Source organism: Schistocerca americana, chromosome 1, assembly GCF_021461395.2.
Source record: "Schistocerca americana isolate TAMUIC-IGC-003095 chromosome 1, iqSchAmer2.1, whole genome shotgun sequence".
NCBI lineage: Eukaryota > Metazoa > Arthropoda > Insecta > Orthoptera > Acrididae > Schistocerca > Schistocerca americana.
In genome coordinates this window covers 1213917312-1214436128 of record NC_060119.1, presented here as the reverse complement: position 1 = coordinate 1214436128, position 518817 = coordinate 1213917312, and the positions used below count along the sequence as shown (strand labels likewise).

At 40.7% G+C, this 518817-nt stretch overlaps 4 protein-coding genes and 1 non-coding gene across 8 annotated transcripts in view; 3 read left to right on the top strand and 2 right to left on the bottom strand.

The window, feature by feature from the left end:
* The first annotated feature begins 31928 nt into the window (after positions 1-31928).
* Positions 31929-339650, top strand: LOC124619844 (integrator complex subunit 1). Of its 3 annotated transcripts, none has more exons than XM_047146458.1 (37): positions 31929-32052; positions 41061-41269; positions 51060-51328; positions 62692-62964; positions 86328-86620; positions 100961-101096; positions 124277-124473; positions 124881-125043; positions 130195-130356; positions 146758-146883; positions 158166-158279; positions 168546-168692; positions 175823-175998; positions 186219-186371; positions 202389-202566; positions 213605-213816; positions 214449-214662; positions 219746-219828; positions 233613-233796; positions 234711-234842; positions 243850-243994; positions 245712-245943; positions 252895-253067; positions 262182-262378; positions 264200-264364; positions 273730-273913; positions 274484-274689; positions 279416-279564; positions 281635-281764; positions 284005-284177; positions 290209-290327; positions 294851-295001; positions 311365-311557; positions 321276-321400; positions 322485-322672; positions 323714-323992; positions 339234-339650. In XM_047146458.1, exons 2-37 carry the CDS (start codon positions 41104-41106, stop codon positions 339347-339349), a joined length of 6303 nt encoding a protein of 2100 aa, XP_047002414.1. In that variant the 5' UTR covers positions 31929-32052; positions 41061-41103; the 3' UTR covers positions 339350-339650. The 3 variants fall into 3 exon arrangements, with proteins under 3 accessions (XP_047002414.1, XP_047002420.1, XP_047002427.1); XM_047146464.1 differs by having other exon boundaries at positions 31942-32052; positions 41077-41269; XM_047146471.1 differs by lacking the exon at positions 31929-32052 and having other exon boundaries at positions 146758-146874.
* On the top strand, positions 177234-177307 carry Trnat-ugu. The gene has a single exon. It is a non-coding gene; the product is annotated as a tRNA-Thr (tRNA).
* Positions 339651-344734: 5084 nt separating the features above from the next.
* LOC124598113 lies at positions 344735-345376 on the top strand. The gene has a single exon (XM_047135980.1). It carries the CDS (start codon positions 344735-344737, stop codon positions 345374-345376), a length of 642 nt encoding a protein of 213 aa, XP_046991936.1.
* Positions 345377-378305: 32929 nt separating this feature from the next.
* On the bottom strand, positions 378306-378797 carry LOC124598081 (39S ribosomal protein L51, mitochondrial). Its single transcript, XM_047135978.1, has one exon. The coding sequence runs from the start codon at positions 378795-378797 to the stop codon at positions 378306-378308; it is 492 nt and encodes a 163-aa protein (XP_046991934.1).
* A 61390-nt stretch (positions 378798-440187) lies between these two features.
* LOC124619829 overlaps positions 440188-518817 on the bottom strand; it is a 1389509-nt gene continuing 1310879 nt past the window's right edge. For both annotated transcript variants that reach the window (XM_047146446.1, XM_047146440.1), the window contains 4 exons: positions 518086-518413; positions 452994-453593; positions 449404-449699; positions 440188-442136 (listed from right to left, as the gene is read on the bottom strand). In XM_047146446.1, coding sequence (XP_047002402.1) covers positions 441814-442136; positions 449404-449699; positions 452994-453593; positions 518086-518413 — 1547 coding nt within the window. In that variant the 3' untranslated portion in view covers positions 440188-441813. The remainder of the gene's footprint in view (positions 442137-449403; positions 449700-452993; positions 453594-518085; positions 518414-518817) is intronic.

The following is a 518817-nucleotide window of genomic DNA, read 5'->3' as shown; positions in this document are numbered from 1 at the left end:
TAACCTAGGTTTCGGCCTTTTATCCCATCTTCAAGTATTTCATTCTTGCAGGACGCTCAACTTGTTTTCAAGCTCGAAATTGGCCATAAATTAAGAAAAATTTTGGCTCCCCACAAAATTCTAGATGTAGGATCACCCTCTTGTAACAGACCCGTAAAAAAAATCATGGGAGTCTGTCATATTCAGTAAAAGAAGACTTACATTTGTAAATAAAAGATGAGCACATGTCCTTAAAACGCGGAATCAAAGAGCAGAGTATGAGAGCCACGTTTCTAATAGTTCACGAGATTCGTTTTCACACAACTGACAGCTATATTAAACGTTTCCTGGTACTAAGGTACGAACAGGAACAAAAGAACGACTATTATAAGAAATGTTATTCACTTTCTGATAAAAATGATCCGATTTTTTAAAAGTAGTTTTAATGTAATGATAGAACATAAAGCAGTTATTATAGGGTGATAATGATTGAACTGGATGAGATAGGACATTCAAACTGAACAGTTGGCCACGGGGCATGATTGGAATTAGTATGCGCATGTGCATGTGCTTTGTTGTCAGCCATTTGCATGTCACGGTACAGTATGCATTGTGTATAAGCACCTGTGAAGGCCTACCATAAAACAATGGCAGTGCAACTGCGGCCCAAAGGACGTTGGCGTCCACGTGCGAACAGAAGACAACTGGTACAAGTGTGCTAACCATCAAAAATTTGACTCACAAGTTTGAGAGAACTGGTAGTCGGTCGTCCAAAAAGTGTGAAAACGCCTGAAAACATCGAGAAGACACATGCAGTAAACTGTTGTTGTTGTTGTGGTCTTCAGTCCTGAGACTGGTTTGATGCAGCTCTCCATGTTACTCTATCCTGTGCAAGTTTCTTCATTTCCGAGTACCTACTGCATCCTACATCCTTCTGAATCTGCTTAGTGTATTCATCTCTTGGTCTCCCTCTATGAGTTTTACCCTCCACGCTGCCCTCCAATACTAAATTGGCGATCCCTTGATGCCTCAGAACATGTCCTACTAACCGATCCCTTCTTCTAGTCAAGTTGTGCCACGAACTTCTCTTCTCCCCAATACTATTCAGTAATTCCTCATTAGTTATGTGATCTACTCATCTAATCTTCAGCATTCTTCTGTACCACCACATTTCGAAAGCTTCTATTCTCTTCAAACTATTTATCGTCCGTGTTTCACTTCCGTACATGGCTACACTCCATACAAATACTTTCAGAAACGACTTCCTGACACTTAAACCTATGCTCGATGTTAACAAATTTCTCTTCTTCAGAAACGCTTTCCTTGCCATTGCCAGTCTACATTTTATATCCTCTCTACTTCGACCACCATCAGTTATTTTGCTCCCCAAATAGCAAAACTCATTTACTATTTTAAGTGTCTCATTTTCTAATCTAATTCCATCAGCATCACCCGACTTAATTCGACTACATTCCATTATCCTAGTTTTGCTTTTGTTGATATTCATCTTATATCCTCCTTTCAAGACACTATCCATTCCATTCAACTGCTCTTCCAAGTCCTTTGCTGTCTCTGACAGATTCACAATGTCATCGGCGAACCTCAAAGTTTTTATTTCTTCTGCATGGATTTTAATACCTACTCCGAATTTTTCTTTTGTTTCCTTCAGTGCTTGCTCAATATACAGATTGAATAACATCGGGGATAGGCTACAACCTTGTCTCACTCCCTTCTCAACCACTGCTTCCCTTTCATGTCCCTCGACTCTTATAACTGCCATCTGGTTTCTGTACAAATTGTAAATAACTTTTCGCTCCCTGTATTTTACGCCTGACACCTTTAGAATTTGAAAGAGGGTATTCCAATCAACATTGTCAAAAGCTTTCTCTAAGTCTACAAAAGCTAGAAACGTAGGTTTGCCTTTCCTTAATCTAGCTTCTAAGATAAGTTGTAGGGTCAGTATTGCTTCACGTGTTCCAATATTTCTACGGAATCCAAACCGATCTTCCCCAAGGTCGGCTTCTACTAGTTTTTCCATTCGTCTGTAAAGAATTCGTGTTAGTATTTTGTAGCCGTGACTTATTAAACTGATAGTTCGGTAATTTTCACATCTGTCAACACCTGCTTTCTTTGGAATTGCAATTATTATATTCTTCTTGAAGTCTGAGGGTATTTCACCTGTCTCTTTCATCTTGCTCACCAGATGGTAGAGTTTTGTCAGGACTGGCTTTCCCAAGGCTGTCAGTAGTTCTAATGTTGTCTACTCCCGGAGCATTGTTTCGACTCAGGTCTTTCAGTGCTCTGTTAAACTCTTCACACAGTATCATATATACCATTTCATCTTCATCTACACCCTCTTCCATTTCTATAATATTGTCCTCAAGTACATCGCGCTTGTACAGACCCTCTATATACTCCTTCCACCTTTCTGCTTTCCTTTCTTTGCTTAGAACTGGGTTTCCATCTGAGCTCTTGAAGTTCATGCAAGTGGGTCTCTTATCTCCAAAGGTCTCTTTAATCTTCCTGTAGGCAGTATCTATCTTACCCCTAGTGAGATAAGCCTCTACATCCTTACATTTGTCCTCTAGCCATCCCTGCTTAGCCATTTTGCACTTCCTGTCGATCTCATTTGTATTCCTTTTTGCATGCTTCATTTTCTGCATTTTTATATTTTCTCCTTTCATTAATTAAATTCAGTATTTCTTCTGTTACCCAAGGATTTCTATTAGCCCTCGTCCTTTTACCTACTTGATCCTCTGCTGCCTTCACTACTTCATCCCTCAAAGCTACCCATTCTTCTTCTACTGTATTTCTTTCCCCCATTCTTGTCAGTTGTTCCCTTATCCTCTCCCTGAAACTCAGTACAACCTCTGGTTTAGTCAGTTTATCCAGGTCCCATCTCCTTAAATTGCCACCTTTTTGCAGTTTCTTCAGTTTTAAACTACAGTTCATAACCAATAGATTGTGGTCAGAGTCCACATCTGCCCCTGGAAATGTCTTACAATTTAAAAACTGGTTCCTAAATCCCTGTCTTACCATTATATAATCTATCTGAAACCTGTCAGTATCTCCAGGCTTCTTCCATGTATACAATCTTCTTTTATGATTCTTGAACCAAGTGTTAGCTATGATGAAGTTATGCTCTGTGCAAAACTCTACCAGGCGGCTTCCTCTTTCATTTCTTACCGCCAATCCATATTCATCTACTACGTTTCCTTCTCTCCCTTTTCCTACTGACGAATTCCAGTCACCCATGACTATTAAATTTTCATCTCCCTTCACTATCTGAATAATTTATTTTATTTCTTCAATTTCTTCGTCATCTGCAGAGCTAGTAGGCATATAAACTTATACTACTGTGGTAGGCGTGGGCTTCGTAATTATGTCGGCCACAATAATGCGTTCACTATGCTGTTTGTAGTAGCTTACCCGCATTCCTATTTTCCTATTCATTATGAAACCTACTCCTGCATTACCCCTATTTGATTTTGTGTTTATAACCCTGTAGTCACCTGACCAGATGTCTTGTTCCTCCTGCCACCGAACTTCACTAATTCCCACTGTATCTAACTTTAACCTATTCTTTCCCTTTTTAAATTTTCTAACTTACCTGCGCGATTAACGGATCTGATATTCCACGCCCTATCCGTAGAAAGCCAGTTTCCTTTCTCCTGATAACGACATCCCCTTGAGTAGTCCCCACCCAGAGATCCGAATGAGGGACTATTTCACCTCCAAAATGTTTTACCCAAGAGGGTGCCATCATCATTTAACCATACAGTAAAGCTGCATGCCCTCGGGAAAAATTACGGCTGAAGTTTCCCCTTGCTTTCAGCCGTTCGCAGTACCAGCACAGCAAGGCTGTTTTGGTTAATGTTACACGGCCAGATCAGTCAATCATCCAGACTGTTGCCCCTGCAACTACTGAAAAGGCTGCTGCCCCTCTTCAGGAACCACACGTTTGTCTGGCCTCTCAACAGATACCCCTCCGTTGTGGTTGCACCTACGGTGCGGCTATCTGTATTGCTGAGGCATGCAAACCTCCTCACCAACGGCAAGGTCCATGGATCATGGGGGGGATGCAGTAAACTAGCCCGAGGAAATTGATCAGACGAGCTGCACAACAGGCGGGAATCAACTGGGAGACACTGCAACAAATTGTTGTTTAAGACTTGCATCTCTGCCCACACAAAATTCAAACCATCAGCCATTAAGCTCCAGAGCTGTTGCGTATCGCCAACTCTATTGTCGACAGAATTGACGAACAGGACTTTGATGTGAATGTGGTTTAGTTTAGCAACGAAGCCCAATTTTATTTGGATGGGTTCGCTAATAAGCAAAATTGGCGCATTTGGGGGCCTGACAATCCGGATTTCACGGTCGAGGAGTCTCTTCACCCTAAATGGGTGACTGTGTAGTGTGCAATTTCCAGTCATGGAATAATCAGTGCGATATTCCTTGATGGCATGGTGACTACAGAATGGTAAGTGAAGTTTTTGGAAGATGATTTCATCCCCACTATCCAAAGCGAACCCGATTTCGACAAGCTGTGCTCCATGCAAGACAAAGCTCGACCTCCTCGAAGCAGGCGAGTCTTTGATGTCCTGAAGGAGCACTTAGGGGACTGCATTCTGGCTTTGGGGTACCCAGAGACTGCATGGGCCTTGATTGGTCGCCACATTCTCTGGATTTGAACACATGTGACTCTTTTTTGGGGGGCTATATTAAAGACAAGGTGTGCAGAAATAACCCCAAACCCGTTGCTGAGCTGAAAACAGCCATTCTGGAGGATATCGACAGCATCGATGGTGTGACACTTCAGCAGGTCATGCAGAATTTCGCTATTCGTCTGTGCCACATCATCGCCAAAGACGGCAGGCATATCGAACTTGGCATAACCTAACTCTGAATTTCTGTAGTGATCTTTAGATGTTGAATAAAGTGTGTGCACACTGTAGTTTGTAACTGATTTATGTTTTTTTCATATAGTTCAAAATTGTCACCCTGTACTTTCACCACATATGTTAACCATTATGTGCTCATAACTGCAGTGACAAAACATTATACAATTTCACCATATAAATTAACCATTATATGCTCATAATTGCAGTGGCAAAATCTTTAACTACCAGCAATACTGAATGTCGGAATTTATTGTTATATTCCTCTTAAAATACCATATTGTCACTGTTCATAGCACATGCAGCTTAGAAGGACACATGTCATGTTATTAGAGTTGCTTGGTTCTCACCACACATATTGAAATCATACTCTATTTCATTTTGCTGTCATTATAGCTGTGCATTTATTCCATTTTTATACTGGCTTAAATACAGTAACAGCAATCTTTTTATCGCACCTTTACAACTATCTCACTTGTATTTTAAAGAAAATGCAGCAATATTTTTTAAATCACATAAAAGAATGCAATTTTTTTTAAAGTAGGCTATAGTTCATTTTATTTACGGCTATTTTATATCCTCTCTACTTTGACCATCATGTTATTTGCTCCCCAAGTAACAAAACTCCTTTACTACTTTAAGTGTCTCATTTCCTAATCTAATTCCCTCAACATCACCCGACTTAATTCGACTACATTCCATTATCCTCGTTTTGCTTTTGTTGATGTTCATCTTATATCCTCCTTACAAGACGCTGTCCATTCCGTTCAACTGCTCTTCCAAGTTCTTTGCTGTCTCTGACAGAATTACAATGTCATCAGCGAACCTCAAAGTTTTTATTTCTTCTCCATTGATTTTAATACCTACTCTGAATTTTTCTTTTGTTTCATTTAATGCTTGCTCAATATACAGATTGAATAACATTGGGGAGGGGCTACAACCCTGTCTCACTCCCTTCCCAACTACTGCTTCCCTTTCATGCCCCTTGACTCTTATGACTGCCATCTGGTTTCTGTACAAATTGTAAATAGCCTTTCGCTCCCTGTATTTTATCTCTGCCACCATTAGTATTTGAAAGAGAGTATTCCAGTCAACATTGTCAAAAGCTTTCTCTAAGTCTACAAATGCTAAAAACGTAGGTTTGCCTTTCCTTAATCTTTCTTCTAAGATAAGTCATAGGGTCAGTATTGCCTCACATGTTCCAACTTTTCTACGGAATACAAACTGATCTTCCCCGATGTCAGCTTCTACCAGTTTCTCCATTCGTCAGTGCATGGTGATACAAAAAATGTACCACTTAATTGTGAAGTCCTGACTCGTCCAGCATGAAGATAGGTTTTAAGAACCATCCACTGTACGTATTTTTACAATTGCCATAGCCGACTTTCGCCGATAAAAACAGGTACTCATGAGCATTTAACTTCTTCCTCCTTCTCGTAGTCAAAACAAATGGCATGCTTGGAACAAGATTACCAAAGGCTGTTTAGCGAACAGTCCTGTAGTCTCAGCAATACTCGACGTCTGTCAAGCCAAAATGTTAGCATCTGGAAATGCTTCAAGGCCACAATAAACTGCTTGGTTGCCCCATACAACAGCCAGTGTGAGCCATGTACTACCTCCAAACACAGCCTGAACATCACAAGTGAAATTCAGATGCAGTCCACGAAAAACATTGGGACCTCCAATCAATTGCTGTTTATTAAAGTGCCCAGCCAAGTCAATATCAGTCGCCTTCAAACTGCGATACACAGGTACACTGCGCCGCCAGCGGCGACGCCATGCACGTCGCAGAGTCATTGCTGTAGCACGTTAACACAAGTGAACGTAGCAAGCCAACGCCCAGCGAGACACCCAGAGCTATGCGTCCGCACTCCTCGACGTTCGCAGAGCGAATGACACTCCGTGCTGCGGCGCAGCTGGACGCCAGTAGCGCTTATCGCAACCACTTGTGTTAACGTACCACAGCAATGCCTCTGCGACGTGCATGGCGTCGTCGCTGGCGGCGCAGTGTATCTGTGTATTGCAGTTTGAAGGTGATTGATATTGACTTGGCTGGGCAGTTTAATAAACAGCAATTGATTGGAGGTCCCAATGTCTTTCGTGGACTGCATCTGAACTTCACTTGTGATGTTCAGGCTGTGTTTGGATGTAGTACATGGCTCACACTGGCTGTTGTATGGGGCAACCAAGCAGATTATGGTGGCCTTGAAGCATTTCCAGATGCTAACATTTTGGCTTGGAAGACGTGGAGTATTGCTGAGACTACAGGACTGTACGTAATTCGGTAGTTCCCACTGTGACAGGAGTGGTCAGAAGTGGTGTTGCTCCATGCAGTTCTGAATATTTTATTGACACTCGTCTCAATCTGTTTGTGCGGGCGCTAAAGACCTTGCTGTTGTGTGCCAAAACAAACATCACCATCTCCATCATCTTATGTGGCGATTGTTGTTTCTTGCAGTGTGTTGTTGGTTTTCGCCCAGTGCGAGTGCGTAATTGTTCCCTTCTTAATGTGATATATTATTGATTCAGCTGTTTATTACAGATAATATAATGATTGTTATATATTCAGTATCACTCTAGAATTCTCGGTTCTTAGATATATACTGTAGAAGACGAGTATTTCGTGAATAATTCAGAATCCAAAACATATACCACCATGCTTCAACATTCCTCCACTATGTGAGATACTGCTTTGAAAATCGAGTAGTGTTACACATTTTGTGCATTGTTTGTGCTATAAAGTTGCATGGGAGTGTACATGAAGTTCATGTATGTAATTTGAGGCGTTATCTTCCATTTCAGTTTATAATGAATCACTTTAGGTAAGTACTGAAAGATGATGAAACAATAGCCATACTCCATACTGAAATACCTTCAAGTCAGACTTCATCAGACGAAGATGCTGATTTTATTGGTGACGACCCAGATTACTGTATAACACATTCAGGAATGGTTATTTCTGAAACAAGCTCTTCAGACGAAAATGATGCACCTGAGAAAATACACAATCAAATAATGCACTTGTCATGTTACTGTTTTGGTTGAACTGTATCCAGTTCAACTGCTGATTGAGAGCAAGTACCAGCACATAATGCAGGTGACTAAATTGCAATTCCCACATATGTAACATCACATAAACAGCCTCCACAGTGGAGGAAAACAGGAAAACCCCAACAACCGCCCACAGTTTCCTCAGTAACTGTTCCTGCTGCGCATGTGAGAGACGTAGAGGATTCCATTTCCTATTTGTTCAAATTTTTCGAATCTGATGATGTAATTCATGAGACTGTTATGCAGACTAATCTTTATGCTGAACAGGAGTACCAGAAAAATGACAAACGTTACGAACCCACAACATGTAGGGAGATGTAAACTTTTCTTGGCCTAAACTTTCTCATGGGCGTAAAACCTCAGGCAAGTTACAGGGATTACTGGAACTCTGCACCCAATCTTCGTGATTCCTACATTAGTTCGATGAAGACTGTTCATAGTTTTGGGTGGCTTTTGTCGCATTTGAATCTAAATGACAACAGGTGCATGCCAAAGCAGGGTGAGGTGGGTATGATAAGTTGTACAAGTTAGAACCGTTTTTGTCTATGGTGGGTGACAATTTCAGAAGTGCCTATTATCTAAGTGAATATGTAGGTGTAGGTGAGTCGATGATCAAATTTATAGGCAGGCCATCCTTGAAGCAATACCTACCTAAAAACCAATCAAAATAGTCAACAAAGTGTGGATGTTAGCAGATAAGTCTGGTTATGTACTAAAATTCGACATTTATACTGGTAAAGTAGGCAACACAACGGAAAAATGTCTTGGAGAGAGGATAGTAAAAGAACTGCTGACAGGTCTTGAAGGAAAAAATCGTAGAGTTTTCTTTGACAGTTATTTCACCAGTGTACAACTGATGGAGGATCCGTAAAGGAAACAAATGCATTTATGTGGTACTGTCAATATATCAAGAAAGAATCTGCCTAAGCTGTAACAAGACAAAGAATTGAAACATGATGAATACGACTGGGCTACAAGTGACACTGGGTTGTTTATTGTAAAATGGAAGAAGAAAAGAACAGTGTATTTGTTGTCAAGCTTTCATGACCTAAGAACCACAACAGAAGTACAGTGGAAAGAAAAGAATGGAACTGCAACAAAGCTGTCTGCCTGCCTACTGTTAGTTGAATACAATGAGAATATGAACTATGTGGATAAATTTGATCAAAGGAAATCAACATATGAAATTGATAGGAAGAGCATAAAATGGTGGCCTCGTATCTTCTGGTACTTTATTGACGCAAATGCCATGAATGCCTTTGTGCTTTACAAGAGACGGAAGCTTGAAACAATAACGACGAAGATTTTTCGGAGGGAAGTCTCCAGAAGTCTTGTGAGCAACGCCTTGGTTGCTTCAAGGTACAGAGGCAGGCACCTGAGCAACCTAGTAGAAATTAGCAAAAAGAAAGCTCATGTGCGCAAAAGTTTGAGAACAGAAAGTTCAGCACACCAGTCACAAAGAACTCCCAAGACTACCACACTGCTTAAAGTCTTACGAGTTGCAGGTTCCTCTATTTCTGCAAGAACAGATCCTGCATCCAATACTGCAATGTAACTTGAGGGGTGGTGGTACACATAATGTACCAGCATTGTTTTCGAAAGATTCTTTTGAAATACATCACAATTTCTATTAATGGTTTTATTATAATCAAATTATATTACTATTAACCAAATTTTTATAAATTTGTTCAACAAATAAAAGTTTTGTGCAGTAAGGGTAGAAATTTGCCTCATACCCTTGTCCATGAAAGAGTTAAGCATCTCCACAGGTTCTAACCATGGGCAATGTAACTACTTTGGTGCGAGCTCTGTGGAACATACAAGCATCAAAGACCTTAGCGGGGGTCGGAGGTCCGCACAAATTGTCAAGTATGAATACCTGCGCGAGAACACCGGCAACAGGCGTCTAAAGCTAGCGAAATGAGGGATGCTCAACTACCTGACCTACCGATAGATGGCTCTACCGCCAAGCTACCACTAGCTTTAGACGCTGCTAACGACTCTTCATTTGCAGTATCCCTAAAAACCACAGTTAACCTATCTTCTCTGGTGACGTAGTTATTTTTCATATATGTGAATGTTGATTCGTCGCGAGTGATAATGCCAATCCTTTGCTTGAATCTATTCCGAGTGATTTTGTTATATTTTTAGTTCCCTTGCCCCTCAAAGTATTTCTTCTCCAATAGTTATCACACACCATTTTTTGTATGTGATGGTCTTGATCCATATTGTAATACTTTAGTACATAATTACAATGCCCAAATATCCTTAATGACGTCGTAGCGTACCAACTACAGTTTTTGGCTAGTAATGTGAAGGTCCTGCGTTCAATACCCAGGCAGTACTCACTGAAGTTTTTATCTGGTGGAAAGATCTGGAAGGAGGTTCCTTCTGCCTTGGGAAACCAACAGAAAAGCTACTTGAATATAATAGGAGCAAAACTGACACTCAAATCGCTAAGGTAACAGTTTACGTTGTGACATTACAGCCTTTATCACTGCGATTTTTAACATGTAAAATTTTTTTTTTCTGTATTCGCGTCAGTATGTGCGAACTTTTAACATATACCAATGAATGTTGTAACCAGATATGTTTGCCGCGCTCCTGAAAAGCGCAGAATATCACGATAGCTATAAACTGTTATACGCTGCTGTCGATCAGTAAAAAAAAAACGCTGCACCTATGTTTCAAAAATAACAATTGCCAATTTTTTACTTCTGCAGGGAGCCGCGCCGCTCTCTAGCTGTTCTTCTGTGAATGTGTTGCGAGTCAGACACAAAAGTATTGTGCTCCATACTGATATAATCATTTTATTGTAACTTTAAGAGTTTAAGTGATTAAAAAATATATGTAGCCACAAACAAGTGGGAATGTATATCATGAAAATTCGCTCCACCGCCACAATGGGTGGCCATGTTAATGTAAGTTTCCGTTTCATAATATAATACTTGAAGCCTTGAAGTTTATTTAATTTCAAAGAAAATCTCTCAACCTTATTTTAATGAATTATACTTGTGATAATCTTTCCTGTTTAAAAGATTTATGCAGCTTATGATCCAGCATGTGTTCTGTCGGAACAGGAGGCTGTCGTGACGACATCGTTATAGTACTTATTCCAAGTTCTTTCAGTTCCGTTTATATGTTCGTACAAATCCAATTAGTTGGTCCCTTAGATTTCTTTCATGTAACTTCTGTCTGTTTTCTCCGGGCGATCTTCCTCCAAAGAAAAAAAATTTCTGTTCATTTTTTAGTAATTTTCGATATCGCGAATGAGAAAAGACAGCCGCCTCCTGCTCCGAACGGAACACCACGGCTTTTCTAACGTCGGAGAGTACCGCACGAATTTTCCGCTAAAAGGTAATAGAATTTCTTAAAGCTGGATCAATTACACATGTTGCTGCTGTTCTCCGACAAATCTGGTGTGATTAATAGTAATTTATTCTGTCACGACAAAAAGAACCAATTTTATTTTTACCAAAGCAACAAAGCTTTCAATTAAATTACTAAAAAAAAAAATCATACCAGATCTGGTGCCCGAACAGGGACTTGACTAAAATATTGAAAGTGTCAAGGTACTAATATATGATAAAATTACGGATGAGCAATAAATATACGCAATATTGAAGGACGCGGTATTTACACAAATATCTTGGGATTTAATAAGACGCAGATTTGCAGTTTTGAAGACAACGCTGAGTGAGTACCAAATTTTCGTTTGCCATAGTTCTGTCTAAAGAGTAGCTCATTTGACCTTCAAATTCGACCTCACTCTATCCTTTCTGTAGCTTAACGTAAAAAACCACTTTTTTTCTACGTAAATATTTGAACATTTTCTGTAACCTTTTGCTTGGACTATTTGTTTTATACTGTAGTTAGTATTCTCGTGTAAGTTCAAGATGGATGCCATTTCCGTCTTTTCTGTGTAACAGCGTTGGCAATCAACAGTTTCAACGGCGTTGACTCCATCTTGTCTTTTTGCTACAGACGTGTGTCAGTTATTACCCACGTAACATTAGACAGTTGACGAACGCGCCGCGACTTTAACTTGCGCGGCAAGAATAATTGACAATCAGAATTTCAGTTGGCAGTACCCATTTTAAGTTGGCAATAGTTGAATTTCATTATGGCCGACGGACAATCGAGCGCGAACTCTGCAGACGAAAGCGACGGCACTGTTAACAAACATTACCGACTCCGCTCACGCGGAACGACGGCCAGGACAGACGACAGACAAGAGGTAGTTAACGTGGACGACACTCAGCAGGAAACACCCACCTCCTCGATAACGGTATCAATTGACATTGTCAAAATGTTACAGGAATTGATACTAGACAGACAGCAGAGGGAACAGTGCGAACGTGATCGCGAACAACGTGAGAAAGACAGAGACAAATTTTTGTCAGAGTTGAAAACGGACATGACAACACAGATTGACTCAGTTAGGAATGACGTAAATACCACCATTGATGCGAAAGTAGGTACCCTCACTACGCAAGTAGGCTCTCTCACAGCACAGATAGATTCCGTTAAGGGTGACGTCACGGCGCAAGTAACCACTTTGACAACACAGATAAGCACACTGAATAACAAAATTGACAACATTGGTCAGAATCTCACAACTTAAATCGAAGCGTGTCGCAAAGAAACCGATTCGGTAAAACTTGCGTATAAAACAGTTGCACGACAGGTAGACGAGTTAGCGACAGCGGTAGCCACTGTAGAATCAAAAGTAAGTGCAATGGCGAATGACATTTCGGACCGAACTGTTGAGGAAAGAGTTAACAGTAGTGTTGCTTCGCACACTAAAGCACTTACCGAACATTACAAAGAATGGATTGATGTACAAGAGAAGCTTGTTGAGGAGAAGGTTACACGTGACTTGAAAGATGTTGTTAAATCCGCAACCTTAGACATATTATCTGCACCCGGCAGTTCAGGAGACAGTGTTTGTACTGAACTAGGCCAAATTAGACGAGTGTTTACCCGGGATTTGCCGGAATGGCGGAAGCAAGTAACAGATGAGATATCCGACCTGAAACAGCAAATTCAAACACTACAGTATGATAACCAGAGTGACGGGAAACACTCACTACCTTCTGAGTCAGATGAACATCAATACCAGACAACACAACACACCACAGTCCATTCCGCGACCGAAAAATGAATTTAACGATTCACGCAACAACAACACTGAACAATTAACACTCACAACCCTCATGAAAGAGGAGAGTGTATTGAAACACAGAGTTTTTCAACCATTCCAACCGGAAAAGCGAAATATTCATCCAGTCGTTTTCCTAAAGAACTTTTCAGGAGTCTTTCCAGCTGCCTGGAATGACAAACAGAGAATACAATTCATTACCGGATACATACAAGGAGAAAGTGCTATATGGGGAACCGAGATGGTTGATAAGTGCAAAACATTTAGCGAGTTTGAGAAGAACTTTTTAAGCAAATTTTGGAGCGCAGGTGTTCAGCAACGCCTACGCAAAGAGGTCTACAACGTCGAACCTTTCCATTCGAACAGTGGCGGACTTCGCCGGTACTTTGAAATGTACTTGAGAAAGATACAATATTGGGACACTCCCATAACAACAAAAGATGTTATTATGATTCTTAAGTCAAAACTACCCATTTCCATACGCGAAAAATTAGTGAACGTGTCAGAGGAAGATCAGGACGCATTTTTATCCGTCCTTGATTCGCTCGATCTTATACGCGAAGACGCGCGTGCGAATGCTAACCGTAAGAACAACAACGCAGGCAAGTATTCGAATGGAAACGGTAGTAATGGAAATGGTTCACACGAAACACAATACGGAAACAAACAGTACAATAACCGCAATAGAGGCCGAAACAATGGTTACCGTAATGGTAAACACAAAAACAAGCATTACGGCAACCAACGGTACAATCCAATATACAACACACAACAACAGTATTACGGGAATGCCCCATACCAATCAAACAATAACGGTAGTAACTTCTACCAGAATGGGAACAAATACAAGGTTAAACGTTGCAACAATCAAAATTGCGGAGGTCAGCTACCTCCACCACAACCCTATGGGCAGCCACAACACCAGCAACATCAGCAATACATGCCTCAGCAACAACCATTCATGCAACAACAACAGTACACGCCACCACAACAGGACTTTAGATACAATAACAATAAACCAAGAAAACAATACAATCCACCGGTATATTTTACGCAGGCAAGTAATGTACCGATTTTTCAGTCTGGTAACCAAGTGCAGTACCAACAAGGGTTTGATACAAATCAACACACACAATGGGTAAAAAACCAGCGAGAATGGTCAAGTGATGTGACAGAAGAATCAAATCAGTCGCATCACAAGAAAGCGGAAAACTAAAGCCAGCACCTTTTCGCCTCCTTGGGGATGCTGCGGGACATAATGGGGGAAAACTCGACCTTGAACGACTTAACGTAATACGTTATGATCGCGACACTGACTTGAGAGACGATTTGTTGCAGGAAAATATTGAGACAGACTTGAATGACGTATGGGAAGACGAAGTACAAGCAATGACTAAAATTTACATAGCCAATACACCAATAGATGTTATTATTGATACTGGTGCAAACGTAAATGCTTTATCACTATTTATGTTTAAGAAAGTTTCTGCAGGGATGAAAATTTTAACGTTACCAGTACAAGGTTGTTCAGTAACAGGAGCGGTAGGATCTTTATCACAGCGAGTCAATTTGCAAGCTCAGGTACCGATAAGGATTAATTCTACTTCTTTCATGTGTGTATTTCTAGTAGTTAAGAATTTGTCAGTGTCATGCTTATTAGGAATGGAGTTCCTGAGGAAGAATAAGGCAATGATTGATATAGAAAAGGGTATCTGTACAATCCGAGTAGGTGAACAGGAGGTAACGCTGCAATTGTTGCGCGGCAAGGTCAAAAGAGTCAACACTAAGCACAAAGTTAAGGTACGCAGACTGGTACAGCGAATTTTTTTGAACCAAGCACACATGACAAGACAGGGTAACAGTTGGACGGATTTTGATACTGATGATGGATTTCCGACTAGAGAAGAGATTTTGAATAAAGTAAGCGAATCAAGTGAACTAGATTACATACAAAGGTAAGGTTTACTGCACTTACTTATGAGGTATCTTCATGTCTTTTCTTCGAAACCTGGAGTAATACGTGACTACGAATATGACATGAAGGTCGCTCCCCATTCTACTTTCTGCAAGACAACGTACCCTGTCCCGTATGCAAGGCGCGAGGCTGTGAAAAATGAAGTACGTAAAATGCTTAAGTGGGAGATCATTGAACCGTCAGACTCACCTTACAGTAGTCCGTTATTGCCAGTTTTGAAGCAGGATGGTAGTGTACGTATAGTTTTGGATGCAAGAAACATAAATAAAATAATTATTCCAGCAAGAACTCGACCTGAGGCTATGGATGAACAATTACAAAGGTTTCATGGAGTAAAATTCCTCACGTCGGTAGACTTGAGATCGAGCTACTGGCAGGTCAAGATGACACCACAGTCTCGAAAATATACAGCACTTGATCATGTATTAGGGCCTGAACTGTTGGATCGAGTAACAGTGTATGTTGATGACTTACTGATTGCTACGAAATCTTGGGAAGAACATTTAGACATAATAAGCAAAGTTTTCCAGAGGTTTGTTGACTATGGAGTCACAGCTAATCTACATAAGTCTAAATTTGGTAAAAGGGAGATTAAATTTTTAGGACATCTTGTATCATCACAGGGAATTACCCCAGATCCAGACAAACTAGCAGCTATTAAAAACTTTCCTGTTCCTTCTTCTAAACGCCAGTTGAAAGGCTTCCTCGGAATGACTTCCTTTTTTCAGAAAGTTTATTTCGAACCAGTCGATGAACAGTCAAGCATTGCATGGTCTTCTAAAGAAAAATACTCACTAGCATTGGACGCCAGAGTGTCAGGCAGATTTTGATCGCATTAAACAAGCACTTCTTAACAGCAATATTTTGTTCAATCCAGACATGGATAAAGAATTCTGTATTTCGTCAGATGATTCATTTCAGGGGCTTGGTTCTTGTTTGTTTCAAATAGAAGTAATTGATGGAAAAGAAGAGATAAGAGTTATCAGCTTTGCAAGTAGGGTTGTCACAGAATGTGAGAGGTCATACTCGGTGACAGAGTTGGAGGCTCTGGCCGTTGGATGGTCCTTTAAAAGGTTCAATTACTACATCCATGGTCGGAAAATTAAGGTCTTTTCTGATCACCAAGCTCTTAGTTTCTTGCTCTCGTGTAAACTTCTTCATCCTCGTCTTACACGATAGAGTCTCTTCTTGCAAGAGTATGATTTCGAAATAGTATACATCAAGGTTAAAAACAACATTATCGCGGATGCTTTGTCATGCATGCCACAAGGACTTCCCGAGTCCAGTGAACTTATCGAGCAGATGTCTAACTACCGAATTCTTCTAATGAAAGACCCACTACATAGAAAGTATTTCCTTCAGCTCTGCAAGCAGATGCGTATACTCCAAGAAACAGATCCCAAATGGCGTAAGGTCAAACAACTTCTTCTAACAAAACCCGATCACCACTTGTCCAAATTTTATAAACTACACAACGATGTTTTATTCCATCGAACTTCTCTCCTCTCTGGTAGATGGTGTGTGTGTATACCACACGCATACGTTGAACACCTTATCTGGTACACACATCTTTCCTGGGGTCATTATGGACCTGAAAAATGCAAACGAAAGATTTCTGCGTATTGCTATGTACCAAACTTGCACCATCGAATCCATAAGTTGTTAAGTACATGTCTTATCTGCCAGAAGGCAAAACCCTTCAACTATTCGAACCTAATTCCTCTGAATCCAATTATTACTGAGAGACCAAATCAAGTTCTGGCCCTTGATCTCGCCGGCCCCCTGCCGCAAGGGAGGGGAGGGGTGAAATACCTAGTCGCATTGATGGATCTTTTCACAAAACATGTGAGACTTTATGCAGTGAAATCCTCCAGTGCACTTCCGATCATCCGTCGAATCGAACAAGACTATTTTCCTCGATTTGGCAAGCCGGAGGCCTTTCTATCAGATAATGCATCGAATTTCACTGGCAGACAATGGCGCAATTTTCTTGCCAGACATGGCATCAAACAAATACTTATATCTCGTTTCAGACCGCAATCTAATCCCACCAAACGTATCTTCAAAGAGTTCAGTAGATTCATTCGAACCTACATACCTAATCGACAAACCCGTTGGATTGACTTTGTATCTTCATTCGAGCAGATTGTCAACAATCTTCCACACTTCTCAACTGGATTTACACCTGCGGAATTAATGACGAGTCATCGGGAAAGAAATGAATGGTTAGATCACATACCTAAAATTGTAGAACCAGAATTAGATTTAGATGCAAAACTCAGGCAAGCATTGATATCCTTAGCTGTACAGGCGAATCTACGCAAGAAGTGTTATGACAAGAAGGTATCTAAGGCTCTTACATATGATATTAATGAAAAGGTGCTTTTACGGACACATTTTAAGCCATCAAAGTTGTTGAAAAGAAATCGGAAATGGAGGCTATTGAACGACGGACCATTTGTAGTAATTAGAAAACCACATACAGGATGTTATCTAATAGCGGATCCAGCATCTGGCAGAATTAAAGGATTGTATCACCACCAGGATCTCAAGAAGTATAACGAGGCAAAGTAACAAGCAAAGAAACATTAGCCTAAGGTTTAACCTGTGAAACACTTCGGTATTCAAACACACCAATACGAGTACTCACACTTTGGCGAAAAACTATGGAGGTAATTGAAGATTTGATTTATTATGGCGCACGAAAAGGAAAGAACATTCCATTTGAGAGGACAAATTCTCAGTTAGTTTTAAGTTAGTCATAGGTGTAAGCAGTCCAAGTTGGCTGTTGGCATTGAGAAATGCCGTTATTGGTGAAAGGAGATACGGAAGGAAGTAGCAGATTGCCACCTTCCAACTCCAATGAATATATATGTATGTGAAATATTAGGTTAAGCAGTTTTTTTTTCAGCCCTCAAGATGGAATGTTAGTCTTTAAGTGTACAGAGTACAGCCTATAGCGTGTAAACTGTGCGTTATTGTAACACCACCATGAACTATACCTTTTGTTAGCGCGATCTTCAAAATTAAACAGATTTGTGTAGCCAAGTGTTTGAACTGTCAAAAGCAGTAAATAACAGAGAGAGGGAGTATCACATAGTATTTGATAGTTTTCAGGAGATTCAATCTCAGATTCAAAGTATCATCTACGAACAGTAAGCCTCATAAAGATTTAATAGCTAAGCAACAAAGCATTTCCTTTATTCTGTTTTACAACAGCTGTTAGGTCATGTAGTCGAGAGTGCCACTACATGGAAACATATACGTCGTACTGACAAGTCTGAAGTATTCCTGATGGTAAACGTTTCTTCTTTAAACATGTAAGATGCACTAAAGTAATTAGCTATTTCACAGCCAAGCCCGACAATCGCCCAGAAGGAAGCGTGAGAAACTAGAAAGCTGTCACCAGATATGACTCACATTATAATAATAAAACTAAGATCTGATATTAGATTAAAGAATAGCCACTTGAAGGCACACGTGACGCATGTCATGCATCTAAGGTCACAAAAATATCCTAGTGTAGTTGTGCTAGAATTTGTATATGTGTATAGTGTATTTATGTTCATATTTGATCCTCTCCTCTTCCACTTCCCCATCCTATCCCATTAAAAAAAAAGTGAGGATTAGAATTTGACAGGCTCATCTGAGTGCTCTTTAGACGGTTGAAGTGGAAACGAAATTTGTGGGAGAGATCCGTTAGCGAAAGTTTTGTTCTAATCGCGTATCGCGAGTAGCAATGTTGAGGGATTATAATACATTCCACGAGTAGTACTTGCAGCCAGTAACTTCATGAAGCATGAATCTTCTGGAGAGAAATGCATCAGTATGCTCGACCAGTAGAGACAGAATTTGTTCAATCTGTGCTCTACATAAACAGCGACACTAAATTTTGAAGAGAAACGAAATAACAAGCTGCTTAAAAGATTTGTTTTTAAAAAAATTTTACCTTTGTAAAAGGGAGAGAGAATAACCGAAATAATCGTGCCTTGATGCACAAGTAGTGGTATTCAATACGCTAATCCGGCGTAGCGTGACTGAAAAGGTTAACAGAATTTTGTGACTGTAAGCAAACTTAAGAAATGTATGTATGTATGTATGTATGTAGTTTATGGACATTGTTTAATCTTGTAATGTATTTACCTGTGAGTAACTTGAACTGTGAACTTTGAAATCACAATGTGAGATGGGAGATGTGAATTTGCAGACACTCTAAGACGTTCTAAACAAAATGCGAGTGATAAAGTGTACAAAATACATGTGCAGTGACATGTGTACACGCAAGTGCAGGTAGTGACAGCGATCACAGCAAAGCATTTTGCAAACTATATGTAAAACGTTGGCTTCACTTACCTGTGTGTAAGCAGCATGGCAGGTCGCAGGGACTGTCGTGTGAAATCCTCGAAACAGACGGTGGTATTTTCTACCCAAGTTTTCGATACGCCGATCGACGATGGAGAAGGACACTAGACGTGTGTTTTCCGCGTGTTCTCATTTTAGCAGAGCGCGAGTGACACACGTTAAACTTCATACGAGCATACACGAGCGCGTGTTGCACTGGACTAGTAACCTGCAACAGCGCGGAGCTGCTTGCAATTGGACTCAACAATTAACATTTGAAACACAACCGACGGGCGCGCTGTGGAGGCGTGTCATTGACCTTAGAATGTTTTCCGTCTCACAACTACGCAAGAGACATTGCTAAAGCTACCAAAGTGAAACTTAATTATGAACTTTATTTATTCTGTAAAAAGAGAAGTCTTAGCTTCAAATTAATTTCCATTTAATCAGTCACGTCGGATATTTTGCGATAGATAGTTAAATAAAGACAAGGCATTACTGAGCACTGAAACGTTAACTGGAAGGGAAGGTTATCAATCCTGTCCAGAATCCTATAAAACCTTTACCTGTAAGTCTACATTATAGCACGAACCTAATACAGGTTTCTTTCTGTTTATTTGCATGTAAACGACATGACGCTTGATGCGAGACACTAGAGAGGCAACACGAGCGAACACAAAAAAAACGCTACCCAGGGTCGTGACCTCTCGGACGACGCCGCTCACCGAACGAGAATAGACGTTGCAGACTCCGGTTAAGTGAGCGCGTGACAAATAAAAGTGTACAGTGTAGTGTCAAGTGAAACGTCCTGATTAACGACATTCTAAAAAAAAATCAAATGAAACGGATAAAAAACATTACGAGACCAAGCAGGTCACAGACAATTTTAGAGGTCTGTTTAAGTAATTATTTCAATGTATCTGTGTATGTTTGTCTACTGACATGTTTTGTTTTCTATATAGAGTATTATTCATTTATCTTTGTGTGTGTTAGACTTAAGATTGTTTTTTGTCATATTTTGTTTCACAGTAACAGCAATTAAGATAACAGTGCAAGGACACCTTACAATGAACTGAGAGAAGTGCCAAAGTGCACAAAAGACACTGAAAGACTATTTGTTTTCATAACTGTACTGGAAGCATAAAATAACTAGATGACAAACTCATTCCAATTGTATGTTAGAACGAAAGTAAACAGATGATAAAACACAGTAATGTCTTGAAACTACATGTGAGTCCTGATGATCCTTCCGGAATCATCATGCCTCACATGGGAGGCATTGTGACATTACAGCCTTTATCACTGCGATTTTTAACATGTAAAATTTTTTTTTCTGTATTCGCGTCAGTATGTGCAAACTTTTAACATATACCAATGAATGTTGTAACCAGATATGTTTGCCGCGCTCCTGAAAAGCGCAGAATATCACGATAGCTATAAACTGTTATACGCTGCTATCGATCAGTAAAAAAAAAAACGCTGCACCTATGTTTCAAAAATAACAATTGCCAATTTTTTACTTCTGCAGGGAGCCGCGCCGCTCTCTAGCTGTTCTTCTGTGAATGTGTTGCGAGTCGGACGCAAAAGTATTGTGCTCCATACTGATATAATCATTTTATTGTAACTTTAAGAGTTTAAGTGATTAAAAAATATATGTAGCCACAAACAAGCGAGAATGTATATCATGAAAATTCGCTCCACCGCCACAATGGGTGGCCATGTTAATGTAAGTTTCCGTTTCATAATATAATACTTGAAGCCTTGAAGTTTATTTAATTTCAAAGAAAATCTCTCAACCTTATTTTAATGAATTATACTTGTGATAATCTTTCCTGTTTAAAAGATTTATGCAGCTTATGATCCAGCATGTGTTCTGTCGGAACAGGAGGCTGTCGTGACAACATCGTTATAGTACTTATTCCAAGTTCTTTCAGTTCCGTTTATATGTTCGTACAAATCCAATTAGTTGGTCCCTTAGATTTCTTTCATGTAACTTCTGTCTGTTTTCTCCGGGCGATCTTCCTCCAAAGAAAAAAAATTTCTGTTCATTTTTTAGTAATTTTCGATATCGCGAATGAGAAAAGACAGCCGCCTCCTGCTCCGAACGGAACACCACGGCTTTTCTAACGTCGGAGAGTACCGCACGAATTTTCCGCTAAAAGGTAATAGAATTTCTTAAAGCTGGATCAATTACACATGTTGCTGCTGTTCTCCGACAAATCTGGTGTGATTAATAGTAATTTATTCTGTCACGACAAAAAGAACCAATTTTATTTTTACCAAAGCAACAAAGCTTTCAATTAAATTACTAAAAAAAAATCATACTAGAACGTCGAAAGACGCCGGCACGGTAGCTCAGCGTGTTCGGTCAGAGGGTTAGCTCCCCTCTGTAACAAATAGACTTGGCCACTGTTTCTATGTTTCGATTCGGTGTATCGATACGTGGAACTGTTTCAGTGTTTCGAAACGGCTGTTTCACAGTTTCGAAACAGTGGTGTTTCATTCCGGTCTGTGTCGGATAACAGTACCAGAATCGATATCTAGCCAGCCACAAAATCTGTATCGCCGTTTCAAAATAACGCTGTTTCAGTCCACTTGTGCTTGGAACAGACTAATTGTACCGAAACAGTGATGTTTCATTTCGCTTTGTCTCGGACGAGATTCGCGCATGGCACAGATACGGAAATACGTTTAATGTACTACTTCATCGACCTCTTTCAAGAGTGTCGAAATTTTTTTGATACGCAACAGCATGAAGCTTAAGATTTCCGAAAATAAAGCTTCGTTTCTAATTGACTGCTCTATTCCGAAATGGCGTAATATATGCTTTATCAACACTAACAAACAATAAAATAAAGCACACTATTCGCATTCATAATAATAAAAGTGTGAAAAACATTCAGTTAAATTACACATCTCCTATAACATATCCTTCTCTGTTGATGTACAGTAATCATATTAAAAAACGTAAGTAAACCTACAACATTTTGAATTAAAAAAGTCGTAGAGTGGCAGTTTTTATGGACATACACATAAATTGGATGTACTTTCAAGCAATGTGATTGATGGTTCATTGATGATGCAATGGTGAACTGGAAGGGCTGGGAAACATGGTGGATTTATAATAATGATTCGAAACACCTCGAGGGACAAAATTTTTTCTCTTATATTTTGTTATTTATTCGAATTATGTGGCTTTATTTGTGGGTCTATAGTCAATGTGCCTATTCTCCAGAATGATTTCTTTTGTGTGCATGGATATTATCAGGCTGGGTATATATTATCCATACTAACGAAATGTGGGAATCCCAGTGCGCGTATCAGTTGTTTCTGTAATTTGTTCCCACCTCCAGTACTGTTCGTGTTGGTTCTGCTGTCTTCAGCTATGGCATTACAATGCCCGGTGTGGGATTATTTTATGAAGATAAATCCTGAGAAAATTAAATGTAACTTGTGCTCAGTAGTGTTGTCATTTAAAGGTAGTTCAACTTCTTGCTTAATCAGACACTTGCAACATAAGCATCCAACAGTTGATTTAAGTGAAACTCGTTCGAAATCAGTTTTTATGAATCTGGGCAGTGACGAAACCAGTTCAGTTTCCACAGCAACTGTTCAGGAATATGCTATTTCAGTGCCTGTGCGTCAAGATGAACAATGTGTGCAAGAAATACCCAGCACTTCCACCAGTTCAGTATGGTTAGGTATGGTAGACAAACTAAGATTACTGGATTTGCATCAAGACCAGTGCAGTCATCCAAACGAGCCAAAATAGACGAAAAGATTTTAAGCCTTGTTGTTAAAGAATACCTTCCATTTAATGTAGTTGAGAGTGTAAAGTTTAGAAAAATGACTTATTTATTAAATGAAAACTGTATACCACCAAGTAGAAAAACACTCTCCCACAGTTTACTCTCTCAAGTGTTCGACAGCACACTAGTGCGAGTAAGATCTGCAGTGCAAGCTGCATCCTACGTCTCCATTACAACTGATGGATTGACATCTGTGAAAAATGAGAATTATATTGCAGTGACTGCTCACTTCATTGATGAAACTGCAATCTGAAGTCATATTTGTTATCTAGTTTTAAATTCCATGACAAGCATACAGCAGAAAACATTTCCAGTGAATTACAAAATGTGACTTCAACTAGGGGTATTAACAATAAAATTGTAGCTTGCACTATAGATAATGCACCTAATATGATGAAGGCAGTGATGACGTGCAAAAGGTGGGATGTACCCTGTTTTGCACATTCACTGAATTTAATTGTGCAAGCAGGCCTTGAACCAATTACAGACACAAGGGCAAAAGTGAAGTCAATAGTGGAATTTTTCAAAAGAAGTCCTCAAGCACTTGAGAAATTACACAATATTCAGAAGGAAATGGGCTTCCCAATTTTAACACCGAAACAAGATATCCCTATGAGATGGAATTCCACATATGAAATGTTTGACAGGCTTTTGAAAAACAAAGACCCTTTGCAAAGCACCCTCGTCATCCTCAGTGTGGATTCACAAACAAAACTGTCAAATGAAGACTGGTCAGTTATTGAAAAATCTTGTGAAATACCATCTTCTTTTGAACAAGTTACAACAGAAATTAGCAGTGAAAGAAATGTAACCTTGTCAAAAGTTGTCTTATTAAGCAAAGGTTTACAAAGTCATTGTCTGAGACTGAAAAACTCAGATCACAACAATGAAGCCACTAATACAGTAATTGCTAAACATGAGGATGGAAAGTTTGCAGATAAAGCAATTGCTTGTGAAGCAACATTATTGGATCCTCGCTTCAGGGAGCATGGTTTTCCAAAAACTGAGCATCGATTAAAAGAAACAAAAGATGCCATAATTGACAAGTGCTGTGCAATACGACAGGTACCCACTCGGTGTTCTACAGAAAATCCACCACCAGCCACACCAGTTGAGGTGAGCACATTCACCTCTAGCAGTGGCAACATTTGGCAAGATTTTGACCAAGCTGTAGGTGGCTTGATCCAAAGTGTAGACAATCCACGTGCTGCAAGTATAGTCGAGCTTGATAAATATATGAAGATGCCACTGATACACAGATCACAAGATCCATTGCTGTCGTGTAAAGAAAATCAAGTGTTGTTTCCTACACTGTTTGCAATAATCAAACGACGTCTTTGTATTATGGCCACCTCTGTTCCATATGAGCGCATATTTTCAAAGCAGAGGCAAACAATAACAGACAGACAGACAATCCCGTCTTTCAAGCAAAAAAGTATAAAAAATGATATTTCTAAACTACAACTTAGAATAGGTACAGCAGATCTACACAGAAATGAAACAGTAAAATTTCAATTGATTTTGTTCTTCTCAGGACAGAGTGCACTGAATTTATATTTGGTTGTATTTTGTTTAGTCCACTAAACTGTGCATGTAGCTACCTTACAAGAACATTTTTCTCAAATTCGTTGCCCACAGAAGACACGTTTTTGCTCACCATTCATTGAGTTTAATTTTTTTTGAGTATGGTATTTATTCTTTTATGTGTTTGAGAGTAATTATCCGATTTGTGTATGTATATGTTTGTGTGGATATTTTTGTAAATCTGCTATGTTTCGTTATTACGCTATAGGCATCTTGATACTTGTGTGTGATAAATAATTCTCAGGCAAATCAACAATGGTACTTCGATACTTTTTTTGCGTTCAGATACTGTGATAAAAATTGCATTTCAACAACAACGTAATTTCATCTCTGATTTCCAGGGGAAGTTTATAATAAAATGGCAATACATCTGCTTGCTGTGAGTACTTCAGGGAACTCCATGTTCCTGTACCTCAAACAAACTTCTTACCAAGAACTATAAGTGGTGTAGAGGCAGATCTGCCATGATACAGGTATCACAAAGGCATTACACTGTAGGAATTGTTTTAAATTTTCGTCTGGATTTTATACTTCAAAGAAACATACCTATCTCTGCATTTCAGTTACCTTGAAATGTTTTACAATTCTATCAAGTGTAGTCACTATGAGATGTAGCCAGCTAACTTGTGAATGTTTGATGAGAAACTGCCATACTTGACCATTGTGCTATATCATCCAGTCTGTTAAGGTAATTTTTTGATCTGTGTGCATCAGTCACTTTGCATCCTGTTATGGGTGACAAACAATGGAAAATTTAACTGCGAGTAGTAAGAGTGTGAGTGGCACGCTCATAAATGTTAATTCCGTACCTCGCTTCCAAGATGTTATCTCAATAAATTATATCTCATGATATGCACTTTTAAGAGCACATACAGATTATCACTCATAAAACCTATCAAAATTATACACTAGAATACAGGGAAACGAGTTTGGCAAAATCTGTTATGCCAAACATATTAAGTCTGACCTCGGCCAATTGGAAAGTATGATAGTCATATGACACGAAAGCAGCGCATTTGCTGCTACTGGAAATATTTGCAATGACCCTTATTGCATAAATAGCTGAACTCAAACGTTTCAGCAGATCATCAATGTGTTTCTTCCAATTTAATCTCTCATCAATGGACACACCTAAAAATTTTGAATATTCTACCTTAGGTATATGCTTCTAATTAAGGTCTATATTTATTAATGGCGTCACACCATTTACTGTAAGGAACTGTATGTACTGTGTCTTATCAAAATTCAGTGAGAGTTCGTTTACAGGAAACCACTTAGTAATTTTCTGAAAGACATTATTGACAATTTCATCAGTTAATTCTTGTTTGTCAGGTGTGATTACTATACTTGTATCATCAACAAAGAGAACTAACTTTGCCTCTTCATGAATATAGAATGGCAAGTCATTAATATATATTAAGAACAACAAAGGACTCAAGACTGCCACTTGTGGACCCCATTCTTGATAGTTCCCCAGTTTGAGGAATGTACTGATCTTTGCATATTATGAGAACTGCTTATTTCAACTTTCTGCACTCTTCCAGTTACATACGAATTAAACCAAACGTGCACTGTCCACTCATACCACAATGCTTGAGCTTGTCTAGCAGAATTTCGTGGTTTACACAATCAAAAGCCTTTGAGAGATCACAAAAAATCCCAATGGGTGGTGTTCGATTATTCAGATCATTCAGAATTTGATTGGTGAAAGCATATATGGCATTTTCTATTGAAAAACCTTTCTGGAAACCAAACTGACATTTTGTTAGTGCTTCATTTTTACAGATATGTGAAGCTACTCTTGAATACCTTACTTTCTCAAAAATTTTGGATAAAGCTGTTAGAAGGGAGATTGGACGGTAATTGTTGACATCAGATCTATCCCCTTTTTTATGCAAAGGAATAACAATAGCATATTTCAGTCTATCAGAGATAATGCCCTGTTCCAGAGAGCTATTACACAGGTGGCTGAGAATCTTATCTGTTGAGAATAAGCTTTTAGTATTTTGCTGGAAATGCCATCAATTCCATGTGAGTTTTTGCTTTTAAGCAAGTTTATTATTTTCCTAATTTCAGAGGGAGAAGTGGGTGAGATTTCAATTGTATCAAATTGCATAGGTATGGCCTCTTCCATTAACAGCCTAGCATCTTCTAATGAACACCTGGATCCTACTATATCCACAACATTTAGAAAATGATTATTAAAAATATTTTCAACTTCTAACTCTTTGTTCGTAAAGTTTTCATTCAATTTGATGGTAATACTGTCTTCCTTTGCTCTTGGTTGACCTGTTTCTCTTATATAATATTCCAAATTGTTTTAATTTTATTATCAGAGTTGCTGATTTCAGACATGATACACATACTTCTGGATTATTAATAACTTTTCTTAATATAGCACAGTAGTTTTTATAATGTTTGATAGTTTCTGGGTCACTACTCTTTCTTGCTGTCAGATACATTTCCCTTTTCCGGTTATAAGATATTTTTATACCGTTAGCAAGCCATGGTTTGTTACATGGTTTCTAACGAGTATATTTACCTATTTTCTTGGGGAAGCAGTTTTCAAATGCATTTACAAAAGTGTCATGAAATAAATTATATTTTAAATTGGCATCCGGTTCACGGTACACCTCATCCCAGTCTAACTGCTGTAGCCTTTCCCTGAAATTTGCAATTGTTAAATCGTTGACTGAACATACTACTTTGGAGGACTGTTTAGTACTGCTGAATGGAGCTATGTCATATATTGTAACTAGCTGTGCATCATGATCAGAAAGACCATTCTCAACAGGCTGAGCATTTATCTGGTTAAACTTATCTTGGTCTATAAAGAAGTTATCTATCAGTGAGCTGCTATCATTTACCATCCAAGTAGGAAAATCAATAACGGGTGTCAAATTGAAAGAACCGAGTAGTACTTCAAGGTCATTTTTCCTATTACCCTCTTTCAGAGAATCTACATTGAAGTCCCCACAAATAATAATTTGTTTTCCCCTGTCTGACAGATAGCAAAACAAGGAGTCCAAATTTTTCAGAAATAGATGAAAATTTCCTGATGGGGACCTATATACAGTTACAATTATAAATGTGCCTTTATTTAATTTAAGCTCACAGGCACATGCTTCTATATGTTTCTCTACACAAATCTTTTTGTTTCTATACTTTTTGCACAATGATAATTTTTGACATATATGGCAACTCCTCCTTTCTCCATATTTTCTCTAATTACATGTGCAGAGAGCTTCTATCCACTAATATTTACCTTATCCATATCAGTAACAATGTGATGCTCAGACAGACATAGTATATCTATTTCATCCTCAGCTTCTAAATCTTCTAAACAAACGAGAAGCTCATCTATTTTATTCTTTAAACTCCTAATATTTTGATGAAATATACCTATATTATTTTTAATTATACTTTTATGAGAACCTTTCCTTATTCTGACATTTACAGTACTCTCCTGTCTGAGTTTCTCATTGTGCTTAGGCCTAGTTCCTATACCAGTGGTCACATGGTGTTCAGAGAGGCAGGTTATGTCAACTGGGTTGGGTGACTTTAATTCATCAAAGCAATTACCTAGGACTGAGATACAACTTGGTGGAGATAAAATTTCTGGTGACTGGTGAAAATGTATAATTGACAGCTGTGATTGGTTATCCAATGTACTAGAATTGTCCTGCTTAATTTCTTTCCTAAACTGAAAATTTGTTTCAATCCTGACCTCTCGTAGAACTTGACATCTTTCTGTCTTACCTATCCTAAGAAAGGTGCTGCTCCAACACCTGTAACCACTGGTATTTTACCATTCATGGCAGTGCCTCACCACCTTAAACTTCCTGCTATTACCCCAGCCAGTTTACCCTTCCCTTTCTTGTTGAGATGTAGGCCGTGCCTGGTATGGTCCCACCTACTGAGAGAATCAACAGGAACCACACCAATATGAGCCCCCGCACCCGACCCAAGCAGCTGTTCCAACTCCAAATTAACTCTCTGTAATAAAAAAACTGAATTAATCGATCAACAAGAACTTAAATGGATGTCTTACGATGTCCGCACCGAGCAGATGCAACGACCAAAAGCGAACAAAATGAGATTAAAAAAAAAAGCGTGTTCGGTTAGAGGGTTGGCTACCCTGTATAATAAAAGTACCGAGTTAATGGGTCAACGACGAACTGAAACGGGTGTCTCGCGCCGTCCGCCCCGAGTAGATACAACGAACGAAAACGAACAAAACGAGATTAAAAAAAAAAAAAGGTTAACGCGCTGGAATGCCAAACAGAAGTACACGGGTTCGCGCACGGATGGGTGAAAAAATTAAAAGAAAAAGACTTGCTTCAGGATAGGTGACACATTTGTTAACAGCAGAAGCATTAGCCTTTATTTTTTCGGGTTAGTGAGCGAGATACTCTATGCATTACAACTACAGATCTTATTCTTTCCAAGATTCCAGACCAGTTCTACAGAATTTAGGTCGAAACTGTGTGGCGGAACTAGGAAGGGAACCTTTCATTGCAAGATTTTTTCACTGTAGTTGGGGTCAAGCCTGTTCTGCGCATCTACGTCACGCATTCTCCGACAACCAATAATCGTTCAGTACTGTTCTCAGATCTCTGCTGTGAAAGTGGTTGCCATCGTGAGCATTAAACGCGACAGTAGTTATTCAGTAAACTTTTATTCCATTTCTTGCGAGTTATGACGGTCGATGGTAGAGATAAGCAACAAATTCGCACAGGCAAGTGAGAGTCATAATTTGCAGCAGACACGGTTTTTTCTAGCGCAGCGCACGTGTATGCGCTTACGCCAATCGTCGCTTGAAAGCGGCAAACAGTGCAATCGCCGTCCACCTGCGCGAACAGCCGTCATTCATAGATCAGACTATAAAATAAGCAGGAGTTGGAATTTCTTTGTCGATCCGTATTGGAGGATGCTAAGTTCACCGGACATCGAAAACGATAGAAACCGTATGTCGACTATTCGACTTTTGTAACTTTCGAGAGATTGTGACAGGGTAGCGCTGTGCTCTGCGCCATTCGTTTAAATGTGTTTTGCGTTTAAATCGTGTATTGTACTGTGTTTGTGTCCTGTGCGTTGTTTTTCGTTTGCTCGTCTCTAATTATGTGTTCAGCATTCGAGAGACTAATGAGAGAAAAGCTTACCACCATGGAATGCTTTGACACTGCATTCAATCATTTCATACGTCAATCAGTACTAGACACTAACCTTTGGTTAAGATTACATTGAGAAATCCACTTCCCCTCGTATATCATCTCCGGTCGACGATTTTTCTTCAACAATGCCTCATATTTTTCTTTTTGAGTTCGAAATTCAATCATTCTACACATCACTCATTACTGGACACTAAGGCACCTGTCCGAGTGTAAAATTACTTGGAATCATGGTTAATAAAAGACTATCTTGGGATGGACATATAAATTACTTAACTAACAAACTTGCACGAGTTCTCTTTCAGCTATATAAATTAAGAAAAGAAAGTCAGCAAGAGTATGCTGCTACAATCTAATATGTACTTACAAGACCAATTGTATGAAACCATACTAAAATGTTGATAATAAATAAATATTATTTTCGGCGTAAGCATTCAGTCAACAAGCACACAATCTAATCTGGTCGGGACATAAGAAGACATCACTTTTTTACGTGGTGTTTTCAAGGCCACGGTCAGGAATATTTCTATTAATATCCACCTGTTTATTTTGGCGAAATACATATACGCTACCACACTGAGCTGTTTTCAGAATCGCACGTGTCAAAACAAGCCACTAGCTGACGACAGTTTAGAATCCCGAACGTTCGTAAAAGTCGATAGGTGTGATAATCGACTAAAGCGTATATACGTCATAAAGACGTCACATCATATCCAGGTAGGGTGAACTTAGCATCCTCCATCGGAGGATGCTAAGTTCACCGGACTTGGATACGATGTGACGTCATTATGACGTATATACGCTACATCGAAAACGATGGAAACCGTATATCGACTATTCGACCTTTGTGAACTTTCGAGAGATTGTGACAGGGTAGCGCTGTGCTCTGCGCCATTCGTTTAAATGTGTTTTGCGTTCCTTGCGTTTAAATCGTGTATTGTACTGTGTTTGTGTCCTGTGCGTTGTTTTTCGTTTGCTCGTCTCTAATTATGTGTTCAGCATTCGACAGACTAATGAGAGAAAAGCTTACCACCATGGAATGCTTTGACACTATCATACCACCATGAAATGCTTTGACTCTGCATTCAATCATTTCATACGTCAATCGGTGCTAGACACTAACCTTTGGTTAAGATTACATTGAGAAATCCACTTCTCCTCGTATTTCATCTCCGGTTGACGATTTTTCTTCAACAATACCTCGTATTTTTTTTTTTTTTAAGTTCGAAATTCAATTATTCTACACATCAGTCATTACTGGACACTAAGGTACCTGTCTCTGCCGTCCGAGTGTAAAATTACTTGGAATTATGGTTGATAAAATACTATCTTGGGGTGGACATATAAATTACTTAGCTAACAAATTTGCACGAGTTCTCTTTCAGCTATATAAATTAAGAAAAAAAAGTCAGCAAGAGTATGCTGCTACAATCTAATATGTACTTACAAGACCAATTGTATGAAACCATACTAAAATGTTGATAGTAAATAAATATTATTTTCGGCGTAGCATTCAATACAACAATCACACAATCTAATCTGATCGGGACATGAGAAGACTTCAGTTTTTTACGTGGTGTTTTCAAGGCCACGGTCAGGAATATTTCTATTAGTATCCAGCTCTTTTATTTTGCCGAAATACATATACGCTGCCACACTGAGCTGTTTTCGGAATCGTACGTGTCAAGACAAACCACTAGCTGACGACAGTTTAGAATCTCGAACGTTCGTAAAAGTCGATAGGTGTGTTAATCGACTAAAGCGTATAAACGTCATAATGACGTCACATCATATCCTCCGTATTACAGGCGTCGCAATGGATCAAGGTAACGTGACCGTAGAGTCATCTATCGTTTGATCTTGTAGTTGAGCGTGATCCGAGACACCTGGAGTCGTAAGGGATCATGGTAGCTTGACGCTAGAGCCATCTATCGGTAGGTCAGGTAGTTGACCATCCCTCATTTCGCTGGCTTTAGAGTTTAGACGCCTGTGAACACGGCATGGTGTCCAGACAGTGAAGCGTTTGTTTATTGTTGTGCGGCAGTGTTGTGGTGTGACGGTGAAGTGGCAGGTGCCCTGTGTGAGTGTATACGTCTCTAGTGGTAATTTTTTTCGGATTGGTTGTTTTATTGTGTTATAAATTGCTCATTTTCTTTCAGTTTTTGTACGGTTTCCTATGTCATGCTAACGATGTTCATAAATTGTGAGCGATGGGTTTTGAGAACAGGCTGGAAGATAGTTAATTGCCGTTCAAATAAATATTGAATTAGAATACGAAGCGTGAATCCTCGATCGTGCGGCGTCTGATAACCAAACGAAAGGATCATTTTGCTTTTGTAACAGAGAGGGAAATTTACCGAATCTGTTCAAGATTTCCTGTGATTCGAAATGTAAATTTCGGTAATAGAACCATCGCTGTCGTGATAAATTGCCTTGCTTCGTTTTGTCCATATGTCATTCATTGTACTACAGAATTCGTTGTGTACGTGATCTGCTTGCTTTACGTGTAACGAACCATCTAAGCCCCAGAAATAATTAAAATGACTCTCTTCAGTATCTCGATTATTAAACAAACCTGGCAGTAAAACTTGCATGGTGGATGAAGAAATTAGTTAAACAGCACGATATTTTTAATGTAATCAGTGTAATGAATGCCTCTAACTTTTGTTTTTGAAAACCTTATTGGTGTTTCAAAGTGGAATTGCTTCCTTTCAGTAGGTTACTTCTGTGTTAAATGTTCCAAAATGGACAGCTTTGTTTAGTCAGTTTTGTTGACATTTGAGGTATGTTTTGGTTTGAAACAATTGCTGTAATAAAAATAAAATAATCAGTATGTTTCTTCGTCATATTTCCAGTACAATTTAGTTAGTTATCTAAATTTGTAGAAATAAATGGTTCATTGAACTTGATATATTAAATATCTTATTTTTGTTTTACTTAACTTAGGTTCAATGCGTTTTTAACTTACTGTTGATAGGTTTGAACATAGGGGACAAGGTCGCCTCGAGTCAGTGTAAGGAATTGTAGTAACAATTCCTCCAAATATATTGCTGCCACAAATGGTTCCTACAATATAACACTGCATTGACTTAAGTTATACCTGACATTAAAAACGAATAAATAAATATGAAGCTATATGATGCAGTTTACCAACATTCTATCAACTAATCAGATCTTAAAATCTGAAAGAAGATGGAAATGTGGCCCCAAGGTTACTCCAGCTGATAGTGACAAGTGTTACTCTACAAAAGTACACTCTACAAACCACCCTGAAGTGTATGGCAGAGGGTACTTCCCACTCTAATCATACACGAATCACAGGAAGAATGATTGTTTAAATGTCTGTGCTGTGATAAGTCTAATTTTATCTTCGCGATTCCTATGGGAGTGATACATGGAGGGTTGTAATATGTTCCTAGATTCGTCAATTACGGTTCTTCTAAAACCTTTCACAGGAGCTTTATGTGGGATATTTTGTCTGTCTTCAGGGATCTGTCAATTACTTTCTTTCAGCATCTGCATGGTACTGTCCCCTGGGTCGAACAGACCCTTGACCATTCATGTTGCACTTCATTGTATCCAATCAATATCCTGCGATAGTCCCATTTGGAATGATTCCCATGGACTTGGGCAATATTTTAGGATGTGTCGCACAAATATTTTGTAAGCACTCTCCTTTGTAGACTGACTGCACTTCCCTAGTTTCTACCAATGAAGCACAATTTGCCATGTGTGTTACTTATGAAGACTATGTGCCTGTTCAATTTCAAATGCCCTATGGGTCGGCACGCCTAGGTAGCCTATTTGTATGAGTTGACAGATTGCAACTGTAACTCATTGGTGTTACAGGCATATAGTACTACGTGTCTCCATTTTGTGAAGTGCACTGCTTTTTTCCTTGACATTTAAAGTAAGTTGCCAACCTTTGCACTTCTTTGAAACCTTATCAAGATCTGATGGATTATTTCAGACAGTGCAACATTTTGGATAACTGCATCATCTACGAAAAGTCTGAGGATACTATTAACACATGACATGAACAACAAGGATCCCAACACCCTTCTCGTGGCACACCCAAAGTTACTTAAACATGTGCCAATGACTAGTCATCTAAGATTACTTGCCAAGTTCTCCCTACCAAAAAAATCCTCTGTCCAATCACAAATTTCACTTGACACCCGATAGAAATACACTTTGGATAATGGGTGTACTGTGTTGCTGAGTCAAATACTTTTTGGAAATTGAGAAATACTGCATCTACCCTACTGTCTTGATATGTGGCTTTCGGTACGTTAGGTAGGGAAGGTTCGAGTGGGCATTCACCTGATCTACATTTTGGACTCTGTGCCAACACGTGGAGGAGTGAATGTGTTGGAGATATCTCATTGTGCTTGAGCTCAGAATATGTTCTAAGATTCTACAATGGATGTATGTGAAGGATATTTTACTCGTTTTGTGGACCACTTCGGCTATCCTTCTTGTAAATGGGTGTGAGGGATTGGTTGGTTGGTTGATTTGCGGAAGGGACCAAACAGAGTTCATCAGTCCCATTGGATTAGGGAAGGATGTTGGCCATGCCCTTTCAAAGGAACCATCAAGGCATTTTCCTGAAGCAGTTAAGGAAATCCTGGAAAACCTAAATCAGGATGGCCGGACGCAGGTTTGAAACGTCATACTCCCAAATGTAGAGTCCAGTCTGCTAACCACTGTGCCACCTCACTTAGTGTGAGGGATATAAGGTAGTTTATAATTGAAAGAAGGATTGTCTTGGCCACAAATTCAGTATAGAATCTGATGGGAACCCCTTAAAGCCCTAGAGCTTTTCTTCTGTTTTAACTATTTTGTCTCCCTCTGTGGATTCGTGGGTTAGAATAGGCCCGCGGTATTCCTGCTTGTCATAAGAGGCGACTAAAAGGAGTCTCAAATGTTTCGGCCCTTATGTGATGGTCCGCTCTTTGGTTTGACCACCATATCTCAAAATTATTCCGAAGATCGAGCCAATTGGGGAAGGGCTCCTTACTTGGTGTATTGTGTCCATCGTGCATTGAGACCTTTAGCCAGCTTATTCGTCGTTGCATTGCAGTCCCGCTCACTCTCCACCCCTTGGGCGAGGATACATTCCTGAGTGCGATTTCTGTCGTGCAGTCTGCAGTGTCGCTTTCTTTGCTGACGACGACCATGGACCACTCGCTACCTAATCTCCAGCATGGTAGTTAGTCCGTTGTGGTGGGGGCGCCATGTACCCTGTTGGTCGTAGTCCCCTGACAACACAGGGATCTCTCTACTGATGCCTGCGCCATTAACTCCCCATGTATGCCAAGGAGTAGTTGCCTATCTCTCTGGGGCATCAGGACTCCCGGCAATGGACATCCTGCCAGGTGGCCCTTGTTGTGGCTGGGTGGCACCCATGGGTAGGCCCCTTGGTCAAAGTAGGTGGCATCTGGGTGGATGACACGCAGTGTAGCATGGCACATCTTCTCTTGCTGTTGGCCAACCACTAGCAGTCTCTAAGCGTTCAAGGGCTCACTTTAATGCAAACATGTATGACCCCAAATCATTCCCCTCCCTGGCCACACCACACCATGAGAGGAACGGAAGGCTATGAATGACAGCAAGACGTATTCGCCCTGGTATCTAGTCTGTACGAGAGCTGATGGGGAATCCTTTGTGTCCATGAAGCCTCAGTTCTTCGTAGAGCATTTAGAGGATAAGTTTGGGGAGGTGGAGGGCTTGTCAAAAATGCGGTCCGGGTCAGTCTTGATAAAAACAGCATCCTCTGCCCAGTCACTGGCATTACTCACTTGTAAGAAGCTGGGGGGGGGGGGGGGGGTTTCTGTTGCTATCACACCCCATAAAAGCTTAAATATGGTCCAGTGCATTATCTTCCACAGGGACCATCTTTTAAAGTTCGATGACGAGCTGCGCGCCAACTTAGAGCAACGAGGTGTCCATTTCGTCTGGTGCATCCACCAGGGTCCGAGGGATAATCAGGTTTCCACCAGTGCCTTCATCTTGGCCTTCAAGGGTGACACATTACCCGAGAAGGTGAAGATGATGGTCTACCGCTGTGACCTCAAGCCATATATCCCTCCCCCAATGTGGTGCTTCAAGTGTTGGAAGGTCGGCCATATGTCTTCCCACTGTGCTTCCAGCCTCATATGTTGCGATTGTGGTTGTCCATCCCATCCCAATACTCCATGTGCCCCGCCTCCCATCTGTGTCAACTGCGAAGAGCACCATCCCCCTTGCTCGCCGGACTGTAAGATTCTACAGAAGGAGTGGAAAATAATGGACTACAAGAGCCTGGACCGACTGACCTACACTGAGGCTAAATGAAAATTTGAACGGCTTCATCCCAAGCGCATGACGTCATCTTGTGCTGCCACTGTCACTCCTGTTACAGCTCCATTCGTTGCACCACATACAGTCAGCTCTCATTTGCCAATGCAAGCAGGAGTGCTGGGAAAGGTATGTCTCCACCATTGGCCTCCGTACCTCTTCATTGCAGGTTTGGGCCGAGATAAGGCGACTCTATGGCTATCGAACCCCCGTCAGTGTACCTGTGCTTTCACTGAACGGAGCTGTCTGTACTGACTCTGACGCAATTGCAAACTGCTTAGCGGAGCATTTTGCTCAGAGTTCCGTTTCTGCGAGTCACCCACTGGCCTTCCGCTCCCTGAAAGAGCGGTTGGAACAATGGAGCCTTTCATTTCACACGTGCCACCCTGAATCTTACAGTTCTCCATTCAGTGATTATGAATTCCAAAGTGCCCTAGCTACTTGCCCTGATACAGCTCCCGGACCAGATCGCATCCACTGTCAGATGCTCAAAACACCTGTTGGTGGACTGCAAGCGACGCCTCGTAGACCTTTTCAACCGTATCTGGGTTGAGGTGAGTTCCTGTCGCAATGGCGGGAAAGCATAGTAATCCCCATGTTGAAACCTGGCAAGAACCCACTGGAGATGGCCAGCTACCGCCCCATTAGTCTCATCAACATTCTTTACAAGTTGCTCGAACGCATGGTGGGCCTGAAGTTGAGTTGGCTACTTGAGTCTCGGGGCCTTCTGGTGCCATCTCAGGTTGGGTTCCATAAGTGCTGCTCTGCCACCGATAATCTGGTGTGCCTGGAGTCTGCCAGCCGTATGGCCTTTGCCCGCTTTCAGCTTCTGGTCGCCGGCTCTTTGGACATAGGATATGACATGGTGACATCACATCCTCTCTATGCTTCATGGTTGTGGTCCGCTCCCGATTTTCATACAAAATTTTCTGTCACTTACGTGATATGACATGGTGATATGATAGGCATTTGATATGACTTGGTGACATCACATCCTCTCTATGCTTCATGGTTGTGGTCCGCTCCCGATTTTCATACAAAATTTTCTGTCTCTTCATTCCTTCCGCATGAAAGTTGCAGCCTCCCATAGTTCCTCGCGAGTTCAGGAGAATGGGGTACCACAAGGTCTTAAGTGTCTGCCTCTTTTTAATTTCAATTAATGGGCTCATTGTGGCGGTGGGAACGTCTGTCTCAGCTTCCTTGTATGCTGAGAACGTCTGCCTATACTTTAGCTCCACTGGCATTGCAGCTGCTGAACGGCAGCTGCAGGGCGCTATCCACGAGGCGCAGTCTTGGGCTGTAGTGCACGCCTTCCAGTTTTCGGCTGCCAAGACCTGCATTATGCATTTCTGCCGGCGACGCACTGTTCACCCTGAGCCATGGCTTTATCTTGGTGGCGAACCTCTTGCTGTGGTGGGGATGCTCCGGTTTTTGGGATTGGTTTTTGATACCCGGTTGACTTGGCTCCCTCATATTCGGCACCTTAAACAGACGTGCTGGCGGCATCTTAACGCTCTTCATTGCTTGAGTCACACCAGCTGGGGTGCCGATCGGTCTACCCTTCTACGGCTGTACCAGGTGTTAATTCAGTGCCGTCTAGTTTATTGCAGCCTGGCTTATGGTTCGGCATCACCTTTCGCATTGCAGTTGCTTGACCCCATCCTTCGCAGCGGGACCCGAGTCGCCCTGGAGCTTTCCGGACAAGCCCTGTCAACAGCATACTTGTGGAGGCAGGTGTCCCTCCATTGCGGTTCCGGCGCCAATGATTACTGGGCGCTTCTGCTACACACGTTTGTAGCTTGCCCGGGCATCCCAATTATCGTCTCCTGTTCCCTTAATTGGTCATCCATCTTCCGGAACGGCAGCTCCGGTCAGGGTGTACTATCGCGGTTTACATCAGAGCTCTTCTCTCTGGGCTTGAGGTTTTCCATCTTCCACCTCTTTTCCAGGCCCCTCTGCGTATACCCCCGTGGTGTGTGCCCCGTCCATGCATTCGGCTCGATTTGGCACAGGGCCCGAAGGACTCAGTCCCTCCTGAGGCCCTCCGCCACCACTTTCTTTCAATTCTTGCCATGTTTCTAGGCTCTGACTTTATCTGTGCTGACGGTTCGATGGTTGCTGGTCGTGTCAGTTATGCTCTTAGTCTAGGGGATCGTTATGAACAACACTCATTGCCGGCTGGCTGCAGTGTTTTCACTGCCGAGCTGGTCGCCATCTCTCGCACCCTAGAGTATTTCCGTTCCTGCTCAGGTGAGTCCTTCTTTATCTGTAGTGACTCCCTGAGCAGTTTACGAGCTATCGACCAGTGTTTTCCTCGCTCTCGTTTGGTTATGGCTATCCGGGAGTCCCTCCGTACTCTAGCCCATTGCGGCCGCTCTGTGGTCTTTGTGTGGACCCCAGGTCATGCCGGCATCCCGGGAAATGAACGTGTTGACACACGGGCCAAACAGGCTGTTGGTGCACCAGCCTTGGAGACTGGCCTTTCGGAGAGTGACCTCAGGTCAGTTTTGCAGCAGAAGGTACTTCGCACGTGGGGTAAAGAATGGTGCACCCTTCCTTTACCCGAAAAAATTCGGGCCCTCAAGGAGGCTACCGATGCGTGGCACTCCTCCTTGCGGGTCTCTTGCAAGGACTCTGTTGTCCTCTGCCAGCAGCGCATTGGTCATACCTGGATAATACACAGCTATTTATTGCACCACGAGGACCCACGTTTATGTTGCTGCGTGTCAGCTTTGACGGTGGTCCACATCTTGTTGGACTGTCCGTTGTTAACTCTGCTCAGGCAGACGTTTGCACTGCCTGATACGCTTCCTGCACTTTTATCAGATGATATTGCGATGGCAGATTTAGTTTTGAGTTTTATTCGTGCAGGGGGTTTTTATTGCTTGATCTAAGTGTTTGTCCGTTTTGTGTGTTAAGTCTGGCCTTTGGACTACGATTTTAGACTAGGGTTTTTAGTGTGTTTTTTGGTGGTTGGATTTTCCTTTTTTGTTTCTATGGTCGGCCAACCACTGTCACACTCAGTGCGATTTTAATTCCTTTTTTCTGGTCTCTGTCTGTGTCTTTCTTGTCCTGTGTCATCTCTTGTCATCTCCATTGATTGTTCTTATTCTTTGTGGGTGTTTCAAGTTTGTGGAAAAAGGGACCGATGGCCCCTTCAGTCCCACAAACAAACCAACCAACCAACTAACTATTTTGTCAGTTTCTCAGTGCCACTGAATACCTATTTCACACATCTATTTCTTTAGTAACTGTACATCATGGAGGGCCCTTCCCATCACGAACTGTTCCACTGGGTACGTATCTGTTCAATGCATGGTCATTTATTCTTTCAAACTTGCGCCTAGCTCCTGTCCTGAGCTGGAAGTTTAAAGTGCTTTATTGAGATATGATGCTGCTGTTTCTTTATCTAGTTTATAGAACATATAAATCTTTCTGCTTGTTTTGTTTGCCCTTTGACTCTGATAGTCATTGTTGCTGAAACTACCTTGTGGTTGTTGATGCTGGACATCCTCAAAGAGGTCAGGTCTGTTTAGATCTTATCTTTCCATAGTGAGTGGGACTTTGAAATGTAATCAGTGATTAGTCACCTGATTAACCAGTCCTCTGTTTAGGTGGACAAATTGCAGTGGTTTTAACTATTAAGACAGTATTTGACTGGATGGCTTATGATTTAAGGATAAGTGTTAGGATATGGTATTGAATTCTGGAGCAAGATGTAGATCAGGTTTCTCATTGCCTGCAGGGGGACAAAATTGTGGCGAGACAGTGAGTGTTTCCTAACAGTTGCAGATTATTCTGGACTGCACCAATCTTGTGGTCCTGTATTATATAGGACACCATTGGGCACCATGTGACATTACCTAAAAGAGTACATAAAGTGAGTTTATCTCTACTGTGCTGAGAAGGTATCTGTACAGAAATAGCATAGAAAATATAATCATAGAACTGAAGACACCTTAGCAATCATTCTGATAGCCAGCTATTGGGATAATATTATGTAATAAGCAACTAAAACTAAAATCATGAACAGCTTTTTTTGGACAAGACTTGGGACCTAATCAATGTGACTCACAGAATTAATGCTACTTGATAACGGCAGAGTAGAACTTGGCCAGTAGCTAGTGAACTCGACTGTCTGACATTTGTACAACCCCAAGAAAATTGTAGGCTAATGAATTGTACCACTTTTATTTGAACATACTGTAGGTCCTGTTTAGTACTTGAAACAGTAACTAGTATGAGAATAAAACAAATATTTATTACGATATTACAGTACCTGTGTCATTCTGATTACGATACAAAGTTCCTTTGGACATGCATGCATGTCAAATGGTAAGGCGACCACTCGTGATAAATGGGAAATCTGGGTTCAAGTCCCAGTCCCGCACAAATTTTCATTGATGTCATTGCATTCTACAGCAGATGGTTGTCGTTATTCGCAAGTGCGAATTCATCTGACGTAAAATATTTATTATGCAGTTTTACTGAATGGTAGAGCAGCTCTTCAGCCAATCCATTGCATTTTTGATGTCTGCCTCTTTGATGCCCTAGAAATTTAAGCTAATGTAAAACTGTACTGTCACCAGGATGGACCCTTTTTTTCCCAGCTTTGTTTAACATAAATTACATTTATCCTCACAAAACACACACACACACACACACACACACACACACACACACACACACACACAGCTTTTATACTTTCTGAATTTGCTGTAAGAATTCTGTCCTTTATGTTTAAAACAGAACCTCAATTCTTCAGGAAGCAGTGTGAATGATATGAAATGAAATGGAGAGAGGAAAAGGCTCACAAGGACGAGGTGGTAAGGGGAAAACACCACAATATCCAGCAGATTTATTTGCTCTTGGTGCAAAATCTGGACGTGTTGAAACAGCCGAAGGAAAACGAACTGGCATTGTTCACGGCAAAGCATCGACTAGTCATAGTTTAGCGGGTAAGTGGTATTAATAATAGATAGTAAAAGGAGTAAAGTGTCCAAATTTCTTGACAATTTTGGCTCTGTAGCTCTGAATTGGTAGATATATGAAGACTTTGATCCTCTGGTGTTTTGTATCCAGTCCCCATTAATTCTAGCTGCCATTGTAAAATCTCTATCATTTTAACTATGTAGTTTGTGCTACAATAAATGAAGCACTTCCTCATTCATAACGGACATGTGACCTACCTGTCACTCTTTGAAATCGAAATATTACTAACTGTGATGTTGTATTACTAACTGTTTGTATTGAAACTCTTTGCCTTTACAAATGTCTGCTTGTGTTTGTGTATATGCGGATGGATATGCGTGTGTGTGCGAGCGTGTACCTGTCCTTTTTCCCCCCTAAGGTAAGTCTTTCCGCTCCCGGGATTGGAATGACTCCTTACCCTCTCCCTTAAAACCCACATCCTTTCGTCTTTTCCTCTCCTTCCCTCTTTCCTGATGAAGCAACCGTTTGTTGCGAAAGCTTGAATTTTGTTTTGTGTTTGTTTGTATGTCTATCGACCTGCCAGCGCTTTTGTTTGATAAGTCTCATCATCTTTGTTTTTAGATATATAACTGTTTGTATTTATTTTCAGTACTCTCCTGAGTGTGACTTCAGCTAGTTTCGTAACTCATATCACTATTCTTTGTCGCCAGTGTAAGATTATGACAACAGCATCGAGTGCTGCATACCTATAACTAAAACTACTTGAAATGACTAAAATTGTGTCCCACAATAATACATTTATTCAATGTCGCACAAATGCCCAACTTTTTCAGAGTGATTATTATACAATATTCCTGGCCTTGACAGTCCTGCTCTGAGGCTAAGTCCCGTTGGTGCACAATACAAGCTTCTTTCTGGCTTAGTTACTGTCAAAGAGTGGCCAGCCCCCCCCCCCCCCCCCCCTCCCCGCTCTCTCTCTCTCTCTCTCTCTCTCTCTCTCTCTCTCTCTCTCTCTCTCTCTCTCTCTCTCTCTCTCGACTGCAGTCTCAGGCAATTGACGCCACATCGGTTGCCTGAGACTGCAGTGGTGTGTGTGTGTGTGAGAGAGAGAGTTGCATTTGCATGACTGTATCTGTTTGTCGTCAAATTTTGATGAAGGACTCACTGGCAGAAAGCTATATTTGTGACAGTCTTTTTGCTGTGCCTCTCTGCGACTCAGCATCTCCACTATATGGTGAGTAGCAACTTTCCTTCTCACAATAAATGAGCTTTTGAACAGACACTTTATTTGTTGACTGCAAGAAGAATGATTTGGAGTTGAGGAAAAGATTTCTCAAGTGTTTTGCCAGGAGTGTAGTACTGTATGGCAGGAAATTGCTGACAGTCAAAAAGAAAGAGGAATCCAAATTGGAATTTTGTTAACTAATTGCATGCATTAATTTGTGATTTAGTGTCCAGGAGACTTGTCAGTATAAATAATGTAACTGAGATATGTATGTGTCAACAATCCTCAAATTAATTTTAATTTAAAAACTTCAGTTCGTTTGTTAAATTACTCTCCAAAGAGAGCAAAAAAATTTAAGAACTCTGTGATGACTAATAACAGTTTTGTGCACAAAGATAACATGTAATTTACCTTTCAATAAACAAAGTTCCATACTGCGAACATTTTTTCACTTTAAAGTGATTATCATTTTTAATAGCCATGTACTAATGAGCCTGAAAGTAGAGTTTTAATCTGTGAGATGACTTGAAATTGTGTTTGTGTCCTGTATTGTACGTATGTTGAAAATGTTTATCTATAAATAATTCTGGTTTGTTATGTTTATCTTTAAACAGTACATCAATGTAAATACACAGAATAGTTAAAATATTCTGACTCCTGAATAAAGGTCAGCAAACCGGAGTATTGGGCCATGGGCGGCAATTTCAGCTGGTGCCAAATTCATGTTGTTGAAGAACAAAAACCTTGTTTCACAGAGCGCCTAGTATCCAGCACACGTTGGTCTATCAGTTATTTATATTATCTTGAAACACATCCCTGTTGGTATTTGAACACATTATATGTTCATTTCTGAACGTATGATAAGTTGACTTTTGAATGCGGGCATAGGCACGTTATGTCTTTGCCAAGGGAATACATGTTGCATCAAACCAGATAAACCTGAAGGGGTGCATACCAATCGCTGTTCATGTGGTTGACTGGTTGTGCGAATGATTAGCTTTTGTTATAATTATTAGTATGAAATCTGTAATCAGATTATCAGAATGGAAATAAACTACTAACAGAAATAACTGGTAAGAAAGATTACATATTAATCTTCTCGATGTAACCAAGAAAATGCAAATATTGCAGAAAACATGTTGTATGAACACATAATAACGTCTTAACAGGAGAATAAACGTGGGATAACTAAACAGGTCATTCTGACAGGGTTAGTGAAGTTAACTGGAGGATAAGTTTTGATAATGGCTGGAATAGTTACAGAATTAATGATGACAAGATTGTTTGTTAGAACGAGGATGGAAGAGGAAAGTGGACATCACAAAAATTACACGGAAGAATCTGAAATTTCCAAATTTGTATAAAAATTTCATACTACCACTACTGATTTTCAATCTCGTGTTGAGAAACTGTAGCATTTGAGTGAAATGTGAAAATATTTCCTACCATAAAACTTTTTGCTTGCATTGGGCCTAATAGGCATTTGGTATTGGTACTTTGTGAATTATATTCTGTCATGCTATTTATGTAAGTGAGGCAGATAAAAATGACCATTTGTGCCAAAACAGCTTGCTTATTTGTGGATCCCCTGTGGATAATCCTACTTCCTAGAGCTGCAGGATAGATTTTAATTTTGAAACTGATGGACTAAAGAGGTTCCATTTTCAACATGTGTGTGCTGCATACAAACACCTTAGGTAAGAAGGTTTCCTCTAGGTATGCACAAATAAAAGAATATGTGATAAAGTTTTGATACGACAGAAAGATCACAACACTCTGCCTCTGCGGAGAAGAAAGAAGGCCACTAACAAAAAGCATTTCTTGATGGGTGATAAGAAGGTGTAAACTTTTCAACATAGTAAAATATGTTACAGAAAAAGATTTTTAATGTTTATCAGTTGAAATTTGTAATTAATAAAACAAAATGTAGATCATTAATGTTTACTGCTCTCCTGGCAGTAGTCCTATGGGGGAAGAAAAAGTGACCCAAATAAGGCCAGCAGTTGTAAATGAAAGAACAAATAATATTGTGTACTGACTTTAATGTTGAGAAAGAGATATTTCGTCACTATTGATCGTGTACAATTTTCGTAATACAATCGACTACTATACTAGCATTACTACAAAGAGTGCTACTGCTGTGGGTTTATATTGTAACCAGCATACAGGCTGTTAACCACATATTAACAGTACATGAAAATTATGTGTGATCCTAAAGAACAAGTGCTGTCAAAACAACATACACATTAATAGTAGGTGAAAATTGTGTCTGAAAGAATAACTAATCTCAGAACAACAAAGTCTGAAGCTCTTTATTAAATACCAAGAGTGCATGACTACAGCATGTGTAACATCAACAATGATCTGACTAATAAAAGCTAAAAGTAAGTGACTAAGGCAGTGAAAATAGTTTTGAGTTCTTCATAGCTAGATACTGTGAATATATTAAGGTGGCATTCCATACAGAAAAATAGACATGTAAGAACAAACTAAAGGTAGACAAAAGTAATGGATTGCAAAAGACATAATTGTTTCTGTCAAAAGCATTAAAGTGCTGCACAGAATCAGTAACTATGAAAATCAAATGAAATTTTCACTCTCCAGCAGGGTGTGTAGTGATATGAAACTTCCTGGTAGATTAAAACTGTGTTCTAGACCTAGACTTGAACTCTGGACTGTGCCTTTTATGGATAAGTGCTCTACCAATTGAGCTACCCAAGCATGACTCACAATCAGTCCTCCCCAATACCTCAGCTCCTGTCTTCCAAACCTCACATGAGCTCTCATATGAAACTTGTAGGACTAGCACTCATGGGGTGAAACTAATTGCTTACATTTAAAATGGTACTATAAGGAATATAAAAAAATCTTACGTAATGTGGAAAGAAAATGGCTATTGAGAGACATTGTCAACTTGGACTGCAAGGCAAAAAGTATGTGAATGATCGTAAATTGAGAAACAGGACAGGCAGTGTATAAAAATAATAGCCCAAAGGAAATCAGGTGGAGCAGTTCTTTACAAACAACCTAGACACTTCATAAATATATGCGGAAATCTAAGAAGGGGTAGTAGGTTTGTGTCAACTCTAGTAACAAGTGTGTTACCAGAGAAAAGATGTTCCCTAAGAAATTTTATATATATATATCTGTATACAACGAGTGAGGAAGAAGTAACGAGAGTCATAAATAGGTTGGTAAAAACATAGTCCAGGAGATGTCTTGTCAATTGTACAAAAAAGTGATTCTACAAAGCTGAAAACTACAGACCTATTAGTATTATACAAGTAGTAACAAAACTCTTTGAACATATTGTGTATAACAGATTAATAAACTTCTTTACACCACAGAATATTCTATCCAGAAGCCACCATGAATTCCCAAAAATTAAATCTATTATTTCAGCAACACAAGAACTTGTTGAATATGTACTACAAAACACTTGATGAGGAAGAAACAATAACTGGGGTATTCTGTGACCTAGCAAAAGCTTTTGATTTAGTCCGTTGCAAGACTTTTCTGCAACAGCTAGAATTCTGTGGAGTGAGAGGGAATGAATTCGATAAGATACAATCATACTTAAACTTCGAGTAGGTACGTCTATGTATTCAGTGTAGCTACCACAAATAAAATTGTTTTGTTCTGTTTCATTGTTATTTCACAATTGAGAGCCCAATTAAAGCACTGATCAGTTGCGTTCTCCTACACCCAAGGAGGTAGCAGTATTATAAAATAAACAGCAAACTAGATGAGAAAATATTATGATCTGTGCAAAAAAAAAAAAAAAAAACTATTCATATTAAGAGCTAGGAGCACACTCTCAGAACGAGGCAATTGTCTTAAGAGACAAGTAGTAATCGAATAAACGGTTGGCTGGGATCCGATGCAGCTGCGCTGTGTAATGCTTGGCGTGGATAACTCCTGTTGGTGGCAACAGAGTGATATAATGAAAGTTTATTTTATTATTGTTTAAATGATCAGTGCTTTTAGTTTATTTTATTGTTGTATAATTAAACTAGGATTAATCTTTGATTTTTCTTTTAGACATTTACCTTAGTAACATAGACAGCTATTATTTAACGTGTAGAAAGTATGCCACGTCCCTGCTGTAAAAAATGGTGCGCCCACTCAAGGGTTATTGAAAAGGGATCAAAAAATAGAATTACTAGATGAAGAGAATAATAAATGTTATTCGGTTGTGAGGAAGATCTTAAACAGCATGCCACAGGAAAATGTCCCTGGGCCACTAGTTTTCTTAGTACATATTAATGATCTTGATGAAATCCAAAAGGAAATCATACTACTTGTCAGTGACACCAATATTTCAATTAAGGGGATCGGTCAAGTAGCAGTTACACAGCGGGCTTTGAAAGTATTTTATTTGTACTAAATAAATGGTTTAGAAATAATAAACTGACACTAAATTGGCAGTGTCAATGATGGTGCAAAAATCAGTGAAAATGAGCTTGAGCTATTACCTTGTGTGGAATTTCTGTGTTTCCATCTTGGTGATCAGCAAACATTGATAGAGCACACTAATAGCACAAGTAATAAACTAAATTGAGGCTGATATAAATTACTCAAGTTAGACAAAAATGTTAATATTGGAGTTCTTAAAATATAGTACTTTCCACACTTTGAATCCATAATGTTATATGGAATAGAAATGGGGAGTCTCAGTAAATATGAAGAAGGCACGTATCTGTAAAAGTGCTCATCACATGATGACCTGTGAGAAATGCTGAGCAAGTTGCAGACTTAATTCCTAGCTGCTTGCTTTCCAAACAATATCAGCCAAATAAAGAATATTAATGTCTTAAGCACACAGCCGGAGAAATGTTGGAGAAAAATCCTTTTTATTCCTTATATGAATTTTCTGTATTGGAAGGTAAATTCAAAAGTATGACAGATGCAAAAGCAAGAAATGAGGACCATTATCACTTTTTTGTCATCTCGTTGTTGCTGTAGGCTTGTAACGTGGGAAGCAAGGAGAGGATTTTTTGTTTGTTTTTGTAAATAAAACTGCCTTTTCCTGCTGCTAGTTACTTTATTTATTCCATATGCATTTTGCCTTCTTCTGTTCTAAGGCATCATCAGTGGGATCTACAACGATACGGTTTTGTTAGTTATAGATTATTAAACAATTCACTTCACGGTTTTTTGTAAAAAAAGTAATTACTTACGATTTGCTGATCTGCGTTTCCTCATGTCTGGTCTGGAGGTCGCACTACTACTTTTATCACTGCCATATAATCACAAATAGTGTTCTCCCCTTCCACACACTGTTCACCATGTTTCTCACTCTTTTTGTGGTGGACTAATGTTCTTTTGTCACTCGATACAGCTATTTCGTCGTACACTGCTTTTCACGGCATAAATATTGCTACTCCATTACGTGTTTCATCTTCTTTGGTTTGTTTACCTATTTGTTGCCAACCTAACAAAGTATATGTTTGATACTAACTTCTATTTATGATGTTTATACTGTGTGTGTGTGTGTGTGTGTGTGTGTGTGTGTGTGTGAGAGAGAGAGAGAGAGAGAGAGAGAGAGATATAAGGGGGGGGGGATAGAGCCGACGTCTTTTTTTTTTTTTTTTTTCGAGGTGGGGGGGGGGGGGGGGGTGTGTGTGTACTAGCTGTTAGCGAGTGGCTGAAAATTTTGGTGAAGCTCGTTTGACTTTTTGTTTCAATATTCTGTGGAGGGGTTCATGGATGAGTGAGTGTAAAGATGTTAGGTTCTGTTATTATTACACTGGACAGTATTATTATATTAATACTTTTTGTGAACATTATTCTATTATTTTATCCTTTAGTGTAAATAATGAATTGCTTGGTGTGTGTACTTGCTCAATTCAACAGGATTTTCCCTTCTGCTTTGATTTTATGTATGTGGTAAGTGGTCATTTTCTCTTTGGTGCTCTGCAAATGTGGAGTGGTTTGTCCCATATTTCCAGGCTGTCAAGTGTTCCTTGTACCTGACATCAAATGTTCTCCCTGTGTGCCCTATGTATGTGCCTTCACAAGTGCTACACTGTAGCTGATATGTACCTGCTTTCTGATATATGTCTCTGTTTTTTGTCAGTTTTGGGGCGTATTTTTGTATAGAATTGTCTGTTGTGTATGCTATGTTTATTCCCTGTCTTTTGAAAATGTTGGTGATTTTATGGGTGAGTTTGTGTTTTGTTTGGTGGCCTATATCCTCTAACCCAACTGCACGCATTTATTAACAGGGTTCTCTAGTCATAAGAATAAGAAAGCTGCTTAACTTTAGCTAGTTGTGATACAAGCTCTTCCGTAATAATCCACATTAGCCTCATTGCACGTGAAGTACACATCCTGCTGTAAACAATACTCTGGTCGCTATGTTCTGCCCGAGATAGAGACTCTGATTGCGACTGCGACTGGGCTGGAACTGTGACTGCAAGTGACTCGACTTGGTGGCTCGCTGGATGACTGACTGGACCCCTCCAATCCGTGATGGCTATCTAAATACTGGCAGTCGAGAGGGCATTGGCGGGGTGTTTCTTGCGAGTCTGTCATTGGCCGCTCTCCTGATAGGCTCGCTTGTTCCAGTGCCTACTATCTATCTTCTTGCAGCCTCTTTGCCGATCGGACTGCTGGCGCCAGCTTATGCCAGCACAATCCCAATGTTTGTTTCAAAATTCATAGGTTTACTGACAAAATACTGTAATGAATTGAAATATTCTTCCTTCTAATTGTTACAAATATCTTCATTCTTCCATTAATATGTTTCCGCAAAATACTCAGAGCTCCTCTAGCATTTTAAAAACGGCCTGCCTGTCAATAGAATTGTAGACCTATACCCTCAATTTAGCAAGGATTAGTCTGATTTATTGTATTTTCAAATGCATCACATGCTCATAACGATTAGTTCCATCTGTATCACTAGAAAGGACTGATTTCAAAGTAAATTGTCTTGTCTAGTTGTATTTATGTTCTAAATATACTGACAAAAGTTCTGGTGATTTCTGCACAGTTTTTTTTATGTAAATGTAACAACCAACCAAATGTCCACCAAAATGAATAGCCACCCCAAAACTGTGGCCAAGAACAAAGTTGACAATGCAGTGGAACAACTTACAGCTGAGCACAACATGCTAGAGTTCAGTAGCTACTACACAATCTGCACCATCTGGATCCTTCCCTCCATGACCTGCTTTTCTGAATTAAGCAGATGGGAGTTATCCTTGCAACATACCCCTTGCTCCTGTAACCCTCCAGGTCTCGACCTCCATTAACCCACTGTCTATGCTCTTGTGGGTTAGCACTTTCTTCTGTTGACGTTTTCAGTCGTGCTGGTACATTGACAGATCCTTAAAACTGTCTTCTTATTCTGCGCGTAATTGACCCTTACTGTGTCCCATTTGGTGCTCGCCAATCAGGTGGCCAGCCTTTTGTTCCAAACAGTTGTAGAGAACTTGAGAAAGAATTTGATATGTGATTTGCAAAAAGATTATGCATCTGTAATTGTTATGGTCTGTGTTATTGACTTTCTTATGCACATTCCCAGTCATATGGAACTGTTCTATGTGGCTGTTAATCATGTGCTTATTTTCTTTAAGAATCATCCGCTCGTAACTTCTGCATGTCAGTAGTTATGTATTCTCATAAACATTATTTTTAAGTTCTCCGATGTGTGCTCTTTCGTGTATTGTCAGTTATTCTGAACTGGAATTTGGCATGCTACTTTCTTTTGGGGGGGGGGGGGGGGGAGCGGGCAATCTTTCTTTTGGTGGACCACAGTTGAATAGGTTTCGGAAATAGTCAGTCAGTACTGTGCTATTCTCTTTAGTGGCATTTTTTAATGTTCCATTTGCTCAACAGAAACATGCTGTCTGTGTAGGCCCTACTGGATTTTTATAAGCCCGATTGTCCGTCCCTGGTAGCTGAGTGGTCAGAGCGACGGAATGTCGTACCTAATGGCCCGGGTTCGATTCTCGGGTGGGTCGGAGATTTTCTCCGCTCAGGGACTGGGTGTTGTGTTCACCTTATCATCATCATGTCATCCCCATCAATACGCAAGTCACCGAAGTGGCATCAACTCGAAAGACTTGCACCAGGTGAACCTGACAGGAGGCCCTAACCACACGTCATTTTTTATAAGCCCGATTTAACATAACTTAATTTTTTTCCTTTACAGATTAATTTTGGTGTCATTTTTTGCATCTTCAGGAAAGACTCCCATATTTCAGTACTTCTGTGTCCATTCCTTTGGTTCCCTGCTTTGATTTGATCATCTGTCATTTTATCACAAGTTGTGTTCCAGTCATGTGTGCAAAATTTTGTGATTTATCATTTCAGAGTAGTCATAATTAGCAAATTTTAAAATAGCTTGTATTGTATTCCACTCATGAAGCATTTTTGGTATTCTGTAGGTGTTGGTCCCTGATTTAAAGTTAATGTTTTGTGGTTAATTCCATGCTCTTCATCTGCAGTAAATCTGAGTCACTTTTAACCCAATGAAGAGGTTTTTGCTTATAGTATGTCTTACATTTGGAGTTGATCCATAGCATAGCATCAATGTTTTGTCTGTGGATGTTACCTCATAGATAACATCAACTTTTTTATTTCAGCAACTGATAGAAAACGTGATGCTGCTGGCAGTATACTTTCATCTTTGCCACCATCGAAAAAGGCCAAAGTTGTGGGAGCTACATCACTGTTGCCAGCTCGTACTGGAGCAACTGCTGTCGCTTCTACAGCGGTTGGTGTCAGCGGTGCAAGTGGAACTGGACCCGGAGCTGGAGGGGAAGCGTGGGAGAAACTGGCTATAGACTGTGATACAAGTGACTTACCTGCCACTGTCCTAGATGCAAATAACATTGGAGACACAGAGCGCTGTGTAAGTGTTTCCCATTTTAGCTAATCTACATAGAAGCGAGAGTTGGCAGTACACACACACACACACACACACACACACACACACACACACACACACACACAGACCCCTGCACTGACTCAGGTTTTGAGAGATGATATGGCCAGTGGAAACACACTGTAATGTAGAGACTGCTGCCAGATAACGAATGATTACTTTCATGCAGATTGGGATGTGGAGGTCTAAAATGATAAAGAAATTATAGTATACAAGAGAAGCTATTGTTTTTCAGAAGTAAACAGGAACTGTAGGAATATGACTAACATAATGACAAACACTCAGGAAAATAACCAAGGTAAAAAGGAAGCAGAAGGAAAAACACTTGCAGGATGTAAATTCAACCAAGAAAACACACTCCCACCCAACCTCTCAAATTTGGATCAAAATTTACTTACCTATTCTCCCTATGGCAATAAGTAACCACACCAAATTTTAGCACTTAATTTTTATCTTTTGCCACTTCATGGCATTTCAGAGTTTTGAACTTTTGTCATTCTAAACATTGTAATGGTACATAATGCATTCTTGAACATTTTCAAAATAAATTATAGTTTTCAGAGTTCTGTACCTCAGTTGGTAAAAACTAACGTTGCAGCATCACTTTGTTGTCTGACTGCCCGGCTATGAAGAACACTTTCTCTCAAGAATGAGTTGACGTATCTAGTTGAAATTTATGCTACACACTATGGTCATAGCCCCTTGGTGGTGTAAAAAATGCAAGCTTCCAAATCAGTGCAGTCAAGTGATATAGCCATTTATGCACATGTACAACTGCTAACTCCATACCTAAAGACTGGAAAGTAGCATAAATCGCAAAAGTACCCAAGAAAGAAAATAGGAGCAGTGCACAGAATTACCATACCACTGATCTCAATTTGCAGCTGGATTTTTGTAACAGTGCTATCAGTGGGAGATATCAAACTGATTCCATATTTTTAGATTTTGAGATGCCTTTGACACTGTTCTTCACAAGCAACTTCTAGTCAGACTGTGTGCCTGTGAGTATCATCTAAATTGTTAAACTATATTTGTGATTTTCTGTCAGAAGGGTCACAGTTTATAGTACCTGATGGAAAGTCATTGAGTAAGACAGAAGTAAAATGTGGCATTTCCCAAGGAATTGCTGTAGGCACTCTTCTGCTCCTGATCTACATAAATGATTTAGGGGAGAATCTGGACAGCCCTCTTAGATTGTATGCAGATAATGCTGTCATTTACCATTGTGTAAAGTCATCAAAAGATCAAAACCAATTGCAAAATGATTCAGACAGGTTGTCTAAATGGTGCAAAAGTGGCAATCGACTCTAAATAATTGAAAGTGTGAAGTCGTTCACGTTAGTATTAAAAGGAGTCCACTAAATTTCGGTAACACAATAAAACACACAAATCAGATTCTAAAAATAACCCCAAAAAATTTTGGTCGTACGTAAAATCTATGAACGCTACAATTAATTCAATACCTTCTCTTGCTGACAGTATGGGTAATGTAACTGATGATGATAAACAGAAGGCCGGAATTCTAAACCTAGCCTTCAAAAACTCGTTTATGATAGGTGACTGCAGCATCATTCCCCCTTTCAATTATCGAACAAACAAAAGGATGGCTAACATAGTGTTTAGTGTATTTGGGATTGTAAAACAGTGAAGATCCTTAGACGCCAGAAAGGCATCTGGCCCAGACGGTATCCCCGTAAGATTTTATGTTGACTATGCTACAAATATAGCACCATTCTTATCCGTCATCTATCAGAGATCATTGGAACAGCGTAAAGTTCCACAGGACTGGAAGAAGGCCCAGGTCATAGCAATCTATAAAAAGGGTAGAAAATCGGATGCACATAATTACCGGCCAATTTCACTGACATTGATTTGTTATAAAATCATGGAACATATTTTGTTTTCAGACATAATGACCTTTCTAGACTCTGCAGAGCTCATCTGCAGAAACCAGCATGGTTTTAGGAAACAGCGGTCATGTGAGACACAGCTGGCCCTCTTTGTGCGTGATGTACAACAGGCTCTAGATACCGGCTCCCAGGTTGATGCCATATTTCTCGACTTTCGAAAAGCTTTCGACTCGGTTCTGCACTGTCGCTTGCTACAAAAAGTGCGCACTTACTATCCATGACATATGTAGTTGGATAGAAAGTTTTCTAACAGACAGGGAGCAGTATGTCGTCCTGAATGGGGTAACTTCAACAGAAACAAGAGGAACTTCAGGTGTGCCCCAGGGCAGCGTAATAGGTCTGCTGCTTTTTACAATTTACATAAATGATCTGGTTGATGGTATTGACAGTGGCCTTAGACTGTTTGCTGATGATGCTGTAGTCTACAGCAAAGTAGTATCACACGAAAGTTGTGAATAAATCAATGAGGATTTGCAGAAAATTAATGCGTGGTGTTATGACTGGCAGTTATCTCTCAATATTAGTAAGTGTAACCTACTGCGCATAACAAGGCGAAAATCCCCATTAATGTATGAGTACAAAATAAATGATCAGTCTTTGGAAGTGGTAACATCAGTCAAGTATCTGGGTGTGACTATTCGAAATGATCTCAAATGGAATGATCAAATTACACAAGTAATGAGTAAGGCGAACTCTAGATTGCGGTTTATTGGTAGAATCCTGAAGCAATGCAGTCCTTCAACAAAGGAAATAGCTTACAATACGTTAGTTCGTCCAGTCTTAGAGTATTGTTCGTCTGTATGGGACCCTTACCAGTTGGGTCTCATTCAAGAAATTGAGAAGGTCCAAGGAAGAGTGGCAAGATTCGTGACTGGTACATTTAGCCATTGCGAGAGCGTTACAAATCTCATAGAATGTTTGAAGTGAGACACACTTGCAGGTAGACAGCGCGCCAAACAGAAGGGGTCTGCTCACTAAATTCCGAAATCCAATCTTCACCGAGGATGTAGAGCATATATTATTACCACCAACTTTCAAATCGTGTAATGATCATCATTCAAAGATAAGGGAAATAAGAGCTCATACTCAGGTGTTCAGGCAGTTGTTTTTTCCCTCGTGTGATCCGGGAGTGGAACAGGGGGGGGGGGGGGGAGGAGGAATATGACTTTGGCGTGAATTGTGCCCTCCGCCACACACCGCTTGGTGGCTAGCGGAGTATATATGTAGATGTAGAAGGCTGTAAATTCAACTAAATACTTAGGAATTACAATTATGAATAACTTAAATTGAAATGATCACATAGATAATGTTATGGGGAAAGCAACCAAAGACTGTGATTTATTGGTAGAATACTTAGAAAAGACAATCATTCTACTAAATGGACTGCCTACACTACACTTGTCCACCTTCTTCTGGAGTATTGCTGTGTGGTGTGGGATGCACACCAGATAAGATGGGTGGTGCACATCAAAAAAATTCAAGGGACAGCTCGTTTTGTTGTTGTCGCAAAATGGGGGAGAGAGAGTGCCATGGATGTGATACAGAAATGGGACTGACAGACAATAAAACAAAGGCATTTCTCATTGTGGCAAGAACTTATGAATTTTTGATCATCAACCTTCTCCTCCGAATGTGGAAATATTTTGTGCACATCTACATAGGGAGAAATGATAATCATAATAAAATATGAGAAATCTGAGTGCACGTGGAAAGATTTAGCTATTCCTTTTTACCACACTTCGTTCAAGAGTGCACGGTAAAGGAATAACCTGAAGGTCGTTTGAATAATCCTCTGCCAGACACTTAATTTTGAATAGCAGAGTAATCGTGTAGATGTAAGTATTTTGATACTTGCAAACTCACTTACCGAAACCTATAGGGTCATCGCTTGACCTAGACTCATAAAATTTGGCAAGAAGCAAGATTTCACAGTACAAGTAAAGCAAAAAGTCTGAAAATTGTTAAATAATAATTATATCACATAACAATATCTTGTTGACAATATTATGAAAAAGTGGTTGCTAACAGTGATAGTGAATCACATATAGGCACAACAAAAAGAAAGCTTTTAAAGAAAGTAAGCACACACACTCGACCACTGTATATTGCTGCTGAGACCTGAGCAGTCAGAGACTGTGATTTGTTTTTGTTTTGTGTGTGTGTGTGTGTGTGTGTGTGTGTGTGTGTGTGTTTATTTTATGTTGTCTATTTCCGACGTAGGCCTCTTGTCCGAAAGCTTATTTTCTGACAGTCTTTTTGTTGTGCCTATCTGCGACTTGGCCTATCTGCTGTATGGTGAGTAACAACTATTCTTTTTATAATATTGTCATATTCCATTGTGGACATTCCCTTGTTCGAAAAATATCTTTTTGCCATTAGAACTTGTACTGCATTCATTACGCATCAGTTACATAATGGAAGAATATTACTGCATGCAAATGTAAAATGGAGTCATGTTGTAGTACGTAAATAAAAAAAAATATTTTATTAAATCTTCTCTTTCTACATATATAAACTGAAGTCCCCTGCTTGCTTCTTTTTGTATGTCTGGGCTAGTCTCGGAAACTACTGCGGAGATTTTGGTTTGGTCATGGAATTCCCAGGATCGATATCGGGCCATTGTTGATAAGAGGCAGAAATAGAGATTCTACATTCCCAGGACAGATGAACTATCTACATACAGGGTGTATCAAAAAGAATCAGCTGATTTAAAAAAAAAGTAATAACTATTTTGTTATTTGAGATATGTGCGTGAACAACATACTGTTGGAAAAAGCAAACTCTAGAGTTTTATGTGGTTCCCACTAGGCAACAGCTGTGTGCACCCACTTAAGTTGTAGTAAAAATGGTGTCGGGACAATAGAAAGTATTTTGTGTTCTACATTTTGCACAGTGTGGGTCGTAATAGCTGTTCACCAAGACCTTCGTACTAGGTATGTTGTGGATACTCATACAGCACAGAACATTAGGCAGTGGCATGAACAATTCCGAGAAACATGTTGCTTGCGTAAAGGCAAATCACTGGGCCATCTCAGAGTGTCTGACATAGACATCGAACGCATCTGCCATAGTTTCACAAGAAGTCCACAGAAATCCGCTTGCTGTGCAGCTAGATAGCTCAACATGCCCCCGACGTCCATCTGGCGTGTGTTGCGTTGTTTACTCATGAAACCACACACAATTCAGCTACTACAAGTGCTTTGCGAAGGCGGCAAGAAACAGCGTGTGGAGTTCTGTAATTTCATTCTTGGCAAGATGGAGGCTGACAGTTTTCTTCCACGCTTAGTGTTTAGTGACAAGGCAACATTCCATTCCAATGGAAAGGTGAACCATAATAATGTGAGAATATGGGGTACAGAACGTCCACAACATGAGAGGGACTCACCACAATTTAATGTGTTTTTTGCAGTTTCACGGGAAAAGGTGTATGGTCAGTTTTTCTTTGCTGAGAAGTGCACGAAGGATACATAAATTGTACGGCATCAGGAAACACGTATCTCAATATGCTTGAGAATTTTCCTTTCGCACAGTTGACTGATTTGAACGACTTCATTTACCAACAGGAAGGGGCACCACCACACTTGCGTCTGGAAGTGTGGGAATTTTGAAATCAAAGGATTACTGAATAATGAATTGGGCGCACTGGACCAAATGATTTAGCCTTACATTACTGGCCTCCAAGGTCACCAGACCCGACTTTCTGTGATTATTTCTTGTGGGGGGTTTATAAAATACTATGTTTCTGTGCCTCCATTACCAACAACAATGAATGAATTGAGACATTGCATAACAGCAGCTGTGGAAGCTGTAAATCAAGATATGCAGGAAGAATTTGAATCCGCATTGCCATATGCCATGCATCTCAAGGGGGTGGGGGGTGGGGGGGGGGTCTGTATTGAACTCCTACGAAAAGGTATGAAAAAAAAAAACCTTTCTGAGTTTCCCGTTCATCAAAAAACAAAATTCATTGTATATGTTTATTCGTTTCAGAAAAACAGATGTCCCAAATCTGATGATTCATTTTGACACACCCTGTATAATCAAGCACACAGTTTTAATCTGCCAGGAAGTTTCATATCAGTACACACTCTGCTGCAGAGCGAAAACCTCATTCTGGAGACATCCCTCAGGCTGTGGCTAAGCCATGTCTCCGCAGTATCCTTTCTTCCAGGAGTGCTAGTTCTGCAAGGTTCGCAGGTGAGCTTCTGTGAAGTTTGGAAGGTAGGAGACAAGATACTGGCAGAAGTAAAGTTGTGAGGACAGGACGAGTCGTGCTTGGGTTGCTCAGTTGGTAGAGCACTTGCCCGCGAAAGGCAAAGGTCCCGAGTTCGAGTCTAGGTCTGCCAGGAAGTTTCATGTCAGCGCACACTCTGCTGCAGAGTGAAAACCTCATTCTGTATAATCAAGTTTATATGGAAATACAGATGCTTAAGTAATCTTTCCCATTCTCCTCCTCCTCCTACTCCCCCCTCCTCCTCCTCCTTTTTTTTAAACCATCTGGGATCATGTCACAATTTCAGTTTCTCATCGTTCTTTGTTTCTTATTTTTACAGTATCGCTCCATCTTCTCTCCAAGTTGTTCCCAATTTCATATGTCTTCTGCCTTGAAAGTCTACTAAATGTAGTACTCTTTCTTGAAAAGCTTTCTATTTATTATTTTTGATTCTTTGATGTTGTTTCTCCCAGTTTTTTCCTTATTTATTTACTCCACACAATTGTCAGTTTCTTTTTCCAGAAAGAAAAGAATATTTATTTTGTTAGGCTCTTTTCATTCGTTGGAAGTTGTGTACAAAAAAAAAACTTGATCTTCACTTTGACATTACTTTTGACGATTTTGTTCTCATTTTCCAACAACTGTAGTTTTTTTGTGTCCATAATTTTTGTAATAATCCATCATTCAGGTTCTGTCCAGCTTATAGTTTATCATTAAGCATTCACATGCATACAATCATTCTGGCCTTAGCAATGGCAGGATAATGTTTTAGTTTTGTATTTTTAGATATGCATTTCTTGTTGTAGATACTTTTTTTGATAGCATATGTTCTTTCCATTTTATTAACTTTTACGTCTATTGCAGATTTGTTGATCCATTCTACTGTCAATTTACTGACTCTCACTACTTTCATCATTTGGATTTGCAGCTCCTTGTGTTTACCAAAATTGAAGGATGTAAGGTCTGCCAATTGTGCAAAACACTGTTTTTTTTCCAACTTCCCAGAAATGTTTCAGCACCACTGTGGCATCAGCAGTGGGTTTCCATTTTATTTAATCTGTAATGTGAACATACTCAAGACCATAAGATCCAAAAATTAGTTTGTGTTCAACAAATTTTCTTACCAACATCATTTGGTTGCAGATGTCAAGCTATCTATAATAAATAATACACAATTGGTCTTGAAAAATTATGCACACCAAGTGTAAAGGTATTAACAAAAAGAAACTAATAATTGTTTGAACTAAATACCCACATAATTTTGTAATCACTTAGTAAAAATGTTCACATTACAGAATAAATAAAATGCAAACCCACTGATGATGGCACAGTGGTGCTGAAACATGTGTGGGAACTTCGGAAAAACGGTGTTTTGCATAATTGGCAGACCTTACATCCTACGACTCTCATTATTCAGGTTGTTGTTGTTGTTGTGGTCTTCAGTCCTGAGACTGGTTTGATGCAGCTCTCCATGCTACTCTATCCTGTGCAAGCTTTTTCATCTCCCAGTACTTACTGCAACCTACATCCTTCTGAATCTGCTTAGTGTACATTGTGTTAAAAAAAATTGTCATGAATTTTGATTTTGTAACTGAAATTTTGAAATCAGTTCTATTTGGTATTTTTTCCAGAAAATGTATTTGAGTAACTGCTTCTGTCAGATTGTCTACAAAAGCCAGATTTACTCCCTCAAGTTACTGGTTCAGTTTTGATTTTTTTTCCAGAATTTTACAATTTTTTTCTAAAACACACTTATACAGTAAAGGTGAATGGGCAACCCATTGTAGAATGCCATTTTTTATTTCAAATGGCTGAGATACTTCTCCCATAAATTCTGCTAATTTTGTTTCGACACTAAATTCTGTAATGTGTTACATATTGTTTCTCGGTCTATAGAATAAAATGTTTTTTTGAAATAGGTTAAAGTCTGTCCTGCGTAGGATCTTCCCTTTCACCTTCATCATTTTTAGATAAATTATAATAGGATCTGGAATGCAAGAGTCAGGTTCATAAAAGGTATCCTTGGGCTTCATCCTGGACAATAAAAGAATAGTATTCACTAAAGTTCATTGATACTGTGGTAATGCCTACCTCAGATGATTCCTTAAGTGTATCATAATATTTTTATACAGACTTGGAAATGTAAACAAGGTGTTTTTTAAATGACAGATCCTCATTAAAGTCAGCAATGTTAGCAGTAAATGTGATCATTTGTGTTGTTTCAGTTGAAATCCATTGATGAATCATAATCTTTATTTGCATTCAATATTCTTCATACAGTTGGCTTCATTAAAGTTTATAGTGGATTCAAATTTTATGCAGTAAACAGTTACATCTATGGTTAGAGAAAAAAACTAGCTTATCTAAGAATGATAAAGATTTTAAGAGAAACATATATTCTAATGATTAGTTTCTGCTGTTGACTAGAATGAATTGTGTTTTAGCCAAGTTTTAATATGCTTTATTATATTTATGTAGTGGTACTGTATCAACTGAGTGTGGTAGGTCACTGAAGAAATTTATGCTTAAGTAATTATAGTGACTGTTTCTGGTTGTGTGCACTATACGATGGTTTTTTTTTTTCCAGATTTTCTGTAGGATATATTAAAGAATTGATGTATGTGAATGTGAAGCACTATCATTTTGCCGAGGCATTTAGAGTAGTTTCTGCAGGATTCAGTGGGTGTTGATCCCAGTAAGCACCTAATTGATTTCACAGACTGGCTTTAAATTATACCTCCAGGAATATATCACAGTCCCCTATGTATCACTTCCATAGGGTTTGTGAGGACAAATTAGATTAATTGCAGCACCCACAAAGCCATTTAAACAGTCATCCTTCTTACCCTTCATATTTGAATGGAATGATACAAAGCCCTAATAATTGGTACAGTGGGAAGTACACTCTGCCATGCACTTCACCGTGCTTTGCAAAGTGCAGATGTAGACGTAGATTGCTTCCTTCTGCCGTCTGAAAATTTATTTAACTCCCAGGGAAATGCCACAAAGCTATATTCCGTACTGGAGATCGAATGAAAGGGGGGGGGGGGGGAGGTATGAGTGTTGTAACAACTGTTTGCTCCCACGTCTTCTTGGTTAATGCAACAAAAAGTACACAAGCTGCTTTGCTGTGCAGATGCATTTGTATGTTCCAGTAGAATTTGTGTGTAACAGAAAAAATAACTGGTGAACCAGACATGTTACATTGCAAGAACAAAATTTGGCTCACTGCAAAAAATATAAGAATAGAACTGCTACAATGTAGCAAACAGTCCTAAAATTCATACTCGTACCAATAAATCTGAAATTATTCCTCATGTCTGTGATACCTGGGATAAACTCCAATACTAATGAACTCGTCCTGTTTTTCAACTCCATTGCAATGGAAACAAAATTTTAGTAAAAACTGGGCAGGTCTCGTTATAGGTGGTATGTTATTGCTTTTTTCAAACCTCTATAATGACTCACCAGACAGTTTTAGGGTACGTACAGTTCAGTGTGGAGTCTGAACTATAATGCAGTTAATTTTTTTATGAGCAAGTGACTATCAGAGGTGAAAGAAGTGATAAGTGACAGAAAAATATTCCTAGTATCAAGTAGCCAAACCCCAGCACTTACCCACCGAACAACATAACAAAATGTTTTCAGCCAGAGTGTTGACATTATGAAGAAGGATGTTCATTTCCTGCAACAGTGATGGAAGTAACAGGCATGGAGAAAATGGATTGCCATCTCCAGATATTTGCATGTTGCCATACTTCCTGAGAAACACAATACAGTAATGCAAGAAAGAGAAAATTTATTTCACAGTTTCTCAGTAGGTTTCATTGAGTATATTTCTCCAAGAAATAATGAAAGTTTGATGAAACTGAAAAAGGGAGAGAGAGAGAGAGAGAGAGAGAGAGAGAGAGAGAGAGAGAGAGAGAGAGACTGGGTACAAATAATTGGAAGTTTGAACATGTATTCCAGGAGTGTCCCATGTGTATCAGTATCTGTCTTTGTAGAAGAAATAGTGCTTCTTATAAGGTAAGTTAAGATAAGATTTGCTGATGACGTTGCTGCCTTCATTGAAAGTGGAGATGACTTACAGGAGCTATTGAATGGAATGAACAGTCTGATGGGTACAGAATATGGATCGATAGTGAACTGGAAAAATGCAATAGTATTGAGAAGTAGTAGAAATGAGAATAGCAATAAAATTAACTTCAGAATTGGGGGCCATAAAGCAGATGAACTTAAGGAATTGGTACCTTGGAAGCAAAATAACCCACGATGGATGAAGCAAGGAGAACACAAGAAGCAGACTAGAACAAGAAGAAAGAGCATTCTTGTCCAAAAGAAGTCTACTGATATCAAACATTGACCTTAGTTTGAGGAAGAAATTTCTGAGAATGTTCATTTGGAGAACAGCATTGTATGGTAGTCAGTCATGAATTTTGGGAAACTAGGTCAGAAGAGAATCACAGCATTTGAGATGTGGTGCTATAGAATAATGTTGAAAATGAGATGGACTGATAAGATAATGTATTGGGAGGTTCTCTGCAGAATCGGCAAAGAAAGGAACATATGAAAAACGCTGACAAGGAGGGGGAGGGGGCAGGTTGATAGAACATGGGTTAATAGATCAGGGAATAGCCTCCAGCAAATAATTGAGGATGCAGCATGCAAGAGCTACTCCAAAATGAAGAGGCTGGCACAAGAGAGGCATGTGTGGTGGTCTGCATCAAACCAGGCAGAAGACTCACGACTCAAAAGAAAATAAAAGGAAAAAAAGATTATTAAAACAATTACTCCAATAGTTAGAACCTGGAATGAAAAGAGAGTGTTTTTAAGGCAGTATGTATGTTGTTGATGATGATGATGATGATGATGAAAGGGAAAGATGTAAAGCATGGACCATGAGAAATATGTTGCTTTTTTAAATAGAAGAACAGGTACAGCTGCTTAAAACCCAGTTTTTTGGGCTCATATTGTCTAAAAAGTAAGTGGATTTAATATCCAATATCAACAGCTGAGAGGTATAGTGTATTACGTTGAGTATTTGTGAAAAAAAATATTCTTGTCATTGTTCTCTAAGTATATTTACTGTATCATTGAGTGATGTTTGCTAAACTTTATTTACACATACCTCTGTTTTTAATTAAAATAACCTTTTACTTAATGATTTTATTTGATTTGTACAGTTACTTGCATTTATTTCTTTATAGACTGGTTTATTGTGTGGAGCATTGAGAACTCTGCGGAATAGTAGATGGAAGCCTGACACCCTCTTGTGTACAGCACTTCTGTATCTTGGAAGTGTGAAGCGTAGTGTATTCTCCAGTGAGCCAGTAACCAGTGCTCTCTGCAGTGTGATGCGTCGAGATTCGTCCCTGCATTCATTCAAGTCGAAGGGTCCTTCAACAGCTTATGTCACAGCTGCTGCCCTTCTACAGCGGGTATTTGATGACAAAAAGGAATGGCCTGAGAGTTTTGTAAAGGTGAGTAAATAGTGGACACTGCTGAATACTCTTCATTCACCCAAGAAATTTGATGGGTTAATGGATAAAACAGTCATGTCTAAAATAATTATATATATAAATGACGAATGAAGACAGATGAGTTTCTTAATTTCTGTCAGAGCTTACTTCAGAAGCATGAATTCAGTGCCATCTATATTTTGCTAAGACCATACTAAAGTAGCCGATGGTGCTGAATCAATAAAAATGAAAATAGAGAACGAACTTGTCAGGTAAATTTGACAAGATGGAGAAACAGTATGAAGGCAGAATGGAGTAGTGGAAGAATGAACTTAATTCTCATGGTTAAGAGTGTATGAGAACGTTATAGAACTGCAAAACAGAAAAGCAAAGCAAGTGAAAAGGCATATCTAAAATGTTGATAATGAGGAAAAAATAAAAATGTGATTGTAGGAAGAGGACTAATCACTGCTCCCATATCCTTCTCTCTCTCTCTCTCTCTCTCTCTCTCTCTCTCTCTCTCTCTCTTTGTTGTGTGTGTGTTTCCAGGCAGCTTGGAAATAGCAAAACAAGATAATCTATGTATGGTGCTTTCTTTGATGGGAGGCTGTTTTGTTGCAGGATTCAATGTGGCTTTTAATAAGGAACATTCTATTGCAGATTGTTACACAACATTTTTGTTTTTCCTTTAAGAAAGGTGCATTTTTCGTACCTGTGTACAACTTGTTAATTGATACTTGGTATGAGAAGTGTGTGTGTTTCTTGAGTGAATTTTATCATGTGACAGATGTTCTGCAACTGCTGAAAGTACGGTAATGGATTTTAAAAATTGATTTCAGCAGTTGAAGGCAACCATATCATCTTTAAAAAAAGCATTATCCAATTTTGAAACATCTCCCCTCCCCCCACCCCACCTCACCCCACCCCACCCCACCCCACCCCACCCCACCCCACCCCACCCCATCCCCCTTTTCCTTGGTAGCTCATCACTTGTTGGTGAATTTGTGCTTGGCTACCACAGGGCCCCAACTGTTACAGCACCTCTTCCCTTTCCATGCTGCATGTCTGTCGTCCTGCTATTCTTTTTCCCCTCCCTTGGGGAACATGTCTTCAGTATTTTAAAAATGCATTCTGAAGTTTCGATAGCCGAGCATTGGAACAGTTCCGTGTCTGTTTTTTCCTTCTTTCATCATTCTCCATCTCCTCCCCTTCCTTTACATTGGTGTTTGAGGTCTCTTTGTTTCTTCTTCTCCCTGTACACTCCTCAAGGCCGGACCACATGTTTGACATGTAACAGGTAGCCAGGTAAGGTGTAATTTCTATCCCTGGGTCAACAGGTAGGGTTCATACGTACTCCCTGGTACAGACCATGCCCAGGGAGGAGTGATTATCGGAGCTATTACCTTCCCTGTTGCCAATCAGTCCCTCTGTTTGGAGTTCTGGAGGTGTGACCTGAGATGTGAACAATCACCTAAGGTGGGTGAGCCTCTCTCTGAGGTGAGGGCCCCTCAGTCGAAAGGAGGACTCCATTAGAGATGCCAGCAATTGTGGGGGATTTTTTCGCACTGAGCCATTCAGCATCATATGGCTACAGATTTAACAACCATCTATCCCAGCTGCACCTCGGTTCTTTGTGGTGTCACATACTGAAGGTCAGTCTTCTGCTACAGTGAATCCATTTATTGTTATGAAAGATGTTGATGCAACTGCAGGCCCTATGAAATCCTAATGTAGCTTACATAATGGGACTTTGCTTCTGGAGGCCAATTGTCATTTTAAAATCCAACAACTGGTTACAGCTTCAGCCACACCTATCCTGTTCATGTCGAGCCCATTGTATGCTGAATTATTTGCATGGTATTTACATTTGGCTGCTTGATGGTGTGACCAAGGGGAGAAATTCAACATGATCTCTCTGATCAGTGGTTCACTGTGGTCCATCGGGTAATGAAAAATTTTGATGCAAGCTTAGTGCCTACATGCACTCTTTAAACATGTGATTGAGTAGTGCTTCCATCAAAGGTTTAGGCAGACTATCGAGGTGTATATGACCCGTGTCAACCGGGAGATCCGGGAAAAACCCAGGAATTTTTTCATCTGGGAGATAACCACGAAAACCCTGGGAAATTTTTAGAATTCCGGGAATTTTTAGTTGTTTTAGTTTACAGTTAAATTTTTGTAATTATGACTGGTAAGAACTGATGATCTAACAAAGGATATTACTGTGTCCCGCTACTGCAGAATAATACTGAAGCATTAAAACATGGACGAGAGAAAAAAAAACGTAAATAATACTTAAATTGCAAAGGAAATGCACCATATAAAATAACACAGTTCTTGTACAAGTGTCTGCCAACAGCAAAATGTGTCAAATGCTTTAGGAAGACTAAGCAGTGCTTCATAACAAATTGCCTCCAATGAGAGTGACGTCACAACTGTTTACATTAGATTCATTTAAACAGTAAGAGCGGGCTCATGCACACGCACAGTTGAGTTGCATATAATACCTTCTTCTACTTCTGGCTACAGAAATGTGGCTGTTGGCTGTGTAAGCAGCAGTAGCAGAAACCAGCTACATGGTACCCGTAAAAAATTTACTGTTACGCCCAAACTGCCAGATTCACGCGTGCACAGCAGGCTCGGATCTAGTGTGTGGGGTGGGGAGGGGGGAGGGGGGAACCTGGGTATCTGAACCGGGCAGCAATTTCGGGGAAAGGGGGCAAATGCATATTCGTGAGGAAAGAAAACCTTGTTTCACAAAGCACCTAGCATCCAGCACAAGTCGGTCTATCAATTATTCATATGATTTTGAAATGCACCCCTGTTTGTTTTTGGACATTTTTGAACACATTCTAAGTTGATTTCTGAATGAATTAGAAGTTGATTTTTGAATGCTTGCATAGTGTACGTGTGTCTCTGCCAGGGGAATCCTCGTCGCATCTAGAAATGAACTTTCCTATAGACAAAACAGGACAGGGCTATACGAGCTGAGCCGAATAAAGCCGAACTGGTAAATGCCAACTGCTGCTTGTTTATGTGATTGATTTGGTTTGCAAATATTCAATGTTGTTATAATTACTAGCGAAATCCATAGATTCAGACTACCAGAGTGGAAATAGATGACTAACAGGAATAACAGGTAAGAAAGATTATGTATTTCTTCTCAGTGTATCCAGGAAAGCGAAATTTTGACAGAAAAGTTTTGGCCAGATCACTACACTAGACAGGGTCAGTTGTAGTTCCCAGCTAGGAACCGCTTAAGTTCCTTTCTGGGAGTAGCATGGAAAACGAATTGTACAAACACGTAACAATGCCTAACCGGAGAATAATCACTAGATAACTAAACCGTGATTGTGGCAGGATTAGTAAAGTTAACTGGAGAATGAGTTTTGACAGTGGTAGGAATAGTTACAGAATTAGTGATGACGAGATTGTTTGTTAGAACGAGGAAGGAGAAGAAACGGGGACATCACACAAATTATGGAAGAATATGACGATTCCAAATTTATACAAAAATTTCCTTCTACTACTTTTCAGTCTCGTGCATGAGAAACTGGAGTGTATGAATGAAATGTGAAACTATTTCCTAACATAAAACTTTTTGACTGTAGTAGGCCAAATAGGTATTTTGTACAGGTACTTTGTGAATTATATCCTGTCGTACTATAAAAATGATCATTATTACCAAAACAGTCTCGCTTATTTGGTGTGTGTTACAATTGCTGCAATATTAGAAAGGCCTATTTTGTTTTAGCCAGCACACAGTGACAACATATACATAATCAGATCGAAAAACCACACCAGTCTTGCCTACTATTTGTATTAACAGCTTTTTCAGTGTTAGACAATGACATTTCGATTTTTCATGTAGCAAAATGTGTGATGAACTTCGATGTGGTAATAGTTCTTGCACAAAAAGGAAAGCACGCCATGTAAAGCTGTAGCAAGATTAGAGAGAAAAATCGCTAGGACCTATGGACTGAAGAAACGTGTACTGACTTGCCTGTCTCTTGTCTTTACTGGTTTTAGGTATCCTATATTTAATTTTGTCACACAGAAGTACAAGTTATTAGCTAATAGGTAATGAAGAGTCCAGATTTGCTGAAGAGTTCTTGTTCTCCCAGTTACAAAGAATCCCATCCAGTATTAATTGTGAATTTGTGGTTTATTTTTATTTTTAAGAGGGGCAGGATGTCAAACTGGCCGACTGGGAGCAGGAGAGACACTACAGGCCATTTTAATTTCCACTGCCCTGAAATAGTTTGATGGCATCCATTACAAAATACACAAGTTTGAGTTCCACAGAGTGAAATACAGTGACGTGCAGTATAAGAATGTTGTTTGCAGAGGCTCTTCAGCACACTTAAGACCAAATAACATGTCTTATATTTCCTTGAAGATATATATTTTATGTATCAGAGTCTTCAGAGAGATGTGCTCTACAAAATGGTGTTTTTTTTTTTTTTTTTTTACGTGCAGGACAGTCTGTGTTATATGGGGCGGTGTTCACATGACCAGTGTTTACATTTAGTGATTTTCTGTTTCCTCTTTGTTTACTGCTCTTACGTCAAATGAAAACAAGATGGATTTCTGTGGCTGGGAGCTATTGAGTCAATTAAAACACATTCACATGATCACTATGTTACTAGTTTCAGTTTTTATTTTATTTCCACCTTTCTGACAGTCAAGCATTAATCGCCTTGCAGAACAATAAAGTTATTTTTGTTGGTTTGCTAAAGAAATTTGGCTTTTATTAAGCTTTCCTGCAGAGGCAGTAAATTTATTTGAAAAAAAGTGTTTAATTCTACACTATTGGCTAGTTTCAACTGTTCGCTGCATTTCAAGTGCATGTTTTCACCTACTAGCACGTGTGGCATTATGCCATAATAAAGAACCAGACAATACAGTACTGGTACTGAAAACTAGACTGAAAAGCTTAATATCAGGTTGAGGCTTACATCATTGGGAATCTGGACATACGAATGTGCACTTTAAGGCGAACTATGCATTTTAGTATTGTTCACGAAATTCCGATGCTCTTGGAGTATCCTCTGATGTCTTTTATGACATAATGTAAGAAAAATCTTTTATTGTTTTACACACATGAACATATGGGCTTCCTACGTCACCATAGCTGCGCAAGCGCAGGGACGCCTCTTATCTGGTGCTCTCTGGCAACTGCTGAAATGAATCTATTTCTAACAGGTCGTGGGAAAATATTGCAAATTGTGGTTTGAAAAGCGTTATTTTCAGAGTAAATTTCCTTTTATACAAGATGAACTATGTGTGAGGATGTATGATGAATTTCTGCAATCATAGAGCATTTGCTCTTATTTAAAAATCAACTTTTTGATGGCCAGCCGTTTAGAAGAATTTTGATCCCAGAAGATCAGAGATTTATGTCGGTATAAAAAATTTTACTGGCTTATTTGTGTGATGTATCTTAAAGTGTAACATGCACTAAACAGATCAACATTATATGTGAAAGCTTAGCTTTTCTTTTCTTGTAGCAACACTATGTATATTAACTTAAACAATTAACTTTTCCTGTTGTTGGAATTTTCAAATTTATACTTTCGTAATATGAAAATATGCAGCGTACATGATGCTGCACATCAAAGATCTTTCCAAAACGTGTTTTTTCCCCCTTAGTTTCGTTTTCTAAAGTGCTGGGAAATTCTACACTGCTGTATAAAACCATATCAATTCAAAGGATTGGTATGTTTTACAGTTCCGACGGAAAGTATACTGTCACTTAAAACGGAAAAAGTGTATTTTCACGTGGGAGAAAATGTATTTTTAACTGGGAGATCCGGGAAAAATCTGGGGATTTTTTTTCCTTGTCCGCATATACACCCTGACTATGAAGTCATAACAGTCTGACTGTACATTCCAATCCCAATGCATTGGTACCAGTGTCAGCACCCACCTGTCCTGTCAAGCCATGGCCAAATGTATTACTTGTGGTAGAGACACTCAAGAGGGCGATTGCCTGCATTCCTTCCTCTCCCCGATGTATCAGTTGTAATGGCAACCATGCCATGAGTTTCACGTGCATTTTGATGAGTGGACTGTCCAGGAGATGTGGGTTAAGGAAAAAGTACCTTACCCTGTTGCTCTCAAGTTATTGGCTAGTCAGAAGCCCTGCATTTTACTACCTGGCATTTGTAGTACCGATCTTGTTATGCCTCGCTCTACGAAAGACAGGCCATGCAGACTTGCAACTACCAATTCAGTAAGCAGTGTGAGATTGCCCAGAATCACAGTAGAATCCTCATCCCCATCTCCTTCTCCTATGGCTACACAACAAGCCACCAAATTTTCGCCCCTGCGGCAGTGACATCACTTGCTACACAACCGGCATGCCAGAAAGTACAAAAGAAACACTCCTGTGAAGACTTTTTACATCCCTCCAGCCTACAAACATCTGAAACTTCATCTGCCAACCGTAAGAGCTCTAAGAAATTGAACAAAGGCGAACAGTCTTCTCTTTTCCCAACTTGGAGGTCTTTTTCAATGGCATGGGCATTTGATACCCTCACTTGGCCAACCTCCATTTCGCTGGTGTCCACTGCCTACCGTTCCTCTGCCCAGGAGTCCACAGGCTGACCCAGGGAGAATACCGACACCTTCATAGATTTCATGCAAAGGATCCTCCAGACTCTGCATCCTGCAACAGTGAGGCTTTGAAGGCTGGCACTCGGCAGCCACTGAGGTGACTGCCCTTTGTTTGTTCCTTCCTCTCCGTCATGACTCTCCATCAATGGAACTTTTGTGGTTTTAGATTCACAAAAGATGAATTACCGCTGTTTTTGTACTTGCAGTGTCCGGTTGTTTTCTGCCTCCAAGAAAAGAAATTGCGTCCTTGCTACTGCTTTGACCTGTCGTGTTTCCTGTTGGTCTGCTTTGACCCCCTCCCCCCACCTCTTCCCCCCCCCCAAGGACAGAATTCTATCTCATGGGGGGGGGGGTCATGCTGCTCATCCATAGCCAAATGATCTCATTGTCATCACTCACTGTTGCCATGGCAGACTTACTCCAGCTTATTAGTCAGCTCCCTCATCCCCTTTTGCTGCTCTGTGACTTTAATGCCCACCATCCCCTTTGGGGCTTTTAGAGAACCTTTCGAGAGGTTCCCTCTTGGCTGGCCTTCTCAAACTGTCTTAACACTGGAGGACCCGCATTTCTTTCGGATTTCATGCACACCTATTCCCTATTTGGACCTCTTGTTCTGCACTGCCAAGCTTGCCCATCGTCTTATTCTCTCTGACACGTACTTGAGCGACCATTTCTCATGTGCTATCTGTTTGCTGATTCCTACCCCACCTGCATGTAATCCCAATTGGCAGCTTTCTAAGGTTGGCTGGAGGCTTTACTCCTCCCTGACAAGCTTCAACAAACAATGTTTCCCCATATGAGACTGCAGGCTTTCTCGGTGAATTTCGATGATAAAATCTTCTCGGGTTGACAGCTGAGTCAATGTGTTGTTCTCCAGCAATGTTTCAGCAAGTGTCTTACTTGCCATCTTCAGGCGAAGTGTCAGGTTCACATCTCGTCTGGATCGTTATAGCTGCTTGACCACGAGCTTCTCTGCATCCTCGGCGCTGGATGGGCCAGTTAGGCACGAGCAAAATCGGTGCGGTGGCGCGTGGTGGGGGAGAGCCGCGGGTGCCGGTTCCTAGCGTCTCATCTTGGTGTGGCCTGTTTATTCCATCTGCCGCCACCAACCTGCCTCCATCGGTGCGCTCTCGTCTCATTCCATCCTCCAGCAAAAATATGCTGGGCTTAATGAAGGACAATTTGGGTCTAAGAACGCCAGGTGTCTACAGTATTTCCTGTGAATGTGGGAAACAATATATTGGACAGACGCAGCATTGCATAACACAATGCATCTCTGAATATGTGAGAACCATCCACCTCAGACAAAAAGAAAAATTCATGGTAGCGGAGCACAGCCTCAGTGAAGAACACACATTTCAATTTGAAGAACCAAGAGACTGTGTAGAGCGAAAGGTTTCTGGGACTCTATTATAATAGAGGCAGTGGAGATATGGGTCAGTGATAACCTGGTCAATCGGGATAGTGGCTTCCAACTCAGCAGTGTGTGGAACTCAACATTATCAAGAATGAGATGAGAGCACAGCGATGGAGGCAGGTTGGTGGCGGCGAATGGAATAAACAGGCAGCACCGACACGAAACGTGAGGATCCGGCGCCCGTTGCTCCCCCCCCACGATGCGCCACCACGCCGGGTCCGGACGAGAAGTGAACCCGACACTTCGCCTGAAGATGGCAAGTAAGAAACTTGCTGAAACATTGTTGGAGAACAACACATTGACTCGGCTGTTAACCCGAGAAGATTTTATCATCAGTATTTCCCCAGTTGTGATGACCAGGAAGAGTACCTTATGAATGTTATCCTTGCTGCCTCAGAATGTCACATACCTTGCACATCATCTTTACCACCCATGTGCTGGTCTCCTGGTAGACTGAGGTGTATGGTCAGGTGATTTGCACATGGAAGTGTGCTCCCCACATTTTTAACCATAATCTTACAATGACAGACTGTATTAATTATAAACAGTTGTGTGCACAGTGTTGTCGTATTCTTGGGGATAACAAAAAAGGTAGTTGGATTTCCTTTACTAGCTGTTTTAACAGTTTCATTCAATCTCTGGTGGCTCTCTGGGACCAAAGTAAATTCCATGATTTGCAGCCTGACCGTAGCAGAGAATGTCATTGTGGACCCTATTGCTACGTCTAACACCTTTGGTCACTATTTTGTGGAGATTTCGAGCCCCACCCGCTATCACCCTGTGGCTTCCTCCCACAGAAATGAGCAGAGGAGGCTCGGGTGAAATGCTTCTCCTTTCAGAATTGTGAATGCCGGGTTTACCATGAGTGACCATGCTCTCACCTTATCCCAGTCTTCCATCTCTGACCATTGCCACCCTCTTGTAGCCCAAAGTCGATTTATTAATTTTGAAGTAAGTTCCAATTTGGGTGGCTGGTCACATTTTCACAGCACTTGGCACGCTGCGATAGTGACACACTGCAGAGAGAGATAGCAACGTAGAATTTGAATAAAAGTTTTCATAATACTTTATTCTTATTCTATGTTGTAAGTTGTAGGATCTTTGTGTAACTATATGATAGTGGATTTCTGAGTTTTGAGTCTTCAGCTTGGGAATCAGTTAGTACATTTATCTCACCATACCCAGTTTTATTACAGTAACACCCCATAAATACACAGTAAATATCAAAGTTCAATTGGATGACTGCTAATTCTAGACAGCAAAAAGAAATGTGGTAATGGTCATTTTTCAGATTCCAGAGTCTTTTTACACAAATACAAAATGACATGGAAATGACACAAGTATTAATTCAGTATATTACACAAAGAGAGTTATATTAAGAACTGAATAAGTACTCAGGAATTGACTCAGACTTGTACTTAAAGCTTCAGCTTTTCAAATGATCAGTGACTTAAAACTTTACTCTAAATATTGATAAATACCACTGTAAAAAAAACTAATTACTTTTCATGAAAGAACATAATAAAATACAAATCGTGACCTATTTACAACCTATACAAAGGTAACACAGCATAAGCAAAAAAATAAGGTATCGCATTTAAATTGTTTGCTCAAAAATATGTGAAAAACTATATCTACGTAGTTCATTACATAGGGTAGAAAATATTTTGTTTTTACAACATTCCAGTAACAATCCTTCTCATTAATTGTCATTACTTTTTTGTTTGTTTGACTTCAATGAGATAACAGCTTTTTAGGTTTAGGATAAATCAACTGGTAGGCATCGAGATGTGGGTTCTCAATGACCTCAATGGACCAATATAGAAATCGAAAAACTTTTTTAACTCTGATGTTAACATTTTAGATTTCTCATGTGATTTAACAAAAACAGTGTCTCCAATGTTGAATTTCGTTATTTTGACCTTATTATCGCATCATATCTCTCCCTGCTTTTTCATGGTTTCTCTCACAACTGCTTCACATTCTCGAGCAAACATGACAAGTACATGGTGGATATTATACTAATTCTGAGATAAGATTTGCTGGTTTATTATGAAACATAAAGTCAAAAGGCAAATATCCTGTGTTGCAAGCTATTCATTACATCTTCAAAATCACTAATGTAATCTACCATGTAGGGTGTTTGTGGCTACAGTATGTGTGACGTAGATGATTAATTTCATGCATATATCTCTCTGGTGGACCGGATGAAGGATTATGAACTAAAATTGAAATGTGTCTGATATCAGATTTTTCAGCCAGTGACTTCCAACACTTTGATGCATACTGTGATCAATTGTCTGACATTATTACTTTAGGTTTTCCTACATTTTTTGAAGTAATCTTTTCAATTTTAGCGATGATCCCCTTACGTGCGGCTTTTCTGAGAGGATATAATTTTATATACACTGGTGTCCAAAATTAAAGCAACAAATGGAAATTTTGCCAGTTTGCATTTATTTTGCCACAAAACTGTATAGTAGATGATAGTATAGTAGAAATGATGTGGAGAATACAGAACGTAAACAACCGCAACATGTGTAGCGGTAGACAAAAATATTCTTCGTTTTTTCCAACTTTATAGATTTTCACAAACATACTAACAACTGGTTAGTGTGCTCGGTATGGGATGTGACCACCTCCGGCTGTGCAGTACAGACCTGACAATGTCGGGCTATACTGTGAATGATGTCATCAGTCTCGTATTGAGGCAATAATGCCATTCTTCCTGCAGAGCTGCCCGCAAGTCTTGGAGAGGGGTTGGTGGATGCCGACCTGATGCAAGACGTCTCCCTAATGCGTTCCAGACGTGCTCTATTTGATTCAAATCGGGGAGTGAGCAACCTACACCACATGTGCAATATCTTACGTTTCCAAAAAAAAAAAAAAAAAAAATAAATAAATAACTCGTGCTCTGAGGTCAATCATTATCATCCAGCAGTACGAAGTTTGGACCCTACAGCGTCTCACAACAAACACACATGAGGTCCAAAGATCTCGTCACAACACCAGTTAAACCTTGCTGATTCACCCGTATGGTTTCATGAAGAGCTGTTAGAGCGATCAACGTAATCCTTTCCTACACCATTAGGGATCCTCTTCGATATTGATCTTTTTTCACAATGTTTGGGTCCTGAAATCGCGTTCCACATTCCCTCCAGATGCATATACATCGAGAATTACTCTACAGACCAAACCGTGACTCATCTTTGAAAGGAACATTGGCCCACTGTTCGACCATCCAGGAGCCGTGTTGACAACTCCATTCTAGACATTCCCTTTTGTGAAAATGTGTCAGAGGTACACATATAGCAGGTTTCTGACAGTAAAGGCCACTCTGTTGGAGCTTCCTGTACACCATTTGCCTTGATACAACTTGTCCAGTGGGTGCTGTGAGGTCACATGCCAGTTGCCGTGCAGTACTAAGGCAGTACCATTGTGCCCTTACAGCCAGATAATTGTCCTCTCTCTCTCTGATGTCACACATAGTCAGCCCTACCCTGGTCTTCAGGATACATTTTCGGTCTCTATAAACTGTCGCTGCATCCAAGAACCAACAGAACAATTCACATTAAGCTTTTGGGCCACATCAGCTTGCAACTGTCCTGCTTCCATTCTTCCCATGGCCCTCTGCCATAGTATGTGCCATACTGCACCATCTGTGACTGTGTACACAGCGATTATGGATGTGGGAGTATCTAGCAAATATTACACTGTTTGGTATGTGCCCGGACTTCATTGTTTGTGTGGTTGTACGTTGAGCAGAATGCCCTCTCTTTGCAGAACATGAATATCTGTTGACAGTTTCTATGATTACATTGTGAATTAGGCACAGGACTGAGAAATAGTGGTTTGTTGCTTTAAGTTTGGACACCAATTTATTTGGAGAAAACATCAACCGTAACACAAATATAACAATAACAATTTTTACTTTTTGGTAAACTTCCATAAAAATACACAGCAACTAAAATCCATATGTTTCTCTGGTATTATACTTAGCATCTCACCTTGACAAGTTTTGTTACTTACCATGACACTCTGACACATGTCACAAGTAGACAGTTCTTTCCCAGCCCTTTTAGCCATATTATAGAAATAAATATTTTCTTGTAGTTTTTGTATACATTTTTGAATGCCACAGTGTCCATATCTCTCACGTATATACTTAATGAACTTCCCAGCTTCTTCATCTGGCAAGTGTAACTTCCAATCATCAGAATCCACATCTGTTCTCCGGAAAAGTGTTCCTTTATATACTTCATAACACCTGTCCAATTTTCATAACCTCTTTTGCCTAAACAACACTTTGCTTACCTCCAGTTTGGTTTTGGTCTTTATAATTTTGCTACACACTGTCCTTAATGTACCTTCACACTGAAAACCAACTCCAACAAACTCGGTTGACAACTGTTTCCAACTCAAAGTTTGACTTAGTTTTTCAGCTGTTGTCAACAGTTGTTTGAAGTCATGAGTCTGAACAACTAGTTGAGGAAAGTTTTGTCTCGAGTCTGTAGTTTATGGTTAGTGAGAAAAAACACGGCAGAGTTGTGTGACTTGCGTATGTGCATGTGCCGCTTCATCTGCTGTGTTTCTTTTGACAATGGCAACTCACAAGTCGTCAACAGATCCAACAATTCAGTTTTTGTTAGAAATTGAAATGAGGAAACCTCTGTAGGATTCTTCTGATTCTGCATATAAAGACTGATATAAAAGGAAAGATTTGTTGAAAGAAGTTTTGGATAAAATTGGTGTCCCACTTGTGGAGTGTGAAAGGAAATGGACAAATATGAAAAAAAAAGTACAATCGTGTGCATTGTAAAATGGTCAAAACTAAAAGTGGGTGTGGGACAACTGAGATCTACATTCCGAAATGGATATTTCACGAGCATATGAAGTAATTGGGAAACGTGAACAAACCAGAGAGAAAAATATTTACAATGGCAAGTAAAATGTCATTAACTATCGTAACTGAAACTATAAAATTGTTGGTTGTAAATTTTGTAATTACATATGTACTTTCACAGAAATTTATCTATTTCTCTTGTCATATCATTGTGTCAAAACCTGATACAAAGTAGTTTGCAAATCAGTGGCTTACATTGTTAATAACTAAAGCTATAGGGGTTTTGTTTGGAAGTTTTTAATTACTTATGTCTTTCCACTCGATATTTATGTATTCATACTCCTCTTGCCATTTCACTTTACCAACATCTGATACAAAGTAGATTGCAAATTCATCCCTTATGTTCTTTGCAGTTCTTCCTGTGTTACCTCCCTTCTCTGAAGACATTTATTTTGTGGAGATATCCTCCAACTGCCATGTGAAACTCTGCATGTTTCTGGATCTTCCACATCAAAACTGCCAGGCGGGGAGTAAACTGTGGCACTTTCTTTATTTCTTCTAAGAAAACTGTGCAAAGACACAGTTGCAGAAGTCAGTAATGTTGCTTTTTTAGGACTTAAGTCCACAGTTGTTCTAAGACACCGAAAAACTGTTTACGATATTCCAAAAAAATCCTCCGCAGTTCTTCTATTGCGAAATATTCAGTAATTAAACATTCTTTCCTGGCTGCGTATGGTTTCACCATGTAGTCTGAAAGAGCAAAAGCATCATCTCCCACCACAACAAATAGCAAATCTTCACAGTCGGAATCCATTTACATTGCTTGTCTGTAACAAAAAATAAAAACACCAAACATATGTTTACAAGAGCTTGAAACTGTTGTCAACATTTTTCAACAGGTGTCAACAGTTGCAAGTTTTTCCAAACTTACAACTGTTGTAGGTTTTTGTTTGTTGGAGTTAGTTTTCGGTGTGAAGGTACCTTAATAATTTTCTCATCATGTATGCCCTTCCTCTACCTGATTTTAAACTCTTTTTCTTCATTTTGATCAAATTTTTCATTACTTCCACCCAATGGCATCCTTGACAAAGTGTCTGTAACAACATTGTCTGAACCTTTTATGTATTTAGTTTCATAATTAAATTATTGCAAATACATTCCCCATCTGGAAAGTCTGTTGTGATATAGTCTACACTCCTGTAAGTAGCTTAGTGCTTTGTGGTCTGAATATACAACCACTTTCTGCCCCAACAAATAGGTTCCGAATTTAGTAAATGCCCAGTAAACACCTAATAGTTCTATTTCTGTAACTGTGTAAGATTTCTCATGTTTTAACAGCATTCCACTTGCAAAGGCAGTTGTCATGTATGATTTCCCCATTAACTTCTTTTTCCTGAAATCTGCTCCAATCACTATTATCTGTGTGTAAACAAAATGGTAGGCTGGAATCTGGTCTGTGTAACAAATTGTGGATGTTCAATTCTTTCTTAATATTTTCAAATATTTCCTAACATTCTTGGACCCAAACCCAATTAGTGTACTTTTTAAGTAAATTGCTTAAACAATATTCATTCATACTTTGTCCACTCACTAATTTTCAATAAAATCCACATAAACCATAAAATGGCTTTAGTTGTTTTCTATTATGTGGTGCTGGAAAACCTGAAATTTCTTTAAATTAATCAGGATCTGCCAAGATACCTTCCCCAGTAATTACATGACCTAAGAATTTTAGTTCAGGGACAGCAAAGTTACATTTTTCGATTTTCAGATTCGTACCTCTTTGTCTAAGTTTTTTTGTGTACCTGCTTCAACAATTCAAAATGATCTTCCCAACTTTGTCCAGTTACCAAAATATCATCTACATGAACAGTGAGTTTTACTACCAGATCTTGGCCAAGTACATAATGTAATGCTCATATAAATTCAGCTACAGATGAGCTCGAACCACAAGGTACTACACAGTATTGATAACATCTCCCACTGTAAAGAAAGTCAGTATATTTATGTTATTCTTGACCCAGGTACCTGACGAAATCCAGAAGGTAAATCCAAACTAGACATAATCTGAACATTTTTTAATTTGTGTAAAAGTTCGTCATTTTTTCAGTGTTTTCTGTTTCTCTGTATAAATACTTGCTTGAATGCCCAGAATCCAGAACCAATGTCACTCGTCTGTCTCATCTTAAAACAGTGACTAATGGGTTTTTATATGGGCTAACACTTCTCTCAGTGATATCACACACTTCCGTCTTAAGCAACTCTTTCTCAACTGCATCTCTCTTACTATAGGTACACTATAAGGCTTTATGAAATATGGTTGGTGCAGTTTTAGCTGTAAAGTACATTTTTATCCTCTCAATCTACCTGGAATATTACAAAACACATCACTTTACTCCCGCAATAAAGATTCCAATGCTTGTTTGTGTTTATCAGTTAACCCTTTTGCTCCTGAAATCTTAGTGTCTACAAGTTCTTTAACTTCTGCTGCTTTGTATCTAATTCTGGCGTATCTTTGACTATAAATCTTTTAAAAATTGTGTACTGTTTATTTTATTCTCCTCATAAAATAAAGTTGACTTTATAAAATTAGTACAAATACTATCTTCATAGGTGCATTGGCAATCAACTTCTGCCCTCCCCAATCAAAACCTGCATTCACAACAGTTATCCATGACATGCCATGGATCCTCACTGAGATATTGAATTATTAAACATCCATGTGTAAAAGTTATTCCCTCAACTGTAAGAGTTAATAAAGCTTGGCTTTTAACCACTTTACTATGTTTCCCAGGTGCACCTTTAATCCATACTCCAATTACAGGCAATTCTACATAGTCCTCATTATCTTTTAATTTTTCACTTAAAGATTCAAACACTCCTGAAATTTGGCTACCTGTGTGAATGAGACACCTGCCTTCCCATGATCCTATTCTGACTTTAATGAACGGATAACAAACATCAATACATTTATCACTCTCAACATCCTCATGTAACAGGTGATCTCTCTCTTCAAAACTAGAGCCTCCAAAACCAGTGCCTGCCGGAGTGGCTGAGCGGTTCTAGGTGCTACAGTCTGGAACCATGCAACCGCTAAGGTCGCAGGTTCGAATCCTGCCTCGGGCATGGATGTGTGTGATGTCCTTAGGTTAGTTAGGTTTAAGTAGTTCTAAGTTCTAGGGGACTGATGACCTCAGAAGTTAAGCCCCATAGTGCTCGGAGCCATTTGAACCAAAACCAGTGTTGTTCTTACCATTTTCATTGCCTTGGCACACTTTCATTAAATTAACACAGACATCACTGTCACTGGGAATTTCATCAATCCATGTACATTTACTTATTTCATGTAGATCAACACTATGGTATTTGCCTTGAAGTTGTTTTACAATAACATATTTCTGGCTATAAAGCTGAACACAGATTGTTTATCATGATTCTAAAACTTTCATCTTTCTCAGTAGCATCACTATTTAGCCAGTTACACAAAAAATTCGTCTGTACTAGTAATTAAATAAAGAGTTTTGTTTGCTGTGATTTGTCATAACCCCTTAATCCTTGGGTACCTCTACAGCATCATAGCCACTACTACACATTTCCACACATTTCCTCACTAATACATAATGACGCCAATTCTTGTTTAAAATAAACAAAGTAATTTTCTTCTTTGTTATTATACTCATCACCACCTTTAATTTATTATTCATAAATATCGCCACTCATATTTCCAACATCATCACACCATACTTCATTACTGTTTAAATACCCAGTTTCACTTAAGTTGTGGTGCATTATTACAGTACTTTTTTCTTACCTGGCTCTTCCGTTAGTTTCTGAATTCCAAAATCATCACAAAAATCAGTTACTTCAGCATTTAACAAATGCTACCCAGTCATAGAATTCTCATCATCATCATCTTGGACAGTTTTCAGCCACTGGCTGGGTCTGTCGGGAACACAAGCCTCTCCATCGTGTTCTGTCTTTCCACCATTCCCCCTCTTCCACCTTCGTCCAGTTCTCTCCTTTTCTCGTCACACATTCCTTCACTCCCTTCACCCATCTATCTCTTGGTCTTCCTCTGGGCCTCTTCCCCTCCAGTTGCAGATCAAACATCCTCTTTGGAATTCTTCCCTCATCCATTCTCTTCATGTGTCCATACCACTGCAGTCTTGATTTTTCTATCCTGTCCTGTACTGGTTCCTCCTTTAGTCTTCCTCTCACATACACATTTCGCAATCTGTCTCGTCTTGTTACACTCAACCTGCTCCTCTGGAACTTCATTACACTAGCCTGTATTCTACTTTTGTCGCTTTTGTGCATTACCCATGTCTCACTTCCGTATGTCAATATGGGGACAAAGTAGGTTCGGTATATAATTCCCTTGGATTTCTGTGGCACCTCCTTGCTCCAAATAAGCCCCCTAATGCATTTGTAGAACTGCCCTGCTTTTATGCACCTTTCATTTATTTCCATTGCGTTTCCCCCCATACTTTCAATCATGCTTCCCAGGTACTTGAAGTTCTCTACCACTTGTAGTTTTTCCTCTCCACAAGTTATATCCACATTTGGCCTATTCTTCTTCCTTGTTGTGACAATTATTTCACTTTTCTTTGCAGAGAAATGCATTCCATATTGTGCTGCCGTTGCCTCCCATACATCTAACTGCTCTTGCACCTCCTTCTTGCAATTTCCCCATAATATCAGGTCATTGGCAAAAAGCACTGCTTTCATTTTATGATCTCCAATTGCATCTGATACTTGCTGTAGGATTTCATCCCTAACAATAATAAACAATAAAGGCGAAAGTGCACTTTCCTGTCGCAGCCCATTTTCCAGCTTGAACCATGCAGTACGTCTCCCATAAGTCCAACCCCTCGTCCAAGTCGTGGGAGATGGGCAACGGCACAAAGTAGGGGACTGCCTATAGGGGCGATGTACAGCAGGGACTTTGTGTGCCCCAGGACCGCTACGGTAGCTGGGAAGGCCCTATGGGAACCCTGAAACGTGACGGCTACCTGGGCTCTGGTGAAGCTGCGATAGGCCTAGCAAGCCAGTAGTGGATAAATCAACTGCTTTTAAAAAGGGAACATAGAATTGTGATAACTTAATTTCTTCTATATCCTCTTTTCCAATTTCTATGTGCTCACTTGCCTTATTTGCATATTTTGCCTTCGCTAGTGAACATACTTCTTTCTGAACAGATATAATATTAACAGGACAGTACACATCTGCAAGATAGCTACTGATTGCTTCACAAGAGTGTTAGTCTTGTGTGTCAGTATTTGTGCAATTTCTGGTCCATTCGTTATTTGTTTCATGAGTCCCCAACTTTTGAACCAACATTGGGACCCAAGCTAGTTTTTTGTTTCCTGAATTAATGCTCCATCCTGTTTCCTTTTGTTTCTATTATCATTTGTATTCCAATTTCTGTTTCAACTGTTGCCATTCTCCAGAATGAAAACTTACATTTATTCTATTCTGTTCCTTCTGTTGATAATTGTTGCCATTGTGGTTACTACGTTCCCTCCTGTAGTGATTATTGCTGTGCCAATTTTGATTATTACCTCTTTCAAAATGTTTGTGCCTATTATGGCTGTATTTACCTGGTTTTTACAAGACTTTATCTAATTTACCTAAATATTTCAATAAGTGGTCTATCATGTCCTCTAGCCCACAGACTAGGTCCCCCTGGACCTCAGCTGGTAACCCCTTTTTTTAAAGCAATGATCTAAGTGAGTTTAACGAAAGGTTTGTTGAAATGAGCTAATTTTTTAAGTTGATTTTTGCAAAACTGTTTCATGCTAATATTCCCTTCCCCGTAATTTGATCGATTGAAAAATTCACTTTTTATTCCAACTTACTCAGTCTTTGACCAAACTCTATCAAAAAATCTATTCTCAAAATCTGCATAGGTTGTGTCATCAGTATACTGATTAGCCCTAATGCTTCACCTTGTAGAAACTTCTTAACACACTTGATTTTCGTAATATGAGTCTTATTAGACACAAAATTCTCTCTGCAATGCTGGAGAAAATCTATGGCCTGTAAACTACCTTCAACTGAAAAAAATTTCAATGGAATGTTGCAAAACATGGTGCTAAAATTGGTAATAAGCTTTCTCTTAAGGTCGTCATTGACCAATTCTTCAACCTTTTTGCACAGTACAGAAACACTACTTTCTAGGGTGCTGGTTTTTGTTACTCAATTTTACATTTTCTACGAATTTATTATTTACTGTCTTTACCTGTTCAACAAAACTGCTTTCAACAAGCTCTAGTTTGGCATCAATATTACTTTCCAAAGTTGAAATTTGACTACTTAAATTTTCTTTTTGTTTTTTGGTTTTTTTTTTTTTTTGTTTTTTTTTTTTCTCTATCTACAATGATCTCGTCTTTGACATTTTTGACTTAAGTGTTAGATTTAAGTTCAATTTCTTCCATTTTAGATTCAACAGTTTCTGCTCGACCATCTAACCTCTCAATTTTTTTATTGATATCATTTAGCTGAACTGTGTTTTTACCGATACATTCATGTAACGCTCCTATTGAGTGACCAAATTCAGTGAATTGTTTCTTACTTTCTTGTTTGTGGATTTAAAGTTGCTCATTAATTTTTGAAAACTGATCACTATTCATTTTTATTAACTGATCCTTATTATCATTGCTCATTTTTATTAGCAATGCCAACATTGTACTTATGTTGTTATTATCATATTGTTTTACTAATTTACATGATTTATTGGCATCTTTTTCCTGTTCTACTGCTTCATGAATAAAGCTTTCGGGTTCTTGTTTCACAACACTACTTAAGTCTGCCATGTCTGTATCCCCCCCCCCCCTCCTATTATTTCAGATCCCTGTTCAGTGACTTTCATTGTTAATGATTATTCCACAAAACATTTCATTACTAAAAGAAAAAAAAGAAAGAAAATATTTCCAGTATTTAACCTTGTCGTTGGCTGTCAACATTGTTAATTGTTCACCTCACTTTTTATTTTTCATTCTTTTCTTTGTCTTGATTGTGATCTCTGTTTGCCTCTATTATTGCTATTTTGTAGGTATGGTTCATACTTGGCTCATTGTTCATATAAAATTTTCATAATATATATACTTTTGATCTGAAACAAAAAAAAATAGTCAAACACAGTATTCATACTTCACTTTTAGAAAATTCCAGATGACGCCAACATATTCAGACCATCACCACCCTCTTGTAGTCCAAAGTTGATTCATTAATTTTGAAGTAAGTTTAACTTTGGGTGACTGGTCACATTTTCGCAGCACTTGGCACGCTGAGATAGTGACACACTGTAGAGAGAGGTAGCAACAGTAGAATTTGAATAAACAGTTTTATAATACTCATCTTTTATTCTTCTTCTTTGTTGTATGTAATAGGCTTGTAGCCCATTCAAAAATACAACTTTGTATAATGGTCTAGAGGATGCTTGGATTCATTTTGTTAAATAATATGAACACTGGTGGACTTACTGTTATTGAGTAGATATATTTTCAGTCATTTTACATCACGATACAAACCAACATCAACCACCATGTTAACACAATGCTCATAACTTGTACTCCATCTTCGCACTTCAAACTTGTACTACGAACTGCCCAAAGGCAAAGATTGATCTCTAACACCATGCATCAAAGAAAATAGTATCATATATCAATCTATTTGTGCAAAAACATCTTTGAAACATACATTTCAAAAATTAAAGTACAAATAATGTTTATCACTGCCTATCGTTTTAAGAAGTCCATACTTATCATCGTAATTGCATTAAGTATGTGTATATATGTTAACGTTTATAATTTTCATATAGCTATATGGTAGTGGATTTCTGGGTTTTGAGTCTTCAACTTGGGATTTGGTTATTTCATATGACTCAAGATCAGTTAGTAAGTTTTCTCACCATAATCAGTTTTATTACACCCCTCAGGGCTGGACAATGTTCACATTCAGATGTTGCATCACCTCTGTCCTGTGGGCAAGCACTTTCTCCTTCGTATGTACAATCTCTTTTGGGCAGATGGCACATTTCCCAGATGCTGCCGTGAAGTCTTTGTCATACCTATACCTAAGCCCAGTATGGGCAAATGCCTTCCTTTTAGCTGCCACCCCATTTCTCTCACCAGCTGTGTTTGCAAGGAGATGGGATGTATGATTCATGGTTGGCTGGTTTGGTAGCTCGTGTCTCTGAATCTACTAATCACTGCAGCATGTGGATTTTTTGCATGCCATTCTGCAGTTTACAATGTCGTCTCTGTGTCCACCCATGTTCTGAATGGTTTTCTGTGGAAATACCAGAGTGTTGCTGAGTTTTTGCTTTGGAGAAGCCTGTGACACCTGCAGGAGGACTTGCATCGTCGGTACTCTATACACGTGAAGCTTCCAAGGCCGCCTTCCCTGTTTCCTTCAGAAATTTTTAAAAGACCAAGATTCCAAGTTATGTGTGGGTTTGGCCTTGTCAGACACCTTTATCCAGGACAACGGGGTGCTGAAAGCTCCGTTCTAAGAATCATCCTCTTTATCCTGTTATGGACTGTCTCCTGCCAGTCGTCTCCGGCACCCTCTTTGTCAACGATTTTGTGACCTGTTGCAGTTCTTCACAGTCTTGTCTCCCTGAACAGCATCTTCGACATTGTCTTTGATCTTGAAGCACTGATAGTGGCTTTTGCTTTTCCACTGACAAAGCAGTTTGTATTAATTTATCAAGGTGCAATGGGTGTCTTCCATTGTCTTTACATCTGCTGACTCCATGGAATTCCCGGGGCTCATGCTTGATAGGAAACTTTCTTGGTCATCTCATGTGTCTTACATGGCCACATGCTGCACCCAGTCCCTCAGTATGCTGTGAGTCCTAAGCGGTACTTCCTGGGGAGTGGATCGGACCACTCTCCCCCATTTATACTGATCCCTCATCTGTTCGAAACTAGATTATGGATGTTTTATTTATTCATCTGCACATCCTCCACCTTTTGCACTAATCTGCTTGAGACACTCTATTCAGGACTACTGCTGTCTTTCCAACATGATGTCCTCCTCAGCAGACACACATGCTGTTTGCCTTCCATACCCAGCCACTTCCCTTTTGCAATGACTCCCTTGACCGCTAGCAAGGGGTGTGCCTTTGTTTTCTATTACCTCCTGGAGTTCGCTTTTCACTACTACTCTGGCAGCTCAGCTTCGTGCTACTTGCCACATTCTCGATGGGTGTAAACCTTTCACTGCTTTGGCTTTGTGTGGTGGCCCATGTTCATCATGGATTTCCTTCACCTCCCAAGGACACTACACCAGATTCAATCTATCACTGTAAATTTTTTTTGCCATTTGCTTGCAACTTAACGATAGCATCTTTGTGTACACAATGGCTGTAAAGCTGGCCTTGGTGGCAGGTATGCCTTCATCAATGGCACCGACCATTTTCAATATCTGCTTCCAGAATGCTGCTCGATTTTTACAGCACAGCTCTTCGCCCTCTTTCGGGCCACCCAGCATATCCGCATCACAAGCTTTTTAATTATGTCATATGCTCTTAATCTTTCAGTGACCTTCAGAGCTTCTGTGTGCTGTACACAGTCAATCCCTTAGTGCAATGGGTCCAAGAAAGCTTACACTTGCTCGCTGTTGAGGGAGCCACGGTAATGTTCATGTGGGTTCCTAGCCACATCAGTCTGGCGGGAAATGAGGTAGCTGGTACTACTGCCAAGGCTGCAGTCGTCACACCTCGGCCTGTTAGCACTTCCATTCCTTTGTATGTTCTCCGTGTTGCTGTCTGTTGTAGATTGTGTCACTTTGGCATTACCAATGGTCCTCTCTTCACAGGACCAAGCTCTGGAGGATCAAACATCTCCAAACTACTTGGCCAGCCTCCTCTTGGCCCTACTGTTGTGAGGAGATCATTTTAGCTAGGTTTTGTACTGGTCACTATCTTTGTAACTATCGCCATTTGTTAAGTGGTGATCCCCCACCCCACATTGTGCTCATTGTCATCGAGGTTTGACGATTCACCATTTTCTGACCCAATGTCAATTTTTGAACCACTTACTTTCCAGTATATGTTTACCATCTGAGTTATCATCTGTTTTAGTGAATGATGTGCAGGCTGTCTATCTTGTTTTACTTATTTATCTGTCATAGCAAAATGGCGAAGGACTTCTAATGTTTGGTTAGGGACCTCTGTTGCCTCTATGGTGTATTTTATGAACCTTTCTCCAAGGGGGAAATCCTTTGTTTTTTGCTCTCATTCCATCTGTCAATTGGGCTTAACATAGGGTCGCTTTTAGCTTCTTTCACGTATTGGTGTACCAAGGTTATAAAGTGAGTGCTTATGACTCGAGTTGTTTTTGCGCCATAAAAAAAAAGAATAGTTGTAAGATTTGGACAGTAGACCTACTTAAAGCATTATCTCATTCATAGTTCAATTTCTTTTCGTGGAATTTGAGTGAATTTTAATGGTGGAGCTTGTGCTAGAAATCTGACCTTTTTTTCCATTCTTTCTTCCAGTTATGGGTTGACGATTCACTTGGTGATCGTATGTGGGTGGATCAGGAGGACATACAGTTCTTTGTGAGTAATGTGACAACTTCAGTAGGAACCCGTCCACTTCCTCCACGGCCGTCTGACCCTCTGATAGCAGCTGGCTTGCTGCGTTCTGAGTCCTGTCCATCTCCATCTGTAGTGACACCCACTGGTCCTGGTGATGATGATGAACAATCAGTTACTGGAGCTAATGATGGCACAGTTTACTCTATCAATACAGAGTTACTTGGCAACATGGAATACACCATATGCAATCGGTAAGTGGATTTATTTTTTAGTTCAGCTTCCATTGATTTAACATTTCATAAAAGATAAATAATTTTTGGTTGCATTTAGTTACGTGCAATTTTATAACAGTTATATGATAATTTTTTCGTATATTGAATGAAAAGGAAAAAGAAAGTAACACGCAAAATGTTTCTTGATTATGGTGGACAGATTTTCTTTTTGTATTTCTTCTTAGCTGTGCCGTTATAATGCTCTGTACTAATGAAATACTGCTGATATTTGATCTTCCCTTCCACCCGTTACATCTTGCCACATATGTGGTGAGTTTTTAGGTATAATGAGATATCATTATGACAAATGTGTCCATAGCTGTACTGCGAATTTGTTTGTAAACAGTGCGTTTGAAGTAGAAGTAATTGTGGGTGAGGATATAGTTTGTCATTATGACTAGGAAGGAGGTAGTTTGTTTGGAATCTGTCAGGCGTTGGGAATGGTAGTGTTCAGTAGTGGTAAGGCCATGGGCATTAGGGATGATAGTGTAAAGGGAGGTCGTATCAATAGTGACGAGCAGGGCACCTTGTTGTAAATGGACAGGAACTATGGAGAGTCGGTAGAGGAAATGGTTGGTATCTTTTATGTTGGAGGGTAGGTTCTGGGTAATAGATTGAAGGTGTTGGTCTACGAGAACAGAGATTATCTCAGTGGGGGCACAGTAACTGGCCACAGTGGGGTATCATGGGTAGTTGGGTTTATAGATTTTAGGAAGCATGTAGAAGGTGGGAGTGCAGGGAGTGGTAGGGGTGAGTAGACAGTTGGACTCTAGGGAGAGGTTCTGGGAAGGGCCTGAAGATTTGAGGAGTGACTGGAGATCCTGCTGGAATTCTGGAATGGGATCACTGCGGCAAGGTTTCTAGGTGGACATATCTGATAGCTGATGGAGTCCTTCTGCTAGATAATCTTTGCAGTTCAGATCAAGAGTGGTGGAGCCTTTGTCTGCAGGTAAGATTATAAGATCAGGATCAGTTTTAAGATGGTGGACTGTGGTTCTTTCTGTGGATGTAAGGTTAGTTTGTTGAGGGATTTAGGGAATGATGGTGAGACAAATTTCAAGGTAAAGAAATTCTGGTAAGTTGACAGGGGGATGATTTGGGGGCAGTGAGGGTGGATCACGGTTGGATGGAGAAGTGAACTGAGTTAAGCAGGATTTAATATTGATCTTTGGTTGAGTCTGATTGGTAAGGTTGGTGGCGAAAAAGTGTATCCAGTGTAGGGACTGGGAGCAGGAGAGAAGATATTTAACAAGTCCTGCATGATTCAATTTGGGAATGGGGCAAAAAGTGAGGCCTTCGGAAAGGACTGATATTTCTGTGGGGATAAGGCTTTGGAAGAAAGGTTCATGACTGCGTTTTGGGTCTGTTTAGGTTCTGGATTCTGTGTGGTGGTGGGAGGGGGTTTTAGAGGGTGGGGTAAATGTAGTAGGTCTACGAGACAGGATTTGTCAGCTATGAGGGGATGTGGTGGTTTTGGAGAGTGTTGTAGAGGGGGTGGACAGTGGTACTCCAAGACGGGAGTAGGAAGTAAGCAGGATGGAGAGCTTTTTGAGGTGGCGTTGTGCATGCTGCTCTAATTCCTGGAGGGTAAGAGTTTCGATGTGTGTTATAGGTTCCAGGAATTTGGGATTGCATAACAGGAGAATTTTGCAGATGGAGAGAAGGTACTGCAAGAAGGTTTGGACTTGGTTGAAATGGTTTTGCAGGACTATGTTGGTGAGGGCTAAGGATTGGTGGAATATGAATACCTCCACTTTGACCTCCATACCAAGGAGTCCCTCCCATACAGCCTAGACACCTGTAGATGTCGCATCTGAAGTGACGAGTGGTTCCTCTCGAAATATACGGAGGGTCTCGCTGAAGCCTTCACAAACCGTATTATCTTCCCAACCTTGTACAAAAACTTATCTCCCATGCCTTAGCGTTCCAGTTTGCCACCACCTCACAAAGCCCCACCCTCCTGCCACAGAGGAGTATTCCCCTCACAACTCAGTACCACCCAGGATGGAGCAACTGAATTGTATTCACTGCAAGGGTTTCGACTGCCTCTTGGCGTGCCCTGAAATGAGAAATGTCCTGCCCACTATCCTTGCCATCCCTCCAACAATGGTATTCCGCCGTCCACCAAACCTACACAATATACTTGTCCATATGTATGCAACCCCTGCTCCCAACCCCTTACCTCGTGGCTCATACCCCTGTAACAGACCTAGATGCAAGACCTGTCATATATGTCCCACCACCACCACCTCCACCACATACTCAAGTCCAATCACAAACACCACCTATCCTATCAAAGGCAGGGCTACCTGTGAAACCAGTCAAGTGATCTACAAGCTAAGCTGCAACTGCTGTGGTGCATTCTATGTGGGCATGACGACTAACAAGCTGTCTGTCTGCATGAATGGCCACCAACAATCTGTGGCCAAGAAACAAGGGCCATCCTGTTACTGAGCACACTGCCAAACACGACATCCTTCATTTCAATGACTGCTTCACAGCCTGTGCAATATGTATCCTTCCCACCAAGACGAGCTTTTCTGAATTGCGCTATTGAGAACTTTCCCCGCAATGTATGCTACGTTCCCGTAACCCTCCTGGCCTCAACCTTAGTCAGTCATTCTCCTCTCCCTTCCAGCCTCTTCTCCGTTCCCATTCCAGCACTACACAGCCCTCATCCCTCCATCACACGCAGTCTTTTTACTTCTCTCCTTTCCCGTTGTTCTTCTCTCCCTCCCCAACTCTCCGCTCCCTCCATCTAACCTCCCAACTGCACATAGCGGCCCTACCCTCTTTCCACATCGTCCCTTCATGCTCCCCAACAGCACGTCACTGTCCACGACGCCTACCCTATCATACCTCCCCCAGCCTGCTCCCTACTCCCACCATGCACCAGTACTGCTGCTCGCAGTGTGGCCACTGAGACTGCAGTCATGTGTGTGTGAGTTGCGTTTGCATACATGCGTATATGTGTGTTTGCTGTCTAATTCTGACTAAGGCCTTACTGGTTGAAAGCTATTATTTGTGACAGTCTCAGATTAGGTTTATGTGGTCATCCCACCATAAGTTAACGCAGGTGGCTAATGCTGTCTCCCTGTTGAGAATTTAACAGACCTCTTCCTATGATTTCCACTGTATATGAGTTGTCCTACTCCTTTGTCCACATGGTGACTTCAGGTACTACAGGAGATTCAAATTTATAGTCCGAGGTCGTTAACAAGTACGAACAGGTTGGTACTTAACTCATATCGATGGCAGCGTTGTTGTCTTCGTGAAGTCTAGAGGTGATTCCACTGCGATGTTCCCGCGGTTTTCTTTGTGTTTGGATGAGACTAACTGGTTTGTAGGGCGATGTGGTATTTTGATTTTTAGAGAGCAAACGTTACATTAGTTTTGCAAATCACTATTTAATTAATTTATTCACATTTAACACTTCTACAATAATATGCAATAAGACATTGTTTTACACCACATCTGTATTTCCACCTCCTCTAGCCCACACTTTTCCTCCAAAGCACCTTTTACCACCTCTCTCAAAGATCGACCTCCTTTCCGCATGTCCAAAGATAACTGTCTCTTAGTTGTTAAACTCGCAGTCAAAGGCTATATTTACATAAAACATTACACGTACAGAAATTACTGACATACACGAAAATTATTGATATACACGATCTTACGTTCTGTTACAATACCCCCCCCACACACACACACACAAGTCCGTGCATGGCATGCATGGGATTGTGTGTCACTATGGAATAAAATATGTCTAATACACACATAATAATAAAATTTCCAGTTCCAAAAGTTAGTAATAAAATTGGTTTCCCAAGTGATCTTAGTTATATATATATACACTTTCCATGATATACAATTTGAAAGTTACATTGGCTGTATTGAGCAATAAGTGTAATGAGCTTATAACTAACAATAAAATATGGCACCTTATATTTAATTGATCATGGTAGCTGCAGAGCCGTGTTAAGATGGGTACATAATTATATAGTATATGCATAAACTCAAGTTTACTTCAATACTGACTTAATGCATCTTAGTTAACCTCATTCTTCTGATTGTCAGTGGTTTCTTTAGAATATATTAAGTGAACTGTGAAATGCAGGCATCTCTCACAATCTTTTAATATAAGTGCTTCAATAAAATACCTTATGGCATGGATTGTGCCCAAAACAACCATTAAATCTAAAGAAATCATTATTCTAAAATAAACAGGTTCTTTTAACCACATACATAAAATAGACATAATTCAAAATATTGTAATACTTATACACAATGTTAAATGGTTGTCTCTTAGGGAAAATTCATGTATACGTGATGAATGGAATCACATGGTGAATCCAGTGCAAATTCAATTGTGTGTGATCAGCACTGTATTTTCAGAGTCAGATTGGTTTACATATTTATGATTTAATGTTTCCTTTATAATGAGATAGCTGAGACGTTCCATATGATTGCGACTATAATTGCAGTATCCTCACATTGTACATCTATTTCAGCTTTATAGGTCAAATTATGACAAACTCTACACTTAAATTGTGTAAGATTGTTAGTATTTATACCTTAACTTTACATCATTATTAAGCAGCGTTTCATTTTTATTTACTCTCCTGTGCTCAAATAGCATATTGCCATGAATAGAAATTATTCCAAATTGTGTAACAGGGTATGGGATAAATTCCTAACAGCTCTTCATTCACTTTAACATTAAATTATCTAAACTATTACAAAATATTCTCCCACAATATAAACTTCAAAATTAGTGTCACATAACCTTCAATCCATCACAAGTGTTTCAAAAGTAATACACCAACATCTGTTTCCATAATGCTCTAAACCTCAATACATTCTTAATTTGCATGATTAAATTTCATGACTACCCACTATATTTTTAACACACTATAACATACCTGGTCTTTCAAAGTACACTCTCATAATCTGACAAGTACCTCCAGTTTGCTTTATCCATTAAATAACGTTCCATCTGACATAGCTTACAAATGACAAGGTTTTGTCTTCTTGCACACAATCACTATTCATTTCTTATTACTTTAAAAGTGTCCACATCATAAACTTTGGTTTCTGTTAAGAGACATTACTATGACACTGTAGAATGGTTCGTAGCCCGACACACTGATCTCGTACCAAATGTAATGAATGGGTATACTAGAGAACAAAGAGAAATTAGTACAGACATAATTCACATCAACACAAAATCTACTTCATACTTTTAGCTGACATAGTCCCACAATTTGACATGAAGTTTTCCTTGAATGATAAAACAATAAAGTGATGTAGTTGGGCCAGTCAACTAGTTCTTTCCGAGCAGCATTTTACTTATTAATGACTATTTTATGGGTCATGTTTGTAGAGTTTTAACTCTGTAACATTGCGCAGTCCAAATAACTTCTTGGATTTTGGGTAGATTAGCCTATAGGCATTAGGGTGTGGGTTTTCCTTGATTTCAAAGGGGCCTATATAGATGTCAAAAAATTTCTTTATTTCAGAACTCATCAATCTAGATTTTTCCTGTGTTTTTACTAAAACCAGATCTCCTGTCCTGAACTGTACTCCTTTACTTCTTGCATCATGTCTCCGTTTTCTTACCTCTCCTTGTCTTTTCATAGTGTTCCTAACAGCTGTCTCTCTTTCCTGGGGTGTCATAGTTTGACAAGGTGGGAAATCAACATTCTCAGAAATCAAATTTGCAGGTCGTCTATTAAACATTACTTCGTAAGGTGAAAAACCAGTGGATGAATGCTGTAGGCTGTTCATTATATCCTCAAAGTCAGTAACATTTTCAATCCAATTAACATGATTTTTACTACAGTATGTTCTGCAGAGCCTTCCAATTTCCCTCATGTACCTTTCTGCTGGGTTACTTGATGGGTGACGAAATCAAGATATGTTTTATTCCTGTATATTCAATAAAATTTTTCCATAATTTAGATGTAAACTGTGACCCATTATCAGACATGATGGCCTGGGGTATACCAACATTTGTGAAATAATGATTCGTCAGCTTGATGATAATTTGTTTACTGGTTGCTCTCTTTAATGTATACAATTTTATAAATTTAGAGAAAACGTCAACTATAACGAAGATGTAACTATACCCTCCCCTTGACCTTGGTAGTGGTCCATATAGATCAATAGCTGTTAATTCAAGGTTTTTATTTGGTAAAATGTTTTGCATCAATCCTTTAGATGTTTGGTTGCTCACTTTTACTCTCTGACAACGATCACAGGTTTCAAGTTTTTTCTTCACTCTCCTACTGATATTATAGAAGTATACATTTTCCTGTATCTTCTGTATACATTTTGTTGCCCCGCAGTGTCCGAAGCTTTCGTGTATGTAACTGATTAACGTGTCAATACATTGCTCAGGCCAACATAGTTTCCAGTTGTCTAAGTCAGGTCTAGGTCTCCTAAACAAAATCCCTTTTTGTACTTTATAATACTGATCTACCTTTTCTCCTCCCTTTTTCCCTATATAACTTTTAACCAACTTCCAATTTTCATCATGGTTTTGGTTTCTACGAATATCATTACAGATTTTCAGTATTTCAGCTTCATCTTTTACACCCTTTAAGTACATAAGTTTGAACTCTTTCTCCCCTTTTCCATAAGTATTTTCAACATCTGCACCTACTGGTAGTCTGGAAAGGGCATCTGCAATGACATTATGTTTACCCTGAATAAATTTGATCTCATAGTCAAACTGTTGAAGGAATAAAACCCACCTTGTTATACGGTCATGATAGAGTCTGCACTCCTGAATGTACGATAGAGCCTTATGGTCAGAGAAAACAATTACCTTGTGCCCTAAAAGATAACTTTTAAACTTATTAAATGCCCAGTGGATGGCAAGTAGTTCCTTCTCTGTGACTGTATATGATTTTTCATACTTTTGTAAAACCCGGCTAGCAAAAGCAATAGAATGGTGTTCTAATTTTCCTTCTACTTCTATGTTTTGAAACAAGTGTGCCCCTAAACCTGTCTCACTACTATCTGTCATTATACAGAATGGTAACGACATAACGGGTCTATACAACATTTGACTTTGGGACAGTAGTTGTTTTATTTCCACGAACGCATCCTGACATTCTTGTGTCCAATCCCAAACAGTATTCTTTTTTAGTAAGTTACATAAGCAGTTTGCATTTAAAGCTTGGGTACTAAGAAATTTTCTATAGAATCCAGTGAGACCAAAAAAGGACTTGAGTTGTTTTTTGTTCTTGGGAGTAGGGAAGTTTACAATGGCCTCAAGTTTATCCTTATCAGGTAAGATTCCCTTTTCTGAAATATTATGCCCCAAAAATTTCAGTTCATTAACTCCAAAACAACATTTTTCCAATTTTACGGTCATTCTCCCTTCCCTCAATTTTGAACAGACTTGTCTCAGAAGGTTTAGATGATCTTCCCAGGTTTTTCCAGTTACAAGAATGTCATCTACATATACTATTAATTTTGAAGACAATTCATCACCTAATACAAAATCCAGTGCTCTGATAAATTCAGCCACAGATACATTCAATCCAAAAGGGACAACACAATATTGGTAACTTTTGCCACCATACAAAAAGGCAGTATACTTCCTAGAATCAAGTTCAAGTGGTATTTGGTGAAAACCAGATGTCAAGTCTAGGCTACTCATAAATTTTACATTATCAAATTTGTGCAGGAGTTCATCCATATTGTCAGGATGGTCATTTTCTCTAATCAAAAACTTATTAAGGTGCCTAGAGTCAAGTACAAGTCTAACCCCACCATTTCTCTTAGACACAACTACTAATGGGTTGTTGTAAGCACTTCTACTCCTTTCTATAATCCCCCAAGTTTCCATTTTTTGGATTTCCCTTTCTACATCTTTTTTCCTGGAGAATGGAATGCCATATGGTTTTAGGAAGAAAGGATGATGACCTCTGAGTTGAAGTCTGCACTGATAGTCTTTTACCTTCCCTGGTCTCTCACTGAATGTATCCTGAAATTCCCATAACACTTCTCTTAACTGATTTTTCTGACTTTCACTGAGATTTACAGCTTCCTTCAATTTTACTTCTACTAATTCTTCGAAATTTTGTTCATTTATAAGATCAAAGGATGTGTTATCACTTATGGCTTGATTATCTACCTTGCTTACAACAGCTTTGATATGGTTGCAAGAATTACTACAGTTAAGGATGTACATTTCTGTTTTCAGAATACTATTTTTCTCAGATTCAGTAATTATAACAGTCTTATCTTCCCAAGAGAAGCTTACACCCACTTTTAAGACCCAATCCATGCCAAAAATGATATTTTCTTCTAACCTTGGGACCACAAGGCAACCCTGCTCAAACTCCACATTTTCAATTTGAAACGTTAACAATACTTGACTCTTAACTACCTTACTTTGCCTACCAGTGGCACCTCTGATTTTTACCCCTACAACCGGCATTTCTACAAAGTTCTTACCATCTCTAATTTTATCTCTAAATTTTTCTGAAATTGCGCATATGGGGCTTCCTGTATCAATAAGACAGTGCCCTTCCCACTGATTTACTCTTATTTTAATGTATGGACAGCCTAATTCCTTTTCATCTGCCTTCCTCTCGGGGACTTCATATAATAAATCTTTTTCAATTTCTTTATAATTTCCATCTACTTCCTCCCTTTCAGTCTTCATCATGTTTACCTGATTTTCAGATTCTAAGTTACTAGTGTCAAGTTTACACTTTGGCTGCACACAAAATATCTCCCTACTGTTTATGTACCTTTCACTCAGACTCTTTCTTTTACTCTCCCACCAGCATGGGCATAAAACTCTACTAATTATACTTAGACGATACCAAAACACTTTGCTACTACAACACTCATTATACTGGTTCCACAGGATTTCTAAGAATTGGTTTCCTTTACTTTCAATAATATCACGCAAATCTAATTCTTTCACAATATTTTCACTTTTGTTATCATCACTTTGATTAACCATGAGCTCATCAGGAACGGCATGTAGCAATTGATTTTCAGCTGTCACTTCATTATTCTTATCATATTCCTGTGCTTCGTAACCACAACTATCATCAAGTTCCAACACTTCATTATTTATTTCAATAAAAACATTGTACTCACTTACTGGTTTGCTTACCATACTTTTCACATCAAAAATACTAACATCATCACTACTATGGTATACTTTACTGCCAGTTTCATGTATTTCTCTCTGTTTTTCACTTTCTATGGTTGATTCTTTTTCCTGTTGCTTAGGTTTATCATCAGCTGATTCACTATTACCTTCTTGTGTGAACAACCCCCCCCCCCCCCCAATTCTGAACTAAAACATTTGTTACTCTCTCCATTATTAGCTTGCTCTCCCCTTTTTGCCCACCTGTAAAAATCATTTAACATCTCCTCATCCAGAATTGAGTCAGAACTTTGGTCTCTCCTATGTTTATTTTGTGGTGGTCTACTGTGCCACATAGCATCCCAAATTTTTTTATCAAAATTTATATAATTCACTTGGTATTCCTGGTTTTTAACCTGTTTGTTAATAGTACAGTTATTTACAGTATTGGGTTTTGTGTGAATGTTAGTGGTCCTATTATGTTTAAATCTGTTCGCCCCAAAGCTGTGGACCCTCATTGAGGCGGTCCGGAGTTTTCCGGATGTCTACCTCTATTGTCACTCCTCCAATTTGTATTCATTCTGTTGTTACCTTCCCATCTGTTGTTCCTAGTTACACCATTGCTTTCCCAGTTACTACCTCTCCAATTAGCATTGTACTCTCTTGTTCTATCATATTGGTGTTCATTCCGAAAATCTCTATCGTCCCTTCTAGGGTTCTCTCCACGGTAATCAGAATTCCACCTCCCACTGTAATGGTTTCTGTTACTAAACTGTTGCACATTTCTCTCCATTGCCCTGTCTAATTTGTCTATATATTTTAGAAACTGGTCTAAACAGTCGTCAGGTCCATGCACTAATTCCCACTGTATTCTTTCAGGTAACCTCCTTTTAAGGGCATCAATTTGCGTCATTTCGTCGAAGGGTTTATCTAGATGCACCAATTTCCTAAGTTGATCCCTGCAAAAGTCTTTCATTGAGTGGTTTCTGCCCCTGAAGCTAGGCCCATTTAAAAATTCACTTTTTATTCTACCCTGTTCAGTCTCAGACCAAAACTTATTTAAGAAACTCTTCTTAAAATCATCAAACGTTTTCCACTCATCAAAATGTTGGTTTGCCCAAGACAAAGCTTCTCCCTCAAGAAATTTTTTAACAAATTTAATCTTTAGATTATCAGACATGCCAGTAACAAGGTTGTCAGAGCAGTGTTGTAAAAAATCTACAGGGTGTAAATTATCACAAGGAAAACTTATTACAGGTGAATTACTCCACACACTTCCACCATTCATACATAAATTTCTAGACACAAAATTATCTTGCATTTCAGTGAATCTCTTGTCTATTACACTTAAATTACATGTTACAGACTCTTGTATCTTATTTAATTCAGCATCTAAGGAGTTAACTTTTGATTCTGTATCTAGACTTAATTTGTCTACCCTCTCCTCCACAGTTTTTTGAGCTGCAGTTAACATTTCAATCTCTTTCCCTTGACTTGAGCTAACTGTGGCTAACTTATTTTCTAAGGTCACAAACTTATTCTCTATAGCTTCAATTTTGGAGTTCACGCCCTTCAAACTTTCTCCTAATTGAAGTTTTAAATTTGAGATCTCTTCTTTCAGTACATCCCCGTTGTTTTTCATTTTTGCTTCCAGCGATTCACTGGATGCATTTATTTTCGATTCTAGGAATTCACTATTTGAGTTCATTGCCCTTTTTAATTCGGACTGCATTTGTCCCATTTTGGCAAAGAGTAAACTTATCCAGTCCTGTTGATCCAGTTTTCTTTCGGTTTGTGAGTCATCTGGATCGTCACTTACACCACACACGTTCAAGTCTAACATTTCTCCAACTTCCTTTTTAATTTCTTCTGATAGCGTCATGATGACACCACGTGTTTGGATACAGTTTTGACGAAAAGTTTAAAACAAAGCAGAATTGTACTTATCTTTTCACACCACGACGTCGATCACAGGTCCACCTCTCCGATAAGCCAGCACTTTGTTGGTTCTCACACAACTTTTTCTGGTCCAGGAAACGTGTACAATGTTATTCACGTTTTACGAATTATAAAGTTTGTAATGTTCCGCAAACGAAGCGCAATTAGTCCCATCGCATTTAACTGTAATATCCCGGACGAGCCCCCAAGTTTAACAGACCTCTTCGTATGATTTCCACTGTATATAAGTTGTCCTACTCCTTTGTCCACATGGTGACTTCAGGTACTACAGGAGATTCAAATTTATAGTCCGAGGTCGTTAACAAGTACGAACAGGTTGGTACTTAACTCATATCGATGGCAGCGTTGTTGTCTTCGTTAAGTCTAGAGGTGATTCCACTGCGATGTTCCCGCGGTTTTCTTTGTGTTTGGATGAGACTAACTGGTTTGTAGGGCGATGTGGTATTTTGATTTTTAGAGAGCAAACGTTACATTAGTTTTGCAAATCACTATTTAATTAATTTATTCACATTTAACACTTCTGCAATAATATGCATTAAGACATTGTTTTACACCACATCTGTATTCCCACCTCCTCTAGCCCACACTTTTCCTCCAAAGCACCTTTTACCACCTCTCTCAAAGATCGACCTCCTTTCCGCATGTCCAAAGATAACTGTCTCTTAGTTGTTAAACTCGCAGTCAAAGGCTATATTTACATAAAACATTACACGTACAGAAATTACTGACATACACGAAAATTATTGATGTACACGATCTTACGTTCTGTTACAAGAACTACCCATTGAGTTTGTGTGAGAGGTCTTCAGTAATGGTGCATACTTAGCCTGCTGTTCTATAATCTCGCATTTTATTTACTAGATGGTAGCATGAGATTGTATCACTAGGAGAGTGTCTGATATTCCTCTGTTCCTGTGCGATAGGCTAGGCTCCATGGGGGTTAGCACCTGTGAGCAACTGTCCGCTCACCTGTGAGCAGGTGCAAATTGGTTAGATTAATTACCAGGTGGTCCTACTGCTTCCATACCGTGTTCTGCACATGCGCCAACCATTTGTCGGCCATGGCCTGCAGATGCTCAGCCGAGGCCATATTATTGCATTGGTTACAGCTTAGTTACCAAACTTCCTGTGCATCAGCTTTTTGGCTCACCACTGCATGCAGGTGCCAGCTGTCCATTGGCTATCACTTGAGTTGGAGCAGTCTGTTGAATGGGGGTGGTTGGTCCCTCTACATCCTACCCATTTACTGTATCTCTTTTCACACATTGTATTGAATGGATCAGTCAGTCGTTTTGGAAAATTATGAAGCCCATTTCTAAAGCATATGGCTGCATGTAATGGAGTCGAATTTTCCTCCAAGAACTATTCAACTGCAGTAGCTGAGACCATGTTGGATGCATGGTCAGATGTGATACAACTTGATCATGGAATACCCACTTCTGCTGTATTGCGCATGGCCAGGTGTAGTGATAGAAATAATGGAAATGTCTTGTAATGTGGACAACCTTTTTCACTTTTGTGGCTGCTCATATAATTAAAAAATATTGGGGTACATAATATTGGCACTCAGTATAGTGAGATACACTTAACTAATTAATTTCAGACGCAGCTCTCACGTACCACATAGGAACTACGCCATACGACTCTTCTTTTGCTGTACTAAAATTTCAGCATTGTATTACAGACTGCACGCCTCAGCTGTGCACCAAGGTTCTTCTTCAGTGTGCTTAAAATATTGATTGCCTTAAGGATAGTAATGGATGGTTAACTTTGAGACAATTTAAAATTGCACAAACTGACATTATTTTATAGCATCCTTATGTAATACATGTCAGACACAGGTCAACAGAAAAAAGATTAAGTTTGCATTGAAGATTAACTTCCAGTGGTATGCATGACTTTTGGAGGCTGTCGTAAGGCGGTGTGATCGTTTATTACTTTTATTGTTTAACTGAGCATTGGGAAGAAATCATAATGAATGGTATCTCTGAACTCAAAAATCACAAAAGTAAACAGATCATTCTAGGTTGAAAATCAAATGTAAATTAAGGTAAACTGTCTGGTTATTGCCAACAGTTTAGCATTACTTCCAGCATATCTAGAGGCTACAACAAAATGAAATGGCAAGAGCCAGAAATTTCAAATACTGTGAGGAATAATACAATAAAATTTCAGTAGAAAGAACTGCAGCAAATGATTGATTCAGCAAATTGGAAACAGCATATCGTTAACTAAGAATTCCTGCAATAAGAAATGCATCTCTAGGAACATGAAACTATCACTACACAGTAATAACAGAATTTGTATGGCTTGTAAAAGTTTCGCAATTATTAGAAAGTTAGATTACATGCTCTGTAATGGAGATTTACAATGTAAACAAAAGGGTTCTGTAAATACCACCAGTATTAAGAATATTGGAAGTAATAAAGAAGTCAACCAGAATATCCAGAAAATTACAGAGTGGAGGTTCAGTCTGTTGGTTTGGGGTCTCAATTGGCGCTGTGCTTGTGAGTTTGATGTATTAGTGACCTCTAGATCATGCTTGAGGATGGGATTTTAATATCCTGAAATCATATGGATCTGACTTAATAATTTTTCAAAGAACACAGTTGTATGAACAAGTAAGTTGAATTAAAGAAAGTATTTGTGCCTTGGTTTGCATTTTCATTCTGATAGTTTAACTAAAATTTTCTCTTTTCTGTATGTCTTCTGTCACTCTTCACCATGTAATTGGTTTCTGCTTGTGGTTTTTTCTATGGGGAAATAATTTTGATTCAGGTACTATAATTTCAAATTTGAAACTGTTTGTCTGCCTCTTGTGTTCTTCTCTGTGGGGCTATAGTGACTCTCCTTTTTCACCTGTTCATCTCCACTTTACCTAAATCGTGTTCCGTACCTACCAACTCTTCTAAAATAGCAATAAATTAAAAAGTATCAGAAGATCAGTATTGATGTCTGACTGCATGTTTGTCACACATGCACTAATTGTTCCCAATTCAACAGTTAACAAATCTTCCTTCTCACACAGCCTCGGTAATCGTGTTTCATTTCTGTGTTTTGATTGGAATCTTTACGGTAAAATAAGGACAAAGTGTAGTTTGTATCAATCTTATTTTCATCCATTGTATAGGCAGTATATTTAATGTAACTAAAAGGAAAAAGAGCTAAAATGTTTTGAATTTGTCATTTCTCAAGAGACACTGAAGAAATTGTTGAAAGTGTTCATACAATCATTGTTTCAGCTATGCCTCATCCCAAGAAGCTGTAGAACAGATAGTAATGGAAGCTGTACGAGAACAGCTGAACCGCCGACAGCCACCAGACAATATAACACGTAATTTTCTGCGGTTCCTCACTGCATGTGTGGGCCTTGTAGAGGTATAGTAAAATCAGTTCCTTTTCCTGTAGACTTTTTGTTTAGTAACATCATTAGTTATAGAAATATGTGAAGTGTTAAGCCATTAATGATATACATAGTTGAAAAACAACAATGGAAGAAACAGTAATGGTGCCCCATTATTGAATCCTGTGAGAATCCTTGTTTGATGGTTTCCTGTTGATTCGGTATACGAGTAAATCTGCTTTCACAAAGATACCATAGTGTTCTAGTTTTTGTGTAAATACTTCATGCGGAGTAGTGTCAAATGGTTTGGAAAGAACCAAAAACTTGGAAAATGCAGCATTTTTCATCTAATGACTGTATGATTTGTTGTCAGGCTAGTAGTAACTGATTCTTTAGATTTATGTTTTTCGAAATCAGCTGTGAGTGTATGAGACTGTGCTTTTCGAGATAAACAGCTAATCTGTTATACATAAGCATATCCTATGTTTTTGAGAATCCTGAAATACTGAAACTTGTCTGTAGGTGTTGGGTCTTTCTTGGCCTGTTTCTTGTACACTGGCACAACCTCGTTTATCCCCAAAAGAGAAGTTCACTGTATGCATCAATGGTGTGTTTATTTGTTCATTCACTTAATTTAATTTTGTGATTTGATATTTAATAATTGTCAGCTGATTTCTGTGGTTTCTGTGTAGTTTTGTCTTATTTCTTTTTTGACATGCTTCAAAAACATGGTCATCATTTTGTGCTGCTTCCAGCCATGGGCTGTGTCTTTCTCGAAACAAACCTTTCCATTGTCTTCTGTCTTTCCACCACTCTCCATCTCCAACTTGATCCAGTCTTTCAGTCATTTCAGCTGCCTGCCTCGTGGGCTTCCCTTTGGTCTTTTTCCCTTGCCTTTCATCCCGTATATCTTTCTCAGTATCCTCTTCTTCTCAGTTTGCTTAACATGTCCACACCATCTAAATCTTGATTCCTCTAACCTATCCTGTAATGGTTCTTCCTTCACTAATTTCATGATCCTCTCATTCCTCGATCTGTCAAGCTTAGTCACTCCAATACTATTTATTAAAAATTTCATCTCACTAGCTTGTATTTTGCTTCTCTCTCTTCTCTTCATTACCTAGGTCTTAGTGGTATATGTCAGGATTTGAGCATAATACACCTGATATACACTGGGGGGACAAAGTCATGGGATAGCGATATGCACATGTACAGATGGCGGTATTATCGTGTACACAAAGTACGAAAGGGCAGTCCATTGCCAAGGCTGTCATTTGTACTCAGGTGATTGATGTGAAAAGGTTTCCCATGTGATTATGGCCGCTCAATTTATTAAGTTTTATTTTGCATTTACTACAGACTTTACAGTTTAATTTCACATCAGTCAGCAAATTCACCATCCATTCTTGAATAGGTCAAAGTTTTTCACAACATGACTGTGCTTCTCTTCTTTGAAAGGGTTGCAACAGAAGAGCTGCTCAGGAACACTCACTGCTAACAGGAAAAGTATGGCACTTTATGCAGCGGTGTTGATAGAACTTAACCTGCAAATCGCATTCAGTTAGTCTGCCACCTGTGGACATAATTATAAATTAGTTTTGGTTTCACACACTGCCTAACTTTCAACATAGTATCTTTATTTTTTAGGGTAATGAGCATATCACTGGACAAATTTGATAACAACTTGAAAGCTCTTTTGAGCTCTAGCTTGAAACTTTCAGGTTGTATTAAACACATATGGACCTAATATTATATTAATTTATCAAAATTTTAAATTTGTAGGTTTTCACAAAAAGTAGTTAAAAATTTTGAAAACAAAATTTTTGGTCAGAAAACTTTTGTGTGAAATTTGAAAGAAGCCAACAATTAAAACCCTTCATTTTCTCTATAAAATGAGCCAAAGATCAAATCTGTAACCTAAGTAGAACTAGATTTATACCGCAATATAAGAAGGACTGTAATGCTAATTTTGGCTAATTTATAATATCTTAGTTAAAGGTAGATCTTTCAATACTTAATCCAGATATCTGAAACTGCAGAAAAGATGTACCTAAAATACTAATGAAATCAAAGGTGGTGAGGTTATGAGACTTGATGATTTGACATGGAGTGACCCGAAAGTGTAAAATACAGGAAAGTATGGTAAACGCAAGAAATGAAAGTAAATAAATTAATTTTACTGACACTCTCTTTATGTTGTTCAGAATATGAAATTAAAGCATTTTAAATTTCATCTATTTAAAAAATGAAACAATTAATTGTTTTTGTTTCTTTTTAACAGCAATTAGTTCTACTTGTCTCTCCACAGTATACAAAGCATCAAATGCATTGTCATCACCTTATGCATTGCCAACATACTACCTTAAAATGATAATAGCTTCCACAGCTTCTCTACTGCTTGGCGCAACTGGTTCTTGGTTGTCATTTTCTTCATTCTGTTCACCAATCACATCTGCTCTTCCCTTCTTGAGAATGTTTTGTAATGATGCTATCTACTGTTGGCATCACTGAAATGATGACTGACATACTTTTGAAGCTAGATGATATGTGTATCACATAAAAATCTGTAGGCTCAGACAAATGTTCTGCCAGTGGTTGCTGTGTTTTCTGTGAACTTAAATTCTGCCTTCACAAAACAGATATAGCTTGTCTCATCCATCCATGCTTTGGCTGCATAATGCATAGCATCTAAAAGTTGTGTGGTCATAGAATTTGGGTCCATGCCATTGTTGTACATCGATACAACCTTCTCAACAAATATTTTTTGTATTTCTTTTTAAATGAATGGATGATTCCCAAATCTAACAGTTGAAGCTCACTTGTACAGTAAGGAGGCAGGGACACTAGCTTAATATTTCTGAGTGACAGCTTAGTCACTCCAACTCTATTTATCAAAAATTTCATCTCGCTAGGTTGTGTTTTGCTTCTCTCCCTTCCTTTTATTACCTAGCTCTTAGTGACATATGTTTGAGCATAATACACCCGATATACACTGAGGTGACAAAGTCATGGGGTAGCGGTACACACAAGATTGTATGGGGGTGCTGGATATCATTGGATAGCAGCACTATTTTCCTCTAATTGTCCCCATTTTAGCATTGAATGCATGTGTGCATGGTGGATTTGGAGATGCAAATGGTCATCCATGCAGTGCTGTTGGAATCATCATCAGTTGGCAGAGTTCTCACATTTCTGAAACACGTTGGCATTTCAAATTTCCCAGTTACCAAAGGAGGTAATTTTTCGGACCCATCAGCAGTGACCATAAGTAAAATGGTTATTCTCTGCTTAATCTGTTTCCCACGGTAAACATAAGGTCTTAATTGGTAATATGTCAACATTAAAAATATTTTTTGGATCATAATCTTTAAAGATATTTTGCATTTCTTTTTCCATTGGTCCACACTTCCGCTATCAAAACTTAAACTTTCAGCACACAGTTGGTTGTAAACAATGCTATGACGAGTTTTAAATAGATTGATCCAACCATTCAATGCTATGAAGTTGGTGATCCCCCATTTATGCAGCAAACTGAAGCAGTTTCTCTCAATATGTTGCCACTAAGTGAAATTCCCAATGCTCTCGTGCTAACAAACCACTCTGCAACTCTATTCAAACAATCATCTGCTGATGGTCGAATGTATTTATGCTTTTTTGCCACAGAACCAGACCCTGTCTCATTGACTTTGATGTTGGGCTGATTTCTCACAGTCTTGTTCAGGCTGGAAATGGAAAATCCTTCATTAACCAAACTCTCAATCCGGCATGGGAATCTACGCGTTGTAGAATCATAATTATTTCTTCCACAGAAATACATTTCCTATCTTTTTTAATCGTTTCACTCATAGTCAAGTGTACTAAAGAACATGACTTTTACACTAGTGTTTGCTTGCTTATTATTACTGGTACATATTATTTTTTTGGGCTCATTGCTGGAATTACAATTCCCCCTTGTTGCGTTCAAAGAAGTAGTGACTACACTCCTGGAAATTGAAATAAGAACACCGTGAATTCATTGTCCCAGGAAGGGGAAACTTTGTTGACACATTCCTGGGGTCAGATACATCACATGATCACACTGACAGAACCACAGGCACATAGACACAGGCAACAGAGCATGCACAATGTCGGCACTAGTACAGTGTATATCCACCTTTCGCAGCAATGCAGGCTGCTATTCTCCCATGGAGACGATCGTAGAGATGCTGGATGTAGTCCTGTGGAACGGCTTGCCATGCCATTTCCACCTGGCGCCTCAGTTGGACCAGCGTTCGTGCTGGACGTGCAGACCGCGTGAGACGACACTTCATCCAGTCCCAAACATGCTCAATGGGGGACAGATCCGGAGATCTTGCTGGCCAGGGTAGTTGACTTACACCTTCTAGAGCACATTGGGTGGCACGGGATACATGTGACCGTGCATTGTCCTGTTGGAACAGCAAGTTCCCTTGCCGGTCTAGGAATGGTAGAACGATGGGTTTGATGACGGTTTGGATGTACCGTGCACTATTCAGTGTCCCCTCGACGATCACCAGTGATGCACGGCCAGTGTAGGAGATCGCTCCCCACACCATGATGCCGGGTGTTGGCCCTGTGTGCCTCGGTCGTATGCAGTCCTGATTGTGGCGCTCACCTGCACGGCGCCAAACACGCATACGACCATCATTGGCACCAAGGCAGAAGCGACTCTCATCGCTGAAGACGGCACGTCTCCATTCGTCCCTCCATTCACGCCTGTCGCGACACCACTGGAGGCGGGCTGCACGATGTTGGGGCGTGAGCGGAAGACGGCCTAACGGTGTGCGGGACTGTAGCCCAGCTTCATGGAGACGGTTGCGAATGGTCCTCGCCGATACCCCAGGAGCAACAGTGTCCCTAATTTGCTGGGAAGTGGCGGTGCGGTCCCCTACGGCACTGCGTAGGATCCTACGGTCTTGGCGTGCATCCGTGCATCGCTGGGGTCCGGTCCCAGGTCGACGGGCACGTGCACCTTCCGCCGACCACTGGCGACAACATCGATGTACTGTGGCGACCTCACGCCCCACGTGTTGAGCAATTCGGCGGCATGTCCACCCGGCCTCCCGCATGCCCACTATACGCCCTCGCTCAAAGTCCGTCAACTGCACATACGGTTCACATCCACGCTGTCGCGGCATGCTACCAGTGTTAAAGACTGCGATGGAGCTCCGTATGCCACGGCAAACTGGCTGACACTGACGGCGGCGGTGCACAAATGCTGCGCAGCTAGCGCCATTCGACGGCCAACACCGCGGTTCCTGGTGTGTCCGCTGTGCCGTGCGTGTGATCATTGCTTGTACAGCCCTCTCGCAGTGTCCGGAGCAAGTATGGTGGGTCTGACACACTGGTGTCAATGTGTTCTTTTTTCCATTTCCAGGACTGTATATGGAAAAGGTAGAATATAGATTTTACCGAGACTGCCATCTGCTTCACATCTGCTGTGCAGCAAGCTACATAAATTTAAGTATTAACTGTGTTTTTCTTAATTTTCGCTTCTTTTTCCGTGTGTTTTTGCTTTTAGGAAGCTTTAGTAGTAATAGTGTTCCATAGATTACGTGTTTGTTTTGAATACAGTCCAGAGACAGTTATTGCTTACTTTCATTGTTTCCAACAAGCAGTGTCTAGTAACCACAGTTTAGTCAGCTATCAGCCGCCTTTAGTGAATTAGTAGTCTTGTTAAGGGTTGATTACTTAACTCCCTATAGTAAATTGTTGATTTCTTAGGATGGGTAGGATGTGTGACTGCTGTTAACGGACGCAGGAACGGCTGGCCTCTGTTCGCGGACAGCTGGACGTGTTGATAGCCGCGGTCAGCCGTTTCAGGCTGTTGCTTCAGAGTGTAGCGGCAGTGGGGAGTCTGGTGTGTCGCATGGTACACCGCAGGTGTTACATGCTTCACCCACAGTCCCTGCTGTCGAGACATCTTCGCGGGTACTGGGCGCGGTTGGGCCACCCTCTCTCCAAGGGGAGTGGCAGTTCCAACGGCGTTCACACTGCATGAGACGGAGGGTAAATGTGGAGGCTGGCCGTGTGGCATCGCCCGCTCTGCCTGTGAGTGGACATTGGTCGCTCCTTCAGCAAGGTCCGAGCAGGCACACGGGGTGGAGGATTCATTAGTGATTGGGAGCTCCAATGTTAGGTGGGTGATGGAGCCCCTTAGAGAAATAGCGGAAAGGTCAGGGAAAAAGGCCAGTGTTCACTCTGTCTGCTTGCTGGGGGGTCTCGTCCGAGATGTGGAGGAGGCCCTGCTGGCGGCAATAGAGAGTACTGGAGGCACCCGACTGCAAATTGTTGCTCATGTCGGCACCAATGACTCCTGCCGTCTGGGTTCAGAGGTCACCCTCAGTTCATACAGGCGGTTGGCGGAGTTGGTGAAGGTGGAATGCCTCACTCGTGGGGTGGAATCTGAGCTAACGATTTGTAGTGTCGTTCCCAGAACTGATCGCGGTCCTATGGTTTGGAGCCAAGTGGAAGGCTTAAACCAGAGGCTCAGATGATTCTGCGGAGATCTGGGGTGCAAATTTCTCGACCTCCACTATTGGGTGGAGAAATTTAGGGTCCCCCTGAATAGGTCAGGCGTGCACTACATGCAGGAAGCAGCTAAAAGGGTAGTGGAGTATGTGTGGAGCGCACATGAGGGTTTTTTAGGAGAGAGAATTCCCTACCTAGGCCCAACAAGATGCCTCCTAAGACGTGACAAGGCAGCAGTAGGCAAAACGCAACAGGAAATGACAATATTAATGTGGTAATAATAAACTGCAGGAGCTTCTACAGAAAGGTTCCAGAACTGCTCTCATTAGTAAACAGTCACAATGCCCTCATAGTACTAGGGACGGAAAGTTGGCTGAAACCAGATGTAAACAATAATGAAATTCTAAACTCAGATTGGAATGCAAACCGACGAGACAGGCTAGATAGTGAAGGGGGAGGCCTGCTTATAGCGATAGAAAGTGCAATAGTATCTCAGGAAATTGACGGAGATCTGAAATGTGAAATAATTTGGGTGAAGGTCACGGTTAAAGCAGGCTCAAACATGGTAATTGGATGTCTCTATTGGCCCCCTGGCTCAGCAGGTTGTGGGAGAACACTTGAAGGAAAATTTGGAAAATATTTCGGGTTGCCGACCATGTTATAGTTCTGGGTGGAGATTTTAATTTACCAGATATAGACTGGGAGACTCAAACGTTTATAACGGGTGGCAGGGACAAAGAATCCAGTGAAATTATTTTAAGTGCATTATCTGAAAACTACCTTGAGCAGTTAAACAGAGAACCAGCTCGTGGCGATAACATACTAGACTTTCTGGTGACAAGCAAACCCAAACTGTTTGAAACAGTTAACGCAGAACGGGGAATCAGCCATCATAAAGCGGTTACAGCATCAGTGATTTCAGCCGTAAATAGAAATATTAAAAAAGGTAGAAAGATTTTTCTGTTTAGCAAAAGTGACAGAAAGCAGATTTAAGACTATTTGACGGCTCAACATAAAAGTTTTACCTCAAGTGCAGGTAGTGTTGAGGATCAGTGGACAAAGTTCAAAACCATCGTACAATATGCATTAGATGAGTATGTGCCAAGCAAGATCGTAAGAGATGGAAAAGAGCCGCCGTGCAACAACCGAGTTAGAAAACTGCTACAGAAGTGAAGGGAACTTCACAGCAAACATAAACATAAACAAAGCCTTTCAGACAAACAAAAATTACCCGAAGCGAAATGTAGTGTGAGGAGGGCTATGCGAGAGGTGTTCAGTGAATTCGAAAGTAGAGTTCTATGTACTGACTTGGCAGAAAATCCTAAGAAATTTTGGTCTTATGTCAAAGTGGTAGGTAGATCAAAACAAAATGTCCGAACACTCTGTGACCAAAACGGTACTGAAACAGAGAATGACAGACTAAAGGCTGAAATATTAAATGTCTTTTTCCAAAGCTGTTTCACAGAGGAAGACTGCACTGTAGTTCCTTCTCTAGATTGTCGCACAGATGACAAAATGGTAGATATCAAAGTAGATGACAGAGGGATAGAGAAACAATTAAAATCGCTCAAAAGAGGAAAGGCCGCTGGACCTGATGGGATACCAGTTCGATTTTACACAGAGTACGCGAAGGAACTTGCCCCCCATTCTTGGAGCGGTGTACCGTTGGTCTTTAGAAGAGCGTAGCATTCCAAAAGATTGGAAAAGGGCACAGGTCATCCCCATTTTCAAGAAGGGACATTGAATAGATGTGCAGAACTATAGACCTATATCTCTAACGTTGATCAGTTGTAGAATTTTGGGACGCGTATTATGTTTGAGGACTAGAAAACTACTCTGTAGGAATCAGCATGGGTTTTGAAAAAGACGATCTTGTGAAACCCAGCTTGCGCTATTCGTCCACAAGACTCAGAGGGCCATAGACACGGGTTCCCAGGTAGATGCCGTGTTTCTTGACTTCCGCAAGGCGTTTGACACAGTTCCCTACAGTCATTTAATGAACAAAGTAAGAGCATATGGACTATCAGACCAATTGTGTGATTGGATTGAAGAGTTCCTAGATAACAGAATGCGGCATGTCATTGTCAATGGAGAGAAGTCTTCCGAAGTGAGAGTGATTTCAGGTGTGGTGCAGGGGAGTGTCGTAGGACCATTGCTATTCACAATTTATACAAGTGACCTTGTGGATAACATCAGAAGTTCACTGAGGCTTTTTGTGGGTGATGCTGTAGTATACCGAGGAGCTGTAACAATGGAAAATTGTTCGGAAATGCAGGAGGATCTGCAACGAATTGATGCATGGTGAGGGAATGGCAATTGAATCTCAATTTAGACAAGTGTAATGTGCTGCAAATACATAGAAAGAAAAATCCTTTATCATTTAGCTACAGTATAGCAGGTCAGCAACTGGAAGCAGTTAATTCCATAAATTATCTGGGAGTAGGCATTAGGAGTGATCTAAAATGGAATGACCATATAAAATTAATTGTCAGTAAAGCAGATGCCAGACTGAGATTCGTTGGAAGAATCCTAAGGAAATGAAGTCCGAAAACAGAGGAAGTAGGTTACAGTACACTTGTTCGCCCACTGCTTGAATACTGCTCACCAGTGTGGGATCCGTACCAGATAGGGTTGATAGAAGAGATAGAGAAGATCCAACGGAGAGCAGCACGCTTCGTTACAGGATCATTTAGTAATCGCGAAAGCGTTATGGAGATGATAGATACACTCCAGTGGAAGACTCTGCAAGAGAGTCGCTCAGTAGCTCGGTGTGGTCTTTTGTTGAAGTTTCGAGAACATACCTTCACAGAGGAGTTAAGCAGTATATTACTCCCTCCTACGTATATCTTGTGAAGAGACCATGAGGATAAAATCAGAGAGATTAGAGCTGACACAGAGGCGTACTGACAATCATTCTTTCCACGAACAATACGAGACTGGAATAGAAGGGAGAACCGATAGAAGTACTCGAGGTACCCTCTGCCACACACTGTCAGGTGGCTTGCGGAGTATAGATGTAGATGTACTGTTAGTGAAGTTTAATCTAATAGTGCAATTTGTTTCGGAATTCTTAATTAAATGTGCAGTAATCATTTTTATTTTTTAGCAACAAGAAAACTTCTTGCCTAGGTCTTTTCATGACATGTTGGGCGACTCGGAACATGTGCTGTCGACTGTCTTCTGTTTTCAATAGCAGCAACTTGAGTGATCTGATGATGATGACTCTAGTAGAAACCTTCATTGTTCTCATTGCATTGTGTGACAATAGCCTTCATTTAATTTCACAGTCATTTATACAAACAAACACCACTTTTGAAGACGGCTGTCTCTATAGCGAGCTTTCACAAATGGTTACTTCAACTTGAAATACACTAATCCGTCCTAGACACACAGTCTTAGGTTGGTACAACCTGATGCAAAACGTGAACATTCCTCCTCGATGTGCTCTGTAACGATGACAATGTCCGCCCTGTTTCTCACGCAGGACGTCCACAAGTCAAGTGACCTTGTTGGCACCAAGCTTTAGATTTCGTGCCTTTTGTTTTCTGTTTACAAAGTCTACTTACTTTAGTATTTTAAGCAATATTGTGTTAAATGTTTTATTTATCATAATTTTGTAATGAATATTAATTATAAGTCTCACGTTAAAACAGGAATATCTTTTTAATGTGGTTTCACGAAATACTTTTGCTTGCGTGTTGTTTTTACACCATTGAACTCGATTGGAATGAACAAGGAAATGTGCATTTGTATATATTAGCACTCGGTCAGTGCATTCATGATTATCACAAAGGCAGCTTCTTGAGTGCCGACACACACCAACACGCAAGAAGGTTACCCTCTTCATTCCATCATGTCCAGTGGTGTAAATAAAACATGGAAGCAAAAATCTTTCATGAAGCTACATTAAAAAGAGAGAAATGTTCTAATGTGAGACGTATTATTGATAATCACTGTAAAATAATGATAGTTGAAACTTGTAACACAACATTGGTTAAAACACTAAAGTTGGCAGTCATCGTAAACAGACAACAATAGATATGAAATCTGCAGCTTGTTGCCGACAAGGTCACTCGATTCAGGGATATCCTAGTTGAGGAAGAGGGCAGAAATTCTTGTCTTGTTATGGAGCATCTTGAATGTTTACATCTGACATCAGATCATACCAATGTATGACCGCATACCTAGTACAGGTTAACGTATTTCAGGCAGAAGTAATGATACATGAAAGCCCATTATAGAGATGGCTGTTTTCATAAGTGGTGTTTATTTCTCAAAAATGACTGTGAAGTTAAATTAAAGCTGTTGTAATACAATGAAGTTAAGAAAAGGAACGTTGCTACTGGACCCACTGTTGTCAGATCACGATTGTCATTAAGGTACCCTTCCAAAATGCTGTGAACCTTTAATACAGATGGCCACGACCCTTGCTTGCATTGCATGATCAATAACTTTATCTATAGTCTGCATGTTCTGCTTTGTTGCACGGCTGACTCTGAGCAATATGACGCACTTATTGCAGAAATCTGTGTGAACATCAATATGAAAGCTCATGATTACATCAAAGGAAACTAAAACGTGGGATATGCTGTAACACAGAATCATTAGTGGCAGGAAAGAATTGTATTGAGAGAATAGGACTTTATAGGCACCAACAAAAATAGACATAAAAAGAAGGAAAACGTAAAATGCGGGAATGTAAAAATGGGGTTTTACTGTACACAGGCAGGTTATATAGGCACCAGTAGAGGGAAGTTTATTAATTGCCAATATGAACAAACACGAATTTTGTGAGAACTATTTCATGAAGTATAATTTAGCAACTGTGTCCTTTGTTAATATTCTTATCTCCTTAAAGGATAATGCAGAAGATAGCGTAATGAATAAACACATTTGTCATTACAGCCCATGGACAAAACCCCCAGGGGGCTCATGGTTCTTTCGTGAGTTCATGCATGGTGCACAGAGGGCCATAAGCTATCACAGTCCATTCTTCCTTCCCTGGAAGCATTTCTGCCACCTTACCCCCCCCCCCCCCCCATCCTCACTCCTTCCCCATTGCCCACTCCTTCCCCTCTCTTGGTATTCTGATTTATATCGATCTGGCTTTATTGCTTGCAATTTTGTTCCTTCTGCCTGTTCCTTCATCCTTTTTGGCATTTAGGTTCCTGCTTGAGGTTTGACCTCCACTCCTAAATTTTTTAGTTTTAGTGTGAGCCATTTAGGGAAGAACTCCATGCCTAGTGTCTCCGGTGTGGTTTCCTCTCCCCTCTTCCTTCCCCGCTGTAGCCCCCCTCCACTCTGCTAGGTCACAAGCACGTTTAGTCTGTCCGTGAGGTGGGGCTGCATGTACCCATTACTGGCATCTTCATTTTGGCTTTTGAGAGGGATATCCTCCCATAGAAGGTCAAGGTTATGATGTGAAACGAAGCTGTACATCCCACCACCCACAAGGTGCTTTCGGTGCTTGCGTTTTGGACATATGTCTTCTCGCTGTATGGTGACTGTGGACGCTGTGTGGTGACTGTGGACGCTCACTCCATAAGGGAAACCTGTGTGTTCTGCCACCTGTGTGTGTATCAATTGTCATGACTACCACTCTCCTTGCTTACTGGATTGCCCAGCTTACAAGAGACAAAAGAAGATGTACAAACCCATGGATCGCCTGTCTTAAGCTGAAGTGCACCAAAAATATGAAAGACTCCATTCAGTGTCACTTTTTTAACTGTTGCCTCTCTTATATCCTTCCCCCTCCTACCTTTTCCTTTCCCTAGCCCTGTCTCCCCCCCCCCCCTCCCCTCCCCCTCCCCTGCAGTTCCCACAACCTCCCATCTGGGAGCAGCTTGCCCTCCCCAGACAAAGAAGTGCCCCTCTTCCTTGGCCCCTGCCGATGAAGGGGCTCCACCCGGGACCTTTCCCCCTGGCATCTCTCGGGCCTCCTACCACAACTTGTCCACAAGACACACAATTTGTGTGCCTGTAGGTTGCCCGCTCCCTTTCAGTTCCAGATCTTGCAGACGCCTGTTCTCCCTCTGTGGCCCGCCCTCCTCCATCTCTGAAAGAGGAGGAGTAGGAGAAGAAACAACTCAAGTCCCAAGACAAGTCCCCAGAGGCGTCATCTTCCTCCTCGCAACCTGAATCTGACATCTTATTTATGGATATCACCCCATCCTTGTCGGTGATGACTACTGACCGAGTGACAGGACCTCCTCTCTGCTTCTTCATGTCTAACCTGGACTCTCGCTACATGATCATACAGTGGAATTGCAACAGATACTATAGTCACCTACTATAAATACAATGTCTTGTTTCCTCCTATTCTGCATTTTATTGTGCTCTTCAAGAAACTCACTTCTGCGATGACCATTCTCCAACATTGTGTGGTTATTGGGCATTCAGTCGGAACCGTGCCAGCTCCAGGGTAGCATCTGGTGGGGTCTGCACTTTGGTTCTCTCCAATGTCATTTGTGATCCCCCTTCACAACAACATGGAAGCAATAGTGGTTAGAGTGCAAATGACTCTGGCAATCAGTGTTTGCAATGTCTGCCTCTCTCCAGGTAGGCCACTTCGCTATGTTGAATGTCTACCTTTAATACAGCAACTCCCGCTCATGTTTCTCCTCCATGGGGGCTTCAGTGCCCACCACCCACCGTGGGGGAGTGCCACTTCAACTGGTAGGGGTCTCCTAATGGACCGACTTATTACAGACTTTGATTTGTGTCTCCTCAGTGATTGTTCCCCTACCCACTTCAGTACCACTCACGGCACCTTTACTGCTGTCGATCTCACGATCTCCTCCCCTGCTGTCATGTCTTCCCTACATTGGTCAACCCATGATGATCTTTGTGACAGTGGCCACTTTCCGGTGATTCTGTTGTTCCTCTGCTGGCGCCAGGCAGACAGATCCCCCCGTTGGGAATTTTGCAGATCCAGTTGGCCTTTATGTATGTCTGCTGTGTGCGTTGAAACCTCCCTCTTGAATTGCATTGATGCGGTCATGCATTGATGCAAGGTGTCTCTGCCACTATTCTTCAAGCTGCTGGCACTGTTGTTCCCCTATCCATAGGTCCCCCTTGTCGTCGACCGGTACTGCCTTGGCCCAAGTATGTAGTGGTCACTGTCCAGGGCCACCAACGGCCACCCTTCACAGACCAACTTCCTTGCTTTTAGGCGTCTCTGTGCTGAGGCTCGTTACCTTATTAACAGAGTATAGAAGAATGCTGGGAGCTCTGTTTCCTCCCTGTGGCCGTATGCCTCTTTGTTGCAGGTTTGGTTCAAGCTCTGTAGCCATCTGGGCCACCATTGATAGTCAACTGACCAGGATCTTAACCTCCAAGGTGCTCTGTGGACAGATCCATTGGTCCTTGCAGAACACCTTGCAGCATACTTTGCGATGGCATTGGCATCCATTTCCTATCCTGCTACCTTTCTCTGCCAGAGATGCCAAATTAAACAGACCCCCTCTGTTTCAACCCACACCATGCTGAACCCTTTCATGAACCCATCACTGCAGACTCTTATCTCATGCAAGCTCTTATCTCTTCATGTGTGACAGCCCTAGGCCCGGATTCCATCCACAACCAGATGATCCAAGACTTTGACATTCCCCAGAGGCAACATCTCCACAGGATCTTCAACCGTATTTTTCTCATGGGTGCTTTCCTCTTGCAATCTCTAGAGAGTATAGTTGTCCCCGTCCTTAAGACCAGGAAGAACCCAACGTCTCTCGACAACTACCACCTGATTAGCCTGACAAATGTACTTTGTAAACTGCTCAAGAGGATGGCTAGCTACAGATTATATTGGGTACTTGAATCTCAGAGCCTTTTCCCTCATATCAGTGTGGCTTCCGGGAAGGATGATCTCCAACTGACCATTTACTCAGATTGGAAACAGCAGTCCAACAGGTTTTTACTAAGGGCCAGCACCTTGTCACAGTCTTCTGACCTACATAAGGCAGGCGACACGGCTTGGTGCCATCACATTTTAGGTACCCTCCATGACTGGGGGTTTCTTGGCCCCTTTCTGATTTTCATCCATGAGTTTTTATCCCACTGGCACTTCTGCGTTCGAGTTGGCACTTTATTCAGCATCCCTCAGATTCAGGAGAACAGTAACCTCTGTTGGGTGAGTGGTTATCCTGGCATTGCACATAGACAGATTTTTGCGTCTGGCGCAGCTCCCATTCGGTAGCATCTGCTGAACGCTGTCTCCAAGACACCATCCAGTGGGCCTCTGCATAGGACATCTCCCATGGCTTCCAGTTTTCTCCCTCCAAAATGCAGGTTGTGCATATTTGTCATCAACCCATAGTATGCACCAATCCAGAAATTTATTTAGGCAGCCAGCTCCTTGATATTGTAGCAAAGTCCCATTTCTTGGGCATTATTTTTGATAAAAAGCTGACATGGCTGCCCCATATTCACCACCTAAAGACTATGTGCATGTGGAAACTTTATGCTCTCTCCCTCCTGGCCCATACATCTTGGTGTGCAGACTGTACCACTCTCTCTTTACCATGCTCTCGTCTTGTTCAGACTAGATTATGGTAGTCAGGTTTACGGCTCAGTGGCCCCTTTCAATCTACAAATACTTGATCCTGTTCACCATTGTGGGGTGCGTCTGGCTGTTGGTGCTATTTGCACTAGTCCTGTTGAATGTCCTCACAGAAGCATGGATTCCCCCTCTACAAATACGACGGAGCCAACTCCTGGTTTCTTACGCAATCACCATTTGTCAATTCCCTGACCATCCTGTGAACCCTTTCCTCTTTGCAAACGATGGATGTCTCCCTTGTGACAACTGCCCACAGATGGGATTGCAGGTTGGAATGCATTTCGCTTCTCTCTGTCAGGCTCTCCATCTACATTCACTGGAATGCACCCCATGTATCCCCCCCCCTGCCCCCCCCCCCAGTTGGATGGTGCCTGGACCACAGATTAGGACCGACCTATTCCAGGGTCCTAAGGTCTCTGTTGCCCCTCTGGTTTTCCAGTGTCTTGTACATGTCATCCTCACAGAGTTCCAGGTTGCTGTCATCTTCTACACTGATGGTTCTAAGACTATAGATAAGCCTGTATATGCTTTCACATCTCCTACTGGCTTAGAACACCATTTATTGCCGGGCTCATGTAATGTGTTGATAGCAGAGCTTCAAGTCATTCACAGAGCCTTCCATTTTGTTTCACAAGCCTCCATTTACAGTGTTTTAATTTGTACTGACTCAGTGAGCAGCCTGCAGGCTATTGACCGATGCTACTCTTGTCACCTTTTGGTCTCTGTTATTCACGACCTTCTCTCTGCCCTTGACTGTGCCGCCTCCCTATTTGTCTTTCTCTGGGTCCCAAGTCATGTGGGCATCCCGGGGAATGAACTGGCTGACCGTTTGGCCTTTCATGATTCCAGCTGCAGGTATGTGGATCTACGTCAAATCTCTCTTTGACCAAAAGTGGAATGACATCTGGTGCACTAATGCTTACAGTAATAAACTCTGCACAATCAAGGAGTCTACTGCAGTTCGGCACTCTTCCTTCTGCTCCTCTCAGAAGGAGTCCACTGCTTTATGCCGTCTACACATTGGTCACACCAGGCTTACCCATTGTTTCCTCCTGTGTAACGAACCACCACCACAGTGTAGTTGTGGAGCAGGATTGATGGTGGTATCCCACATACAGGTGGAATGTCCCCTTCTTTTGGCCCTTTGTGCTAAGTGTAGTCTTCCAGATTCCTCAATTTTAATCTTAGCAGATGATTCATGGACAGTTGAACTGGTCCAGTCTCCTCCATGAAAGAGGTTTTCATTTCCAGATATAAGGTTTTGCTTTACTCCTGGAGCAGGGGCAGGGTGGTTGTGGTTGGGACATCTCTTCATGTCTTCTCAATCTGGGACCCCTCACCACTCCCCCATGGAAAGATCTCTCCTTTTTTTTCAGTTTTTAGATTTGGTCTCACCTTTTATGCCTTATATTGTGTATGTGTTTTAATTTCATTGTTTTATAATTTGACTCCTGTGACTGGATCTGTTCACTTTTAGCGGACCCTCTTTCTTCTGTAAATAACTTCAGAATCCGAAACTAACGACCTTGCTGTTTGGTCCCAAAAACCCTCTCAATCGATCAGTCATTCAGTCAATCTATGGAAAAGTATAATCATAGGATACTGAGTAATAAAGGCTATGGATCTATGTTCACTTGTTGCTGGATGTCCTTTTTTTTAACAGATTACCAACTGGTAATCTTTTTTAATCTAAATTAAAAATTTGATGTGAACATTGTAAGTGTGTACTCTCTTAAAGATTTCTGAACTTTGAACGGTCCCCACACCCTCCACTTAACAGTTCTCCCCCTCCCCGTCCTGTCACCTCCTCCCAACTCAAGTCCCCAACGGAATTGTGCAGTGCTCTCTGCCATTGCGCCCACCAATCTTTCCTCCTCCTCTGTTCCCCTCCTCTCTGCTTCCATTTTTCCCCCGTCCCTCCCTCTCCCACAGCCTCCCGACACCGTGCTGGGTACTCTTGTCTACAATCTCTGGTCCCTGCACACTCCACCATGCCTACACCTGTACCCCACTATCCCTCCCCCTCCACCGCTGCACAATAGATTGTTGGTCCTGTATGATGCATTTGATGGCCTGAGCAACCAGAGGTAGTGGTTGTACATGTGGGTGCACTGTTATATAATCCAGAAATCAGCATTAGGCCACTTTCAAGTGAAAAAAAATTCATATATCAAAACACATTAGTCGAAAGACAATAGATTGGTATGAAATAAAAGTCCTTGTCAGAAAAGCATTTCTGGTGATGTATACCAGATCTGTCATTAGTAAAAGTGAGAACATCTCTAAAACACCTAAATAAGTTCCAGACTTTCATTTCTGGACCGTATAGGACAACTGTTATATGAAATTACTAGCAAATGAACAGTATGCAGCACACTACTGTCTCTGTAATTGTTGTTGTTCAGTTGCAATGGCACATACCTGTTGGTTGGCTAGCAGTTTTCTTATAACAACCATGCTGTAGGGTCCAGAAGTGAAGGTCTGCAACTTATTTAGGTGTTTTAGAGATGTTCTTACTTTTGTTAATGACAGACCTGGACTATATGACCAGATATGCTTATCTGACAAGGACTTGTACTTCATACCAGCCTGGTGTCTTTTGATATATGAATACATTTTTGTGCATGAAAATGGCCTAAGGCTAAAAACTGGATTTTATAACAATAAAGTAAAAATTATTGTAGTCAACTGGTGGCAGCATCATTCAAAAAATTTACCATGTTTGCGCCTCCAGCCAAAATAAAAACTTTCAATAATTGTTGGTTTCTGCACTCTGTTATCTACAGTATTAGTTTTTGAGTACGTCCTACTCCCGTTCGTTGTTGTTGTTGTGTTAAGTCTGAAGACTTTGATTCAGCTCTCCATTTTAGTCCATTCTATGCAGGTTTCCCTTCCTTCCTCCCTCCTGTGACACTACCTCTTGAGTGTGTTAGACGATAGAAACGGTTAAGTGTATTGAAACTCACAAGGTGCTGTATACACTGGTTGTAGTTTACATGGACAGCTGTTAGAGAGCTGGAAAATTTAGGATCGATTACTTTTTAGTGCATGTGATCACCTGAAATGAACTTTCAGTGTATAAAGGAATATTGGAAACAGAAGCCAACAGCCCTGACTCTTCCTAGGAGTTTCCAGCAGTTTTTCTGTGAGGGATTTACATGTTCTGCTTCATTGGGTTTCTCATAAACAATACATTCATTGTGTACTGAATTATCCTCTATGCATTTTCATGTACCATTTTACATCTTTTTCCTTTCCCAACCCTCACACTTCCCATCAAAGATCGTAAAGGAATGCCAGCACAGATATCCCTGTGTTTTGCAAACAAAGTAATGTCCCTCATTGTCAACAGACAGCAGAGAAATAAATCATTGTGTTAAAGACTTCATTTGGTGAGTGTGTGGTGAGGTTACTGCCAGCACAGGCACTCACTACTCATGAGTGCATACTTTGATTTCTGGCTTGAGGTGGTCAACTGTCATTGGTATCCGTCTGTTTTGGTGTACCCTTTCTTTTAATCAAGTTATGACAGAAGTTTCTTTTCTTCCCAGTTCACTGCAGTAACCATTCATTTCTTATCTGATGTTGTTGTTGTTGTGGTCTTCAGTCCTGAGACTGGTTTGATGCAGCTCTCCATGCTACTCTATCCTGTGCAAGCTTTTTCATCTCCCAATACCTACTGCAACCTACATCCTTCTGAATCTGCTTAGTGTATTCATCTCTTGGACTCCCTCTACGATTTTTACCCTCCACGCTGCCCTCCAATACTAAATTGGTGATCCCTTGATGCCTCAGAACATGTCCTACCAACTGATCCCTTCTTCTGGTCAAGTTGTGCCACAAACTTCTCTTCTCCCCAATCCTATTCAATACTTCCTCATTAGTTATGTGATCTACCCATCTAATCTTCAGCATTCTTCTGTAGCACCACATTTCGAAAGCTTCTATTCTCTTCTTGTCCAAACTATTTATCGTCCATGTTTCACTTCCATACATGGCTACACTCCATACAAATACTTTCAGAAATGACTTCCTGACACTTAAATCTATACTCGATGTTAACAAATTTCTCTTCTTCAGAAACGCTTTCCTCGCCATTGCCAGCCTACATTTTATATCCTCTCTACTTCGACCATCATCAGTTATTTTGCTCCCCAAATAGCAAAACTCCTTTACTACTTTAAGTGCCTCATTTCCTAATCTAATTCCCTCAGCATCACCCGACTTAATTAGACTACATTCCATTATCCTTGTTTTGCTTTTGTTGATGTTCATCTTATATCCTCCTTTCAAGACACTGTCCATTCCATTCAACTGCTCTTCCAAGTCCTTTGCTGTCTCTGACAGAATTACAATGTCATCGGCGAACCTCAAAGTTTTTATTTCTTCTCCATGAATTTTAATACCTACTCCGAATTTTTCTTTTGTTTCCTTTACTGCTTGCTCAATATACAGATTGAACAACATCGGGGAGAGGCTACAACCCTGTCTTACTCCCTTCCCAACCACTGCTTCCCTTTCATGTCCCTCGACTCTTATAACTGCCATCTGGTTTCTGTACAAATTGTAAATAGCCTTTCGCTCCCTGTATTTTACCCCTGCCACCTTTAGAATTTGAAAGAGAGTATTCCAGTCAACATTGTCAAAAGCTTTCTCTAAATCTACAAATGCTAGAAACGTAGGTTTGTCTTTCCTTAATCTTTCTTCTAAGATAAGTCGTAAGGTCAGTATTGCCTCACGTGTTCCAGTGTTTCTACGGAATCCAAACTGATCTTCCCCGAGGTTGGCTTCTACTAGTTTTTCCATTCGTCTGTAAAGAATTCGTGTTAGTATTTTGCAGCTGTGACTTATTAAGCTGATAGTTCGGTAATTTTCACATCTGTCAACACCTGCTTTCTTTGGGATTGGAATTATTATATTCTTCTTGAAGTCTGTGGGTATTTCGCCTGTTTCATACATCTTGCTCACCAGATGGTAGAGTTTTGTCAGGACTGGCTCTCCCACGGCCGTCAGTAGTTCCAATGGAATATTGTCTACTCCGGGGGCCTTGTTTCGACTCAGGTCTTTCAGTGCTCTGTCAAACTCTTCACGCAGTATCATATCTCCCATTTCATCTTCATCTACATCCTCTTCCATTTCCATAATATTGTCCTCAAGTACATCGCCCTTGTATAGACCCTCTATATACTCCTTCCACCTTTCTGCTTTCCCTTCTTTGCTTAGAACTGGGTTTCCATCTGAGCTCTTGATATTCATACAAGTCGTTCTCTTATCTCCAAAGGTCTCTTTAATTTTCCTGTAGGCGGTATCTATCTTACCCCTAGTGAGATAGGCCTCTACATCCTTACATTTGTCCTCTAGCCATCCCTGCTTAGCCATTTTGCACTTCCTGTCGATCTCATTTTTGAGACGTTTGTATTCCTTTTTGCCTGTTTCACTTACTGCATTTTTATATTTTCTCCTTTCATCAATTAAATTCAATATTTCTTCTGTTACCCAAGGATTTCTACTAGCCCTCGTCTTTTTACCTACTTGATCCTCTGCTGCCTTCACTACTTCATCCCTCAAAGCTACCCATTCTTCTTCTACTGTATTTATTTCCCCCATTCCTGTCAATTGCTCCCTTATGCTCTCCCTGAATCTCTGTACAACCTCTGGTTCTTTTAGTTTATCCAGGTCCCATCTCCTTAAATTCCCACCTTTTTGCAGTTTCTTCAGTTTTAATCTACAGGTCATAACCAATAGATTGTGGTCAGAGTCCACATCTGCCCCTGGAAATGTCTTACAATTTAAAACCTGGTTCCTAAATCTCTGTCTTACCATTATATAATCTATCTGATACCTTTTAGTATCTCCAGGGTTCTTCCATGTATACAACCTTCTTTCATGATTCTTAAACCAAGTGTTAGCTATGATTATGTTGTGCTCTGTGCAAAATTCTACCAGGCGGCTTCCTCTTTCATTTCTGTCCCCCAATCCATATTCACCTACTATGTTTCCTTCTCTCCCTTTTCCTACATTCGAATTCCAGTCACCCATGACTATTAAATTTTCGTCTCCCTTCACAATCTGAATAATTTCTTTTATTTCATCATACATTTCTTCAATTTCTTCGTCATCTGCAGAGCTAGTTGGCATATAAACTTGTACTACTGTAGTAGGTGTGGGCTTCGTATCTATCTTGGCCACAATAATGTGTTCACTATGCTGTTTGTAGTAGCTTACCCGCATTCCTATTTTCCTATTCATTATTAAACCTACTCCTGCATTACCCCTATTTGATTTTGTGTTTATAACCCTGTAGTCACCTGACCAGAAGTCTTGTTCCTCCTGCCACCGAACTTCTAATTCCCATTATATCTAACTTCAACCTATCCATTTCCCTTTTTAAATTTTCTAACCTACCTGCCCGATTAAGGGATCTGACATTCCACGCTCCGATCCGTAGAACGCCAGTTTTCTTTCTCCTGATAACGACATCCTCTTGAGTAGTCCCCGCCCGGAGATCCGAATGGGGGACTATTTTACCTCCGGAATATTTTACCCAAGAGGACGCCATCATCATGTAATCATACAGTAAAGCTGCATGCCCTCGGGAAAAATTACGGCTGTAGTTTCCCCTTGCTTTCAGCCGTTCGCAGTACCAGCACAGCAAGGCCGTTTTGGTTATTGTTACAAGGCCAGATCAGTCAATCATCCAGACTGTTGCCCTTGCAACTACTGAAAAGGCTGCTGCCCCTCTTCAGGAACCACACGTTTGTCTGGCCTCTCAACAGATACCCCTCCGTTGTGGTTGCACCTACGGTATGGCTATCTGTATCGCTGAGGCACGCAAGCCTCCCCACCAACGGCAAGGTCCATGGTTCATGGGGGGGGGGGTCTTATCTGATATACCCATTTAATCTTCAGCATTCTTCTTTAACATGTTTCAAAAACTTTTATTCTGTACTCATCTGTTGATCATCCAAAAACTTATATTCTCTATTTATCTGTACTGTTGACTGTCCATGTTTCACTTCCATAAAAGGCTACATTCCATACAAATGATCTGAGAAAAGACGTCCCAACACTTAAATTTAAAAGAGATGCTAGGAAGCTTTTCTTGCTATTGCCAGCCTACATTTTGTATCCTCCTTAATTTTGCTGCCCAAATGGTAGAATTTATTTGCAGCATTCCATGTCCCATTTCCTATTCTAATTCCTTCAGTGTCACCTGATTTGAATAGTCTCCAATGCATTTGTTTTACTTTTAATGAAATTCAGCTCAAAACCTCTTTTCAAGACACTATCCATTCTGTTCAATAGCTCAACAGATCTCCCAAGTCCCTTGCTGTCTCTGACAGATTAAAATGTCATTCTTCCTGGTTTCATTTACTACTACTACTACTACTACTACTACTATTACTATTACTATTACTACTATTACTATTACTACTCCTGTCTCTCTCTCTCTCTCTCTCTCTCTCTCTCTCTCTCTCTCTCTCTCCCTCCCTCCCTCCCTGGAAATGGTGTTGTTCGTAAACTTTAGGTGCCCAGGGCAAAGACAAGACATGAGCCAGGAAAGATTCACACCAGAGTTGCCTTTCTTTAGAAGTTTTGTCTCTTTATTGCAGTTATGGTCTGCTACATTTCATGCAAAATTTTACTCTGTGGTCAGTAAGAATTAACAATACTTTTTATTTTCCCTTTCCCCAAAAGTGCTCTTTTTCTGCACTCGCCAGCCCCTTTTTGAGCAGCATCCACACAGAGATTAATTTGGGGTGCTGACTTCATTTCAGGGCTTCCTGTAAAATGCTGAGCTGTTGTTAAATAAGAAATATCTTCTCATGAGTGAATAGTGGTGAGAGTGTACCTGAGCTCTGTATAGACTACAGAGGAATTGAGATTATTCGAGAGTGTTGTTCTTAAAATAATTAATTAGTTCTGCAAGGGGTGGGGTAGCAAACAGCTATTACTGTTTTGCTGAGTTACTCCACGAATCATAAAAAATGTTTTGGGAAAATTAAGTCATTTTTGTTAGGCTATGACCTATGTTGGTTAATTTATTGATGTTGTGATGTTTGTATGACAGTGAGCATGATGCACTAATTAAATAATGAAATTCTGTACTTTTGTTTTGTACAGATGCAAAGAATAAATTGTTTTCAGATGTGTTTTATGCTGTTATAGGTTCGTGTAACTGCAGCTCCCAGACTAGAAATGTGGTTTCAGAACCCAAAGCTTCTGCAAGCTGCCAAAGATCTTCTAATGGCTATCTGCATTAACTGCACCACTCACACGCAGCGAGATGTGGAAGTAATTAGTCATCTTGTTAAAATACGCATAAAACCAAAGGCACTGAGCAACCTATATCTGGCTTCTATAAGGTAAATCTCAGTAAAATTGAAGTATTTATAACAAAAATATATAAATATATGTAAAGTGACAAGTTTGTAGGTGTCCTAGCTTTGTTGATAAAAGTGAAAAATGAAATTCTCCCTATTAAATGTTTTAAAATTACGTACGAGCTCTTACTATCTTAACAAGTAGAAAAAGAGAAGAGCTGCAAGTTCATAGCCCTTTCTTAAATTCACACACTAACCAGTGTTTTTAAAAGGTGTATGTAATAATAGAACTATAGAATTCAATAAAAGTGATGTTTTCAAATTTTTGCTGAAATCATGTATGTGAGATGTTACAGAACAAATCAGTTGATTGAAATAGATTGTTTTCCACTTTTGGGTTTTAAATTAATATATCAGTTTTTATTATTATATTATTTTGAATGTTTCAGAGAGTTAATTAATGCACATCCAGAAAATTTGGCAACAGTTTTGAAGCATACAATTTACAATGAACTGTCAACAGCTCGCAACCCAAATAACATGGCTATGCTGTCTGTGATGTTCCAGGCAGCACCAGAAAAGGCTGCTGTACTGCTTGCTGATATTTTCCAGGTATTCAGGGTGACCTTACAGGCCCCACAATTATATATTTGTAGTTGAAAGATTAATACGAATAAGAGGATAGGTCACTACTCTCCGAATAGAAAAAGCACGTTTGTGCTGTGCAGCACCTATTCTGTCCTTTTACTGGTAGTATATTCCACCTTGGATTGTGCTTTAATGCAGTTTGAAACTATAAGTGATGATAAAAATAGTATTTTTTTAAAATAATTCTAGCAACTGAAATAGAGCTGAAAACTATGTGACATGTTTCAAGATACATTTTGAGCTTTTAGGTCTGGCATAGTTACTGTTTGTACAGTATTCTGCAAATACCCCAAGAAGTGCATGTTGCAGTACACACTGTATTGTACCATCTGTAAAAGATTATTTCAGTACTGATTATATATGGAGCATCAGAAGAAGACTGCTTATGTGCCACCATACAGAGCACAATTATTCTGATTTAGGCCTTAGACAATGGCGGTCTCATATTCAATTGAAATCCATGGTGCTAATGAAAAGGTAAATTTTTCAGGATGACCCCTTTACTGGATGTGCCAATTTGTGTAATGAAGAGAGGCTTCCACCCAGCAGAGTATTATACCAGAATAGGTTGCATAACTATCATTTGCTGTGTACAAGATTGTGCAGAATGACTTGACAAGAATCTGCCTTCTTGTAGGTGTACCTCCAGCTCTCTGTTGGCTCTGTACCTATTAAACTAAACAACAATATAAAGAGCAAACATGTCAAAAAATGTGCAGTGGAACTGATATATGGAACTATCATCCCCTTATCACTCGCCACCATACATAGTGGAAATCCAGATGATAGAATTCAAACACAGTGAAGTATGTAGAATGGAATGACTTTTCATATGTAGTGAGCATGGATTCCAAAAACAGTCCTCTTGTAAAACCTACGTTACACTCTTCCTACGTACTATGTATGGAAGCAACCAGGCATATTCAGTGTCCTTAGATATCCCTAAAGCATGTTATTTGGTACCACACAGATGACTAGTGAAGAAACTATGTTTATGTGGGATGTCTGGCCAGGTCTTCACAGGTGGATCAGAACATGACATGTTTGATGGAGGGATACAGAAATAATTTCAGATGTGCCTTCTTGCTGTGACATGGCTCTCTGTTGGGATGTATTACACAGTAGAAATTTTAGCACTATCCACTTGGATATAAACAAAATAGTGATCTGGTTCAATTGCTAGCATAAAGTTTTTAACGTACCAAACAAAAAAGTATGGTATGGTATGGTATTATTACGGGATATGAGTCCCAACTAGAGCTTCTTGTGTTGTACTAATATGCAGGAGTACCAATGGGTGGGGATATAAAGTGGAATGAGTAATAGGCTCAGTTGAGGTAAAACACGCTTTTATTTATCGTAAGAGTTAGAAAATCATGTTTGTGTACAAAAGAGACTGCATTTAGAACTTTTGTCTGACGAGTGTTTGGTGTCTGTATAGGCTTTGTGTAACAACTGGGGGTCATATGTTGTATGCAAAGAAAGGTAGTACAAATTCTTATAACTGTGCATGTTTCATGGGCAGTCTAAATGGAAATGCTGAGAAATCCTAAATAACACAATCTTTAAAAATAAAAATACATCAAATACTTTGCAAAAAAGTGTTTAGGAAATTCCAAGAACTGATTGTCTGGATTGAAGTGTTTTACGTTCGTAAGCACTTGCAGAGAGCACAATGACAAAAGTAAACTGACAACTATTTTTTCAAATAACTGATTCTTCTTTTTAACTTTTGCTCCCATAGATTGTAATGTATCATTGTACATCATTGTCAGCTAACTTTATTGTATTAGTTCTTCGGCTCATGTGATATGATATGTAATAGTGTTTCTACTTTAGCGGTAATGTAGAATCTTATACTAAGCTTTCAGTTTTCACTGCAAAAAGTGTCACATTTGAATTAGACATTTCTTGCATTGGATATAAGTTTACTCATTTTGTACCAAATTCAGTTTGATTAGAACATTTTTTAAATATTTCATAGTGTCCTTAAATTCCACTACAAATAAAGGGAGACCATTGTGCACAAATTATCTGTTTTCTCATTTAATATACAGAATATAGTGCAAAACAAGACATAGTAAAATTCTTTAAAAATTTAATAAGACTGTGGAAACTCCAGATTGCAATATCAACAATATAAGGAAAAGATTGATTGCTACTTACTGCAAAGGCAGCATGTTAAGTTGCAGGCAGGCATAACTAAAAGACACTTACACATTTGCTTTTGGCCACAGCCTAAATGGAGTACTCTATGGCATTGGCCCCTCACCTAGCTTGCATTTATCGTGAATCTCTTGCCCAGCACAAAATCTGAAGCGACAGGAAGAAAGCGCTGGTAATTCTAGTCTATAAGAAATGTAAAAGAACGGACCGTCAAAATTACAGACGAGTATCTCTGACTTCTGTTTGCTGCAGAATCCTTGAACATACTCTCAGTTTGAATGTAATAAACTTTCTTGAGTTTAAGAAGCTTATCCAATGAATCAGCGTGGTTGTAGAAAATATTGTTTGTGCGAAACTCAGCGTGCCCTTTTCTCTTTACTGAGAACTATGGATGAAGGGCAACAGGCAGATTCCATATTTCTGTATTTCCGGAAAGCGTTTGACACAGTGCCCCATTGCAGGCTGTTAACGAAGGTATGAGCATATGTAATAAGTTCACAAATATGCGAGTGGCTTGAAGACTTCATAGGTAATAGAACACAGTATGTTGTCCCCGAAGGCAAGTATTCACCATAGACAAGGGTATCATCAGGAGTGCCCCAGAGAAGTGTGATAGGACTGCTGCTGTTCGCTATATAAAAACATAATAAATGATTTTGCAGACGGGGTGGGCAGCAGTATGCTGTTTGCTGATGATGCTGTGGTGTATGGTAAGATGCCAAAGTTGAGTGACTGTAGGAAGATGCAAGACAACTTGGACAAAATTTCCATTTGGTGTGACGAATGGCAGCTAGCCCTAAATGTGGAAAAATGTAAGTTAATGCGGATGAGTAGGAAGAACAAACCTGTAATGCTCAGATACAGTATTAGTAGTCTTCTGCCTTACACAGTCAAGTTGTTTAAATATCTGGGCGTAATTTTGCAAAGCTGGAAAGTTGTAACAAGCATGTGAAAACTGTGGTTGGGAAGGCGAATGGTCGACTTTGGTTTATTGGGAGAATTTTGGAAAGAGTTGTTCATCTGTAAAGGAGGCCACATATAAGACACTGGTGTGATCTATTCTTGAGTACTGCTCGAGTATTTCGAATCCATACCAGCTCGGATTGAAGGAAGACATCGAAGCAATTCAGAGGCAGGCTACTAGATTTGTTACTGACAGGTTTGTTACTGACAGGTTTGAACAACACACAAGTGTTATGGAGGTGCTTCAGAACTCAAATGAAAGGCGACATTCTTTCTGAGAAACACTATTGACAAAATTTAGAGAACTAACATTTGAAGCGGACTGCTGAACGATTCTACTGCCCCCAACAAACACCATGTGCAAGGACCTCGAAGACAAGATACGAGAAACTAGACCTCATACGGGGGCATACAGACAGTAGTCTATCCCTCACTCTGTTTGCAAGTGGAACAAGAGGGGAAATGACAAGTAGTTGTACAGGGTCTCCTCCGCCATGCACCAAATGGTGGCTTGTGGAGTATTGATGTAGACGTAGAAGCTGCCTGAGATGGCGGCCATGCCATGTGTGCAAGAGATGTGCTTTCTTGTTTGAATGTGTGTGTGTGTGTGGGTGTGGGGGGGGGGGGGGGGAGGTCCCCCAATGAAGGCTGTGCCGAAAGCTAATGTGTATGTCTTGTGCCTGTCTGCAACTTAACGTGTCATCTTTATGGTAGTATCAATGTATCTTTTTCATTTTACTGTTAAAATTTAATAAAAGTATTTCATATCGCTGTAAGTAAACTATATAAAGCATATAATGTATATATATAAAAACAAAGATGAGGTGACTTACCGAACGAAAGCGCTGGCAGGTCGATAGACACACAAACATACACACAAAATTCAAGCTTTCGCAACAAACTGTTGCCTCATCAGGAAAGAGGGAAGGAGAGGGGAAGACGAAAGGAAGTGGGTTTTAAGGGAGAGGGTAAGGAGTCATTCCAATCCCGGGAGCGGAAAGACTTACCTTAGGGGGAAAAAAGGACAGGTATACACTCGCACTCACGCACATATCCATCCACACATACAGACACAAGCAGACATATTTAAAGACCAAATATATCAGAAAATAAGAGCACATACACTTTAAATATGTCTGCTTGTGTCTGTATGTGTGGATGGATATGTGCGTGAGTGCGAGTGTATACCTGTCCTTTTTTCCCCCTAAGGTAAGTCTTTCCGCTCCCGGGATTGGAATGACTCCTTACCCTCTCCCTTAAAACCCACTTCCTTTCGTCTTCCCCTCTCCTTCCCTCTTTCCTGATGAGGCAACAGTTTGTTGCGAAAGCTTGAATTTTGTGTGTATGTTTGTGTTTGTTTGTGCGTCTATCGACCTGCCAGCGCTTTCGTTCGGTAAGTCACCTCATCTTTGTTTTTATATATAATTTTTCCCACGTGGAATGTTTCCTTCTATTATATTGATATAATGTATATATGTTTATTTGTAATGTGTGAATGCTTTCTCAAATGGTTCCAATTTGGCTTTGCGTGCCATCAGAATGTGAGGCTGTTGCTTAAATATAGCCTATAGTGAACAACACGTTGAACATCAAGCATCAGTCAGTCAGTCAGTCAGTTTTATGTGGTGCCTATACTGTGCTTTGGATTTGGTTGCTAAGAAGTCTCAGAAATAAATAAACACTTACTTTTGTTCATATTTGCAAGTAACTTTTAGGTATGAAATTGTCAACCAAAGCGTGACTTCCTGTTAGCAATAGACAAATCTTCCTTATGTGCTATTGCTGTAAACTCTTGTCACCGTGGGATTCATATTTTCTCAGCATGTTTGATCAAAGTATGTAAGGACACTGTTGACTTCTGATGTACTTTTTCTTGTTTTCTGTGTGGCCGGAGCAAAACACATTATGTTAATAATGATGGAAATATGTTTCTGTCAGCCGATGTGACTATCAGTATGAAGTAAATGAGTATTTTATTTTTCATAGGATCTGCTAATGAATAAAGATGACTACCTGCGCCCACTGCGGGCATTGCTGAGGGAAATGGTACGAGTTATACGCCATGAAATCAATTTGTCTGCTCTTTGTCGTGGGCTAATGGCTGATCGAAAAGAAAATACACAGGCCTTTCGTGAATTTGAACATAAGGTAAGTGTTAAATGAAATATTATGAGTGTTTTGTTTGTTGTTTTGTTTAATATTGTAAAGGAGCACAATATTTGATTTGAATGGGGCTTTAACCACCTGCTCCCTTCCCTAAGTTGACAGCTTTTTTTGTCGCCCATAGAAAAATTAGCTCTACACAGAATAATATGTTTTAAACTCGTTCTCCCTCCACAACAGTGTCCGAAGATAATAAAAGTCCCACATAGTTGGATTGGAGCAGTGGTTCCTGACTTGGTGTAGTTACCCCGGAGGGGGAAATTAAATTTGCAATAGTAAATGAACTAATTGCAGTACAACACAACAGTAACTATTAAATGGTTATTACACTGCAGTAGGGCCTACACAGTATTATTATTATTATTATTATTTCTTTACTTTCTCAGACGTTAAGTCTGGTTAAAAATGGGACGTGACGCGGACCTTAATCAAGCGTCACTTTCTTTTAACTGTACGGTATATGTTATATTGCATTTAGGAACTTTCGGGTAATTGAACATGTATCAATAATTACGGATTTCTGTAATTGTATATATAAGTTTGGATGTAGCTGTATTGTATTGATGTAATGGTGGATATTGTGTGGTATGACTCCTGTAGTTGATAGTATGATTGGTATGATGTCAACTTTATTCTGATGCCACATGTCCTTGACTTCCTCAGCCAGTTGGATGTATTTTTCAATTTTTTCTCCTGTTTTCTTTTGTATATTTGTTGTATTGGGTATGGATATTTCGATTAGTTGTGTTAATTTCTTCTTTTTATTGGTGAGTATTATGTCAGGTTTGTTATGTGGTGTTGTTTTATCTGTTATAATGGTTCTGTTCCAGTATAATTTGTATTCATCATTCTCCAGTACATTTTGTGGTGCATACTTGTATGTGGGAACATGTTGTTTTATTAGTTCATGTTGTATGGCAAGTTGTTGATGTATTATTTTTGCTACATTGTCATGTCTTCTGGGGTATTCTGTATTTGCTAGTATTGTACATCCGCTTGTTATGTGATCTACTGTTTCTATTTGTTGTTTGCAAAGTCTGCATTTATCTGTTGTGGTATTGGGATCTTTAATAATATGCTTGCTGTAATATCTGGTGTTTATTGTTTGATCCTGTATTGCAATCATGAATCCTTCCGTCTCACTGTATATATTGCCTTTTCTTAGCCATGTGTTGGATGCGTCTTGATCGATGTGTGGCTGTGTTAGATGATACGGGTGCTTGCCATGTAGTGTTTTCTTTTTCCAATTTACTTTCTTCGTATCTGCTGATGTTACATGATCTAAAGGGTTGTAAAGGTGGTTATGAAATTGCAGTGGTGTAGCCGATGTATTTATATGAGTGATTGCTTTGTGTATTTTGCTAGTTTCTGCTCGTTCTAGAAAGACTTTTCTTAAATTGTCTACCTGTCCATAATGTAGGTTTTTTATGTCGATGAATCCCCGTCCTCCTTCCTTTCTGCTTAATGTGAATCTTTCTGTTGCTGAATGTATGTGATGTATTCTATATTTGTGGCATTGTGATCGTGTAAGTGTATTGAGTGCTTCTAGGTCTGTGTTACTCCATTTCACTACTCCAAATGAGTAGGTCAATATTGGTATAGCATAAGTATTTATAGCTTTTGTCTTGTTTCTTGCTGTCAATTCTGTTTTCAGTATTTTTGTTAGCCTTTGTCTATATTTTTCTTTTAGTTCTTCTTTAATATTTGTATTATCTATTCCTATTTTTTGTCTGTATCCTAGATATTTATAGGCATCTGTTTTTTCCATCGCTTCTATGGAGTCACTGTGGTTATTCAATATGTAATCTTCTTGTTTATTGTGTTTTCCCTTGACTATGCAATTTTTCTTACATTTGTCTGTTCCAAAAGCCATATTTATATCATTGCTGAATACTTCTGTTATCTTTAGTAATTGGTTGAGTTGTTGATTGGTTGCTGCCAGTAGTTTTAGATCATCCATATATAGCAAATGTGTGATTTTGTGTGGGTATGTTCCAGTAATATTATATCCATAATTTGTATTATTTAGCATGTTGGATAGTGGGTTCAGAGCAAGACAGAACCAGAAAGGACTTAATGAGTCTCCTTGGTATATTCCACGCTTAATCTGTATTGGCTGTGATGTGATGTTATCTGAATTTGTTTGAATATTAAGTGTGGTTTTCCAGTTTTTCATTACTATGTTTAGAAACTGTATCAATTTAGGATCTACTTTGTATATTTCCAATATCTGTAGTAACCATGAGTGGGGTACACTATCAAAGGCTTTTTGGTAATCAATGTATGCGTAGTGTAGCGACCTTTGTTTACTTTTAGCTTGATATGTCACCTCTGTATCTATTATCAGTTGCTCTTTACATCCTCGTGCTCCTTTGCAGCAGCCTTTTTGTTCTTCATTTATAATTTTGTTCTGTGTTGTATGTGTCATTAATTTCTGTGTAATGACTGAAGTTAATATTTTGTAGATTGTTGGTAGGCATGTTATGGGGCGATATTTAGCTGGGTTTGCTGTGTCTGCTTGATCTTTAGGTTTCAGATAGGTTATTCCATGTGCAAGTGTATCAGGGAATGTGTATGGGTCTGCAATGTAACTGTTAAATAATTTATGATATGAATATAATAGAGGGAAACATTCCACGTGGGAAAAATATATCTAAAAAGAAAGATGATGAAACTTACCAAACAAAAGCGCTGGCAGGTCGATAGACACACAAACAAACACAAACATACACACAAAATTCTAGCTTTCGCAACCAATGGTTGCCTCGTCAGGAAAGAGGGAAGGAGAAGGAAAGACAAAAGGATATGGGTTTTAAGGGAGAGGGTAAGGAGTCATTCCAATCCCGGGAGCGGAAAGACTTACCTTAGGGGGAAAAAAGGACAGGTATACACTCACACACACACACATATCCATCCACACATACACAGACACAAGCAGACATTTGTAAAGGCAAAGAGTTTGGGCAGAGATGTCAGTCGGGGCAGATGTACAGAGGCAAAGATGAAGTTGAAAGACAGGTGAGGTATGAGCGGCGGCAAATTGAAATTAGAAATTAGCGGAGATTGAGGCCTGGCGGATAGCGAGAAGAAAGGATATGCTGAAGGGCAAGTTCCCATCTCCGGAGTTCTGACAGGTTGGTGTTAGTGGGAAGTATCCAGATAACCCGGACGGTGTAACACTGTGCCAAGATGTGCTGGCCGTGCACCAAGGCATGTTTAGCCACAGGGTGATCCTCATTACCAACAAACACTGTCTGCCTGTGTCCATTCATGCGAATGGACAGTTTGTTGCTGGTCATTCCCACATAGAACGCTTCACAGTGTAGGCAGGTCAGCTGACCTGCCTACACTGTGAAGCGTTCTATGTGGGAATGACCAGCAACAAACTGTCCATTCGCATGAATGGACACAGGCAGACAGTTATAAATAATTTAGTTAGATGTGAATGTGTTGAGGTGAACTTCTTTAGCCAGTAATTTGCTATTTTATCATTTCCAGGGGATTTCCAATTGTGTGTAGAATTAATTGCTCGGGTGACTTCATGTTGCAAAATTATCACTTCAGGCATTTGTGGTATCATCTTGTATTTGTCTGTTTCTGCTTGTATCCACCGTGCATGCCTGTTATGTTGTACCGGGTTTGACCATATGTTGCTCCAGAAGTGTTCCATGTCTGTTATGTTTGGTGGATTGTCTGTTTTAATGTGTGTGTTATCTATTGTTTGGTAAAATCTCTTTTGGTTTGTGTTGAATGTTTGGTTTTGTTTCCTTCTATTTTCACTTTTTTTATATCTTCTAAGTTGTTTGGCCAATGCTTGTAATTTCTGCTTCTTTTCATCTAATTGCTCTATTGCTTCTTGTTGTGAGATTTTACCTAACCTTTTTCGTTTTTTGTCTGATATTTCATTTCTTATAAATTGTGTAAGCTGTCCGATGTCTTTTCTCAGTTTTTCTATTCTGATCTGTAGCCTGTGTTGCCATGCTGGTTTTGTGGGTTTCTTCTGTGTATTGGTTTGTTCTGATCTCTGCCTAGTGTGTATATTTAGTGTAGTGAGTGCTCCTATATAAACCAGTAGTTGTAACTCTTCCATAGTTGTATTTTCATTTATTTTGTTGTGTATGATTGTGTTGATAGTTTTTATTGTTGTTTCGACTTGTGGGTTATTTGGCGGTCTATGCAAGAATGGTCTGATGTCTGTATTTGTGTCTTTGTATTCTATATATGTCAGCTGAAATTTCTCTTCTATATCTAACACGTGTGTCTCTTCGTGTTCTATTTGTGCTTGTTCTGGTGGCTGTCTTAAGATTTCGTTTTCCTCTGATTGTTTAATTGATGCGTGTTGGTCTTTGTTTGTTTGCTCTGGGATGTTTGAGTCCATTACTGTATTTTCTTCTTCTTCTGATTGCACATTATTTTGTTCCAGTATTTCTTGTACTTGTTGTTTGATGTTTTCTAATTCTGACTGGGGTATCCTGTTATTTTTTATTATTACACGGATCTGATCAGCTAGCCGTTGTTCTGTTAAAAATTTTAATTCCGGGTATCTGGTAACAAATGTTGTGTATACTTGTGATCTGTATCCAGTTGTGTTGGTTCCTAGGTTTGTTGCTTGGTAATAACAGAACATGAGGTGTCGATTAACTTCATCTGACCATCTCATCCTCTGTCTTTGTTTTCCTTCTAGGGTGGTTGCAGGAAGCATATCCTGCAAAACACCTCTATTTGGATTTAAATCATTTTCCAGTTGGCTAGCAGTGTTGTTACCATTGTGGGCGGGCATAGGGTTCAAGCGTCGTCCCCGACCATGACGGCGCTTGTCCGAGGCTTCTTTAGTTCTGTCCTGAACCAAGTAATCACACTAAAAGGGGGGTTAGCCCTATTAGTGGTTTGTTCTTTTCGTCGCCTTTTACGACTGGCAGAACATACCGGAGGCCTATTCTTTTCCCGGGCCTCCACGGGGTTTATTATTATTATTATTATTATTATTATTAATATTAATATTGATATTTATGTTTCTATTAAAAGAATAACACTTCCTAATGTTCTGAGAAATTATACTTATTTGGTCACGAATCGGCTTTTGGTTTTTCAGACCATCTTCAGGGCTGGTTCATGACCATATGAATATAACTTTGCAGAACATTAACAAGTGTTATCCTTTTAATACTATTGTAGTGTTCTGCCAAGCACTGATGGAAAATTCAGTTGTTGGTCTAATAATAATAATAATATCGAATGTCCCCATTGGAGAACCATAAGCAGGTGGTTTTCAATCTTTCATAGGATTCTTCTTATTTTCCCAACATATTTTCTTTCTGAATGCCTTCTTTCTTTCTTCGGTCCACTTTGGTTTGTATGGTTTTGGTTCTGTCTCTGGAGTAAACTTCCACTTATCAATTTTGCTTCTGAGTGCAACCCTGTCTGACGTATTTGTTACGTCAGTTTCAACTTTTGTCAAATCCTTCTTAACTTCAGTTACCCAGGGTATTGATGCTTTAAGTGATGTCACATAGTCCAATAGATGTTTAGTTAGTATGTTTCCAGATAATCTGTCTAGATGTCCATAAGACATCATTCATCTCTTTTTGGTGTCAGTTTTTATGTTTGATACTTTTTCTAATGTCTCCAATGGTTTGCAGTCTGTATCCATCTTGTGTATTGTGGTCCCAGAATTTTTCTGGTAATCTTTCTCTCTACTTGCTTAATTTTTTGTAAATCTCATTTTCAATTGAGTGAGAATGTTGTACTTGCGTATGTGACTGTTGGCTTGATTACTGTGTGGTAGGACTGATTTTAGTGTCTTTTGAGAGGCATTTTTTGTTATAGAAATTTGAAACAAATCCAGATGCTTTCTTGATTTGTGCGCTCTGTTGTGTTTGATTCTGTTGTTTCGGAATATCTGACTCAGAATACATGAATTAAGTCTTCTCAAAGGAGATTTGCAGGCCAACCTTATCTGCACGTTCTTTGAGGGTCTCAATATGTTTTACTGATGTTCCTTCACTGTTGGTTAGAATCACCAAATCATCTGCAAATACTAAATATGGAATGTTCAGTTTTCCTTGACCTCTTTGTAGTTTGATTGGCCTCCAAAAGTTTTGTGATCTTATTCCATTTTCCATACTTTCACTTAGTTTATTATTGTTGTTATTATTATTATTTCTTTCTTTTCTCACACGTTATGTCTGGTCTGGTTATTATTATTATTATTATTATTATTATTATTATTATTATCAGTCGCAGCGGTCTTGTACAAAGTGTTTTTAGACTGAAGTCTTCCAATTTCTGCCATTTCAGAAGTAAGGAGTCCAGCAATCAAGTGACATATAAAACAAGTATAGTGCATACATTTTAACTTTGTTGAATTTAAATGGGAATGCAGGGTGTGGGTTAAACAAACGCCTTAAGGGAGAGGAGTGGTTTGGAGAAGCATGTTTTGTGAAAAGTGTCTACTGTCATTGTGGATAATTAGCTTTCTTTTTTGAGAAGGAATTGTAAATAGCATTTGCAGTGCAATACGTTTCTTTATCATGCTATATAAAAATAATAAAATTTAAAAGAAAATTAAAAAAAGTTGTCGGAAATAAACAGTACCAATTGTATCACTGAGATTCAATAATTCATGGTTTAATAAAACACCAAAAAAGTTAAATATCATTTATCTTCAGTCATTTTAAAAATAACTGCTCAAAGGAAATTCTTTTTGATTCTTAAGTGTAGTTAAGTGCTGATGTTCTGGTGGGAGCGAAGGTCTTGGAAAGGTTAGGAACCACTGGCGTAGATGTCTATTCGTATAATTCAGAATTTAATATTAAGGGTGCAGTTCATATCTCCCTTTCCAAAACCAGATTTGAATTTGTGTCATTAAAAAAAAAAAATTTTGCTTTGAGTTGTTGTGTTGCAAAATGAAAGCTCTTGTGTTACTTGGGAAATCATTTGAATATGTTGGATGTTTTTGGGTATCATATCAGACGTGATTGTCAAAGTGGCTCTGAAAACTAAGACTAATCATCATGTGATCTGACATACTGAGGTGTTGCCCTATCAGTGTACATAAACATCCCCACCACCCTCCCATGTTTCTGCAGATGCATTAGTCAGTCTTCATGTTCAGTGGCTGCTGGTGTTTGGAAATTCTGTGATGCAAATTATCCGTGATGACTTCAATAGGAAGAGGTCTGCATAACGATTTTTATTTTGGTGTAATGCATAGTATATTTACATGCATCTATGTATTCAGCAGTGGGTGATTTGTTGAGTTGGAGAGCTTGATATTGTGCATTCTGTGTAAGTGTCTGTTGAATATATTTCTTCCCACAGTTGCACTGGGTGCTATGTACTATTGGTTTTTGAATTTTTGTGTCCTCTTTAACTGTGACAAGGAGCATTCATGTTTTGATGGCGAGTTGGAAGACATACTTCATATTATCAATATTGAAAAGGATAGATTGCTGCTCACTGTAAGGATGACTTGTTGAATTGCAGACAGGCATAATGAAAAGTGAGTAGCAGTCTATCATTTTCATAGTATTAGCGATATTCCACTCTGGACTTTCCATTGTTTGCATCTACATCTATACTGTGTAAACCACCGTGAGGTACATGGCAGAGGGTATGTTCCATTGTACCTGTTATTGAAGTTTCTTCTTGTTTCATTCATGTATGGAGTGCAGTAAGAATGATTGTTTCAATGTCTCTATGCATGCAGTAATTATTCTAATCTTAAACTAATTATTCTAATGTAATATACTTGCTCTGCTAATTCTCTGAAATTATTTAAGTTCTTCTGCATGTAGGACTAATGTATGGACAGAGGGCCATGGCACACGGTTCTTTCTGTGGTGACTCATTTGTTTGTAGGAAAGTATGTTTCACATGGTGATTTCTGTACCCATTATCCTTGAGGAGTTTTAGATTTTGTGATTCTTAGTGGAGGTCTTCCTTTTAGGGAAGGAGGAGGCCTCCATGTAAAACATACTTCGTATTTTATATAATAGAAGGAAACATTCCACGTGGGAAAAATTATATATAAAAACAAAGATGAGGTGACTTACCGAACGAAAGCGCTGGCAGGTCGATAGACACACAAACAAACACAAACATACACACAAAATTCAAGCTTTGGCAACAAACTGTTGCATCATCAGGAAAGAGGGAAGGAGAGGGGAAGACGAAAGGAAGTGGGTTTTAAGGGAGAGGGTAAGGAGTCATTCCAATCCCGGGAGCGGAAAGACTGACCTTAGGGGGAAAAAAGGACAGGTATACACTCGCACACACGCACATATCCATCCACACATACAGACACAAGCAGACATATTTAAAGACCAAATATATCAGAAAATAAGAGCACATACACTTTAAATATGTCTGCTTGTGTCTGTATGTGTGGATGGATATGTGCGTGTGTGCGAGTGTATGTTGTTGTTGTTGTGGTCTTCAGTCCTGAGACTGGTTTGATGCAGCTCTCCATGCTACTCTATCCTGTGCAAGCTTTTTCATCTCCCAGTACCTACTGCAACCTACATCCTTCTGAATCTGCTTAGTGTATTCATCTCTTGGTCTCCCTCTACGATTTTTACCCTCCACGCTCCCCTCCAATACTAAATTGGTGATCCCTTGATGCCTCAGAACATGTCCTACCAACCGATCCCTTCTTCTGGTCAAGTTGCGCCACAAACTTCTCTTCTCCCCAATCCTATTCAATACTTCCTCATTAGTTATGTGATCTACCCATCTAATCTTCAGCATTCTTCTGTAGCACCACATTTCGAAAGCTTCTATTCTCTTCTTGTCCAAACTATTTATCGTCCATGTTTCACTTCCATACATGGCTACACTCCATACAAATACTTTCAGAAATGACTTCCTGACACTTAAATCGATACTGGATGTTAACAAATTTCTCTTCTTCAGAAACGCTTTCCTTGCCATTGCCAGCCTACATTTTATATCCTCTCTACTTCGACCATCATCAGTTATTTTGCTCCCCAAATAGCAAAACTCCTTTACTACTTTAAGTGCCTCATTTCCTAATCTAATTCCCTCAGCATCACCCGACTTAATTAGACTACATTCCATTATCCTTGTTTTGCTTTTGTTGATGTTCATCTTATATCCTCCTTTCAAGACACTGTCCATTCCATTCAACTGCTCTTCCAAGTCCTTTGCTGTCTCTGACAGAATTACAATGTCATCAGCGAACCTCAAAGTTTTTATTTCTTCTCCATGAATTTTAATACCTACTCCGAATTTTTCTTTTGTTTCCTTTACTGCTTGCTCAATATACAGATTGAACAACATCGGGGAGAGGCTACAACCCTGTCTTACTCCCTTCCCAACCACTGCTTCCCTTTCATGTCCCTCGACTCTTATAACTGCCATCTGGTTTCTGTACAAATTGTAAATAGCCTTTCGCTCCCTGTATTTTACCCCTGCCACCTTCAGAATTTGAAAGAGAGTATTCCAGTCAACATAGTCAAAAGCTTTCTCTAAGTCTACAAATGCTAGAAACGTAGGTTTGCCTTTCCTTAATCTTTCTTCTAAGATAAGTCGTAAGGTCAGTATTGCCTCACGTGTTCCAGTGTTTCTACGGAATGCAAACTGATCTTCCCCGAGGTTGGCTTCTACTAGTTTTTCCATTCGTCTGTAAAGAATTCGTGTTAGTATTTTGCAGCTGTGACTTATTAAGCTGATAGTTCGGTAATTTTCACATCTGTCAACACCTGCTTTCTTTGGGATTGGAATTATTATATTCTTCATGAAGTCTGAGGGTATTTCGCCTGTCTCATACATCTTCCTCACCAGATGGTAGAGTTTTGTCAGGACTGGCTCTCCCACGGCCGTCAGTAGTTCCAATGGAATATTGTCTACTCCGGGGGCTTTGTTTCGACTCAGGTCTTTCAGTGCTCTGTCAAACTCTTCACGCAGTATCATATCTCCCATTTCATCTTCATCTACATCCTCTTCCATTTCCATAATATTGTCCTCAAGTACATCGCCCTTGTATAGATCCTCTATATACTCCTTCCACCTTTCTGCTCTTCCTTCTTTGCTTAGAACTGGGTTTCCATCTGAGCTCCTGATATTCATACAAGTCGTTCACTTATCTGAAAAGGTCTCTTTAATTTTCCTGTAGGCGGTATCTATCTTACCCCTAGTGAGATAGGCCTCTACATCCTTACATTTGCCCTCTAGCCATCCCTGCTTAGCCATTTTGCACTTCCTGTCGATCTCATTTTTGAGACGTTTGTATTCCTTTTTGCCTGTTTCACTTACTGCATTTTTATATTTTCTCCTTTCATCAATTAAATTCAATATTTCTTCTGTTACCCAAGGATTTCTACTAGCCCTCGTCTTTTTACCTACTTGATCCTCTGCTGCCTTCACTACTTCATCCCTCAAAGCTACCCATTCTTCTTCTACTGTATTTATTTCCCCCATTCCTGTCAGTTGCTGCCTTATGCTCTCCTTGAATCTCTGTACAACCTCTGGTTCTTTTAGTTTATCCAGGTCCCATCTCCTTAAATTCCCACCTTTTTGCAGTTTCTTCAGTTTTAATCTACAGGTCATAACCAATAGATTGTGGTCAGAGTCCACATCTGCCCCTGGAAATGTCTTACAATTTAAAACCTGGTTCCTAAATCTCTGTCTTACCATTATATAATCTATCTGATACCTTTTAGTATCTCCAGGGTTCTTCCATGTATACAACCTTCTTTCATGATTCTTAAACCAAGTGTTAGTTATGATTATGTTGTGCTCTGTGCAAAATTCTACCAGGCGGCTTCCTCTTTCATTTCTGTCCCCCAATCCATATTCACCTACTATGTTTCCTTCTCTCCCTTTTCCTACGCTCGAATTCCAATCACCCATGACTATTAAATTTTCGTCTCCCTTCACAATCTGAATAATTTCTTTTATTTCATCATACATTTCTTCAATTTCTTCGTCATCTGCAGAGCTAGTTGGCATATAAACTTGTACTACTGTAGTAGGTGTGGGCTTCGTATCTATCTTGGCCACAATAATGCGTTCACTATGCTGTTTGTAGTAGCTTACCCGCATTCCTATTTTCCTATTCATTATTAAACCTACTCCTGCATTACCCCTATTTGATTTTGTGTTTATAACCCTGTAGTCACCTGACCAGAAGTCTTGTTCCTCCTGCCACCGAACTTCACTAATTCCCACTATATCTAACTTCAACCTATCCATTTCCCTTTTTAAATTTTCTAACCTACCTGCCCGATTAAGGGATCTGACATTCCACGCTCCGATCCGTAGAACGCCAGTTTTCTTTCTTCTGATAACGACATCCTCTTGAGTAGTCCCCGCCCGGAGATCCGAATGGGGGACTATTTTACCTCCATAATATTTTACCCAAGAGGACGCCATCATCATGTAATCATACAGTAAAGCTGCGAGTGTATACCTGTCCTTTTTTCCCCCTGAGGTAAGTCTTTCCGCTCCCGGGATTGGAATGACTCCTTACCCTCTCCCTTAAAACCCACTTCCTTTTGTCTTCCCCTCTCCTTCCCTCTTTCCTGATGAGGCAACAGTTTGTTGCGAAAGCTTGAATTTTGTGTGTATGTTTGTGTTTGTGTGTCTATCGACCTGCCAGCGCTTTCGTTCGGTAAGTCACCTCATCTTTGTTTTTATATATAATACTTCGTATTTTGTTTTTCTGTCGTAAACCATGGCTGAAAGGTGCTGGTATGTATAGAGTGGACAGTACATTTGTAATTTCAGGATGACCATACATTCTGGATATCGGGGGATTTCAAATGTATCGGGGAAATTTGGAGGGGAGGAAAAAAACGCTGAAAAAATCTCGTTTTTGTCTGAACAGATGAAATGGTTTGTTTACCGAGACGTTATGCATCGTTGCTGGCTGGGCGCAGCTGAGTACGTGCACTGCTTCCCGACTCACTCATTCTTACTGCTCCTCCCCCCTTCCTACCACTCCCCTCAGCTTGCAGTCAGTGCTGCCACTATTTCTTGCCACTAGCTTAGCAGCTGCCAACAAAAGGCAGGAAGGAGTGAGGAGTGGTTTATTTGGATCTGACTCTCGCAGACTGTAGACGCAGCATCCAGAGCCAGCGGTCATGTGTTCATGAGTTGTGTCTGAGTGATTATGTGAAAGTGTATGTGCTCTTATTTTCTGACAAAGGCTATGGCCAAAAATTTAGTTGTGTGAGTGTGATTGTCTTTTCTGTGTGCCTATCTGTGGCTCAGTGATCATCTTCATGTTGAGTTGCTTCCTGTCCTCATTATTATTGATTCTGAGAGTATTCATGCAAGTTACCTGTTACTTGGATTGATCACCTTGGTCTCATTTCATCAACATGGTGTCTGTGACACATGAACAGCTGGCCACATGCATGGACTTCCACGACGTACCAAAACTGCAGGCCAGTTCTGCAGGTATCTCTAACGGATCGGGCCTGCCAATCTGAAGCCCACCGTCTCCCACTGATGTGCAGGAGCTGCCCATTGGATCTAGTCTAACTGATCTGCCACAGGTCGGGTCTGTTTGTGTGTGGCATAATGTGGTGGATTTTCCTTGTGGACCCAGGACTTCACTGCTCCTCGGCAGGCCGGAGACCACAGATGATGGATTTCAGGAATTGCGACTGTCTCATTGCAAGCACATAGTACAGTGCGACGTTTTATAGACATTTTATTTATTCTAGTACATTTTGGCACTTTGGAAGTAGTCCTTGTTTTAGAAAGTATGGACGATAAGAAGAAGAAAATTTTGGCAGTTGCTAGCAGTTTGTACACTGTGTACTCATATATTTCTTGAAAGAAAAATCACTTAATACGTCTAAAATGAAATGATCATGTGGCATTGATGGCCGGAAAGCCCCATACAGGGAAGTTCGGCCGCCAAGTTGCAAGTCTTCGTTTAGGTGATGCCACATTGGCTGACTTGCGTGTCGGTACTCATGAAATAGTGATGAGGTCAGACCAACACCCAGTCCACGAGCTGAGAAAATCTGCAACCCAGACAGGAATTGAACCCGGACCTGCTGCATGGTAGGCAAACACGTTAGCACTCCACTAAGCAGGGGGAGAGACAATACTACTAAAATAATAGGTATAAACACAGAGGGTAATAACTGACAATAACGAACATAGTAGAACCAACATTTTACTGGTGGTCACCTATAGTGTTGGTTTACACAACTCGTCCTCTCCTGATACACTTCTATCAAGAGGCCTACTTTTCTCTGAGGTTGATTCTGAAATCTATGAAGGTATTTTAAAACTGTCTTGTGACGTCAAGGAAATCCGTATTGTTGTCACCAATTGTGTTTCATTTTATTTTAATAAAGTAACATCAGTGGTCTTAATGAAACACACATACCATTTGGCTTGCTTTCTTCACCTAAATAGAGTTCATTACAAAAATATGTTGATGTTAGTACTTAAGATTTTTGCTCACACATATAGAAATACAGAAGTTCTTACATTTTTTTGTCAACTTATGTCTTAACTCACTCTTGAGCTTCCAAAATTTGTCAGGGAAAAATGCAAAAACTTGTCTGTAAAACAGGGAATTTCACTTGGGGAAACTAGTGGCAACCCTGAACTTATTACACCAGATCAACTAATGATTATAGATGTCAAAATATTTTGCAAGTTTGACACTTACATTTGGTGTCATACCTGAAAATTTTTCCTTCCATATATATGTCAATCTCACAATTTGATATGTGTCTCACCCCTCCACTGCACATAATGTAACTTCCATTTCTGGCAAAGTCTTAGCCAAATCCTGTTGTGGGCTTGCACACAACTGAATCTTCTAGATGTTGCAGCTGTAATAGTAAACCAAAAGTGTTCAGTTCCAAATAGAAGTATGCCTAAAAAGGCACAACAAAGTTTAAGCCAGCCTTTAACTATTCAGTGCTCGACTTTTGGCAAAACCTTTGATATTATTTCAGGTAACGAAAATGTAGTGGATGTACAATTCTTACTGTACGGTTGAAAGCAGTTTTGATTTATTAACTGTTTTGTTAATCAGCTAATAATGTGCACTTACAAACCTCATACAACTTCAGTTATTGAAAGTTCAGTTCGCATTGTAGACATTACCATCAAAATTAAATATTTTGTTGCCCCTGACCCATCAATCCAGTCTTCCTGACACATGTACTCTACCTCATGCCTAGCTTCCATTGCTGCTTGTCAGCTTCATATATTAATTTTTGTACTCGATTATTTTTTAGTTCTGTGTAAAACAGGTTCTTAATTCTCTGTTTTAATGTATATTTTCATTAATAAGAAGTGCCTAGTTTTATTTTGCATAGTTCATTATTGAAGAACAAACTCACTTGGTTAACTAGAGGTATAAGTTGATCTCTTTGTGGTTGTGATAGATAGCAACAATGACTATCACAGTGCCATTAAGTTATCTTATAGTTCTTATTACATCCCGGCCGCTCCATTGTAACTGGTTACCAAGCCCCCACAGAACGTATCTCTGCCTACGTAGATCAACACCTTCAACCCATTGCGTGCAGTCTCCCATCCTTCATCAAAGACACCAACCACTTTCTCGAACGCCTGGAATCCTTACCCAGTCTGTTACCCCCGGAAACCATCCTTGTAACCGTTGATGCCACTTCGCTATACACAAATATCCCGCACGTCCAGGGCCTCGCTGCAATGGAGCACTTCCTTTCACGCCGATCACCTGCCACCCTACCTAAAACCTCTTTCCTCATCACCTTAGCCAGCTTCATCCTGACTCACAACTTCTTCACTTTTGAAGGCCAGACATACCAACAATTAAAGGGAACAGCCATGGGTACCAGGATGGCCCCCTCGTATGCCAACCTATTTATGGGTCGCTTAGAGGAAGCCTTCTTGGTTACCCAAGCCTGCCAACCCAAAGTTTGGTACAGATTTATTGATGACATCTTCATGATCTGGACTCACAGTGAAGAAGAACTCCAGAATTTCCTCTCCAACCTCAACTCCTTTGGTTCCATCAGATTCACCTGGTCGTACTCCAAATCCCATGCCACTTTCCTTGACATTCACCTCCATCTGTCCAATGGCCAGCTTCACACATCCGTCCACATCAAACCCACCAACAAGCAACAGTACCTCCATTATGACAGCTGCCACCCATTCCATATCAAACGGTCCCTTCCCTACAGCCTAGGCCTTCGTGGCAAACGAATCTGCTCCAGTCCTGAATCCCTGAACCATTACACCAACAACCTGAAAACAGCTTTCGCATCCCGCAACTACCCTCCCGACCTGGTACAGAAGCAAATAACCAGAGCCACTTCCTCATCCCCTCAAACCCAGAACCTATCACAGAAGAACCCCAAAAGTGCCCCACTTGTGACAGGATACTTCCCGGGACTGGATCAGACTCTGAATGTGACTCTCCAGCAGGGATACGACTTCCTCAAATCCTGCCCCGAAATGAAATCCATCCTTCATGAAATCCTCCCCACTCCACCAAGAGTGTCTTTCCGCCGTCCACCTAACCTTCGTAACCTCTTGGTTCATCCCTATGAAATCCCCAAACCACCTTCCCTACCCTCTGGCTCCTACCCTTGTAACTGCCCCCGGTGTAAAACCTGTCCCATGCACCCTCCCACCACCACCTACTCCAGTCCTGTAACCCAGAAGGTGTACACGATCAAAGGCAGAGCCACGTGTGAAAGCACCTAATGATTTACCAACTGACCTGCCTACACTGTGACGCTTTCTATGTGGGAATGACCAGCAACAAACTGTCCATTCGCATGAATGGACACAGACAGACAGTGTTTGTTGGTAATGAGGATCACCCTGTGGCTAAACATGCCTTGGTGCACGGCCAGCACATCTTGGCACAGTGTTACACCGTCCGGGTTATCTGGATACTTCCCACTAACACCAACCTATCCGAACTCCGGAGAGGGGAACTTGCCCTTCAATATATCCTCTCTTCCCGTTATCCACCAGGCCTCACTCTCCGCTAAATTCAAGTTGCCGCCACTCATACCTCACCTGCCATTCAACAACATCTTTGCCTCTTCACTTCCGCCTCGACTGACATCTCTGCCCAAACTCTTTGCCTTTAAATATGTCTGCTTGTGTCTGTATATGTGTGGATGGATATGTGTGTGTGTGCGAGTGTATACCTGTCCTTTTTTCCTCCTAAGGTAAGTCTTTCCGCTCCCGGGATTGGAATGACTCCTTACCTTCTCCCTTAAAACCCACATCCTTTCATCTTTCCCTCTCCTTCCATTTTTCCTGACGAAGCAACTGTGGGTTGCGAAAGCTCGAAATTTTGTGTGTGTGTTTGTGTGTTTTTTTATTGTGCCTATGTACCAGCGCTTTCCCGTTTGGTAAGTCATATATATTTTTATGTTTCAGGAGCGGATGTTTGTCTCGGTGGCTGATCTGATTACACTTTGCATCTTTCTGGCGATCTCACCTGCAGTTAAGGAAGCTGCATCACTTCTGGCAAGAGGAGACAAGCGTGAGATACAAGTACTACACGTATGTTACGATAATTCTTTTTGAATATATGTGTGTGTTGTCCATTAATTTTCTGCTGGAAGGAGTGTGTTGACAGAGTTAGTGTGTCTTCTATTCCTGTTTTACTGTTATATTATTGTAACTATATTTATGTCATTTGGATAAATTATACAAACCTTCTATAAGATACTGTATATTCCTCTCTACTTTTAGTGTTTTAGATATTTCTTTCTTTGATCTGACAAATATTGAAATACATACACTTTTAGAGTGTCATCAGGTGTCATTTAGATCAAAATTGTTCCTCGCATCATTGGTAGGAACACAGTCTGCCATTCCTGACACCAGAAAATTATCCACTGAGCTTAGAGTGGTATATGATAAAACAAAACTTTGACTACATTTAATTCATGTTGGGATCCTGTTATTAAAGAGTCTGTGGAGATATGCATAGTGGTGAACCTTATGTACCTGGACAACGGATATCAGTTGGGCCACTCAAGGAACAATTTTACTTGCATCATTTTCTCACAGCAAAGATGGCAAGAGTATGCCAAGGACCACAGTAAACCCACTGGACAGCTGTGTTTCACATTTATATGCTGCCTGTTGGCTAGGTGGTTGGTCTTGAAATTACAGTAATGATGCACGTGTGAAACTCGTACAGTGCACTAGTGAGTTGTGCACCTTTCGTTGCCGGTCTTAATCTTTCATGACCCTCCTGAGATGTCGGGCAGGTACATCGATCAGATATCGTGTGCTGTAGCAAACAGCAACTGGCTTCATTCCAGAAAACATAGAATATTCCCTCTAATGTGCACCCATGGTCTCTCACCACTGTGTGGCCTGTCATTGTTGATACAAGGAAAGTCTCAAGTGGAGACAAATGTAAGAGTGATTTCAGGTGTGCCGCAGGGGAGTGTCGTAGGACTGTTGCTATTCACAATATACATAAATGACCTTGTGGATGGCATCGGAAGTTCACTGAGGCTTTTTGCGGATGATGCTGTGGTATATCGAGAGGTTGTAACAATGGAAAATTGTACTGAAATGCAGGAGGATCTGCAGCGAATTGACGCATGGTGCAGGGAATGGCAATTGAATCTCAATGTAGACAAGTGTAATGTGCTGCGAATACATAGAAAGATAGATCCCTTATCATTTAGCTACAAAATAGCAGGTCAGCAACTGGAAGCAATTAATTCCATAAATTATCTGGGAGTACGCATTAGGAGTGATTTAAAATGGAATGATCATATAAAGTTGATCGTTGGTAAAGCAGATGCCAGACTGAGATTCAGTGGAAGAATCCTAAGGAAATGCAATCCGAAAACAAAGGAAGTAGGTTACAGTGCGCTTGTTCGCTGACTGCTTGAATACGGCTTAGCAGTGTGGGATCCGTACCAGATAGGGTTGATAGAAGAGATAGAGAAGATCCAATGGAGAGCAGTGCGCTTCGTTACAGGATCATTTAGTAATCGCGAAAGCGTTATGGAGATGATAGATAAACTCCAGTGGAAGACTCTGCAGGAGAGATGCTCAGTAGCTCGGTACGGGCTTTTGTTGAAGTTTCGGGAACATACCTTCACCGAAGAGTGAAGCAGTATATTGCTCCCTCCTACGTATATCTCGCGAAGAGACCATGAGGATAAAATCAGAGAGATTAGAGCCCACACAGAAGCATATCGACAATCCTTCTTTCCACGAACAATACGAGACTGGAATAGAAGGGAGAACCGATAGAGGTACTCAAGGTACCCTCCGCCACACACCGTCAGGTGGCTTGCGGAATATGGATGTGGATGTAGATGTAGGTGTAGATGTGACGATGCTTTTGCCAGATTTGACTACAGTCTTGGCACACATGTTGGGCACTGGAATATTTATTGCCCCGGTGAACAATGCAGTAACTCAGTGCTAATGTATGGACACCATACTTTGATACTATACTCTGTTCAGAATTAGTTTAGAATTGACATTTCGGCAGTAACATGTGGAGACGGGTAGCAGAGTTGTTATATACTGCATGGAACACATGCATAACCTTAAATTTTGTCCAACTCTCTCAAACTTATTTACTATTAAATGTCAAAGATGGAACTGCCATCGGTGTCTTCTGGAAGGGCTGCACCGTATTTTCATTTTAGTTGCATCTGCAGTAACAAAGTTTTTAAAAAAAATATATGAAATGTTTACAAAAGTCTATTTCGTGGCTACGTTACAAAGTTTTGATGTGCACCAAACATTTTTGTAATTGAATTAAAGTGAACACTTTATGTGAACAAAATCTTAAGAATACATCGTATTTCCATTTGCTGAAAAATGGAGCTCTTGTAGAGATCTGTAAGATGATATAATTTGAGTTAAATGTTGTACACAACACTATGCTTGCATGTCAAAACCTTTGCAGTCAAGATTTCAATTTCATTGGGAAGGATGCTGTGCTAGATTTACAAATAACACATCAGTACATTTTCTAAGCAAACTTTCTGCTTATTGGTAACATAACAAAAAGAATTGCGCCTGTTAATTGAAATGAGAAAATTATCAGTTTGGAAAAAAGAAGAATAGCAATACAAAATATGGTATCTCTATTGCAACATTTATATTGTAAACAGTGAGAGAGTTTTTCTTTGTGCAATTAAGATTGAGTTTGTGAGATTAACTTCATTCTGGCTCAGTTCATGACGTCAGCCATGTTATTGACATTAAAAAGTTACAAAAACATTATTTTGCTATGCAGATACTCAAACTCAACACTCCATATATTCAGCTGAATCTGCCTGAGCATCTTTTTTGTCATAACAATGGAAAAACTGTATTTGTATTGTTCTTGTCACTAACACAGATGCTACAAGTGACATTGCAATGCTGTTATTTAATTACGTTTTCTATAGCATATGTGTATAAAACAGCATAATTCTGCCACACATTTTCCATGCTGAGTTGTGTATGATTGGCAGCTTCTTCCAGTTTTCGTGGTGACTGACAGCTTCATAGCTGATTGTGTCGAATGCAGATGACGTAAATTATTATTTTATTATTACTATTAATATTATTATATTTTTCCACACTAACCTTTGTTGTGACTCCATGACAATTTTATTGGGTTGAAATGCCAGTGACAAGGTGGCAGTCTAATGATTGTATGCTCTTATGTTTTTGCCAACTCATTTATTCCGTATATGGGGAACTGTGGTTAATGAAGAGATAATAGATCTGCAAGTGCCACCTTTTTATATTTATCACTTACTTTGATGTTTTTACATTGAAGACAACCACTTCCTCCTCATACTGTGTTGTGGTAGGCACCTTCTCAACATTGGAATGGTTGGGGGCATTAACAGAACAATTGTTGATGGTGTAGAATGAAATGTGCAAACCGTTTCTTTTGACAGATTTTTTACGGCAGTCCCCTAGCAAGGATAGCAGCATCTAATATTTCCACTCGATAATGCTTGATGAAGTTGCTTCTAACATTGTTCATTGTACTCCAATACACAACAAACATTGGGACTATACTCCATTCATCATAATAATAAATCTCATGTAAACATTACACTATGTATTTAAAAACAAAGATGATGTGACTTACCAAACGAAAGTGCTGGCAGATTGATAGACACACAAACAAACACAAACATACACACAAAATTCAAGCTTTCGCAACCAACGGTTGCTTCATCAGGAAAGAGGGAAGGAGAGGGAAAGACGAAAGGATGTGGGTTTTAAGGGAGAGGGTAAGGAGTCATTCCAATCCCGGGAGCGGAAAGACTTACCTTAGGGGGAGAAAAGGACAGGTATACACTCGCGCGCGCACACACACACATATCCATCCGCACATACACAGACACAAGCAGACACGAAATGTCTGCTTGTGTCTGTGTATGTGCGGATGGATATGTGTGTGTGTTCACCCCATGTGCCAAATAATTTATGTATATAGAGAACAGCAGCAGTCCTATCACACTTCTCTGGGACACTCCTGATGGTACCCTTGCCTCTGATGAATACTTGGCTTTGGGAACAACATACAGCATTGTATTCCCTAAGAAGTCTTTGAGCCACTCGCATATTTGTGAACTTATTACATATTTTTTTGAAGTTTCGAGAACATACCTTCACCGAGGAATCGGGCAGTATATTGCTCCCTCCTACGTATATCTCGTGTAGAGACCATAAGGATAAGGGTAAAATCAGAAAGATTAGAGCCCACAAAGAAGCATACCGACAATCTTTCTTTCTACGAACAATACGAGGCTGGAATAAAAGGGAGAACCGATAAGAGGTACTCAAGGTACCCTCTGCCACACACCATCAGGTGGCTTGCGGAGTATAGATGTAGATGTAGATGCTCGTACCTTTGTTAACAGCCTGCAGTGGGGCACTGTGTCAAATGCTTTCTGGAAATCTAGCGGTATGGAATCTGCCTGTTGCCTTTCATCCATAGTTCACAGTATATTGTGAGAGAAAAATGCGACCTGAGTTTCACACAAGTGATGCTTTCTAAAACCGTGCGGATTGTTGGACACAAGATTCTCAGGCTCACGAAAGTGGTTTATATTCAAACTAAGAAAATGTTCAGGATTCTGCAGCAAAACGATGTTAGGGGTATTGGTCTGTAATTTTGCTGGTCCGTTCTTTCCCTCCTCCTTATGTACAGGAGTCACCTGCACTTCTCCGGTCACTTGGGGCTTTGTGCTGGACCAGAGATTCGCCATAAATGCATGCTAGGTAAGGGGCCAATGCAGTAGAGTACTCCTCATAAAACCAAACTGGGATCCAATGACATATTTGCTGTCAAATATTTCAGTTGTTTCTCTGCCCCAGGGATCTTTATTACTATGCCTCTTTCATGAGAGTCTGTCCAATGGTCAAATGGTGGTATGTTTGTACATTTCTCTTGTGTAAATGATTTCTTCAACTTTGACTTTTGTTTTTCTATATTCAACTGCCACACCAGACTTTTCAACAAGGGAGTGAATGGAAATGTCAGACCTACCTAGTGGTTTTAAATAGGAGCAGAATATTTTTGGGTTCTCTGCCAGATCTTTTGCTAAGATGTGATAGTGTTACTTGTATGATTCATGACTAGACGTTTCCACAGACAAACAAATCTCTTCTAACCTTTGCTTGTAATCGTCTGTTAGTGCAACAGCCTCTGCTTCCGTGGCATCTTCCAAATTTTGTTATTAAATCATGGTGGATCTTTTCCATCCTTTATCCTCTTGCTAGACACATTACTCTCCAGACTATGATTCACAATCTGCTTGAACTTTGCCTATAATCCCTGTACGTCCATCTTACAGGAACTAAGTGATGCTGCTAACACCAGTGAAATGAATACCCCTGGTTGCATACAGGCATTGATATAAGTCAATGGGGACAGTTGAAAATGTGTGCCCTGACCGGGACTCGAACCCGGGATCTCCTGCTTACATGGCGGATGCTCTATCCATCTGAGCTACCGAGGACACAGAGGATAGTGCGACTGCAGGGACTTATCTCTGGCACGTCTCCTGCCAGACCCACAGTCCCAACTTATTGTCCCGCACTATACTCATAGTGCCCCTGCCCATTTTGCTGATTGGTCGCGGCTTTTTGTTACCATAGTTGCTGTAATGACATCTGATTGCCAATCCCCTTTTCTACATTGACATTGTCGATAAAATCTGCCCTATTTGTAGCAACAAGGTCGAAGATATTTCCTTTGCATGTGGGCTGCTGAGATGGCTGCTCAGGACAGTTTTCAGAAAATGTGTTCCAAAGTATTTTCCATGATTGTCTTTCTGTTCCATGACTTTCTGAGTCATGTTGGGTTTCAGCCAGCTCTCGGTCCCGAGAATAATTTGAGTGCAAGTACTATCGTTAAGGCCCGTAGTTTGGGAACTTTGTTATGAATACTTCGAAAATTTACTGAAAAAATTTTGACAGTGGAAGTGTCTGTATTCTGAACACAATCTGACTTCCCTTGTGTAGCAACTGACAAGTGTTTATCAGAGTACCTTAACTTACCACCTAGCCTAAAAAAAACCTCATATGGACTCCGCAAGTTCTCTGCAACCCGAGTAGCTGCTTCCTTTTTGTAGTGCAGTCCTGACCTATCAAGAGGAGATCTAACAAACTGCTGCCAAGACCATCGCAGAATTGACTAAGCCTTTGGTTGAGACCCTCCACTCAGCTCCAAAACAAATTATCCTGTTCAGCTCTGGGAACAATGCTACAAATTGTGAGCTCTGCTTTCACCCCACACACGAGGCCAACAGTCTTCACCACCTCCACAAGCCACCTGTATGAACTCTGAATGCCCTCATAATCCATGTGACAGGCATTGTTGGTGCCAATGTGAGCCACATCTTGCAGATGACTGCACCTTGCATGCTGGATAGCCACAGGCAGGGCCACCTCCACATCTCAGATGAGGCCCCCCAGCAGACACCAGACATACTAAGTGCGCAGTGCGCATTGGCTTTCTTTGTAGGCCTGAACAGCGTCTGCCTTAGGGCCTCCATTTGGAGCTCACAATAACTGCAGAAGCAGCTGTCCACTCACAGGGTGAATGGGCAAGGCCAGACAGCCAGTCTCCACATTCGCTCTCTGCCTCAAGCGACGCAAACACGTTACCGCCCTTCACTCACCCTGCAGTGAGAGTGGATCCACCACGGCAGGTACACTGGGATGTGCCTTAGCAGCAGAGCCTGTGGACAAAACAAATGACACCTGAAGTGTTTGTGTGATAAGCCAGATTTTCTGCCACCGCTGTACCCTGAGGCAGCCGCCTGAAGGTGACTGACCATAACCAAAAAGTACATTCAGCTGTTTGTGAACTGCAGCCAGCTCCTTCTGTATTCGCACACAGCATGCACACATCCTACTCGTCCTAGCAAGACTAACTGAAGAAGTAAACTATAAAAGCAGACAGAATCCCGGATATGCGACTTGCTACTCTCCTGATGTGTCACCAATGAATGCTGGTATGTTAATGAGCTATGTGGATGTCTGTGAGCAACTACTGCACTTCAGACTAAATGAATTTACCCTTATGAAAACATGAGATTAATCCTCTTTAAACAGAGCAATATGCATGAAATTTAAGAAATATACTATGAGGACTGAGAAGGTGCTGGCAAGCAGGAGGCTGGAGCTGATGGTACAGGAAACGCAAGTGAGGTGCCAATGATGAAAGACTGTGCATGAGACAGCAGTGCGTGGACCGGAGGTGTAAAGGGCATCAGTGGCGCTGGAACTAGAGGAGGCACTGGGGCTGACGGTGAGAGCACCAGTGGCACAGGAGTAAGCAACACAGGAGACAGACACACCACAGTGAGTGGCATTCCAGTGGGAGTTGGCAGATTGGGAGCATCAGAGTGGGGAGTGGGGAGTCAGAGGTGGATGTGCTGGGAGCAAGTGTGCGAGTGACAGAGGGCCAGGGGTGACCGGGAGAGAGACATTGGCAGTAGAAACATGGAGGAGGGGTTTGGTGTAGCCAGGAAAGTGGGTCTGAATCAAAAGTAATGTCAAAATCTGGAACAAGCAGAGGCAGTAGCTTGGAGTCCTGTGCTGGTGGGGGACATTGTGATGGGTGAAACACTGTTGTGGAAGCATTTGGGTGTAGAGGAAGTGCCATGTAAGGCACAGAAGCTGTGCTGTTCAGTCTGTAACATGTGGGGCGCCACCGTTGAACAGTGCTCTGTCATGTGAGTGGTATCCTGGGTCAAACAGAGAAACTGTTGATCTCATTACTTGGAAAGCTCGAGAAGCGAAAATTCCTGCATGTAAGGGGGCTGTAGTAAATGGGCATGTGAGACCAATGGCAAAAGGGGAAAGAGGGTCCGACATTGACAGGAAGCAAGAAAAGTGGATGGAGAAGGACACTGGAATGAAGTAATGAAGCAATGCTAGCACAATGCAGATACGAGGTGAAACAAGTAAGAAACAGACATAGAATCATGGAATGTGAGAGAACAAAGGTGTGTGCACAGCCAAATGCAAACCAAAGGGAACATGGAATCAGGACCAGTGGCATTTAAACATGGAGCAGAACCACAAAAACACAGTGTGGAGGCACATAAATGCAGAGAGGAAGACTATATGATGTAGCACAAGACACTGGGAATGAAGTCCTGGAGACAAAAAGTCATAAAAACTTCCCTGTCATCACCACTGTAGCGTCTGTTGTGTGTGATGTTTACACAAGAAGAGAATGGTGTCTCCATGCCAAAGGGCAATAGAACCTCCCAGCACAGAAGTACATGGTAACATTGAGCAACTGAAACAGATTCCTAGTAATGGAAATGTGAAGATTGTCTTGTTCTGCTGAAAGATTGTCACTAATACAATAACAGTTCTTGAAGGTGCAGTTTAAGCTCTCAGTCTGTCACGTTCGAGAAACACTGTTGGTATAGGCTGCACTAGCTATGCCCTAGGTTCTGATGTGATGCGCTCCACTTCCGAACTGAATAGTTGATTTTGAGTCTTGAACTTGTACTGACTGAAAAGTTGCTGGGCAGTGTACTGTAATGACTGCCCAGTGGAGGAATACTGGGAAGTATTCTAGTATCAAGTGGTTTGCGGATGCGAGTTAGTGTGGGCGATATCCGGTGGATTTGCTACCCCCAGAACTGCAGCGGCCTTCACTGGAAAACAGAGCTGCTTCGAGTTCCAGGTGTAAGGACAGGGCAGCAACCTGCAGCACTGTTGTGTGGTGTGTAGCTCGATCTTAAGACACCAGCCAGCTGCTGCGTACAATGTGTAAGATAATAGTTGTCCTTGTGAGTAGCATTGTCTTTGTCTTTCAATGTATACTACGTAATATGATTGGATGGATAAAAGAATCTACTCATCAAGCAGCAGCAGAGGAAAGTGCATAAACTTATATAAAGGCTAATGAAATGTGCAAGCTTTCGTAGGCAGTGGCTCTTTCTTCTGGCAAAAGGGTTGACTGAGGAATGAAGAGGGATGAAGGAGAAAATTACTGGCAAGGTTGAGGAAAATTGGGAGAGTTCGAAAAATTGTGCAGAACCTTGGGTCAGCGGAGACTTACCGGATAGGATGAGAATGACACATACTGTGTATAAGAAAATGTAGGAAGCTATTTGTTATTGAGCATGCACAGATGAACAGTGTGTTAATTTTTGTTCTCAACATACCCTGAAGGAAAAAATTTTAGGGAATAGTGTATATTTAGTGGTATTTCATTGTTTGTTGACTTTTTAGGTGGAAAATTGGATTGAAGAAACAGTGGTATATGAGGATTGGTTGTACTGAAACTGTAGTGTAGAAGCTCCTCAATTCCCACTTTACCATTCACCACTGGATAATTTTTAAAAGTTATCCACATAAACTACATTTCTACTTTCTTGAGGTCTAAATTTTACTCATAGTATGAGTTCATGCACACTGACTAACAGTATCCCATAGTTGACAGAGGATGAGAGAAGTGAACAGAGAATTTCTGCTGTTATGTATGAGAGACTTAAAGCCAACTGAATTGTTTTGGGGGGAAAAAACTACTTGGAGTATTGATAAGATTTTGTCTGATTATCATTTGCTGAATTTAATCATCTCTGCCAGCAGAAGGTGCTGAGACCCATATATAGTATTTTTGTTTCTGATGTTTAAGCCTTACAGAGGCAGGCAATGCCTCCTCCTCGACCCCCCCCCCCCCCCCCCCCCCCCCGGCAACCAGTTCAGTTGGCAGTAAGTTAGTAACATCAGATATGAAACCTAAAACACTTATGAAGACTTTTCTGAAAGGCTAAGGCTACTATTGGATGCATTTTGGAAATATTGTGTGGGTGTGTGGTGTAGCTCCTTGTACTGTGTCCAAGTGTGTACGTGATCAACAACAAGAAATAAAGACACAGAGCTTTAAGTGTACAGAAGAGTAGGTATTGATCACATATGTTTTGAAACAGTTGACAAATTTACCAGGATAGTGGAAATGTTATTCCTGTATTGACTTATTTGCTTAATTGTTGAAATATTTATAGTTGCGAGAGTAGTAGTAGATATTTGCAAGCTTCTTTTTCAGCCACAGTTTACATTAATGTAAAGTTTTTACTGGTAGACACAAGAAATATGTTAGATCAGAATATGAATTAACATCACTTCTGTTTGCAGGAAGAGTTTCATGAAAACTCTGCATGTGCAGTGTTTATTGTGTACAGTTTAGTAACTCTTCCTGCAAAAACACACACACACACACACACACACACACACAAATTGAAGAGCCTCAGCATTAATAAATAAATAAATAAAATAAAAAAAATTCACCTGGTTCACAAGGCAGGTTGTTAGTTTATTGTTTGTTACAGGGACAGTGGATTCATTTTCATCTTGTGTACACTGCAGCATGTATCATCAGAATTTAATTTCATTAACTTCTGTAAGAGGCTAACACAATGTCTTGTATGAACAACATTCTTATAGCCACATCTTGACTGTGAGTGCTATTGCTCATATGAATTCTTCTGTGATTTGTATTGTCGAAACAGTTTTTTGCTGTCATTCATAGTGAAAATTTGTACTGGTTTAATCAAATATAGAAAAAAATAGGCCAATGACTGAAGTGTACTGTAAATGGCTTTCTGGATGTAATCTGTAACTTGTGTGCTACTGACATTTAAGTATCCAGTTGGGCATTTTTCTTCTAATGAAAATAAAAAGACAAGTGTTTAATTTTTTTTAAGGAAAAAGTATAATGTACAACCTGCAATTTTTCAACTTTCCTTTCTTTCAGTGTTGTTATGATAAAGTATGAGACTAACTGGTTAAACAATTGGTTTCAGTTACCAAACAACAGAAAATCCAGGATGGAATGTAAGAATACAATGAAAAGGATAGTTGCTACTCACTGTATGGCGGAGATGATGAGTCTCAGAATGACACAACGTAAGACTGTCAGAAAGTTAGCTTTCCGCCAAAGCCTTTGTCAAACATAGACAACATACACACATGCACAGACTCTCGCAAATGCAGCTGAGACACACATGACTGGCTCCAGCTGCCAGAGACTGTGGTCGTGTGTGCCTGTGGTCGTGTGCGCGCGCGCGTGCCTGTGTATGTGTGTGTGTGTGTGTGTGTGTGTGTGTGTGTGTGTGTGTGTGTGAGTGCGTGCGCACGTTCACTGTGCTGTGCCAGCATCTCCACTATACAGTGAAAAGCAACTGTCCTTCTCTTTATGTGGTTTCAGTTATGATACACATGAGAAGGGGCATTAAAGTAGATGGTGTTGAGTGCTGTATTAGTGATAACCAGTTTCAGAGTTTAATTTTTAAATAAAAATATATTTCCTGTTACAGAACTTCCAGTCTCTTGTTGCCAAGATCCAGCGTGATGCTGTTTGGTGGCTGCACGACACAGCAATTAAAATGTATCATCCTACTCCCCAAGATTTTGTACATGTTCTCCATAAGGTAGGTTTGTCATTTATATGGACAATTGAGCTTTGCCGTTAAGTGAATATTAATGTTTTCGGTTTTTGGTTGCTCGCATGGGTAATATAAGAACCATATTTTGAAAAAGAGGGAATAGTTTCTCTTGTTCCTGCATTACACTGTTCAGTTGGCTGCCTTTGCATTTTTGATCCTATGAGACATCTTCAGTAAGGTGCAGCTCACACTAACAATGAGGCAATACAATATGTGATGCGAACTGCTTTATGACAAGCAACAATACAGTACGGATCATGTTTCTGGATCAGTTACAGTCATGAGCTCTCCCGAAAATGACTTTATTGTGGCTTATCATTATTTAAATCTCAAACAACTGAAAAAAAAGGAAGTAATGCATGCACTCGTACAGTGTTATTAATATCACATATAGTTCAACTGTGATTTTTCATTAGCGCTGTCAACACAAACATGAATTTTATAGAATGAGTGCAGAAAATTTCCACTTTTTGGAGCAACTAACATCAGCTACTCTGACAAAGCAGGGCACAAATTTTTGATTTGCTATTTCTCCTGCTGAGAAGCTACTCGCTACAATAAGGTAAGTTGGTGAAAGTGTTTGAGTGATGTTAAAGAAGCTGTCACACAAAGTTTATTTTTGATAAGGTCACTACAATAAGGTAAGTTGGTGAAAGTGTTTGAGTGATGTTGAAGAAGCTGTCACACAAAGTTTATTTTTGATAAGATCACAAAGTGTAGTGTGTTCCTCAGTGAAGTACACATATAAGTAATGATAACAAGATAAAAGGCTACAACTGTTCATTATGTAAGGTAGAAAAATGACTCAGCTTCACATTTATTTACGAGAGATGTTTTGGACATAAAATCTGATTAATCGCTATCAGTGTGTAGCTGTCGATGGTGAATTCTGTGGAGGCGTGGACAATGTTGTTAGAAATGGAAGACGCCCATGATCATGAGCAAAATTCTGATGTGTCCTTCTCTGTTTAGTCCAGTTGCTCATTCAAAAGCAACAGGAATTTTGCCTTAAGAGCTTGTTTACACCTGTCACCTGTTCTTGAAGTCTTGAGGAATGAACTAAAAAAAATCCAGTCAGCTTCATCAGCTGATGAGTTCTGATATCTTTTCATCTCTCTAACTTTTTTATTTCTAACCAGTCAACAAACGATTTTTTGGCTTCATTTTGCCTTCAACTTTTCTTTTTGTGGGAGTGGTTGTAGTGTCATGTAACATTCAGTCACATAACTTGTATCTTCTGAAATATGACAATTTTACATTTCCTGGGGGTCTGAGGTGAAATACAAAATTGTCTCATTTCGCTTCAGACACTCAGGAAATGTAAAATTGTCACATTTCCTGAATGTCTGAGCCAGACAACAGTGTGCTAGAAGCTGCCACGCTGTCTTCATTTTCCTCAGCTGAATGTACATTTTTCAGAAGATCCCTTCATGCGGGGGGTCGAATAATATGGTTTCTTTACTTTTCTCAACCCTAATATTGGAGGTTTCAACTACCTTCAAAATTAGTGCAGATTTTTCTAGTGGTCATGGCAAATCTGTGCTGAAAATGAAGTCAAAGTAAAGTAAACACAACATAGATATATGTTTAAAAAATGAATCGAGACTGTATCAGTTCCTACATTTGCAATACATTTGACAATTTTATAGATAGGTAAGATAAAATGAATGTAAGGTATAGAAGTTTGGTATTTTTTCCAGTGTTGGTTATTACACTATTGTAATTTATAATGTAACCACACAAATAACCATTAACTGTTATTGCAGTTGTTTGGCTACATGAAGCAGCTTTCAAGACTTAGGTCTACAGTTTTTTAGAGGAGAAGGTACCATTGTTTGATTAAGATGTGAAGCTTTTTGGGCGCATATGCAACAGTTATTTATGCCTGTCCCAGATCAAAATATGTGGAAAATTGTTGCAGATAAATATGCTGAGCTATGCAGTCTGCTTAACTGTGCCTTTTGCTATTGATGGCGGGCACATATAGGTAAATTGTTTTAAGAACATGGGGTCTAGAAACATAAATTACCAAGGTTACTTTTCAATTGTGCTGTTTGCTGTTGCTGATGAAAATGGCATGTTTGCACTGATTGATGTTGAGATCTCAGAATGAACGCCGAGGGAGCAGTATTTTGCCACTCTTTGATTGGTTGTCAGTTGAAAGAATGCAAACTGAGTGGTCTGGATCCTGTTTACCTGCAAGGAGATTATAATGATGAGCTGTTCCCATGCTGCAGGGTGGTGCACACATAATGTGTCTGTATTTGTTTCATAAGTACTTTATGAGTCGCACCAGTTGTCCCATTGAGTATGGAGAAACAAGTAAGTTACAAAATGACACTAATTTATAATACTGACGCTAGGAACCCAGTACTTATGGTGTGGGCTACTAACAGCGCAGCAGTGACTGGCAGTCAAGTTGCTTTTGCGCGAGACGAAGTCCTGTTGTGACTCAGAGATGGTTTTGGCAACAGTTTATCACATGGTGTGCCCATTCCAAGAGAACCGTTCACAGGCTGAACTCTGTTGGTATGGGAAGGACCAATATTGGAAGTGAAGCAACCTCAGCTGAGGGCTTTTTGTTCACCAGAGAATATTGAAGTGATAAGAGTTGCTCTAAGGGAAGCCCTGGCAACCATGCAGAAAGGCAGCAGTGCAACTGGGCATATCCAGGCGCCCCAGTCAGCAGATTCTTAAAAGTGACCTCTGGATGTTCCCGTGCAAGATGACCTCTGCTCAGAAGCTCACTGCAAAACTCAAGTGGCAGAGACTATTGTTATGAGGAGGATAAGGAATAATCTCTGAACAGTCTTTGGTTTTCTGATGAGGCATATTTACATTTGGGTGGTGTGGTTAACAAACAAAATCTACACTTTTGGGCTACTGAAAATCAGCAAGTCTTCTTGAACATCATCATGCTCTGAGAATTATGGTGTGGATTGCAATTTCTAGCCACGGACTTATTGGATCTTTTTTATTTGAGGAAACTGTGGTCAGCGTGCATTATTTGAGCATGCTGCACAGTAACTTTGTTCCACAGCTACTGCATTGCCAATAAACACACAGTGGTTTATGCAGGTTGGAGCAAGCCCACATACTGCAAACACATATCGGGTTTCTTACGCGAGTGTTTTGACGTGCATGTCATTTGCCACATTTCCAGATTGTTTAAGTGACAGACAGTTTTGACCCCCAATAGTCCTGGCCTCAAACCATGTGACTTCTTTCTTTGGGGGCATGGATTGGAGTGCCGAAAGGAACTGAAACATCCATGATTTAATGAAGCTCAGATGCCTTGTTCTTCAAGCTTGCAGCAAAGTCATGGAAGATATGTGCTGTAAGGCTATTGCTAACATCAGTGTTTGTGTGAAGGAAATTAGGAATCAAAATGGTTGACATATTGAGCATGGGCTGAGTTTGGACAATCTTCAGTGTTTTCCATGGTATCTATGTCCCTTTGAGTTTGTCTTACAGTAAAGTGTTTATTCAAAAACAAAATGGTGACATATTTTGTGTGCCACACTGTACTTTGCTGGCGATGAGGCTTTCCCTTTACTTCTACATGTCATATGCCTGTTTCTGAAAAGCGTGGTGAATGATGTGAAAATAATTTTAATTTTAGCAGTGGGGAAGCCACTGGGCATTGTAGCGAGATCCTCTCTTGGGAATGCAAAATCTGTAGTAGAAATAAGTTGATAGAGGAGTAGGAGCGTAAGATGTGTGCCCTTCAGGTGCAGTTACAACGTGTAAAGGAGGAACTATATAGGGTGAGGAGGGTGTGAAGGGTGGTGGGGAATGGGAACTGGGCAGTTGGCAAGAAGGCAGCTAGGAGGAGGAGGAGGAGATATTCAGACAGTTATCCTTTGGGTATTTGCAATAGATTTGACTAACTGTCAGAGTTGAGTAGAGAGGAGCCTCGTGTACCTGTAGATGTAGAGAACATGCAGCAGTCCTCGGTAGTTAGGAGGCCCAGGACAGTTGCAAAGCCTAACAGAAAGAAGAAGGTTCTGCTGCTAGGTAGTTCGCACAGCAGAGGTGTGGGCCAGCAGTTGCAGGAAGTGGTGGGGAATGAGTACCAGGTCACCAGCATTGTGAAGCCTAGTGCAGGGTTGGCTCAGGTGACTGACAGCGTAGGGGAGTTATGTAGGAATTTTACGGAGGAGGATCGGGTAGTGATAGTGGATGGAGCAGAGAACAGTCTTTATATTTATAGGGTCAGCGAATATGATTTAGGTGGTGACCTGGTAAAGATAGCTACTCAAACTGGTGGCACTAATTTGCATTTCGTGCAACTGTTTCAGCGTCATAATCGGCCTCATCTTGATGCGGCTGTTAGGCGCGTTAACACGGGGCTAGGGAGGGCGCTGATGGCAGAGGGTATGGGTCACGTTTCAGTGGCGTCAGTTGGGTCCATCAGCAGATGGGGTTTCACTTGGCATGGCCTGCACCTCAATAGGTATGGGAAGGGGAGGCTGGTAAAGCTTATAGGTGACAGTGTAGTGGGTGGTGGTAGGATCACTCATGGAAAAATTGTTGTAGTAGTTGGTGTTAGAGCTGCACCTTTTTTAGATAGAAGTCAGCTGATAGGTATATGTGTTTAAAGGAAGTCCCTCTAACTAAGGCCTCACATTCAGAGGACGTCATTTTTCCAAGTTGAGAAGGAATTAGCATATTTCATCAAAATATAAGAGATATTAGAGATAAAGATAGTCAACTGCTTATAGATGTTGACTCTGAAATTATTGGTATGTCGGAGCACCACTTAAATAATTAGGGAATTCAGTGGCTTCTTTTACCAGGATACAAATTAACTGGCTGTTTTTCAAGGAGTTCCTTCCTCAGTGAGGGAGTGGCTCTGTACATAAAAAACAGTATTCCATTTGAGTCTATAGATGTATTACGACACTGCACCGAACAGATATTTGAATGTTGTACAGCAGTACTTGAATTTAGTGAAACTAAACTTCTACTTCTTGTTGTTTATAGGTCCCCTAACTCTGACTTAAGAGCATTTCTTCTCAAGCTAGAGAGGGTTCTTGATTCACTTTGAAGGAAGTACCAGAAATTAGTTGTATGTAGTGACTTCTATATACATTTTGTATATGATTGAGCAAGAAAAAGGATGTTGGTAGATGTCATAAATTCATATGATGTGATGCAGACTGTTTTTTCCAACTAGGGTGCAGGGGAACAGTAGCACAGCCATGGCAATATTTTTATTCATTCTTCATTACTAGATGGGCATTCTGTTAGTGAAAAGGTGAATGGCCATTCAGACCATGATGCACAAATTTTAACACTAAAAGGCTTTTGTACTCAAACAAATGTCACATATAATTGCAAACTATTTAGGAAAGTTAATCCAACAGCAATAGAGAGTTTTTGAATCTTTGTCAAGTGACAAGATTGGCAGGATGTTTATAGTGCCGATAACGTAGATGATAAATATAATGTTTTCCTTAACACATTTCTCACGTTCTTTTAGAGTTGCTTTCTATTGGAACATTGTAAACGGGGTACTATCATTATTAGGCAGCCCGGGTGGCTGACTAGTGGGATAAGGATATCGCGTAGAACAAAGTGGGAATTATATCAAAATGTTAGAAGTAGTCACAATCAAGCTATAGTAGCTCATTACAAACAGTATTGCAAGGTGCTTAAAAACGTTATTAGGAAGGCAAAGAGTATGTGGTATGTATATAGAATAGCTAATTCACAGGATAAAATTAAAACCATGTGGTCGGTTGTGAAGGAAGTGTCTGGTCAGCAGCACAAGGGCGACGATATAAAGCCAGTTCATAGTAAAAATATTTCTGTTACTGATAAATCAGATATATGTACAGTTCGCTTTCTGAGCATTGCTGGTGAATTAAATAAAAATTTAGTTTCTACAGGGAATCGCATAACTTTCTTGACAAATGCCTTTCCGAGATTGATGTCTGAAATACTTCTCTGTGATACAGACAAGAGGGAGATTGAGTCAACAATTAAATCACTGAATACTAAGGACTCTCATGGATATGATGGAGTGCCTAGCAGAAGAACTGTGCTGCACATGTTAGCCTGTATTTAGCCATATTTTTAATTTTTCCTTTAGGAATGGTCAGTTTGTAACCTCCCCCTCACTTATCGACCTAAATGAGAGTGAAAAATTAAACCGCGTGTACCTAATGAAAATTTGGGGAAAAAGCAATTGTCACCGAAGTTAATCTGTCGGTAAAGAGGGAGGAAAGGGTTACATCTAAATGAAAGGAAAAATGCAAATGAAATTGGTGGAAATTAATTTTGAGAAAAGGGTAAAATTAATAAAGAAAGTAAATATGCGGTCGTCACGTTAACAATTAATTGGCGTTAATTAGATATTTGAGATTTCGGGAAAATTACAGTCGCCAGTCCTATGGACAACTACTATAATAACTGAAAAAGAAAGGTTATTGCACATATAATTAGCACTAAAGGCGTGGCAACTGAAGGTTGACACGTGTTGTGTGAAAACTGAAAGTTTGTCAGAAGTAATAAATTTTGCTACACTCTGACTTAATTTAGCAAAAGAATTAATAAAACCGAAAAATTGAAAGTTAATTGAGTGACAGAAATTAATAGTGAGATTTGTTTCTGAAGCACTACGAAATTCAGTAAAATAAGGTTAGTCTTGGGCTACCTCAACAATCATTTCAAAAGCTACTTGAAGCTATGCAATTTAGAATAAGAGATTTAACTTTGAACTTGAATTAAATGATTCTGAACAATTAACAATAGTAAAATTTAGTACGTACCAAGCTGAGCTGCAGTCACAGGTAAGCTAAAATACGGTAACAAAACTCGCACTCTTAATTTGTGCTTGTGTAATCTAAATAGTGTAGCCAGCTATGAATACCTTAACTGAACTTTGAAATTAAAGCAGTGAAATGGAATGATATTACTTTAATGCTGGCGTCTGAATTTCAACGACACTCTGGTTCATTTCGGAAAAGGAAGGGACCCTGCTTGGTAATGCAATTGGGACAATGAGCAACAAAGGTTTTTGCTAAGTTGCTGTGATTTTGTGATGCAACAATTTTAAAAGCTGAGGTCTGCCATACAGTTCTAAAACTTTACGTACTTCCAGTCTTCCTTGTTGGTTGATTGAAGGTTTGAAGTCGTCGGTCGAGGAGGTGGCGACAGTCACTCATTGTCGGCCGTCGCTGTTGCAGAAGCTGGATGTTGGCGCGCCTTCTTCTCGACACTGTCACCAGGCAAAACGGGCTCTTGATGTGCGCCAGCTAATGCTTCCCGTCCGCGACACCGTGTCAGAAACTATCATAGCGAGTCGAGCGCAATTACATGCTGCCAAACCCCGAAAGTGCGGCAACTCGCGGAAGCGTCACACAACACACCTGCTCCACTGCCCTCCTCCAGCCAGACCCCCTCTGCCCATGCTCCACGCGGCAGAGTTCACTACCAAAGATCCTAAACACTTGGTTTTCCACACGACCTATCGATGTACTCGTTCGATAGCATAGTTTTCCCTAGGCCAGACCCAGTGCAAAAATACAAATAATCTTTACACAACAAACAAATTATACATCAACATAAATGCATATATATACAAATAGTAAAACAATTACAATATATAAAGACACAGAAACGTCATATCTTCAGGTAACAAAATAAGGAAAAAAATTTATAGTACAATAGATGGAAATACGAGGATATGCATTTCCGGCGTTGCAAGTTTCCTGAACAGTTGAAGTACTCAGTAGTAAAGCCACTGTACAAAAAGGGAGAAAGGGATAATGTAGATAATTTTAGGCCTATTTCTATCATAAGTGTTTGCTAAAGTTATTGAAAAGGCTGTGTATGTAAGGATAATTGATTTTTTTATATCACACGATTTGTTATCAAATGTACAGTTCGACTTTAGAAGTTGTTTGATAACTGAAAATGCTATGTTCTCTTTCCTCTGTGAGATACTGGATTGACTGATCAAAAAGTTTTGAATGCTAGGCATATTTTTTGATTTAACTAAAGCATTTGATTGTGTTGATCACAAAATATTGCTCCAGAAGTTGGACCATTATGGAATACGGGGAGTAGCTCACAATTGGTTTACCTCTTACTTTAGCAACAGACAGCAAAAGGTCATTATTCACAATGTTGAAAATGGCTGTGATGTGGGGTCTGAGTGGGGTACAGTCAAGTGGGGGGTGCCCCAGGGATCAGTGTTGGCCCCACGCCAGTTCCTTACTTATATTATTGATGCCCTCTAGTATTACGGGTAACTCTAAAATATTTCTGTTTGCTGATGACACTAGCTTGGTAGTAAAGGATATTGTGTGCAACATTGGCTTAGTTTCAAATAGTGCAGTTCATGACCAAAGTTCGTGGCTTGTAGAAAATAAACTAACGCTAAATCACAGTAAGTCTCAGTTTTTACAGTTTCTAACACACAATTCAACAAAACCTGACGTTTTAATTTCACAGAATGGGCATATGATTAATGAAACTGAATAGTTCAAATTTCTAGGTGTTCAGATAGATGGTAAACTGTCATGGAAAGCCCACGTTCAGGATCTTGTTCATAAGACTTAATGCTGCCATTTTTACTATTCAAACGCTACCTGAAGTGAGTGGTCATTCAGTACGAAAATTAGTCTACTTTGCTTATTTTCATTCACTTGTGTTGTACAGTATTATATTTTGGGGTAACTTCCCATTCTAAAAGGATATTTTTGGCTCAGAAACAGGTGGTTCGGGCAATAAGTTCATGAACTTCTTGTCGACCCCTTTTCACGAGTCTGGATATTTTGACATTGGCCTCTCAGTATATATATATTCCTTACTGTCATTTCTTGCTAACAATATTAGCTTATTCCCAAGAATAAGCAGCTTTCACTCAGTTAATACTCAGCAAAATCAAATCTGCACTTGGATTGGACTTCCATAGCTCTTTTGCAGAAAGGTGCGCAGTATACTGCTGCATCCATTTTCAGTAAGCTACCACTCGAATTCAAAAATCTTAGCAGTAATCCACGTGCTTTCAAACCGAAACTGAAGAGTATCCTCATGGCTCAATTCTTCCATTTTTGTTGAGGAGTTCCTTGAATAATTAAGCGGATTCTTGTTGTCTTATTGATTGCGTTTACTTAAACTTATGGATTGACTTTTTTTGGGTTCATTAACATTTTATTTTTATCTATTATGTTGTAATTTCTTGTACTGACATCTTCCATGACCTTGGAGATTTGCTCCTCAATTTGGTCCTACATAACTTGATGTGTAAATAAATAAATATATCCTATGTTCCGATAACCCTCCTGCCCTCAATCTTCATTAATCATTGTCCTGCATTACCTATTCCCTTTCCTGTTCCCACTCCTACACTAGACAACCCTCTATTCCCCCAGTGCACCCAGAGTCTGTTTAATTCTATCCTTTTCCACTTCCCCCTCACCCTGCCCCACGTTTAACCTCCCAATTGCACCCAGCTGCTTTACCCTCTTGACCTCAACCCTGGGTGTTCTGACGGCAGCACTTCCCCCACCTCTACCCTGCTATCCCTCTTCCCCTCCATCCCAGCCTCCTCCTTACCCCACTACCTACGTTGTTTCTCCCATCATGCACTGCTCCTCGCTGTCTGGCATTGTCAGATATTATGGTCATGTGTGTGAGTTGTGTTTGCATGAATCTGTGTGTGTATGTTGCCTAATTCTGATGAAGACCCTTTTGGCCAAAAGCTTATTTGTTTAACAGTTTTTTTTTTTTTTGTATTTATCTGTGACTTAACATTTCCACCATGTGATGAGTTGCAATCTATTCTTTTCATAATATTGTGGTATCAGACTGTAAGATGTGCAAAAATTAATTTTTTTTTTACCACAGTTTCCTCAAGGTCGAATGAGAAAGATTGCATAGTGGAGAACACATGTGAAGGCAGAACAGTGCTTTTTACCTTGTGTCGTATGATAGAAGTTGTGTGGAGTAACCAGCAAGCTTTCTTGCGCTAGATAGTTCAATAGATATAGGTATCAGTGTTGTTTTGGTACTGTCCCAAAGTGAACAAATTAAGCTGCTTCCATTATCTTTCTGTGTGCTCTGCCGATGCAGGTTGCTTCATTGTAAACTGTGTGTAAGAATTAAATTGTATAAATATATGTTATTCACAGTGTGTAATGACTCACTAATAACTCATCATTAGTTAAGTAAGGAAGCTAATGGAGGTTGCAGTTAGAAAGAAAGTGAAATAACTTTAGAAAATTGTGTTTTTTAAAGGTTCTTTTTATGGAACATCAGGAACACTATTACAACAAGGATATGTGGCCACCAGAGAATGAGCGAAGTCTGATGTTCAGGTTAGCCTCTGAGGTGCCTGTTTTAGACAACACCTTAATTAATATATTCCTCATTGGACTTTCAAAGGTAAGCATCATGAGTTAATGAAATTTTAATCTAATATTAATGCATTATAAATTACTCTGTTCCCTTTGATTATCCTTTTTTTCCTTGATTTATAAACAAGTTGGTATTATTGGAGATTTGTATATCTGTGTTATTGCTGCATTCCTAAGGGGTAACAAAGTTATCTATTACTAAATTTCTGCAAAGAACGTTTGTAGTGGGGAAAAAGGCTCATGTAACAGGTGACTGGATTGAGCTTGTGTATTGTGCAGGATAGTACTGAAGTTCTTTCATAAGGAATGTTAAATGCAGTAAATGAAAATTCATTTTTGTTAGTATTTGTAGACTTGTACTGACAGTCACAATTTTGTGAAGAAAATTATGAAAATCTATCTTTATCCTTGTTCTAGTATCCTCTTGATTTTATCTAGACATAATAGTCACTAATTCATCCATCTCATTTTCTCTGTCACTGAATATGTTTCATACCATAACACCATCTCTCACTTTTTTAGGTATTCTTTTTCATGATATTCTATCTCTAAGGCTTCACGGGATTGCTAATAGTCTTATAATCCAGTAAAGTTGACTCTTTCATCAATTTATTGGTGTCTTATTTAGCCTGGCTTCGTAATTTCTCACAAATAATGTACAAAAAATTGTGGTTGAAAATTATGAATTATTTAGGAATAAAGGAGACAACTCACTGAAAGGCAGCAGCACTGCTTTGTCGATATGCACACAAACATAACGTATGGCTTCCGGAATGCGCGCGCGCGTGTCCATACATACACACACACACACACACACACACACACACACACACACACCAGTCTTCCTCCATTGTGCTCAGTTGACTGCCAGCACTTTACTGACCCACCATGGTGAGTGTACTGCGATGAGGTGGGAGGGGGGGGGGGGGGGGAGGCGCAAGTTAGCGCAAGTTACCTTAGGTTTAGGCCAGGAAGGTTATGGAACCTAATATAGTGTTGTAAGGATAACCTTCTAAATGTGCAGCTCAGAAAAGCTGGTGGTGTTGGGAAGGATCAAGAATGCACGGATTGTGTAGCAGCCATTGAAATCTAGCATGTTGTGCTCTGCTGCATGTGTGCCATTGTTCAGTCTATCTTGTTTGTGGCAAAGGTTTGGCAGTGGCCATTCATTCAAGTTAATAGCTGGTTGGTTGTCATACCAATGTGAAACACTGTGTGGTGTTTGCAGCAGAGCTGGTATGTAACACTGCTTTTTTCACAGGTGGCCGCCCGGCCTCTGATGGGCTGGGACAAGCCTGTGATGGGACTGGAGTAGGTGGGTGGATTGGGCAGGTCTTGCATGTGGGTGTTCTATAGGGGTACAATCCCTGTGGCATGGGATTGGGGATAGGAATGGTACATAGATGGACTTGTGTGGAGGTTAAGTGGGCGGCACAACACCACTTTGCAAGGGGTTGGAAGTATCTTGGGTAGGATGTCCATCATTTCAGGGCATGGTGATAGATAATCAAAGCCCTGATGGAGGACGTGGTTCAGTTTGTCCAGTCCGGGGGGGGTGATGGATGATGAGGGGGGAGGGGGGGGCGCTTCTTTGTGGTTGGGTCTCGGGATGGATGTGAGGTTCAGGAGTGTGTGTGAGGATATGGTATGGGAAATCTGTTTGTGAATTGGGCCTGGAAGGAATTTCCTATGTGTGAAGGCCTTTGTGAGGCCTTCATCATACTGGGTGAGGAAGTTCTCATCACTGCAGATGCGTATACCACTGTTGACCAGGCTGTATGGGAGGTATTTTTTGGTGTGGATGAGGTGGCAACTGTCAGAGTGCAGGTATTGTTGGTGATTGGAGGGTTTGATGTGGGCTGAGGTGTGGAGGTAGCCATCTTAGAGGAGATCAACGTCTAGGGAGGTGGCACGATGGGTGGAGGAGGGCTAGGTGAAGTGGATGGGAGAAAAGGTGTTGAGATAGTGGAGGAATGAGGATAAGGTATCCTGGCCTCGGGAGCTAGGTTATAAAATTGTCATCAATAAATCTGAACCAGACCAGGGGTTTGGCATTTTGGGAAACTATAAATCTTTTCTCTAGGTGGCCCTTGAAGAGATCGTCATAGGAGGGTGCCATGCGGGTTCCTGCGGCTGTGCCACGAATTTGTTTGTATACCTTTCCTTCAAGGTGAAATAATTTGGGTTAGGATGTAGTTGGTTAGGTGTACGAGGAATGAAGTGCTGGGTTTGGAATCTGCAGTGCTTTGGGAGAGGTAGTGTTCAATCGCGGCAAGGCCATAGGCATGAGGGTTGTTGGAGTATAGGGAGGTTGCATCAACAGTGATGAATAGGGATCCAGGAGGTAAGGGTTTGGGGTTTGTCGTGAGCCGGTGCAAGACATGGTTGGTGTCCTTAATGTGGGAGGCTAGGTTTTGGGCAATTGGACCACACAGTGACACAACATGGAGCAGAGCACAACATATGAGATTTCAGTGGCTGCATCACAACCTGCCCATCTGGATCCTCCACACCACCAGCAGCTTTTCTGAGCTGTGCGAGTTGGTGCTAACCTTTCTGGCCTAAACCTAAGATAACTTAGTGCCCCTGCCCACCCAATAGTGCGAGTGTGCGCTTGTAGGTGCGGGCAATCCCGTGCCCCAGTACCACCGCGTATTTTGTCCGCCCAATTCAGCTAGCCATGTGCTGTTATCTTATGCCCTACCCTACAAAATCATGTGCCCAGCCGTGTGCCACCTGCCCACTCTATCTGCACCCGTACCTAACCCACATAATGCTCCCCACTCTCTCACAAGCCACTAGATGCTTTCCCCAACCTCCTCCCTGCATCCCGCCTCTCTCCAACCCTCGCCCCACGCCACACATCACACCATCGCCTCACCCCAGTACACTCACCGTAGGCCAGCAAAGAGCTGGCTGTTAACTAAGCACAATGTGGGAAGACATGCGTGTGCAAGCAAGCGAGTGTGTGTGCGCATGTTTTTCCTACAGCTAGAAAAGGAAGTACATTCCAAAGCTAGCCAAGCTCTGTGTCCTTTTGTTTGTGTTCGTATCAGTGAAGCAGTACTTTTGTCTTTCGGAGAGTCATCTCCATTATTACTAAATAATTTCTCACAAACATTTTTCTAAATTACCATTGCAGTGTAGTAATGGAGTATAAATGGAGTGGGATTGTTCGAGTGTTCTGCTGATGGTATAGATGATAATTCTCTAAAATTATTGTTGTTAAACATTTGATCACTTAAGAAATAGTGATGAATTAGTGGAAAGGCCAAGTTGAAATAACAGTGATATAGGGAGCGTAATATGCTGCTCACCACATAGAGGTGGTGTTGAATTGTGGATGGCCACTATAAAAAAGAATGTTAAATATTTGCCCTTTTGGGAAAATGTCCTCCTTCCGAAGTAGAAAACATGCGTTCACACAAGCACAAACTGCATACATGTAGCCACTGTCACCGTGCACTAAGGTCCGACTGTGACTGGACCTGCATCTGACATGAACAGCAGTCTAGCTGAGGTGTGGGTACGGGGGGCAAGGAAGAGGTGTAGGGTGGGGAGGGTTAGAGATAGCAGAGCAAGCATGCTGAAGCAACTCATTCTGCCTTTGGGAGAATGCAGGAACATGATGACAACGGGATAGGACTGCTAACTGCAGCATTGGGTGGCTGTGCAGGGGGAAGGGAGAGGGGGGAAGAGGGAGGATATAATTATTGAAGGGGGAAAGAACTATGTAGATGTGTTGACAGGATAGAAAGCATGTTTAGTACTGATGTGGGATAGGCACTAACAAAGGCTGCGGCCAGGGGAGTTAAGAGAATGAAGATTGTATTATAGGGAGAGTTCCAACCTGTGCAGTTTAGAAAATCTGGTGGTGGTGTGAAGAGTCGAGGTGACACAGGCTGTGAAGCAGTCGTTAAAGTGAAGAACATTGTGTTGGGCAGTATGTTCAGCAACTGGTTGGTCCAGCTGTCTTTTGACCACAGTTTGGCAGTGGCTATTTGTGTGTACAGGCAGCTTATTAGTTGTCATGCCCACGTAGAATGTGGCACAGTGGTTGGAGCTTAGTTGGTAGCACTTGTGACTTTGCTTTAGATGATGTAGGAGTAGTCAGTAATGGGACTGGAATAGGTAGGTGGTAGAGGGAGGATGTATGGGACAGGTCTTCAATCTAGGTCTTTGCAGAGATATGAACTCTGAGGCAAGGGGGTGGACCATGGGCAGGTGTCAAGTGAAGAGAATAGTGGGGAGGATATTTCTTATTTCAGTGCACAATGAGAGTAGTTAAAAACCTGGTAGAGAAAGTGATTCATTTGTTTGTTTATTTGGTGGTACCGACTCATGACAACTGCTCCCTTTGAGACTGGACGGTAAGTACAGGGGAAGTCACATGGGGGAGAGGTAGATAATCAGAGACAACACAGGTAGATAATCAGAGACAACGCTTGGGAGATCTGTTTCAGGACAAGGTTGGAAGGGTAGTTTTGGTCCATGAAGACTTCAATGAGACCTTCGGCATATTTGGAGAGAGATTGGTTGTCACTACAGATGAGCCAACCATGGGTGGCTAGGCTATGCAGGTGCTTGGTAGTTTGATGTGAATGGAGGTACTGATGCAACTGTCCTTGGTCGACATCAAGGAAAGTAGCTTATTAGCCTAAGAAGGACCAGGTGAAGCAAATGTGGTGTGATGGCCCAGGCACTGGGTACTACCAGGATAGCAGATCAGCAACGAAACCAGGCCACAATCTGTCAGCAAATGCCATGCCAGTTCATCAGCGTCAGCAGAGACACAGCTTCCGCAGTTGCGCTTATGCTTTTCATCCCTCTTGATAACACATTGGCTCGCACCGCCCCTCTTCCAGTTATGCAACGCCAGGCCATCGGACCTGCTCCATACGTTTCGATGCAGCCTCAGTACAAGGGCCTTCTGCATCTGCCAACACGTGGAAACAGGATTTAAACCACCAGCCCCAGCCCATCACAGTGTCGTCACAGCTGAGCTGTGTGATGATGCACGGCCTGTATCAGTCATCACTGCATCTACATTACTGCCTTCACAAGGCCATGAACCAATGCCCTCCGCCTAAGTGTCCAACCCAGACACGAAGACACTGCCTTGTAGCCATGCTGCCACCCTGCAGCCATTAGCTACTATCCGCTGTCATGCCAAGGTAGCCAGACGGCCTGTAGCATCCACAGGGAACACCTGAATTGGGAATTTCCACACTGGACTGGGGTCCGAGGATCACATCTCATTGTCTGCACCCTGTCTGTTTCAGATATGCTGAACCATGTGTGTTTGTGTCCATCAGTGAAGTTTTCTATCAATTCACTGACTGCCTTCTTCATTGCCAAATTCCAGGAGAAAACCACTTGCCCACGTCTACCCTACAGTACAGCATTTACAGGGGGAAGATGTTAAGGTTCTGGAGTAATATGGGTAGGATGTCCTCATCCTCAGTTCATATCAAGAAGATCTGTTCAATGAATCTGAACCAGGTGAGGGTTTTGATGTTTCAATGATTGGGAAAGATTGCTCTAGGTTAGCATAGGGTGGTGCCATATGGGTGTCCATTGCTATACCACAGGTATGGTTGTAGATGATGTATTCAAAGGAGAAGTAATTATTTGTTAGAATGTAGTTGGTCATATGACCAGGAAGGAAGTTGTGGTTTTAGAGTCAGTCAGGTGTTGGTAGCAGTAGTGTTCAGTAGTGACAAGGCCATGAACAATGGGGATGTTAGTGTAATGGAAGGTAGTATCAACAGTGTGCAGCAGAGCTGTAGGGTGTAAAGGAACAAAAACTGTTGAGAGTTTGTGGAGGAAGTGGTTGGTGTATTTTATGTAGCAGGGTAGGTTGCAGGCTAAAGGTGTTGGTCCTTGAGAGTAGTGTGTCCCTCTGTTGGGTCACAGTAACCAGCAACATTGGGGCGTACTGCATCGTTGGGCTTATGAATAAATCTCTCGCTGGCATCTCCTACCCAATCAAAGGCAGATCCATCTGTGAAAGTAGCCATGTGGTCTACCAACTAAACTGGAACCACTGTGCTGCATTCTATATGAGAATGGCAACCAACAAGCTTTCTGTCCAAATGAATGGCCACTGTCAGATGGTTGCCAAATGGCAACTGGACTACCCAGGTGCTGAATGTGCTGTGCAACACACTGTGCTTCACTTCAGTGACTGCTTTACATCCTTCCCATCTAGATTCATCCCACCGACACTAGCTTTTCTGAATTTCACAGGAGGGAATCCTCCATACAACATATTCTTCATTCCTGTAACCCACCCAGTCCTTAACCTTCGTTAGTGCCTTTCCTTCACCTGTCTCTACCATTCCCGCATGCACAGTCTCCCAGTGTTGCACCTTGCACTTGTTCTCACCACATCCCTTTACATTCCCACTGGCAACACTAGCATCTTCCCCCAGCCCTACCCTGCTATCATTAATTACATTGTAACTGATGATGTGCTATATGGTTTTTTAGTGAATGTAGCTGAGAACTCTGTTGTATCTTCATATGTAGGTTGTATTATAATTGATTGTGAAATACTTAGAAGAGCTACTTTTTAAATAGTGCCTTTTCCAAATAAGTGTTATTATTCATTTTAAATTTTCCTTGTTGTCAGTGTACATTTGTAAGTGAGTAGATATTTTTGTGAGTATATAGTTATTGCAAACTGGAAACACTTCCTTTCTTCTGCAACAAGTTTTATTTGTACACTAACTGGTTTTCAACTCCTTAGAACATTGACTACTGACTGTCATAAATGTAAAATAAAATAATGACAAGGCAAACTGAGAACACAGAAAATTTTGGTTGCTTTTATGCAAAAGTAATTTTTTGCATTAATTGACTTTGCTGTTTAATGTTTTAAATTAACAGTTCCTTTTTTATAAATCTGTCTGCGCAACTTGAATACTGGAAATTTCCCTATCAGCTGTGATCTCTCTTCATTCTGTTGTTATTTTATTTGCAGTTGCAACAGACAGTTTTCAACTGATTAGAGCCTATTGAGTGGATAAATAAAAATTGTACAACATTAAAAAAAAAAAAAATCTGTTTAGTGATTATCATCAGGATCTGCCGAATACTAACAGTTCACTTAATGTTACGGAGGTGTATCACACTTTATATGGCTGTTGCTTACAGGAGCATCATCTATCTCCGCCTGACACATTGGAACTAGCGGATCAACTGATAAAGAGGGCTGCTGCACTACCAAGCGAGATGATGTCAATGCTGGAGGCAAACAAACTGGAGATAATAGATTTGCTGTTCAATCTTACTGCATATCATCATCCAGACAACATCAACTTGCCCTCAGGGTAATTTCCATTATATTATTACTAGTATATAATAGTAGATACACCTGTTGTTAGTAAGACTGATCATACTATTTAGGGACCAATGACCTCAGCAGTTTGGTCCCATAGGAGTGGGTCAATGGAATGAAGCAATATTATGAGAAGAAAAGTTGCTACTCACCATATAGCGGAGATGTTGAGTCGCAGATAGGCATAACAAAAAGATACAAATAAAGCTTTCGGCCATTAGGGCCTACAGTCTCAGGCAACTGAAACCACCCTGCAAGGAGCAGCACCAGTACATGATCGGAGTGGTAACTGGGTGGGGGTAAGGAGGAGGCTGGGGTGGGGAGGGGGAGGGATAGTATGGTGGGGGTGGCAGACAGTAAAGTGCTGCAGGTCAGATGGTGGGCAGGGGAGACATGGGGAGGGGAGAGGGGAAGTAGTGGGAAAGGAAAGAAATAAAAAGACTTGGTGTGGTAGTGGAAAGACAGCTGTGTAGTGGTGGAATGGGAAAGGGGAAGAGGTGAAGTTAAGTCACTGTTCTCACCCATCCAGCTCCTTCCCTGTTCCCATTCCAGCACTATGCAGCCCCCCCCCCCCCCTCACCACCTCTCCCCTGCCCTTCGTCTGACCTACAGCACTACACTCTCCACCACCGCACCTCACCATCCCTCCCCTTCTCCGTCCTAGCCTCCTCCTTACCCCCTACCCAATCACCACTATCATCATGCACTGCTGCTGCTGTTTGCAGGGTGGTTTCAGTTGCCAGAGACTGCAATCGTGTGTGTGTGTGTGTGTGTGTGTGTGTGTGTGTGTGTGTGTTTTGACAAAGGTCTTAATGGCTGAAAGCTTTAATTGTGAGAGTCTCTTTGTTGTGCCTATCTGTGACTATGTTGATATACCTCCACATTGAGGTATATCAACAACACCTGTCGGCAGCTGAGGTTTTCAGCCATTCATCACTTATTCCAGGGAAAAGCTGCACGGTCATCAACAGTAACTGTTCTTTCGAGAACAAGTTACTGTCTTTGTATATATAGTTAAAGGCTACCCAGCCATTGACCTTCGTCTGTGCGAATGCGCACAGGTTGCCCAAACTCTTACGGGAATCGCCAAAGCGTGCGGGAGTAATGAGTGGGTGGGCAAATGTCTATAAGGTACAATACATATATAGAATTGTGGACAGCTGGGAATGTGAGTCTCACGGGAAGCGTGCAAGGGATAAGTCCCTGCAGTCGCGTTATTCAGCTGTGTCCTCGGTGGCTCAGATGGATAGAGCATCTGCCATGTAAGCAGGAGATCCCGGGTTCGAGTCCCGGTCGGGGCACACATTTTCAGCTGTCCACATCGAGGTATGTCGACAACACCTGTCGGCAGCTGAGGTTTTCAGTTATTCATCAGTTATTTAGATTATCTTTCTATCTAGCAAAGGTGCTACATCGCAGAGGTGTGCAGCCAAAAAGACTGTCAGAAAGTAAGCTTTGCTCCAACAAGGCATTCATTGGAAATAGACCACACACACACACACACACGCACACACACACACACACACACACACACACACACACACACACACACACACACACACACACAAATGTAACTCACACACATGCATGATCACAATCTCTGGCTGCTTGGCCAGACAGTGAGCAGCAGCACATGATGGGAGAAGAAACTGGTTGGTGAGTGTAAGGAGGAGGCTGGGACAGGAAGGGAGAGGGATAGCACGGTAGGGTTGACGTATGGTAAAGTGCTGCTAGTGAGAGCATACAGGGATGAGGCGGAGAGAGGGTAGGGCAGCCAAGTGCAGTCATGAGGTTAGACAGAGGGCACAGGGGAAGAAGGATAACGTAAAAGGAGAGAAGTAAAAAGGCTGAGGGTGTGTTGGTGGAATTAGAGGGCTGTGTAGTGCTGGAATGGAAGCTAGATAGATAAGGACAGTGACTAATGAAGGTTGAAGCCGGCAGGGTTGCGGGAACATAGGATATATTGCAGGAAGAGTTCCAACATCCACAATTCAGAAAAGCTGGCATTGGTGGAAACTATCCAATGGCTCAGGCTTTGAAGCAGTAATTGAAATTAAGAACGTCGCTTTGGGTAGTGTGCTCAGCAACTGAGTGGACTAGCTGTTTGTTGACCACAGTTTGCCAATGGCCATTCATATGGACAGACAGCGGTAGGTTGTCACGCCCATGTAGAATTCAACACAGTGACTGCAGCTTAGGTTGTAGATAACATGGTTGGTTTCACATGTAGACCTGCCATTGATGGGATAGGTGATGCTTGTGACTGGACTCGAGTAGGCGGTGGTGGGAGGATGTATGGGACAGGTCTTGCATCTAGGTACATTGCAGGGATATGAGCCATGAGGCAAGGGGTTGGGAGCAGGTGTTGTGTAGGGATGGACGAGGATTGTGCAGGTTTGGTGGCAGCGGATTACGAACATGGGAGGGGTGGGAAGGACAGTGGGTCGGACATTCCTAATATCAGGCCACAATGAGAGGTAGTTGAAACACTGACAGAGAATGTGATTCACTTGCTCTAGTCATGGGTGGTACTGATTCACGAGGCGAACGCTCCTCTGTGACTGGAAGGTGGACTTTGGGAGGTGGTGGGTGACTGGAGAGATGAGGCGTTGGAGATCTGTTTTTATACAAAGCTGGGAGGGTAAATATGGTCTGTGAAGGCCTCAGTGAGACTACTGGTATATTTAGAGTGGCACTGCTCTTCTTTGTATGGATTGGGTGGCAGCTATCGAAGTGGAGGAATTGCTAGCTGTTGTTAGGTTTGATATGGACGGGGTACTGATGTAGCCATCTTTTCAGGTGGATGTCAACATTGAGGAAAGTGACATTTTGGGTCGAGTAGGACCGGGTGAAGCATATGGGGGAGAAGGTGCTGAGGTTCTGGAGGAATGTGGATAGGGTGTCTTCAGCCTCGATCCAGATGACGAAAATGTCATCAGTGTATCTGAACTAGGTGGGGGGTTTGGGATACTGGGTGTTTAGGAAGGATTCCTCTAGATGGCCCATGAATAGGTTGGAAAGTAGTATAGTGACATTTGGGTGCCCATAGCCATACCCCGGATTTGTTTGTAGGTGATGCCTTCAAAGGAGAAGTAATTGTGGGTGAGGATATAGTTGGTCATGGCAACTAGGAAGGAGCTGGTAAGTTTGGAATTCATCAGGCATTGTGAAAAATTGTGATCAATGGTGGTAAGGTCATGGGCATTAGGGGTGTTAGTGTGAAGGGATGAGCAGGGCCCATGTTGTAAAGGAACAGGAACTGTGGAGAGTCGATGGAGAAAATGGTTAGCACCTTTTATATAGGAGGGTAATAGACTGATGGTGTTGGTCTAGGAGAGCAGAGATTCTCTGTGGGGGCACAGTAACTGGCCACAATGTGGCATCGTGGGTGGTTGGATTTATGGATTTTAGGAAGCATGTAGAAGGTGGAGTGTGGGGAGTGGTAGGGGTGAGGAGAGGGATGGACTCCAGGGAAAGGTTCTGGGATGGGCCTAAGGATTTGAGGAGAGACTGGAGATCCTGCTGGGTTTCTGGAATGGGGTCACTGTGGCAAAGTTTCTAGGTAAATGAATCTGACAGGTAGTGTAGTCCTGCCAGGTAATCCTTACAGTTCAAAACAAAAGTGTTGGATCCTTTGTCAGCAAATAGGACTATAAGGTCAGAATCAGTTTTTAGGTGGTGGATTGCGGTTCTTTCTGCAGATATAAGGTTAGTTTGCATGTTGAGGAGAGACGATCTTTACCAAGTCCTGCATAATTGAATTTGGGAGTGGGGCAAAAGGTGAGTCCTTTGGAAAGGACAGATACTCCTGTGGGGGCTAAGGCTGTAGGGCTAAGGCTTTTGGAGGAAAGGTTCGTGTGTTTCGTGTCTGTTTTTGTTCCAGATTCTTTATAGTGGTGGGACGGAGTTTTTGAGGGTGGGGTAATTGTAGTAGGTCTGTGATGTTGAGTTTGTCAGCTGTGAGGGGATGTGGACGGGCTTGGAGGCTGTTGTAGACATGATGGACAGTGGTATACAGAGGCGGGAGCAGGAAGTGAACAGAGAGGAGAGTTCTTCGAGGTGGCGTTTTGAAAGTTGCTCTAGTTCCTGGAGGGCAATAGTTTGTGTGTGATTTGGGTTTGTATAGTAGAAGAAATTTACCGATGGAGAGGAGGTATTGGAAGATGTTTCAGGGCTGATTGATATGGCAGGAAGATTAAAGATTGGCAGAATCTGAACAGATGGAGGTCACTGTGGAAGGAGGGGTGGCAGCCGGAGACAGATAATTTGATGGTAAGGCCATTTCTGGGGATTCCATGAGCCAAGCAACAATGGAGGAACAGTATGTTGGACTGTCTTCTGACTAGGGATAAGGAAACTTTTCTGTATTGATGCAGAAGGAAAGAGCAGGGATCCACGATGGAGGATAAAAACGTGTAAAAATATGTAAATAATATAGAAATATGTACGAAAAATTCACAAAAATACACCCAAACACATGGGAAAAATCATAAAAAAGATGAAATGAATGAAGCATGGGGAAATGAGATGAAATCTGTGCTGTTTGAGACTTTACCGACGTAATAATTGCTTCATTGGTTCGCGGGTGTCACATCAGATGGTGATGTGGAAACTGCACAGTATTTCAGTGAGACAGCTGCTTGCCATCTTCAGGTGTCTACTGATGTGTTACTGCAGTATCTCACCAATATATATGCTGAATCACTAGAAAAGCGCAGGTGCCAAGGGGTGGGACTGTAACATCATCGTAGATGAATCGTAGAGCACGGTGACAAGCAGTTCCCCCTGCCAGAGAAATAGGCCGTGGTATTCACATGCCTGACTATGGAAGTGGAGAAAAATGGAGACCTCATTCGTAGTTCTCTTGGTCTGCAGAAAAGAAGATGGTTTCTTGGGTCACAGTGTGTTTCATAAACCAACTTACACTGACTTATATTTATGAATTACAAGGTGCCATCACCCATCTCAATGCAGTGGCGTATTATGGACTCTCATTCACAGTGCTAGAGTTATCTCAGATGCAGGGAGCTTATCAGCAGAACTTAGTCATCTTTGGTCTGTGTTTGTACAGAACAGGTACTCTGATAAAAAGATTCGTAATGCATGTCCAGTCTGTATGCTTAAAAGCTCAAGAACAGTCAGTAGAAACAGAGAACTCCATGAGGATGGTTTTTCTATCATATGTCCGTGGTGTCCACTTTTAAGATTGGCAGGCTGTGTAAGAAACATCAAATAAATGTGTCTTCCACCCTCTACACAATTGCAAACTATGCTGGGTCCTATCAAAGACAACCTGAGTCTAAGGAAATCAGGTACATATAAAATCCCATGCCAGTGTGGGAGATCGTTCATTGGCCAGATGTATTGCCCTGTTAAGGATAGCAGCCAGATAAGTCTGCCGTGGCTGAACACGGTCTTAACACAGGACACATCATCAGTTATGGAGAGACAAAGATCCTTTCATCTGCTTCAAGGTACTGGTACTCTATAATTAAAGAAGCAGTTGAAATACACATAACTGACAACCTGATTAACACTCTACCATCCGTCGACACCACAGTGGTGTCGTGCACGAGATAACGGTCAACGGCCGGCGACACCACAGTGGTGTCGTGTGCATGGTATTGCTCAGTGGCCGGCGACACCACAGTGGTGTCATGAGCATAGTATAGTGCGGAGGCTGGCGACAGGACTTTAGTATCTTTTGCATTCTGTTGGTGTTTTGTTTAGGTAACAAAAGGTGACACACATCAACAAGTTTTTTGTTTTTATAAGTACCTGTGCCTTTTCGTCATGGCAGACGAAAGAGACGATATGATTATTTATGATGAATGTGTGGACATCTTGTCTGAGGTTCGGGATGACTTGACTGATTTGGAAGAAGACATTGGATATAAAAAAAAATGAAAGGGAAGCAGAATCGTTGGAAGGAAGCGAAATACGTTCAAGAAGAACTCGCGAATGCTACGGTTGCCAACTGATTTGGATGAATCAGACGAAGAAGACAGTGCACAGTGCTCATACTTTGATTTACTGAGGACCAATAATAAATTTGAAGGATCTCTGGGTCCAAACATATTTCCCAAAGATACACAGAGCGTTGAGAATATCGTAGAATTATGTATTGGGAACGATCTGTTTGAATATATTAGCAATGAAACCAACAAGTACTACAGTCAAAGTTGCAATAGAAGGAAACTGTATTTAAAAAATGCCATATTTGTCAACGTTATGGGATATGAACGTAGAAAATGGTTTGGGCTTGTTATCCCTATGGGAAATGTAAAAAAAAGCAAGGATCGGTGATTATTGGTCAACGAATCTGTTGATAGACACACTGATATTTCGCAAAACGATGTCCCGCAACCGATTCAGACAAATATTGTCATTTTTACGTTTTTCCGACAGTAACAATAAACCGGATAATGCCGACCGGCTTTCCAAAGTGCAATTTGTAATTGATTATTTTTTCGAAATGTTTAAATAAACAAATATTTGAAACAAACAAATTTTGTATTTATTTACGTATGTATATCTTCGAAACTTCTTGGAAGTAGGTGAACAGGGTTGAAAACTTATGAGAACTAATGATGAGATTAGTAAAACTTGCCAATTTATAATCTCCCGATAATGTCAAGAATGGCCGGCAACAAGCCAAATAATCCAAGTTAGTGCTGCCGGCGCCAAGCGAATCAATTTGTACGAGACGTGTTGACGGCAAAGTGTTAATAGAGACATGGGATTTCAACTCAGAAAGGCATGGGAACTAGTGATGGTGGTACTGAGGCATCATTGGTTGCAGACGAACAAATGTGTGTCAACACAGACAGAGAATCGGAGTCCGCACACTTAAAATGGGCACCAAACTCTGCCAGCACGCGCGCTTGGCCGCAATTTGTTACTGATCTTTTTCTGTGTTGTGCATGGAAAGACTGTTGGCTGTTTCAGTGGAAGGAGGCACTGGCCATTGCCGTGCACTATGATTAATCAACGATGATTTTACAGCCCCACCCCTTTATGCCTGCACTTTTCTAGTGAGTTGGTATATAAATAGGCGAGCCACTGCAGCAACAGATCAGTAGGCACCTGAGGACGATGAGCAGCTGTGTCGCATTAAAATATTGTGCAGCTTCCACAACATTATCTGATGTGACATTTGTGAACCGATGAAGCAAGATGAAATGTGAGGGAGTAGGCAGATAGTGAAAGGCAAAAACAAAGTGCAATTGGTGTGAAGACACAATGAGATCATAGACAAAATCAATAAAAAGATTGTAATGTAGGTTGCAGGTGATTTGGTGGATAAGTGTGAAGAAGGGGGACAGCAGATGTGACTAGATTACGTGAACTTAGTAGGTGCAAACTGGAATAGAGAGGAGAAGGAACTCTTGGGGAGGGGTTGGTAGGATAAGAGACAAGTTTGTGTGGCACAGGAAGGTATGGGGAAAAAAACATGTGAAAATATAAGAGAATGACCAGTGTGAAGGTCTACTATTAATGATATCAGTGGGAGTAATTTGGGACATGAGATGCTGCACCAACTATCAGCACAGTCTTGTAGCCATATGTTGTGTGCGGCTGAGACGAGACGGTTGATACAATGTGGCTCGTAAGTAGGGCGTGCAGTGCTGTTTGTATGGTGCCAAGTGAAACACAGGAAAGAAGAGAAAGGAGGATGGACACTAAGTGTTGTAATGCTAGTGACACGTTAGAAAGTGGTAACAAAGGGAAACAGCACTGGGTTATGGGATGAAGGAAAAGCCTGTGGGTGCATTGCTGGAATAGAGGAGTGTGTAAGGCTGGAATAGAAGCTAGATGGGTAAGGACAGTGACTAATGAAGGTTGAAACCATCAAGGTTACAGGAACGTAGGATATATTACAGGGAGATTCAGAAAATCTGGTGTTAGTGGGAAGAATCCATATGGCACAGAATGTGAAGCAGTAACTGAAATTAAGAACATTATGTTGGGCAGTGTGCTCATTAACTGGGTGGTCCAGCTGTTTCTTGGCCACAGTTTGTCAGTGGGCATTCATGTGGACAGACGGCTTGTTAGTTGTCACGCCCATGTAGAATCAGCACAGTCACTGCTGCTTAGCTTGTAGATCATGACAGGTTTCACAGGTAGCCCTCCCTTTGATATGGTAGTTGGTGCTTGTGTTCGGATTGGAGTAGGTGGTGGTGGGAGGATGTGTGGGACAGGTCTTGCATCTAGGTGTAATGCAGGGATATGTGCCATGAAGCAACAGGTTGAGAGCAGGTGTTGTGTAGGGTCAGATGAGGATACTGTGTAGGTTTTGTGATCGGCGGATTACCACTGTGTGACAGGTGAGAATGATACTGGATTTGACGTTTCTAATTTCAGGGCACGACGAGAGGTAGTTGAAACCCCGGCAGAGAATGTGATTCAGTTGCTCCAGTCCTGGGTGTAATGAGTCATGAGGGGAATTCTCCTCTGTGGGTGGGTGGTGGAACTTTGGGAGGTAGTGCACACTCAATTCACATTTCTCGAGAACCTCAACATCTCCCCCATACACTTTACTTCTTACTGCTCAACACAAAAGCTACCTTCCTGAATGTTAACCTCCATCTCAAAGATAGCTGCATTAGTACCTCGAGCCATATAAAAGCTACCAACCATCAGCAATACCTCCATTTTGACAGATGCCACCCATTCCATACCAAGATGTTTCTTCCATACAGCATAGCCACATGTGGCCATTGCATCTGTAGTGAAGAGTGGTCCCTCTTGAAATGAGCTGAGGGTCTCACTGAGACATTCACAGACAGTAATTATCCTCCCAACCTTGCACAAAAATCTGGTTCCCATGCCTTATCTCTCCAGTACCCACTGTCTCCCAAAGTCCCACTGTTCAGCTGTAGAGGAGCATTCCCCTTATGACTCAGTATCACCCAGGACTGGAGCAACTGAATCACATGCTCTGCCACAGTTTCAACTACCTCTCGTTGTGCCCTGAAATGAGAAATGTCCTGCCCACTATCCTTCCCATCCCTCCAACAGTTGTATTCCACCGTTCACCAAACCTACACAATATAGTTGTTCATCCCTACACAACCCCTGCTCCCAACCCCTTACCTCATGGCTCATACCCCTGTAATAGACCTAGATGCAAGACCTGTCCTATGTATCCTCCCACCACCACCACCACCTACTCCAGTCCGGTCACAAACATCACCTATCCCATCAAAGGCAGGGCTACCTGTGAAACCAGTCTCCGCCCCCCCCCCCCCCCCAATATATGATGCAATGGCTGCAAAGTGTGGCCCTACAAAGATTAAATAGGGTATCATCCATAGAGGAATTACCCATGGGATTCAGGAGTTGGAGCAGGAGTGATATAAGGGCAGGCTACCTCATGCAGAAACTGAGAGAAATGTTCAGCAATAATTCTCTCTGTGTGGCATACTCCATGCTCTTTGTCATGTATATCATATGGCCTGCTCATATGGGGACATTGTCCTCATATCAGTAACATTTTAAAAGTAACAAAAAAAAAAAAAAAAAATTGTCCCTTTAATATTTAAGGCTGGTCCTAAAGAGCGCTGCTGCCCTCTTTACCAGGCTTAGGAAGCTGACAGTGGTGAATCTGTACATCTAGGAGTCTGGACTCTGTCAAAAACAACATTAAAGAGTGTGTTATTAGAGAAACAATTCACAAACATGACACCAGAAATACGACGAACATTGACGTCCCTAGGTACAGGCTAGCAATAACAGGAAACTCCCATAAAGTGAATGCCTTCAGAATTTTTAACAAGTGCCCTCTTGCTGCTTAATCCTTACCATTTTAAAAAATTCAATTTTAAATTATATGACCAGCTTACAAAAAATTGATGTTACGATATAAAAGAGTTTTATGCTACGGAAAATGCTGATATTAATATTTAAAATTATAGCTGTATACAGTACATTTGGCTTGTACATGTAACATGAATATTAATTTTAATGTTTTGATTGCAACTATAATGTGATATCATTGGAAAAGCTTGTTCTACTGTATGTGATCAACGGCAGTAAAAAATCTGAATCTGACCCTACCACCATAGCTGTGTTCTCCTGCTGCTGCTCAGCGAGTGGACTTCTATCTAAAATTGAAAATTGATAATTTTTGTTGATAACTATTATGTATGTTGCTTGATTTAGGTCTCACTAATCTGACATTTTGTAATGACTGTATAAGATTTCTTGCAGGTATCAACCACCACAGCTGGCGATAACATTGTCGTACTGGAAGGCATGGGTAATGCTGCTTATTCTCTCAGCTCACAACCCCTCCAGATTTGGCTCCATTGGTTGGGAGAAATATCCAACATTGCGTGCTTTCATGGAGATGTGCATTACAAAGTAAGTTTGTTATGGAAGAGGGTAACCAATATTCGTATTAAATACACTGGGTAGGTGTGACAATAACATGCAATAGTGAAACTTAATGAAATAGAATTTATGAAACTGCTCATCCCCATCTTGTACTCTAAAAATGATTCACAAGTATGAAAGAGAAATAGCCAAGGGGCACAAGTAAGAGTGGGAGAAGAACCTCAGGATTTTAGGTTGTCGTAGTTGTACAAGGGTATGACAGGAATGTGAAATTGTTGCGGGAAGCAATCTGTATTACATGTACCTGATTCCAAAATTACATTCTTCAATGTTAGATTTAGTGAATATTTAAGACACTTTGTTCCTCTTTTGTGAGCTACAGTTCTGAACTATTGTTGCTTTACACAGTTAACCTTATTTGTTTCCTAACTTTATTTAGCATTTATCAAACAATGGAAACTCCATGTAGGAATATTAGCAATGTAGGAAAAAATAGATTGCTACTTACCATAAAGAAGACACATCAAGCAGCAGATAGGCACAATTAAGACACTCCTATCTAGCTTTCAGGTTGGTGGTCAAGTGTGTTTACTGACGAAGGCTGTGGCTGAAAGCTACGTCTTTTTGTCTTTTAATCATGCCTGTCTGCCACTTGACATGTCTTCTTTATGGTAAGTAGTACTCTATCTTTTCCTACATTTTTTATCTTGCTTTTAAATTATAATGGAAGAAATATCTATTTTTGAATGAATATTAGACATTTATCATCTTTTTGTGTTTCATATCTTCTGGTCATGCTTCGTTGCTTAGTTCTGTCTGAACAATTTATTGCCTTCATTTCTGATTTGAGAATTTACTTTCCAAGCAGTTTTTGGTAGTTCATGTAATTTACATTTATATGTGTGGATACAAAAAAATGAAGTTTTGTCAGTTATCTCTGCAATTGTATTTACATACTTGTAAAGTAGCATGTTAAAAGTTGTACCAGGACCAGGATTCAAACTAGGACTTTATGCCTTTCATGAACAGTTGCCTTAACTATCCAAGCATGCCTTCTGCACTGACTCAAATTCTCATTCTTACTTTATGACTCAGTGCTAATGTCTGAACTAGAATGTGCTGATGTTCTTTTATTACAGTAACAGCAGTGCTGCAAAGTGGAATGGTGGGCTTCTGTCCTAGCCCAGAAACACACACACACACACACACACACACACACACTGATGCCCACGGGAGGGCTCGAACCTCTGGCAGGAGGGGCCATGCAGTCCGTGACATGGTGCATCAAACTGCATGGCGACTGGAGATGGATTCCTCGTAGTCAGTTCAGTACTCCAAATGTTTGTGCAATAACTTGCACATTAGTGCTGGAGAACACTGTTCATAGGTTCAGTTGGGAAACACTGATTTCCGAACGATGCTTTCAGTGCACCCATAGTCATTCGGTTTGTTCACTGTATATACAACAGCTTTTTGAACAGTAAGTGCAGACAGTTCTTCATTGGGAAGACAAACAAATCTGTACACTAACCAAATGTTGTCGGCAGGTAATAAAGTCCAAAGCGTAGCCAAGGAGAAAACCATGTAACGCAGGGTTGTTGTCAATAAATACACTGGAGAGCTTGCTGTAAACATTGGCTGACAAATGATGCCATGGCATTCTATGTCTTCATCTACATCTACATGATTACTGTGGAATTCACTCTTAAGTGCCTGGCAGAGCGTTCATCGAACAAGTTTCGTACTATTTCTTTACCATTCCACTCTCGAATGGCGCGTAAGAAAAAGGAAAACCTAAATCTTTCTGTTCGAGCTCTGATTTCTCTTATTTTATTATGATGATCATTTCTCCATACGAAGGAGGGTGCCAACAAAATATTTTTGCATTCGGAAGAGAAAGTTGGTGATTGAAATTTTATAAATAGATCTCGCCACAAAGAAAACTGCCTTTATTTCAGTGACTGTCACCCCAACTCGCATATCATATCAATGACACTCTCACCCCTATTGCGCGATAACACGAAACGTGCTGCTCTTCTTTGCACTTTTTCGATGTCCTCTGTCAATCCCACCTTGTTAGGATCCCACACCTTGCAGCAATATTCCAGCAGAGGACAGACAAGTGTACCGTATTTACTCGAATCTAAGCCGCACCTGAAAAATGAGACCCAAAATCCAGGAAAAAAAATTTCCCGAATCTAAGCCGCACCTGAAATGAGACTCGAAATTCAAGGGGAGAGAAAAGTTTTAGGCCGCACCTCCAAATCGAAACAAAGTTGGTCTATTGTAATATGAGACACAATTTAGGTCGAATGAATGACGATACAGCTACAGTTTGGTTCGAGTCTTAAGCTTAGCAGTTAAGCTTTACCAGGTAGCCATTGCTATGCGTCAGGCGCTCCGTCCGTGTTTATACAGATACCATTCCTTTTTCAGGTGCTTCGTCTGGTTTGAATCGGTTGCTTTTTTTTCCTGGATCTGATAAGTGCCGTTCTCTTTGTTATAGGTGTTTACGTCACTCTAAGTTGAAAATACATTATTGTACTGTGTCATGCATTGTTTGATGCATTCTGATAATGAGTGTTTACGACCTGTCGCCGCTCGCGGCATGGCTTGCTTTTGTGTGCACTACCGCCGCTTACAATAAAAAAAAGAGAAGAATTGTCTCATTAGCGAAACAATGGCAAGAGACTGGTATTTGTTGTTGCTTACACTGCTTCTTTCTTTGATAATGATCAACAAGAACCAAATAATAGACTGCGTATGATAGATGTGCTGAACGAGAGTTTAGCTAAAATTTTTCTCCGTTTGAAAATCTTTGCAGATGCCTCTTGTGTACATTACATTCTGCACAGAAATTAGAGTCATCTTAGATTTAAAAATCTAATCAATTGCCGTGCTTCGTTTCTGAGTGTATCACTATTAGGCATAACAATAATACGAATATAAACATGACATGATATGTATATTCTTTCGCGTTTGCTGCTGTCTCACACTAGGTTCGTAGGTTATTAGGCAGACAGGATTTAAATGCGATGATAGCAAACACGAAAGAATACATGGCAAAATGTTTATATTCGCATTATTCTTATGGTGAAGAGAATACTGCATGTTATTCACAATTCATAAAAGTTCCTATTAGCAACCATCTCTTCTCACAGGTAGGAAAAAATTCAGAACGTAGAATTGGCCATATTGACAAACATCGCAAATAGTCTTGCCAGTCAGATTTTCGTAGTACATTGAAATGCTGCTACATTCAAAGATGAACAATACGGAATTTGTATTTACTTCGTTGGATAATGTATGAAAATGCAGTGGTCGAAACTCAGGGTGGCGAAAAATGCTTGTCTTCCACTTTTTTTTAAATTTATTTACTGACACAGAGGTTTTGGCGCCAGTATTTATCTTTGTGCCTGCAAAGCATGCCTTTGTAGCGCTACATATATTCGATGGCGGAAGTAAGTTGTGGCGGCACCTACCAACATTTTTAAGAACTACCGCTTACTTTGCACTCGATTCTAAGCCGCAGGCGGTTATTTGGATTACAAAAACCGGAAAAAAAGTGCGGCTTAGATTCGAGTAAATACGGTAATGTAGACTGTTTCTTTAGTGGGTTTGTCGCATCTTCTAAGTGTTCTGCCAACAAAGTGCAGTCTTCGTTTTGCCTTCCCCAAAATATTATCTATGTGGTCTTTCCAATTTAAGTTGCTTGTAATTGTAATTCCTAGGCATTTAGTCGAATTGACAGCCCTTAGATTTGTGCGATGTATCGTATACCCAAAATTTATCAGATTTCTTTTAGTACCCATGTGGATGACGTTACGCACTTCTCTTTGTTTGATCGTCTGATGCCTTTACTAGACGGTAAATTACAGTGTCATCTGCAAACAATGTAAGGGGGCTGCTCAGATTATCATCTAGATCATTTATGTAAATCAGGAACAGCAGAGGGCCTATGACACTACCTTGCAGAATGCCAGATATCACTTCTGTTCTACTTGATGATTTACTGTCAATCACTATGAACTGTGACCTCTCTGAGAGGAAATCACGAATCCAGTCACACAACTGAGACGATACTCCATATGCACGCAATTTGATTAACGGTCACTTGTGAGGAACGGTATCAAAAGCCATGTGGAAATTTAGGAATATGGAATCAATCTGAGATCCGTTGTCAACAGCACTCATTATTTCATGGGAATAATGAGCTAGCTGTGTTGCACAAGAACGATATTTTCTGAATCCGTGTTGGTGATGTATCAATGAGTCATTTTCTTCAAGGTGATTCATAATGTTAGAGTACAGTATATGCTCCAAAATCCTACTGCAAATTGAGGTCAGTGATATGTGTCTGTAATTCAGTGGGTTGCATCTATTTCCTTTCTTGAATACTGGTGTGACCTGTGCTACTTTCCAGTCTTTGGGAACAGAACTTTCGTCAAGTGAGTGGTTGTATATGATTGCTAAGAAAGGTACTATTGTGTCTGAATACTCTGAAAGGAACCTGATTGGTATACCATCTGGACTGGAAGACTTGCCTTTGTCAAGTGATTTTAGTTGTTTTGCAACACCTAAGATATCTACTTTTATGTCACTCATGCTAACAGCAGGGGCCTTAAATCTGCCGCGTGCCTTTTTACATGTGACGTTGTGCCAGCAGTGTCTCCTACTGTGCTGTGCCTGGAGACATCACTGGACATATGCATAATTATATCAGTTGATCCATCAAGATATCGAGCAGGATTTCAAGATCCCTCTCCCCCTTGAAATGACCCATACTGCCATCACTGTCTTGGCCAGTCCAGAGGAGCATGAGATGCATGTAGCTTACTGTGAAGGATGGGTTGCACCTTTAGATGCTACAGTTGGTAGAGGAGCCACTTCCACATCCAGCACCAGAGAGACAGGAGGTGACAATAGTTTGGACTCGTAACTTACTTCTGGTTCCAGAGAAGACTGTGGGCCCTACTTTGGACCCGTTGCAGATTGGGGTTCAGGTCCATGCCCATATGGATGATAGGTGATGGCTGGAGAATAGGGGATGCCAGATATCCACCACGTGGGACATCATCCTGGAACTGGATGCTGTATCTGCTGTCTTTGATGGTCCTTTGAGTGGGTGAGGTGGGCTGTCACTGCCAGTGTGACAGATTTGGAGGTGGAATTTACCCCAGGTGGCACAAATGGAGCTGATTTCAGTGCCTGTGAAGGGTATCTCAGAGTGTGGGTATCATGATCAGCTGGTGGCCCTGCTGGGCAGTAATGGGGACACCCACCCAAAAAGGTATGGCCACTGTGTCCTGTACCAATGGAGACTGGAACAGATCTGACAAGGAATGATGAGGGTGTCCTCACAAGACTTTCCCTGGGGCTCGGATTGTGGATTGGTGTTACTCAGTGAGGGAATAAAAAAAAGCAGTGCAGAAACAATAGGCTTGGATGTTAATAGTTTCTCCATATGAATTTTAAATGTTCACACAGAATGTTTGGGAATGCCATAAGATGTAGGGTGAAGCAGTGGTGTGGTGGTATGCTAGATTTCATTCAGGTTACAGAACCATTGAAAACCAGCCTTATGAAACTGTGGCCCATTATTGATGACCAGAGTTCATGGAGCTCCTGCAATAGAAAAAACAGTGGCCAGGGCTTTAGTGGTATTTTCTGTCATGGTTTTTATTTTTATAACATGTGGGAAATGAGAATTTGCATGTATTAAAATCACATGGCACCATGGAATGGACCCGCTAAGTCCTCTTGCACCCAATCTCGGTGCTAGGTAGACATAAACCACAGCTGGTAGGCGAAAGCGGTGCAGTTTGCTGCATCTGACAAGCTAGGCATTGTGGAGCCGTACATGCAATACCCTGATCAATATTTGGCCAGTACATGTCACTGGGCCAGATTCTTCATTCTGATAATGCCCAATGGAACTCATGCAAGAATCACAATATGTGGTGGCATACAACCTGTGTTTAGAAGATTTCCTTTAATAAACAATCTCTGGAATCACTGATTGACACTGACAGTTTTCTTAATTCAGTAATATGACATCAAAAAGATGAAGGACATGGCACCATGAAAAGAAAAAGAAAGTCCCAGGGAGGCTCTCGAAGGAACAGCTTGCAATCAGCTGATTTGTATGAAATGGCAAACGTGTCTCAGTAGTGGATCCTTATATGTGACTGCTGTGATGTATCTGGAAGTGACAGGAAACTTTTCCACTGACTGTTCCAATTGAGAATCAGTGTTGAAGCAACCGGTCTTTTACTTATCAAGTCCCTCATCAGGATACATAGAAAATCATGACAGTGTGTCTGCTTTCACATGCTGGGCCAATGTAAGATACTAAATGAAATAGTGGTAATTTGATAAGAAAAGTGCCTAGTCTTGTAATTTCCGAGATGTCATTCAGGCAGTTTGACTTTGGGCCAAATATGGACAGCAGCAACCTATGATCCATGACCAGATGAAATTTGTTACCATTCATAAAGATGCTGTTTTTCTGAATACCAGAGATAATTAACAGTGCCTTCTTATCATATGGGGTTAAAAATGCAGAATTTATGGATACCAGAGATAATTAACAGTGTCTCCTTGTCATCTGGGGATAATTGTTTATGACCCATGGTGAGTGCCTTAGAGGTAAATGCAATAGGCCATTCTGAACAATTCAGGTACTTTTGTGATAGAATGGCCCCAACACTGTTGGGTGGTGTGCCCATGCCCAGCACTAGATCTAAATCAGGCTGACACAGGTTCAGGCCAGGAGCAGTTTGCAGACATTTCTTCATCTTGAGAAATCTCCACAGTTGATTCAACAGTTGAGTTACCCTTGTAATATGCGGAATTAGTAACCTTGCCCAGAGAAACCTGCGCGTTATTCGTTCTTTGCTATTAGAAAATAAGAAATGGCTGATATGTTCTGTGACCTCGATTTAAGGTCTCCTTTGCCAAGGATATATCCTACATATTTAATAGTAGAGTAAAAGGAGCAGTATTTTGACAAGTTACACTCCTGAGTTCTTCCTTTCACTATTGTATCATCCAGATAATTTACACATTGTGGAATGTTGACAGTAGTTTTTTTTTAGAAATTTCTGAAAGTTTGCTGGTGTGCTAGCAATTCATAAAGGTGAACTGCTATACTGATAAAGGCCAAATAGAGTATTTAATACAAGGGTGACTTTGGAAGCCTCGTGCAAAGGAAGCTGAAAGTAAGCTTCTGGATTATTAGTCTTAGAAGAATGCTGACCCCCAGACAATTTTGAAAACAGATCATAATGATCTGGAAGGGGGTACGAGTTTACTATCGACTGTGTGTTTACGGTACCTTTGAGCCCTTACAGTGGTGTATCACACCACTTGGTTTGCAAACAATGACTAAAGGTGATGCCCATCTGCTATAAGTAAATGGAGATAGTATGTAATGATCCAGTTTTTCTTTAATCTTATCCCACAAGGCTGAAGGTATCAGGCAGACATAGAAAATGTACTGCTGATTCAAGCCATTCCCAGTCCAGGAGAAAATAGTAGAGCTTGTTGGAGACACAAAGAATCAACTTCTGCACACAAAACAGTATTCTGTATTGCTTAGACTGTGTGTTAGATGGAAAACTCAGATGCTGCAGGCTAAAATTATTTTGTACCTGGGGTTCTCGTAATACAGGAGAAAGGAAGGGTTGTGATTACGTGGCTGTATGTTAACTCCAGAACTACCTGGCCTAATATTGAGATTTTAAGTTGAGTTTAAATCCAGTTTAGTAGCTACTGATTTTAAGGTTGGAGGCCCTAATCGAAGGCTGATTGATGATTGAGACTGAGGGCCCTGGAACGAAAGAATAATAAAATGGTAATACCATGAACCATGGCCAACAACATAAGGTATCATGGTGCTACCCTTGATGCTGCGATGTCGTTTATTTGCTTCTACACACATGAATGAATGATAATGGCGCAGCTAGCTCTTACGTACATCTGCTATGTGGCCATGGCAAAAGCACTATTGGCACGTCATTATAATGTGTATAACTACATGTAGCATATAGAGAAAAATAATTGGGACAACTGGGCTGTTTGCAGAAATTACAGAAAGGCTGGGTAGAAAAACTGGTATGGCACCGAGTTCAGTTCCTGATTGGTTGAGCAGGGCCCGCTTCACTGTCACCTGGACTGCATGACACTTTTACAATTGTAATATCGGGTCATACCGCATTGCCAGTGGAGATGACATTTCTGGTGTTTAACAATCTGTAAAGATGTTAGCCTGAGCTGCTTGAGTAATTGCGCTGGCAGTATGCAAGGCTTCAGAAAGGATCTGACTGCCGCATCTTTTGGGCATGCACTTCACTGTCTAGTGCTAATCTAATCACCATATCACATTGAAAAATCCCCTTGCAGCGTCAGACCTCCACAAAAGTTTCTCAGTTTAGCCATGAGTCCGTAGAAGGTGGTGTAGGTGATGTACAGGGTGATTATAATTAAAGTTAAACTTTCAAACCATTGTAGAAATAATACCACTGGTCAGAATGACGTCAAATTGCAACAGAATATTATCGGACAGGGGGGAAAACGTATGGCAGAAGAAAAACAAATAGTTACAAAATGTAACAATAGATGCCACTGTAAGCATCATAATTTTAATAATGGTCGACTACAAGTGACAAATGAATCGTACAATAATGCCTAAGGTTGATGTTAAGCAAACTGTACTACTCAGTTTACATGAGTGTACAGGTTTTACATGAGTTTACAGGTGTGATGCTGTTAGTTACGTAAGCCCATACACCAGGGAAAGGTCATATCACATCGGATGGGAAAAATCGGTTTTTAATTGTCCTGAGGCAAAAAACCGCATAAAAAGCATCAATCAAAATCAAATCGGATTACCAATTTCCATGTGACTGGCACAAAACATGTTCAATATGCTGTCCACTGTTTTCTGCAACAAGTTGAAATCGAGAAACAGCATGTTCCACAACTGATCGAAGTGTTTCCGGGGTCATGTTCAGAATGTGTTGCGCAATGCATGCCTTCAATGCAGCTAAGTTTGCAATCAGAACACTGAACGCAACATCTTTCAGGTAACCCCACAGCCAGAAATCACATGGATTAAGATCAGGAGGAGGCTGTAGGGAAATGGTGGCTGATAATTCTATCACTTCTGAAATGGCATTTCAGCGGCTGTGTAACTGGATTTGCAATGTGCGGAGGTGCACCATCTTGCATAAAAATTATCCCATCCACACATCCCTGCTGTTGGAGAGCTGGAATTATGTGGTTGCACAAAAGACAATCATAGGGCTTGCCAGTGACGGTACATGTAACAGGACTGGAAGCACCTGTCTCTTCGAAAAAATGACTCTGTGATAAATGAAGCCGTAAACCCACACCACACAGTGACGTTTTCAGGATGCAGTGGTGCTGGTTGATTTGCGTGTGGATTTTCTATTGCCCATATTAAACAATTCTGTGTATTGACATATCCTGTCAGATGGAAGCGGGCTAAGACTGTCCACAAAATCTTCCACATCCAGTCATTGTCCACTTCCATGTGAGCAAGAAATTCCAGAGCAAAGGTCTCTTTTGCTGGCAAGTCAACAGGAAGTAACTCGTGCAGATGGGTAATTTTGAATGAATAGCAAAGAAGGCTGTTTTGTAGGACTTTATGCACCGTGCTCATGGGTAAGTCCAACGTTCGGGCAATTCTCTGTGCACTACACGTTTGCATACCACCCCTTGTCTCCTCCTGCATTGCTGTGGCCACTACTTCCACTGACATCGAATCAATTCATTTCCTCCCTCCACAAGGTGGCACACCAAAAGAACCCATCAATTCGAATTTCCGAATCATTTCCTTCAGACCCACAGCAGTCATTGGACCAACCCCATTTTTCAAACCTTTAAGTGGCGGGAACTTCTGCAGAGTGACACGTGCACAGTCATAATTCTTGTCATACAGTTTTACAAGCAGAGCACGATCGTACTTTGAGTCAGTCATGGCGAATGTCGCAGAGACAAAAGGATGAAAACCGTGTACCCATCGTGTTTATACCAACTTCAATGGATCGTGCGCGTGACAGGTGTTTTCAATTACGTGTTCTCACACATACAGCACCATCTATTGATCAATTTTCACATTATTTGTTTTCTTCTGCCATACTTTTCCCACTTCTCCGATAATATTCCATTGCAATTTGATGTCATTCTGACCAGTGATGGTGTTTCTACTGCGTTTTGAAAGTTTAACTTTAATTATAATCACCCTGTACATAACAGGTTATACCTTCCCACCTGAGACTGTCTAGGTAATTTTTCCCTGGATTATCTTAATGAGTCTGTGTGTAGGATTTCCTCCTACTTGTTTTCTCTGAAGCTCTCATTGATGATGTCCCTCGAAGCAGTTCTTGTAGTGCATTGGATTATTTAGAAGATGCAAACAGGTGATCTCTGATTATAAGTGGAAGTGCGGGTAGCTAATTTATTTTCCCAGCATGTCATTACAATGTGTTTATTAACAAAAACCATTGAACAGTTATGGTTAAATAGTCTGAAACGATTCGTCTCAAAAAGATAATGAAATTAGAGAGCATGATGCAGTGTTCTATCACAGAACAAGAAGTTTTGGGTAAGTCCTATGACCAAGTGGTGGGATTAGCTCACAGCCAAAATCTCTTGCATACTTTGTAAAATTTTGTACCTATTCATGCATCATTGGTAGCTTAACAATATTCATTTGTCTACTGATTTAACTGGTTTACTGCATTCTGGTATTGTTGTATGAAAGCGCTGAGGACCCGTAGACTCCTCCTAGTTTTTTCTGTGCTTAAAGTGAACTTTGATAATGAATATTGAATAAAGAGAATTCTGACTTTTGCACTGGAATGCCTGTGATTTCCCCTGTGTATCAGTCATCAAATAAGATCTTTTCCCACGACTTGCATACCCCTTCCCACTCAAATGACTCACTACTATGCCATATGGTCCATTTGCCATCAATGCTCACATGAGAACCAACTTCTACAAGGTGTACAACTTTGCTTCTGCCATTTTTTCCTCATCGTTTGAGGCTTTCTCCCATATTCGGGCAGTGTATGAATCCCGCGTCGAAAAAATTGTTCATCTTTTGAAGCAATCCACTAATCGATACAATTTGTGACTTCTTCATGAGATCGGAAGTGTTGGTCAGCCAGGCCATGCGCCATTGATCTAAACAGGTGATAGTCAGAGGTAGCAATGTCTGGAGAATACGGCGGGTGGGGTAGGAGTTCCCATTTTAACATTTCCAAGTATCTTTTGACCTCTTTTGCATCATGGGGTCAAGTGTTGTCATGCTGCAAAATCACTTTATCATGCCTCTCGCTGTACTGCGGCCATTTGTCTTTTAATTCTCTGCTCAGATGCATTAATTGTGTTTGATAACGAGCACATGTGATTGTTTCACACGGTTTTAACACCTCATAGGACACAATGCCAAGCTGGTCCCACCAAATGCGTGATCTTGGAGCCATGAATATTCAGTTTGGCCGTTGACGTGGAAGCATGGCCAGGATATCCCCATGGTTTTTTGCATTAAGAGTTACCGTAATGAACCCATTTTTCGTCCCTGGTCACAAGGAGCTGCAGAAACCCCTTCAGTTTTTGCCTCTGAAGCAACTGTTCACAAACACACAAATGCTGTTAAGTCTCTTGGTTTCAGCTCACACAGGACCCAAGTTCCTTCTTTCTGAATCATGCCCATAGCCTTGAGATGTTTTGAAATGACTTGCTGTGTCACTCCCACTAATTGTGCCAATTCTTCTAGAGTTTGACGCGAGTCTTCATTCAGCAATGTCTCCAATTATGCATGTTCGAAAACATTCTCTCTTCCTCCACTATTTCGGTCTACGATGTTAAAATCACCAATCATGAAGCATTGAAACCACTCTTGCCAGGTTCTTTCACTAATAGCATCCTTACCATACATACTTGAGAGCATTCTATGAGTCTCAGCCGCTGTTTTCTTCATATTGAAACAAAACAGTAACACCTCCTGCAAATGATGAGAATTAGGCTCGCAAACTAACATTTTCAATCAAGAACAACTTTATGATGCAGACACAAATCGACTAATGTTTGAATGAGGTTATGTTGACAGACGTCCAAACTAACTACCTGATGTCTGCGATCTGTTTCTTTCGACCGCTGCTTACTGTTGTCGCCACCTATCAGCAAACGACGGAAGCAAAATTGTACACCTTGTAACTCACTGCTGTTGTACTCTGCAATGCCGCTTAAGACACCAAATTATTCTGCTAGCTGCAGAGTCCCAGTAAAATGTAAATTTTAGAAACTAAAATGCTGTCCAAAGCAAGAGAAACCTTACAATGTGCATGCATGGTTCTGCTAATGATACTTCACAAGAAACTGTAAACTTGCATTTTTCTACTCATGCCTTGCAGGTCTGCCATCCTTGATGCATAACCGTGTAAAGTTACCTTTCGATTTTGATGAACCACCACATGCATTTTTGTACCAAAAGGTTCACTCATAAGTGAGTGAACAGTGGTGAGAGGTAGCACTGTTCGGTCAGATAGACAGGTCAGCTTTCACACAAATTAAGAGCTGTGGTTTGTAGGTAATAGAAAGGTTTACTGTCTCTCGGGTCACTTAATGTCACTTACCTGGAAATGAAGTGCTAAATGCTTTCGATACATTTCTCAGTCCACCCAGGCTTCATTGAAGAGCTGCGCAGCTGGGATTCCAGAAGTGATTGTAGATGTGGCAGATCTGTCACCTTCTGTGTTGAAACTCTTGGTAAAATAGCCTGAAGAATCTTGTTTTGGCACAGGATTAGTTACAGTTCCAAAAATTCCTCATTGTCACTGTTGTAAGTCTGCTCCTTCAGCAATTCAGATTGTATTCAGCACTACGTATTTACAGTTGAATCACAGGATGTAATAGTTCCTTATACTTCTGGAAATACACTACACAAAGGACTTTGTAGTTGGGTACCTTCTCATCATTCTTATTCTTTAATTTTAATGCTTAAATAACACTTAAAGATCTTTGCTTGAATAGTACAATTTATAATGATGATTTGCAAAAGAAAGTATGGGTTTATAGATTGATAACATGTCAACATAATAAAACACAGATTTCAAAATGTAACATGAGTTACCATGGAATCTCCCGGTTCAGGTTTTGAAGGTGCTGTTTAAGTCAAGAAGATTATGATAAGTGTCATATTCTGCCATTGTTGCTCAGTACTTTCAAAACTTGCTCTGAGCACTATGGGACAACTTCTAAGGTCATCAGTCCCCTAGAACTTAGAACTACTTAAACCTAACTAACCTAAGGACATCACACACATCCATGCCCGGGCAGGATTCGAACCTGCAACCGTAGTGGTCGCGCGGTTCCAGACTGTAGCGCCTAGAACCGCTCGGCCACCCTGGCTGGCGTTGCCCAGTACTACCCTTGGCCACTGTTTGTTGGTGGTCAATCATTTGTGCAGGCAACTGTTTCACTGTCAGACCCACATGCAGTGGCATGCACAAGATCCAGCATCATTTATATCTGTCATGACTGCTTTCACAAATTGCTGTACCTCTTGTAGGGTGGGATATGCATAATAGAGGTCTGGCACCTAGGCCTTCAACATGGATATCTCCCATATGGCAAGGGATAGGAGTAGGCATGGAATAACCTTGGCATTAAACAATTAAGGATTCTTAAATCAAAAGCTGCTTCCAAATTAGAGAAACTACAGATAATTGGACTAAATCCCAATCTTAATGAACAAAGAATGCTTCAAAGATAGTAGATGTCAAAATTCACGATATTGCCTGTAAACTCGACATAAAAGTCTGCAACCATATTTTTATAACAACTATTAAGTGTTCCTTTTTGATTGGATTTTAATGACAATTAAAAAAGTTGTGCACACTTTAAGTGTATTGGTAACTTTCCACTTAATCTAAGATTTTGTCTCTGTAATTATTATGATTGATAAATTATCATAGCAAGAATTTGCCAGTTTTGCCTGATTGTTAATACCATAATATGCTTGTTGATAGCTGTTGACTTCATATTGTGCAATGTATTGATATTGTACTATATTGTTTGTGTAAAAACATTATTTTTATTTCTTGTTTTATTTTGATGATAAAATATTTAGTTCATTCCATGTCAAATTTCCTAATTTTGGAATATTTTCCTTCCCGACCGTCACAGATTTTGATGAAATTTTATGCGAACATTCACACGTCTGCAGTGAACACCTTGAAGTTTAAAATTCATCAAAGCAATACGGGCTGGGATACAGTCACTTGTTTGACCCTGTGTGGAACTTCATGCAGAGTTAATATGAATTTCTGGGAGATTATGAGCTGTTATATCTTGAGCAATATTTTGTTGAAAGATATGAAATGTGGCCCTCTTGTACAACTTTATCCAATTTTTGAAAGAATAATGAGGAAAATAATTTTACCAGCCATATTCAGACCCAAGAGAACTTCAAAGTTTGGCTTTTTATATCTCAGGGACTAAAGGTATGACAAACGTAAAAATTGGCATGCAGTACCTTAGCAACACAAGGCTCTCAAATATGAAGTTCCATTGATGTACCAATTTCCAATACTGAATAAATTAACTGCCACTTTAAGATTTTATAAGAAGGTAAAAATGCAGTCTTTTTGACCTTGTTTTGCAAAAAACTTTCTCCTATAAAACTTTTCAAAGTGATCTCACTAGAAAGACCATGGTTTTAACTGCAATAAGAAGTTAATTTGCCTGTCCAATGTGGGCTAACAATGCTAGATAATTTGAATTGTAGTTAGGTGTCGTGATCATGGGAAGCAAAAAAATGTAAACTATGGGTTCTTATATCATGTAGAGTAAAGGGGCGCTAAACATGAAACTTGATATGCAATAGTTCAGTATCACAAGGATTTTGTATACAAAATTTCATTCATCTGCCATTTTTCCAGTGCTCTAAGAATCTGTCAAAAAATCATGAGTTTTATGAAAAGGCGAAAATAGGGTATATTTGCATGTAAAGCAATGTTCAGCATGTTTACTATATGAGATGTAAGAATCTGAAGTTTACATTTTTTTTTCTCATGATTTTCATGCCCAACTTTGATTCAAATTATCTAGTACTGTTATCCAACATTGCAGTAAAATCATGGTCTTTCTAATGTGCCCAGTTTGAAAAGTTTTGTAGAACATTGTGCTTTGCAAAATCAAGATAAAAAGACTGCATTTTCTTTTAACTTTTTACAAAATCTTCAAGTTTGCATTTAATTTATTCGGTATTGGAAAGTGGTACATAAATGAAACTTCATATTTGAGAACATTGTGTTGTGAGGCTGCTACATGCCAAGGTTCATGTTTGTCATACATTTAGCCCTCAGATATAAGAAGCCAAACATCAAATTTTTTCCCCCCTGAAAGTTTGTGCCTAAATAAAGCTTGTAAAATTCTTCTCATTATTCTTCTCCAGAGAATATATTAAGTTGTACAATATGGCCAAATAGCATTTCTTTTGACAAAATCTTGCCTGATATATAAGAATTCAAGGTTGCCAGAAAGTCACTCTCTCTCTCTCTCTCTCTCTCTCTCTCTCTCTGTATGAAAATTTGCACATAGAGTAAAACGAGTGACTGTGTCTCGGCCAGTACTGCTTCGACAAACTTTAACCTTTACTGTTGTTCATTGGGGACATGTTCACACAAAATTTCAATGAAATCTATGATGATCAAGCAGGGATGCCTAGGTGAGTTGACATGGAGTGACCTGCTTGTAACCTGTATAATCATCATGTATCTTGAAGAGTTCAATTCAGTTGTCTTAGTGTTGCACGGAGAGTAGCCTGGCAGGTGATACTGAACTTGCAGTGAGAAAATATGCAAATAATCTAATGTATTAGCAGATGGAGCTTGATCAGTTTCCCCCTGTGGCGACCAGTGTAAATTACTGTTTTAATGTGTCAAACAATGTTTTATATTTAGAAGAATTGCTTGTACCTACTTGGTGTTTAATATTTTTGTTTTATGACAGCCACTTTCAGTATCCACCTCCCACAATGTCGTCTGGTGAACTACTGGATGAGACAAAAACAAAAGAACTGCAGATAGCTGCTGTAGAGAAACAACAGATCCTTGAATTTGAATCGTATTTAGCAGCAGCCTCCACAAAGCAAACCATAACAGAACAAACCAGTTTACTTCTACCACAGGTATGTTGGTTTATACATTAAACGTTTACTGCACAATTTACTGAGAAATATTCAAGCCTGTGCAGGCTTCAGATAGATTGTAAGATCAGAACATCGATTAAATCTAATACTTTTCTTTCCGAAATTTTGAATTTTCAACGTGTAAATAACTTTACTATAATACGTGAAGATGTCTTTTACTGGGGAAGATGAGTTATGACATCATAATTTTCCATATTTGAATCATTGTTTTGCCTACCTATTACTGTGCTAGGAAAAAAGAAACATCAGGTGCACAATCCTTTCCACTGCTCCCAAACTATATTGACTGCCTCACTGCGAGTGCCATCTAGATAATCTCCACCTCTCTCCCCACCGCCACCCTACTATAAGTCCTTCAGTCCCACAAATGGCATCAATTTTCACTAGCCCCTGACCCACAACCACCTCCACTCCTGTTCCTACTTCATTTTTGAAAGTTAATGGACTATTTTTGCACCACAGTTCTATGTAAATGATGTTGCAAATACATTGTTGTTTTAGTACACATTTCAATTCAATGTTCTATGTACTTAACAAATGAAGAAGTCAGTGCTGTTGCCTGAATTCCTGTAACTGAAAAATGTGAACTGATAAACAAGAACTTTTGGATGTTAATTGTCATGCAAATACTTAAAAAAACAAACAAACAGTGGAAACTTAGATGGAATAATGACGATATTTTGATAAGGATAGAGTGTACTCACCTTGTAGTAGATATGTTGAGTTGCTGACAGGCATCACAAAGAGACTGCTAAACATGTGAGCTTTCAGCTAAAAGGCCTTCTTCTAAAGTGGACAAAACACACACACACACACACACACACACACACACACATATTCATGAAAGCACAACTTACAAACACATGACCACTGTCTGTGGTCACTTAGGCCAGATCAGTCCAAAGCCTCTGTGGCCTGTGATAATGGTCTATATGTGTAAGTAATACTTGTGTGTGTGTGTGTGTGTGTGTGTGTGTGTGTGTGTGTTCGAAAGCTGTCATGTTTAGAAGTCTCTTTGTTGTGCCTGTCTGCAGGTATTTAAAATATTAATTCTTGTTGCATGATGGACAAAATAATGGAGATGAAGATTTAAACAAAAGAAGGGATTTAAGTAGAACAACATTCAATCCAAATTTTGAATATAAATAATGAATGCGTCAACACGAATGAAAATGTAATGCGATGAAATGGAAGAAATTAAATGGAAGTTAATGTGTTAAAAAATTAAAATCACATGGACAGAGACTACAAATAAAAAAAAGAATGAAAGAAAGAAGAAATGAAAGCAGATGAAAAAGTTGATATGGTAATTAAAATGACATGACAAAAGATTAGAAATAATAAAAAAATTCATTGAAATGAATAAACTGAATAAAAAATTTGATCAAGGTCACAACTGAGGTATGAAACTAGTAACTTTGCTGCATTAATACAAAGCATAGCTATACGTCACATTACTTGTGATTATGCTAGTAGTTGGTGTCTAATATGAGTGTCAACAATTTTCTGTCACTGCAAAGTAAGAACTGAAAACACAGAACTGACATTAGTTCTTCACAATGAGAACTCATTGGAATTGAGAACTTTGTGGTTATCGTTTTGCGCATTACTAGGCTGTACTAGTTGTGCTTTGAGCTCATGTTCTTTCATGGTTAACTGCATCAAAATGAAAATTTACTTTAGAAAACTATATTATTACAACGAGGCAGAACGACTATTGATTAATTACTTTCAGGTTATGAAATACCAGTTTTGCTGGTAGATCCATATAATGATGCAAAAAAACTGTCTTACAGTTCAGAACCATTAGTTTCTTCCTAAGTGAAGAAAGGTGGTTAGGATAGGGAGAATAGAAAGGAGGGGTATGTCATTCACATCCCAGTATGAGATTTGCCCACCTGTTGTGATGATGTGGGAGGGTGAAAATGAAGGGGGAGGTGTCAGTGAGAAGATCAGAGGTTGGTAGTCAGTTAACTGCATGTTTCATAGATCATTTGAACAATTTTTTTTATCAATGCGATGTGGAGTGAGTCAGTTTACAGGGAATTTCTTTTAACATTAATGAACATATTATTTTTTAGTCCTACTACACTTAAAAACTAGGTTTCTTAAAAAAATCTGGCTGCCAGCTTTTAAATAAAAATTTGTTTATAAAATAAGAGCTGTCCAGAAAAAAAAAGAACTTTCTGTGATAGCTGTCAGATGTTTTATGTTATTGGAGAAATGTTCAAAAATTATTCTTGATGCATTCGTGACCTCCTTTCTGAGCCACTAACAGCTTTAATAATGGTTGATAAAGGCCATTTTTTCTTCTAGTATCACAGGAACAGACATCACTATTCTTCTTTAATGGCAATAGATTATTACTGAGGAATTTCATTAGCAAATATATATATCAATAAAAACTTCCTTTCTATATGACGACTTACTCCAGAAAATTATTCTGTAAGACGTATGTGAGTGGAAATATGCAAAATATATTAGGAGACTGAATCATTTGTTTCCAAGACTAGCAATTATATGAAGAGCAAAAGTAGCTGAACTTAATTGTTTGAGCAGCTCAGTAATATGCTTCTTCCAGTTCATTTTTATCAATATGTACACCAAAAATTTCCAGCAGTCTACCCTTAAAATGACCCTTGTTTACGTGCTACATCAATAGTTAGTAAGACACTATTTATTGTACTAAAATTAATATAGTATGTTTCCTCAAAATCGAGGAACCACTTAATTATTCTTTGAAAAAACATCAGCGGTTTCTTCTGTTGCCCTCTAATGGTATGTAACACTAGTACAGTCTGCAAAAAGTACCTGCTCTGCTTGATGAATGTTAAGTTAATACACATATATAAGGAATAAGAGTGGAACAGAGGTTGAACACTGTGGGATTCCCTTTGTGATTTGTCCCTAGTCACTAAAATTTTCTCTCTTGCAAATGACATTCAAATTTTTCAGTGGAATTTTTTACATTCTGTATAATTGAAACCAACTGTTTATAATGCTATAAATTCCATAACATCTAAGACGGTGACGTAATATTCATGGTCAAACACCTTGGAAAGGCTTGTAATATTTTGTGAGTGAATGTACAACTGGCATTCTTAGTTGAGCAACCCTTCTGGAATCCAAAAAGATGTGCTAATTAAACTGTCTCTATTTAAATGTGTGGCTTCCCTTGGGTGCATTACTTTTTTGACTGTTTTGGGAAAAGATGTCAGTAAGAAAATTGGACAATAATTATTTACGTCATTCTTGTCACCTTTCTTATGAAGAAATTTAACAATGATATATTGTAATCTGTTTGTAAAATTTCCCTGTGCCACTGGTGCATTACATATATGAAACAGATTTTTTAATATACATCTCTCTTGCTGTAATTTCTTTGAATGACTGGTTTTGGTTCAAATGACCATCCTCAGATCCAGTATATCAGTAACAAGAGAGTAGGAACATTGTTCCCTACCTAACGTAATTAAATAATCCACATAAAATTAACTGAACTTGAGCACATGGGAACAGGATGTTAGCCATTGGCGCAATGAATAACATTCATAAGAAATTTAAGACAAAACAAACTGATCTACTGAATTAACTAAATTACTACAAGGAGCAATGAAATAATCTAATCAATTAGTGGTTCTTAGGGGTTATTGAAACCACAGTGCACTATATTAATGTCACTGCTAATATGATGGTACCAAAGAAAAGTGACGTCACAAGGCGTCGTGAGAATAGCATCTTTATTAGTGATTTGCCCAGAAAATAACGCACTCTACACACAGGCCAACATGAGTTTGGATACACAGAGTGGAGTCCCTAACTTGGCAGCTAATATTATCGATAATTGTTTTAATATGTGAGATATGGATAAAAAATTACGTCGTATGGGAACTTGAAATCGCAAATTTGCCACTCTGTGGTGCAGAACGATTATCTCTCAGGGGGGATATGGCCAGGGCAGAATTCAGTAGAATGATACGTTCTGCATACATGCATACTGACCATGATGGACAGTAGCTCTTGTCTCAGCTAGTTCCCAAGTGAGCACATGGACTTGCAGGTTGAATGCTATCTTGTAGTGCAGTGCACTGCTTTATGTACCGTCCTGCATTGCAGATGTACAGACAATGTGACCTGGGTGAGTTTCTATATTTTGCAACCAGCATCTAAGACTGGACCCAGTGCCTCGTACTGCACTATTCTTGATATGAAGTCCGTAGCCATGTGGTGTGCCTATTGTGGCACGTACACAGGACCAAACTTAGCTGTTAATGCCTCGAAGAGAAGGAGAAGAGAACTGAGAGTAAGGTTAGGCCAATGGAAGTCTTACTAGGTGTTGGGCTATTGTCTCGGTCCTGTAAGCCAGTGGCCGTAGGAGGTGGGTATCTGGTCAGGTGGCAAAACCAAAAGCTTTGGGAGGAAGCAAACAGAGTTGCACAAAGAAAGAGCGTCAGTGCATTAGCAGAAGGGTGTAACAAACTAGGTGCATATGAAATGGGGCCATATTTGCTAAAACCAATGTGCTGCGAATGGCTGTAGCCTGTAAATTTTGCTATAAGTTTGATGGGCTACTCTTGTAACCAATACTGTGAAGCTGAGGATGGTTCATGTGAAACTAGTCATAAAGAAATAAAAATAAAGCAATCTAGACTTATGATAAAAGATCTGTTGGATGTAAGGTCCGCCAGTTATGCAAAACAAAACACCATTTTTTTCCAAGTTCCCAAACATGTTTCTGCACCTCTTTGCTGTCATCAGTGGGTTTCTGTTTTATTTAATCTGGAATGTGAACATTTTTACTAATTGATTACAAAATTATGAACATATTTAGTTCAAACAACAATTTGTTTCTTTTAGTTAGTACCTTTACATTTAGTATTGCAGGACCACTTGCGTATTATTTCTTACAGGTAGCTTGTCATCTGCAACCAAACGATGTTGATGAGAAATTTTGTTGCGAGTTAACCTATCATTTCATGCTTTAAACGTAATTTAGTTTGTCATAATATTTCATGCCTATATTCATTTTTACTCAATTTTTGTGTGGCAAGCCCTTTTCTCTCAACATCCTGATGAGGTGTTGTGAAGCACATGTAAATATAACACACATTTTCTGAGATATGGTCATAATAGCACACTTAACCCTTTGACTGTTGGAGGCGCGCCACCTGCTTGGTGCGCTGAAGTGCTGTGGCCTGCGGCATAACCTGTCTACCTGCGCTGCGTGCCTGTCCCTTGGAGCTGCCGCCGGGACCGGATCGGCCCACGCTGCCCATCCAGCCCTGTGCCGAATATTTCTCAGCTGAATACGACTTGCGCAGAGCCAGTGTTAATTTTTGGCGACTTCGAGCTGTAATATCTTGGGCAATAGTTTTTGTAAAGAAATAAAATTTGGCGATCTTGTACAACTTTGTGCTTTCTTTTAAGAACAGTAATGAAAAGAATTTTACGAGCCGTATTGAGCCAGAAAATTGTAGGTAAATCAGCCAAAAAAATAAGCACCCAAAAAAATTTCGAAGTTTGACTTCTTGCATCTCCTGAACTAATGCTATGACGAACGTGGAACTTGGCATCTAGTAATCTAACAATACAAGATTCTTAAATATAAAGTTTCATTTCCATAGCTCTTTTCAGTGCTGAATGAATTAAGCTCAAAATGGAAGATTTAGTAAAAACACAAAAAATGCGGTATTTTCATTCCAATTTTGTTAAAAAACTATGCTCTGTAAAACATACCAGGCTGTACAACTGGAATGAAAGTCGGGCGCGAAACTCAGGCCCGAAAACAATGTAAACTTTGGGTTAGCATATCTAGTAGTGTGAATGCATTATGAAAATGAACTTTAGAGTGCAATAGATTGACTGCACAACAATAAGGAATAAAAATTTTTATTCCTCTACTATTTTCCATTAATCTACAAATTAGTTGAAAAAAATGTTGATTTTTATGAAAAGATGACAACAGGGTATATTCGAAACTTCTTTTTCAAATGCCATTTTCTATTTATGCTTCAAAGCCAATCTCATTTGAACAACAAATTTTAAGCCCCAAACCCTCACAGAAGACTGAGTTTAATATTCAATATTAGCTAACAACAGAGGCAAAGTAGCAAGAAAAATTGCACTGAGAAAAGAATTTTAACTTTGACATGTTGTTTCTCGTTGATCAAAGGCGTTTAAATCAGTTATGGAAAACATGTTTTGTACAAGTAGACCGAATGTGATCTACATTTGTACTACTAACGATAAAACAATATAACTGTCCATGTTACATGTTAATAATTTAAATGTATCATACACAGATTAATATTTGGGTTTTGCTATGCTGGCTTGTGCTATACTCGGTGTAATCACATTTGCCACAGTACAGATATTGCGCCCTCTCAATCACCAAGTCTGTTCCTTTGCTAGTAAACTGCTACATATGAAGAAGTCAGGCTTTGTTTCAATAATTTTACAACTGTTGCATCTGTTTCCCACCCTTCTTTTTACGATCTGAGCTTTGAACCGGCACTGGTGAAGTTAAAAATTGGTTTATTTATTTCCATTTTTGCCCCCCCCCCTTTTTTTTTTTTTAGTAATTCATTCAGAATCGTCAACAAATTTTCTCAGATTTAGTTCCCCATAATTAGTAATGCTTCTTTGTATGATAAGCCTCAAAGCAGGGTACAACACATAGTGGAACGTTGCAAGTTTTGCATTGGTATCTAGTTTCCCGGCGCACTTTCTGTTTCGTGCAAACTATCTATCTGCGCATTAGCGTACTTTTCTGCGAATATTCACTCATGATAACAGCCGGAAAATGTTTCCCTGTGAATCGCAGAGGATTCTTGTCATCGTAGTGCCTTCCCCTACCAGTTTCTCCATTCTGTAGCATATCTTTCTACAATCTGCCTTATGAGAGAAAGGTGAAACTCTGCGAGCGCCATTTTTCACCCTGTTACTGACCGGTGGAGAGCATGAGCATTTAGAATGCATAAATCCAGAATATGAAAAAAATATTTCTTATACCATTTCACAGTCTTGTGCACTGATACCACTGAGCTCAGTAACATATCACAACGGGCAACTGCATGCATACTCGAATTGTAATCTACAATACATTGCAGTTTCTTTATTTTTTCACCAGTATTTCTGTCAGTCTTCTCTGTTTCAACCATTTGTGTTGTGTGACTTGTGGTCAACATGTACACCTCTCTCTTATTGCACCACTTGATAGCAAGGATCTTGTCAGTGGACCTAAACTCAGTTCTCCTCGTTTTAATTTCTTCTGCAGTTTTGGCATGTTGCGCCTTTTCTTATGAACAGTGCCACATGCGGCTGTTCCATGGTTGTGAAGCCAGAGGAACAGGTCCGGGCTGGAGTACCAGTTATCGACATATAGAATATGACTCTGTTCCAAATATGGTCCCATAAGAGTTGCCACTACATTGCCACTTTTTCCCAAATTGTGGAACCCAATTTCTGTTGTTGCCCCTGTATATACAATAAAATCTAAAATATACCCACTCTGACAGTCACACAGTACAAATGTCTTTATTCCAAATCTACTTCGCTTGGTTGGAATAAATTGCTTAAAAGATAATCGTTCTTGGAACAGCTAGAGACTTTCATCTATACAAAGCTTGTGATGTGGGCGAAATGAATTACGAAACGTCATATGAACTTAGTCAACAATCATTGTAATTTTAAATTGACTGTCGCCTCCAGTACTCACAGAGTTATGACTGAAGTGTAACATTTTCAGAAATAGACAAAAACGGTCTCGGGACATAATTTCGCTGAAAATTGAAAATGGAATGGAAAATGGAAATGAAGTCCCATGCTTCTTTACAGAGCGTAGGGGAACGATGCAGGAGACCCGCACCGCTTTACTAGGCAAGGTCCTAATGGAGGTGGTTTGCCGTTGCCTTCCTCCGACCGTAATGGGAATGAATGATGATGATGAAGACGACACAACAACACCCAGTCATCTCGAGGCAGGAAAAATTCCTGACCCCGCCGGGAATTGAACCCGGGACCCCGTGCTCGGGAAGCGAGAACGCTACCGCGAGACCACGAGGGGCAGACGCTGAAAATTGGTGTGGTCAAAAGTGTATCTCTGGACCAATAATCATTTTATTTTAACTTATGAATTTCCACCATTAGAAGGCCAACAGCAACAAAACAATACATTTCTTCAAATCCAGTGTCTTTCCATTTTGACAGTCAAGAATTCACAGATTCTGTAGTATTTTATATGGTGTAAACGTAAAAACAGATTTGTTTCAACTGCAATAAACTGCAACAGTTCTTGAGACACAAATACCACAAAAAATGAAAGGATGCTTGGGTCAGTATCTGACATTTGTGTCCTGAACTCGAGTCATCGAAGTAATGGTTTAACGGCTGGAAATTGGTTTCTTTCCTGTCAAATGTGTCACTTAAGCACACACTTTTCTGAACCGTTTCACTGTCACTTTCTGATTCCTCGGATTCGAATGGCTCTGAGCGCTATGGGACTTAACATCTGTGGTCATCAGTCCCATAGAACCTAGAACTACTTAAACCTAACTAACCTAAGGACATCACACAGATCCATGCCCGAGGCAGGATTCGAATCTGCGACCGTAGCGGTCGCACGGTTCCAGACTGAAGTGCCTAGAACCGCTCAGCCAAACCGGCCGGTGCTCGGATTCAGAGGAACTGCTGACTGTAATTCTTGCTCTCCCCTCTTATGCAAAGGGCTGAGGACTACAGCTTCGAGATTCTGTTGAAGACTCATCACTGTTAGCAATGTCAAATAATTCACACTCACTGTCACTCTTAGTGAGCATATCCAGGATTTCTTTATTTGTGCAACCACGGCGACGTGACATTTGTCACCTAGAAAACTGACGAAAATACGGGAATCTAAGTCGAATTATGCAAAGAGGGAACACAGCAACATGTATGCACTCTTGAACTATACAGTCAGACCACTGAACAGCTACTGGAAGAGCAGGGTGGAAAGACAGCTCAGCGTGAAACTTCCTGGCAGATTAAAACTGTGTGCTGGCCCGAGACTCAAACTCGGGACCTTTGCCTTTCGCGGGCAAGTGCTCTACCACTGAGCTACCCAAACACGACTTGTGACTAGTCCTCACAGCTTCAATTCTGCCAGTACCTAGTCTCCTGTGAGGATGGGTCTTGGGTTGTGCTTGGGTAGCTCAGTGGTATAGCACTTGCCCACGAAAGGCAAAGGTCCCGAGTTCGAGTCTCGGTCTGGCACACAGTTTTAATCTGCCAGGAAGTTCATATCAGCACACACTCTGCTGCAGAGTGAAAATCTCACTCAGCTCTGCGTGTATACATGTCTGCAATACTCAGGTAGCTGTGACTCAGCACGCCTAAACTCATCCCTAGCGATGGGAAGACCTGTGGTGCAGGATGCGTAAACACATCCTTAGCGCTGTAGGGAAGACCCTAGGCCGCGCGTATACACGTCAGGCGCACCAGGGGAATGGCAAGGTATGATGAGTTTACACGTCCCCAGCAGTCAGAGGGTTAAACAATAGTCAGTGACGTTATGATGAAGCTATGGATCGATACCTTAAGTAATTTGAATGATTATCTCTGCCTTGTCATCATGTTAGAATAGTTTGTTGTGTTTTTATGTGCTTCTAATGGCAGCACTGAAATATTGCCTCCTGAATGTAAGTGTTGGCCAGTCCTAATTTTACATATATAGTCAGTTGTATAAAAAAGGAAAACTCTCATGAGTTAATTAGAAATTATGAGACAGAATTAATGGCCAGTAATTACCTTAAGAATAAATGTCAATACTGCCAATAAGTCACTCATAAGAATACTTACCCTGCCAAAGCTTTCAGAACTAATAGATCTGTGCTTAAGGAAAAGAGGATAGATTGGTACAGTTAAAAAAAAGAAAGGCAGGCCACATATACAACTGGTTGAGAGGGGGGCCTATCTATTGTGTGTCGATTGGCAGTACTGACAATCCCAAACTCCTGGAGCAATTTCAACCAAATTTGGTACAGAAACAGCAGGCTTTATGAGTATCAGCACTCTGGTGGTTTATAACCTCCTAACTCTAATAGAAGTGGAGATAAGGACAAAGACACTTTTTAACAGCCCTTGGTGTGTAGGCTCTCCTGCATGACAAGCATGTTATGTGGGAACAATATCGGCCTGCCAAATCAGTTTGCTTTGCAGGGCAGCCTACATGTCAGGGACAAGAAACAGTTTTTCAGGCCCCGACATTTAGGCTTCCCAGCATGGCAGGTGTGTTGTTGGAGTAGTATCGACCTGCAATATTGCACTGTATTGCAGGGGCTACATCTGCCAATGAGCATGGCTGGGGACAGATTGAGATGGATAAATGAGAGGGTGGACAGTGAGAGAAGGAAGGGAAGATGCATATGCAGGTGGCAGTGGTAGAGGGGTAGTGGACAGGTGGAAAATGAAGAGCAGGAGGTAGAGTTGGAAATGGAGAGAGGGAGGAGGATATGATCAAAGGGAGGGGGAGGAAGATATAGGCAGAGAGAGGGGTTGAAGGAAATGGACAAAGAGAGGGGAAGATGGAAAGAGATAGGTAAGTAGATAGATAGATAGAAGTGGGAGGATGATGTGGACAGACAGGAGGAGGAAGAAGTGTGTTCAGTAGATTAGTCAAATGCATATGTGGGCGAAGCCGTTGGGGGGGAAAGGTCAGTATTATGTAAGCTTACATTTTAATCACCTTCTTGGATGATCTAGAGTGAATACGGCTTATGTTGTCACTTTTCCTGTGCTGTAAACTGGGAATTTTGTATTTTTAATGCAGTGGAAGTTTTTTATTTCATTGCATTATATTTATGTGACCTCTTATCTCAGCTCCATTATTGATTTTATTCTTCAGATAAATGAAAATTGGGAATTAAATGTGTAACTAAATGTAAGGTAGTAAGATATTGGAAATTATTATTTTTATTGTGTGTCATATGGTAATCGTCGTATGGTATGGTGACACCCTGTTTTCTAATGTGATTTTTTTCAGTTGATTACAATGGATCCAACAGGACCTCCTCGCAAGCCACCCCAAGCAACACTGGATTCACTACGCATGCTTAATAGTACTCACCGTATGGGTCATTTACTTTGCCGAAGTCGCCAGCCAGACTTTCTTTTAGATATTATTCAGAGACAAGGGGCTTCACAATCCATGCCATGGCTTGCAGACCTTGTTGAAAGTTCAGAAGGGGCTTTAAGGTATGGTACAGTCAGGAAAACAAGAGTGTCTCTGAAAGATTTTTGCTATAAAGTAACATAATTTCTTGCCATAATGCTTTTTAGATTTCAGTAATGACAAAACTAAATTGCTATATTAATTGGTTTTAGTAGGCCCTTTTATATGTACTAGTTCCCTGAAAGTTGCAGTTATCTAAAAAAAAGTTTTTCTTAACTAATGGGATAAGTGGTTATTATGTGAAGTACACTAAAAGGAAGACTTTGTTTATAGGTGAGCTGTGGGGGTGCCATTATCCCTAAGATAAGAGCTTAATTTGTCTTACAAAATAAATTTATTTTTTCAGGTAAAAAGTGATTCAGTATACTCTTAAAAGATGGTAAAATAAAATTGTGATCACATGATACAAACAACACAGATGTAGTGTGGTTTGGGTCTGTGATTTTCTGGCTCATAAATTAAGCTTTCTCTACAGATATGTCATTAAAAGACTTAGCAGTATCTGTAAGTTCCGTAAATAAGTTGGCTTAAAGAAAGAAAGGAAAAAACCTGTTTTTCCATGATAATTCTCCATAATAATTTGTGTTTTCACAGCAGGTAGATTAAAAAAGAAACCATGCATTTTTGTTAAGCAGGTTACATTTTGTGTTCACAGCCACCTTCCAGTGCAGTGCCTTTGTGAATTTCTGCTGAGTTCTGGTACCTTGCAGCAACCTGAAAAGCAGCAAAAGCAACAGCAGCTACTGCAGCATCTACAGGCTCTGCTTACAGAGCCAGAACAGGAGCCCCAAGTGGCATGTGAAGTGCTTGAATACTTTCTCAGGAGGCTGAGTGCTGTCCAGGCAGCGAGCAGAGTTCAGGCAGTGAAGGTAATATTGTGACTGGTGTTTTATAAATGAAATATCAGCATATATGATGCATATTATTTGTAACACAGCCAGAACAAATTACTTTTGTAAAAAATTTACAAATTCAGTCCATCATTTCTTCTTCTTTTTCCCTCCCCTCATCTTATTTGATTGTCTATATTGTGGAATGTGGCCTCATATCACAGTTATAATATGCTTGGTAGGATCCATTTTCCACCCTCCTCGTGTATGATACAATTCAATTCATGAGAGCAGTAGTACACTTTTTTGTAATTTTAGTTCTGTCTCAAAATTCGTGTGAATTTGACCAGAGTTCTTTGTATGATCTCCCCCTGTACAGAAAAAAGCCATTCAGTGTAATACAGATATTTGATAAAAAATAGTTAAAACAAAATAGTTGCCAATGAATCACAATTGTAATTGTGAGAGTGAACTTTCTCCTGTTAATGTTTGCCACTAATGTTGAAGACATTAACTCAGAGAAAATGTGGCCTTTTTTGAGGACAATCGTATTAAATGCGAACATAAGAATTTGTGGGTTCTGACTTCAAAACCATAACAAATATAAGATATAAGAGGGCATGCTGAAAAATAATGCCTCCAAATTTTTCTGTTAAAACTTTTAAAGCTTTTCTAAATAAAATAAACATTATTAACATTCTACATTTTTATTCTGCCAGTACAAGTTTGTTTCTCAACATAGTCACCCTGGCAACAAACGTATTTCTCTCAATGTGAGGCCAGTTTTCTTGTACCAACACTATAGAATGTTTGACTTTGTTGATGGAGCCACAACCTTACCTCTGCTTGCATCACTTCATCACTATCAAAATGAAGTCCTCAAAGGTGTTCTTTAAATTCTGGAAAAAGATGATCGGATGGTGCCAATTTGGGACTCTATGGAGGATATCGATGACAGCAAACCCAAGGCATCGGTTTGTTGCAGATGTTGCAGCACATGTGTGTGGACTGGCATTGCCATATTGAAAGAAAGGGTGCTTCACGTGTGGATGGATTCTTTAAATTCAAAGTTAGATTACTGCACACTGTTCCTCGTGCACCGATGTAGGTACATTACACACTGCCATGTTATGTGCTACAATTCAGAGCCCTCTAGTGGCAGAGTGCTGCCAATATGTAGACATGAAGAATAAATATGTAGAATGTTAAAAAAGTTTGTTTTACTTAAAAACTGTAATAGATTTTAAAAATATTGGCAGCATTGCTTTTCAGCACGCCCTGGTACTTTCTCATAGAAAGATTTCAACAGTCATATTGTTGTGGTTTGTGGTTGCCAGAAGAACAAGGGACAATATTGAAGTAAAGTTCTTCCACAGACGTTGGTTTGGTGGTGGTTGGGGTTTATTGATTCATTAGTCCATTCACTAGCTCTGATTACAAAGAAGAGCTATCAGGGATGTGGAACAAGTTTAGATATACATTAATGAAGGAGAGCTGAAGTCGGGCACTCCCTTTGTAATTAACTATGTTTAAAATGCTGTTTGTGCTTACTCAGGCTAAATTTAAGAGAATAAAATCAACAGTAAAGCTGATACTTTGAGAAAATCACTGCTCCTTTTGTTCTCTTAAATACAAAAATTATTGAACTATCTTGCTTATTTGTTTTATGTTTAAGATCACCAGCTTACATTCCAGGAAGAGTCAGGCAACATATTACTTTTTCCCATGTATTCTCGCGAAACGATCGCAGTGAGAATGTTGGAGAACTTAGATCTCATATAGAACTGTACTATCAGCCATTTTTCCAAGGTGCTGTTTATGGTTGGAGCAGGAAAACAGGGGCAGGGGTTGGGGGGTGTGTAGTCATAGTCATATTAGAAGTACTCTCCACCACACACCATAAAGTAGCTTGCAGTCTCTCTTGAGGATATGTAAATCTATTTACATTTGGCATTTTTGCTGTTGTTGAAAACACTGCAAAAATAAAGTCAGGATAGGACAGAATTGAATTTTCATGACCAGAATTGAATTTTCATGACAAGCATTCCACAATGTGTGAACTGTAAATTGGCTGATGTCCATTTGGAGGGGGGAGGGGGGGGGGTATTATTGCAGGGAGCAAAGGAAGCAAGCCTGGCCCTAACATAGAGGGTAACAGGGTGAGGAGGCATGCCAGAGGAAGGAGCACAGCCTGTCTCCCACATTGTGGGCACTTAAACCTGTATCTCATCCTTTCACGAAAGCAGAAGTCAAGCACCGAGGTAAAGATCATTTCAGTGTTGTTCGTAATCAAAACTGAAATTGTCTTATATGTTGATATATTTAATAAATATCCTAACTACAGCAATTGCATACATTTATCACCACAAAAGGAAACACCACAAAATGGAGTGAAGTACAGTACAGTAACAGACCAGTCAACATGATGACTTCACTTAGTACTGTTGGCTAGTTGGTGCTGCCTGCAGCTGAAAACAAATGACTTCCAGACAAAGCCTTCTGATGTCTGCTGGCTTGTACTGATTCAATTCTAGGGGGCAGATTGGCAAATTCTTAACAATTTGTATGCCATAATTTTGTGCTGCCATGAATGCCTTGTGATTTGGTACCATTTGATATTATTTGGAGGAAAGCAGCAATTACATTAATGACAATGGCTCGTACTTTCAGTGGGTAGCAGCTACCAAGTAATTCAGTATTTATGTCTTAAAACTGCAACAGTCCAAATGAAAAGTTCACCAAGTGAAACTTTTCAACAACTATGATACATTATGTTTGTCGATACATTCTTGTGCTTAGATTATAAGCCTAGCAGGTTTATTTCTGTTTTGGATTGAAATCATAAAGGATGGTGTGCAATATTATTAATTAAAGTACTGTAATATCAGTGACTGGAATGGTTCAAATACAGATAAAGATGAAAGCTCAAAAGAACAAAAAGTTTTCATGACCCTCCCAGATCCTTGATGTCAAAGGGAGCTTACCGTATTTACTCGAATCTAAGCCGCACTCGAATCTAAGCCGCACCTGAAAAATGAGACTCAAAATCAAGGAAAAAAAATTTTCCCGAATCAAAGCCGCACCTGAAATTTGAGACTCGAAATTCAAGGGGAGAGAAAAGTTTTAGGTCGCACCTCCAAATCGAAACAAAGTTCGTCTAATTGTAATATGAGACACAATTTAGGTCGAATGAATGATGATACAGCTGCAGTAGCTTGGTTCGAGTCGTAAGCTTAGCAGTTACGGTTTACCAGGTAGCCTTTGCTACGCGTCATGCGCTCCGTCCGTATTTATACGGATATCCTTCCTTTTTCACGTGCTTCGTCTGGTTTGAATTGATTGCTTATTTTTCTTTGATCTGATAAGTGCCGTTCTTTTTGTTATAGGTGTTTACGTCACTCTAAGCTGAAAATGCATTACTCTACTGTCATGCATTGTTTGTCGCATTCTGATAGTGCGTGTTTACGGCCTGTCGCCGCTCGCGGCGTGGCTTGCTTTTGTGCATGCTACCGCCGCTTACAAATAAAAAATAGAGAGGAAGCGTCTCATTAGCGAAACATTTGTTGTTACTTACACTGCTGCTTTCTTTGATAATGATCAACAAGAACCACATAATAGACTGTGTATGATAGATGATGTTCTGAACGAAATTTTAGCGAAAATTTTTCTCCGTTTGAAAATCTTTGCAGGTGCCTCTTTAGTTCATTACATTCTGCACAGAAATTAGAGTCATCTTAGATTTAAAAATCTAGTCAGTTGCCGTGCTTCATTTCTGACTGTATCACTATCAGGCATAAGAATAATACGAATATAAACATGACATGATATGTATATTCTTCCGCGTTTGCTGTTGTCTCACTCTAGTTTCGTAGTTTATTAGGCAGACAGGATTTAAATGAGATAGCAGCAAACACGAAAGAATACATGGCAAAATGTTTATATTCGTATTAATCTTATGGCGAAGAGAATACTACATATGATTCACAATTCGTAAAAGCTCCTATTAGCAACCATCTCTTCTCACAGGTAGGAAAAAATTCAGAACGTAGAGTTGGCCATATTGACAAACATCCAGAACAGTCTTGCCAGTCGGATTTTCGTAGTACATTGAAATGCTGCTACATTCGAAGATCAACAATACAGAATTTGCATTTACTTCGTTGGATAATGTACCAAAATGCAGTGGTCGAAACTCTGGGCGGAGGAAAAAGTCTCGTCTTCCACTTTTTTTTTTTTTTAATTTATTTACTGATGCAGAGATTTTGGTGCCAGTATTTATCTTTGTGCCTACAAAGCATGCCTGTGTGGCGCTACATATATTCGATGGCAGAAGTTAGTTGTGGCGGGACCCACCAACATTTTTCAGAACTCCCGCTTGCTTTGCACTCGATTCTAAGCCGCAGGCAGTTTTTTGGATTACAAAAACCGGAAAAAAAGTGCGGCTTAGATTCGAGTAAATATGGTAACATATCAGTGGTGTGTGTGTGTGTGTGTGTGTGTGTGTGTGTGTGTGTGTGTGTGTGTGTGTTTTCTTTTCCCCTCCCTGAATGGCTAATTCAGGTACTTGACATGATATTTAATGATTGCCTCAACAAAATGATAATGGTGCAAACCCTTTCTCCATGGAGAAAAGAATGTTACGAAGTGACAATCTAGCAATGAACCATCAGAAATTGCAAAGTTTTCCAGGCTGTCTAATAACTCTGATTACAGGGAAAACTTCCTTGTCTTATAGTATTATTGTACAATGCTTGGAGCCATTTTGGATAAGAAAGCAAAAGCATTGTCGAATAGTTTTAATTATTTAAAAAAGTTCTCACAGTTATCAACTAAAGCTACAGGCTAAAAAAAATCACACATTTGTGGATAGATTTTAGATGTTTGCAGTCATGAAAACTTTACTTATTTGCAAATTACTTATTTGCATTCAGGTGTCTTTATGTACCTAACTTTCCTTCATGTAAGCTGGTCTAGGGTAAGAAAACAGTGGAAGACAGTTTTATGTTCATTGTATATGTTGGATGCATCACTTTGAAGTTGGTTTGTGTGTCGTGCACCCAGCAGTTCAGTTATGTATTTCACAGATTACCTTTTACTTTCATAAAAAATATTTGTGTTTTAGGGCCTGAAGCTTATATTGTCATCTGTCACTGTGGATGAAGATATAATGGAAGTGGACAACCAGACAGACATGAATCCAGAGAAGTATGTTTTATAACCTAGTGTAATATTAAACATTTTACTTGATCATTGTTGGTAATTTACTGTTATGGCTTGTACAGCAATAAAGGAGCAACTAAGAAGGTAATTTTGCATTCAAAATGGGCGTTGTTACATTGATACAGAGTATGTTACACTCACTTTAACTTCGATTGATGTATGTTGTTGTTGTTGTGGTCTTCAGTCCTGAGACTGGTTTGATGCAGCTCTCCATGCTACTCTATCCTGTGCAAGCTTTTTCATCTCCCAGTACCTACTGCAACCTACATCCTTCTGAATCTGCTTAGTGCATTCATCTCGTGGTCTCCCTCTACGATTTTTACCCTCCACGCTGCCCTCCAATACTAAATTGGTGATCCCTTGATGCCTCAGAACATGCCCTACCAACCGATCCCTTCTTCTGGTCAAGTTGTGCCACAAACTTCTCTTCTCCCCAATCCTATTCAATACTTCCTCATTAGTTACATGATCTACCCATCTAATCTTCAGCATTCTTCTGTAGCACCACATTTCGAAAGCTTCTATTCTCTTCTTGTCTAAACTATTTATCGTCCATGTTTCACTTCCATACATGGCTACACTCCATACGAATACTTTCAGAAATGACTTCCTGACACTTAAATCAATACTGGATGTTAACAAATTTCTCTTCTTCAGAAACGCTTTCCTTGCCATTGCCAGTCTACATTTTATATCCTCTCTACTTCGACCATCATCAGTTATTTTGCTCCCCAAATAGCAAAACTCCTTTACTACTTTAAGTGCCTCATTTCCTAATCTAATTCCCTCAGCATCACCCGACTTAATTAGACTACATTCCATTATCCTTGTTTTGCTTTTGTTGATGTTCATCTTATATCCTCCTTTCAAGACACTGTCCATTCCATTCAACTGCTCTTCCAAGTCCTTTGCTGTCTCTGACAGAATTACAATGTCATCGGCAAACCTCAAAGTTTTTATTTCTTCTCCATGAATTTTAATACCTACTCCGAATTTTTCTTTTGTATCCTTTACTGCTTGCTCAATATACACATTGAACAACATCGGGGAGAGGCTACAACCCTGTCTTACTCCCTTCCCAACCACTGCTTCCCTTTCATGTCCCTCGAGTCTTATAACTGCCATCTGGTTTCTGTACAAATTGTAAATAGCCTTTCGCTCCCTGTATTTTACCCCTGCCACCTTTAGAATTTGAAAGAGAGTATTCCAGTCAACATTGTCAAAAGCTTTCTCTAAGTCTACAAATGCTAGAAACGTAGGTTTGCCTTTCCTTAATCTTTCTTCTAAGGTAAGTCGTAAGGTCAGTATTGCCTCACGTGTTCCAGTGTTTCTACGGAATCCAAACTGATCTTCCCCGAGGTTGGCTTCTACTAGTTTTTCCATTCGTCTGTAAAGAATTCGTGTTAGTATTTTGCAGCTGTGACTTATTAAGCTGATAGTTCGGTAATTTTCACATCTGTCAACACCTGCTTTCTTTGGGATTGGAATTATTATATTCTTCTTGAAGTCTGAGGGTATTTCGCCTGTTTCATACATCTTGCTCACCAGATGGTAGAGTTTTGTCAGGACTGGCTCTCCCATGACCGTCAGTAGTTCCAATGGAATATTGTCTACTCCGGGGGCCTTGTTTCGACTCAGGTCTTTCAGTGCTCTGTCAAACTCTTCACGCAGTATCATATCTACCATTTCATCTTCATCTACATCCTCTTCCATTTCCATAATATTGTCCTCAAGTACATCGCCCTTGTATAGACCCTCTATATACTCCTTCCACCTTTCTGCTTTCCCTTCTTTGCTTAGAACTGGGTTTCCATCTGAGCTCTTGATATTCATACAAGTCGTTCTCTTATCTCCAAAGGTCTCTTTAATTTTCCTGTAGGCGGTATCTATCTTACCCCTAGTGAGATAGGCCTCTACATCCTTACATTTGTCCTCTAGCCATCCCTGCTTAGCCATTTTGCACTTCCTGTCGATCTCATTTTTGGGACGTTTGTATTCCTTTTTGCCTGTTTCACTTACTGCATTTTTATATTTTCTCCTTTCATCAATTAAATTCAATATTTCTTCTGTTACCCAAGGATTTCTACTAGCCCTCGTCTTTTTACCTACTTGATCCTCTGCTGCCTTCACTACTTCATCCCTCAAAGCTACCCATTCTTCTTCTACTGTATTTATTTCCCCCATTCCTGTCAATTGCTCCCTTATGCTCTCCCTGAATCTCTGTACAACCTCTGGTTCTTTTAGTTTATCCAGGTCCCATCTCCTTAAATTCCCACCTTTTTGCAGTTTCTTCAGTTTTAATCTACAGGTCATAACCAATAGATTGTGGTCAGAGTCCACATCTGCCCCTGGAAATGTCTTACAATTTAAAACCTGGTTCCTAAATCTCTGTCTTACCATTATATAATCTATCTGATACCTTTTAGTATCTCCAGGGTTCTTCCATGTATACAACCTTCTTTCATGATTCTTAAACCAAGTGTTAGCTATGATTATGTTGTGCTCTGTGCAGAATTCTACCAGGCGGCTTCCTCTTTCATTTCTTAGCCCCAATCCATATTCACCTATTACGTTTCCTTCTCTCCCTTTTCCTACACTCGAATTCCAGTCACCCATGACTATTAAATTTTCGTCTCCCTTCACAATCTGAATAATTTCTTTTATTTCATCATACATTTCTTCAATTTCTTCGTCATCTGCAGAGCTAGTTGGCATATAAACTTGTACTACTGTAGTAGGCGTGGGCTTCGTATCTATCTTGGCCACAATAATGCGTTCACTATGCTGTTTGTAGTAACTTACCCGCATTCCTATTTTCCTATTCATTATTAAACCTACTCCTGCATTACCCCTATTTGATTTTGTGTTTATAACCCTGTATTCACCTGACCAGAAGTCTTGTTCCTCCTGCCACCGAACTTCACTAATTCCCACTATATCTAACTTCAACCTATCCATTTCCCTTTTTAAATTTTCTAACCTACCTGCCCGATTAAGGGATCTGACATTCCACGCTCCGATCCGTAGAACGCCAGTTTTCTTTCTCCTGATAACGACATCCTCTTGAGTAGTCCCCGCCCGGAGATCCGAATGGGGGACTATTTTACCTCCGGAATATTTTACCCAAGAGGACGCCATCATCATTTAATCATACAGTAAAGCTGCATGCCCTCGGGAAAAATTACGGATGTAGTTTCCCCTTGCTTTCAGCCGTTCGCAGTACCAGCACAGCAAGGCCGTTTTGGTTATTGTTACAAGGCCAGATCAGTCAATCATCCAGACTGTTGCCCTTGCAACTACTGAAAAGGCTGCTGCCCCTCTTCAGGAACCACACGTTTGTCTGGCCTCTCAACAGATACCCCTCCGTTGTGGTTGCACCTACGGTACGGCTATCTGTATCGCTGAGGCACGCAAGCCTCCCCACCAACGGCAAGGTCCATGGTTCATGGGGGGGCGATTGATGTACTTAGTCCAAATTATCTTGTCTTTTCTGTTGAAACAGTTAAAGTAGTACAATTACATTAGTTGCCATGTCCACCAAGAGTATGTGTTATTAACTGCATTGGCTGAATTGTTACTGGACAATCTTAGGTAAGACAGATACTTTTGAAGCAGGTTTTAACTATTATAAAAATTTAAGTTTACAGAATCATCATATCTAAATGCATCATATTTACAATCAGATAATGTTTTGGAACTTTGTGTGTGTGTGTGTGTGTGTGTGTGTGTGTGTGACAACAAAAGAATTTCATATTGATGTGATAAGGAAAGTTCTGGTACAATGTAAATCCCCGAAGCTCTTCCCTGAATCCATATCCCTCCACACCTCAGCGACCCCCCCACATACCCACCTCCTACATGCTTCCCAAAATCCATAAAACCAACAGTCCTGGACGTCATGTTGTAGTTGGATACTGTGCTTCCACTGAAAGAATCTCCACTTTTGTTGGCCAGTACCTCCAACCAATTGCCCATCACTTAGCATCTTGTATCAAAGATGCAAAACACTGACCAGCAACCATCCCCAACCCATTACCACTTGGACCCTTACTTGTCACTATTGATGTAAAATCTCTGCACACTAACATCCCTTATGCCCATGGCCTGTGCCACTGTTGAACACTACCTCCCCCCTTCCCCCAATGTCCTTCAGATGCCAAATCCAATACCTCATTCTGTATATGCTATGTCAGTTACATCTTCACTTGAAGGGGGAAGGTATGCAAATAAATCCATGACACAGCCATGGGTGCCTGCCTGCATGTGCTCTTCCAAGCCTCCCAAACCACTTTTGTGGTTCAGGTTCACTAGTAAATCTCCATGATCTGGACTGAGAGCTAAGATACCTTATCTTAATTCCCCCTCAACCTTGACATCTTTTCCCCCATCTGCTTCACTCAGTCCTCCTCAACCCAATGTGTTATTTTGCTGGACATTGGCATACACCTCTCTGATGGCTCTTTCTGTATGAATGAACCAACCACTACAAGTACCTGCATTTTGACAGCTGTCACTCCTTCGATACCAAAAAAGCTCTCAAATTTAGCCTGGCTATCCATGGATGGCATATCTGCAGCGACAAGAAGTCCCTTGTCGGTATGCCATATCCTCACACACCTCACCCACCATCCAAAGAACCCTCTCATCACCCAATACCAATACTGCACTAAAGCAACTGAACCATGTCCTCCACCTGGGTTTTCACAAGGGCTTTTACTATCTATCATCATGCTCAGGAATGAGAGATATCCTACCCATGATCTATATCACCTCTACTTAAGTGACAATCTGCCACCCAACCAACCTAAAAAACATTCTTTCCACCCCTATGCCACTCCCAGTGTGAACCCCCTGTCACACTGGTCGTATCCTTGTGGAAGAGCCAGATACAAGATCTGCATGATTCTCTCTCCCAGTAAAGCCTACTAGAGTCCCGTCATAGGCTTATCCTATCCCATCAAAGACAGGGCCATTTGTGAAAGCAGCCATGTTACCGTATTTACTCGAATCTAAGCCGCACCTGATAAATGAGATTCGAAATAAAGGAAAAAAAAAATTTCCCGACTCTAAGCCGCACCTGAAATTTGAGACTCGAAATTCAAGGGGAGAGAAAAGTTTTAGGCCATACCTCCAAATCGAAACAAAGTTGGTCCATTGTAATATGAGACACAATTTAGGTCGAATGAATGACGATACAGCTACAGTAGTTTGGTTCGAGTCGTAAGCTTAGCAGTTAAGCTTTACCAGGTAGCCATTGCTATGCGGCAGGTGCTCCGTCCGTATTTATACGGGTACCCTTCCTTTTTCAAGTGCTTCGTCTGGTTTGAATCGATTTCTTATTTTGCTTTGATCTGATAAGCGCCATTTTCTTTGTTATAGGTGTTTGCATCACTCTAGCTGAAAATGCATTACTGTACTGTGTCGTGCATTGTTTGTTGAATTCTGATAGTGCGTGTTTATGGCCTGTCGCCGCTCGCGGCACGGTTTGCTTTTGTGCGCGCTACCGCCGCTTACAATTTTTTAAAAAAAAAAGAGAGGAATCATCTCATTAGCGAAACAATGGCAAGAGGCTGCTATTTTTTGTTACTTAGACTGCTGCTTTCTTTGATAATGATCAACAACAACCAAATAATAGACTGCGTATGATAGAACACGTTTTGAACGAGAGTTAGACGAAAATTATTCTCCGTTCGAAAATCTTTGCGGCCGCTTCTTTAGTACATCAAATTCTGCACAGAAATTAGTCATCTTAGATTTAAAAATCTAGTAAGTTGCCCTGCTTCATTTCTGACTATATCACTATTAGGCATAAGAATAATACGAATATAAACATGACACGATACGTATATTCTTCCGTGTTTGCTGTTGTGTCACTCTAGTTTCGTAGTTTATTAAGCAGACAGGATTTAAATGAGATAGCAGCAAACACGAAAGAATACGTGGCAAAATGTTTATATTCGTATTATTCTTATGGTGAAGAGAATACTGCATGTGATTCATATTTCATCAGGTTCCTATTAGCAACAATCTCTTCTCACAGGCAGGAAAAATTCAGAATGTAGAGCTGGCCATATTGACAAACATCCCAAACAGTCTTGCTAGTCGGATTTTCGTAGTATATTGAAATTCTGCTACATTCGAAGAAGAACAATACGGAATTTGTATTTACTTCGTTGGATAATGTATGAAAATGAAAATGCAGTGGTCGAAACTCGGGGCGGAGAAAAAAAACTCGTCTTCCACCTTTTTAAAAAAAATTTATTTACTGATGCAGAGATTTTGGCGCCAGTATTTATCTTTGTGCCTACAAAGCATGCCTGTGTAGCGCTACATATATTCAACGGCAGAAGTTAGTTGTGGCGGCACCTACCAACATTTTTCAGAACTTCCGCTTGCTTTGCACTCGATTCTAAGCCACAGGCGGTTTTTTGGATTACAAAAACCGGAAAAAAAGTGCGGCTTAGATTCGAGTAAATACGGTATATACACAGCATTTTATGTGAACTTGACCACCAGAGTGAATGGCTATTGCCAAACTGCACCCAAAAACAAAATTGACTACCCAGTAGCAGAGAGCATGCCACTGAGCCCATCATGCTCAAATGCTCAAGTTCAGTCATTTCTTCACAATCCGTGCCATCTGAATACTCCTTACCCCCCCCCCTCCAAAGAATGCAGCACCAGGTTTTCTGAGCTATACAGATGGGAGTTATTCTTGCAATACATCTTTCAGTCCTGTAATTCTCCAGGCCTCAGTCTCTATTGTGCACTACACAAATCATCGGCCCAGGTGCCTGGGTGTTGTATTCTTATGCTGTACGCTTGTGTTTCCTCCCCCTCGCATTCTGTGTGTGTGTGTGTGTGTGTGTGTGTGTGTGTGTGTCTGTAATTTCATACGGAGATTAACAGATTGAAGAGAGAAAGCGGTCTGTCTGGTTTTGTGTGTATGTGGGGCATCTGACATGTTCTACATGTACATCTACATACTTACTCAGCAAACTACTGCAAAGTGGATGGCAGAGGGTACTTTCATTCCAGACACTTAATGCCTTTAATGTGTGGGAAGAATGACTGTAAATGTCTCTATGTGTGCTGTAATTAGTCTGATATTATCTTTGCAGTCCCTTTAGGTGGGATACATAGGGGACTGAAGTATATTTATAGATTCTTCACTTTAATATTAGTTCGGGAAACTCTGTAGGTGGGCTGTTGGGGATAACTGGCATTTATCTTAAAATTCCTGTCAATTCAAATTTTTCAGCATTTCCATAATGCTCTCGTGTAAGTAAAATGAACCTGTTACCATTTTTGCTGCCCTTCTTTGTAGTACATTCCTTATTGCCTGTTAGTCCTATTTGCTATGGATCTCGCACACTTGAGCAATATTCTAAGATGTGACACACAAGTATTTTATAAACAGTCTCATATGTGGACTGCCAGTGTTTTCCCAGTATACTGCCAATGAACTCGAGTCAGCTACCTGTCTCATCTATGAAGACACCTCAACTGTGAATCCCCCTCCCTAGAATTTGTGGTACGAAATACTCCATTACGTTGTAGAACAACAGAGATGCTTGAGAGAGTTCCTTTTCTTAACATGCCAGGTTGTTGCAACCTTTACAATCAGAACAGTTAATCTACAAGCAAAATATTTGAGTATGTTGTTGTTGTTGTGGTCTTCAGTCCTGAGACTGGTTTGATGCAGCTCTCCATGCTACTCTATCCTGTGCAAGCTTCTTCATCTCCCAGTACCTACTGCAACCTACATCCTTCTGGATCTGCTTAGTGTATTCATCTCTTGGTCTCCCTCTATGATTTTTACCCTCCACGCTGCCCTCCAACACTAAATTGGTGATCCCTTGATGCCTCAGAACATGTCCTACCAACCGATCCCTTCTTCTGGTCAAGTTATGCCACAAACTTCTCTTCTCCCCAATCCTATTCAATACTTCCTCATTAGTTATGTGATCTACCCATCTAATCTTCAGCATTCTTCTGTAGCACCACATTTCGAAAGCTTCTATTCTCTTCTTGTCCAAACTATTTATCGTCCATGTTTCACTTCCATACATGGCTACACTCCATACAAATACTTTCAGAAATAACTTCCTGACATTTAAATCTATACTGGATGTTAACAAATTTCTCTTCTTCAGAAACGCTTTCCTTGCCATTGCAAGTCTACATTTTATATCCTCTCTACTTCGACCATCATCAGTTATTTTGCTCCCCAAATAGCAAAACTCCTTTACTACTTTAAGTGTCTCATTTCCTAATCTAATTCCCTCAGCATCACCCGACTTAATTCGACTACATTCCATTATCCTCGTTTTGCTTTTGTTGATGTTCATCTTATATCCTCCTTTCAAGACACTGTCCATTCCATTCAACTGCTCTTCCAAGTCCTTTGCTGTCTCTGACAGAATTACAATGTCATCGGTGAACCTCAAAGTTTTTATTTCTTCTCCATGGATTTTAATACCTACTCCAAATTTTTCTTTTGTTTCCTTTACTGCTTGCTCAATATACACATTGAACAACATCGGGGAGAGGCTACAACCCTGTCTTACTCCCTTCCCAACCACTGCTTCCCTTTCATGTCCCTCGAGTCTTATAACTGCCATCTGGTTTCTGTACAAATTGTAAATAGCCTTTCGCTCCCTGTATTTTACCCCTGCCACCTTTAGAATTTGAAAGAGAGTATTCCAGTCAACATTGTCAAAAGCTTTCTCTAAGTCTACAAATGCTAAAAACGTAGGTTTGCCTTTCCTTAATCTTTCTTCTAAGATAAGTCGTAAGGTCAGTATTGCCTCATGTGTTCCAGTGTTTCTACGGAATCCAAACTGATCTTCCCCGAGGTTGGCTTCTACTAGTTTTTCCATTCGTCTGTAAAGAATTCGTGTTAGTATTTTGCAGCTGTGACTTATTAAACTGATAGTTCGGTAATTGTCACATCTGTCAACACCTGCTTTCTTTGGGATTGGAATTATCATATTCTTCTTGAAGTCTGAGGGTATATCACCGGTTTCATACATCTTGCTCACCAGATGGTAGAGTTTTGTCAGGACTGGCTCTCCCAAGGCCGTCAGTAGTTCCAATGGAATGTTGTCTACTCCGGGGGCCTTGTTTCGACTCAGGTCTTTCAGTGCTCTGTCAAACTCTTCAAGCAGTATCATATCTCCCATTTCATCTTCATCTACATTCTCTTCCATTTCCATTATATTGTCCTCAAGTACATCTCCCTTGTATAGACCCTCTATATACTCCTTCCACCTTTCTGCTTTCCCTTCTTTGCTTAGAACTGGGTTTCCATCTGAGCTCTTGATGTTCATACAAGTGTTTCTCTTATCTCCAAAGGTCTCTTTAATTTTCCTGTAGGCAGTATCTATCTTACCCCTAGTGAGATAAGCCTCCACATCCTTACATTTGTCCTCTAGCCATCCCTGCTTAGCCATTTTGCACTTCCTGTCGATCTCATTTTTGAGATGTTTGTATTCCTTTTTGCCTGATTCATTTACTGCATTTTTATATTTTCTCCTTTCATCAATTAAATTCAATATTTCTTCTGTTACCCAAGGATTTCTACTAGCCCTCGTCTTTTTACCTACTTGATCCTCTGCTGCCTTCACTACTTCATCCCTCAAAGCTACCCATTCTTTTTCTACTGTATTTCTTTCCCCCGTTCCTGTCAATTGTTCCCTTATGCTCTCCCTGAAACTCTGTACAACCTCTGGTTCTTTCAGTTTATCCAGGTCCCATCTCCTTAAATTCCCACCTTTTTGCAATTTCTTCAGTTTTAATCTACAGGTCATAACCAATAGATTGTGGTCAGAGTCCACATCTGCCCCTGGAAATGTCTTACAAATTAAAACCTGGTTCCTAAATCTCTGTCTTACCATTATATAATCTATCTGATACCTTTTAGTATCTCCAGGGTTCTTCCATGTATACAACCTTCTTTCATGATTCTTAAACCAAGTGTTAGCTATGATTATGTTGTGCTCTGTGCAGAATTCTACCAGGCGGCTTCCTCTTTCATTTCTTAGCCCCAATCCATATTCACCTATTACGTTTCCTTCTCTCCCTTTTCCTACACTCGAATTCCAGTCACCCATGACTATTAAATTTTCGTCTCCCTTCACAATCTGAATAATTTCTTTTATTTCATCATACATTTCTTCAATTTCTTCATCATCTGCAGAGCTAGTTGGCATATAAACTTGTACTACTGTAGTAGGTGTGGGCTTTGTATCTATCTTGGCCACAATAATGCGTTCACTATGCTGTTTGTAGTAGCTTACCCGCATTCCTATTTTCCTATTCATTATTAAACCTACTCCTGCATTACCCCTATTTGATTTTGTGTTTATAACCCTGTAGTCACCTGACCAGAAGTCTTGTTCCTCCTGCCACCGAACTTCACTAATTCCCACCATATCTAACTTTAACCTATCCATTTCCCTTTTTAAATTTTCTAGCCTACCTGCCCGATTAAGGGATCTGACATTCCACGCTCCGATCCGTAGAACGCCAGTTTTCTTTCTCCTGATAACGACATCCTCTTGAGTAGTCCCCGCCCGGAGATCCGAATGGGGGACTATTTTACCTCCGGAATATTTTACCCAAGAGGACGCCATCATCATTTAATCATACAGTAAAGCTGCATGCCCTCGGGAAAAATTACGGCTGTAGTTTCCCCTTGCTTTCAGCCGTTCGCAGTACCAGCTCAGCAAGGCCGTTTTGGTTATTGTTACAAGGCCAGATCAGTCAATCATCCAGACTGTTGCCCTTGCAACTACTGAAAGGCTGCTGCCCCTCTTCAGGAATCACACGTTTGTCTGGCCTCTCACAGATACCCCTCCGTTGTGGTTGCACCTACGGTACGGCTATCTGTATCGCTGAGGCACGCAAGCCTCCCCACCAACGGCAAGGTCCATGGTTCGTGGGGGGTGGAGGGTGGGGGGGGGGGGAGCATTAAAAGTTTCAAAGAAGCAGAAGGCATAAGCACTGAACGCTGGTTGGTGTATCAGAATGTAAGACATCATTATGACAAGACAATATTATGATGGAAATACAAAATTTCAGAAAAGAGTTTGTGGGGCGGGGGGGGATGGAATTTTTTATCGTAGGTATTGTTAGTATAGAAAAATGAGATACGAGGGTTGGAACTTTAATAGTGGCAACTATTTATTTACAGATCGTACAAAATAGATAAGTGTTTGAAAGTTTTACTGACCTTCAAAGTAGTCACCAGCATTGTGCCACCCTTTGCCAGGAAGTCGTAGGATACTCTTAGTAGTGCCAGTTGTGTTGACAGTTCAAGCAGCACAGTCTATTACCCGATGAATTTGTAGCAGTTCTGAAGTGAATGCCATTCCCTCAGTTTAGAAATCGAATTGAACTCATGAGGGCTTAAGTCAGGGAACTGCAGTAGGTGGTATAGCACTTAGCAGCCCCATCAGTCAAACAAATCAGTAACAGCTTGCACTGTACATGCTTGAGCATTGTCCTGCAAAATGATGGTCAGGTCCTGCAGAAAGTGTTGTCACATCTGTCTCTGTGATGTTCATTTTTGGAACACAACCTACGACCAGCTTCATTCAGCCATATGTAATTCACTTATGAACGCACTGAGAGATATGAAACAGTGTACCACATTGAGGTGACAAAATTCATGGGATATCTTCTAATACCGGGTCAGATCTCCTTTTGCCCGGACTTGTGCTGCAGCTCGGTTTGGCATGGACTCAACAAGTCATTGGAAGGCCCCTGCAGTAATATTGAGCTGAGCCATGCTGCCTCTGTGGCTATCCATAACTGGGAAAGTGTTGCCAGTGGAGGATTTTGTGCACTAAGTGACCTCTCAATTACGAGGGTCACTCCAAAAGAAATGCACACTATTTTTGTAAAAATACAGTTTTCAGTCTGCATGTGTGAAAGTTTTACAGTGTGTAGATACATCCTTCCCACTTGTTTTAAAACTTAGTTCAACCTGTTCCCGTGAGTAGCACCGTCACAGCACACCTTCAAGACGGTTGCTGTTCTTGACGTTCGTCAGAAGCAACGTACTGTCATAGAATTCCTGTGCTGTGAAAACGAGACAGTGGGAAACATCCACAAGAGGTTGAAAAAGGTGTATGGAGATGCTGCATGACAATACACGGCCACATGTCAGTAAAAAAACTATGAAAGCGATCACAAAACTCGGATGGACAACACTGAAACACTCGCCTTACAGTCCTGACATGGCTTCATGTGACTATTATCTATTTGGGAAACTGAAAGACTCTCTTCGTGGAACAAGGTTTGAAGATGATGACTCCCTTGTGCATGCCGCCAAACAGTGGCTCCAACAGGTTGGTCCAGAATTTTACCGTACAGGTATACAGGCGCCGGTTCCAAGATGGCGTAAGGCAGTCGAGAGGGATGGAAATTATGTGGAGAAATGAAATTATTGTTCCTAAAGGATGTATCTACACACTGTAAATCTTTCAAACATGTAGAATAAAAGATTGATTAAAAAAAAAATATTGTGCATTTCTTTTGGAGTGACCCTCGTATGTCCCGTAAATGTTCAGTGAGATTCATGTCAGTTGATCTGGGCAGCCACATCATTCACTCGAATTGTCCAGAGTGTTCTTCAAACCATTTGTGAACAATTGTGGCCAAGTGACATGTTTGGGAACATGAAGTCCATTTATGGATGCAAATGGTCTTCAAGTAAGTAGCCGAACATATCCATTTCTATTCAGTGATCACTTCAGTTGGACCAGAGGACCCAGTTCATTCCCTGTAAACACAAGCCACACCATTATGGAGCCACCACCTTCTTACACAATGACTTGGTGACAACGTGGGTTCATGGCTTCAGGGGAACTGCACCACGCACAGACCTTATCATCAGTTTGTACCAATTCAAAGTGGAACTCATTTGACGAGGCCGCAGTTTCCCAGTCATCAAGGGACAACTGATATTGTCACAATCCCAGGAGAGAGACTGCAGGCGATATCATGCTAGTAGCAAAGGCACTCGCATTGATCATCTGCTGCCATAGCGCATTAATGCCAAATATCGCCACACCGTCCTAATTGATACATTCGTCGTACGTCTCATATTGATTTTTGCAATTATTTCACACAGTTTTGCTTGTCTATAGCACTGACAGTTTTATGGAAACGCTGCTGCTCTTGGTCGTAACGTGAAGGCTCTCTGCCATGCTTTGTCTGTGGTGAGAGAGAATGCCTGAAATTTGGTATTCTCGGCACACTTTTGACATAGTGGATCTCGGAATGTTAAATTCCGTAATGATTTCTGAAATGGAATGTCCGATGCATGTAGCTCCCTACCATTCTGCTTTCATAGTCTGTTAATTCCCGTTGTGCGGCCATCATCATGTCAGAAATCTTTTCACTTGAATCACCTGAGTACAGATGACAGCTCCACCAATGCATTGCACTTTTATACCTTGTGTGTGTGATATTATTGCCATCTGCATTTGTGCATATCACTATCACATGATTTTTATCATACCAGTGTAGAGTAGAACTTAAATGGTTTTATGCTCTCTATGCTATTGATGAATGCCTTGAAACTACCCCAGATTATTGTGACTCAGGTAGAGGTAATGTTACCTGGAAGATAGTGGTCCATTATTATAATGTTACATAAATAAAATATAGTCATTTTGCTCACAGGATAATTAGTACTGTCATAATTCTTGCCTGTATTGTAATCACACTTAATTTTTCTGTTAATATCTATATTTCAGTTGGTGGCTGTCTCGTCAGCTTCCACAGTTGCCACATTTCCAGGCAGTAAGAGGACAAGTAATTCAGGCATTGCGACAGGCGTGCCAAGTAGAGAGCGAACCAGCTCTTGTAAGCAGTTATATATGCTTCCTGGCTGCACATGCTGCTAATGATCCATTGCCTGAAATGGCTGAGCTTGTGGTAGTGAGTTATCAAATTTGTTTTTAATAATAATGGGTCTTCTTGTTTCTAAATGATTAATGGAAAATCTCATATAAAGATGTGAAACAAATACTAACAAAGAGATAGAGGGGCTGGCCAGTACTCACCTCAGCTCAGTACAGCCGATAGATACACAAAAAACAGAACCAAAAAGTTACGTTCCTAGCTTTCGGAACAAATGTTCCTTCATCAGGGAGGAGAGAGGGGAAAGAAAGGGAAGAAGGGAAAGTAGATTCAGTTACTCACAACCCAGGTTATGAAGCAACAGGGAAAGGAATACAGGGAGGGTAGCATGGATGGAGGCATGGTTGTCAGAGGGAAGGGATCTTTGGCTTCCCTCTGACAACCATGCCTCCATCCTTGCTACCCTCCCTGTATTCCTTTCCCGGTTGCTTCATAACCTGGGTTGTGAGTAACTGAATCTACTTTCCCTTCTTCCCTTTCTTTCCCCTCTCTCCTCCCTGATGAAGGAACATTTGTTCCGAAAGCTAGGAATGTAAATTTTTGGTTCTGTTTTTTGTGTATCTATCGGCTGTACTGAGCTGAGGTGAGTACTGGCCAGCCCCTCTATCTCTTTGTTGGTCTTCTTGTTTCTTTTGTTGTAACAGTGTTTGTCAAGGTAAGAACTTCTAAAGTAATAAATTTATCAGTGTTCAGTGATGCCATTTTGCTGCCTGATTGGAGAACATAAGTTATGTTTAAAAATAAGAATAATGATAAAATAGGTAAGTAAAGTGTTTGTGAAATATGGTATTAGTATTCTGTGTTGTAATTGATATCATCTAAAAATCAAAATCTTAATAACAATTCAGAGTAATACAGAAATTCAGTGCAGTTCATTTACCTTGTTTAAGAAACTGGTTTATATTATCCGTTGATTAATGTTAATGTTTCAGGATATGGCACAGCTTATTGTAGAGAGAAGTTCAATTATGGCTGCCATACTGCCTTCTCCAAACTGTGAACTGGCAGGTGCAGAACACACACAGCATGCTCTTATGCTGATGTTCTTCCAGTATTTGCAAAAGGTACGTATGTAATTGTATATATAATAGTTCCCAATTACAGAAAATATAAAAATCACTACAGAAAACGCACAGAATACACATATATTTTACTAAAAGATTATTGCAGCCTTTTTCATAGTCATTATGTTACCCACAATATGTTTTTATGTCTCCCATTCAGTACTTGTAACTGAATTTGATAAATGAGGAATCTATTATGTCCCAATAAGATTTCTTAACATAAAATTCACATAGAAAACTCTGTGATGGTTAAAATTTTCGTTCTTTATAGGTTTCGTAATTTGTATAGATAAATGTAGCACTCTTCAGAAAATGAATGTATTTCGATGCATGTACCTCAATGTGCCTTTTATACTTCAATGTGCCTTTGCAAAGATGATACATACTGATACGCGTGATGCTCATCTGCAAAGTAATTTAAAAATCTCTACGAATGGTAATAACATGCTTTTACGTATTTTTTTAGTGAAAACCCTCTGCTTTTGGATAAAGCCATATCAAATACACTGTCCATTCACATTAATGTGACCACCTGTCAAGAGCCTGAATAATTACATTTTGCAGTGTAGACTGCTGCAAGTTGTGCAGGAAGTGAGGTAGTGTGGTTCTGGTAGTGCCGACAGGAATGTGGAGCTGTGCAGAGTCCAGTGCAGTGGCCAGCTGCACTAGGTGATCAATGACGCAAACAGCCCGACCGAGGTGGTCCCACTGATTTTTGATTGGGTTTAAATCTGGGGAGTTTGGTGGCCAGGGGATTATGGTAAATTCATCCTGATGCCCCTCAAAAAACTTAATGAGAAACAGCAGGAGAAAACACATATAAAAGGTATTACAGTTTACAAGCTTTCAGAGCCAGTAGCTCCTTCTTGTGGCAGGAGGATTCAAAGGGAAAGAAGAGTGGTGAGGGAAAAGGACAGGTGAGGTTTAGGAAAAGGGGTGGATTTCAGAAAAGCTCCCCAGTACTGAACAATCAGTTCTCATGAACATTAAAAAAAATCCTATTCTGCTTATAATGACTACAATATTACAGTCTATTGCAATAGTTCCTTCAACTTTATACTCAAACAATTATTGTTTTACTCTCACCCGGCGTAGAGTTCTAGATGCATTGGTAAACGGATGTGTATTAAGCACCGGTGAACAGCACTGGCAGTGGAACGTTGGTTTTGGTGTTGCCGTTGACGGGCAGGCGTGGAGTCAGCACTGGTGAGCAGCAGCTGGCGCAGTTGGCATTGGTTGCTGGTTACTGTTTCGGTGTCAGTTCTGATGTGTGAGAAAGCTGTGTACTCTCCACACCGAATCTTCTTAGTCGAAGTTTTGAAGACACAAGAAGCGGTAAAAAACTGTATTGCATTCACAATTCACACCTCACCCTAATCAGTTGACTCACCTGATCTTCCAAAAGTTTCTTCTCTGAAGATTTTTGCTGGTTATAGGAATTGTTTAGACTCTTTTTCTATTCTTGAAATAATTGGGTACTCGTAGAATACTCTTCTTAGTCTAAAATGCCGAGGTCTACTCTCTGTTCCTTTGAGATTACTACTTTCTTAAGTCTTTTACTGTGTTGCATTCACAACTTTCTTCCATTTGGTTCCTTGGACTCAATCCAATTACTCGAAACAGTTCTCTTATTATGTTATGCCTGGTTGCTATGGAAACTCAAAATATCTTCTTCCCATTTCCGTCTTAAAATTCCTATTTTCTTCGAGTCCTGTCACTTATGTCGCCACCCGTTCTAATAGTTTTGAAGACACAAGAAGCGGTAAAAAACTGGATTGCATTCACAATTCACACCTCACCCTAATCAGTTGGCTCACCTGATCTTCCAAAAGTTTCTTCTCTGAAGATTTTTGCTGGTTATAGGAATTATTTAGACTCTTTTTTTCTATTCTTGAAATAATTGGGTACTCGTAGAATACTTTCAGTTCAATTATAATACATTTTCAACTTCCACAGACAACAATTTCTGCAAGTTAACTTAGTCATCAAACATTAGACTCTATTATACATATTTATAACAACATTGGTCCAACAACCAAATGTTTTATGGTCATCACATATGTCTTGCCTCGTACAGGGCTAAGACATGAAGTAAGTTAAAAGTCTGTAGTCAATTGTTCGTTTTTCTTTTTTTACAATAATCACATTCACTAACACAGCAAAGAATAGCATATAATTACTCTGTTTTCTTTCACAAAACATCTGTGGTGCTAGCAGCAAACACTTGTCGTTGTCATTGGACCGCCCCTCTTACAGTCTTCTCTTAACAAATTTTCAACTTGCACACAGAAACAGGTGGTGCAGTAGATATGCTTCCACTCTCCCACTTATATTTAAAATATCATGTGTTGGAGACAGTAGAAGGACGAGTGGCTCTAGAATTTACACGGAAATTCTCGAAGCACTACAACAGGCCCAGAGCTGTGGAAAAATGGAATAAAATGAGCCATGGTGTCTGCGGAGGAAGCAAGGAAGACTTTAAAATGGATGGGTTCCGAGGGCACCAGAAGCCTAGGAATGTGTCGGACAGAGAGGGATGTTTACCGGGCTGGCTGCTGTACTGGAGCTGGTGGCACTAAAGGTGGAGGTGGCGGTGACAACTGGGAGAGTGGGAAGGGTGTGTGTGTGTGTGTGTGTGTGTGTGTGTGTGTGTGTGTGTGTGTGTGTGTGTATACGCGCGCGCGCGCAGCCCTGCCCCCACCTCCCCCCTCCCTCTCTACTGAACATTTGAGACTGCATGCATGAAATGTGAATTTGTACTTGCTCACCTCCACACACTTCTACTACAACACCCTGTCTCAAACAAAGGCTGCGCTCTTCAGTGAAGAGAACCCAACATCGTTGATCTGTATTCATGTACATCTACATATACACTCCACAAGCCAGTGTACGGTGCATTTTGAGGGTACTCTGAAGCACTGTTAGCCATTTCCTTTCCTCAACTGTCTATATGCCTCCATATGAGCCTAATTTCTCATATTTTACCTTCACAGTCCGTACATGAAATGTATGCTGTGTACAGTAGGGTTGTTCTGCAGTCAGCCTCAAATGCTGGTTTTCTAAATTTCCTTAACAGTGTTCCTCAAAAGGAAAGTTGTCTTCCCTCCGGGAGTTCCCATTTGAATTCCCGAAGCATCTCCGCATAATTTGCATGTTGTTCAACCCTACCGGTAACAAATCTAGCAGCCTGCCTCCGAATTGCTTCACTCTCTTCCTTTACTTTTAATCAGACCTTGTGCGGGTTCCAAATACTCCAGTAGTACTCCAGAATAGGTCTCACTTGGAGTCTATATGTGGTCTTCTTTACGGGTGAATCACACTTGAGTAAAATTCTGCCAATGAACTAAAGTTGATCATTCATCTTCCCTACCACATTCCTCAAATGTTTATTCCATTTCATATCAATCTGAAATGTTACGCCCAGATACTTAAATGACTTGAGTGTGTCAATTCTAATTTGGTACCGACTATTAATGCTGTATCGGAACATTACTGGTTTGTTGTTCCTACATTTTTCTACATTGAGAGCCAGCTGCAATTTATCACACCAATTAGAAATTTTGTCTGTCATCTTGTATCATTATACACTTACTCATCTTTGACACTATCCTGAACATCACAGCATAATCGGCAAATAATGACAAATTGCTGCCCATCCTGTTTTCCAGATCATTTATGTATGTAGAAAATAATAGCAGTCCTATTGCACTGCCTGTCCCTGATGAACACTCACTGTCGAGGACAGCATACTGGGTTCTATTATTTAAGAAGTCACTGAGACACTCGCATATCTGAGAACCTATTCTGTACACTCATACCGTCATTAACAGTCTGCTGTGGGGTACTGTGTAGTATGCTTTACTGAAATCTAGGAATATGGAATCTGTCTGTGGCCTTTAATCCATAGTTTGCAGTGTATCATATGAGAAAATGGCAAGCTCAGTTTCACACGAGTGCTGCTTTCTATAAGTGTACTGATTCATGGACATAAGCTTTTCAGTCTCTAGGAAATAAATTGTATAGGTGTTCCCTTTCCGACTTTCTTCAGTCATCGTGGTGCTGTTGTCGTAATGGATGGTTAGAGGAAAAATTGATTGATTGAAGATGATTATGTACTGCCTATGTTGACACAGCTCTCTGTTGCCTCCAAATGGCAGCATGGAGATGTCTTGCACTCTCCTCAGTGTGCCTGCAAACTGTGACCTGTAGGTACCGGTCATTATCTGCTGTTATTGACTGCAGATGGCCACTATGAGGCAGATGTCCAATGCTCCATGGCTCATAATAGCAGTTGAATATCAAAATGGTGTTTCTGCAGTGTATGCCATTTTGGTGTGAAACTTCCTCTGGTGACAATGCATGCATGGTCTAAGAGTGAAATGAGCGTCTAGACATGTTGACAGACTGAACAGTGCAGTGTTGTATTCACAGCTGGAGACACTGTACATGTTACTGAATTGCACTGAGAATGCAGGTTTACTGTACACGTCAACTTCCTGTGACCAAAAGAGTATCGCAAAAGAGGTTCCCAATTATACAGGGTGTTACAAAAAGGTACGGCCAAACTTTCAGGAAACATTCCCCACACACAAATAAAGAAAAGATGTTATGTTGACATGTGTCCGGAAACGCTTAATTTCCATGTTAGAGCTCATTTTAGTTTCATCAGTATGTACTGTACGTCCTCGATTCACCGCCAGTTGGCCCAATTGAAGGAAGGTAATGTTGACTTCGGTGCTTGTGTTGACATGCGATTGATTGCTCTACAGTACTAGCATCAAGCACATTAGTACGTAGCATCAACAGGTTAGTGTTCATCACGAACGTGGTTTTGCAGTCAGTGCAATGTTTACAAATGCGGAGTTGGCAGATGCCCATTTGATGTATGGATTAGCACGGGGCAGTAGCCGTGGCGCGGTACGTTTATATCGAGACAGATTTCCAGAACGAAGGTGTCCCGACAGGAAGACGTTCGAAGCAATTGATGGGTGACTTAGGGAGCACGGAACATTCCAGCCTATGACTCGTGACTGGGGAAGACCTAGAACGACGAGGACACCTGCAATGGACGAGGCAATTTTTCCTGCAGTTGACGATAACCCTAATGTCAGCATCAGAGAAGTTGCTGCTGTACAAGGTAACGTTGACCACGTCACTGTATGGAGAGTGCTACGGGAGAACCAATTGTTTCTGTACCATGTACAGCGTGTGCAGGCACTATCAGCAGCTGATTGGCCTCCACAGGTACACTTCTGCGAATGGTTCATCCAACAATGTGTCAATCCTCATTTCAGTGTAAATGTTCTCTTTACGGATGAGGCTTCATTCCAACGTGATCAAATTGTAAATTTTCACAATCAACATGTGTGGGCTGACGAGAATCCGCATGCAGTTGTGCAATCACGTCATCAACACAGATTTTCTGTGAACGTTTGGGCAGGCATTGTTGGTGATGTCTTGATTGGGCCCCATGTTCTTCCACCTACGCTCAATGGAGCACGTTACCATGATTTCATATGGGATATCTCTACCTGTGCTGCTAGAACATGTGCCTTTACAAGTACGACACAACATGTGGTTCATGCACGATGGAGCTCCTGCACATTTCAGTCGAAGTGTTCGTATGCTTCTCAATAACAGATTCGGTGACCGATGGATTGGTAGAAGCGGACCAATTCCATAGCCTCCACGCTCTCCTGACCTCAGCCCTCTTGACTTTCATTTATGGGGGCATTTGAAAGCTCTTGTCTATGCAACCCCGGTACCAAATGTAGAGACTCTTCGTGCTCGTATTGTGGACGACTGTGATATAATACGCCATTCTCCAGGGCTGCATCAGGGATTCCATGCGACGGAGGGTGGATGCCTGTATCCTCACTAACGGAAGACATTTTGAACATTTCCTGTAACAAAGTGTTTGAAGTCACGCTGGTACGTTCTGTTGCTGTGTGTTTCCATTCCATGATTAATGTGATTTGAAGAGAAGTAATAAAATGAGCTCCAACATGGAAAGTAAGCGTTTCCAGACACATGTCCACATAACATATTTTCTTTCTTTGTGTGTGAGGAATGTTTCCTGAAAGTTTGGCCGTACTTTTTTGTAACACCCTGCATTTAAAAGCCCTTTGCAAGTCTTTTTTTAAGTAGGCTATTTTTTATTGATGATGTTCTACAGCTTTGATAAATATTTACCATTTTCTTCCATATGTAAAACAATAACACTGTTTCCAGTTTTTATCCACTACATGCTTTTCATCCCTTCAATAACATAAGGCAGGGAATGGTGGATATATGTACATTGTGGAAGAGCTGGAAATTTTTCAACTAATGCTGACGAAACAAATTCCACTTTGAAGAAATAAATTGAAATGGAAAAAATAAAGAAATAAAAAATTTATTGAGAGTTTTCAGAGATATTGTGTTACGAAAGTAATACTAGTCTTGAGAGCTAGGTCAATAGTATTCACCAATTAGCGATGTTTTATGCTAATGGTTTTTTTAAATTCTTTATCAGTTTTTTTCTTTTTTGTATAGATAGTTGTCTCTGATTGGCACTCTGGTGCATTACTAAACATCATTTACAAATATTATATTTTTGTCACTGTGTCCCTCTTTGATGTACATACACTGACAAGGGGGGGGGGGGGGGGGGGGGGGGGGACATGCACCAAGGAGGAGTTTTGTGACATAAACAAAAGTTGGTTGATGTGTTTCTATATCTGAAAGATGATGTCTATTCAGATTTTGCGTGAGTTGCCTAAGTGTGGCACTAATAGCACCATTATGAGGACACAAATCAGGTTTGATTTAAATACACTCTGCAGTGGTCGGGTCACGTTAGTTACCATTGAGGTTTGATGTGGTGAGTTAGCCAAGAAAGCATTTAAGGCAATGAAGACGTGATTATCAACAACTCACTGAGTTCGAATAAGCCGTTGTAACAGCGATACTAGAATCTGGAGTTTCTTTCTGTGATATTGCAGAAAGACTTGGCAGGAATACAGCCTCTGGCAACAGTGGTCCTGAGAGTGTATGGTTGGAGGAAGACCGGTTTCCATATGGCCACATGAGACTACAGAGAGAAGAAAGTTGTGTACAGCTTATGGCCACAGCTCATTGTACTACGTCTGCAGCAGCAGTTCAAACAGCAGTTGGCACCACAGTGCAGTGACACAACAAACTGTTACAAATCGATTACTTGAAGGCTGGCTCTGAGCCAGACGCCACGTAGTATGCATTCCACTGACCCCACACTGCTGCCATTTGTGAGTTCATTGGTGTCAAGTGAGAGCTCATTGGAGGGCAGGGTGGAGAACTGTTTTGTTTACTGATGAGAGTTGGTTCTGTCTTGGTGCCAGTGATTGCCATGTTTTGGTTAGGAGGAGGTCAGTTGCGGACCTGTAACCAACCTGCCTGCATGCTAGACACACCAGACCTACACCTGGAGTTATGGTCTGGGGTCTGACTTTGTATGACAGAAGGAGTGCACTTGTTGCTATCCCATGTACCCTGACTGCAAATTTGCATATCAGTCTGGTGATTCTGGCTGTTGTGCTGCCATTTCTGAACAGCAGTCCAGAGGGTGTTTTCCAGACACTTGGTCTCATATCATTGTTGTAACTCAACTTGCTGTTCAGAGTTTAGATGTGTTGCCCTGGCCTGGTGATCACCAGATGTGTCTCGAATTGAGCACATGCGGACATCATTGGGTGACAATTCCTGCGTCGCCCTTATCCAGCATTAACCACCCCTGTATTGTAATAGGGACGGAACTCCCTGACATCCGGTACCTGTACTACATACTGCATGCATGTTTGCATTCAACATTCTGATGTTTGCACTGGTTATTAAGGTACCAGCATTTCACATTTGCAATGGCTATCTATTGCTTATATTAACCTGTGGTCTAGCAGTGTTAGCCACTTAAATATGTTGCTAGACAAGTATATTCTGAAAATTTCAATTCTCTACATTAATTAGCTTTGGCGCTATGTTTTTTTTTTTCATCAATGAATGTAACTTTTGCTGTAACACAAACTGAAAGCATTGTTTATGTTTTTAATACAATTTATAAAACATGTTGCCACTTTTCGTACCTGCGCCATTTGGATCTTTCCCTCCATCATCTCTTCCACTTTCTCCTTCTCTATCAACAGCAGATCCTCAGAACTATCCAGGTGTCATTTGCCCATCCAGTACTACTCCATGCTTGCAATCCTATTGCCTGTTGCAGACTGCAGTCTCTTCCAGTGCCCTTCCATGCTCCCTTTTCTTATCCCCTGGCTTGACATTGTACATCCCTTACCCCTGCATAACTGCCTCTCTCCCACCAGTCCCTTCCCCTCCCCCCCCCCCCCCCCGTCTCTACTCCCCAGGTCTTCCCCCCCTCTTCTCCCCCCCCCCCCTGTCTGTCTCTCCCCTTCCCAGTCTCTCCTCTCCATCCCCCCCCTCTCTCTTCCCTCCCAGGTCTCCCCCCTCTTCTCTCCACTCCCGTCCGTCTCTCCCCTTTCCAGTTTCTCCTCTCCATCCCTTTCCCCTCCCCCTCAAGTCCCCGTCCCCTGCCCCCCAAGTCCCTCTCCCCCATGTCTCTTTACTCCTCTGCCTTCGTGTGTGTCTGTCTTTTGCAGTTGTTGCAATAATTAATCCTCATTTTGGCACTGCTGGTGAATGCAAAATGTCTTCTGCCTCCTGCTCCCTTGTATTTTGCACCACTGTCTCAGTTGCAATGATTCTTTTTTCTCCCCTCACACCCATTTGTCCAAGCATTCATTCACAAGCAGTCAGTGATGCTGCAGTTGTGCATTTGTGTGAACTTACCTGTAAGCAAGTGTAACTTCATGTGCTGTTATACTTGTTTGTGACACCCTTCAGGGAAATGGCCTTTCAGATATTGTTTGCTGCACCCATACTAGACTTTGTTATTGCAATAAATGAAACTGGAAATTATTTTGATCAGAACTGATGTATCTATTGTGTGATTTGTTTTAGCAATGTTTTTTTGTTACAGGCACGAGAGCCTCGCAGAGAAGCCTATCAGTGGTCAGAGAGTCAGGATCAGATTCTTATAACCTGGAGCACAGGTGAAGAGTCAACAATGCATATCCTTGTTGTTCATGCAATTATCATCTTGCTTAACTATGGACCTGGCCTAGGTAAGATTAATTATTGTACATATCATATGCACATATTAAAACTAGTTAAATTTGTTAAGCTATTAGATTTCCGTCTATGGGTGAAGTCTATTTCAGTTGTGTACTAATTTCTATTATTTCTGTGAGTCTGTTTCTAGTGCTTTATTTCATTCTGCTGAAGTGGACTTTTCAATCCAGTGCCTGTGGGAACTGGTAGACAAACAGCTTCCTGTTTTTAAGTTAATCAGCTAGGGGCTCATCAAGGAAGGGGAGGCAGGGGTAGATAAATAACTTGCACACACAGTCAACACTTGGCACTCAACAATAGCAGCATGTGTTTAACTGAAAAATTAAATATAAGTGAAAAATATTGAACAATGGGAAATCCAGGATGGAATAATGACATTATTTGAAAAGGGTAGATTGGTACTCACCATATAGTGGAGGTGTTGAGTTGCAAACAGACACTACAAAAAAGACTGCCACTCAAATCTCCACTATATGGTGAGCAGCGATCTATCCTTTTCATTGTATTGAAAAATGTTAACATATTAGATTTATGGGACAAGACATTGATTTTTTGTGTGTGTGTGTGTGTGTGTGTGTGTGTGTGTGTGTGTGTGTGTGTGTAGACAACTCGGCACCTCAACTATTTGCTGAGTTGTTACCTTTACTCCTTAAACTATTGATAAGAAAAAGAGCATCAAAAGATAATGTTGCAAAGGAAAGTCTCTCAAAACAGGGTAATACAAGACTGATAAATATTTTTATTTTTTAAAATGAAGAATGTTTCATCAGCAGACTGTTTGCCTACTGTGACCAGCTGATGGAGTTTGAGGAAACTTGTCAGTGTGTAAGCACACAGTTAAAGGACAAAGAATAGGTGTTCACTTTATAATAGAGAGAGAGAGAGAGAGAGAGAGAGAGAGAGAGAGAGAGAGAGAGAGAGAGAGTGAGAGTGAGTGAGTGTTCCTCAGTAATGTGGTCAGTTTCTTATGTTTATAGCCAGATCTTTTCTACCCCTTGGTAATTTTATTAGTTGATAATTGTTGATATGTTAGGTTACATCAAAAATTGAATTCCGATAAAAAAATTTCATAGAAAAAATAACTGTGTAGGGATTTCTGGAATATAGTTCAAGTAACATCAAACTTAAGCATATGTTGGAAATGGTACATTAGTAGTCAGAAGACTACTGATTTTACACCTGTGTAAGTGTCAAAATTTCACCCTCCATTGCTGGTGGCAAATGATGCTCTTACTTTACGAGTTGACAGTCGCATAAAAAACACTGAGAACATTGATAGCTTTTAGATGAATCTGTCTATACAGCTACAGTGTACACATACCGAAAAAAATATAAGGCATTAGCAGATGCAACTAAATCGTTAAGCATAACAACAAGTAATGCATTTCGTAGTTAAACACAGGAAATGTTTGTAACCTTGGAGTTGTGTGAATAGACACTGAAAATTCTGTTAGCATTTTTAAGCTGTTCTGCGCAGTAGTCTTATGTGATTACTAGTTAAGGTATAGGAGCACACACAAAAACAGTGCCTGAAGGTTGTGAAGAATGTGACTTGCTTAGTAGTCATTGAAATGTTAGAGGCAAAATTGAAATTATGTACTGGGCTAAAACCCTTGAAACTCGACATCAGTGAATTTACCATGAATGAAATATTGTTCAACAATGATGATAATACAGTGGCATTGTTTAAATGTTTTTTATTTTCTGCAGATAGGGGTATATTTGAATGTATGCTGGAGATTTGGTTTCCTGTTGAGGGTGAGCCACCTAAAGCGTATCTTGTGGACACTTCTGAAGAAGCATTGTTAATTCCTGACTGGCTCAAATTGCGTATGATCCGTTCTGATGTTGACAGACTTGTTGATGCTGCTCTGACTGATCTTGAACCATCTCAGCTTGTTCTATTTATCCAGTCATTTGGAATTCCTGTTAAGTCAATGAGGTATGTATTCTCCTTGTTTTGAGTACACAATTTATATTTGACTGTTTATTATTCTTATCTTTCTATGTTAATAAAACATGCCTTTTTTTAAATATAAGTTTTTATCAGCTTAAATTAGAAATACTTTTGTTCCATAGATTGATAGTAAGACCAGATCCCCAAGGATATAAAAACATGTCATAAAACAAGAATACATATTTACAAAAAGAAAATGATATGGTAATATGCCTTTCACAGAACCGAAGTGAAATAGTCGTATTAGATGTGCAATAAGTAAAAAAAAAATATTTTCATTTAAGAGCTAATTGCAAATTTGTCATTATAAATGTAAATGTACAATAAATTGAGATACATATGATAATGCGGAGGTTATTGTAACCATTGTAACCACAGATCATCAACAGAAAATTAGTTTGACACTTATTTACATAGATCATATTACTGCACTGACAGTCCACAGAAATCAGATTTTATGTAATACTGGTGTTGCTGCTGCAGTTTTTTGTTTGAAGTCTGGTTTGCCACACCTGTCTTCACTAATCTGTCCTAAGCAAATTTCTGAACAACCACTAAATTTGTATCCATTTGAATCTGCTTACTGTATTTAACTCTTGATCTCACTTTACAATTTTTCCTGCTCACACTCAATCCGTTACAGATCAATGGTTCCTTGATGCCTCAGGATGTGTCCTGTTCTTTCAGTCAATCTGTGTTACAAAATTCTTTCCTGCCCAATTTGATTCTGTACCTAATGATTAGTTACCAAGTCTACCCTTCTAAACTTCAGCATATTCTTCTGTGTCATCATGTTACAAAAGTAATGTGTATGATAAGATAAGATAAGATACTGCAATGACTTTGTTATTAAGAAGTATGATGCAGTGTTCCTTCAGACATGCATGCATGTCTTGAAGGTACATGACATCGTACTTCTTAACAACACTGGCACTGCAATATCATATTTATCCACTGATACCAGGCAGCGACTTTCCATTAATACATCCTCCCAATGTACAGGAATTACTTAATGTGTGTGAGTGCAGGTTGTAACACATGAATGACAACGTGTGGAAGTTTGGATCTGGCCATGAGTCATGGATGGATAGCCAAATTGGTTAAGGCGGTTCCTATCATAAAGCGGGAAATTCAGGTATGAGTCCTGGTCCAGCACAAATTTTCATAGTCATTGTTCCATTTTACAGCTCATAGTTGTCCATATTCACAACTATGAATACATTTCAAAAGGCTACACTACAGACAAATACATTCAAGACACTTCCTAACACAAATGCATATATATAAACAATTTTTTTTTTTAGAAATGCTTTTCTTATTGTCGTCTCTCTACTTCAGTCATCATCAGTTACCTTACTTCCCTAAGAACAAAAATGATGCACTACTGTTAATTATGCATTTCCTAATCTAATTCCCTCAGCATTACCTGGTGTAATTACACTACATTTTGTTTTCGCTGCTTTACTTGTGTTTAAGTTCATGTTATAATATCTTTTGAAGATTTGATCCATTCTGTTCATCTGGTCTTCAAAGTCCTTCAGCCAATTGTGAAGTGTTCCAATGATGTCAACTGTTACACAAAAACTTAATGTTTCTAAGCTCAGAAGAACAATTTTTATTAACTTTGTCAGTATTTTATCATATTCGCTCAAATTTCATAATTAAAAGAAGATTTTATGGTGGACATTACTTCTGGTGTAGTGAGGGTCATATTCATATTACTGCATTTGTTTGTTATGGCTTACCTGAGACATTCCATGGCGGCATCATCTGAACTTGACAACACCTTCTGTTCAGTAAAAGTTATGGAAAGTTCAATAAAAAGTAATGCATCACCAACTCCTCAGTATTCAATTTATCATTTACTCTTAAACGATGTGCTCCTCTTCGTTACTGGTTCTACCAGTCTCCTCTTTCACTACATCCCATATTGTCTTCATTTTTTTGTCTGGTGTGACTATTTTTTCATGGCTGTATTATCATCATCAGCTTCATAGAGCATGCTGTAATGAGCTACAGCATCAACCTCTGAGCTGTTTCTGACCAACATACAGTTTCTGTTTTTGTTTTACAAGATACATTTATTCCTTGTGTAATACATAGCATTTTTGTAGAGTTTGTTATTGTGAGTATTGTAACATCACTCTAGTTCATGTCTGTGAGGATTAACATAAAATAAACAATGATGTAATGTGCAGACTGAAGTAATTAATGAAAATTTGCACCAAGGCCAGGATTTGAACCTGGATCTCCTGCTCAGTAGGCAGATTCCACTTCACCACCCTGGCACAGTGTCTTTGCACATCTGCACAGATCAACCTAGTATGCCTCCCGCCTCAATCCAAATTTCCATTCCACATCAGCCATTTGGTATTCCCTCTAAACTTGAACAGCATTGCAGAAACTCTACAACTGTACTGGAATACGACCTCAGCATTGAATGAAATGGGAGATCCTGTCTGAAACCCAGGCTTAGGTAGGGCCGAGGCATGAATGGTAATTTGGATCGAGGAGGGAGACATAGCGCATCTGCCTAGTGATCAGGAGACTGGGGTTCAAATCATGGCTGTGGTAAAATTTTCATTGATTGCTTCAGTGTGCATATAAGCCTCATAGATGTATGAGACTTGAAAAGAACTCTGGAACCATATACTGTGGAATATTGATTTTATGTTCTCTGATTTTACATTTTTTGTGGTTCTACCCCATAAATTCATAGCCTTTGTGGAAAACCCATAAAATCAATGCGAAAAATTCCCCGATTTTATGTTTCTTACTAGTAAGGTTTATCTCAGTTCTGCATTCTTACTCTACATATCACTTGACTTTTTCCCATTTTGATGTGGCTGAATGAGTTAAAAGTGGCACCAAAAGACAAATGGTTCGCGCCGCAGGTGGTGGCGGAGTTAACAGTATATTTTTGGCCATTGCAGAGAGGAAAGATGTGTGACACAAAATTCTGACATAATCTGCAATTGGCATTGCCAGCACAACATTTAGCTTCACCACAAACAATCCTGTTGGAAGAACATCTGAAACTGAGCATCATACCAGAGGTTGAAAATGCCGCTTCAGTTGTAAATTTCTTTTATTATCACGACCAGTTTTGGGCTCACATAAGCGCAGAAGGAGGAGTTATGCATTCATAGGTGGCAAAACGCGCCTAAAACACGTCCACCGTGGTGCTCGGGGGCCACAGCACAGGTGCGACACCTGAGGATGGGCTTATGAGAGCCCGAAACTGGTCTTGGTAATAAAACAAATTTACAACTGAAGTGGTATTTTCAACTTCTGGTATTTAACTTCACCATGCAATTATGATACAACTACTGCCATGTTGCGGCAACAATGGAAAAACAGGACAGTTGATGCGAAGTGTTCTGGACCGAGTCAATACGTGATGAAGGGGTCCAGCTGCCACCTTTTCTTATGCCACTTATAATTCAGGCTTATCTTTTTGCATGTATGTCCAATGTACTCTATTCAGCAATAGTATCGATCATCAACCCTTTAAATTCAAACACTGAGTCTTGAAGAATATCCTTGGTCAGAATCAATGAAACATTAGCCATTTCCAGCTAGTGAGCTATTAGCCATTTCCAGCTAGTGAGCTGTTATTGGTTGGTGACTTGTTAAATCACCCAACAGCCAGTGCAGCCACCACACCACACGAACGCATGTAAAATGAGCTCTCCTGCTGGCTGTGTGGGGAGGGGAAGTGACCCTTTAATGACGGGATTGCAGGTAGGGGTGAAAGCATTTTGTGAAAATATACTTTTTGTGCACATCATGTGCTTTGGCAGAGATGTCACATGGAAATAGAACAAGGATTTTACGATGCAGATCATGTGCTTTGCCAGAGATGTCACACAGAAAGAGAACAAGGATTTTGTGATAGAAGATTTTAAAGACTTTCATGTTCAAATCTAATACAGTACGGTTGCAACAAGTGCATACACTACTCACATATATACTTTGCACCACACACTGCAGATCATAAAGATCATCAGTAGTGATAGAAAGCATAAGGTGAAACTGCTACATCAGAGCTTTCTTTTAAATTTACAGTGTACAGAAATTCATTGAACTTACTCCTAATAAGCTTGTAATGTTAACTGGGGAAATAAACTCATTTTTTAACATCTCTCATCAAGCTTAAAATAAAACTTTGATACGGTGAGCGTATGAAGTGCGGCTCGGAAGAAAAGCATTAAACATTAATAGCAATGGTGACAAAGTTTGTCAGCAGATGTCCGCTTTTATGCATATGGCTTAACAAGCAATTTTTGCTTTTTTCAGGGTGAGCCTGAAGGAAGCATCTCTCGGGAACATGTGCTTTGACATATAATTTGTGGTCATAGCTTGTTGGAAAATAGCTTAATTACGTTGTACCCAAATACCAATTTCAATTTTTTGAAGAGTTTTTACTTACTGTTACACATTTGTGATTTTTTAAGAACTGATGAAATTCACCACCACAAATTATTGTATAAACATTGTACTGTACGTTTAATTTCCTTCATTTATACAAATTTTGTGCAATGTATTGCAGAGCATTACAATTTTCAATCGTATATCCCACTTACCTATGTTTTTGCTCTTATTTTGGAGGTTTCAGCGTTCTCCTCAATTCTGAATTTTTCTCAATTTTGCGTTTGTAAGTCAGGACCATGATAGAACATAAAATAGGTGTTTCACTGTAGTTTCATTTGATTAAAATAATAGAGTTTTAGCTTACTTACTACCCTCCTTAACCCGGATTCAGCAGATTTCATTTCCTGATCAGTATTAACATTTAACATAAAGAATCACAGTGTTTGGTCTGAGAGCCCATTGACTATTGGTGTTGTAATACAGTTTTGTTTATTAGAACATTCTGTAGAGATTTTATCAATGACTGTTATTAAACAATTAGTTACCATAGTTGAGGAGCTCACTGTAGAAATTGAGTTGAATGATAATGTTACTGACTGCAATAAATCCTTACTGGAAGAGTTTTTTAAAGAATCCACAGTGTGTCTCTAGAAAAGGTTTCAACATTTACAAATGATGTAATAAACATTTCTGTAAACCTCATAGCTTCAGAGTTATGACCTACATGTGTATGAGGAGCAATCTTGCACACAGAGCACATTGGCACAAAACAAATAAGGAAACAGCGTATGTACTAGATACTTTCGTGCCCATGAACCTGTGAACTGTCCCACCTGCTTTCCTAGCCAACAAATAGTCTACTCACCCCTTAACAATCTTCCTGCCTCCCTCCAAACTGATAGCTACCCATTCCTAAAGCCCCTTCCTCCTACCTCTCCTTCTGTCCTGCCACCCCATCCCACCATTGCCCACATGTTGAACTGCAGTCCTGGCACTGCGTGTGCAGCCGGATCTATGTAGGAGCATAGAGGTTGTGTGTGTGTGTGTGTGTGTGTGTGTGTGTGTGTGTGTGTGTGTGTACTCCAGATGGGGGAAAATGTGTATGCCAAAATCTAGCAAGCATTCTTTCTTTCTTTCTTTCTTTCTTTCTTTCTTTCTTTCGTTTTTTGACACCTCAACACCTCTGCTTTTCAGTGAGTAGTCTCATTTACTCCTAAAATATTTACACCCTATCGGAAATGGCCTACTAAAATGGTACAGCCAGTAGCCACATATTGAATTAAAGGAAACATCTGAGCTTTCGTGACTCTTAGAAGGAAAGAGGGCTATGTTGGGGAAGGTTAAGAAGGGAGGCCAGAATGCTTGGATCACAGGATCAGAGGGTCCCACCAGCTTGTATCTGTCTATCACCAATGATAAGTGTGACTCTTTGACTATGGATCACATTGGAATTTGAGCTACCTAAACCATTAATATTGCAGTAAAGTGTGATAGAAATGTTTATAGGCTACTGTTTTTTAGTAGTCATACTCATTAAAAAGGTCTATTACACAGAACAAACTTCATGGCCTATTGGTTTACAGAAAGCAGAAGGAAATCTAAGAGTCACTATAAAAACTACTGTGATATCTCTATATATAAAGAAAATGTCCTGACTGGTTTACTGTTTTTAATGAAAATATTTCATTATGAATGCAGGGTAGTATTTGGCCAGATGTACACTGGGAAAAGACCGTGTTTCTGTGGCCTTAATTAGCATGAAAAATTTAAAAGTTTTTGCAAATCTAAATCAGTGAAAGATTTTTAACATCCACCATGACAAATTGGCTTTGACAGACTTGCATAGGAAAAAAACTGTTGTAATACTTTAATTTTTCAGTAGGTCTGATATATGTTTACAAAGTCATTTTTGTTGCAATTACTGTGCAAACCAATCAAGAAAAATGTAAAGTCCAAGTGATGTATTGAATCAAATGTGGATGAAAGAACACCAGAAACTGGTCAACTGGAACATGGAGACTAATGAAACATCTCCAGGGCCACACGTATGGGCTAACAGCAATGGAAATCACCATTGACAATCCTTCACAAATAAAAGAAGTGAAATGCTTATAGCAATAAACAAACTGCCTTCAATTAGCTGCATAGATGGAACAAACCTCCACAAAAACTAATCATTACTGACAAAAATGAATACCATGTTTAAATGTGATTCCATATGCAGGAATATCCATTTGAGATGAGAGAATTCAGTACCTGGAGTAATACTGGCACTAATAACTATAGAAGCACTTATTTGATTTGTCCCTTTTCTTAAGTCGCTATGTGAAATTAAACCCATTGGAACACTTTCATTATGCAAAACTGGCAGCTATGTAAATGGTTACTAACTCCTTTATAATGTGTAGATTCACACATGTGCTGTGGGTGTAACAACATTCAAATTTGATTAAAGGAGGGAAAAAAATCTGAGCAGGCTATAAGGGCATAAGGCTAGTTTTAAAATGCATTGGTTTTGAAGTTTTTTAAATTCTGGCATAAATAATCATGTAAATATTCCAGCAAACTGCTCAATAAATTGGACTTGGCAGTGGCAGTGGATCCTGCTCAAGTGGCTGAAGCTGTGCTGGACAAAAGCTACATGGCTCAGCTGGTGGAAGTGCAGCACAGGCGGGGTGCTCACGGAGGGCACATACTGGTGCAAGTGCTTCATCTAGAGCAGCCCTCGTTTCCAGGTAATTTTAATTTCTGTTTTAAAAACTGTTTAATTCCATGTAGATAATTATTTTAATCCTGTTGAATCTGTGTGCTTTGTTTAATGGAGGAAAACTATAATGGTGCATCTTTTCTCTTCCTTAAAACAAGCAAGTGAAGTGTTTACAGTTTTTATTGTATTTATTTTGTTATTTTTTCACTTGTTACTAGACATTGCCATTTTGATTACACGTGCAACTTAAATTTTTTCCTGCACTTAGGTTACTCCTTAATAATTCTGCTCAGTTGCTTCTTTGATGAAGACTGTAACAAAGATCTGTACCTACCTACACCCACACACATATGCTCTTTTAATACCTATGAAGTACATGCCAGAGGGTACTTCATATTGTCTCATCTAACAGGTGTGTTCAAAAATTAACGGGAATTTTTAGTTTTCTTAAAAAATCTTATTTATTCGTCATGATCACCACCATTTTTTCCCCTTGAAAGTAATCCACCTCAGACATAATACACTTGTGCCAGCACTTTGTCAATCTTGGAAGCACTGGTGGAACTCACTTTTTGTTACATTGTTCATCTCCTTCAGCAGTTCTGTTTCTATCTCCTCAATGGTGGCAAAACAAAGTCCTTTCATGGCTCTCTTCAGCCTCTGGAATAGAAAGAAGTCGCGGTGGACCATGTCTGGTGAATACAGTGACTGAGGCAACTCAGCGGTTTTGTTTCTTGCCAGAAAAGCACAAGCAAGCATTGTGGTGTGAGTGGGAGCATTATTGGGATTAAATATTCACAAATGCTTTTGCCACAATTCTGTTAGTTTTCTTCAAATTGATTCACGCAAATGGCGCATAATTTCCAGGCAGTATTCCGTATTAACTGTAAGACGGTAAGGCGGGAACTCATGATGCACTACCCCATCGTAATCACAGAAAATAGTGAGAAAACCTTCACATATGATTGAAACTCTCTCTCTCTCTCTCTCTCTCTCTCTCTCTCTCTCTCTCTCTCTCTCTCCCCCCCCCCTCTCCCCCACTCCCCCCCCCCCCCTCCACCCTCCCCCCCCTCCTCCCCTTCAGGCTGTTTCCATTGAGATAGTTGGGACTTGGTTTGAAGTCCTACACATATACCCATGTTTTGTCACATGTTCTTTAGAAGTTCTGGATCATTGTCAGTTTCATTCAGCAATTCCTGAGCAATGTCTATGCGGCATTGTTTTTGGTTGAAATTTAACAATTTGGAATCAATTCACCAATCACTTGACAGTACATATAACTTTTTTAGCTGTCAACAACAAACTAAATATTCAAAACGGCTGAAAATCAAACATACATCAGGAACATGTGTACCAACAACATAAAAAATTGTAAGTCGGATATATAAAGCCTAGAAAATTAAAAAATTCCCATTACTTCTTGATCACTCCTCATATTTTTGCTACACGTTTCGTGCCCAAAATATCCAAAATATAGCTCGGCATGAGCCCAAGGATGTACCAATGTCTCAGATGGTGATTCAGTGATTTTCCAAAACTAGTTTCATTACTTCTTCTGTGTTGTCAGTAATTGCTGTGCTAGGGTATCCAGGGAAGTCTTCGTCTTCACAGTCTTCTTGACCCACTTTGAAATGTTTATACCACTCACAAACTCGTCTTACTCATAGTAGATTCACGAAAAGCCATAGTCAACACTTTGAATGTGGTGCTTCATTTCGTTTCAGTTTTCAGGTAAAAATTTAACACACATCCTTTGATCCATCTTTTTCTAAAGTAAAAATTCACCAAGCACTCGACAATACATATAACATTTTCAACTGTCAGCAACAAACAAAATATCCAGAACAGCTGAAAATGCAAATGTAGTTCAGGATCAAGGGTATCACAAGGTAAAAAAAATTGAAAATCAGATGCATAAAGCCTACAAAATTAAAAAATTCCAATTACTTTTTAATCATTCCACTTATTAATATTTTTCCCTCATTTCATTAACAGATGTAGTTTGGGAAGAATGACTGACTATGTTCCTCTGTGCTAGCTGTTGTTAATCTAATCTTGTACAAACAAACTCTGTGGGATCAATGCATAAGAGGCTGAAGAATATTCATAGTTTGTCCTGAAAGCTTGGTCTTCGAATTTTCTGAGCATGTCTTCACGAAATGTATAGAATCTGCCAATTAAGAAATTTCAACGTGTCTATTAAACTCTTTTTGCTGGTCAGACAAGCTTTTACCATCATTGTCCTTCTTTGATCATGCTCAGTGACTACTTTAGTTTGGCCTGAGATGGATCCCAAACAAGTCAGCAGCATTTAAGTCAGGGCTGTAGAATTGTTTCGTGTACAATCTCTATTGCAGACAAACTTGAACTTACTGTGGGAAGAATGACTGCCTTCTGTGCAGTGTAATTAGTTGAATTTTGCCTGCCTGAACCAGCGGGAGCTTTGTGTTTGGCATTTGTGTGAATCAAGGAAGTCGAGTGATTGTCCAAAAATGGACGAAAAAGAATTTCGTGTGGTGATTAAACGTTACTTTATAAAAGGCAAAAGGCCTCGGGAGACTAAAGAGAAGATTGATAAACATTACGGTGACTCTGCACCTTTGACTAGAACAGTTTATAAGTGGTTTCAAAATTTTTGGAGTGGGCATATGGGCACAAGTGATGCTGAACGTTCTGGACGCCCTATGGAGGTTATTACTTCAGAAATCATTGACAAAATCGATGATATGGTGATGGATGACAGAAGAATTAAGGCGCGTGAGATTGCTAGTGCTGTGGGCATCTTGAATGAACGGGTACATAATATTTTGCATAAACATTTGGACATGAGAAAGCTATCCGCAAGATGGGTTCCGCGATTGCTCATACTTGACCAAAAACGGAATCTTGTGAAGTGTTGCAAGGATGGTTTGCAGCTGTTCAGGAAGAATCCGCAGGACTTTAAGTGTTGTTTCGTCACTGTGGCTGAAACGTGGTTACATTACTATACTCCTGAGACCAAAGAACAATCTAAACAATGGGTTACCAAGGGAGAATCTGCACCAAAAAAGGCCGGACTGTCTTTTGGGATTCGCAAGGGATAATCCTCACTGACTATCTGGAAAAAGGTAAAACTATTACAGGTGCATATTATTCATCGTTATTGGACCGAGCTGCAAGAAAACCTCCGGCGATTGGATCGCAAAAAAGTCCTTTTCCATCACGACAAGTCACTAGCACTCACCTCAGTAGTTGTGGTCACAAAATTAATGGAAATAGGATTCCAACTCGTTTCACATCCCCTCTGTTCTCCAGACTCGGCTCCCTTGGACTCCTATTTGTTCCCCAATTTGAAGAAATGGCTGGTGGGACAAAGGTTTTATTCAAATGAGGAGGTGATTGCAGCGACTAATAGCTATTTTGCAGACTTGGACAATTCCTATTATTTGGAAGGGATCAACAAACTAGAATAGCGTTGGATGAAGTGTATAAGTTTAAAAGGAGACTATGTCGAAAAATAAAAAAGGTTTACCCCAAACACATAAGTAGTTTTTATTTTTGCACGGACTTCTCAAATGCCTCTCGTACATATCTGGTCAACTGCCAGAGTATGCACCATTCATCAATCCTCTGCAGATCATTCAGCAAATTGATACTGTCTTTTGGCATTGCTACTCCCATATAGACGATCTCATTATCTGCAAACAGTCTTAAAGAGCTTCCATTGCTTTCTAATAACTCATTCATAAACATTGTAAACAGTAATGTTCCTTTTGTAGGGAACACATTGTGCTCATGTGGGAGCAATCTAATCTAGATGCTTGTAAAACAATAAACTGGTAGCCAAGATCGCAGGAATTCTTTTTATTCCATGATTACCGGTTTCGGCGAAACTAAAGCCACCATCCTCGGATCTTAGGACACATACAGGTTACAACATCAAGGCAAACAATGGTGATATTAATAGTTGCCTATAACACGCAGGCCTTATAAAATTGTTGTAAGTAGCACATAGGTGTCCATAAGAGATGACATTATAAATGATAAGTGCCTCCATCACATACCAGCGCAAGCTAGCCTAGCTGGTATGTGGTGGCGTTCTGGCATTAAAAAAAAATAAAATAAAATAAAATAAAATAATAAATAAATAAATAAATAAAAATAAAAATAAAATAAAATCTAAGTGCAATAAAAACATTTTATTATAAACACCTGAAATACTGACTGACATACTACTTTTCCACGTAGTCACCAAACACATTGAGGCACTTATCATAGCGGTGGACAAGCTTTGAAAGACCTTTGTCATAAAGTTCTGCTGCCTGAGACTTCAGCGAGTGTCACGCCTGCCTGGAGTTCCGCCTAGCCTAGCTTTTGAGTGACAATTTCAAACAACAAAGTCTGTAAAACTTGTGGAAAAGAAAGCGAAAGCTCTGTTATTGTGAAGCGACGGTTTTCTCTAATCGTTTCATCTACTTTAGCGACAAGATCGTCAGTCACAATGCTCGGGCGCCCACTCTTTCCTTCATCATGAACGTTGGTTCGGCCATTTTTAAACCAAATGCACCTTTTCCGGATGTAAAATTCACTCATTACGTTGTTTCCGTACACTTCGCACAGTCCACGATAAATTTCTGTAGGTTTTAGGTTTTTTGCCAATAAAAACCATATCACAAACTGCACCTCACAACTAGTGGGATTTTAGATTGCAGTGCACATTTCAAATTCGAATATCGAAAAAACTAGACATGCAGAGACATTCCCGCGGTCACAGATGTACGCTGATTGAGCTGCTGAGCACGCACATGCCAAAATATATGCGATCGGCATGTGCCTAGCGGCATCAGATGGAAATGTTCCCTACTTTCTGATTAGCCCTCGCTTAAAATCTTAGTTTTTCTAACATAAGTAGGCATAATTCAATGATATTACATGAGAAAATCAAAAGCGTTAACAACAGAAGGATGTTATGGTACTGCAGTCAGCAGAATATGTTGCAAAATATGCAAATTCATTCTGGGAACAGTCCCCTTAGCTGTTGCTAAACTGTCTCACCACAGATTTCTTCTAGGAAAACTAGTCCGACAAGGTATTCCGGAGAACTTCTGTGAAGTTTGGAAACTAGGAGATGAGCTATTTGTGGAAGTAAAGCTGTGGAGTTGGGTTGAGAGTTGTGCTTGGATAACTCTGTCAGTAGAGCACTTGTCCATGCAAGGCAAAAGTTGTAGGTTCGAGTCCCACTCCGGCTAACAGATGGAATTTGCCAAGAAAGTTCAGAACTTAGAAAATATCCTTTTTACCCCTTGGTACCACTTCCAAATGAAGCATTTGTTCCCGTACAGCTTGGACAGTGTTCGAAATGTGTGCAAACATAATGAATTATTTAAAAATACTTACCTTTTAGCTTAGGAATTCTAGCCGTGTAAAAAGATCGGGCTGTAACATTAGCTCCCAGACAGATTAGTTGTTTCTGAACTTTCAAAAAGCTCTTGATTCAGTACCGCACAGACACTCTCCAAACAAAATACATTCCCGTGAGTTATCTAAGCCGATTTGCAACTGGATCAATAATTTGTTAACAAGGATGATGCAGCTGTCACCTTGGATGGAATGTGTCTACATACAATGAGTGCCGCAGGGAAGTGTAACAGGATCATTACTGTTCATGTTATACATAATTACTTAGCAGGTGGTATTGGGTACAAACTAAGAACTGAAGAATGAAAATTAAATCTGATTTATATATTCTACATTATTTTTCTGACATGTTTCACCTCCATGAAGGATCTTATCTCTTAGACTATAAAACAAACTAGATACTTAACTACCAAGAATATATGGGGGTGGGGGTGGGGGGGGGGGCATTCAACAAGTAATGTTTTTTTTTTTCTGAAAGCAAGTTGATTTCATTCAGGGCTAAGAGTAACCATAGTACTCCCTACTCTTTTGGCTACAAAACCTATTTTTCAACATAATCTTTGTTCAGTGCAGCACGGAGGACCTGTATGCTCGCATGGCACCACTCTATTTGTCAGCATAAGAACAAATGTGTTGCTGCACGAATAACCTCGCCATCATCCACGTACTGCTTCCCGCAGGGTGCATCCTTTATCGATCCGAACACGAGGAAGTTGGAAGGTGCGAGATACGTGCTGTAGGGTGGATGAGGAAGAACACTCCATTGCAGTTTTGTGATCTCCTCTAAGGTGCACAGATTTGTGTGAGGCATTGTGTCGCCATGAAGGAAGACAGGTTTGTTTACATTTTTGTACCGACAAACACACCGAAGTTGTTTCTTCAATTTCATGGGGGTAGGACAACGCACTTCAGAGTTAATCATTGCACCACGAAGGAGAACATCAAATAGAATAACAGCTTCAGAGTCCCAGAAGTCTGTTGCCACAACTGTACTGAATGAGGGTGCGACTTTAAACTTTTTCTTTGGAGGAGAGATGGTGTGGCACAATTCCACGGGCTGCTGTTTCGTTTCCACTTCGAATTGATCAACCCTTGTTTAATCGCCTGCGACGATGTTTGGCAAAAAATTGTCACTATCAGCCTCGTAATACACAAGCAGTTCTGCACATGTGGTTGCTCGTTGCTCTTTTGGTCCTCTGTCGGGCAGTGAGGGACCCAACGGACACGCACCTTTGAGTACTCCAGCTGGTGGAGGAATGCGTCAGCACTACCCACAGAGGCATCCAGTTGAGGAGCAAGGAGTTTGATTGTTATCTGTTGATTGCCTCAATGAGCGTGTCCACACATTGAAACATTGCAGGAGTCACAGTGGTGTGCAGCCGGCAGACCCGCAGGAGATCAGACAAGATTATGTGACTTTGTCGCGATGATGATAGACGCCTCGCCCAATGATTCTCCATGCTTTTATTCACTGCCAGCTCTCTGCAGATACTCTGCAAGCGCCCACGAATATATGCAATGCTCTGGTTTTCCACTAAAAGAAATTAAAGTGAATGCTGTGCTTGGAACGCACCTCTGTTACAGATGCCATTTTGAAGGCTACGTATTGCGCCACCAACTACTGGAGCTTCGTAAAACTATAGAGGCTGAGGCGAGAATATTTCACAATGTCCCACAACATATTCCACATTTTTTTCAACCAAAACTGGCCAAGAAAAAAATGTGTTGCATTAATTATTGAATTTGTACGACTTAGTTGCTACTGTTTAACAGGGTGGTGGCTCAGTTACAGCTCGGGTGCCAATTTCATTGCATTTGATTGATCCCGTGACTACTCTAGGCACAAATGAGACTTCAGCACCTAAGTAATTTCTGTGTAATAATTATTTTATGCGATAAGGATAAAGTCTTTCAGGAGGTGACTTGCTGATTATGTGATTGAACTTTTAGCACCTGTTCTGGCCTGTAACCACCGAATGTGGGCGCTACTCCTCGTCTGTGATTAAGTTAAAGAGCAGATGCTCTCCCGTGTAAACAGTACGTGAATATTGTGCAGGATCCCACTGGGAGCAATTCAGGAGTTGCATACATTCATTCTACAATGAATCGTAGTTGTATGTCAGGCAGTAGGTTGTTCAGTGCAATAGCATTCATCTTCACTAGGGGCTTTTCCCTTTTTTAATAACTTCTGTTCGTTTAATTTTGTGGGTTGAGTGGCATTTAGAATAACTTTAGCCTTTTTTTGTTTATGGTGAAACACTTTCCATTTAATTTATATATTTTGATCGTTTTTCTTGTGTACTTAATGCCAGTTGATATTCCATCCTTTCCCACCATATTCCACATGTCCTACCATAGCAGATATGCAGTATTAATTTGACAGTACATGTAAGGAAAAAAATCATAGCATGTGGGAGTAGTAATTCCATTCTGTGGGTGGTAATATAAAAAAAAATTTCACAAAACTTCTCATTCTTTAGTCTAAGAACAATCACTTTAAAAAATTGGAAAGTACAGGATGGAATAACATTATGAAAAGGGTAATTGCTACTTGCCAAATAGAGGAGGCGCTGAGTTGCAGACAGGTAAAATGGAAGGACTGCTATACATGTTAGCTTTTGGCCGAATGGCCTTCTTCTGACACACACACACACACACACACACACACACACACACACACAGTATTGTTAATCATTAAAAATTAGATTAATTCATAAGTGATATATTGTGTTTATAAAATTGTTGTGCTTTTCTTTGCTTCCTTGTTATTGGGCTTACTATTCTAAATAGATCTAATGCTTCCTTCAGATAAGAACTTGGTGAGAAAAAGATGGTGCTTTTTTTCCCTTGGAAATAGTTGCATCTTATAGTCACACGAGCAGATTATTTCAGAAAATTTTGCGAAAACAATAATGTGAAAATAGAGCAAAATTAGTGTTTTTTGATGGGGTAACACCAAATTGGTGAATTTTAAGAAATAATATGAAATTAACATTTTACCATAGGAAAAAATGTTATAAGCTGTTCCTGATAGTTACTGAATGTCGAACTTGCATCTGACCTACTTTTTCTCCAAGACTGAGGTTCAGCGTATAATCTTAAAGTGATAGTTCATTTCTTACATAATGAACCATCATTTGACATCAAAAATAGCACAAAAATTGGAAAATACACTGAAACTGGCAAAAAATAAGTGACATTAACAAAAAAAAAAAAAAAATGGTAAAAGTAACACTGAATTCGCCATAAAATAGCACTGAATTTGGCGAAAAATGATACTGAATTTGGTAAAAAAAAGACATAAAAATGGCAAAAAAACCTTAGTGAAATTGTTAGAAAAAGGAACCAGACAGCAAAATGGCACTGATTCTGGTGAAAAATAGGACAAAATTCTGCAAAAACTAATGCAGAAATTTGCAAAAAAAGCACTTAATTTGGCCATAAAAAATGATTTTTTTCATGCCTCTACCAATAAGGAAACAGTGAATGCTGCAGCAATTTTTATGCACACAATACATTTTTAAAAAAATTAATCTAATACCTTTTAACTAACACAAGTGGCAGTTTCTACAGAGAAATGAAGTGCCATTTTTCACAAGAGGTTCTTATTTGTAGAAGAACCTGAGCTACTCAAGCACTCTTCACTGCAGATAGTTATTCATATGAGTTTTGTACATGTGTTTTTTGCTATTATTCTTATTTGATACTTTGACTCTTTGATTTAATGTTCTGTTATATTTAACAGCAGAGAGTCCTGTGGCCAGTTCTGCTCCTGCAAGATTGCCATTGGAACTAGGTAGTGAGCTACATGCCATGAGAAGTTCCAGTAATGTGCCTGTTGCTGCCGTGCCTGAAACTCTTATACAGATCTTCAAGGTCAAGCAGGAGACTGATGCAGCAGCAGTGGCTGCGAAAGAAAACCTATTCAGGACTTTTCAGAAGGTGATCACAGCTTTAATTCAAAAATGAGAACTTATATTTTGTAGAATTCTCTGAATATCTGCTCGTAAATAATGCTGAAATGTAAGAAAAACACCTGTGATAAAGCTGACACATTTCCTGTAGATTCAATAGCAAATTTATTTTGCGGCTGTACATTTTGAAACACAGTTTCATTATGAGAGCTTCATTTGGGTTAGTGAATGACCTTCATTGCTGTTCTTCAAAATGTGCATTGGTTAAGTTAATATTGTGTTGAAAAGACTGTAGATGGATTTTATTTTTGCATTTCATATTCATTTCACTGTTTCAGTTTTGCAAAGAATATACACTGTGGCTACCGTGAAACACTGAAATGTTTGGTCTCCATTTAATGAGTAACAGGGCTCCTCTGATGCAGAATCCAGACAAGCAATATCTTGGCTGTTAAAATATTGGTAGAGCTATGTAAATTGTTGAAACTTCCTGGCAGGTTAAAAGTGTGTGGTGGATCGAGATTCAAACTTGGGACTTTCGCAGGCAAGCTCTATCATTTGAGCTACCCAAGCATGACTCACAAGCAGTCCTCACAGCTTTACTTCAGTCGGTACCTCATCTCCAGACTTCACAGAAGTACTACTATGAAACTTTCAGGACTAGCACTTGTGGAAGAAAGGATATTGCAGAGACATGGCATAGCCACAGCGTGGGGCATGTTATCAGACTGAATTTTTCACTCTGCTGCAGATTGTGCACTGGTATGAAACTTCCTGGAAGGGTAAAACTGTGTACCAGTCTGAGACTCAAACACAAGATCTTCGCTTTTCATAGACAACTGCTCTACCGACTGAGCTACCGAAGCATGACTCACAAACATCCTGACAGCTATACTTCTGCCAGTATCTCATATCATCACACACTCTGTTGCAGAGTGAAAAATATATTCTGGAAGCATCTCCACAATGTTCTTACTTCCAGGAGAGCTTGCTAGTGTCTAAAGTTTGTGAAGTTTGGAACGTGGAAGTAAAGCAAGCTGTGAGGACGGGTCGTGGGTTGTGCTTTGGTAGCTCAGACTGTAGAGCATCTGCACATAAAAAGCAAAGGTCCCGAGTTGGAGTCTCGGCCCAGCACACAGTTTTAACCTGCCACGAAATTCTGTATCGGTGTACACTCCACTGCAGAGTGAAAAATTCATTCTATGTAAATTGTTGTCGACTATTCATCCATTTGTGACTGTAGGACTAGCTTGATACTTCAACTATGTGATGTTCCTACAGCATCAATTGCAAAAAAGTATCATTTACACAATTGTTTGTAACGTATGATCCCTATGATCATGTTAGCTGATGTATTAAAGTCAGTTCATCTGATTTTCAATAGCCACATCAAAGAAGTGACACCATGGTTAACACTGAACTTCTATTTCGGAACCCGACTTTGAATGCCTGCCTGCCTGTCTGGATTCAGATTTTCTGTTTCCTTCCCCATTGTAGTGCTATCCAGGTAGATGCTTCTTCTCTAATTATTTCACTGTTGATGGAATGTTAAAGCCTAAACATATTCCTTTTTTAACTTATCTAAAATTAGGTGTAAATGCACACACTCTCTCCCCCCGCAACCACCTCTGTGTAACTCAAAAATTGCCATTGTCCTTTGATTCACCTGCATAACAATGTATCACAATAGGAACAATGAAAATACTTGATTACACCACAGTAAAAATTTTAAGGGCTAGTGGATGATAAAGATAGAAACATAATTTTTGTTTGGAGAACATCATGTGAATTGAAAACACTTAAATTGCTGTGATATAATAAGTGTAATCATATGTGTGCTTGCTTTCAGACACTGACTATGGAAATGCAAAGTGGTAACACAGTTGTCATGCAGGCAACAATAAAATTTCTGCATGATGTGATGCTTTCACCGATGGGAACTGATTGGGTAACTGTGATGGTAAAAGTTCCACAGTATGCAAACCCGTTACTTCGGCTTGTAACAGCTGCTGCTGTAAGTATTGATGATAATCACTTTATTAATGTCCTAACCTAGTGCCATACACTCAGAAGAATATGCTCCCAGTGTATGTCACTCATGTTTCATGACATAATGTTCTTCATGCTATTAGGAAAAATGCTGAAATTAATAATGTGTGATTTCTGCCTATGGTCACCCTGCATACTTCTATCTAACAGCAGATATTTATTAAGGAGAGTTGTATTACTAATATTTCCCTTATCATAACCAAGGTCATTAATGCATGCTATTGCTGCGATGCCCAACTTGGAGCTGTCAGGGAAGAGTTGTTGCGCAGTTTGACCCTCTCCCTTAATGGCCTCAGTACTGCAGTGAATGTCAGTCATTAGTGCCTTGTGCAGTATGTTCAGCAACTGTGTAGCCAAATTTGGAGTTAGCGACAGATGGCAGTGGCCATTTTTGCAACGAGATATCTGGTTAGCTATCATATCCATGTAAAATGCTGTTCAGTTATTGCAGCACAACCGGTATGTGATGACGCTGGTGACAGATTGGAAAATGGCTACAGTTGGATTACAGTAAGTGGTGGTAGGTGAGTGGGTCTTGCAATTGGGTTGTCCACTAGAGAATGGGCTATGGATGTAGGTTTGGGAGCTGAAGCGGCATGGAGATGGACAGGGGATGTGACATAGGTTGAGTAGATGACAGAGTCTTTCTTTATGAGGGTAGGATTTTCTGTAAAATGTCCCTTCTCTCAGAACACAGTGAGAAGTACTCAAAGCCCTAGTAAAAGATGTTTTTTTTTTTTTTTTCAGGCCTGATTGTTATTGGGTGATTATGACATAACTAGTTAATGGTTTATTTTCAGTCATGGCTGATTTTGGTGATGTCACAGAAAGAAATTTCACAACGTACCTCCTATTGGACTAGCTGGACAGGATATTGACTGTAGAGGCTCTGGCAAGGTTGTCAGCATTAAATTTGATCAGCTGCTTCCACACTAGATATGCCATTCTCAGGTGCCAAGGGTGCGGGGAGAGACTTTCTGCCCGTGAACAGCCAACAACTAAGAAGATATACTGCTCTGTCTCTGAGACATTACCCTCAGGTTTGGTGACACTTCAGATAGCAAGGTTTCAACACAAGTGAAAAAAGTCCATAGCTCAGAAGTTAATGTGAGGTGTAAGGTTAATTAATGATATCACATTGGCACCAAATTTCATGACAGTCCTACTCAATGCCACCATGTATATGTCACACCGTAAAAGGGTCATCACACCTCCCCGTACCCACATCTCCCCACTTTCTTGACACCTCTGTGATGGAGCTCATAACCATGATGCCCAGCATTGGCATCAATGCGGTTTTTGTATGTTTTGCCGAGGAAAAAATTTTGGACACACTGCTGCTCAGAAACAAAAAATTTTGGACACAATGCTGCTCAGAAACAACACATTAAGTCCACAGAAGGTGTTACAAATGGCGTCAATAAATCCACCCCTTCCCTCGGAGTCATCATTTTTCCACATTTGATGGTCAGAAAAGACAGTTTGCAGTGTATTGTGCAACAGGATGACATTCTTGACAATTTTTTACACCTTCAGACGATTCAGCCTTCCTCGAAGAACGTCGTAGGACTGCAACCCTATGTGATCTCACCACTTTGGAGTGTAGTGTGACCGCATTTTTGCTCTGGTACATAGGGACCATTCAAAACCACTCAACAAAATCTGAATTTGATCCGAAGCAGAAAAGGGTATTCATTCTTTTTTATTCCTCCTCATTTGCACCTCTGTGGTGTGTGCATGGGGCGGGGGTGTGGGTGGGGTGTCTACAACTGATTCATGAATAACTAAAACGGCAAAGAGTCCCTCTAGGACCCCTCAGTCAGTTTGGCAGCACCCTCAGTGCCGCCTGCGCACCTTTGTTGAGCACTTTAAAAGTGTAATTGTACAGGGACAATAATTCTCAGATTCCTATGCACCTACAGGATAGGCAACCGCTCAACACCTCTCAGATTTCACTTTTGGCAAACAGGTGCTAGTGCAGTGCCATAGTGCACTCAGCTGAAGAGTATTGAAGGGGTTGTATATCCTGCAGGTGCTTAGGAATTGCTGAACGGTTGTCTCTGTAGATATATTTTTAAACTGTTCAACAAAGGCACACATGTGACAAACAGTGTTCTCAAACTGGCAAGTGTTAGTAGAACTCTTTTGCTGTTTAATTCACAAATTTCACAAACATCCCCCCCCCCCCTCCCCCTCCCCAGCTGTTCACCGACCACAGTAGGGCAATTTTTGATGAAGACCTTATGGGCTGAAAGCTTTATTTCTGACAGTCTTTTTGTTGTGCCTATCTGCAACAGTGGTGAGTGGCAACTTTCCTTTTCATAATATCGTTACAGTCCATCCTGGATTTTCCGTTGTTTGATTCAAATTTTGTCAAATGGTTTTGATGGTTCCTAAAGGATCCCAGTGTACCAGAGCAAAAATTGTGGTCATGCTACTCTCCAAAGGAGTGAGGTCAGATTCAGTCAGGTTGTAGCCCTAAAATGTCATTAAGGAAAGGTTGAATCATCCTAGAGTTATCAGCAGTAACAAAGGTTGTTGAGAATGTTGTCCATACATTATTGTGTTGCACATCACACTGCAAACTATCATTTTCAACTCTAAATGTGTGGAAACGAACAACCCAAGGGAAAGAGTGATTTCATTGATGCCCTTTATGACACCACCTGAAACGTTTTTGTGTTGATTCAGAGCAGCTATTTGTCCAAAATGTTTTCCTTGGCAACTCGTAAGAAAACTATTATGTCAGTTGTGGGCATCATGGTTTTTACCTCCATTGCAGAGGTTTCAACAGAAGGAGTGAGACATGGTTAAGGGCAGATAAGACAATCTTGCCATTGTGTGACACGTCCACAGTGGCATTGGGTTAGTGTTGTGGTGAAGTTTGGTGCCAATGTGATATTGTTAACCTACCTTACACCTCACTAATTTTGCACATGTTGACACCTTGCTGTTCGGCACATTGTTGACCCTGAGAGTGACATTAAGGGACACCAAGCTTTTGCATCATTACAGAGGAAAGTTTGTTACCTTCAAGCCAAATTTCTGATTTCTCCATCACATTGGGAGAATATGACTGGATTTCAAAATAGTGACCCTTTCATTTTGTTGTGCACTGTAGTTTGCCAAAATGTAAATCCCAAATGAAATAGATTTGATAGTATACAGAGTGTCTATAATTAAAGTTCCCATTTCAAAGCACTGTAGAAAGAGAATCACTGCTCATAATGACGTCAAATTTGAACAGCATATTATTGACACAGGTCAAAGTGTCGTGAAGCCAAAGAAAACTTAATAAAAATTTGACCAATAGAAGATGTTGCAAGTGTTAGAATGTGGACACGACAGATCGGCACACGGCTGTTCCTCAGTTTGCGCCCGAGATGCCCAACATGACTGTCTCCATGCAGGATCGTATGCTGCTGGTGCTCCAGTAGTCCTTCAGAAATTCTGGACACTCAAGGATATGAAAAGGCATTGGTCCGATGATTACAAAATTTAAAATGACACGTTCTTTTGAAGTGAAGGGCCGTGTGGCAGAGGGAGGAAAGCAGTTGATCTGATTTCTGTTGAAGGTGTGGCCATAGCATTGCAGAAGGGTTTGATTATGGGGTGCAGATATGCAGTGCATGGGGGATTGTTGAGATTCTGAAAGTGGTGTTCAGATGCAAAGCTTTTCTGTGTTCCCCACCCCCTCACCCTGGAGGGACAGGGCGGGGCGGGAGGGGGGGGGGGGGCAAAGTGATGAAAGTTTTTCAATATGTGTTGCAGCATTAAACCATGATGAGAATGGGCGTGATGTCTTCTGTGGTGGATAATGGTACTCCCAGCATAGAATAAGGCGCAAGTAGCATAGAGAGCTTTCTCGGATGACTTTTTGACCATTGTTCCAGCTATTAGAGTGTAGGATCTCAATCTCAGAGGTGTGACCCACAAAATTAATGTCACAGAGTGAAAGATTAGGCAAGGTTCTGTGGTGGGCCTAATATTTTGCGGTTGTGTTGTGTGTCATATTGGACATCTGGTATCAGCTCATAGTGGAAAGGATTGTGAGCAGACTAGTTTGTAAACTGGTGGAGACACTCAGTCCTGTATTCTCTGTGGTGCATCTTAATGGTCGTGGATCGTGATTGGTTGTAGGATTATTAGTAACTATTGTATCTGTAGCACTAGAGTCACTGGGAAGGGATGTAGGGAAGGAAGTTGAAGGTTAAACGTGAGGTAATCATGGGGGGGGGGGGGGGTCGGCGGCAGCGACAGCATTAGGACAAGTTGTAGAAAAGAAATGGGAATTTGGGAAAGACGTCATAGCTGCATTCATAAATATAAAAAAGCCTTATGACAATGTTAGAAGGGAAGAGATATGGCAAGGTCTGAATAGACTGGAACAGTCAAAAAGAATGGAACTGATAAATAGAAACATGTACGAAAAATGCCTGAATTGTAATAGAAGTGATAGCAAATAATTGGAATGGCTCACAAGGAGCAGAGAGGTTCACCAAGGAAGTGGACTCTCACCAGTTCTTTCTAATATAATCATGGACAGTGTTATAAGGAAAGTTCACCAAGGATCATCAGCAGATGATGGGAAAATTGTAGCATATGTAGATGACTTGATGATTTTAGAAGAAAAAGAGCAGAAAAAAGAACCAGTAAACTACTGGCAGAGGTAATTGAACAAGTGGGCATGAAAATAGGATTTTAAAAAAAAGGAGGTAATAAAAATCAGCAGAAAAAGAGAAAATTGAAGGATGTAACTTGTGATGGAAAAATCATTAAAGAGGTAGTTGCTTTCCAGTATTTAGGAAGTAATTAACCAAGAAATAAAACATGAAGGATGAAATCTGGTAGAGAATAGAAAATTGTTTCAAATTTTATTTTTGTGTGTCATATAATGATGTAAAAGTCATGTTATCTGCCATTTTTGACCTAGGGATCAGAATGTTTGACTTGGACAAAGAAAGATTTTAGCAAAATACAAGCAACAGAGATGTATTTTCCACAAGGGGTCCTCAGGTAAGATGAGAAGGGACAGGATAAGGAATAAAATAATAGGAAACATCTTGCAGATCAAGCTCCTAAAACAAACTATTGAGAGTAATAGCTTAAGTGGTTTGACCACTTTAAAAGATTAGAACCAGAAATACTTCAGAGGAGAGCCCTAGAATGGGCAGAATCTGGACAAAGACCAGTTTCAGACCACAAACAAGATTGGGAGACCAGGTGAAGGATGACGTGAACCAAAGAGGGCTGCAGTGGAGGTAGATGCTAAATGATAGGCTGTTGGAGAAAAGAGAAGCTTGGAAGAGGCTCTGTGAATGACCTGCATAAGCAGAAACATTTCATGGAAAAGGAGGAGGAGGAGGAGGAGATGATGATGATGATGATGATAATAATAAAAAGAGGGGTGGGGGGAATCAGGGTTATAGGGAGGTTGACAATATTTAAAAGTATGCTGAATGTTAGCTTTGGGGTGGTGCAGAAAATCACTTTCACTGAAGCGAATGTAAAAGAAAGTAGGTCCTTTACAAGCCAAGTGTGGTTAAATTCTAAGTTTGAGGCCTCTTGATAGATGAGAGACTTCTGTAAGGCTCACATTTTTATTAGACTGCTCAGAGTCTGGAGAAGGTATTCAGGAGCAATGAGATTTTAGAAACCTGTGCTTGCCCCAGAACTTATTACCTCCTCCAGGGCATCAGACACTTTTCCTGTCCCTCCATACTCGCCTGTCTGTTAACTGATGATAAACAGACATTCAAGTATTACCTCTCTCTCTCTCTCTCTCTCTCTCTCTCTCTGTGTGTGTGTGTGTGTGTGTGTGTGTGTGTGTGTGTGTTTATCATTGTTGGCAAGTGTGGCATTTATTTTACTTGTTTATGTTAAACCAAAAGCTGTCTTTTTCGGGGAGCTATGTTAAAGTCATACTGAAAGTTGCCCAGTAGTGATGAAATCAGTTTCTTCAAATACAAAGGGCATTCAAAAAGTTTTGCACAGTTGTCTCTGATTTTTTTTTATTTTTTGCAGGAGGAGAATGAAATTTTTTGTGAAAATACTTGGAACATTTAGCTATAAGTTGGTATATAAAAGTATTTTCTTTTATTTACAGGTGAGCCATAATGGACCGTGAAGTAGTCGTCAGGTTGCAACAACAGCTGGTGATGGAGTTCCTCTTCAACACCGAGGATGGCTCTGCTATATCGATTCACAAGAAGTTGCTCTCTGTTTATGGGGAGGACCCAGTGGATCGCAGCAGTATCCATTGGCTGTTGCATAGGTTTAAAGAAGGTGATTTCTCTCTACTGGACAATCCACGATGTGGTAGAGCATCGGAGGCAGTGAGTGATGTGAATAAGGAGACCATTGATCAAATAATCCAAAATGATAGATATGTGGTGACAAGACTCGTTTGTCATTTCAGCAAGCTGTCGTGTTGTTACACATCTGTCATTTTGGATGATTTGATCAGTGTTCTCCTTATTCACATTACTCACTGCTGTCAATGGTCTACTGCATCGTGGACTGTCCAGTAGAGAGAAATCCCCTTCTTTAAACCTCCGCAACCACCACTGGATACTGCTGTGATCCACTGTGTCCTCCCCATAAACAGGGAGCAACTTCCTGTGAATCGATATGGCAGAGTCGTTGCCGGTCTCGAAGAGGAACTCCATCACCGACTGTTGTTGCAACCTGACATCTACTTCACGGTCCATTAAGTCTCACCTGTAAATAAAAGAAAATACTTTTATATACCAAATTATAGCTAAATATTCCAAGTATGTTCACAAAAAATTTCATTCTCCTCCTGCAAAAACTAAAAAAAGTTAGAGATGACTGTTGTAGGGAAGCAGCCTACTCACGCTGTAGTAAATTCACATCAGTCTTTCCATTATGTGCCAGCCAGTCTGCTGTAACTAGCTCTGACGTCATAAATGTTGCGCAATACTTTTAAAATCAAGTAAATAACCTGAAACGGTTCTAGCGTGTCAGGAGTAATACTAAATTAATATGTGTTGAATATCAGTTCGATAACTTTAACCATTTTCGAAATTTGGACGTTTTTCTGTAAAAATCATTGGCGCAACAGAAAAGAGCTAGAGATTTAAAAATTTATATTTATATTCCTTTTTCATAATTATCTAATAGAAACAGTCTTCTGGATCTCACAAATTAAGATTTTAGTTGAAATTCATGATTTTCTGGTTTTTGTCTTAGAAATTAAGGAAGCAAGATAGATTAAGTAGGCGAATAAATAAGGCTAGGTTGTTTAAATTTAAGTAGAATGGAGATCCGCTATAACCATAAAGATGTGAGAAGTTTCATTTGAATAACTATAAAACTATAGCGATAGTGTATCTGCAAAGGGCAAGTTCAGAGCTCGTCTACTGCGTGCAGTGTAATTAAATTAATTCTCTCGCCCAAAATATTTTACTTAGCCACGTCAGACTTTCATTATGATTACTTACCTGTGTTTTGAATGCACATTTAAATTGAGAGCTTCATTTGCCATCAGCAAAAGAAGCTATGATTTATTCAATAACTTAATGTGGTGCATTACTAGCCCAGCGGCTAGTTGGGAGAGCCGATTTGATCAGGTGTTCCCTTAGCCGTCCGCACCGCGGCTTTATATATAAGAACGCTGCGCGAGGAAGCAAGGCCCCAGTTCTCTCCAGATGCTGAATAGCACACCATCTGTGTCGGGAGTCGCGTCGCGTCGGTATCATTGCTATAAACAGCCTCGGAAGCCGTATTAAGTTACTCGGGATACGCGTAACCATGAAATCATTTTCGAGTGAAGTGTTAATTCTGGGATGACTTTAATTATCTATCTTCAGTTTGCGTATGTCGTATTTTCGCGTGCCGTTGTGGGACAGACATTCTACCATTATTTAGTGTGGCGTTTGATGAACCTAATCATTAAATTATGGCGAGCATTCACTTAAACATTTAATTTGGATAGTTATAGTTGCATCAGCCTATTAGACTCTGAACTGCTCTGTTAGTCAGATTGTGTGGATCTGTGACTTTCAGAATACAGAGAATTTTTAGAAAATCATTTTTTGATTATGAATCCCAGACAATCTCCTAATTTCTCAGAGCTATAAGCTGTAGCTATAAGTGTGTTTCTCAGATGAAGTGGGCACTAGGAATTCTAATTACAGGCTTCACGTTTTGCTAATCACTTTCTGGTTGCCAATATTGTAGTTAGAGAGCCAGTGTTGAGAACGGCAATAGACAGCATAAATAATAGGAACACTTATATAACAATTAATTCAACCACCTGCCGCCGCACATATGGTTAATCGGCCGGGAAATGCATCTTTTCTACATTACAATTCTAAATTATATAATAACAGTTTATTCCACTAGCCGCCCCACACTGTGCAAAATTTTTTGAATGCCATTTGCATACTGGGTTGGTAAAATAGGACTTTACTACTTTGGAATGATATAGAAATTTATTGAGATAACTTAAAGAATTGGTAGATGTGTCATTCTCTAGCAAACCACCTCAACTTTGACGTAAGTTTCAAGTGCCATTTTGGTTCGATGTGATTTCCATTTGTGATATCTCACTTGTAATCAGTTTCTTCCCACACTTGCTGCAGCAAATCGGGTGTAAGCTGTGCAACAGTAGTGTAGATTCGATTTTTCAGGTTGTCTAAATTGTTTGGTAAGGGAGGCACATACACTTGGTCTATAATGAGACCCCAGAGAAAGAAATCAAGGGGTCAAGTCTGGGGAATGAGAGGGCCATGCGGTTAGCCCGTCATGGCCAGTCTGCCGACCTGGGAAGCAATTATCGAGGAAACCTTGAACTTCCATGAGGAAATGATGTGGCACACCATCTTGCCGGTAGTAAACCATCCGATATCTCGGTCATCCTTCATCGATCTATGTCAAACAGTTGTCGCAGAGTTCATTTCATGAAACCAAAACACACAGTGAGCAGGCTATGCACCACTGAAAATAGCAATTTTATCTGTGCACTATGCTGGTGCTCCTGGTGGCGGAATGGGGTAATGATGCCCTACATGATTCAAACTTGAAGTTGTTTGCCACAAAACAGCACATCTACCAATTCTGTAAGTTATCTCAGTAATTTTCTATATCATTCCAGAGTTGTAAGTCCTTTTTGACACACCCTGTAGTTCGTCCTGTTCTTGGTAAATTTGTTGTAACAAACATTTACTGTATGCAATTTATGTAATATTAACTGAGACTGTTACTTTTTGTTGTCAGTTGTTTGAATTTCTTTTAAATGCCATCATGTTAAGTGCTCCAATTATTTCAAACATAAAATTGTGAATATTTTTTTTTTTTTTTTTGCAGAATAAGTTAAGTGCCCCATGTGTGAAACAGCTGACAGTAATATGTCAAAAAATTTCTGATGGCCTTTATACTGACAAGTGTCCATTAGCCACAATTACAAAACAGTTTCTGCATAAACATACAATGCCTGAGAAAAAAGCCATGCCATTGAAAAAGCTGGAGCTATCAAAGAGTCCTATGGAAGGTAATATTATTGTTTTCAGATATTTCCTTTCTTGTCCAATAAAACTTCTCTATGATGGTTAGAGAAATTTAAATTACATGTATTGTCAAATAATATGAAAGATTAAAAAAGTAACTACTTTTGGGTAAATGCAGTGGTCAGATGAGCCCCACTTGAAACTGTTACTACACCAAAGTTTGTAGCATTTAAAGCCTGTTACACACCATGTTCAACACAAGAAAATGAGCACCAACAAAACAATATTACCTTGGGTGTAAATGATACGCAAGTGTCAGCAAACAATATCCAGTCCAGATCATCAAAGGAAGCTTGTGTGCTCTACACTGCAGTGCTTGCCTGAATGTGAGCAGCACGGAGAGCAGTCTGCTGTTGGCCACATACAAACTATCTTTGTTACGGAACATGAGTAGTGCAAATGATGATGGAGTGGTCAGAAGAGATTGTTATGATGCTAATAGAAGAATATCAGAGTGCACATAATATTTTGCTTCTGTATTCCCACTTACCTCAGTGGAAGTACAGTGTTTTTGCACTGATAATTTGTTTTGTTAACATATTCTCACTTCTTAGTGTTACAGCAAACACCAATAGCACAATTGGAGCGTGTTGGTCGTCAGTTACTGGATGAGCGCTTGCAGCAGCGTCACACTGGTGAGCTGGTTGAAGCCATGTCTCAGTTGGTGGTGTCAGATACGAGACCCCACTGTCGTGGGATGCTTGTCGACTGGTTAGCAGCTGTTGAGCCTGAAGTTATTGGCTCCTGTCCTCAGTTACAGGTAAGAGCACTGTGGTCAGTTTTACAGATGATTATTAGTTTGTGTGAAAGATTATCCTCAAATATACCAAACTTAGCTACATTTTTGTCATCATAATTATAACAATTTCGCATCAGTATTAAGAAAATGTAATGTGCATTATGCACTGAACAGGTAGTACCCAACAACTAAACCTAATTTTTTGTCGATGATCTAATTGTTTTGGGTGAGACTGAAACAAAGATATGGACCAAACTGGATCTTTAGTGTGAGGGAGATACAATAATGAATCTTTAAATCAGCAAAATGAAGACAGTTAGTTTGGTGTCATGTAGGATCTCTGACAGCTCATCTTAAAATTGGAGATTAAGAGATGGATGTGGTTGCAAGTTCTAATAGATGGATAGTGTTGTTTCCTATGCAACATCAATTAATTGGAAACAGAATACAGAAAACTTGTAAATTCTTCCATGTGGTATATCAGATACTTGAGATAGAATATTTGCACAAGCTTCTAAGATCGATCTGCACAAAACATACCCCTTATCTGTAGTAACATATGAATTAGTAGAAGCAATAGTTAATGTACAGAAACTGGCCATTCTCGGCAACAGAAATGCCTGTTGAAAACAAAGATGTGTTAAAATAAGGAACGAGTATATTGAGATCAGAATTGGAAAGAAGCCTGCTGGAGACACTTGAACTGCAATGATGACAGTGATAGCGTATGAAGAAGATAGCTCCCCCACACAACCCTTTGGGCCTAGTTTTCCCAAGATCTCCTGGGTATAAGACATAGAGAAAGATCTCATGATCACTGGGAGAACCAGTCACTTGCAGATCTTAAAGCTTGAGATGCTGACTGCATCAGAGAAATGAGCAACAGGGCGGGAGGACAGTACTTCGTTAACAGCATAAAATGATAAAATTCTACCATCTTTATATTCAAACTAATAGCAAATCAATTTTTTTTCTGCCAATATATGAACTGCAGGTTCTAAGATCAAAAATGTTTCCATTAGCCTTGCTGCAGTTACTCACTTTCACTTGAAAAGCTAAGATTTAGGTGGTACCACATAAAAAGTGAATACTGATTTCTGAAGGAAGCCAACAATTCTATGTAATCGTACTAAAAATAATTTATTGTCTGCCACAATCACTTGTTGATAACCTCAATGTTGAGTGGCCATAAGCTCCTTTCGTTCTGCCACAAGTGATTTTCACTTGTAATAGAAACTGACAAGTGTAAATTTGTTTTGATAAAATAATACATGATTTCTAACTGCCTGCTTTTATCTGACACATGTGGAAGTCACATTTTGAAAGGGGAGAAAAAACACCAGAAAAATAGCATTAAAATATGTGGTGACATAAAGCCTTCTTTAAATTATTTGCAAGGGTGGAATCAAATGTGATAATGGATTGGGGGGGGGGGGGATGAGGAAATAATATCGCTCACCTATAGCTTATTGGTATATTATTAGGTAGCCATACCGCCCCTACCCCTCCATATCTCTCTCTCTCTCTCTCTTTCACTGTGTGTAAATGCCACCTTTTAAGTGTCCACCCCTGGTAGCTGAGTGGTCAGTGTGACGGAATGTTAGACCTAACGGCCCGGGTTTGATTCCCAGCTGGGTTGGAGTTTTTGTCCGCTCAGGCACTGAGTGTTGTGTTGTTCTTATCATCATCATTTCATCCCCATCAACACGCAAGTTGCCGAAGTGGCGTCAACCCAAAAGACTTGCACCAGGCTAACGGTCTACCCGACAGGAGGCCCTAGCCACACGGCATTTCCATTACCTTTTAAGTCCTCGTTTTACTACTTCTGCTGAAAGCCAGCTCTCTCACTGCCCTGAGCATCTTAGGCCCTCCCTGTTGCTACATCCATTTTCTCAACTAGTAAACATTCGGTGTTACTGCAGCTGCAAATGGGTTTGTGGGTGTCTTATGTGGTTGTCTGAGGTAATGTGTGTATGAGCTCCAAAGCTCGGTAATGACTCTTTGCTTTTGTGAGTATTGGGCCACCATGCATCCATCATCTACAAATGAGTGGTTCCATCATCTCATTTTCATTTCTTCTGTTCAGAGAGATGGATTATGTAGACGGGATTAGTAAAAATAGAATTGCTGCCAAGACTCAATTATTGCATTTTGCTGGGTCAAACAGAAGTGAGGATGAGAAACGTGCTTGTGCTAAATGAAGGAGTCTACTACCCTGAAATCAGTGTATTTACTTAAGGTTGCTTGTTTTGCTAAACAGTGACGTATGTTCATGTGTGGTGTTCGGAAAGGGCTACTCAGGAAAGTAGCTTTACAAATTTCAAATTTTGTGCATTTTCATAAAATGTAGTTTTTTTTATTGTTGTTTTCATATTTTATTATATGGATGATACGATATTGTCCTTATTATCAGTCACATTTTGTCAATAGCGGGGAATCTTCTAACTCAACATCTGTAACAAAAGTGTGTTGCTAGTTTCTAGATTTTATCAAATAATGATTAAAGTAGTCTTCTGAGTGCCAAATTTGAATAAATTTCTGTTCACTAATATGTGTTTTCTTCAGTAACTGAATCCAGCGCATTAATGATTTTGATATAAAGCAGCAGTGTGACAAACATTCTAGCTCATAATATAATGTAAATGTATATCTAAAAACAAAGATGATGTGACTTACCAAACAAAAGCGCTGGCAGGTCGATAGACACACAAACAAACACAAACATACATACAAAATTCAAGCTTTCGCAACCAACGGTTGCTTCATCAGGAAAGAGGGAAGGAGAGGGAAAGACGAAAGGATGTGGGTTTTAAGGGAGAGGGTAAGGAGTCATTCCAATCCCGGGAGCGGAAAGACTTACCTTAGGGGGAAAAAAAGGACAGGTATACACTCGCATACACCCACATATCCATCCGCACATACACAGACACAAGCAGACATTTGTAAAGGCAAAGAGTTTGGGCATTGGAATGGCTCCTTACCCTCTCCCTTAAAACCCACATCCTTTCGTCTTTCCCTCTCCTTCCCTCTTTCCTGATGAAGCAACCGTTGGTTGCGAAAGCTTGAATTTTGTGTGTATGTTTGTGTTTGTTTGTGTGTGTATCGACCTGCCAGCACTTTTGTTTGGTAAGTCACATCATCTTTGTTTTTAGATATATTTTTCCCACATGGAATGTTTCCCTCTATTATATCCATATAATATAAATGGATAGATAAAAAAGGTACCCACTAAGTGGTGGCAGGGGCATGTGTGCCTCTCCCCCCCCCCCCCCCCCCCCCCCACACACACACACACACACACACACACACACACAAGGATGTAACCTGAAGGAAGATAAATGTATTATTCACTTCCTCTCTTAGTCATTTATGTGGTTACACAATGTTCTTACTATTCATATTTAAATTAATGTGTACTTACAGGGAGAGGTCCTCAGCAGTGGGATTGACTTTTTGGAACCGACTGTACGAAGATGTAGGTTGAGATCACAGGTATCACACCCTGCAGCCATTCACATTGTTGGGCCCTCACATGCATGTAATTGACAAAAAATACTGGAATTTTGTGTGTTGCTCAGTAGCATTAAAAAAAGTAGTGTTAAATAGACTGTGTGGTGTAATGAATAGTGTAATTCTTTCACATGGAAAAGGGCGTGGGGTTTGAATCTTGTCAGGTACTTCAAATATTTTTAAATTTTTATTGAGGTGAATGAGATCATTTTTTAATTCAGTTAATTGGTTTAAATGTAGTTTTTTATTTCTGTTTGTTTGTCATGTCGTTTTATTCATCATATCAACTTCTTCATTTGCTCTCATTTTTCTTCCTATCATTCTTTTTGTGCTTTAAATCTTTCTTCATGTGATTTTAATTAATTTTTTGTATTAATTTTGATTTAATTTATTTTATCATCCTGTCTTTCCATAATTTGCTTTAATTTCGCTTTACTTGCAATGCCATCTTTTGTTTAAATCTTGACCTGTGATATTTTGTCCATAGTGCAATAGGAATTTAAGCTGTTTTGAATGTCTGTATGATGATTACCACAAAAAAGTATTGTAACAAAAAATACATATTTGACTCCATTAAATAGATTATCCTGTCTTGTTTTTTTTTTTTTAACCAATAGATTGGCATTTTCAAATACTTAAATATTATAACAGGTATATATACTTATAACACATACACAAAACTTCAGAGTGGATAAAAATGACACGAAGAAAGAAACAAGAACAAATGAAAAAACTCATACGGTAACTAAAATGATGTGAGAGAAGACTAGAAATAAATAAATAAATAAATTTAAACCAATTAAGTGAATAACAATGATGATTAGTGTCATTTCTACAAAAATTTAAAAATAAAAAAAATAAGAAGCACCTGATAAGATTTGAACTCGTGACATTCTGCATGTGAAGGCCTTACCCTATCCTTTACTCCACACAACCAGTCTATATAAATCACTGTTTGAGTGTTGTGTAAAATTCTGAATTCTTGTTTTGTTGATTACTCGCAAACGAATGCTCACCAGGATGAATGGATGCAGGGTGTTATATCTAGGATCTTAATCTACATCATGGTATAGATGGTTTCAAAAAGTCAATCGTACCACTGGGATCTGCCCTTGTTAGTTATGTTTCAGCTGTTGGCAAGTGTAACTGTTCTATACTTTTGTTCATTTAGTGATAACTTATTTTATTCATTAGAATCTTTGCAAAAGGTGAGTGTTTAAATTTGTCATATCTGCAGATGCAGCTGTTATTTTCAAAGACAGAATGTGGCAATAGTGGAGTGACACAAACTTGCCGCCCATATCTTCTGACACTACTAGCCCATCGAGCTTCTTGGTCGACTCTGTTCCATTGTGTTCAGAGACTGCTGAATAAGTTTGAAATGAGGTACTTTTTTAGTTTGCTTTTTTCTTACTGTAATAAATGTAAGACTGAATATATAATATCAGTACTACAACTTAATAACTATTCATCCTTACGAAGCATTAATTTTATAATCAAAAGCGTTACTTGTTACTTATCAACTTTTATTTATGTTTGACATATTTTGCATTATGTGAATTTGATGGAGATATTTTATTAGTCTCTTTCAACCAGCAGTAAATATAGGTAATATTTTATTGTATTATTTGCATGAACACAGGTATTCCTCAGTTGGTTTTGCTGCTCTTACAGTGGCTGGTCCTGGCGGAGGTTCGAGTCCTCCTTCGGGCATGGGTGTGTGTGTTTGTCCTTAGGATAATTTAGCTTAAGTAGTGTGTAAGCTTAGGGACTGATGACCTTAGCAGTTAAGTCCCACAAGATTTCACACACATTTGAACTTTTTTTTTGCTCTTACAGTGGCTGTGTTCGCAGATAAAATTGTCTGCTTTATGCAGACAACTGTTTCTTCATGCAAAGCCAAACAGGACACAAAGGCTCTGAAACATGTTTGGGTTTAAATAAAAAAGAAGATTGTTTACCTAACAGGCAGACCTTACATCGTGTAATCTGGATACACACTCTTTTTATATAAATGTTGTTGAGTTGCTAATAGAAGAAAGGGATGTCAAAATCAGTGCCTAAAGAAATGTTGACGCAGTACTGTGGTAGCACACATTTATTTACATTGTTACTTAATAGAACACTAGCGCAATTGTGCAACAGCAGAATTAAAGTGACACACTTGATTAGTGACAAAGAAAGGCTAATAAATCCTTACATGTGTGACATAATGAAAATGAGAATGAAAGTACGGGGACCTTTCTCAATCAACTGTCCACATCTTTCCATAGACATCAGGGTTCAAGCAGAATATTTGTAAGTTTCACTTGACAGTCATGCGAACAAAGACAACAGGACAACAGCTGTTGGTGTATATCATAAGATGGAGAGGGAATTTACAGCTGATTGTGTCCTTTCTGAGCAAATGCTCTCACTCGATGAACATTCATGTACCTCTTGCTGTCTGTTACTTGTGGCTGTCCTCTGACACTGACAGTAAAGGCACTACTAGTAGACTAGCCTTGTGTGGACATTTTAATGCTAATTATAACATTTGCTTTTGTGTGCAGTAATATATGCTTTGTGTAAATATATATGTATGATCCCTTTTAATTTACAGTGCCTTGTCTTTTTGCAACAGTCTGCAACTGCATGCAGCTAGTTATGATTTTTTGTATAGTGTGTCCCTAGAAGATACACAACTCAGTTAATTTTATCTTAACACCCATTGCAAAGACTCTGTTTAGTAGCACAAAAGGTCTCTTGTTTCAAAAGGAAAATTTGCTGTAGAAAACGGTTAAATTACAGGGAGACAGTAAGTCTGACAAGTACTTGCCTTCCAGAAGGTGAAATTCCAGTATTGCTGATACACATATATGGATATATGGAAAACTATCCTAGCTTGTGGAGGTGTTAGTTCCTTCCTAATCCTGTTGTGTAGATGAGGGGATACACAAGTGAAGGGGGAGAGTGCTGGACTCAGTTCTATCTCAAGGATAGATCACTGGGATACAATGTACCAGCTTCAGTCCATGAATGAAAAGAGGACAGAGTTAACGTCCTGTCTTCTTGGGGTCAGAATGGTCTGCTTCTATCTTCTAATCATCCCCATTACTCCCTGAGGAATGAGCTAATAGTTCTGAAAGCTAGACAGTTTCATTGTCTCTTTTATGTGTATTGGCATTACTGGAGTTTTGCCTCCTGAAGGTAAGTACTGACAAACTATTCTGTCTTATTGTAATTCAGAAAAGTATTTTTGTCCTGCATATACAAGATAAGCTGTTAAATTTCCCTACAGCTCTTTCAGTATTGTAAACTATCATTTCCTTTGATTTACCTAAGACATGGATTATAAGGATCTTCATATATTTGTGGTCGTCATTATTATTGGACTCTGGGGAATTATTGTTAATGTCAACCTTAAATACACTCTTGATATTTATTTTTCATAATATCTTATGTTAACACCATTAGGTATCATCCTACAGCTGTTCTGGATTTCATGTGGGCACTCACTTGCAACCCCAAACTTTGGCAAGGACGCGAAAAGTTCACACCGAAGCATTACTCTCAGGAAGATGTTCTCAACCTTACACAAGAACAGGTATGATCTCATTAGAATAATGAAATTACTACTCTATGTTTATCAGATCTTTACTTTCAACTTTCTTTCTGTGCATACAGATATTTTTGATAGTATGACAAAGGAAACCAAGAGATAAAAGTAAATACTACTCAATATTGTGTTTTCCTCTCTTGCAGAATGCATTGTTCAGGCACAAATTGCTTTTAGTGGACCATGTGATAAAATCAAAGTATTATACTCACAGATGGTGTACTGAATGAAACAAGAAAAACTCTTAAAAGCTACAAAGTGACAGGGCACAGGTTCAGACAAAATCCACTCTAGAGTCTCTTAGGCATTGTGGTAAAGCCAACACACTTACAATAGAACCTCGCTAATTGGACCTCGAATGGTTCGACTTCCTGCTTAGTCTGACCATCCTACTTCTGGTGTTTTTGTTACAAACAAGGGCTGCTGCTACAGCACTTGTTGATGGCTCATAATCTGCAATATGCATCAGTAGGCAGTTGACCATTGCTAAGTGCAATAGTTCGACCAGTTTTAGTATGAAATAACTTGTTTCTAAATCAATCAGTAGGTGTTGCTGTGCAAGCATTTATTTTATAAAGTAGTGACAGTGTGTAAAACTAAACATAAACATGTCTCTCTGTCCATACAACTGGATGTTGAGCTTAGTGACATGAGAGTGGATCAGTACAGCTGACGTTGACTGGACAACAGAAGCAGAATTAATTGATGACCAAATCATTGATGCTGTTGCTCTAACAACTGATGAGAACGAGAAAAGTGATGGCAACAAAGACAATGAACCTACGTCTCGAGTTCCACATACAGATGCAAAAAAATTCATTTGATATATCCCTTCAGTATGTTGAACAAAGATCTAAGTCTCCCTCAATAGCCATTTTGTGAATTAAGAAATGGCAGTAAATGTGACGAAATTAATATTGTGGTCTGCGAAGCGAAAAAACATCACAGAGTTTATTTGTCCTGCTTAAGAACAGAACATTTTTAACTCTGTGATTTCTTATTTTAAATAGTTAAGTGCAAATCAGTTGTGTGTCAATATAGTACTGTAATGAGGTATCTAATAAACTCTCACTCACAATAATAATATCTTGTCTTAAGATACTGATGTATTTTAAAGTACAGGCACTACCGTAAATTACTCTTGCGTGTAAGATTTTTTGTGTGTACCAATATTTTCTTTTTGGTTTGTTACTATTTTAACATGCAACAGTATTTCAGGCAGTATTTCCAGTTGAAGATTAAAGTTGTACTGTTCTGTTTTCTAATGTTACAGGTCAGTAAATAGGGCAGGTTTTGCACCTGGGTGTTCCACAGGGGTATGATTCTCATGGCAAGGGGTTGGGATTGGTAGTGGCATAGTGATGGACTAGAATGTTGTCAAGGTTGGGTGGGCAATGTAACATCACTTTAGGTGGTGGAAATATCTTGGGTTGGATGTTCCTCATTTCAAGGCATGACAATAGGTACTCAAAGCCCCGATGAAGGATATGGTTCAGTTTTTCCAGTCTTGGGTGGTACTGGGTGACAAAGGGGACTCTCCTTTGTGGCTGGTTTTTTGTGGGGGTAGGGGAACTGATGTTGTGGGGGGAAATGGCACAGGAGACCTGTTTGCAAACTAGGTCTGGGGGATAGTGCCTATCTGTGAAGGCCTCGGTGAGACCCTCAGCGTACTGAGCAAGGGAGTTTTTGTCACTGCAGATACACCGTCCTCAGGCAGCCAAGCTATGGCCTCCTCCTCTCTGATGGCTCCATCCACATCTATGTCCACATTAAACCCACCAACCACCAACAGTACCTGCATTTTGACAGCTGTCATCCCTTTCACACCCAGGTATGGTATATATGCAGTGACAAATCTTCCTTGCTCTGCTTAAAAGAAGCAGACAATGGATTTCTACAGATGTATTTTCTTCTCACATAAATTATGGAAAAAGAATTGGAAATGGGGGAGGGCAGATGGTATGAATCTGACTGCAGAATGGTTTACTGCCACTGACTTATATTGTGCATAAGGATCATGAAGTAAGATAAGGAAAATTAGGGTTCATAGGGAGACATATTCACAGTAATTTTTTCCTCAACTCTGTTTGTGAGGGAAACAGGAAAGGATTAACTACTAGTAATACATGGTACACTCCGCAATGGACAATGTAGATGAAGATACTATTTATATATTAGTTCAATGTACGGTTTCATTCAAATTGCTATTTCTTTTTGTGTGTGCACAGTTATTGGTGTTGGTGGAGTATATTGTGGAAGAAGCAGTGATGACATCTGGTGTTGGCGAATATCAAGACAAAATGGAACTGCGACTACCACTGATGTTACAGTGCTTGTCTCAGGATGAGGATCGAGCACTTGTTGCTCAACATTTAATTACAGTAGCTGCTGCAAAGAATGGGTTTGTATTAAACAAATATTGTTTGAATGTGACATTTAGTTAGCTGTGTTGTGTCATTAGAAGTAAATTGTTTACAGGTTAATGATACAGATATTTTATTGTAAATAATTTAGGAGTGGAGCTAAGAACCCCCCCCCCCCCCCTAAGACACACACACACACACACGCACACACACACACACACACACACACACACACACACACACAAAACCTGTACACCTAACATGTGCCAGCTGAATAAACTGCATTGGTACTGCAGTTCTGCACAGCTTGACTGGTGTGAGGGATGATGACAGGTAAAGTGATTAAGGATAGAAAGGAGCAGGGAGTAGAGGAAAGGGTTGAGGAATGCACACGTTTGCGCATGCCGCCCCCCCCCCCCCCCCCACACACACACACACACAGGTATATTCTGTAACCCACTGAACTCATTATGTCTTCTTTGGCAGCCCCTGAGTCACCTGTGGAAAAACCTGCCTCACACTATCTCACTACCCCATCACCACATCATGCATCCTTCCCTTAATCTCTTCACCCTAAAGAGTTGAACACTAGTGTACATATTGTGTTTTGTTGCATGTTCCTGTGTGGAAAACGTCAGCTATAGGTGAGTAGATTAGATTAGATTAGATTAATACTGGTTCCATGGATCATGAATACGATATTTCGTAATGATGTGGAACGAGTCGAATTTTCCAATACATGATATAATTAGGTTAATTTAACAACATACTTAAGTTAATATAACAACTTTATTTTTTTGTGTTTTTTTATTTTTATTTTTTTATTTTTTATTTTTATTTTTTTAATATTTTTTTTTTTTCTTAATTTATATCTAAAAATTCCTCTATGGAGTAGAAGGAGTTGTCATTCAGAAATTCTTTTAATTTCTTCTTAAATACTTGTTGGTTATCTGTCAGACTTTTGATACTATTTGGTAAGTGACCAAAGACTTTAGTGCCAGTATAATTCACCCCTTTCTGTGCCAAAGTTAGATTTAATCTTGAATAGTGAAGATCGTCCTTTCTCCTAGTATTGTAGTTATGCACACTGCTATTACTTTTGAATTGGGTTTGGTTGTTAATAACAAATTTCATAAGAGAGTATATATACTGAGAAGCTACTGTGAATATCCCTAGATCCTTAAATAAATGTCTGCAGGATGATCTTGGGTGGACTCCAGCTATTATTCTGATTACACGCTTCTGTGCAATGAATACTTTATTCCTCAGTGATGAATTACCCCAAAATATGATGCCATATGAAAGCAATGAGTGAAAATAGGCGTAGTAAGCTAATTTACTAAGATGTTTATCACCAAAATTTGCAATGACCCTTATTGCATAAGTAGCTGAACTCAAACGTTTCAGCAGATCATCAATGTGTTTCTTCCAATTTAATCTCTCATCAATGGACATACCTAAAAATTTGGAATATTCTACCTTAGCTATATGCTTCTGATTAAGGTCTATATTTATTAATGGTGTCATACCATTCACTGTACGGAACTGTATGTACTGTGTCTTATCAAAATTCAGTGAGAGTCCGTTTACAAGGAACCACTTAGTAATTTTCTGAAAGACAGTATTGACAATTTCATCAGTTAATTCTTCTTTCTCAGGTGTGATTACTATACTTGTATCATCAGCAAAGAGAACTAACTTTGCCTCTTCATGAATATAGAATGGCAAGTCATTAATATATAATAAGAACAACAAAGGACCCAAGACTGACCCTTGTGGAACCCCATTCTTGATAGTTCCCCAGTTTGAGGAATGTGCTGATCTTTGCATGTTACGAGAACTACTTATTTCAACTTTCTGCACTCTTCCAGTTAGGTACGAATTAAACCATTTGTGCACTGTCCCACTCATGCCACAATACTTGAGCTTGTCTAGCAGAATTTCATGATTTACACAATCAAAAGCCAAGTCTTTCCTTTAATTTATGTAGTATTCCATGCAAAAATTTCCGTTGTTATAAAATACCATGGTGTAACACTTGGTAGAGATAAGAAATGGCATGACCACGCAGGCTCAGTCATGTATAAAGTAGATGGCAGACTTTAGTTGAGTGGTGGAATATTAGCAAAATGCAATCAGTCTACAAAGGAGATTGCTTACAAATCATTTGTATGGCCCACTCTAGAATATTGCACAAGTGTGCGAGACCTGTACCAAATAGCACTAACAGAGAATTTTGAATGTATATGGAGGTCAGCATGAAGGTCACAACTTTGTTTGAGCCATGGAAGAGTGTAACAGAGATGTTAAAGAAACCAAGCTGACAGACACTTGAGGATAGACATGAACTACCCCAAGAAAGTGTATTTACAAAGTTTTCAAGAATCAGCTTCAAATTAATACTCTAGGAATATACAGGGTGTTTCAAAATGAATACATGGGTTTTAAGGCTTGATAGCATTTATTACATTCAACTTACAGTTATAAAAATACATCAAATGAAAGAGCAACTCAAACAGATTTGTTTGTATACCCGTGCACAAAGGGTAGAGTGTGGAATGACCAAGAATGAATGGAAAAAATAATGAATGAGTGAGAGTCTATCACATGTAGTCCCAAGATATCAGTTCGTCCTTGTCGGTTGTAGTTGTTAAAAGCTCTAAAGCCTACAGACTACAGTTTATGTGCCAACTTCGCAAAAGAAATTTTGCTGTGTGAGTTGAAGATTTTCTGGATCGTGTTGTCTTCAGTGGTGAATCGACATTTCATCTAAACGGAAATGTGAACACACGTAATGTGTGTATCTGGATGTCAGCAGATCCTCAAGAGTTGGTACAGTTGCAACGAGACTCTGCTCGACTTTTTCAGTGAAGCAACTGTAACTGGTGTTTCTTGTCTTGATGCTCTAGAACTACAACTCTTTCCTCAACTGGAAAAAGCTGAACTGCAGAATTTTATTTGGGAGCAAAATGGTGTGCCATCTCACTGGCATAACTCATCACGTGATTGGTTAAACAATGTTGTGCCCGACTGCTGGATTAGCTGCAATCCACTGGATGACAGAGCTTGTTTTATATAACATTCATGTTCACACAGGTTCTGACCCCATGCCTTTGGGGGTTCATAAAGGATGATGTTTATATGTCTCCACCATCAGCTGATCTACCCAACTTCAGAAGCAGCATTGTTGCAACAATTGCTATCGACACAGAGATCAAGGTTTTGGAAGAACTCGCCTGTCTACTCGATGTGTGACGATGGTGCTGACATTGAACACTTTTAAGAAAAACTGTTGTAGTTGCTCTTTAACTTGATGTATTATTTATAATTTAAGTTAAATAATAAATGTTACAAAGCCTTAAAATCCGTATATTCATTTTGAAAAGCCCTGTATTACAGCTTCTGTAGGGATAGTGAAGACAAGATTGGATTGATTACAGCAGATACAGAGGCATTCGCACAGTCATTCTTCCAACACTCCGTACTTCAATAGAATTAGAAGAAGTGCTAATAGCTGGTGCAGTACCCTCTGCGACACACTTCAGAGTCATTTGCAGAGTATGGGTTTAGATGTAAAAGTAGATGTACAGATAGGAATGCCATACGGACACTGGCACCATTGAGTTTGTAGAGTTCATGATGATGATGGTGTGGAGGAGTGGATTGGAAGTTGATTCTTGTTATAATGAACTAACAAACCCGGCAATATTTTACAATTACTAAATTTGTTTGAAAACTAGATATACTTCCTAGTTTCCTTCCCCCCCCCCCCCTCCTCCCTCTCTCTCTCTCTCTCTCTCTCTCTCTCTCTCTGTCATTGCCCTCTTCCCCCTCCCCCCCCCCCCTAAAAAAAAAAATCCCCTTTTTCCCCCTCCCACTGACCTTGAAATTTGCTTATTGTTATTATAAACAAAGCTTTAATTGTAAAATTAAAATGAATGGATGAAGTGGTTTGGGGCCACTGGTATACAGGGTATGAGAGACATCTTCAGCTGCTGGATCTATAAGGATAGTAGCTCCAATGATAATATTTCAAATAGTTTTAATCTGCAAAGGCATAGGATTGCAAAGTTTCAGATGATTCAGATTGCATAGTAGTAGTCTAATCATTAACCAGTATAAGCCATTAATAGAATTTCCCTGTATTCTGTTAAAATCGACTACGAGGAAGAAAACAAAAAAGCATGTTGTTGTGTATAGAATTTTTGCTCAAAATTATATACAAGGTACAAGAATATATATGGGAGAAACAATTTCTGTAATGGTTTAAATGACCAGTAATCATAGTTAAAACTGACGGTAAGAAAGATAACAAAATCTAACCTTTTCAAAGCATAGCATTTTCTTTCTGGTAGTGAGTTTGAATGGAGAAGCTGTACATTTTTGCTTAAAAAAACCTAGCCAATGTCTATCCAAATGTATATTAGAGTAAAGTGTAAAAATTTGAAGTATTGGTCAAAAATTTTTCGAGATTTTTGGTAACAAATGTTAAACAATGTCTTTGTCTTCACAATTCTGTACAAATTAATTGAGACAAGCTTATATTTTACAAGGAATTGTTAAACTCTTGGTAGACTACTGTTGTCTCTTGATAGGGAACAACAATTGTAGGTTCCTTACAGTTCAGTGGAGTGCTTGTATGAGCATCAACAGCTGGAAAACTTTGGGTTTGTGTTAAAAGGAACATTTCACCCCACAAGCCTGCAAAAATAGTTACTCTTCATGAACACACAACTGTGACTATGGGGCATTGCCTCTGTTGTTGGTATGGGGAAGATCTTGTGTTTCAAGACTGAATTAGGACATTTAGTGAGACTGCCTCATTCATTGTCTCCAAAGAGAAAAGACAGATGTATATGAAAACCAAAAATCACCACTATAACTGAGAAAACTGTACTTAGAAGCAGTAGAATTCACCCTCACAAGACAATTAAGGACCTTCAGAAAGATGTCTTGGCTACTGGGATTGAAATTGGCTCTTCAACAGAACAGCACAGCATAGGCTTCTTGATTGTGAGTGGAAGGCATGAAAGACAGTAAAGAAGCAGTTGTTAACACCTGCCATGAAGAGAAAAAAAAAAAATGGTTGGCGTGGGCCAAAATTCGTAAATCTTGGATCTCAAATAACTGGAAACGTGTAATTTTCAGTGATGAGTCGCCTTTTATTTCTCAAGGGTTCAGAGCAAGTGTTGTCAGTTGAAGCACCCATGAGGCAGTCAGGGGTGAGCATCCTGAACAGTCTGCAAAATATGCTTCCAAAAAATGTTGTGGAGATTCCTCACTGCAAGTGACCCTGGGACACTAACAAGTTGATGGATGATGAATTCAGCCAAATACATGGAAATTCTTAGGTGCAGGATTGTGTCATTCCTACAGACCTATGCACATAGTGGAGGAGCATTTCAACATGATCTGGTCCTATGTCACATTTCTAAAGCAGTCAAGACATTCATGGAAGAAAAGAGTAATAATGTACTTCAATGGCCTGGTAATTCACCAGACTTAAATCCCATTGAGAATTTGTGGAGTTTTGTGAAGAGATGTCTTAGTTAAATGGACTGTTGATAAAAGAATGTATGTTAGTGTGTAAATGTGGCAAAAATGTGGTTTCATGATGACACGGCTATGAAACATTTATTCTGACCTGGTCGAATCTATGCCACAACCTGTTCAGAAGCTAATTAAAGCAAGAGGAGGACACATTAGTTTGACATTCAGTTAGCCACTTAGTGTATTATACGTACAGTAATACATGTGCACAGTTAAAGGTTAATCGTCTTGTACCAATGAATTTGCACACTACTGCAAATTTATACCTTACTTTGCTGATTGCAGTTTGTAAGAAAATAATTTAAATTAATGACTATTCTTCTTTTGAAAAAACTTTTCAGATCTGTCTTATATTCTCCTTATTATAACGAATTTGTACGTTACTTTACTGTTTGCAATTTTTGAGAAAATCGTGTGAATCAAATTAATTACTTTCCTTCTTTTTTTAATGCTTTCACAACTCTGTTGTCCATTAACTTCCTGATTTCGTGACTGACATGCTTTATGTTCTCATTGCAGTGTAAGATCTGAAGTTGCCCAAAAATTATTGCTGCAACTATATCTGCGCATTCCAAGTGTTATACATTACTTCAAGGATGATGAACGGGAACCATTTCTTGAAAATGCTTCTGTGTCAGGTGAGTAAAAGCATGTTTCTTAATTTTTTTTACTGTATAAATCGGATGGATTGTATCATTCAAGCAGTTTGCATTGGCTTGCACACATTACTTTATCCAAAGAGCTGGTAATGGGTTTTTGTTTCTTGTAATTCTCATAGTAAAGATAACAACAGCATCCGATAATTCGATGAACACTTCTTATAACTTTAACGGATTTGTTATGGTTCGTAGACCCCATCATGAAGAAGAACTTTCAGGGATGTGGAATGAAGCAAGGTCTGCATTAACACAAAAAAAGCAAATTGTGGGAACTTAATCTGTACATTGTATTGACAATAAATTAACAGTATACCGCTTAATATTATTTGTGATAGTGCCAGCTAAATGTAACCTAGGAAATTAGGGTGGAAGTTGATACTTGAGGGGAAAAAAGCTGCTATTTCCTCAGTTATATTAACTCCATGAACAGCATTTGTTAGAAATTTATTTTCTACACGGGTAGAGTGCTCGACTCTGGCCCTAGAGGTTCCGGTAGGAGCAAGGACTTTTCCTAGTTCCAGTCCCTCCAAGGTGGCCCTACATACACTCATCTTGCTGTCAGATTAAGAATCAAGGCTCTTTCCTGGGTGTAAAAGGCAACAAGGGTAATGGGCTTGCCCCTTCCTTCTCCCACCCAAACATCCAGTGCTGTGGCAGACAGAAGGCTCTATTCTGCCTGTAGTCAGACCAGAAGATGATTTGTGGGGCAAGTGCCACAGACTTTTTTTTCCAGATACTATTTGTGCTTACAGAAGTTAAATTTAACATCGTGAAAGTAGCAGGAAAGTCTTGATACTTTCACAGTTATATTATGTAGCTGGTAGCTGCTGTTTGTCTGCTACTGCTAACATAATATTTAATTGACCACTTTAATATGTGGTGAAGCATAACTGTACCTATGCTAAAAGAATAGAAGCCTGTTTACGGTGAACATTACTGGTTGGCTGATGTGAATTTTCAGTTCATGAATGTAGGTAACCAATTAGTTTGTATAGTGAGTGGTTACTAAAATAAAATTGTAATTTTGTTTTGACTCTGAAGGGAATCTCAATTTCTTACTGTGTCTAATGGTACCATTTTGAAGTGCTGTACACCTGATTTTGAAAGTCTTCTCTTATGCTACACAAGGAATGAATCTGAGTCTTTATGCAAATATTTTTGTCTTGTATTGTGCTGAATCACATTGAGTGTCAGTAAAGCATGGCTGTTTTCAGTGTTGTAGACGTATTACTTACTTTCATTCAATCCCACAAATTTTTGGACTGTATAAACCCTTCTTGTAGAACTTGTAGAATAAAGAAAAGCTCAAAGATTCAAGAAGTGATCTATATCATAAGTGCATAACGTTAATTGTTAATGAACCATGTTTGTGTAACTGATAAGTATCAGAAGAAAGAGCAGTACTATCTTTTGTGTTTACTAGTTAGCAATACAGATTTATTTCTCAATACATTTTTTTAATAATATTCTCTTGAGCTTCCAGCCGCTTCAAGTTGTTTAAAATCCATGAGCTTCTGGGCGAGTACTCCTCGGCCACTGTCAAAAGGTGACTGTTTTTTGGTTGCTACTGCTGCTGTCATTACATAGTCCACTGATTCTGTGACATTGTTGGTGCCTGCTTCAATGCCATATGACATAATGTTTTCATTGGACATCCTTTCAACCTTCCAGTGGCCAGATCCCAGGCTGTGCTTATCTGTAGACCTCCATAATTATTGAGGGTGTTGTCACAAATTTTTCAGTGGAAGAGAGTTTCATTAAGAATCTCTTCCTTTGGGCACATCGACCAGTGACATGGTATGTCCTTCCACAGGTTCATAAGAACAACACACCTCTACATGCCATTGTGAGCACCATTGTTTTGCCGACTTACTGACTCCTGAAATGTGTGGCCATTTTCCTTAGTCAGCACATTGGTCACTGTGTGCACCACATCAAAAATACGACTGACTTCATCAATTGAATTAAATGCCTGCCTCTTGGAGAAAGAGATATTATAGTCAGTTTTGATGTGGTGTCATTATTCATGTGCATTCCATCAAGGATTCCACAGACCTGCTCTCCCAGTTATTTGATGACACTATTGTGGATTAATTTAAGCATATTCTGATGTCATATTTTTTATATGATGGAGAATATTTTAATCGGACAGACTGTGTCGCATATTATTGAGCAGCTCTGTGTAGAACATGAGAGATGCTTTCGCCTTCGGTCTGAGAAATCAGCAATGGCAAAGTGTGCTTTAGAAAATGGATTTTGTATTGGATTGAAAGAGACACTCATTATTATGTGGATTAGTAGTTTCTGGGATAGCATAATTAAATAAGCAATAGAGATAAAAATTTGTGTCCTTGATAAAGATGGTGGCCTACAGCTAAGTACTGCTTGGGACCCGGCCGTCCGAAGTTTTAAGTGGACACACAATGAAAGCATTACCTCATATGGCATAGGAGTGGGCACCAGTGAAATCGCAGTAGGCAGTGTGGCTACATAAAGACAGTAGCAGCAAACAAAAAACAGTCACCACTTGACAATGGCTGAGGAACAATTGGCCAAAAGCTCAGGATTTTAAACAACTTGATGCAGCTGGAAGCCCAAGAAAATTTTATCAGTACATATTGCCGCGAAACCATACATTCATAGATAGATGCTTTTTAGCCTAAATTCCATTGTCTCCTCTTATGAGTGGGTAAGAATTTCTTTCTGCTGGTATATTAGTTACAAAACATTTTTTTCTGGATTTCTTGATATTAGGATGTAACCAAATATTTATCTATAACAGGGTAAATCCCCTGTCTATAGTTGTGCTCAGCTGATTGCAAAGTTTTAATGGCACACTGCAGCTCGTCATGATTTGTCGTCAGTTCTGAGCTGCTCTGAAATATGTCCTGTGCGACATTTTCACTGCTCCATTCCGAGTTTCTATTCCTTTCTCTGTAGATTCCATTGGAGCTGTTTTCTGCATGAATTGTGTTTCTCACTTGCTTAATATTTGTCAATTCTTTGCATGTATACTATAAATTGGCAGGAAACAGGTGTTCAGATTGCTTTGGGTGTGAAATGTTATTGTTTAGGTTAATGCATTCTGCTTTAAAGTTCATTATTCAGATCTAGATTTGTGCATTTTTATGGTACATTGGCTGAGACATTAAATTTTGGACATGCAGCTGTAGAAACTACATTTCTTAAACTGCTGTTTCGGCCAAATATTTTTTAGCCACCTTCTAAGTGAGCCTACAAATTGAAGCTAGATCAGTTCCTTAAACCCTTTCTTTGATCAACTTGCAAAGATGTTGGTACAGTGCAGTGCTTATTGATGTATTGATATCGCAGCCTGGATCGAGTGTCTATCCAATGATTCAGTTCATATCAAGTTCTTTGCTGCTGAAGAACATCTTTGGCCCTTGTGTAGTCTATGGTTGCACGTGTAGTGACAAAAGTGATGTAGCAGTTTGTTGGCTCACTCAGATGGTGACGGAAATGTGTAAGGCTTGAATAACCATTTGAAGAAATGGAGTTTCTGCAGCTGCATGCTGCAGGATGTAGTGGATCGAGGCTAGATTTGTGTTGATGTATTGAAGCCTAGTGCCACTTAAACTTACATGTACGTTGTGAAGTACTTAGTATAAGAGATCATTCACCATTCTGTCACACTGAAAGTTGCAGATCATAATAATGTTAAAATATTTAACACTTGATATTTGAATAATTTTTTGAATGGAAAAAAAAGCATGGTTCACAGTTAGTAATAAAATTAACATCCATTGTACAGAACCAAAGAAATAAATCTAAATTTAATAGCTAATTCTGTTTTAAAAATTTAATTTCTAAACCAATCATAAGAACTGAAAGAAGTTATACAGGTGTCTTGACTCCCGATAAACAATGATTAGTAAAATTATGATTCTGTGCTCTATAGTGGTGTACATGTAAGAAGGTGAATGGTAGAGGGATATGCATTAGCAAAAAGTATTATACACTATGACAATACAGCCAATAGCATCATTCTGCGTATTTGTATACAGTGTGCACTTTGGGGCATTCATTGAACATTATTGTTGATTGTTGTATTAGTCCAGGTATGATGAGAGTACTTGGTCACTGTAGTTTTCAACATGGGTGGCATAAAGCAAATACAACGAGGATTATGCCAAAAAGCAACAGTGAGAGTTTTACCTGCATATAAATTTGTTTAGAGGAGACAGGAATATTGCCAGTTGCAAGGGTGGGAAACAGCTGGAGCATGAAGCGTGGGACGGAGATAAAGGGCACATTTATGATGCAACAAACTATTCTCCATCCCACTTTGTGCAGAATGCATAACACAGCCGCCTTCTTACTTGTACGCAACTATAATACAGTGACATTTTTACCTCTGCAATGTCCTGTAGTCTTCATAGTTCCCAGTTTCATGGCAACATTTACAATTTGTGTCTATTTCATTGGTGTGTGTTTCATAGAATTCATGATCATGCTTTTTCAAACATGATGTTTATTTTCAGACTGGACTAGCAGCACTCTGGATTCAATGTCGCACACAGTACTGACTGCTCTGACAGCTTCCCATCAAGGCAAAGACTGGGCGCGACGTTCCCAGGAATATGAGCTCTCTGCTCGTAAGATGGCGTCTGTGCACCCTGTCTTAGTCCTCAGGTTTGTACAAATTGTTGTGTATGCTAGATGTCAATAGATATGAAATCAAGGAACAACTGTAAAACATGCAGGTACACAAAGTACACCTAATTAGATATAATAGAAAATATTTTTATTAAATGAAACAGTTGGCAAAGAACTTTGAGGTGTTATTGGCATCTTCTTGTTTTTCTCTGTAAGAAAACATTTGCCGTTACATACTAAAATCGTAGAAACAGAAGATTGGTCAGCTTTGAAAGAAGCCCTTTCCACGTTGTGGGTGTGAATTTATTCACACCATTTCATCTACTAGATGCAAAATCTGTTTTCTTTGTACCCTCCTCCAATGGTCTTATAGATTTATACCAACTATTCTTGCCTCGTTTAGGTCCATTACATTTCATTAGGGCCTTATGTTACCAGTAGGACTAGCAATGTGCTTTTTGAATAATGTCCAAACTCGGTTACTATTTGTATGTGTTATCACCATGGTCCCACTACTTATGCCTTTCAACACCGAGTCTGGTAACCGCGTGCTGTTTAGTACGTATCTGGGTGCATTATTATTATTCTATTGATGGGATTCTGGAAACATCACATCTATTACCGTTCGGGAAACAGTGTAATTTGTAACCGAACATTTCACAATTAGCGGTGTCGGGATGAATCGTGCAGAAGAATATCTGTCAGAGGTGCAACAGCGTGCAGGATTGATGGCGTGATTATACTGTGTGTGCTGCACGAGCATGGGCTGCATCCCTATCATTATGCTTTCACTCAATACCTGCATCCTGCAGATCGCCATCAGCAGATGCAATTCTGTGCATGGTTCCAACAACAACAACAACAGAAAGCCAACAATGACTTCGTGCACAACATAATGTGATCGGATGAAACAGCATTCATTTGTGATGGTGTCTTCAGTATGCACAGTGCTCACCATTGGTGTGAAGTTAACCCACATATCACCTGTAACTGTGGATATGAAGTTCGCTTTTGTATCAATGTGTGGGGCGGAATATCAGGTGACAGGTGCCTAGGCCCCTACATGTTGACTGACCGATTGATGGCACAAAGGTATCGTGCATTCCTGTCAAACTATCTGCCTGATGTGCTGAAAGATGTTCCAACATGATGGTGCACCTCCACACTCTGGAATTAATGTGTGGCTGTATTTGGACAGAAAATTTGCAGGGAAATGGCTTGGATGTGGAGGTCCATTTGTATGGCCACCGCCTTCACCTGACCTAAATCCCCTGGATTTCTTCTAGTGGGTACACCTGAAGGAGCATGTGTGCTCTACTGCACCGACAAATGTGGAAGAATTGGTAGCCTGTATTCATGCTGCTCTCGTTACTGTGGACTCAAGGGGTCCAGAGCTGTACGATCCATTGTGTTGCACAATGTTTGAATGTGCAGGGAGGTCACTTCGAGCATCTGCTGTTCCGAGGCGAATGTATTCATACGGTCATTAATATGGACATTATTATAGCCTCTGGTCGCTAATGTGTGACATCTGAGTGCGCTCATATTACACGTAGTGTAAACAGCAAGTAGATGTTGTGTTATTGTACTGAGCTGTCCTCTTTAGCATCTAGAAATTGATATTGTTTTTGTAGTTATTCTATCCTATGACAGGTCATTTGTTTCAACTGTCTGTTTCTTATTGTCTAATCATGCATTTGTTATGTTCAGCGTTACAAAATATAAATTTAGGATATATGTGACCTAAGAGATGGTGTATATTACAGTATGAAATTTGTACAGAAACCAGATGGCAATTATAAGAGTCGAGGGACATGAAAGGGAAGCAGTGGTTGGGAAGGGAGTGAGACAGGGTTGTAGCCTCTCCCCGATGTTGTTCAATGTGTATATTGAGCAAGCAGTAAAGGAAACAAAAGAAAAATTTGGAGTAGGTATTAAAATCCATGGAGAAGAAATAAAAACTTTGAGGTTCACCGATGACATTGTAATTCTGTCAGAGACAGCAAAGGACTTGGAAGAGCAGTTGATCGGAATGGACAGTGTCTTGAAAGGAGGATGTAAGATGAATATCAACAAAAGCAAAATGAGGATAATGGAATGTAGTCAAATTAAGTCAGGTGATGCTGAGGGTATTAGATTAGGAAATGAGACACTTAAAGTAGTAAAGGAGTTTTGCTATTTGGGGAGCAAAATAACTGATGATGGTCGAAGTAGAGAGGATATAAAATGTAGACTGGCAATGGCAAGGAAAGCATTTCTGAAGAAGAGAAATTTGTTAACATCGAGTATAGATTTAAGTGTCAGGAAGTCGTTTCTGAAAGTACATGTATGGAGTGTAGCCATGTACGGAAGTGAAACATGGACAATAACTAGTTTGTACAAGAAGAGAATAGAAGCTTTCGAAATGTGGTGCTACAGAAGAATGCTGAAGATTAGATGGGTAGATCACTTAACTAATGAGGAGGTACTGAATAGGATTGGGGAGAAGAGGAGTTTGTAGCACAACTTGACTAGAAGAAGGGATCGGTTGGTAGGACATATTCTGAGGCATCAAGGGATCACCAATTTAGTATTGGAGGGCAGCGTGGAGGGTAAAAATTGTAGAGGGAGACCAAGAGATGAATACACTCAGCAGATTCAGAGGGAGGTAGGCTGCAGTACGTACTGGGAGATGAAGAAGCTTGCACAGGATAGAGTAGTGTGGAGAGCTGCATCAAACCAGTCTCAGAATTGAAGACCACAACAACAACAACAGCAACAACAACAGTATGAAATGTCAGAATGAAATTAGCAAATAAAAATAGTGTGTCCCAACACAGGATCGAACTCTTGACCTCCTGCATGCTAACCCAAAACTCTGTCCATTTCACCAATTGTACAGCATGACTAATACGTGCTGACAGAGGTAGTTATTTATCTGACCTCCCATAACAATAGAAATAATCATCCTTGGAAGGTGATATTCATCTGGTCTCCTGTAAAAACACAAATAATATAATGACAAGAAGATTTGTAATTTGAAATTAATATTGTTAGCCTAATAACTATGAAGACCTTTTACAGAAAAATGAAATAAAATCAAGAGTTGCAACACTGTAGGAAAAGACAGATTGCTACTTACTGTAAAGAAGACACGTTAAGTTCCAGACAGGCACAATTAAGTAGCAAACTGTCTTTTCCTAAATTGATATTCCTACCTGGAGTTTCCATTGTTTGAAAATGAAGAGAAGTCTATGTATAGCTTTAGTATTTTGTCCACATGCTGTTGGTATCAAGAACAGCATGGATCCTTCTAGTCATAGAATTGATAAGTTTATGGAAAAAATCCTCTTCGATGGCAGTTCTCTACTGTTAAGAATGAATCAAATCCCATAGAGCACTCACAGTTTCCAGAGGAGGGTCTGGTCAATTGTCTCATAGTCTTCTTAAGTTGAGTCCTTACAAACTCTTTGGGATTGAAATGTGGCAACTTTGGAGACCACGGAAGGCATTGAATAATATTTTCCCTTCATTAAAACCAGCTCTGAATCCTAGTGCTAGTGTTTGAGGGATGATTATCATGTCAGCAAATGAGATGTGCTTCGGTGTACTAAAGTTGAGCTCCGGGGATGACCACATTTTCAAGGAAATGTTCATAGGGTGTTGAATTGAATTTGCCTTGGATACTTCCTAAATTTTCTGCACCCATGTAAGACATCCAGCCCAAACTTTCACACGTATGCGCCCGCTTCTAACATGTGTGGCCACAAAGTGTGCATCATGTTGTTGCCCTTCTGTGCAGTAAACAACAGCAGGACCTATGCTCTTAGACTCAATTGTGCGCTCATCAGAGAAAATGACTTTCCTCCAATTGACATTTTCCCAGGACTCACACATGCTAGATTATCCACGGCTTGTTCATCAGACAACGGTTCTTTGATAAGAACATGATGGGACGCGATTCTATTGTCCTTTAATCTTCTTAGAGCAGTTCTCGATGAGCCCAGGAAATTTGAAGCTCTCCTTAGCTCCTGGACGAGAGACAATGAGCATTGCTAGTCTACATTTTGTATCCTCTCTACTTCGGCCATCAGCAGTTATTTTGCTTCCCAAATAGCAAACCTCATTTACTACTTTAAGTGACTTGTTTCCTAATCTGATTCCCTCAGCATAATGTGATTTAATTTGGGTACTTTTCGTTATCCTCGTTTTGCTTTTGTGGTTGATCATCTTGTATCCTCCTTTCAAGACACTGTCCATTCCGTTCAACTCCTCTTCCAGGTCCTTTGATGTCAACGGCAAACCTTAAAGTTTTTATTTCTTCTCCATGGATTTTAATTCCTACTCCAAATTTTGTTACTTTTGATGCTGGGCAGTAATTAAGTACCCCAGTGGTTACTTTTCCTGTCTCCCTTCTAACAACATTCCATATTGATTTGATTTTATTGCCCGAGTTGTTAATTTCATCTCTGACATGTATATTTTGTGATTTTTGACAACTTTTCCCTGTATGTTACAAAAATTTTTTTTTTTTTTGTAGTGTAGAGTTACTTATGGGTCTTTACTAATTCTTGCTGCCTGACAAAGCTTTTTTTTTTTTCTTTTTTTCTGAAGACACTTTAATACCCGTAGTAGTCCAAGGTATCTTGGAAAACTGTTTGGTGTTACATTTAGTAATTTTTTTGGACAACAATATTAAAAAAGGGATATAAATTTATCAAGAAATATGTTGCATTTATCATTAGTATTTGGATCATTGTATACATCTCCCCAATTAACATTTCTTAAACTTTCTATATTTGTAGACTTAGAGAAAGCTTTTGACAATGTTAACTGGAATACTCTCTTTCAAATTCTGAAGGTGGCAGGGGTAAAATACAGGGAGCGAAAGGCTATTTACAATTTGTACAGAAACCAGATGGCAGTTATAAGAGTCGAGGGGCATGAAAGGGAAGCAGTGGTTGGGAAAGGAGTGAGACAGGGTTGTAGCCTCTCCCCGATGTTATTCAATCTGTATATTGAGCAAGCAGTAAAGGAAACAAAAGAAAAATTCGGAGTAGGTATTAAAATTCATGGAGAAGAAGTAAAAACTTTGAGGTTCGCCGATGACATTGTCATTCTGTCAGAGACAGCAAAGGACTTGGAAGAGCAGTTGAACGGAATGGACAGTGTCTTGAAAGGAGGATATAAGATTAACATCAACAAAAGCAAAACGAGGATAATGGAATGTAGTCAAATTAAATCGGGTGATGCTGAGGGAATTAGATTAGGAAAAGAGACACTTAAAGTAGTAAAGGAGTTTTGCTATTTAGGGAGTAAAATAACTGATGATGGTCGAAGTAGAGAGGATATAAAATGTAGACTGGCAATGGCAAGGAAATCGTTTCTGAAGAAGAGAAATTTGTTAACGTCGAGTATAGATTTAAGTGTCAGGAAGTCGTTTCTGAAAGTATTTGTATGGAGTGTAGCCATGTATGGAAGTGAAACATGGACGATAACTAGTTTGGACAAGAAGAGAATAGAAGCTTTCGAAATGTGGTGCTACAGAAGAATGCTGAAGATAAGGTGGGTAGATCATGTAACTAATGAGGAGGTATTGAATAGGGTTGGGGAGAAGAGAAGTTTGTGGCACAACTTGACTAGAAGAAGGGATCGGTTGGTAGGACATGTTTTGAGGCATCAAGGGATCACAAATTTAGCATTGGAGGGCAGCGTGGAGGGTAAAAATCGTAGAGGGAGACCAAGAGATGAATACACTAAGCAGATTCAGAAGGATGTAGGTTGCAGTAGGTACTGGGAGATGAAGAAGCTTGCACAGGATAGAGTAGCATGGAGAGCTGCATCAAACCAGTCTCAGGACTGAAGACCACAACAACAACAGCAACAAACTTTCAATGAAGTGCTCGACAGATACCAGGTTGAGCAACCTTACACCTTTACATAATGATTTCTGAACTGTACACCCTGCCACGTTTTGTAAGTTAATCAATTGTGCATTGTGGTCAGATAATCCAAGTATCACAGGGAAAGCATGTGTTAGTTTTACATCCTCTTGGTGCACAAATACGTTATCTATTAGAATGCTACTGCCTTGAGCTAGACGGCTAAGGGAAGTTGATCACTGATCCTAAGTTATATGTCATAATGCTTGTAGGTCACTTTTCCTATCAGACTTGCTTAGGAAGTTTACATTGAAATCACTACAGATTATGAAACTTCCTGGCAAATTAAAACTGTGTGCCGGACTGAGACCTGAACTCGGGACCTTTGCCTTTCGCGGGCAAGTGCTCTACCGACTGAGCTACCCCAGCACGACTCACGCCCCGTCCTCACAGCTTTACTTCTGCCAGTACCTCGTCTCCTACCTTCCAAACTTTACAGAAGCTCTCCTGCGAACCTTGCAGAACTAGCACTCCTGAAAGAAAGGATATTGCGGGGACATGGCTTAGCCACAGCCACAGCAAGGTTCGCAGGAGAGCTTCTGTAAAGTTTGGAAGGTAGGAGACGAGGTACTGGCAGAAGTAAAGCTGTGAGGACGGGGCATGAGTCGGGTAGCTCAGTCGGTAGAGCACTTGCCCGCGAAAGGCAAAGGTCCTGAGTTCGAGTCTCGGTCCGGCCCACAGTTTTAATCTGCCAGGAAGTTACACATCAGCACACACTCTGTTGCAGAGTGAAAATCTCATTCTGCACTACAGATTAGTTTAGTAACTTCTTCTTTCTGTCTGACAGACAGCATAACAGGGAGTCAAACTTTTTTATGAATAACTCCAAATCTCCTAATGGGGACATGTACACTGTTGTTAATATCAACAATACATTATCTAGCTGTAGTTCACAGGCACAAACTTCAAACACTTTCCATCCCCACAGTTACATGGTGTTGAGACAAAGTATATGAATCTCATTCTTACTTTTGAGAATGTCTGAACACACTATCAGCTCATATACTTTATTTTTTATTCCCCTGATATTTTGATGAAGTGAATTGATACTACCCTTAGCTTGTTCCCATTTTCTGTGCGTGAAGTTTCTGTTGTTCTATTTTTCTTGATTGTTGTCTGTCCGGACTTCGGCTTTAACCTAAAAAACGGTCTACAGGGTCCCAGTAACCGCAGGGATCATCCCTTGTGTGACTGTAGCCTCCCCCTTGCAGTATCTTCTAATAGAGAAGCTAATTTAGCTTCCCCCTTCCTGTTTAGGTGCAGACCATGTATAGTGTATCCCCACCTACCAATAGCATCAATTGGAACAGCACTTACGTGAAATTTTGCCAGTGTTTGGAGCATCCTGATCAGCTCAGTGTTAACAAGCCTTACGGCAGTGTTTACTCAGGGCTGATCATGGCGCTGACAGACCTCGACAAACCCCACATTTGTGTGGCCAGTTTCTGCTCCTGTTTTACCCAGGTAACTCTTAATACTGTATCTTGGATTCATAGCCAGGCTGTTTCCTGCTACTCCAACTATAATTACATGATCTTTCTTCTCAAAGTCCCTGCGTAGCTGACCCAAGTGTTTTCTGTCACCTGGCTAAGGCTAGCATTTGGTTCACAGAACTTGTGACCTGTTACCCTGCACCTATTTTATCCTGAAGCTGCTGGCCTAAGGACCTCCCTTGACTGCAACCTAGAAGCAGGATTCTTCTTATCCTATTCTTATTTGATCCTGACCTGTCTTTTTTTCTTTAAGCTAATATTCTGCTTCGACCTTCATTCTCAACAATGTAAACACCAAGCTGAAGCTCCACAGACCACTAGAGATGTGAACACTGGCACTTCTGAGCTTGGGCACGCACAATGCTCTTTTCTTGGACTCTAAATTATTTGGGCTGGACCTCACATTTTGCATGGAGTAATCATTCTAATTCAGCACAAATCAGAGTCCGTGTGATCAAATTTCAGTTTTTCATATCATTCTTCAGTCCCCAGTGATTACTGTAAGATGGTATCTGTGCAAACAGTTTTCGTGGCTTAGTTCCTCCACACCTGGCAAACACAAAACTGTGGTTCGTAGTCTGTCATGATCTTGTCATCAGCAGTATACCAAACTCAAAAAGGAAACTGTTTTTGTGCCGACTATTTGAGAAAAGACAATGCCAAAGTGTGTGTTACAAATAAAGGCATAACATCTTTTTGTGTCCGTAACTGCAATTATTGTAACAGTAAAATTGCACAATGAGTCTTCTGTTTTTCAAAATATTTTAATTATGTTTTCTGTGAAGTGAGCACTCCCCCTGCCCCCCTCCCTCTGCCCTTTTCCACGGTCAGATGGTGGCGTTGGCATGTGACATTACTTTAGTTAGGCAGCACATGGACTAGGTGTTTATATTATCCCATGGAAAAAAGCAACATGAATGTGCCAAATGAAGTCGCCACACAGAGAGATTAAACTAGAGGTGTTGATCAATAATGGTTGCTGTTTTGGGATAATGTTACTTTTAAATGCAATCAGAAATAATTGCATGCTATTTGATTTTCTTAAATACCTACGTGGATAGCGAAGCGCATTTCACCACTTCCAGGATACGGGGAAGTGGGTCTGTCCCAGATCGGAACTGCCTTGTGGATTAATAATGAGAACTGGTGAGCCAGCCTGCTCTGATGATGTTTTTAGGCGGTTTCTCACGCCCACTTTGGTAAATACTGGGCAGATACTATGTCCCACCTCAAATGCACCTTATGCAAACGTGTCAAAAACATCCTCACACTCGAACATAAGATTTAATCTAGATGCAAACAGATGGAGTCCACTAATTCTGTCCCAGGCGGAGTGGTGATACCAGGAAGGGGACATCTGGCCACCAACTACCACTAACATTTTTCACAACCTTTATAACAATGCTTACCCCATCAAGAAGTAGGAAAAGGTGAAGAAGAAGAAGAAGAAGTGATTTTCCATTTCGTGTAAATACTTTAGGAGTAAAGCAGATCACTCGCCGAATAGTAGAAGCTTTGAGATGCCAATAGTCCCACAAAAAGGAATGAAAATTTGGTAGCTTTGGTTTGAATCCTTTAATGGGCACTGTCAAGTTACTACCCTTGAATAGATTCGAAAACAGTAATTTCAGTGATTTAATACTAATTTTAAAAAAGGGTTAGGGTCACCGGATGGTGGTTGCGTGTACTGTCATCCGCAGTACATATGGCTCAGTGAGGTAACACAGGCAGTGCTTTGTACTGAGTTCAGCATGAAGCGTAGACTTTGAGCATGAAGCTTAGACTGCAATATATAAGGGAAATTAACCACCATCAAAAACTTTTCAATGTTCATGAGCCCTGCATCCAACTGGTGTAGGCCGCACAATTATGTCATTGTTGATAAACAAATTACCAAATCATTCTTTGCATAGCTTGTGTGAAAATCCTGCAATATACAAATAAATTACCAGTCCAGGTGTCTCAGGGAGGTATAATGTAAGAAGCAACGAAAAGTAATGACTGAACATGGAAAGTGTTTTGTTATTAATGTCCAGTAACAGTGTGCTGTTGACACCACTGCTCCAACTGTGATCCTCTGAAAACACTTAGTACAAATTAAAAATTACACAAAAGTGACATGGTTTTTACTAGAAATAAAAGGAAGAATAACTTCATATTATATCAAGAAAACCTGACCATTATTTACATTATAATCTTTACAATGAGAACAGCAGAATAGCACCTTACAAGAGTGAGATAGTGCAAGACAAAACTCTGAAAAGATAACAAAACTTCCGAAGTACAAAAATATGTGATGAACAAAATTAGTCCAGCGATTACATATGAGGTTTTAGGAGTCGATACACTCACATAATTGTGAAATTTAAATTAAAGGCACCGGTGCATAATTTACAGAGTTATTTCACAAACAGTTCATACATACAAAATAGGATGAAAAAAAAGGAAAGATGCAGCTCCTCCCTTCACACACACACACACACACACACACACACACACACACACGAGAGGGACACAGTGGGAAGGGAGGGCCGCTGGTGGCTTGCAGGAAGGCAGAAAGTGCACAGGCTAGGAATGCGACACACAGGCACTGGAGGCAGTGAGTTCAAGCAGTGCGCACTGATGATAACTTAGAGGTGTGGATTGGGAGGGGGTGAGAGGACAGAGAAAGGGCAGACTGTTGGACAGATGGTGTGAGTGAATAATGCGTTGCAAGGATAACTCCCATCTGTGTAGTTAAAAAAAACTGGTGCTAGAGAGAAGGATGCAGATGGCATGGGTTGTGGGGCAGCCATTGAACTTGAGCACGTTGTGCATAACACCATATTCAGCCACTGTGTGGTCGACTCTGTGGCCACAGTCTGACAATGACTGTTCATTCTGGTGGACAGCTTATTGGAGTTCTTATAAAAAAAAAGTACTGTGCAGAAATTGCAGCAGAGCTAGTATATGACACAGTTCCTTTCACAGGTGCACTAGTGGCTCTGCCTCTGATGGGATAGGAAAATCAGTGACATGGCTGGAGTGGGATGTACTAGAGGGGAGTATCGGGCAGGTCTTTTTGACCGGGGTCTTCTGCAGGTTATAACCTTTGTGGCAAGGGAGCTGGTCCAGGACATTGTATAGGTAGAGGGTGGCTGGAGGATTAACACTTTAGGAGGGATGGTAAGAGTTGTGAGTAGGATGTCCCTCATTTCTGGACATGATGACAGTCAGAGTCCTGGAGAATGGCACAGTTCAGTTACTCTAGTTTGGAGTGATATTGGGTGATGATTCTTGGTGGTGGTGGTGGGATGATTAGGAGTCTCTGAGGATATGATGCAGGAAATCTGTTTGCAGACTAGGTTTGGTGTAGTGCCTGTGTGAAGGCTTTTGAGAGACCTTTGGCATACTGGGCAAGGGAATTCTCATCACTGCAGGTATGCTATGCACAGGTGGCTAGGCTAATTGGGAGCATTTTTTTAAAGTGGATGACAGCTGTCAAAATGCAGATATTGTTGGTGGGTAGTGGACTTGATATGGACAGAGGTTGAATGGAACCATCAGAGGTGGAGGTCAAAATTCAGAAGGGTGACACGTTGGACTGAGGAGGATCACGTGAATTGGGTGGCAGAGAAAGTGTTGAGTTTGTGGAGAAATGAGTATAGGGTGTCATGGCCCTGGTTCCAGGTCATAAAGATATCTTCATGAACTGGAACCAGACAGTGGGTTTGGGAGGCTAGGAAATTAACCTGTAGATGACCCATAAACATGTTGGTGTAGGATGGTGCCATTTGCTTCCCCCTGGCTGTCCCGCAGATTTGTGTGTTATATCTTCCACTCGATGGAAAGGTAGTTGTGAGAACATAGTGGTTGAGGTGTATAAGGAATAAGGTGGTGGGTTTGGAATCAGAAGGACGTTCGGAGAACTACTGTTCAATAAAAGAAAGAGCATGAGATGATGTTGATGTGTGGGGAGGTGACATCAACAGTAACCAGTAGGGATTCAGGTTGTAATGTGATGGGGATAGTAGTGTCAGCAAAGGAAGTGACTGTCTTTTATATGTGGCTAGGCTATAGGTAGTTGGTTGGAGGGCTTGGTCAACAAAAGCAAAGATTCTTTCAGTGGGAGCATAGTAAGCAGCTACATTAGGGGTTCCAGAATTATTGGGTTTATGAATTTTGGGGAGCATGCAGAACAAGGATGTCAAACCTGTAGCTCGCAGGGAAGCCTGCGGCCCTTAATGGTTATTTGTGCAGCCTGTCCTTTCAATATAATAGTATGTAAATATCGTATCACCTTACGCGTAGGTGCACGAAACCCAACTACCTATGGATATTTTGGTACACAACTACCACATGATAGACTAAAAGAGTGTAGGAGATATCATTTGGGTGTTTCACAGGTGCCTCCCTTCAGAGGGTGCTGCAGTCAGGCTCTTTGTTCTCTTTGATCTATATGAATTGGGTGGCAGAGAAAGTGTTGAGTTTGTGGAGAAATGAGTATAGGGTGTCATGGCCCTGGTTCCAGGTCATAAAGATATCTTCATGAACTGGAACCAGACAGTGGGTTTGGGAGGCTAGGAAATTAACCTGTAGATGACCCATAAACATGTTGGTGTAGGATGGTGCCATTTGCTTCCCCCTGGCTGTCCCGCAGATTTGTGTGTTATATCTTCCACTCGATGGAAAGGTAGTTGTGAGAACATAGTGGTTGAGGTGTATAAGGAATAAGGTGGTGGGTTTGGAATCAGAAGGACGTTCGGAGAACTACTGTTCAATAAAAGAAAGAGCATGAGATGATGTTGATGTGTGGGGAGGTGACATCAACAGTAACCAGTAGGGATTCAGGTTGTAATGTGATGGGGATAGTAGTGTCAGCAAAGGAAGTGACTGTCTTTTATATGTGGCTAGGCTATAGGTAGTTGGTTGGAGGGCTTGGTCAACAAAAGCAAAGATTCTTTCAGTGGGAGCATAGTAAGCAGCTACATTAGGGGTTCCAGAATTATTGGGTTTATGAATTTTGGGGAGCATGCAGAACAAGGATGTCAAACCTGTAGCTCGCAGGGAAGCCTGCGGCCCTTAATGGTTATTTGTGCAGCCTGTCCTTTCAATATAATAGTATGTAAATATCGTATCACCTTACGCGTAGGTGCACGAAACCCAACTACCTATGGATATTTTGGTACACAACTACCACATGATAGACTAAAAGAGTGTAGGAGATATCATTTGGGTGTTTCACAGGTGCCTCCCTTCAGAGGGTGCTGCAGTCAGGCTCTTTGTTCTCTTTGATCTATATGATAGATAATAGAACTGGTACCTAATCAAATGCAAATGTGAGGAATTGAGATGCAGTGCAATTCAGATTTGAAGGAAAAAATTTAGTGAAGTTGGTGTACCTGAATTTTATAAATATTTGCCAGGTTGGAAAATACTCAAAAATTGGCTTGTGAAACTGTAACCCTGTACAGAAGTACTTGCCAATGTTGTTGTTGTTGTGGTCTTCAGTCCTGAGACTGGTTTGATGCAGCTCTCCATGCTACTCTATCCTGTGCAAGCTTCTTCATCTCCCAGTACCTACTGCAACCTACATCCTTCTGAATCTGCTTAGTGTATTCATCTCTTGGTCTCCCTCTACGATTTTTACCCTCCATGCTGCCCTCCAATGCTAAATTTGTGATCCCTTGGTGCCTCAAAACATGTCCTACCAACCGATCCCTTCTTCTAGTCAAGTTGTGCCACAAACTTCTCTTCTCCCCAACCCTATTCAATACCTCCTCATTAGTTACATGATCTACCCACCTTATCTTCAGCATTCTTCTGTAGCACCACATTTCGACAGCTTCTATTCTCTTCTTGTCCAAACTAGTTATCGTCCATGTTTCACTTCCATACATGGCTACACTCCATACAAATACTTTCAGAAACGACTTCCTGACACTTAAATCTATACTCAATGTTAACAAATTTCTCTTCTTCAGAAACGATTTCCTTGCCATTGCCAGTCTACATTTTATATCCTCTCTACTTCGACCATCATCAGTTATTTTACTCCCTAAATAGCAAACCTCCTTTACTACTTTAAGTGTCTCATTTCCTAATCTAATTCCCTCAGCATCACCTGATTTAATTTGACTACATTCCATTATCCTCGTTTTGCTTTTGTTGATGTTAATCTTATATCCTCCTTTCAAGACACTGTCCATTCCGTTCAACTGCTCTTCCAAGTCCTTTGCTGTCTCTGACAGAATTACAATGTCATCGGCGAACCTCAAAGTTTTTACTCCTTCTCCATGGATTTTAATACCTACTCCGAATTTTTCTTTTGTTTCCTTTACTGCTTGCTCAATATACAGATTGAATAACATCGGGGAGAGGCTACAACCCTGTCTCACTCCTTTCCCAACCACTGCTTCCCTTTCATGCCCCTCGACTCTTATAACTGCCATCTGGTTTCTGTACAAATTGTAAATAGCCTTTTGCTCCCTGTATTTTACCCATGCCACCTTCAGAATTTGATAGAGAGTATTCCAGTTAACGTTGTCAAAAGCTTTCTCTTAAGTCTACAAATGCTAGAAACGTAGGTTTGCCTTTTCTTAATCTTTCTTCTAAGATAAGTCGTAAGGTTAGTATTGCCTCACGTGTTCCAATATTTCTACGGAATCCAAACTGATCTTCCCCGAGGTCGGCTTCTACCAGTTTTTCCATTCGTCTGTAAAGAATTCGCGTTAGTATTTTGCAGCTGTGACTTATTAAACTGATAGTTCGGTAATTTTCAAATCTGTCAACACCTGCTTTCTTTGGGATTGGAATTATTATATTCTTCTTGAAGTCTGAGGGTATTTCGCCTGTCTCATACATCTTGCTCACCAGATGGTAGAGTTTTGTCATGACTGGCTCTCCCAAGGCCATCAGTAGTTCTAATGGAATGTTGTCTACTCCCGGGGACTTATTTCGACTCAGGTCTTTCAGTGCTCAGTCAAACTCTTCACGCAGTATCTTATCTCCCATTTCGTCTTCATCTACATCCTCTTCCATTTCCATAATATTGTCCTCAAGTGCATTGCCCTTGTATAAACCCTCTATATACTCCTTTCACCTTTCTGCCTTCCCTTCTTTGCTTAGAACTGGGTTGCCATCTGAGCTCTTGATATTCATACAAGTGGTTCTCTTCTCTCCAAAGGTCTCTTTAATTTTCCTATAGGCAGTATCTATCTTACCCCTAGTGAGACAAGCCTCTACATCCTTACATTTGTCCTCTAGCCATCCCTGCTTAGCCATTTTGCACTTCCTGTCGATCTCATTTTTGAGACGTTTGTATTCCTTTTTGCCTGTTTCACTTACTGCATTTTTATATTTTCTCCTTTCATCAATTAAATTCAATATTTTTTCTGTTACCCAAGGATTTCTATTAGCCCTCGTCTTTTTACCTACTTGATCCTCTGCTGCCTTCACTACTTCATCCCTCAGAGCTACCCATTCTTCTTCTACTGTATTTCTTTCCCCCATTCCTGTCAATTGTTCCCTTACGCTCTCCCTGAAACTCTGTACAACCTCTGGTTTTTTTCAGTTTATCCAGGTCCCATCTCCTTAAATTCCCGCCTTTTTGCAGTTTCTTCAGTTTCAATCTGCAGTTCATAACCAATAGATTGTGGTCAGAATCCACATCTGCCCCTGGAAATGTCTTACAATTTAAAACCTGGTTCCTAAATCTCTGTCTTACCATTATGTAATCTATCTGATACCTTTTAGTATCTCCAGGATTCTTCCAGGTATACAACCTTCTTTCATGATTCTTGAACCAAGTGTTAGCTATGATTAAGTTATGCTCTGTGCAAAATTCTACAAGGCGGCTTCCTCTTTCATTTCTTCCCCCCAATCCATATTCACCTACTATGTTTCCTTCTCTCCCTTTTCCTACTGACTAATTCCAGTCACCCATGACTATTAAATTTTTGTCTCCCTTCACTACCTGAATAATTTCTTTTATCTCGTCATACATTTCATCAATTTCTTCATCATCTGCAGAGCTAGTTGGCATATAAACTTGTACTACTGTAGTAGGCATGGGCTTTGTGTCTATCTTGGCCACAATAATGCGTTCACTATGCTGTTTGTAGTAGCTTACCCACATTCCTATTTACCTATTCATTATTAAACGTACTCCTGCATTACCCCTATTTGATTTTGTATTTATAACCCTGTAATCACCTGACCAAAAGTCTTGTTCCTCCTGCTACCGAACTTCACTAATTCCCACTATATCTAACCTATCCATTTCCCTTTTTAAATTTTCTAACCTACCTGCCTGATTAAGGGATCTGACATTCCATGCTCCGATCCGTAGAATGCCAGTTTTCTTTCTCCTGATAACGACGTCCTCTTGAGTAGTCCCCGCCAATGTAAGCAGCTATTTGCAATTATGAAAGGAAGTCATCTCCTGTCAGACCTAAAAATTTTAAAGTAATTATTGTGAATAAGTTTTATTTCAAAATAGCAAAGATAGTAACAGAACAAAGATGTCAGATGTTACGAAGAAAACATATATGTTGTTGTTGTCGTCGTCTTGTTCTTTATATTATATTTTTCCAGGTAAATATGTGTTTCTATGAAAACTGAATTGGAAGTTCTTTTAGGCCACCCAAGCTTAAACCTTGTTTATTTGGCCCATGTTAGTTTTTAAGTTTGACACTTTTAATGTAAAGCAGTTGTCTGCAGGACAGATGATTAAATCAGGGGCTACATTCTGCTAGATCTTTCCCCTCCCATTTTTATGTTTCTTGCTTGATTAGATCTTTTATTGTGCTTCAAACTATGGGAGTCATCTTATTTCTGCTGCCCTTTATATATCCAGTGTTGTTCAGATGTGGCAAGATTAAACAACCATGCTTTGTTTGGTACTCTGATATAAGTGGCAGAGTATAAAACAAAAAGACTATCAGTTGGAACAGAAATTGCTGATTAAAACTTAATTTTTAAATTGTTTTTTCTCTTTCTTTCCAGACAATTGCCAATGCTTGCAGCTGCACTGTGTGGACGTGTCCATCTTGAGTTTCCAGTTTTCCGTTCTCGAAATCATCTCAACTTGTTCACTCAGGTTTTAGGTTTACTGGAGCTTCTGCAGCCACACCTTTTCAAGCCTGAGCATGCCCGTGGACTGGAAGATATATTAATGTCGTACTTTGCCCTCTTTAAGGTATACTTTTATATTTATGAATCTTTTTATACTTTATTCAGTGGGTGGTATAATTTTGGAAATGGATATTTATTGTAAGAAAAGAAGAACAAAGTAGTGCCATACTCTGTTGCCTGATTATCTTGTTCTTGCATACAAGATCTTATAAAGTGTAACCTTAGCTTTATGTTCCCAGAGTTAATGTCTTCACAGGTTTACAAAATCCTTTATTGATCCTTCAAGCCTTCCATGTGAACAATGGTAATTGCACCTGCCTTTTGCATTTTCATGATATAAATGTGTTGCTATTTTCTCTTGATCCATTTGCATACAATGAGCCGTACAGCCGCCATAGCAGTGCCATGCATTGTGGTACAATGGTGTGTACAGCTTTACAGCACTGTAGATGTAACATGTGGCTCATCTACTTTCTGTAATAGGTCTGCAGCCATATCATTAGATGGCACTAATTGTATGTTTGTGAAACTGAGACATTAATTTGAGCTTAAATACATTTAGTCTGTGTTTTGTGAGCTCAACAAATGACAATATGCCTGACCCATACAATGCAGAAGCTGTGAGAATTTGGCATTTTTTTTTTTTTGGAAGAAAGTGATTCTAATGTTTAGAGTACGGTGCTGCAAAGTATGACACTGCAAGTTATAAATCATAGAGTGATGAAAACAGTAGCATTTGGATGACAGAGAAACTGGAAATATGCTACAAAGCATCCTGAGTGAAATGTGCCAATGCGACACCAAAGCACCATCCATAAGTAATTCATTGGACTGGGACAATGTAGCTACTCATATTAAAACTAGTAATTGCATTGTGACATCTGAATAGATGCAGTCATTCTGTGGTTGATGCACTGAAGACCCACTTTTCTCTGTGTGTCCTCATGCTGCAGACATGAAAACCTTATGTTCAAGACTTCTGGTCAAAAAGAAAAATGATACTCCAATTTGTGCTGAAGCAGTGCCACCGAGAAGATTCAGGGCTCTCTCTTAGTTTCTGCACTTCATTATTGATTCACCAAAAACACAGCATGATAAAACATTTGACAAATTTGACGGAGCATACATTTCTGACACTGATGAAAGCCTGGTGAAGTTAAACACAGACTTTCATGTTGTTGTTGTTGTGGTCTTCAGTCCTGAGACTGGTTTGATGCAGCTCTCCATGCTACTCTATCCTGTGCAAGCTTTTTCATCTCCCAGTACCTACTGCAACCTACATCCTTCTGAATCTGCTTAGTGTATTCATCTCTTGGTCTCCCTCTACGTTTTTTACCCTCCACGCTGCCCTCCAATACTAAATTGGTGATCCCTTGATGCCTCAGAACATGTCCTACCAACCGATCCCTTCTTCTGGTCAAGTTGTGCCACACACTTCTCTTCTCCCCAATCCTATTCAATACTTCCTCATTAGTTATGTGATCTACCCATCTAATCTTCAGCATTCTTCTGTAGCACCACATTTCGAAAGCTTCTATTCTCTTCTTGTCCAAACTATTTATCGTCCATGTTTCACTTCCATACATGGCTACACTCCATACGAATACTTTCAGAAATGACTTCCTGACACTTAAATCAATACTGGATGTTAACAAATTTCTCTTCTTCAGAAATGCTTTCCTTGCCATTGCCAGCCTACATTTTATATCCTCTCTACTTCGACCATCATCAGTTATTTTGCTCCCCAAATAGCAAAACTCCTTTACTACTTTAAGTGCCTCATTTCCTAATCTAATTCCCTCAGCATCACCCGACTTAATTAGACTACATTCCATTACCCTTGTTTTGCTTTTGTTGATGTTCATCTTATATCCTCCTTTCAAGACACTGTCCATTCCGTTCAACTGCTCTTCCAAGTCCTTTGCTGTCTCTGACAGAATTACAATGTCATCGGCGAACCTCAAAGTTTTTATTTCTTCTCCATGAATTTTAATACCTACTCCGAATTTTTCTTTTGTTTCCTTTACTGCTTGCTCAATATACACATTGAACAACATCGGGGAGAGGCTACAACCCTCTCTTACTCCCTTCCCAACCACTGCTTCCCTTTCATGTCCCTCGACCCTTATAACTGCCATCTGGTTTCTGTACAAATTGTAAATAGCCTTTCGCTCCCTGTATTTTACCCCTGCCACCTTTAGAATTTGAAAGAGAGTATTCCAGTCAACATTGTCAAAAGCTTTCTCTAAGTCTACAAATGCTAGAAACGTAGGTTTGCCTTTCCTTAATCTTTCTTCTAAGATAAGTCGTAAGGTCAGTATTGCTTCACGTGTTCCAGTGTTTCTACGGAATCCAAACTGATCTTCCCCGAGGTTGGCTTCTACTAGTTTTTCCATTCGTCTGTAAAGAATTCGTGTTAGTATTTTGCAGCTGTGACTTATTAAGCTGATAATTCGGTAATTTTCACATCTGTCAACACCTGCTTTCTTTGGGATTGGAATTATTATATTCTTCTTGAAGTCTGAGGGTATTTTGCCTGTTTCATACATCTTGCTCACCAGATGGTAGAGTTTTGTCAGGACTGGCTCTCCCACGGCCGTCAGTAGTTCCAATGGAATATTGTCTACTCCGGGGGCCTTGTTTCGACTCAGGTCTTTCAGTGCTCTGTCAAACTCTTCACGCAGTATCATATCTCCCATTTCATCTTCATCTACATCCTCTTCCATTTCCATAATATTGTCCTCAAGTACATTGCCTGTGTATAGACCCTCTATATACTCCTTCCACCTTTCTGCTTTCCCTTCTTTGCTTAGAACTGGGTTTCCATCTGAACTCTTGATATTCATACAAGTCGTTCTCTTATCTCCAAAGGTCTCTTTAATTTTCCTGTAGGCGGTATCTATCTTACCCCTAGTGAGATAGGCCTCTACATCCTTACATTTGTCCTCTAGCCATCCCTGCTTAGCCATTTTGCACTTCCTGTCGATCTCATTTTTGAGACGTTTGTATTGAGGAGGAGGAATTTGAAGATGACATGCAAAAGCAGCTAAATGGAGGAAATCAGATTATAATAGGGGACCTCAATGCACATGTTGGCACAGACAGGAAAGGATTCGAGGAGATAATGGGACCAGAGGGCTGGGGGAACCGAAATAGAGAAGGAAAATTGTTGCTGGAATTCTGCAAGAGGAATGGGCTGGCGATCGCAAATTCCTGGTACAAGAAGAGGAGTAGTCACAAAATAACTTGGTACAGTGGGGACTGGTCCCAAACTTCAGTAGTAGACTATGTACTAGTGGATAGGCAGATGATGAGCAGCCTCACAGATGTTAAGGTCATACCATCTGAGGCCTTAGAAAGTGACCATCGGCTGTTGGTAGCCACCCTGAGAGAGAAAAAAGATAGGAGGGCAACAGATATACTGGAGAAAAGGTTGAAGACATGGATGCTGAAAGAGGATGAACGGAGGACCCAGTACCAGACACTGATCAGGAAGAAGCTGCCAAAGGAAGATCAGAGAACAGTGGAAGAAGAATGGGGCGATTTTAAGAGGGCTCTAGTTGAGGCAGCTGAGACTGTGTGCAGAAGAACTAGCACAAAGAGGAGAAGTAGGGAAACCCCATGGTGGAACAACATATGTAAAGAGGCAGTACTTCGAAAGAACAAAGCCTTCAGAGAATGGTTCCAGACCCGAACAGAGGAAGCTAGGGTAAAATATAAGGAAAGCAAGAAAGCGGCACAGACCATAGTAAGGGCGGAGAAGAAGAAGTGGATGGAAAAATGGACAAGAATGTTAGAAGAGGACAGTGAAGGGAACAAAAAAGTACTTTACACCATGGTAAGAAATAAGAGGAACGACAGAAGCGAGTGCCTGAGGATCATGGATAATAATGGAAGAGTTGTGGAGGAAATGCATGAGCTCAAAAAGATTTGGAAGGAGTACTTTGAAGATCTGTTGAATGCCGCCAAGCGGGTAACTAACAGCGATGGAGAGCCTAAGGCAGCAGATGATTATAATAGTGGGGAAATTGATGATCTAACTTGGAATGAAGTGGAAGAAGCCATAAAGAGGATGAAAGGGGGCAAGGCACCAGGTTGGGACGAAGTAACAGTGGATATGATACGAGCAGCTGGAGAAGTAGGAACCCAGTGGCTATACAGAGTGCTGAGGGTGGTGTGGAAGGAGAACAGAATTCCTGAGGATTGGAAGAAAGGAATTATAGTCCCGATCTTCAAGAAAGGGGATAAAAGGAGATGTGAGAACTACAGAGGAATCACCAAAAATCTATGAAAAGATGCTGGAGAAGAGAATAAGAAGCAGTATTGAAAGTAGACTGCAAGAGGAGCAGTACGGTTTCAGACCGGGAAGATCAACAACGGACCTCATATTTGCGGTAAGGCAACTGCAGGAAAGGCACTATGAGTACGGGAAGGACTTAATCATGGCCTTTTTGGATATTGAGAAGGCGTATGACAGTATCTGTAGGGACAAGCTCTGGGATGTGCTGAACGCAAAAGGGATAGATGAAGAGATAACACGAAAAGTCAGAAAAATGTATGAGGGAAGTGAGAGTTGTGTGAAAGTGGGGAGGGAACGTACTGCATGGTTCAAGCTGGAAAATGGGCTGCGACAGGGAAGTGCACTTTCGCCTTTATTGTTTATTATTGTTATGGATGAAATCCTACAGCAAGTATCAGATGCAATTGGAGATCATAAAATGAAAGCAGTGCTCTTTGCCGATGACCTGATGTTATGGGGAAATTGCGTGAAGGAGGTGCAAGAGCAGTTAGATGCATGGGAGGCAACAGCAGCACAATATGGAATGCATTTCTCTGCAAAGAAAAGTGAAATAATCGTCACAACAAGGAAGAAGAATAGGCCAAATGTGGATATAACTTGTGGAGGGGAAAAACTACAAGTAGTAGAGAACTTCAAGTACCTGGGAAGCGTGATTGAAAGTAAGGGGGGAAACGCAATGGAAATAAATGAAAGGTGCAGAAAAGCAGGGCAGTTCTACAAATGCATTAGGGGGCTTATTTGGAGCAAGGAGGTGCCACAGAAATCCAAGGGAATTATATACCGAACCTACTTTGTCCCCATATTGACATACGGAAGTGAGACATGGGTAATGCACAAAAGCGACAAAAGTAGAATACAGGCTAGTGAAATGAAGTTCCAGAGGAGCAGGTTGAGTGTAACAAGACGAGACAGATTGCGAAATGTGTATGTGAGAGGAAGACTAAAGGAGGAACCAGTACAGGACAGGATAGAAAAATCAAGACTGCAGTGGTATGGACACATGAAGAGAATGGATGAGGGAAGAATTCCAAAGAGGATGTTTGATCTGCAACTGGAGGGGAAGAGGCCCAGAGGAAGACCAAGAGATAGATGGGTGAAGGGAGTAAAGGAATGTGTGATGAGAAGAGGAGAGAACTGGACGAAGGTGGAAGAGGGGGAATGGTGGAAAGACAGAACACGATGGAGAGGCTTGTGTTCCCAACAGACCCAGCCAGTGGCTGGAAACTGTCCAAGATGATGATGATGATGTATTCCTTTTTGCCTGTTTCACTTACTGCATTTTTATATTTTCTCCTTTCATCAATTAAATTCAATATTTCTTCTGTTACCCAAGGATTTCTACTAGCCCTCGTCTTTTTACCTACTTGATCCTCTGCTGCCTTCACTACTTCATCCCTCAAAGCTACCCATTCTTCTTCTACTGTATTTATTTCCCCCATTCCTGTCAATTGCTCCCTTATGCTCTCCCTGAATCTCTGTACAACCTCTGGTTCTTTTAGTTTATCCAGGTCCCATCTCCTTAAATTCCCACCTTTTTGCAGTTTCTTCAGTTTTAATCTACAGGTCATAACCAATAGATTGTGGTCAGAGTCCACATCTGCCCCTGGAAATGTCTTACAATTTAAAACCTGGTTCCTAAATCTCTGTCTTACCATTATATAATCTATCTGATACCTTTTAGTATCTCCAGGGTTCTTCCATGTATACAACCTTCTTTCATGATTCTTAAACCAAGTGTTAGTTATGATTATGTTGTGCTCTGTGCAAAATTCTACCAGGCGGCTTCCTCTTTCATTTCTGTCCCCCAATCCATATTCACCTACTATGTTTCCTTCTCTCCCTTTTCCTACACTCGAATTCCAGTCACCCATGACTATTAAATTTTCGTCTCCCTTCACAATCTGAATAATTTCTTTTATTTCATCATACATTTCTTCAATTTCTTTGTCATCTGCAGAGCTAGTTGGCATATAAACTTGTACTACTGTAGTAGGTGTGGGCTTCGTATCTATCTTGGCCACAATAATGCGTTCACTATGCTGTTTGTAGTAGCTTACCCGCATTCCTATTTTCCTATTCATTATTAAACCTACTCCTGCATTACCCCTATTTGATTTTGTGTTTATAACCCTGTAGTCACCTGACCAGAAGTCTTGTTCCTCCTGCCACCGAACTTCACTAATTCCCACTATATCTAACTTCAACCTATCCATTTCCCTTTTTAAATTTTCTAACCTAGCTGCCCGATTAAGGGATCTGACATTCGACGCTCCGATCCGTAGAACGCCAGTTTTCTTTCTCCTGATAACGACATCCTCTTGAGTAGTCCCCGCTCGGAGATCCGAATGGGGGACTATTTTACCTCCGGAATATTTTACCCAAGAGGACGCCATCATCATGTAATCATACAGTAAAGCTGCATGCCCTCGGGAAAAATTACGGCTGTAGTTTCCCCTTGCTTTCAGCCGTTTGCAGTACCAGCACAGCAAGGCCATTTTGGTTATTGTTACAAGGCCAGATCAGTCAATCATCCAGACTGTTGCCCTTGCAACTACTGAAAAGGCTGCTGCCCCTCTTCAGGAACCACACGTTTGTCTGGCCTCTCAACAGATACCCCTCCGTTGTGGTTGCACCTACGGTACGGCTATCTGTATCGCTGAGGCACGCAAGCCTCCCCACCAACGGCAAGGTCCATGGTTCAGTATAATGCTTCAGAGCCAGATTTGGCATAAAGATACATAAACTGTGCTCTTCAAAGAACGAGTATTGCTACAATCAGAAAATATGTACTGGTGAAGAGGATAAAAGTGGTGATATGGCTGTTAAATTTCCAGCAAGTGAAAAGGTGGTGCAAGACTTTGTTTGGGGGGTGGAGAACTATTTACCTCGAAACTTATGCAGCTCTCTCAACTTGTTCAGAAAACTGTTAGACAGGAGAACTCATGCTGTCAGAACTGAAGACCAATAAGAAAAAATATGTCACCCATGTCCAGTGGAATGAGCCAGATGATGGAGGAACTAACATTCACATCATTGAACACTATTATTGAAGTGAAATGGGATGATAAGAAAAATGTTCAGCTCTTATCAACACTTCAGGACAGACCAGAGTATGTGGAGGTACATCAACATGGAAAAACAAAGCAAAAATCTAATTGTTTTATTGACTACGGCCAAGGAATGGGTTGAGGTGCTTAAACAACCAGCATCTGTCCACATATCCACTTATGAGAAGACATGTCAAGGGGTATAAGAAGATAGAAACATATCTCCTTGGCATAACATTGCTGAATGCAAGTGTAATGTAACACACTCTGAATCAAGCACTCAAGAGGATGATTTCAACAAAGTTGTGGCTCAGTGTGGCTGAGCAACTCTTGAAGAATGTAACTCTCCCTGTCTACACTTGTAAAGGACGACCAAGCGAAGCAGCCCACTAAGGCTTCAAGCCAGAAGATGGGGACATTGTCCAGTGAAAATAATGCTGGTTCGGAAGAAAATTGCTCTCTCTAGAAGGTACAAAGTTTGCTATGATTGAGGGCATCATGGGGAAACCTGTTTTGAATGTAACATGAGTAAAGTTGCCCTCCGTGTGGACAAACATTTCACAGTACACACTATGTGTGAATATTTATGAATAATCAGAAACAGGTTCATGGTGTGCTATAAACAGTGGAACTGTGTGTGAATGATAGTGTTAAAAGTCCCCAGAACAAGTGTACTTTTTAAGTTTCGTAAATAACTGTCTATGTTTGCAAAAAAATGATAGGGTAAACTTAATTATATTCTTATGACATCTGTTCCATAAAACCATGTGCAAATGGGTTAATGAAACATTGTTCTTGAAAAAAAAAATGGATAATTGACATAAAATGATACCTTAAGGAATTGGCTTTGAAGTTTTAACTTTCTTGCCCCTGTACTCACTATTTCTAAAGTGATAGAAGCCTTTTCAAAATTGGAGTAGTTCATGCTGCTAGTGCTTGGACTCCCAACACTGCCAACCTAACTATAACTGTGTTATATGTGGTGGTGTTCATGTTGGGTTGGGCTAAGGTTTGGTATTAATCCAAATGTATGGAAAGTTGACATCAGTAAACAAGAGCTGTGATAGCTTTGCTTCCAGATAATGTACAAACTAGTTTCGATCTGCTGCAGATGTGGCACCTCTTACAGAACATGTATGAACTATATATGAATTCCAGAATGAATTTTTCAATCCGCAATGAAATGTGTGCTGATATGAAACTTCCTGCCAGATTAATATGTAAAATAAGCGAAAGGTAAACCAGTCACCTATAATCGACTAGTATGTGTTGCATAGACCCATATTACAGAAAAAGTATTCACATTAGCTTTTACGTTACTGCTCTTTTTCTTTGAGTGTCTGTGTGAGTTTTGCTAGAAAAAGGGTAAGAGCACAAAAGCCAGTATAGATACTGTTTTCTGTTATGTGTCTCTTTTTTAAGTGTCATGTGTCAGTCCGCTATGGGTGAGTGGTTACCTTTCACTTATTTTATGTCTGTTCCATCCAAGAATTTCTATTACTGTTATTCCTCATGGATTAAAACTGAGTGCTGGACTGGAACTTGAACTGGGCAATTGCTCCATGAGTGAGCTACCACAGCATGACTTGCAATCCTTCCTCACAACCTTACTTCCACCACCATCATCATTCTGATATCTTTTTATGCCCTTAACTGGACATTAAGATAGGAAATGTAACAGTAAAGATCATTTGAAATTCTGTAAGAACATTGTACAAATTTAATTGCTATTAAGTATTCAACTTTGTCTGTGGCCTTCATGTCATTATCATGAGGTGGCAGGTGAACAGTAGCATCACTTTAATGCAGTATGTACAATATGGACAGGTGAAACCTGTGTACTGAAGTGCTGAAAATGTGGGAGAGATACTGTGAAAACAGTGTCACTCATCCATAGAATTTTCCACAGTGGAACAAGTGTATTCATCTAAAAATTTGTGGGTCAGAGATCAGTATCTATTTTTTGTGTTATGCACTGACCAGAACAAATCTTTCAGAATATGACTACGATATTATTATGATCTAAAGAATAAAACGATGTATTATCTAATGAAGCAGGAGGTGAACATTTAAGAGCAGTAGTTAGAACGAAGGAAATTTTGTTCAAAGGTTAAATATTCCTAGTGTTGTTTTCATTGTGCCTTTCTGCAGCTTAACGCCTGTATGTGAGGGATAGTAGTCTAGCCTTTCCATATTGCTGTTATTCCATACTGGAAAATGAGAATTAATCTTTGCACAGGATAGAGTAGCATGGAGAGCTGCATCAAACCAGTCTCAGGACTGAACACAACAACAACAACAACAACAACAACAACAACAACAATTAAATATGGTGAATTCTAGGTCATAAGTTATGCCATGTTTTTTACCTTTGTTAGTAATATTATTTGTGAAACTTCTAGCACCTAATTTATTTTATCTATTTATTTTTTCAGTACCATGGCCACATGAAAGACTTGGTTGCACTTCTGAATAGATTTGTGGCACTGCTTCAAAATTTCATCTCCCATGATGCTCATCGTGCCCTGAAGTATTTGCAGAAGCATGTCAGCACACTCATGTGAGTATGTGTACACACAAACAGCTGACAAAAAATTTGTAACTTGCTTGTCAGGGATGGATGAAAATTGCTTAAGATAAGCAAACACGTAACAATAGCAGGTCAGATATTTTGTTGTGTTGCAAATTAGCATTTATCAGTACTCAACAGTTTTCATTTCTAAGTGTTACTTGTCTACAGTGGCTCTTTACAAATAAGAATTACATGCAGTGATTAGATGATTCTCTACATCAAAGTTTAAAACAGAGAGGAAATTTCTGTGCAACAAGAAATTGTCTCTGAGGGATCATGGAAATGAGCTGATAGATTTAAACATGGGACTTCTCTCATGGACACTCTGAGAGTGTGAATGAGGTAGCACACCGAGAAGGTCTCAATTGCAATGATTACATGTGGTTTTAATTCCAGTTTCACTATCCTGTTTTAGCTTGTCTACTTCCTATGATGATCAGAAATGCTTCAAACGAATGTTGACGTTGGGGTTGTTTAAAGTTAGGGCTAAGTTTACTAATGATGCTATTGTAAATAAGATATTACATTCTGTACCAGAAGAAAATTAGCATAATTTATTTAATGCTAACTGGGACATAGTAACATCCATCAGCGGTTGATATTAACCCATTTCTCTCTCTCTCTCTCTCTCTCTCTCTCTCTCTCTGGAGAGACATGCTTAATAGCAAGGCACTAGACTTGCATTGCAGAGGATACTAGTTAAAGTCACCATCCAGTAGTCCAGATTTAGGTTTTCTGTGCTTTTCCTAAATTGCTTCAGGCAAATGCCAGGATGGTTTCTTTGAAGGGGCACAGCTGATTTCCTCTTCCCCATCATTTCACAATCTGAGCTTGAACTCCATTTCTAACGACATCGTCATTGACAGGACATTAAGCCTCAATTTTCCTTCCTTTTTTGACTTTCATTTCTTCATTTGACCACTGTTAAAATCTAATCTGCTTATCTTGGTATAAATGAAAGATACTTACCTTTTTATCCTCCATCCATTTCCCTATCTTCAATTTTTTATGTACATGTCTGTGAAAGCTCTTGTGTATTTACCACTTATGTATTTACCTCTTTTATTTTTAGAGACCTACAGCTGTCACACAACAATCTGAGCAGCCTGCGCTCGCTGATTTCTAGTATAGGCCGCCCACGATCTGGAGATGATGATTGTGGCGAAATAGTTTTAGCTGTTGGTGCACCACCTCCACCTGCAGAAGCAACACCTAACTGGGGACCACTTCTGGCTACACTCCGCAAACTTCAAGGAGAAGGTAGGTACATTCTTGGCCCAGATTGTTGTTTATATTAGCTGTACATTCAGACAAATAATGTAGAAAATATCATTATGTGGTATAATGAGCTTCAATGACAAAACTGATGTTTTTCCAGGGTTTCTCTATGATTGTTTTCTATTTACTTTAGTCCAGTATTATTCCAGAAACAACCTGTATTACCTAAACTTTGTTATAACACCAAAACAATTGACTTTTGACAGTCTCAAATTTCGTTTGGTGCAGTCCCCAATAACCAGTCCTTCCTTCCCATCCCGTCCAGTAAGTCTGCCCTAATGTGTGGTTCTGGGCGACTATTCTGAAATCTGCCCCTTTTTTCTAGACCTCTCCAGTCCTTTTCCTTCGCCCCTCTTCCTTTTCCTTCAACCCTTCTACATGGAGGAGGAGCCACTGTCTCTGAAAGCTTGCCTAATTATAACCTTCTTTGATGTGTTTGTTATGCTGCCACTTGATGACTAAGTTGTTCTTAGATTTATTTGTTCCACAAGTGTGATTTGACCTTGTGTACCATTTTCAAGTGATAGCTCAATATGAAATGTGTCAGTATGTAGTGACCACCATAAAGAGGGCCGCATATACATATCTGACTTCATCAGTATAAAAATAAAAAGATTCCTCGTCATCAACATCATGATTACTCATGTACAGATGAAGTAAATATCTAAATACCATTGGAATGTCAAGGATCGATTTCTATTCACACACACACACACACACACACACACACACACACACACATTTGTGAATAAAAATGATCATTGTATTTGGAGATAATGTACCTGAAACCAATTTTAAAGTATTCAGATCTCTTTGGTTTATCTTTTGTTTGTGATTATGACAATATTTGATTACAACAATAAATATAAAAAGACTGTATAACTGTCCTTACTGAAATGTATATTTATGTTTCACATTTGTTCAGTCTTATCTTTTGTAGCCAACAGTAAATAAGATTTATTTTTTCAGTTACAATAATTTGGTATTATTTTGTCAGTAAGAAAAATTACGTTTATGTTTTAGATGTGATGCAAGCCCTTCAGGACTTGGATCACTTGTCAGCTCGCAAACCAGCTCTTTTGGACACATTTGGAGATGCAGTAGCAGCTCTCTTGCTGTCTCCATCATCAGGAGTTAGATCTCTGGCACATGTATTGCTAACACGACAATTGCGGCACTCCCCACAGCAATCGACTTGCGCCAGTCTCCTTCCTGCATACTTCCGTTGCCTCGACAGCCCTCAGCCAGAGATTGTTGTATCTGCACTTGATCATTTGCCAGAGGTAGTCCTTTGTGCACAAGGTTAGTGTATTAATTATTTATAATCTTGTACATTTCTCTTGCTGATTCTTCCAAAAGTAGTCTGTTCTTTTGAAAGGGTATAGAAATGTCAGTGTTACTATTGAATTACGCCGCATGTATATTCAAAAAGCCAATTTAAAATTCTTTCTTGGTAAAGCTACTAGAAATTGTTAGTAAATCTGAGCAAAATGCTTGCAGAAGTTCAGCAGGAAACATGGAAGCAAACCATCTGTGAAACAACGGAAAAGAAAGATGATACTATAAAAGTGGAAGAATAAGAGAGGTATTTGTAGTGATGGCACTGTTTTGAAAAATAACAGGAATGTTTTACATGCTATACTTGCCTTTTTTGATGCAGTTAGTAGCATATTCGAAGCAGTAAGATGGCTGTTCATAAAGTAACTTCCATTTTTTTAATGTTAATGGCATTACAAAATTTTGTTTACAATACTGTGAAATTACTCACTTGCAAATGCACTTTGAATCAAGCCACTTCATATACATGAAAAGACAATATGTGCTAGATGCCAAATCAGGGATGTAGGGAGGGTGATCCAGTACTACCCATTTGAAGTTGCACAGTTTTGTAAAAGTATTTGTGCTGATACAGATGGCCATTGTTTAACAGGAGAATCATTCCAGAGCTCAACGTGCTTTGACTTTTGTACCAAATGGTACTTCTCAACTTTGATAGTGTGTTAAAGTAACATTCATTGTTAATTGCAACATTTCTCTCCAAGAACTCTACAAGCAAAATTCCTTTTCTGTCCCAGAAGACAATTGCCACGAGTTTGCTGCTGGAAAGTGTTTGACAGCGTTTTGTTGATCCTGTATGGCCTGGACCATATTGTTTCTCCTTTCATGTATCTGCATCTCATTTCCTGTCACATTCTGGTAGAGAAAAGCTTCCTTTTCTCTTTTGTAACGTACAAGAAATGACAGTGCTACTGCCTTATGCTGGACCTTTTGTTCTTCAGAAAGAGTTTAGGCACCACCTGGTGTTAAATTTCCAGTAGCTCAAATCTTCAGTAATTACTTTGTACAGAAGATTATGAGTAATGACAGAAAAAGAAACACAAAGCCAGGAGATGGCGACTCTGCAGTTTTCTCTAACTGTTTTGTCAACCACACGAATTGGATCTGCATTCACGATACTCAGTTGACCACTTTTCTCTTCATCATAGACATTGGTTTTCCAGTTGTGGAACATACGGTACCATTGGCTTACACCACTAGCTTTATGTTCCCGCCCCACAAGAAACCTTATTACAGAATGTACCTCATAATTGATATGATTGCAGCACATATTTTGAAAGCCCATGGTTTTGAGAACAACAAATATACATCCTTGATTATATGTTGCTCATAGCATATTGGTTCAAAGTGCATTGCAATGCAAGAGCAGTACCACCATATCTACTATTAAGCATTGTATATCAAGACAGAAGTTTCTTTATGAATAGTCTTTGTTACACGGGGCTGACTGGCAAAAGATTAAGAGAGAGAGAGACCCTGTGCTGTGTGGTATGGGAATATACAAGGTGAATTCCCTAAAACTTGAAAGCAAATATTGTCGAAATGGAAAGTACTGTTGATGTGCGCTTATCACAGAATGAATTGGTAGTGAGGGACATGAATTGTTAGCCAATAAACAGATTGTAATAATACTTGTAAATTCTATTTTTTGTACAAACATATGCTTTTTAAATGGAACAATGGCTATTAAAGTTAACAAACTAAAATTAGGGTAAATTGTCAGTGGCTTTTGTTGCAGTATTCCAGTGCGAATCATTTACGAGATACCATATTTTGAACAGTTCCCGCACCAACACTTCTGCAATACCTGTGGTAGCACAAACTAAAAAACAACAAAGTGCATACACTAGTCATGTGGATTCTGATCAGTAAAGAGACAATTGACCTTCACAGGTTGCGTTCAAAATGACAGTCGGGAGCAGCAGTACGTGCTTCCAGTGGGGCACTGAATGACTTCTGCACACGCGCTAGCATTTCATCAGAGATGTCCAAGCATTCGGCAGTAATACGTCACTGCATATCATCGAGTGGTGTCGGTATGTCCTTGTAGACGGCATCTTTCAACTTTCCTCACAGAAAATAGTTTACAGGCATCAAATCTGGGCAACAGACCAGCCAATGTACAGGTCATCTGCGTCCAATCCAGCAATTTGGAAACAATTCGTGAAGACGTGCTGTAGTACTTGGTGCACTGTGGGCTGCACAGCCAGCATGTTAGTACCGCAAGTTCCTCGTAGTGTGCAGAGAATGTCATTTAGCATCTGTGGAAGATGGTCAGCTAGGAGGGTGCAATACTTGTGCACATTCTGTGTTTCGTCTATGAAACATGGGCCTATGAGATGATAGATCACTATCTCACAACGCACATTTGCAGCCTGTGGACAGTGACATTCCACCTGATGAAGCCAATGGGGATTGCCAACAGACCAGTAATGCATGTTTTGTTGCTTTACCTGTTTGTAATTGGTAAATGTGGCTTCTTCACTTAAGTGCCAAGATGGTTGACTGTCTTTCTATGTACACTCTACAAGAATCTACATCTACATCTACATCTATACTCCGCGAGCCACCTTACGGTGTGTGGCGGAGGGTACTTATTGTACCACTATCTGATCCCCCCTTCCCTGTTCCATTCACGAATTGTGCGTGGAAAGAACGACTGCTTGTAAGTCTCCGTATTTGCTCTAATTTCTCGGATCTTTTCGTTGTGATCATTACGCGAGATATATGTGGGCGGTAGTAATATGTTGCCCATCTCTTCCCGGAATGTGCTCTCTCGTAATTTCGATAATAAACCTCTCCGTATTGCGTAACGCCTTTCTTGAAGTGTCCGCCACTGGAGCTTATTCAGCATCTCCGTAACGCTCTCGCGCTGACTAAATGTCCCCATGACGAATCGCGCTGCTTTTCGCTGGATCATGTCTATCTCTTCTATTAATCCAACCTGGTAAGGGTCCCATACTACATTCTTCCTTCACTCTCTGCATACTATGAGCAGTCAGCTCACAACCTACTGCTTGGACTGTCACACACTAAGTGACTAGCAAGTTGCGTTGCACTCGAGGAACATGCAAGCACATTGTAAGCAAACAGAACAACAACAACATACCTAGAAAGAAAGCAGGCTGAGGGGCACAAACAAGTATCAGTGTGAAAACATTTCAAAATACGATATCTCATCAATGACTCTTACTAGAATCCTGCAACAAACGCCACTGACATTCTAATTTACCCTACTTTCAGTTTGTTAATGTCAATAGGCATTGTTCCACTTAAAGTGCATGTTTTCACAAAAAATAAAAATTTATAAGTATTATTACAATCTGTTTATTGGCTAATATAACGAGCCCTCGACTACCGACCCATCCTCTGAAAACAGCACATCAACAGCACTTTCCATTTTGGCAATATTTTTGGTGCAAGTTTTAGGTGGTTCACACGGTGTAGTAGCCAGCATCATTTTTTTCATGTTCCTATATTATAAGTTAAATATTCATGAATGCTACAAAAGTTCAGGAAAATTGTATTGGGGAGGGGGAGTGAGTTTGTTATTTAGTTAATAGCTTGTCATGTGTTTGCTAGAATGAGTGCATTTTCTTTATATGTTGTAAACCTATTGTGTAGCAACAGAGCCACTGAGGACCAGTAGTAGATTATTCTATAAAATATATCACATTGGTGATAAGGCACTTGAAAGTAACCTAGAGGTACATGCAGATATGACGACTATCGGTAAGAAGAAAGTTCTGAATCTTGTCATACCATATGGTGTCGTGGTCTCTTTATCATTTACAGCATCTACAGTAACCTAGAACTGGAAAATCTGGATAAGTTGGCACTCTGCGACCTGACAGAGCAAACAGGTTAAAAAGTGTGCATTTATCTACTATTTTCAGAATAGATGCATCTCAATATTGTGCAAAGTAGTGACATGATAAAAAGTGGAAATTATTTTATGATCATTTCTGATATGCAAGATGATTAGTTGCTGATGAGAATTTAAGCATGTAACAAAACTGAGCCTTCATACAAGGGAGCTAATGCTTTGGTCGCTGTTTTGCCAGCATCAGCTATAATCCCTTCTTCACATTTAGTGCTGGAACACAGCTGTAGTAATTGTGAGTTAATTGGCATAGATTGCTTAACAGCAAATAAGTGTAGGAATCAGCTGTGGACAATGCACAAGAACTGCCCAGCTTGCATGAGAAAATACTCTGCATCCATTATGTGCACCAGCTCTCTGTTGGCTGACAACCACCTCTCTAAGCATTGGAGGATTGTGTTCAGTCCAGAACATCCAACTTAAAGAACCACAGTCCATTCATGTATTTGTGGGAGAATATACAGCATCAAAAAACACAATTTTAGTTAATAGGAGTTGAAGTCGATGATGTTACTGCAGTTGGGATTCATTTTTTATCCTCACTGTTTTGTGTGTGACATGTGAATACTAGGGAAATGTTGTTTACCTGCATAATTGCATGGTTTTACTTGTTGTTGTTGTTGTGGTCATCAGTCCTGAGACTGGTTTGATGCAGCTCTCCATGCTACTCTATCCTGTGCAAGCTTTTTCATCTCCCAGTACCTACTGCAACCTACATCCTTCTGAATCTGCTTAGTGTATTCATCTCTTGGTCTCCCTCTACGATTTTTACCCTCCACGCTGCCCTCCAATACTAAATTGGTGATCCCTTGATGCCTCAGAACATGTCCTACCAACCGATCCCTTCTTCTGGTCAAGTTGTGCCACAAACTTCTCTTCTCCCCAATCCTATTCAATACTTCCTCATTAGTTACGTGATCTACCCATCTAATCTTCAGCATTCTTCTGTAGCACCACATTTCGAAAGCTTCTATTCTCTTCTTGTCCAAACTATTTATCGTCCATGTTTCACTTCCATAGATGGCTACACTCCATACGAATACTTTCAGAAATGACTTCCTGACACTTAAATCAATACTGGATGTTAACAAACTTCTCTTCTTCAGAAACGCTTTCCTTGCCATTGCCAGCCTACATTTTATATCCTCTCTACTTCGACCATCATCAGTTATTTTGCTCCCCAAATAGCAAAACTCCTTTACTACTTTAAGTGCCTCATTTCCTAATCTAATTCCCTCAGCATCACCCGACTTAATTAGACTACATTCCATTATCCTTGTTTTGCTTTTGTTGATGTTCATCTTATATCCTCCTTTCAAGACACTGTCCATTCCATTCAACTGCTCTTCCAAGTCCTTTGCTGTCTCTGACAGAATTACAATGTCATCGGTGAACCTCAAAGTTTTTATTTCTTCTCCATGAATTTTAATACCTACTCCGAATTTTTCTTTTGTTTCCTTTACTGCTTGCTCAATATACAGATTGAACAACATCGGGGAGAGGCTACAACCCTGTCTTACTCCCTTCCCAACCACTGCTTCCCTTTCATGTCCCTCGACTCTTATAACTGCCATCTGGTTTCTGTACAAATTGTAAATAGCCTTTCGCTCCCTGTATTTTACCCCTGCCACCTTTAGAATTTGAAAGAGAGTATTCCAGTCAACATTGTCAAAAGCTTTCTCTAAGTCTACAAATGCTAGAAACGTAGGTTTGCCTTTCCTTAATCTTTCTTCGAAGATTAGTTGTAAGGTCAGTATTGCCTCACGTGTTCCAACATTTCTACCGAATCCAAACTGATCTTCCCCGAGGTTGGCCTCTACTAGTTTTTCCATTCGTCTGTAAAGAATTCGTGTTAGTATTTTGCAGCTGTGACTTATTAAGCTGGTAGTTCGGTAATTTTCACATCTGTCAACACCTGCTTTCTTTGGGATTGGAATTATTATATTCTTCTTGAAGTCTGAGGGTATTTCGCCTGTTTCATACATCTTGCTCACCAGATGGTAGAGTTTTGTCATGACTGGCTCTCCCACGGCCGTCAGTAGTTCCAATGGAATATTGTCTACTCCGGGGGCCTTGTTTCGACTCAGGTCTTTCAGTGCTCTGTCAAACTCTTCACGCAGTATCGTATCTCCCATTTCATCTTCATCTACATCCTCTTCCATTTCCATAATATTGTCCTCAAGTACATCGCCCTTGTATAGATCCTCTATATACTCCTTCCACCTTTCTGCTTTCCCTTCTTTGCTTAGAACTGGGTTTCCATCTGAGCTCTTGATATTCATACAAGTCGTTCTCTTATCTCCAAAGGTTTCTTTAATTTTCCTGTAGGCGGTATCTATCTTACCCCTAGTGAGATAGGCCGCTACATCCTTACATTTGTCCTCTAGCCATCCCTGCTTAGCCATTTTGCACTTCCTGTCGATCTCATTTTTGAGACGTTTGTATTCCTTTTTGCCTGTTTCACTTACTGCATTTTTATATTTCCTCCTTTCATCAATTAAATTCAATATTTCTTCTGTTACCCAAGGATTTCTACTAGCCCTCGTCTTTTTACCTACTTGATCCTCTGCTGCCTTCGCTACTTCATCCCTCAAAGCTACCCATTCTTCTTCTACTGTATTTATTTCCCCCATTCCTGTCAATTGCTCCCTTATGCTCTCCCTGAATCTCTGTACAACCTCTGGTTCTTTTAGTTTATCCAGGTCCCATCTCCTTAAATTCCCACCTTTTTGCAGCTTCTTCAGTTTTAATCTACAGGTCATAACCAATAGATTGTGGTCAGAGTCCACATCTGCCCCTGGAAATGTCTTACAATTTAAAACCTGGTTCCTAAATCTCTGTCTTACCATTATATAATCTATCTGATACCTTTTAGTATCTCCAGGGTTCTTCCATGTATACAACCTTCTTTCATGATTCTTAAACCAAGTGTTAGTTATGATTATGTTGTGCTCTGTGCAAAATTCTACCAGGCGGCTTCCTCTTTCATTTCTGTCCCCCAATCCATATTCACCTACTATGTTTCCTTCTCTCCCTTTTCCTACACTCGAATTCCAGTCACCCATGACTATTAAATTTTCGTCTCCCTTCACAATCTGAATAATTTCTTTTATTTCATCATACATTTCTTCAATTTCTTTGTCATCTGCAGAGCTAGTTGGCATATAAACTTGTACTACTGTAGTAGGTGTGGGCTTCGTATCTATCTTGGCCACAATAATGCGTTCACTATGCTGTTTGTAGTAGCTTACCCGTATTCCTATTTTCCTATTCATTATTAAACCTACTCCTGCATTACCCCTATTTGATTTTGTGTTTATAACCCTGTAGTCACCTGACCAGAAGTCTTGTTCCTCCTGCCACCGAACTTCACTAATTCCCACTATATCTAACTTCAACCTATCCATTTCCCTTTTTAAATTTTCTAACCTACCTGCCCGATTAAGGGATCTGACATTCCACGCTCCGATCCGTAGAATGCCGGTTTTCTTTCTCCTGATAACGACATCCTCTTGAGTAGCCCCCGCCCGGAGATCCGAATGGGGGACTATTTTACCTCCGGAATATTTTACCCAAGAGGACGCCATCATCATGTAATCATACAGTAAAGCTGCATGCCCTCGGGAAAAATTACGGCTGTAGTTTCCCCTTCCTTTCAGCCGTTCGCAGTACCAGCACAGCAAGGCCATTTTGGTTATTGTTACAAGGCCAGATCAGTCAATCATCCAGACTGTTGCCCTTGCAACTACTGAAAAGGCTGCTGCCCCTCTTCAGGAACCACACGTTTGTCTGGCCTCTCAACAGATACCCCTCCGTTGTGGTTGCACCTACGGTACGGCTATCTGTATCGCTGAGGCACGCAAGCCTCCCCACCAACGGCAAGGTCCATGGTTCATGGGGGGATGGTTTTACTTATCTGGGGCTAAGTAGCATCATGAGCTGTGGAAACAAATTACAGCCCAATGACCAGATTGTTTTTGGGAGTTATGAAGTTTCTCATTCAGATCCAGTTGTGTGCATTCCTTCACATTCATTTGGTCACAGTTTGGGGTTTGTATCAACCTGCTGATTTGAAGGTCAGCAGTGTTTTACTAGACTTGGTCTTTTGGAGATGGCATACCCTTGTCTTCTCCTACTTCAGCTGTAATGGCATCCACAGTGCAGCATGGAATTCAAACAGCTGTGCAGCCTGGCATTTTTCATACATACTTGTTCCATAGATCATGAATACGACATTTCGTAATGATGTGGAACGTGTTGCTTTAACGTAAGTTTTCTTTACACAAATTAATTAATTAATTTTTCAGTTACTACTTCATATCTAAGAATTCATCTATTGAGTAGAAGGATTTATCATTCAAAAATTCTTTTAATTTGCTTTTAAATGTTGGTTGGCTATCTGTCAGACTTTTAATACTATTTGGCAAATGACAAAAGATTTTTGTGGCAGCATAATTCACCCTTTTCTGTGTCAAAGTGAGATTTAATCCAGAACAGTGAATATCATCCTTTCCTCTAGTATTGAAGCTATGCATTTCGCTGTTATTTGTGAATTGGGATGGGTTATTAATGACACATTTCATACATGAATATCCCGAGTTCCTTAAATAAATGTCTGCAAGGTGATCTTGTGTGGGCTTCAGCTATTATTCTGATTACACACTTTTGTGCGATGAATACTTTCTCTCTTAATGACGAATTGCCCCAAAATATGATGCCATATGAAAGCAGTGAATGAAAATAGTCATAGTAAGCTAATTTACTGATATGTTTATCACCAAAATTTGCAGTAACCCTAATAGCATAAGTAGCTGAACCTAACAGTTTCAGCAGATCATTGACGTGTTTCTTCCAATTCAATTTCTCATCAATGCACACACCCCGACATTTTAAGTATTCTACCTTAGCAACAGACTTCCATTCATAGCCTACATCTGTCAATGGTGTTACGCCATTTACTATACAGAATTGTATAAACTGTGTTTTCTCAAAATTTATTGAGAGTCTATTTGCAGAGAACCACTTAATAATTTTCTGAAAGACATTATTTGCAATTTCCTCAGCTGATTCTTGCTTCTTGGGTGTGATTACTATACTTGTATCATCAGAAAAAAGAACTAACGTTGCATCTTCATGAATGTAGAGTCGCAGGTCGTTAATATATATTAAGAACAATAAGAGACCCATGACCGAACCCTGTGGGACACCGTTCTTGATACCACCCCAGTTAGAGGACTCTGCTGGTTTTTGTAGACCATCTATACTGTTAAATTCAACCTTCTGCATTCTTCCAGTTAAGTATGAATTAAACCATTTGTGCACTGTCCCACTCATATCACAATACTTAAGCTTATCTAGAAGAATTTCATGATTCTCACAAAATATCCCAGTGGGTGATGTTTGGTTATTCATTGCATTTAATATTTGACCAGTGAAAACATATATAGCATTTTCTGTTGAAAAGCCTTTCTGAAAACCAAACTGACATTTTCTTAGTACTTCATTTTTCAAATATGTGATGCTACTCTTGAATACATTACTTTTTCAAGAATTTTGGATAAAGCTGTCAGAAGTGGGATTGGGCGGTAGTTGTTAGCATTAGATCTATACCCTTTTTTTATGCAATGGTTTAACAATAGCGTATTTCAGTCTATCTGGAAAAATTCCCTGTTTCAGTGAGCTACTACGTATGTGGCTGAGAATCCTACTTATTTGTTGGGAACAAGCTTTTAGTACTCTGTTGGAAATGCCATCAATTCCATGTGAGCTTTTACTTTTGAGTGAAATTATTATTTTCCTAATTTCAGTAGGACAGGGGGTTGAATTTCAATTTTATCAAATTGCATAGGTACTGCCTCTTCCATATACTGCCTTGCATTTTCTAATGAGTAGCTGGAACCTATTTTCTCTACAACACTTAAAAAATGATTATTAAAATTGTTTTCTACTTCTGACTTCTTGTTAACAAACTTTTCATTGTATTTAGACACACAAACATACACACAAAATTCAAGCTTTCGCAACCCACGGTTGCTTCATCAGGAAAGAGGGAAGGAAAGGGAAAGACGAAAGGATGTGGGTTTTAAGGGAGAGGGTAAGGAGTCATTCCAATCCCGGGAGCGGAAAGACTTACCTTAGGGGGAAAAAAGGACAGGTATACACTCGCACACACACACATATCGATCCGCACATACACAGACACAAGCAGACATTTGTAAAGGCAAAGAGTTTGGGCAGAGATGTCAGTCGAGGCGGAAGTACAGAGGCAAAGATGTTGTTGAAAGACAGGTGAGGTATGAGCGGCGGCAAATTGAAATTAGCGGAGATTGAGGCCTGGCGGATAACGAGAAGAGAGGATATACTGAAGGACAAGTTCCCATCTCCAGAGTTCTGACAGGTTGGTGTTAGTGGGAAGTATCCAGATAACCTGGATGGTGTAACACTGTGCCAAGATGTGCTGGCCGTGCACCAAGGCATGTTTAGCCACAGGGTGATCCTCATTACCAACAAACACTGTCTGCCTGTGTCCATTCATGCGAATCGACAGTTTGTTGCTGGTCATTCCCACATAGAAAGCTTCACAGTGTAGGCAGGTCAGTTGGTAAATCACGTGGGTGCTTTCACACGTGGCTCTGCCTTTGATCGTGTACACCTTCCGGGTTACAGGACTGGAGTAGGTGGTGGTGGGAGGGTGCATGGGACAGAGGTTTTACACTGGGGCCGGTTACAAGGGTAGGAGCCAGAGGGTAGGGAAGGTGGTTTGGGGATTTCATAGGGATGAACTAAGAGGTTACGAAGGTTAGGTGGACGGCAGAAAGACACTCTTGGTGGAGTGGGGAGGATTTCATGAAGGATGGATCTTATTTCAGGGCAGGATTTGAGGAAGTCGTATCCCTGCTGGAGAGCCACATTCAGAGTCTGATCCAGTCCCAGAAAGTATCCTGTCACAAGTGAGGCACTTTTGGGGTTCTTCTGTGGGAGGTTCTGTCTTTGAGGAGATGAGGAAGTGGCTCTGGTTATTTGCTTCTGTACCAGGTCGGGAGGGTAGTTGCGGGATGTGAAAGCTGTTTTCAGGTTGTTGGTGTAATGGTTCAGGGATTCCGGACTGGAGCAGATTCGTTTGCCACGAAGACCTAGGCTGTAGGGAAGGGACCGTTTGATGTGGAATGGGTGGCAGCTGTCATAATGGAGGTACTGTTGCTTGTTGGTGTGTTTGGTGTGGACGGACGTGTGAAGCTGGCCATTGGACAGGTGGAGGTCAACGTCAAGGCACCTTCTAATACCATGTCACCCTCACAACATCCCCACAAGGACCCCATTAAGTTTTATTTACATTCCCTCCGCAAACATGCCTTCGCCCTAGCCAGATTACACTCCCATATTTTATTTTCTCAGGCTTGTCTGACATTTGGCATTACCCCCAAAGGCCTCACACTTAAAGTTCCCAACCCTTCTTTCCATCAGTCCCTATACCAGTTCCAAACTGAACAATCCATTGCCCTCACCCACCTAATCCTTCACCTACACATCAACTCAGCCAATGAACACACCCGTCAACTCATATCCTTAATAAAAGTCCTCAATCTTTCCTCTCCCACATCCACACCGGCTGTTCAGAGCATCCTCCTACAGGCCAACCGCAAATTAGAACCGCATGCCACCCTCCACCTCAAAAAACTGTCCAATCTCCTGGTTTCCCACCTCCGGATAGGCAACTCACTCACCCTTCACAACCTCTCCAGCAAACCTCAGCCTCCTCTCATTGCACACAGACCCAGTCTCTCCCATCTACTCAATCTCCCACTTCCAGCTCCACTCCCCCCAAAACCTCAAAATTCCAATCAACGCAATCTGGAACCACAACACCCTAATTCAGTAGTTAACCTTTCCTCCAAACCTCTCTCCCAATCCAAAATCTCTCTCTTATCCAGAGGCCTCACCTTCAGCCCCACTCCCAGATTCAACCAAACAGCCCTTGTCAAAGATTTACTGTCCTACACCCACACTCTCTGCTGGAAATATCACTTTGTCACGAAGAAAAATGATCCTAATCCTACTCCTAATGATCCAACGCCCCAAGACACTATCCAAATTGAACCCTGCCTGGAACAGTTCCGTCCTCCGTCACAGCGGGACCCACCTCCTCTTCCTCAAAATCACCCTCTCCAAACTTTCCAGGAATATCTGACTTACAGCCTTGCCTCTCAATCCTTCTTAAAAAACCTTAATCCTACTCACAACATCACCACTGGTGAAGCCCAGGCTATCCGTGATCTGAAGGCTGACCGATCCATCGTCATTCTTCTGGCGGACAAGGGTTTCACGACCATGGTACTTGATCGTCAGGAGTATGTGGTATGTGGCTGAGGGACTGCGTCAGCTTTCAGAAAACACTACATACAAAGTTTGCCAAGGTAATCCCATTCCTGATGTCCAGGCGGAGCTTCAAGGAATCCTCGGAACCTTAGGCCCCCTACAAAACCTTTCACCTGACTCCATCAACCTCCTGACCCCACCAACACCCCGCACCCCCTACCTTCTACCTTCTTCCTAAAATTCACAAACCCAATCATCCCGGCCGTCCCATTGTAGCTGGTTACCAAGCCCCCACAGAACGTATCTCTGCCTATGTAGATCAACACCTTCAACCCATTACATGCAGTCTCCCATCCTTCATCAAAGACACCAACCACTTTCTCGAACGCCTGGAATCCTTACCCAGTCTGTTACCCCGGGAAACCATCCTTGTAACCATTGATGCCACTTCCTTATACACAAATATTCCGCACGTCAAGGGCCTCGCTGCGATGGACCACTTCCTTTCACGCCGATCACCTGCCACCCTACCAAAAACCTCTTTCCTCATTACCTTAGCCGGCTTCATCCTGACCCACAACTTCTTCACTTTTGAAGGCCAGACATACCAACAATTAAAGGGAACAGCCATGGGTACCAGGATGGCCCCCTCGTACGCCAACTTATTCATGGTTCTCTTAGAGGAAGCCTTCTTGGTTACCCAGGCCTGCCAACCCAAAGTTTGGTACAGATTTATTGATGACATCTTCATGATCTGGACTCACAGTGAAGAAGAACTCCAGAATTTCCTCCCCAACCTCAACTCCATTGGTTCCATCAGATTCACCTGGTCCTACTCCAAATCCCATGCCACTTTCCTTGACGTTGACCTCCACCTGTCCAATGGCCAGCTTCACACGACCGTCCACATCAAACCCGTCAACAAGCAACAGTACCTCCATTATGACAGCTGCCACCCATTCCACATCAAACGGTCCCTTCCCTACAGCCTAGGTCTTCATGGCAAACGAATCTGCTCCTGTCTGGAATCCCTGAACCATTACACCAACAACCTGAAAACAGGTTTCGCATCCCGCAACTACCCTCCCGACCTGGTACAGAAACAAATAACCAGAGCCACTTCCTCATCTCCTCAAACCCAGAACCTCCCCAGAAGAACCCCAAAAGTGCCCCACTTGTGACAGGATACTTTCTGGGACTGGATCAGACTCTGAATGTGGCTCTCCAGCAGGGATACGACTTCCTCAAATCCTGCCCTGAAATGAGATCCATCCTTCATGAAATCCTCCCCACTCCACCAAGAGTGTCTTTCTGCCGTCCACCTAACCTTCGTAACCTCTTAGTTCATCCCTATGAAATCCCCAAACCACCTTCCCTACCCTCTGGCTCCTACCCTTGTAACCGGCCCCAGTGTAAAACCTGTCCCATGCACCCTCCCACCACCACCTACTCCAGTCCTGTAACCCGGAAGGTGTACACGATCAAAGGCAGAGCCACGTGTGAAAGCACCCACGTGATTTACCAACTGACCTGCCTACACTGTGAAGCTTTCTATGTCGGAGTGACCAGCAACAAACTGTCGATTCGCATGAATGGACACAGGCAGACAGTGTTTGTTGGTAATGAGGATCACCCTGTGGCTAAACACGCCTTGGTGCACGGCCAGCACATCTTGGCACAGTGTTACACCGTCCGGGTTATCTGGATATTTCCCACTAACACCAACCTGTCAGAACTCCGGAGATGGGAACTTGTCCATCAGTATATCCTCTCTTCTCGTTATCCGCCAGGCCTCAATCTCCGCTAATTTCAGTTTGCCGCCGCTCATACCTCACCTGTCTTTCAACAACATCTTTGCCTTTGTACTTCCGCCTCGACTGACATCTCTGCCCAAACTCTTTGCCTTTACAAATGTCTGCTTGTGTCTGTGTATGTGCGGATGGATGTGTGTGTGTGTGTGTGTGTGTGTGTGTGTGTGTGTGCGTGTGCGCATGAGTGTCAATAATTCCATAATAATAATTTTTCCCCCTAAGGTAAGTCTTTCCGCTCCCGGGATTGGAATGACTCCTTACCCTCTCCCTTAAAACCCACATCCTTTTGTCTTTCCCTCTCCTTCCCTCTTTCCTGATGAAGCAACCATTGGTTGCGAAAGCTTGAATTTTGTGTGTATGTTTGTGTTTGTTTGTGTGTCTATCGACCTGCCAGCACTTTCGTTTGGTAAGTCACATCATCTTTGTTTTTAGATATATTTTTCCCACGTGGAATGTTTCCCTCTATTATTTTCATTGTGTTTGATAGAAGTACAGTCTTCCTGTGCTCTCAGTTGCCTGGTTTCCCTTTTCACAATATTCCAAATTGTTTTAATTTTATTATCAGATGTGCTAATCTCAGACTTAATGCACACACTTCTGGACTCTTTAATAACTTTTTTTAATACAGTGCAGTAGTTTTTATAATGTTTCATTGTTTCGGGATCAATAATTTGAATATGTAACGTGACATGTCTTCTGCCAACAAACCCACATATTATAGTGGCGTTTTGGTTGTATTACACTGCATAATATTTGTCAGCGGCACTTCCATATGTGTGAAAAATATTTTTAGTCATTGTCTGAATGCACTTATCACTCTCATACACAAGTGTTACACAGAGCTTATTCTGTATGATGACAGAACAGAACAGAACCACATGGGTGGAGTGGGTAAGAGGTTGGTAGTGCTAATGTCTGATGCCATAAATATGGATATGCCAGTTTAATGGTTCTTGTGTGCAGTTAAAAGTTTGGAGTAGTGAACAGAGTTAATTTGTTAATCTGTTTACAGCCTTTGGGGTGTTGCTGCAGAATTATTGACAGTTGTGACTCAGTTTTGCATTTATGGTTGTGGCTTTTTTTTAATTGGTGACGGGATGTCCTTTTTTTTACAGTCTCCAAATGTTTGTAACAGAATAACTGGACATGTTTACTAAGGCTAAAACAAATTTTAAAGAACTTTTTTTTTTTCCAGAGCATGCATTGTCTCTTCTCCACAAGGTTTTTGAATTGGGAATGTCATCAAATGTGAACACAGTACCCCACATCAGCAAAACAATTGCATTACTTAATGTTCAGACTGGTTGTTAAGACTTGCATGCAGACAACTGCAGAAGAGACACAACTTTTCTTGTAAACTACTTGTGTAAAATAATTTCGGTAAGATATTGTACTATAAAAGGTGCAGTTCCTGCTGTACAAAAGTATAGTTTTTAATTTGTATTTGTTGGGAGGCAGTTTTAATTACTGTCTTTCTGAATAAGCAGTATTGGAACAATAGATGTTTACTATGTAATGCTAGAAGGTTTTTTTTAAACACTACAAGCACAGTTATTTCAAACTATTACAGTTACTGTTGTAAGATTCGCCAATAAATGACAAATTAATATTTTTTCTGTCTTGATTCCTTACACTTAAGTTGTGTAGTCCATGAGAATAAAATGTGACTCAAGTGGCAAAATTACTGTTGTAAGGGTTGTTCAAAGTTGATCAAATGCTTTTTTTTTTTCATTTTTTAAAAAAGCCGGAGATTGATGTATACTCACAATGATGCTACTGCTTCGTTTCACTTCATTAGCCCTTTCCTAATTTGGAATGACATTCATTTAACCATGAGGAATAGGACTAAAATGGTATTGATCGCATGCAGTAGCTGCTGCTTGATAATTAATGTTGCACTGTACACCTAATGATATGATGGTGAGCTACTATACTTGAAATGATGTATTGAAATTATGGTGTGATGAGTGGATGGGTTGCTACCTGTCCGGACAGTTCCAATCTAACTTCAGTATGCCTGGGGATTGGGGCACACACTACAAATGGGACACATTAGCTGGAGGAACTTGGACTTAAAGCATATGCCCTCAGACATGATGTTAACATGTAACACACACAATAATAAAGAACAAACAATGGAAGATCCAGGATGGATCTCTCACAATTATAGCTTACGCCCATTAAGGTCTTCGTCGACGATAGTCACACATATCCACACGCACACTCATTCATGTAAGTTGTGTGTGTGAGTTGCATTTGCTGGAGTGTGTGTGCATGTGCATATGTGTATCGATTGTTAATGAAGGCCTTAATGGCCGAACGCTATAATTGTGAGAATCTTTTTGTTGTGCCTATCTGCAACTCAGCATCTCTACTATATGGGGAGCAGCAGCTTTTCTTCTCATAATAATAATAAAGAACATTTATATAAAAATTACACAGTAAGTAAATATATGACTAACTTGCATTGCATGGAAGGCACACTGTGCACTGTTGTGGCTGGTCATTTGAGTATTCGTACGTCCAACATTTCAATTTACAAATGACAGTTTTAAGTATTTCAATTTACAGCAATTAATGTGAAAAGCAAGAGTTAACTGAATAAGTCACAGAAATGTAAATATTGCGTAATTAATATTTAACTTTGCCACATGTACTGAAAGATACTGTTTTCACTGTTCATCACTGTACATCTGCTGAATAATGATGGATTGAACTTATTATATTCTATAGTTGGCCTTGTAGTGTCTTTCACAACACGTCATACACTTGTCACAGAAAGCTGGTTTGTTTCTGTTGTAAAGACAATGCATTTGTTGAATACTGAATATGTTACTAGCTTCTACTTTTATGACAGTGGAATGTGAACTAACTTCATCACATGGAACAAGGGATCGGCACACACTCACTACTTACGCACAAAACCAAGTGCATTAACTAATCCAATAATGATTCAAATAAAACCACACAGCTGAGACAGCTTGGATCTACAAAACTAATACTTACCACCACATGATGGCATCCTTCGAACAAATCCACTGTTTGCACAACACTTGTGTTACAAATACGTTAGATTTGTTGTACCATCAATGTACAACATCTTGTCTCTATTGTAGGTGCTACGTAATTTCAAGAGTTGCAGTAAGTTAGATATTTAGCTCCATCCAGCAGCTCATATTCCACATTATCTGCTACTTCCTTTATGTAGCTAGTCAACCAACAGTCCAAGCCAAGTTGCAATGTCCATTTCATCATTTCATGAGATGGCTGTTAAACCCCTGCACAAATTTGGCTAACACATTCCATGATGCCAGTGTACTACTGTGATATAATTGGCAATGCAGCAGTATCATTTTATATACAGTAAATTAGAGACTGACCCCATGTATGCTCACTATCAAGCACTCTTAACAACTCACAAAGGAGACTTTTGAAAAGGCTTGGTACTTTCCCTCACTGAAGAGCATTGCTATTCTCCCTACAGCCTGTACACTCTCACTATTTGCATTTATACTTTGAGAATAACATTTACTTCTTTATTTTATACACAATATTGTTTACATATCAAAATTTATTTATGTGAAAATAGTTTAAGTATCTAGTTATTTACATTATTGGTTACTATGTAGTAGCACCATGCAGTTTGACCTGTAATCTCCGATTAACTCTTACTGCTGGTGCTAGATGTTGTAAACGAACACAAAGCTAATAGCAACCCTGGCATCTACATTGAGACAGATACTCTCTCTACTTACACATGTAACCAAATGAAAACTGATTCTTAGAATTTTTTGAGGTGGTACTAGGTGTATTGTTACAACAGTCAACAATATATGTCCAGTTTCTCAAACTATTCTCCATCCAACATCTACACATTGCTGCTGTGAATGTGGCTCTTGCATGATTTATTTGTTGTAGGAAGATTTGGGTTGCTATCATAACTATTTCAGAACTTCGTTATTTAATGATTCACATATCTGGAATTTCTTCCTTCCTAGGTGCCCTGTAAGACGTTCACTTATTGTGGAGAACAGTCATGTTCACAGGCAACATTCCACGGCTGTCCTTCCAAACCACTCTTAGGCTGTATGCATTAATAAGTATATGTCCAAGTACCCTCTAATGCCTCAGAGGATGGTAACATAACAGTCATTGTGGTGGAACACATTAGACACAATTCGAAGGTAACAATTCTCACTGACGAAGATTTCCAGTTATATACCAAATCACTTCAGTCAAATCCTAGGATGGTTCCTTCAGCATGATGATGCCCTATTTTCATACATGTCCTTGGTAAGCAAATAAGTTTTTATTTATAATGAAAAGTGGCATGCTCACACTGAAGGTAGCAGAGATCCAATATTTGAGGATATGCGGAAACGAAAACAGTCTTCGATCAGAAATTTTGTTTATTCAGTTCAATAACTGGTTTCATTCATCACGATCACCATCAGATTGACTGTCCTTTTACATATACATCTGCATCTGCAAAGATACTCTGCAAATCACACTTAAGTGCCTGGCAGAGGGTTTATCGAACCACCTTCACAGTGATTCTCTATTATTCCATCCTCGAACAACGCTCTTGTATCCCTCCGTGTGAGCTCTGGCTTGTCTTTCTTCTTCCTATGTAGGTTGGTGTCAACAAAATATTTTTGCATTTAGAGGAGAAAGTTGGTGATTGAAATTTCGTGAGAAGATACTGCCATAATGAGAAATGCCTTTGTTTTAATGATATCCACACCAAATCATGTATCCTGTTCATGACACTCTCTCCCCTATTTCTCGAAAATACAAAACATGTTGTTGTTCTTTAAACTTTCTTGGTGTACTCTGTTAATCCTATCTGGTACGGATGCCAGACCATGCAGGAGCACCCCAAAAGAGGATGGACAACTGTAGTGTAGGCAGTCGCTTTATTAGATCTGTTGCACCTTCTAAGTATTCTGCCAACAAATCACAGTTTTTAATTCGCCTTCCCCACTATATTTTCTGTGTTCTTTTCAATTTAAGATGTTCGTAATTGTAATACCTAGGTATTTAGATCTGATTGCTTTATCGTGTATCCAAAGTTTAACAGATTCCTTTTAGCACTCATGTGAATGACCTCATGTTGTAACCACAGGAACAAGCCAAGTCTATTGCAGTACCTTGAGAATAGTACGTACGAAGAAGTTAAAGTTGCAGCGCTGGATGCCAGGCGTGGCCGAAGGGTCAGCCGAGGCGGCACTCAAACTGCTGGGCAGCTGGGTGCTTGATAAGAAAGTAAACAGCCAGCAGATACAAACGAAGGTCTGTGCAGGGACTCATGATAAGCAATCAAGTAAGGATTATAAATAGATGCATTCCTGGCTAGAGAGAAAGGTCTGGGAGTGGAGAGAGAAAGAAAGAGGGCCTTTGGTAGGGACAGCGCTACGTCATGAGGAGCCAATGAAGGGCTCTGGACGCAGTGCGTGACCATATAGGGAGAGGCGCCTCTATCCCTCCACTCAGCCTCTGAAGAACAATAGCAACAACAATGTTTTAACGATACCAAATAAGGACAAGTTGCATTCAACGCTACGTCATGCCAAGCGCTGGCAGGGTTGAAGGGGAAATGCTAACAAAACCCGAGAGCACGCCGCTCTGAGGGTCTTGTCGGGTGTTGTCTGGAGAGGTCGAAGAGTTAGAGTGTGATAGCAGCAGCCGACTTGGGCTTGGGAATGGGCTGTAGGCAGGCAGCCGGAGATAGTCGCTGGAGCGCGCAGGGCGTAGCCGCGGGACTCTAACATAGGGTGTTAGGAAACGTTGCAGAACTTCTAGTAGGCAGTCGGAACGGTGGAGTCAGTCACCGTCTCTGTATTAGACTTGGCCTTCCTGTGAATGCAACCGCCGTGCAGATAGGGTGAGCTGTATTCATTTAGAATAAACTGCAATTTGTTAAAGTTATCAAGACTTTAATTCTACCCGCTTCCTAGCCTTGTGCTTTCACACCAGGGATTTCTACATCTTAGCCAGATCAAAAAGTCTCCCTCTCACTAAGGTCAACCGGCTAAAATCCCATCCACGAACCGTGTCGCTCAATCCCTCGCAATACCCACGCTTGGGACGTGACATAAATAAAACTTTTGGTGCCAGGTGTGGGGTTATCACAAAGGCGCATAGGCAAATAGGAGGTAGGAGCCATTAGATTTTGCTACAGCGACTGTGGCAATTGGCAGGAATTTGTGGCGACTCGCAACTTTCAGCATTAGTAGCACCAGTACGTCAGAGTCCAGAAAAGTAGTCCTCGCGGGTGCAGGGTGACGCAAGACAGCGGCAGCGCGACGCGGAGCGACGAGGCACAGAGGTGCCTGAGCAGCCAGCGTTCGAGTCCAAGGGTCCGGGCCGAGTAGCAGCAGCAGCCATAGCAGCGGCAGCCGAGGAGAGCGACGGGGTCGGCACAGCCCAGCAGAGCGGCGGCCGGCGCATCTCAGCAGCGCGGGCGCAGAGACAGCGCAGGCACAAAGAGAGCGCGAAGCAGCACGGGACGATGCGGATCAACAGAGCAGACGGTGCACCACAAGAGAAGCGGTACTTGTAAAACTGTCTTAAGAATATTGTATCTTTGTTGTGTAAAGTATTAACTTAGTTAAGATGCCCCAAACTAATGAAGTTGCGTAATCCTCAACTAATGGTAAGATGTCAGTGAAGGAGGCCCTATGTATTGTGTCGAAAATGTCCGAAGGGAACAAGAAGGATTTAAGGGAATTTATCGAAAATGTAGATGCGGCTTTTGAATTAGTAAAGCCAGAGGAACACGAAACGTTATTGAAGTTCGTTAAAGCAAAGATAACCGGTGAGGCCAGGTCGAGATTGCAGGTGCGTGAGCGCACGGGTACGTGGCAAGAGGTGAAACGCGTTTTAGAAGAAAACTATGCGAGTAAGCGTACTATAGACTACTACGCATGTAAAATTTTCCAAGCCAGACAGGGACAAGGGGAACCAATAGCAATGTGGGCAAGCCGAATTGATGAAATGCAGAGAGATTTTCGAGAAGCAGTAAACAGAGTTACGGCCAGAGAAAACTTGAAAGGTGCGATAGAACTAGTTGATTCTTTAGGAAGAGTGTGCTTTATACAGGGCTTAAGTAATGATAGAATACAAACAATAGTGAGAAGCAGAGGTGATGAAATTACGTTGGCGGCAGCAGTGGAGTTGGCACTGCAGGAGGAGAGTGCGATATTGTCCATGAAAGAGCTGGGACTAGCCCCGAGGGTAACGTACACTCGAAATAAAGAAGCTGTAAAAAACGCGAGAGAAAGTAGAGTTGAAATGTTTCAATTGTGGGCTGATATCCCACATAGCAAGCAGGTGTAGAAAAAACAGGCCAGAGCATAGAGTACGGGCCATGACGGGCAAAGAGTTTACAAACTTTTGCTATGGGTGTGACAAGCTGGGACACACAGACATGGAATGCCGGGTGCGGTTAAGAAAAGTTCACCCGATAGATGTAAGGGAATTCAGAGGAAATCACAGAGAAACCGATGGAGGGTTACGAGAGTGGAGATGTCCACAGTGTAATTTACCAGGGAACTGCGGAGTTCCGTGCACAAGAGTAAAAGCTGTTGCGTGTTTTAAGTGTAAGCGGCAGGGCCACTACGCGAAAGATTGCCACGAAGGGCCCTGGCACACCTGAGAAAAGGCAGGGTGCCAGTATCGAGTAAAACAGGAAAGGTGGTACAGGGAAACTAAGAGGCGGCAAGGCCGCGCTGTCGGGCCTTGTTGCGATAGGTAAACCCACAGTGAGGGTAATCGACTGTGCAACAGAAAACGACGTGGTAATGTTGTACTGCGTAGAGTTAAAGAAGTATTTAAAGTTACTAATAGACACAGGAGCACAATTGTGCTTGCTAAAGAGGACGAGTATTCTGGTAAAGAGTATGCTTGGAATCAATGAAACAGAAAAGCTTCGGTTAAAGGGCGTAATGAGTGAAGCCGTTAGCACAATAGGCACGGTACAAATAAACTTAAGTATAGACGGATCTGAAAAGGTGAGACAGAAATTTCACATGTACGGTAGAGGCCTAGACATTCCGTACGACGGATTGATAGGGAGAAATTTCTTAACACAGCATAGAGTCAAGCTGGACTATGCAGGTAAAGTAATAAGACTAAAAGGGCGAGATATACCCTTAGTAGTAGAGGAAGAACCAAAGGGACAAGAGATAGAAGCAGATTCAGAAATAGGCGGGGAGATAGGGCCCCGGGAAGAAAGAATAATGTTGTTGAAAGTGGACGGAAAGGTACCACAGGGAATCGAAAGAGAAATGGTCATACTGAGGCAGGAGATTGCACAAGGGGTGCATGTACCTGAGTCCTTAGTAAAAGTGCGAAATGGGAATGCATAGTAAGTGCATTGAACGTGTCAGAGGACAGAGTTCGACTAGGAAATGTCAGATTAATAATGGAAGAATTAGAAAGAATAGCGAAAGTACGCGAAGTAAAATGTAGCACTGATGCAATAGGTAAGACGGAAAGTCGTGCTAGTGTGTTGCGAAGGCAACTCAGAATGGATTCATTTGAACGTCGAAGAAAAGAGCGCTCTAGCAGAGGTCTGCACGGAGTACGGAGATGTATTTCATCTACCAGGGGACAAACTGTCCTATACTTCTGCAGTGAAACATAGAATACCGATTGCGCTGGAACACGCGGGGAAGGTAGTGAACGCTAGACCGTACAGGATCCCTGAAGCGCAAAAGGAAGTGCTAAAAGAGCAAATTGAACAGATGCTCAAGGATGACATAATTGTCGAAAGCAAGAGCGCATGGAACGCACCATTACTGTTAGTGCCAAAGAAGTTAGATGCCAGTGGCAAGCAGAAATGGAGAATCGTAGTGGACTACCGACAATAAAATGACATCACGGTAGGCAATGCATTTCCACCACTGAATATCTCCGATATCCTGGATCAATTAGGGCAAGCCAAGTACTTCTCGACGCTTGACCTCGCAAGCGGGTACCATCAAATATTGACGGACGAGAAGGACAGAGAGAAAACGGCATTCAGCTCAAACTATCAACATTACGAATACAAAAGAATGCTGATGGGACTGAAGGGAGCCCCAGGATGTTTCCAGAGACTGATGAACACAGTATTGGCAGGTTTACAAGGTGTTAAATGTTTTGTCTATTTGGACGACATAGTATGTTATAGGATTGGGGAGAAGAGTAGTTTGTGGCACAACTTGACCAGAAGAAGGGATCGGTTGGTAGGACATGTTCTGAGGCATCAAGGGATCACCAATTTAGTATTGGAGGGCAGCGTGGAGGGTAAAAATCGTAGGGGGAGACCAAGAGATGAATACACTAAGCAGATTCAGAAGGATGTAGGTTGCAGTAGGTACTGGGAGATGAAGAAGCTTGCACAGGATAGAGTAGCATGGAGAGCTGCATCAAACCAGTCTCAGGACTTAAGACCACAACAACAACACAACAGTATGTTGTGGGAAAAACCTGCAGGAGCATAACGAAAAACTCCGGGAAATATTTGACAGGTTGCGAGAGCACAATTTGAAGTTGCAACCAGACAAGTGTGAATTTCTGAGGAAGGAGGTAATCTTTCTAGGTCATTGTATCACGGACAAGGGAATATCACCGGATATGGCAAAGGTGGAGAAGGTGAAGTTCTTCCCACAGCCGAGAACAACAAAAGAACTAAAAGGGTTTCTAGGATTGATAGGGTACTATCGACGTTTCATTGCAAATTTCAGCAAAATTGCCAAACCTCTCCATGAGCTCTTAAAGAAAGTAGTAGAGCACCAATGGGGAGAACGACAGAACAATGTGTTCGAGGAACTGAAAGAGAAATTAGTGAATCCTCCGTTACTTCAGTATCCTGACTTTACGAAACCGTTTATAATCACAACGGATGCGAGTAACACAGCGTTGGGCGCCGTGTTATCGCAAGGGAAAAAGATTGGCGAAGACTTGCCGATTGCATATGCATCCAGAGCACTGAACAAAGCAGAACTGAACTATAGTACAACGGAAAAAGAGTCGTTGGCTATAGTGTATGCGGTAAAGCAGTTTAGACCATACGTGTATGGGCGAAAATTCAGTGATGAGAGACCATAAGCCACTAACATGGATATTTAATGTGAAGGATCCGAGTTCGAGGCTCCTAAAGTGGAGACTGAAGCTCGAAGAGTACGACTACGAGGTAGTATATAAGCCAGGAAGGCTAAACAGTAATGCGGACGCATTAAGCCGGATAAGGCAGGAAGGAAAGGAAGAGATAAGTTCAAAGCGAAATGTGGAGGCAGAAAGAACCTCAGTAGCACAAGCTAAGGCGGAACAGAGTTCCGTAAATGTGCGGCAAGTGCAAGTGTCAGGTGAGGTAGACCAGGAAACAAATAGTAATGAGGAAATTAGCCCTGAAGAAAAGGAAAGTATATTAAAGGAGATGCACGATAATCCCTTGGGAGGGCACCAGGGAATGCATAGGACATTCGAGAGGATTAAAGCGTACAGCAGTGGCGTGGAATGAAGCGGGACATTGAAAATTATATTAGGAAGTGTCCATCATGCCAAAAGAACAAAAATACACAAATGAAAACAAGGATGCCCTTAGAAATTACAGACACAGCTGAAACAGTATTTGCAAAATGTGCAATGGATGTAGTGGGTCCACTAGATGTATCTAGTACAGGGAAAAAGTACATGCTAACATTCCAAGACGATCTGAGTAAATTCACAGTAGCAGTCCCAATTGACAAGCAAGACGCTGAAACTGTAGCAGAAGCATTTGTAGAAAATATAGTACTAAGATATGGGATTCCATCAGTTTTGTTAACAGACCAAGGATCGAATTTTCTGAGTGACGTGTTTAAAAGTGTATGTAAATTGTTGAAGGTAAAACATATAAATACCACAGCGTACCACCCTGAGTCAAATGGTGCTCTAGAAAGGAGTCATAGAACAATTGTAGAATATCTGAGACACTTTGTAACAGGAGATCAAAGTTCATGGGACAAATGGGTGCCGTATGCAATTTTTGTGTTCAACACTACACCACACAGCAGCACAGGTTATACACCATTCGAGTTAATTTATGGAAGAAAGGTTAACATACCAGGAGTACTGCAGCAAGAAACACCGCAGGTAAGTTACGATTATGATTCATATGTCAGTAAGCTAAGAGAAAGAATGCAGGAAGCCCACAGAGTGGCTAGGGATTCTATTATAAGGAATAAGGTAATCAGTAAAGGACAGTATGATCTGAAACAGAACCCAAAAGAATTCAGTGTAGGGGACAAGGTGTTATTACACGACGAATCAGTGAGACGTGGTAGATCTCGGAAACTACATTCGCAATGGAGAGGTCCATTTGAAGTGTTAAAAGTGGAAGGTCCTAACGTAGTTATAAGAGTTAAGAGAAATAAGGAAACAAAAGTACATGCCAACAGGCTGAAGCAGTTATTTTAAATTTCAGGTATGGCACTCAAGTGGCAAGTTATGCAACTAATCATTGTGGTAACAACATACAGGTCCGTTGCATCAGGATACGAAACGAACGATTTCAAAGCGACCTCCATACCAAGTTCATCAGGACTATATTACGATAACGTAGGACAAATAGAAATATACAGTACCACATGGAGAATAGTCACATATGTAAACTTAGATGTAATAACAGAAAGATTTCAGAAAGCAGAGAGGTACAGTAATGCAGCAGTACAGAGGTGCCGTGACACATTGAAACAATTAAACGTAGGATTAATAGAATGTAGAGTACTAGATCAGCAAGTTACACATCACAGGTCTGCAGAAACTCGTACAGCAGCTCACAAAACACGAAAACAGAAGAAAGAGAGGAGTATTCAACTTCATCGGACAGGTAAGATACTGTTCGGAACATTGGACGAAGCGGACGCAGCGTACTATAAAGAAAGAATAGACGCTATGGAGAGGAACTCTGAAGGGTTGCTGAGGTTAACTAAGGAACAGGTGGCAGTGGTAAGGGCCACATTAGCGGGAGTAAACAGAACAGTATATACACCAGAATCAAATGAACACATTCTAAGGACAGGCATGCAGAGACTAGAAAGGTTCATGAAGGAATACATGAAGGAAACAGATATGGGTTTCAAACGAGTAGCACCTTTGCCACTGTAACGGAACAAGTATTACAATTAGCGGCAGTGTTTGGCCAAATCGAAGAGGAATACGAGCAGATGATAAATGCCATTGTAAGTGCTCAAAAGGGAATACTGCAGCCTCACATCATTAATCCAGTGCAAATTGTGAAGTATCTAAGTTTAATACGAGACGAATTAAAGGACATGAAGTTTCCTGTTCCTCTCGCGGAGTCATCAGGCTACCTCTTGTTAAGAATAATTGATTTAGATGTTTTCATTTCCGGTAGCATACTAGGGTACGTAATTAATATTCCTTTAATAGATAATAATAATTATAATCTGTACAGAGTTCTCCCATTACCAAAGGAGATCCCAGATATGAAAGGAAGGTACGTATACATAGAGCCAGAGAAAGAATTTCTACGGATAGATGAATCCAAAAGGCACTACGCGAAACTTTCTGCGGATGATCTAAAATGTAAAGAACTGAGTAAGAATAGAAGACTGTGCAGACAGTCATTTGCATTGCTATCGACATTCGACCATGAGGAATGCGAAGCCAAATTATTACAACTGGTAAGAGAAATTCCGGAAGATTGTGTGCGAAAAATAGTCGCACTGAATCAGAGCCTTTGGACCCATCTAAACAGTAACGAATGGCTATATGTAGCTCCTAAGGAAGGAGGACTGACAGTATTATGTGGAAAGGAACCCCCGAAGGATTTATTAATGAAAGGGGTAGGAAAGATAAGTTTTTATAGTAAATGTAAAGGGTATGGAACGAGAGTGTTCGTACAAACAGATAGAGTAATTCATAGTAACGTAACAAAGAAAGATATAATACCTCAAATTAATTTAGAATTTGACTGTTGTGTCGTAAACGAAGAAAAGAAAAATGTCTCAATGCTAACGTTAGATTTACCCTTGGAGCACGTAGTAACACAATTAGACGACTTGAAAGTTGCTGGGAAAAGACTGGATGATGTCCAGCGAATGGCAGAACGGCAGGAGGAAGAACTAAAATATTCCAGATATTTTACACATTACTCAATAACTACATACGTAGCTATAGCAATAGTCATTGTTATTGTAATAACATGTTGTTGTAAAAATTGTAAATGCTGTAAAGAATGCTTCAAAAGTTTATGGAAGTGCTTTGACGATAGTAACTGTTGTGGTAAAGTATGTATAAGAAACACTATAGTAAATCAATACCCAGAGACTAGCTTAAGCAGAAGACAAGCTAATAAAGAAACTGAAGATGTAGTAATATATGAAAGAGGTCGGAAAAACCAAGAAGAGTCAGTTCTGTTCAGAAACAGGCATTAAGTAAAATCAAAAGTTAAAATATATTAGAAGTGTGTTATGAAAAGGTGTAATCTATTTTAGTGTTTTGTCCATTTATGAAACTGTACGTACTTGTAATTACCAATGTTGAATGAAAATGGTATTTTGTAGCAATGCTTTTAAAAATGTACCTTGATTGTAATTGTATCAATGATTTGAAAAAAAAAAAATGTACCTTGATAAATGTATGTATAAAATGATTGTGTCTCACAAAGAAGTTAATGGAATTAAGTGTATATGAAGGAAAAAGAAAACATATGAAGTGTTGATGTAACAAAAGAAAATGTAAGCAAATAAAATAAGAAAATCTCAATTGACGCTACTCTGAGGAGTAACGCCAATTTCCCTGGCGGGGGAGGTGTTGTAACCACAGGAACAAGCCAAGTCTAATTGCAGTACCTTGAGAATAGTACGTAGGAAGAAGTTAAAGTTGTAGCGCTGGCCGCCAGGCGTGGCCGAAGGGTCAGCCGAGGCGGCACTCAAACTGCTGGGCAGCTGGGTGCTTGATAAGAAAGTAAACAGCCAGCAGATACAAACGAAGGTCTGTGCAGGGACTCATGATAAGCAATCAAGTAAGGATTATAAATAGATGCATTCCTGGCTAGAGAGAAAGGTCTGGGAGTGGAGAGAGAAAGAAAGAGGGCCTTTGGTAGGGACAGCGCTACGTCATGAGGAGCCAATGAAGGGCTCTGGACGCAGTGCGTGACCATATAGGGAGAGGCGCCTCTATCCCTCCACTCAGCCTCTGAAGAACAATAGCAACAACAATGTTTTAACGATACCAAATAAGGACAAGTTGCATTCAACGCTACGTCATGCCAAGCGCTGGCGGGGTCGAAGGGGAAACGCTAACAAAACCCGAGAGCACGCCGCTCTGAGGGTCTTGTCGGGTGTTGTCTGGAGAGGTCGAAGAGTTAGAGTGTGATAGCAGCAGCCGACTTGGGCTTGGGAATGGGCTGTAGGCAGGCAGCCGGAGATAGTCGCTGGAGCGCGCAGGGCGTAGCCGCGGGACTCTAACATAGGGTGTTAGGAAACGTTGCAGAACTTCTAGTAGGCAGTCGGAACGGTGGAGTCAGTCACCGTCTCTGTATTAGACTTGGCCTTCCTGTGAATGCAACCGCCGTGCAGATAGGGTGAGCTGTATTCATTTAGAATAAACTGCAATTTGTTAAAGTTATCAAGACTTTAATTCTACCCGCTTCCTAGCCTTGTGCTTTCACACCAGGGATTTCTACATCTTAGCCAGATCAAAAAGTCTCCCTCTCACTAAGGTCAACCAGCTAAAATCCCATCCACGAACCGTGTCGCTCAATCCCTCGCAATACCCATGCTTGGGACGCGACACTCACACTTTTCATTGTTTAGGGTCAATTGCCAATTCTTACACCATACAGATATCTTTCCTAAATCTTTTTGCAATTTGTTTTGCTTTTTCAATGGATTTGCTAGGCGATAAACAACAGCACGATTTGCAAACATGCGAAGATGGCTGCCCAGATTCTCTCCTAAATCGTTTATGCAGGTAAGGAGTAGCAGCGAGCCAGTAACACTACCTTGGGGAAAACCAGAAATCACTTGTTTTACTCGATGACTTTGTCGGTTACTACAAACTGTTAAGACTCTGACAGGAAATTGTGAATCCAGTCGCATAACTGAGATGAAATTCCATAAGCACACAATTAGATTACATGCCTCCTGTTAGGTACAATGTCAAAAGCCTTCTGGAAATCTAGAAACATGGAATCAATCTGAAATCCCTTGTTAATAGCATTCAACACTTTAAGTAAAGAGCTGATTGCGTTTCACGAGAATGATGTTTTCTAAATCCATGTTGACTGTTTTTCCATAGACCGTTCTCTTCAAGGTAATTCACGACATTCGAATAGAGTGTATATTCCAAAATGCTGCAGCATGTTGACATTAATTATATAGGCCTGTAATTTAGTGGATTAATGCTATTGCCTGTCTTGAATATTGGTGTGACTTATGCAGCTTTACTGTCTTAGGGTCCCAAAATTTCGTGAAGGAATTTTGGAAGGCTGTGTTTAGTAACTCTGCAGTAGCAGCCCTGTCATCGATAGTATTTCTGTTGTTGTTGTGCAGAGAAGGCATTGATTGTGTCTTGCCACTATCATACCTTACGTATGACCTGAATCTCTTTGGATTTTCAGCCACCTTTTGAGACAAAGTTGTGTTGCAGAAACTATTATAAGCATCTTGCATGGAAGTCCGCGCTAAATTTTGAACTTCTGTAAAATATTGCCAATCTTGGGGATTTTGCATTCATTTAAATTTGGTATGCTTTTTTCGTTGTTTCTGCAACAGTGCTCTAACCCGTTTTGTACCAAGGGGGGATCAGATTCACATTGTTAATTTATTTGGTATAAATCTCTGAATTGCTTTGAATACTATTTCTTTGAGTTCAAGCCACATCTGGTCTACATGCACATTGTTAATTTGGAAACTTAAACTTAGTAAAAGCAGCAAATAGAATTTATGGCCATGATTGGCGTAATCACATAATAAAAAAATATGACAAACCTGTGATGAACACTGGAAGCCCATGATGTAGGGCCTTTGTTAACACACTTGCCAAGTTGTTCAGCATAACTCTGCATTGGTGTGGAGGTAAAATAATGTATTATGTTTCATCACACAGGCAATTACTTCCAACATATCATACTGGTGTACCAGTTGCTATTTGGGCTTTGTTGGCCAGTTTGTATCATTGTGGAATGGGACCATATGTGGCCGATGCTTTTCTGGCCTTGATAGTATTATTACACTGGTCTGGAGGGTAAATGTTATCATAAATGGATGGAAAAATCAACTCATTGAACTTCTGCCTCCCAGCCCAGTGTGTTCAACCAGTCTGTACCTCCTTTCAGTTATATACCATAAGTGTAGGCACAGCTATTTTTTGTGGTTAAGAGGAGGCTGAATGTCTTTAAATTGGTACATATTCTGAGGTGAAATTTTTGACTTGCACTGGTATTTCCAAAGTCCACCAAGAATTTCATAGCATCTCTTAAGTTTCTACCTTAACTAGCTATACTATTGTTACTAACAGACTGTAAATTACACAAAGCATAATAAAGTTTTGAAAAGTATAGCTTATTTATGAATTTTCAGATTTCTTATATGCAAATTACAGATTTTATAAATGGAATATAGAGAGAGAAAAAAAGATTATTTAAGGTGTGGAATTGTAGCTATTCCAACTTATTATATTTCAAGTGCAATTGGATTTATATACAGCAGTTGGTATTGCCAGTGTGCTCTGTGTGCAGGTGGCAAAAAAGTCATAATGAAATATAAGTTGAGAGTTTTTAAGTAATCCTCTAAAATTACATTACGTGATTTTAGCGTTCATCACAGTGTGGGATATGTAGATGAGGGGAGACAGAATGTGAAAATTCAGTAGTGAAATCAATAGATAATGAGAGATAGTTTGGTGGAATTAAAATTTTAGGGTTTTGGAAAGGGCAGAACAAAAGTTGTTGATTGCTGATATCAATTTCAATTCAGTGCAAATGGATATCCTGGAACTGTGGCTACCACATAGTTAATAGATATGACAGCAAATACCTACCCCTCGTATCCAAGAAACAGTGGATGGACAATATGCCAAAGTTCTAGGTATTTACACAGAGTGAAACATTAACAGGTGGTCTGCAAAAAGTGGACCTAAATTATTCTCATGCTCAGAGGTAAGTCTTCAGTAGTTATATTTACTACACAATGTGGCCAGATATAAACTTAGAAACACGGATCATACAATTTCCAGATCAACACAGTGTTAAATTATCTCAGTGACAGAAAGCTCCAGTGGAATTTGCACATGAAATACACCACTAACATATAGTAATGTGCAAAATTTAAGGACAAAAGTAACATTTGCATGATGTGTCACAGCCAAGTAACATGACTCAATCAAACTTGGACCATATATAGAAAGAAGTTTCAGAATAGTGCAAACTGAAGGAAATATGCAATGAGTCAAATAAAACAACACTTTTCTTAAAAGACAGTAACTACATTGAAGTAATCCTGATTATAATGGTACCCTGGACATTACAAAAGATAGGGTACAGTTCTCAATAGCATGGGGGATCACCGTGGACAGCAAACAATGCTCTGCAACATACTTCCATGCTCGCCACGAGGTTGGCAAGAAGTTCTTGTGATAGCACTTTCAGTTCCTCAACCAGTGCAGTCAACACTTGATGGATGATCATTGGTGCATGTTCACAAGTTACAATACGTGCCCCAGCACATCCCACACATGCTCGATGGAATTTAAGTTGTTGGGAGGAGGAGGAGGGGGGGGGGGGGGGGGGGCAGTCCACTTGCTGAATATCCTCTCACTCCAAGAGCTGCCACACCTCTGCTGTTTGATGCTGTCTGGCAATGCCATTTATAAAGGTGAAGTCAGGGCCAAATGCACCCCAGAAAAGATGCACTTGGAAAAGGAGTACTATCTCATTATAATGTTGGCCAGTGAGTGTACTGTGTTCAAAGATTTGGAGGTCAGTACGCCCATGCAACATTATGCCTCCCCACCTGATAGTATTTGGGTCACCAAAATGATTGTGTTCGACAATGTTCCTGGGTGCATTACATGTCTGTGTCTTGCCGTATGAGGGCACATAATGCAGCCAGGAATGTTGTCGAACATGATCATTTTGGTGGTTCAGGTATTAAGGTGTGGGAGGCATAAAGTTGCATGAGTGTATTGACCTCCCAAATCTTTGAACATAGTACTCACTAGTCAAAGCTACTGTTTCCTTTCCTTTCCTGTATGTGTCTTTCAGGGATGCATTTGCCTCTAACTTAATATAGATGACAATGTGAGACGCCATCGAACTGCGCAGGTGGAGCTGGTCCTCGAACAAAATATTTGGCAAGTGGTGTGGCTTGCTTCTTCCTCCAAGTTTGTTGACCACAGTGATGGAGGAATGGAATGTCTTAGCATAACAACTCCACACCAACCCTGTGGCCAGCGTGGGAGCATGTTGCAGAGCTTGCACTGTCATCTGTAGTGATCACAAGCCATATTAAGAACTATGTTCCAACTCCTGTAATTCCAAGGGGACCATCATAAATTGCAGTGACTTCAGTGTAGTTTTTGACTGAATAAAGGTGTCATTTCTGTTCATTCCATTATGTGTTTCTTTTTGTGCCATACTGCAGCTTTTATTTCTATGTATGGTACAAGTTTCACCAAGGTATGTAACTTGTCAGTGACACTGAAGTGTTTCAGGTTGGCTTGGGCTGTGTGGTGGTTTGTTATACTTCACCTTATACACCAAATACTGAAATAAGTTGCCACCTGAACACTCCTTTTATATAAAATGAATGTTGCTTACTGAATATTCGGTTGCCATTAGGTATTATTAATCAGCTAGTCTGTGCCTCAAACCCGTGTACCTTCTTCCACCAACTTAGTTCAGACTTTGCCTCTGTACAGGCTGCACACGAAGCTGCTGAAAGTTAACTTCTTGTTCTCATTCATTCCACCACATAAATAAGACGTGAGATACAATTCACCTTCTTATATTATCTTCAAAATTGCAACTCAATACATGATAAATAAGGACAGCTACCAGCTTGTATACTGCCTCTCTGTACTGTGCACATAACAAATCTGATATTCAACTTGATAATTACCAATTACAATACATTTATTATCTTTGACATTTCGCATTCTTAGATTTCATGGAGCTCTTTCCTCTGCACCGACCACTCCATGGAGCTCCTATCTCCACCTCAGCAGGTAGGGTCATCTGACTGCTACCCAATTCCATGCAGTTACTGAATCATTAGCTCTGGTATCGGCACCTGCCATTTAAAAAACCTCCCAACAGTGGGTGCTCACCACTTATCAACTACTCTGTCACAAACATCTTTTCTCTGACATATGTATTTAAGGAATGGGATGTATCCCTCAACTAAGAGAAAAGATGTCGTGACCACACATTAAACTTTAATTATTATGCTATTGCCATCACTTTCAGTTTTTCTTCAATTTTACCATTACAGTAAGTATTTCATTGTATTTTGATTTTACCATTAACACATATTTCATTATACCTTACCAAAAAAATCTATTTCTTGGGGAAAGTAAATATTACCTATAATTCTAGGACCAAATGTCGGAGCACTCTGAGATTACATTGTTTCCTTGGAAAACAGGTAAATTACTTAACTTCAATCATTTTATTTACTTGGTCTGGAGGAAATGCTCCCTTATTCAGGTTCTCTACCGCTGTGCGAATGATAATACTTGTAAACATTTCTCAGCCCTGCCTTCCAGGGATTGAGCACTCTTTCCTCTAACTTCGTATCCTCGCTAATGTGATGTACCTCTCTTCTTATGAAGTGGTTGGGGCCCTCCCTTCCTTGGATCCACCTGAACCTAGTATAATTTCCCTTTTCTGGGCAACTTACCTATCAATTCCTACAAAGTGTTTGGGGTCCTCCATTTGTTGGGTCCATCCAAATCTGGTATAAGGTCCCTTCTTTGGGGTAACTGAACCATAAACTCACCTGAAGTGTAGTACATAGCTTCTTCACTATTACTTTGAGTACTCCAGTACTTCTCCCTTTGGTTTTTCTTTTTCCTATCTCAACATCCCCCCCCCCCCCCCCCCCCCCTCCTCAGACTCCTGATTTTCTAGGGACAGTTCTCCTGCCTGACTGTTCTTCCTATTGCCAAAAACTTTCTATAAGTCTACAAATCCTATAAACATAGGTTTGCCTTTCCTTAACTTATCTTCTATGAGAAGTTGTAGGGTCAGTATTTGCCTTGCGTATTCCAACATTTCTCCAGAATCCCATCTGACTGCTTAGCTGAAAGGTAACATGCTTGCCTCCCATGCATGCAGCGGGCTCGGGTTCGATTCCCAGCTGGGTTGGTCATTTTCTCCGCTCATGTGCACCTGCATTACCCATATCAGATTTTTTACTTATGACCCTCTATTCACCTGACTAGATGTCCTGTTCCTCCTTCCACTGAATTTCACTAATTCCCCACTATATCTATTTTTAACCTATCAATTAAAAATCTATTTTTAACCTATCAATCCCCCCCCCATGAACCATGGACCTTGCCGTTGGTGGGGAGGCTTGCGTGCCTCAGCGATACAAATAGCCGTACCGTAGGTGCAACCACAACGGAGGGGTATCTGTTGAGAGGCCAGACAAACGTGTGGTTCCTGAAGAGGGGCAGCAGCCTTTTCAGTAGTTGCAAGGGCAACAGTCTGGATGATTGACTGATCTGGCCTTGTAACAATAACCAAAACGGCCTTGCTGTGCTGGTACTGCGAACGGCTGAAAGCAAGGGGAAACTACAGCCGTAATTTTTCCCGAGGGCATGCAGCTTTACTGTATGATTAAATGATGATCGCGTCCTCTTGGGTAAAATATTCCGGAGGTAAAATAGTCCCCCATTCGGATCTCCAGGCGGGGACTACTCAAGAGGATGTCGTTATCAGGAGAAAGAAAACTGGCGTTCTACGGATCGGAGCGTGGAATGTCAGATCCCTTAATCGGGCAGGTAGGTTAGAAAATTTAAAAAGGGAAATGGATAGGTTGAAGTTAGATATAGTGGGAATTAGTGAAGTTCGGTGGCAGGAGGAACAAGACTTCTGGTCAGGTGACTACAGGGTTATAAACACAAAATCAAATAGGGGTAATGCAGGAGTAGGTTTAATAATGAATAGGAAAATAGGAATGCGGGTAAGCTACTACAAACAGCATAGTGAACGCATTATTGTGGCCAAGATAGACACGAAGCCCACACCTACTACAGTAGTACAAGTTTATATGCCAACTAGCTCTGCAGATGACGAAGAAATTGAAGAAATGTATGATGAAATAAAAGAAATTATTCAGATTGTGAAGGGAGACGAAAATTTAATAGTCATGGGCGACTGGAATTCGAGTGTAGGAAAAGGGAGAGAAGGAAACATAGTAGGTGAATATGGATTGGGGGACAGAAATGAAAGAGGAAGCCGCCTGGTAGAATTTTGCACAGAGCACAACATAATCATAACTAACACTTGGTTTAAGAATCATGAAAGAAGGTTGTATACATGGAAGAACCCTGGAGATACTAAAAGGTATCAGATAGATTATATAATGGTAAGACAGAGATTTAGGAACCAGGTTTTAAATTGTAAGACATTTCCAGGGGCAGATGTGGACTCTGACCACAATCTATTGGTTATGACCTGTAGATTAAAGCTGAAGAAACTGCAAAAAGGTGGGAATTTAAGGAGATGGGACCTGGATAAACTAAAAGAACCAGAGGTTGTACAGAGATTCAGGGAGAGCATAAGGGAGCAATTGACGGGAATGGGGGAAATAAATACAGTAGAAGAAGAATGGGTAGCTTTGAGGGATGAAGTAGTGAAGGCAGCAGAGGATCAAGTAGGTAAAAAGACGAGGGCTAGTAGAAATCCTTGGGTAACAGAAGAAATATTGAATTTAAATGATGAAAGGAGAAAATATAAAAATGCAGTAAGTGAAACAGGCAAAAAGGAATACAAACGTCTCAAAAATGAGATCGACAGGAAGTGCAAAATGGCTAAGCAGGGATGGCTAGAGGACAAATGTAAGGATGTAGAGGCCTATCTCACTAGGGGTAAGATAGATACTGCCTACAGGAAAATTAAAGAGACCTTTGGAGATAAGAGAACGACTTGTATGAATATCAAGAGCTCAGATGGAAACCCAGTTCTAAGCAAAGAAGGGAAAGCAGAAAGGTGGAAGGAGTATATAGAGGGTCTATACAAGGGCGATGTACTTGAGGACAATATTATGGAAATGGAAGAGGATGTAGATGAAGATGAAATGGGAGATACGATACTGCGTGAAGAGTTTGACAGAGCACTGAAAGACCTGAGTCGAAACAAGGCCCCCGGAGTAGACAATATTCCATTGGAACTACTGACGGCCGTGGGAGAGCCAGTCCTGACAAAACTCTACCATCTGGTGAGCAAGATGTATGAAACAGGCGAAATACCCTCAGACTTCAAGAAGAATATAATAATTCCAATCCCAAAGAAAGCAGGTGTTGACAGATGTGAAAATTACCGAACTATCAGCTTAATAAGTCACAGCTGCAAAATACTAACACGAATTCTTTACAGACGAATGGAAAAACTAGTAGAAGCCAACCTCGGGGAAGATCAGTTTGGATTCCGTAGAAACACTGGAACACGTGAGGCAATACTGACCTTACGACTTATCTTAGAAGAAAGATTAAGGAAAGGCAAACCTACGTTTCTAGCATTTGTAGACTTAGAGAAAGCTTTTGACAATGTTGACTGGAATACTCTCTTTCAAATTCTAAAGATGGCAGGGGTAAAATACAGGGAGCGAAAGGCTATTTACAATTTGTACAGAAACCAGATGGCAGTTATAAGAGTCGAGGGACATGAAAGGGAAGCAGTGGTTGGGAAGGGAGTAAGACAGGGTTGTAGCCTCTCCCCGATGTTGTTCAATCTGTATATTGAGCAAGCAGTAAAGGAAACAAAAGAAAAATTCGGGGTAGGCATTAAAATTCATGGAGAAGAAATAAAAACTTTGAGGTTCGCCGATGACATTGTAATTCTGTCAGAGACAGCAAAGGACTTGGAAGAGCAGTTGAATGGAATGGACAGTGTCTTGAAAGGAGGATATAAGATGAACATCAACAAAAGCAAAACAAGGATAATGGAATGTAGTCTAATTAAGTCGGGTGATGCTGAGGGAATTAGATTAGGAAATGAGGCACTTAAAGTAGTAAAGGAGTTTTGCTATTTGGGGAGCAAAATAACTGATGATGGTCGAAGTAGAGAGGATATAAAATGTAGGCTGGCAGTGGCAAGGAAAGCGTTTTTGAAGAAGAGAAATTTGTTAACATCCAGTATTGATTTAAGTGTCAGGAAGTCATTTCTGAAAGTATTCGTATGGAGTGTAGCCATGTATGGAAGTGAAACATGGACGATAAATAGTTTGGACAAGAAGAGAATAGAAGCTTTCGAAATGTGGTGCTACAGAAGAATGCTGAAGATTAGATGGGTAGATCACATAACTAATGAGGAGGTATTGAATAGGATTTGGGAGGAGAGAAGTTTGTGGCACAACTTGACCAGAAGAAGGGATCGGTTGGTAGGACATGTTCTGAGGCATCAAGGGATCACCAATTTAGTATTGGAGGGCAGCGTGGAGGGTAAAAATCGTAGAGGGAGACCAAGAGATGAATACACTAAGCAGATTCAGAAGGATGTAGGTTGCAGTAGGTACTGGGAGATGAAAAAGCTTGCACAGGATAGAGTAGCATGGAGAGCTGCATCAAACCAGTCCCAGGACTGAAGACCATAACAACAACAACAACCTATCAATTTCCCTTTTTAAATTTTCTAACCTACCTGCCTGATTAAGGGATCTGACATTCCACACTCCGATCTGTAGAATGCCAGTTTTGTTTCTCCTGATGACAACGTTTTACTGTATGATTGAAATATTCCTTTAAACACCTAATTACTGTTCAGTGTTAGCCGCCTGTTTGATTGGATAGAGCTTAATGTACTTTAATCAACAGTCTACTAGTACAAATGTGTAAGTCACTCCCCCACAATTGGTGGGTAGTTGACCAAAAACATCTGCTGCTGTAAGGTCTTGCACAATCTCTTGGGTATTATTGGGTACAACTTATACAACAGTGCCTGATTATTGTCTTTCATCCTTCTTTGATATGCTTCACAAGATCTTACTATTGACAATACTTTTCGACCAAAGTTTTTAAGATAGTAAAATTTAATCATGTTTTATACATTTGTGTAATCCAAAATGTCCATACCCTCTGTGAATAAAAATTAAATCAAACTCCACTGTTTGTGGTATGCACAATCTCCATTTTAATCCACCTTTCTTGACTCCCCAAAATAACGCATTCTTTTGGATAGTCCAGTCTGACATTTTGTCATCTATTATTCTTCCCTGGTTCAGTGTTGTCCATTTATCACCAAAATATGGACTGTCAATTATATCTTGCTTAGTACATGAAGCTAAGTTCGGTACTTCATTATTCGTACAGCTTAATGATATAAAGTTTATATTAAATCTAACTCCAGGACATTCCATCCTCACCATGTCATTCATTCCTAATGGTAAATGTGATAATGGATCAGGAACTATATTTTCTGAATATCAATATGGTATTCTTGTAAAAAAAAAAAAAGAAGGGGTACCCACCATATAAGTCTCCTATGCAACAGGTGACTTTCCATAAGGAATACTAAGTCTCGGTGACTGGTATACCCAATTATCTTTGATCTCCAAACTGAAGTTCAAAATTTCTTAATGCTCCATATGATAGCTAATAACTCCTTTTCTGCTGCTCTATAATTTAACTCGTGCTTACTTAAAGCTCGACTCGCAAATAGTGTATTGTGCTCTTCCAAACTCATATCCCCTGCACCCTGAAACAATTCGCTTGCTATCTAGTACTTGGAAGTTAAAGGGGTGTTTCATTTGTGGATATTTTAAAATTGATGCTTCTACCATTGCTACTTTAATTTTATTAAAAGCATCAGACTCTTTGCATTCTGAAATCCATCTTGACCTTTTCTTCAACAAGTTTAACAATCTTGGGTTATTCTTCGGTTGATCCTGAATATATTGCCAATAAAATCCTACTGACACTAGAAAAATATTTAACTGTTTGGTATTCTTTGGTTCTGGGCATTCTTTAACAGCTCTGATTCATTCTGGATCTGGTGCTATCCCATTTATACCTACTAGGCACCCAAGGAATCTGAGCTCCTCCCTACCAAAAGATGACTTAGATATTTTGATAATAATGCCTTTAACGTAAAACCTTTCTAGTATCTTTGACAATAAATTACAATGTTCCTCCCATGTCTTGGATACTGGGGATATATTCCCACATAGATTATGAGTTCGCTTAACAAATCTTTGTCTCGCGCAGGCTCTAGGGCTCTTATGAACACTGATCTGAGGCATTCAGTCCAAATGGTTATACTTTACATTGATATGACTTACCTTTGTATAGAAATGCTGTAAATTTTTGTCCAGTTTGATCTGACAGTAGTGAGTGGTGAGATCTATCGAACTGAAACACCTAGCTTGTTCGAATTTTGTCAAAATTTAGTCTACACTGAGAATGGGATGTATCACTGCAACACATCATGTGAAAGTTGCTTTAGTCCTTATGTTTTGCATACCATTGTATTTTACAAAGCAATTGGCTACATTTATTAATGGTAGTCAGCAGAGGAGCAGACCAAGTGCTCAACTGTGGTCCCATTTTTACAGGGGCTACTCATAAAAAAACATCAGATTGGGCATTAAAAATAAACAAATGATTGTAGTTTTGTGCCACTTACAGTTGGAAAAGAAGAATTTTGAAGATTATGTTGTGTCAATCAGCTCTCTGCTGCGTTTGCCAGTGTGTGTTCCATCTATTGCATCCTCCGGCAGAAAGAATTGACGTCAACGAGACTCATCGTAGATTTTGTTGTGTGTATAGTGATGGTGTTATGAGGGAGGGGTGCAGAAAATTCAGTGATGTTTGCACAGATGGGCACGATTGAAAGTTGTCGAGGGAACAGTCAGGTGTGAAAGATGAACCTGTGCAACATGTTGAAATTATGCATGCGAGACATTGATTCAGATTTTCTGAACTTTTTAAAGATGTGCCCCAGAGCCCAAGGACAACCAGTGGGTGCACACTCATTCTCCTAGTAAGATAAAAAAAATTAAAGCATATGCTGCCAAACCATAAAATGATGGTTACAGTTTTTTTTTTTTTTTTTTTTTTTTGGGTTACAAAGGAATTTTGATAACAGATTTCATGTGAGTAATACATGATAATACAGTGGCATCACAGGTTTACTGTGACACACTAGCAAAACTCTGAAGGTCAATACAAAACGACGACATGAAATGATTACTGAAGAAATCATTCTTCTGCACAACAATTTGCGACCCCATACTGTGAATGTAACAAAAGAAAACCGCAGACTTTTTAGCTGTGAGATTTTCGAGTTTAATGCTTATACTCAAGACTTGGCATCATCTTTCATCTCTTTCCCAAAGGTACGGCTTGGCTGGCTACTCATTACTTCATAGCTGAAGATGAGCTCAAGAATGCGGTCAACAACTGATTGCAGCACTGGGTGGCACCATTCTTTGGTGAAGAAATAAAGAAGCTGGTGCCATGGTATGACAAAAGTCTGAATTTATGTGGTGACTGTGTAGAAAAGTAGATTTAAAAAATAAGTACAGATTGTATATAAAAAGATTTTTAATAGTCCTTTAGAAGCTAATTAAAGGATAGCCCTTGTACTATGCCTGTCTTTGGTTTGATTGGCTTCTGATTAAACATTATGCCTTAGTGCCATGCCAATGAATACCCTATTGGTGAATGAGGAAGAACTCACTTCATCTGCAAAGTTGTTCTTAAATTGAGCACAATTTGCAGATGAGAAATACTTGGCAAATATTCATGAACTAAACTACATCTGCCTCTAAAGTAGTCACTGAACAGGCAACTCCTCCTCACTCTCTGAGGAGTTTGTGACTAAAAGTCCTTCTGTCACTAGAAGCACACTGTACAACAGAGCTCTGATGCTACCTATACACTGTCTTCCAGCCGTAACTCTCATTTTTGCAGATGGAAGTATCCAATCACATCATTTCTCCAAATGGAAAAACATCAGAAATGGAAAAATATCAGATCCACATATACCATGTCCCATTAAGTGAGAAAGGATGCAGAGGTGCCTACTGGGGTCCATGGTAATACTGATATTTCATTGGATATCACTAACATCAGAACTGAGAGACATCTTACATAGTTTTCAATATGCTTAACAACAAGTGGAAGAGCCAATCATCATACTGTTGAGTTCCAGGTAGAGCACTTACTATCTTTAACGTGTGTATACAGCAGTATTTAATATTCATTTATTTCACACTTGCAACTTTAGCTTTTAGCCATTATGACATGTCATCATCAAAATATCACAATATGTAAATGGTCATACACCATAGTTGTCACATTACAGGATGTGAATATGAACCGAAAATATACACCACAACTGACAACGTGCACAGCAGAAACACTTCATCACACTGTGTTGCGTTTATGATGGCTACTACAGTACTGTGGCATGTGCTCACCATGTCTACACATAGACTAACATTATGTTTAAAGGTAACAATGTAGGAAAAGATAGATTGCTGCTTAAGCCAAGAAGACACATTAAGTTGCAAACAGGCACAATTAAAAGGCACTTCCATAAAGCTTTCGGCCACAGCCTTCATCAGCAAAACACACACCACTCATACACACAAACAGACCCTCCAGTAGCTCGGACCAGAATGCAACTACCACGTGAAACATAATCACATCAATCTGGAGGGGGCATTGAAGGGGAAGGGACAGCAGTTTACTGGTGGGGGGGAGAGGCAAACGCTGTCTGCCAAAGTGTGCAGGGACTAGAATGCCAACAGATGCAGTTTCAGGAGGTTGTGGAGCAGGGTGATGGGAAGGGGGTGGGGGGGTGTGGAGGAGAGGAGCAGGAAAAGATGGGCAGGTACATTGGCAAAGGGCAGCAAACAAAAAGCTTGGGAGACAAGAATTGAGGGGACATGGTAGGACAGAAGGCGCGGAAACTATAGGGTAGAGAGTGTGGGGAAAGTATGTTACTGTAGGTTGAGGCTGGGATAATTATGGGAGTGGAGAATGTGTTGTAAGGGTAACTCTCATCTGTGCATTTTAGGAGAGCCGGTGGTGGAGGGGAGGACCCAGATGGCTTGGATAGTGATGCAGCCATTGAAATTAAGTATGTTATGTTCAGCTGCATGTTGTACCACAGGGTGGTCTACTTTGCTCTTGTCCACAGTTTTGCAGTGACAGTTCATCCTGGTTGACAGCTAGTTGGTAGTCATACCAATATAAAAAGCTGTGCAGTGATTACAGCACAGCTGGTATGTGATATAGCTGCTTTAAGTGGTCTGGCCCCTCATGGGGTAGCATAAACCTGTGACAGGGACGGAACAGGAACTGCTAGATGGGTGGATTTGGCAGGTCTTGCACCTAGGTCTTCCACAGGGATATGGTCCTTGTGACAAGGGGTTGGGATTGGGAGTGGTATAGGGATGGACTAGAGAGTTGTGTAGGTTGTGTGGGCAACAGAAGATCACTTTAGGTGGGCTGGGAAAGATCTTGGGTAACAGAAGTTTCAGTCCTATTCAAAGGCCTCACCTTTAGCTCCACACCATTCTGGACTTGTCGAAGACGTACTCTCCTTCTCCCAATCCTTGCAATGGAAGTGCTTCTTTGCTGGCAGTCCCTCCAACCAAACCCAACCTAATTCCAACACTGAACCCTGCCTTTTCCAGTTCATACTGCCGTCCAACTGTGAGCCTCCCTTCTCCCACCTAACCACCCCTGGCCACCTTCAGGGAATTCCTTACCCCCAACTTAGCCTCACCATCCTTGCCCAGGTCCCTTCCTCAGAACACCAACCTTTCAGTAGAAGAAAGAACAGCCATACACAACCTCAAAACAAATCCTGGCCTCATATTGCTACCTGCCAACAAAGGTTCCTCCACTGTTGTTATGAATCACAGTGACTACCTGGCAGGATGACTCTGCCAATTATCTGACTCCTCCACCTATAAACTCTGCCAGAGTGATCCCATCCCAGAAGTTCAACACAACCTTCAATCCCCGGTTAAAGCCTTAGGCTCTTCGGGAACATACAGAAATATGTGGCACAGCCATAGCACCCTCCTATGCCAACCTGTTTATGCACCATCTGGAGGAACCTTTCTAACCTCCCAAAATGCCAAACCCTTAGTCTGGTTCAGGTTCACTGATGATTTCTTCAAGATCTGAATTCAGGGCCGAGATACTCAATCTTCATTCCTCCACAACCTCAACATTTTCTTTCCTGTCTGCTTCATATGGTCCTACTTCCTTCCTTGACATTGACCGCCTGCTCTCTGATTGCGTCATCCGAACCACATTAAACCCACCAATCACCAACAGTACCTGCGTCCCTTTCACACAAAAAAATCCCTCCCATACAGCCTGACCATCCAGAGACGTTGTATCTGCAGTGACATGAACCTATTTGCTCAGTATGCTGAGGGTCTCACCAAGGACTTCACAGACAGGCACTACCCCAGACCCAGTCCACTAAAAGATCTCTCATGCCATTACCCCTCACACCCATAATCCTCCCACCACCCGCCAAGAACCAACCACAAAAGAGTGCCCCCTTTGTCACCTAATACCACCCTGGACTGGAACAACTAAAGCACAGGGCTTCGATTACCTATCATCATGCCCTGAAATGAGTGATATCCTACCCAAGATCCTTCCTATGCCACCCAACCTCCGCAACATCCTAATTCATCCCTATACCACTCCCAATCCCAGCCCCTTGGTACAAGGACCACATCTCTGTGGAAGACCTGCCCAATCCACCCACCCAGCACTTCCTATTCCAGTCCTGTAACTAGTTTATCCTACCCATCAGGGGCCAGTCCACCTGTGAAAGCAGCTATATCACATACGTGGTCTACTGCAATCATTGCACAGCTTTTTATGTTGGTATACCCACCAACCAGCTGTCCACCTCAAAACTGTGGACAAGAGCACAGTAGACCACCCTGTGGCACATGCTTCACTACCCGAGCCATCTGGATCCTCCCTCCCACCACCAGCTTTCCTGAACTGAGTAGATGGGAGTTATCCATACAATACTTTTTTCACTCCTATAATTATCCCACCCCCAAGCAATGGTAGCATATTGTCCTCATACTCTCCAACCAACATTGTTCATGCCCTCTTCCCTATCATTTCCTCCCCATTCTCATCTCCCATGCTCTTTATTCGCTGCCCTCTGCCAATGTACCTCCCCATCTTTCCCTGCTCCTCTCCTCTTTTTCCCTGCCTTCCTGCCCCACAGCCTCCTGACAATGTGCCTGTTGACATTCTAGTCCATGCACATTGTGCCAGACAGTATTCGCCTCTCCCTCCACCTGTTCATTACTATTCCTTCCATGACCCCTCCAGATTGCTGCTTGTGCATTCAGGTCTGAGCTAACTGAAGTGTTTCATGTGTGAATGAAGTGTACTTGCTTGCGCGTATGAATGGTGTGTGTTTCTCTTCTCCTGATGAAGGCTGTGGCTGAAAGCTTTACACAAGTGTCCTTTAATTGTGCCTGTCTGCAACTTAACGTGGCTTTTTTATGATAAGTGCCAATCTTATCTTTTCCTACATTGTTGATATTCCTACCTATAGTTTCCATTGTCTGATTACTTTTAAGGTTCAAATTCCAAATAATGTTTGAAGAATAGAACATTCAAATCATTACACGTCACACACACACACACACACACACACACACACACACACACACACACACGTGCGGGAAATAAATTAACTGTGACACTGCATCAGTTAAAGGCCCTGCCAAATTGGGTAAAGACTTTGGATAAAATACTTCTGTTCTCATGAAAAGAAGAAACTAAATTCTCCAGATTCAGATTCTTTATTAGCCATTGACCACATCTAGTGAAATAGCCTTTACGCTGTTGATGTGTTACAATAGCAATTACAATATTGATTAATGTTGACATTACCTCTACAAATAATTTTTCCTATATTAACCAGTCTATATAATAGCAATCTTAATCTTAGAACTCAATTTCTACACTAATAATATCCAGGAATTCTAACTGTATAGTGGATTGTTTATTAAGCAGTTATACAACTTTTAAAATTATTAAGGTGTAGAATGTGGCAGTTTGATCACTGCATCTTTCAGTCAGCTTATGCTGTGGAATGTCAATACTGCTGATGGCATAACTGTGTATGTTCTCTCTGATATCTTTTTGCAGACATGAGGTTGCCAGTTGGGAATCATTATGTATTACAATCAGTTTTACAGATTTTGCATCTTTGTCTTTGGCTAGTCCCAGTTGCAGGTGTTGAGTTTCCTCTCGATTGCACCGTAGTTCGTTAGATGAGAACCAATTTTGTATTAAGGAGTGTGTGTCCTGTGATATCTTGTGCAACATTGACATATCTCAATCTGTGGTGATTAAAGTTGTGTGGTCGGCATAACAGAGAACTGATTGGAGCCCAACAACTGTGGCAAATCGTTAACTGCAACTATGAATAACAATAGTCAGAGTACATAGCCCTGAGGAAAAATAGAAGTGACTTTCTTCAGGGAAGAATGTCTGTTTTGAACTGACACAGATTTCCTCTAGTTATTTGGATAAGAATTAATTATGTATAATGTTGAATTAGTTATTCCTTAATGCTGTAGTTTGGCTAGTAAGATGTCAAGATAAATGCCTTATGAGGGTGTATACATGGACAAGAAAAAGTCCTGGCTTTTCTCAGAATTTCCCAATTAAAAATACACTCCACAAATTTTTTCTCGAGTGAAAGTACATTTTTCCACGTTAAGTGACGATATACTTTTCATTGGAGCTGGAAAACTTATCAATCCACACCGCCGTAGAACCTTCCGGCACTTTAGGAAACGCAACCCAGCAAAATATAATGTCTTTAGGAAAGATCTTTGATGTGCAGCAGTGTGTGCTCTGCACATTTTCATAATTCTACTACAGTAGCTTCTGAAACTCTGAAATCCAAATGACAACGTGCTTTTGTCAGAGTCTTATGTTTGTCAGCCAATCATAGGTCATGTCACATGATCTTGACAGCCAATGGCAACAGATATTCAGAGCATAGGAAATGTGATGTAGTCAGCCAATAGCAACATCATTGTTAAGCAGCACAAACACACAAGTAGAAAAGTTAATGGTTTAAACTGATATACAGTCGGTATAACCACAATAAAAGCTAAGCTTTCACATATAACATTGATCGACAACAATTTTGTGCTGTTCTTTCCTAAGGTGTGGTTAGGCAGGATCACAAGAGTACCAGCTTAAATTGCAGCAGCTGAGTATTTCTCACAAGCACGATTATAAATTTCACTACTGTGTACCAAACATGGTAAAGCCATGTTACGTTTGAAATTCCTCAACTCGTGTCCCACTTTTGAAAGATAATTATACTTTCTGCCATAGTTATTGAACAATTTTTAATCTATGAAAGAACTAAAATAAATATGAAAAACTAATCTTTAAACCTGGTCTTTTTAGTGTGTTATCTTTTTAAGATATATCAAACACAGACATGCAAGCGAAATTTTAAACAAGGGTATAAATGACTGGCCTTTTCTAAATGGTTGATCCTCAGTGTTAAGTTTTGAATGAGATTTAAGAAATTCATCGCACATTCTGACACTTAACATAATTCATCTAGTCTAAAACAAAATTTACTTTGAAAGTAATGCTTCTGAAACACCATTCGCAATATTTTCCAGCAACCCGTTAGAACTAATGCTTCCCGGGTTCTTCTCAGTTGTCGCGGGGCGTATACATACACCCACCACACTCAAATCGCATAGCACAAGAGAGACTGTATTATTTTCAAATGCAGTTAAAATTTTCAAGGAATGCATAAGTGGTATTACTTCCTGTCGAAAACCATGCTGTCTGTCGCAACACAGGTTTCTTTTCCAAAGTAATTACTAAGCTGTATGTGAAAATTGCTTCAAATATTTTGGGCAAGATTGTAACAACAGACAATCTGTAGTTCCCCTTTTTGTACATAGGTATAACTTTTGAAATGTTTAACTGGTCAGAGAAAACTCAAAATTCCAGGCATTTACTCATAATAAAAGGAAGTGGTTTCCAAATAAAGTGTGTTATTCATTTTACTGTGTAGTTAGATAGCTAGCAGCAGTCCATGGTTTTCCAGTTACAAAATTTTGAAACAGCGTTTACTATATCTGTAGGTGTGACAAAATCCCAATGGAATTCATCCGATCTAGGAAGCTGATCAGCAATTATTATCCGCAATTTAGTTATATTTCTTGTTATATCTTTGCAATTTTTAAGCTGCTAGATTAGTTCCATTATTGCTGCCATGCTGTTAATCATGGCTGCTCCACTGTCTATTTGCACCAAAGAAGAGCAAGTTCAGTGATCTGTTTTGTTTGGTCCACTCAAACAGGCATTAAGGGGCCGTCATTTTGTCTTGGACGAAGCAGAGAAAGAAGCGATGCATTCCTAGCTCGCATCTCAACCGAGAACCTTCTTTTATGAGGGCATCAGAAAGCTTGTACAACGATGGACGAAGTGTGTTGAAATGCAAGGAGACTATGTCAGAAAATGATGTTTTTGTAAGATTCTATTTGATATCAATAAAATTTTGTAACTACTTTGTGGATAATAATTGGCTTACCCTCGTATATCAGTTGCTGATGTGTTTGACTGGTTAATTTTAGTTCTTAATTCATTTACTATAGTAATAAAGTATTGAGCTCTTCTGGATAGAGCAGAACGTCTTTTGAGTTTGGGTAGAAGTGAATTCTTGTGTTACATTATCCCATACAGCCTTACATTTGTTTGGAGCTCCATCTACATAACTTCATAGGCAACTTGTTTGGAAAGTTTTTGAGAAATGTGCTAGTCTGTGCCACCTTTGAATTAATACAATACATCATCATTCTATGATAATACATTTTGTACAGTGACAGCATCTTTTACCTGATACCAGCAACATCGTCAGTGTACCATTTACGCTTTCTATCTTTTCTGTCAGGTTTACTACTGTTTCTTTTCAGTGATGAACAAGAGTATCATAAATCAACATATGTTCTAAAGAAATTATTAAACAGAGTTATAACAATTGATTTACCAACATAATAAAGGAGGTCCCAATTTACATTTCTAAGACAATCTGTGAATAACTTAGTACATTCCTCTTTCTGACCCCTAATCCATGTCACACTTTGCTTCTTATTTGCAGCCACATAATCACTGTGTGATGAGTAATGGATCATGATCTACAATGCATTCATCTGCTAAGCTAACAGTGTAGGTCTCTTAAGAAATTAACTATAATATTGTCCTAACAGGCATCCCTATATGTAGGCTCTTGTCAGTACAATAAAAATTTAATGATGTGAGTAGATTCAAAAATGTTTTTAGATCGCATCACACACAAAATACAACACATCTTACAAAAATGTTCCAATTCTAACAATTTATAACTAAAAATTAGAATGTTGACTTCCAAGAGGGTAAGTACTTTGCATTCTCTCTAAGCAATTACGAACCTGTATTTTACAGGACGTGTTTGTACTATGTGATGACTCGGAACTAAACACAACTTTCTAAAAAAAATGAAGAAGAAGAAGAAGAAGAAGAAGAAGAAGAAGAAGACGGGATCCTCGTTGACTGTACAATTTGTTGAACCTAGAAATATTCTGAGAAAGTGGATTTACTGGTTTCATGAGAGGAAAAATAAGTTACAGACAAAAGAGCCACTACCATGACTAGTTAATACTCATGGTTCAAGTAACAGCTGTAACTGAGAAAGACTCAGTGAAAAAACTGCTATGACTCAATAAACACCATTTCTTCCTCGCCAATGCCGTCATGCATTGGTTGTTAAGATCAGGCTAGGAAAGTTAAATAAGCACAACATATGTTAATGATGCATGTCAACAACTGGCTTCTCGTTTTTACACGTATACTATTTTCACATTACTGATGCTGTCACTTATGGGTATAATAATACACTGCACAAAATAGTTGAAAACTATAATTTCTTGTATCACAATAACGAGCTTATGTGGATAATAGCGTAACCATCAACTCTGAACTTCATAAACTGAAATAAAATGCTTATGCCCATAATTTAGAAAAAGTGTTGGGAATACACAAACATTGGATACAAAGAGTGAAATGTTTTCCTTAGGAGGTGCCCCTCAGTGTCTCCTGAAAGTCATTTTGAACTTATAACAACTGCTATGATAAATGACTTTATTTTGCAACCAGTTTCAACATAACATGTCACAGTTTTTATAATCACGTTTATGGATACAACCATGACATCCAAAACCAACTTATACGGTGTCAAATAACTTGTTAAAAATTTTACAATGTGATGCAAAAACATTTACACAATATCTGACAATTGTAATCTTAACAGTCAATGCATAAATATTTTTAACAAGTTATTTGACATTCTGTAGGTTATTTTTGAACATTGCAGTTATTACCCTACACAAATTCTGAAAAAGTAAAAAAATTTACCTGTGTGGAGTTTGCTATCGGATGCCTGCCCAGGTGGCATATTGGGGAATGCCTCCCATATATGGATGGTACCAGAGGAGTGAAATACCCGGGGTAGACCAAAACTAGCACAAAGGGAAACGTCTGACTCCAGAGGAGCGGCTTCCCGGCAGCATCTTTCCTCTACGTTAAGAGTGGCTGTTTACCACACAGGGATGAAGGCAATGGGAAACCAACTCTGACAATTATTCGAAAGAGAAACATGTAGGCCCAAATGATAAGCACACTTAACTCAAAATTTTCCGGAGGTATAAATAGTTCCCCAATTGGATCTCCAGGGGAGGGGAAGGGGGGCAACTGTGTTACATGATGCTAAGAGAAGGAAGATGAACCACTAAAACAAAAGTAAGAATCGATACCTGGAACGTACAGTCTATATGAGGCTGAGAAATTAGCTAACATAATATAGAAATGGAACAACTGAAGGTAGACATTCTAGGAGTAACAGAGACATGGTGGCCAAAAGCTGGCATTATTAAGGGAATTAAGGTAAGAGACATTGGACTATTTGTCACAGAAAAATTATCCAGATCTGTAATAAATTTCTTCCTACATTCTGACCGAATGGCTTTACTTAAACTTATGCCATTCCAAATAATGTCAAATCATCCAAGTATAAGTGCCCAAATCAGATTCAGCTGAAGATGAAATTGAGGTATTCCGTGAGGAACTGAAACAACAGCTTAAACTGGTAAAAGAACACGAAATAAACTTAATACTGAGTGATTTTAACTCAAAAATTGGAGAAGAAAGATATCAAGAACTAGTCAGTCCACTTGGACTAGGAATACGTAATGATCGAGGTGAACAGCTTTATCAGTTTTGTCAAGAGGAAAAGATGAAGGTAGCAAACACTTGGTTTAACTCACCACCTACACATCTGTAGACATTGAGAGCTCCAGCTGATCGCCCTGACAATATAGGGCAGAATAAAATAGATTACACACTGTTTAATAAGTGCTTTGAAACCCCAGTAACGTGAGGGTATGCACATATCTGAGAGCCAGTTTTCCCTCAGACCATGTCGTACTAGTAGCAGAAATACAAATAAAAATTACAAATGACAAGAGACATACGCAACAGTGAAAAACAGAAAATGCTTGACTTAAAAATGAAGGTATCAAAAACAGGGTAACAACAAAAATCAGTGAAAGAATTACAGGTACAGTCAAGCTGCAACTAGAAGAGGGAACAGACATAAACAATGTATGAGAGGAAACAGAAAAAATTGCGACAGATGTTGCAGAGAGTGAAATAGGTTACAAGCAGAAAACATAAAAGAAAATTTGGATCACAGACAAAATTTTGGCATTATTTGAAAAAAGAAGACAACATAAAAACAAAAGAAACCCAGACATGCAGAAAAGAGATACGATCAGCAACACAAGAAGATAAAGGAAATGGCTGGTATGTAACATAAAAAACCTTCTCAAATATAGAAAATGACCAAGGAGAAATAGCACAGGACAATCAGCAAAAGAAAACTATCTGGGAGGACTAGATTAACAATTTTTTTGCAGATGAAAAACCTGAAATAGAAAATAAAGTTGACGAGGGTCTATCGGGTCCTGCCATCCCAATTGTCGAAACTTGAAGAGCAATAGGAACAGCGAAGGATAGGGAAGCAGTCAGTTCAGATCAAATGCTGAAACTATCAGATAACAGTATCTTAGTTCTCCGAAGATCATTTAATCACTTTTATAATACAGTTACATTTCCTGACAAATGGCTGTAGTCATCTACGACCAAGAAGACCGATGCAACAAAATGCAGAAATTACAAACTAATTAGCCTAATGAGCCATAACCTACAACAATTTCTAAAGATCATTTAATATAGAATCACTGTGAAGTGTGAAAGGGAGATGGGATCTTCACAGTTCGGATTTAGACAGGGTCTAAGTATGAGGGAAGCATTGACCACAATTCAAGTATTGGTTCAGAAGTGAGACGATGGTCTAGGTATGAGGGAATCAATGGTCACAATTCAAGTATTGGTTGATAAGTGCTACAGTCAGAGGAAGGAGATAATGCTGTGCTTCATAGATTTAAAAAAAAAAAAACATTTGACAGAGTGAAACACCATAAACTTGTACAAATTTTGAGAAGACTTGACATAGATGGGAAAGATATTCACCGCATAGAAAATATTTATTGGAATCAAAAGCTGCAGAAGCACAAAGAATCTGTAGACGAGTTAGACAAGGATGCGTGCTCTCACCACTCCTCTTTAATCTGTACTCAGAACATATATTCAGTAGGCACTTTAAGACCGTGGGATGGTTATAAAAGTAAATGGGGTATGGATTAACAACATAAGACATGCGAATAGCACAGTCCTAATTGCTAATAAGATGAACACAACCTACAAGACCTTATTACTGCAGTAGGAGAATTCAGTAGGACTATGGGCCTCAGTACAAACACCAAAAGGACAAAATTTATGATAGTCTCTCATGATTCTAATGAACACAGAAATGTAGAACTAATGCATAAAAACTAGCCCATAGAAAGGGATAATAGAATCATATACTTAGAGATGTGGTTATGCAAATATTGGTTGTCGACATGGAAATCAGATGAAGAATAGAAATGCCCACAGTGCATTCATGAAATTTAGCAAAGTGTTTACAAGCACTGACTTTGATCTTAATCTCAGAATTAGATTTATAAAGAGCTATGTGTGGTCAATACTTTTGTGTAGTGTGGAAAGTTGGATGCTGAAGGTAGAAAACACTATGAACAAGTAGGAAGCACTCGAGAGACATGATTATATCACAGAATCCTTAAAATTCCATGGACAGCAAGGAAAAGAAATGAAGGGATCTTGAGAATAGTAAAAAGAGACTGAGAACTGCTAAACACAATCAAACATATGAAAACAGCTTACTTAGGTCATGTGATATGAAATGAAAAGTATCACTTTCCTCAAATGATAATCAAGGGGAATATTGAAGGCAAGAGAGGAATTGTTACGACGATGACGTCATGGCTCCACAATGTCACACAGTTGACAGGAATAAGAAATGTGGGGGACTTGATCCATAGTGGAAAAGAGAGAAGAATGGGCAAATGTGATCGCTAACATCCATTAATGGATTTGCCGCAGAGGAAGAAGAAAAAATTTTCATGTACAATTATGATCTATTACAACTGAAGTGGTATCCCACAGCTTGGAAATATTTAAAAAAAGTCTTAATCCACCACTAAGAGCTGATAATACATACATCTTTATTACAACCAGTTTCAGTCATCAGCTACCTTAAGACATTTAAAACAGCTTACACAATAGCACGAAACCTATGGTGTCCAATAGCATAAAATCCACCTAAGTCACTGTCCACATCTACAGGGATACTCTGTAAATCACATTTAAGTGCCTAGCAGAGGGTTCATCAAACCACCTTCACAATTCCCTATTATTCCAATTTCGTATAGCGGGTGGAAAGAGCTCTGATTTCCCTATTTTATAGTGGTGATCGTTTCTCCCTCTGTAGGTTGGTGTCAGCAAAATATTTTCACATTCGGAGAAGAAAGTTGGTGATTGGGATTTCGTGAGAAGACTCCATTGCAACAAAAAATGTCTTTCTTGTAATTCTGTCCAGCCCAAATCCTGTATCATTTCTGTGACAATCTCTCATATTTCAACTGTTAATGACGCATTTTATTATTGAAAGTGTAATTTTTTTACTACTAGACAACAGTGACTTATGATGGATTTTTATGCTATCTAACACCATAGATTTTATATCACCATGTAAACTTTTTAAATGTCTTATGATAACTGACGAAAATTGCAGACTGAACCCAGTTGTCATAAAGTAGTATTTATTATCAGCTCTGGACAATGAAGTTTTTTTAAAAATGGAAGAACATTTCTGTGTCAAGCTATATAAAGCAATTTCATTATTGATTAAATTAAAACTTATAACTGGTACACAACTGGTTTCACACGGCACTTTCTTCCGTTCACATTTATTACAGTGAATATGTTGTCCAAAAATACTCGCACTGTTAAAAAAAGTGGCAGAAGAAAGCAATGAAGATAGTTAAGGCACTGCAAGATGTAAACCATGTAGGCCATATTTCAAATAACTTATGATTTTAGCAAGACACTCTTTAGTTAAAGTCCTCTTCATTTCAGTGAAAAAGCTAGTACAGATTTAACCAAGCTTGCAACTCATTCCCTTTGGCTATGCCAAAATTCATAAATTTTTCATTCACAGCTGCAAAATTCTGATACTCACTGCGTGGCACTCAAGGAAAAGTACAATCACCAAATGTAAACTATGACACAAAATGTCTGTACAGCAATATGAAAAACCCAGCAGCTAACAACAGCACACATTATTTATTTAGGTGTAATGTACAAGAATTATTCTCCCAATACACAACAAATACTGCTACTGTATGCATTGTTATTCAGAGGATAATGAAGTTTACAACAGTATCATAATTAACTTGTAAGTATTAACATTTTTTAATGCAGTATGTCTCGGAATACTGTCATGCTAGACTGTTACGCACAAATACATAATCTGAAATACAGTAAATACAGCACAAGATCAACTATTTGAAGCATACGTTTTTGTTTTTCTGTTCATAAATCTATACAAGTATCGTATTCTTTTCTCCAATTCATACCACTTCGTTGGTCTTGCAATTGGAAAAATACCATGCTGCAGCATTTTCCTCTTTCGAAGCAAAATTCGATATTCATTCCCACTAACACCACGGAGCCAAGACGGAACATTGTACAAGATCCTTGTTGGATGAAGTTTCTCATTTCCAAGAATATCTATATAATCATTTTGACCAAATAATGCTCGTCTCTCGCTCCAGGCATTTTTTGGTTTGTATTCAGGCATTGGAAGCCTCCTGCCATCAACATGAGGTAATGTTCCTTTCTGCAGGATTTTCTCTTTATATCCGTATCTTCTTTTCAGAGGACCCTGAGCTACCTTTTCGGCATGGTATCTATATCTGACAACTGTCAGCTGCAAAGCTGGGTAGAGTTGTTGTACAGGTTGAATCAATCTTCTTTGAAGCCAGTTCATTTTAATTTCAGATCTAGAAAGAAAGCAGACAAATCACAAATAATTAGGTTGTCCATATAGTTAAAAATGAGTAAACTGATTTTGGACAATATATACTTTAGCTATTGTTTTAGGCTTTGTTTCTGGTGCAAACTAAAATGTTTCACTGAAAGAAAAAATTGTCATTTATCATCATGGCTAAGTTTTTCCCTGTTTTCCCCCTCACAAGAAGATGACTTGTGTAGATGCAGATTTCACAGCTACTTTTGCATTTAGCTTTGATTTTTCTGACCAAGAAAAATGAGAACTACTACAAGCCTCCAGTGGGTTAAAATAAATCAGTCCTGAAATGTATGCAACAATGTTTGCTCCAAATGTTGAGCATACAATAAAATCAGGGTTTTTCTGGCAATAAAATGAAATTTATATTGCAACAAATGTGTGCATTCCACACTAACTGTTGCAAAAAATTAAAGATAAAAAGGTACTGTGGAGGACAAAATATATTCCCATAGTTAACATTCAAGACAGTTCATTCATAATCGCAACTATGTGTGAACAGCTTCACAATGGTGAAGAAGAGAAAATTTGTTTGCGTGCAGCTAACATGCCAATACTCGGTAAACTAGAGTGAAGTACACATTATTATATGATAATCTGAGCAATGGAGATACCGCACTGCTGACGAAAATGTCAATATTGGTAGCTAAAGCTCTTGGAATGAGAACAGTGGGCCTGAATGAAGCTTCTGGCTCTCCTGACAAGTTTTACCATTGTACCCTGACAAATTTTGAGATCTCAGGGTAAGTAAAGACATAAGTTGACAAAAAAGTGTAAGGACTTCTGTATTTGTCCCCTGTGTGAGCAAAAAACAAAAAAGTAGGTGTCTTGAAAGAAATGTATAAGGCAGGGAGGAATTGTGTTAAACCAACACTATAGGTGACTGCCAATAAAATGTTGGTTCTACTATGTTCATGGTTATTACCCACTGTGTTATGTCTATTATTTTACAGGATTTTTCTTTCGAGAAATATATGTGTACATAGCGTACAAATTGCCAGGGACTGCCATAATTTTTGTGTACTTATTGTCCATACTTTCTAACGTACAAACTACTTTTGAGGTGCCAAAATGTACTACAAGAAATTAAATGTCTATAAAGTGCCGCACTTGCAATGAGACAGTTGCAATTCCTGAAATTCATCGCCTGCGGCCTCTGGCCTGCTGAGAAGCATCGCAGTCCTGGGTCCATGGATAAACTGTGAAAATCCGCCACATTATGCCACACACAAACACACCCGGCCTGGGGGCAGATAAGTGAGACTAGATCTGACGGGCAGGGGCTGCACGTTTGTGGAAAACGATGGGCTTCAGATTGGCAGGCCCAATCAGTTAGAGATGCCCATAGAAATGGCCTGTGGTTCTGACCCCTCACGGCAATCCGCTCATGGAGCCAGCTATTCACATGTCACAGACATCATGTTGTTGAAATGAGACTGCGGTGATCAATCTATGCAATAGATAACTTGCGTAAATACTCTGAGAATCAATACTAATGATGATAGGTAGCAACTCACCATAAAGATGATAGCTGAGTCACAGACAGATACATAGAAAAGAATCACAATGTCACAACTAAATTTTCGGCCATAGCCTTTGTCACAAAACGAGAGCACACACACATTCATACAACCACTCAGGCACAACTCTTGCACACGACTGCCGTCTCCAGCCACTGCGTCAACAATCTCTGAGAATCAGATCCAAACAAACCACTCCTCACACCTCTCTGCTCTTGTCGGCAGCTGCTAGGCTAGTGGTAAGAAGTGGTGACAGCACTACTGCAAGCTAAGTGGAGTGGTAGGAAGGGAAGAAGCAGTATGAATGAGGGAAGCAGGGCACGTATTCAGCTGTGCACAGCCAGCAACAATGCACGACATCTCAGTAAACAAACTTTCATCTGGCGAGACAAAAATGGGATTTTTTTCCGGTGTTTTTTTTTTTTTTTTTCAAATTTCCCTGACACATTTAAAATTACCATATTTCCAGAACTTGTGGCAACCCTGGGCATGCAACTCATTGCTGTAGTACTGGTTTTTCATTTGGGACTGATCTATCAAATGGGCACATAATAAAAAAATCCATGTTAAAAATCAATATTGGAGGAAAATATAGACTGCTAATTAACATAAAGCAGACATGTTTAAGTTGCAGACAGGAACAGTTAAGAGACACTTGCATAAAGCTTTTGGCCACAGCCTTCATCAGCACGAGAGAAACACACAACATACATCTGCACAAGCAAGCACATCTCATGCACACGACTGCCAACTCCAGCAGCTTGGGCCGGAATGCCCGAGCTGATATGTTTAACCAGTAATCCAGCAGTGACTGAGCAGTGCTGCTGCAGGACAGTAGCAATCAGTGCATCTAAGTGTCTTAATTGTGCCTGTCTGCAATGCAACATGTCTTATTTACGGTAAGTAGCAATCTATCTTTTCCTATGTTGCTGATTTTCCTACCTAGAGTTTCCATTGTTCCACTTTAAGAATCCTTTTATTCTCTACAGGAAACAAAATGAAGCTTTCCATTGATGCTGGCCACTGCATAAAATATATACCACACATTTCTCAATCCATCTTGGTACATGCGTGCTGTTCTATTGATGCAATAGTTTTTATCAAGCAAAATGGCTGCAAGCCTCACCCCATCTGAGGAGGATATTTGGGGCTTCCCTGTAATTTTAGTATTGACCCAATTCTGTTATGTCAATCATTAGTATTCCAACAATAGTAAGCCCTTTCACTTCTAAAGATTAGGTCCAATTCAGTCATATTCACATATGCCATGCCAAGTCACTGCATTAATGTACATAATGTTTCAGGGGCAATGTTCTCGTTCAAGAGGGGGAATGGGAGGAGAAAGAAATAAAGAAATAAAGAGAGGAATAAGAAGAAGACATCTACGTTGTCGCCCAGCGACCAGCACGAGGGTGATCAGATAAGTCTGGAATATTTTTGTTGTGCTATCACGATTGTTAAGCTTGATTATTCCAAGGATTGTATAAAGAATTTCATCAATATGCATCATACAGTTCACTGTTGACAACTATCTGAACTGGTTAGTGTGTTGGCGGCGATTGAAAATGGAGAAAACAGAGTTTTGTGCTGTTATTAAACATTTTCATTTGAAGGGTTGGGCTGCCACACAAATCTAAAGGTAACTGGATGTAGTTCACATGTGGTCTCTGCACTATCACTGAAGACAATTTACTTATCTACTTTTGGATTAATGAATTTAAATGTGATTGGACAAGCACTGAAGATGAAGAGCACTCCAGCCATCCAACCGATGTCACCAAAAGGGAAATCGTTGACAAAATCCATGATATGATAATGCAAGACTGACAAATAAACATTGGTGAGATTGCTAAGATTGTAGGCATCTCAACTGAGTGATGCATAATATCCTGCACAGAGAAATGGCTATGAAGAACCTATGTGCAAGGTGGGTGCTGCGATTGCTCAGTCAACCAAATGTGCATCCAGCACAACATTTCAACACAATCTCTGGCAATGTTTAATCACAGTTTGCAAGACTGTTGATGAAACTTGGGTTCATTATTACACACCTGAGTCAAAACAATGGAGACAAAAGCTGGTGAAAGCGCACCAAAGAACACAACGACCATTTTGTTACCAGGTAAGGTGATGGCCTCTGTTCTTTGGGATTCCCCAGGGATAAATCTCATAGATTATTTGGAAAAAGGCAAAACTATAACTGAGCCCTATCATACTTCATTGTTGGTTGGTTGAAACTTGCGTTAGCTGAAAAAGAACAAGGTTGGAGATGCTGAGTCGTGATAGGCACAAGAAAAAGATTCACACAATCATAGCTTTCTGCCATTAAGGCCTTTGTCAGCAGTAGACACACATACACACACACTCACACAAACGCAACTTGCACACACGTCTGCAGTCTCAGAGAGCTGAAACTACACTGCGAGCAGCACCAGTGCATGATGGGAGTAGCGACTCGGTGGGGATAAGGAGGAGGCTGGGGCGGGGAAGGGGAGGGATAGTATGGTGGGAGTGGCGGACAGTGCAGTGTTGAAGTTTAGATGGAGGGCAGGAGAGAAGGTGCGGAGGGGGTAAGTAGCAGAAAGGAAAGAAACAAAAATAAATTAAAAGACTGGGTGTGGCAGTGAAATGACAGCAGTGTAGTGCTGGAATGGGAACGGGGAGGGGGCTGGATGGGTGAGGACAGTGACTAACGAAGGTTGAGGCCAGGAGGTTCGGGAATGTAGGATGTATTGCAGGGAAAGTTCCCACCTGCACAATTCAGAAAAGCTGGTGTTGGTGGGAAGGATCCACATGGCACAGGCTGTGAAGCAGTCACTGAGATGAGGGATATCATGTTTGGCAGCGTGTTCAGCAACAGGGAGGTCCACTTGTTTTTTGGTTACAGTTTGTCGGTGGCCGTTCATGCGAGCAGACAGCTTGTTGGTTGTTGAGGTTCTGGAGGGAGGTGAATAAGGTGTCCTCAACTTCAATCCAGATAGCAAAGATGTCATCAATAAATCTGAACCAGTTGAGGGGTTTAGGATTCTGGATTTTTAGCCATACAGCCTAGCCACCGGTGGTCGTTGCATCTGCAGTGACGAGCAGTCCTTCTCTAAATATACCGAGGGTCTCACTGAAGCCTTCACTGACAGTAATTATCCTTCCATCCTTGTACAAAAACAAATCTCCCGTGCCTTGTCTTTCCAGTCTCCCACCACCTCCCAAGTCCCACAGTCCGGCCACAGAGGAGCATTCCCCTCGTAACTCAGTACCATCCAGGACTGGAGCAACTAAATTACATTCTCCGCCAGGGTTTCGATTACCTCGCTTTGTGCCCTGAAATGAGAAATGTCCTACCCACTGTACTTCCCACCCCTCCTACCATGGTATTCCACCGTCCACCGAACATACACAATATACTCGTCCATCATTACACAAGCCCTGCTCCCAATCCCTTACCTCCTGCCTCATTCCCCTGTAATAGACCTACATGCAAGACCTGTCCCATACATCCTCCTACCACCACCTACTCCAGTCCGGTCACTAACATCACCTATCCCATCAAAGGCAGGAGGGTCATTCCATATCAAATCACCCAATAAAAAATAAATTTTACACCCACCCCCTTATATTTTCATGAAATTTGGCTCAAATGGTTCTAATACCATCCTGACAACACCTGCAAATTTTTTTTTGCTGTATCTCTTATAGTTTTTTTTATAAATTTTTAAAGTTTTTATGTTTTGCGTTTTCCGAACCTTCGGAAATGGTAAATTTAATTTGTATTCAAAACTTTAAAATTGCTTATCTTAAAAACTCTTTTAGATAACGTCATGAATTTTTGCAGCAAGTTTATTTATTATACATATTTGAAGATAAAAATTATACTATTAAAATATATTAATATTTTCTATAAAAATATATATGTATTTTTTTCTTTTTTTTTAACAGATGTTTTGTTTTATAAGAATTGCAATATCTAGAGTCTCAGACCTGATAGAATGTTCAAATTTGTTTTAATTTACTCTTAAACATATAGGCTACTTGATAAAACAAAAATAATGATGGCTTTTTAACATGTTTATTAATTATAGTAGATTACATTAGAATTATGTACAAAGATAGTGTACTTACGACACTTATGTATAACCCAACTGATTGCTTGAAACATTGAATTTTTTTGAGTAATTTTGTCTTTTTAATAAACATTAATGCTGATTCAAACTGTTTTTCCACTTCATCCAAGAGCTTTCAGTTCTTCTGATACAGTCTTTTTTGAAGTAATACATTCTTCCAGTGTCGCTTGATTGAGGTGCGTCTACTACACAGACTGTGCTCCAAAGGCACTATGCAAGAATCTTCTCTTTCAGGCCAATAAAATGATGCAGCTGGTCCTGAAGGATGTAGAAATAGAATTTCTGTATCTTCTTCATCATTGAATATTGTTTTTACCAGTCCAAAGTACCAGTTACCATCATAATTTGCAGCCACATAGCTATTTATGGATGGTTCAACATGAAACCAATCAGAAGAAGAATGGAAAGAAAAGACTAAGGAGGGTTTTACACTATCTGTAGTCCTTCTAATTTCCAGGTTGTTTGTTGGAAGTGGTTTGAAGTTATGAAAACTTCTTGTTCCAGGAATGGTTCGGGTTGCTGAAAAACGTTTTTCTAGTTTTAACTGTAGCAAATCAGCTTATTTTTTGTCAATAAAGTTAAAATGAATGTTTTCAATATTTTTTTCACAAAACTTGTACACATCGATTGCTGTCATTATTTGTTCTTCATCTGAAATCTGTAGACTGGCTTTCCTTAAAATTCTTTTAATAGTTCCTCCTAGGCTATCACAAATTGACTTCCCATGAGTGTTGGGCCTTCAAATTAAAGTTTCTCAAGCGTTCAGTGAAATTTTTAAAACTGTTTCTATTTTTGTACTGCCCAGCACAACCATCTGTAAAGTGGTGAACTGAGTCAATGTCAGTATGACGTAATGACAGCCACTTTGTAATTTCTTTTTGTACAAAGTTAACAAAACCAGTGTCATGTTCTTGGTCATCACTAATAAAACAGTGGTTGGAAACAAAAACATTGTTTTCCTCATTTCTTAGAAAAAGTCCAACTGGATGTAGAGTACAACCACCTCTATTCCAGTGGTAACTTTGGATCTCATTTTGTATAACAAAGGAATAATTTTCACTGAAATCCATCACAATAATTGCTGTTTTGGGTGGTGGGTCTTATTTCAATCTTTTAAAGGCTGCTGATTGGGATTTTGCTATAAACGAGTGCGGGGTGAGCTTTTCCAATGACCTAACCAATAAAGAAATGTAGTCTTCAACACTGATAGACTGTTTGATCATTTCTGCCCTGTCTGTGTTAACCCACTGACTGATTACAATTTCTTCTTCTAAATCATAGTCTTCACTTAGTTTTTCAGTTAAGTACTCAGTTAGTGCAGTATTTGCAGGACAGCTGTCGCAATGATGTAGCATGCAGTTTTGGTTTTCCGTGTTGCACACAAGCATCTTAATTGGGTCTTTATAAGATTCTTCAATTTTCACAGCATCCAGTAATAGTTAAACATTCTGGTGGATACTGCATACACATACAGTGTGTGTGTCTGCAGCACCAGCAAGGATACACCATTTAGGTCTCAAGAAACAAAATTTTGAAAATCCTACTTCCACCTCGGGATTCTCCCATTTGAAAGAATAATAGAGTTCTCTCAAGTTACACAAAATGAGTCTTTTTTGCATGTACACATTTTTTTGAACACTTACTTTGTCTTTTGTTCCAGGTAGTACCCTGGAACTTTCATCCTTTTCATAAAAATCTGTTACAAGTCTTACTGTATTTTCAGAAAGAGTTTTATCTTATTTTGGACCAGGAGTTTCCAGAATACCCTTTTCAGATTTTAGCTTTCTAGCTTGTCGCACCATGTACTCACTTACATTAAATTCTTTCATCACTTTATTTTGACTCCATGAATCTGGAGCCAAGGTCAGAATCTGGATTTTTCTAGACCTCCCAACAGATGAAATCTTCTCTTTCATAAGAGAAATCATTACATCAAAATCCTTTGCCTTCTCAACCACACTTATATCCTCTTCGTCATCATCAGAACTTGGTGCATCATATTTTAATGCTTTTGAAACCGCCTTTTTTGCAGTCTTTTCAATACTGCTAACCTTCCTTTTAAAATAAGACCCTTTACTTTGTGCTGACAAGCCATGAAGCTTTATCGCTGTTAAACCTAAATTATCAAGAGCAATGTTTGTTTGTACGAAGGATTCATTTCTGGATTCCAATGATTCTAATTCAACCATGACTTCATCATCTGTTTCACTTTCATTGACTTCAACTCTTAATTTTTCCTCACAAAAGTTACGGCATGTTGAGCAAAGCTTTTGCCCAGGTTTTATGCTAATATTTTTTGTCAGTAATTGTTTAGAAAGATCCAAGCCTACACTTCTCAACGATTTTTTGATGGGCTTTTTGTGTTTTTTTAGTGGGTCTACACATATTGTTTGATACTTTTCAAAAACATTTAAAAAGTAGTAGCTGTGGTATGAACATATATTCTTAAATTCACACAGATTAATTCCAGATAGTAAGTGGATCAAATCTTTTTCTTCCTCACTCAATTCAGATACCGGATGTAACTTTTTTGAAGGTGTGTAGGTTGTTTGGAAATAGTTAGATTTTTTAAATAACCCTACGCTACAGGTTTGAATATCTGACATATTGATTTCACATTTTGATTACTGTTCTGGTTACTTTTATAGGATATTGGAAAAGAATCTCTGTAAACTAAGTGACAGTACTTACTGAAAGTTCGAATAAACTTAATAAAATACTATCCAAGCACTATTTAACATTGTAAAAATTTTTTACTTCAAAACACAGGAGTAACAAAACAAAATCCAAGCGTACATTGTTATTCCAAGAAGACAGAAACTTATTTTCAGTGTCTAAGTGACTTGGTACTTTTTATTTTTAAAATATAATTAATATTATTTTAAAAATTAGATAACTATTAAACAGGTTAAAAAGCCAACATAATTTTTCTTTTGTCTAATAGCCTATACAATTAAGAGTGTTTTAAAACAAATTTGAGCTTTCTATCAGGTCTGAGACTCTAGATATTGCAGTTTTTGTAAAACTAAACATCCGTTAGCTAAAAAAATAAATAAAAAACTTGTAAATTTTTTTCAATTGGAAGATTTTAATATATCTTTATGGTAATTTTTTTTAACATTTAGACATAATACACAAACTTATTCCAAAATTTCATACTGATATCTTGAGTATTCTTTAATACACAAATTTTTTTAGTTGTGAGGACACGTTAAAGTTACGATTTCCGACTGCTGAAACAACGCCAAATCTAAAAACTTTAAAAATTTATTTAAAAAAAAACTATACGAGATAGAGCAAAAAAATTTTACAAGTGCTTTCAGGATGATAAAAAAAGTAATTGTACCAAGTTTCATCAAAATCTGACATGGTTGGTGTCAAGGCCTGGGTGACTTGACATGGAATGACCCAGGACTACCTGTGAAACCAGTCATGTGACTTACAAGCTAAGATGCAACCACTGTGCTGCATTCAATGTAGGACAACCAACAAGCTGTCTGTCCGCATGAATGACCACAGACAGACTGTGGCCAAAAAACAAGTGGACCTCCCTGTTGCTGAACACGCTGCCAAACACGATACCCTTCACCTAATGACTGCTACACAGCCTGTGCCATATGGAGCCTTCCCACCAACACCACCTTTTCTGAATTGCCCAGGTGGGAAATTTCCCTGCAATACATTCTACGTTCCCGTAACCCTCCTGACCTCAACCTTCGTTAGTCACTGTCCTCACCCATCCAGCCCCCTCCTTGTTCCCATTCCAGCACTACACAGCTGTCATTGCACTCCTTCCAGTCTTTTAATTTCTTTTTATTTTTATTTCTCTCCTTTCGACTACTTACCCCCTCCCACCTCTGCACCTTCTCTCCTGCCCTCCGTCTAAACTGCAACACTTACAAAGTCTACCACTCCAACCATACTATCCCTCCCCATCCATGCCCCAGCCTCCTCCTTATCCCCACCGAGTCGCTACTCCCATCATGCACTGGTGCTGCTCGCAGTGTAGTTTCAGCTCTCTGAGACTGCAGACGTGTGTGCAAGTTGCGTTTGCGTGAGTGTGTGTGTGCATGTGTGTTTACTGCTGACAAAGGCCTTAATGGCCGAAAGCTATGATTGTGTGAATCTTTTTCTTGTGCCTATCGCAACTCAGCATCTCTGCTATATGGTGAGTAGCAACTTTCCTTCTCTGGTATTGTTACATTCCATCCTGGATTTTCTGTTGTATGAAAAGAAGAAGGTTGGCATGCAAAAAAACTGCTTTTTCATCAGGATAATGCATCATCCCACACATTAGCAATGACATGGCAAAAAAGCAGGGAATGGGCTTTGAACCAATTCCTCAACCACTCTATTCACCAACCTCCAAGTGACTTCTTTCCGTTCCCTAACTTGAAACTCCCCCCCCCCCCCCACCCTCTCTCAATGAATGATGAGCCATGCTATTGGTGGGGAGGCTAGTGTGCCTCAGTGGTACAGATAGCTGTACTGTGGGTACAACCACAATGGAGGGGTGTCTGTTCAGAGGCCAGACATACATGTGGTTCCTTAAGAGGGGCAGTAGCCTTTTCAGTAGTTGCAGGGTCAACAGTCCCAATGATTGACTGATATGGCTTCGTAACATCAACCAAAACAGCCTTGCCGTGCTGGTACTCCGAACGGCTCAAAGCAAGAGGAACCTACAGTACTAATTTTTCCTGAAGGCATGCAGCTCTACTGTATGATTAAATGATGATGGCGTCCTCTTGGGTAAAACAGTCTCCCATTCAGATCTCAGGACTATGCAGGACACCATTAACAAAAGAGACAAAACTGGAGTCCTGAGGATCAGAGCATTGAATGTCAGATCACTTACTTGGGCAGGTATGTTAGAAAATTTAAAAAGGGAAATAGATAGGTACAACAACAAAATGGTTCAAATGGCTCTACACACTATGGGACTTAAGGTACAACAACTTGAAACTTTGACTCGCTGGAAAAAAATGTTCATCAATTGAGAAAGAGGTAGTTGCAGTCTAGTATTTTAAAAGTTTGACAGAACCTATTCTGCAGATGGGAAGAAAAAGCAGGAGGATTGCTGGGCAGAGCGTATGCTCCTCAAAGAACACTATAGGCCTATTACAAAGTAAGGCAAGCTGTTTACAAAACAAATATTTCTTTTTTTTACAAGACTTATCAAACCACCCCCGTAGTACTAGGGCAATATGTTTTTTGTGACTTAAATCTGAAAGACACATGGCAAATCAGAAGTGCTTTTTATCTTCTTTATGTACATGGCAACCACTCAACAATATGGTGAGTGGTTACCTAGATTCCTGCCACTATTTGTACTCCACCCCAGATTAACTGGAGAATTTGAGATGCAGTGTCACATACTCTTGAAAAAACCTTTTAACTTCAGCTAGATCTTCGACTGCATTACGGATCCGTCCATCACCAAATCTAAGATTTCATTTTCACAATTGTTGGCTTCCCAAACTTAAAACCAAACTGTCACCTTCCAATTACCCTATACCTAAGGTAACACAGCAAATCAGTCAGTCATCACAAAGTACATTCAAAGAAATTAAAACAGCTGCAAAAGAAATATTATTACCAGAGTTCTAGTCTCTTTCTATCTGCATGTACAACATTACATAACATGTCCTCATTACGTCATAGGGTGCAGCTGATAGCCAGTATTGGTTGGATCAGCTGACCCTACATTCCACTATCAAGCTGAATCTTCAGATACCTCTGGCCATTAAGGGTCGTTAATACACTACTATGTTCACTCATGCACTTATCTGTCTGTCCATCCAGAAATGCAGCATCGGAAGTTTGGTCTAATAAATTTGACTAATAAACAGTGGATGTGCTACACATTACTCAATTTATAATTAGACTGTACTGGGCTCAACAATGTAGCTGCTGTTCAGCAATAAGATGCACAGAAAGGTACATGTTTACAATAAATACAATAATTTAAACTGCTGCAGTATGCATTGGCATGTTGCAGTTAAAAACTTACATTAGAATGAAATACATATTTTGTACGCTCAATGAAGACTCATTTACATTAAGAGCTTGAGAACTACATGTAAGGCATAACCGACTTATCACCACAATGACATCAAACACAGCACTACATTACCGACATAATATGTGATGTTTTATGTTAAAATGCAGATATGTGTACAACAATTTTAGCAATATTCCAGAGTCACTGTTGGTTTTATCATACTAATCACAGAAACTGACATAGAGCAAACACTAAATCATATTCAAAAATAAAAATGCAGTAGTAAACTCTGAACGAATGTGAGTAGAGAGACAACCATGAGAACGTACAAGTAATACAACAAAAATAATTTTGTACACAAATATGTAATTAGGGGCTTTTTCACAATAAGTGGAAGCAAACAAACCCAATTTACAATTGCAAAAATATTGTTACTAACAAAATGACTGAAAAGAAAATATGCAATGTACCGTTATCACTGTGTTGTACTCTTTCTTAAGTTTTGGTGTACAAATTCGATACATCGATTACAGTTATATTATTTACAGAATACTTCGTAGGCCTCAGTTTACTAAAGATCAACCTCTTATCACAAGTTTTATTTTGCAGTTACATTCGTTGACCTTGCCTCGCAACTCACAACCAAATTACCACTTTCCGAGGAAAGCGGTTCAATCAGGTTATGTATTTTGTATACTGTGTATACCATTTTGCTTTCTTCTCCCCTCATATAGATATTCTGAACGATATATCATATCTTGACGGGAACCTTTTCTGTTCTACCTAGCTAATTGTGATAATGCAACAACTGGAACTTCCATAGAGTTCAATTTCCAATAAAAACCAGCTGAACTAACAAATGACAGCAACAATTAGAAAACTTACCAAACAATGTCCACCACTATCACTTAACATTCGATATACAACTTAACATTCGATAAACTGTATACTATCCACTATCCTCACACACACCACATAACATCAAAACACTCCTGTTTTGGAAACATGCAAAGATGACAAACACGAAGACAAACTAGTTGTTGAAATCAAAGACTTACTAAATAAAGGTTGAAATACGATCACTAACCGAAATCAAACAGCTCGACGGAATTTCAGCGTATGTCTTACTCGTAGACATAAAATTAGTTTTACCAGACTTAAAACGCATATGTTAGACTGTAGTTTTATCCACTGAGCTCACTGGTCGTACTGCGGCCGCAACTCAGTCGACTGAATTGTTTCTGATGTGGTAATAAATAAATAAATAAATTTGATCCATTATAAATGGATTGTCGTTCAGCTGTTACAGCAATAGACAACGTCAAGCACAGTCTAATATAACAGTCGCGACACTCACTGCTGTAAAAGTTGTTGCCGTTTGACAGATGGAGCGACACTAGCGCTCCAAGCGGTAGGTAAGGTGAACGTCAGACGCGTCGTAAGCATAATGTTTGTTTACATCCATTTCCTACGTAATTTCCGCATTATTTGAGTTATTTTCTTGCCTCCAAGGGTTTGTGTGGTATCAGAAGGCATATATGTTTCTAAAAATGATTCTAAAATAAGCGCCAGCACGGACAAAAATCATGAATAGAGTGGCAAGCTACAACACATTCGTGAAGAAACACTTGTGACATTGGACAGAATTGCAGCTTACCACGTTCATATCAAAAGAATATAAACACACAGATTCACATGTCAGAAGCACAGACATGTACCTCTACTTGCAAAAACGATCGACAGCTCGTTTATCGTTCTGTAGGCCTACTGCGTTTGTTTGTCATTTTCGCCTGTTGCCACAAGTACGACCTTCATCTTTTTATTATTCTAAGTGGGACAAGTAACTGCCAAATAGTGGGAAGAATATGCTGAAAACACTATAATGAGCTGATTACACTACATTTCACGAAAAACCAAATATTTGTATAATTTTCAAACAATCTGTCAGTGAAGAAGGTGCTGACAAAATAATGTCATCACACGAAAGAAGCAAGGGAAATTAAGTGACTAACAACAGAAGTGAACGAAATACATACCAAAGAAATCAGCAGCCCAAATGAGCCAACTTCTTCAGTTTCTTATTTGCTTTCTTGTTGTTAGAAACTACGTCTTGATTCCAATATTTCAGCCTGTAAACGAGTCTCACTTTAACAAATAACTTGATTAACAGCAGTTTCGCTCGAAGTCTAGCGATTTGCACATTCTGACACTTCAAACGCTTTTGCAAGACACGAACAGCTGCACTTAATCTAACCACTTCATCGTCAAAGCAGGTCTGTGTTGACGATTCACACGAATCTGGCACTGATACATGGTGAGCTGAACCAGCTGCTTCTGTGTCATAGGACTGTTTTACTGCTTTAGATTGACTGTCGAATCTTTGTGGCAGTTTCCTCTTCATCGTCAGCTGAGGTGGCTTATTTGGAATGTCAAACAGGGTGGGTACTGCATTCCACACGAGTTTGTTGTTGTCTGCGTTCATGAACTGGTTTTGTTCGAAATGTAGCGAACAAAACCTAATATTACTATACAGGTACACTGGGTCTTTCTTCATGAGGTCTTCTCGCCTGCTATTAACAAGCCATTTTCTGCTCCTAAAACGAAACATTCATCATTTATACACATATAGTTTGCAAGTGAATCCTGACGATACAGTTTAGTAACATGATGGTTATACCTCTCAGGATCCTTAGGAAACCTAAAAAAAAGACAGCTTTGGTGTCTTCTTTCTGTTGTTGGTGCAATTTATTGCGCTACAAACGCTCCCGCCAGTAAAAGCCATTGTAAAAATCAAAATAAACAACCACTATTCTCCTTCACGATCGCGCCGAACTCACAGTGTAACCTACCAGCCGCTTGGGGCGCTGCTGGCGCTGTAGGCAACAAAATCGAGGCGAAGTGTCGCGACTGTTATATTAGACTGTGACGTCAAGTTACAAATGTGTATAAATGTATAGTATACATACAAACAGGATTAGTTCATAAAAGCTAAAACTACAACAGATTACAACAAATTTCCAATAAAGTACAATAATTGAGCTAAAACAATTTGAACAATGTTGACAATGTTAAAGAAATTTTGGTATGCTCTCCAAATAATTACTACCCTTCTGTCAAATATTCACATTCACATTAACTGAGTAAAACGGATTAATGGATAACCACCTGTAAAGTCTGTGCTTAAATAATGGCCAATTCACACCGGCCGTAATTTAGGAAGACGATAAGAGCATGGGGAATCAATCTCACTGTACTAATTGTAACAACTCTCAATAAAATAACAGTTGTAGTGCAATAATGGTAATAGTAAAACGAAAGACAATGGCAAGGGTCACTATGTTAATGGAAATCATAATAATAAGTGTACCAAAAAGGATAATAGTGTTCAGTCTGAAGATAAAAATTATAAACAGAATATTTCTGATAACAGTTACGTAGGTAATGGACAAAATCGTAGTAATAATGCTGAATATACCAATAGAAATCAGCAGAATCAGAATGGACACAATTCAAACAGTTTTAACAGAAAACGGATGTACAAACAGCAATCGGGACAGCAAGGACAAGCATAAGACAGACGTGTTCATTTGGGTAATGGGCTGAATATTCAGTGGGTGTCTCCCACTAATGTTATTACAGCTAACAGGCAATTTGTCTGTGTCTTAGAATATGTCTACTAACAGCGACAATGAATGAAATGGTCGGGATTTTGGGGTTCGAGTGGTGTTACTCAATGAAAAGGGTAACCACCAGATAGATGCTACATATTAAAAACAGCTGCCCTGAGCCTTTCCAGTATAGCAGGTGAAGAGACGGGAGGCAATAAAATCTTAAAGGTGTGTGTTTTGAAGTATAATGATGCTATGGATATTAGAGAAGAACTCTTAGATAATCCAGGAAAATTAGAAAATAATCCTATTGAAGTGGTGCAAGCCATCATTACAGTTAAAACGTTAGATGAAGATATTAGCATCCTGTTCGACACTGGCGCAACTTTTAATGTGATGAATATGGAATTTTATAAATATTTGAATAGCAAACAGAAGTTTCCAGTATTACCAGGAGCCAACTGTAGTTATCTGGAGCATTAGGAATCCAATCTGATCCATAAAGGCCAAAGTACAGGTAGAAATAGTAGCACAAGGGGAACGACTTATTAGCACCTTCTTGTTGGCTTCTAATTTAACTTACCCATGTATTTGGGGATGGGGTTTTATGCGTGAACAAGACATAATGCTCGACACTGCGAAGGATGTGTGTTCCTTAAACAATCAGGGACTGGTTGTTGAGAGTTATTCTTAGTATGGAAACTGGAATCGCAAAACAAAACATGTAATCAAATTTAAATAAGAAGTAATAAGGCTAAAATACTCTACTTCAACAATAGGGATCCCATATATTCGTTAACTGATCAAGGAGCATAAAGTGTCAATGAACTTATAAAAGTTAAAATGCTGGAATCAGAATATCTAACTAATGAGCGAAGTAAAATTATAAACAGCCGACCAGTTGCAATGGATAAAGAAATTCTTTACCTGAGTTTCGACAAATATAAATTTGTTTTCTTCAGAAGGTAACCTAAGGGCAATGAACATCATAGCTTACATTAGAAAAGTATGAAACTTATAAGCCAAGAATAAATTTTAAGACAAATTAGAGAACTCTTGCATTACAGAAGTTTGATAACGATGACTGGTACTTACAATTTTACATTAGTAAGGACTAATGTACCATCGTCGTTTTTACAATTGTCGGCATAGATCCAAATAAATAATTTTAAAATTACAGATGCTTTCATATTTGAAAATAATTTTTCGGTGAAAAAGAGCAAGGAATTGATCAACAGTATTAAAACTGTAAGATGTACACCTGACACTAGACTGGTTTCCTTTGACATAGTCAATCTTAATACAAATGTCCCTGTCGATGTAACCATAGCCCTTGTAAAAAGGAATCTACTAAAACATAAAAAACTAAGTGAAATTCAGATTGCAGAACTGATTAGTTTGCTTAAAGTCCTTTTGAAATACAATTACTTCACATTCAATGGGAAAATGTATATACAACCATATGGTTTAGCAATGGGTAGTCCCCTCGCTGGTATTTTGGCAGATGTTTTCATCAACGCTCTGGAAATAACGTTCTTCAATTCAAGTTCAGAATTACGCCACAAAATCCGTTATTATGCACATTATGTGACGACATTTATCATTGCTTTTGACGATACTTATCATGAGTTAGAGCTTCTCTTCAATACTTTCAATGGTTTACATGAAAAAATTTCCTTCACAAAAGAACTTCAGAATGAAAAAGGCGAACTTAACTTTCTTAATTTAACAATTTCTATACAGAATAGCTCCTTCAATTTCAACATTTTCCATAAGGAAACGTGTTCAGATAATGTCATCCCTGCTGACTCAACTCATCCAAAAGCTCATAAACTGGCGTTTTTTCATTCTCCCATTCACTGTATGGTAACTACTACTTTATCACCTGCCGATCAACAAAAAGAATTGAATGTCATTAAAGTGATTGCAGTTAATAATGGGTACAATCAGAATATGATTGATTACATGATCAATAAGAAAACTTCCCAAAACTGTTCGACGTTGAGCAACAACCTCCCCACTGATAGCAAAGAAGCTAAAAAATTTATTTCTATTCCTTTCTTGGGCAATATATCATATAGAATAAAACGTCTTCTAATGAAAAAATGTAACTGTAACGTCTTCTTCTCTACAGACAACAGTTTAAAGAGAAATCTTGTACATTCTCTAAGTTTTCATCTATTTTTAGGTTTCAGATATATATTTTAACTGTTTTTGTGATAATATTTACTATATAAGTGACTTATTAGTGGTTTCTTCATTCACCTCTGCATTTCTTGTGTTGTGGCCTGATATTTGTGAGTGTTTCGTATCGAGCAACTTAACCTCTTACCCATGTTTACATTCCGCGCTGACCAGTTGCAGCTGTAGCGGCGCATCGAAAGCTAAGTACTAATTAATTGTTTGTGTATAGTAGTTTATTTAGGAACTTTAGTAGTCTTCAACCGGTGTTCTTGGTGTTTTCCGGTGAAATAACTTCAGAAGAAATTTTTGCGAACTGCTTTCAGTTTCGTTACTGTCATTAGACGTTTGATTTTCTTTCTATGTTAGTATTTTGTTATATTCACATTTGTTGTTGATTAATACTGTCAATAATAGTAGTTACTTCTCTTGTAGAGCAAGTTTGTGATAATTGTAGTCAGTTTTTAACATCTTCTTATTGTAGTAGCGGAACTTAGATAAAGTTGTTTTCTTGTTTCAATAATTGTAAAATTTTACCATGAGTGAGAAGTGTGGGCTTTGCCGTAGGTTCGTGAGTAGTGGATTGCGGTGTGAGACTTGTTCAAAGTATTTTCACTGGGGGGAATGCAGTGGGGAAGCCAGTGGGCATTCTGGTGAGATCCTCTCCTGGAACTGCAGGTTATGTAGCAAGAGTAAGTTGATTGAGGAGCAGGAGCGTAAGATCTGTGCCCTTCAGGTGCAGTTGAAAAACGCACAGGAGGAGCTAGATAGGATGAGGAGGGAGAATGGGGTTGGGGAATGGGAGCTGGCTGTTGGCAAGAGATCTGCTAGGAGAAGGAGATTTTCAGATAGTTTTACTATTGGTGTTTGTAATAGATATGACCAACTGTCAGAGTCTAGTGGAGAGGAATCTCTAGTAGCTGTAGATGTAGGAAGTATGCAGCAGACCTCAGCAGTTACGGTGGCTAGGGCAGTTGCAAAGTCTAAGAGAAAGAAGAAGGTTCTGCTGTTAGGTAGTTCTCATGGTAGAGGTGTAGGCCAGCAGTTGCAGGAAGTTTTGGGGAGTGAGTACCAGGTCACCAGCATTGTGAAGCCTAATGCAGGATTGGCTCAGGTGACTTTTAACATAGGGGGGTTATGTAGGGATTTTACTAAAGAGGATCAGGTAGTGATTGTGGGTGGGGCTGGTAATAGTATTGATAGGGATGGGGAGTATGACATAGATGGTGACCTGGAAAAGATAGCCACTCAGACTGGCAACACGAATGTGCATTTCGTGGAACTGTTTCAGCGTCACGATCGGCCTCATCTTAATACAGCCGTCAGGCGTAATAACATGAGACTTGGGGGTGCACTGATGACGGAAGGCATGAGTCACATTTCAGTGGTGTCGGTGGAGTCTATCAGTAGGACGGGTTTCACTAGACATGGCCTGCACCTCAACAGGTATGCGAAGGGGAGGTTGGCAAAACTTATAGGTGACAGCATAGGTGGGGGTGGTGGGATCACTCATGGGAAAATTCCGGTAGTTGTGGGTGTTAGAGCTGTACCTTTTTTAGATTGAAGTCAGCTGATAGGTATTCCTGCTTAAGGGAAGTCTCTCTAACAAAGAAACCACTTTCTACAAAGCTTGGGTATCCGATTAATGAGGGAATTAGTATATTTCATCAAAATATACAAGGTATTAGAGATAAAGTTAGTGAACTGCTTATAGATGTTAACTCTGAAATTATTGGTATATCTGAACACTTCTTAAATAAGGAGATAATTCAGAGGCTTCCTTTACCAGGATACAGGTTGGCTGGCAGCTTTTCTAGGAGCTCTTTGCGGTGTGGGGGAGTAGCCATGTATGTGAAAAACGGTATCCCATTTGAGTCAATTGATGTTTCAAAGTACTGCACTGAAAAGGTGTTTGAATGTTGTGCAGGTGTGGTTAAATTTAGTGGAGCTAAACTTCTTACTGTTGTTATTTATAGATCCCCAGACTCCGATTTCACAACATTTTTGCTAAAGCTAGAGGAGGTTCTTGGTTCACTTTATAGGAAATACAAAAAGTTAGTTATATGTGGTGACTTCAATATTAATTGTATAAGTGATTGTGCAAGGAAAAGGATGCTGGTAGACCTCCTTAATTCATATAATCTTATGCAAACCGTATTCCTTCCAACAAGAGTGCAAGGGAACAGTAGAACAACCATAGACAATATTTTTGTTCATTCGTCATTATTAGAAAGGCATTCTGATAGCAAAAAGGTGAATGGCCTTTCTGATCATGATGCACAAATTTTAAGTCTAAAAGATTTGTGTGCTGCAACACATGTTAAATATAGTTACCAACTTTTTAGGAAAGCTGATCCAGTTGCTGTACAGACTTTTCTAAACCTTATCAAGGAACAAGAGTGGCAAGATGTTTATAGCGCTGATACAGTAGACGATAAATATAACGTTTTCCTCAAGACTTTTCTCATGCCCTTTGAAAGTTGCTTTCCGTTAGAACGTTCAAAACAGGGTACTAGCACAAACAGGCAGCCTGGGTGGCTGACTAAAGGGATAAGAATATCTTGTAGAACAAAGTGGCAATTATATCAAAACGTTAGAAACAGTCAAAATCTAAATGCAGCAGCCCATTACAAACAGTATTGTAAGGTGCTTAAAAAAGTTATTAGGAAGGCAAAAAGTATGTGGTATGCAGATAGAATAGCTAAGTCTCCGGATAAAATTAAAACCATATGGTCAGTCGTAAAGGAAGTGGCTGGTCTGCAGAGACAGGTCGAGAATATAGAATCAGCGCGTAGTGGGGATGTCCGTGTTACTGATAAGTCGCAAATATGTACAGTACTTAATAATCACTTTCTGAATATAGCAGGTGAACTAAATAGAAACTTAGTCCCAACAGGGACTCATATAGCGCTCTTAGAAAAAAGTGTTCCGAGACTGTTACCTGAAATGCTCCTCCATGATACTGACAAGAGGGAGATTGAGTTAATAATTAAATCACTAAAGACCAAGAACTCTCATGGATATGACGGGGTATCTAGCAGAATACTGAAGTATTGTTCCACGTATGTTAGCTCAGTACTTAGCCATATCTGTAACTTTTCCTTTAGGAGTGGTCAGTTTCCTGACCGATTAAAGTACTCGGTAGTGAAGCCACTTTATAAAAAGGGAGACAGGGATAATGTTGACAATTATAGACCTATTTCTATACCATCGGTGTTTGCTAAAGTTATCGAGAGGGTTGTATATACAAGGTTACTGCAGCATTTAAATTCACATAATTTGCTGTAAAATGTACAGTTTGGTTTTAGAAATGGCTTAACAACTGAAAATGCTATAGTCTCTTTTCTCTGTGAGGTTTTGGACGGATTAAATAAAAGGTTGCGAACGTTAGGTGTTTTCTTTGATTTAACGAAGGCTTTTGACTGTGTTGACCACAAAATATTACTGCAGAAGTTGGAACATTATGGAGTAAGGGGAGTAGCTTACAATTGGTTCGCCTCCTACTTTAAGAACAGAAAGCAGAAGGTAATCCTCCGCAATACTGAGAGTGGTAATGATGTTCAGTCCCAATGGGGCACTGTGAAATGGGGCGTTCCCCAAGGGTCGGTGCTGGGGCCACTGCTGTTTCTTATTTATGTAAATGATATGCCTTCTAGTATTACAGGTGATTCAAAAATATTTCTGTTTGCTGATGACACCACCTTGGTAGTGAAGGATCTTGTGTGTAATATTGAAACATTATCAAATAATGTAGTTCATGATATAAGTTCGTGGCTTGTGGAAAATAATTTGATTCTAAATCACAGTAAGACTCAGTTTTTACAGTTTCTAACCCACAATTCAACAAGAACTGACATTTTAATCAGACAGAATGGGCATGTTATAAGCGAGACGGAACAGTTCAAGTTCCTAGGCATACGGATAGATAGTAAGCTGTTGTGGAAAGCCCATGTTCAGGATCTTGTTCAGAAACTAAATGCCGCTTTATTTACCATTAGAACAGTATCTGAAATAAGTGACATTTCAACACGAAAAGTAGTATACTTCGCATATTTTCATACGCTTATGTCATATGGTATTATTTTTTGGGGTAATTCTTCTGATTCAAAAAGGGTATTTTTGGCTAAAAAACGGGCTGTTCGAGCTATGTATGGTGTAAGTTCGAAAACCTCTTGTCGACCCCTATTCAATAGTCTGGGAATTTTGACATTGCCCTCACAGTATGTATTTTCTTTAATGTCGTTTGTTGTTAGCAATATTAGCTTATTCCCAAGAGTTAGCAGCTTTCACTCAGTTAATACTAGGCAGAAATCAAATCTGCATGTGGAATGCACTTCCTTGACTCTTGTGCAGAAAGGAGTGCAGTATTCTGCTGCATCCATTTTCAATAAGCTACCACAAGAACTCAAAAATCTTAGCAGTAGCCCAAACACTTTTAAGTCTAAACTGAAGAGTTTCCTCATGGCTCACTCCTTCTATTCTGTCGAGGAGCTCCTGGAAGAGCTAAAAAATTAAGCAAATTCCAGTGTTACATTCTTGATTTTCTTTATTTAAACTAACGACTTGTCACCTGAATATGTTTCTTATATTTCATTTTATCTGTTTCTACAATCGTGTTATAATTTCATGTATTGACTCGTTCCATGACCATGGAGACATCTCCTAAATGTGGTCCCACGGAACAATAAATAAATAAAAAAAAAAAAGATCGCCAGCGATCGGTTTTCCTATTCAGGTGTTTACAAACTACCCTGTAACAACTGTCCTTCATATTATATTGGTCAAACAGGCAGAGCTGTGGAAACAAGATATAAAGAACACCTATTAGGCAAAAAAGGAGCGAATACACAAGTATACTTTTGCTGAACACCTCCTGATAGCCAGTCATACGGCAAAACATTTAGAAGACACTGTTATCCTACACAGAGAAGACAAAGGGCGTAGATTAGATCTGTGGGAAGAGTTACAAATTTTCAAACATCTTGAGCTCGAAGACGGTAATATACTGAACGACCAGTTGAACCTAGCTTGTAGACAATTTTTCAAAGGCTTTAAACCTGTACTGTTTACGGTATAACATTAATGCTGGTAACCTTAGTGGTTTATTTCCTCTGGAAGCTATGATGCACCTTCAGTGCTTTAAGCTCACTACCCCTTATGTAATGGTGGTTTTGTCACGATATATGTTTGCTACTACATCGGCTCTTATGTGATTTTCCTGGCTCTAAAATTTTGTTTTTCCTGTGAATATGTATTAACAGGATCGTGTACCAGTGTTTGTAATTCTTTCTTGACAAGAGCCATTATTGTCAATTTTAAAGTTCTGACATTATGCCGTTTGTGGGCTTTACTAATATGGTAATGTAATTTTTTTATATTTTGGCTGTATATGCCACTGGGCGTAAGTTTCTCGGCGTAAGCGCCACCTGCCTATTTTGATGTATAACTACATTATTTGTACCAATGGACCTATACTGTCATAATGAGAGTGTTAATTTCCTTCCTTTTTTATAGTTATTCTACCTAAGGACATTATTAATACTGATAATTTACACGTTGCCTTTGTACGCCAATTGGCACATGTTTCCCGACACGAGCGCCACCTGCCCTGTTTTCAGAGTAACTACACTCGCCGATTACACTCAGTCGGTTGTGAGATCTGCGAGATCCATGATCTATTTTATATTAATGTGACAAACCCTAATTCTAGGGCTATATTTTATTTCTGACACATGAATCTATGCCGACAATTGTAAAAATGGCGATGGTACATTAGTCCTTACTAATGTAAAATTGTAAGTACCAGTCGTCGTTATCATATTTCTGTAATGCAAGAGTTCTCTAATTTGTCTTAAAATTTATTCTTGGCTTATAAGTTTCATACTTCTCTAATGTAAGCTATAATGTTCATTGCCCTTAGGTTACCTTCTGAAGAAGACAAATTTATATTTGTCGAAACTTAGGTAACGAATGTCTTTATCCATTGCAACTGGTCGGCTGTTTATAATTTTATTACGTGAAACTGTTGCTGCTGTGCAGCTATGTTTAAAATATTAATGAGCGAAGATACAAACTTGCTAAAGTACTTTGGAATCATGCTAATGTTTTTGATAAGAAACTTGGTGTTATAATGGATTATAAGAACGAGACGGACATATACCCCCACCAGAAATTAAGTAAACTGGTAAATGACTACATTCCAAATGTAGCCAAACCCACAGCTATACTGACCGATAATACTTCATATTATTCTAGTAAACGGAGGCATGAATGTATGGATGATATAAATATAAGACACATCTTTGTATCTCGTTACCATACCAAGCTATCGCCTGTGGAGTGGGTATTCCGCGACTTCAATCGGTTTCTTAGAACACATATAAAGAAAAACGCGTATAGGTTGATAGAATAAGTAGGTATGTTTGAAAAGATCCGTAGCAAACTGCCTCATTCATCCACCCAATGTAGTCCTGCATAAATAATGTTGCACAAAGGAGCATTTTGGGAATGAATTAAGAATTTACTTAGACTAGCTGTCCCTGTAGCAGACAGAAATGTACTTATTAGTGAAGTTCAGCTACCCTTGCACAAAACTACGATGTTAAGAAAATGAAGGTATGATAGGAAACTAGTTAAAGCAAATACATGTAATCAGAATGATGGAGTACTGTTATGGAAACACGCCAAGTCATCTGCAGTGAAGAAGATGAATAAAAATGGCAACACCTGTATACTGGACTGTATAAGATAATCAAGATTCCACATCTGGGCAGTTATGTATTGGGAGATATCCATAATGGGGAGCTCGCCAAAGGGTTGTTTCCTCATAAAGACCTGAAGAAATATTGCTAATGTGAAGAGAATGAGAAAGAAGTGTTGAGCTATATTTTGTGTGTGATTTCAAGTAAGTTTAAGGAAACTATCTTAGTGTATGTTTTACATATGATTATTTGCATTGTTATGGATTTATGTTCTAGTATTAAGTTGAATAATTGCCTCAGATGTACAGTCAGCTTCATGAGGCCAGTACACATAAAAGAACAATGAGTACTGAAGCAGTAATTCAGTACATAGTGCAAGGACAATTGTCCTAAAATTAAGAGTCAATAATTATTTCCTGTTTAATGGGGGTTGATCTTAGCTCAATGGAACAAACTGTGTGAGTTTTTGCAATATATGATCACAAACTGTGACTGCCTGGTGTAAAGAACTGGCATTAGGACAGAATCTTGGTAGTATACTTAGTGATTTGATGATGTGTAACTGTGAGTTTAAAGATAAACGTAACTGAATCCTGAATCATAACGTGTGAGACAGAAGCTTGGTCAGTCGTTATCATGCGTGTTATGTGTTGAGAACTGAATAAAAGACAGAACCTGGGCTCGTGATGCACAGGAAGTGGTTAATTGAACATCATGTCATCATGTGTTTGGAATTGAAAGGACAAAATCTGAGCTCATAATGGGGAATGCTGATTGATCATGTGTTGTGGCTGTACATGCGCAGAATTGAAGGGACAGAATCTGTTCATTTAACTAGTTGCACAATTATTAAATGTAATTCATGTCAGTGTTACTATAAAATTAACCCAATGTGAATTATGCATTTAATGGATGACGATCTAGAATCTGTGTGAAGGACAGTATAATGAGTGATTTGGTGAAAAAGAACTATGATTTAGTTTATTTCGTGAAGCGCACGAGCATTTAAGGAGATAACTATTTTAAATGTGACTAATTATCATTATTTGTCTTGAACCGAGGCAATTGTTGCTATCGTATATACGCACAAATTTTATGTTCTATATCCACACTATCTACGAGATTGAGTTGTGCAGAACCACTACCTTCGAGAGTCAGCTTGGTGCAGCGTGCCAACTCTGAATAACCTACCTGATAGGGCGAGAATATATACCGACGCTGTCTGCAACATCTTGTGGGGTGACTTCTACATGAAACGAGATTCAAGATGCTGTCCTGTTGGACGAAATTGCACGCAGCTAGAGACGTTAAGAAGATTGCAACAACGAAAACATAATAATCAGACTGCAGTTTAAAGCTGCTTATGTCAAGATTGACGATGATGCCAAGAAAGAAACATGTGGGGGGCAACATCTACAAAATAAAACCCCACACAAGAAAGCTGTGATGCATTAAAACACAATGGAAGATAAGAAGGTGTTAATAAGTACTTTTTCAATCAGCAAGAAGAAATCAGATGCACCAATGATCAAGATATTATGTCTATTGCTGATTAATAATTATCAGAAGAGACATATCAACAAAAATAGTCAGTTGAACTAAGGTATTCTGCAAGTCATATGGGATTATTTTTTGGGGCAATTCATCAAGCCAAGCTAAAGTTTTCCAAGCACAAAAACGTGCAGTAAGGGTTATATGTAATGTGAACTCAAGAACATCTTGCAGAAGCCTGTTTAGGGAACTAGGGATACTAACTACTGCTTCCAAATATATCTATTCCTTAATGAAATTTGTCATTAAAAATATATCACTTTTTCAAACCAACAGCTCAATTCATGGAATCAGTACTAGAAATAAGAATAATCTGCACAAGGATTTAAAGTCACTTAGTCTTGTAGAAAAATGTGTGCATTATTCAGGAACACACATTTTCAATAACTTGCCAGTAGCCATAAAAAGTTTAACAACCAATGAAATTCAGTTTAAGAGAAGCCTTAAGGATTTATTGGTGGCCAACTTCTTCTACTGCATTAATGAATTTCTCAGTAGAACCAACTGATATAAAGTACAATATAACTTCTGCACAATTTCTGTGCAGTAATGTGTTCATTGTAAATAAGTATGTGTGCGTGCACATGTATGTGTGTGTGTGTGTGTGTGTGTGTGTGTGTGTGTGTGTGTGTGTGTGTGTGTGTGTGTGTAAGTACAATCTAACTTCTGCACCAGTTCAGTGCAGTAATGTGTTCATTGTAAATAAGTATTTAGTAGTTGTATTACATGTCTATTACCTTATAAACAAATAAAAAACTTTTTTATTTTAAATTCAGTGCATTGGTATTTGTAAAATGATTCTTTCATAAAGCGTTCATTAAAAAATGACGACCATCCCAGTTGGGACCTGTGGAATGATACATTAGCTTATTTGTTTGAGTTGTAAATATCTGTAATGTATTGTTGTTATTCTGACATGTTCTACACCCTGGAGGACCTCCTCAGTACGGATCAATTGGAATGAAAGCAAATATAATCTAATAAGAAGAGGCACTGACGTAATGAACAAATAACTGAAGTCAACATGCAAGCAACACTAACAGCAATCTGTTGAGTCACTTGCCTAGTCACCAGATGGCTCGAAAAGAATTGTTGCATTCCCCTGTGCAACTGCACGGAGGGCCTCACGAAAATTGTTTCTACTTTCCCCTGTGCAATCGTATGGAGAGCCTCAAGAATATTGGTTCTACTTTTCCCTGTGCAGTTGCATGGAGGGCCTCAAGAGAAGGGCAGCGTGGAGTTGATAAGCTGACGTCACCTGAAAACTCTATCAAGCTCAAGACCAAAGATTGTTCTTTTAGACAACTTTTAATTAATTGTAAAGTACTTGTAATGAACGTACTTATTTTTGATAGACAGACGTATTCTGTATGATTTAGCAATGAAGTATTTAATTGAACTATATCTAAAATGCAGATATCCTACGAAAAAACCGAGTATATAGAACACAAACATAATACAGAAAAGTTTATGCAAACAAAGTATGGAAAAATTAAAAGAGTTGATAGATTCAAATACCTGGGGGAGTGGATCCAAGCCAATGGACTGGATAACACAACAAATAAAGAAAGAATAAAAAAGTTGGAATTTGCATATAAATTAACACAAAACTACTACAATAAGAAATCAATATCCATACAAGTAAAGATTAAACATTATAATTCAGTTATTAGGACACAAGCAACATATGGATCAGAGTGCCTAACATTGAACAAGAAAGGCGAATTAAGAGAACTAGAAAAAAGAGAGAGAAAAATATTAAGAAAAATTATAGGTCCTGAGAAAAACAAGGAAAACAGGTTGATTAAAAGGAGAAATGAAGACCTATACAAAAATGCAGAAAAGATCACAGATACAATGAGGAAGAGGCGGCTAAAATTTTATGGACATTTAAAAAGAATGGAAGAAACACGAATTACAAAGAAAATTTTTAATTACGTTAGTAAGCTGAAAAACACCGTAGGATGGATAGAAGCAGTAAAGAAAGACGCCAACAAAATAGGTGCTACAGAAGAAATAATAGGTGACAGGAATAACTTTAGGCTACTTATAGAAAACGCAAACTATGAAGAAGATGCGCCAAAACCTCGACCCAAGAGAGTGTGGACAGATGAGCAGAGACGAGCAGTTGGCGAGAAAATGAAGAAGTACTGGGAAGAACAGAAGAAAAAGAAACACCGTAAGTCTTAAGTTGTATGCGGTCCATAGCTGGCCAAATTCACAATTTAAAAAAAAATGCAGATACTTATTTATTCATTTTGCAAAATACAGTTATGAAGTAAATAAACTACACTCCTGGAAATTGAAATAAGAACACCGTGAATTCATTGTCCCAGGAAGGGGAAACTTTATTGACACATTCCTGGGGTCAGATACATCACATGATCACACTGACAGAACCACAGGCACATAGACACAGGCAACAGAGCATGCACAATGTCGGCACTAGTACGGTGTATATCCACCTTTCGCAGCAATGCAGGCTGCTATTCTCCCATGGAGACGATCGTAGAGATGCTGGATGTAGTCCTGTGGAACGGCTTGCCATGCCATTTCCACCTGGCGCCTCAGTTGGACCAGCGTTCGTGCTGGACGTGCAGACCGCGTGAGACGACGCTTCATCCAGTCCCAAACATGCTCAATGGGGGACAGATCCGGAGATCTTGCTGGCCAGGGTAGTTGACTTACACCTTCTAGAGCACGTTGGGTGGCACGGGATACATGCGGACGTGCATTGTCCTGTTGGAACAGCAAGTTCCCTTGCCGGTCTAGGAATGGTAGAACGATGGGTTCGATGACGGTTTGAATGTACCGTGCACTATTCAGTGTCCCCTCGACGATCACCAGTGGTGTACGGCCAGTGTAGGAGATCGCTCCCCACACCATGATGCCGGGTGTTGGCCCTGTGTGCCTCGGTCGTATGCAGTCCTGATTGTGGCGCTCACCTGCACGGCGCCAAACACGCATACGACCATCATTGGCACCAAGGCAGAAGCGATCCTCATCGCTGAAGACGACAAGTCTCCATTCGTCCCTCCATTCACGCCTGTCGCGACACCACTGGAGGCGGGCTGCACGATGTTGGGGCGTGAGCGGAAGACGGCCTAACGGTGTGCGGGACCGTAGCCCAGCTTCATGGAGACGGTTGCGAATGGTCCTCGCCGATACCCCAGGAGCAACAGTGTCCCTAATTTGCTGGGAAGTGGCGGTGCGGTCCCCTACGGCACTGCGTAGGATCCTACGGTGTTGGCGTGCATCCGTGCGTCGCTGCGGTCTGGTCCCAGGTCGACGGGCACGTGCACCTTCCGCCGACCACTGGCGACAACATCGATGTACTGTGGAGACCTCACGCCCCACGTGTTGAGCAATTCGGCGGTACGTCCACCCGGCCTCCCGCATGCCCACTATACGCCCTCGCTCAAAGTCCGTCAACTGCACATACGGTTCACGTCCACGCTGTCGCGGCATGCTACCAGTGTTAAAGACTGCGATGGAGCTCCGTATGCCACGGCAAACTGGCTGACACTGACGGCGGCGGTGCACAAATGCTGCGCAGCTAGCGCCATTCGACGGCCAACACCGCGGTTCCTGGTGTGTCTGCTGTGCCATGCGTGTGATCATTGCTTGTACAGCCCCCTCACAGTGTCCGGAGCAAGTATGGTGGGTCTGACACACCGGTGTCAATGTGTTCTTTTCTCCATTTCCAGGAGTGTATGATGATATTATGTAAACATGTTATTTGTAACAACCATTGTACGAACTAATGTAAAAAGAATGATGTGTCATAACCATCAACCTTCCCCCTTTCCCCAATCACTAGCACTTCGGTGCTGCAAAAGCCAAGAGGATTAGCCTCACAGTCCACATTAAAATCCCCAGCTAAATCAGTAAATATAAGTTTATTCCCCCTTTTAGGCGAAGTAAAGACTATTTACAAACTTAGTGGAAATATAAAGATCGCAGTTAAGAGTGAGAATGACAACACTATGCAGCAGAGTGCAAACTGTTATCATTCTGGGTGTTTTTATAATCGCTCTTTTAATTGAGAACAATATTATCAGACTTATTATCATAAAGGGGAGAGGTGATCGATAATATCAGAAATGATAGGTCTGAAAAAGTTTTAATTAAAATTATCTTCATATAATCTTTCATCAGAATAACGCACACAGCATAATAGCGTCTCAGGGAAATCAAAGAGTGTTCAATGCAGCTACTTTTGTTTCGAAATTCTTCTATACAATTCCTGCATGGGTATTGTTAGTTCTCGTGTTCTTTTCTGCACTCTGAATAAGTCTTCATAGCGGTGACGTGCATATAGCTGGCATATCCGTTTGATATGCTACGGAATGGATCAGGACACTTCTGTTAAACTGCAAGAAAAGTGTCTATGGGTAATTTATATGGGACAGACTTACGTTGAATCTTATACTGAAATCTGGGTAGATTTTTCCCATAAGGTCACGGACTAAGAATATTGAAGAAATTGTGAACGCGAGAGAAAGTAGTGCTCAGTATTAAACTCTATTAGATGTCGAATAACCGAAAATGGGATGTGTGGACTACACGAAGGGATGTTAAATTGAGTATAAGAACGGAATTGGACAAGTAGCAGTCTCAGTGGGATGCTGTGCTCTGGAAATATGTTGGCGTACTGATAATATATTAATATAATTGAATAAAAAATTTTTGTCTAAATTTTGTGAATTTAAAGGATTATTTACCACAATGTAATTGCAGCAATCAGTGTCATTTATGGTTTATAGAACACACTTTTCATGGTTCTAAGAATAGTTATTTGACTATCTGTCATCGTAGTATGTGACATTGTTACTGACTTAGTTGTATTTTCTGTAAGCAAGTTCTGGATTAAAGAAATACCTAAACGAAAAGGCCTTGAAGGATTTGTTTGAAATGCTATTAGCTATATCACAAGCAGATATTTCCAGAATCATAGATCTGCAGATCATTGACGAATTAAATTGTATTGATTTGTCATATTTACTGAAGCTGATATGAATTCAGAGGAATTCATCAAGTCTGCGGATATTTGTTGATAATTTTGATAGTTGTGGAATCAGATCCTCGGTTAGATTTTCCAAACTTCGTGAGTGAAATTATAATGTAGTAATTTTTCATCTCTGTTATTCTGTATGATCATTTTCCAGTATAGCTTTAAATTTCTTTTCTTCCTGTCCTTTCTTATATTTGTTCATGGTTATATTCTTCAATTAATCATTTCAACAAATAAACAATTTGTTATCATCTTAGTCAGCTTTGTTATAATAAATATATTTCTATTTTATCTTTGATCAGTTGGCAATACTATTTCTGTCTGATTGTGTCTACAAATTTGTCAGGTTAAAGTTCTTTTTTAAAGTTAGAACAGATCATTGTGTATCTAGAACATTTGCACAACTTTGTGCAACTATTAAGGAACATTGCAGTACTACCTATGAATGTTACCTTTGGTGCCATTTACTTTTATGTGAATTTCACTTGTCCAGAATCATATGGAAGTAGTTGGTAACAATAAATCAAAGCTGATTTATTTCAAGATTCACCAACTAGATTAAGATTATGACTTAAAGTCATTATTCGTCATGCTGCTTCTGACACTACTGTTAATGTATGCACCTATTCACGATTACGAGGGATAATGTATACACCGATCAAAATGTCATGTGTATTCGTTAAGATTAGATCTATCGACTGTGACATAACAAAATACACCATTCAAGGCTATTTCATTCTTATTTCTACCAGAGCTACTCATAAAACGCTATCCATAAAATAAATAATATTACTCTTTATTTATAGGACACTTCTAAATTCAATAGTGACAAGTGAAAAAATATGCTGGGCTGGAACTCAAACCCAGATTTCCTGCTTTATATAAGCAGTCGCCTTAATTGCTTCACATACCCAAGGACACTTTCTGATTAACTCAAATTCCCATCTTGTCACACACTACTTACATAGCACTCCTTGTCAACCATACCCATTGCTCGCCACATCACACTAGAGTTCCCCAAGAGTTTGATATAAATTGTGCATCTGCACTGAAATGATCTTAATGGCCATCAAGCTATATATATTTATATATGTGTGGTGCCTGCTCTTTCAAATACATATTGGAAGAACAGACACCACAGATACATGAAAAAATTTGTTAGCTGAACTAAAAAAAGATGTTTACTAATATTTGAAAAGACCAATGACAGGGCTACAGGGTTGTAATCTGACATGTCCTGGGAGTCATATTCCTTATACAGAGTTATTACTGTCCAATACCCCATGTGTATGAACTTAGAAATTATTACCTGAGTCAGAGGCTATCTTGACTCTGACACACCTCTTCAAATCAAATGTTGGCACACTTAACACAATGGAAAAATATTACCTGAAATGTGGTCCTACCAAGAGATTGTAAAGTGGAGAACCACTATACAATCAACTAAAAACTATGTTTTAAAAAACTAATAAAAATGTAATGAAGTGAATACTATCTACTTTAAATGAAATTCAAATCAAAATTAACTGGTGATGTATTACAAAATTTCATGCACAATAAAACCAACAGATTGACAGTGCGAATCTAACATGATAAACAGTTAATCAGCGCAGGTATGAAGCACTGGAATGGATAGTGAATTCGAGCTATGTATTCCCTCAATGATGTGAAAAAATCCCCAAATTTTAATTTGGGTATGCATTGCTGGTTGTCCAAAGTAAACTGAAAAGAACCAATTTTTGCAATTGAAATCTAACGTCACTGTGGAGTCGGTGTACACTTATAAAATGGTAAACTTCCAGCTAACGAGGTGGTGCTCCACAATTTGCTCACCGATCTGCTGTCTCATTGAAGGTGGAGGTGTGGGGCAGCACGAGATCTGTGCCAGCCCAGAATCTGTGGATTGTAAATTATCAGCACAATGTCCCAGTGTAGAACCCCAGAATGGTCACCTCCTTAATGATCTGGCATGTGAAGTGGCCTGTAAGACAGCCATTCTCAGAGTCTCTGAACATGCGACCTGGCACCTAACTCCCCCATTTGTGGTGGTACCACAGCAAACACCAAACAGGCAAAATGTTGTTTATTGCTGTCAAATGGACTGAAATGCAAAGTTAAACAATCTCCCACCATGCAGTATATGAAGTAGAGAGCCAATCAGCGCACACTCGCCTCTAACAGTTTGTTGCAGAAATTCCCATCTGATATCAAGAGGCGATAAGTGAATCAGAAAGTTGTTTATACAATTCAGAATTTTCAACCCACCAAGCAAACACGACAAGAACCCCACCAGGTCCCGTTCCCACAGCAGTAAGCCCAGCCTCTTCAAAAATAGTGAGGTCTCTCCAGATGTTATTGGGTGGCGAGCCAGCCCTTGAGATCCAAAATCGGCTAGTCAGACACTGGACTGTACCATATGCCACAACACCTAAAATGCCATCCTTCTTTGAGCGACATGTGAGTCCTACAATTCTCACTAGAAAGGCTGTTCCACCCACGTTTCCAGGGCCTTAATCCTCTGGGTGGCGAATGGACTGCCCCACTGTTCCCAAGTGTTATGTGCCTCAATCGCTTCCCAACTCCTGGGGAAATGATTTGCAGTGTTTCCATGACTTTCCACGAGTTCCTTTGGCTGAAGCGACGTAATTCAAGAATTTCTAGAGTGTGATGCTGTTGTTTGACGATTATGTGTAAAAAGTATCATTCATACTAAGTTGTGGTATCATTAATCAGAAATTGTATAGACAGGAAGCATAAAGATGCATAAACAGACACATACTAAAAAATTACAGTGATACAAACAATTACGAGTGTTCTTCAAAGACTCCATTAGTCAGAATTGTGACCATGGTAATTCATATTGATACATGTAAATAACTGGTTTAGACATGAAAATATCGATCATTCTTGACTAAGTGAGACACCCAAACATATCAAGCAAAGGGGATAAACATTAGACATACAAAACACAAAATAATAAGCTCTCATACAGATTACTTAAATATTTAGGTTGTTATTATGAGCCACGAATAAAATTTATATTGAGCAAAAAAGATTTAATGTGCTGCACATTTAGTGCTTGAGACGTCAAATACGGATGGTAAGTGTGATCTATGATAAATGAACAATGAATGGGTCACAGATAGAGTTTTAATACTAATACATAACTTACAAAACAAGTTCTTTACAGGACTTCATACAATGTCTGCTGCAACCAAGTGTGTAATCTAATCTAGTTCTTTGTCTGAGAGCTTCAAATAAGAGACAGAGGCGATCGCAGTGTCATTTGGTTACACATTAGGGTGTGGTTCACTTCCCTTGGACCATCAGGTGGACGTGATACATTGGGTATGCTTGTGCAGGGGGCGTGCTAAGCCAGTGGCGAGTGTGTCGATGAGTATAACACCAATATGAGGTCCATTACCTTCACCATCTGTTTCATCAGGTGCTTTAGACTGTTTGGCAGGAGGTAACATCCTGGACCACAGCCGTCATGGGCAGTAGCAGCATTTGCCAGTCTGCCTCCACTGCTTCTCGACAGCCAGCATGGGTTTCAGTACAACTATCTGGCAGCTGTTTTGTATGGCATATGGACTCTCTTTCAGGCAGTATGTTCCTGTGGTGTCAAATCGTCTCAACCAAGATAAAGAGTTGAAAAGGCTCATGCAAGAGCAAAAAACTGTTAGAACTTATTACAGTAGGGTCCACAACATGTGCACCCTATCTAATGACCTGGAATATAAGGTAATTTGCTGATCGACGGTGACATGCGGTCGATAACATGGATTTGGTCTCTTACAGACAGCAATATCGGCGTCTACAACTTCGGAAGACATAGTGCCGCAAGACTACAGAGTGGCTGATTGAGTGCTCCCTAGGGAGACAGAAAAGCACATTTGCAGCATTAGGTTGCCAAGCAAAATATGAGGCCACTCTGTTCTTGACAGCACACGACAGGACAAGGAGGCATGGATTAGGTGGTTGACTCTTTCTCCATCAACTCACCAGTGTAAACATCTTTTCTGGCTGAAGAGCAAACCTCCCTTCGCAGCTAGTCGACTCTTGGGGCTCTAGCATCCCAGAGCAGGCAGGGAAAGAGCCCTCTCATCTGCCATAGAAACCTTTCACCTTTTACCCACAGTTATAAATCACTTGATAGGTAATAAAATTAACCTCAAACACAAACTGAAATCACATCTGCTTGAAAACTCCTTCTACTCTGTAGAGGAGATTTTCAATGTGTAGTAGTGTGATTTTTAAGGTGATTAGATGTCCCGTATTAACAATGACAGCCTTTTTTTCCCTCTGTTCTGTCTTTTTGTATGGTAGAATGGACGCCAATATGTGCAGCTTCTCTGGCAATGACTAATCGGCATTTTCTTCTTAGGTCTTCCCCATCAGGATGGTTAGCACAGTTCGCCATGTTTTTCTGTCTTCGGTCTTACTCTTGAGAGTGGTGTAGGTGGAGCAGCTGGTACGATCCATGGTCTGACTGATATATTCTAGACTTGGTCTGCCTCTTGTTTTTCCCCCTTCTACTGTCCCTTCAATGATACTTTTAATGATACCATGATGTTGTAACAGCAGAAATGCATATCCTCCTATTTCCATCTATTGTACTATAAATTTTTTTCCTTATTTTGTTACCTGAAGATACGACATTTATATGTCTTTATATATTGTAATTGGTTTACTATTTGTATATATATATTTATGCATTTATGTCGATGTATAATTGGTTTGTTTTGTAAATATTATTTGTATTTTTATGCTGGGTCTGGCATAGGGAAAACTATGCTATCGAACGATTACATCGATAGGTCGTGTGGAGAACCAAAGTGATTAGGATCTTTGGTAGTGTTGAATTTGAACAATTATACAAGACTGTCCTTAAACTGACACACAATATTTTTGGCGCAACGCAATCTGACTTTCAAAAATCCCTACAAAAGAATGGCCCTGACTAACATTAACCTATACCTTTCGCAAATCACTTACCTCACAAAAATCTTCGTTACTCAAGCTACAGCAATACAGCGAGCGCCACTACTGCCAGCTAAATAAAAGATTCAAACTACCGAAGGCACTAACTACTGATATGCATAGTTAGCAAATGAAAGATTTTGATAGAGAACAAACAATGTATTTAGCTTACTAGTGTTCAAAAGTCATAATATTTATAGCAGTTCATGACAACCAGTCTTACAAATTTCAAAACTCCGCCATCTCTCTCCCCACATCCACCACTGCTGGCGGCTCACCTCCAACTGCGCAACGCTACGCGCTGTTCACATCCAGCTGCCCAACAGTACAATGGCAGACAACAATGCAAACTGGTCACAGACTGCACACAGCACAGCCAGTGATTTTCATACAGAACGCTACGTAACGTTGCCAATAAGAAAACATAAACAGCCTACTTACAGTGTTAACTCTGTCACATGGAGCGCGGGCAGAGGGAGTCTGACTGGAGCAGGGCGGTGGAGCAGGTGTGTGGTGTGACGCTCCCGCGAGTTGCCGCGCTTTCGGGGTTTAGCAGCATGTAATTGCGCTCGACCTGCTATGATGGTTTCTGACACGGTGTCGCGGACGGGAAGCATTAGCTGGCGCACATCAAGAGCCCGTTTCGCCTGGTGACCGTGTCGAGAAGAAGGCGCGCCAACATCCAGCTTCTGCAACAGCGACGGCTGACAATGAGTGACTGTCGCCACCTCCTCGACCGACGACTTGAAACCTTCAATCAACCAACAAGGAAGACTGGAAGCACGTAAAGTTTTAGAACTGTATGGCAGACCTCAGCTTTTCAAACTGTTTCAAAATTACAGCAACGTAGCATGAACATTTGTTGCTCATTGTCCCAATTGCATTACCAAGCAGGGTCCCTTCCTTTTCCAGAATGAACCTGAGTGTTGTCAAATTCAAACGCCAGCATTACAGTAATATCATTCCATTTCACTGCTTTAATTTCTAAATTCAGTTAAAGTACTCATAGCTGGCTACAATATTTAGATTACACAAGCACAAATTAAAAGTGCGGGTTTTGTTACCATATTTTAGCTTATCTGTGACTGCAGCCCAGCTTGGTACATACTAAATTTTACTATTGTTAATTGTTCAGAATCATTTAATTCAAGTTCAAAGTTAAATCTCTTATTTCTAAATTGCATAGATTCAAGAAGCTTTTGAAATGATTGTTGAGGTAGCCCAAGACAAACCTTATTTTATTGAATTTCATAGTGCTTCAGAAACAAAGTTCACTGATAATTTCAGTCACTAAATTAACTTTCAATTTTCTGGTTTTAGTAATTCTTTTGCTAAATTAAGTCAGAGTGTAGCAAAATTTATTGCTTCTGACAAACAGCACATGTCAACATTCAGTTGCCACGCTTTTAGTGCTAATTATATGTGCATTAATCTTTCATTTTCAGTTATTATAGCAGTTGTCCATAGGACTGGCGACCATAATTTTCCCCAAATCTCAAATATCTAATTAACGCCAATTAATTGTTAACTTAACGACCACACATTTACTTTCTTTATTTATTTTACCCTTTTCTCAAAATTAATTTTCACCAATTTCATTTGCATTTTTCCTTTCATTTAGATGTAACCCTTTCCTCCCTCTTTACCGACAAATTAATTTCGGTGACGATTGCTTTTCCCAAATTTCCATTAGGAACACACGGTTTAATTTTTCACTGTCATTGAGGTCGATAAGTGAGGGGGAGGTTACACGTGGCGACCGTGACAGGACTCGAACCTGCAATCTTCGGATTTGAGGTTGTTCTGGACACGAATTTTGCATTGTGCAAATCTCGTAACAAGGTACTGGTTTCGAGCAGGTCGTTACGTCAGCGAGAATAAGTAGTGGGAGGAATCAAAATCAGATTTGAGATTTGGCATTTATATTGAAAATTTGTAAAACGAGTGAAGGCAACAATTACCAGAATTTGGTAGACTTGGGTACGGAACAATCGGTCGAACAGTGGGAAACGCGCACCGCGGAACCCATAGTTCAGGGGCAGGCGGCTAGCATGAAAAACGCGACCGCCGAAACGCAATAAAGAGCAGAAATGAAATTCCAAACTTTAGAAAATGTTTCGGAATCGGAAGTGAAAATCAAATCTGAACCCCTTGATGACGAATACGGGGGACAATTAAAGAGGAAGCCGCTACTGAAGTAAAACCGGTAGTTTTCGGGAATTTAACTGATTTATTGAATGTTTTGATTAACGAAATCAAGAGTCAATCGGCAGAAATTAAAGCTCAGTGTGGTGTCACCGGCAGACACCACACTTGCTAGGTGGTAGCTTAAATCGGCCGCGGTCCATATAGTACATGTCGGACCCGCGTGTCACCACTGTGTGATCGCAGACCGAGCGCCACCACAAGGCAGGTCTGGAGATACGGACGAGCACTCGCCCCAGTTGTACGGACGACATTGCTAGCGACAATACGGACGAAGCCTTCCTCTCATTTGCCGAGAGACAGTTAGAATAGCCTTCTGCTAAGTCCATGGCTACGACCTAGCAAGGCGCCATTAGCCTTACCTAGTTTGAGAGTTATCGTATAAATGTCTCAAGAAGAACGTTGTAAACCAACAAAGAATAAAGTTAAGTATATTCCAAAGCTACGTATTTTCTTTATAGCAGTCATAACGTATCCTGTTCCAGACTGGACGCCAGTCGGCGTGTGTGTACGCGTGCCTTTCGGCTCCCTTCTCAGTGTGGCGTAGCTAGCTTGTTACGCCACAACACTCAGTCTGCCAAGCAAGAAGCTCAGTCTGAAAAAATTGACAGGAAGCTAGACAATCAGAACAAAGCTATTAGTGTTGTTAACAACAATGTTGGAGTTGTTAACACAAAAGTTGATAAAATCAAAGAAGATGTTGTTGCAATTAACACCGAAATCGGTAATCTTAAACAGGAAATGATAGGCGTTCAGGCGGAAATTGCGAGCATAAATTCTCGTTTTGATTCCGAAATTAGCAGAATCGAGAAAAGTGTAGGAGAAGCAGTTGCTCCGATCATCGAGAATAAGGTGACGGAACAAATTCAATTAGTGAAAAAAGAGGATCAACAGAAGGTGGAAACTTTAAAGGCTTTAGTGTCCGAAGTAGATACTAAAGTGAGGAAGCAGGCTAATACTTGCGAAGAGAAAAAGAGGGAAGTGGAAACGCTTGCGCCGGCCGAAGTGGCCGTGCGGTTAAAGGCGCTGCAGTCTGGAACCGCAAGACCGCTACGGTCGCAGGTTCGAATCCTGCCTCGGGCATAGATGTTTGTGATGTCTTTAGGTTAGTTAGGTTTAACTAGTTCTAAGTTCTAGGGGACTAATTACCTCAGCAGTTGAGTCCCATAGTGCTCAGAGCCATTTTCAAACGCTTGCGACAACCACTTGCCAAGTAATTACGAGAGTGTCGGAATTAGAAAAGAAACTTGACGAAAAACAGAGCTATGTGCTAATCTGTGCACATAGTTCGGAACTGTTGACGAAAGAGGAGCGGTTCGACCCCTTGAAAAAAGGCAGTATATACGCGACTGATTGCATTAAAAATTGTGAAAGAGTTTTACCCAGATCATGGACTAATGAGAGAAAAATTAATGCGGTTATTGACGTGTTGGCTGGTGATGCCAAGCGTTGGGGCTTGAACCTCAACATCACGAACCTGACTTTCGACGAGTTTAAAAATTTGTTTTGGCTGAATACTGGTCAGAGCAAAAACAACAAAGTGTCTGGCGCGAATTTGTCGTATCGAGGCCTTTCGAAGCGAATTCGCGTGGCTTGATGAAGGAGTTTTGTGAGGGCTGGATCCGCAAGTTGGAATATTTGCGTGATCGCCGCACGGAATTCGAAATAGTCTGGGAACTCTACAGGATGCTTCCAGATGATACAAAACGCTACGTAGGAAGCAATTACAGGTCAATCAATGATTTCCTGGAAAGAGTTGAGGACGAGGACAATTGGCGCAATAATCGCGACAGTGGTAGAGGCCGTGGTAACAACAACGGGGACCACAAGAACCACAACAACGATAACCATGGGAATAATGCATACCGCAACCATGGCAGCAATAACATCAATGGTTCAGACCGTAATAACAATCGGTACAATGCAAATAATAACAGGAATGACGGAAACCATTATCATACTAACGTGATACTGGCTTCGCAGAATAGTAATAACGCTAGAGGGTGTGATCAGCCGCCTCAGCAGCATTCGGGGAGCGGATCTGTTGAGACGAGCCAGGGAAACCATTAGCTGCGCCGGTGAGGGGCCGACCGGGCGTGGAGAAATTTTGGCGGCCCAATAACAGGAGAAAACCGAGGTGTCGTCTTTATGGAAATTCCGTGTGGAATAATCAACGGCGGGAGAGTGTGCCAGTGTTAGGAGAAAGGAGTGCGCCCACAAGTAGTAGATCAGCTGTATACACGACAGTAGAAAATACATTCACTGTCAGTGAGAACAATTTAAGTAGTGTTACGGAAATCGGTTATAAAGTGGCAGCTGTAACACCCACAACGGAACTGGAGATTGAGTTTAAAAATGATTCGCAATTGCTGAGAGATCAGATGTCGGATAACACGTCCGTCATCGAGCGAGGGGATGCAGAGAGAGGTGAGGTCTGGTTAAGGCAGTTCGGTCGCTTATACGACGAACTAAGAGATTATAGGGGCCTGTACGGGAGAAGTATTTGTGGGGAGCGCGGGCAGGATTTGCCGCGTCTCGTCCCGCAGGAAGATAGTGTTTGTGAAGTGATAGAATGTTCTGGCCCTAACCGGCAGACCTTAGCGAAAGTTATAGCCGTCCCATCCGACACAAAACTCCAGTTTAAACATTGCGAGAGTATTAAGGAGAAAGATTACGAAAATTTTAGTGATAGCCGGACACGATTGGTAGAAAAGCACGTAGATTACAGCGTGTATGAGGTTAGAGCGGACGTTATACGGTCGGACGATAGCAGTGTGGGTTGCGCAGATCCAGAGGAAGTAATTGCAGATACTACTGGGCACTTCCTCCAGGTAGATTGGCAGATGAGATCAACCTGGCCAAAGAGGAATCAACGAAGGTGACAATTAGTGAATTGATAGCAAAGCAACACTCACTAGTTGACGAGTTACAGGAAAAGGTTTCGGTGTTGGAGGCGAAGCTACAGACTAAGCCTCAGGACAAACGTATTGAAATTAAAACTGTATGTGAACAGAGAATGAAAATGCCGCCAGATAAGCCGGATTTAGGATCAAAGCCGGATGGTTTTTTCTGGAATGACTTGGATATAGACGAGGATTTATTGTGGGAAAATAAAGAAACAGTCGAGGACAAGTGTAGACAGATAGTAGTGTCTGTTAATATGCACGATCTACAACTAAACGTGTTGATTGACAACAGTGCAGAATTGAGTGCTGTATCTGGGAAAATATTTCAGTTAATGAAAGACAGACCTGGTATCGTAGTTATGCCAGTAACAGGAGTGAAAATTATCGGTGCTACTGGGAAGGCCAGTAAACCGGTCACAAAACAGATTTTTGTCAACTTCGAGATATGTGGGGCACGATTTGAACAAGAGTTTGTCGTCGTGCCAGACTTAACAATGGAAGTAATTATCGGGTTATATTGGCTATTAAAGTACCATGCAGTGATTAATTGCAAAAGCAAAACTTTGACATGTACATCACAAGATAAAACAATAGTAGTTAGTTTTGACGAGGCAGGAGATGGTGTGCATAGCCAATACCAGCCTATACACATTGTTAACTGGCCGGATGCCATTGACGTAGGTATGAATTTAAACTACTGTGACGAATATCGGCATTGACAATAGTGTAGAAAGTGAATTGGAAAGTATTGTAGACGGTGTATCAAACGTAACACACGAACAAAGACGAGGCCTGTATGAAGTTATAATGAGGAATAAGAGTGTGTTTTCAGACAAATCGGGACTTGTGGAAGGATACGTAATTCCGCACGAACCATTCTTCGTGAGACCGTATGCTATACCGCTGTCCAAAAAGGAAGCAGTGCAACGGGAGATAGATAAGATGATCGAATGGGAAGTGATTGAAAGAAGTACGAGTCCATACAATAACGGTTTGGTCATTGTAGCAAAACGGGATGGTAGTGTGCGTATTGTGATTGACGCAGGCACGTTGAATAGGGTCGTTCAACGCGAAACAGACAGACCAGAGAGTATGGAGGAGATTTTTCCAACGTTTTCATGACGTTAAGTTCATGACTAGCCTCGATCTGACAGCTAGTTACTGGCAAATAGAACTCGAAGAAGAATCTAGGCCATACACCGCCTCCTTGCTTGCGGGCAGGTGTTATCGGTATAGAGTACTGCCGTTTGGAATTAATATATCTGTCCGTATTCATCAGGGCCCTAGATAAAGTGCTAGGCTCGGCTTTGAGTTCAAGATTAACTGTATACGTTTACGACCTATTGTTGGCCAATGCTACTTGGCATGATCATTGTGACCTGTTAGATGAAGTTTTTAGAGCATTGCGCCGTGGCGGAATGACTCTAAAACTAAAGAAATGCGAATTTGTGAAGCAGGAACTGAAGTTTTTAGGACATGTAATTACCACTGCTGGTATTACGAAAGACCCAAAGAAACTAGAGGCAACAAGGAATTGTCCTCCACCCAAGTCTAGGAAACAGTTAAGAAGTTTTCTAGGGCTCACAGGATTTTACCGTAAATTTGTAAAAGGACAGGTGTCTAATGTTGAAAATTTGAAGAATCTCTGACGAAAAAATGTTCCGTTTGTGTGGATTGACGGATGTCAGGCCGCTATCGAGAGATTAAAAGACGAGTTGTTAAGATCTAACATACTATTTCATCTTGATTTATCGCTACCCTTCCATCTGGGAACGGATTCGTCGAATTACGGGGTGGGGGTAGAACTGTTCCAAGAAGTTGGTAAAGAAGAGGATACGGAACACCGGACGATAGCGTTCGCGAGTCGAACTTTATCAAAAAGTGAGCGAAACTACACGATTTTTGAGAAGGAGGGTCTCGCTATCATGTGGGGATTCAAGAAGTTCAAGGGTTACCTATGGGACCGTAAGGTGATTATTCATACGGCCCATAAGGCGCTCACTTATCTGAAGGGTTGTAAACTACTTCACGAAAGAGTGACTAGGTGGTCGCTGTATTTACAGCAATTTAACTATGACATCTGTTGCGTAAAAGGGACCGACAATTGCGTAGCGGATGCGCCATCGCGGATACCCGAGTCTAATCAAGATGTATTGAAAGATGAGTCAGATGGAGTGGTAAAATTATACTATTTCAAAGAAGTTGAGGGACGTAAATTAATAATGAACATCTGTAAGAATCTACATCGTCATCAGAACGAGGACGGTTATTTAAATATGGTGAAAACCCGATATGACGAAAGGAGTCCAGAAGGAGAGAAATTAAGGAAGTATTACAAGATATACGATCATATCTTGTACGTATGTAAGGGTGAAGAGGCTAATATTTGGCGGGTATGCTGGCCCACCAAATACGTCACGGAAATAATAGACTACTACTATTTGGCGTATGGTCACTGTGGAGCAAAGAAATGTACGGAAAAGCTGAGTGAAGTAGTGCATTTTAACAACATGTTAAAACGCGTTACTGACAGAGTGAAAACTTGCGATTTATGTCAGAAGCCGAAGGTTACCAACTGTACGAGTCGTGGTCCTATGCAAAGTATAAGGCCTAACGACACCTTTGAATTACTGTGCGTGGACTTGTACGGAACTTTCCCAAGTCATCGGGAAACTTTGCCTACATTTTAGTAATGCTAGAAGCTTTTTTCAAGTTCATCAAACTATACCCTATTAGGAAAGCTACAGCCAAAGCGGTCTATAGCAAGCTTGTGAACGATTATTTTGTTCATATTGGTAAGCCCAAGGCGATTCTATCAGACAATGGGGCACAATTTACTTCTAAGTTGTGGAATGAAGGCATGGCAAGTAATGGGGTCGAAGTGATCCATATTTCAGCTTACAGTCCGGCTGGAAATCCCGCTGCGAGGTATATGCGCGAGCTAGGCCGACTTTGCCGTACCTATTGCCACCACAACCATAGGGCATGGGGCAAATATGTAGCAGAATTTGAGAGAATTATGAACACCTTGAGACATGAGTCTACGGGATTTACTCCAGAGGAAATCCTGTTACATGACAGAAGTAAAAGTTTAGTGGAAGAGATAATCAAATTCCCTCCACGGATTGACATTAGTATTGGTGTGAAAAAAGATCGTTTGCGAGAAATAATGAAGCTAAAAGCCGATGATTGCATACGTCGTCATGACGCTAAGGCGCGTTTTGCTAAGTTTGCAATCGGAGACTTAGTACTTGTAAAAGCTCATGAGAAATCGAGCGAGATAGACAATGAAATCTCTAAATATAAGTTTGTTTATAATGGACCATATAAAGTCATTGGTATACCTCACACAAATGATTATTGCTTAGAGTATTCAAGCTCTGGAAAATTATTAGGTATACGGAACATTGTAGACTTGACATTGTAACAACCAAGGATTGATTAATACCACAGAATGGGTAATTTGTACAGTATGTAACTATAGAGTGTAAGATTTAAGGATTTGCTAGGTTGTTGCCATGCTTTTGCCTGACCAAGAAGTCATTAAAGAAGTTGTAATTAATAAGTAATTAATTTTGATTAAATGATTTAAGAGTAACTGATTATTAATCAATTGAAAGATCCAAGCTGCTAGTTTAAGTTTTCAGCTGAGTCACAGTAGATTAAGGAATGTAAATATGATTTTGTAACTAGCTGTAAGATTTCATGAATATGTGTTTACTAGTCATTGCCGATGTACTTGACGCTGTTTTAAGTTTCAGGCTAGTACGTGCGTGTGATGATGGACAGTGTTGAGTTATCCACTGTGATAATGTTAATGGACTCCTTGAGATTACTCGGGAGTGAGTTTTTCCGAAAGAACTCAGTGAAACAGACGTTCTGGAAATGCCGTTAGACAGGCGAGTGAGATCAAGCGTGCCGCACAGGCGGGCGCAACAATACTGGCGAGGCAGAGCCGCTGTCTGCTCTTGTGCCGCTCTCGATATTCTTTGTACTTGTGGGTACGGAAGGCGGAGTTGTTTTTCTTCCCAGACAGCTGATGTGAAAGAATTCTGCCGTCAATATTTATGTTTTTTTCGATCTATTATTTTCTTGTTTAGCGTTAAGTGGACTCTCATGACAAGAATATTAATAATGAAAAGGTTATATAAAAAGTGTATTCTATGTAATTAATTATTAATTTGCATATTTTCATCTACCTGTTTTTATGACCATGTACTCTGATTAATTTTGTAACTAGTATTCCATTTCCTGATACTGTTAGTAATTTTGCTGATTTTGGGATAGCTGAACCATTTTATATATTTTCTACGAATTTTAATATACTGTCAACCTGTTTTCTTTTGTGTGAGATGACAGAGTGGAATAAGGTTAGGAGTGTCTCCACTCAATTACTATGGTCTAAAAATTGGTTTATGGTTAATTAGCCTAATGCTCAATTTTCTTGATTTTTGAGCATATGCATTTCCTCTGTTTTTTTCCTTTTTTTGGACATTTTCTGAGTCTGTTTAAGTTACACGAACATCCTCAGACAATGTGGGGCACGTGTAACGCCGGAAATGCATATCCTCCTATTTCCATCTATTGTACTATAAATTTTTTTCCTTATTTTGTTACCTGAAGATACGACATGTATGTGTCTTTATACAGGGTGAGTCACCTAACGTTACCGCTGGATATATTTCGTAAACCACATCCAATACTGACGAACCGATTCCACAGACCGAACGTGAGGAGAGGGGCTAGTGTTATTGTTTAATACGAACCATACAAAAATGCACGGAAGTATGTTTTTTAACACAAACCTACGTTTTTTTAAAATGGAACCACGCTAGTTTTGTTAGCACATCTCAACATATAAACAAATACGTAATCAGTGCCGTTTGTTGCATTGTAAAATGTTAATTACATCCGGAGATATTGTAACCTAAAGTTCAGGCTTGAAACCTCCGACGTTCAGTTGCGTGTTGTAACAAACACGGGCCACGGTCGGCGAGCAGCATCTGCAGGGACATGTTTACGATGACGACCGTGTTTACGAGTGTGGCTGTAGGGCACTGTTGTGGTTTGGTCTAGCTGTCGCAGTGTCCGCATGTAGCGCTTGCTGCTATTGTTATTCTGCATTCGTCTCCGCACGCAGACCAACCGTAGTACACCGTGTTACCAGACGTCTGTGGTAGTGTAGTGTTGTAGGAACTCTGACAATGGTGTATTCGAACTCTGAAAAGGCGGAGATGATACTCATCTATGGCGACAGAGAGCATCCAACGTGCTGCACATTGCAAAACATCTACTGCCAACTGTATGCAACAGGTATGGTCGTAGCACGCAAACGGGTCCGTAACGGGCCCGTCACAGGAGAAGCAGGTGCAGTTGGTGTGTTAGCTGCTGTTGCCATGAACCCACACATGAGTACACGGGACATTGCGAGAGCCGGTGGACTGAGTCAAAGTAGTGTCATGCGCATACTGCATCGTCAACGCTTTCACCCGTTTCATGCGTCGCTACATCAGCAATTACATGGTGATGACTTTAATCGTCGAGTGCAATTCTGTCAATGGGCATTAACAGAGAATGCGTTGCAGTTCTACCTGTTTACCGATGAAGTGGGTTTCACAAACCACGGGGCAGTGAATCTACGGAACATGCATTACTGGTCTGTGGACAATCCTTGCTGGCTCAGACAGGAAGAGCGACAGCGACCGTGGACTGTAAATGTATGGTGCGAAATCATTGGCGACCACCTCATTGGTCCTCACTTCATTGCAGGGGTCCAAACAGCTGCAACATACATCGCGTTTCTACAGAATGATCTGCCAACGTTGCTCGAAAATGTCCCACTGGAAACGCGTCGACGTATGTGGTATCAGCATGATGGTGCACCTGCACATTCCGCAATTAACACTAGGCTGACCCTTGACAGGATGTTCGACGGGCGTTTCATAGGACGTGGAGGACGCATAAATTGGCCAGCCCGTTCTCCTGATCTTACACCTCTGGACTTCTTTCTGTGGGGTACGTTAAAGGAGAATGTGTACCGTGATGTGCCTACAACCCCAGAGGATATGAAACAACGTATTGTGGCAACCTGCGGCGAGATTACACCGGATGTACTGCGGCGTGTACGACATTCATTACGCCAGAGATTGCAATTGTGTGCAGCAAATGATGGCCACCACATTGAACATCTATTGGCCTGACATGTCGGGACACACTCTATTCCACTCCGTAATTGAAAACGGAAACCACGTGTGTACGTGTACCTCAGCCCTCATGGTAATGTTCATGTGCGTCAGTGAAAAAGACCAATAAAAAGGTGTTAGCATGTGGACGTAATGTCCTGTTCCAGTCTCTTCTGTACCTAAGGTCCATCACCGTTCCCTTTGGATCCCTACGTAATTCGGTGCTCTCCGATACACACGATCGAACAGCGGAGGAGTGGTACTCAAGCGTCAACTTTAGGTTACAATATCTCCGGATGTAATTAACATTATACAATGCAACAAACGGCACTAATTACGTATTTGTTTATATGTTCAGATGTGCTGACAAAACTAATGGGGTTCCATTTTAAAAAACGTAGGTTTGTGTTAAAAAACATACTTCCGTGCATTTTTTAATGCTTTGTATTAAGCAATTACACTAGCCCCTCTCCTCACGTACGGTCTGTGGAATCGATTCATCAGTATTTGATGTGGTTTACGAAATATATCTAGCGGTAATGTTAGGTGACTCACCCAATATATTGTAATTGGTTTACTATTTGTATATATATATTTATGCATTTATGTCGATGTATAATTGGTTTGTTTCGTAAATATTATTTGTATTTTTACGCTGGGTCTGGCCTAGGGAAAACCATGCTATCGAATGATTACATCGGTAGGTCGTGTGGAGAACCAAAGTGTATAGGATGTTTGGTAGTGTTAACTCTGTCGCATGGAGCGCGGGCAGAGGGAGTCGGGCTGGAGTAGGGCGGTGGAGCAGGTATGTGGTGTGACGCTCCCGCGAGTTGCCGCGCTTTCGGGGTTTGGCAGCATGTAATTGCGCTCGACCTGCTATGATTGTTTCTGACACAGTGTCCCGGGCGGGAAGCATTAGCTGGCGCACATCGAGAGCCCATTTCACCTGGTGACCGTGTCGGGAGAAGAAGGCGTGCCAACATGTAGCTTCTGCAACAGCGACGGCTGACAATGAGTGACTGTCGCCACCTCCTCGATCGACGACTTCAAACCTTCAATCAACCAACAAGGAAGACTGGAAGCACGTAAAGTTTTAGAACTATATGGCAGACCTCAGCTTTTCAAACTGTTTCAAAATTACAGCAACGTAGCATGAACCTTTGTTGCTCATTGTCCCAATTGCATTGCAAAGCGGGGTCCCTTCCTTTTCCATAATGAGCCCGAGTGTTGTCGAAATTCAAACGCCAGCATTAAAGTAATATCATTCCATTTCACTGCTTTAATTTCTAAATTCAGTTAAAGTACTCATAGCTCGCTACAATATTTAGATTAAACAAGCACAAATAAAAAGTGCAAGGTTTGTTACCATATTTTAGCTTACGTGTGACTGCAGCCCAGCTTGGTACATACTAAATTTTACTATTGTTAATTGTTCAGAACCATTTAATTCAAGTTCTTATTTCTAAATTGCGTAGATTCAAGAAGCTTTTGAAATGATTGTTGAGGTAGCCCAAGACTAACCTTATTCTACTGAATTTCGTAGTGCTTCAGAAACAAAGTTCACTAATAATTTCAGTAACTAAATTAACTTTCAGTTTTCCAGATTTAGTAATTCTTTTGCTAAATTAAGTCAGAGTGTAGCAAAATTTATTACTTCTGACAAACATTCAGTTTTTACACAGCACGTGTCAACCTTCAGTTGCCACGCTTTTAGTGCTAATTATATGTGCATTAATCTTTCATTTTCAGTTAATATAGTAGTTGTCCATAGGACTGGCGACCGTAATTTTCCCCAAATCTCAAATATCTAATTAACGCCAATTAATTGTTAATGTAACGACCACACATTTACTTTCTTCATTAATTTTACCCTTTTCTCAAAATTAATTTTCACCAATTTCATTTGCATTTTTCCTTTCATTTAGATGTAACCCTTTCCTCCCTCTTTACCGACAAATTAACTTCGGTGACGACTGCTTTTCCCAAATTTCCATTAGGTACATGTGGTTTAATTTTTCACTGTCATTGAGGTTGATAAGTGAGGGGGAGGTTACAACGTCTCAACAGATAGCTGACCTATGTGTACCTTCTGCATTCGATCACCTTTCTTCCCCCACTCTGTGGAGCACTTCTTCGTTTGATATCTTGTCTAGCCAAGAAATCTTCAGCATTCTGAGGCGGCCTGCAGTATCCTTTCTTGACCTTCCATCTGATGCACTTTTACTCCTAGGTAGGCAAAGGATTCGATGGTCAACAGTCGCTCATTGTTAAGTGAGAATTGGGCAGCAATGATTTATCTGCTCCCACTAAAATTTTTGTTTGGCGTTATTAATTTTCATATTATAGAAAGAGCTGAGGATGTGACTTCTGAAATTTTCCCGGCGTATTTCTTCTTCTAATAATTTCCGGGTATGCAGCCGGATCCCGTCGACATTCTGCCACGATATTTCGGCCCAGAGACGTCCGGCCATCATCAGGTGAGTACACAACTAGTTGTGGCCGGACGTCTCTGGGCCGAAATATCGTGGCAGAATGTCGACGGGATCCGGCTGCATACCCGGAAATTATTAGAAGAGCTGAGGATGATTTCCATCTGTACCAGTAGCTTTTCTAATTGTTCTGCATCTTCACTTAACACTGCAATATCATCAACAAATCTCAGCATGTCTATTTTCTTATCATCAATTTGAATTACTCCTAGAGCTCCTAGATTCTCCTTAGTTTCATCCATTGGCCTCTACATCGACATATACATGATTACTGTGCTATTCACAATTATGTGTCTGGCAGAGGACTCAATGAACCACCTTCAAGCTGTCTCTCCACCGTTCCACTCTCGAAAGGTGGGCAGGAAAAACGAGCACTTGTATTTTTCTGTGCGAGCCCTGATTTCTCTTATTTTATCGTGATGGTCATTTCTCCCTCTGTAGGTGGGTGCCAACAGAATGTGTTCGCAATTGGAGGAGAAAGCTGGTGATTGAAACTTCATGAGAAGATCCCGTCGCAACGAAAAACGCCTTTGTTTTAATGAATGCCACTCCAATTCTCGCCTCTGAATGTATCCCACAAGGGATGATTCTTCAAAAATTCAAAATGTTCTGTTTTGCATCAGTTTAATGAAAAATTTAAAAATAATAACAACTGACAATGGAAAGTGCTGTCTATATTATGGGTCCATAATACATACATGCCTGAAGCTGTGTGGATATTTCGCTTAGAGAAGTGCAGTTGTGGACAACAGTTGAACTGTGCTAGTCTGTGCCATCAAGTAACAAATCGTAATCAATTGTACCTGATGTGAATACCGCCAATAGTAACAAAAACTGTAAATGCGTATATTTGAGCGTTAGTCAAAATTCATTACAGTTGTGACTTTGCTAGAAGACCGTACTGTGTTCATCGTTTGTGAAACAATAAAATATCGTGACCTTTTGTGAATTGCGAGTTCTAAAGCACTTGAAATTCATAATATACCACCGTTGGAATACCCACACACAAAAAAGAAAAAGATTCCTTACTCAGATATTTGATGCAATAAATACGCATCTACTTTCAGCGTAAGCCATGAGAGGGGGATGGGGGTTGATCAGAAATATCACAATGTGTAAGCTTCTACTAGCACCAAGTTGACTACCTTTTTCAAAGCGAAAGTTTAAGGGAATAAGATATGAAATTAACAGCTCTTGAAGAAGGGTTTATTTACCATACTGTCCACCACAGCCAGGCTTTCACATCAATTGAATGTACTGCTAAACTTATCAACTATGCTTCAAAACCAAAATTTACTTGCAGCAAAATGAAGGCAGTTATATTAAATGTTTGAACCCCTTTTGCCATTTCTCAATGAGGATCTGACTTACACAAAACTAATTTTGTTTCAATAATGACAGATGCATTAAACCTAAACGGCATAAAATATCTCCACTACTTGTTAGGTTTCATTGAGGAGATGCACGGTAAAATATTGGACCTGAAATCTTTGCCTGGAGAAACTTCAAAAATCATTGTCACATTTTTCAGTGAATTTTTGAAAAATGATGTTGTTGTGGTCCCCAGTCCAGAGACTGGTTTGATGCAGGTCTCCATGCTACTCTATCCTGTGTAAGATTCTTCATCTCCCAGTACCTACTGCAACTTACATCCTTCTGAATCTGCTTAGTGTATTCATCCCTTGATCTCCCTCTACGATTTTTACCCTCCCCGCTGCCCTCCAATACTAAATTGATGCCTCAGAACATGTCCTACCAACCGATCCCTTTTTATAGTAAAGTTGTGACACAAATTTCTCTTCTCCCCAATTCTATTCAATACCTCATCATTACTTAAGTGGTCTAACCATCTAATCTTCAGCATTCTTCTGTAGCACCACATTTCGAAAGCTTGTATTCTCTCCTTGTGCAAACAATTTATCATTCATGTTTCACTTCCACACATGGCTACACTCCACAAAAATACTTTCAAAAACGACTCCCTGACATTAAATCTATACTCGACGTTAACAAATTTCTCTTCTTCAGAAACGCTTTCCTTGCCATTGCCAGTCTACATTTTATATCCCCTCCACTTTGACCATCATCAGTTATTTTGCTCCCCAAATAACAAAATTCATTTACTACTTTAAGTGTCTCATTTCTTAATCTAATTCCCTCAGCATCACCTGATATAATATGACTACATTCCAGTATCCTTGTTTTGCTTTTGTTGATGCTCGTCTTATGTCCTCTTTTCAAGAGCGCATCCATTCCATTCAACTACTCTTCCAGGTCCTTTGCTGTCTCTGGCAGAATTACAATGTCATCAGCAAACCTCAAAGTTTTTATTCCTTCCCTATGGATTTTAATTCCTACTCCAAATGTTTTCTTTTGTTTGCTTTACTGCTTGCTCAATATACAGATTGAATACCATTGGGGATAGGCCACAACCCTATCTCACTCCCTTCCGAACCACTGCTTCCCTTTCATGCCCCTCGACTCTTATAACTGCCATCTGGTTTCTGTACAAATTGTAAATAGCCTTTCGCTCCCTGTATTTTACCCCTGCCACCTTTAGTATTTGAAACAGAATATTCCAGTGAACATTGTCAAAAGCTTTCTAAAAGTCTTCAAATGCTAGAAACGTAGGTTTGCCTTTCCTTAATCTATTTTCTAAGGTAAGTCGTAAGGTCAGTATTGCCTCACATGTTCCAACATTTCTACGGAATCCATACTGATCTTCCTCGAGGTCGGCTTCTACCAGTTTTTCCATTCGTCTGTAAAGAATTCGCGTTAGTATTTTGCAGCTGTGACTTATTAAACTGATAGTTCGGTAACTTTCACATCTGTCAACATCTGCTTTCTTTGGGATTGGAATTATTATATTCTTCTTGAAGTCTGAGGGTATTTCGCCTGTTGTATATATCTTGTTCACCAAATGGTAGAGTTTTGTCAGGGTGGCTCTCCCAAGGCTATAAGTAGTTCTAATGCCCTGAAAAATAATAACGTAAAAGAAGAAATTCGTTGTATTTGCAGATAATATGAACTGCAATTATGGAGGTGTATCTAGAATCGTTGTCAACAGAGTTTTCACGAAACAGAAAGGAAATTTAGGTTATAACTTCCTTGGGGTGTTTTGTTCTGTTCATGTAACCCACAATTCTATCCAGAAGGCTGACAATGTCCTTCCTATTGAATTGAAGGTATTGTCTAAAATATATTCTTATTTCTATGAGTATACTATAAGCACCGAAAATCTTATAGAATTTTGTAATTTTATCAACCAGGACTACATAATCGTCTTACACTATAGCAAAAATTGATGGTTTGCTTTGTTTCCTGTGGTTGAACTTCTTGTGACTGCATTTGTTCCTCTGAAAACGTTTTCGAATCTCACAATATATGTTCATCTGTTATCAAATAGCTCTCTGAAAATCCTTTATCAAAAGCCTAGCTGTACTTTCTTCACAACCAACCATGAACTTTTCACATTGCAGATCAAAGAACAGTGGATGAAACAATTACAGTTTTTGAAGTAACTTCTATGTTAAATGATTTCAAAACTAATTTGGTTTCCAAGGGTGAAGACTTTCGTAACTTGACCTGGGAGATCAATCAATTCTTGGTAAATTGGAAAATGAGGGTTCATCATCAGAGACTGTAAAATTTGAATAGTTTGTCCAGTATGTTATGTAATCACACCTACATATTTAAGTTAGAACCCATTGAGAGTTTGTGTGACTGCAACTGGGTAACAATTAAGGCAGGAGTACCCCAGTGGTAAGATACACAAAAGACTGAAGATTTCATTCATGAAATGGCTCCTTAGACTATAATAGATATACTGGTCTGTATGACGAGAATGTGCATATCGAAAAATATATATCACCGAAAATATTACAAAAATGCAATATGGAAGGAAACATCACCTAGTGCCAGTAGGGTAGAAATTATTTCACATTGTAATATGAACAAAGTGTCTTATAAGACTTCTCTTGAAATATAATTTCTTCTTCATTCACATAGAACTAATACCTCCACTGAATAAGTGTTTCCTCATATGAATGGCGTGTGAACAAATCAGAAGGACACTCTTTCAGTACTGATTTTGAAAGCTATGTTGAGTTATAATGTAAATTTTAATCAGAAATATTGTGGTAAAGTGGACTTACTGAAGAGGATCCATTTATCAATTAATTATCAATGGGGAATGAGTCCTGCACAAATAATTCGACAGGATTGTTTGGCTGGAGACAATCCAGAGCATCTATATATGTAAGTTACATTTATTTATTCAACTTTTATTAATGTCTAAATCTTCCTATTTATGTTGAAATACATTTATGCACTCTCTTTTGTCCCTTGTTTCATTAAGAAAAGATTAAAATGTCCCTTTTCTTGTTTCAAAATGTGATCACCTCAGTGATGTTTGTGTGTGTGTGTGTGTGTGTGTGTGTGTGTGTGTGTGTGTGTGCGTGAGAGAGAGAGAGAGAGAGAGAGAGAGAGAGAGAGAGAGAGAGAGAGAGAGAGACAGACAGAGAGAGAGAGAGAGAGAGAGAGAGAGGAAAGAAAAACACACTTAACGAATTGTGTTAAATGATCAACATGTTGCCATATTTTCTTCTGCGAAGACACTCTGTAATTGTGAGGGAAAGTTGCAGCTTACCATTAATCTTGGTTTTTATTATCTCTCACTTCTGCGAAAATGTCACTGGGTAGCACAGCAAACGTCGCATCACTGAAAATCTCTTTCTAAGTGGTTTTCAAACTTATTTGACAGTATATTGTTTTGCTTAATAAGAATTTAGTCATGAAGATAGAATTGTTACCAGTACACCAAATTACTTGTCCCTTTATATGCCACCATTATTGAAAATTTCATTTTGATACCTAGCATCATTTAAAAAGTTGAATCTTTACTCTGCATAAGGCAGCAGCTTCTTATTCTTGCATATAACTGAATACTTATTTTCGAGCAAGTTTTCCACTTTGATACACATGAAGAGTTGAAAATAGTTGTTTCTGCAGTTAAAAAGACTTCTTATGTCAGAGGACGACTGTGAACACATGTGTATTTTACTCCTTTGTGTGCCGAAGTTACATTTATCAGAAAGTGCTGCAGACCACTTTTACTTTTAGAACTGCTCTTAAATGAGCTGTTGGTAGCAATTTAATCAGTGAATAGACAAACTGTTTGGCTTCAGTTAACTTTCCCAAATGGTTTGCAAGTGGATGCATGGTGTAAATTTGCAAAGTCCACTCATAGTTTTAATTACTTTGTTCAGCTGAATGGACAATTTTTACCCAAGGGAGGAGTTACTGCAAAACATTGTTCCATACATTGTAAGTGGGCGAAATTTGCAAAAATGTTAACTTCTTGATCTATGTCCCAACAGCAACAATTATAACCTATCACTTATGCTGTTTCCTATTTTAAGATGACATCAGTAACTTGTTCAGAATTTTCTGCCTCCTTTATTGTTTATTCTTGGTACATTGCATAAAAGAGGTTGTCAGATCACAAATTTAAAGGTATGGGGTTCAGTTCAGAGTACCCCTTCGAAATTTTTTCTCTTGGCCATTGATTCTTTTAAATCTGTTAGTAATTTGAGCATGTGAAAAATACTAATTTTTGGTGTGGTTTGGCTGTATACATTACTGGGCAAGTCATTTCAATGATCAGAAAAATGCAAGTGCATATGATCTCAAATATGACATACCCAGTAAAGCACTATGGTTTTCAAACCAAATGAGAACAGCTTTACCTCACAATATATTAAATGGAGGTGACTTTTTTGGCAATGCAAACATGGATTAGCAGGGTTCATGAAGGTTTTAAGCTAGAAAATTTGTTGTAATATGCAAAAACTTTTGCAAAAACCCTATTTACTATTTTGTGTACTGATGCTCATCTATAGATCTTGACAAAAATATTTGTTTCATACGCAAAAGTAAGTAATTCAGCCAACTGACTAAAATAAAACGGTAGTTTGCTAATATCAAAGAAGAACAGCAATGAGACAATGATCAAATCCCACAGAGTGCCCACTACAGTTTGTGTCCATAAAAAAGATGTGGTACTTCTCACTAATTTCCTTGCACAGGCTAATGTAACTTGGTATAGGATCTTTCTAACAAGTGAACTACATTAGATACATGCATGTTAATCTGATAACAATATGAGTTTTCTAGAAGAATGCAGTGCTTATCATAACCAAATGCCTTTGTCAATAATGACATCAGTTATTGATTTTCCTACCTGTCTGGTACAGGAAAGCAGCACACTGATATGTAATGTTTTCATATACCAAGATAAATTTTATCAAATAAAAAAATTTCCTGTTAGAAATGGTCTGTCTGATCATGAAGCACAGCTTTTTCAGTATATCGTATAGCTCCATACAGTAATGCAAAACGATCCTGCAAAATACTGCATTCCAGTAACGATTCAACAAATTCAGAATTTTAGGGATCGCTTGCAACAGTTAGACTGGGATGAGGTGTACAGGGAACATGATGCCAATTAAAAATTTAATCTATTTCATGATACCTTTGTGAGCATATTTGAAAACAGTTTCCCCAGGAAAACAGTGAAATATAACTGTCAGAAACCACATAAAAAGACATGGCTTACTAAAGGGATGAAAATAAATTGTAAACAGAAAAAGGGAAATGTATCTTATAGCTAGGAGGAGTAATGATCCCAAAACAGTGAAACATTATAAAAACTACTACAATGTATTAAGAAAAGTTATTAAAAAGTCCAGAAGTATGTGCATTATGTCTGAGATTAGCACATCTGATAATAAAATTAAAACAATTTGGAATATTGTGAAAGTGGAAACAGGACAACCGAGAGCACAGGAAGACTGTATTTGTATCAAACACAATGAAAAGTTTGTTAACAAGAAGTCAGAAGTAGAAAACATTTTTAACAATCATTTTTAAGTGTTGTAGAGGAAATAGGTTCCTGCTACTCTTTAGAAAATGCAAGGCAGTATGCGGAAGAGGCAGTACCTACACAATTTGATAAAATTGAAATTCAACCCCCTGTCCTACTGAAATTAGGAAAATTATAAATTCACTCAAAAATAAAAGCTCACATAGAATTGATGGCATTTCCAACAAAGTACTGAAAGCTTGTTCCCAACAAATAAGTAGGATTCTCAGCCACATACATAGTAGCTCACTGAAACAGTGTATTTTTTCAGATAAACTGAAATATGCTATCGTTACATTGCATAAAAAAGAGGATAGACCTGATGCTAACAAATACCGCCCAATCTCACTTGTGACAGCTTTATCTAAAATTCTTGAAAAAGTAATTTCTTCAAGAGTAGCATCACATATTTGCAAAAATGAAGCACTAACAAAATGTCAGTTTGGTTTTCAGAAAGGCTTTCCAACAGAAAATGCTATATATGCTTTCACTGATCAAATATTAACTGCAGTGAATAACCAAACATCATCCATTGGGATATTCTGTGATCTCTAAAAGGCTTTTGATTGTGTGAATCATGAAATTCTTCTAGGTATCCTTAAGTATTGTGGTATGAGTGGGACAGTGCACAAATGGTTTAATTCATGCTTAACTGGAAGAAAGCAGAAGGTGGAAATTAACAGTACAGATAGTTTACAAAAACCGGCACAGTCCTCTAACTGGGGAGGTATCGAGAATGGTGTCCCACAGGGTTCAGTCTGCGGTCCCTTATTGCTCTTAATGTATATTAACGACTTGCCTCTCTACATTCATGAAACTGCAAAGCTAGTTCTTTTTTCTGATGATACAAGTATAGTAATCACACCCAAGAAGCAAGAATCAGCTGAGGAAATTGCAAATAATGTCTTTCACAAAATTATTAAGTGGTTCTCTGCAAATAGACTTGAGAAAACACAGTTTATACAATGCTGAACAGTAAATGGCATAATACCATTGATAAATATAGACTATGAACAGAAGTCTGTTGCTAAGGCAGAATACTCATAATTTCTGGGTGTGTTCATTGATGAGAAATTGAATTGGAAGAAACACATCGATGATCTTCTGAAACGGGTAGGTTCAGCTACTTATGCTATTAGGGTTATTGCAAATTTTGGTGATAAACATATCAGTAAATTAGCCTACTATGCCTATTTTCATTCACTGCTTTCATGTGGCATCATATTTTGGGGCAATTCGTCATCAAGAGATAAAGTATTCATTGCACAAAAGTGTGTAATCAGAATAATAGCTGGAGCCCACCCTAAATCACCTTGCAGACATTTATTTAAGGAACTCAGGATATTCACAGTACCTTCACAATATGCATATTCATTTATGAAATATGTCATTAATAACCCATTCGAATTAAAAAATAACAGCGAAGTGTATAGCTAAAACACTGGAAGAAAATATGATCTTCACTATTCTGGATTAAATCTCACTTTGGCACAGAAAGGGGTGAATTATGCTGCCACAAAAATCTTTTGTCATTTGACAAATAGTATTAAAAGTCTGACAGTCAACCAACATTTAAAAGCAAATTAAAAGAATTTCTGAATGACAACTCCTTCTACTCAGTAGATGAATTCTTAAGTATTAAGTAGTAACTGTGAAAATATTAATTATTTTCTGTAAAGAAAACTTTAAAGTGACACATTCCACATCATTACAAAATGTCATAATCATGTTCTATGGAACAAGGATTAATGTATGTATGTATATATGTATGCTTTTGTATTAAAAAATTACTTGCTGAGCTAATGTATAGTACTCATACAGTAGAGTGGTCATCTAGAAATCCACAGTTTGATTGGCTAAATACTTGACTACCACATTAGTGGGAACAGTTCATAAGTATATTATCTCCTCAAAACATTTTGCAAATGATATGATGACAGAGACTGGCTGGTAGTTATTGACATCTGTTGGTTCATAATTAAGACAGACAAGCCTGCTTATGGCATGCTTTAATTTGTCTGGGAAAAATAGATTTACCAAGTTGACCAATGTTTATTCTTTTAATGAAGAATGTTGATTTTTTTAAAGTGATTTTAGGCTACATGTGAATGTGTGTATGGAAGGAAATCTAAAGTAGTGTTGAGATAATTTGCTAGAGCTATTAAACGAAGTACCTGGTATAGTAACAGCAAGACTTTGTTACCTTGACAGTTCTAATTTTAATTGAACTCTGATACATTGTAATGTCAACATCAAAAGTTGAAGCTGTCATTGGAAAGAGTCCTAACAGCTGTTTGATAGCTATTTTGTCTCATGTTTACTCATTCTAACATTGTGCCTGATTTTACTTTACTATCTTTCATTGTCGTATTCATTTTATGTATTACATTTCTTGATTTATGTATTTCAATTACATATGTTGTTCATTTGTGTGAATTTCATTCATACATCTCTTCTACTTTTTTCTGATATCAAGAATTTCCCTATGTGGGCATCGTTTCTGAACTTCACAACATTGTCTATTATCCTGTTGTGTGATTTATTTGCTATTTTTATAATTTCAGTAACCTTTTATATAGATCAACTTCTTCAACTGGATGTATTTTCGAGAAGTGTTGTGTAATTTTCAAGGAATATGTATTTATAAAATAATTCTTAATATTATGAGTTTTTTATGTTAATATCTTCATTTTCAATTCTTAATATTATGAGTTTTTTATATTAATATCTTCATTTTCAATTTTCTTGTTAATAATAAAACCTACACTTTATAACCTCCTCTGTAGTACAGGACGTTACCAGACTGCTGCTGTACTCCACTTGTGAAATTTCACTTGGTATTTCGTTCTGCTTCCATTTTTAGCAATCTAATTATGTAATCTTAATGTGCCTCAGTTTATGATTCCTGTATGGATTCTTGTACAAGGAATTGTCCTCATGTTGTTGTTGTTGTGGTCTTCACTCCTGAGACTGGTTTGATGCAGCTCTCCATGCTACTCCATCCCATGCAAGCTTCTTCATCTCCCAGTACCTACTCCAACCTACATCCTTCTGAATCTGCTTAGTGTATTCATCATCTCTTGGTCTCCCTCTACGATTTTTACCCTCCAATACTAAATTGGTGATCCCTTGATGCCTCAGAACATGTCCTACCAACCGATCCCTTCTTCTAGTCAAGTTGTGCCACAAACTTCTCTTCTCCCCAATCCTATTCAATACTTCCTCATTAGTTATGTGATCTACCCATCTAATCTTCAGCATTCTTCTGTAGCACCACATTTCGAAAGCTTCTATTCTCTTCTTGTCCAAACTATTTATCGTCCATATTTCACTTCCATACATGGCTACACTCCATACAAATACTTTCAAAATGACTTTCTGACACTTAAATCTATACTCGACGTTAACAAATTTCTCTTCTTCAGAAACGCTTTCCTTGCCATTGCCAGTCTACATTTTATATCCTCTCTACTTCGACCATCATCAGTTATTTTGCTCCCCAAATAGCAAAACTCCTTTACTACTTTAAGTGTCTCATTTCCTAATCTAATTCCCTCAGCATCACCCGACTTTATTCGACTACATTCCATTATCCTCGTTTTGCTTTTGTTGGTGTTCATCTTATATCCTCCTTTCAAGACACTATCCATTCTGTTCATCTTCATTTAATATATGTTTTATTACATCCAATGGTACAGTTTAATTTAATCAAACTTTATTGTAATAAGATGTGGTAGTGGGTCAGTAGGACACTAATACACCAGTTATTTGCTTGTAACATATGTGCCTGTGACTTCGCTGTCCAGGACACATTAAAATGTCAGGTCTGCAGAATTTGGTGGTAAGTACTAAACGTTAGCAAAATAACACTCAAATAGTATCTGGCTCCTTAAATGTCAGCACTGGCCATCAGCACAACCTGTTTACATGCTGGATACATGCCAGTAAAATATAGTTCTTTTTTAAAAATGCATTTTCCCTTAATGATACAAAATTATGTTGTATACAACAGAGTAAATGTTCATCAGTATTTCCACTGGATCCGTTTTGTGTAACAGATCATCTGATTAAATATAAACGTAGGCTTTGACAGCCATTGCCACAGTTAATGAAAATTTTCTGGATTTGTAATCCTATTACCATCATGCAAAACTACCATCATTTTGGCCACTTTGCAAGGGACCTACTTCAGCGTGTTTTTGTTTACTGCTGAATGAGAAAACTATGTTTCTTATATACCATCCAAGCCATGGTTGTTTATTATATATACAGGGTGGAGAATAAATTGTGTCACGAAATTTTAACCCTGGATAGCTGATGCCAGTAGGAACCAAAATTACTAATGTTGTGTACATCGACAATGCACCATTTTCAAACTATGGAAACTTAGCGCCACATGCTCCAATTGGCCACTGGGCAGCGCTGTTGCTATTCATTGGGTGACACGCAGCGCTATGATTGTTGGTTCACCAAGTGTGCAGGCTGCCTTGGATACATCCTGATCTCCAGCAGGCAAAGCATTTGCGGTCATGCATTGTCCAGAGCATCTGGCAACAGGGCAATTCCATGACCAATTGGAGCAAGTGGCACCAAGTTTCTGTAGTTTAAATATGGTGCATTGTGAATCTACACAACATTAGTAATTTTGGTTCCTACTGGCATCAGCTATACAGGTTTAAAATTTCGTGTAAATTTTTCTCCACCCTGTGTATATATATATATATATATATATATATATATATATATATATATATATATATATATATATATATATTGCATATGTGTGTCTTTATGACTTAATTATGTAGCAAAATTATGTTTGATGTAATATCTGCAGAGCACTTTGAAGGTTTTTGCTATAGATTTTATCTGCTTTGTGATGTTTAATTATTTAGACAGAGCAGTTTCAGAAATAATAGAAATAGGTAAGCTAAGATGGCATAGAAAAACAATTATAAAAACATCAAAAGTAGTATTAATATATTTATTGAAAAATTTTAATGTTTTTGATACAAAAAACAAAAATATGCAGTATTTGCTATGTATGAAAATTATGTGTTACACATACAGCCCACACTTAAGCAGAGTTTTGATCAAATTACTCGATGTGCTGTATTTATATTGTACATCTATTAATTGTCAAAATTAGTTTTAAACCTAACTTAATCTTCAGTACTGTTAAATTCTAAATTCATATGCCCTGAATACATTTGCAGCACATGCCTTTAATATGCTAGCATTTCTCTCAACTATATTATTTTTCTTTAACTGGTTAATGTATAATATTTATATCACTTTAATTTGTTACATAAATCACACTATAGGGTAAAAAACGACAAATGATATCTATTTTATATGGACATCATATTTTAGCACCAATATTATATCTACTGTATGTGATTTTTACCAATAATTACATTAATTAAACAACAAAATAAAACATAATTTTATATGTTGGCACTTTGACTGGATACTGAATTCACAAAAATGTGACACAGATACTTTACAACAGGTCATTTATTGTATGAATATTGAATGTTGTACAGATCATCTTTCTAAAGACACATGTTAATCAACCTGTTGGAGCTGTTACACTTGTAACCTATTTTGCACTGAAAGTGCTGAATGAATGTAAAAAAGTACTTTTCTCACACTTTAATATGAGATGAATTGTTCTTCTGCAGATATGAAACATTTCTTTCATAGCTTTGGTAATTAATGTAACTGATGATTTCCTTGCACTGATGATCAGGAGAGGACTATGTATTGTCTAGTGAAGTCTTACAGCTAAAAAAATATTAGTGGGATTTTGAGATGAATATGTTTATACGTAATTTTGCTGAGCTGCTCTATAGAAACAATGTACAGTGTTGAATTTCAGATAAAAACGGAAGTAAGGAACATTTCAGACTACAACATCTGAACTGTTTTTAAATACATAATCGAGCTTATTGCAATAGCAGTGCCACATAATGTTAAAAATAAATCGTACTTTAGCATCAGAGCTTTCTCACTTTTTAATGTCAGTTGGTGTAATTTACAGCGTTATTTCAGTACAATGTTATTCATTCCTGAATGTTATTTTGAGGCACTGTCTAGCAAATATAGATTTTAAAAATGTCTTTCTTCAACAAAGGGGCACTGATACTTCTCTATTACTATAGGCACTTCAGAATGCAGATAAAACTCTGCATATGACATGAGCAGGAAAACTCCTGAGTATATAATAATAGCAGCTTTGATCTACTAATGTGGCACTTAGTACACATGCAGTTGTTGATAGTTCCAGAGGGGATCAAACAGGCACAAATTTTGAGAAATACATCAGTGGTTTAATGCAATAGTGGGTGGTGTGAATCATAATCAGCTCGGCTATGTAGGAAAGATGCTTATGGTGACAGAAAGAATGCATACAAGAGGCATCATTTCAGGGTCATCTCAGCAACTGACTTCCTGCCTTACAAGCAGGAACAGTGTCTTACGACCTGAGGGATCTACTTCAGGGAGGAGGGAGGATTCTCAAGAAGTAGAGAGTTTTTCTTTCCGCGAGTAGATTCGCGAGACTACGGATAGCTCGCAGCAGTCGAGGCTCCAGTTCACTTCCTGGGCCGCACCTCAATGACGACGCCACCGTTGTGTGATGACGAGGGGCCATCCAGCAGCCTCGGCGATGGGGTGTACCGGCTCTTGGTGACGGTCGTCGTCTCACTGGACTCTATGGTCTCGGTGGAGAGCCCGCCTCTCAGCGGCACCGTCTTCTTGGTGAAGCTCTGCACGGTGTTGATCACACTGGGCCTCACTGGGTCATCCACGGTCGACGTAATGCGCACCGTCTCCGAGTAGTCGTCACTGCCGCTGCCCCGCCGCCGCTCTACCGTAGTTGTGCTGCCGGAACCGTTCACCAGCGGTGTCCGCTTGTCTGCAATGTGAGAGATACAGGTACAGGGAGCTAAAAGTGCAGCCTTACCAAGTGTGAGCATCGCCTACACAATAGACAATTGTTAGGAATTAATGTGCAGTTAAACCTCCTCGGTTCGTGTTTTATCTGATTTATTACTAAACTTCTGGCATTTAAAACTGCAAAACAAAAATTCAATTGTTGGATGTACTGCATAGTCGTAGCAGTACATTGTTAAATTCTATTGGTGAATTGGGGGGGGGGGGGGGATCACATCTACCATAGCTGGAAAACGCTGAGAGAATTTCTGCTTCACGGAATAACAGTGCGTGGTCAGGGAAAAAAGCAACAGAGGTCGACGTGGGTGGCACTGTCGAAAAATAGTAGCGGGACCAGCAATTCACAGTTAGGTTGGTGTTCTGGCAGCGAGTACACGTAACAGAAAAAAATCGCAGCACCTGATGATGACGGCTGTGTATGCCGGCTACCGCCGGCCGTGTGGCCGAGCGGTTCTAGGCGCTTCAGTCCGGAACCACGCGACTGCTACGGTCGCAGGTTAGAATCCTTCATCGGGCATGGATGTGTATGGTGTCCTTAGGTTAGTTAGGTTTATGTAGTTCTAAGTTCTAGGGGACTGATGACCTAATATGTTAATTCCCATAGTTCTCAGAGCCATTTGAACCATTTTATGCCGGCTGTCATGTGCTAATGTGCTACAGCACACTGTAAATATCGCACTGACATTATGCAATTTCACTTCAAATTACCCCATTTCTCTTCAAATGCGAGTCGGAAATCGCATTAAAATTGCCATTTCCCTTCGAATGCGCACTAGTATGCAAATGAAACGGACGAAGACGTGCTTTGTACCACTCTCTCCGCGAGAAATAGATACCAGTGTCGAGTGCTAAAATGACAGTCAACTCAGAGAAGCGACGCAGTTGCCTGTTTTCTACTGCTCTTGCTCTGATGTGACATCATCCCTTCTGTGCTATGTTGCTCACAACACCAGGTCAGTATTTTTTTCTTTGAAACTGCGTGTAGTGTATTGTGCTAGCATAGAGTACGAGGGATTTTTAAAGCTTGGTTGTCGTGATTCCACTGTGATTGAGTGCTGTAAAGCATAGACGTAATTTCCAGATTTGGTTCGACTTCTGCCGGCACTAACATTTTTTATTTATTTTATTCCTCGCAATGTTAAACTGTTAATTATTGAATTTAAAAGTTACTGTTCGGTCTAAACACATAAAAATAATATATTCGATTCGATTACTATCCTCTTAAATCCAAACTCTATAGGCTAGATTGTGTTAAAACGAGTGAATCTAGCATGAAAACGTTTTCTACAGAATATCTGCTAAAACGGCCCTTTCCCAGTACATATTTTGAGGAGAAAGTGAGGCAGCATACACCAAATGTAGATCTAGCAACAGACGGGACCTAAGAACTGAGAGTGCGATTTAACAAAAGTTTGATTAATCAAGAAACATTTTAAAGAAGGGTAACGTATCCGGTTAAAAAAATCGGTAATCTTTTTCTGCTTTAGTGACCTACAGCTCAAGCGGGTCTCCTATTGTGATCAAAGTGGAAAATACATTGTCTGCTTTCTTTCTAAGATTGTTTATGCGCTACGTCTCCAATTATGACCTTGCCTGTTCTGGATTCACAGATGGACTCGGCTTTGCTTATTTTTCTGCTTTTCACTTAAGCTACGAAATAATCACATGTCACATTTTCTCCTAAATCAGGAAGAAGGCCCTGCGAGAGTCAGACATTTGCACTGCTTTAAACTCATTTTTGCAACTGATTTACGCATTGTAGCATAATATTTGTTGTTGATTAAACAATGGAATGACGCGAAGAACTGAATGTCGAAATAATCACCCAAACAATTGGCGAAAGCGTCGAATTACCGAGTGTATGCAAGACGGTCCGTGCTCGTCACAGAGGAAAGCCAAACAGGATAACGCTTCCCAAAGCGGCTGGACGCCGTTTGCTTCTTCGAGACTGGTCAGACATGCTAGCAACTAGTACACCTGACACGTGGCCAACGGCCCCGAGGGTCGAGGTCAACGGAAAAGTAGGAAACTTTCCAACGTACGTAATGGAAGAATCTCGAGTGCGATTTCGAGAGATAATCAAACATTAAGGCGATCAAATGTCGAGGGTAGGCCCCATGGGAATATTCCATAAAGAGATTGGAGAGGCCTGTGTGCGACCAGAGCTAATTAAGAACGATATAACAGAGTCATGTAGCAGTGAGTAGGATGAACACTCAGTTTCAGTACTGTGCATCCAGAGAGCAGTGTCATTTCACAGCAGTACCTGATGGAGCAGTAAATATTTCAACTACTAGAAGATGGCGATAAACTCTGGTGGACAAGTAACTGCAAGTTAAGTAGTGTCTTATAGTACTCGTTGGAACAGTGGTGAACAGTGAGCCTTTTTCAAAGAGTAAGAATAGCAGAATTTCAGTGAGTAGCAGGAGCAAGTTCCTGCTTCGGACTTGTTAGTTGTACAGTAGGCAAAATGACCTGTGAGTGCTGGTGAAGTAGTTCACAATGATGATGATTGATTAGTTAGGCCAAGTGGCTGGTAGTTAGCAGACCGAGTGAACAGTCAAGCAGTCACTTATGATGGGGATCGTTTGCAGTGATTATTGAAAGCTTCTGACATTCTGATATGGGGTTTTGGTCCGAAACATCACTAAGTAAATGTGTTTGTTAGAACAATAAACTGATTAAAGAACGAGTAATAAGTTGCTACTTCAGCAAACAATTCTTACCATCTCCACGAGACTTAATCTTCTGTAACCTAACTCCCCCTAACCAAGGGGATTTGCCCTCTCTCATCTCCACTATGAAGCGACCCATAACAAAACTCTTTCATCTGGCGTGCAGAGTGTATGAGACAGGCACAGAACCCTCAGACTTCGAGAAGAACATAATAACTCCAGTTCGAAAAAAAAAAAAAAAAGGTTGCTGACAAGTGTGAAAATTACCGAAGTATCAGTTTAATAAGTCATGCTTGCAAAATTCTTTACAGAAGAACAGAAAAAGTGGTAGAAGCCGACCTCAGGGAAGATCAGTTTGGATTTCGGAGAATTGTAGTAATAGGCGATGCAATACTGATTCTATGACTTATCTTAGAAGATAGGTTAAGGAAAGACAGATATACGTTTATAGCATTTGTAGACTTAGAGAAAGCTTTTGATCATGCTGGCAGGAATACTATGAAATTCTGGAGCTAGATTATTTACAATTTGTATAAAAATCAGTCGGCAGTTATGAGAGTCGAGGAGCATGAAAGGAAATAAGTGGTTGAGGTGGGAATGAGATAGAGTTGCAAACTATCCCTGATGTTATTCAATCTGTACACTGAGCAAGCAGAGGAAACGAAAGAAAAATTTGGAGTAGGAATTAAAGTTCAGAGAGAAAAAGTACTCGGATTCGGGAGAAGAACGGTTCAAACCCGCGTCCGGTCATCCAGACTTAGGTTCCACGTGATTCCGCAAAATCGCAAATGCCGGAGTAGTTTCTTTGAAAGGACACGGCTCGATTTCCTTCCTCATCCTTGACACAATCCGAGCTTTTGCTCCGTCTCTGATGACCTCGATGCCGACGGGACATTAAACCCAATTTTCCTTCCTTCCTTCTTTTCAGAGAGGAAATAAAAACATAGTAATTCTGTCAGAGGCAGCAAAGGACTTTCAGACCACTTGAATGGAATGGATATAAGATTAACATCAAAACAAGGATAATGGAATGTAGACGAATTAAATCGAAAGGAAACGAAACAATTAAATAGTAGACAAGTTTTGCTATTTGGGCAGCAAAATAACTGATGATGGCCAAAACAGAGAGGATATACAATGTAGAAGGCAATGGCAAGGAGAGCTTTTCTGAAGAAGAGGAAGTTGCTAACATCGAATATAGGTTTAAGTGTTAGAAGTCTTTTCTAAAGCTCCTTGTCTGGAGTGTAGCCTGTTGGTTGATTGGTTGATCTGGGGGAGGAGACCAAATAGTGAGGTCATCGTTCCCATCAGATTAGGGAAGGAAGTCGGCCGTGCCCTTTCCTGGCATTTGGCTGGAGCGATGTAGGAAAATCACTGAAAACTTAGAATGGCCAGACGGAGGTTTGAACTGTCGTCCTCCAGAATGCGAGCCCAGTGTGGTAACCACTATGCCATCTCGCTCGGTGTAGCCAAGTATGGACGTGAGAAATGGCCGGCCGGAGTGGCCGAGGGGTCTGGAGCCGCGCAACTGCTACGGTCGCAGGTTCGAATCCTGCCTCGGGCATGGATGTGTGTGGTGTCCTTAGGTTCGTTAGGTTTAAATAGTTCTAAGTTCTAGGGGACTGATGACCGAAGTGAGAAATGGATAATCTGGTACCGCGCGTCGCGGAATTTGACTCCGCGCCAGACGTCATGGACGTCGAAGACCCATACAGGTCTCTGCACCATCGAGCCGCAAGCTGTGGCGGCGCGCGCCTCCTGGCCCGCTTTTAGTGTTAGGGAGCCACAGAGAAACACGTGGTCCCAGCGGCCAATAGCGGCGCCCCCAATAGCATACTTAAGCGCCTGCATCGCGCTCAGCCAGACGGATACGGATCCTCTACACCTCCCGTAAACTAGATCACCCTCACCCGCTTGTCTCTCCTACCTCTTTCCGCTGCTGCGCCTGTATTCCCACGTCCCACCTGCTCTCCACCTCTCCACTCTCCTTACCCTCTCCCAAGGTGGCTTCCAACAGCTCCCCCTGCCTGATGATGCCCTCCTCCCCTCCATCTACCCCTCCTATCAACTTTGATCCTCCTCTTCCACTTGCTGTCTTTTTTCCTCAGGGAACCCTCCCTCCCTTCGTCCCTCCTCCTCCCCCTGGGCTTCCCCTAGCCCCATACCTTCTTTCCTCCCCCCCATCTCCTCTGCACTGTGCACTGGCATCTCCGCTCTCCCCTCTCCCTCCTCCCCCACCTTTATCCCCTTTTGGCAGGTCCCCGGACTCGCACACGTTAAGTGAACATTAGCGCGCCACAGATCAACGCCATCGGTGTTGTGTGTGTGTCGTCGTGTTTGTGCTTCAGTGTTTTCGCCGCCCATGCTCCATCGTTCACGTGTGTCATCTCCATCATCAGTGTTCGTGTACAGTGCTAACAGTTTCTTTGGTTTTCTTCGCGTGTGAACGGCTTCATGTTTTTTCGTTACTGTGTCTACTGTTTTTTTGTCCGCCGTTATGTTATGTTCATTCTGTCTCTCCATTGTTTTCTCTTGTGCTACCTGTGGCTGAAGAGCGGCGTACTGTTGCCGCTGCCAGCCCACCTTGTGTAAGGTGTGAAATAACAGTAAAGAAAAGAGAAAAAAAAAGCTCAGCCCCGTCTTAGAGCGCGTATTGACTTCGTGTTTCTATTCCAGTGGACGTGGTTGTCTTGTTTGGTTCGTTACTCTGTTGTCTGTTCTTGTTGTGTCATAAGGTCCTCCGTTCGTCGTGTCCGTCCTCTCCCGTTGTGTTGTTGTTCGCGGGCCGCTCCGCGTGTCCCGTCGCGTTTCCGTCACTACTATCTCGCGACCGTTCCGGTCGCCGTTCCAGCAGATAATAACGGTTTCGATAAGAAGAGGATAGAAGTTTTTGAAATGTGGTGCTACAGAAAAATGCTGAAGATTAGAAGGGTAGATCACGTGACTAATGAGGAGGTACTAAATAAACCTGGGGAGAACAGAAATTTGTGGCACAACCTGACTACAAGAAGGGATCGGTTGATAGGAGACGTTCTGAGATATTGAGGGTTACCAATTTGGCACTGGAGGGAAGTGTGGGGGATAAAAATCGGAGAGGGAGGCCAAACGATGAATACGGTAATCAGATGCAGAAGGATGTAGGCTGCAGTACTTATTCGGAGGTGAGGAGGCTTGCAAAGGGTGCAATAGCATGGAGAGCTGCATCAAACAGGTCTTCAGACTGAAGACCAGGACAAATTAAATAACAGGTTACAAGCAGCAGGTATTTTCTGTGATTTGTCAAAGGCATTCGATTTTGTGAACCACAACATCCTTTTAAATAAATTAGAATTCTACGGTGTCACGGGCAGTGCTGCAAAGTTGTACAAGTCATAGCTTGCTAACAGGAAACAAAGGGTGTCAGTGCAAGGAACTAGTGAATTAAGTGTTTAGTCATCATCAGAATGGGAAGAAATTACATGTGGTGTCCCACAAGGATCCATCTTAGGGCCATTGCTTTTTCTTGTGTACATTAATGATCTCTCATGAGTTACACTGCCAAAAGCAGAGTTCATTTTGTTTGCAGATGATACAAGCATTGCAATAAATAGTATGTCGAGTGTAGTTCTAGAAAGATCTGCTAATGATTTTTCATGGATATTAATAAACGGTTTAAAGCCAACTCACTGACATTAAACTTCGAAAAGACTCACTATATGCAATTCAGAACCTGTAAGAGGTTCCCACCCAGCATATGCATAAAGTATGAAGAGCAGATAGAAGAGGTAGACAGTCTTAAATTCCTGGGATTACAACTTGATGATAAATTCAGTTGGGAGGAACACACCACAGAACTGCAGAAACGCCTTAACAAATCTCTATTTGCAATTCGAGTGTTAGCAGACATAGGTGACATAAAAATGAAAAAGCTTGCATACTTTGCCTACTTTCATTCCATAATGTCATATGCTATAATATTTTGGGGTAACTCTTCAAGTGAAACAAAAGTTTTCAGAGTCCGAAAGCGTGTAATACGTATTATTTGTGGAGTAAATTCACGGACGTCCTGTAGAAACCTGTTCAAAGAACTGGGTATACTAACTACTGCCTCTCAGTATATTTACTCCTTAATGAAATTTGTCCTAAATAACATATATTTTTTTCCAACAGACAGCTCAGTTCATACATACAATACCAGGAACAAAAATGATCTGCACAAGGACTTTAAAGCACTTACTTTAGTTAAAAAAGGGGTCCACTACTCAGGAACACTCATCTTCAATAATTTGCCAGCAAACATAAAAAATTTAGTTACAAATAAAGATCAGTTTAAAAGGAGCCTGAAAGACTTACTAGTGGCCAACTCCTTCTGCTCCATTGACGAATTTTTTAATAGAAACAAATGGTTTATTGTATATACTCATACTATTAGTATTGTTATTTCAGCTTTAAAAAAATGACATGTTCCACATCCACGAGGATCTCCTCAGCACGGATCTATGGAACGAAAATCTAATCTAATCTAACAACAACAACAGTGATGTCATAAGCGCGGGAGAGTTGGCGGGCGCTCACCTGTGGACCGGTAGGACGGTGAGTCGGCGGTGCTGGAGGAGCGGAAGGAGCTGCTGTAGTCGAGGTTGGCGGCGGCGGCGGCGCGGGGGGCGGCGGCGTTGCGGTATGGGCGGTGGGCGGCGCGCGCGGGCCGCGAGGGCGGCGCCGGCTCGGCGCTCAGGTCGCTGGCGACGTCGTCGCTGGCGTGCAGCGTGCGGTAGAGCTCGGGCGCGCGCTCGCGCAGCTCCTGCAGGAAGACGCGCCGCTTGCTCTCGCGGGGGCTCAGCCCGCCGTTGCTGACCAGGTTGCTCGTGCTCCTGCAACACGGCGCAGCCCGCGCTCAGCTTCGTGCACAGTGCCGGTACACAGGCGAAAGGCAGCAGTCGACGACCGTGCAAACAAAAGCGTCTGCTCGTTAGTACATCTCACGAGGAGGTGTCTAGTGTCTACGGTAACCGCGACTTCGACAGCTCCCTTCCACAGACAGATGAAGCGATAGGGAAGCGCGCATGGGATAAGCTCTGCTTATGCGCTTTATTTGTCAACAAAATTTACAGAAGGCTTTGATGTAACATTTCTTAGTTCACAGGTATTGGCTTGGGTTTGAAATTTTACGTTTAATCTATTCTTCCTACATGATTTAAATACTTATTATAATAAAAGAAATTATTCAGGTAGTGAAGGGAGACGAAAATTTAATAGTCATGGGTGAATGGAATTCGAAAGTAGGAAAAGGGAGAAAAGGAAACATAGTAGGTGAATATGGATTGGGGCTAAGAAATGAAAGAGGAAGCCGTCTGGTAGAATTTTGCACAGAGCATAACTCAATCATAGCTAACAATTGGTTCAAGAATCATAAAAGAAGGTTGTACACATGGAAGAATCCTGGAGATACTACAAGGTATGAGATACACTATATAATGGTAAGACAGAGATTTAGGAACCAGGTTTTAAACTGTAAGACGTTTCCAGGGGCAGATGTGGACTCTGACCACAATCTATCGGTTATGAACTGTAGATTAAAACTGAAGAAACTGCAAAAAGGTGGGAATTTAAGGAGATGGGACCTGGATAAACTGAAAGAACCAGAGGTTGTACAGAGTTTCAGGGAGAGCATAAGGGAACGATTGACAAGAATGGAGGAAAGAAATACAGTAGAAGAAGAATGCGTAGCTCTGAGGAATGAAATAGTGAAGGCAGCAGAGGATCAAGTAGGTGCCGGCCGCGGTGGTCTCGCGGTTAAGGCGCTCAGTCCGGAACCGCGCGACTGCTACGGTCGCAGGTTCGAATCCTGCCTCGGGCATGGATGTGTGTGATGTCCTTAGGTTAGTTAGGTTTAAGTAGTTCTAAGTTCTAGGGGACTGATGACCACAGATGTTAAGTCCCATAGTGCTCAGAGCCATTTGAACCATTTTGATCAAGTAGGTAAAAAGACGAGGGCTAGTAGAAATCCTTGGGTAACAGAAGAAATATTGAATTTAATTGACGAAAGGAGAAAGTATAAAAATGCAGTAAATGAAGCAGGCAAAAAGGAATACAAACGTCTCAAAAATGAGATCGACAGGCAAAATGGCTAAGCAGGGATGGTTAGAGGACAAATGTAAGGATGTAGAGGCTTATTTCACTAGGGGTAAGATAGGAAAATTAAAGAGACCTTTGGAGAAAGGGGAGACACTTGTATAAACATCAAGAGCTCAGATCGAAACTCAGTTCTAAGCAAAGAAGGGAAAGCCGAAAGGTGGAAAGATTATATAGAGGGTCTATACAAGGGTGATGTACTTGAGGACAATATTATGGAAATGGAAGAGGATGTAGATGAAAATGAAATGGGAGATACGATACTCCCTGAAGAGTTTGACAGAGCACTAAAAGACCTGAGTCGAAACAAGGCCCCGGGAGTAGACAACATTCCATTAGAACTACTGACGGCCTCGGGAGAGCCAGTCCTGACAAAACTCTACCATCAAGTGAGCAAGATGTATGAGACAGGCGAAATACCCTCAGACTTCAAGAAGAATATAATAATTCCAATCCCAAAGAAAGCAGGTGTTGACAGATGCGAAAATTACCGAACTATCAGTTTAATAAATCACAGCTGCAAAATACTAACGCGAATTCTTTACAGACGAATGGAAAAACTGGTAGAAGCCGACCTCGAGGAAGATCAGTTTGGATTCCGTAGAAATGTTGGAACACGTGAGGCGATACTGACCTTACGACTTATCTTAGAAAATAGATTAAGGAAAGGCAAACCTACGTTTCTAGCATTTGTAGACTTAGAGAAAGCTTTTGACTATTTTGACTGGAATACTCCCTTTCAAATACTAAAGGTGGCAGGGGTCAAATACAGGGAGCGAAAGGCTATTTACAATTTGTACAGAAACCAGATGGAAATTATAAGAGTCGAGGGGCATGAAAGGGAAGCAGTGGTTGGGAAGGGAGTGAGAGAAGGTTGTAGCCTCTCCCCGATGTTACTCAATCTATATATTGAGCAAGCTGTAAAGGAAACGAAAGAAAAGTTCGGAGTAGGTATTAAAATCCATGGAGAAGAAATAAAAACTTTGAGGTTCGCCGATGACATTGTAATTCTGTCAGAGACAGCAAAGGACTTGGAAGAGCAGTTGAACGGAATGGACAGTATATTGAAAGAAGGATGTAAGATGAACATCAACAAAAGCAATACGAGGATAATAGAATGTAGTCGAATTAAGTCGGGTGATGCTGAGGGTTTTAGATTAGGTAATGAGACACTTGAAGTAGTAAAGGAGTTTTGCTATTTGGGGTGCGAAATAACTGATGATGGTCGAAGTAGAGAGGATATAAAATGTAGACTGGCAATGGCAAGGAAAGCGTTTCTGAAGAAGAGGAATTTGTTAACATCGAGTATAGATTTAAGTGTCACGAAGTCATTTCTGAAGGTATTTGTATGGAGTGTAGCCATGTATGGAAGTGAAAGATGGACGATAAATAGTTTGGTCAAGAAGAGAATAGAAGCTTTCGAAATGTGCTGCTACAGAAGAATGTTGAGGATTAGGTGGGTAGATCACGTAAGTAATGAGGAGGTATTGAATAGGATTGGGGAGAAGAGAAGTTTGTGGCACAACTTGACTAGAAGAAGGGATCGGTTGGTAGGACATGTCCTGAGGCATCAAGGGATCACAAATTTAGCATTGGAGGGCAGCGTGGAGGGTAAAAATCGTAGAGGGAGACCAAGAGATGAATACACTAAGCAGATTCAGAAGGATGTAGGTTGCAGTAGGTACTGGGTGATGAAGGAGCTTGTACAGGATAGAGTAGCATGGAGAGCTGCATCAAACCAATCTCAGGACTGAAGACCACAACAAGAACAACATAATCAGTATGAGAGTGTTACAAAGTTGCCCCTCAGAAGTAATTACCCCCAGGTTGGGAACCACTGTACTAGAGGAAACTGTAGAGGAGAATAACTATAGGGGAAGGCACTGACTGGAAATCATCCAGCAAATAATCGAGGATGTTGGTTGCCAGTGCTACTTTGAGATGAATTTCCTGGCGCACCAAATCAAACCAATCAGAAGACTTGGAGACTCAAAAAAAAATTTTGAGTAGCGGCGAGAGAGCGCTTCGCTCACCTGGAGAACTTGGCGTCTGTGAAGTTGGAGGCGCGGTGCAGGCGGTCGACGTCCGGCTCCGGGTCTGCGGCCCTGCTGAGGTCGCGCTGGCTGCGGGAGATGCTGGCCAGGATGCCGGGGCTCTTGAGCGGCGGCGGAGACTCGTCCAGCCGGTGCAGCTGCGGGTTGGACTTGTAGAGGCCACCGTTGAGCGCGGCGCCTAGGGGCGCGGGGGCGGCGGGGGCGGACGCGGGCGCGGAGGAGAGCGCGTGCACGTTGAAGCTCTGGGAGCGCGCCAGGCTGGAGCGGTAGGTGCGCGCCGGCTTGGCGGGGCCCGGCGGCGTCACGTGGTTGATGATGGACACGTTGATGGTGCTGCCGTTGGCGGCGGCGCTCTTCTGCTGCGCGTACAGCGAGCGCTTGATGCGGCCGCCGGCGCCCGACCCGGAGCCAGAGCCCGAGCCGTGGTCGTCGTACAGCTTGCGCGGCAGCGTCTGCGCGCTGCGCGTGTAGTCCGCCGTCGCCGACGGCGGCGGCGTCGTCGACGACGCCGACGTCACCAGCCGGCTCGTCGACTTGCTGAAGCGGCCCAGCGAGCTGCCGTTCACGCCGTTGTGGTACCTGTGCGGGGCACACAGACTTTCCTCACTGGCAGGCGAGCGCAGGCAGCGTTTTAGAGCCAAACTGAATTCAGGCGTTGGCAAATTAAAGCTCTATGATCGATCACCTTGAAGACTGCAACTATCCAATGTTTACAAATACGTACACTATTGGCCATTAAAATTGCTACACCAAGAAGAAATGCAGATGATAAACGGGTATTCATTGGACAAATATATTTTAGTAGAACTGACATATGATTACATTTTCACGCAATTTGGGTGCATAGATCCTGAGAAATCAGTACCCAGAACAACCACGTCTGGCCGTAATAACGGCCTTGATACGCCTGGGCATTGAGTCAGAGGTTGGATGGCATGTACAGGTACAGCTGCCCATGCAGCTTCAACGCGATACCACAGTTCATCAAGAGTAGTGACTGGCGTATTGTGACGAGCCAGTTGCTCGGCCACCATTGACCAGACGTTTTCAGTAAGTGAGAGATCTGGAGAACGTGCTGGCCAGGGCAGCAGTCGAACATTTCTGTATCCAGAAAGGCCCGTACAGGACCTGCAACATGCGGTCGTGCATTTTCCTGCTGAAATGTAGGGTTTCGCAGGGATCGAATGAAGGGTAGAGCTACGGGTCGTAACACATCTGAAATGTAACGTCCACTGTTCAAAGTGCCGTCAAGGCGAACAAGAGGTGACCGAGACGCGTAACCAATAGCACCCCATACCATCACTCCGGGTGATACGCCAGTATGACGATGACGAATACACGCTACCAATGTGCGTTCACCGAGATGTCGCCAAACACGGATGGACCATCATGATTCTGGAAACGGAAACTGGATTCATCCGAAAAAATGACGTTTTGCCATTCGTGTATCCAGGTTCGTCGTTGAGTACACCATCGCAGGCGTTCCTGTCTGTGACGCAGCGTCAAGGGTAACCGCAGCCATGCATGGTCTCCGAGCTGATAGTCCATGCTGCTGCAAACGTCGTCCAACTGTTCGTGCAGATGGTTGTTGTCTTGCAAACGTTCCCTTCTATTCACTCAGGGATCGAGACGTGGCTGCACGATCCGTTACAGCCATGCGGATAAGATGCCTGTCATCCCGACTATTAGTGATACGAGGCCGTTGGGATCCAGCACGGCGTTCCGTATTACCCTTCTGAACCCACCGATTCCATATTCTGCTAACAGTCATTGGATCTCGACCAACGCGAGCAGCAATGTCGCGATACGATAAACCGCATTCGCGATAGGCTACAATCCGACCTTTATCAAAGTCCGAAACGTGATGGTACGCATTTCTCCTCCTTACACGAGGCATCACAACAACGTTTCACCAGGCAACGCCGGTCAACTGCTGTTTGTGTATGAGAAATCTGTTGGAAACTTTCCTCATGTCAGCACGTTGTAGGTGTCGCCATCGGCGCCAACCTTGTGTGAATTCTCTGAAAAGCTAATCATTTGCATATCACGGCATCTTCTTCCTGTCGGTTAAATTTCGCGTCTGTAGCACGTCATCTTTGTGATGTAACAATTTTATTGGCCAGTAGTGTAGAAACTGAAATATTCTTTGATCGCAACTGTCTTTATTTAATTATTGGTTTCGATCAGTATGACCATCATCGGATTCGTCCGTCTCCTTACAGTTAATAATCGAAGCAATTGAAACATTTAGCCATGACTACCATCGCTAGGAAATATTAAAGCGTGATAATACTGTGATGAGCTCTCATGAGTTTTTGCTAAGTTTAAGGAGGCAAATGAGTCTAATTATGACAGTAATTACCGAAAGCGATATTTACGTTAAATAAAGACGTTTGCGATTTATTTATTTACACGTCAAGTTCCGTAGGATCAAATTGAGGAGCAAATCTCCCACGTCATGGAACGTGTCAGTACATGAAATTATAACATAAAAGCAATAACAGACGGAACTAAAATCTTTATGAACCCAAAAAAAGTCAAGCTCTAAGTTAAATAAACGCAATCAACAATATAACATAAGAATCAGCTTAATTTTTCCAGGAACTCGACAGAATAGGAGTGATCCATGAGTAAACTCTTCAGTTTCGATTTCAAAGCGCGTGGATTATTACTAAGATTTTTGAATTCTTGTGGCAGCTTATCGAAAATGGATGCAGCAGTATATTGCACACCTTTCTGCACAAGAGTTCAGGAAGACAGATCCAAATGCAGGTTGGATTTTTGCCATGTATTAACTGAGTGAAAGCTGCTTATTCTTGGGGATAATCTGATATTGTTAACAAGAAACGACAGTAAAGAATATATGTACTGAGAGGCCAGTGTCAAAATACCTAGACTAGTGAACAGGGATCGACAGGAGGTTCTCGAGTTTCCACCACTTTTTGCCCGAACAACCCGTTTCTGAGCCAAAAATATCATTTTAAAATGGGAAGAGTTACCCCAAAATATAATACCATACGACATAAGACTGTTTTAGTTTCTACTAATTTTTAAATTGGAGCACGATATCTACATGGGAAAATACTTTTTTTTATTCACAGTTGTCTTGACCTCATTGGCTGGATTCACGAAAGTTTACCGGTTTCATCTCCTACCAGTCCATTGACGGTACGGACAAGGAGAGAAACGAGGATTTTGACCCACGAACACTATCGTAAGAAGAGTATCGCACACGTAAATCAATACTTATCTTTGATAAAAAGATTAGAATAGATTCTTCCCGGTAATGAAACTTATCACAGCAGATCGCACTGCTGAGACATTATTTCCGAGAACAGTTTTCCAATAACGTTATTCTTAAACCAACATTTTTTTCGAGTCTCAGTCAAGCACACAGTTTTATTCTGCCAAGAATTTTCGTATCTGACAGCTCACTGGCAAAGCTATAGTTACAAGTGAGTAATGGGACTAGCAGTGAGGAAATACAAGTCAAACAATCGGGCGTCAACTGTTTCCATTCGCTTCGGTTGAGTGGTGCGTTGTGCTGTGGTGCGTCATTAGGATGAGGTTTCTCTAATGATATCATCGAAACAACGGAAAATACGAAAATATCTTTTAAAACAAAAATGTTAAGTTTGGAGAGCTCTTTTCCCATGATCCCATTTGAAATTCCGGACTACGTTTTCTCCACTTTCGAACAGCTTCCAGGAAATGTAACGTTCAGCATTCTGTTCACTCTTGACGATTTGCCTGAAACGGATTTTACTCGAAACACACCGGACGCACCGTTACTGAGAAAGGGAGCCTATACTTCAGGCCTGAAGAAACCTGTATACACTATATTATCAAAAGTATCCGGACACTTAGCTGAAAATGACTTACAATCCATGGCCCCCTCCATTGGTAATGCTGGAGTTCAGTATGGTGTTGGCCCACCCTTAGCCTAGATGACAGCTTCGATTCTCGCAGGCATACGTTCAGTCACGTGCTGGAAGGTTTCTTGGGGAATGGCAGCCCTTTCTTCACGGACTGCTGCACTGAGGAGAGGCATCGATGTCGGTCGGTGAGGCCTGGCACGAAGTCGGCGTTCCAAAACATCCCAAAGGTATCCTATAGGATTCAGGTCAGGACTCTGCGCAGGTCAGTCTATTACAGGGATGTTATTGTCGTGTAGCCACTCCGCCACAGGCCGTGCATTATGAACAAGCGCTCGATATTCGGCGCCATCCCCGAATTGTTCTTCAACACTGGGAAGCAAGAAGGTGCTTAAAACATGAATGTAGGCCTATGCTGTAATAGTGCCATGCCAAACAACAAGGGGTACAAGCCACCTCCATGAAAAACACGACCACACCATAACACCACCGCCTCCGAATTTTACTGTTGGCTTTATACACGCTGGCAGATGACATTCACCGTGCATTCGCCATACCCACACCCTGCCATCGAATCGCCACATTGTGTACGATGATTCGTCACTCCACAAAACGTTTATCCACTGTTCAATAGTCCAATGTTTACGCCCCTTACGCCAAGCGAGGCGTCGTTTGGGATTTACCGGCGTTGTAGTACTTGGAGTTTGGAGTTCCTGTGTGATGATCTGGATAGTTGTCTGCCGATTACACATTACGACCCTCTTCAACTGTCGGCAGTCTCTGTCAGTCAACAGACGAGGTCGGCCAGTGCACTTTTGTGCTGTACATGTCCCTTCACCTTTCTATTCCACTATCACATAGGAAACAGTGGACCTAGCGTTGTTTGTGAGTGTGGAAATCTCGCGTACAGACGTATGACGCAAGTGACACCCAATCACCTGACCACGTTCGAAGTCTGAGTTCCACGGGGCGCTCCATTCTGCTCTCTCACGATGTTTAATGACTACTGATGTCGCTGATATGGAGTACCTGGCAGTAGGTGGCAGCACAATGCACCTAATATGAAAAACGTATGTTTTTGGGGGTGTCCGGATACTTTTAATTACATACTGTATATTGAGTCGTAACGTCCCTGAGTTGTACTACTTCTGGTCTCCAATCCAGCCCTAAAACTCGAACAGAATACAGTAAAGGAAATGGTGACAGGCCTCACACATACGCAGAGCGGACTGTTGGCACATTATTTACTTACATTGGACGAGTAACTGTATAGAGGCACACGATGGCCTTTTTAGGAGTCCTTTTCTGCATGTAAGGAAAGTCCGACCCGAGGACAAGGACTGCTACTGGCGTTTCTCCCAAAAGACAGCAACGTGTTTACGACCACACTGGGCCTCCACGCCCGTCCTTCACAAATTACTACCAGTGATACGCGAGGAAAACGTATTAACGTTGCAGGCGACCTTGTGACTAATTATTCACAAGGCGCCTGCCAATTTCCTTGCGTAAGGTTTAGATTGTACAGTGGACACACGAGAATTTTTCAAGTGAGAGACTGTAGCAGCTCGTGTGTGCGACACGTAGTGTGCGGACAAGCACTGTCAGGTCTCAGCGCCCAACTACAGATTTAAAGGCGTGGGGTTCGATCCTCGATCAGTCCTGCTTTCATCTCTGGCAGTGTTCGTTAGTGCGAAAATTTTGTGTTGCACCGTTGTTCAGAGTCTAGGTTAGAATGTAGCTCCCCCTGTAACTGCCTAGATAAGTCGGTTCATGGGTCAGAGGAAGGCACTTTAAATGTCTAGTAAAGCATAATGGTATTTAAACCATCTTTCCGGTTGACTACAGTTTTACTTATCCTTTAAACAATTGCACGCAGCAGAATTCGTTGCTGTTGGTTTTCATAACCCGACACGTCTTTGTACTATCTCACAGAAGACACTGTTTCTTCGTTTTTGGATGTGGGAGTGTGTGATTAACAGTATCAAGCTATTGTGGTCAGTGACTCAAGTTTTATCGTCGTCACTTATCAGTCTCCTTCGCATCTGTCGAAATTTTGAATCGCCGCTGTAGTTTTGAACCCACTTGTCAAGAACAATACTGACGCAACTCAAGTGTAGTGAATTATGATATGTCATGCTTGTAACAGAGGAAACAGCTATGCCGTCGAATTAATAAAATAATAATGAAAATAATAATAATAATATTATTATTATTATTGGGAGGGACTGCAGTAGTGTTGGACGTCGTTGCAAGCACCCCCTACATCTACATCTATACTCTAGAAACTGTGAGATGCATGGTAAGGGGTACGTCTCATTGTACCAGTTACTAGGATTTCTTCCTGTTCCATTCACGCATGGAGCCCCGGGAGAATGATTGATTGAATGCCTCTGTGTGTGCAGTAATTATTATAATCTTATCCTCACTATCCCATTGTGAGCGATACGTACAAGATAACCGAGTTGTAAAGGATGACGGCGTGTATTCTGACCGAGCGACTGTTATAGGCAAGGTTGTCTTATATCACAGTCTTAAGTGCTCATGAAAGATGGTTGAGGTCGTCTCTTGCGTAGTAAATATTATGTCAGTTAATGCGTGTCGACAGAAGTCATTAACTGTGAACGAAAAGACGACTGAAGTGCGTGACCACGTACACTTGTATTTCTATGAATGCAGAACTCCATGCTTTATGATACAGCGTACTACTTTCTAAATCAATGCCATTTAACATTGTTATAAGAAACAGCTGAAGGAAATGTTATAATTTTTAATCACACACAACTGAATTTTATACATTCTCCATTAGTATGAACGAAAGAATGACTTCCGAATTAGTCATTCTCTCTGTCCATAACATCTTTTAGACTCTTTTCCAACAACATTCCTCAAAGACATACAACGGACTGTTATTGTTGCCACACATAGCAGTTTGCACTTCGCAGCTGAAAGCTGTCAAAAGCGCTGCCCTGCGTCTGGGATTTCCTGCAGTTGAGTCGAGTGTAGGAGTGTCTCAGTAGTAAAGAATAAATATATTAAAACTTCATGCATGACCCGACATTTTTCACGCATCTAAGGGTTTAGGACCTCATATACCTTTGACAGCAGCATTCGTGGATACTGTCTGCGAAATATGTTACGAATAAAGTTATGAGCAAAGAAAAAATAAATGTAAACGTCATGCACGATGCGGCTGTTATCCATGATTCATCGTGTTCATGACCTCGTATATTCTGAACTATGATAGGTTGGTGGTTGTTACCCCCACAGCGACAGTTGTCTGACAGTAAGGGACGTGTGTACCAAGTTTGGTTGAGATAGGCCCAGTGGTACAGGGGGAGGAGTGGGACAGACACACACACACACACACACACACACACACACACACACACACATTTATATGATGTAAGGGCTACTCATTTTGGAAAAGATCATGTTCATGCCTTCCATACCAGATCTAACGCTGTGTTCAGACTCGGAAAGCATTCATACACTACTGGACATTAAAATTGCTACACCAAGAAGAAATACAGATGATAAACGGGTATTCATTGGACAAATATATTATACTAGAACTGACATGTGATTACATTTTCACGCAATTTGGGTGCATAGATCCTGAGAAATCAGTACCCAGAACAACCACCTCTGACCGTAATAAAGGCCTTGACGCGCCTGGGCATTGAGCCAGACAGAGCTTGGATGGAGTGTACAGGTACAGTTGCCCATGCAGCTTCAACACGATACCACAGTTCATCAAGAGTAGTGACTGGGTATTGTGACGAGCCAGTTGCTCGCCCCACCTTTGACCAGAGAGATCTGGAGAATGTGCTGGCCAGGGCTGCAGTCGAACTTTTTCTGTATCCAGAAAGGCCCGTACAGGAAAAGCAACATGCGGTCGTGCATTATCCTGCTGAAATTGTAGGGTTTCGCAGGGATCGAATGAAGGGTAGAGCCACGGGTCGTAACACATCTTAAATGTAACGTCCACTGTTCAAAGAGCCGTCAATGCGAACAAGTCATCTCGACTGCTAGTGACACGAGGCCGTTGGGATCCAGTACGGCGTTCCGTATTACCCTCTTGAACACACCGATTCTATATTCTGCTAACAGTCATTGGATCTCGACCAACGCGAGCAGCAATGTCGCGATACGATAAACCACAATCGTGATAGGCTACAATCCGACCTTTATCAAAGTGGGAAACTTGATGGTACGCATTTCTCCTCCTTACACGAGGCATCACAACAACGTTTCACCAGGCAACGCCAGTCAACTGATGTTTGTGTATGAGAAATTGGTTGGAAAATTTCTTCGTGTCAGCACGTTGTAGGTGTCGCCACCGGTGCCAACCTTGTGTGAATGCTCTGAAAAGCTAATCATTTGCATATCACAGCATCTTCTTCCTGTCGGTTAAATTTCGCGTCTGTGCACGTCATCTTCGTGGTGTAGCAATTTTAATGGCCAGTAGTGTACATTGCCTACAAATCTAAATGTCTTTATGTGCTCCTCAAGTGTAGTTATTCCATTATCGGCAATAGTATTACCAATTACTTGAAATTTTATGTGGTACAATAACTTGCAGATCGAGAAACATTCTATAAGCACTATTCTTTCTGATGGTGTGACAATTTTATTTACATACTCCATGTAATATTTATTAAAATTGCAGGCTTAAGAACACTGACACTATTTTCCCCAGTAGTTTGTTCCATTAAAAGTACCAATTTTGAAGAAGTGTATTGCTTTAGCTTCTTTCAAAGAAAGAGTGCGTGCGAAATTCTTGCAGTTTTCCGGTTCCTTTAAGAAGGTTAGGTATGAAATATTGTATCACGAGCTAAACAGATTGGTGGTAAGATCAATCATATATTATCATCTGAAAGCGCTACACGTAAACAGGGTAATTCCATACACCGAGCGTGTCTGTTGACATTATTGCTTCAGTGCGAACGTATAGAGAAATCGCGTGGGACGAAATCGCTCTTTCAACGGCCGGATGTAAACGACAAGCAATTTGTGTTTACCCACGCGCCTTATTTACATCGTGGACGAGTTGTCGAGTGAGCCCAAGTAAATCTGTGCCAACAATGGTGCATACATTATGCAGAGGTGTGGGTTTGGGCAGTCACTGCTGCGTAGCGAGACGAATTTCTACCGACCAAATGGCGTCTTTGGACGGGCGCATTAGCTGCAACATCCTTGCAAATGGGCCTTTTACTTCGCTTTAAGTGCGGCGTTAATAGCTGCGCAGGGAACTTGGAAAAAATTACGTTTACAAGCTGACCTACGCTGCGCCTCAAAACGTTATGGCAAACAGTGTTGTCTTACAGCGTACGAGAAAGGTCACTGACATAATGTGCGTCATGCATCGTACAGAAGTGCAGTTCGACGAATGAGTGGTGAGACATTGAACTCGGATTCCGGAGGACTTCAGGGCATTCCTTAAGGCACCAAACACGCGGTAATCAGGAAATACTGTACAATGGATGATCAGAAAGGACAAAAGAGTGCCCTGTATTACATTGGTAGCTGCGGCCTTGCAGAATCATGAAGCCAAGAGACACCTTGTAAGCGTACTGTCGTTCCGAAATCACTTCGAACGTGTCGTGTTCCGTCCCTACGCTGGTGAGTGCAGCTGGACATTGTCACCGCGTTCTTAGCTTTGTTGTTAACTACGCGCCGGCAGTCTGGGTGACAGTGAGTCAGAGCATATGTCAGGAGAATGGACGGTAGCAACGTTGCATTAGTAGTAAGTGCAAAGTAAGATTTGTATGGTTTTATTAGCGTAAAGTGTGTAACAAATTTTAGCAAAGTGCTTTCTAACAACATTAGAACAGAAAGTGACTGACTGTAGGAGCAATATATAAGTACTCACGTGATACTGCCTTACCCACAATAGCATGGTTGGTTGATCTGGGGGGAGGGGACCAAAAAGCGAGGTCGTCGGTCCCATCGGGTTACGGGAGGATGGGGAAGGAAGTCGGCCGTGTCCTTGCGAAGGAACCATCCCCGTATTTGCCTGGAGTGATTTCGGAAAATCATGGGAAACCTAAATCAGTATGGCCGGACGCGGGGTTGAACCGTCGTCCTCCCGAATGCGAGTCCCGTGTGTTAACTACTGCGCCACCTCGCTCGGTCACAATAGCATGAACTGGAATATTTTCTTTGTATGATGTAACAGAAGAAACAAAAAACATTGTAAGTATACGGTGGCCAGAAGGCGAAACCTATCAATAAAACGATTGCTATCTTTGTAACCTAGACTGTTTGTTCCTAGTGAAAATACACTACTGCCCATTGAAGTTGCTACACCACGAAGATGGCGTGCTGCAGACGCGAAATTTAACCGACAGGAAGAAGATGCTGTGATAGGCAAATGATTAGCTTTTCAGAGCATTCACACAAAGTTGGCGCCGGTGGCGACACCTACAGCGTGCTGACATGAGGAAAGTTTCCAACAGATTTCTCATACACAAACATCAGTTGACCGGTGTTGCCTGTTGAAACGTTGTTGTGATGCCTCGTGTAAGGAGGAGAAATGCGAACCATCACGTTTCGGACTTTGATAAAGGTCGGATTGTAGCCTATCGCGATTGCGGTTTATCGTATCGTGACAATGCTGCTCGCGTTGGTCGAGATCCAATGACTGTTAAAAGAATATGGAATCGGTGGGTTCAGGAGGGTAATACGGAACGCCGTACTGGATCCCAACGGCCTCGTATCACTAGCAGTCGAGATGACAGGCCTTTTATCCACATGACTGTAACGGATCGTGCAGCCACGTATCGATCCCCGAGTCAACAGATGGGGACGTTTGCAAGACATCAACCATCTGCACGAACAGTTCGACGACGTTTGCAGCAGCATGGACTATCAGCTCGGAGACCATGCATGACTACGGTTACCCTTGACGCTACATCACAGACAGGAGCACCTGCGATGGTGTACTCAACGACGAACCTGGGTGCACGAATGGCAAAACGTCATTTTTTCGGATGAATCCAGGTTCTGTTTACAGCATCATGATGGTCGCATCCGTGTTTGGCGACATCGCGGTGAACGCACATTGGAAGCGTGTATTCGACATCGTCATACTGGCGTATCACCCGGCGTGATGGTATGGGGTGCCATTGGTTACACGTCTCGGTCACCTCTTGTTCGCACTGACGGCATTTTGAACAGTGAACGTTACATTTCAGATGCGTTACGACCCGTGGCTCTACCCTTCATTCGATCCATGCGGAACCCTACATTTCAGCAGGATAATGCACGACCACATGATGCAGGTCCTGTACGGGCCTTTCTGGATACAGAAAATGTTTGACTGCTGCCCTGGCCAACACATCCTCCAGATCTCTCACCAATTGAAAACGTCTGGTCAATGGTGGCCGAGCAACTCGCTTGTTACAATACGCCAGTCACTACTGTCGATGAACTGTGGTATCGTGTTGAAGCTGCATGGACAGCTGTACCTGTACATGCCATCCAAGCTTTGTTTGACTCCATGCCCAGAGGTGGTTGTTCTGGGTACTGATTTCTCAGGATCTATGCACCCAAATTGCGTGAAAATGTAATCACATGTCACTTCTAGAATAATACATTTGTCCAAGGAATATCCGTTTATCATCTGCATTTCTTCTTGGTGTAGCAGTTTTAATGGCCAGTAGTGTATTTTTCGAAACATCACTCTGGGAGCCTTACCAGGTAGAACTAAGAGAAAAGGTAAAGAAAATCCAGCGAAGAGCAGTGCGTTTCGTAACGGGGCCGTTTAGTCTGCGCGTGAGCCTTACGCAGACGTTCAACAAAGTCTAGTGGCAGACGTTAGAAGAGAGGCGTTGTACATCACGGAATTGTTTACTATTCAAATTCCGAGAGTATGTTCCGGGAAGAAAGAACAACACGTTACTTCCTACTAAATACGTCTGGCGAAGGGTCTACAGCGAGAAAATTCAAGAAATTAGAGCTAACCTGAGGTTTACTGACTACCATTATTTCCACGCGCCGCTCCGCGAATGGAAGAGGGAAGGGAGGAACTGACTGTGGTAATCCAAGTATCCTTCGCCACACATCGTCAGGTGACTTGCAAATTATTGATGTAGGTGTTTGTAAAATTGTTTCTACGTAATTTTGTGGTGTTACCTTCGGGAGACATGTTGAATGTTGTTACCCGATGTCTGTAACCTTTGCCATCTCCGAACAAAATTTCTTAAGTCAGATCGCGTTGCTCATATTCAGTGGCTGGGTGTATATTTCAGGGCATAAACTCGGTCCATAATCTCGCATAAACACTTAGGTATTGTTCGAAATGAAGCTTACAGCATTTAATTCTAAAGTAGCACTAGTATTGTGATCGGATGAATGCCAAGATTTGTACGTGCTGCCAAACAGCCCGTTTCGAAAGCGTTCGTATTTTACGAGTCACAGACGGAGACAGGCGGCATTCCTCGGCGGCGGCGGCAGCGCAAACACGGCTCAATGTGAGCCAGAGGCGCGAGCGCGTGGGCGTCCGGTTTGCGGACCGGTGCTGGAGAATTCGCGGGCGCAGAACCGGTTGCGGATGTGTGTCCCGTCCGTGTCTGAGTCTCCGTGGTGTCTCCCGGCGACGGCAGGGCGCGTAGGCTCCTCCAGTTCTCCCACGGGACGTTCCACATCCCGGCAGGCGAGCCCGTGACCGGCTGCCCGCTGTCGGAAAGCGGGGCAGGGGCCTAAGCTGACTGAGACACTGTCGCTTCGGGTTCCCGGCTGGTCTACGCGAGGCCACTAATCGCTCGTTGCCGCAAAAGGCCTCGTAGGCTACGACCAGTTGGCCAGCAGAGCTCCTGCGCTTCCGTTCAGCTCTGGTGATATCTGGGACGGCGAAGCGATTAGGTGTCCAGTGTTGGGCGACGTGGTAGCAGCTGACGAATTACGAGCTTTCGAATCGCTGACCGGCTTCCGCTCGGTAAGACACTTCCACCAGTACATATGATTCAAGACGTGACACCAGAAAGCGTAGCAAACAACAAAATATTACTTGGGCTTATAGAGCATAGTAGGAAGAATAAATCACTACATTTGTAGGTCATTTCTGGGTATACAGTGTGAGACATTAAGTATACAGGGCTGCCACCCGTGGATGGGCATCTAGTCTGGGCAAAGATTAGATTAGATTAGATTAATATTTGTTGCATAGACCATGAATACGACACTTCGTAATGATGTGGAACGTGTCAGGCTAATAAAAGATGTCTGTACAAGATATTACATTACACAAAATATTGCATGACACTAATGATTAAGTTGTTTTTTTCTCCCTTAATTTATATCTAAAAATTCAGCCAATGAGTAGAAGGAGTTGTCATCTAGAAATTCTTTTAATTTATTTTTAAATGTTAGTTGGCTATCTGTCAGGCTTTTGATGCTGTTTGGTAGGTGACCAAAGACTTTTGTGGCAGCATAATTTACCCCTTTCTGTGCCAAAGTCAGATTTAACCCTGCATAGTGAAGATCATCCTTTCTCCTGGTGTTATAGCTATGCACACTGCTATTACTTTTGAACTGGGTTGGATTATTAACAACAAATTTCATAAGTGAATATATATACTGTGAGGTTACTGTGAGGATCCCTAGATCCTTAAATAAATGTCTGCAGGATGACCGTGGGTGGGCTCCAGCAATTATTCTGATTACACTCTTTTGAGCAATGAATACTTTTCTACTCAACGATGAATTACCCCAGAATATGATGCCATACGAAAGCAGTGAATGTAAGTAGGCATAGTAAGCTAATTTACTGAGATTCTTATCACCAAAATTTGCAATAACCCTACTAGCATACGTAGCTGAAATCAGACGTTTCAGCAGACCATCAATGTGTTGCTTCCAGTTTAACCTCTCATCATGGACACACCTAAAAATTTTGAAAATTCTACCTTAGCTACAGACTTCTGTTCAAAGTCTATATTTATTACTGGAGTTGTGCCATTTACTGTACGGAACTGTATATACTGTGTTTTATCAAAATTTAAAGAGAGTCCGTTTGCTGAGAACCACTTAATAATTAAAACATCATTTACAATTACATCACTTAGTTCTTGGTTTTTGGATGTTATTACTATACTTACATCATCAGTAAAAAGAACTAACTTTGCATCTTCATCAATGTGGAATGGTAAGTCGTTAATGTATATCAAGAACAGTAAAGGACCTAAGACCGAACCCTGTGGGACCCCGTACTTGATAGCCCCCCAGTTTGAGGAATCAGCCGTTGTTTTAATATTACATGAACCACTTATTTCAACTTTCTGCATTCTTCCAGAAAGATGACAGACACAGCTACGTGAGTCTATACAGCTTCAGCCCTATGCCTGGGACAATTGCAGTGCCTGACTTGTGGTGGCGAGCCAGGCTCTCAGCAACACACGACCAGTGTTTTTAGTGGGTCTAAATGTTTGTGCAGCTTTTTTCAGGCAGCACATCGTTATAGGTAATAGCATCACCCAGGAAAAGTCCGAGTTTCCTATTATTATTATTATTTGTCTGCAGGATCATGACATATGGGGTAATGACAAAGTTTCCGTATGATAGTGTTCCTGTAGCGTATATGCAACGTAGCGCGACTCCGATATGGGTATATAAGCACCGACATGTAGGCAAGGGATTAGTTTGGTATTCGTGTCTTTCCGACGCGCGTGCGGTAAATACAGAAACGTGAACTTATTAGCAAATGCATCCAAACATGGCCAAGGCGCTGTTAGTTTTTAGTTTGTTGCCGAGGGGCGAACACTGGTAGACATCCCCGGAAAACGAAGAATGTGTATGGAGTGGCATGTCTGTTAAAAGCCTCCAGCTGCGAAAAGGGGTAGAGCAAATGCTGTAGTGTGGAAGTTACACCAACTCAAGTGCGAGACACTGGAGCAGACGCCTTATAGTCCTGATCCCTCCCCACACAATTATCACGCCTCTGGTCCCTTAAAAAAGCATATTCGAGGCATGCTGCCACGGGATGGTTGGTCCGCAACGGTCAAGTAATGACGAAATTGGATCATTTTTAAATTCTCCTGTCTCAGGTACATTGATACAAAATTTTTGCTCTGGTGGTATGTATGACTAATTTCGATTGATAACAAGGTGTGTGGTTTGAGAATTGGCGTGTCAGCCCGAAACCAGTAACCACTACAGTAAAAATTTTATATCAGTGCGACAGAGACGGACGAAATAAAAAATTATCCAATTTCCCCTTAAAAAAAATGTCTTGAAGGGTCGACGACTCCTGTCGGACGAAGATGTACAACGGAAGTTGCGGACTTGTTCACGTAGTAGGAAACGTTATTCTACCAAACGGGTGTGATCAGCCTGATACGTCAGTGGGATTGTGTTAATGCTCTCGGTGATTTTGTCTGATTGGTATAGCGATTCTGAACTGCGCGGCCTTAGAACGAAAACTTTTTGATCGCTCCTTTTATACAGCTTGAACAACAAGGGGCCCAGTACACTTGCCTGCGGCACACGTGAAGTTACTTCTACGTGTGTGGATGATTCTTCGCCTAAGATAACGTACTGCGTCCTTCTTCCGAAATCCTCAGCCCACTTACAAATGGCACTCGGTACCTCATTCGATCTTACTTTTGATAGTAAGTATATGTGTGGTGCTGAGTCAATTGCTTGTCCGACGTCAAAAAATACTGCACCTACATTGACTGCTTTGGTCCATAGCTCACAAGGGGACCCTCCATACTGTAAATCATGGATTTTGATGCGCTTCAAATATGTTTTAGAGGCACTTACCCTGAGTACCTGCCTATCCGCTTTTTTAGCGAGGGGCCTTGGTTTATGAGAAAATCGATTTCCAAGTTCATTGCGCGATTTGTATACTCGTAACATGACATTTATTCAGACCAAGTCAGCGTAGCGCAGCGGTAAATGTTCACGGCTACCTCGCTGGAGATACTGTGTTCGAATCCTGCTCGTGTACCTCTTTTTTTTTTCAAAATCGACCGAATTTTTCAATTTTATTTCAAAGAATATCAAGAAACAGTGTAAGGTATGCGAAATTATAAAGATATATTCAGTTATTAATTTCTTCTGTCATACAATATTACAAAATCTTATTTTTCATCGTCCACATTGCTTGATGTGCCAGAACAATATTGTGGGTGATACTTATCATAGAAACAACCGAAGCACAAATTTTCGAAGCACCACGCGCATTTTATGAGAGCAACCGCCTTGCAGGTGCACGGTTTCTTCATGAGCGATACCGGGATACACAATTTTTTTGCATTCAAAAAGATTTCTCTTTCATCCACTAATTTCGATACGAACCATGCGTATATAATCATGCTTTCAAAATTAGGTACACTGAATTGAAGTAGGATTAGCGAATGTAATTTTATCGAATCTACCATAGAAACGATCACTCTATTGTCTTTCATAAAGTCGAGAGCATTCTAAATAATTTTCGTGAAGATTTTCACCTTTCGGTAAAAATAAACAACGCAGGGCTGGCAATAGGGGGTGCACTTTTGTGGGACCACTTTTAGGGTACAGGTGCTCGCTTTCCTTTCATCAGTGAATAGATGATCGTATAAAGATGAATCTGTTTGCCCTCCCCACGAATCAATAATGTACAAAAAAAATTTCTGTCCCACGTACGGAAGAGTTACAGAACGCAAAAATTCTTCGTACTCCAGTTTCGTGAACTTACCGGATTTCGTGCAGGACACAACTACATTTCTGTACTTCCCAGTTAATTCGTCTACCTGTGTTTGAACGTTAGGACCAAATTTTCCGGACGGTTCTTGTATACATAAAAAAACCATATAGGAGCAGGATTCGAACACGGTACCTCCAGCGCGGTAGCCATGAACCTTTACCGCTGCGCCACGGTGACTTGCCCGGAATGTATCTACATCTACATTTATACTCCGCAAGCCACCCAACGGTGTGTGTAATGTTACAGCTATACAAAGCGCGCAATGAACTTCAAAATCGATTTTCTCAAAAACCAAGGGCGGTCGCTAAAAAAAAACCGGATAGCCAGGTACTCAGGGTAACTGCCTCTGTTACATATTTGAAGCGCATCAAAATCAGTGATTTACTGTATAGAGGGTGTCCTTGTCACTCACGAGCTAAACCACACAACGTTTACCTCCCTCACCGCCAAAACAGCCGTTGTTGTTGGGGTCTTCAGTCCTGAGACTGGTTTGATGCAGCTCACCATGCTACTCTATCCTGTGCAAGCTTCTTCATCTCCCAGTACCTACTGCAACCTACATCCTTCTGAATCTGCTTAGTGTATTCATCTCTTGGTCTCCCTCTACGATTTTTATCCTCCACGCTGCCCTACAACACTAAATTGGTGATCCCTTGATGCCTCAGAACATGTCCTACCAACCGATCCCTTCTTCTAGCCAAGTTGTGCCACAAGCTCCTCTTCTCACCAATTCTATTCAATACCTCCTCATTACTTACGTGATCTACCCATCTAATCTTCAGCATTCTTCTGTTGCACCACATTTCGAAAGCTTCTATTCTCTTCTTGTCCGAACTATTTATCGTCCAAGTTTCACTTCCATACATGGCTACACTCCATACAAATACTTTTAGAAACGACTTTCTGACAGTTCAATCTAAACTCTACGTTAACAAATTTCTCTTCTTCAGAAACGCTTTCCTCGCCATTGCCAGTGTACATTTTATATCCTCTCTACTTCGACTATCATCAGTTATTTTGCTCCCCAAATAGCAAAACTCCTTTACTACTTTAAAGTGTCTCATTTCCTAAACTAATTTCCTCAGCTTCACCCGACTTAATTCGACTACATTCCATTATCCTCGTTTTGCTTTTGTTGATGTTCATCTTATACCCTCCTTTCAAGACACTGCCCATTCCGTTCAACTGCTCTTCCAAGTCCTTTGCTGTCTCTGACAGAATTACAATGTCATCGGTGAACCTCGATGTCTTTATTTCTTCTCCATGGATTTTAATACCTGCTCCGAACTTTTCTTTTGTTTCCTTTATTGCTTGCTCAATATACAGATTGAATAGCATCGGGGAGAGGCTACAACCCTGTCTCACTCACTTCCCAACCACTGCTTCCCTTTCATACCCCTCGACTCTTATAACTGCCATTTGGTTTTTATACAAATTGTAAATAGCCTTTCGCTCCCTGTATTTTACCCCTGCCACCTTTAGAATTTGAAAGAGAGTATTCCAGTCAACATTGTCAATAGCTTTCTCTAAGTCTACAAATGCTAGAAACGTAGGTTTGCCTTTCCTTAATCCTTCTTCTTGCCTCACGTGTTCCAACATTTCTACGTAATCCAAACTGATCTTCCCCGAGGTCGGCTTCTATCAGTTTTTCCATTCGTCTGTAAAGAATTCGCGTTAGTATTTTGCAGCTGTGACTTATGAAACTGATAGCTCGGTAATTTTCACATCTGTCAACACCTGCTTTCTTTGTGATTGGAATTATTATATTTTTCTTGAAGTCTGAGGGTATTTCGCCTGTTTCACACATCTTGCTCACCAGATGGTAGAGTTTTGTCAGGGCTGGCTCTTCCAAGGCTGTCAGCGGTATGAACATTATTTTCCACCGCCAGGGTTCGGACCCGGTGGTATCCGGTTCGAAGTCTGTCGCCGTGGACCGCTACCGCGGAGACGTGTTCACTGCACAGGTAGCTAGCAGTGGCAGCGGCCCTGCAGCAGGTAGTCAGTCGCCTGTCGTCACAGCGCACAGCGAGAGGCGGCTTTGCCGGCGCCGTCGCGCCCCACTCTAGCTGGGGGCTCCCACTGGGACAGCTGCCGCGCTGTGACCCGTCCGCTGTCCCTGCGCTCCGAGCCCACACTGCGCCACACATACGAACGTCTTCTGCCTGCGTCTGTCACAGCTCATACTGATAACTAAGGGGATCGTAACCTGTAAAATTATCTACTGCTCAGTCGTTAACAGTTACTTCTTTTTACGGTGGAATGATTTTTCTGTCCCGCAAAACCATGGCGGAGGGTGTAGTCTGCCTGTAAACTCAAGAGCGAGCAGCGCTTTTGGTGGAGGAAGTGGCCTTTCCCGGAAGAAGGCTGCCACCGGCCTACAGGGGCACCCAGAATCTGTTGCCCGTTATCTAAAATGGTTCAAATGGCTCTGAGTACTATGGGACTCAACTGCTGTGGTCATAAGTCCCCTAGAACTTAGAACTACTTAAACCTAACTAACCTAAGGACAGCACACAACACCCAGCCATCACGAGGCAGAGAAAATCCCTGACCCCGCCGGGAATCGAACCCGGGAACCCGGGCGTGGGAAGCGAGAACGCTACCGCACGACCACGAGATGCGGGCATGCCCGTTATCTGTCTAGCAGTGTAGATCGGCGTGCAGTGATATACGTCGTTTCTGTTCGTGGGATCTCAGTGAGTGAGTTAACTTTGTGTACCTACTGATGTACTTAGATATCCGGAAGTGATGGATAATCGTCTAGCATTACAAGAAAATGTGCAGAATACGAAGAAGAGGAGCTATTTGGGAAGTAACGAGCGTTCAATCGTCTCTAATGTTATTACAGCGTGTATTAAAGAGGCGGCCCAAAAAGAACTGTTGGCTAATAATACTAGTCCCAATAAAAGGGCTGCAATTTATGCAAACGTCAGCTTCACCTAATAGGACGTATAAGTAAGGAATGGAAAAATAAGCCGCATGGTTTACTGTAATCGCCACGAAGGAAAACTAGTAATTTTGGGTGAAACCCATCGTTGTAGACAGTTTCAAAATCACGTAAAACCTTTGATTCTTATGGAACACTAAATCTCTATCTCGGTCGCTGTTCACCTGATTCTACGACATACTGCTTAAAACATGTGCGCAACAGCCATTCTAAACACTGCTGAAAATTCCTTCGGAACATGTGCATCGATTCTGGACTTCAAGCAAAAAGCTTGACATACGAGGTACGTTCACATATTAATTTTTATTTCTTGGTAAGAACTTTATTTGTTAATCTACAGCAATGTTTTTCTCTTCAAAATATTCCCCATTACATACTATACACTTATGCCAGTGCTTTTTCCAATTCCCGAAACACTTAAGAAACTGATTCTTCGGGATAGTTTATAGGTCACTTATCTGTGCATTTTTAAACTCATCCATGCTTGTAAAACCGCTGTCCTTTAAGGCCTACTTTGAAATGTTTATACCACTTGTCTGCCCTTGGTTTACTCATAACAGGCTCACCAAAAGCCATTTATAAAAGTTTCATACACTTTACTCCATTCTTATAACAAAATTTAATACAGATTCTCTAATTTATTTTTATACAAAACGAATAGTCGTTGATGCTACCAAAACACATGTAACCTTTCTGACAGCTGACAACAGAGTAAATACCGAATATGCATGACATTGAACACATAATTTTGAGGCATGTTTACGAAGACAGTGACAAAAAAGTAGTGCAAATCAGACTAATACAACATACAAAATTATAAATTTCTGCTTAATTTTTAAACACTCTTTGTGTTGCAAGAACTGTTAAGTTTCAATGCAGCCGTTCAAAGAAAACTTCTACCTTTTGGTAGAAACACAAAATAAGAATAAGCCTTAAATTAAACAGACTGATTGCATTATATGGAGTTCGTTTTACGAATAGCAATAGAGGAACATACATTCACATGAACATGCATTTGGTTCTATGTTTGTAATAGAATCCTGACTTCCGTTCTTATGTTAATATTATTTACTCTATGATGATGTGTTTCGGAAGAAGCTATCGTTTTTTGTATTCCTTATGGTCTTAATACAGTAGTCTAAAAATAAACGCAGCCGAGACGTATCTGTACTCGGCTTCGCCACAGATTTGAAGCGCGCGCCGCGGCAGGGCCGGTACTGCGTTGTGAAACAGCCTGTAGAAGCGCCTTGTGACGTAGCTGGGTTGGCAGAGCGGGGACTCGCTCGCTCGGTCTTCAGTTTACCGACAGACTATACAAGGGGTGGAGAAAAATACGGAAACACCGACAATTCGACACATTAGCATGCCCAATGCGGTGTTGGAAGCCCGGTGGCATTCGAAACAGCTTCCAGTCGTCTCGGAATGGACAAATACAGCAGATCCTATAGGGCTTGTAAAGGAACCCCTACGATATTCTTCCTGCAAAGTAGTGGCAAATTTAGGTAACTTCGATTGAAATGAATCACGCATCCTTCTCTCCACAGGGGATCACAAAGGCTCAATGATATTGAGATCTGGTGACTGGTGGCCAGGGGATATGCGACAATGAACGAAAAACCAGTTCTGAACGATGCGAGCTGTGTCGACTAGGAGTACAGCATCACCATTGCGGAACAAACATTGTAGCATTTGGTGGACCTGAGGAGGAGAGGAAGAGGTGATTAGTGTTTAACGTCCCGTCGATATCGAGATCTTTAGAGACTGAGCACAAGCTCGGATTGGGGAAGGATAGGGAAGGAAGTCGGTCGTGCCCCTTCGAGGGAACCATCCCGGCATTTGCCTGAGGCGATTTAGGGAAATCACGAAAAACCTAAATCAGGATGACCGGACGCGGGTTTGAACCGTCGTCCTCCCGAATTCGGGTCCAATGTGCTAACCACTGCGCCACCTCGCTCGGTGATGGACCTGCTCAGCCAAAATGGTCACATAGTTCTTGGCAGTGATATGAACCAAAAGAGCAACCATGGGACCCTTGGAATACCACGATATGGCTGCCCAAACCATCACTCAACCCCCGCTTATCCTACCAAACGGCCATCTTCCATTGCTCCATAATCGAAGTTTTATGGCTTCCGCGTCACATTTTCCTGGTAGGGATATTTTCAGCACTGATGAGTGGTTTTGGGATTCCAACTCGCACTACAATTCCTTGCGTACGGAGCTCCATCCATGTTGTTTTGGTCCTGACAGGGTTCGCGAGTGCGACATTCAGTTCTGCAGTGGCTTTTTCATCTTTCACCCCCTTATTTTCGTCACAATGCTCTTCAATGAGCGTCTGTCTCGATCACTCAAGACACGCTTTCGTCCGCTTTCTGACTTAGCGGATGACGTATTTGCACTTTCCCTGCATGCAGTGTATATTTTCGATACGGTGCCTTTTGAAACACCAATGACTTCGGCTGCCTCGGTTCCAGAAGCAGCCTCCAAACGACCACCAACAATTTACACGCGTTTGAACTCACTTAGCTGCGTGGTAATGCAATAACAGCTACACGGAACAGTGTTCTGACCTCCACTGACACTTGCAGCGTACTAAGGACGCTGCTCGTACGGAAAGATACAGGTGTTCGTTCTTTCCGCGTGCTGTAGGAGATTGGAATAATAGAGAAATGTGAAGGTGGTTCGACAAACCCTCTGTCAGGCACTTAAATGTGATTTGCAGAGTATCCATGTAGATGTAGATATTTATTCACATGTCAGTTTCGTCGTAATCTTTCTGCATTTTCTTACGACAGCCCAACGACGATCCTTTCTTCAGCGGGAAACCTATCGAGTCTTCAACAGTGTTCATCAGGATTTTCTCTGACCATCTTCGAGAATCGTAAATCGTGTTAACAGCCTGTTTAACGAGTGTCCATGTCCGGAAGCAAAACCCGTCTAGTTGTTACGCTGGATGATGCCGACAAATCCATCTGGAGAAGATTGCAGTGCAAACCAATGACAACAGAACGAGACTTTTAACAGCTTTCTCGTTTTATTTTAGTGCAAACGGACAGAAATAAGTATGTAGTGATCTACAGAAGTAATAGCTAGAGGTTGTCCAAATACCATCTTTGGAAATACAAATACTAGCTGCGCATGCACTATGGTGCCTTCTGCACGACATCTCGCAGCTTCCTCTGCACACTCTTGGTACCCACATTGAAGAAGAGGGAACGGCCTTCTACGTCGTTGCGATGTGTGACGCACACGATTTTATTGGAACCATAGTCAAATACCTTTTTTTTTTATTTTACTGTGTTTTATTTAACTCAATGAAAGCCACCAACAATGTCAACAACCAGGTATTAGAGAACTGTCGTTTGCAACGCATATCAATGTGGCTGAATGCAAATAATAATTCCTGATCAAATATTGCAACAGCTACGTCACATTCGAAAAATCGATAATATTAATCCTTAATCAGGATCTCCAGGTTAGCGTCCAAACGCTTCTCCCGAATACAGCGTCTGTCTTAATTATTGTGCCTTCTCCCTTGGTGCATGATTCGCGACAGCAGAGACAGAGACATTAATGTTTTACTGTACCGTTCTTCTCCACAGTTTAAAAGTTCAGACTCTGAACAATACTCACAGTACACAAGATTGCTACGTGATCTCCCAACGACCGTTCTCAGTCTCTTACGTGAACTGCACGTGGAACCAGACATATTTCCTCTTGCCGGCGGCCATTCTTGCGGTTGCATCCATGACGTAAGATAGTTGCCGCAGGCCACAGTTTTTCTGTCGCGCTCTATGATAGAGCACTCAGAACTAAGTGAAGGGTAGTTAGAAACTAACGTCATTAGATATGTAGCATAAACTCAGACGGACAGGAATGCAGAAGGGAATCACTCTTCGTAGGAGCCACCCCTGTGTTCGCCTGAAGTGATCTTGGGGCAGTCATGGTGACCCGAGAGGAATTTGGAGTCCAATCCTCTCGAACACGAATCAAGCGCCTTCAGAATTTCAGAATTGAATACGAGTAAGATTTTTCGTGATTCCAATGCAGACCTTGCTGAATATGACGCATGTGAATGTGAACTTTATTTGTTATATACTTTTTTGCTCCTATATCTACAACTACTCTTCAATACACGGTGTTTGAAAAAGAACTCCCTAGTTTTAAGCATAAATTTAATGGGAAATTAATGAAAAATTATATCAATGAGTACATATCATGAAAGAGAATTCCTTCAAGTTTTGTTTCGTGTTAGTAGACGTGGACGTGGGATCCATTTGATGCCGTGCACACGTCGAAGCGATATTGCACTTCTCGTCACGTATTCACCAACTATTCAAGTGTAACTGTCCCAAACGCTGCGACGGTTCTTCCCCGTAAATGATTGACATGTCTGATCTTTTCACTGTACACAACATTTTTTATGTGGCCTAAAAAGAAAAAGTCCTGTGGGGTTAAGTCTGGGTTTCGTGGTGGCCAAGGTATTGGGCCAGCCCTGCTGATGCACCTTCCTGGAAAGCGCGTATCAATAGCCGCATGTACATGGTTACTGCAATGAGGTGAGGCGCCATCTTGTTGGAAACACACAAGCCCCGTTTCCGCCTCAATGTTGTCCATTTGGGGAAAGACGTACTCTGTCAACATGTCACAGTAAATGTCCCCATTTATTGTTTTTTCTATAGAAATCGCACGGTCTTCCATCAAACCGCACCAAACATTAACTTTGGGAGAGTCACGTTGATGCTGAATAACTTCATGTGGATTCTCTGCCGCCCAAATTCTGCAGTTGTGACGATTAACTGTTCCACTGACGTGCGGAGTACACGTTGTTGCTGAGTTGCTCTGCACTGCACTGCACGCACGTCGGGACTGAACTGAGACAAAAAAAAAAAAAAAAAAAAAAAAAAAAAAAAAAAAAAAAAAAAAAAAAAACAGCACTGGTGCCGTCTCAATGTCAAGCAGACGTACCAACTGCAGGGGAGCCAGACTTGAAGACTTGATGAATCAAACGCCACAAACTAGAGTAGGAGTAGTGTATGTCACTTTGAACAGATTCTAGGACACATTAAAACTAGGGAGTTCTTTTTCAAAGACCTTGTATATGTATGAGGATCAAAATTTTGGAAACCCTAGGACGAACATAAATAAAGTTAAATGGGACAATTTCAGGCAAATTGATCTGTTGTAACGTGACGAAAATAGAATCATACAATTTTCCGCTTACTTCTCGACGAATCTTGTATCATTCGTCAGGAAGTGCAGCATTTAGTTTCGTGGGAGTCGGAACTGAGTATGGCGAATATAAAAACTTAACATTTACTAAGGCATTACTGAGAAAAATGTGCATGTTATGTTGTTCTTGAAAGTAAAACATTTTTAAAGTGTTCAAATTTTTGTTCGAAACATTTGTTTTTAAATTCTGAGTAGACTTGTTGAATGTTTGGATATGTGCGTAGATTTCGATTTCTTCCAGCTGGCCATGTTTTACCTTGGTTGGCAAACAATAGTTTTTCCACATTCCTGTGAGTATCGATGATGATTTGTTAACTTTCAGCTAAGATCATTGTGACAAATAAGAACCAATATTACTCCTAGATCAAGTCACGTGTACACAAAACAGAACCTGTAAGCCGAAATAAAATAAAATAGATGACACAAATTTTATGTGCTATCGCCCATACAAAAATCCATTAAAAGTACTCGCAGTGGTGAATACGGAGAAGCAACAGCTGTATAATGGAATGACAACAATGAAAATTTGTGCCAAACTGGGACTCAAAACCAGATTTCCAGCTTTACGCAAGCGGTTCCTTAACAGCTTTGGCAATCGGTGCAGCCGGCCGGTGTGGCCCAGCAGTTCTAGGGGCTTCAGTCTGGAACCGCGCGACCGCTACGGTCGCAGGTTCGAATCCTGCCTCGGGCATGGATGTCTGTGCTGTCCTTAGGTTAGCTAGGTTTAAGTAGTTCTAAGTTCTTGGGGTCCGATGACCTCAGATGTTAAGTCGCATAGTGCTTAGAACCATTTGAACCAATCCGTGCACGAATCACGGCCTGGCAAAAACTTCGTCGTTCCTACGTCACAACCTGCACTCGTACACATTATGTAATTCCCGTACAAGTGGAGGACGTTTTAACTGAAAGTCGCTACCTGATATCGGCGGAAATACACGATATTACAGTGCCTATGTTATTAAGAATAATGGTGCAGTGTTCCTTCGGACGTGCAAAAAATCTACTTGTCAACAGTGCCACAAAAATGTTAAACATCTATACTGCCGATAGCCTCCTTAAATAGAAATTGTAGTATTGACATATACACTCTTCAGTATGTATGCTCAATCAGTGTCTTGCGACTCAAGAGTTACTAGTACACATTTTATCAAAACTGAGTCCGCCCCCGGTAGCTGAGTTGTCAGTGCGACGGACTGTCAATCCTAAGAGCCCGGGTTCGATTGCCGGCTGGGTCGGAGATTTTCTCCGCTCAGGGACTGGTTGTTGTGTTGTCCTAATCATCATCATTTCATCCCCATCGACGCGCAAGTCGCCGAAGTGGCGTCAAATCGAAAGACTTGCACCAGGCGAGCGATCTACGCAACGGGAGGCCCTCGTCACACGACATTATTATCAAAGCCGAGTCAAAAGCTTTCTCAAAATCTCTGAATTCCAGACAAAGTGGTAATTAGTATTCCTTATTCAGTTCGTTCACGACTTGGAAATATTGCAATGTGCTACATGAACTTCCAAAGTCAGCCTATTCCTTTGCCCAGGCAAAGGAGCGACGTCTTGGAGGGAAGAGGAGATTTAACTTCCCTTCGATGACCGAGAAAGACTAAAAGCTCTGATAGTGGAAGTGTGTGTGTGTGTGTGTGTGTGTGTGTGTGTGTGTGTGTGTGTGTGTGCGTGTGTGTGAAATCTTATGGGACTTAACTGCTAAGGTCATCAGTCCCTAAGCTTACACACTACTTAACCTAAATTATCCTAAGGACAAACACACACACACCCATGTCCGAGGGAGGACTCGAACCTCCGCCGGGACCAGCCGCACAGTCCATGACTGTAGCGCCGTAGACCGCTTGGCTAATCCCACGCGGGTGATTGTGGAAGGATGAGTGAGGAACCATCCCAGAATTCGTCTAAAGAGAAATCACCGAAAACTTAAATCTGGATGGCCGTCTTCCCAAAGAAGTGTCTAGTGTGTAACCACTGGGCCACCTCGCCCGCTTCAACGTTTCATCGGCACAGGTAATCCGGTGGTACGTTCCGTTCACACATTCAAACGACAATCGAGCATTTCCTAAGTTTTTCTTCGTATCTCCGTATGAATGTAATTTCGCGAAGACGAGTCTGTCAGATGGAGGAGAATTGTGCCAAGGTCTCAAGCTCCGACACATCGTCGGCGGAACTCTAAGCGGCGGTTTCCATGAAGTCCGGCAAACGAGCAGCTACGTCACGCAAGCCGGTCGTCGCGTGTGACTCACAGGGCTTCAATGTCACCACCGCAAGGACTGCGGACAGTTCGCTCGCGAGAGACACACGGCGCTGTCCACAGAAGGGGGACCACACTTGCTGCAACCGCTTCCACAAGAAACGAGCGAACCGCTGGAATTCTGGCGTCCCCCTTGGTGGCAGGACCCTAGCCGGCGCACCTGGAAGCGTATTCCACACGCGAGCGCGGTGACCCCAGGCGGGCGAAGGTTGTGCGAGGTGCGGTCCTCGGCGGAGGTCAGGGAAAGTGGGTCGGCGGGCGCGAAGCTCCAGGCCCGGCTGCTGGAGCCTCTCCGAGAATCCAGGAGCACCCGCTGGCGGCACTGCGCAATTACGAGAACTCGCCGCGTGGGAGACGCACGCACGATCCCACGTCTGCGCATTCCGGCGGTCGCCACCTGCGAGCTAGATCGCCTCACAGCTGCCGTCAACCTTGGCGGGGCCGCGAGGCAAACAAAAGAAAGGGAAAAAACGCCCGCCTCGCGTTGCCGCGTCACGGGTCCGGCTCGCGACGAGGAAGTTTACGCTCGCCAATTAGCATCGGCAGACTAAATGCCCTTACATAGCCGCGGCGGGCAGGCGACGGCTCCCGTGAGGAGCGCACGGGAAAGGCGGCCGGCGCGAAATATTTCCAGAGCGGTTGCGTTCGCAGCGACGTGCCCTCGCGTCGGAGAAGTACTGCGACAGCCTCGAGGTACGTGACGAGAGAAACGGACTCGGTTTTACGCAATACAGCGCTGACGGGCGAGTGACGATTACGAAACAGTAGAGCGCCTCTTTAAGGCTACGGACGCAAGATGCTGAACGTTCTAATCGGGACTGAACACTGAAAATTAAGGGCCGCTTATCGTCAGTTGAGCTTGCCGATAGATTGGCTAGGATGGGGGCAACAACTCCATTTATTGCACCGGTACCTGTCTTGACAATCACCAAGGCTATGATCAAATTTGAGCTACGGTACTGGCTTAGGAAACAGCACGTAGGATGAAACTTCCTGGCAGATTAAAACTGTGTGCCGGGACGAGACTCGAACTCGGGACCTTTGCCTTTCGCGGGCAAGTGCTCCACCAACTGAGCTATCCAAGCATGACTCACGCCCCGTCCTCACAGCTTTACTTCTGCCAGTACCTCGTCTCCTACCTTCCAAACCTTACAGAAGCTCTCGAGTCTCGGCCCGGCACACAGTTTTAATCTGCCAGGAAGTTACATATCAGCGCACACTCCGCTGCAGAGGGAGAATCTCATTCCAGCACATAGGGTATTGGACCAAGGTCCATAAACAAAAACATGGTAAGGTAATGATGCCCAAACCATGTTTTAAAAGAAGCTCTGTAATCCCGGGATTGAACAGGAAAGAGCTCAAACTCATGACTGGACTGATCACCGGCCATGGGAACTTCAAAAAACACCTACACACAATGGGTATAATGGAAGAGGACCCTAAATGTAGGATCTGTGATGAGGGTGAAGAAACTGCATCACACCTAATCTTTGAATGCATGGCATTGGAGAGTAAAAGATACAGAATCTTCGAGACAACTAGACCTGAAGAAATTGTGTCAACAAATAACTGATAGAAAGACTCCTTGCACTATTTGAGGGCACTGGTTGGCTTTACTAGATATACAGGGAGCGATACCGCACAAACCTAGTTTCGGTGCGGGCAGTGGCGGGTTAGACCTAAGCTGTTTTAGCTCTCCTGTTAAAATCAAATCAAATCAGTTGAGCTTGGGTCTGCAACTGCGATAAACTGTTTGAATGATTTTATGCCATCTGCAGCTGTCATTTTTTTCTTTATTTGTCTACTTTAGACAATGTCTTAGACCTTTCTCGGGTATTCTGATAGAAGCAAACAATAAGAATTCAGTGCAATAATAGTCTGTTAAGTTAAAAAGCAGATGATAAAATGTGCTAGAGTTTATTCCACGGTGGCACTTCATGACATAGTTGTCTCTGCGCATGTTATATTTGGTTGGCGTGCACTGTTGTTATGCTTGTGCGTGCAAATGTCACAGCTCTCATAAAACCGTTATTACTAGCACTGTTAATGCAGTTACTAATGGTTCAAATGGCACTGAGCACTATGGGACTTAACATCTGAGGTCATCAGTCCCCTAGAACTTAGAACCACTTAAACCTAACTAACCTAAGGACATCACACACGCCCATGCCCGACGCAGGATTCGAACCTGCGTCCGTAGCGGTCTCGCGGTTCCAAACTGTAGCGCCTAGAACCGCACGGCCACCACGGCCGGCTGCAGGTACAGGTCATACATTTAAAATACACGTATTTACTCGTACCCTCGCACCGCATTTTCCGTACGGTGTATTAACTAAGTTGGCCGATTTGTAGAGGGGGTTGCCGGGAGCAAAGGAAGCAGTTCCGACCGCTACGCAAATACCGCTAGGACGTAAATAAATAAATTTCGTGTGATTAGGGCCTCCTGTCGGATAGACCGTTCGCCGGGTGCAAGTCTTTCGATTTGATGCCACTTCGGCGACTTGTGCGTCAATGGGAATGAAATGATGATGAGTAGGACAATACCACCCAGTCCCTGAGCGGAGAAAATCGCTGACCCAGCCGGGAATCGAACCCTGGCCCTTAGGACTGACATTCTGTCGCGCTGACCGCTCAGCTGCCGGGGGCGGGCCGCTAGGAGGGGAAGAGCCGTGAGTGGAGAACTAGTTACGCATGCCTTTTACGGTGCTGGCATCTTAACCTGTACTTCACGCCTCTGCAAAAGCACTAGTCAAGCACGGAGGTAGGGCTAGCTTAAATGTTGTTCGTAATCGAAATTGAAACTGCCTTACATACCGACATGTTTAATAAAGATCCTAACTGCAACAATTAAGTACATTTATTGCAAGAAAACGAAACAGTACGAAATAAAGTACAAAACAGTAACACAGCAGACAATGGCTACCTCTCACAGAATTGACATCTGGAGCCAACGTTAGCTGCAACGAAAAACAACTGACTACCGGCCGAAGCCGGCCGACTTCTACCGATTAAGGACCAGGGAAAGGATCGGCAAACTTAAAATTAACACAGTGTAGTATCGTCCGCACGTTAATCATTGTGAATTCTTGTAATGGTTCTCTATTTGCGAAACCATTATCACCCGCCAACCCTATTTTTCGATACCGTACATTAATGAATATTTCTCTACGTAATGTCTTACATTTTTCACTCTATTCAAATTTGGTTTCATTTTTATATGTATGTACGTCGATATTTTGAGATGTTGAAATCGATATAATATCTAGTGTGAATATCTTTGTACTTATTGTTATCTCTGATGCTGGCTTGTGACTTTTGGCGCGGAAGCGTACAGGGTAGTCAAGTTTTTGTGTTGAATATGAACAGTCTTGACTTTGTATTGGAATTGAAAAGATGAGTGAGTTGTGGACAATGAAAAATGTTGTGAGTTTTATTAAGAGCAGTAACGGCTGCGAAATTGTATGATGAAGTAATGTTTTGAACAAGCGAAAGTATAAAAAGTTAAATAAATGTGAATTTTTGTGAAAAGTGAGTCTCAAGAATTATTTTCAAGTGACCATTGTTTAAAAAAGTATGAAGCACATTGCAATGAAAAACATAAATCATCAAATTAATACTGAAAGATTGTCTTCGTAAGTTCTTCAAGTCGGCTTAATTAACATCCGAGTGGCTTTCGCACCAACAGCGACAGTCATGCTACCTAGACAACATTTTTAATTATAAGCCAAAGCCAGAGGGAGATCGTCGTTGGATCGCAAATACAAGGTAAGTGATATTATTGTTAATTTTCTTCAGTGACTAATCAACTGATGTAGCAATACCTGCCACATTAAAGACCTTTTAGTTGCGCAATAAAAAGATCATACTTTGAGTGCGCGACGTGATAATTTTTGAACTAATTAACTGTTAGTGGAGGTATTGTTATAGGCTTAACATGTAAATCGAGTGCGATGGTATGTGGCACTAAATACTCGTAAATGGTGCCCGAGGGGTTCCTAACCATTTCTTGGACAACTATTTTTGTCTCTTTATCGTAGATAACCTGAAAAATGCTGACCACAGAAGAGGTAATCAGCGTCGTATGTTGGACACTCAACGGACTCCCTTTCGCAGATGTTCGAGAACGGTTTTGTTCGACGTTACCGTACAGAAGACCCAACGCGAACAATAATTAGAGGCTTGCTCAACAAGTTCCAAGCGAAACAGGAATGTTTCTGAGGAGAAACATTCGGATGGGTCATCGGCAACGCAGGAAACTGTGGAGACCATACGACAGGCTGTCCAGAAGAATATCTATCGGAAACACGGCATCCCAAAATCCAATGTGTGGCAAATCTTGCGTTCCGTACGGAAGAAAAACGCTCTTCACATTCAGGTGCTCCCTCATCATGAACCAGAGGACGATGGGGCACGCACGTCCATGTTGCGCGACTTAATGAGGCAGTAAACAATGCGCATATGACTGCATACGGCCTGTTCAGTGATGACGCTACCTTTCACACACGTGGCTTCGTCAGTCGCCACGGCGGCAGAATGTGGGCTGGTTAACAACCACACGTGACCATGGAATTGGAACGTAACGCTCCAAAGGTAAGTGTGTTGCTGAGCGTTACTCAGCAATGCATAAAAAGCCTCGTTTATTTATTTTTTCGATGAAACGACAAACACGTCAATATCGTATCTGGACTTGCTAGAGATACGTCTACCTCCCCAGTTGTCTGCCAACGCCATTCCGGATTCGGTGGTGTTTCAAGAGGACGTCCCACCCCCGAACTTTGCGCACATTGTGGTTAATTATCTCAATGAGACGTTCTCAGGACGCCGGATTGAGCGATGCTTTGTTTGGATACGGAGAGCAATTATCTCGAACTGCCGTGCTTTCAGTGAATTACGGTGCTTTATTTCTGTTTATATTCATATTCTTTCCAACGGAAAACACTGAATTAAAGTGCTCCTCTCTGGGACTGGTTAGATACTTCTGGGGCACCCTGTATTTTAAATGTTCGACGTGCACCCTATTAAGGTGACATTTGCACTCACATGCACAGTGACAGTGGACGACATTCAATTCATTCATTCATTCATTCATTCATGACATACGCAGAGACCACTATGGTATAATGGTGCCGCTGGATTTTTGTACAATAACATTGCATTATTTCTGGAAAGTATTCTGATTTGTATCAGTGTTTTAACCGACTGGTAGTGCACTGGATTCATGTTGCTTCGGTTTATCAGGATACTTGAAAATAGATAAGACAAACTGTACAATAGCACACAAAAAAGGAAAAAAAACGACAGCTGCAGACGGTATCAGATCATTGAAGTAAGAGCCGCTTGTCTAGAAATGACAATACTGCTCGGAAAAACGCGACATCTTAAGTTTTGCTTCAGCGCGCTGAAGTCGTTTGGAAGCTTCTTGAGAAACAGACAGCAGCTTGTTGTCTGTAGGAGTGAATAGTTCTGCTGAAAGCGTGTTCTATAGGAAGCGCCAAAAGGGGCAGTTGTATGCCGGCTGTTGTTGCCCTCGTATTTCAGTGATATGTTTTCACTTCTGTCTTTTAAATGTCATTTCTATACGGGTCCTCCATACCTAGTGACCTGAAGATATCAGTACTGCCATCGTGTAGATGAATAACGATCTATGTTCAGTGGGCGCAAAACCCGGGACTTAAACTGTAGCATCCCGACAAAAATGAAGCTGTTTTGCGTCCCGCGAACAACTGCCTCTCAAACCGGTATCATAAAAGCTCTCAAACCGGTATCATAAAAGCGACAAGAACTTGGATGTAACTTCGTACGAGCACCTCAACTGGGCACAAAATACTGCCATCACGTGTAAGAGGACTTCCTCTTCCTCCAGAAGTTTCGGAATATATTTGTACATGATGTGGAACGTAAACTTGTGCAATAACTCGTTCCACTGACCCTCCACTCTTGGATATAAAATAAGTTTGAAGGTCGGATCACTTTCAAATTTCCGGCTTCACGGTTCGCACACAAACTGATAAAAAGGCGCCGTCGTAGTCAGTAGCTGTTACATTTTGACGGCACATAGGCCTACTGTTTCCGTTCGATTACAGTGACAACTGCGAGAAACTGGTACGTTCGCTACTGGGAGGGTTGACAGTGGTACTTCACAAATGAGCCGCACTCTCGACCTTGAAGAGCACCCGACGTCGAGTGCTCGAAACCTTGCCCATGCCGTGGGCTCACATGTTAGAACTCACCGCCTCCGCTGCGAGAGACATGTAAGTGATGTGATCTTCAAACTTAAACCCTAAGAGTATATTTCCGGACATGGGTTCCTTTTCTACAATTTATCTACTAAGTCCCCTCTACACCGCCGCGCGGTGTAGCCGAGCGGTCTAGGGTGCCTTGATACGGTTCGCGCGGCTGCCCCCGTCGGAGGTTCGAGTCCTCCCTCGGGCACGTGTGTGTATGTGTGTGTATGTTGTTCTTAGCGTAAGCTAGTTAGATTAAGTAGTGTGTAAGCCTAGCAGTTTCGTCTCATAGCCGGCCGTAGTGTCCGAGCGGTTCTAGGCGCTACAGTCTAGAACCGCGCGACTGCTACGGTCGCAGGTTCGAATCCTGCCTCGGGCATGGATGTGTGTGATGTCCTTAGGTTAGTTAGGTTTAAGTAGTTCTAAGTTCTAGGGGACTGATGACCACTGCAGTTAAGTCCCATAGTGCTCAGAGCCATTTTTTTCGTCCCATAGGAACTTACCACAAATTTCCACTTTTCCCTCTACACCCCTAGAAACCTGTAACAATAACTGTGAAAAATACGAGGTAGCTAAGTCTTCTTACGCTCTGAAAATTTGTGCTGTCTCAAATAGTGCAACCCATTCCCGATATACATGTACCATCTTTTATTGAAAAGCTATGTAATTGTATGATACACACTCAAACATTGCCCCGGTGTACACCACTATGTACTGAGATATTCAGGTCACTTAGGCAAAGCTGGAGGACTTCGACCTAAACGTGATATTTACAGGACAAGGTGTCAGAAATAAAAGGAGAAGAATAGCGGGCACAGAATCGACACCTGTGGCACTCCTGATAGAACGTATTAACAGGATGACTATTATTCCTGCGCACAACTATTGCAGCGCATGCAACAGACTCAGTACCTCTCATGAATGCAATGAGCCTGCTGCATTGTTTTCATTTGGGTCAAAGGTGAGGTTCAAAATTAAGCAACACGTCGGGTGCTAAGGTACCTCGCCGTTAATTCAGTTGAGAGACAGTTGGCGTGACTTCATGTGGATTGGCTCGCTGTTTTATAGCATGTATCAAACTGTGATATAACCGGTGCCTGCGACCACGGCCAGGTGACTCACAGCAGCTGAGGAAGACGCCGGGCCGGAGCGGCCATGTGGAACGTCTCGTGTTACGAATAAGCGTGATTAGTTCGCCCTTGACTTGTCTTACCGCGAGCCATAGACACCAGAGTCCGCGGCCCCTGCGTGACACTAATCGGCGTCATGCTAACGGGAAACAATGATGGCGAATGATTTGTGACGGTTACGGAAATTATTCCATCACGGCCCGCGCTACGCCCAGCGATAAAGTTCGCCGAGGCTGAACGAGGTAAGCACGTCATTTCTATTCAGAAGCCCGGCCCGCGTCGCGCGTGTCGTAAGGTGTGTCCGCAGACGTTCTGCTGGGTGCCGCCTCGTCTACATCGAATGGATCGCCAGTATCTGCACGACTACGTGCCGGCAAAGCCGAGGCTGGTAGCGAACTGCAGTTTATGGATGAGCTTCAGGAATGCTTATTGCGCGACGGGGCACATTTGCTTGTGTAATACTGTTGACCTCGCTATCGTCTTCGCCTGCGTGCAACACACGCGGAGCTAATTCTCTCTCTCTCTCTCTCTCTCTCTCTCTCTCTCTCTCTCTCCACTGCAGTGTTCATCGGTGTGCGGTGTGATGTTTTCCTGTCCTTTTCAGAATCTGCCCAACTTCCTTACTTGTAAAATGGTCGGTTAGGAAGAAATGTCTCCTATGTCTAAAAACGTAAGCTATTGTCACAAGGCCGGCCGGTGTGGCCGAGCGGTTCTAGGCGCTTCAGTCTGGAACCGCGCGACCGATACGGTCGCAGGTTCGAATCCTGCCTCGGGCATGGATGTGTGTGATGTCCTTAGGTTAGTTAGGTTTAATTAGTTCTAAGTTCTAGGCGACTGATGACCTCAGATGTTAAGTCCCGTAGTGCTCAGAGCCATTTGAACCATTTTTTTTACTGTCACAATGTACAAAATTTGACTCTGTGTCCGAGTTGTCAAGTTTTCTTCAACAAGAGGCAGAAGTGCACTTTTGGAGGTAACAGCTGAACTGTCTTATGCAGCAGGCAGATAGGTGTCGATCTGATTAACTGAAAGTTTCTGTTAAGCTAAAAGTCGCATTTGGGCTTCCTGTTTTCACTTCACTTCCGAAAGAAGTAGTTATTGTTTAGTAAAGTAGAACGACCCCTCGTAGATGTTAGAGGAGGCAGTTTGATATAATAATACAATATGTTTACATATCTATTTGACTTGGTGATTAAAAACTGCCAAAAAATAGCGTCATGGTTTTCTTGCAGTGGTATCGTTCTCGTTGTGGGAGAACCCTACTGTTTGTGTATTTGGCACATGACACCGAATGACACTGTGAATAGACTGCTACGGTCGCAGGTTCGAATCTTGCCTCGGGCACGGATGTGTGTGATGTCCTTAGGTTAGTTAGGTTTAAGTGGCTCTAAGTCTAGGGGACTGATGATCTCAGATGGTTCAAATGGCTCTGAACACTATGGGACTTAACTGCTGTGGTCATCAGTCCCCTAGAACTTAGAACTGCTTAAACCTAACTAACCTAAGGGCGTCACACACATCCATGCCCGAGGCAGGATTCGAACCTGCGACCCTAGTGGTCGCGCGATTCCAGACTGTAGCGCCTAGAACCGCTCGGCCACCACGGCCGGCTGACCTCAGATGTCAAGTACCATAGTGCTTAGAGCCATTTGAACCATTTTTAGGGTGATGGAAACGTGCTTTTATCTTTTCGTTGTCTTGTAATTAGTGTTTGCCTCATATTCCTTTCGTTACCGTTCTGCAGTGCACCTCTTCATTACCCATTCAATCAGTTTATCTTCTACAACACCACATCTTAGACGCCTCGATTCTCTTTTCTTACTATTTTACCACCGAATACGAGTCACTTGGACACAATGCTCTTCTATAGACGCACATTTTCAGAAATGTCTTCTCAAGTTGAGGTCTAAGTTTGAAAGTTTCTTTTGGTAAGGACGGCTCACTTCGCATGTGCGACTCTGCTTCTATATGTTCTACTGGCTTCGCCCACCATTCGTTATGTTACTTTTTAATGGAGTAGATTTCCTTCGCATCGTCTACTACAATTTTGATTAATTCACGAATGCTACAAGTTCAACGTCGATTCGTTTTCATGAAGGAGTGAAGAGAATGTACCTGTGGTAATGCTGTTGAGGTCAGTTATTCGCCTGGAGTGATTTATAATCCAACAGAAAATGTAATTAGAAGGAGTGACTGGCTCTAATTACATCTATCTGCAGGGAAACATCAATAGTTTTTGATATTTTTAGACTTAGCCTTAGCATACCTGAAGCCAGAGACAATGATGTCTAAGAAAAATAAGAAGCGAAAATTTGGAAATTTGTGGTAAGTTCCTGTGGGACCAAACTGCTGAGGTCATCGGTCCCTAGGCTTAAATACTACCTGATCTAACTTAAAATAACTTACGCTAAGGACAACATACACACACACCACACACACACACACACACACACACACACACACACACACACACACACATACACACACCCATGCCCGAGGGAAGACTCGAACCTCCGACTGGGAGAGCCACGCGAAACGTTGGAAGGCGCCTCAAACCACGCGGCTACCCCGCGCAGCCAACTATCAAGCGAACTCCATAAAATATCACTATCCACGTATTCGACTCCAAAGCCTCAACATATTCTCTGAAGGCCCAAACCATTTTGTCCAACATAAGCGGCTTAACTTTTCGAAATTTTGACTTAATCTTTAATGTGGGCCACTAGCCAGTTTCGGCCCATTACGATTCTCAAATGTAGCTGTTATCATATTTAAAATCAGTTCCTGACCCTATAAACGCGAAGTCCGTCCATAGGAGCCGGCGGATCCATTGGTACCGACCGACCGCCGTGTCATCCTCAATCCCTCAAGGGACGCTGTGGAAAGGGACTTTGAACCAGCACACCGCTCTCTGTGCCAGTGTCAGTTTTGGTGACGTATAGACGCTAGTATTCGGTCACGTAGCTCCTCAGTTGGCAACATGAGTCTGAGTGAACCCCTTTCCAGTCCTCTCATCAATGAAAAAAATCCCTGGCAGTACCGGGAATTAAACCTGGTCCCTCTGGATGTCAATGTCATTCAGCCGCACTGACCACTCAGCTACGTGGACCCTCAATTCCCGTCGCCATGTACTACAAACGGGGTTTAAATACGATGACACGCACGTCACTGAAGTACATCTGCATTTGAAAACGGCCACGTGCCAAAACTGGCCAATAATGCACACCAAATGTTGAAGTCGAAGTTTCAACTTGTTAAAACGCCCATGGTCGACAAAATGATTATGAAATGAAAGTCCCTGGAAGTTTAAAATTCTGTACCAGACTGGGACTCCAACCCGGATCTTTGCCTTCCGCGACCATTGCTCTTACCCAGTGAGTGAAAAATTCATTTTGTTTGGGTGAGGAAAGGAATGGCTCAGTCGTAACGACGATGGGTACTTGTACCAGACTGGTGGTCGGATACTAGCTACGTCTGTCGCGTCACCAGTAAACTGAAAACATTCTGGTAACCTCGCCGCGGTTCTGCATACCGAGGACACCCGAGACGAGTGCGGCGTTTCATTTCCTCGGCGTTATTGCTTTTGACCATTGCTGAACGCTGCAAGGCTACAACTGGCAGCAGCTTGGAGCCTAAACCTTGATCTTTAAGCTGTAGCTTTCATTCTTCGCTTCTCTTTCGCGGCTCACCTGTGCCGATAGTATCATGGGACGCGTCGTACAGCGAAGAAAAGAAATCCGACGCCGCACTTGTCGCTCGTATTCTCAAATACCTATTGTGCGAAAGGTGAAACGAGAGATGGGACAAAAATGTCGGTAGTTTAGAACTACCTTGGCTTAATATAAAGGTATTTACCAGACTTTTATCTGAGGGGAGAAGCCAGACACGTCTGCAGGGAATTTGCGAATGACGGCGTCCGCAGGAGCTGACATTGAGGCGGGGTTTGTTTTGGAGGGGAAACAGATGCGGCGGCCCACATAGCCGAGTCGCGGCGTGCGCCCCCATATTTGGCTGGACGAAGGCCGGCCGCTGGAGCGCGGCTACAGCTGGAGCTGGAGCCGTGGCTGGTTCCAGGCAGCAGGTTCGCCAGCAGCTGGCAGCTGCGCGCACAATGTTGTAACAAGGAAGCGACTCTCTTACTTGCTCCCTTCTCTAACCGAGTTAAAAATTATTGCGCATTTTCCTCGGTGTTCTGCTACGGGAAAACAAAACTCGGTAACGTTTCTGCGTGAAGAGAAATGCACATTCTTTTGACTCAGTACATAGGTGCCACTGTCAGTTGAAGTAGTTTCTACTCAGATTTGAGCTTAGGGCCGATAAATTCTGCAGCGTGAGTTTAGGGTGTTCCTTGTAACGCGGATACCTCTACCATTTCATAAACGATTCAAACAAGCGAAACGAGACTTCTGACTGCAGCTGCTACACATAGGTGTAAGTGTTTTGCAGCATGGTTAACAATCGCCACATTTTCATGTATTTACATACAGATGACATTCCCTTTTTAAATTATCTTCATGCGAAATACAAATGCGTTAAACATTCATTGTTTTATTAGTTTCTTACTGCTGTGTAATTATCACCTCACCTCCCCCCCCCCCCCTCCAAAAATCTCCTGTGCGGAAGAAAGTAAGTTAGGGTGCCAAGTCCCTTCGACGCAGAAGTCATTAGAGACGGAGTACAAGATAGGATGTGGATAAAGATGCGGTTGGAAACAATCCGTGTTCTTCAGAAACGAATCATCGCAATTTTTGCCTTAGGAAATTTAGGAAAACCACGGAAAATGGTAGGCTGATTATACAGGGCATATAGGGCATATAGTGCAGATATTTCTGTTGGTGAGTCGAGACCTCATACAGAGGAACATTACATCAGTATTTACGTAATTTGCACACGGATGATTTCCTTCCCCATAATTGTCCATCCGGGCTTGTGCTCCACATTTAATGTCGTCTCCAATGGGGCGTTAAAACCTTAACCTTTCTTTCTTTTCCTTGGTGTCTTCCTCTGATTAAAAATACGTAACTTGACTAATCCTAACGTGTTTCTACCAATGTGCAATGTAGTTCAGTGTCTTTTGTCAACTTTACTCAAAGTTTAAAACTGATGTACTATAATTACACACAAGACTGTCTGAATGTGGTGTCTCCTTACAGTTATATTTAGCACTGCACAAACAAGAAGGTTTCCATGTTACCTTATTTGAAGAAGTTCTAAGTATAAGAACTATCTACAATTCACTGTTTTCTTGCCTATGTAAAAAGAGCATTACGCTCATCACTCTCCATGTTTTGTGCCGGTGCTGCTGCTCAGCTTCTAAGTATTTGAAGAAAAAAAAAAAAAAAAAAACAACAACAAACAGGATATGACTACCGATAAGATTTTATTTGACTTTCTTTGATCAACCTCGAGTACAGATAGCATAAACGTCATCTAGTTAGTCACACTGGCTAGCTACGTTGAGTCACCGAATGTGTTACGTGGTGCCAAATAGCGTACATTTTTATACGCAAACTGGAGCATATAAATGTGTTTTCCTTTAAGAATGATGAACATGTTTTTGTAAAGTCTACAACTTTATGTTTCTATCAGATTGTGCTAATTATATAGATACAATGCTTAATACTTCATGGCATATGATCACAATGGCTCGAACTGGCTTATCAAAATGATGATGCCGACCAGAAGATGAGAATGCTATAGAAAGTAGTTACTAAATGGACAATCAGACTGAAGCGTTAACTCCTAGACAGACTTTCATGCTATTTTCTAAATCGAGGATACGAACTACAGTCTCACATTTCTATAAATCATTTGAAAAACATATCATGGCAGCAGCCATCAAGAATTTTATGGAGCGAGGATGATGGCTCTGGTGAGAAATCAGTCTGGACGTATATTCAAGGTGACGACTGTTTTGAATGCAGTTTACGCAGTGCCAAGAAACTTCGTCATCCGCTCACACGCGCGTGCCACCGCTCCCACGAGCGCGGTGTTTTTAAAAGGACATGACCACAAGCGGGAGGGGCGCGGAGACTTCAACGCGTGGTGGGGAAGGAAACCCACGCGCAGCCCGTGACGCGAATACCTCCGCAGTGGGCCGTCGCCGCCGGAGTTTGCATTCCGCGCGCGACCACCAAAACGGGCTTCGCGGAAGGTTCGATTGTACAAACAATTTCGTGGTCGCGCTATATTTCTCTGACGCAGGTGTCAAAAGCAATAACTTTCAAATATACTAAGGTCTGGCAAGTGGGCAGCTGCTTTGCCATCAAATATTCTTCAGCATTGGCTGCGTTCGCAGAATGTCATCAGACACTCCACATTACCATATTACGTCACCAAATTCTTTTCCTGCATTCCAAACGTCGTTCGCGGCCGCCGTTTACGGAATGAGTTATGCGGATGCTCGCCGTGTACTTACGTCTTTGCTTGTTATAGACGCAACCGGATACAGGCGCGAATTGTGGTGCTGTGTCGAGAAATACTAGAGTAGAAATATTTTTTCACACAACTTGATTCCATATATTTATTTGCTGTTGTACCCTGAATACACCAGCCCTATCGTTGGCAAACTGATAACCCGCAAGTTACATTCCTGTTTGGGCAATATACGTAAAGAATTCACGCAGGAGGAAAACTTGCAGTCAAGTTCCTTACACGTCCTTCGACAACACTGGTGAAGTTCACTGGTTTATGAGCCTTGGGAAAAAAAAGAAAAAAATTAGTAATAAAACCTACTCCTCCTCACATTCTATCCAAAGTTGGATATTATCGACTGGAGTATTTCAGTGTCACAAGTGCATTTCTAGACGCATTAAGGAGGAGGTAAGGGTGAAGAGCAAGATGGTAGCCTGGTAACCGATGAATTCAAATTCTGGAGAACCCGATAATAAACCTCTGCAGGGAAACTTACGTTTGCATTTAAAGAGGCGAATGTAGAGAATACCACAGACGTTTCCCTTATTCTTCCCAATTAGTTCAGCTCGTCTACAATGATGGCTGGGTGACAAGTCACAGTAATAAAAGAGTAACTTTCAATCGCAGCTACTTTTGCAGATTTTCCTAAAAGTACTGTACTGTCAATTGATGCGACGATTTTGGTGTTTGGTGACATAACCTTGACCTCAGGTGAACAAGCACCAATAGAGAAAAGTTTCAAAGAAGAGTGAAGGTCATGCCACATTATTAGTACCACTTCTGTAATTAATGAATATTATCATTGTCATTGTTCTGTAGGTAACTTGCATGAAAATGCACTGTTGGTACCTGATAGCGAGAGATTTATATTGTTTGCGAACAATTTTTTGTTTTTGTTTTGACGCTGATGCAGTTAATGGAAAGCAAATAAGCAAATAGCGCTTACAAACGAGTGAGAAAAAAAAGCTGAAGACTTTGTGAGGACTGAGCACCGTACCAGATTCGTCACACTGGCACCTAGACTACGTCAAATTACCTCACTCATTTTAACCCACAAACACGCCGAAACAACTGAACTAGTTGCATGTTTCAAATGATAACTATTTTGTTGATGAGTAAGGAAAAGAACTTACGATTGATTCTTTCTATCGCAATAGACACAATACGCAAATGCTTAGAAGTATTTGTTTTAATAGGTAAGTTTGAAGTGAGTATCGTTTTACACATCATTATCATTATGATTATCTAGTTCTCAGACCACAATTTTCTAGCAGTGTTCTGTGTCTACTGATCTGTTTTTTAACCCTAGCTTTCCGTTCACTTCACACTATCCACCGAGCGAAGCCACACGGTGTCTAAGACACTGGATTCGGCGTTCAAATCTCCGTTCGGCCATTCAGGTTCAGATTTTCCGTAGTTTTTCTAAATCGCTTGATGCGAATGCCTGGACAGTTCCTTCGAGGACACGCATCCACTATTTCCGTCCCCATTCCTGCCCTATCCGAGGATGTGGCGCGTCACTGAAGACTTCGTCGTCGAAGAGAGTTGGACCCCAAACTACTACTCTCCATCTACAACATTGTAATACCAACTATCGTTCCCAAGTTTTCTACCTTCTCGTTTTCCTCGCCTTTCCCCTTATTGTTGTGAACTTATTTACTGTATGAAAGAGCGTAACTAAGCAGGACATGGTATTTTCAGAAATTTCAAGAACGACATCATTTCCACCAATCTGGTAGTTTAAATGAGTAAAGTGAACTCTCATTCCCTGTGTGATTGATTGATGATGGATTCTGAGTGTTCTACCAAGTTATTGTTTCCATTCTATGTACAATATTACGACCACCACCACAACCGTCCTCTTCAGGTACTGTGAGTTTTGCTGATGGTATGGTTGGGTCCACGCAGCGAGTACATATAACAGCAAAACTCGCAGCACATAAAGAACACGGCTCGGTCGGTCATCGAAATATTGTGGATAAAACGGCAATAACAATTTGCAAAACACCCGGGAGCACGCCATTAACTTAAATGAGTAGTAAGCACTACTGGCACTTTTAGATCGTGTATTCATTTCCGAATGCACAAATATATCATACATCACGGTAAGTATATAGTAGCAATCACGTGCCGTGCAGTATTACACAGAAAACATTCCTACACAATGTATAGCTGTGTGCCGTATGCGATTTTTGCTATGTACATACGAGAGGATGTTGTGTTCTCATCCTTTTGTGCACTTGAAAATGAGCACACACTCGAAACGCGCCAGTAGTGCCTAATAAAGTATATCCAAATCTGCATCTGTACTCTGAAAACCTCTGCGAAGTGAATGGCAAAGGGTACGTCCCATTACTAGGGGTTTTTCCCGTTCCATTCACATTTGGAGCGCCGGAAAAACGATTGTTTAAATGCTTCCATTCCTGCTGTAATTAATGTAATCTTGCCCTCAAGATCCCTACGGGAGCGACTCGTACGGGTTGTAGTATATTTATAGATTCATCATTTAAAGTTGGTTCTTGAAATTTTGGAAGTAGGCGTTCTCGGGATAGTAATTGTCTATCTTCGAGAGTCTACTAGTTCAGTTTCTTCAGCATTTCTGTGACACACTTCCATTGGTCAAACACACCTGTGACCAATCGTGCTGCCCTTCTCTGTATACGTTCAGTGACCCCTGTTAGTCCTATTTGGTACGTGTGCCAGACACTTGAACAGTATTCAAGGATGGGTTGCACGAGTGATTTGTAAGCAATCTCCTTTGTAGACTGATTGGATTTCCTTAGCATTCTACCAATATATCGAAGTGCCACCTGGTTTACCCAGAACTGATCCTATGCGATCATTCCATCTCATATCCCTACAAAGTGTTACACCTGGTCATTTGTATGAGTGGACCGATTCTGACTCACTGATATTGTAGCCATAGGATTATAAGTTTATGGAAGTGCCACCTGCTTTACCCAGAACTGATCCTATGCGATCATTCCATCTCATTTCCCTACAAAGTGTTACACCTGGTCATTTGTATGAGTGGACCGATTCTGACTCACTGATATTATAGCCGTAGGATTCTAAGTTTGTCGTTTTCTTCACTTAAACAGACAGACTGGTGGAAATGACGACCCGTTATTTAAATTTATTGAAACTGTGCTCCGCACCTGGAACAAGTCAATGGTTGATAAGAAAATTGTTATTAAATGGTTTCAGGGCACTGAAGGTCGAGGTTATCAGCACCAGCATATAAAAGGCAGTGCTCCTCCTGAAAGTAGACGTGAGATAACTGTGAGATATGAGAAAAGTAAGGCCACAACGAAGGAAGCCCATCGACTATATGGTGGTTAGCGCGCACACCCTAGGCTGAAATCAAGAAAGAGCTTCTTGACAACTACTGAGGCTCTCATCGAGAATCCACATAAGGCAAGGATCTCGCGATGTCGGTATTTGGGAGAATGGATGGCTCCAAAGGAAGAACTTCCCCCTGGACATTCGGAGAAGTGGTCAATATGGAGGTCTCTCAATAGATTACGATCAAACACAACGAGATGCAAGACCAATCTGCGGACTTGGGGTTTTCTCTGTGGACTCAGTTCTTTGCCAGTGTGGCGTTGGGCAGACTAACAGCCATTTCCTTCAGTGTTCCTCATCACCAAACACCTGCACCATGCAAGATCTTATGAGAGCTACACCAAGGACACTTGAAGTGTCCAATTTTTGGTCTTCTTTTGTGTAAAATTATCTCGACATATATTTTTTTGATATTTCTGTACTTTTGATACGCCGGCTGGTGTAGCCGAGCGGTTCTAGGCGCTACAGTCTGAAACCGCGCGACCGCTACGGTCGCAGGTTCGACTCCTGCCTCGGACATGGACGCGTGTGATGTCCTTAGGTTAGTTAGATTTAAGTAGTTCTAAGTTCTAGGGGACTGATGACCTCAGCAGTTAAGTCCCATAGTGCTCAGAGCCATTTGAACCATTTCTGTACTTTTGACACGATAAATAAATAAGTGCAGACAATCAAGATGTTACATCAGCGTTTTTGGCAGGTGTAATGGGAAACGGGAAAGAAACTTTACGTGCACATCGACTAATTGAAATTATATCACTATTTGTACCGAACGGAGATTGAGTATTTTGGAACGGAACCAGCTTGTGCCGCTGTAGACAGAACGGTGACATCTGTACTGTATGACGGCTGCTGCAGGAAATGGTGTTGTGGAGAGCCCCTGCCGATCCACTCTATCGGCTTTCGCCGGCGCACCCAGGACGGGCCCGTGGACCAGCTAGCTTTCCCCGGCAGTGTGTCTATCAGCCGCTGGTAATTAACGGCAGTCGTGGTTCACGAGCTGGATGTGGCTGCTGCTTTCCACTTGCCCGTCTGGGGGCCAGTGGATGAGCGCCGTTCGTTACACAACAGCCAGCGGGCGAGCTGCTTGGGGAATTATTTGTTTGACAACACAGAGCTCGGATTCAGCGCGGTACAGGGGTGGGCTCTCTGACACACGAGGGCAGTTGGACGCGAAAAATTCAAGTGTATAGCACCGAAAAGTTCTCGGAGAATTATAACATTAGACTGTTGTGCATTACGGGATAACCTACTCGTGATCACGGGCTGGTGAATAAAACATAAAACACGAGCAGCTGAAGTAGAGGCACCATTCTACTAGCATGAATCACTCGCCCTCGCCCCCCATCCCATTGGGCTCTGACGACGGTGACGACGCGTCATTGCAAGGTTTCCGCGACACACCGAAAGCGTTGATGATCTATAAGTGCTCTGTCGCAACTGATGGGTCGGAAGTAGGTCCAAGTTGGGAGTAACTGTATGACGATGCGATAGAAGAAGTGGAAGTCGATATGGAAGATATAGGGGATACAGTAGTAGAATTAGAATATACCAGAGCTTTGGAAGACATGCGATCAGAGGAAGCAGAAACCATGGGTAACAGTACCATCATTTTCTACATGTGGGTTGAAGGAGCCGTGTAGTTGTTAAAAGACGTATTGAAGTATTGTACCCCGGCTGTTTTTGACAAGTATTCACTTTATTACATCTTAGCTCTCCAGAAGGCTTTTGACACTGTACCACACTAGTGACTTGTAGAGAAAGTGCGTGCTTACGGACTATCGTCTCAGTTATGTGACTGAATTGGCGATTTCTCGTCAGAAATGTCACAGTCCGTAGTAACTGACGGAAACTCCTCGAGTGATTTCTGGCGTAGCAGCTGAGGAGAGCTCCGCCTACCATCCTCCAAGGAAGCCATGGGTCTGAAGATGGTTATATAAATATAACCGAAACCGGTCACCTATGTTATTGAGACGTAAGTGTTGTGATCAAGACTGAACTTTAGTTAAAATATGTAAAATATATGGATGTATCCCTATGAGACGGCAAGTCACGGAACGAACGGTTAAATCTGCTTGTGTCAGAAGTAGATGTGAAGCAGATTCACTGAAAGAACTCTAAGGATGCATATCACCCGTACGAAAGCTCACTCACAGAAGTCGAGTCCCACCTATTCTTTAGTGTATAGTTTGGTCGGTGTGGCATGGTCACAGAAACTCAACAAACTATAAAGGGAGTCGTTACAGGAGAACCGTAGCGCATCGCCTTAGTATTTAGCTATGAACGCATGCCATACGATAGGACGCGGATTATGAACGTCAATGCATATGCATGATACGCAAACAGTGTCATATAACTTACTCCGTCAAAATGCTGTAAAATGAGAAAATCTTGCACTAAAATTGTGTGTGTCCTCAGATTTCTTTTGGCAGCGTCAACCTGCCTGTTTACCATTTACTTTAAATACTTTATCAGAATAGTACTTTGCAAGTTCTTAAATACGAAATGCCAAACGAAGGACTGCACGTACTTTTTCGGAACAGCGTTTAAGAGATGGAAATCAATGCCGGCAACATTTTCATTCTAGCGTTGTTTACAATCCGCTCAGGGACACGACACGGCCGCCGAACAGGAAACTTTCTTGTCACGTCATGACTAAGCAAATGCAGGAAGTACTCGCTCAGTCAGCCGTGCCACATGCCCTTTTTTCCCCCTTTAACTTTGCCTCTGGAGTATCAATAGCAGTGACCAAGTACTGTGGTTAGTGAATCTAATAATAATCAATCTCCTTCCAAATTAACTGTAACCAGTCATTTTTCTTTACGTTTCCACGATGTGCTTTGAGGAATCCTGCCTAGGTGAAAAACATGCACCACCCTTCTACATTCACAGTTTGCAAACCCCTGTGAAATGCATGGCAGGGGGTACTTCCTACTGTACCAAATATTATGGCTTCCTTCCGTTACACTCCCGTGCATAGCGCGGAAAGGACGACTCCTTAAACGCCTCTGAACGCTCTGTAATTTCCAGTGCCTTCAGGAATATGTGTGGAGTTGTAGCATATTGCTAGATTCCTCACTCAAAACTTTTTCTTTAAAAACTTTGGAAGCAGGCTTTCGTGGGATAATCGGCGTTTTCTATCAGACAGGGAGCAGTATGTCGTCCTGAGCGGGGTGACTTCAACAGAAACAAGCGGAACTTCAGGTGTGCCCCAGGGTAGCGTAATAGGTCCTCTGCTTTTTACGATTTACATAAACGATCTGGTTGATGGTATTGACAGCGGCCTTAGACTGTTTGCTGATGATGCTGTAGTCTACAGGAAAGTAGTATCACACGAAAGTTGTGAACAAATCAATGAGGATTTGCAGAAAATAAATGCGTGGTGTAATGACTGGCAGTTATCTCTCAATATTAGTAAGTATAATCTACTGCGTATAACAAGGCGAAAATCCCCATTAATGTACGAGTATAAAATAAATACCCGGTCTTGGGAAGCGGTAACGTCCGTCAAGTATCTGGGTGTGACTACTTGAAATGATCTCAAACGGAATGATCAGATTACACAAGTAACGCGTAAGGCGAACTCTAGATTGCGGTTTATTGGTAGAATCCTGAAGCGATGCAGTCCTTCAATAAAGGAAATAGTTTACAATACGTTAGTTCGCCCAGTCTTGGAGTATTGTTCGTCTGTATGGGACCCTTACCAGTTGGGTCTGATTCAAGAGATTGAGAAGGTCCAAAGAAGAGCGGCAAGATTCGTGACTGGTACATTTAGCCATCGCGAGAGCGTTACAAATCTCATAGGAAGTTAGAGGTGGGACACACCTGCAGATCGACGGCGCGCTAAACAGAAGGGGCTGCTCACTAAATTCATGAATCCGTTCTTCACCGAGGATGTAGAGCATATATTATTACTACCAACTTTCAAATCGCCCAGTGATCACCATTCAAAGATAAGGGAAATTAGAGCTCGTACTGAGGCGTTCAGACAGTCGTTTTTCCCTCTCACGATCCTCGAGTGCAACAGAGGGGGCTAGCGGAGTATATATGTAGATGTAGATACCTTCAAGCGCCTGTCAATTCAACAATCCCGCAACATTCACTCGCTGCTTAAACAAATCTGTGACCATTAGTGTTGCTCTTTTTGATATGTGTTCAGTAGCCCCCGTTAGTACTACTACGTTTGGTACGGGTCCCACACACTTTAATACACTCCTGGAAATTGAAATAAGAACACCGTGAATTCATTGTCCCAGGAAGGGGAAACTTTATTGACACATTCCTGGGGTCAGATACATCACATGATCACACTGACAGAACCACAGGCACATAGACACAGGCAACAGAGCATGCACAATGTCGGCACTAGTACAGTGTATATCCACCTTTCGCAGCAATGCAGGCTGCTATTCTCCCATGGAGACGATCGTAGAGATGCTGGATGTAGTCCTGTGGAACGGCTTGCCATGCCATTTCCACCTGGCGCCTCAGTTGGACCAGCGTTCTTGCTGGACGTGCAGACCGCGTGAGACGACGCTTCATCCAGTCCCAAACATGCTCAATGGGGGACAGATCCGGAGATCTTGCTGGCCAGGGTAGTTGACGTACACCTTCTAGAGCACGTTGGGTGGCATGGGATGCATGCGGACGTGCATTGTCCTGTTGGAACAGCAAGTTCCCTTGCCGGTCTAGGAATGGTAGAACGATGGGTTCGATGACGGTTTGGATGTACCGTGCACTATTCAGTGTCCCCTCGACGATCACCAGTGGTGTACGGCCAGTGTAGGAGATCGCTCCCCACACCATGATGCCGGGTGTTGGCCCTGTGTGCCTCGGTCGTATGCAGTACTGATTGTGGCGCTCACCTGCACGGCGCCAAACACGCATACGACCTTCATTGGCACCAAGGCAGAAGCGACTCTCATCGCTGAAGACGACACGTCTCCATTCGTCCCTCCATTCACGCCTGTCGCGACACCACTGAAGGCGGGCTGCACGATGTTGGGGCGTGAGCGGAAGACGGCCTAACGGTGTGCGGGACCGTAGCCCAGCTTCATGGAGACGGTTGCGAATGGTCCTCGCCGATACCCCAGGAGCAACAGTGTCCCTAATTTGCTGGGAAGTGGCGGTGCGGTCCCCTACGGCACTGCGTAGGATCCTACGGTCTTGGCGTGCATCCGTGCGTCGCTGCGGTCCGGTCCCAGGTCGACGGGCACGTGCACCTTCCGCCGACCACTGGCGACAACATCGATGTACTGTGGAGACCTCACGCCCCACGTGTTGAGCAATTCGGCGGTACGTCCACCCGGCCTCCCGCATGCCCACTATACGCCCTCGCTCAAAGTGCATCAACTGCACATACGGTTCACGTCCACGCTGTCGCGGCATGCTACCAGTGTTAAAGACTGCGATGGAGCTCCGTATGCCACGGCAAACTGGCTGACACTGACGGCGGCGGTGCACAAATGCTGCGCAGCTAGCGCCATTCGACGGCCAACACCGCGGTTCCTGGTGTGTCCGCTGTGCCGTGCGTGTGATCATTGCTTGTACAGCCCTCTCGCAGTGTCCGGAGCAAGTATGGTGGGTCTGACACACCGGTGTCAATGTGTTCTTTTTTCCATTTCCAGGAGTGTATTTTATAATAGGGCACAAGTATGTTTTCAAAGCGGTCTCCTTTGTATCCATAATGAATTTCACTCTGTAGCGTGGTGTACACCGATCTGAAAGTACCTGGCAGATTAAAACTGCGTGACAAACTGGGCGCTCGAAACTGACGCCGTCGCCTTTCGCGGGCGGGTGATCCAGCGACTGACTTTGAGCTGTGCACAAGCATGAGTCACGAGGCGGCCTCACAGCCTTACTTCCGCCATTACCTCGTCTCCTACCTTCTTCCAAACTTTACAACGTTCTACTGCATACCTTACAGTACTACTGGAAGAATGGATATTGCGGAGACATGGCTTAGCCATCCCCTGGCGGTCGTTCCGAGAATCAATTTCCACTCTGCAGTGGAGCGTACACTGTTTGCCTGTGTTTCCGGACGGGACTACAACCTACGACCTTTGCCTTTCCTTGGCAAGGCATTTGTGAAAACAGATTCAGATTGTAACTCACTGATATTATAGTCATATGATACTACTTTTCTGCATCTGAAGTGCACAGCTTTACATTCCCGAACATTTAAAGCAAGTTGCCGAGTTTTGCCCTACTTTGAAATCTTACCATGTTCTGATTGTATATTTGTGTAGCTTTCCTCAAACAATATGTCGATATAGGTAACTGCATCATATGCAAAGTCATCTGAGGTTACTGTTAATATTGTCTGTCAGGTCATTAATTAACAACAACAACCAAGGATCGCAACACGAACGCATGAAATTACTTCCACTTCTGCAGTAAAATGGAACACCTACAGCCGTCCTTGCAATGTTATTTATTATATGGCTACGTAATAAATAACATCATAAGGTGCGCTGCAGGTGTTCCATTTCATTACAGAAGTGAACGGCCGAAGTCCCTCAGATCACCAGTCACAAGGATTGACATACAAATACTTCCACTTCTGTCGATGCCTCTCCACCCTACCAAGTAGTCTTCGATCCAATCACAGATATCGTTTGATACTCCAAATTACTGTATTTACGTTAATAAATGTTGGTGTGGAACCGAGTCAAATGCTTTCTGGAAGAAATAAATACTGTGTTGACCTGACTGCCTTAGTACATAGCTTTCAGGACTTAGAGTTAGACCACTAGACGCACTGGGTACCTACGACGTCTCCGCTATTTTTGTGCTACGTCTAGCTAGCTAGGCGTTCGGGTGTCAAGCTGTCAGTCAATACAAAACCTGACACATCAATGAACTATTCCATTCGGGGTGTCGCCAGAAGTGTACTCTCTACGAAGCAGTAGCTGTCTAACTGAGCTCTAGCAATTTTTCTGTTGTCAGTTCTTTATGTTTTTATTTGGTTTGTGTGGTATCGTATTCAATTCACCAGCGACATTTCGTTTATATATCTACATATAACGCACTTCGGAAATTTACACTTTACATAAACACACATAATATAAACTGTTTAAACTGTTGTGCCGCGCGGTTCTAGCAATTTTTCTGTTGTCAGTTCTTTATGTTTTTATTTGGTTTGTGTGGTATGGTATTCAATTCACCAACGACATTTCGTTTATATACCTACATATAACGCACTTCGGAAATTTACACTTTACATAAACACACATAATATAAACTGTTTAAACTGTTGTGCCGCGCGGTTTGGGCGTCCTGTCTCGGTTCGCGCGGCTCCGCCCCCCCCCCCCCTTCAGCACCGGTTCGTGTGTCCTCCATCGGGCATTGGTGTGTGCGTTGTCCTTAGTGTAAGTTAATCTAATTTAGATTAAGTAGTGTGTAAGCTTAGGGACCGATGACCTCAGCAGTTTGGTCTCATCTTACCACAAATTTCCAAATATGAATGGTTCAAATGGCTCTGAGCACAATGGGACCCAACATCTGAGGTCATCAGTCCCCTAGAACTTAGATCTACTTAAACCTGACTAACCTAAGGACATCACACACATCCATGTCCGAGGCAGGATTCGAACCTGCGACCGCAGCGGTCGCGCGGTTCCAGACCGAAGCGTCTAGAACCGCTCGGCCACACCGGCCGGCTCCAAATATAAACTGTTACATTTTCAGAAATAATTAAACTAAGTACTTATGTCTGAGTCTTATTTAGAGTCCAATGATGTGAGAGATCTTGTCACTCGTACTTAAGCGGACAGTAAAAGATAATAGTTCGGCTGGCTCAACTCGCTGTATAGTTTTGTATGCTGTGTTCGTGATTTAAATCGGCTTCAGTTCACTGTCGCGACAACACGTTGGGGAATTGTTTCATTAATTTTATAGAGATGACTAGCGTCACATTCATATCCTGTCCACATTCATATTATGGAGTTCTCACTGTGACTGTCAACCCACGGTTTCTTCAGCAGTCCCATCCGAATATGGGTATCAAATATTCTGCCTTGATTCGGGAGGACGACGGTTCAATCCCGTCTCCAACCATCCTGATTTAGGTTTTCCGTGATTTCCCTAAATCGTTTCAGGCAAATGTCGGGATGGTTCCTTTGAAAGGGCACGGCCGATTTCCTTCCCAATCCTTCACTAACCCGAGCTTGCGCTTCGTCTCTAATGACCTCGTTGTCGACGGGACGTTAGAGACTAACTACCTACCTACCTATTCTGCCTTGGAATATGCCTAGAGTAATACTTTATGGGCATTTCGTCTAATTTGCTTCCAATGACGCCTGAGTTTTCTTTCACCCACATGAAGTTTACGTCGCTGTCAACTTACCGCCGGCCGCGGTGATCGTGCGGTTCTAGGCGCTCCAGTCCGGAGCCGCGCTGCTGCTACGGTCGCAGGTTCGAATCCTGCCTCGGGCATGGATGTGTTTGATGTCCTTAGGTTAGTTAGGTTTAAGTAGTTCTAAGTTCTAGGGGACTGATGACCACACCAGTTGAGTCCCATAGTGCTCAGAGCCATTTGAACCATTTGTCAACTTACCTTGCAGTTGAATCAAACTCAGTATATCTTTTATATAATCAGGAGTGGTCGCATTATGATATGACGTTTCTCACTCGGTAGAGAAATTTTAAAGTGTGTTAAGAAAAAGACTCTTTGATATTCCTTTTTACTTCATTGCTAAAGCTTTTCCAATTGCTAGTATTTCAACGATGCAATTGGACGTTAGAATTAGGTATAGCATGAGGCCTGACGCTTCATGATCATCTGTCCAGTGAGGAAATACACAGGCGGGTCGGTGTGGCACCTGTAATTGAGAAGATGAGGAAAAGCCGTCTACGACGGTATGGACACGCGCTTCGAGTAGATCAAGACACAATAGTAAAGTACTGGTTTTCCTTGTCGATGGTAAAGGACCCATCGGGTGATTGAGTCTACATTGGCCAGACATCCTCGGCATAGGCCTCGAGGTAGCTGGCCTGCATCCTGACCAACAACAAGATTGCGTCAAGTGGAGACAGAGAGCCAAAAGAGCGGATCCTGGTAGACTGCGGGACAAACGCTGAGGAAGAAGCTTAGGTACAGCATACGTCCCCGCAGAGTTTGTTAATGGGCAGTAGAAAGCATAACCGGTTTCTTCAGCTGCCTGCAGTGTTTGGCTAGCTATACGTGGCGTGTGGAGACCTGGCAGCTAGGTGGTGGTGCACGCAGCAGCCTGTGGTCGTGGTCGTCCAGAAGTGAATCACCGGCGCCCGGCAGCAGCTCGCACAGCACTCCGCTCAGCTGAGCGGCCGCCGGCGTCGCCTAATACGGCGTCACGCGCTGACGCCATCGCAGGGAGCGGCCGCTGACAACTTTCCAAGTACACCGCGGCCGCCAGAGGTGCGTCGCTCCTGCTCCGTACCCCTCGCCTGCCTCTGCCAGGCGCCCAGTGCCTCGTGCCCTTCCTAAACTAAGCAACTGGAATCACTCAACAGAGGAAAGTCCACTGGACCTGACGGGATACCAATTCGATTCTACACAGAGTACGCGAAAGAACTTGCCCCCCTTCTAACAGCCGTGTACCGCAAGTCTCTAGAGGAACGGAAGGTTCCAAATGATTGGAAAAGAGCACAGGTAGTCCCAGTCTTCAAGAAAGGTCGTCGAGCAGATGCGCAAAACTATAGACCTGTATCTCTGACGTCGATCTGTTGTAGAATTTTAGAACATGTTTTTTGCTCGAGTATCATGTCGTTTTTGGAAACCCAGAATCTACTATGTAGGAATCAACATGGATTCCGGAAACAGCGATAGTGTGAGACCCAACTCGCTTTATTTGTTCATGAGACTCAGAAAATATTAGATACATGCTCCCAGGTAGATGCTATTTTTCTTGACTTCCGGAAGGCGTTCGATACAGTTCCGCACTGTCGCCTGATAAACAAAGTAAGAGCCTACGGAATATCAGACCAGATGTGTGGCTGGATTGAAGAGTTTTTAGCAAACAGAACACAACATGTTGTTATCAATGGAGAGACGTCTACAGACGTTAAAGTAACCTCTGGCGTGCCACAGGGGAGTGTTATGGGACCATTGCTTTTCACAATATATATATATAAATGACCTACTAGATAGTGTCGGAAGTCCCATGCGGCTTTTCGCGGATGATGCTGTAGTATACAGAGAAGTTGCAGCATTAGAAAACTGTAGCGAAATGCAGGAAGATCTGCAGCGGATAGGCACTTGGTGCAGGGAGTGGCAACTGACCCTTAACATAGACAAATGTAATATATTGCGAATACATAGAAAGAAGGATCCTTTATTGTATGATTATATGATAGCGGAACAAACACTGGTAGCAGTTACTTCTGTAAAATATCTGGGAGTATGCGTGCGGAACGATTTGAAGTGGAACGATCATATAAAATTAATTGTTGGTAAAGCGGGTACCAGGTTGAGATTCATTGGGAGAGTCCTTAGAAAATGTAGTCCATCAACAAAGGAGGTGGCTTACAAAACACTCGTTCGACCTATACTTGAGTATTGCTCATCAGTGTGGGATCCGTACCAGATCGGGTTGACGGAGGAGATAGAGAAGATCCAAAGAAGAGCGGCGCGTTTCGTCACAGGGTTATTTGGTACCCGTGATAGCGTTACGGAGATGTTTAGCAAACTCAAGTGGCAGACTCTGCAAGAGAGGCGCTCTGCATCGCGGTGTAGCTTGCTCGCCAGGTTTCGAGAGGGTGCGTTTCTGGATGAGGTATCGAATATATTGCTTCCCCCTACTTATACCTCCCGAGGAGATCACGAATGTAAAATTAGAGAGATTAGAGCGCGCACGGAGGCTTTCAGACAGTCGTTCTTCCCGCGAACCATACGCGACTGGAACAGGAAAGGGAGGTAATGACAGTGGCACGTAAAGTGCCCTCCGCCACACACCGTTGGGTGGCTTGCGGAGTATAAATGTAGATGTAGATGTAGATGTACCCGCACATGTTCAGCGCTCACGGTGTTCACAAGTGTACAGAAAGTTACATACAAAAAGTATCGTATGTACGTGTACATTCGAAAGATCGCCACTGGGTTCATATTGGCCTGTAGTGACGAATAGGCCAATATGAACCCAGTGGTGATCTTTCGAATGTACACGTACATACGATACTTTTTGTACGTGTGCGCTTGTGCACACCGTGAGCCTATAGTGACGAATATGTCTTGAAAGGAGGGTATAAGATGAACATCAACAAAAGCAAAACAAGGATAATGGAATGTAGTCGAATTAAGTCGGGTCATGCTGAGGGAATTAGATTAGGAAATGAGACACTTAAAGTAGTAAAGGAGTTTTGCTATTTGGGGAGCAAAATAACTGATGATGCTCGAAGTAGAGAGGATATAAAATGTAGACTTGCAATGGCAAGGAAAGCGTTTCTGAAGAAGAGAAATTTGTTAACATCGAGTATTGATTTCAGTGTTAGGAAGTCGTTTCTGAAAGTATTTGTATGGAGTGTAGCCATGTATGGAGGTGAAACGTGGACGATAAATAGTTTGAAATGTGGTGCTACAGAAGAATGCTGAAGATTACATGGGTAGATCACATAACTAATGAGGAGGTATTGAATAGAACTGGAGAGAAGAGGAGTTTGTGGCACAACTTGACTAGAAGAAGGGATCGGTTGGTAGGACATGTTCTGAGGTATCAAGGGATCACCAATTTAGTATTGGAGGGCAGCGTGAAGGGTAAAAATCGTAGAGGCAGACCAAAAGATGAATACGCTGAGCAGATTCAGAAGGATGTAGGTTGCAGTAGGTACTGGGAGATGAAGAAGATTGCATAGGATAGAGTAGCGTGGAGAGCTGCATCAAACCAGTCTCAGGACTGAAGACCACAACAACAACAACAGTGACGAATAACAATAATATACGAAGGGTAGCCACAATCACCTCGAACACACATTTTAATAGTCACGTCGAAAAAATATAGCAGCACAATTTTTTGTTCAGCTTAAATTTATCCATATTGTATAGATTTTTTGGGGGAGTACGACTGTATTAAAGTAGTTATAGCCGGCCGGAGTGGCCGAGCGGTTTACAAAAGTATCTTTGTTATAACTGGGAAAGAATATGGGAAAATATTCACTGCCGGAAGCTGCTAACGTATGTCAGATCGACCTGGTACTTTGCTGTAAACAGGAAAATTACGACGAACTCTAAACTTCACTCTATTCGATTTTCCGAGTCACCGCTGTGTACATTATGTAATATACCAGATACCTAAGAGCATAGATTGTTGTAAAAGACATATGGCTCTACATAAGACAAAAGATAGCGAGCGTCAGCAGAACTACGCCCAACGCCGTAACGCCTGCTGAATTTTTAAACCCTGACAGTATACGTTACCCTAAAACAAAACGAATCGCAATCAACTGGTTGAAAGGTCAAACGATGCATTACATCCTAACAAAAGAATCAAGCAATAGGGAGGACTTCTGGCTATACCTTACAACTGAGCATCGCAAGTTGATGTGTACTAAAAAATACAAAGCAAATTACACAAATTTTTAACTAAAACAGTACTGCAACCAATAGAAGTACGTAATTTACACTATCCACCAAGCATGTCGTATATTAGACGAATGCTTTGTGGTACAAGGTTGTACTTCACGTAGCAAAAAAAAAAAAAAAAAAAAAAAAAAAAAAAAATTGGTTCAAATGGCTCTGAGCACTATGGGACTTAACATCTATGGTCATCAGTCCCCTAGAACTTAGAACTACTTAAACCTAACTAACCTAAGGACAGCACACAACACCCAGTCATCACGAGGCCCGGGAACCCGGGCGTGGGAAGCGAGAACGCTACCGCACGACCACGAGCTGCGGTCTCTTCACGTAGCAGGAGGAGGATTTCCAACAGCAAGTAATCAGAGAAGATCATCAATATAGACCAGTTAAGCCTATATGTATATATTACTTTGTTTTGCGGGAAGCATACGACACAATGATGAAACTGGTATATACCCTTTATTTAGATTCTTTCTTTTCTTCCTTCTTTGCACAGGAAGACATATTTATGTTATTTATGTGTAAAATCAAACAGCAGAAGCCTACTTTAATTCATTACCTTTCTGAAGAAGAGAATTTCACTTATCAGCAGTAATGAGTTTCCTTCTTTCCGTTTTTCCACGCACGGAGAAAGAAAGTTAGGCTACGTTTCCATAACAATTATGTGAATGCATTCTCAATGGAATTTACATTTATTTTTATTCAAGTCATGTTGCAAACAAAGGCAGCAGAAGGGGCATACTTAGTTTGTCGGTCAGAAGAAGCGCGTTTCGACATCATGAAGTTACATTCTCTCTTTAAAGGCGGAGAAGCCGGGCCGAGAAGGCAACACTTGGCGGGCGTAAAGGACGGGCTGAAGGGGAGGAAGGAGGCTCGAATAAATAAATAAATAAATAAAAGCGGTTCTAGGCGCTAGTCTGTAACCGCGCGACCGCTACGGTCGCAGGTTCGATTCCTGCCTCGGGCATGGATGTATGTGATGTCCTTAAGTTAGTTAGGTTTAAGTAGTTCTAAGTTCTAGGGGACTGATGACCTCAGATGTTAAATCGCATAGTAATAAAAAATAGTTATAAACTAATTCTTTAGCTTCAGTCACAATAATTTACCAGTACTGGGTGCTTCAAAATGAAGATAGGGTTTTAATGCATTATTACATTCAGCTTACAATTATAAGTAATACATTAAATGAAACAAAAACTCATACAGTTTTTTTGTATACCCGTGCGCACGTGCATGCACTGCTTCGTGTGTGCGGGACGATAAACAGTGAGTGAAGAACATGCTGGACGAGTGGAGAGCCTTCCACGCCTCATACCAAGCAGTCAATTCGGAAGGCTAGTCGTGAATTAGCAATTCCAGTGACGTCTGTGTCGAGAGTTTCTAAGGAGACGCTTAGAACTATGTCCTTCTCGTTTGCAATTGTTGCAAACTCTGAAGTCTACAGGCTACGGTTTACTTGCCAACTATGCAAACGAAATGTCGCTGCATGATGGAGATTTTCTGGATCGTGTCGCCCTCAGTGATGAATCGGTATTTCAGCGAAGTGGAAATGTCAACACACATTATGTGCGCATCTGGGGATCAGAAAATCCCCACGAGATGGCACAGATGCAACGAGACTCCCTAAACTGAATCCTAGGAGAAAGATGAAGTACCTGCAAGTGGCGTTTCTTATGTTGATGCATCCATCAACTGGAAGAAGCTGAACCGTAGTACTTCATTTGGCAGCAAGATCGTGTGCCGCCTCACTGGCATAACTCAGTACGCAAGTGGTTGAAGGACGTTGTACCACATCGCTGGCTTCACCCCAAGGGGCCTGATGGCAGAGCTCATTTCGCATGGCCTCCACGTTCCCCGACCTGACGCCATACGATTTTTACCTTTGGAGGTTCATCAATGATCATGTGCATGTACCTCCGCTATCAACTGATCTACTCGACTTTAGAAACGTAATTGGAGCAGTTGTTGCAACAATTACTCCAGACGCACTGATCAAGATTTGAGAAGAACTAGCCTACCGTCTCGATATGTGCCGTGTGACGGATGGTACTCGCTTTGAACACTTCAAGAAAAACTATTTCAGTTAACTTTCGGTTAATGTATTGTTTATAATTGTAAAAATGGTTCAAATGGCTCTGAGCACTATAGGACTTAACTGATGAGGTCATCAGTCCCCTAGAACTTAGAACTACTTAAACCTAACTAACATAAGGACATCACACACATCCATGCCCGAGGCAGGATTCGAATCTGCGACCGTAGCGGTCGCGCTGTTCCTGACTGTAGCGCCTAGAACTGCTCGGCCCTTGTGGTTGTAAGTTGAATGTGATAAATGCTACAAAGTCTTAAAACCCGTGCATTCATTTTTATACATGCGGTATTTATCGGCACGAAGCATCTCATCAGGGGCTTTACAGTTACATGCGTATTAATTTTTAGTTATAGATACCTCTGATGTGCGATGAGATCTATTTGCTGGTTGTGTCAGTAAGCTTGTGTACGGAAATGTGCCCATTTTTGCGGAATATATACTTATCTGGTACACAGAGCCCAGGAAGAAACAACACCATCAATTCACACATCATATACAGTTGTTTACATAAATTTGGCATGTAAGCATACAGGAATCTATAGTAAAAATTAATTTCCATGTAACTGTAAAGCACTCGACGATGACAGCATGCTGCCGAAACACGTGATGCCAGTATTTGTTGCTAAATAAAAGTGACTGACACAGACAAACTGTTTTATGTATTTTTCTTTGAAGTTACGTGCCTACAGTTGTAGTATACATGAAAATTCCCAAGCCATAATACCACAGCTTGGCGCTAGAAGGACAGAAACGACATTACGCAGCCCACTGAAAAAGTGAGCCATCGAGGTGTAAGACCACGCCAGTCGGCTAAAGAAGGCATTTGGATTGAGCTGACACAGCTGCAAAATTTCCACTGCTGCCGAAAATCAATTGCCGCACGATAATCCCATTTTATTAACGGACTGCGCAATGTTGTTTTGGCGCCTCCGTCAACGTACTGCGCTACTATCGCGCGGGATTTTAATGTTTATTACTAGGATTGCCGACATGTGCCTGCAAAGGAACAAAAAGTTAATTACTTGACTTTACTTATTTCGAGGTGATAGTCAAAAGTTTGACCACCCCCTGTGCAATGGGACCATGGCTTATTAGGAAAAAAAGGAAGGAAAAAATTCGCGAAAGAGACTGGGTTTATCTTTAAATAAACGGTCCTGAAGAATTTCCTATGGTAAAGAGTTTACACCAACGTTTATAAATTACAAAGCTGCGTCCAGCGCATGGCATAAGGTACTATTTTGACAGTATTATTATTTGCTTTCATTGTTCTGTTGTCAGCAGCTTGCGGGTAGCGTTAGTGACTCTCGATCACAGTCCCCCGGGTTCGATTCCCGCCCGGTTGAGGGATTTTCTCCGCTCGGAATTGGGTGTGTGTGTGTACGTTACCCTCATCAAAAAGCAAAAGGCAATCGAATTTCCGAGAAGGGGATTCCCGACCAAATATGACATACCCACATTCATTCCCTCCATCCATCGTTCTGTTCACGACAAGTGTGAGATATAAAAGTGTTGTGGCAGTAAAACTTTTGTATGTAAGTGTTCGTCATCATACGCGATGGAAAACTGAGTGATACTGAGAATTTGGCCCAGGAGATGTGTTCCGAGTGTAATTGTGTGCTTGCGAAAAGCAGGATATTCACGGTCGACTCCCGATCATGATATGAATTTCCAGTTGTATCTTAAGAGGCAGGAAAAGTATTATTTGACTACTTCCGTGGATGCCTTAATTTGCTTTAAACGTCTGGAGCCAGTCACAATGTTTAAGAACAGAGCTAACAGCACGAAGCGAACACGTGGACGGCGATTGGAGGTTAGGTTTCCTGGGAGAGTTCTGAGAGAGTGCAGTATATTTTAGGAATCTAGTGTTTAAGAGACGTTATGAAGCGGTGCCTTATGGAATATATGAAAAATTCAGTTGTGTTTCTTGTGATCTTAATATGTAAGTATAACCTTACGAAAAATGCACCCAAACCTATACGTAAATAAGACACCGACTGGCTAAATGGTACAAAGTAGCCTCTGCCAAGCATTGTACAATGGGTTGTGGAGTATACGTAGGCTTTACACAAAAATACACTGGCAGATTGTTCTAAATTTAACTTTAAATAATGGCTCTGCAAATAACTGGCATAACAACCCTCGAAAGAAATCTGTTCTGCATAGCTACACAGTTCTAATTTCGCTGGATATCCTGGCTTACGGACTTGGTAGCAATTCTTATCACTGACAGTATATGTGTTTGACCTCAGCGACAGAGATTTGTCATCTGAAATCCTTTGGCGCATTATTTAGAAATGTCGAAGAGTAACTGTTGAATGTCAGCTGCGAACATCCTACGCATGATTTGATGAATCATGACTTTATACTGAAGTTTCGTGCTTGCTGCCACTCGTCGTTCACTGTAGTCGACGGTATTTCAACTGGTTCCGTGACAGTCACTTTCAGGTAAGCCATCGAAGACTGAATACTTCTCCCGGCCCACAATGTATTAGCGCACGGTGCGTATTCCGCGTTTGCAATTAAGATAATGGTAGCAGACGGCCCACATTACGCTGTGGGCATCGCCCTCGGAGGTGGAACTGCGGAAGTGAACTGCTAAGTCTGTGTTCTTCGTCTGGAACAAATCGTGGAAATGGCGAGGAGCCACGTATTATCCAACTGATAGCCGCAATCAAGATCATTAGATTTTCCGCCATGCACATTTCCCCTGGTTCTTTAATGATGGAGTCCCAAAATGACAATACTGTCACCAAAATCACAGGTGTTCAGTGGTGCGTTCCTCACGGTGCGCGTGGGCTGGCTCTATCAAAACCATATTGTGTAGATTCCGACCCTTCTTTGAATATTCAACTCATCGGGAAATTTTAAAATTCAAAAACATCACTTTGTCGACGAACTTCCTAGAAATATCATTGACGAGTGTTCTCTTCTAATTACTGCTACCGCTGAATGTATACAATGGAATACCAACCAGCACACACGAAGTTAATGGGTTGTTCTACATCTACATAAACACTCCGCAAGACACTATTCGCAGCATGGCGTGGAGTGCCTTGGGCCGATGCTAGTCATTCCATTTCTCGTTCCTCACTAAAATGGAGCGAGAGTAAAAACATCTATGTGCTTCCGTTCAAGCACTAATTTCTCTTCCCTTTACGACGCTTACGCGAGATGTCTCTTGGTGGCACTAGGGTCGTTCTGTAGTCTGTCACAGATGCCGGTTCTCTAAATTTTCTGAAGAATGTTTCTAGAAGAGAGCGTCTTCTTCCCTCCAGGGATTCTCAGTTGATTTAACTTTAATAACACTTGCGTGCTGATCGAACCTACCGGTCACAAACCTAGCAGTAAGCCTCTGTAGCACAAAAAATTTTCCTTTAACACGATCCGTTTGGGATCCCAAACATTCGAGGAGAGGCCAAGAATGGCTCCCAGAAGTGTTCTGTTCGCGGTCCCCCTTATAGATGAGCAACACTTTCCTAGAGTTCTCCCAATAAATCGAAGTCGATTCGCCTTCCTTGCAACAAAGTTCTATATTTTCGTTTCATGTCGCTTTGCAAAATTATGTCCAGATATTTAATCGAAGAGTCTATGTCAAGCAGCACGCCATTGTTACCGTATTCGAACGTTGCAGGATTATTTTTCCTACTCATCTGCATTGACTTACGTTTTTTTCCATACTTAGAGCAAGTTGGTCGATGGAGAAACTGGCATATTTCGAAATTAGGAACGCTCTCTCTAAGTTTAGAATCTGTTTACTAGATAATACTCTCTGTAGAGTATGCAGAATTAAAGTCTCTGCACCTATGCAACAATCACTACCTATTACCTTATATAACGACCTTACAAAAGTATGGTAAATATTTTTTTTGTTACAGCTAGAAACTAAACTGAATAACCACAGTGTACATTGATAACAAAAGGAAAAAAATGCCACCTAGATCAAGTTTCGATTGTGAAAATGATGTACAATAGTAAGTCAAAGACAGAAATTCACGGTACATTTGCTTTTATTACCAGTACGTCTCAGGTTCCTTACGACAAATGTAGACATCGGGCCTAACCAGTCATTCATTACATGACAGAAATACGTCATTTTCAGAAAGCTTGTATGTGCTTCTGCTTAATACTTGCGAATCACGGGAGATGGACGAACAACTTGTAACAATAGCGGCGAAGTTCAGTGTCCATTCTCCGCGGTCGACAGACACAAGCAAAGCTGTATTCGCAAGGGTAACGCTGCACAACACTGATCCAGTAATACTGTAGGTCGGGAGGGCAGTTTCTCTTCTGAAAGAGCTCAACCAAATGGAACATACATGTCATTCTCAGGAATTGCATTCACAAACGAGGACCTGTTCAGCCACCCAATGAAGATAAATTAATAGGAATAGGTGTCTGCACTGACAAACAAGTCATTAAAGAGCACAAGAAATCGAAAAATGAGTATGAGTTGGCTGTACGTTCAGGCTGCATCAGACGCAAAAGTTGCAATAGGCGACGCGATTCGAAGCATACCGTAAAAGACAAGTTGACTCCTCGGCAAGTTTCATTAAAAGCACTGCAGCAGTTCACTACAACATGTTACAGCGCCTACAGGCCGACGATAGGTAGCCAAAGAATTTTTGAAGATCGGCAGCGCAGAATAGTCTGAAGGCACCATATAAGGTAGAGATATTAATCTCATTTCGCTAAATGCTGGAATACGTCTGCTTTGAAGAGTAACTAGACAAATAAATAACGGGTGACTTCCGCTTTTCGATTTGGCCGTCACTTTGCAGACTCTCCTCATCTGGTCTCACGACTAGTAGGTGATCTTCGGGAACTAAATCCCAGGAGGTTCGCTTCACTAGTTAGCAACGCTAACAATAGGACTATTGGTAGTAGATTGACTAAAAGTAAACTACAACCGGAATCGAATACTTAGCTGCAAAGGAAAACTGCACAACGTTTTAAATTCTTCTTTCTTTAAATTATTTGCCAGAAGACTGGACTAGAAAACAGGAAACATGATGCACCTTCCATCTAAATCACTAAAATTTACGGCATAGTAATTTGGTTGCATTCGGTTCTGTTATTACCTGCAATCTGTCTATAAAGAAACGTGTCAGGAAAGGAATTATCGCAAAGTAAAGAGACATTTGCCATGTACGAATACCTCAGAGCTTAATCATCCCGATTTAAAGGTAAGATATTCAAATTTTATAATTTGCAACTGCTCCGAGAAAACTGTAAATGCTTCTGTTTGAAACTCAATAAAATGTTAGTTCGAGGAAATCAATCTGTCGGACTCCTTCTTTCGTCCTTTCTAACTTAGAATAAAATTTCAACATTAACGTTGTTAATTGGCAGAGACCACTATCTTCAATATTCAATAATGACAGCATACGCCCCCCCCCCCCCCCCCCCCCCCGTAGCTACGTGGCAAGTGCGACGGACTGTCAATCTTAAGGGCCCGGGTTCGATTCCCGGCTGGGTCGGCGATTTTTTTTCCGCTCAGGGACTGGGTGTCGTGTTGTCCTATTCATCATCATTTCATCCCCATCGACGCGCAAGTCGCTGAAGTGGCGTCAAATCGAAAGACTTGCACCGGGCGAGCGGTCTACCCCTACGGGAGGCCCTCGTCACAAGACATTATTAATAATGACAGTGTTTTAAATTGTTTTACATGGCATCTGCATTATTCAAAAGGACGTTATGCAGCTTCCGTTTTATTTTTCTATTCTTGGTCTGTATTACGCAAAAAGGCAGTTTAACTTCATTGAAATATATTTCGCCAGTGCTGTGACATCGTTGTTTCCCATTTGTTCTATTTTATTATATTAAGCACGTTGAAAGAGAGAAAATGTACTGGCGTTTAGTAATGGCGTATTATTGTGTCTTTTTTTCTTTGCCCCGACCTTCTGACGTTGAAGTCCTATACTTGCACAGACTTTTCCTTATGTAGTGTTTCAGCGTTAAGTTCACTGCTGTTATATGTCTTATTACGTTGTCGGCTGTTCTTAACCTGAGTCCAGTAAAATTCAAGTTGTACCTCTCATTATGCACGTGTGAGTCATGAGCAATACCACGAAATAGGGTGGCAGTACTGGAGAGGAAAAACAACGATTATTGTGTCCAGTACGCCTTTATTTCATCGTACCCGACGAGGTCTGTTCACATCAGATTCTGCAACCTGTGAACGACATTGAGAATAACTGAGGACGACTGGGGGCTGAGAAACATGTGGTGCTAATGAGCAGGTATTTGCGAGTGAAGGCCCCCGCTCTACAAGGCCAGTTACAAAGGCACGCAAATGTTGAGTGCGGGGCGAGGCTTACCTCGCGGGGTCGTCTTCTTCGTCGTGGCGGCGATGCCCGTTGACCTGGCGGTGCTTCCTGCGCGCGGGCACCACGCCGTCGTACTCGCGCTCGCGGCCGTAGATGCTGCCGCCGAAGGGGTCCTCGCCCAGGTAGAACCTGCGCTGGTGCTGCATCATGTTGCCGCTGCCGCTGCTGGAGCGCGACTGAGCCGACCGCGAGGCCCGCGGCGGCGCGGAGGGCCTGGCTCCCCCCTCCCAGCCGTCCGCGTCCACCGCGCATGCGCCGCCCACGCCGGCGCGCGCCGCTGCCGCCGCCGCCGCCTTGCTCCCAGGAATGCTGCCGGAGCCTGAAGTGGCACAAAAAGTGCGCAAAACAGGAAAGATTACTGCGCGTTCTTGGCCGCACGCGCTGAGGTGCTGCACTTCTTGGGCTCTACATTGCTGCTCAAATCTCAAGTGAGATACTGAATATGGGCCCACCTGTTATGCGAACAAGTTTTCTCATTTAAACTACACGTATGAGCGCCCTTGTGCCATCCTCTGATGATGGTCGAAGTAGAGAGGATATAAAATGTAGGGCAAGGAAATCGTGAAGAAGAGAAATTTGTTAACGTCGAGTATAGATTTAAGTGTCAGGAAGTCGTTTCTGAAAGTATTTGTATGGAGTGTAGCCATGTACGGAAGTGAAACATGGACGATAACTAGTTTGGACAAGAAGAGAATAGAAGCTTTCGAAATGTGGTGCTACAGA

Excerpts from the sequence above, each read along its gene's own strand:
- LOC124598113 (XM_047135980.1), top strand. The coding sequence starts at position 344,735 with ATGTCCGAAGGGAACAAGAAGGATTTAAGGGAATTTATCGAAAATGTA.
- LOC124619844 (XM_047146458.1), top strand. The coding sequence starts at position 41,104 with ATGGAGAGAGGAAAAGGCTCACAAGGACGAGGTGGTAAGGGGAAAACA. Across the intron at positions 253,068-262,181 it reads AGAGCAGCCCTCGTTTCCAG|CAGAGAGTCCTGTGGCCAGT; the intron begins GTAATTTTAATT and ends TATATTTAACAG. Across the intron at positions 262,379-264,199 it reads TATTCAGGACTTTTCAGAAG|ACACTGACTATGGAAATGCA; the intron begins GTGATCACAGCT and ends GCTTGCTTTCAG.
- LOC124598081 (XM_047135978.1), bottom strand. The coding sequence starts at position 378,797 with ATGAACTGGCTTCAAAGAAGATTGATTCAACCTGTACAACAACTCTAC.